Genomic DNA, 576,716 nt, shown 5'->3' with positions numbered 1-576,716 from the left:
CTATTTGGTTATATATATGTTTATTTTATTTTTTATATTCTACATATAACTGGTAACACAGACTGTTTGTCTTTCTCTTACTTATTTCACTAAGCATAATACTCTCTAGTTCCACCCACACTATTACAAATGACAGAATTTCACTATTATGGCTGAGTAGGATTTCACTGTATATATATATATACATGTGTATATATATACCATAGAAGATATACCATATCTTCTACCATTCATTTGTTGATGGACCTTTTAGGTTGTTTCCATATCTTGACAATTGTAAATAATTCTCCTATGAATTATTAGGGTGCATGCATTTTCAAATTAATGATTTCCTTTTCTTTGGATATACACCTAGGTGTGGAATTGCTGAATGATATAATAGTTCTGTTTTTAGTTTTTACAAGAAACTCCATACAGTTTTTCTTAGTTGCTGCACCAATTTACTAATCTGTGGGCTTCCCAGGTGGCTCAGCAGTAAAGAACCTGCAATGTAGAAGATGCAGGGAGGTCCCAGGCTCAATCCCTTGGTCGGAAAGATTCCAAGGAGGAGGGCATGCAATCCACTCCAGTATTCTTGCTTAGAGAATACCATGGACAGAGGAGCCTAACAGGCTATATAGTCCATTAGGTCTCTCTCTCTCTCTCTTTTTTCTCTTTTATTTCTTTTGCCTTAGGAGACAGACCCAAAAAAATATTGCCTCGATGTTCTTTTTTAAGATTTTTATGGTTTCCAGTTTTACATTTAGATCTTTAATCCACATTGAGTTTATTTTTGCACATGGTGTGAGGAAATGGTCTAACATCATTCTTTTACATGTAGCTGTCCAGTTTTCCCAAGACCACTTATTTAAGACACTGTCTCTTCTCTGTTGTATATTCTTGTCCCCTTTATGTTAATTAATTGACCTTAAGTGCATAGGTTTACTCCTGAGCTCTCTATTCTGTTCCCTTGGTCTAGGTGTCTGTTTTTGTGACAGTATTAAGCTGTTTTGGTTACTGCAGTGTTGTAGTGTAGCCTAAAGTCAGGCAGTGTGGTACTTCCAAATTTGTTTTTTCTCAAGGGTGTTCAGGCAATTCAGGGTCTATTGTGGTTGCGTATAAATATTAGGATTATTTGTTCTAGTTCTGGGGAAAACATCGTAGGTATTTTGATAGTGATTACATTAAATCTGCAGATTGCTTTACGTAGTATGACCATTTTAACAATATTAATTATTCCAAACCAAGAATGCAAGAATATCTTTCCATTTCTTTTTATATTTTTCAAATTCCTTCATTGATGTTTTACAGTTTTCAGAGTATACATATTTCATCTCCTTGGTGAGGTTTATTCCTATGTATTTCATTCTTTTTGAAAGTTTTATCACTTACCTAAATAATAATAATTTCCTATTATATTTCACATTTTACACTTAAAATTGCATTTCCAAAATGTTTTTCTGTTCTTTTTCAGATTTAAAGTGTATATATATATATATATATACACACATACACACCTTTTGATATATGCATTCCTTTGATAATAGTAAAGTAAATAGTAAATTCCTTGGGGAAAAAAGGATGAAAAACAGTCCTGCTTCAGCAAATTGTAACTTTAATATTCTCCATACTGCATAGGCTTTTCTCATTCACTTTTACAGTCTCTGTTTTTTTGTTGTTTATAGCTTGCACATCATGTTGCAAACATAAATCTATTTTTTATTAAAATGGTTGGAGTTGCGTAGACATGTAGCAATAATAAGTGCCTTTAGCTAATTCTATAATTTTTTTTTATGTTCAAAAAGTAAACATCTGAAGTCCTAAGGCTCATTCATTGCATAATAAGGTTAGAGAGAAAATCAAGTGTTGTTTGTTTTACATGTGAAATGACACATGTGTGGAAGTGAAAATTTATAATGACTTTGTGAATCTTTAGGGAGAATAATTTTAACCAAAGAAATGGTGAATGCAGCTTGTTAATGTATGCCTTTTATTTCTTTTTCTTGTCTGATTTCTTGGAAGTAAAAAGAGTGAGTGCCCTTGTCTTGCTTCTGATTTTAGAGGAAAGACTTTCAGCTTTTCACCGTTGAGTATGATGTTAGCTGTGGATTTATCATAAATGTTCATTATTATTTTGAGATACAGTACCTCTAATCCCACTGGATGAGAGTTTTTTCATGAATAGATGTCGAATTTTATCAAATGCTTTTCTGTGTCTGTTGAGATGCTCATGTAATCTTTTTCCTTCTTTTGTTAATGATGTGGTATACCACATTGATGGAGAAGGCAATGGCACCCCACTCCAGTACTCTTGCCTGGAAAATCCCATGGATGGAGGAGCCTGGTGGGCTGCAGTCCATGGGGTCGCTAAGAGTCGGACAAGACTCAGCAATTTCACTTTCACTTTTCACTTTCCTGTATTGGAGAAGGCAATGGCAACTCACTCCAGTGTTCTTGCCTGGAGAATCCCAGGGACGGGGGAGCCTCGTGGGCTGCCGTCTATGGGGTCACATAGAGTTGGACACGACTGAAGCAACTTAGCAGCAGCAGCAGCAGCAGTACCACATTGATTGGGGAAATTTGTTCCTTTTATTTATTTATTTATTTATTTATTTTGACCAAGACATGAAGCATGTGGGATCTTAGTTCCCTGAGCAGGGATCAAACCCATGTCCTTGCACTGGAAGTGGGGAGTCACCACTGAGTCACCTGATAAGTCCTGAGAAATTTTACTGTTAATATTGTTCCTTCAATACAATAGGTGTTATGTTGTCAAGAGTCACATCCCTTTTTTGAGCACTGTAACTGAGTTTACTTTTTTATCACCTCAAATTCATTTGGTGACACAATGCATAGAAAGTGAAATGTAATGAGCTTGTTTGAGTTATGCTGTTATATAACAATTTTCCCTGAGCTGGTATGATACATGAGAACTTTCTTTCTGTAGGTTCCAAAAATCTAAGTTGACAGTGTTAGCAGATTCTATAGTTTAACAGATTTCTAATTAGGATTCAGCAATTTAGTCTAAGAGTCATTTTGTTAACATTAACATATTCAACTGGCAATCTAGCCTAAGGTTATGCATAGCTGGTGCTTATGGTAGCCTACCATTATTTTGTTTTTCACAGCCAAAGCTTTAGTGTTAAAATCTTATGTAGCAAATTCAGAAGCACAGTTATTTGTGTCTTTAAAACATGGGGAATCTGCTATACTGAATAAATAGCAGCTTCAATGGATCTGCCATTTTAATGCCTTTAAGTTTTAAGTATTAATGTAGAGTCTTTTATATCCCTACTCATTTATATCCGTACTCACTTATATACTTCCTCTTGTCCTCAAAAGTATTATATCCAAAGAAATTTGATAATTAGAACAGTCTTATAGACTCTGTGGGAGAGGGAGAAGGTGGGAAGATTTGGGAGAATGGCATTGAAACATGTAAAATATCATGTATGAAACGAGATGCCAGTCCAGTTTCAATGCATGATACTGGATGCTTGGGGCTAGTGCACTGGGACTACCCAGAGGGATGGTATGGGGAGGGAGGAGGGAGGAGGGTTCAGGATGGGGAACACATGTATACCTGTGGTGGATTCATTTTGATATTTGGCAAAACTAATACAATTATGTAAAGTTTAAAAATAAAATAAAATTAAAAAAAAAAGAAAACCAGACACATTATTCTTCTAAGTGGATGAATAAAAACAGTTTAATGCTGACATCTACTAGCACTTGCTCAGGACAACTGATTATATGCATGCTTTCTCAATTCTGACACCTTGGTAACTTCAAGTTAGCTATGATGGGGGTCATAACATGATGAAAATTAGGAAACAGTACAAATCAGGATTTCCCTTTACCAGAGAGTCACTTTAAGTATTTACCAGCACACTGAGGGTATAGGAAAAGGAAAATATGAGGACAGTGTATGGAAAAGTTCTGTTCAGTTCAATTATTCAGTTGTGTCCGACTCTTTACAACCCCATGGACTGCAGCACTCCAGGCTTCCCTGTCTATCACCAACCCCCAGAGCTTGCTTAAACTCATGTCCATGGAGTCAGCTATGCCATCCAACCATCTCATCCTCTGTTGTCCCCTTCTCCTCCTGCTTTCAATCTTTCCCAGCATCAGGGTCTTCTCCAACACCACAGTTCAAAAAACATCAGTTCTTCAGCAGTCACCTTTCTTTATAGTCCAACTCTCACATCCATACATGACTACTGGAAAAACCATAGCTTTGACTAGATGGGCCTTTGACAGCAAAGTAATGTCTCTGCTTTTTAACACGCTAAGTTGGTCATAGCTTTTCTTCCAAGGAACAAGTGTCTTTTAATTTCATGTCTGCAGTCACCATCTGCAGTGATTTTAGAGCCCAAGAAAATAAAGTCTCTCACTGTTTCCATTATTTCCCCATGTATTTGCCATGAAATGATGGGACCAGATGCCATTCGTTTTTTGAATGTTGAGTTTTAAGTCAGCTTTTTCACTCTCCTCTTTCACTTTCATCAAGAGGATCTTCAGTTCCTCTTCACTTTCTGCCATAAGGGTGTTGTCATCCGCCTATCTGAGGTTATTGATATTTTCCCCAGCAATCTTGATTCCAGCTTGTTTTTCATCCAGCCCAGCATTTCACATGATGTACTCTGCATATAAGTTAAATATGCAGGGTAACAATACATAGCCTTGACATACTCCTTTCTGAATTTATGGAATAGTATGGAGAAGTAGTTTGAGGGCTAATTGGGAGGGATTATTAACTTACTTTCATTACTATTAAAATATGAGGTGCAGCTGAAAACTGAACCTATATTTGGAAGAAGTGAAAACATTGCATTCTATTTGTGCTTGCAAATTAATTTTTCTAATTTAAAATAGAATAACTTATCTAGCAAGTGAATTGAATCTAATTAATTTTTGAATATTATTATCGAGTAGATAAGTTATTTGATAATAATATATTATCTTGAGGTATTATAATATACCTCAAGTTTTACCTCTAGCTTGATAAAAAAAGAATTATACACATTCCTAAATAATGTGAAACCTGGGATAATGAGCATATCTTCTAAGGAAGTTGATTTGAGAGAGGTAAATTGAAAAGGATGTTGGTCAAAATAATTTTAAATTTAAGCTGGTCCTGGCAAGGTCTGCATCAAATGGGTCAGAATTGTGAGCGATAGTTAAAAGCAAGATCTGGAACTAAGTGATAAGAAATGGAAGCAAGCACTGCAAAAACAGAGTTGGATGTTGAAATAATGTATAAAATAATATGAAAGTAAAGTTAACATGCTTATCTGAAGTGAGTGTTAAGACTGAAACAGGCCAGAACTCTTTGAGAGATACATGGCTTAGGCCTATTTGTTAATCAGCGCCTTTATTAGTGAGGCTACCCCGGATATGCTTAACAAACTCACCTGGAGATAATGGCCAATATTCTCAAATCTTAAATATAATTTCTACTTGGACAAACATCATCATTAGTAGTATAATACTGTGGAAGATAATTGTTTAATATAACTTAGAACAGGAATCACAAGCATTCAATCAATTCTCCTGTTTCTAAATAAACCTGTTCCTTAGCAATATTTCAGTAATAATTTTAATTTGTGTATTTGTTGTTCAGTCTCTAAGTTGTGTCCAACTCTCTGTGACCCCATGGACTGTAGCACGCCAGGCTCCCATGTCCTTCATTATTTCTTGGAGTTTGCTCAAATTCATTACCACTGAGTCGCTATTTGACCATCTCCTCCTATGCCACCTTCTTGTCCTTTTGCCTTCAATCTTTCCTAGCATTGGGATATTTTCCAATGAGTTGGGTCTTCACATCAGGTGGCCAAAGTATTAGAGCCTCAGCTTAAGCATCAGTCCTTCCAATAAATAGTCAGGATTGATTTCCTTTAGGATTGACTGGTTTGATTTCCTTGCAGTTCAACAGACTCTCAAGAGTCTTTTCCAGCACCATAATTCAAAAGCATCAATTATTGCACATTCAGTCTTCTTCATGGTCCAATTCTCACACCTGTACATGTTCATGACTACTGGAAAAAACATAGCTTTGACTATACGGACCTTTGTTGGCAAAGTGATGTCTCTGCTTTTTAATACACTGTCTTGGTTTGTCATAGCTTTCCTTCTAAGGAGCAAGCATCTTTTAATTTCATGACTGCAGTCACCATCTGCAGTGATTTTGAAGCCCAAGAATATAAAATCTGTCACTGCTTCCACTTTTTCCCTATTTCCCATGAAGTGATAGGACCAAATGCCATTATCATAGTTTTTTTAATGTTGAGTTTCAAGCCAGCTTTTTCACTCTCCTCTTTTACCTTCTTCAAGAGGTTCTTTGTGTGTGCTGTGCTTAGTGCCTTCAGTCGTGTCTGACTTTTTAAGACCATATGGACTGTTGCCAACAGGCTCCTCTGTCCATGGGACTCTCCAGGCAAGAATACTGGAGTGCATTGCATGCCCTCCTCCAAGGGATCTTCCTGACCCAGGCATCAAACCTGTTTCTCATACATCTCCTGCATTGGCAGGCATGTCCATTGCAACTGGCGCCACCTGGCAAGCCCAAGAGTCTCTTTAGTTCTTCTTTATTTTCTGCCATTAAAGTGGTATCATCTGCATGTCTGATGTTGTTGATATTTCTCTTGGCAATCTTGATTTCAGCTTGTGATTCATCCAGCCTGGCATTTCACATGATTTAGTCTGCATGTGTATGTCATGAGCAATAAACTACGAGAACTCAGAATACATGAATTCTTTGTGTAGTAATCAAATAAATCTTACAAAGCCTTTTAAAATTCAAATATGATCTACATTTATTAAGCTCCCACAATATTGAACATCATCCTGGATATGTTCCCATATGTCATCTCATTCAGTCTTCAGAAGAGTTAAGTCTGTTTTACAAATAAGAATATTAAATATGAATAATCATTATTTTACTGAAGACGATAAAGCAAAAGTTGCAGCACTTTATTAAAATGATCTTAATTAGCATGAGTTTTGTATCATCAAACAGAGGTTTTAGAATTTTTAAAAAATAACTATCACTTACAAAAAGCAAAGCCCACATTTTCCTGTTTTTGGTTGTATTTGTTTCCTTTTTTCTCATATCACACAGAGTGATGGTAATACTCTTATTGAATGATAATTTCATATCAGATACTAAATAAATTATTTACTATATTCTCTCATTTAAGCTCAACAACAGTGTTGAGGTATTATTAGCCTCATTTTCAGAGGAGGAATCTAGTTTCAGAGAGGTTAACCTCACAACATTTGTAAATAAGAAATCCTGGATTAAACCTTATTCTCACCTGACTCCAAAGTCCATCATTTATAAGCATTTTCCTATATTGCCTCTGTGCCTATGTGATATTCATATTCTTTAAAAAAAAAAAAAGATACTATTAGGGAAATCTGATTATGGACTGGGTAATAGATGATACCAAGAAATAATTTTCGTTTTATTAGGGATGAAGTTAATAGTGATTATGTAAGAAAATGCTCATTCTTAAAGGAGATACATACAGAAATATGTAGTAGTGAAAAGTGTGATGTGTGGGCTTCACTTTGTAATATTTCAGCCAAAGAAAGGTTTAGATAAAGCGAATTTAGCAAAAAAAAAAAAAAAAAAAAGACAACTGTTGAATCTGAGTTATGGTTGTATGGGGGGCTTCACCATTATTCCATCTTTACATTTGTCTATATGTAACATTTTCATAATTATTATTTTTAAAGAAGTCATGAACCTAATGTCTTCAAGCATTCTATGGCCCTCAGTTCCACCTCAGTGGCCAAGGGATTAGGTTCTCATGTTCTTTCTTATCTGCCTCGTGCCTTCTATCTAAAGGGTCATACACAGCAGAAGCAGCAGATACACATTCCAAATTTGCTACCAGGAATGAGGTACTTAGGTCTTGGGTGCCAAAAGGTATTGAAAATAATAGAAATCCATAACTACATTAAGTTAAATAACATGTTCAGTATGTCCTGTCCACTCAAAATAGTCACGCTCCCTTCTGGCATTCTCATAACACCTTAAACAGACTTAATTTACCACATACAACCTATCACTATATAATATTATATTATATATTTACATGCTAATTGTTAATGTGTTTTTCTTTCCCCACTATACTCTAAATTCCATGAAGGACAAGATCTTGTCTGACTTGTTCACATTTACATTCCAAGAAGCTAGACACACAGTAGGCACTCAATAAATATTTTATGAATGAATGAAAAATGAATAAAGGGCTAGCTTCAGTCATTTGTGATTTTCTGCCACTAGGCAAAAAGACAATACATTAAATCCATTACTGTATGTGCATGCTAAGTTGCTTCAGTCATGTCCTACTCTTTGTGATGCTATGGATTGTAGCCCACCAGGTTTCTCTGCCCATGGGGATTTTCCAGGAAAAAATACTGGAGTTGGATGCCATGTCCTTCTCTGTGGGATCTTCCCTACCCAGGGATCAAACTTCTGTGTCTTATGTCTCCTCTATTGGCAAGCAGTTTCTTTACCAATAGCGCCACCTGGGAAGCCCTCATTACTCTATCAGTTCAGTTCAGTTCAGTCACTCAGTCATGTCTGACTCTTTGTGACCCCATGAATCACAGCACCCCAGGCCTCCCTGTCCATTACCAACTCCCGGAGTCTACTCAAGCTCATGTCCATCGAGTCGGTGATGCCATCCAGCCATCTCATCCTCTGTCATCCCCTTTTCCTCCTGACCCAAATCCCTCCCAGCATCCGAGTCTTTTCCAATGAGTCAACTCTTCGCATGAGGTGGCCAAAGTACTGGAGTTTCAGCTTTAGCATCATTCCTTCCAATGAACACCCAGGACTGATCTTCTTTAGGATGGACTGGTTGGATCTCCTTGCGGTCCAAGGGACTCTTGAGAGTCTTCTCCAACACCACGGTTCAAAAGCATCAATTCTTCGGTGCTCAGCTTTCTTCACAGTCCAACTCTCACATCCATACGTGACCACTGGAAAAACCATAGTCTTGACTAGACAGACCTTTGTTGGCAAAGTAATATCTCTGCTTTTCAATATACTATCTAGGTTGGTCATAACTTTCCTTCTAAGGAGTAAGCATCTTTTAATTTCATGGCTGCAATCATTACTGTATGCTCAAGTATAAATAATTTGGGAGCTCAGGAAGAGGTAACTTTCCTGTGATGGCCAGATGATAGTGGTATAATATATTCAGGTGTCCAGGGTCTTTAGATGGCTTGAACAATACAGTACCAACTCCCATTCTAAAGAATGATTAAGACAATACGGATCTCTAATCATCATCAGTCTTGGCTAAGGACATTGAATCAGACCATTAAAGGCTTTAGAATCTCAGAGTGTCTGAAATCTCCAGAAATTACTTAAGGTCACTGAAAAAGTTGGTAAGAGGGCCCCAGGTATCCTCCTCCTCAGACAGATAAAGATCCATACTCAGTATTCATTGATGTATATTTGTTACCTGGGTCTAGGGTGGGACTGATGCCTTGCTTCAGCTTTGTTCATCTTGCTTTAGAGTAAGGAAAAAAGAAAAAGAAACAATTTCTTACACTGCTACCCTATGATCTGGAAAATTTTAATGCTGAAGTATATTTTAACAATAGTGGGTGAGCCCCTTTATTGGATTAGGGGTAGAGGGAGAGAACAGATAGGCAGTAAGACCATGAAAGGGATAGAAGATTAAGAGGGGTAGATATTATAGAGAAAAGGTGGAAGCAAAGACAGGTTTTGCCTACTTCTCAATTTGAAGTGTGAGTATTTGAGTTATCAAATTTTAAAGAAGAATCAAATTTTTAATAATTTATAAATACCTTAAGAAAGTTACCTGTCATTTGAAGAGCTAGAATGGTAATATATTACATGTTTTATAAGAATGGAGTGAACACACTAGCAAAACACTTGTGAAATTCCTTATAAATGTGAAGAAACTATTAGATCATGTGCAAATAGGATTACATGTACTTCTTTTTAAGTAATCAATATACAAATTTATTGAGTGCTGAGGTGATAAATGGAAATTATTCAGTTTTAAAACCCATGTTTTATCAATGAAGACATTTTTAATCTAAATTACATCATATGGTAAATAGTAAACTTCCTTACAAACCACAACTTTATAAAAAGCAACACAATACCTTGAAAAAAGATGAAAGGTAAATATGTGGTCAAGGAATTTCTAGAAATAAGAACAATTTATCTGAAGTAATAATATGCTCATTATGCCTTGCCCACCCTACCATCCTATTTTTTAAAAAGGTGAATCTTAGATCTAGGAAAATGTTCTTACATAGGGAAAAACAACTGGGACGGGCGGGGGGAGGGGGGGTGGACTACAGACTCCTATCACATGTAGATTGCTGAAATACTGCAAATGTCCCAAGGACCATGAATTTGGATACCATGTGAACTGTAGTTTAGCTTATTCATGTAAATTTTCTAAGCTACAGGACAAGATTAATGTCGGTTACACACAATCCTTAGAGTATTTATATGCATAAGTCTCTCCATTACCACTACTACTATCATCAACTCACCCTCTGTAATATACTCCCAAGTAATAGAAATAATGATAATGATTCAGACAAAATAGAGTCCTCAAAGACATAAAATTAGGTGTACAGTTTCATGAAGAGGAGCTTTTATTAAATCAAGTAAAGAGAATATGAATAGTACTAGACTAATTTGTTGTTATAGTTTAGTTGTTAAGTTGTGTCCATCTCTTTGCAACCCTATGGACTATAGACCACCAGGCTCCTCTTTCAGTGGGATTTCCTAGGCAAGAATATTGGACTGGGTTGCCATGTCTTCTCCAGGGAATCTTCTTGACTCAGGGATCAAATCCACATCTCCTGCATTGCAGGCCGATTCTTAACCTCTAGTGACTCTTTACCCCTTTACCTCTTTACCTCTAGTGTACCTCTAGGGTACTAGACTTCTTTACCTCTAGACTTTAGACTTTACCTCTAGACTTCTTAAGTATCTCTTTTCCTTTGCAAGTTTTTGATGTGGTAAGATAGGACTGGGAAACCCTGGACCTGGGTAAATCACAGGGGAAAGCTAATGTGGGCAGCTTAGAAAATTCTGCTTCCAGAAGAAGACTTAGTTAAAGCGAGGTACAGAATAGGTACCTCAGACTTCCCTAATCTGAGCATTGGCCTAAAGGAACAAGAGTGGCCTAGAGGCTCATACATATTTTGGCTCAGCTTGCTGTAACATCTTAATGTGTATATTCTTAATATAAACCTGGAGACTTCTATTTCCAGCATTATGGTCAGAAACACGAAAAGTCTTTTACTGTTGTACACTTAGAATGCTGGGGAAATAACAACATCCTTTTTAAATGCATAGGTGAGCTTGCAAAAAAGTACAGGAATGACTTACATTTTAATAATGAAATATGAATTTATTCTCACCAAACACTCCTGAGAAAACAAATTAAGATATTAGTAAATCCCCTACATATGAGCAAGTTCCACTCTGAGAGCACATTTGTAAATCCAGTTCTGTTTGTAAATTCAACAAAGTTAGCCTAGGTACCTAAGTAACACAATCAGCTATATAGTACTGCACTGTAATAGGTTTATAATACTTTTCACACAAATAATGCATGAAAAAACAAGCAGACACAAAAAACAACAACAACAAAAAACATTTTTAATCTTATAGTACAGTACCTTGAAAAGTACAGTGTTACAGTACAACAGCTGGCATACAGGTGCTGGCACCAAGTGAGCATGCAAGAAGAGTTACTGACTGGAGGAGAGAGGGTGGTGAAGGATGGCAGAGCTGAAGGATCATCAGCAATAGGAGAAGGAGGGCAAGCTGCAATTTCACTCATGCCTTATGTTCATGGCACAGGTTCTGATTCCTAGCTGGACTAAATTCTACCTGTTCTCTCAAAAAAAAAAAAAATCCATTGATGTCTAGGTAATAGTTTATTTTTTTCCCATCATAGTTGACACAGTAACACTGGATTGCATTCAGAATGGCTGCTGCAACCTTCGTGTTCCATTCTACTTTAGGGTCCTATGTTTCAAAAACTAACAGTGCCTCCTCAAAGAAAGAAACCCGCTTGTCATTTCCTGCATTGTAATTCTCTTTGGCTCTTCAGTTACCTCTTCCTCTTGTTTCTCTTTATCTTTTCTCTGAGTCTCCAATTCCATCAAGACTTCATTAGTTCACTCCCCATGTTGCCCAGCAGAGTTCAGTGAAGTCATCCTCTTGCAGATCTAGCTCCAGCTTCTAGCTGAGGGTCACTAAGTTGCTGAAGACTTCTTTGAATTCCTCATCAACCTTCTTTAAATCCATGAAAATCATGAACAAATGGCAGGCAAGGTTTCTTCCACACCCTATTCACAGTGATGGCTATAACCTCATACCAAGCAAAGTCAATGTTTTTTATGGCCTTATAGATGTTATAGTTCTTACAAAATTCTCACAGGATTGTCACTTGCCTTTAATGCCTGACAAAAAGTGTGAGGTAAATAATGTTTCTTGAAAGTCGCTATAACTCCCTGGTCCATAAGTTAGATGAGCAACATAATATTCAGTGGCAAATGCTGTACTTTGACATTGCGATGAAAGTCATGTATGAATGGACAGTGGCCCAGAGCATTGTCAAGCGGGAAAAGAATGTTGACTGGGATGTCCTTCTCCAAGAAATATTCCCATGCCTCTGGGATAAAGTAGTGGAAAAACGTGTCCTGGAAAATACCCTGTGTAACACAGACTTTATGGTTACTCTTGCACACAACAGGAAGAGAGACTTTGGCTACGATTTAAGGGCTCTTGGGTTCTCTGAATGATAAATTAAGAGAGGCTCCAGCTTCATACTGCCAGAAGGATTGCTGCCAAACAACAGAGTTAGGCTATCTTTTGCTGCTTTATAGTCTGTCATCATCTTTTCCTCTTTACTGATACAACGTTGGTCTGGCATTCTCTACCAGTGCAGTCCTGCCTCAACCACGCTAAAAAGTATTCTGATAAATATGCACCCTCATCAATAATTTCTTGAAGCATTTAAGGAAATTCCCAGGCAGCTACTGTATCTGTACTCACTGCCTTGACAGTTACTTTTACGTTGTGGAGGTTGTCTCTAGCCTTGAACCAATGAAATCCTCTATGGCTGGCATTAGATGATGTGCCCTCTGATTCTTTGCCATATTTATTCTTCAAGTCTTCACAAAGGCTTTTAGTTTTCTCTTAAATCAGCATTAAGCTGAGAGAGACTTGATGCTGATGTTTATCCTGCATCCACATACTGAGAAGTTTCTTCATATCCTACATCACTTTGCCACACTTCTTCAACATTATTGTTGACATCATTGACACAGTAGACTTCACAGCTTGCTTAGAATAGTGCCAATGGTTGAATGATTCATGTTATAGGAATGAGTGATATCTTCCATCTTTTCACCTTACTCCACTCTCTCAATTATTTTTACTTATGTTTCCATTGTTATCACTTGGCACTTCTCAGCAGTACCAGCTACATCAAACTGCTTTTCTGCTTGCTTCCAGACAACCTGGGCTTGAAATACAGATATTGTGCTACTGTACTCTATATAGTACTGAACAGTAAAGTACACAAAAGCATAGTCACTTGTAGAGGATGAACACCCATGACAATGTACACCATATACATGAACTACACATGATTGGACAAGCAAACACATGTTCACATCTTTGAGAGTTCACAACTTGAATATTCATGTATGGGGGACTTACTGTACTGGATAAAATATATCTTCTGTTAAAAAATATCTATTTATAAACAAGAAAGAAATGAAAACACAGTTTGGTAGTAGACAAAATTTGAAGGAAAAGTGAGAATCCAGAGAGGTTATTACCCAAGCTATTTTGACCCTGAGAACATTTGGCAAACTAGAAAAATTATAAATTTGAAAGCTGAGTCCTCAAAACGTAGACCCTCAGGGTACTCAGAGTAAAAGTAAAACATAAGTATACTATTTTGCTGCACAAATGCACATCACCTGTATCATCCCAAACACCTCAAGTTGTGAATTTAGTTCAATAAGAGGAAAGAATTGTAGGATCCCTAGGTATTCAAAGCAGAGGCAAATTCTTGCTGGATAAAGTTACTTTCATTCTAGATCACAAGTTATTTCCACAGTTAATTGTTCAAGGCACAATAAACAACACACAATGAATATATTAAGAACCCAGATACCAAAAGAAAAACTAGTGGGAAAAAAATAGCACGCAAAAAAACCCTTCAAATAATAATATCTGAGGAAATACCTTTAAAACAAGTGGTTATTACTAGGATTAAATAATTAAAGAGAGAATACTAACTATTTTGGAGGGAATAAGAAACTATAAAAAGTGGCTCAGCATCTTCTGGTTCAAGATGGCAGAGTAGAAAGATGTGTGCTCATCTCCTCCTGTGAGATAACCAATATTGCACCTAGCTATTGAACAACAATTTGCAGGAAGATGCTGAAACTCTCCAAAAAAAGATATCCCATGTCCAAAGACAAATAAAAAGCCACAGCAAGATGGTAGGAGGGGTGCAATCTTGCTAAAATCAAACCCCATGCCCACCACGTGGGTGACCCACAAACTGGAGAAAGATAATACCAACGATGTTCTCCCACTGTTGTGAAGGTTCTTAGCCCCACATTAGGCTTCCAGCAAAGGGACTGGAAATCCCCAGGGAATGTAACCTTGAAGGCCAGGGGAATTTGATTATAGGATTTCCATAGGACTGGGGCAAACAGAGACTCCACTCTTGAAGGGCACAAGCAAAATCTTGTAATCACCAATACCAGAGGAAAGAAACAGTGAACACACAGAGACTGAACCAAAGCTACTTGCTAGTGTTGGAGGGTCTCTTGGGGAGGTGTGTTTCAGCAGGGGCTCACCACAGGGACAGGGACACTGGCAGCAGCAGTCCTGGAATATCTCCCTTGGAGGTCTCTCTTGGAGGCCACCATTAACCCTACCATAGAGCCTACAGAGCTCAGGGCTGGGTCCAAATGAAAAAACTGAAGTCACTCAGTTGCGTCTGACTCTTTGCAACCCCATGGACTGTAGCCTACTAGGCTCTCTGTCCATGGAATTTTCCAGGCAGGAACACTGAAGTGGGGATCTTCCCAACCCAGGAATCGAACCCAGGTCTCCTGAATTGTAGGCAGACACTTTTACCATCTGAACCACCAGGGAAGTCTCCTGGTCCAGGGCTGGGTCACCTCAGGCCAAACTACCAGGGAGGGACTGCGACCACACCCATCAGCAAATAATTGTATTAAAGCTTTACTGATCAAGGCTCTGCCCACAAGATCAAGACCAAGTTATTCTCAGTGCCAGTCTCTTCCATTAGGAAGCTTACACAAGCCTCTTAGCCTCCTCCATCAGAGGGCAGACAGAAAAAATGAGAAGAACCACAGTCCCACAATAGCTAAAACAAAACCACATTATAGAAAGTTAATTGGGATGAAAAAACAGAGAGTTAGGTCCCAGATGAAGGGACAAGATAAAACCCCAGAGAAACAACTAAATGAAGTTAAACAACATTCCAGAAAAAGAATTTAGAATAATGGTAGTGAAGATGTTGCAGGATCTTGGGGAAGCAATGGAGGAGATGCAAGAAATGTTTATCAAAGACCTACAAGAACTAAAGGACAAACAAAAGAGATGAATAATATGCTAGAAGGAATTAATAGCAGACTAACTGAGGTAGGAAAACAGATAAATGACCTAGAGGACAGAATGGTGGAAATCACAGCCACAGAATATAATATAGAAAAAAGAATGTAAAGAAATGAAGACAGCCTAAGAGATCTCTGGAACAACATTAAACACACCAACATTTCCATTATAGGCATTCCAGAAGGAGAAGAGAGAGAGAAGGAACCTGAGAAAAATATTTGAAGAGATAATAGCTGAAAACTTCCCAAATATAGGAAAAGAAATATTCAACAAAGTCCATTAAGCACAGAGAGTTCCAGGCAGGGTAAGCCCAAGGAAGAACACATTGAGACACATGGTAATCAAAATGTCAAAATTAAATACAAAAATAAAATATTAAAAGCAACAAAGGAAAAATGATAACTAACATACATGGGAACTCCCATCAGGCTATCAGCGATTTCTCAGCAGAAACTCTACAAGCCAGAGGGAATGGCATGATATATTTAAAGTGATGAAAGGGAAGAAACTTCAATCAAGAATATTCTACCCAGCAAGACTTTCATTCAGACTTGACAGAGAAATCATAAGCTTTATAGACCAGCAAAAATTAAGAGAATTCAGCACCATCAAATTAGCTTTAAAACACATGCTAAAGGAAATTCTCTAGACCAGAAACACAAGGGAATGAAAAGATCTACAGAAAACAAACCTAAAACAATTAAGAAAAAAGTAATAGAATCTTACATATCAATAATTACCTTAAATATAAATGGATTAAATGCACCAACCAAAAGACATAGACTGGATGGGCATGTATCTCTTCAAATATTTTTCTCAGGTTCCTTCTCTCTCTCTTCTCTTTCTGGAATGCCTATAATGGAAATGTTGGTGTGTTTAATGTTGTCCCAGAGATCTCTTAGGCTGTCTTCATTCCTTTACATTCTTTTTCTATATTATGGGCAGATGAAAACATGTGCATGTATGCACTTTCACTTACCACATCACTTTGCTTGACCTGCTTCCCCCCCAAAACTGTGTAAAATTATTTTATATCCTTAGGTTAATCAGGTTCCCATTATGGCTTACAATTGTAATGATCTTTTATTTTTTTTGTATGGCTATTGACTGTGAAAACTGATAAACATCTTTTACTATTGTGATTATGTAACTTTACTCACTTAATAGAATTGTATCATGATTGGTCAACAGGAAAATAATAGAACTCTTTATCACCAAAACTATCATTAAATAGAAAAGCCTGTAATCACTTTATGAATTGCAGATGTATATCAGAACTATCTTGGAATTTTTTTGAAAAATAAAAATGCCCAGATATTGCTTTTATTTTCACCATAGCTCCAGGTATGTTTCTAACGAGCATCATGTTTAAAAGCAACTGAGCTATATGATGAAGTGGTGACAAACTTTATTTTCTTGGGCTCTAAAATCACTGTAAATGGTGACTGCAGCCATGAAATTTAAAGACCCTTGCTCCTTGGAATAAAAGCTATGACAAAACTAGACAGTGTATTAAAAAGCAGAGACTTGACTTTGCTGACAGAGGTCCATATAGTCAAAGCTATGGTTTTTCCAATAGTCATGTACAGATATGACAGTTGGACCATAAAGAATGTTGAATGCTGAATAATTAATACTCTCAAACTGTGGTGTTGGAGAAGACTCTTAAGAGTACTGTGGACTCCAAGGATATCAAATAAGTCAATCCTAGAGGTTATAGACCCTGAATATTCACTGGGAGGGCTGATGCTGAAGCTAAAGCTCCAATACTTTGGCCACCTGAAGCAAAAAGCCAACTCATTGGAAAAGACCCTCAAGTTGGGAAAGACTGAAGAGAAGGGGATGACAGAGCAAGAGATGGTTGGATGGAATAATTGACTCTATGAACATGAGTTTCAGCAAGCTCTGGAAGATGGTCAAGGACAGGGAAGTCTGGCATGCTGTGGTCCATGGGGTCACAAAGAATCGGACATGACTGAGTGATTGAACAACAACAAAATATGATCATCTTTTACTTTTACCTAGTTTCTTTTCATTTTTTCTATTTCACATTCAGTTCTTCCACTACATTTAGTTTATGTCTTTTAATTTCTCCATATTTTCTTTCTTTATGTTCTTTCTCAAGCTTTTATCAAGCATAGTTGATAAGTTTTTGTATACATTTATATAAATAATATGTATAATATATTTTCTGGAAAACTTATGAATTTTTGTCTAACTAAAAATGATGTTTTGATTCCACTTGTTTGACTTAGTATGAATAGAATGCTAGATTTCTAGTTTAAAAAATAGATATTTAACCAGAAGGAAATGTTTACTCTATAGCACAGGGAACTACAGTCAATATCTTATAATAGTGTGTAATGGAAAATAATTTCAAAATTATATATACGTATAACTGAATCTCCTTGCTGTACACGTGAAACATTGTAAGTCAACGATATTTCAAAAATATATATATATATATAAAGAAAAACAATAATGATTAAAGGGGAAAAAAGTGGGTCAACAGGCTTGATAAAACAGATTTAATGCAATTTAAAAAAGTAAACATTGAGTAGAAAAAGTTTGAAAAAAAATAAAATGTATGACTTTTAATCCTCATCATGGATCACAGCCTTGTCGAATCAAAGGGGCTTGCATAACTCAAAGAACCTGTGAGCCATGCTGCACAGGGCCACCCAAGACAGATGGGTCATAGTGAAGAGGTCTGATAAGAAGTGGTCTGCTGGAGGGAAAAATGGCAACCCACTTCAGTATTCTTGCCTGGAGAACCCCATGAATAGTAAAAAAAAAAAAAAAAAGCAAAAGGATATCACACTGGAAGATGAGCCTCCAGGTTGGAAGGTACTCAGTATGCTTCTGAGGAAGAGTAGAGGGCAATTACTAATAGCTCCAGGAAGAATGAAGTGGCTAGGCCAAAATCGAAATGATGATCAGCTGTGGATATATCTAGTGGTGAAAGTAAAATCCAATGCTATAAATAACAATATTGCATAGGATAACCTAGAATGTTAGATACACGAATCAGGGTAAATTAGACATGGTCAAGCAAGAGATGGCAAGGTTGAACATTGATATCTTAGGAATCAATGAACTGAAATGGACAGGACCGGGGGAATTCAGTTCAGATAACAATTATATCTACTACTGTGGGCAAGAGTCCCTTAGAAGAAAAGGAGAAGCCCTCACAGTCAACAAAAGGGTCTGAAATGCAATGCTTGGCTGCAGTCTCAAAAATGACAGAATGATCTCAGTTCCTTTCCAAGGCAAACCATTCAACATCCAAGCCTATACAGTAATCCAAGTCTATTCCCCAGCAACTGATGCTGAAGCAGCTGAAGTTGACCTGTTCTATGAAGACCTACCGGAGAAGACAGTGGCATCCCCACTCCAGCACTCTTGCCTGGAAAATCCCATGGATGGAGGAGCCTAGTAGGCTGTAGTCCATGGGGTCGCTAAGAGTCAGACACGACTGAGCGACTTCCCTTTCACTTTTCACTTTCATGCATTGGAGAAGGAAATGGCAACCCACTACAGTGTTCTTGCCTGGAGAATCCCAAGGACGGGGGAGCCTGGTGGGCTTCTGTCTCTGGGGTCGCACAGAGTCGGACACAACTGAAGAGACTTAGCAGCAGCAGCATGAAGACCTACAAGTTCCTCTAGAACTAATACCAAAGAAATATGTCTTTTCCAACATAGGGGATTGGATTGCAAATGTAGGAAGTCAAGAGATACTTGGAATAACAGGCAAGCTTGGCCTTGGAGTACATAATGAAGCAGGGCAAAGGCTGAGTTTTGTCAAGAGAACACACTGGTCATAGAGAACGCCCTTTTCCAACAACATAAGAGATGATTCTACACATGGACATCACCAGATGGTCAATACTGAAATCAGATTGATTATGTTCTTTGCAGTGAAAGACAGAGAAACTCTATACAGTCAGAAAAAAACAAGACCTGGAGCAGACTGTGGCCCAGATCATGAGCTCCTTATTGCAAAATTCAGGCTTAAATTGAAGATAATAGGAAAAACCACTAGTCTATTCAGGTATGACCTAAGTCAAATCCCTTATGATTATATAGTGGAGGTGACAAATAGATTCAAGGGATTAGATCTGATAGACAGTGCCTGAAGAACTATGGATGGAGGTTTGTAATATTGTACAGGAAGTAGCGATCAAAAGCATTCCAAAGAAAAAGAAATGTAAGAAGGCAAAGTGCTTGTATGAGGAGTCTTTAGAAATAGGTGAGAAAAGAAAAGAAGCAAAAGGCAAGGGAGAAAGGGAAAGATATACCCAACTGAATGCAAAGCTCCAGAGAATAGAAATGGGACATAAGGCCTTCTAAAATGAAAAATGCAAAGAAATAGAGTAAAACAATAGAATGGGAAAAGAAAGTTGTAGATATCAAGAGAACATTTTTTGCAAGGAAGCGCACAATAAAGCACAGAAATGGTAAGGACCTAACTGAAGCAGAAGAGATTAAGAAGAGGTGGCAAGAATACACAGAAATACTACACAAAAGAAGTCTTAATAAACTGGATAACCATAATGATATATGAATGATTAAAAATGTAATATTTATTATATATATTTATATACATGCATGTGCATATATTTTTATGTATAACACATACTATTATTCAGCCTTAAAAAGGAAATTCTGACATATGCTAAAACATGGATTAACCTTGAGGATATTATCTACACAAATATTATATAATTTTTATATGTGGTTACTAGAGTAGGCAAATTCATAGAGACAGAAAGTATAATAGACATTACCACTTTTTAACACCATACACAAAAATAAACTCAAAATGTGCTAAAGACCTCAATGTAAGTGTAGAAACTATAAAACTTTTAGAGGAGGAGTACATAGACAGAACACTCTTTGACATAAATCAGAGCAAGATCCTCTATGAGCCACCTCCCAGAGTAAATAAAATAAAAACAAAAATAAACAAATGAGGCTTAATTACACTGAAAAGTTTTTGCACAGCAAAGGAAACCATAAACAAGATGAAAAGACAACCCTCAGAATGGGAGAAAATAATTGCAAATGAGGCAATTGACAAAGGATTAACCTCTAAAATATACGTGCAGCTCGATATCAGAAAAACAAATCCAATAAAAAAAGGGCAGAAGACCCAAACAGACATTTCTCCAAAGATATTCAGATGGCTAACAAACATATGAAAAATGCTCAACATCACTTATTATTAGAGAAATGCAAACCAAAACTACAATGAGCTATCACTTCACACTGATGATGTGATTGTCAAAAAAATCACATGTCAAAAAATGGAATGGCCATTGTCAAAAAATCTACAAACAAGTGCTGGAGAGGATGTGGAGACAAGGGAACCCTCTTGCAGTGTTGGTGGGGATGTAAATTGATACAGCCACTATGGAAGATGCTATGGAGAGTCCTTAAAAGAACTAGGACTAAAACTACCATATGACCTAACAATCCCACTACTGGGCATAAACCCCAAGGAAACCATAATTGAAAAAGACACATGTACCCCAATATTCATTGCAGCATTATTTACAATAGCCAGGACATAGAAGCAACCTAGGTGTCCATCGATAGATGAATGGATAAAGAAGTTATGGTACATATACACAATGGAATATTACTTAGCCATTAAAAGAAATGAATTTGAGTCAGTTCTAGTGAGGTAGATGAACTTAGAGCCTATTTTACAGTGTGGAGTAAGTAAAAAAGAGAAAAGCAAGTATCATATATTAATGCATATATATATATATATGGAATCTAGAAAAATGATACCGACACACCTATTTTCAGGGCAATACTATGGAGGCAAACATAAAGAACAGACTTGTGGACACAGTGAGGGAAGGAGAGGGTGGGACGAACTGAGAAAGTAGCACTGAAATATATATATATATTACCACATGTAAAATAGATAGCTGGTGGGAATTTGCTGTATGAAACAGGTAGCTCAACTTGGTGCTTTGTGACAACCTAGAGGGGTGAGATGGGATGGGAGAGGGGAGGGAGATTCATATATATACCTATGGCTGATTCATATTGATGTATGACAGAAATTAACAAAACATGGCAAAGCAATTATCCTCCAACTAAAAAAAAAAAGAGAATGAGAGGATAGAAAACATTGAGAAACTATACATAAATCTCAGGATTTCTTATTTCAAAAATAAAAAGAATTTCCATGACAGTTTCATACCGGCATCTGGCCCATTAACAGTATGTTATATATGATGAGAGGTATCTGTCATAAATTTCATTTAAAGAAATCAAGAAATACACCACTCCCTTTAGAGCTCTAAATCCTTGGGATGCATAGACAATACATCCAACTCACCAATTCTGTAGGTTCTGAAGGTTTAATCACTTGCTAGTAATACATACAAATTCAGATATTTTAGCCCCTCAAATTATCTTTTAATCTGTTAATTTCTGGATAAGTTTTCCTGGTCTTTGAGTTTCTAAACTCATTTGTAAACCACTCAGATCCCAACTGTAACAATAAGAGATAAAGACTTGGGGATTATTCTGTCCTGATTCAACACCACCATTCATAAAAATAAGACCTGAAAGGTTCCTTTGTTTATAATTAGTAACATGCCAAATAAAAATGTTGTAGGCAACTCATTTTTTATTCTGATAAGAACACTTTTTAAAAATTTTAATTGTAGGTTAATTACTTTAAAATGTTGTATTGGTTTTGCCATACATCAACATGAATCCACCACAGGTATACACATGTTCCCCATCCTGAACCCCCCACCCTCTTCCGTCCCCATACCATCCCTCTGGGTCGTCCCAGTGCACCAGCCCCAAGCATCCAGTATCATGCACTGAACCTGGACTGGCGGTTCATTTCATATATGATATTATACATGTTTCAATGCCATTCTCCCTAATCATCCCACCCTCTCCCTCTCCCACAGAGTCCAAAAGACTGTTCTATACATCTGTGTCTCTTTTGCTGTCTCGCATACAGGGTTATCATTACCATCTTTCTAAATTGCATATATATGTGTTAGTATTCTGTATTGGTGTTTTTCTTTTCTTTTTTAAATTTTATTTAATTTTTAAACTTTACATAATTGTATTAGTTTTGCCAAATATCAAAATGAATCCACCACAGGTATACATGTGTTCCCCATCCTGAACCCTCCTCCCTTCTCCCTCCCCATACCATCCCTCTGGGTCGTCTCTTTCTGGCTTACTTCACTCTGTATAACAGGCTCCTGTTTCATCCACCTCATTAGAACTGATTCAAATGTACTCTTTCTAATGGCTCAGTAATACTCCATTGTGTATATGTACCACAGCTTTCTTTACACTCAACATACTTATATTTGGAAGTACACAATATTGTAATACTAACTATAGGCACAATATTGTACAGCATATCTCTATAATTTATTCATTTTGTATAGCTGAATCTTTCATCCATAGTTATGGAACTCCTATTTCCCCCTCTCCTCAATGCCTGGAAACTACCATTTTACTGTCTGTTTTTGAGCTGAACTATTTTACAATAGTTCTCATATAATAGAGTCAGGCAGTATTTGTTTTCTGGACTGGTTTATTTTATTTAGTGTATTGTTCCACATGTTCATCCATGTCACATATGGTAAGATTTCCTTTGTTTAAATAATATTCCCTTGAATGCATATTCCACATTTTCTTTATTAATGCATCCTCCAATGGACATTTAGGTTGTTTCCATAGCTTTGTTATTGTGAATAATGGTGCAGTTTACATGAGAGTGCAATTATCTCTTGAAATTCTGACTTAAATACTTTTGGATGTATACGTAGAAGTGGAATTGCTAGATCATATTTTGGGAAAACTGGATATCTGTATACAAAATAATGAATTTGGAGCCTGTCTTTGCCAAACTTAAAAACTGTGTAAAAATCAATTAAAGATTTAAATTAAGATGTGAAATTGTAAAACTCCTAGAAAGAAAACATAAGGAAACACTTCATGATATGGTCCTAGGCAATTATTTCTTGGATATGGCACTAAAAGTACTAGCAGCAAAAGCAAAAATAGACAAGTGGGACTAACTCAAACTAGAAAAAAAAAACTTTTGCACGGTCAAGGAAATAATCATCAGAATAAAATGGCAATCTGTGGAGTTGGAAAAAACATTTATATACTATATATCTGATAGAGGGTTAATGCCTAAATATATAAAAGGAACTCTTACAACTCAATAGCAAAAAAAAAAGGGGGGGGGTGGGCTCCAAATTTCCCAATAAAAAATGCGCAAAAGATTTGAATAGACATTTATCTAAAGAAGACATGCAAATGGCCAAAAGATAAATACAAGTATGTTTGATCAATATCATTAATGAACAGGGAAATGAAGTCAAAACCACAACGAGCTATCATCACACATCTATAAAAGTAAATAACTGAAAGATAACAAGTGATGGCAAGGACAGGAGAAATTGGAACCTTGTACACTCTTGGTGGAGATATAAGTTGATGTGCAGCCACTAGGGAAACCAGCATGGAGATTCTTAAAACAATTAAAAATAGAATTATTGTATGATACAATAAAGGACATCTAATCATTTACTTTTAATATACTGAGTTATAAGAAGAGAATTAATTTGCAAACTTTTTGAAAGTTTGTTCACTCAAGCTCAATAGCTTGAAGACTTAATAAAGAGTCAAGAGTTACTTAGCAAAATTTGGGATCCTGAAAACCCTCCAAGAGCACACAAGCTGTCAACATTTTAAATTTCTATAAAATTGGCCTCAAATCACATGATGAAATGTTGTGGTCTGGACCTCAGTTGGAACATCAATTTGAAGCTGAAGATTTTGAGTCTTTGAGTATCAGGACTTTTTTTTCATAATAACCCTAAAGAAGGAAAATGAATAAATGAAGTAGGTAACATCAGAGAAATGTTGATTTATTTATTCAACAAATATTTATTAAGTGACTACTGTGCACTGAGCAATGTATATGGCACTGGGAAAATAAATGGTGAACACAGTTCCTCTGATGTCTGTGCTCATGTAGTTTCATTCCAGGAAACAAAAAATAAGAAAAACAAAAGCCTTTAGTTTAATCCAGAATATAATTTTTAGCTGTGAAGCATGTAGATTCTTACCTCCCTGACCAGGGATTGAATCTGCACCCCCTCCATTGGAAGGCAAAGTCTTAACCACTAGACCACCAGGGAAGTCCCATGTTCTAACAATTCCCTCAGATCAGATCAGATCAGTTGCTCAGTCATGTCTGACTCTTTGCGACCCCATGAATCGCAGCACGCCAGGCCTCCCTGTCCATCACCTCAAGGGGACCTAAAACAAATGCCATCCAAATATAGTAAGTAACATGTATGTGGATCTTATGAAGAAGTTTAGGTTTCCATAAACTAACTGTATTCCTTTAAGCAAGCCATATCAACACTATAGATCTCACAGATAAAACAAGGGAATTAAGCTGCAATAGCATTAACTATCCTTTCAGCACAATGTGTTTAAATCATTGAACCGACATGTTGCAAGTACTAAAAAGGAACTTTAAATATTTCTGCTAATTATCAATGATAATAATAGTAATAACATTAATAAAAGGTATTTGCTGCTGCTGCTGATAAGTCGCTTCAGTCGTGTCCGACTCTGTGCGACCCCATAGATGGCAGCCCACCAGGCTCCTCCGTCCCTGGGATTCTCCAGGCAAGAACACTGGAGTGAGTTGCCATTTCCTTCTCCAATGCATGAAAGTGAAAGTGAAGTCACTCAATCGTGTCCGACTCTTAGCGACCCCATGGACTACAGCCTACCAGGCTCCTCCATCCATGGGATTTTCCAGGCAAGAATACTGGAGTGGGGTGCCATTGCCTAGTACTTATTATGGGCTAAATGTTTCGTATGGATTATTTTGGGGGTTCTTATATAATTTTTCATTAAATATGTATATTTTGAGTCAAAATACAGAGTTTTAATATATACTTGCTTGAATTAACTGATTTTCATTTCAGAAAATTTACAAAATAGAAAATAGCACAAAGAAAAATGTTCATAAATTTTTGCTGTATACCTTTCTAGTATATGTGTGTGTGAGTTTGTATTTGTATAAACCCAATTCAAATAATATTGAAATCCTATTTTATAACTTATCACTCACCATAAAGTAAAATTTTTCTTAAAATGGCTTTTGATGATTGAATATCATTAAATTGGATAGCCTACCATGATTTAACCAATCCCCATGGCTGAACATGTTGCTGCTAAGTCACTTCAGTCATGTCCGACTCTGTGTGACCCCATAGACGGCAGCCCACCAGGCTCCCCCGTCCCTGGGATTCTCCAGGCAAGAACACTGGAGTGGGTTGCCATTTCCTTCTCTAATGCATGAAAGTGAAAAGTGAAAGTGAAGTCGCTCAGTCATGTCCGACCCTTAGCAAGGACTGCAGCCTACCAGGCTCCTCCATCCATGGGATTTTCCAGGCAAGAGTACTGGAGTGGGGTGCCATTACCTTCTCCACTGGACATGTTGGTTATCTTTAATTTTATGATATTACAGTTCTGAAATGAATACTTCTTTGTATAAATTATGTGGGATGCTGTGTCAAGGGTTATGCACATTTAAAAAACTCTGCATGTGTATTGGCAAATTTCGCTTCAAAGATTTTACCAATTTAACTGTAATCAACAGCAGACCTTTCATTCTACCTTTTCTGAATCTGAAAATTATTATAAATTGTCAGACCTATAAGGAAAAAAATAGCATTTCATTTTATCTTGCATTTCTTAGATTACTGTAATTTTATAAAAAATTATTTTGTGAATTGTTTATGATCTTAGCTCATGGTTTTCAAAATCAAGTGTTAGTTGGGTAGGGAGTAGGAGAAAAATTGGTGAGAGAGATTCACAGGTACACAATTTCAGTTGTAAAACAAATGAGCCATGAGTATGAAATGTACAGTGTGGAGAATACAGTCAATAATTATGTAATATAATACATAATTACATGACAGATCATAACTATATGTATTGTAGTAATCCCTTTGAAACGTATAGAAATATCAAATCACTATTTCTGTACCAGGAACTAACACAGTGTTGCAGGTCCATTATACTTCAAACAAATAAACTCATAGAAAAAGAGATCAGATTTGTGGTTACAAGAGTTGGGAGTTACAGAGGGAAAATTTGATGAAGATATTCAAAAGTTACAGACTTAGGAATAAAACATAATAAATATACTTAACATTGTTGTATGTTATATATGAAAGTTGTTAAGATAGCAAATTCTAAGAGTTCTCATAACAAGGAAATACTATTTTCTATTTCCTTTTTTGACCTCGCCACACAGCACGTGGTATCTCAGTTCCCCAATCAGGGTTTGAACTCACCCTCCTGGCAGTGCAAGCATGGAGTCTTAACCACTGGACCACCAGGGAAGTCACTCTATTGCTTTAATTTTGTGTCTATATGAGATGATAGATGTTCAGTAAAATTACTGGGGTAATCATTTCATTGTGTAAGTCAAATCATTATGCTGTATACCTTAAATTTATGCAGTGTTGTATGCCAATTATATCTCAATAAAACTGTAAGAAACATAAAGAAAGATATTAATAGAAAAAATAAAGCCAAGGAAATGGTAACAAAATCAAATATTTATCTTCACTTAATTAGCTTATAAAAACTCTGCCTTATGGACAATAACTCTTTGCCTATAATACACTCTGCAAATACTTTTTTTCTGGTCTATTATTTGCTTTTGTTCATAGTGTTACCCAATCCATTAATCAAGTCTTACTTTTTGTTTAAATACATAGAAATATCTTTATTGTTATAGATGAGATATGTTATTCATTTATTTTAATATTTTATAGCTTCAAAATTTATATTTAGCTCTTAAATTTAAATTTTATTTAGGTGTATAAGAATTAAAATCATTTTTTCAAATAATTGTCATAGCACCATTTCTTGAATAATTTGTCCATCTTTTCCCCATACATACTATAATGGGAAAGAATATTTTAAAAAATAATTCATATATATGTATAACTGAATCACTTTGCTATACAGCAGTAACTAGCACAGAGTTGGACTATAAAGAAAGCTGAGAGCTGAATAATTGATGCTTTTGAACTGTGGTGTTGGAGAAGACTCTTGAGAGTCCCTTGGACTCCAAGGAGATCAAACCAGTCCATCCTAAAGAAGATCAGTCCTGGGTGTTCATTGGAAGGATTGATGTTGTAGCTGAAACTCCAATACTTTGGCCACCTGATGTGAAGAGCTGACTCATTTGAAAAGACCCTGATGCTGGGAAAGATTGAGGGTAGGAGGAGAAGGGGACAACAGAGGATGAGATGTTTGGATGGCATCAGCGACTCAATGGACATGAGTTTGGGTAAACTCTGGGAGTTGGCAATGGACAGGGAGGACTAGCGTGCTGCGGTTCATGGGGTCGCAGGAAGTCGGACAGGACTGAGCGACTGAACTGAACTGAACACAACATTGTAAACCAATAGTTTTCAATAAAATTTTTTTGAAATGGAATTTATCTTTATATTTATTTATCTTCTTGTTTCTTCAACTCTGTTAATGGCATCACCATCTTCACAAGAATCTAGGATCACCATATACTGTTTTTCAAAAATGTATTGGAATATATTTTATTATTCACAGCAAAGTCAGTCAATTATACATATACATATATGCACTTTTTAAAAAGATTTTTCCCTTATAGGCCATTGTAGAGTATTTAATAGCATTCTCTGTGCTGCACAGTAGGTCCTTATTAGTTATCTACTTTATATATAGTTCTGTATATGTCAATTCCAATCTCCTAATTTGTCCCTCCATCACTTACCCCTGGTAACCATAAGATTTTCTATATCTGTAATTCTATTTCTGTTTTGTAGGTAAGTTCATTTGTATCCATTTTAGATTCCACATATAAGTTATATCGTATGATATCATATTTGTCTTTTTCTGTCTGATTTATTTCACTCAGTATGACAGTCTCCAGGGTGATCCATGTATTGTTTCATTCATATGGCTGAGTAATAATCCATTGTCTACATGTACCACTTCTTTCTCCATTCCTCTGTTGATGGACATTTATGTTGCTTTCATCTCCTGGCTATTGTAAATAGTTTTGCAATGAATGTTTGGGTGCATGTATCTTTTCAAATCACAGTTTAATCCAGAGATATGCCAAGAAGTGACATTGCTGAATCATAGGTTAGCTCTGTTCTTAGTTTTTTAACAAACCTCCCTACTATTCTCCATAGTGACTGTTTTGCTGTTGTTATTCAGTTTCTTTCAACTCTTTGCAACCTCATCTGTATTCCATTATCTCCCGTGGTTTGCTCAAATTCATGTTCATTGAGTCAGTGCATGCATGTGTACATGCTAAGTCACTTCAGTCTTGTCTGACTTCTTGCTACCTTATAAACTATAGCCCACAAGTGATGCTATCTAACTATCTCATCCTCTTATGCCCCTTCTCCTGCCCTCAATCTTTCCATGAATCAGGATCTTTTCCAATGAGTTGGCTCTTTGCATCAGGAGGCTAGGGTATTGGAGCTTCAGTTTCAGCACCAGTCTTTCCAATGAGTATTCAGGATTGATTTCCTTTAGTATTAACTGGTTTGATCTCCTTGCAGTTCAACAGATGCTCAGGAGTCTTCTCCAGCACCACAATTCAAAAACATTAGTTCTTTGTTCCTCGGCCTTCTTTATGATCCAACTCTCACATTCACTCATGACTACTGGAAAAACTTTAGCTTTGAGTATATGGACCTTTGTCAGAAAAGTGATGTCTATGCTTTGTAATACACTGCCTAGGTTGGACATTCCCATCAACACGGTAGGAGGATTCCCTTTTTTCCACACGTTCTTGAACATTCATATTTTGTACACTTTTTGATGATGGCCATTCTGACTTGTGGGAGGTGATACCTCACTGCTGTTTTGATTTGTATTTATCTAATAATTTATAATGTTCAGCATCTTTTTACATGCATTTTGGCCATCTATGTGTCTTCTCTGGAGAAACGTCTATTTAGATCTTCCATAGGGTCACTGTATACTCTTCATTCTCCTCCTCACATCTAAATAATTAGTACTTTTGATTTTGCCTTTGTAATCTTTCGAGTATCTCTTTCCTTACATGTGTGCTATCATTATTATAGTTTCAGCCCTCAAAATTTCTTACCTGAACTATTACAATGTCCACAAATGTTTTCCACACCATTAATTTCTTTCACCCTGATGCTAGGAAAGATTTAAGGCAGGAGAAGGGGATGGAGGACCAGATGGTTGGATGGCATCACCAACTCAGTGGACATGAGTTTGAGCAAGCTCTGGGAGATGGTGAAGGACAGATAAGCCTGGCATGCTGCAGTCCATGGGGTCGCAAAGAGTCAGACACGACTGAGTGACTGAACAACAATTTCTTTCCACTTCAATATAGTGTTCACGTTGCATGCAAAAAAATAAAACTATCTAAAAATACGACTACATTTTATTATGCTGATACTCAAGTTTCTTTATTACCTATATCATAAAGCCCATACTCCTTTCAGCAGCATTGAAAGTCCTCCAAAATCTTTTCCTAACCTACCTTCTGATTTCCTCTGTCTATATAGTCTTTTTTTTTTTTGCACTCCAACATATCTTACATTCAAGTTTATTCATACTATGCAACAAATTTAAATAACACCACATCCATTCTGAAGGCTTACTCAAAACCTTAACCACAAAATCTCTGTCTTATGTTTTGTTTCTTTCCTGTCTATGCTGTCACAGCACGTTGTGCCTCTGACAGTGCGTTTGGTAGTTTAAGAAGTTCCTTTTAGTCATCAACAGAATGAAATTAATAACAGTCTAGTTTATCCCAAATCTTATTTGAGGCTTTTGATATTTGAGATAGTGTAAGGGCATATTTGAGATTGTTATTTAGGATTTATAAGCTGTATACTTATACTAAGAGCCCCAGAAATCTCCTTAACCATACCAACATAGTTAAATTCCTCATAAGCATGTTTACAGAGCTATATTTAAACATTTTATTGTGTATCCTAAATAAGAAAGCAATATTAGAGTACTTTTGTATTCTTAACTACAGCACTTGTCATCCTCTGCTTGTATTATGACAGTTTGTGTGGACTTCCCTTGTGGCTCAGATGGTAAAGAATATGCCTACAATGCGGGAGACCTGGGTTTGATCCCTGGGAGGGGAAGATCCCCTGGAGAAGGAAAAGGCTACCCACTCCAGTATTCTGGCCTAAATAATTCCCTGGATTGTACAGTCCATGGTGTCGCAAAGAGTTGGACACCACTGAGTAACTTTCACTATTTCTTTTTCGTTACCTTGAACACTTGTGCACAGGAGCTTTATCTCATTCATCTCATTATGTACAACATTACTCTTCATACAGAAAGGTTTTATATAACTGCATCTCCTTGAATTATAAAAGAAAAAGATTAGTTTACAAAATAACTTATTTATTAATGATTAACCTTAAATCATATAAAATATTTTTTCTTACATAAGCACATATTCACTTCCAATGTTGAAGGAACCCATCTACTCAGATAGAAATGCACATATTAAATAGTGCTGATCCAAATTGGAATGATGGCAGAATTTCATTCTTTTTTATGGATAATATATCATAATATCTTCACCTGTTTATGAACACTTAGATAGCCTCCATATGTTGGCTAATGTAAATAATGTTATTATGAACACTGGGGTGTGTGTACCTTTCCTTTCTTTTTTTAAATTTGTATTTGTTTATCTTTTTATTGGAGGATAATTGCTTTACAGAATTTTGTTGTTTTCTGTCAAACCTCAAGGTGAATCAGCCACAAGTATACATATATCCCATTTCTCTTGAACCTCCCTCCCATCTTCCTCCCTATACCACCCCTCTAGGTTTATACAGAGCCCTTGTTTGAGTTTCCTGAGACATACAGCAAATTCCTATTGGCTATCTATTGTACATATGGTAAGGGAAGTTTCCATTACTCTCTCCATACATCTCACCATCTCGCCTATCTCTGTGTCCATAATTCTGTTCTCTATGTCTGTTTCTCCATTGCTGCCCTGCAAATAAATTCTTTGGTGCCATCTTTCTAGATTCCCTATATATGTGTTAGTATACAATACTTGCCTTTTTCTTTCTCCATGAAATTAAAAGATGCTTGCTCCTTGGAAGAAAAGCTATGATCAACCTAGACAGCATATTAAAAAGCAGAGACATTACTTGGCTGACAAAAGTCCATCTAGTCAAAGCTATGGTTTTTCCAGTAGTCATGTATGAATGTGAAAGTTGCACTGTAAAGAAAACTGAGCACTGAAGAATTGACGCTTTTGAATTGTGGTGTTGGAGAAAACTCTTGAGAGTCCCTTGGACTGCAAGGAGATCCAACCAGTCCATCCTAAATGAAACGGGTCCTGAATATTCATTGGAAGGACTGATGCTGAAGCTGAAACGCCAGTACTTTGGCCACCTGATGCAAAGAACTGTCTCACTAGAAAAGACCCTGATGCTGGGAAAGATTGAAGGTAGGAGGAGAAGGGGACAACAGAGTATGAGATGGTTGGATGGCATCACTGACTCGAGGGACATGAGTTTAAGTAAGTTCTGAGAGTTGCTGATGGACAGGGAGGCCTGGTGTGCTGCACTCACAAAGAGTCAGACACGACTGAGTGACCGAACTGAACTGAACTTCTGACCTACTTCACTTTGTATAATAGGCTCTAGGTTCATCCACCTCATTAGAACTGACTCAAATGTGTTCTTTTTTATGGCTGAGTGATATTCCATTGTGTATATGTACCACAACTTCTTTATCCATTTACCTGTCATTGGACGTCTAGGTTGCTTCCATGTTATGAACACTGGGGTACATGTGCTTTTGTACCTGTGTCTTTTTACATTTGGTTTCCTCAGGGTATGTACCTAGGAGTGGGATTGCTGGTCATATGGTGGTTTTATTACTAGTTTTGTTTTTTTTTTTAATCTCCATACCATCTTCCATAGTGGCTGTATCAATTAACATTCTCACCAACAGTATAAGAGTGTTCCCTTTTCTCCACACCCTCTCCAGCATTTAGTTTTTGTAAACTTTTTGATGAGGGCCATTCTGACTAGTGTGAGGTGATATCTCATTGTAGTTTTGATTTGAATTTCTCTAATAATGAACGATATTGAGCATCTTTTCATGTGTTTGTTACCCATCTGTATGTCGACTTTGGAGAAATGTCTGTTTGGGTCTTTTTCCCACCTTTTGATTGGGTTGTTTGTTTTTCTGGTATTGAGTTGTATGAGTTGCTTGTATATTTTGGAAATTAATCCTTTGTCAGTTATTTCTCCCATTCTGAGGGTTGTCTTTTCACCTTGCTTATAGTTTCCTTTGCGGTGTAAAAGCTTTTAAGTTTAATCAGGTTTCACTTGTTTACTTTTGTTTTTATTTCCATTGCTCTAGCAGGTAGGTCATAGAGGATCTTGCTTTGACTTATGTCATCGAGCGTTCTGCCTATGTTTTTCTCTAAGAGTTTTATAGCTATCGGTCTTAAATTCAGGTCTTTAATCCATTTTGAGTTTATCTTTGTGTATAAGGTGTTAGGAAGCATCCTCATTTTCATTCTTTTACATGTAGCTGTCCAGTTTTCCCAGCAGCACTTACTGAAGAGTCTGTCTTTGCTTAATTGTATATTCTTGGCTCCTTTTTCAAAAATAATGTACGCACTGGTGCATGGGTTTATTTCTGGGCTTTTTATCTTGTTCCATTGGTCTGTATGTCTGTGTTTATGCTAATACCATACTGTCTTGATGACTGTAGCTTTGTAGTATAGTCTGAAGTCAGGCAGGTTGATTCCTCTAGCTCCATTCTTCTTTCTCAAGACTACTTTGGCTATTTGTGGTCTTTGTATCTTTATGAATTACTGTGCTGTTTTGTTTTGTTTTTGTTTTAGTTTTTGTTTTTGTTTTTCCAGATACATACCCAGGAGTGGAATTGCTATGTCACATGGTAGTTCTAAGTTTTTTTTTTGAGGAAACTCCATACTGTTTTCCATACTGGATGAACCACTTTACATTTCTACTGCCAGTGTACAGGTTTTCTTTTCCCCACATCCTCTTCAATATTTGTAACTTGTAGAAATTTTAATGAGAGCCATTCTGACACGTGTGAGGTGAGATCTCATTTCAGTTTTGATTTGTATTTCCCAAATAATTAACTATGCCAAAGCCTTTGACTGTGTGGATCACAATAAACTGTGGAAAATTCTGAAAGAGATGGGAATACCAGACCACCTGACCTGCCTCTTGAGAAACCTATATGCAGGTAAGGAAGCAACAGTTAGAACTGGACATGGAACAACAGACTGGTTCCAAATAGGAAAAGGAGTATGTCAAGGCTGTATATTGTCACCCTGCTTATTTAACTTACATGCAGAGTACATCATGAGAAACGCTGGGCTGGAAGAAGCACAAGCTGGAATCAAGATTTCTGGGAGAAATATCAATAACCTCGGATATGTAGATCCCACCATACTTATGGCAGAAAGTGAAGAGGAACTTAAAAGCCTCTTGATGAAAGTGAAAGAGGAGAGTGAAAAATTTGGCTTAAAGCTCAAAATTCAGAAAATGCAGTTCGTAGCATCTGGTCCCATCACTTCATGGGAAATAGATGGGGAAACAGTGGAAACAGTGTCAGATTTTATCTTCCTGGTCTCCAAAATCGCTGCAGATGGTGACTGAAGCCATGAAATAAAAGATGCTTACTTCTTGGGAGAAAAGTTATGACCAACCTAGATAGCATATTCAAAAGCAGAGACATTACTTTGCCAACAAAGGTCCATCTAGTCAAGGCTATGATTTTTCCAGTGGTCATGTATGGATGCGAGAGTTGGAGTGTGAAGAAAGCTGAGTGCAGAAGAATTGATGCTTTTGAACTGTGGTGTTGGAGAAGACTCTTGAGAGTCCCTTGGACTGCAAGGAGATCCAACCAGTCCATTCTAAAGGAGATTAGTCCTGGGTGTTCTTTGGAAGGAATGATGCTAAAGCTGAAACTCCAGTACTTTGGCCACCTCATGCAAAGAGTTGACTCATTGGAAAACACTCTGATGCTGGGAGGGATTGGGGTCAGGAGGAAAAGGGGACGACAGAGGATGAGATGGCTGGATGGCATCACCAACTGGATGGACGTGAGTTTGAGTGAACTCCGAGAGATGGTGATGGACAGGGAAGCCTGGCATGCTATGATCCATGGGGTCACAGAGAGTCGAACATGACTGAGTGACTGAACTGAACTGAATAATTAATGATGTTGAACATCTTTTCACCTACCTATTAGCAGTCTGTGTGTCTTCTTTGGGAAAATGTCTGTTTAGGTCTTCTGGCCTTTTTTTTAATGGGTTGTTAATTTTTTTTTTTTTTTTTTGGTTGGGTTTGTGAATGATGAGCTGGTTGTGATTTTATAGCAATGTGGATACACCTAGAGAATATTATGTAGTAAAGACGTCAGGCAGAGAAACATAAATGCTGTATGATGTGACGTATACGTGGAATCTAAAAAAAAAAAAAAAAAAACGAATGTATATGCAGAGCAGAAAAAGAGTCATAGATATGGAAAACAAAAGTGGTTACCAGAGGAGAAAGGAAAGAGGGAGGGGAAAGCTAGGAGTGTAGGATAAAGAGATAGGTAATACTAAGTATAAAATACATAAGGAACAAGCATGTATTTTATAGCAAAAGGAATTATAGACATTATATTGTAATAACTTTTAATATAGTCTGTAAAAATACTGACTCACTGTGCACCTGAAACTAATATAATATTGTAAATCAACAACAATTCAGTAGTTTAAAAACCCTATTTTATATTTAATCATTGGAATGGTGGTTAGATTGTTTGGTGTTTTTAATTGACCAGTCATCCATTACCTTCCAATAACCAAATTAATATAAAACAAAGGATTTGGAGCCCCTATCTGTAATTACATGCTGTTATTATCCTATGAAGTAACTCTATCCATCCACAATTTAAATTTTCAGGAGGAATTCATAAGCTATTCCTCAAGAATAATTAACCAATATTTTCTAAATTGAGTCACTTGTTTCTTTATTCCATGAAAGCTTTCTAAATTGAACAAGCATTTTTCTTAACTATTTAGAATAATGTATGTTTTGGGGAGTTTAGTTTGTTCTTTATACATTATGGGGAACCTCATAATAAGATTAATGATAGATAGCATGGGAAAGACTATGCATATTTATAATCTTGCAAGATATAGGCAATATTATACTAGTTTCTGCTAAAGACTGAAACTCTGATCGAAACTCTCATACTTTAATATTATCTCAATCTTGCCTGAATAAATGCACACTGAGTCATACAATGCAAGGGCCAGTTTCTTAAAACTTACTTATCCTTACACCTTGCTGTACTCACTGTTTCCATTAAATATACTGGTGACAAACAGTTAAAGTATAAAATTCATAAGAACCAAAAAAATGTGACAAGATATTATAAATTAAAAATAAAAAAGTTTAATTTACAGTAAAAGTCAACATCTGTCTTTAAAAGAAAACCTGGAAGTTAGTAGTGCAAGTTAATATTTTTAATGTACATCCATTTTAACACAAAGAGTTCCATTATTGAAATTTGTTTTATCTCATAATCAAAGAGTTACTTAGTTGCAAGCAAGGTTTTAAAATTTACCTAACATCATAATGTTTTATATATAGTGTAATAAAGAAGTATTTTCATGGGGAATATTGTTATTATTACATGTTATGTGTATGCATGTGTGCCACGTTCCTTCAGTCATGTCTGACTCTGTGACCCTAAGGACTGTAGCCTGATAGTCTCCTCTGTCTATGGAATTCTCCAGGCAAGAATACTGGAGTGGATTGCCATGCCTTCCTCCAGGGGACTTTCCCAACCCGGGGATCAATCAAACCAGTGTCTCTTACATTGCCTGCATTGACAGGCAGATTCTTTACCATTAGCACCAACTAGGAAGCCCATTATACACTATATGAAATATTATTTTCTCTCTTCATATTCAGTTCAGTCGCTCTGTCATGTCCGACTCTTTGCGACCCCATGAACTGCAGCACACCAGGCCTCCCTGTCCATCACCAACTGCCAGAGTCCACCCAAACCCATGTCCATTGAGACGGTGATACCATCCAACCATCTTATCCTCTGTTGTCCCCTTCTCCTCCTGCCCTCAATCTTTCCCAGCATGAGGATCTTTTCAAATGAGTCAGCACTTCACATCAGGTGACCAAAGTATTGCAATTTCAGCTTCAACATCAGTCCTTCCAATGAAGACCCAGGACTGATCTCCTTTAGGATGGACTGGTTGGATCTCCTTGAAGTCCAAGGGACCCTCAAGATTCTTATCCAAAAACACAGTTCAAAATCATCAATTCTTCAGTGCTCAGCTTTCTTTATAGTCCAACACTCACATCGATACATGACTACTGGAAAAACCTTACCCTTGACTAGACGGACCTTTGTTGACACAGTAATGTCTCTGCTTTTTAATATGCTGTCTAGGTTCGTCATATTATGAATTAGAAATGTTTTATAACAGATTTCATGTGAAGAAGCATTTCGTGTCAACTATGAGATGGAACATTTTGTTTTAAATTTGTGAGGTATTGTCAATTTCTTTCTTTTTTTTTCAAGTATGGGATTCTAAAGCAAAAAAAAAAAAAAAACAGTGATAAAATCAAGATCTTAAGAATAATATTTTTCTGCATTTTCTTTTTCTGCACTTTTTTTTCTGTTTTTCTACATATGCATTTTCTGCATTTTTTTCACCTTTGCTTACAATCTTTATTGAAGTTATACAAAAAGAATCCTTGCAAAGGAAAGGCCTGAAAATATCACATTTTCATGTGATGCTTTAACTTAATAGCTTTTCCTGACATTCTGCAGTTCACAGTGATTTCTCTCTTTTCCAGATTCCTACTGCACAACTTTGCACTAAATTATTATAATAGTTTCATGAGTCAGTCTTCTCAATTAGATTGTAAGCTCCCCAACTGAAGAAATTATGCCTTACATTTCTCTTGTCTTTCACAAAATTGGATAATTGTTTATTAATAAATGTAGCCAGCAGTTTTTGAACATTTCCACTCCTTTCATTTGGGGCTGCTGAAGAAAGGTCAGTTTCTTACAAAAATGTTTACCTATGTCTTCAACAATATCATCTAGTGTTAACAGAGAGGTTAGCAGCTCTGAAACATCAAAATACATTTCACATGCACTCTGAATTTTACAATATACTTTAGTGTATGGTCTCCAGAAATACAATCTCCAACACTTTCTAGAACTAGCACCCAAAAAAGATATCCTTTTGATCATAGAGAATTGGAATGCAAAAAATAGGAAGTCAAGATATACCTGGAGTAGCAGGCAAGTTTAATCTTGGAGCACAAAACGAAGTAGGGCAAAGGCTAACAGAGTTTAACCAAGAGAACACAATGGTCATGGCAAATAGCCTCTTGCAAGAACACAAGAAATGACTCTACACATGGGCATCACCAGATGGTCAATACCAAAATCAGATTGATTATATTTCTTGCAGCTGAAGATGAAGAAGCTCGATAGAGTCAGCAAAAAAACAAGATCTGGAGCTAACTATGGCTCAGGTTATCAACTCCTTTTTGCAAAATTCAGGCTTAAATTGAAGAAAGTAGGTGAAACTATTAGACCATTCAGGTATGACCTAAATCACTCACTTATGATTATACAGTGGAGGTGACAAGTAGATTCAAGGGATTAGATCTGAAAGAGTGCTTGAAGAACTATGGAGGGAGGTTCATAACATAGTATAGCAGGTGGTGACCCAAACCATCACAAACAAAAGGAAATGCAAGAAGGCAAAATGGTTGTCTGAGTTAGTCCTACAAATAGCTGAGAAAAGAAGCGAAGTGGAAGGCAAAGGAGAAAAGGAAATATATACCCTTCTGAATACAGAGTTCCAAAGAATAGTGAGGGGATAAGAAAGCCTTCCTAAGTGAACAAGACAAAGAAATAGAGCAAAACAATAGCATGGGAAAGACTAGATGTACCTTCAAGAAAATTAGAGATACAAGGGAACATGAAAAAATGGGCACAATAAAGGACAGAAAGGGCATGGACCTAACAGAACCAGAAGAGATTAAGAAGAGATGACAAGAATACACAGAAGTGTACAAAAAAGATCTTAATGACCTGGATAACCAGATGTGATCACTGAAGATGGTGTGATCACTCACCTAGAGCCAGACATCCTGTAGTGTGAGGTCAAGTGGGCCTTAGAAAGAATCACTATGAACAAAGTGATTATGAACAAAGATAGTGGCGATGATTGAATTCTAGCTTATCTATTGCAAATCCAAATTTGGAAAACTCAGCAGTGGCCACCGGACTGGAAAAGGTCAGTTTTTGCTCCAATCCCAAAGAAGAGCAATGCCAAAGTATGTTCAAATTACCAAACAATAGTGCTCCTTTCACATGTTAACAAGGGATTGGTCAAAATCCTTCAAGCTAGACTTCAACAGTATGTGAACTGATGCTACTGCTGCTGCTAAGTCGCGTCAGTCGTGTCCAACTCTGTGTGACCCCATAGACGGTAGCCCACCAAGCTCTTCTGTCCCTGGGATTCTCCAGGCAAGAATACTGGAGTGGGTTGCCATTTCCTTCTCCAATGCATGAAAGGGAAAGTGAAGTTGTTCGGTCATGTCCAACTCTTCGTGACTCCATGGACTGTAGCCTACCGGGTTCCTCTGTCCATGGGACTTTCCAGGCAGGATACTGGAGTGGGTTGCCATTGCCTTCTCTGGTATGTGAACTGAGAAGATCCAAATGCATAAGTTGGATTTAGAAAAGGGAGAGGAACCACAGATCAAGTTGCCAACATCCATTGGATCATAGAAAAAGCAAGAGAATTACAAATATATATATATATATATATATATATATATATATATATATATATACATATATACACACACACACTTCTACATCATTGACTATGCTAAACCTTTGACTGTGTGGATCACAACAAACTGTGGAAAATTCTTAAAAGAGATGGAAATACCAGATCACCTTACTTTCCTCCTGAGAAATCTGTATGTAGGTCAAGATGCAATAGTTAGAACTGGACATGGAAAAATGGACTTGTTCAAAATTGGGAAAGGAGTAAATCAGGGCTGTATATTGTCACCTTGCTTATTTAACTTATATGCAGAGTATATCATGGGAAATTCCAGGTTGGATGAATCACAAACTGGAATCAAGTTTGCCAGAAAAAATATCAACAGCCTCAGATATGCAGATGATACTATGCTAATGGCCAGAAATGCATAAGAACTAAATATCCCCTTGATGAAGTGAAAGCAGAGAGTGAGAAGTCTAATTTAAAGCTCAACATTCAAGAAACTAAGAATATGGTACCCCTTCCTATCACTTCATGGCAAATAGGTGGGGAAAAATTGGAAACACTGGCAGACTTTATTCTTCAGCTCCAAAATCACTGTGAACAGTGATTGCAGTCATGAAGTTAAAAGGATGCTTGCTCCTTGGAAGGAAAGCTATGACAAATCTAAACAGTGTATTAAAAAGCAAAGACATCACTTTGCCAACAAAGATCTTTATAGTCAAAACTATAGTTTCTCTGTTAGTCGTGTACAGATGTGAGAGCTGGACCACAACGGCTGAGCACTTAGGAGTTGATGGCTTCGAACAGCGGTGCTGGTGAAGACTCTTGAGAGTCCCTTGGACAGCAAGGGGATCAAACCAGTCAATCCTAAAGAAATAAACCCTGAATATTCATTGGAAGGACTGCTGCTCAAGCTGAAGCTCCAGTGCTTTGGTTACCTGATGCAATGAGCTGACTCACTGGAAAAAAAAAAAAAACAAAACAAAACAAAAAACCCTTATCCTGGGAAAGACTGAGGGCAGGAGGAGAAAGGGATGACAGAGGATGAGATGCTTGGATGACATCACTGACTCAATGGACATGAATTTGAGCAAACTCCAGGAGATAGTGGAGGACTCCACGAGGATAGTGGAGGCCTGGTGTGTGCATCAGTTCATGGGACTGTAAAGCGTCAGACATGACTGAGTGACTGAACAACCACAACTACCATAAACAAAGTAAGCTTTTTGTTAGTAAGGAAGAAGACATGTAATGGGCATGCAATATGTATGCAACAAGCAATATCTGCCACAATGGGTATTTTATCAGTATATGAGAAATAAGGAAGAAAGAAAAAGAAAGTAAAGGAGGAAATAAGGAAAGGAAATGAAAAGGAAACATTTAAAAATGTAATGGTGGCATTAATCAGTGAAGAAGCCATGGGGAGATATTTTGGAGAACAGGAACTTTTTTGAGTCACTCAAATTATTTATCTAGACAGAAGCCTCCTTCATCAATATAATAGGAGATACCAGTTACCAACCTGGAGGAGGGCATGGCAACCCGCTCCAGTATTCTTGCCTGGAGAATCCCTGTGGATATAGGATACTGGTGGATTACACTCCATAGTGTCACAATTAGCGAGACATGACTGAAGTACTTTAGCATGCACACATGCACCAGTTACTGAATGACTACATTATGCCATGCACAGTATGCATATTATTTTCATAGCAACCCTATGTGATAGGAAAATGTAATCCAATTATAAAATCATGTAAGAAGCACTAATAATAAGATACCTGTGTCATGGGAACACAGAAGAACAATGAACATTATTCAGAAATGAGGCTTGTACAGATTGAGATAAATCAGTTTTCAAGACTGTATAAATCAGTTTTCAAGATTCTTTTATTGGCAATATATAGATAATATGGTATGGTAGGGCAGATGACAAATCTAGGTTTTTCCTGTATCCCAATAAGAAAAATATGAATTTATACTAGGTCTGTATGCTATTGTTCCTTTTGAAACTTTAGGTCATGTCTACCCAGTGCAGGCAAATTTGGTCCTATTTATCCAGCAGTGTCTTGAAAGTATGCCAACAGATAATTTGTCTTGGCAGAATTCCTCATTCTAGAACACCTCTCAATGACAGTCCTACAAGAATGAAGTTTCTTTCTCAAAATTTTAAATATTTTACTATGGCTTTTTGTTTACTAACCTGGTTGCTTGCTTTACTTTACCCAATTCAGATAAAGTGTTTATCACTTTATGTGAGTTGTAACCACTGTTATCGTTTCTCTCTCACAAGAAAAGATTGCGTTTGCAAAATTTCAGAAGGATGTTTTGTGTATCTCTCTGAACAACTTGTAACATATTGAAAAGTTCCCTATGAAACTGTTTGCTTTTTAAAGAGCACCAGGTGTTGAGCACTACACATGAGAACTGCCATTATTAAAAAATACAAAGAAATTAATTGAATATATGGAAATTCTCTAAATATGGCCTTAACAAAAAGATTTCTCAGATACACTTCTAAAGTGTTGGCTGATTGGTCTTTTTTTTTAAAAGCAGCCTTTCATTAATACCTTACCAACAGCTAACAAAATGCAAACTACTCATCTTACATATTGAAAAAGATATAGAAGTTTGGCATTGTAGGCAGAACATCTACCATAGAGATAATTCACACTCATATAGCCTAAAACAAGTGTGATTTTCTCTCTACATCATACACTTAGACATCTCAGTTTTTAGGTCTATTTTTGTTGCTTTTTAAAAAATTAATTTATAATTTAAGTAGCCGGAGGGTGTCTCAAGAGTGGAAGTTACTGTAGCTTCCAATGTTATTTTAAAGTATGATGAGTACTTTTGAGATACATGGATCAATTATTTCAACTAGTTACACATGTATATACATCTCTCTAGAAGATGTGAGGTGTACTTAGCTTCTCAATTTAAGACTTATCATCTTTTCCAAGGGAATACATGTTGTGTTGAAACTTAGGAAAAGAGGGGATGAGGAAGCAAAACTGAAGGTATCTGGAGAGGTAAATTGGTGAATTTAGTTTACCATCAAACAGAAAAATAGTGAGAATTAGGATGAGGTGTTTTAGGTAATAGTAGAAAATTCTAACCCTGTACAAAGCTCCAGGTCGTCTTTTGTTGCTTGGTTATTTAAATTTGTCCTCTTTTTTTTTTCCTCTGAAAATGGTTTGTACATCATTACTAGTGTCTTACTGGGCTTCCCTTGTGGCTCAGGTGGTAAAGAATCTGCCTGCAATGAGGGAGACTTGAGTTTGATCCCTGGGTTGGGAGATCCCCTGGAGAAGGGAAAAGCTACCCACTCCAGTATTCTGACCTAAAGAATTCCCTGGACTGTATAGTCCATGGGATCACAACTGAGCAACTTTCACTTTCAGTGTCTTATCAACAAGGTATTTTGAATTTTCAATGATGAAAATATTCTGAGTGCTTTTGGGCCAGAAAAATATATGTTTGTGTTTAGAGTAGATAAATACATATCTCTTTCATTTGTTTTCTGGACCAGTCTGGTATGCATAATTGAGGGAATTGTTGAGAACTATTATTTTCTTCAGGTTTAATTAAGACTATAAATTCCTGAGAGCATGAACTTTATCATCTGTATATTCTAATCTACATATAATGTGACACAATTAGCCTTAGCCTCTCAGGTGTCTAGGCAACATGTGTATTTGGTCTGATTGCACTGGGAAAAACAGGCTTTTTCATAATTTGGTTCTGGATCCTACTTCTGACTTTAATCAGCTCCTTAGCTGATTCTTTCTGCAGCCAGAGCTGCACATAGTCACTGACCCTAGCACTTATTAACTAGTCTCTGAGAAATACAAAATTAAGGCATACAACTGACTGTTGAGTCTTATCTGATTTTCAAAGAATTTCTAAAGAAGCACACAATCCCCATTCATCACAGAAACGCTCTGTAGGTTCACAACAGCTCATAATCTATAAATTCAAAGATTCAGGCAGAAGAGAAATAATCAGGATTATCAACAATGCTGCTTCTAAATTGTTTATCCCACCTCCAAGAATTAGTTTCAATTATACTTTAAACAGCACAATGTCTTTCCCTTCATTCTGAAATATATTGCAGGCTGATTCCATAACTAAACAACTGGAAATTATATTTCACCAGCCACTTCCACAAGGGCTATCATATTTTTCAATAGAATATATATGAGCAAATGAATTGCTATAACAGTTAACTTCTTTACAATCTTATCATAACTGATCTTTTTAACACGAATTTTTTTCTATTTACAAAAGTGAGTACATGCCAAAGGTAGAAATTTAAGACAAAAAAAAAACAATACAATGAACAAAATATCATTTGTAATACCTCATCCCAAAATAATAATTGTTAATGTTCTTGCATATATATATCTGTATATTTCTATATATCTGTATAATTGTAGTTACAGATTGTTTCTAATTTTCCACTATCTTTATACATTGATTTTTCAAGCATCTTTGATAATTTCCTTAGAATAAATTCCTAGGAGAGGAATTGCTAGATGAAAGGTCATGCATATTTTAAGAATTTTTATGTTTGTTGCCAAACTAGTATAGCTGACCTTATCATAATATGTTTATATTATATGCATATATATTTTATATGCTTAAGAACACATCAGTTTTTTTTTTTTACATGAAGAAACAGCTACACATATATTCAAATATGAAAGATAAAAAAGTGAAAGTGTTAGTCGCTCAGTCAAGTCTGATTCTTTCTGACTCCATGGATTGTAGCTTGCCAGGCTCCTCTGTCCATGGACTTCTCCAGGCAAGAATACTGAAGTGGGTAACCATTCCCTTCTCTTGGATCTTCCCAAACCAGGAATCTAATCTGGGATCCCTGCATTGCACATGGATTCTTTACCATTTGAGCCACCAGAGAGGCTCATATTCAAATATACTGGATACCATTTTTGTGCATAATGAAACATCTGCTTTTAAGTATACACATATCTATCTGTCTATTATTTGTGTCAAATTGATGTTGTACACACTTATCTTTTATTAAATTCAGAACACTATCCAGAAACTTCCACTCGAACACAGATATTGTCAAATGAGAATGGAAAAGGCACCAGCTGATTTTCTATCAGTAGAACTAAAGCATTTTCAGAGTGTGTATACCCTGGACATACAACATAAGTGAAAGTATAGTGGGATCAAACGGCTTCTCTGATGGCTCAGAGGTAAAGAATCTGCTTGCCAATGCAGGAGATGCAGGTTTGATCCCTGATTCAGGAAGATCCCCTGGAGGAGGGCATGGCAACACACTCCAGCATTCTTGTCTGGGGAATCCAATGGACAGAGGAGCCTAATGGGCTACAGTCCATGGGGTCACAAAGAGTCGAACACAACTTAGCAACTAAACAACAGTGGGGTCAAAATGGCAAGGGTCTTTTAAAGGGCCTATGTTGGGAATTCCCTGGATGACCAGTGGTTAAGACTCCAGGATTCCACGGCAGGGAGCAAGGGCTCAATCCCTGATTGGGGAACTAAGATCCCACATGCCACTTGGCATGGCCAAAAACAGAAAAAAAAAAAAAAAAAAAAAAAGGCTATATCAAGTGTCTACTTTGCACAAGGTATTGTGCTAAACATTCTGCATTTGCATATGCATGAGGTGGGGGAGATTGGTACGAAGTCATGAATAGAAAACAGAGGCTCTACTTTCAAAGTCTGTAAGGAAATTGGTTGTCAAAGACTGGTATATTCAATAAAAATCCTTTTGGGGAGATGTAGCAAAGTCATCTCTCCAAACAAAAACAAATCTAAATGTCTCAATTAAAACAATAAAAAATGTGTTTGTAGTGATCAGAATCAAAGTTTGCTCTAGTAACTGTATGTTAATCTCACTACTATTTTCTTAATGTGAAAAAATCCCCAAAATTATACTTTCATGGAAAAGGAAATATTAATATACAGAGTATAGACAAATAACATATTTTCAAATCAGTATTGATAGTAATTCTCCATCATGAAAAATGGTTGCAGAACAAAGACTAGATGATCACAAAAGGCTGACAACTTAATGATTGAGGTGAGGGTAAGAGATGATCTACTGAAATCCTGGAAGGCATTTGTGCTATGATTTATTAAACTTTACATCTATACTTTAGCCACCTACTCTATAATTGGCAATATGCTAAACTGTGGAGACAAAGCAAACTAAGGCAAGTTGTCTGACCTTATTGAATGGAGAATAACAGCAGTAATAATAATAATGGATAATCTGTATTGGAGGTTTAGTATATATGTATACATAAACATATATGTATACAGGGTTATCGGTTGCAAGAAACAAAACCTGACTCTGGCTAAATTAAGTGAAGCACTTATGTTCTCTTGGCCATTTTAGACACTAACCATCTGGAGTAACCATATTGCTCTTGCCACATTGCTAATGTTATGGGTCAAAAGCTTGGCTTTGAAAATGTTGAAGCTTAGACAGTCAGTTCAAGGTCATTTAAGGAGTGGGTGAACATTCTTGCTCATGCTTTCCTTAAGCCTGTACAACAATGTATTTTGCCCGAGAACTGGCCCTTCCTTAGGTTCTATATGATCATTAGGTTCTAATGATCACCCAAAGTAATGTTTTACTCATGGAAACACTTTTCTTAGGTTCTATGTTAATGATTATAATTGTAACAAATCTTGCCTAGGAACCTGTTTCTCAAGACTTGTACCACTGATTACACAGCAGCAGTATATCTTGCCCAGAGACATTGCCCAGAACCCATTCTCCTTGGCTAATCTTGTGCCAAAGTTATCTCAGGATGTATGCCTTGGGAAAGGTCTGGTGGAACTCTTACAACCTTGAGGTATTCTTTTTATCTATTCTCAGGAGCCAGTTGAGAAGTATATAAGGGCCTGCTTAAACTAGGGAGACCTCTCACTTCTGACATCTATGTCAGAAGCTTTTTCTGTCACTTTCACTTTAAATAAAAATCTACACAAAGCTCTGAGTGACTGAGACTGTCTTTGGTCCCAGAGTTAAGTCTTCCCCTTCAGAGACCACGAATCTGGTGACACTGTTCACCATAGGGGTAAGCTATCAGCATTCTCTGCCCACTGAAGCCAAATAAAAATATGGAGACAGAGTTTGGGGGAAATAGAAAGGTGACTTTAATTCTTGGCTGGCAGAGAGTGGAACACAGTAGGCTCATGCCTCAACAACTGTGCCCCCCACCTACCCCCCATTAGGAGTTTAGGGGCTTATATAAGGCGAGGGCTCGCAGTTGGGAGTAGATGATGAGGGACAAAGGTGATAGGATCTTGACTTCTTCCTCTTGTATTGTTTCAAAGACAGTCAGAGGCTGGTGTCAGTAAGCCAGTAACTGAGTATGGCAGTTTGGTGGCTCTGAGGCCATCTTTCTGAAATGTAACTACAAGGGAAAGAGTGTTGCAAGGGTACACACCAGATAGGGGATGTACTTAGCTTAGAGTCAAAGGAGATAATGTGAATTTTAGTTCCTGCAGAGTTAGGGGGCAGAAAAGCAAACTTAGTTACAGACATGCAAAGTTAGGAACAAAGTAAAACAAACAGGCAAAGAAAACTAGAAATGTTTAGGCTTGCTCACTGTTCTCTTTATCTTCTTTGTTCTAAGGAAAAGGAAAGAAAAACTCATTTCTCTTGTTTTCCTTTTCACTGCAACACTAATTTTATGTAAAAAAAAAAATCACTCGAATTTCTTAGTGCCTCAAAAGTGCTTGTGAAATAAGACATGAACCCTGTCATCTAAAATATACCTTATAAAGTATTTTCATTTCTTTTCTTTTTATTCCTAAAAAGAGATTTTAGTACCTTTGGATACTCTGAGGCCCTTTGGTCTTTAGCTCAAAGAATAGGGTTCCAGAGTTGAGAGTAAGGACTTTGCCACAGTATTCAGTGAGAGGCAATAAAAAGAACCATTGTATTCTAGAATATGAAGGATAAAGGACACTACTTTACAGGGCAAAAAATAAGTGAAGCCCCTTTAAGAAAAACTGGAGTAGAGCAGTAACTTCAAATCACACACACACACACACATTAGGGCTTCCCAGGTGTCTCAGTGGTAAAGAATCCGCCTGCCAATGCAATGCAGGAGACGTAGGAGATGTAGGTTTGATTCCTGAGTCAGGAAGATCCCCTGGAGGAGGAAATGGCAATACACTCCAGTATTTCTGCCTGGAGAATCCCATGGACAGAGGAGCCTGGTGGGTTACAGTCCATAGGGTTGCAAAAAGTTGGACATAACTGAGCAACTGAGCATGCATGCATGCACACACTCTAGTTAAATGTGACCAAAGAACCAAACTTGATGCACTGGGACGACCCAGAGGGATGGTATGGGGAGGGAGGAGGGAGGAGGGTTCAGGATGGGGAACACATGTATACCTGTGGTGGATTCATTTTGATATTTGGCAAAACTAATACAATTATGTAAAGTTTAAAAATAAAATTTTAAAAAATAAAAAAAAATTTAAAAAAGAACCAAACTTGAAGTTTTCAAAGGTTACACTGAAAACTACCACAGGAATCACCACATTTTACTATCATGGCATTCAGTAACTAAATATAGTTTAGTTTCTACTGTTTCAGTGAAAAGGAAAAAAAGAGGAATGAGTTTTTCTCTTTCCATTTCCTGTGAGCAAAGAAGATAAAGAGAACAGTGAGCAAGCCTAACATTCCCAGATTTTTTTTCTTTAACTGCTCCTAACTCTGCATGTCTGTAACTCAGTTTGCTTTTCTACCCCCTAACTCTGCAGGAGCTACAATTCACATTTTCTCCTTTGATTCTAAGCTAAGTACATCCCCTATCTGGTGTTTACCCTTGCAATGTTACATATCAGAAAGAAGTTCTCAGAGCCACCGAACTGCCATACTCAATTACTGAGTTACTGACACCAGCCTCTGACTGTCTTTGAAACAATGCAAGAGGAACAAATCAAGATTCTGTCACCTTTGTTCTTCATCATCTACTCCTGACTGCGAACCCTTGGCTTATATAAGACTCCTAATGGGGGGCGGGTGGCACAGTTGTCAAGACATGAGCCTACTGTGTTCCCCTCTCTGCCAGCTGAGAATTAAAGCCACCTTTCTATTTCCTCCAAATTCTGTCTCCATATTTTTCATTCAGCCTTGGTGGGCAGAGAAGGCCAAGATTTTGACCAGCAACACTATATCTATTGCCCACCACCAGAATTATTTCTGGATGACTAATATGTCCTCAAATTTCTAGCTTCCATTCAAAGTCTGAGGTGGATGATTCTGCTTTGCAGAGGTTTAATATTTTCTTTTGCATCCCTGGTGGCTCAGATGGAAAAAGAATCTGCCTGCAATGTGAAAGACCTGGGTTCGATCCTTGGGTTGGGAAAATCCCCTGGAGGAGAACATGGGAACCCACTCCAGTATTCTTGCCTGGAAAATCCCCATGGACAGAGAAGCCTGGCAGGCTGCTGTCCATGGGATCACAAAGAGTCAGACACGACTGAGAGACTAAGCACAATATTTTCTTACCATACTTGCAAGGCAAATTGAAAAGGGAAGTATCTTTTTTTTTCAGCTTCTATGTTGGGAGGTGGTAAATGCCTCATAAAGTGAAGGATTGCCCAAAACATAAGCAGATGTTCAAGATGCTTGGCAGATACAAATAATTACAAATATCCATGATGGTTGGATACTGTGCTGAGTGATTTATATACCTTTTCTTAATCTGAAGGGAACCACTATTACAGGTGGATCATATCAGTCAGATTAGGCTAGGTTATACTGGAAACAAACAAACAAAACAACTGCCCAATCTCAACAGCTTATAACAACAGAAGTTGATATCTCACTCATGTGACTTGTCCATTGTGGGTTAAAAGTGTACCGAGATGTCTTTGTTCTTGTTGTCTTCACACAGGTACCCAGACTGACAAAGGTTTTAGCATCTTGTTATACAGCAATCTCAGTATGAAATTTTAGAGTTTACTATGTCAGAGGGAGAGAGTAGGTGCTCAGTCATATCTGACTCTTTGCGACCACGTGGACTGTAGCTCTCCAAGTTCCTCTGTCCATGGAATTCTCCAGGCAAAAATACTGGAGAGGGTAGTCATTCCCTTCTCCAGGGGATCTTCCCCACCAACGAATAAACTGCATCTCCTACATTGCAGGCGGATTCTTAACATCTAAGCCACCAGGGAAGGTCCCCGAGGGAGAGAAAGCAAGAGTTAAATCATGGTGATTAAATGCTTCAATTTGGAAGTGAAACAACTTAATTCTGCTCCCATTTCATTGGCCAGAACTACTCCTGTAATTATGTTTATGCTACAGGGAATGACAAAGCATAATCCTCCACATATCCATAGGTAAAAAGAGAGCTAAATCTAGGGGGAATATTAGTAATGTATACTATAGTAAGTAGTATAGTAAGAAACCTTCAGTTTCGAGAAAATTTTTAACAAAGGGTTTAAGTAAGGTAGTAGTGGAAGACAGAACTGGAACTTGAATATATCTAACATGCATTGAGAACCACTAAACTTCATTTTCACAACACTTTCACACAGGTTCAATCATTATTCAACAGATGAGGAAATGAATAACATGGAAACATATACATTCTGCTGCTAAGTCGCTTCAGTCATGTCTAACTCTGTGTGACCCCATGGACTGCAGCCTACCAGGCTTCTCTGTCCGTGGGATTCTCCAGGCAAGAACACTGGAGTGGGTTGCCATTTCCTTCTCCAAACATATACATTACAATATGTAAAATAGATAGCCAGTGGGAATTTGCTGTATGACTCAGGAAATCCAAACTGGTGCTCTATGACAACCAAGAGGGGTGGGATGGAGTGGGAGGGAGGAGTGAAGCTCAAGAGGCAGGGTTTATATGTATACCTTTGGCTTATCCATGTTGATGTATGGCAGAAATCAACACAATATTCTAATTATACTTCAATTAAAAATAAATAAAATTTTAAAAAAGAAAGTAGAATGTGTGGAGGCTGTGTAATAGAGCAGTTAAAACTTGAGGTTTGAAATGACACTACTGCTCCAGACTTGATACATGTGTTGGCTATGTAAACTCGAGCAAATTATTGAATTTTTCAGAGCCTTCATCACAGACTCGATGGACATGGATTTGAGCCATCTCCAGGAGATAGTCAAGGACAGGGGAGCCTGGAATGCTGAATTTCATAGTGTCACAAAGAGTCTAAAATTACCTAGCAAATTAACAACATATGTATAACTGAGTTCCTTTGCTGTCCACTTGAAACTATCACAACATTGTTAATCAGTTTTACACCAATAAAAAATTAAAAGGTTTTTTTTTAATTACAAAATAAAACAAAGAAAGAGTTGAGATCAGCAAGGTTATAGGATATAAGATCAATATACAAGTGAGTTGTTTTTCTATGTACCAGCAATGAACAACTAGAATTTGAAATTTTAAAATATTACAATAGCTTAAAACACCAAAATACTTAACTATAAATGTAACAAAATCTGTACAGGATGTTTATGCATACATCAGAGAGAGAGAGAGAGAGAGATCAGTCGCTCAGTCATGTCCGACTCTTTGCGACCCCATGAATCACAGCCTGCCAGGCCTCCCTGTCCATCACCAACTCCCGTAGTTCACTCAGACTCACCTCCATCCAGTCAGTGATGCCATCCAGCCATCTCATCCTCTGTCATCCCCTTCTCCTCCTGCCCCCAATCCCTCCCAGCATCACAGTCTTTTCCAATGAGTCAACTCTTTGCATGACGTGGCCAAAGTACTGGAGTTTCAGCTTTAGCATCATTCCTTCCAAAGAAATCCCAGGGCTGATCTCCTTTAGAATGGACTGGTTGGATCTCCTTGCAGTCCAAGGGATTCTCAAGAGTCTTCTCAACACCACAGTTCAAAAGCATCAATTCTTCGGCACTCAGCCTTCTTTACAGTCCAACTCTCACATCCATACATGACCACAGGAAAAACCATAGCCTTGACTAGATGGACCTTTGTTGGCAAAGTAATGTCTCTGCTTTTTAATATGCCATCTAGATTGGTCATAACTTTCCTTCCAAGGAGGAAGTGTCTTTTAATTTCAAGGCTTCAGTCACCATCTGCAGTGATTTTGGAGCCCAGAAAAATAAAGTCTGACACTGTTTCCCTATATATTTCCCATGAAGTGATGGGACCGGATGCCATGATCTTCGTTTTCTGAATGTTGAGCTTTAAGCCAACTTTTTCACTCTCCGCTTTCATCTTCTTTTTTTTTTAAATTTTATTTTATTTTTAAACTTTACAATATTGTATTGGTTTTGCCAAATATCGAAATGAATCTGCCACAGGTATACATGTGTTCCCCATCCTGAAACTTCCTCCCTCCTCCCTCCCCATACCATCCCTCTGGGTCACCCATTGCACCAGCCCCAAGCATCCAGTATTGTGCATCGAACCTGGACTGGCGACTCGTTCCATATATGATATTATACATATTTCAATGCCATTCTCCCAAATAATCCCACCCTCTCCCTCTCCCACAGAGTCCAAAAGACTGTTCTATACATCAGTGTCTCTTTTGCTGTCTCGTGTATAGGGTTATTGTTACCATCTTTCTAAATTCCATATATATGCTTTAGTATATTGTATTGGTGTTTTTCTTTCTGGCTTACTTCACTCTGTATAACAGGCTCCAGTTCCATCCACCTCATTAGAACTGATTCAAATATATTCTTTTTAATGGCTGAGTAATACTCCATTGTGTATATGTACCACTGCTTTCTTATCCATTCATCTGCTGATGGACATCTAGGTTGCTTCCATGTCCTGGCTATTAAAAACAGTGCTGCGATGAACATTGGGGTACACGTGTCTCTTTCAATTCTGGTTTCCTCAGTGTGTATGCCCAGCAGTGGGATTGCTGGGTCATAAGGCAGTTCTATTTCCAGTTTTTTAAGGAATCTCCACACTGTTCTCCATAGTGGCTGTACTAGTTTGCATTCCCATCAAAAGTGTAAGAGGGTTCCCTTTTCTCCACACCCTCTCCAGCATTTACTGCTTGTAGACTTTTGGATCGCAGCCATTCTGACTGGCATGAAATGATACCTCATAGTGGTTTTGATTTGCATTTCTCTGATAATGAGTGATGTTGAGCATCTTTTCATGTGTTTGTTAGCCATCTGTATGTCTTCTTTGGAGAAATGTTTATTTAGATCTTTGGCCCATTTTTTGATTGGGTCATTTATTTTTCTGGAATTGAGCTGTAGGAGTTGCTTGTTTATTTTTGAGATTAGTTGTTTGTCAGTTGCTTCATTTGCTATTATTTTCTCCCATTCTGAAGGCTGTCTTTTCACCTTGCTTATAGTTTCCTTTGTTGTGCAGAAGCTTTTAAGGTTAATTAGGTCCCATTTGTTTATTTTTGTTTTATTTCCAGTATTCTAGGAGGTGGGTCATGGAGGATCCTGCTGTGATATATGTCGGAGAGTGTTTTGCCTATGTTCTCCTCTAGGAGTTTTATAGTTTCTGGTCTTACATTTAGATCTTTAATCCATTTTGAGTTTATTCTTGTGTATGGTGTTAGAAAGTGCTCTAGTTTCATTCTTTTACAAGTGGTTGACCAGTTTTCCCAGCACCACTTGTTAAAGAGATTGTCTTTAATCCATTGTATATTCTTGCCTCCTTTGTCAAAGATAAGGTGTCCTTATGTGCATGCATTTATTTCTGGGCTTTCTATTTTGTTCCATTGATATATATTTCTGTCTTTGTGCCAGTACCATACTGTCTTGATGACTGTGGCTAGGTAGTAGAGCCTGAAGTCAGGCAGGTTGATTCCTCCAGTTCCATTCTTCTTTCTCAAGATAGCTTTGGCTATTCGAGGTGTTTTGTATTTCCATACAAATTGTGAAGTTATTTGTTCTAGCTCTGTGAAGAATACCATTGGTAGCTTGATAGGGATTGCATTGAATCTATAAATTGCTTTGGGTAGTATACTCATTTTCACTAAATTGATCTTCCAATCCATGAACATGGTATATTTCTCCATCTATTAGTGTCCTCTTTGATTTCTTTCACCAGTGTTCTATAGTTTTCTATATATAGGTTTTAGTTTCTTTAGGTAGATATATTCCTAAGTATTTTATTCTTTCCGTTGCAATGGTGAATGAAATTGTTTCCTTAATTTCTCTTTCTATTTTCTCATTATTAGTGTATAGGAATGCAAGGGATTTCTGTGTGTTGATTTTATATCCTGCAACTTTACTATAATCATTGATTAGCTTTAGTAATTTTCTGGTGGAGTCTTTAGGGTTTTCTATGTAGAGGATCATGTCATCTGCAAATAGTGAGAGTTTTACTACTTCTTTTCCAATTTGGATTCCTTTTATTTCTTTTTCTGCTCTGATTGCTGTGGCCAAAACTTCCAAAACTATGTTGAATAGTAATGGTGAAAGTGGGCACCCTTGTCTTGTTCCTGACTTTAGAGGAAATGCTTTCAATTTTTCACCATTGAGGATAATGTTTGCTGTGGGTTTGTCATATATAGCTTTTATTATGTTGAGGTATGTTCCTTCTATTCCTGGTTTCTGGAGAGTTTTTATCATAAATGGATGTTGAATTTTGTCAAAGGCTTTCTCTGCATCTATTGAGATAATCATATGGTTTTTATTTTTCAATTTGTTAATGTGGTGTATTACATTGATTGATTTGCGGATATTGAAGAATACTTGCATCCCTGGGATAAAGCCCACTTGGTCATTGTGTATGATCTTTTTAATGTGCTGTTGGATTCTGAATGCTAAAATTTTGTTAAGGATTTTTGATCTATGTTCATCAGTGATATTGGCCTGTAGTTTTCTTTTTTCGTGGGATCTTTGTCAGGTTTTGGTATTAGGGTGATGGTGGCCTCATAGAATAAGTTTGGAAGTTTACCTTCCTCTGCAATTTTGTGGAAGAGTTTGAGTAGGATAGGTGTTAGCTCTTCTCTAAATTTTTGGTAGAATTCAGCTGTGAAGCCATCTGGACCTGGGCTTTTGTTTGCTGGAAGATTTTTGATTACAGTTTCAATTTCCATGCTTGTGATGAGTCTGTTAAGATTTTCTATTTCTTCCTGGTTGAGTTTTGGAAAGTTGTACTTTTCTAAGAATTTGTCCATTTCTTCCACGTTGTTCATTTTATTGGCATATAATTGTTGATAGTAGTCTCTTATGATCCTTTGTATTTCTGTGTTGTCTGTTGTGATCTCTCCATTTTCATTTCTAATTTCATTGATTTGATTTTTCTCCCTTTGTTTCTTCATGAGCGTGGGTAATGGTTTTCAATTTTATTTATCCTTTCAAAGAACCAGCTTTTGGCTTTCTTGATTTTTGCTATGGTTTCTTTGGTTTCTTTTGCATTTATTTCTGCCCTAATTTTTAAGATTTCTTTCCTTCTACTAACCCGGGGGTTCTTCATTTCTTCCTTTTCTTGTTGCTTTAGGTGTAGGGTTAGGTTATTTATTTGACTTTTTTCTTGTTTCTTGAGGTATGCCTGTATTGCTATGAACTTTCCCCTTAGGACTGCTTTTACAGTGTTCCACAGGTTTTGGGTTGTTGTGTTTTCATTTTCATTCGTTTCTATGCAAATTTTGATTTCTTTTTTTATTTCTTCTGTGATTTGTTGGTTATTCAGCAGCATGTTGTTCAGCCTCCATATGTTGGAATTTTTAATAGTTTTTCTCCTGTAATTGAGATCTAATCTTACTGCATTGTGGTCAGATGTGGAAAAGATGCTTGGAATGATTTCAATTTTTTTTAATTTACCAAGGCTAGATTTATGGCCCAGGATGTGATCTATCCTGGAGAAGGTTCTATGTGCGCTTGAGAAAAAGGTGAAATTCATTGTTTTGGGATGAAATGTCCTATAGATATCAATTAGGTCTAACTGGTCTATTGTATCATTTAAAGTTTGTGTTTCCTTGTTAATTTTCTATTTAGTTGATCTATCCATTAGTGTGAGTGGGTATTAAAGTCTCCCACTATTATTTGTTATTGTTAATTTCTCCTTTCATCCTCGTTAGCATTTGTCTTACATATGCCGGTGCTCCCGTGTTAGGTGCATATATATTTATAATTGTTATATCTTCTTCTTGGATTGATCCTTTGATCATTATGTAGTGACCGTCTTTGTCTCTTTTCACAGCCTTTGTTTTAAAGTCGATTTTATCTGATGAGTATTGCTACTCCTGCTTTCTTTTGGTCCCTATTTGCATGGAAAATCTTTTTCCAGCCCTTCACTTTCAGTCTGTATGTGTCCCCTATTTTGAGGTGGGTCTCTTGTAGACAGCATATGTAGGGGTCTTGTTTTTGTATCCATTCAGCCAGTCTTTGTCTTTTGATTGGGGCATTCAAACCATTTATGTTTAAGGTAATTATTGATAAGTATGATCCCGTTGCCATTTACTTTATTGTTTTGGATTCGAGTTTATACACCCTTTTTGTGTTTCCTGTCTGTAGAATATCCTTTAGTATTTGTTGGAGAGCTGGTTTGGTGGTGCTGAATTCTCTCAGCTTTTGCTTGTCTGAGAAGCTTTTGATTTCTCCTTCATATTTGAATGAGATCCTTGCTGGGTACAATAATCTGGGCTGTAGGTTATTTTCTTTCATCATTTTAAGTATGTCTTGCCATTCCCTCCTGGCTTGAAGAGTTTCTATTGAAAGATCAGCTGTTATCCTTATGGGAATCCCCTTGTGTGTTATTTGTTGTTTTTCCCTTGCTGCTTTTAATATTTGTTCTTTGTGTTTGATCTTTGTTAATTTGATTAATATGTGTCTTGGGGTGTTTCGCCTTGGGTTTATCCTGTTTGGGACTCTCTCAATTTCTTGGACTTGCGTGATTATTTCCTTCCACATTTTAGGGAAGTTTTCAACTATTATCTCCTCAAGTATTTTCTCATGGTCTTTCTTTTTGTCTTCTTCTTCTGGGACCCCTATGATTCAAATGTTGTAGTGTTTAATATTGTCCTGGAGGTCTCTGAGATTGTCCTCATCTCTTTTAATTCGTTTTTCTTTTTTCCTCTCTGATTCATTTATTTCTATCATTCTATCTTCTAATTCACTAATCCTATCTTCTGCCTTTGTTATTCTACTATTTGTGGCCTCCAGAGTGTTTTTTATTTCATTTACTGCATTATTCATTATATATTGATTCTTTTTTATTTCTTCTAGGTCCTTGTTAAACCTTTCTTGCATCTTCTCAGTCCTTGTCTCCAAGCTATTTATCTGTGATTCCATTTTGATTTCAAGATTTTGGATCAATTTCACTATCATTATTTGGAATTCTTTATCAGGTAGATTCCCTATCTCTTCCTCTTTTGTTTGGTTTGGTGGGCATTTATCCTGTTCCTGTATCTGCTGGGTATTCCTCTGTCTCTTCATCTTGTTTAAATTGCTGGGTTTTGGGTGTCGTTTCTGTATTCTGGCAGTTTGTGGATTTTCTTTATTGTGGTGTTTCTTCGCTGTGTGTGGGTTTGTACAGGTGGCTTGTCAAGGTTTCTTGGTTAGGGAAGCTTGTGTCGGCGTTTTGGTGGGTGGAGCTGGATTTCTTTTCTCTGGAGTGCAATATAGTGTCCAGTAATGAGTTATGAGATATCTATGGTTTTGGGGTGACTTTGGGCAGCCTGTATCTTGGAGCTCAGGGCTGTGTTCCTGTGTTGCTGGAGAATTTGCTTGTTATGTCTTGCCCTGGAACTTGTTGGCTCTTGTGTGGTGCTTGGTTTCAGTGTAGGTATGGAGGCGTTTGATGAGCTCCTGTCAATTAATGATCCCTGGAGTCAGGAGTTCCCTGGAGTCAGGGTTTGGACTTAAGCCTCCTGCTTCCAGTTATCGGTCTTATTTTTACAGTAGTTTCAAAACTTCTCCTTCTATACAGCACCATTGATAAAACATCTATGTTAAAGATGAAAAGTTTCTCCACCATGAGGGTGACCCAGAGAGTTTCACAGCATTACATGGAGAAGAGAAGAGGGAGGAGGGAGTTAGAGGTGACCCGAATGAGATGAGGTGGAATCAGTAGAGGAGAGAGTGGGCTAGCCAGTAATCACTTCCTTATGTGCACTCCACAACTGGACTGCTCAGAGATGTTCATGGAGTTATACAGAGAAGAGAAGAAGGAGGAAGGAGACAGAGGTGGCCAGGAGGATAAAAGGGGGAAATGAAAAGGAGGGAGACAGATCCAGCCAGTAATAAGTTCCCTAAGTGTTCTCCATCATCTGGAACACACAGAAATTCACAGAGTTGGGTAGAGTAGAGAGGGGTTAGGGAGGAGACACAGGCGACCCGGTGGAGAAAAAGGAGAGTCCAAAGGGAGAGAGAGCATCAGGCCAGTAATCTCGCTCCCTAGTGAAAAATGGGTACTGAAGATTGGGTTCTTAAAGGTACAAAATTGGTAACAAATACATAAAAGCAAAAATTAAAAACTAGAGTAGAGTTTGGAATTTCAAAAATACAATGTTAAAGAAAAGAAGAAGGAAAAGAAAGAGAGAAAAAACAAACAAACAAAAACAAAGTCGCAAAAATTATAAAGAAAATATAGGTACAAAATTGAAAACAAATACCAAAAAGCAAAAGTTAAACATCTAGAGTAGAGTTTAGAATTTCAAAAATACAATGTTAAAAAAAAAAAGAAGAAAAAGAAAGAGAGAGAGAGAGAGAAAAAAAAAAACAAACAAAGTCGCAAAAATTATAAAGAAAATATAGGTACAAAATTGATAACAAATACCAAAAAGCATAAATTAAAAATCTAGAGTAGAGTTTGGAATTTCAGATATACAATGTCATATAAAAGAAGAAGAGAAAGAGAGAGAAAAAAAGTCACAAAAATTATAAAAAAAATATAGGTACAAAATTGATAACAAATACCAAAAAGCTAAAATTAAAAATCTAGAGTAGAGATTGGAATCAAGAGGCTTTGTAGTTCCTCTTCACTTTCTGCCATAAGGGTGGTGTCATCTGTATATCTGAGGTTATTGATATTTCTCCTGGCAATCTTGATTCCAGCTTGTGTTTTTTCCAGTCCAGCCTTTCTCATGATGTACTCTGCATATAAGTCAAATAAACAGGGTGACAATACACAGCCTTGACGAACTCCTTTTCCTATTTGGAACCAGTCTGTTGTTCCATGTCCAGTTCTATCTGTTGCTTCCTGACCTGTATACCAATTTCTCAAGAGGCAGATCAGGTGGTCTGGTATTCCCATCTCTTTCAGAATTTTCCACAGTTTATTGTGATCCACACAGTCAAAGGCATAAAATTCTATAAAACACTGATGAAGGAAATCAAAGAATATATAAATGGATAAATATTCTATTTTGATATATTATAAAACTTAATATTGTTAAGATGTCAACTCTCCCCAACTTGATGTACAAATTCATCATAATCCCAATAAAAATTCCTGCAAGCTTCTTGTAACTACAGAGAAATGGACCCTAAAGTTTATATGAAAAGGAAAAGAAGCCTAAAATAACCAACACAACTCTGAAAAACAAGAACTAATTTGGGAGATTCTATTATCTGATTTCAAGACTTAGCACACTTAAATTCACCACAATCAAAACAGTGTTATAACAGATACATTGAAGAGCAGAACAGAATAAAGAGTCTAGAAATACAAATATGATCAACTGATTTTTAACAAAAGTACAAATAATATTCAATAAAGAAATGATATCTATTTCATCCCTTTCACAGATCACAGCCTTGTTGTGCCTAAGGGATTTTCATAACTCAATGAAACTATGAGCCATGCCAAGGGCCATGCAGGGTCACTGAAGACAGATGGATCATAGTGGAGAGTTCTGACAAAATGTGGTCCACTGGAAGAGGGAATGGCAAACCACTTCAGTATTCTTTCCTTGAGAACCCCATGAGTAGTGTAAAAAAGCAAAAGCCTCTGAGGAGGCTTTACAAATAGCTGATAAAAGTGGAGAAGCAAAAGGCAAGGGAGAAAGGGAAAGATACACATAGCTGAATGTAGAGTTCTAGAGAATAGCAAGGAGAGATAAGAAAACCTTCCTAAGTGAACAGTTCAAAGAAATAGAGGAAAACAATAGAATGGGAAAGACTAGAAATCTTTTCAAGAAAATTGGAGATAACAAGGGAACATTTCATGCAAGAATGGGCATGATAAAGGGTAGAAACAGCAAGAAGCTAACAGAAGCAGAAGAGATTAAAAAGAGATGACAAGACTATATAGAAGAAGTACACAAAAAAGGTCTTAAACCAGGAAACCACGATGGTGTGGTCACTCACTTAGAGCTGGACATCCTGAACTATGAAGTGAAATGACCCTTAGGAAACATTACTACAAAAAAAACTAGCTGACCTGGTGGAATTCCAGCTGAGCTATTTCAAATCCTAAAACAGAATGCTGTGTAAGTGCTGTACTTAATATGCCAGCAAATTTGGAAAACTCAGCAGTGGCCACAGGACTGGAAAATGTCAGTTTTCATTCCAACTCCAAGGAGGGGCAGTGCTAAAGAATGTTCAAACTAGTGTAAAATTGAGCTCATTTCACATGCTAACAAAATAATGCCCAAAATCCTTCAAGCTAGGCTTAAGCAATATGTGAACCAAGAACTTCCAGATGTACAAGTTGTGTTTAGAAAAGGCAGAGGAACCAGAATTCAAACTGCCAATATTTGTTGTATCATGGAGAAAGCAAGGGAACTCCAGAAAAACATCTATTTCTGCTTCATTGACTACACTAAAGTCTTTCCTCTGTGGATCACAGCAAACCATGGGAAATTCTTAAAAAGACAGGAATATCAAATCATCTTACATGTCTGCTGAGAAACCTGAATGCAGATCAAGAAGAAACAGAACTGGACACGGGACAATGGACTGGTTCAAACCTCGAAAATGAGTATATTAAGGCTGTATATTTTTACCCTGCTGATATGAAGAATACATCACACAAAATATAGGCTGGATGATTCACAAGCTAGAATTAAGATTGCCAGGAGAAATATCTATAACCTGAGATACGCAAATGATACCACTCCAAGGGCAGCAAGTGAAGAGGAAACTAAAAAGCCTCTACATGTAGGTGAAAGAGGATAGTGAAAAAGCTGGCTTAAAACTCAACACTTAAAAAACTAAGATCATAGCATCTGGACCCATCACTTTGTGGAAAACAGAAAGGGAAAAAGTGGAAGCAGTGACAGATTTTATTTTCTTGGGCTCCAAAATCACTATGGACAGTGATTGCAGTCATAAAATTAAAAGATTCTTGCTCCTTGGAACGAAAGCTATGATAAAGCTAGGCAGCATAGTAAAAAGCAGAGACATCACTTTGCTGCTGACAAAGGTCCATCTAGTCAAAGCTATGGTTTTTCCAGTAGTCAAGTACTGATGTGAGAATTGGACCATAAATAAGGCTGAGCGCCAAATAATTGATGCTTTTGAATTTTTTTGCTAGAAAAGACTCTTGAGTCCCTTGGACTGCAAGGAGTTCAAACTTATCAATCTTAAAGGAAATCAACCCTGAATATTCATTGGAAGCACTGATGCTTAAGCTGAAGCTCCAATACTTTTGGTCACTTGATGCAAAGAGCCAACTCTTTGGAAAAGACCCTCATGCTGGGAAAGATTGATGGCAAAATGAGAAGGTGGAGGCAGAGGATTAGATGGTTATATTGCAACACCAACTCAGTGGGCATCAGTTTGATCGATCTCCAGGAGATAGTGACAGACAGGGAAGCCCGGCATGCTGGAAACCATGGGGTCACAAAGAGTTGGACACAACTTAGCAATTGAAAAGCAACAACTTTTTCATCAAATTGTGTCTGAAAAATTGGACATGTATAAGCAAACACCTGAAAATGGTCACAGATCTTACACTTTATAGGATATTTAACTGAAAATGGATCATGGACCTAAATACAAAATGCAAAACTATAAGACTTGTAGAAGAAAACATAGTAGAAAATCCCATAGGTTTGGTAATGAGTTTTAGATACAACACCAAAAGCATGATCCATGAAAGAAAATGATGATAAGTTGGACTTTATTAAAATTACAAGCTTTTGCTTTGCTTTTGCTTCTAAAGACACAGTCAGTAGAAGGAAATGATAAGTCAGAGACAGAAAAGAATATTTTCAAATACAAAACATTCAAAGTTCCCTTAAAACTCAACTATAAAAAAAACAAGCAACACAATTAAAATTGGGGAAAGTGCTGAACAGACACCTTACCAAAGAGTATATACAATTGTCAAGTATTTAAACATGCTCAATATCAGTTGTTATTATGCTTTGCTGTGTCCAGCAATGCTCCAATACATGTGAGCATATTATGCTTATGCTCAGTTCTGTCCAACTCTCTGCAACTCCATGGACAGCAACCCATCAGACTCCTTCCTCTGTCTATGGAATTCTCCTAGCAAGAATACTGGAGTGGGTTGCCATGCCCTCCTCCAGGGGATCACTCCAACCCAGGGATCGAGCCCAGGCTTCCTACATTAATGGCAGGAGGGTTCTTAACCATGCTAAGTCACTTCAGTTGTTTCCGACTCTGTGCGACCCCATAGATGGCAGCCCACCAGGCTCCCCCATCCCTGGGATTCTCCAGGCCAGAACACTGGAGTGGTTTGCCATTTCCTTCTCCAATGCATGAAAGTGAAAAGTGAAAGTGAAGTCGCTCAGCCATGTCTGACTCTTAGCGACCCCATGGACTGCAGCCTACCAGGCTCCTCCATCCATGTGATTTTCTAGGCAAGAGTACTGGAGTGGGGTGCCATTGCCTTCTCCACCAGTTGTCGTTAGGAAGATGCAAATTAATGCAACAATGATATACCACTACAGGCTTATTTGTAATGTCAATAATCAAACAAAGCTGATGAATAACAAACAATAACAATTACTTGAGAGAATGTCTGGAGCAATGGGAATAATCATTCATTGCTGGTGAGAATACAAAATGGCCCAGTTAGTTTGAAAACAAGTTCAACATTTTTTATAATGTTAAACATAGTCTTAACCATACAATCCAGTAATTTCACTCCTATGTATTTTTTCAAATGATTTCACACTTTATGACCTCACAAAAACCTGCACACTAATGCTTATGACAAGATTATTTATAATTGTCAAAACCTGGAAGCAACCAAGATGTCCTTCAATCAGTGAATGGATAAACAAACTTATACTGAAGCTGAAACTCCAATACTTTGGCCACCTGATGTGAAGAACTGATTCAGTGGAAAAGACCCTGATGCTGGCAACGACTGAGGACAGGAGGAGAAAGGGCCAACAGAAGATGAAATGGTTGGATGGCATCATTGACACAATGCACCTGAGTTTGAGCAAACTCCAGGAGATAGTGAAGGACGTGGAAGCCTGATGTGCTGTAGTCCATGGATTTGCAAAGAGTCAGATATGACTTAGTGACTGAACAACAACAAAACAAACTGGTACAACCACACACTGGAATACTGCTAATAGATAAAAATGAATGAACTATCAATTTATTCAACAGCACAGATGAATCTTAAATGGCTATTTCTAAGTGAAAGAAGTCATTCTGAAAAAGTTACACACTCTATAATTCCCTTTATATAACATTGGAAAAGGAAAGCTATAGAAAGAATAGGTAGACAGGTGCTAGGGGTTTGGGGAGGAATGATTAGGTGAAACACAAAGATTTTTTTTAGGGTGATGAAACTATGTTATATGATATTGTAGTGGTGGACATTATACTATGCATCAGTCAAAATCCATAAAAGTTTATAGCACAAATAGTAAATGTTAACATTTTCAAATCATACCCAATCAACTAGTAGATAAGGTGATCTCAGGATGGAATGCAGATTGTGACAAAACATTCTAACTGTATACAAACACATGAGAGAACCTCACTGAAGGGGATGGAGGATAAGATGCTGACCTAATTAACTTTGGAAGTGAGTAAAGGCTGTGTGTCTAAAGATGGTAGGTACACAAACATGGTACCTTTGTTGATAGTTGTTTCCCACAGAGTACAGGTTAACAATTCTGAAATCACTATACAGGTATACTTGAATTGAATGCTTAAGAAAATGATGACACATAGTGGGAGCCTAGTTACACATTGTTGGAGTGGGAAATTAAAGTCAAGCAAGGGAGAAGTCTAGAATGATCCATGTGGTAATATATTTGTGTTGGAGATATCAGTATAAATTCACCTTTAGTTTAATATACATACAGATGGATACATATAGAAGTATTTAAATATGTTTGTATACATGTGTTAGTATACACACATATATTTCCTCTCTCTGTCAGATTAGAGGGTCTAGAAACAATAATAGCAGTAACAGCTAGCACAAACACAAAAATCCCACATTTGACTTCTGATACTATTCACCAGTGAAAGGGTCCTGGGATCCTTGGAGAGATGACAGATTAGAGAGCTGGAGCAAGGAATATACAAGTATGCAAGATGAATGTGGAACATCTTTTAGTGCCTAAAAATAAACACACACACACACACACACACACAGATTGAGAGAGATTAAGACATGTCAAAGAATCCCAAGAGCCACGTGAAAGAGCTTACAATTTGATAAAGCTTACAACTGGAAATTTTACAATTTAAGCAACAAAAAAGCCTACAAAGCTTACAATTTGAGCAATGAAATAAAGTGATATTAGAATATAATCCAAAGTATAAAATGAATACCCATGAGTGCACAGTATTTTAAATATAAGATTGAATAAGTAAATAAATGAAACAATAGACAAAAGCTCCATTCAGAAGAATTTCAAATAATTTGTGTGGATAGTCCACCTTCAATGAAGTAGAGTATAGCTCTCATAAGTGAGGGCTATATATAGTAACTTTCTTCCACAAAGTGCACTGTGAAAAGGAGGAAAAACAGTAACTTTGCAGTGGAGAAACCCAAAAAACACTGCTTCAGTGATAACTCATGTTTATAGTCTGTCCATCTGATATGATGTGATGAGAATGGCACTTTATCTCTACAAAAGCTATAATCCCAACCTAAGAATGAGAAAGCCTTAGGACAAATTCAAACTGAAGGACATTCTACAAAATATGCAACCAGTATGCTTCAAAATTCTCAAAATCGTTAAAAACAAGATGAACATAAGAAGGCATGACAATAATTGTTCATTAGTTGTGAAGAGCTCCCCTGATGGCTAAGACGGTAAAGAATTTGCCTGAAATGCACAAGACTTGGGTTCAGTCCTTGGCTTGGGAAAATCCCCTGCATGAAGGCATACAACCCTCTCCAGTATTCTTGCCTGGAAAATCCCTATGGACAGAGAAGCCTGGCAAGCTGCAGTCCATGGGGTCACAAAGAGTCGGACACGACTGAGCGACTGACTAATGGCACACACAGTTGTGAAGAATATACTTTAATAATGTTAACAATAAGGAAAACTAAATGTGGGGTTTATGCAACTGTAATATTCTTTCAGCTTTTCTTTAAATCTAAAACTATTTCTAAACTATTTTAAAAGTGTTAATTACTTTTTAAAAAGAAACTAGGCTAGAGCTGAAAATTTCTACTAGTAATTATAGTTTAATGATAAGTTTATTGCTCTTTTAGGAAGAGACAAATAGTTCAAAGACACAGAATAAAATTCAAGGATTATATTTATGGAAATATGCTATAAGTTTAAGGTGGCATTTCAATAAATCTGAAAAGATGTGGATTATTCAAAAAATAATGCTAGAATATTTTTAAAAATTCAAGGTATGTTTGGAAAACGTTAACACGTTTGAAGTGGCTAAGGGATGGAATATGTTGGGGGTGAGGAATAAAGAGAATATAGTTTTAAACTTTACCCTTTGAGTTAGGCTAACTTTGATTTTATTTTTGACTCTACCAGTCAGTAAATATGTTATTTTTGAAGGAAAGCCAAACTTTCTAAAATATCAGTTTTTTTAAATCTCTAATTGAATGTAACAGTCCTTTCAAATAAGGAGGACTGAATGAGATGATTCATGAAAAATAAATGCTAGTATTATAAAGAATGTAATTCAGTTGTTAATTGTTTTTACAACAATTAATTAGCGTGATTATTTCCCACTCACTTTCCAACACTGGGATCAATCTTTTTCAAACTTTATAAGTGAAAAAAATGACACCTTGTTGCTATGATTTATATTTCATTATTAGTGTGAAAAAACATTTAATTATGCTTATTGGCCATCTATATTTGCTGTTTGTGAACTGCTCATTTTTTTCCTGAGGCATATTTCCTTCTTGTTCGCTTGTGTGATTTCTTTACATATTGTTGTTGTTGATCAGTTCCTCAGTCATATCTGACTCTTTGTGACCCCATGGACTGCAGCATGTCAGGCTTCTCTGTCCTTCACCATCTCCCAGAGTTTGCTCAAATTTATGTCCATTGAGTCGGTGATGCCATCCAACTATCTCATCCTCTGTCGTCTCCTTCTCCACCTGCCTTCAATCTTTTCCAGCATAAGGGTCTTTTCCAATGAATCGGCTATTCACATCAGGTGGTGAAAATATTGGAGCCTAAGCTTAAGTATCAGTCCTTCCAATGAATATTCTGAACTGATTTCCTTTAGGATTGACTGGTTTGATCTCCTTGCAGTCCAAAGGACTCTCAAGAGTCTTTTCCAACACCACAGTTCAAAAGTAGCAATTCTTCAGCACTCAGCCTTCTTTATCGTCAAGCTCTCACATCCATATATGACTACTGGAAAAACCATAGCTTTGACTATATGGACTTTTGTGGGCAAAGTGATGTCTCTGCTTTTTAATATGCTGTCCAGGTTGGACTTCCCCGGTGGCTCAGATGGTAAAGCATCTGCCTATGATGCAGGAGACCTGGGTTCAATCCCTGGGTTGGGAAGATCTCCTGGAGAAGGAAATGGCAACCCACTCCAGTATTCTTGCCTGGAAAATCCCATGGAAGGAGGAACTTGGTAGGTTACAGTCCATGGGGTCGCAAAGAGTTGGACACAACTGAGCAACATTTACTTTTTACTTTAGGTTGGTCATAGCTTTTCTTCCAAGGAGGAAGCGTTTTTTAATTTCATGGCTGCAGTCAGTGTCCACAGTGATTTTGGAGCCCAAGAAAATAAAGTCTGTCACTGTTTCCATTGTTTCCCCATCTGTTTGCCATGAAGTGATGGGACTGGATGCCATGATCTTAGTTTTTTGAATGTTGAGTTTTAAGCCAGCTTTTTCACTCTCCTCTTTCACCTTCATCAAGAGGCCTTTTAATTCCTCTTTGCTTTCCACCATAAGCATATCTGAGGTATGCAGGTGTCATCTGCCTATCTGAGGTATTATGCTTTATTATGCTTTAACATTATCTTTACATGTTAAAGATAGCCAACTTTTCATATCATATATATTGCAAGCATTTTCCCCCAAGCTTACCTTTCTGCCTTTTAGCTTTGAGGCCAGATAATTTTTAGAGGTACCTTAGTAGTAGTTCTTTCTAATATACTTTCCTCCAAAGGAAAAAAAAATCCTCAAATCTTAGAGTTGGACTGTACTTCAATTCTTGTACTGGCTTCCCCAATGGCTCAGCAGGTAAAGAATCCACCTAAAATGCAGAAGACACAGGAGATGCAGCCCAACAAACCATTTTTCTCTTTATCAAACTCAAAAATAAACCCAGAACTTCCATCTATAAATTTCTTGAGAGATGACTATCTACGCTCTGCTTGAATAGTTCCAATTATGAGAGTTCTTCACCTTGTAACATTGAATGTGTCACTTTTTGACAGTTTTTACTTAAAGTTCTTTGTGATATTGAACTAAAATATATCAATTTATGATTTTCCTCTTTTGCTTTGGTTCTCTTTAAGATAAACACAGAGCAATTCATTCATTTCCACATGGCAGCCCTTCAAATACTTTAAGGCAGATCTCGTTCTTCTCCTTAGCGTTCTTTTTTCCAACGTATAGCTAGTTGTTAGTACAGGACAAAAATTTTGACAGTTACTATTAAGAATGTGATTGTCAAGAGGCAAACAATTTATTTTTCAATGGAATAAAAATAAAATTGTTGCTTCCCACGTGTGAATCTTATTTAAGTCACAAAAGCTGCCCAGATAGGAAGATAGTGGGGAAAAATTAAATTTGTTTCATTGTTTAAAATTCACCTGACTTTTTTCCTTTCATCAAATAGTTATTGTATTATATATGTGAAATGGGATTTGTCACCTTATTAGGGCAATTGTAATAAGAGGTACACTGTACTGAAAAGGTGATTCAAATAAAACATTTAATAATTTACAGATTAGCATATTACCAATTTCAGCAGCTAATCCCAGTGTGTTGGCTCTTAATATGCAGTGTACTTTGGTTTTGCTATTTTAGTCACTATGTCATGTCTGACTCTTTTGCAATGCCATGGACTATAGCCTGCCAGGCTCCTTCGTCCATGGGATTTCCCAGGCAAGAATATTGGAGTGGGTTGACATTTCCTTCTCCAAGGGCTCTTCCTGACCTAGAGATCAAGCCTGCATCTCCTGCATTGACAGGCAGATTCTTTACCACTGAGCCACCAGGGAAGCCCATTGATTGTTCATACATATACCAAATTTGAAAAGGCAGAGGAACAAGAGATCAAATTGCCAACATCCATTGGATCGTAGAAAAAGCAAGAGAGTTCCAGAAAAACATCTACTTATGCTTTATTGACTATGCCAAAGCTTTGACTGTGTGGATCACAACAAACTGTGGAAAATTCTGAAAGAGATGGGAATACCAGACCACCTTCCCTGCCTCCTAAGAAATCTGTATGCAGATGGTGATTGCAGCCATGAAATTAAAAGACGCTTACTCCTTGGAAGAAGAGTTATGACCAATCTAGATAGCATATTAAAAAGCAGAGACATTACTTTGCTGACAAAGGTCCATCTAGTCAAAGCTATGGTTTTTCCAGTGGTCATGTATGGATGTGACAATTGGACTATAAAGAAAGCTGAGCACTGAAGAATTTATGCTTTTGAACTGTGGTGTTGGAGAAGACTCTTGAGAGTCCCTTGGACTGCAAGGAGATCAAACCAGTCAATTCTAAAGGAAATCAGTCTGGAATACTCATTGGAAGGACTGATGCTGAAGCTGAAGCTCCAATACTTTGGCCACCTGATGCGAAGAACTGACTCACTGGAAAAGACCCTGATGCTGGAAGAGATTGATGGCTGGAGGAGAAGGGGATAACAGAGGATGAGATGGTTGGATGGCATCACCAACTCAATGGGCATGAGTTTGAACAAGCTCTGGGAGTTGTTGATAGACAGGGAAGCTTGGTGTGCTGCAGTCAATGGGATGGAAAAGAGTTGGACACTACTGAGCATCTGAACTGAACTGAATCTTACCCACTTGCTTGTGAAAAAGCAGAGTAGATGTGTTAGAAACGGTTGGGAATAATCATTAAACCAAAAATAAGGGGGGTATTTATCAAAGGAGGTCATACCATTATTCTCTTCCTTATTCAAAGTAGAACAAATATTTGCATCTGAAAATAATAGGGTAGAAAAAAGGTAGTATTGTGAAGTTGCACAATAGGAGAAATGATTGAATTATGGTGATTTCTATAAGAAGGGTTCTAAATATAATAAAAACAGAAACAGGACACAATGGACTACAATCACTTGTTTATTTGTTCCTCTCTAATGAGTTATGAATATGAAAATGGGTAGAATAATATTTAGGCACTCATATAAGACTTAATTTTTGAAAAGCAATGCCAGTACTTATCACTGGGCTTATGATAATTACTATGTAAATGAAGGACTACTCTACTGGAAAATCTTTGTGTGTGCATATAATCATGAACAGTTAAATGCAAAAAGGACATTAGAGGACATTTAACCTCACCTTTGGCTTCCTAGGTGGCGCTAGTGGTAAAGAATCTGCCTGCCAATGCAGGAAACAAAAGAGATGTAGGTTCAATCCTAGGGTGGGGAAGATGCCCTGGAGGAAGGCATGACAACCCACTCCAATATTCTTGCTAGAGAATCCCAGGGACAAAGGCGCCTGGAAGTCTACAGTCCATATGGTCACAGAGTCTGACACGACTGAAATGACTTAGTACACGTGCTCACAATCCAACCTCACCATTTTACAGATAAAGGAATTGAAGCCCAAAGAGTTGTAATGACTTGACTAAAGACATAGCTAGGGAGTATAAAACCCATGATTATAATTTAGCTTTCCTTAAAACTTGAAACTCAACATCATCACTCATTATCAGAGAAATGCAAATCAAAACCACTATGAGGTACCATTTCACACCAGTCAGAAAGGCTCCGATCCAAAAGTCTACAAATAATAAATGCTGGAGAGGGTGTGGAGAAAAGGGAACCCTCTTACACTGTTGGTGGGAATGCAAACTAGTACAGCCACTATGGAGAACAGTGTGGAGATTCCTTAAAAAACTGGAAATAGAACTGCCTTATGATCCAGCAATCCCACTGCTGGGCATACACACTGAGGAAACCAGAAGGGAAAGAGACACGTGTACCCCAATGTTCATCACAGCACTGTTTATAATAGCCAGGACATGGAAGCAACCTAGATGTCCATCAGCAGATGAATGGATAAGAAAGCTTTGGTACATATACACAATGGAGTATTACTCAGCCATTAAAAAGAATACATTTGAATCAGTTCTAATGAGGTGGACGAAACTGGAGCCTATTATACAGAGTGAAGTAAGCCAGAAGGAAAAACACCAATACAGTATACTAACGCATATATATGGAATTTAGAAAGATGGTAACGATAACCCTGTATACGAGACAGCAAAAGAGACACTGAGGTATAGAACAGTCTTATGGACTCTGTGGGAGAGGGAGAGGGTGGGAAGATTTGGGAGAATGGCATTGAAACATGTAAAATATCATGTATGAAACGAGATGCCAGTCCAGGCTCAATGCACGATACTGGATGCTTGGGGCTGGTGCACTGGGACGACCCAGAGGGATGGTATGGGGAGGGAGGAGGGAGGAGGGTTCAGGATGGGGAACACATGTATACCTGTGGTGGATTCATTTTGATATTTGGCAAAACTAATACAATTATGTAAAGTTTAAAAATAAAATAAAATTAAAAAAAAAAAAAAACTTGAAACTACTGTCTAAGTTTGAGAAATACTTTTTAATAGTGATTACTACTATGGGCTTGAACTCAGAATACATGAATCTGGAATCCTGACTCTATCCTTTCTTGACTGTGTGACCTCACCCAAGTTATAAACCTCACTGTGCCTTGGTTGACTTTTTTACAAAATTAGGATAACGGCAATACCTCATGAGTAGCAAACAAGTGATTAAAATAGGTTCTGATACATTCAATAGATACCTTTATTGGTAATAATAGCTATCATTATTGATAGTCAAAATTTTTTCTACTTGTAATAATACCCACTTCCACCTTAGAAAAATTCAAGGCAGCTTTCATGAATTGTTGCTGGATATTTAGAAGGATATCTGTATGAAATAAACAAGAAGTATAGATAAATGCAGTTGTGATCTTCATTAACTAATATATTCATCTAGAATCCTTATTAGGAATGTTGTAAGCATCCATGAAATCCATAGCTATGTGTTCCACTATTTATAGAACATTAAGATAGAATTGGTAACTTCATTAAGAACATTAAATTTGGTCTTTAGTGAGCTCATTCATTAAGTAGCCCCTAGCTGTGTTCCAGGAAGGGGTTGGTGTTAGGGTGAGTTATGGTGAAGGAAAGGATGAATTGAGTTTCAGAATGAGGAATGAATAAAACCTATTACTCTGACTGGTAGCTGCCTTGGAAACAATTTAATAATAGCCAGTGTACAAATACTTTTCTTTAAATAAATTTAAAGCTCCCTCCTGCAGCTAGGAACATGAGCTTGAGTCAGGTTACTCTTAGTCAAACGAATTTGAAACCAGGGCTGAAGAGGAATGTGGGACAATGTATTGTTCCCAGCTGTTTGTAGAATGATATTTACCCATTTTTGATCAGTTCAGTTCAGTCGCTCAGTCATGTCCGACTCTTTGCGACCCCATGAATGGCAGCAAGCCAGGCCTCCCTGTCCATCAGCAACTCCCGGAGTTCACTCAAATTCGTGTCCATCAAATTAGTGATGCCAGCTAGCCATCTCATCCTCTGTCGTCCCTTTCTCCTCCTCCCACCAATCCCTCCCAGCATCAGAGTCTTTTCCAATGAGTCAACTCTTCACATGAGGTGGCCAAAGTATTGGAGAGTCAGCTTTAGCATCATTCCTTCCAAAGAAATCCCAGGGCTGATCTCCTTCAGAATGGACTGGTTGTATCTCCTTGCAGTCCAAGGGACTCTCAAGAGTCTTCTCCAACACCACAGTGCAAAAGTATGAATTCTTTGGCTCTCAGCTTTCCTCACAGTCCAACTCTCACATCCATACATGATCACTGGAAAAACCACAGCCTTGACTAGACTTACCTTTGTTGGAAAGTAATGTCTCTGCTTTTGAATATGCTATCTAGGTTGGTCATAACTATCCTTCCAAGGAGTAAGCGTCTTTTAATTTCATGGCTGCAATCACCATCTGCAGTGATTTTGGAGTGCAGGAAAATAAAGTCTGACACTGTTTCCACTGTTTCCCCATCTATTTCACATGAAGTGATGGGACCGGATGCCATGATCTTAGTTTTCTGAATGTTGAGCTTTAAGCCAATTTTTTCACTCTCCTCTTTCACTTTCATCAAGAGACTTTTTAGTTCCTCTTCACTTTCTGCCATAAGGGTGGTGTCATCTGCATATCTGAGGTTATTGATATTTCTCCTGGCAATCTTGATTCACTTGTGCTTCTTCCAGCCCAGCGTTTCTCATGATGTACTCTGCATATAAGTTAGATAAGCAGGGTGACAATATACAGCCTTGATGTACTCCTTTTCCTATTTGGAACCAGTCTGTTGTTCCATGTCCAGTTCTAACTGTTGCTTCCTGACCTGCATATAGGTTTCTCAAGAGGCAGGTCAGGTGGTCTGGTATTCCCATCTCTTTCAGAATGTTCCACAGTTTCTTGTGATCCACACAGTCAAAGGCTTTGGCATAGTCAATAAAGCAGAAATAGATGTTTTTCTGGAACTCTCTTGCTTTTTCCATGATCCAGCAGATGTTGGCAATCACAAGGTTAAATCTAGAGTATCAGCTGAACTCTTCATGTTATTGACCAAGTTAAGGGTTGAATTTGTGTATCCTGATTTTATAACTCAGTGTTTTTTTCTACTACTAATAAGAACTAATATTTACTCAGTTATTACTCTATTAACCTGTTTCCTTTATTATAAACAGGATAATGCCATTACCTCACTTGGAGGGTTGTAGTGAGGGATTAAATAATGTATTTTGCACTTGGAATAGTTCCTTGTGCATAGTAATTGCTCAAAAAAAAATTTAAGTGCTTTCTCATTTTCCAGTCTTGGAAGACTTCTCTTAAAATCTGGTGTTTATTTTTTTATTATAAATGTATTTATTTTAATTGGAGGCTAATTATTTTACAATATTGTATTAGTTTTGCCATACATCAACATGAATCTGTCATGGGTATACATGTGGATCTGGTGTTTAGAATTAGAAATCTGCTCCAGTTTTCACTTTTGTGTTATCATTGTCTCTTTACCAGTATATGATCTTTCCTCTAGAACTAAGATATGAGCCCCTATGTTTTGTACAGGAAATTTTAGTCATATTAATTAACCAGATCAAATTTATCCAGCAAGTTAGTGATGAAGCTGGCACCCAAACCAGAATTCTTTTCATGCTGAGTTTGGTACATAGTAGGCATTCCATAAATCTCACAGTGTATGAATGACTAAGTTTTATTTTATAATTCATTCATTATATCATTTGCCAGGTATTTATGTACCTCGCTTAGGAGGTATTGCATTGGTTAAGGTATTGCATCTTTACTAAAAGTCTGACTTCACTAGTGTTTGGGAAACTACATTACATTATTTACTTTTATCAAACTAACTGCCTGATCAGAGTCAATCTACCTGTTTGTACTGCCATTCAGCATGTATTTCCCCATCCTGCCCACATGGATATCATGAGATACCCTGTCAAAAACCCTGCTAAACTCTAGATACAGACTTTTACAGTATTCCCTTTTAAAGTTAGCTCAAGATGCAGCATAGTGTAGTGGTTAGGTACCGGTATTTGGAGTTGAACTTGGCTTCAAATCCAGGCTGTTACTTTCTAGCTGTGTGGACCTGGGCAATTTACTTTTATGTTGATTTAAAAATCTCTAAAAGATTGTTTCTTCATCTATAAAATGAGAATAATAATATAGTGTGAGATAATGATATAAAATATAAAATAATAAGACCATAATAGCATAATGACATGAGATTGGTAAAAAAAAAAAAAAAAATTCTAGAGAAAATGTAAGGTGCATGTGACCTTCTTGCCACAGTGCCAGGCACCTAGAAAGTATTGTTATTATTGTATCTCTAAAATGGATATAGTAAGTATCTCATAGGATGGTTGGGAGCTATAAATGCAATGATGCATGTGAGTTAGCAGGCATCCAGTTGGACCCCCTTCATCTCCTCTCCCCTTTCTTTCTTTTTTTGGTTTCGTTTTCCTGCACCTATCTTCCTCCCATTTTCCTCCAACTCCTCTCATAACTCAAGTACTCAAATTCAGAGTTGGGATAAATCAGCCCAGGAAGCCTGACAATAGCTTCCTCCAAATCTCCCTCCACCCTGTGTTAGGTTCCTAGTCAGTGTCTGCTCTGTGAGACTCACAGCCTTCCCCACGATTTTAGATTTCCAGTGGATTTTACACAGACTACTGTTGAATGGGAAGCTAATTAAAATGTTTACTCACTGCAGATCTGGGCTCCATCATATGTAGGGACTTTGTGATGAGAGATAAATTCTCTAAACTTGTCAGTCCTCTGTATGATTTCCTTTATAAGAAACAACTACACCCCATGACTTAATGTAAATGAGCCTATATAACACCCTTTTACCAGTCCCTTTAATTTGAGCTTTAACAGTACACTATTTAACTGCCCATAGTTGTGTTCTGGTGTCCACTGACTGAATAGAGGAGACACAAAAGCTGCAACAAAATTAGTAGCTTGTTTCATTTCTGCTTGTTTTGTTTTTAGATTACTGTAGGTATGTCATTTCTAGTTTCCAGGTCTCAGTTCCTCCAGCTATGAAGTGAGGGCCTCTTTTGGATCATTTATAGCCTTAATATTTATGCTTCTATATGGTGTGAGTTTGTTTTTTTCCTATTCAGTTGATCTGACAGTGATAATACCTCACATCTCCAAAGGTATTTTGCCTTTTTGTTGTTGTTTTTTTTTTTTTTAGTTAAAGGGCTTACACACACGTAAGCTCACAGTGGTCTCATCATTACCCTGTAAAGTACATAGGGCCAGGAAACTTGAACATAGCACATAGAAGTTAAATATTTTGCCCATAGAAATACAGCATATTAGTAATAAAACCAGGATAGACCTCAGTTCTCCTGACTCCTAATTTAGTGTAACCACACAGAAAGTTGCTAGAAGAATTTCCCCTTAAAAATCATATCACCTCTAACATCATTACTTTTCTTTTTTTTTTTTTAATTTTATTTTATTTTTAAACTTTACATAATTTTATTAGTTTTGCCAAATATCAAAATGAATCCATCACAGGTATACATGTGCTCCCCATCCTGAACCCTCCTCCCTCCTCCCTCCCCATACCATCCCTCTGGGTTGTCCCAGTGCACTAGCCCCAAGCATCTGATTTATGTTAGTTATTTTTGAGAGGATAAAGCTGTTGCTTTATGTATTTTTCTTCTGAGCACAAAACTTCCTATATACCACACAAACTAATAAGCATAATTTGGTAACTATTATAATGGATAATAACCCCCAAACATCTTAGTGATGTTACTTCATAATACCCTTGCTGTGAAGCTATTTTCCTCCCACCAATATTATGCAAGTCAGCTAAGAAGTAGATGATGACCTTTAAATGGAGGTACCTCCTAAACAAGTGTGTCCAGAATTATCTATAACAACTCTATTTAATTGGACTTAGCAATTCAGCAACCTCACCTTTTTTAGAATAGCATTTGGAACCAAGAAAGTAGTAAAAAAAAATGTGTCTGTGCAATAAAAATAATTGTTAAAGATCAATGCATATTATTTACAGGATAATTCCTTTGGCACTCATCCTCACTTCTCAAGAGGCTGGTTATCTGGTGTCTAAATCCTCTGCATAGTACAAGTGAGAACAGGAGCTACAAGAGGCAGGCACACTGTCAACCAAATTGAGAACTGAGTTTGACAAAATATGGGAAGGACAGAAAAGCAATAAAGCCCAGAAATAAGAACTCTCAAAGAACTGCAGTCTAGGTTAATTTACCAAGGGAGGAATCAGACCCTGAGGGCATCGTTGCATCATAATATAGTACACTATTTAGATTTTGAATGGTGTCCCTAGCTCATTGACATATTTGTTGTTGTTGTTGTTGCTGTTCAGTCGCTAAATCGTGTCTGACCATCTGCGACCCCATGAACTGTGGCACGCCAGGCTTCCCTGTCCTTCAGCATCTCCTGGAGCTTGTTCAAATTCATGTCCATTGAGTCGGTGATGCCATCCAACCATCTCATCCTCTGCCACTCCCTTCTTCTTTTGCCTTCAATGTTTCCCAGCGTCAGTGTCTTTTCCAATAAGTTGGCTCTTTGCATCAGGTGTCCAAACTTTTGGAGCTTCAGCAACAGCCCTTCCTGTGAATATTCAGAGTTTACTTCATTTAAGATTGACTGATTTGATCTCCTTCCTGAACAAGGGACTCTCAAGAGTCATCTCCAGCACCACAGTTTGAAAGGATCAATTATTCAGCATTCAGCTCTCTTTATGGACCAACTCTCACATCCATACATGACTACTGGAAAAACCATAGCTTTGACTATATGGACTTTGTTGGCAGAGTGGTGTCTGTCTTTTCTAATATGCTATCTAGGTTTGTGATAGCTTTCCTTCCAAGGAGAATGCATCTTTAAAATATTAGCCAGAATCAGAAAGTTGGAGGGGGTTCGTGATGGGGGAACACATGCACCTGTGGCTGATTCATGTTGATGTATGGCAAAAACCACCACAATATTATAAAGTAATTATCATCCAATTAAAATAAATATATTATTTTTTAGGTTATTAAAATTATAGATTTTGTTCTCTGCTTAGAAAGACAGGGGAAAATTCTAAAGAGAGACAGTCTTACTTTAAGTGCTAAAATTTAACTTGTCTGAAATGTAGAAATCAAGGAAGACACATATTAGTTAGGTTTTATTTTTATTTTTTTATTTTTACTTCAGTATAAACTAATGTTAATCAAAATGAAGATGGAGGCATGATTATTTATTTGTAATATGAATTGTAAGCAATAAATGCTGGAGAGGATGTGGAGAAAAGGGAACCCACTTACACTGTTGGTGGGAATGCAAACTAGTACAGCCACTATGGAGAACAGTGTGGAGATTCCTTACTGCTAAGTCACTTCAGTCGTGTCCAACTCTGTGCGACCCCATAGATGGCAGCCCACCAGGCTTCCCCATCCCTGGGATTCTCCAGGCAAGAACACTGGAGTGGGTTGCCATTTCCTTCTCCAATGCATGAAAGTGAAAAGTGAAAGTGAAGTCGCTCAGTCGTGTCTGACTCTAGTGACCCCATGGACTGCAGCCTACCAGGCTCCTCGTCCATGGGATTTTCTAGACAAAAGTACTGGAGTGGGGTGCCATTGCCTTCTCCGGAGATTCCTTAAAAAACTGGAAATAGAACTGCCATATGACCCAGCAATCCCACTGCTGGGCATACACACCGAGGAAACCAGAACTGAAAGAGACACGTGTACCCCAATGTTCATCACAGCACTGTTTACAGTAGCCAGGACATGGAAGCAACCTAGATGTCCATAAGCAGATGAATGGATAAGAAAGCTGTGGTACATACACACAATGGAGTATTACTCAGCCATTGAAAAGAATACATTTGAATCGGTTCTAATGAGGTGGACGAAACTGGAGCCGATTATACAGAGTGAAGTAAGCCAGAAAGAAAAACACCAATACAGTATACTAATGCATATATATGGAATTTAGAAAGATGGTAACAACAACCCTGTATGCGAGACAGCAAAAGAAACACAGATCTATAGAATGGTCTTTTGGACTCTGTGGGAGAGGGAAGGGGGGATGATTTGGGAGAATGGCATTAAAACATGTATAATATCATATAAGAAATGAATCGCCAGTCCAGGTTGGATGCAGGATACAGGAAGCTTGGGACTGGTGCACTGGGATGACCTGGAGCGATGGTATGTGGAGGGAGGTGGGAGGTTCAGGATGGGAACACGTGTCCACCCGTGGCAGATGCATGTTGATGTAAGGCAAAACCAATACAATATTGTAAAGTAAAATAAATAAATAAATAAACAACCACCACAACAACAAAAAGATGAGTTGTTAAGAAATAAACCCCAGCTATTTGGAAAACTGTGATGATTGGAATGATTCATTCCTGATGGTTCTTCATAGCTGAAGTTTACTCCAGTTATATAGCAAATTAGTCAGAATAAGTGATTTTTCCCTAACTTGGTGAAAACAGACAAAAAATTGCATACACTGAAATATCTGCTAAATTTGCTCTCAATTAACTCCTTTCTGGGCATGGTAACATCGCAGAACATTTTAGCAATGGAATACTGAATGCTAAATGCACAGCTGGCTACAAATCACACTGAGCAAAAGAGAATGTTTTGGACACGACTGAGCAACTAAGAACATCCTAAGTTTTATGCATCTTCTCTGAAATATAAAGACTGAACTGTGAAACTTTATGACTGATGCCAACTAAATGATTATATTTATGAAAAAAGAAAGTTAGTCACTCAGTCATGTCTGACTCTTTGGAACCGCATGGACTGTAGCACACCCAGCTCCTCTGTCCATGGAATTCTCCAGGCAAGAATACTGGAGTGGGTTGCCATTCTCTTCTCCAGGGAATCTTGCCAACCCAGGGATCAAACACGAGTCTCCTGCATTGCAGGCAGTTTCTTTACTGCTGAGTCACCAAGGAAGCCCATTTATATATTCCTTTAGGTTTGAATGACAGCCTCTAACAAAGATAAGAGAGTCAACAAGTTATAGATCTGCTATTTTCTCCTGTGCTGAAAAGACATATTGTAGAACTAACTGAGATAAGAAATCTTCAGACAACTTTGAGCCTGGAGAACCATAAGCCTGGATTGTTTCAAGGGACCTATAATTTGATACTTGTAGGAATCTAACTGGTAGATCTTAGAATAGAAATAAATTGCAAAAGCATATAAATTAGACTTGTTTCCAAGCCAATATATTGCTGCTCAAAATTGGTTGATGGTATTATGCAGCAGGAGAAGTGTGATTGGTAACCAGTAGGGATAAATGTGCTAATTATTGTTTTAGTGCAAAATTAATTAATACACACATATACATCTGACCATAGCTTTTTAGGTGATACATTGTAAACTAGTAGAGCACTCCCTTACTCCCTTCCCTGTAATGGTTTGAGGGAAACATTCTTCTTCTCACTCCTCTCCTCTCCTTCCCTCTCTTCTACCCTTACTAATTCTTTAGTAGCAGTATTATCAATGGAACTATTAGGCAAGCAAGATACTTCAGCATATCTTGGACAGAAGGTAATGTTTTCTACACATTTGGCTTGCATGCTATGTTTCTAATATAATATTTTGCTCTGGTTTTGTGATTGGGATGGTTGATCTTATTGGTTTTAATCACTCATGAGTTCACTTTGAATGTATCCATACGCTATGTCTTACAGTAGTTTCTCTTAATCTGATTAAATAGGGCTGTTTGAGCTTTACAGCAAGCATTCTACAGGAATCTGCTTAGCAAGAAGTGCAGTTGGACTCATCTGCTTTGATAGAAACTGCAGGCAAGTTTACATACGTCTTTATGTGCTGGCTGATATATTAGTTTATATTTATTTGGCTTTTAATCTTTCAGATTAGATGCTTTTTTCTCCTTTATAATGAGATGACATCATGTACTCAGAAGTCATGTGTGTATGCAGCACTTTTGGACAGTTTTCAGGAGGGATCGTGGGAATGTCAATGAATCTGGAATAAAATATTTTACTAGTGCCAGTGATCCTAGTTAATTGGCCAATTTCTTCCTTTTTGCTGTGTATTTGTTTTGAAAATACCTATGTTTTATGACAATGTGTAGTACTGTTGAAAGTACAGTCTTCTCAGTAGGGACTGTGATAGAAAATGACACAGTCTGGCTTCTCTGTGAGTAAACAGTCACTAGGGAAACTCCTTAGGAAAACTTAGAGACCGTTATCTGACTTTTTATCTGTAGCTCATAATATGTAGGTAGGATGATATAAAATATTTTGTTTTATGGATAAGTGCACTAGACATAGGTTTTTAAGGTGGGTAAGATTGTTTATAATCTCTTACTAAACATGAATGTAGTCAGTGTTTAAAAATTAGGGACAAAAACTGACATTAGAGAAAGACTTATTTTATTTTGCATGATTTTATACTATTCTAACATAATTAAGCACATATTTATTATTTCTGCCCTGGAAAATCTAGTTGTTTGATTTTTGGAATAGGACAGAGACTGTTGTACCCAGAGATATTTTTGGAGGAAAATAATTCAACTTTCATTCATAGGTACTGTTGCTTCTCAGAATTCATAATGCATGGCAAAATCAGTCTTTTTTTTTTTCATTTTCTGAATTTTATTTATTTATTTTTTAAATTTTATTTTATTTTTAAACTTTACAAATTGTATTAGTTTTGCCAAATATCAAAATGAATCCACCACAGGTATACATGTGTTCCCCATCCTGAACCTTCCTCCCTCCTCCTTCCCCATACCATCCCTCTGGGTCGTCCTAGTGCACCAGCCCCAAGCATCCAGTATCATGCATCAAACCTGGACTGGCAACTCGTTTCATACATGATATTATACATGTTTCAATGCCATTCTCCCAAATCTTCCCACCCTCTCCCTCTGCAACAGAGTCCATAAGACTGTCATTTTAATGTTAATTTTGTTTATTGTGATAAAATATGAGTGCAGAAAGAGGTTGGTTATGCTTATTAACATTTACTTTTGCAAAGTCCATATATGACTAATATCAATGTGCAGCTTATCTAGTGAAATGAAAGTGTTAAGAGTTTATTTCCAGAGTGTGGGAGTTGTCAACTAAGTCTAGCAGAAATGCTAATTAACACAATGTTTCATCCAAACTGATTTCAAGTGTGACTAGATAGTTGATGGATACCTATGCATGCACACCCAGACAGAAACAAGCCCTCTGTTGAAAAATGAGATGTTTCAAATGCCAAAAATGTTGTCAATACAAGTCATTTTCAAAATTGTAAAGGGAAAGTGGGCAAAAAGAGTTTACTGTGACAATAAAGGATGAGTCACTCAAGAGCAATAAAATTCAGTTGACAAATTGAATAGCAGTTGTTGCTACCTTTCAAACCTGCAATGCCACCTTTGAAGCAAATTTAATTAAATCTCAGCTAAGGTATTTGTCTGTTATTGCTAACTACCTATATATTTCTCTGTGTTTAGTTTGCAATATCTACATATTAAATTTTGTTTCTTCATATGTAATTAGACTTTCATCCTAATATTTTTGAAGTTTTATTAATATAATTAATGGGAAAAGCATTTATCAGTCTAAGACTCCTGGGTTTTCCAGTGTTCTAACATGCCTTCTGCAAGTCACTTGGTAAATATGACGATTTGAGACTATCACTCCGTAGTACCCAGTAAGTTTGTAAATATGAAGGAAAGCATATATAAACTGACAATAATTTATTACTTAGCTTATATGCCTTTTGTGGAAACAAGACTATCACAAAGATACTGGCTCTCTGAAGCCCAGGATACATTTTCCAACTCTGAAGAAATATCACAAAATTGTGATTTAAAATATTTACATTTTATGTCACTGAGTCTTTACAAAAGTTTTTTTTTTTTTAATTTATGTGTTTATTTTGGCTGCACTGGGCCATCATTGCTGTGCGTGGGCTTGCTCTAGTTGCATTGAGTAGACTTCTCATTGTGGTGGCTTCTCATATTGCAGAGTCTGGGCTCTAGAGAGCATTGGCTCAAGTAGTTGTGGTGCATGGGCTTAGTTGTCCCACAACACGTGGGATCTTCCTGCAACACGGATTGAACCAATGTCTCCTGCACTGGGAGGCAGAGTCCCAACTACTGGACCACCAGGGAAGTCCCTATGTCACTGAGTCTTTATTGTGCATTTTCATTGCACAGAATGCCATTCAAAGGCTTAAGCAATATCACGGTGCTTTAGTTTTTCACTTAGCAGAAAGAAAGTTCTGAAATAACTTTCCTGTCATTTTTCTGATTAGTACCATTTTACTGCTTGCTTTTGCAGATGGCTATTTGGTACTCAAGTAATATCTGCCAACTACATAGGAATTGCCTCAGACTCATTCACTGGCTAGAATTTACCTTTTAAATATATTGCAATGTCAAAGACTGAATAGAAACCATGGTTCAGTCTCCTGACATATCCTGGCTACATGGGGGGTTAATTATATTTATTTTTTAAAAGATCTACAATGCAGTCATGAGAAGCCAGCCATTTCCAGAATATCATAAGTATATGACAAGAAATCCAACTCTGGATTTAATTTAATAGTGAAATCTGACATTCCGATATTTTATTATTATAATCAAGTTGTCCTAGCACTGATGGTAGTGAGATTTATGTACTTTATTTTCTATGATTAAAATTATAAGTCAGATATAGAAATTTTAGGCCATTAAAGAACACTTGATTGGAGTCTCAAATATGTAGATCCATGTGTAATAACAGTAGAAATGAGCTAAAGTGATGAGGGAACATTTCTTCAGAGAAAGCTGTTTGAAAATGTTTTAACAGAATACATCATGTTCCATGACTAATTCACAGAAACAACTCAACAGATCACCAGGTAGTTATTAAGTGTTTTTTGTGTGTCAGGCCCATGTAGGAAAAGTAGAATAAAGTTGCATGTGCTATATTTTGTTCAGTTGCTAGTTAATTGTTTAAGTAAAGGCTGCAGCTAAATGCTAAGCCTGTTTAGAAGGTGCATTTACTCTAAGAAACATTGGCTATATGTGGTCAATGCAATTTTTACATAGTAATTATAAAGTACCTATTATAAAAGAAAGACATTTAATAAGCAGTTACAGGAATTTTTAAATGTTGCTAACAACAGTCAGCTTTGGTTAAGGGTTGATTATATAGTTTGTGAATTGCACAAATTATTGCTTTTCCTTTTTCCTCTTTTACTTCTTGTTTTTCCTCTGTGACTCCAGGACAGGTAACACTTTATACATTCCATTTTGCTATTTATTAGTTCCCATGTAAAAAGATTTAATGGGATAAGTTGAAATATGATGTTCAAGATAATCTTTTAATTGATTTCAATTGTCCATACTATCTTTATGTACTAGTATCATGGCTAAGTAGAAGTTGAATATTATATCAAAATATAACAAAAGCATGCATGTTGTTCAGTCGCAAGTCTGACTCTTTGCAACCCTGTGGACTGCACCACACCAGGCTTCCCTGTCCTTCACTATCTCCCAGAGTTTGCTCAGACTCACTTCCATTGAGTCAGTGATGCCATCCAACCATTTCATCCTCTGTTGGCCCTTTTCCTCCTGCCCTCAATTGTTCCCAGCATCAGGGTCTTTTCCAATGACTCACCTCTATGCATCAGGTGGCCAAAGTATTGGAGCTTCCACTTCAGCATCAATCCTTCCAATGAATATTCAGGATTGATTTCCCGTAGGATTGACTGGTTTGATGTTGTAGTCCAAGGTACTCTCAAGAGTTTTCTCCAGCCAAAGTTCAAGAGTATCAATTCTTTGGTGCTCAACAAACTCACATTAATAATGATTTGCTCTAAAGTGTTCCCCTGACTATTGGGTATTTTAAAATGTAGTAAGGAAGTTTAGGTCTTCCCAGAGGGCTCTAATGGTAAAGACCCCACTTGCCAATACAGGAGACACAAGAGACTTGGATTTGATCCATGGGTCTGGAAGATCTCTTGGAGAAGGGAATGGCTACCCACTCCAGTATTCTTGCCTAGAGAATTCCATTGACAGAAGAGCCTGGAAGACTGCAGTCCATAGGGTCACAAAGAGTCAGACAGGACTGAAGTGACTTAGCACCCACACACAGCCTTGGCACCCATGCACAGCCTTCTTTGTGGTCCAACTGTCACATCCATATACGACTACTGGAGAAACCATGGTTTTGACTATATGGACCTTTGCTGGCAAGGTGACGCCTCTGCTTTTAAAAACTACACATGTTTGTCATAGTTTTCCTTTCAAGGAGCAAGTGTCTTTTAATTTCATGGCTGCAGTAACCATCCACAGTGATTTTGGAGCCCAAGAAAATAAAATCTGTTATTGTTCCCTCTTTTTCACCTATTTGCCATGAAGTGATGGGACCAGATGCTGTGATCTTAGTTTTATGAATGTTGAGTTTTAAGCCAGCTTTTTCACTCTCCTCTTTCACACTCATCGAGAGGCTCTTTAGTATCTTTTCATTTTCTGCCATTAGAGTAGTATAACTTGCATATCTGAGGTTGTTGCTATTCCTCCTGGCATTCTGATTCCAGTTTGTGATTCATCCAGCCTGGCATTTCACTTGACGTACTCTGCATATAAGTTAAATGAGCAGTAAGACAATATACCACATTGATGTACTCCTTTCCAAATTTTGTGCCAGTCCACTGTTCCATGTCCAGTTCTGACTGTTGCTTCTTGACCTGAGATATTGAGGATTACTGAGGATTCAATTTTACAGATGCTAATAAATTATGAAAAAAGTAAGAATTATGTAAGTAAAGAAGATAACAAGAACATCACAATCAGATGCTTGGAAACAACATCAATGTGGATAAAATTTTTGCTGATGGTGGTAGATTCATCTTTTTAAATAAATCAAACTTCACTTTACCAATGGCTTCCCATGGAAGACTGAATATATAGGCATTTTTTATTTTCTCTATGAATGGGAGCATACCATGGTATGGATATTTGGAACTTGTGCATATTTAAACAAAAGTTGTTACATATTACAAAACTGTTTTTGGAGTGAAGTATGGTGAACTTAACTTCCTAACTGTGCATTATTATTATTTACATATATTGCGTATATAGGGCTTATAAGAGCAAGGGAATGAAGATAGAGGGCTGGCAAAAACCAGATTAGGATAAAAAATACTATGGATAATACACATGTATTTAATTGAGACTTATCTGTTTATTTTGACATTCTGCTTGATGTTCTATTGAGTAATCATTGAAAAAGTTGCTTTTTGCAGCTTATGCAGATATCCCCAGAGGGTTAACACACTGAAATAAATAACCTAGGTTTCTAAGTGTGTAAGGTTTTTATGAATATGTAAATATGTATTATGGTCACAGAAAACAGGACACATTTGATAGAATTAATGTAGTCAAAGATGCTTGCTCCTTGGAAGAAAAACTATGAGAAACCTAGATGACATATTAAAAAGCAGAGACATTACTTTGCCAAGAAAAGTCTGTCTAGTCAAAGCTATAGTTTTTCCAGTAGTCATGTATGGATGTGAGAGTTGGACCATAAAGAAAGCTGAGCACCAAAGAATTGATGATTTTGAACTGTGGTGATGGAGAAGACTCTTGAGAGTCCTTTGGATGGCAAGGAGATCACACCAGTCAATCCTAAAGGTAATCAGTCCTAAATATTCATTGAAAGGACTGATGCTGAAGCTGAAGCTCCAATACTTTGGCCACCTGATGCAAAGAACTGACACACTGGAAAAGACTCAGATGCTGGAAAAGATTGAAGGCAGGAGGAGAAGTGGGATGACAGAGGATGAGATGGTTGGATGGCATCACTGACTGGATGGACATGAATTTGAGCAAGCTCTGGGAGTTGGTGATGGACAGGGAAGCCTGGTGTGCTGCAGTCCATGGGGTAACAAAGATTTGGACACGACTGAGTGACTGAACTGACTGAAGGGGGCGGGAGTGTTAGCTGGGCAGTGGTTAGTGATGGGGGAGTGGTGGTTCACAAAAATATATTTTCTCTCCTCTTGTGAAGGTAGTCATCTGTGTGATTTACACTCCAAGTACATTTTGAACACCATCTGTGATCATATTTATCATGACTCCATCTTGAGTAAAAACCCTGTTTTCTTAGAGTCAGATATTGTGTCTGGTGAGTGCAAGTAGAGATTTCAGTGTCTTTGCATCACCATTCTTCATGTTGTGCCTTTCTGAGAACTCAATTGCCAATTCTGGCTGAGGCCATTTCTGATCATTCTATTTATTGTTGTGGGTTATTTTATGCTTTAGTTCCTCTTAGCAATCATGCACTACAATTCTGACAGGCAAAGACATGTCAATAATTAACCCAAAGTTTTTCCAACTGATTAATGTACACATTATAAAATAACAACAGTCAAGTGCTCTATGCTACAGCAGGGGTCTATTTTGTGACAGATAAAAACAATTAAGTCACTAATTCTCTAAACTTACTTGGTGACTGTTAACTAAAGTGAAGTGTTGTTCCTTTATATTTTTCATGTGGTTATAAGACATGGCTAAAAAGGAAAAAAGAACCAACAGAGAATTTCAGATGACTGTGAAAGGATAAAAAAGGAGTGTTCTGAAATTGTTTATCAAATATTTTAATAATTTAACAGCTTAGTGTTCATTAAATATTAATCAATTAAATGTTTCATTTTTAAATGACAAATCTGAAAAGAGAAGTTTTATTTTTACAGATAGTGTGGTAATTTTCCTTGGTATATAACAACTAAAAAGTGAATAATTAACAGAATGATTCTATTCTTTCAAAATGATATACAAATTAAATATTTCTGTTAATATTTCATTGCTATAAGATGCCAGTAATGGCCACACGTGTTAGGTGGCCTGCAAATTTTATGATGGGGCCCTGGAAGGCAGAAAAGTGAAAGAATTAATGCCTAAATTGAAGACTTAAAGGGAATCCTCTCTTTACTGGTCAATATTCAAACCATTTACCAGTATACTCAGGATAATTTTCCTCTGTCATTCGAATTTAGGAAACAGATGGCCCCAAAGCTGAAATTATTTATCAATCACTGGAGGCATTGAGTTTAGAATTTACAGTTGAGAGAGGAAAAAGATGGAAATTTACTGAGTACCACCTATGTCTTACAAAATTAAGTCATCTATTTTCTGTCAACACCTCCTCCCCTCTCCCATCTCCATAAGTCTATTCTCTATGTCTGTTTCTTTCAATAAAAATGAATAAATTTTTAAAAAGTCATCTCTCCACTGCTATTTAAACAAAATGCTTTCCTTTTAATTCTTTCAATACAAACAGCTTGACCTTTCTTGTTTCCCCAATGATTCTGAGAATGCAGCTAATAAGACAGTTTTACATAGTATCCAGTTATCTTTTGACATTATTTAACTGGAAATTATCACAACACATAATTTCTAAAGTGGGTTATAATGCTGTGCCTAAATTTTGAGCATCCATTTGTTTAAACAAATCTGTAGGTAATTTACTGATATAAGAGTAACATTGATACACATACTTTGGTTTTGCAGAAAAATATTTTTCATGTTGCATGATAGCACTGTGATCTTATTAGCTTTATTAATAAACAGTATGGAGTGATTTGGAGTTGGGGAGGACTTACCAAAATATCTGTGGTAACTGCCTAAAATTCATTCATAAAAGATTACTTCCTTTGAACCTTGAACAAATTTAGTGTCTTAGACTTCCTTGCATGAGTGCTCAGTCATATCTGACTCTTTGTGACCCTATGGACTGCAGCCCACAAGGCTGCTCTATCCATGGGATTCTCCTGGTGAGAATATTGGAGTGGATTGCCAATGCCCTCCTCCAGGGGATCTTCCTGACTGCAGGTCTCTTGCATCTTCTGCATTGCAGGTGGATTCTTTACCCAATGAGCCACTCAGAAGTCCTAGACTTCCTTAGTACATTAAAAAAAAAAAAAAAAAAAAAAACCAATAGTCGAGGGAACACTTTAAAGCAAACCATTATTAAATGAGAGTTTATTGCAAATTTATTTTCCTGAATAAGACACATCTAGAATGGAAGACAGAAGAATATTTGAAAGAATGAAAGGAGAGAGTGTTGGCCATAGGGGGTTGACAGCAGAGAATGACTTAAACTTTTGCATTTACATTGCTTCTATTTGTGACTAAATCCAGATTTTGCCCTTCTCTGATGTCAGAATTTTAAAACAAGACCTACATCTCAGGCTACGCTAAAATGTTGACCCTTTGAATTAATCATTCGAAATAATGATTGACCCTTTGAAATAATCATTTCCTTGATAAGTTTCATGATGTGTTTATTCTTTTTTCAGCTAATATTTATGAAATAAATATAAAGAAATCTCTGTTTGTGTGAAGAAGCTATGAGAAAAGACAGCAGTATCAATTTAGAGAACTTCAAAATATACAGGTTATTTAATTACGACTCCCTTTCTTTGCTTGTGAGATTCAACTTATTACATTAAAATCCAGCACTGAATTTTTTCCTAATAAAGCATGATTTATAGTGGGACTTATAGGAAAATTAGATAATGATGTGTAATCACTGAATCTGTCTTTAGGTAAAAATCAATAAAACTGACCATAATTTCATAGTGTAACATTTAGATTTATGCAGGATAGCATGAAACAAAGCATACAAAATTTTCTTTATTAAATTGAATTACAAAAATGTTATGTAATTATTTAAATAGTTGCAATTCAAAAATTAAAATCTAGTTTCGATTTTCCCCTTTAGAAAATACGTAAGTGATGTTAGCAGAAAACTGATAGGAAGAAAAATATTTAAAATACTTTACATTAGATTCATTCATTTGTAAAATTGGAATGATCCTTTGTTGTTGTTCACCCCTAAGTTGTGTCCAACTCTTTGAGACTCCATGGGCTGCAGCATGCCAAGCTCCCCTGTCCTTCACTATCTTCCCGAGTTTGCTCAGATTCATGTCCATTGAATCAGTGATACTATCCAATCATCTCATTCTCTTTTGCCCCCTTCTCTTCCTGTCCTCAGTCTTTCCCAGCATCAGCGTCTTTTGGAACGAGTTGGCTCTTCCCACCAAGCGGCCAAAGTATCAGAGCTTCAGTTTCAGCATCAGTCATTCCAATGAATATTCAAGGTTGATTTCCTTTAGGATTGACTGGTTTGATCTCCTTAAAGTCCAGGGGACTCTCAGAAATGTTCAGTGATGCTGTTCAGTCGCTAAGTCATGTCTAACTCTTTATGACCCCACTGACTGCAGCACGCCAAGCTTCCCTGTCCATCACCAACTCCCTGAGCTTGCTCAATCTCATGTCTGTTGAGTTGGTATTGCCATCTAATCAGCCCATCCTCTGCTGCCCCGTTCACCTTCTTCCTTCAATCTTTCCCAGCACCAGGGTCTTTTCCAATGAGGTGGCTCTTCGCATCAAGTGGCCGAAGTATTAGAGCTTCAGCTTCATCTGTAAGGATGACCCTTGTGTGTGAAGTCACATCAGTCATGTCTGACTCTTTTTGACCCTATGGACTATAGCTTTCAAAGCTCCTCTGTCCATGGATTCTCCAGGCAAGAATACTGGAGTGGGTTACCATTTCCTTTTCCAGGGTATCGTCCCGATCCAGGGATCGAACCTGAGTCTCTTAAGTCTTGTGAATTGGCGGGCAGGTTCTTTACCACTAGCGCCACCTGGGAAGCCCACAGACTATTTTATTCAGTCCTCTTATTTAGCCACTGAGGACTTTAAGGTTTATAGAAAAGAAGTTAATGTCTACAGAACTCAAGCTTTCAGAATTTTAGTTGCTTATGCTTTACAATATACCATTTTTGCTGTTCTGCTGATTTCTCTATATCTCATGTGCTAAATACATTTGGGATTTCTTTCTCTCATTTTAATTAATTTGTTTCATCTTATTGGTTTTCATTAAAATAAAATGAAATATATTTGAAAATAAATAACTTTGAAAAATTAAGTAGCCTAAAAATGGTCTGGTTGTTGACCCTGTGTTTGGGGCTGTAAAGGAATAGCATTTGGCTTGTTGGATGCCTGTATATAGGTGGCTCTGATTCCAAGTGGAAAGGAATAGCATTTGGCTTATTGGATGCCTGAATATGGGTGGCTCTGATTCCAAATGGAAAGACTTCTTATTAAAAATTTGCAAACATGCAAATGCAGGAGACCTGGATTCATCCCTGGGTTGGGAAGATCCCCTGGAGAAGAGAATGGCTACCTACTCAAGTATTCTTGCCTGGAGCCTGGTGGGCTACATTCCATGGAGTCACAAAGAATTGGACATCACTGAGCAACTAAACAACAATATATACATAAAAAATCTAACTTTTCTTCTTCAAAAGCATATATAACTATTTAAAGTACATGTAGTCTATAAAAAGTATGAAGGATTGTACTAAAATTTGACAGGTATGTATATCTCTGAGTGGTGAGATAGGACTTATTTTCTCTGCATGAATATGAGCAAAAATATTAGCTCATAACTCTGGTTATCTTTTAGGAGTTAGAAAGTTAGGTCTATGGACATGACTAATTGTAAGGGTATTTTTATGCTGTTAAATCACTTTCTAGAGATTTAACCACTAAAATGATCTTACTAGGAATGAGATGCTACCACTAAAATGATCTTACTAGGAATGTATGAAAATATTATGAGAGTATATTGGGTTGGCCAAAAATTTCCTTTGCTTTTTAAGTAAAAATAAAAGACACTTTTTTCCATTTTCACCAATAATTTTTTTTTTTTTGAAATTTTTTTCTTTTTTTTTTAAATTTTATTTTATTTTTAAAACTTTACATAATTGTATTAGTTTTGCCAAATATCAAAATGAATCCGCCACAGGTATACATGTGTTCCCCATCCTGAACCCTCCTCCCTCCTCCCTCCCCATACCATCCCTCTGGGTTGTCCCAGTGCACTAGCCCCAAGCATCCACTATCGTGCATCGAACCTGGACTGGCATCTCAGTTCATGATATTTTACATGTTTCAATGTCATTCTCCCAAATCTTCCCACCCTCTCCCTCTCCCACAGAGTCCATAAGACATTTTCACCAATAATTTTATTGAACAATGAATTCAGAATTTTGTTCCAACATCTTCTGCCATTTTTCAGGCAAATTCATATCTTTTTGAGGAAAGAACTGTTACAGGTATCTTTTTCAGTTTTCCAGGAAGTTGAAACATTTTTATATGAAGATAATTTTGTAAAGACTAAATTGGACCTCCAAAGGTACAATGTCTGGCGAATACAGTGGATGAATCAAAACTTCCCAACAGACTGTTAATTGTCTTTTGCCTGTTCATCAAAGAAACATGTGGTCTTGTGTCACACGCTAGTAAAGTAATGCTCAAAATTCTCCAACCCAGGCTTCAGCAATACATGAACCATGAACTTCCAGATGTTTAAGCTGGTTTTAGAAAAGGCAGAGGAACGAGAGATCAAATTGCCAACATCCGCTGAAGAGAGTTCCAGAAAAACATCTATTTCTGCTTTATTGACTATGCCAAAGCCTTTGACTGTGTGGATCACAATAAACTGTGGAACATTCTGAAAGTGATGGGAATATCAGATCACCTGACCTGCCTCTTGAGAAACCTGTATGCAGGTCAGGAAGTAACAGTTAGAACTGGACATGGAACAACAGACTGGTTCCAAATAGGAAAAGGAGGATGTCAAGGCTGTATATTGTCACCCTGCTTATGTAACCTATATACAGAGTGCATCATGAGAAATGCTGGGCTGGATGAAGCACAAGGTGGAATCAAGACTGGTGGGGCAAATATCAATAACCTCAGATATGCAGATGACACCACCCTTATGGCAGACAGTGAAGAACTAAAGAATCTCTTGATGAAAGTGAAAGAGGAGAGTGAAAATTTGGCTTAAAGCTCAACATTCAGAAAACTAAGATCATGGCATCTGGTCCCATCACTTCATGGCAAACAGATGGGGAAACAGTGGCTGACTTTTTTTTTCTGGGCTCCAAAATCACTGCAGATGGTGATTGAAGCCATGAAATTAAAAGACACTTACTCTTTGGAAGGAAAGTTATGACCAACCTAGATAGCATATTCAAAAGCAGAGATATTTCTTTGCCAACAAAGGTCCGTCTAGTCAAGGCTATGGTTTTCCCAGTTGGTCATGTATGGATGTGAGAGTTGGACTGTGAAGAAAGCTGAGTGCTGAAGAATTGATGCTTTTGAACTGTGGTGTTGGAGAAGACACTTGAGAGTCCCTTGGACTGCAAGGGGATCCAACCAGTCCATTCTGAAGGAGATCAGCCCTGGGATTTCTTTGGAAGGAATGATGCTAAAGCTGCAACTCCAGTACTTTGGCCACCTCACGCGAAGAGTTGACTCATTGGAAAAGACTCTGATGCTGGGAGGGATTGGGGGCAGGAGGAGAAGGGGATGACAGAGGATGAGATGGTGGGATGGCATCACTGATTCAATGGATGTGAGTTTGAGTGAACTCCAGTAGTTGGTGATGGACAGGGAGGCCTGGCGTGCTGTGATTCATGGGGTCACAAAGAGTCAGACATGACTGAGCAACTGAACTGAACTGAGAATCATCTTACAGAAAAAAACAATTTTTGTCCAACCCAATATATATATATGTGTGAATATAGAGTGTTTGCCAATTAAAGAGCAAAAAAAATAAAACACGTCACAACTTCATTGTTATAATGATAATATCTTTGTTGCTACTGAATTTGAATTGCTTTGTATGTATACTGGCCTCTGTATTTCTTCTTTTATTCTTATTTTCAAGTCCTCTGCACAGTTTTCTAATGGATGTTAGATATTTTCTTCCTGATATATAAGAATATTAAATATAATATTAATCCATAATATTTATTGCAAATATTTTTACCAGTTTTCATTTGACTTTAGTGTTGTTTATGGCATTTTGATATATAGGAGACTTTTAAAACTTTGTCATCACATAGACTTATTCAGTAGTTCTTATGCTTAGAAAGCTCTTACCAATCTTAGTTCCAAAAAAAATTTCCCTTTTTTTCTCCGAATATTTTTTATTTAATTTGTTAATCTATTTGGCATGAATTTTTATATTAGGTATGAGCAATTATACACTTTTTTTCCAATTAGCTAAAACAATTGTTTCATAAGAATTTATTAAATAATCTTCCCCTTTTCTCCACCACTCTGTGATGCCATGACTCTGACAAAGTCAGGGGTTTCCTTTAGACAGTTACCACAGGAGTATTCTCCCCTAAAAATTCTGGAACTATTTAGTGCATTCCAAAATGTTACCCATAGCTTTGTGTATGTGCATTCCATGCTTTTTGATGACAGGAGCCATAGCTTCTTTAAAATGCTTTCCTTCTCCCACCCTCTAAGTACCTAAAACAGTGCAGGATACAACAGTAGGTATTCAGCATTGCACACTGGCTACAGGTGATGGCTTTGGGCCTGGACTGTCCAGGTTTGAATACTGGCCCTGCTAAATATTGCTTTTTGCAAGTAATTTAGCTTACTTGAACCATGAACTTTCAGATGTTCAAGCTGGATTTAGAAAAGGCAGAGGAACCAGAGATCAAATTGCCAACATCCATTGGATCATCAAAAAAGCAAGAGAGTTCCAGAAAAACATCTACTTCTCCTGTATTGACTACACCAAAGCCTTTGACTGTGTGGATCGCAACAAATTGTGGAAAATTCCGAAAGAGATGGGAATACCAGACCACCTTCCCTGCCTCCTGAGAAATCTGTATGCAGATCAGGAAGCAACAGTTAGAAATGGACATGGAACAACAGATTGTTTCCAAACCAGGAAAGCAGTACGTCAAGGCTGTATATTGTCACCCAGCTTGTTTAACTTACATACAGAGTACATCACGCAAAATGCTGGGCTGGATGAAGCACAAGGTGGAATCAAGATTGCCGGGAGAAATATCAATAACCTCAGATACGCAGATGACACCACCCTTATGGCAAAAAGCAAAGAAGAACTAAAGAGCCTCATGATGAAAATGAAGGAGAGTGAAAAAGTTGGGTTAAAACTCAACATTCAGAAAACTAAGATCATGGTATCTGGTCCCATCACTTCTTGCCAAATAGATGGGGAGACAATGGAAACAGGGAGACGCTTTATTTTCTTGGGCTCCAAAATCACTGCAGATGGTGACTGCAGCCATGAAATTAAAAAGACACTTGCTCCTTGGAAGAAAAGCGATGACTAACCTAGACAGCATTTTAAAAAGCATATACATTACTTTACCAACAAAGGTCCATCTAGTCAAAGCTATGGTTTTCCAGTAGTCATGTATCGATGTGAGAGTTGGACTATAAAGAACGTTGAGGGCCAAATAATTGAAGCTTTTGAACTGTAGTGTTGGAGAAGACTCTTGAGAGTCCCTTGGACTTCAAGGAGATCCAACCAGTTAATCCTAAAGGAAATCAGTTCTGAATATTCACTGGAAGGACTGATGCTGAAGCTGAAACTCTAATACTTTGGCCACCTGATATGAAGAACCAACTCACTGGAAAAGACCCTGAAGCTGGGAAATATTGAAGGAGGGAGAAGAAGGGGATGATAGAGAATGAGATGATTGCATGGCATCACCAACTCAATGGACATGAACTTGAGTAGGCTCTGGGAGTTGTTGATGGACAGGGAAGCCTGGCTTGCTGTAGACTATGGGGTCAAAAGAGTCGGGTATGACTGAGTGACTGAACTGAACTAACTTATTTAAATCTCATTTTTCCCATCTTCGAAATAGGAATCAATGATTATAAGTATCTTGTAGAGATTTCTTGAGAGCTAAATGATATAAAGCATGCAAATTGTTTAAGCCAGTGCTTGGTAACTAGTGAGTACTCAAGTGTTAACACTTTTTAAATTATTATTGCTTTTATTGCTATTATCATTATTGCATTTAACTCAGATGACCATTATATCTACTACTGCAGGCAGGAATCCCTCAGAAGAAATGGAGTGGCCATCATGGTCAACAAAAGAGTCCAAAATGCAGTACTTGGATGCAATCTCAAAAACAATAGAATGATCTCTGTTCGTTTTCAAGGCAAACCATTTAATATCACAGTAATCCAAGTCTATGCCCCAGCCAGTAATGCTGAAGAAGCTGAAGTTGAACGGTTCGATGAAGACCTACAAGACCTTTTAGAACTAACACCCCAAAAAGATGTCCTTTTCATGATAGGGGACTGGAATGCAAAAGTAGGAAGTCAAGAAACACCTGGAGTAACAGGCAAATTTGGCATTGAAATACGGAATGAAGCAGGGAAAGACTAATAGAGTTTTGCCAAGAAAATGCACTGGTCATAACAAACACCCTCTTCCAACAACACAAGAGAAGACTCTATACATAGACATCACCAGATGGTCAACACCAAAATCAGACTGATTATATTCTTTGCAGCCAGAGATGGAGAAGCTCTATACAGTCAGCAAAAACAAGACCAGGAGCTGACTGTGGCTCAGACCATGAACTCCTTATTGCCAAATTCAGACTTAAATTGAAGAAGGTAGGGAAAACCACTAGACCATTCAGGTATGACATAAATCAAATCCCTTATGATTATACAGTGGAAGTGAGAAATAGATTTAAGGCCTAGATCTGATAGAGTGCCTGATGAACTGTGGAATGAGGTTTGTGACATTGTACAGGAGACAGGGATCAAGATCATTCCATGGAAAAGAAATGCAAAAAAGCAAAATGGCTGTCTGGGGAGCCCTTACAAATAGCTGTGAAAAGAAGAGAAGTGAAAAGCAAAGGAGAAAAGGAAAGATATAAGCATCTGAATGCAGAGTTCCACAGAATAGCAAGAAGAGATAAGAAAGCCTTCTTCAGCGATCAATGCAAAGAAATAGAGGAAAACAACAGAATGGGAAAGACTAGGGATCTCTTCAAAAAAATCAGAGATACCAAAGGAACATTTCATGCAAAGATGAGCTTGATAAAGCACAGAAATGGTATGGATGTAACAGAAGCAGAAGATATTAAGAAGAGGTGGCAAGAATACACAGAAGAACTGTACAAAAAGATCTTCACGACCCAGATAATCACGATGGTGTGATCACTGACCTAGAGCCAAAGAATGCCCAAACTACCTCATAATTGCACTCATCTCACACACTAATAAAGTAATACTCAAAATTCTCCAAGCCAGGCTTCAGCAATAAGTGAACCATGAACTTCCTGATGTTCAAACTGATTTTATAAAAGGCAGAGGAACCAGAGATCAAATTGCCAACATCCGCTGGATCATAGAAAAAGCAAGAGAGTTCCAGAAAAACATCTATTTCTGCTTTATTGACTATGCCAAAGCCTTTGACTGTGTGGATCACAAGAAACTGTGGAACATTCTGAAGGAGATGGGAATACCAGACCACCTGACCTGCCTCTTGAGAAACCTATATGCAGGTCAGGAAGCAACAGTTAGAACTGGACATGGAACAACAGACTGGTTCCAAATAGGAAAAGGAGTTCGTCAAGGCTGTATATTGTCACTCTGTTTATTTAACTTATATGCAGAGTACATTATGAGAAACGCTAGACTGGAAGAAACACAAGCTAGAATCAAGATTGCCGGGAGAAATATCAATAACCTCAGATATGCAGATGACACCACCCTTATGGCAGAACGTGAAGAGGAACTCAGAAGCCTCTTGATGAAAGTGAAAGTGGAGAGTGAAAAAGTTTACTTAAAGCTCAACATTCAGAAAACGAAGATCATGGCATCTGGTCCCACCACTTCATGGGAAATAGATGGGGAAACAGTGGAAACAGTGTCAGACTATTTTTCTGGGCTCCAAAATCACTACAGATGGTGACTGCAGCCATGAAATTAAAAGACGCTTACTCCTTGGAAGGAAAGTTATGACCAACCTAGATAGCATGTTCAAGAGCAGAGACATTGCTTTACCAACAAAGTTTCGTCTAGTCAAGGCTATGGTTTTTCTTGTGGTCGTGTATGGATGTGAGAGTTGGACTGTGAAGAAGGCTGAGCACCAAAGAATTCATACTTTTGCACTGTGGTGTTGGAGAAGACTCTTGAGAGTCCCTTGGACTGCAAGGAGATCCAACCAGTCCATTCTGAAGGAGATCAGCCCTGGGATTTCTTTGGAAGGGATGATGCTAAAGCTGAAACTCCAGTACTTTGGCCACCTCATGCGAAGTGTTGATTCATTGGAAAAGATCCTGATGCTGGGAGGGATTGGGGGCAGGAGGAGAAGGGGTCGACAGAGGATGAGATGGCTGGATGGCATCACTGACTCGATGGACGTGAGTTTGAGTGAACTCTGGGATTTGGTGATGGACAGGGAGGCCTGGCGTGCTGTGATTCATGGGGTCGCAAAGAGTTGGACATGACTGAGCAACTGATCTGATCTGATGGTTGGGGCCTGCACTGACAATATAAGGGCCCTGTAGAAGACAGAGAAGTTCACTGCCTCCTGGATAGAAGTTTATTTAGAAGCTTAAGGACTGTCAGAGATAACTTTGCACTGATAGACATTGTGGTCTCCTCTTTATCATAGTGTCACATGCCAAAATGAATTAAGAGACTGAGGGAGGAAAACTAACAGAAAGGGATACTCTAGGTATGTAGGTAACATACTTATTCTATAATTGTATTAGAAACCGTATAAGAGTATAACCATTTTCCCTGTTGGTTGTGATGCAATGCTAGGGAGAAAATTATTTAAAGGTTTCTTCATTGACTTGATTAGGTCAAAAGATGAGGCAAAAATCATAGAATGTTACGTACACACAAGGAATCATCTAGTTCAAATCCCTTATTTTATAGGTGAAGACCCAGAGTGGTACAAAGAGGTTAACTGATATAACTAAGGTTACTCAGAGAGATACAAGTTAAACTTGGAGTTTGAACTCAGCCTTTCTGAAATATATCAATGTGTTCGTTGAATTGCCTCCCTACCCATATTAATTTGAAAACTGCAATACAATACATGCAATACAATACAATACCAAAAAACCAATTATATAACTTAAAATACTATCTCAACAAATTTCTAAGATTCCTAGTCCTAGGGTGGATTAGCAATGCTGTTTTGTGTTATAAAATGCATTTAATGGGGAAAAATCAGATATGGTTATAGCTCAAAACAATTTTTATCTTAAAATTGATAGCATCAACATATTTACCTGAACATGGTTATTGGTTTTGAGTTTAAAAAATAAAACGGATTACACTTCAATTGTGCCCTGTCCCATTAATAAATTCATGTAAAACCAGTTATTCCAAGTTGGTGCCGATTGAACTCAGTGATTATCTGCAGAGCAGCTGGGATAAAAGGCATCTTCCAAAATATATAAATACTTCTTTCACAAAAGCAGCTTAATTTTCACTGGCATTATTCCTTGATCTCTACATTCCTAACAGGTGAATTCAAACAGAATAAGGTAATTCAGTTGGTAAACTGACTAACTTGGTTGCATTGATGCCCATTCAGATCAACGTTCAGATAAACATTTTTCCTTAAAATTTAATTCTTTGATTTCAAACTGGCTCATAAATGAGGAAGAGTTCATGAGGAAGCAGAGATACTAGTAACATTATTGGATCTTAGCATTCCAATCATCAGGCCTCTTGTGGCTCACTTTCAATATTTTTCTTTTCATTAAACCAGCTACTTGCTTTATGTTCCTACAGCATATGAACTCTTCAGTTTGTGTAACATTTTTAAACAGTGATTTAAATTGTGGACACAATGGAAAATATAAGAATATTATATCCTTTTATGTTTGTTGCTCAGAAGCTCTCAGCTCTGTTTTCTCAAAACCCCTATTTCTTTGATCTTCCACAGTAGGCAATAAAATTTTAGAATTCTAAAACCTGGTACAGGGACATTGCATATGTATATCACACACACACACACACACACACACACACATATATATATATATATATATATATATAACTGAAGCCAAAAATATAGATTTTACTCAGTAGCAGAATGAGGTTCAGTAGTAACTTAATACCTTTAAGAGAGAGATGGAGACAGATATGGAGAGAGATGGGGAGAGAGAAGGGTGGGAGTGCAGACTGAGCACAATTCCAGGCATAGATAATTTTCTTTAGCTTTTCACCATGCTTTTCTTACTATCAAAATAGACAGACAAAATGAGATATCTACTATTCCAGTCCAAAATTGGCCTGAAATGCTTGAAAACATGTGTCAGAGTCCTAGCCTTTATGTCAGCCATGCCCTTGGCATGAACTCAGGCATGATACTTATGAGGATCTTGTACCAACAGCATAGTCATGACTAAACAGGTGATGTGAGTTCTCAGCCACTATGCTCATTTCTAGCCTTTCTACCGGAGAAGGCAATGGCACCCCACTCCAGTACTCTTGCCTGGAAAATCCCATGGATGGAGGAGCCTGGTAGGCTGCAGTCCATGGGGTTGCTACAAGTCGGACACGACTGAGACTTCACTTTCATTTTTCACTTTAATGCATTGGAGAAGGAAATGGCAACCCACTCCAGTGTTCTTGCCTGGAGAATCCCAGGGACGGGAGAGCCTGGTGGGCTGCCGTCTATGGGGTCACATAGAGTCGGACATGACTGAAGTGACTTAGCAGCAGCAGCAGCAGCCTTTCTACACCTTCCTCCACTACATATTTTTTTTTCAATATAAAATTGAAATGGCATTATAATTTGAGTGAGTCTTATTGCCACACTATAGCCGGTTAAATTGTCAGGGCCTCTAAGAAGGTCAGGATTTTTTTTTTTTTGCCAACTACTGCTACTGTGAAATGTTAAATAATGGGAAAAAGCATAGACTGGGTGATCAATATAAAAACTAGACCATGATGAGCAATCTGCTCTTATCTGTGTTTTTGCCTTTTTTCCCTAATGAGGCTCATTAGGGGCTTGTATGAGAGGGAAGATTCAGTGTTGAGCACTCATTTATAAATGTCCCCGTTCAGTTACCTCTTTGTAGAGATAGAAAAGGTATTAGAGGCCATGCTGCCTTGCTTGTTTTGTTGACACGAAAGGTAAGATTTTATTTTCCCCCTTTTAATGTTGTTAACCAAGAATGGGAAACCAGTTTTAAAGAACAAAACGTCTTATCTGTTATTTATATACTATTTATGAAATAATAGTTTACCTTACATTTACTATACAAAACATTTTTCATAAGTTATCTCATTTGATCCTCAAGCAGCACTCTGAGTTACTATTGGCCCTGTTGTGCAGATGAAACAAATTGAGGCTCAGAAATTTAAATGACTTGCTCAAGACAATATTAAGAAATATAGATTTCTAGATGAAGAGAAAAACTAAGAAACTTAGATCATAGAAATAACTTAGATCATATGAGGCTTGAGAAGATTCATTTATCAGTTCCAGAGGCAAGTGTATATAAGGACCCTACTGTTTTTCCCCAAGATAATGCAGTTATTTAGAATTCAGTCTAAATCAGCACAGTCAAATCTCTTCTCCATTTATAACTCATCTAGAAAAAATAATAGCACAACAAATGATCTTAAATCTGTCCATTCAGAATCAGTGCACTTTGTCAATGCTTTTTTAAGCATTACTTATATGAAGAGACAAATCACTATTTTATATAGTCAATAAACAGATGAAGTCACATTGTTAGCCTTTGGCTAACATTTTCATTGGCCTTTGAAATTCTAAAAGGGATTCACTGTGTGTGTGTCAAACACACTTATGCTGTTTGAAGTTACTATATCGGGTTAGCCAAAAAGTTTGTACAACCCAATGAACTTCTTGGCCAACTCATATATGAAGGTATTTTCTTGGTGAATAAGGAATATGGAGAATGCAACCAGCTTTCTCTTATGTGTACCTACTTTTGCTGTGATGAATATATTATTTTCTTATGACATGGAGTCATTAAAAACTTGGGAACTTTCTTTACAAATAGATGGAATATTTTGGCAGGATTTAGACTGACAAAATACAGTAACTTTTCAGTAAAACTCTGTGTACTACATTCCAGATATTTGGGGGATTTGCTATTTTGTCATTAGCCACTCTCCCTTTAATTTTTTGCAGTATATTTGTTGAGGAGGAAATCTATTTAATTTGTCTGAGTGTAGAACAGGTTTACTCGGGAAAGAAGCCTGAGCAAACACTAAGCTTCTCTTCTGAAGAAATTGTGCTGAGATTTGGCAGAGAAAAACCTGATAGATTGCAAAGCTAAGGCACAGGACTAGCCATTTGGCCAAACTGTGAAGTAAGACAAGTCTGTTTTAAGCTCAACTACCCACCTTTCTGTCTCTGTAGCATCTGAAGTTCTGTATCTTTTCCTGACATCTTTTCCCCTTATCCACTTATCATACTAAAACTTCAATGTCCTCTTCCTCAATCTTTCGGCTAGGGAATTGATAAACCACCAGTAAGTTGTTAATGAATACAAATGAGATTTATTCTGTCATTTTCAGAACCTTCAGATTTGGGCTTTAAACCCAAAGGAAGGAATGAAAATGTTACCCACTATGACAGGCTACTGGGGAATTTGAGTGACTATGTGTATTTTTTTACATCCCTCATAAAACACTATGTACAGAGATTCTCACTGCCTACATATATATTGCAAATTCTGGCAGAGAGTTTAAAAACTAAGGGTGTTGAGGTGGTAAAGTGGGAGATATAGCTCAAATTAATGCTCTTAATTTCAATAGACCTTCTGCAGAATGGTTCTTACTAGGATAATTTACACATTCTCTATACTTACTAGTACACATCTAGTAAGTGCCATGCTGAGACATCAATTCAGGTCTCAGTGTCTGACTATGAAGCCATTCTTTCCAATACATCAGAATTTTCACATAAAGGCATGATCTTCTCTCTTCCATGTTTTCAATACCATTTAATTCAATTCTACCTATCCCTATACCTCTCCTCCTGCCCTATTTGCCCATCTCTCTCACCTATTGAGTGTCTTGACACTCATTCTCTTGTGAACAAACACTTCCACATCTGTCTATGTGCAAGGAATCTGGAACCAGATGGCTTGGGTTCAAATCCTGAATCGACAAATTATTAGTTTATTTATGTTAACTTAAGCCGGATACCTAACTCAGTTTCTTGATCTGTAAAATGGGGAGATCATTAGTTCCTATATTGCAGGGTTGTTTATTAGACTGGATAAGCCAAAATAATGTAAATTACTTAGAAGAATACCCAGAGTATTTTAAGTATTCAATAAATGTCAGTTGATTATTTTCTTTTTTCCAACTCACTTTAAATAAAGCATGTTTTTTTTTTTTTTCCCCTGAAATGATACTTAGAACTCAAGCTAACATAGTGCTTCTCACTCTCAATATAGATGGATTTGCTTCATTCTACAATCTCCATTCCACCTCAGTATTTCCCTATAGGTTCATCTGCTTATCCTTCTGTTTAAAAGGATGTGTTCCTTTTTTTCTTGGTTAGCCTTTTACTGCCCAATCTCTTTCAGCAACCTAACTTTTTTCTTTCTTGTATCTTTGATCTTTCCTTTCCACCAGCTCCTTCCCCTTAGTCTTCAACTATCCCCAAGGATCATTTCTTCACTCAAATGTCTCAAATCTTTTCTCAGATTTCAGTCTTATATTTAGTTTTTATATCACTGTTTAACTTTTTAAAGGTCAATGTGTGGCATGAACTTTGCAGATTGAGAGAAATATTTTAAACTCCTCTCTGAAATTTCTAAGATGGGTAATCATGAACATGTTTACATCTCTGAGCAAGATTCATCATATAGAAAAAAGAAATAACCATTTCACTGAGTTGTTGAAAAAATGAAATACTTTATTTTAAAAGGTGCTTAGCGTAGGTAATGTTCTGTTTCTTGATCTTGACGTGCTTATAAAATAAAAGAGGGTGCAGTTTGGGAGAATTCACTGAGTTTTATGCCTACAATGTGTGCCCCTTTTGTATTTATGTTATAATGCGTATTTTTTACCTTAGAAATTAAGTAAACTAGAGTGCAATTTCTGTCATGGAGTAAATGCTCAATAATTGTGGTTGTTATTATATTTATTAATAGTAATTGAAATTTGGACTTCAACCACTCCAAGTTCATCAATGACCTCTTATCAGTAAGTCCAATGCCTTTATCTGTTTGAAAATAAACACCATCATTTTGAATCTTTTTTCTCCTTTGGCTTCCTCAATATGCCTGGGCTATTCCACTCTAATACCAATTCACTCAGCTAGACTTTTGTTAGCAGATCTCTTTTTAATTATGGAAGGTTCTGTAAATTCATATATACACAGAATTTTCTATAATTATATATATATAAAACTTCATATATATATATATATGTAATAAACAGAGTGTTCTTGTTTTTGCATGAAGAACTGCAGAGCCATTCTGAACAAGTTGGTTGGTTTTGACAACTTATATCAGTTGATAACAATGTGTGTAAAGATGGATATGCCTGTAAATGAGGATTTGGGGATCATTTGCATTGAATAATAGTTTAATTACAAGAAGTAAAGAGTATCATCAAGGAAGTGCATAAAAGTTTATATTTGTCAGAAAGTGTAAGAAGAAGAATAGGAGTGAGAGGACAGGGAAAGAATATTTTGAGAGATATGATTGGAGCTAGAATAGTTTTTTTGTCCAGAAAGTCAAATCCTGTGTTTGTGATATACAATTAATTGTTCCTCAATCTCTGGGGTAACAGAACACTGAGACAGGAGTCAGACAATTCGGGTTTAAGTATCAGCAGTTTTACTTATCTGGCAATGATGCATTGGGTAAATAATTTAAACCCCTGAGCTTCAGTTTTCTAATCGTCTGATGGATATAAAAGTCTCTCCTCTCAATCATTTTAAAAGTGTTGCTGTGGGGCTCAAATAATGTAATATACATAGAGATGCTTTGCAGCTCACATGGCATTATGCAGATGCAGGAGATTATTTGTAAGGTACTTGTTACATACATATCCCCTCCTGAGTTTTAGCTCAGTTATTATCAAGTCAAAAATCTAACTGGCTGTGTTAACAAAATGTAGCAATGGCTCATAATAATTTGGTTTTGCTTTCTGGTAAATAGCACATCATTTGCTGAAAGAAATTAGAAAATACATATCAAAGTCCTTTGAAATCTGTGATGTGATATTCATAAACCTTACTACTGTGTTTCTTATTCTTAGTTGTCTTTATTATACATACACATAAATATTTATGTGTATATATACTTATAAACTGGAGAAGGCAATGGCACCCCACTCCAGTACTCTTGCTTGGAAAATACCATGGGCAGAGGAGCCTGGTAGGCTGCAGTCCATGGGGTGGCAAAGAGTTGGACACGGCTGAGCGACTTCACTTTCACTTTTCACTTTCATGCATTGGAGAAGGAAATGGCAACCCACTCCAGTGTTCTTGCCTGGAGAATCCCAGGGACGGGGGAGCCTGGTGGGCTGCTGTCTCTGGGGTCACACAGAGTCGGACACGACTGAAGTGACTTAGCAGCAGCAGCAGCAGCAGCATACTTATAAACATATGAATATTTAATACATTACATATGTGTGTCTTATATATATAATTTTAATGGGCAAACAAAAGGGGATTCAGGAGTCATTAAATTTTGACAGGTTTCTCAGATTGTCATTCAGTACACAAAGCTACTGCTAAATTACAAGTATCTTACAAGGGAGTTTGTCAACAATTATTAACAAATTAGCAGGGGTCAGTCTATCAGATTAATTTGTATGAAGCTGAAACCATGGAGAATAACAGCAAATGAAGTGTTATGTCCCAGCTCCACAGAACTATATCCTGCTAATTAAACAACAAAAAGTAAAATCCCACAATTTGAATGTGCCAGCTCTAATCTAGCTTCTGTGAATACACACACTTTTGAATGACATGTTCAACTGCTGAAAAGACAGTTTTGAGCTGCAGGAATCCAGAAATTATGTCAGTAGTAGCAATAATAATAATAATGATTACTTAAGTTTATATAGCAGATACATATAAGATTCAGAGGTTGAGGAAACAGGGGGGAAGACCCATTGAGATAGATGATTAAAGTGGGAAACATCTATTTTTGTAAAAGTGGTTGGGAGCCAGAATCTTCCTGCTTACTAACGGATTGTAATAATTTCATCTGGTCAGAAGTGATTCATATATGTTCACACTTGTAAAACACAGTTTTCTATTTGCTTCCACCTCTTCCCACTCACTATATTCTGCTTTCCTTTCACATCATTAATGTTTGGAATTTTTTTTTTTTTTTGGTTGTTTCTTTTTGGTTTTTATCATCTCTTCTTGTGTCTAGATCCCAGGAGACAGATACATGTGACATCTTTCCGAACTTTCACCATTTGCTTGAGATATCATTTAATTCCAGTATGTTTGGGGTTTGGTGGATGGAGCACTGCACTGAGGTTCAGATGTTTGGATTCTTTTTCTAGTTCTTCCACTAAACTGTTGTGTGACTTGAAACAACTCTTTTCTATCTGGGTCTCCATTTTCTCATCAGTAAATGAGGGAATTAGGTAAAATTATTTTTTTTAGGCTCATTCTAGCTACATTCAGTATTTAAATATTCTATTTTGTGGACCAGATGACTTCCTTTGGTGATATGGAATACCTAAGAAATGTTTTCCGGTGAATAGGGCTATTAATAGAAATTTTGAGTTAGCTCACTACAGCTTTTAGACGTTTGCTTTGATAAAGGAGTTTAAACAGAAATATGTTTGCCTATTACGGTACCATGTAAGGCCGCACAGCTTCAAGAGCACTTGGTGAAGGAAAAGAAATACTCAGGTATCATATTGAGGATTAATAGCATGAGAGAATTTCAGCTTTGTTTAAAACAGGATCCATAAATTTACAAGGTCAAGGGATTCAGTGTTCCGGTGACAATTTGTGTTCAAAAGAAACAAAATATTCTAAGTTTAATTTTGAACACTGAGTACTAGCAAGGGTCCACTTTAAACCAGCATATTATCTAAATCCATAGCACTTCAAAATGGAAGCTACTTGAACTAATCCGGAGAGTGTAAGGCTACTAGAGATCCTAGTTGTAGCCGTCCCCCATCCCCGCCCCCACGCCTTCAACTCGAGGCCTCAGTTTCTAGGTCTAAAAGCTTAAAGAAAGAAAAAAAAAAAAAAGTGGATTTCCCATAAACGCTAGAGAGGGGTGTTTCGCATTGGTTCAGCATTCCTTCGACCGTTCATTTCACTGAGAAATCTGACCACCTGTTGCTTCCAGATTAGTTTTCTTGTTGCTTTGAATTCTTGCTCACCTTGATAGTGTGTGTGTGTGTGTGTGTGCGCGCGCGCGTCTCTGTGATTAATCTTCTTTTAGACCCCTTAAAGTACACGCACAGATATTTGTACAGCATTGCAGGGAAAACAAACTTTTTCAACAGCTATTAAGTGCGGGTAAAAGGCGAAGACCACCTCCGCAGCCAACGGCCGGCCCCCCAACACTCCCCCCGCCTCCTCTCCGCTCACTTCCCCCGCCCCCACCGCTAACCCCACCCCCGCGCGCCAGGTCGGGGCAGAGTTACGTCACCCGCAGCCGGCGGTTCCTTGGGATGCGCTGGGCGCTGAGGGCCGCGGTGACCCTCGTGCTGGGCGCAGCGCAACGGGGACCTGTCCTTCCCCTACCCAACCGCCCTGTTGGTAGCTGAGGGAATCCTGCCCCCGCGGCGTCTGGCCGGAGAGGGTAGGGGAAGAGGCAAGTAGGAAGGCGGCTTGCTGTAACCCTCGGGTGCGGCTGTAGCGGGAGGCGTTTACCATTCTGAGGAGCATCCATTTGAAAGCCCTGTAAGGCGATATGGTCTAACAAAACGCGGGTAGTTGTGGAGGGGAGGAGGCCCACCGGATTGCCAGGGCAGAGGAACGGGGAGAGTCAGAGTAACCGAGAGGCCCTTGGTCCCTTGGCCTCAGGTGGTCAGGCTGCCTCAGTCTCGCAGCTCTGCTCGAAGCTTCGCATTGCAGATGGAGGTCCTGACAGACTAGTGGGAGACTTTTGGGTGAGGACAGGCAGGGAAAGTGTCCTAAGAAAAACCGAGGACGGAAAAAGGGAGTGAGGGGACAGTTAGTTTGGCTAACTGACAACTTGGTGGGACAGGACCATAGATTGGAGGAGTCTCTCTGAGGTGAGAGTCTCCAGAGATTTCCTTCACAGGGACAGCCTGAGGCAGAACAAGGAGGAAAATGGGGGTGTGGGGGCGCGAATTTAGAGTAGGCTAACTTCAGCTCAACATGAGGAAAATTTACCACAGAATTTTAGCTGTTAGCAAACGCGCGCTGCTGCCTTGTCGAACTCTGTGACGGCTGTTCTAACCGTCGAATTCCAACCTTATGATTAGATATCAACTGTATTTTTTTTTTTTTTTAGTTCCCTGAGTCAATTATTCTTCCTGTAGGATAAGAACATAATAATCCCTCTCTGCATTATTTATATTGTTTTCTTATGGATAAAGAAATCCACCCTGCCCAGATCAGCTGATTATATCCTTTAGAATATTTTGTTTGTTTAAAATTTTAACACCTTATTGTCTTGGATATGGATAATAGAACGTCTATAGTTGTACATTTAAAATACATTAAGCTTAATTAAAACGCTAGTAATTAGGGCCATTCAAGTTGAACTTCTAGTTTATCTTCCTACATAGACTGTAGACCCAAACCTTTCTACATAAAAGAATGTACTTGGAAATAAACTAATATTCAAAGCTAGTCAATACTCATAAGAATGCACTTTGAGATCTTGAGAAGGGAAATTTGATCACTAGTTTTTAAATTATTTTGACAGTTTTGTTTCCTTTTTTTTTTTTAAAGCTGAGATGAAAACTCTTGGTGAATATTTTGCATAAACAGCCACGTGGAGATGCAAGAGTGCAAAACAGGTAACACTTATCTGGAGTTAAATGAAGAAAGCAGTAGAAACTGGAAAGACCAAAACAAAGAGAACAAAAAGAGAAAAGCCATTTAGGTAGATTTCAAGGAGTAATGTTAAATAGCAAAAAAAAAAAAAAAAAAAAATAAAAAGCATTGCACACCAAAACTTGCTTTCCTTGAAGGATTTTAAGTAATATTACACAATCATAGTAAGCAAACCACATCTTTTAATTAATGAAATTCGCTGTGCCTGGCACATAGTAACCCCATATTACCCATTTGTTGATTGTGCTCGAATGATATAAACATTTTCCCTCTTTATTTTAACAGACTCTCTGCTCGATGCCAGAACTTCACTAAGGGTTTCTGTTATGCTAACTATATTTTATTTTTTTCAGAGTAACTGAAAGCTATTGGAGGTTAGTTCACCACTGGAGACTACCAAAAGTCCTTTCTTTTATCCACCCCCCTACCTCTGTGCAGCCTCACTTAACCTCACACCTCAGGTGAGGGGGAAATCAGAGAAGGACCAGCAGCTTGCCAGTGCTGGTAGCCTCATTGCCAGTTTCTTCATCCATTTTAAAGCTACAGATAATCTGACAGTAAGCATTAGGATTTTTTCAGATCTTCCTATTCCTCTAACAACCCTCATTTTTAATCTGAGAATGTCTACCAGATATATAACCCTAATATTTTCCTTTTTAATTAGAACATCATTGCTTTACAATGTTGTGGTGGTAGAAAGTAGCATTGACATATAAAAACTAACGTGTAAAATAGATAACTAGTGCAAAGCTGCTATATAACAGGGAGCCCTGACTGGCGCTCTGTGATGACCTAGAGAGATGGATTGAGGGGGTGGGGTGGGGGAGGGAGGCTCAAGAGGGAAGGGGTATATATATATATATGTGTGTGTGTGTGTGTGTGTGTGTGTGCGTGCACGCTCTCAGTCGCTTCAGTCATCTCCAGTTCTTTACGACCCTAGGGACTGTATCCTGCCAGGCTCCACTGTCCATGGGATTCTCCAGGCAAGAATCCTGGAATGGATTGCCATGCCCTTCTCCAGGGATCTTCCTGACCCAGGGATTGAACCTGCATCTCCTGTATCTCCTGCACTGCAGGCAGATTCTTTACCGCTGAACTACTGGGAAGCCTATATATATATATATATATATAATTTCATATATATATAATATAATTTCATATATATATAATATATATAAAAATTATGACTGATTTATATTGATGTATGGCAGCGACCATGACCCTAATAATTGACTATAGTTTCTAGAACTCTGTTGTCCAGTCCAGTACCACTAGCCACATGTGACTATTAAAATTTCAGTCAGGTAAAATTAATCAGAATTTAAAATTGTGTTTTCAAGTCCCCTTCACATGCTTAACAGACATATGTGGCCATATGTATTGAATAGTTCAGATGTAGAATATTCCAACATTGCAGAAAGTTCTTTTGGACATGGCTGCTCTAGAAAGCATGCCAGCCCCTTGTCATATCTGCAGTTTAAAAGATATTCAAACCCAGGTTTCTTGACAAACAAGATTAAGGTAAACAAAATATTCTCTAGTAGATAAAGAAGTGGCTGTATAAGGCAGGACATGAGTTAATTAGCTCAGTGGAGGGCCAGGAAAAAAAAAACAAAAACATGGCAGTACCACTCGTTTAATTTGGTCATACTTATTTAGGCTCGGAAAGTGAGACCTATGTTGAAGTATTTTTCCAGAGTGCTCTGGCTATGATTTCAGATCATTTGTTTAATGTTAACATCAATGACTCAAGTTAGAGCATTTCTACATACACAGTTATAAAGTTTAAAGACAGTAAATGGAAGGGGAAGAGTTGATTCTAAGAGCATCTGCATTATCACAATATTACTTTATAAATGTCATTAGTATATCCTTTGTATCTTCCCTATTGTGGGTTTGAAGAGCTGAGTAATACAGGTAGGAACACTGAAAACTACAACAACTTTAAGCTTCAAAATTACCGGTACTAATAATGATTCACATTTCTGTAATGAATGTCTTACATTTTAGAAAGTGTTCTCATTTTTCTTTCCATGGATCTCACAATGCACTCCTGATGTAGATAGAGCAAATATTACTATTCTTCTCTTTTTTTGTGTGATTTATTTCTTCATATTTTTTAATTATTATTATTATTTTTTACTTTACAATATTGTATTGGTTTTGCCATACATCAACATATTGTTCTTCCCTTAAGGTTCTTTTTCTTTCTAGTCTTCTTTGCCTTGACTTAGATGCCACCTCCTCCAAGAATCTGTTTCTTTAAGTGTTAACTCTTTAGCTCTGGTCTGTATGGTACATGTCTTAAGCTAGTTACCAGTGCTGTTGATGTACTTTTGATCTTAATAGATTCAGAATTCCTCTAGGACAGAAGTTGTGTCAGATTTATATTTGTAGTTTTTTTTTTTTTATTTTTATTTTATTAAGATAAAACTCATATGACATAAAATTAACTATTTTAAAGTCTACAATTCAGAGATATTTAGTATATTCACTGTGTTGTGCAACCATCACTTTCTATTTCCAAAACATTTTCATTATCCCAAAATGGAACCCTGTACCTATTAAACAATCACTATTCCCTGCCTCCCTCGGAGAAGGCAATGGCACCCCACTCCAGTACTCTTGCTTGGAAAATCCCATGGACAGAGGAGCCTGTTAGGCTGCAATCCATGGGGTCGCTAGGAGTCGGACACGACTGAGCGACTTCACTTTCACTTTTCACTTTCATGCATTGGAGAAGGAAATGGCAACCCACTCCACTGTTCTTGCCTGGAGAATCCCAGGGACGGGGGAGCCTGGTGGGCTTCCGTCTATGGGGTTGCACAGAGTTGGACATGACTGAAGTGACTTAGCATAGCATAGCATAGCATAGCATTCCCTGCCTCCCTATAACCCCTGGAAACCACTAATTATTCTGTGTTTGTGGATTTATCTGTTCTGGATATTTCAACTAAATGGAATCACACACTATGCAACCTTATCTGTCTGGCTTCTTTCACTTAGCATGTTTTCAGGATTTTTTCACATTGTAGCATATATTGGTATTTCATTCAGATTTATATTTGAGTTTTGTATTTTACTAAAGAGGCACTCAGTAAATAGTAGCATAATTGTTTAATGGTGGACTATATTACCCCAACAACAAATTTTACCCTAAACTCCCATACCTAACAGCGTATGCTAATGTAATGCAGTCTGTATAAATAGATAAGGCCTGAATCTGATTAAATTCTGTTATTTCATCCTTAGCTACTCAGAATATCTAAGCCTTAAACATTAACCGTCAGAAGACTTTCTCTATTTATCCATTCTGATACGTGGCACAAACAAGTTGTTTTTTCCGACGATATCCAGCTGTGACATCTTCTCCTATTGAAGTTCATCTGTGGATAGAAGGTAAGGTGTTTTGAAACATCTTAGCTCTGCAGATCATATTTGATCTTTAACGGCTCAGCTGCCCAGATTTCACAAAGTATTAATATATAAAAACATTTATTTTGTAATATTTTACAGAAGATCCTTCAATATTAAAGATTTGAACCTGAATCTGTGTTTAAAGGTTCATAGCATTATGTTTTAATAAACACATTCTCAGAAAAATTTCCATTTCTTATTTAGTGTCTTCCTTGTATGACTGTTGGAATTAATGTATTAATTAATTTTAATATATTAATTGTGAATTGGACTTAATAAAATTAATTAATATATAATTATTGGAAACAATCATTCTAAAATAATGACATGAGGCAACCACACTAGTAAATAAACCACACTGCCTAACAGATGTGATTTATATTCTATTGGAAGGAGCTAATACTGACTGAAGAGAATGGATTATAGAATAGCAGATACAATGAAAGTGAAAGAAAGTGAAAGTGAAGTCTTTCAGTTGTGTCCGACTCTTTGCGACCCCATGGACTGTAGTCTACCAGGTTCCTCTGTCCATGGGATTTTCCAGGCAGTAGTCCTGGAGTGGGTTGCCATTTCCTTCTCCAGGGGATCTTCCCAACCCAGGGCTCAAACCTGGGTCTCCTGCATTGTAGACAGACGCTTAACCATCTGAGCCACCAGGGAAGCCAGTAGATGCAATGAAAGGAGAAGTTAAATGTCATTAATTAAATTAATTTTATTATTAATTATAGTTTGTTACATTTAAAATAAATTTGACATTTGAGAGCAAGGGCTATGCCTGCCTCTATTACTAGCTGTTCACATTAATAGATATTGAAAAAATATTTACTGATTTAAGAGTGAGGAAAGATCCAAAGTTGTCTTTTATCAGATGTCTTTATTAGCAATGCACCAAGGAGCACTTTAGAGAAGATTGGCTGCTCTTAGCATTTTTTAATTACAGAAACTCTTCTAAAGATGATTAGTGATTGTGAAGCTTTGCTTTATTGCAGTATTTTCTTTACTTAGGGATTATGAAAGATGGTGTAGCATATTCTGTTTTGTTAAGTAAAATGTTTAAGGTACTATATAGATTAAAATCATATTTCATCATTACAGAATTATAATGTCTTGTTTATACTTTACTTTTTAAACTTAATAAAGTTTTAATTCTCATCCATAAAAATAGTCACAGTGCATACTCCACTCCAGTACTCTTGCCTGGAAAATCCCATGGACAGAGGAGCCTGGAAGGCTGCAGACCATGGGGTCGCTGAGGGTCGGACATGACTGAGCGACTTCATTTTCACTTTCACTTTGATGCATTGGAGAAGGAAATGGCAGCCCACTCCAGTGTTCTTGCCTGGAGAATCCCAGGGACGGGGAAGCCTGGTGGGCTGCCGTCTATGGGGTCACACAGAGTTGGACACGACTGAAGCGACTTAGCAGCAGCATAAGTTTATCTTCACATTAAGCTGAAATATTACAGTTATCTAGCACAAAAATTTATGTGAGAACTTACATCATTTATATCAATAAAATTATTTTTATGCAGAGGCATGTCAAGTGAAAAGTAAATTTCAAAAATTTGGTTCATATTTTAATTCTTTTGTAATTCTTAATGTTACCATGTTTCTGTTTTGCATATACATTAACTGGTATTATATTTTAGATTCCATATATAAGTTACATCATACAATATTTGTATTCAACTTATTTCCCACTTTGCTTCAAATGACAGAATTTTATTCTTTTTCATGGCTGAGTAATATGGGAGGTGGGTTCCATATCTTCACTATTGTAAATAGTTCTGTTATGAACATTGGGGTGCATGTATCTTTTTTAATTAGTATCTTTGGATATGCATTCAATATGGAGTTGCTTTGTGATATGGTTGTTCTATTTTTAGTTTTTTGAGACCCCTTCATACTGTTTTCCACAGTGGCTGCACCAATTTAAATTCTCACTGACAGTGTACAAAGATTCCCTTTTCTTCACATCCTCTCCAATGTTTGTAATTGTGTACACTTTGATGATAGCCATTCTCACAGATGTAAGGTGATATCTCATTGTTGCTTTTATTTTTGCATTTCTCTAACAATCAGCAATGTTGAACATCTTTTCATGCACCTCCTGACCATGTGCTTCCTTGCAAAAATGTCTATTCAAGTCTTCTGCCCATTTTTTATTGGCTTTTTCATGTTAAATTCTATGAACTGTTTGCATATTTTGGATATTAACCCCTTAGTAGTCTTATCATTTGCAAGTATTTTCTGCAATTCTGTAGGTAGAGTTTTCTTTTTATCAGTGGTTTCCTTTGCTGTGCAAAAGCTTTTAAGGAGCAAGCTGCCATTTACTTATTTTTGCTTTTATTTCTTTTGCCTTAGAAGACTGATCCAAGAAAATATTGCTGTGATTTATGTCAAAGAATATTCTGCCTATGTTTCTTCTAGGAGTTTTATGGTATTTGCTCTTACATTTAAGTCTTTTAAACCATTTTGAGTTTATTTTTATATATGGTATGATGGAATGTTTTAATCTCATTGTTTTATATGTGGGTGTCCAGTTTTCCCAGCACCACTTGTTGAAAAGTCTGTCTTATCTCCATTGAATATTCTTGACTCCTTTTTCATAGATTAGTTGATCGTGGGTGCATAGGTTTATTTGTGGTATCTCTATTCTGTACCATTCATTGATCTATGTCTGTTTTTGTGCCAATACCACACCACTTTGATACTGTAGCTTTGTATTATAGTCTGAAGTCTGAGAGGTTTTTATCTCCAGCTTTGTACTTTTTTCTTAAGATTGCTTTGGCAGTTTGGTGTTTTGTGTGGTTCCATATTAATTTTAGGATATTTGATCTACTCTGTGAAAAATGTCATGGGTATTTTAATAGGGATTGTATTAAATCTCTAGATTGCTTTTGGTAGTATGGATATTTTATAAAAGATTAATTCTCCCAGACCAACAGTATGGGATATATTTGCATTTCTTTGTATCATCTTCAATTTTTTTCATCAGTATTTTATAGTTTTCAGAGTACAGATCTTTCACTTTCTTGGTTCAGTTCATTCCTTGGTATTTTATTCTTTTTGATGCAACTTCAAGTGGAATTGTTTTCATGATTTTTCTTCCTAATATTTCATTATTAGTGCATAGAATTGTCACATGTTTCTGTATATGAATCTTATATGTTGAAAACTTGCTAAAATCATTTATTTGGATAGTTTTTTGGGTGGAGACTTTAGAATATTTTTTTATAATGTATCATATCATCTGCAGACTGTGAATTTTTTCACTTCCCTTCTGATTTTGATAATTTTTATTATTTTTCTTGTCTGACTTTTGTGGCTAGGACTTCCAATACTATGTTAGAGAAGTGGTGAGAATGGGCATGCTTGTCTTGTTACTGAATTTAGCAGGAAGGCTTCGAGTATTATATTGGCTGTGGGTTTGTCATAAATGGTATTTATTATGTTGAGATAGAATCCCTCTGTACTCACTTTGATGAGAGTTTTCTTTTTTGATGAACATATGTTGAATTTTATCAACTCCTATTTCTGTGTCTGTTGAGATGATCATGTGATTTGATTTTCATCCTTCCTTTTGTCATTGTGATGTATCACATTATTGATTTGTGAGTGTTGAACCATCTTTGTGACCTTGGAATAACTCCAAGATGATTATGGTATATGATCCATTTATATATTGTTGGATTCAGTTTGCTATTATTTTGTTGAAGATTTTTTGCATCTGTATAAAAAAGCCCTTAATGTTCTTCTATTCTTAGTTATGTTAATTTATACTAAAGCATGTGTGTGATTCTGTGAACTGTATATCTAGGAAGAATAAAGCAACTGGGGTTACAGAGGACTTCACTGTGAGAAACAAAAGCCAGTCAAGTGTGGATCTGTTTCTTTTTTTGTGTGTTTGTAAGCCACTTGCCTTTTATTGTTTTTAAATAAATGTATTTATTTTAATTGGAGGCTAATTACTTTACAATATTGTGGTAGTTTTTGCCATACATCTACATGAATCAGCCACGACTGTACATGTGTTCCCCCATCCTGAACCCTCCTCCCTTTCCATCCCAGCCCTCTGGGTTGTCCCAGAGCACCAGTTTTGAGTGCCCTGCTTCATGCATCAAACTTGCACTGGTCATCTATTTTACATATGGTAATACACATGTTTCAAAGCTATGCTCTCAGATCATGCCACCCTCCTTCTCCCACAGAGTCCAAAAGTCTGTTCTTTACATCTGTGTCTCTTTTGCTGTCTTGCATATAGGGTCATTGTTACCATCTTTCTAAATTCCATATATATGTGTTAATATACTGTATTGGTATTTCTCTTTCTGACTTACTTAATTCTGTATAATAGGCTCCAGTTTCATCCACCTCATGAGAACTGATTCACATACATTCTTTGTAATAGCTGAGTAATATTCCATTGTGTATATGTACCACCACTTTCTTAACCATTCGTCTGCTGATAGACATCTAGGTTGCTTCCATGTCCTGCTGCTGCTAAGTCGCTTCAGTCATGTCTGACCCTGTGTGATCCCATAGACAGCAGCCCACCACGCTCCTCTGTCCTTGGGATTCTCCAGGCAAGAATACTGGAGTGGGTTGCCATTTCCTTCTCCAGTGCAAGAGAGTGAAAAGTGAAAGTGAAGTCACTCAGTCTTATCCAACTTTTCACAACCCCATGGACTGTAGCCTACTGGACTCCTCTGTCCATGGGATTTTCCAGGCAAGAGTACTGGAGTGGGTTGCCATTTCCTACTCCAGCTTCCATGTCCTAGCTATTGTAAACAGTATTGCAATGAACAGTGGGATGCACATGTCTCTTTCAGTTCTGGTTTCCTTGGTGTACATGTCCAGCAGTGGGATTGCTAGGTTGTATGGAAGTTCTATTTCCAGTTTTTTAAGGTATCTCCATATTGTTCTCCATAGTGGCTATACTAGTTTGCATTCCCACCAACAGTGTAAGAGGGTTCCCTTTTTACCACACCCTCTCCAGTATTTATTGTCTGTAGATTTTCTGATGGCAGTGATTCTGACCAGCATGAGATGGTACCTCATTGTGGTTTTGATTTGCATTGCTCTTATAATGAGTGATGCTGAACATCTTTTCACATGTTTGTTAGCCATCTGTATGTCTTTGGAGAAATGTCTGTTTAGAAATGTCTGTTCTTTGGTCCCTTTTTTTATTGGGTCATTTATTTTTCTGGAATTGAGCTGCGTGAGCTGCTTGTATATTTTTGAGATTAATTCTTTGTCAGTTGTTTCATTTGCTATCATTTTCTCCCATTCTGAAGGCTGCCTTTTCACCTTGCTTATAGTTTCCCTCGTTGTACAAAAGTTTTTACATTTAGTTTGGTCCCATTTGTTTATTTTTTCATTTATTTACATTACTCTGGGAGGTGGGTCATGGGAGGATCTTTCTGTGACGTATGTCAGAGAGTGTTCTGCCTATGTTTTCCTCTAATCGTTTTATAGTTTCTGGTCTTACATTTAGATCTTTAATACATTTTGAGTATATTTTTGTGTATGGTGTAACAAAATGTTCTAGTTTCATCTTTTATCAGGTGGTTGACAAGTTTTCCCAGCACCACTTGTTAAAGAGTGTTTTTTCTGCATTGTATATTTTTGCCTCCTTTGTCAAAGATAAGGTGTCTATAGGTGTTTGCGTTTATCTCTGAGCTTTCTATTTTATTCCACTGATCTATATTTTTGTCCTTGTGCCAGTGCCATACCGTCTTGGTGACTGTAGCTTTGTTAGTCTGAAATCAGGCAGGTTGATTTCTCCAGTTCCATTCTTCTTTCTCAAGATTGCTTTGGCAATTCGAGTTTTTTTGCTTTTCCATACAAATTGTGAAATTATTTGTTCTAGTTCTGTGAATAATACCATTGGTAACTTGCATTAAATCTGTGGATTACTTTGGGTAATATACTCATTTTCACTGTATTGATTCTTCCAATCCACCAACATCATATATTTCTTCATCTCTTTGTGTCATCTTTGAGTTCTTTCAGCAGTTTTTTTTTTTTTTTTTTTTTAGTTTTCTATATGTAGGTCTTTCATTTCTTTAGGTAAACTTATTCCCAAGTATTTTTTTTGTTGGAATGGGAATGGGATTGTTTTCTTAATTTCTGTTTTTATTTTCTCATTTTTAGTGTATAGTAATGCAAGAGATTTATCTGTATTAATTTTATACCCCACAACTTAGCTAGTGGGATTATAGCTGGTAGTAGTTTTCTGGTGTTGTCTTTTGGGTTTTCTATGTAGAGGATCATGTCATCTGCAAACAGAGTTTTACTATTTCCATTCCAGTTGGGATTCTTTTATTTATTTTTCTTCTCTGATGGCTATGGTTTGGACTTCCAAAACTGTTGAATAGTAGTGGTGAGACTAGGCACCCTTGTCTTGTTCCTGATATTTAGAGGAAATGTTTTCTGTTTTTTTTCCATTGAGGATAATGTTTGTGTGAGTTTGTCGTATATGGCTTTTATTACATTGAGGTATGTTTCTTCTATTCCTGCTTTCTGCAGAGTTTTGATCATAAGTCACTGTTGTATCTTGTCAAAGGCTTTCTCTGCATCTACTGAGATAATCATTTGGCTTGTAATCTTTCAATTTGTAAAAATTGTGTATTGTATTGATTGATTTGCAAATATTGAAGAATCCTTGCATTCCTGGGGTAAAGCCCACTTGGTCATGACGTATGATCCTTTAAATATGTTGTTGGATTTAGTTTGCTAGAATTTTGTTGAGAATTTTTGCATCTATATTCATCACTGATATTGGCCTATAGTTTTCTTGTTTTGTGGCATCTTTGTCTGGTTTTGGTATTAGGGTGATGGTGGCCTCATAGAATGAGTTTGGCAGTTTACTTTCCTCTGCAATTTTCTGGAAGAGTTTGAGTAGGATAGATGTTAGCTCTTCTCTAAATTTTTGGTAGAATTCACCTTGAGGCCATCTGATCCTGGATTTTGTTTCTTGGAAGAATTTTGAGTACAGTTTCAATTTCTGTGCCTGAGATGGGTCTGTAAAATTTTCTATTTCTTCCTGGTTCAGTTTTGGTAGGTTATACTTTTCTAAGAATTTGTCCATTTCCTCCAAGTTGTCCATTTTATTGGCATATATTTTCTGATAATAGTCTCTTATGATCCTTTGTATTTCTGTGTTGTCTGTTGTGGTTTCTCCATTTTCATTTCTAATTTTATTGATTTGATTTTTCTCCCTTTGTTTCTTGATGAGTCTGGCTAATGGTTTGTCTATTTTATTTATCTTCTCAAAGAAGCAGCTTTTAATTTTGTTGATTTTTGCTTTAGTCTAGTTTGTTTCTCTTTCATTTATTTCTGTTTCAATTTTTATTATTTCCTTCCTTCTATTAACATTGGGGTTATTCTTGTTCTTTTAGATACTGTAGATGTAAAGTTAGGTTGTTTATTTGATGTTTCTCCTGTTGATTGAGATAGGTTTGTATTGCTATGAACCTCCCTCTTAGCACTGCTTTACTGACTCCCATAGGTTTTGGGTTGTCATGTTTTCATTTTCACTTGTTTCTACTCATATTTTTATTTTTACAGTGATCTGTTGGTTATTCAGAAGCATGTTGTTTAGCCTGTATATGTTTGTGTTTTTAACAGTTTCTTTTCCCCTGTAGTTGACATCTAATCTTACCAGTTAGTGATCAGAAAAGATGCTTGAAATGATTTCAATTTTTTAATATTTACCAGGGCTAGAATTATGGCCCAGGATGTGATTAGTCCTGGAGAATGTTCTGTGTGCACTTTAGAAACAGTTGAAAATATTTTTTTTTTTTGGGTGAAATGCCCTATAGTTATCAATTAGATCTAACTGGTCCATTGTATCATTTAAAGCTTGTGTTCCTTGCTAATTTTCTGGCTGCTTGATATATCCATAGGTGTGAGTGGGGTATTAAAGCCCCTCACTATTATGAGTTGCTGTTAATTTCCCCTTTCATTCTTCTTAGCATTTGTCTTACATATTGTGGTGCTCCTGTGTCAAGTACATTTATATTTATAATTGTTTTATCTTCTTGGATTCATCCTTTGATCATTATGTAGTTTCCTTCTTTTTCTTTTACCATGGTCTTCATTTCAAAGTGTATTTTATCTGATATAAGTATTGCTGCTCCTGCTTTCTTTTGGTTCTCATTTGCATGAAATACCTCTTTCCATTCACATTCAGTCTGTATGTGTACCTTGTTTTGAGGTGGGTCTCTTGTAGACAGCATATATAAGGTTCTTGTTTTTGTATCCATTCAGCCTGTGTTTGTCTTTTGGTTGGAGCATTTAACCCATTTACATTTAAGGTGATTATTGATAAGCATGATCCTGTTACCATTTACTTTGTTATTTTGGGTTTATTTTTATAAAACTTTTCTGTGTTTCTTGTCTAGAGAAGATCCATTAGCATTTGCTGAAGAGCTGGTTTAGTGGTGCTGAGTTCTCTCAGCTTTTGCTTCTTTGTAAAATTTTGGATTTCTCCTTCATATCTGAATGAGATGGGTTGGTGGTTAAATTAATCTTGGTTGTGCCATTGTCTTCTGGCCTAAATAATTTCTTTGAAAGATAACCTGCTATCCTTGAAGGGATACCCTTGTGTGTTATTTGTTGCTTTTTCCTTGCTGCTTTTAAGTTTTGCTCTTTGTGTGTGAGCTTTGTTAGTTTGTTTAATATGTGTCTTTGGGTGTTTCACCTAAGGATTTGTCCTGTTTGGGTTTTTCTGGTTTTCTTGGATTTGCACCACTATTTCCTCCCCCATTTTAGGAAAGTTTTTGACTGTTATCTCCTCAAGTAATTTCTCATGCATTTTCTTTGTGTCTTCTTCCTCTGGGACACCTATGATTCAAATGTTGGGGCCCTTAACATTGTCCCAGAGGTCTCTGAGGTTGTCCTCATTTCTTTTAATTCTTTTTTCCTCTCTTGTTCATTATTTCCACCATTCTATTTTCCACCTCACTTATCCTATCTTCTGCCTCAATTATTCTACTGTTGGTTCCCTCCAGAGTTTAATCTTTAATCTCAGTTATTGCATTGTTCATTATTGATTGACTCTTCTTTATTTCTTCTAGGTCCTTATTAAATATTTATTGCATCTTCTCAATACTTGTGTCTAGTCTACTTATCTGTAAATCTGTTTTGTTTTCAAGATTTTTGATCATCTTTACTGTAATTATTCTGAATTCTTTTTCAGGTAGACTCCCTATCTCCTCCTCTTTGATTTGGTTTGGTGGGGTTTTTAAATATAAATTTATTTATTTTAATTGAAGGCTAATTACTTTAAAACATTGTATTGGTTTTGCCATACATCAACATGAATCTGTAATAAGTATACACGTGTTCCCCATCCTGAACCCCCCTCCCACCTCCCTCTCCATACCATCCCTGTGGGTCATCCCAGTGCACCAGGCCTGAGCATCCTGTATCATGCATCGAACCTGGATTGGCAATTCGTTTCACATATGATATACATATTTCAATGCCATTCTTCCAAATCATCCCACCCTTGCCCTCTCCCACAGAGTCCAAAAGACTGTTCTATATATCAGTGTCTTTTTTGCTGTCTCGCATACAGGGTTCTCATTACCATCTTTCTAAAGTCCATATATATGTGTTAGTATACTGTATTGGTGTTTGTCTTTCTGGCTTACTTCACTCTGTATAATAGGCTCCAATTTCATCCACCACCTTAGAACTGATTCAAACGTATTCTTTTCAATGGCTGAGTAATACTCCATTGTGTGTATGTACCACAGCCTATCCATTTGTCTGCTGATGGACATCTAGGTTGCTTCCATGTCCTGGCTATTATAAACAGTGCTGCAATGAACATTGGGGTACACATGTTTCTTTCAATTCTGGTTTCCTGGGTGTGTATGCCCAGCAGTGGGGTTGCTGGGTCATATGGCAGTTCTATTTCCAGTTTTTTAAGGAATCTCCACACTGTTCTCCATAGTGGCTGTACTAGTTTGCATTCCCACCAACAGTGTAAGAGGGTTCCCTTTTCTCCGCACCCTCTCCATCATTTATTGCTTGTAGACTTTTGGATCGCAGCCATTCTGACTGGCATGAATTGGCACCTCATTGTGGTTTTGATTTGCGTTTCTCTGAAAATGAGTGATGTTGAACATCTTTTCATGTGTTTGCTAGACATCTGTATGTCTTTGGAGAAATGTCTGTTTAAATCTTTGGCCCATTTTTTGATTGGGTCGTTTGTTTTTCTGGAATTGAGTTGTAGGAGTTGCTTGTGTATTTTTGAGATTAGTTGTTTGTCAGTTGCTTCATTTGCTATTATTTTCTCTCATTCTGAAGGCTGTGTTTTCACCTTGCTTATGGTTTCCTTTTTTGTGCAGAAGGTTTTAATTTTAATTAGGTCTCATTTGTTTATTTTTGCTTTTATTTCCAATATTCTGGGAGGTGGGTCATAGAGGGTCCTGCTGTAATTTATGTCAGAGTGTGTTTTGCCTGTGTTCTCCTCTAGGAGTTTTATAGTTTCTGGTCTTACGTTTAGATCTTTAATCCATTTTGAGTTTATTTTTGTGTATGGTATTAGAAAGCGTTCTAGTGTCATTCTTTTACAAGTGGTTGACCAGTTTTCCCAACACCACTTGTTAAAGAGATTGTCTTTTCTCCTTTGTATATTATTGCCTCCTTTGTTAAAGATAAGGTGTCCATAGGTGCATGGATTTATCTCTGGGCTTTCTATTTTGTTCTATTGATCTATATTTCTGTCTTTGTGCCAGTACCATACTCTTTTGATGACTATGGCTTTGTTGTAGAGCCTGAAGTCAAGCAAGTTGATTCTTCTAGTTCCATTTTTCTTTGTCAATATTGCTTTGGCTATTTGAGGTTTTTGTATTTCCATACAAATTGTGAAATTATTTGTTCTAGCTCTGTGAAAAATACCGTTGGTGGCTTGATAGGAATTGTATTGAATCTACAGTTTGCTTTGGGTAGTATACTCATTTTCACTATATTGATTCTTCCAATCCATGAACATGGTATATTTCTCCATTTATTTGCGTCCTCTTTGATTTCTTTCACCAGTGTTTTATAGTTTTCTATATATAGGTCTTTTGTTTGTTTAGGTAGATATATTCCTAAGTATTTTATTCTTTTCGTTGCAATGGTGAATGGAATTGTTTCCTTAAGTTCTCTATTTTCTCATTATTAGTTTATAGGAATGCAAGGGATTTCTGTGTGTTGATTTTATGTCCTGCAACTTTACTATATTCTTTGATTAGCTCTAGTAATTTTCTGGTGGAGTTCTTAGGGTTTTCTATGTAGAGGATCAAGTCATCTGCAAACAGAGTTTTACTTCTTCTTTTCCAATTTGGATTCCTTTTATTTCTTTTTCTGCTCTGATTGCTGTGTCCAAAACTTCCAAAACTATGTTGAATAGTAGTGGTGAAAGTGGGCGCCCTTGTCTTGTTCCTGACTTTAAGGGAAATGCTTTCAATTTTTCACCATTGAGGATAATATTTGTGGTTGGTTTGTCACATATAGCTTTTATTATGCTGAGGTATTTTCCTCTATTCCTGCTTTCTGGAGAGTTTTTATCATAAATGAATGTTGAATTTTGTCAAAGGCTTTCTCTGCATCTATTGAGATAATCATATGGTTTTTATTTTTCAATTTGTTAATGTGGTGCATTTCATTGATTGATTTGTGGATATTGAAGAATACTTGCATCCCTGGGATAAAGCCCACTTGGTCATGATGTATGATCTTTTTAATGTGCTGTTGGATTTTGATTGCTAGAATTTTGTTAAGGATTTTTGCATCTATGTTCATCAGTGATATTGGCCTGTAGTTTTCTTGTTCTGTGGCATCTTTTTCAAGTTTTGGTATTAGGGTGATGGTGGTCTCATAGAATGCCTTTGGAAGTTTACCTTCCTCTGCAATTTTCTGGAAGAGTTTGAGTAGGATAGGTGTTAGCTCTTCTCTAAATTTTTGGTAGAATTCAGCTGTGAAGCCATCTGGACTTGGGCATTTGTTTGCTGGAAGGTTTCTGATTACAGTTTCAATTTCTGTGCTTGTGATGGGTCTGTTAAGATTTTCTGTTTCTTCCTGGTTCAGTTTTATAAAGTTGTACTTTTCTAAGAATTTGTCCATTTCTTCCAAGTTGTCTGTTTTATACGCATTAAATTGCTGATAGTAGTCTTTTATGATCCTTTGTATTTGTGTGTTGTCTGTTGTGATTTCTCCAATTTCATGTCTAATTTTATTGATTTGATTTTTCTCCCTTTGTTTCTTGATGAGCGTGGGTAATGATTTTTCAATTTTATTTATCCTCTCAAAGAACCAGCTTTTGGCTTTGTTGATTTTTGCTATGGTCTCTTTTGTTTCTTTTACATTTATTTCTGTCCTATTTTTAAGATTTCTTTCCTTCTACTAATCTTGGGGTTCTTCATTTCTTCCTTTTCTAGTTGCTTTTGATGTAGAGTTAGGTTATTTATTTGACTTTTTTCTTGTTTCTTGAGGTATGCCTGTATTGCTATGAACCTTCCCCTTAGCACTGTTTTACAGTGTCACACAGGTTTTGGGTTGTTGTGTTTTCATTTTTATTCATTTCTATGCATATTTTGATTTCTTTTTTGATTTCTTCTGTGATTTGTTGATTATTCAGCAGTGTGTCATTTAGCCTCCATATGTTGGAATTTTTAATAATTTTTCTCCTGTAATTGAGATCTAATCTTACTGCATTGTGGTCAGAAAAGATGCTTGGAATGATTTCAATTTTTTTGGATTTACCAAGGCTAAATTTATGGCCCAGTATCTATCCTGGAGAAGGTTCCATGTGTGCTTGAGAAAAAGGTGAAATTCATTGTTTCAAGGTGAAATGTCCTATAGATATCAATTAGGTCTACCTGGTCTATTGTATCATTTAAAGTTTGTGTTTCCATGTTAATTTTCTGTTTCATTGATCTATCCATAGGTGTGAGTGGGGTATTAAAGTCTCCCACTATTATTGTGTTATTGTTAAATTCCCCTTTCATACTTGTTAGCATTTGTCTTACATATTGTGGTGCTCCTATGTTGGGTGCATATATATTTATAATTGTTATATCTTCTTCTTGGATTGATCCCTTGATCATTATGTAGTGTCCTTCTTTGTCTCTCTTCACAGCCTTTGTTTTAAAGTCTATTTTATCTGATATGAGTATTGCTACTCCTGCTTTCTTTTGGTCTCTATTTGCATGGAAAATCTTTTTCCAGCCCTTCACTTTCAGTCTGTATGTTTCCCTTATTATGAGGTGGGTGTCTTGTAGACAACATATATAGGGGTCTTGTTTCTGTATCCATTCAGCCAGTCTTTGTCATTTGGTTGGGACATTAACCCATTTATGTCTAAGGTAATTATTGATAAGTATGATCCCATTGCCATTTACTTTATTGTTTTGGGTTCTTGTTTATACTCCATTTTTGTGTTTCCTGTCTAGAGAAGATCCTTTAGCATTTGTTGGAGAGCTGGTTTGATGGTGCTGAATTCTCTCAGCTTTTGCTTGTCTGTAAAGCTTTTGATTTCTCCTTCATATTTGAGTGAGATCCTTGCTGGGTACAGTAGTCTGGGATGTAGGTTATTTTCTTTCATCACTTTAAGTATGTCCTGTCATTCCCTCCTGGCCTGAAGAGTTTCTATTGAAAGATCAGCTGTTATCCTTATGGGAATCCCCTTGTGTGTTATTTGTTGTTTTTCCCTTGATGCTTTTACTATTTGTTCTTTGTGTTTGACCTTTGTTAATTTGATTAATATGTGTGTTGGGGTGTTTCGCCTTGGGTTTATCCTGTTTGGGACTCTCTGGGTTTCTTGGACTTGGGTGACTATTTCCTTCCCCATTTTAGGGATGTTTTCAGCTATTATCTCCTCAAGTATTTTCTCATGGTCTTGCTTTTTGTCTTCTTCTTCTGGGACTCCTATGATTCAAATGTTGTAGCATTTAACATTGTCCTGGAGGTCTCTGAGATTGTCCTCATCTCTTTTAATTCGTTTTTCTTTTTTCCTCTCTGATTCATTTATTTCAACCATTCTATCTTCTACCTCACTAATCCTATCTTTTGCCTTCCTTATTCTAATATTTGTTCCCTCCAGAGTGTTTTTGATATCATTTATTGCATTATTCATTATATATTGACTCTTTTTTATTTCTTCTAGGTCCTTGTTAAACCTTTTTTGCATCTTCTCAGTCCTTGTCTCCAGGCTATTTATCTCTGAATAATTTTGTTTTCAATATTTTGTATCATTTTCACAAAATTATTTGGAATTCTTTATCAGGTAGATTCCCTATCTCTTCCTCTTTTGTTTGGTTTGGTGGGCATTTATCCTGTTCCTTTACCTGCTGGGTATTCCTCTGTCTCTTCATCTTGTTTATATTGCTGTGTTTGAGTTGGCCTTTCTGCATTCTGGCAGTTTGTGTAGTTCTCTTTATTGTAGAGTTCCCTCACTGTGGGTGCAGTTGTACGGGTGGCTTGTCACGGTTTCCTGGTTAGCGAATCTGTGTCGGTGTTCTGGTGGTTGGAGTTGGATTTCTTTTCTCTGGAGTGCAATGATGTGTCCAGTAGTGAGTTTTGAGATATCAAAGGGTTTGGAGTGACTTCGGGCAGCCTGTATTTTGAAGCTTAGGGCTATGTTCCTGTGTTGCTGGAGAATTTGTGTGGTATATCTTGCTCTGGAACTTGTTGGCCCTTGGGTGGTGCTTGGTTTCAGTGTAGGTATGGAGGCGTTTTATGAGCCCCTGTTGATTAATGTTCCCTGGAGTCAGGAGTTCTCTGTTGTTCTCAGGATTTGGACTTAAGCCTCCTTCTTCTGGTTTTCAGTCTTATTTTTACAGTAGCCTCAAGAGTTCTTTATCTATACAGCACCGTTGATAAAACATCTAGGTTAAAGATGAAACGTTTCTCCACAGTGAAGGACACCCAGAGAGGTTCACAGAGTTACATGGAGATGAGAAGAGGATGAGGGAGATAGTGGTGACCAAGATGAGATGAGGTCGAATCAAAAGAGAAAAGAGCGAGCTAGCCAGTAATCAATTCCTTATGTGCGCTGCACAGTCTGGACCACTCAGAGATGTTCATGGAGTTACACAGAGAAGAGAAGAGGGAGGAAGGAGACAGAGGTGTCCAGGAGGATTAAGAGGGGAATCAAAAGGAGAGAGACAGACCCAGCCAGTAATCAGTTCCCTAAGTGTTCTCCACCATCCGGAACACACAAAGAGATTCACAGAGTTGGGTAGAGAAGAAGAGGAGGAGGAAGGACATAGAGGTGACCTGGTGGAGAAAAAGGAGAGTCCAAAGGGGGAGAGAGGTGTCAAGCCAGTAATCTCGCTGCCAAGTAAAAATGGGTACTGAAGATTGGGTTCATAAAGGTACAAAATTGATAACAAATACCATAAAGCAAAGATTAAAAATCTAGAGTAGAGGTTGGATTTTCAAAAATTCAATATTAAAGAAAAAAATCAAAGTCACAAAAATTATAAAATATATATATATATATATAAGTTTACTTTAAAAAATAGGGTGTCTTTTTTTTTTTGCAAAGTAATATTAGGTTATAAAAATGAAAATTAAAGGAGTAATAGAGGACTTAAAAATAAAAAAAAATTAAAGAGTGATAGTAAAAATAGTAAAAATGTTTCTAGGACTTTTTCTGGTGTTGCTGTGGGCAGTGTGCAGTCAGTTCATTTTCGAATAATTCCTTGATCCGGCTTATATTTCTCAAGATCTATAGGCCCCTTCCTATGTAGTCAGTACTAACTACAGGGTTTTAATCTCTTGCACCTGTCACTTCCAAGAAGGTTCCCTCTGTTTTAGCTTCTTCTTTTTGCTGGTCTCTTCAATGTCTAATTTCTGCCCTGCCACAAGGGGGCGGTGGTGGACACTTTTTTAGGCTCACTTGTTCAGTCATGCTGTGGTGAGGGAGGGATGCTTCAAACAAATAACACTGGCATGTGCTTGCAGTGTCGCGGCCACACTGGGTTTGCCCCCACTCACGGCATGTGTGCTTTCCCTGTCTACACTGCTTAGGCTCTAGGTTACTCTGCTGGGAACTGTCTGAGGCTGGCCCTGGGTTGTATGTACTTCGCAGGTCTAAGCCACTCAAGTTCAGGTACTCAGGTAGTCCTCAGAGGCACAGACTCGGTTGGTTCTGCGTTTTGTGCCCTTCCCAGGTCCAAGCTCAGGTGACCAGGTGTTTGGCAAGTGCATTCACTGCTGCTTATCACCTCTCCTGTCCTTGCTGCTCGGTTTTCTGGGTATACAACCTGCGCACCATCTCAGGCGGATGTTGACCGTCCAGAATCCCAAGAAGTCTTGGTTAGCAATGAAGCCTGATTGCAGTTTGGTAGATAATGCCTCTCTGGTGCTGCAATTGCCCCCTTCTGGCTCTGGCTGCCCTCACCTGCCTGTCACTGGAGGGGGATGGTCCAGCCTGCAGCCAGCTAGCTCTGCTCAGTCCTTTGTTTTGTGAGCGGGCCTGGTAGTGTTTTAGGTTAGGGCTTTTCAAGTGGTAACTATCCCACAGTCTGGTTTGGTTTCCCAAGTTAGTTTCCTCAGATTGCCCTCGGGGCGTTCAGGCCCAGTCCTTACTCTAAGCAATGCTGCCCGCACCTCCCTGCCCAGCCCCCACTTGCTAGTGGCGGATGCAGGCGTCTGCACTGCTTCTCTACTGGGGGAGTTACCGTTGGGCACATAATCTGTGGGTTTTAATTATTTATTTATTTTTCCTCCTGGTTATGTTGCCCTCTGTGGTTCCAAGGCTCGCCACAGACTTGGCAGTGAGAGTGTTTCCTGGTGTTTGGAAACTTATCTCTTTTTTAAGACTCCCTTCCCGCTATGGAGCTCCATCCCTACCTCTTTTGTCTTTCTTTTTATCTTTTATATTTTTTCCTACCTGTTTTTGAAGACAATGGGCTGCTTTTCTGGGCATCTGATGTCCTCTGCCAGCATTCAGAAGTTGTTTTGTGCAATTTACTCAGCGTTCAAGTGTTCTTTCGATGAATTTGTGGGGGAGAAAGTGGTCTCCCTGTCCTATTCCTCTGCCATCTTAGGACTGCCCCAGTTTGATGGGTTTTTATCATGTTCCTTCACCTTCTGAATGTTTCTCTGCCTTTTTATTTTGTTTAGATTGCTGTGTTTGGGATGCCCTTTCTGTAGGCTGGAAGTTTGTGGTTCCTCTTAATTGTGGAGTCCTCTCCCTGTGGGTGGGATTAGACTAATGGATTGTCAAGGTTTCCTGGTTGGGGGAGCTTGTGTCTGTGTTCTGTTTGGTGGAGCTGTATCTCTTCTCTCTGGAGTGCAATGATGTGTCCAGTAGTGAGTTTTGTGGTGTTTATGGATTTGGCCTGGCTTTGGAGAGCCTGTCTTTTAATGCTCAGGGCTGTGTTCCTGTTTTGCGGCAGAATTAGCATGGTGTATCTTGCAGTGGACCTTGTTGGCTCTTGGGTGGACCTTGGTTTCAGTGGAGGTATGGAGAGTTTTGGGTGAGCTCTTTTCTATTAATGTTCCCTGGAGTCAGGAATTCTTTGTTGTTCTAAAGTTTTGAAGTTAAGACTCCTGCTCCTGGCTTCTGGTCCTTTTCTTATAGCAGCCTCAAGACTTCTCCATACATACGGCAAAGAAGATAAAACCCCTAGCTTAATATTGAAACAGTTACATTGAGAGAGGAACACCCAGAGAGATTCACAGAGTTATACAGAGAAGAGAAGAGGGAGGAGGGAGATAAATTTGACCAGGAGTGGAAAAGGGGGAGTCAAAAGTGGAAAGAGTGATTTAGCCAGTAATGAATTCCCTAAGTGCTCTCCAAGCCCAGAACACCTGGAGAGATTCACAGTGTTATGTAGAGAATAGAAGAGGGAGGAAGGAGATGGCAGCGACCTGGAGAAGAAAAGGAAGAGTCAGAAGGGGAGAGTACAGTCAAGCCAGTAATCAAAATACCTAAGTGAAAATGGATACTGAAGATTACATTCTTAAAGGTACAAAATTGATAACAAATACCAAAAGCAAAGATTAAAAACCTAGAATAGAGGTTAGCTTCTCAAAACTATGATATAAAAAAAAATCAATCACAAAAATTAAAAATATATATGGAATTTTTTTTAAATAAGGTCTTTTTTTGAAAGGTAATAGTAGGCTATAAAAGTGAAACTTAAAGGAGTAATAAAGACCTAAATTAAAAAAATAATAAAAAGTGACAATAGTGAAAATATATCTAGGAATTTCTCTGGAGCTGTTGTGGGCAGTGTGGGGTCAGTTCAGTGTCAGATAGTCCCTTGTTCCAGCTTGTACTTGGTCTTAAGGTCTATGCTGCTACTGCTGAGTTGCTTCAGTCATGTCTGACTCTGTGCAGTCCCATAGATGGCAGCCCACCAGGCTCCCCTGTCCCTGGGATTCTACAGGCAAGAACACTGGAGTGGGTTGCCATTTCCTTCTCCAGTGCATGAAAGTGAAAAGTGAAAGTGACATCGCTCAGTCCTGTCCGACTCATAGCAACCCCATGGACTGCAGCCCACCGGGTTCCTCTGCCCATGGGATTTTCCACACAAGAGTACTGGAGTAGGGTGCCATTGCCTTCTCTTTCTCAAGGTCTATAGGTGCCCCTCAAATGCACAGTCAGTATTAACTGTGGGGTTTTAATCTGTTGCACCTGTCACTTCCAGAGCTGTTTCCTCCTCTTTATTTTGCCTTCCTCTGTTTGCAAGTCTCTTCAGTGTCTAATTTGTGCCCTGATACAAGTGGGTGAAGGTGACCACTTATTTAGGCTCAGTTGTAAAGGTGTATTGTGGTGAGTAAGGAACACTGCAAACAAATACCACTTGCATGTGTAGGGTGTGCTTGCAGTGGATGGACCCCACTGGATTTGCCACAGCCCAAGGCGGCATGTGCTTCTTGGGTCTACACTGCTCAGGCTCCAGGCTGCTCTGCAAGGGCACTGTCCAAGGGGGCTGTGTGTTTTGTACATTTCCCATGTCTAAGCTGCTCAGGTTCTCGGCTGCTCTGCAAGGACACAGACCCAGATGGGCTGTTTGTTTTGTACCCTTCCCAGGTCTGAGCAACTCAGGTGACTGGGTGCTTGGTGAGTGCATTCTTCCAGGTGGATTATATGTCTTATTCACCTCCCTGGTCCTGGCTTCTTAGTTTTCTGGTGCACTGCAAGAGCACAGCCTCAGGTGTGCCTTGTGTCTCCTCTTGGGAGCTGATCTCAGGCTGTGAAACACCTGGTGGATGTTAACCATCCAGGATGCCAGGAAGATGTGGTTAGCAACTGAGAGCCTGCTTGCTGTTTGGTGAACGATGTAGTCTCTGGGGCCGAGATTGCAGCAGCCCCTTGCCTTCAGTCTCTGGTTGTTGCACGCCTGCCTCTCTGTCTCTGAGGAGGGAGGACTGTATTGAAAGGTTGTTGCTGATGAAAAGACGCTGGGATTTCTTGGTCTCTGGAGGAGAGGAATTCAATCCGGGGCCAGAGACGAGGCTTGTTTGCTCAGAGTTTTGTGTAATAAAGTTTTATTAAAGTATAAAGGAGATAGAGAAAGCTTCTGACATAGACATCAGAAGGAGGCAGAAAGAGTACCCCCCTGCTAGTCTTCAGCTAGATATTATATAGGCACTGCTGCTGCTAAGTCGCTTCAGTCATGTCTGACTCTGTGCGACCTCATAGACGGCAGCCCACGAGGCTCCCGTCCCTGGGATTCTCCAGGCAAGAACACTGGAGTGGGTTGCCATTTCCTTCTCCAATGCATGAAAGTGAAAAGTAAAAGTGAAGTCACTCAGTCGTGTCTGACTCTCAGCGACCCCATGGACTGCAGCCTACCAGGCTCCTCCACCCATGGAATTTTCCAGGCAAGAGTACTGGAGTGGGTCGCCAGTGCCTTTTCTGTATATAGTCACTACTACTACTACTACTACTAAGTCACTTCAGTCATGTCCGACTCTGTGTGACCCCATAGATGGCAGCCCACCAGGCTTCCCCATCCCTGGGATTCTCCAGGCAAGAACACTGGAGTGGGTTGCCATTTCCTTCTCCAGTGTGTGAAAGTGAAAAGTGAAAGTGAAGTTGCTTAGTCCTGTCTAACTCTTCGTGACCCCATGGACTGCAGCCGACCAGGCTCCTCCATCCCTGGGATTCTCCAGGCAAGAACACTGGAGTGGGTTGCCATTTCCTTCTCCAATGAAAGAAAGGAATGCCTTAAAACTCAGAATGGCACCAAGCCCCTCATCCATAAGATGCATTTTGGGATAATCTTGGCACCAGATGATTCATCCCTTGCCATAAAACGATTGACTTGAATCTTGTAGAAGGGCAGATTACCATATAAGTAGTTTTGTTTACATAGATTAGGGGAATAATATCTGAGTATAACATACTGGTTTGTCAAGTAGGTTCTGAGCCATTAGGCGGAACCGACTTGAAGACAGAGTTTGGGGTAAATGCATAGTATATTATCATAGCTTAAGACAAACATTTCCATAAGAAAAATGCATTGGTTAACTCAAGGTTTGAGAATAGTTAACTTCAGGTGAAACCAGGTTTTGTTATGGCAACATAGTATTTTAAGAGAAATCTCCTTTTAAATTTGTATAGAGAGGAAAAAAATATCGCTAGTTTGTTTCCTCCTTCCGCTTAAGAGAGATAAAAATGTTTGACACTTGCAGCCTATTTCCTCCGTTTGGAGACCCCTGGCCTTCCTGCCTGTTATCCTCTCACTATACTGCAGCTGGCTTGCTCTTCTTTGGAAAGTCTCTATCTCTTTTTTTTTCTTTTTTTTGGTTTCTCTGGTGATCCCACGGTTTGGGTTGCTATCTCACATTATCTCCCTCCAATTGTCTTCCAGGTGTTCTCGCTCAGTCTTTACCCTCAGGACTGTTGATGCAGCCCATGCCTCTGTGCCCAGCCCCCAGTAACTGGTGTCTGATGTGAGCCTCTGTGCCACCTCTCCGTCTCCACTAGTGGTTGCGGTAAGTCGCATATTCTGTTTTTTTTTTTTTTTCTTTTTCTCCCAGTTATGTTCCCCTCTGAGATTCCAAAACTCCCCACAGACAAACTGCGTGGAAACTGCTCCTCCTTCATGAGTCCCTCCCCAGGATGTATCTCCATCCCTAAATCTTTTGTCTCTGTTTTTGTCTTTTATATTTTGTCCTACCTCCTTTCAAGGAGGCTGCCTTTCTGGGTGCTTGGTGTCCTCCGCCAGCATTCAGAAATTGCTTTGTGGAAGTTGCTCAACATTCAAATGATCTTTTGATGAGTTTGTGTGAGAGACAGTGATCTCCCTGTCCTATTCTTCTGCCATCTTGGGACTGCCCCCTCTTATGATTTTTTTGTATCTCTTATCAATTGTTATTTCTACTCTTTCTTTTTGCATTTTGTTCATTTGCATCCTCTCTTCTTGATGATGCTGTTTATCAAATTTTCTGCCTTTTCAAAAATCCAGTTCTGAATTTCATTGATTTTTTTTAATAAGAAATAAGTTATTTCTACTCTCATTTTTATTATTTCATTACTTCTGACTTGGGTTTTGTTTTTTATCCTTTTTCTAATTTTGTAAATTTATTTTTTATTTTTAATTGGAGGATAATTGCTTTGCCATGATGTATTAGTTTCTGCCATATAGTAATGTGAATCAGGCATAAGTATACATATATCCCCCTCCCTCCTGAGGGGGTTTCCTTGGTGGCTCAGATGGTAAAGAATCCACCTGCAATGTGGGAGACCTGGTTTCAGTCCCTAGGTTGGGAAGATACCCTGGTGTAGGGCATGGCAGCCCACTCCAGTATTCTTGCCTGGAGAATCCCTGTGGACAGAGGAACCTGGTGGGTTCCTTCCACCTATAGAGGAACCTACAATCTATAGGGTTGCAAAGAGTCAGATATGACTGAGCGACTAAGCACAGCACACCTCCTTCCCACTCTTGCCATCCCACCCCTTTAGATTGTCACAGAAAACCAGGTTGGGCTCTCTATGTTATACAGCAAGTTTCCATTAGCTATCTGTTTTTCATATGGTAATGTACATGTTTTAGTGCTACTCTGTCAATTTGTCCTGCCCACTCCTTCTTTTTCTAATTTTAGGTAGTAGGTTAGGTTGAGTTTTTGAGATTTTTATTTCTTGAGGAAGGTCTGTTTCATTATAAACTTCCCTCTTAGAATTGGTTTTGATGCATCCCATAGATTTTGGAAAGATGTGTTTCCACTTTCATTTGTTTAAAGATACTTTCTAATTTCCTCTTTGGTTTAATTATTGACCAAATATTATTTTGTAATGTGTCTCCACAGATTTGTTCTTTTTCTGTTTTCCTTCCTATAGTCAATTTCTGTCTTCATGTGCTTGAAAAGAATGTGTACTCTGCTGTTTCTGGATATAGTGTCCTATAGATATCTATTAAGTCTAGCTGGTCTGTTGTGTCATTTAAGAATACTGTTGCCTTTTTGTTTTTCTCTCTGGGTCATTTGTCCATTGAAGTCACTGGGGTCTTAAAATCCTCTACTGTTATTTCATTATTGTCATTTTCTCTCTCTGTCTGATAATATTTATTACATGTACTTAAGTGCTCCTGTATTACGTGCTTATATATTAATGAGTTTAACATCTTCTTGTACTGAAATCTTTATCATTGTAAAATGCCTTTCTTTGTCTTTTGTTATAGACTTTGTTTTTAAGTCTATCTTGTCTGATAAGAATATTACTACCCCACTTTCTTTTTTTAAATTAATTTATTTTGATTGGCAGATAATTACAACATTGTGATGGTTTTTGCCATATATCAACATGAATTGGCCACAGATATACATGTGTCCCCCGATCCTGAACTTCCCCTCCCACCTCCCTCACTACCCTAGCCCTCTGGATTGTTCCAGAGCTCCAGCTTTGGGTGACCTGCTTCATGCATTGAACTTGCACTGGTCATCTGTTGTTTCTGTTTGCATGGAATAACTTTTTCCATCTCCTCACTTTCATTCTGCATGTGTTTTTAGATCTGAAGTGAGACTCTTGCATGTTGAAAAGGCATCTTAAAATCCAATCAGTCTCCCAATATCTTTTCCTAAGACTGTTTTGGTATTTTTTTTTTACTGATGTACAGTTGATGAAAAATATGTAGTTTACAGGTGTGCAGTATAGTGATTCAATTTTTAAATGTTATATTCCTTTGATGGTCGTTATGGAATAGTGGCTGTATTCACTGTGTTGTACAATATATCCTTGTAGCTTATTTTACACATAATAGTTTGTACCTCTTAATTCACTATACGTATATTCTTCTTGCCTTTTCTCTCTGGTGACCATTAGTTTGTTCTCTATTTATCTGTGAGTTTGTTTCCTTTTCATTATATTCACAAAATTATATTCTGTAGTAATTTTTAGATTTCACATATGTATGATATAGAATATTTGCCTTTCTCTGTCTTACTTAACTTAGCATAATAGTCTCAAAATCCATCCATGTTGCTTCCAATGGCAATAATTCCTTCTTTTTTATGGCTGAGTACTATTACATTGTATATTTATACCACATTTTCTTTATTGAGTAATTTGGTGATGGATACTTAGGTTGCTACCACATCTTGGCAGTTGTAAACGATGTTGCTGTGAACATTAGGATACATGTATCTTTTAAAATTAGTGGGTTTTTTTGAATATAATACATACCCAGGATTGGTATTGTAGTTCATATGGTAGGTATATGTGTACTTGATTAAGGAACGTCTGTACTGTTTTCCAAAGTGGCTACAGAAACTTGCATTCCCACCAATAGTGTACAGGGTTGCTTTTCTCCATACCCTATCTAACATTGTTATTTGTGTGTGTGTTTATTTTTGATTTTTTAACATGGTACTTTATTTTTGCACATTCATTCCAATATTCTTTATTTTTCTTTTCTCTTTTTAAAAATTAATTTTATTGAAGTATAATTGCCTTACAATGTTGTGTTAGTTAATGGACAATAGAAACTAACTTAACATTGTAAAGACAACAACTTTGTAAAGACAACTTGAATTTTCAGTAAGACATAATCATTCTTTCCCTTTCCTTTCTCTTATTATCTGATGATTTTTCAGACTCCTCACGTTCTTATTCCCCTGCTTCTAAAGCAATTTTAAAAGATTTATGTTGAAGTATAGCTGATGTACAGTATTATAGATTACAAGTGTATGGTACAGTGATTTACAATTTTTAAAGTTTGCACTCAATTTGTAGTCGTTATGGACTACTAGCTATATCCCCTTTGTAATACAATACACATTTGTAGCTATTTTATACATAGTGGTTTGTATCTCTTAATCTTTTCTTTAATTAATTTATTTTAAGTGGAGGTGAATTACTTTAAAATATTGTAGTAGTTATTGCCATACATTGACATGAATCATCCATGGGTGTACATGTGTTCCCCATCCTGAAATCCTTCCAACCTTCCTCCCCATCCCATCTCTCAGGGTCATCCCAGTGCACCAACCCTGAGCACCCTGTCTCATGCATTGAACCTGGACTGATCTATTTCACAGATGATAATATACATGTTTCAATGATATTCTCTCAAATCATTCCACCCTTGCCTTCTCCCACAGAGTCCAAAAGTCTGTTCTTAACATCTGTGTCTCTTCCACTGTCTCACATATAGGGTCATGATTACCATCATTCTAAATTCCGAATATATGGGTGAATATACTGTATTGGTGTTTCTCTTCCTACTTGCTTAATTCTGTATAGCAGGCTCCAGTTTCATCCACCTCATTAGAACTGATTTACATGCATTTTTTTAATACCTGAGTAATATTCCATTGTACATACGTACCACAGCTTTCTTATCCATTCATCTGCAGATGGACATCTAGGTTGCTTCCGTGTCCTGGCTATTGTAAACAGTGCTGTGATTAACATTGGGGTACACATGTCTCTTTCAATTCTTGTTTCCTCAGTGTGTATGCCCAGCAGTGGGATTGCTGGGTCGTATGGCAGTTCTGTTTCCAGTTTTTTAAGGAATCCCCACACTGTTCTCTAAAGTAGCTATACTAGTTTGTGTTTCCACCAACAATGTAAGAGGGTTCCCTTTTCTCTGCACCCTCTCCAGCATTTATTGTTTGTAGACTTTTTGATAGCAGGCAATCTGACTGGTGTGTGATGGTACCTCATTGTGATTTTGATTTGCATTTCTCTGATAATGAGTGATATTGAGCATCTTTTCATGTGTTTGTTAGCCATCTGTATGTTGTCTTTGGAGAAATGTCTGTTTAGTTCTTTGGCCCGTTTTTTGATTGGATCATTTATTTTTCTGAAATTGGGCTGCAGGAGTTGCTTGTATATTTTTGAGATTAGTTGTTTGTCAGTTGCTTCATTTGCTATTATTTTCTCCCATTCTGAAGGTTGCCTTTTCAAGTTGCTTAGTTTCCTTCATTTTGCAAAAGCTGTTAAGTTTATTTAGGTCCCATTTGTTTATTTTTGCTTTTATTTCCATTACTCTGGGAGGTGGCTCATAGAGGATCCTGCTGTGATTTTTGTCAGAGAGGTTTTTGCCTATGTTTTCCTCAAGGAGTTTTATAGTTTCTGGTCTTACATTTAGATTTTTAATCCATTTTGAGTTTATTTTTGTGTATAATATTAGAAAGTGTCCTAGTTTCATTCTTTTACAAGTGGTGGATTAGTATTCCCAGCACCACTTGTTAAAGAGATTGTCTTTTCTCCTTTGTATATTCTGGCCTCCTTTGTCAAAGATAAGGTGTCCATAGGTGTGCGGATTTATATCTGGGCTTTCGATTTTCCATTGATCTATGTTTCTGTCTTTGTGCCAATACCATACTGTCTTGATGACTGTAGCTTTGTAGTATAGTCTTTAAGTCTGGCAGGTTGATTCCTCCAGTTCCATTATTCTTTCTCAAGATTGCTTTGGATATTTGAGGCTTTTTTTGTATTTCCATACAGATTGTGAAATTATTTGTTCTAGTTCTGTGAAAAATACCATTGGTAGTTTGATAGGGATTGCATTGAATCTATAGATTGCTTTGGGTAGTATACTCATTTTCAATATATCGATGCATCCAATACATAAACATGGTATATTTTTCCATCTATTTGTGTCATCTATGATTTCTTTCACCAGTGTTTTATAGTTTTCTATATACAGGTCCTTTGATTCCTTCAGTTCAGTTCAGTTCAGTTGCTCAGTCGTGTCCAACTCTTTGCAGCCCCATGAACCACAGCATGCCAGGCCTTCCTGTCCATCACCAGCTCCCGGAGTTCACCCAAACCCATGTCCATCGATTTGGTGATGCCATCCAACCATCTCATCCTCTGTCGTCCCCTACTCCTCCTGCCCTCAATTTTCCCAGCATCAAGGTCTTTTCAAATGAGTCAGCTCTTCACATCAGGTGCCCAAAGTATTGGAGTTTCAGCTTCAACATCAGTCATTCCAGTGAACACCCAGGACTGATCTCCTTTAGGATGGACTGGTTGGATCTCCTTGCAGTCCAAGGGACTCTCAAGAGTCTTCTCCAACACCACAATTCAAGAGCATCAATTCTTTGGCGCTCAGTTTTCTTTATAGTCCAACTCTCACATCTATACATGACCACTGGAAAAACAATAGCCTCGACTAGTCGCACCTTTGTTGGCAAAGTAATGTCTCTGCTTTTTAACATGTTATCTAGGTTGGTCATAACTTTCCGTCTAAGGAGTAAGCATCTTTTTATTACATGGCTGCAGTCACCATCTGCAGTGATTTTGGAGCCAAGAAAAATAAAGTCAGCCACTGTTTCCACAGTTTCCCCATTTATTTGCCGTGAATTGATGGGACTGGATGCCATGATCTTAGTTTTCTTAATGTTGAGCTTTAAGCCTACTTTTTCGCTCTCCTCTTTCACTTTCATCAAGAGGCTCTTTAGTTCTTCACTTTCTGCCATAAGGGTGGTGTCATCTGCATATCTGAGGTTATTGATATTTCTCCCAGCAATTTTGATTCCAGCTTGTGCTTCCTCCAGCCCAGCATTTCTCATTATGTACTCTGCTTCTTAGGTAGATTTTTTTCCTAAGTATTTTTTATTTTTTTTTGCAATGGTGAATGGAATTGTTTCCCTAATTTCTCTTTCTGTTTTCTCATTGTTAGTGTATAGGAATGCAAGGGATTTCTGTGTGTTAATTTTATATCCTGCAACTTTACTATACTGACTGATTAGCTCTAGTAATTCTCTGTTGGAGTCTTTAGGTTTTTCTGTGTAGAGGATCATGTCATCTGCAATCAGTGAGAGTTTTATTTCTTCTTTTCCAATCTGGATTCCTTTTATTTCTTTTTCTTCTCTGATTGCTGTGGCTAAAACTTCCAAAACTATGTTGAATGGTAGTGGTGAAAGTGGGCATCCTTATCTTGTTCCTGACTTTAGGGGAAATGCTTTCAATTTTTCTCCATTGAGGATAATGTTTACTGTACATTTATCATGTATGGCTTTTATTATGTTGTATTTTCCTTCTATTCCTACTTTCTGGAGGGTTTTTATCATAAATGGATGTTGAATTTTGTCAAAGGCTTTCTTTGCATCTATTGAGATAATCATATGATGTTTATCTTTCAATTTGTTAATGTGGTGTATCACATTGATTGATTTGTGAATACTGAAGAATCCTTGCATCCCTGGGATAAAGCCCACTTGGTTATGATGTATGCTCTTTTAAATATGTTGTTGGATTCTGTTTACTAGAATTTTGTTTAGGATTTTTGCATCTATGTTCATCAGTGATATTGGCCTGTAGTTTTCTTGTTTTGTGGCATCTTTGTCAGGTTTTGGTATTTGGGTGCTGGTGGCCTCATAGAATGAGCTTGGGAGTTTGCCTTCTTCTGCAATTTTCTGGAAGAGTTTGAATAGGATAGGTGTTAGCTCTTCTCTAAATTTTTGGTAGAATTCACCTGTGAAGCCATCTGGTCCTGGGCTTTTGTTTGTTGGAAGATTTCTGATTCTATTTCTGTGCTTGTGCTGTGTCTGTTAAGATTTTGCATTTCTTCCTGGTTCAGTTTTGAAAAGTTATACTTTTCTAAGAATTTGTCCATTTTTTCCAAGGTGTTCATTTTATTGGCATATAATTTCTGATAGTAGTCTCTTATGATTCTTTGTATTTCTGTGTTGTCTGTTGTGGTTTCTCCATTTTCCTTTCTAGTTTGGTTGGTTTGATTCTTCTCCCTTTCTTTCCTGACAAGTCTGGCTAATGGTTTGTCTATTTTATTTATCTTCTCAAACAACCAGCTTTTAGCTTGTTGATTTTTTCTATGGTCTTCTTTGGTTCTTTTTCATTTATTTCTGCCCTAATTTTTATGATTTCTTTCCTTCTACTAACCATGGGGTTCTTCATTTCATCTTTTTGTAGTTTCTTTAGGTGTAGAGTTAGGTTATTTATTTGGTTTTCTCTTGTTTCTTGAGGTAAATTTGTATTGCTATGAACCTTCCCTTTAGCACTGCCTTTACTGAATCTCATAGGTTTTGGGTTGTTGTGTTTCATTTTCATTCATTTCTATGCATATTTAGATTTTTTTTTTATTTCTTCTGTGATTTGTCGGTTATTCAGAAGTGTGTTGTTTAGCCTCCATATGTTTGTATTTGTAATAGTTTTTTTCCAGGGAAAAGAGGCCCTGTGATCAGAAAAGAGGCTTGAGATGATTTCAATTTTTTTGAATTTACCAAGACTAGATTTACAGCCCAGGATGTGATCTATCCTGGAGAATGCTCCTTATCCACTTGAGAAAAAGATGAAATTCCTTGTTTTGGTGTGAAATGTCCTATAGATATTAATTAGGTCTATCTGGAATATTGTATCATTGAAAGTTGTGTTTCCTTGTTAATTTTCTGTTTAGTTGATCTGTCCAGAGGTGTGTGTGTGGGGTTGTATATGTGTTTATCATATCTATTCTGACTGTTTTGAGGGAATATCTCATTGTGGTTTTGATTTACATTTGCCTGATAATAGTGACATTGATCATTTTCATGTGCCTTTTGGCCATTTTCATGTCGTGTTTGGAAAAGTGTCTATTCAGTTCTTCTGTGCTTAGTCGGTCAGTCCTGTCCCACTCTCCAGCCCCATGGACTGTAGCCTTCAAGGCTCCTCTGTCCATGGGGATTCTCCAGGCAAGAATACTGGAGTGGGTTGCCATGCCCTCCTGCAGAGGATCTTCCCAATCCAGGGCTCGAACCTGGGTCTCCAACATTGCAGGTAGATTCTTTACTGTTTGAAGCACCAAGGAAGCTCAATTCTCCTGCCCATTTTTATTTTTTGATATTGAAATTTATGAGCTGTTTATGTATTTTTGGTAATAATTCTTATCAGTCATGTAATCTGAAAATATTTCCTCCATTCAGTACATTGTTTTTTGTTTTTGCTAATGTTTTGCTTTGCTCTGTAAAAGCTTTTAGAAACAGATAAAAAATTATTTTATGACTTATGTCAGAGAGTGTCCTGCCTTTGTCCTGTTGAAATTTTATGTTAACATTTTGGTCTTTAATCCACTTGATATTATTTTATTTTTGTATATGATGTTAGAAGATATTTTAAATACATTGTTCTACATGATTCTGTCCAGTTTTTACAGCACTGCTTATTGAAGATTTTTTTCACCTGTGGTATATTCTTGTCTCCTTTGTGATAGGTTAATTGATGTTCAGTTAGTTGACTTGTTTCTGGATTCTCTGATCTGTTCTCTTGGTCTATTTGTCTGTTTTTGTGCCAGTATGATACTGTTTTGTTTAATGTAGCTATGAAGTCAGGGAGTTCAGCTCTGTTCTTTCTCAAGATTGCTTTGGGTATTTAAGTTTTTTTTTTTGTATTTCCATATAAATTTTAAAATAATTTTCTCTAATTCTATGAAAAATGCCTCTGATATTTTGATAGGGTTTGCACTAAATCTGTAGATTGCCTTGGGTAGTATATTAAATCTTCCAAACCAAGAACACAAGATAGCTTTGTTTCTGTTTGTGTCATCTTCAGTTACTTTCACTTGTGTCTTATAGTTTTCCAAGTGCAGATTTTTACTTCCTTAAGTAGGTTTATCCCAAGATATTTAATTCTTTTTGCTGGTATAATAAATAGGATTGTTTCCTTAATTTCATATTTTGATTGTTTGTTAGTGTATAGGAATGCAACAGAGTTCTCTATATTAATTTTGTATGTTACAACTTTCCTGAATTTCTTAATGAGCTCTAATAGTTTTCTGGTGGTGTCTTTAAGATATTCTACATGTAGTATCATGTTTTTTGCAAACTGTCAGTTTCAGTTTTTCCTTGCTGATTGAGATTTCTTTTATTTATTTTTCTTATTCAATTTGACTAGAACTTCCAATAGTATGTTGATTCAAAGTGGTGAGATTTAGCATCCTTGTCTTGTTCCTGATTTAAGAGGAAATACTTTCAGCTTTTCATTGTTAAGAATGATGTTATGTGTAAAGAATGATGTTATGTGTAGTTTTGTTATATATGACCTTTATTATGTTGAGATATGCTTCCTCTGTGCTCACTTTCTGGAGATTATTTTCTCTTTTTTTCCTTTTCTTGTTTTAAAAATTTTAATTGGAGGCTAATTACTTTACAATATTGTAGTGATTTTTGCCATACATTCAGATGAATTAGCCATGGGTGTACATGTGTTCCCCATCCTGACCCTCCCTTCCACCTTCCTCCTCATCCCATTCCTCAGGGTCATCCCAATGTACCAGCACTGAGAACCGTGTCTCATATATTGAACCTGGACTGGCAATCAGTTTCACATATAATATTCATGTTTCAATGCTATTCTCTCAAATCATTCCACCTCGCCCTCTCCCACAGAGTCCAAAAGTCTGTTCTTAACATCTGTGTCTCTTTTGCTCTGTGGCATATAGGGTCATCATTACTATCATTCTAAATTCCATATATGTGGGTGAATATACTGTATTGGTGTTTTTCTTTCTGACTTACTTTGCTCTGTATAATAGGCTCCAGTTTCATCCACCTCATTAGATCTGATTCAAATGCATTCTTTTTAATAGCTGAGCAATATTCCATTGTGTGTATGTACCACAGCTTTCTTATCCATTCATCTGCTGATGGACATCTAGGTTGCTTCCATGTCCTGGCTATTGTAAACAGTGCTGCGATAAACATTGGGGTACACATGTCTCTTTCAATTCTTGTTTCCTCAGTGTGTATGCCCAGCAGTGGGATTGCTGGGTCGTATGGCAGTTCTGTTTCCAGTTTTTTAAGGAATCCCCACACTGTTCTCCATAGTGGCTGTACTAGTTTGCATTCCCAGAAACAGTATAAGAGGGTTCCTTTTCCTCCCCACCTTCTGGAGGGTATTTTATCATAAATGGATGCTCAATTTTGTTGAAAGCTTTTTCTATTTCTACTAAGATGATCATAATGAGTTTTATTCTTCAGTATGTTGTATCACATTGATCGATTTGTGTGTACTGAAAAAAATCCTTGCATTCCTAAGATAAAAAATGGTGTATGAGATTATTAATGTTCTTCTGGATTGATTTGCTAATATTTTGTTGAATATTTACATCTATGTTTATCAGTGATGTTGGTCTGTAATTTTTTTTTTTTTTGGTGACTTGTTTGGTTGGTATCAGGATGATGCTAGCCTCATAGGATAAGTTTGGACATACTCATTCCTCTGAAATTTTGAAACAGTTTGAGAAGGATAGCTGTTAACTATATTCTCTGAAAGGTAAAATTCTGTTGTAGATCCATCTGATCATGGAGTTTTGTTTTGTTGAGACTTTTAAAATAACTAAATCAGTTTCACTGCTGGTATTTGGTATATTAATCTTTTTTGTTTCTTGCTAGCTTAGTCTTGGGTGATTGTACATTTCTGTTTATTTTTCCGTTTCTTCTAGATTTTATTGACATACAGTTGTCCATGGTAAACTCTTAAGTTCCTTTGTATTTCTGTAGGGTCAGTTGTAACCTCTCTTTTTTCATTTCTGATTTTATGTATTTGGCTTATTCCTTTTCTTTTTTGATAAGTCTGGCTGAAAGTTCATCAATTTTGTTTATATTTTCAAATAACCAAATTTGAGTTGCGTTTATCTTTTGTATTGTTTTTGTCACTATTTCATTCATATATGCTCTGATCTTTATGTTTTGTTTCATTCTACTTGCTTTGGGTTTTGTTTATTTTTTCTAGTTCTTTTAGGTATAATTTTAAATTTTTATTTGAGGTTTTACTTGTGTCCTGAGGTAAGATTATATGTCTATAAGCTTCCATCCTAAAAGTATTTTTGATGCATCCCATATGTTTTGGATAGTCATGTTTTGTTTTCATTTGTCTCTGTGTATTTTTTTTTTTTTAATTTCGTGAGTGGTCCATTGGTTCTTTAGTAGCATTTTATTTAGTCTCCACATGTTTTTGTTTTTTACAGTTTTTTTTTTTTTACAGTTGTTTTCTAATTTCATACTGTTATGGTTGGAAAAGATGCTTGGTATGATTTCAAATTTTGAAAATTCACTGCTGTTTATTTTGTGGCTTAGCATGTGATCTGTCCTATAGAATGTTCCATTTGCACTTTAAAATAATGTGTTTTCTTCTTTTTTTGAATGGGTTGTCCTAGTGTGTGTGTGTGTGTGTGTGTGTGTAGCAATTAGAACCATCTGGTAATATATGTCATTTAAGGTCAGTGTTTCCTTATTCATTTTTTTTTAATCTGGCTTATCTGTCCTTTGATGCACATGGGATATCAAATGCTCTATTATTGAGTTATTATTGATTTCTCCCATCATGTCCATTAACCTTTACCTTATGTATTTAGATGTTCCTATTTTGAGTACATACATATTTAAAATTGTTTTAACTTCCTCTTGGAATAATTCCCTGATCATTATATAGTGTCCTTCTTTGTTTTCTGTAACTGTCTTTGAATTCTGTTCAAATAGACTCTTTGAAGTCTATTTTGTGTAACATAAGAATTGCTACTCTGACTTTCTTTTGATTTCCATTTGTATGGATTACATTTTTTTCATTCCCTGACTTTAAATTTGTGTGTGTTTTGTTTGCTTGTTTGTTTGTTGTTTGCCACACCGTGTGATCTAAATTTCCCAACCAGGGATCAAACCTGTGGGCCCTGCAGTTGAAGCACAGATTTTTAACCACAGATTTATATATATTCTTATATATATAATTATAATTATATATATATAAATATATATTTAATATGTGTTTAAATAAATATAATATGCATATAAATGTGTGTGTGTCTTGTTTTTGTAACCATTCAGCTGCTCTTTGTCTTCTGGAGGATTAGTCTATTTGCATTCAAGGTAGTTCTTAATAAGTATATTTTTATTGCATTTTGTTAAGTGTTTTGGGGTTGTTTTGTAGGTCTTCTTTCTTTACCTTTCCTCTTTTGTTCTCTTCTCTTTTGATTTGATACCTATCTTTAGTGCTGTGGCTGGATTCCTTTCTGTGTGTATATCTATCACTACAGATGGTGACTGCAGCCATGAAATTAAAAGATGCTTATTCCTTGGAAGGAAAGTTGTGACCAACCTAGATAGCATATTCAAAAGCAGAGACATTACTTTGCCAACAAAGGTTCGTCTAGTCAAGGCTATGGTTTTTCCTGTGGTCATGTTTGGATGTGAGAGTTGGACTGTGAAGAAGGCTGAGAGCTGAAGAATTGATGCTTTTGAACTGTGGTGTTAGAGAAGACTCTTGAGAGTCCCTTGGACTGCAAGGAGATCCAACCAGTCCATTCTGAAGGAGATCAGCCCTGGGATTTCTTTGGAAGGAATGATGCTAAAGCTGAAACTCCAGTACTTTGGCCACTTCATGCGAAGAGTTGACTCAATGGAAAAGACTCTGATGCTGGGAGGGATTGTGGGCAGGAGGAGAAGGGGACGACAGAGTATGAGATGGCTGGATGGCATCACTGACTCGATGGACGTGAGTCTGAGTGAACTCTGGGAGTTGGTGATGGACAGGGAGGCCTGGCGTGCTGCGATTCATGGGGTCACACAGAGTCGGACATGACTGAGCGACTGATCTGATCTGATCTGATCTGATGAGGTTTTAATATAGCAATATATGTGAGTGGAGTTGAGGTCCTATATATATGTCATCTAGCAGTATATAGCAATCATATATACATATGCTGCTCTTTTATATTTTTTCGGAGATTTTTAAAGTTGCTGATCTCTTAATTTCAAATGTTTTTTAATGGCCTTGCATTTGTAATCTCTTCCCCTCATGATTACTGTATTTGATATCATATTTTACAACTAATTGTTATGGGTATCTCATGTCTCCTTATTGTGGATATTGCTAAGTCACTTCAGTCATGTCCAACTCTGTGTGACCCCATAGACGGCAGCCCACCAGGCTTCCCCATCCCTGGGATTCTCCAGGCAAGAACACTGGAGTGGGTTGCCATTTCCTTCTCCATATTGTGGATATAGATGATTTTTAATGCTTTTTCCATTAATTTTCCTGCTAGCTTTGTCTGTGGATGATTTCTTACCTTTACTGAATGTTTATCTTTGAACAGGATAGAAATTCCAGAAATAAATAGTCATAGTTATGATCAATTAATCTACAAGAAAGGAGACAAAGCTATACCATGGAGAAAAGACAGTATCTTCAATAAATGGTGGTGGGAAAACTGGACAGCTAAATGTAAAAAAAACGTGAAATTAAAATATTCTTTATCACCACACACAAAAGTAAACTCAAAATGGATTAAAGACCTAAATGTAAGATTATATACTATAAAACTCTTGGAAGAAAACATAAGAACACACTTTGACATAAATTGTAGCATTATCTTTTTTAGTCAGTCTCCTAGATTGACTAAAAAATAAACAAATGGGACATAATTTGTTTTGCTATGCAAAAACTTTTGAGTGTTTTTAAAATGTGACATAATTTCCTTTGCTATGCAAAGGAAGCTTTTGCATAGCAAAGGAAACCATAAACAAAACGAAAAGACAACTGGCAGAATGAGAGAAGTTGTTTGCAAGCAGTGTGACTGGAGAAGGAAATGGCAATCCACTCCAGCACTCTTGCCTGGAAAATCCCATGGACGGAGGAGCCTGATAGGCTACAGTCCATAGGGTCGCAAAGAGTCGGACACGACTGAGCGACTTCACTTTCACTTTCAATCTCCAAAATATATAAACAGTTCATGCAGCTCTATGTAAAAAAATGCTATCATAAATGGGCAAAGTAAATAGGAATTTCTACAAAATAAACATTCAGATGGCCAAGAAGTACATGAAAATACCCTCAGCATTGCTAATTATTAGAGAAATGCAAATCAAAACTACAAAGAGATATTTACTTACACCGATTAGTGTGGTCATCATCAGAAGGTCTACAAATGCTATAGAAGGTGTGGAGAAAAGGGAGCCCTCCTACAGTGTTGGTGGAATGTAAGTTGGTACAACTACTATGGAGGATGATATGGACGTTTTTAAGAAACTAAAAATAGAGTTACCATATGATCCAGCAATCCCACTCCTGGGCATATATCTGGGAAAAAAAAACATGGTTGGAAAAAGTACATGCAACCCTGTATTCATTGCAGTGCTGTTTACAATAACCAAGGCATTGAAGCAACCTAAATGTTCATCAGTTGTTTAATGGATAAAGATGATAGGGTACATATATAGAATGGAATATTACTCAGCCATTACAGAGAATTAAATAATGTCATTTCCAGCAACACGGTGGAGCTGGAGATTATCATACTTAGTGAAGTCAGACAGAGAAAGATAAATATATGATCTTGCTTATATGCAAAATCTCAAATAATAGACAAACAAGCTTATTTACAAAGCAAAAAAAGTTACAGGATTTAGATAATGAGCGTATGTTACCAAGGTTAAGGGTGAGAGGAGGGATAGATTGGGAGTTTGGGATTGACATGTACACACTGCTCTATTTAAAACAGATCACAAACAGGACCTAATGTATATCACAGGCAACTCTACTCAATACTCTGTAATAATCTAAATGGGAAAAGTATTTGAAAAAGAATAGATACATGTATGTGTATAATTGAATCACTTTGCTATACACCTGAAACTACATGTTGTTAATCAACTATACTCCAATATAATGTAAAATTTTTGAAAAAAAGTGTAAATAAAGAATAAATAATGGTAAAAAAAAAAAAAGATTTTCCCACACACTCTGTATTCCAATTTTGTGGGATTCAAATTTGTGAGAAATCAGGTTTCTCTAATCAGAATTTAAGAGAGCTAATTTTGAAAGCTAACACCATATACGGTGATAGTGGAAACCTTGGGAAGTGTTGATGAAGGAGGTCAGAAAGCTCAATTCAGAGATTTTGAGATAATAATCTTAATAACATTGTTTGACTTTATGTAGCAAGGAATCATTTATAAACTACTATACCGTATTTGGGAAACCTCAGTGGCTCAGTGATATAGAGTCTACCTGCAGTGTAGGAGACAGGAGTTCAGTCCCTGAGTGAAAGGACAGAGGAGTGAAAGACAGAATGAGAAGGATGAGAGGGATCAAGAGACTAGATTATCAGAAGAACCAGGAAATTACTAGAAGTTATGGGGATATGTTAGAGAAGACTCTTATGAGTCCTTTGGACTGCAAGGAGATCAAACCAGTCAATCCTAAAGGAAATCAGTCCTGAATATTCATTGGAAGGACTGATGCTGAAGCTGAAGCTCCAATTCTTTGGCCACCTGATGTAATGAATGGACTCACTGGAAAAGATTCAGATGCTGGGAAAAATTGAAGGCAGGAGGAGAAGGGGTGACAGAGGATGACATGGTTTGATGGCATCACCGACTCGATGGACATGAGTTGGATCAAGCTCTGGGAGTTGTTAATGGACAGGGAAGCCTGGCGTGCTGCAGTCCATGGGGTTGCAAATAGTTGGACACGACTGAACTTAACTGATGGAGACATATATGAGGAGGACATTGTCATAAGGGTTAAATGTTACAAAAGATGTAAAATGAAAATTTATCACTAATTCTGAGCAGTATGTTTTGAGGCAAAATATTTTCTGACATTAAAATTGATGTATGTTTGACAGGGAAATATAGGTCAACCAAATATAATAAACTTGTTTGTGTTACTTTTGTTTGAGCCTTCTTAAATATACCATTTGTTCATGAGCTATTACTGTCATCAGGTTTGCATATTTAAATTCAACAAAAGGAGTATTGATTTTTCATACTTTCCTGTATTAATATTTTGTTGGTTAATATAGTATTGTCCTGTATTGACTAAAAACCCCAGCAATCCCACTGCTAGGCATACACACCGAGGAAACCAGAATTGAAAGTGACATGTGTACCCCACATCGCAGCACTGTTTACAATAGCCAGGACATGGAAGCAACCCAGATATCCATTGGCAGATGAATGGATAAGAAAGCTGTGTACATATTCCATTGTAATGCGGACATATACACAATGGAATATTACTCAGCTGTTAAAAAGAATGCATTTGAATCAGTTCTAATGAGGTGGATGAAACTGAAGCCTATTATACAGAATCAAGTAAGTCAGAAAGAGAAACACCAATACAGTATATTCATGCATATATATGGAATTTAGAAAGATGATAATGATGACCCTATATGTGAGACAGCAAAAAAGACACAGAGATAAAGAACAGACTTTTGGACTCTGTGGGAGAAGGCCAGGATGGGATGATCTGAAAGAATAGCATTGAAACATGTATATTACCATATGTGAAATAGATTGCCAGTCCAGGTTTGATACATGAAACAGGGCACTCAGGACCAGTGCACTGGGAGGCCTCTGCGAGATGGGATGGGGAGGAAGGTGGGAGGAGGGTTCAGGATGTGGGACACGTGTACACCCATGGCTGATTCGTGTTGATGTATGGCAAAAGCCACTACAATATTGTAAAGTAATTAGCCTCCAATTAAAATAAATTAATTAAAAAAAACACCTCAAATCCATTCTAGAAATACAAAGGAACACTTACTGACAGATGCTGATGTATAATCACAAGTTTTTAAACTGTATAGCCTCATGCAGTCAGAAAATATTCACTGGATTTGTCATCAAAACATGAAATTGGAAATCTGTCTTTAGTGGATTTTCCATTTTTGCTATTGGATCTTCTCTTTAATTACAAGAATCAATACTAGGTAAAAACAGTATTGAAGGAAACAGGAGATTTTTTTATGTTATGAATAATTCTAGCTATGTTCATACTCATTTGACAGTGTATACACAGTAAATTAATTTTGATATACCTCAAAAGATAACCATTGAGGTTTTATACCAATTAGTAAATGAAAATTTGGCTTCATATAGTTTGTTATGTGAAAATAATTACTAAACGTATGAAAAGATGATGTTATTATAAGTAGAATTTCAGCTCTGGAGCATCAAGGGCTATATCCTTTAGAGCAGTAGCGAAGTTTCTTTTTCTGGAATGAAATAATAGGAATTACTTGAACTTCAACTCTCCATTTGTCCCTTTAATATCACAGATCACCATAATTAACTACCAGTGCCTTTTACAGAGTTTGGAGAAACTTTCTGAGGCTTCACAATTAATCATCTATTCTAGGAAAATTAACAAAACATAAGAAATAATTTTGCAAAAATTAAAAATAAAAGGAATGTTGATGGTCATTTCACAGCATCCAATTGTAATCCATTTTATTACATGAAAAAATAATTTATGTGTTGTTTTTGGAATGTGTCCTCAAACCTAGTTCATGCTTACATCTGAGAGGGAATGCATCACTCTATAATAAGAAACATAAGTTTTGACTTCCTGTCTCCAGCTTTTCAGACAGTGGCACCAAGTGTGGGTCTTTAGTTTATTTTATGCGTTATTTTCTTGTATTTGGAAAATTCTGATAAAGAAAAGTGCTCTTTTTCCTTATTGCCACTATTGCTCACTGGTATAAAACCTCATGTACTTTGGAACTGGCAATAGAGCAGTAGACATTCTGAAAGTTAATATTCATATATGACACTTCTTGAAATATTGACTAGAGGGATGTAATAAAAAATGATTACCTTTACTTCCATGGTGGAACTAATTCTTAAAGTATACTTTAAAAATTCCAGTGAAATCAGCCTGCCAAGCAGTGTTTTCATATCCTCAGGTTACTGTACAGTTTCCTTTAGCCTTCCTTTTGCCTCTTAGTTTGCCTCTTAGTGCCATGCCACTATAAAAAATGGTTATAAATTATGACAATGGAATGTGATTTAAATGATGATGAAGCAGATGGCTTACTCCTCAGCAGTTAGAAGGAAAGCTCAGGTAACTCATTTCTTAGCTTCAAGACAACTCATTCATATTAATCTTACCTGCAGTGACCTTTTTGGGGCTTATTTAATAATAAAATTTAAAAATATTTGTCTCCCATCTGAAGACATAAACCTTTCTGACATGCACAAAATTTTTCATTAAAATGCTCTTTATTCTTTCCTTTTTTTCAAGTACAATGAAGTTATATTTCAATAACTTTAAACAAATTAAATATAAAAGAAAAAAATCAGTTAACTAATTTACTAAGTATCCCAGAGCAATGTGTGCTAATCAATAGCAGCATTTGTGGAGCTTACATTATTAATGAAATATCCTTAAGTGTACTGGTAAAATACCTAGATATGAAAATAATTGGGACTGTTTATGAATGTAAATTAGACATAGTTTCACTCTGCCTTCTGTGATACAACTCTTATGGATAACTAATAGTATGCTCTAAGACATTATCACTTTGGCTATCTTCATTTCATTTGTTATATTATAAGTATAGTAAAGTTGATCTAAACTGATTACTCAAATACTTAAACCTTTTCACCCAAATGGATGAATCTCTGTTCTGTGAAGGGAGCTTATGCAACTAATTTTTGTATTTGTTAACTTTTATAATACTTGCTTTGCTTTACCACCAATATATGTTTATTTAGTTTCTATAACTTGGTTCTTTTTATTTTTTTTATTTTTAAAATTTATTTATTTTATTGGAGGCTAATTACTTTACAATTAGTGGTTTTTGCTATACATTGATATGAATCAGCCATGGGTGTATATGTGTCCCCCATCCTGAATCCCCCTCCCACCTCCATTCCCATCCCATCCCTCAGGGTGACCCCAGTGTACTGGCCCTGAGTTCCCTGTCTCATACATCAAACCTGGACTGGCTATATAGTTCACATATGGCAATATACTTGTTTCAATGCTATTCTCTCAAATCATCCCACCCTCGCCTTTTCCCACAGAGTCCAAAAGTCTGTTCTTTATCTCTGGGTCTCTTTTGCTGTCTCGCATATAGGGTCATCGTTACCATCTTTCTAAATTCCATATATATGCATGAATATACTTTATTGGTGTTTTTCTTTCTGACTTACTTCACTCTGTATAATAGGCTCCAGTTTCATCCACCTCATTAGAACTGATTCAAATGTACTCTTTTTAATAGCTGGGTAATATTCCATTGTGTATATGTACCACAGCTTTCTTATCCATTCATCTGCTGATGGACATCTAGATTGCTTCCATGTCCTAGCTATTGTAAACATTGATGAACATTGGTGTACACGTGTCTCTTTTCAATTCTGGTTTCCTCAGTGTGTATGCCCAGCAGTGGGATTGCTGGGTCATATGGCAGTTTATTTCAAGTTTTTGAAGGAATCTCCACACTTTTCTCCATAGCAGCTGTACTAGTTTGCATTCCCACCAACAGTGTAAGAGGGTTCCCTTTTTTCCACACCCTCTCCAGCATTTATTGTATGTAGACTTTTGGATAGCAGCCTTTCTGACCAGCCTGAGATGGTACCTCATTGTGGTTTTGATTTGCATTTCTCTGATAATGAGTGATGTTGAGCGTCTTTTCATGTGTTTGTTGGCCATCTGTATGTCTTCTTTGGAGAAATGTCTGTTTAGTTCTTTGGTCCATTTTTGATTGGATCGTTTATTTTTCTGGAATTGAGTTGCAAGAGCTGTTTGTGTATTTTTGAGATTCTTTGACAGTTGCTTCATTTGTTATTATTTTCTCCCATTCTGAAGGCTGTCTTTTCACCTTGCTTATAGTTTCCTTCGTTCTGCAAAAGCTTTTAAGTTTAATTAGGTCCCATTTGTTTATTTTTCCTTTTATTTCTATTATTCTTGGAGGTGGGTCATAAAGGATCCTGCTGTGATTTATGTTGGAGAGTGTTTTGCCTATGTTTTCCACTAGGATTTTTATAGTTTCTGGTCTTACATTTAGATCTTTAATCCATTTTGAGTTTATTTTAATGTATGGTGTTAGAAAGTGTTCTAGTTTCATTATTTTACAAGTGGTTGACCAGTTTTATGTTTAAAATTGAAGTTCATCTTTCTTTCTATTCTTCAACATTTCAAGGGAAAAATCTTAACTAATTATAAAACTATACAATTCAAATAACTTGATATTTTTGGTTTTCTACAATCTCATTTTTTCTTGCCCTATGAATAGAAAGTAAAGTTAAATATAAAGACTATAGATGTGTAGTTTAAAGATTAGTACATGGTCAACTATTTCACTATATCTGGCTCTGTAGTAGCAGATTGCATGATAAGCTGAAGGTTAGGGAAATTATGTTAAATATCTCAATAGGTGATTTATCACTTACAAAGCCTATAGAGCCGGAAGTTCCTTAAGTCCATTCACAGTTAAATTCAAGAATTGGTAGCCGGTTGATTTTTATACTGACTTTGAGGTACATTACAGTTGTGATGGGGGATTTGAACTATTTGGACAGCTGCTGGAAATGTCATTCTATTAATAGCAAGACATGTGTCTGACTATGCCTACCATTCCCTTCCTTCATTATTACTTACTAACTATAAGATAACATGGTTACTCTCTCCTGTGGACACTGTTACTTTTAAACATTTCTTTTGTAGTCAGAATTTGAACCAGAGAAAGAGTTCTTATCATGGTTTGCCTTTCTGAGAAATGAAATTCCCAAGAGTAGAAGTCTCCAGACTCAGGTGAATTTTATCTCCAGTTATGGGGGTGGGAACTAAATACATATACATATTATTAATATTTCAGATGATGAATCAGTAATCTTGAATGAGAGAGATGCCAGAAGCTTAAGTGATAGAACAGTTTGATTGTAAAAGCCTTATTTACAAAATTTCACAAAAATAAATGTTTTATAAGATGTAGAAATGTTGCTTGCAAATAAATATAGTCAGGTTGATTTGTAGATGATTAAATAACTGTACTAAAATAATATTACTTAATGCATTTAAGCAATTCCCACAAAAGTAGAACTGAAAATCACTATGCAGAAATTACTACTAACTCACCTTTGCTTTTTTAATAGCTTAACTTCTTTTTAAAATTTTTGATTTTCTTTTCCTTTGCTGTATTTTCTTCATAAATTATTTTTCCCCTTTAGGACAAAGTTGAAGAGCAAGCTATGCAAGGAGAAGATCAGGTAAGAAAATAATAGTAATAGCAACAACAAAATCTATTGAGAAATGTTAAGTAAAAAATAATTTGGTGTAATGCTAAGAACTGAATATGATAAGATGGATATACTCACCTTTATAATTTTATGATTCAAAGTATAGTTACTAAATTGCTTTGGAATTGCTACTATTAACAGCTGCCTGTAATGTGGAACAAAATTGAGTCAAATGGGATCTTTTCTGTACATTAATTACCCAGCTGGAAACATCTGGATGGCTAATTGTTTCACTTTGCATGGAGACCATTTAAGTTTGTTCTGTAAAAGTTTTAGGACCTCATCTCTTTTGGCTCTGGCATTTTAGATGTCCTGATAGTTGGAAACACTATCCTTTCTCTTCTGTACTGTTTAAGCTGTGTGTGTGTGTGATATGGTGTATGATGTCCAAGTTATTGGTGGACTATTATTAATTATTTTGTGTTTTTGCTAGTGTGTAAGAGCTATTAAACAGTAGGATTTTTTTTTTTTCATTTTTCATAGGGGGTATACCTGTTTACCAGAGAATTTCTTATGATTGATTTACCTTGATACTAAAGATGTGTCTTACAAATGAGAAAAATTTGCAAGTGAATACACAGAGAAACTGTTAGAATATGGATATATTTCATCAAAGAGATACTAATTTATTAATTTTCAGTCACAGAACATAACAGAAAGAATTGTTACATGTAGTTAGCCATGGCAGGTATGGAAAGTGCACTGGGAGATTCATTTGTAAATTTCCTTGTATATATAAACTTAAATTGTTTATGTATGAGTTAACAGTTTATGGATGTTTAAAAAATTTATTGTCATCCTAGGTAGGATATATAAACACTCGATTATAAAATTTGATAATCACTTATTAGAATTGTATAAGATTGATACCTTGAACCCAGATTTGAATGTAAAGAGTTTCCATTTAGCTAGTTTTGAGCATTGATATGACCTCTCTCTCCTGAGTTCTGAAGTTCTTAGATTCTTTTGAGTTTCTGTATTTTCTGGTTTTAATCCCTTTCAGCCTACTGTTGTAGTATATATCTTTGGTGTTTATAGTAGTCCCCAGTAGGAAGATACAAGTATATTCTCAATTGTAAACTAAGTATTGTCTAATTGACAGTTCTCAAGTGAAATTTTATAAAAATACTGTTGAGTTAATCTTATCTTGGACCATCATGGGTGTATAGCAACCTCAGAGAAATCACGTGTCTAAACTATTCAGCAGAGTGGTTTCAAATTTAGACTCAAGAGTCAGGCTGCCTGGATTTACATTTCAGATAAAACTTACTGTGACCTTCTGCACTGTACTCAACTGCTCACGACTTTCATTGCTTTATCTCCAAAATGGAGATAATGCCAATGCTGAAAACTGTTGTAAATATTGCCAAAGATAATTATCTTTAGTGTTTTTGTATATAGTATTTGGTAAATATTATCTACAGATGCTATTGGAGAAGGCAATGGCAACCCACTCCAGTGTTCTTGCCTGGAGAATCCTAGGGACGGGGCAGCCTGGTGGGCTGCCGTCTTTGGGGTTGCACACAGTCGGACATGACTGAAGCGACTTAGCAGCAGCAGCAGCAGCAGCTACAGATGCTATATCTCTTCCTCCTCCTCTTTCTCTTATTTCCACTCCTCTTCCAACTAATTCATATCCTCCTCATTGCTCTTGCTATTGTTGTTGTTATTTTATAGCTATATCCTATGGTTTCCTGGGGCTTCCCAGGTGGCACTAGCGGTAAAGAACCTGCCTGCCAATGCAAGAGATGTAGGATATATAAGAGATGCAGGTTCTATCCCTGAGTTGGAAAGATACCCTGGAGGAGGGCATAGCAACCTACTCCAGCGTTCTTGCCTGGAGAATCCCATCGACAGAGGAGGGAATGGCAGGCTACATTCCATAGCATCTCAAAAGATTCAGACATGACTGAAGTGGCTTAGTACACATGATGGTTTCCTAGCTCTCTGCTCCAAACTATACTGCATAGTTCAGTCAGAAAAATCTTTCCTCAACATTATCTTCAAACATTCCCTTGTGCAAAAACTGATTAAAATCAGACTGCCAAATCTACTATTAAAAGTCCCTTGTGAATATAGTGCCTATCTGTAATGCCAGCTCTCCAGTTCATTTTTCAGTATTCTGAACTTTCCTAATTGATTTCAAGCAATTAAATCCTATTGATGTTGCAGGTGAAAAACAACAGGTGGTAATAATGGAGAGGAGACATCTTGAAAAATTATGATGGTGATAGTAAAAGTAATAATATTAACAGTTTTTACTTGTAAACTGCAAAACACTCATATATCAGTAAATATATGTGTTGTGTTAGTTACCCAGTTGTGTCCGGCTCTTTGCAACCCCATGGACTGTAGCATGCTAGGCCTCCCTGTCCCTCACCATCTCTTGAAGTTTGCCCAAGTTCATGTCCATTGCATCATTAGTGATGTCATCCAGCCATCTCATCCTTTGATGCCCTCTTCTCCTTCTGCACTCAATATTTCCCTGCATCAGGGACTTTTCCAGTGAGTTGGCTGTTGAGATCAGGTGACCAAGATACTGGAGCTTCAGCATCAGTCCTTCCGATGAGCATTCAGGGTTGGTTTCTCTTGAGATTGACTGATTTGATCTCTTTGCTGTCCAAGGGACTCTCAGAAGTCTTTCCTAACACCACAGTTTGAGGGCATCAATTCTTTGGCACTCTGCCTTCTTTATAGTCCAGCTCTCTCAACTGTTTGTGACCACTGGGAAGACTGTAGCCTTGACTATGCTGACCTTTGTCAGCAGAATAATGTCTGCTTTTCAACACACTGTATAGGCTTGTCATAGCTTTCCTGCTGAGAAGCAATCATCTTCTGATTTCATGGCTGGAATCACCTCCACAGTGATTTTAAAGCCAATGAAGGAGAAATCTGTCACTACTTTCACTTTTTCCCTTTCTATTTGCCATAAATTAATGGGATCAGATGCCATTTTCTTAGTTTTTTTTTTTTTTTTTAATCTTTAGTTTTAAGCCGCCTCTTCCACTCTCCTCCTTCACCCTGATCAAGAGACTCTTTAGTTCCTCTTCACTTTCTACCATTAGAGTGATATCATCCACATATCTGAGGTTGTTGATGTTTCTCCCACCTATCTTAATTCCATCCTGTAACTCATCTTATCCATCCTGGCATTTCTCATGATGTACTGAGTGAATATGTTAAATAAACAGGGTGACAGCAGACAGTCTTGTCATACTCTTTTATCAATCCTGAACCAATCAGTTGTTCAAAACAGGGTTCTAACTCTTGCTTCTTGACCTGCATACAGGTTTCTCAGGAGACAGATGAGATGGTCTGGTATTCCCATCTTTAAGAGCTTTCCACAGTTTGTTATGATCCACATAGTCAAAGGCTTTAGCATAGTCAATGAACCAGTGATAGATGTTTTTTCTGGAATCCCCTTCTGTTCGGGTTCCCCTGCCTTTTCTAAATTCAGCTTGGATGTCTGGAAGTTCTTGGTTCACGTAATGCTGAAGCCTGGCATGCAAGATTTTAAACATGACCTTACTAGCATGGGAGATGAGTGCAATGGTCTGATGGTTAGAACATTCTTTAGCACTATCCTTCCTGGGAATTGGGATGAGGATTGATCTTTTCCAGTTCTGTGGCCACTGCTGGGTCTTCTAGATTTGCTGACATATTGAATGCAATACTTTGATGGCATCATCCTTTAGAGTTTTGAATAGCTGTACTCGAATTCCAACACATCCACTAGCTTTATTAACAGCAGTGCTTCCTAAGGCCCACTTGACTTCATACTCCAGAATGTCTGGCTCTGGGTGACTGACCACAGCATCGTGGTTATCCTGTCCTTCAAGATCTTTTTTGAACTGTTCTTCCATGTATTCTTTCCACCATCTGTTCTTTCCATCTCTTCTTGATCGCTTCAGCATTTACTAGATCTTTACCATTTCTGTCCTTTATTGTGCCTATCTTTGGGCAAAATGTTCCCATGATATTTACAGTTTTCCTGAAGAGATCTCTAGTCTTTTCCCTTCTGCTGTTTTCTTCTATTTTTATGCACTGTTCATTGAAGAAGGCCTTCTTGTCTGCTATTCTTTGGAATGCTGCGTTTAGGTGGATGAACCTTTTCTTTTCTCTCTTTCTTTTCTTTTCTTTCTTCTACTATTTGTAAAGCCTCATAAGATAACCACTTGGCATTCCTGCTTTTCTTTTTCTTTGGGATGGTTTTGTTCACTGCTTCCTGTATAATATTATGGACCTCCGTCCATAGTTCTTCAGTTTTTCAAGTGCACAGTTTACTATATCTAATCCCTTGAAAAAATATATATGTATGTTTGCATGTAGACTGGTTCCAAATAGGAGAAGGAGTATGTCAAGCCTTTATATTGTCACCCTGCTTATTTAACTTAAACACAGAGTACATGATGAGAAACGCTGGGCTGGAAGAAGTACAAGCTGGAATCAAGATTGCCAGGAGAAATATCAATAATCTCAGATATGCAGATGACACCACCCTTATGGCAGAAAGTGAAGAAGAACTAAAAAGCCTCTTGATGAAGGTAAAAGAAGAGATTGAAAAAGTTGGCTTAAAGCTCAACATTCAGAAAACAAAGATCATGACATCCGGCCCCATCACTCCATGGGAAATAGATGGGGAAACAGTGGAAACAGTGTCAGACTTTATTTTCCTGGGCTCCAAAATCACTGAAGATGGTGACTGCAGCCATGAAATTAAAAGACGTTTACTCCTTGGAAGGAAAGTTATGACCAACCTAGATAGCATATTAGAAAGCAGAGATATTACTTTGCCAACAAAGGTCCGTCTAGTCAAGGCTATGGTTTTTCCAGTGGTCATATATGGATGTGAGAGTTGGACTGTGAAGAAAGCTGAGCACCGAAGAATTGATGCTTTTGAATTGTGATGTTGGAGAAGGCTCCTGAGAGTCTCTTGGACTGCAAGGAGATCCAACCAGTCCATCCTAAAGGACATCAGTCCTGGGTGTTCATAGGAAGGACTGATGCTTAGGCTGAAATTCCAGTACTTAGGCCACCTCATGCGAAGAGTTGACTCATTGGAAAAGACCCTGATGCTGGGAGGGATTGGGGGCAGGAGGAGAAGGGTACGACAGAGGATGAGATGGCTGGATGGCATCACCAACTCGATGGACATGAGTTTGAGTAACTCCAGGAGTTGGTGATGGACAGGGAGTCCTGACATGCTGCTATTCTTGGGGTCACAAATAGTCGGACACGACTGAGCGACTGAACTGAATTGATGTATATTTTTAGATGTACAGAATGCTTTACAGATCCTTTCCTAACTGATATTTTTCAACAGACAAAGGCAAAGGATTTCTCTGAAGGGGTAAATATGCACAGAAAAATATATGCACTTTTGGGTATTAGAGAAAATCTTGAGTTTTTTGCGAAAAGCCTCAGCCTTCTTAGAACAGATTAGTGGATTATGAACTGATGGTTAGTCCTAGTGGTGTACTGGGGACACGACTCTTCAAATAGTAGTTTGTGAGGAAGGGTCATCCCTAATGAAGAGTTTGAGTGAAGGGATAGGGATTGGAAAGCACAATGTATGTTTGGGAGATAAGAAAAAACCACAGCCTTTCCTATAGGGAAATAAGGGGATTAGGCTGGAGAGTCAATGTGGACATCTATAATGCTTTGGATTTCTACTAATGGAAGTTGCCAAGAAGTCAAATTCTTATATAGCGTCTTCAGTTCAGTTCAGTTCAGTCACTCAGTCATATCCGACTCTTGGAGACCCCATGAATCGCAGCACGCCAGGCCTCCCTGTCCATCACCAACTCCCGGAGTTCACTCAGACTCATGTCCATCGAGTCGGTGATGCCATCCAGCCATCTCATCCTCTGTCATCCCCTTATCCTCCTGCCCCCAATCCCTCCCAGCATCAGAGTTTTTTCCAATGAGTCAACTCTTTGCATGAGGTGGCCAAAGTACTGGAATTTCAGCTTTATCATCATTCCTTCTAAAGAAATCCCAGGGCTGATCTCTTCAGAATGGACTGGTTGGATCTCCTTGCAGTCCAAGGTACTCTCAAGAGTCTTCTCCAACACCACAGTTCAAAAGCATCAATTGTTCGGCACTCAGCCTTCTTCACAGTCCAATTCTCACATCCATACATGACCACAGGAAAAACCATAGCCTTGAGTGAGTGAGTGAGTGAGTGAAGTCGCTCAGTCATGTCTGACTCTTTGCGACCCCGTGGACTGTAGTCTACCAGGCTTCTCCATCCATGGGATTCTCCAGGCAAGAATACTGGAGTGGGTTACCATTTCTGGCAAATAATGTCTCTGCTTTTGAATATGCTATCTAGGTTGGTCATAACTTCCCTTCCAAGGAGTAAGCATCTTTTAATTTCATTGCTGCAGTCACCATCTGCAGTGATTTGGGAGCCCCAAAAAATAAAGTCTGACACTGTTTCCCCATCTGTTTCCCATGAAGTGATGGGACCGGGTGCCATGAACTTCGTTTTCTGAATGTTGAGCTTTAAGCCAACTTTTTCACTCTCCACTTTCACTTCCATCAAGAGGCTTTTTAGTTCCTCTTCACTTTCTGCCATAAGGATGGTGTCATCTGCATATCTGAGGTTATTGATATTTCTCCCAGCAGTCTTAATTCCAGCTTGTGTTTCTTCCAGTCCAGCATTTCTCATGATGTACTCTACGTATAAGTTAAATAAGCACGGTGACAATATACAGCCTTGATGTACTCCTTTTCCTATTTGGAACCAGTCTGTTGTTCCATGTCCAGTTCTGTTGCTTCCTGACCTGCATACAAATTTCTCAAGAGGCAGGTCAAGTGGTCTGGTATTCCCATCTCTTTAAGAATTGTCCACAGTTTATTGTGATCCACACAGTCAAAGGCTTTGGCATAGTCAATAAAGCAGAAATAGATGTTTTTCTGGAACTCTCTTGCTTTTTCCATGATCCAGCAGATGTTGGCAATTTGATCTCTGGTTCTTCTGCCTTTTCTAAAACCAGCTTGAACATCAGGAAGTTCACGGTTCATATATTGCTGAAGCCTGGCTTGGAGAATTTTGAGCATTACTTTACTAGCATGTGAGATGAGTGCAATTGTGCGGTAGTTTGAGAATTCTTTGGCATTGCCTTTCTTTGGGATTGAAATGAAAACTGACCGTTTCCAGTCCTGTGGCCACTGCTGAGTTTTTCAAATTTTCTGGTATATCGAGTGCAGCACTTTCACAGCTTCATCTTTCAGGATTTGAAATAGCTCAACTGGAATTCCATCACCTCCACTAGCTTTGTTCATAGTGATGTTTTCTAAGGCCCACTTTACTTCACGTTCCCGGATGTCTGGCTCTAGGTGAGTGATCATACCATTGTCATTATCTGGGTCATGAAGATCTTTTTTGTACAGGTCTTCTGTGTATTCTTGCCATCTCTTCTTAATATCTTCTGCTTCTGTTAAGTCCATACCATTTCTGTCCTTTATCGAGCCCATCTTTGTATGAAATGTTCCCTTGGTATCTCTAATTTTCTTGAAGAGATCTCTAGTCTTTCCCATTCTGTTGTTTTCCTCTATTTCTTTGCATTGATTGCTGAAGAAGCCTTTCTTATCTCTTCTTGCTATTCTTTGGAACTGCATTCAGATGCTTATATCTTTCCTTAAAGATCCAAAGGGGCTACCTTTGGAGTTGTGTACAATGTCATTATGTTCCTTTCTCCTCAAATTTTGGTTATATTATACTTCATAGATAAGCAAAAAGAACATGATTACCTTTGCCTTTGTCACATGTCAAAACAAATAGGATTCTCATTACCCGTGGATATTATGCCTTTTTTAGATGCCAAGAATTTGTGTTTACTCTTTTCTGCATCTGTATACCAAAGTCTAAATTTTTAGGTACATTGAATGAAAAATAATGAAAAGATGAAATGATTAGATAGTGGTATGCTGGTAAGTGTTTAACAACTCTGGCTGTGTTGGAAAAATCAGGCATGAAATATGTAGATAAACGATATAGAATATTTTAATAAATATGAACTTTATGATACATGTATATTACTGATACTAGATATATGTAGCACATAATTTACAAATAATAATAAAATAGGCATTACGTTTTACAGTAAATTCCTTGTAACTAATTGACTTTCAGAAAATGCTGTCATTGATTTTTGACGAGTTCTTATACAGTAGCAAGCTATGTTTGCAATTAAGAAAAGAATGAAATTTCACTGTGAAAGTTAGGTGATATTTCTGTTTATGTTAATGACAAAGTTGAAGCAGTGAATATTTGTTTTAAGAGTTCACCCTTTCATCAATATTATGAAATCCTTCTGTGTTAAATTTAATTTTTTTAGATTGGAGGATAATTGCTTTATATTATGTTGGTATCTGCCAAACATCAACATGAATAAGCCATAGGCATACATATACCCCTCCCTCTTAAACCTCCCTCCCATCTCCCACTCCATCACAGCCCTCTAGGTTGTCACAGAGTACTCGGTTTGAGCTCCCTGCATGGTACAGCAAATTCCCACTGGCTATCTATTTTACATATGGTAATGTATATGTTGCAAAGCTACTTTCTCTATTCATCCCAACCTCTCCTTCCCACACTGTGTCCACAAGTCTGTTCTCTGTGTCTGTGTCTCCAGTGCTGCTCTGCAAATAGGTTCAAATCATTAGTACCATCTTTCTAGATTCCACATATATGTGTTAGTATGCAATATTCGTTTTTTTCTGACTTTCTTCACTCTGTATGATAGATTCAAGGTTCATCTACCTCATTAGAACTGACTCAAATGTGTTCTTTCTATGGCCAAGTAATATTCCATTGTATACATGTACCACATCTCTTTTATATTTACTTATTTATTTTTAATTGAAGGATCATAACTTTACAATATTGTGGTGATTTTTGCCATACATCAACATGAATTGGACATAGGTATACCTGTGTCCCCTCCCTCTTGATACCAGCTCCCATCCCCGCCCCCCGCCCCCCATTCCCTCTAAGGTGTCACAGAGCACTGGCTTTGGGCTCCGTGTCTACATCAAACTCCACTGTCTATCTATTTTATATATGGTAAAGTATATATTTCAATGCTGTTCTCTCAAATAATCCCACCATCTCCTTACCCCACTGTGTCCAAAAGTCTGTTCTTTATGTCTGTGTCTCCTTTGCTGCTCTGCACATAGGATCGTCAGTACTGTCTTTCTGGATTCCATAAATATGTGTTAATAGATGATATTTGTTTTTCCTCTTTCTGACTTACTTCACTCTGTGTAATAGGCTCTAGGTAAATCCACCTCATTAGAAATGACTCAAATGCATTCCTTTTTATAACTGAGTAATAGTACACTGTGTATATGTACAACAACTTCCTTATACATTTGTCTGTTGATGGACATCTAGGTTGCTTCTATGTCCTAGCTACTGTAAATAATGCTGCAATGAACTTTGGGGTACATATGTCATTTTAAATTATGGTTTCCTCAGAGTATATGCCCAGTAGTGGGATTACTGGGTCATATAGTAGTTTTATTCATAGATTTTTAAGGAATATCCATGCTGTTCTCCATAGTGGTTGTATCATTTTGCATACCTATCAAACACATAAGAGAGTTCCCTTTTCTCCACACTCTCTCCAGCATTTATTGTTTGTAGGCTTTTTGATGATGGCCATTCTGACCAGCGAGAGTTGATACTTCATTGTAGTTTTGATTTTTATTTCTCTAATAATGAGCAATGTTGAGCATCTTTTCATATATTTGTTAGCCATTTGTATGTCTTCTTTGGAGAAATGTGTGTTGAGGTATTCTGCCCACTCTTTCATTGGGTTGTTTGTTTTTCTGTTATTGAGTTGCATCATCTGGTTGTATATTTTGGAGCTTAGTTCTATGCCAGTTGTTTCATTTGCTGTTGTTTTCTCCCAGTCTGAGAGTTGTCTCTTCACCTTATTTATTCTTTTGCTGTTCAAAAGCTTTTAAATTTATTTTGGTCCCATTTATTTATTTTTGTTTTTATTTCCATTACTCTAGGAGATGGGTCATAGAGGATGTTGCTGTTGATTTATGTCAAGGAGTGCATTGCCTGTGTTTTCTTCTAAGAGCTTTATGGTTTCTGGCCTTACACTTAAGTCATTAATCCGTTTTGAGTTTATTTTTGAGTATGGTATTAGGAGGGATACTAGTTTCGTTCTTTTACATGTAGCTGTCCAGTTTCCCTAGCACCAGTTCGTGAAGAGGCTGTCTTTTCTCCATTGTATATTTTTGCCTCCTTTGTAAAACATAAGGTATCTGTAGGTGTGTGGGTTTATCGCTGGGCTTTCTACCTTGTTCCATCAGTCTATATTTCTGGTTTATTGCCAGTACCATACTGTCTTGTTAACTGTAACTTTGTAGTGTAGTCTGAATTGAGGAAGGTTGATTCCTTCAGCTCTTTTTCTTTCTCAAGATTGCTTTTGCTCTGTAGATCCTTTTGTGTTTCCAAAAAATTGTTAAAATTTTTTGTTCTAGTTCTGTTAAAAATACCATTGGTAGTTTGATAGGGATTGCATTGAATCTGTAGATTGCTTTGGGTAATACATTTATTTGACAATATTGATTCTTCCAGTCAAAGAACATGGTATATCTCTCCATCTGTTTGTGTGATCTTTGATTAATTTCATCAGTGTCTCATAGTTTTCTGCATATAGGTTTTTGTCTCTTCTGGTAGGTCTATTCCTAGGTATTTTATTCTTTGTTTTTGTTGTTGTAATGGTGAATGGGATATTTCCTTAATTTTTCTTTATGAGATTTCAATGTTAGTGTGTGGCAAAGCAAGGGATTTCTGTGTATTAATTTTATATCCTGCAACTTTACTAAACTCACGGATTAACTCTAGTAATTTTCTGGTGGCATTTTTTAGGTTTTCTATGTATAGAATCATGTCATCTGCAAACAGTGAGAGTTTTACCTCTTATTTTCCAATACGCATTCCTTTTTATTTCTTTTTTTTCCCTCTGATTATTGTGGCTAGGACTTCCAAAACTATGTTGAATAATAGTGGAAAGAGTGACATTTTCCTAATCTTAGAGAAAATGTTTTCAGTTTTTTTACCATTGAGAATAATGTTTGCTATGGGCTTGTATACATGGACTTTAGTATGTTGAAGTTTGTTCCTTCTATGCCTACTTTATGGATAGCTTTATCATAAATGTGTGTTGAATTTTGTCAAAATCTTTCTCTGCATCTATTGAGAGATCACATGATTTTTGTCTTTCAGTTTGTTAATATGGTGTATTGCATTGATATGCATATATTGAAGAACCCTTGAATTGCTGGGATAAAGCCCACTTTATCATGATGTATGATCCTTTTTTCATGTGTTATTAGATTCTGTTTGCTAGAATTTTGTTTAAGATTTTTGAGTCTGTGTTCATCAGTGATGTTGGCCTCTAATTTTCTTTTTTGTGACATCTTTTTATGGTTTTGGTATCAGTGTGATGGTGGCCTTGTAGAATTAGTTTGGGAGTTTTCCTTCCTCTGCAATATTCTGGAAGAGTTTGAGTATGCTAGTTGATAGATCTCTAAGCTTTTGGTAGAATTCGCTCATGAAGCTATCTGGTCCTGGTCTTTTGTTTGTCTTCTGTGCTTGTGATTGGTTTATGCATGTTTTCTGTGTCTTTCTGGTTCAGTTTTGGAAGTTTATACTTTTCTAAGAATTTGTCCATTTCTTCCAGTTTGTCCATTTTATTGGCATGAAGGTGCTTGTAGTGTTCCCTTACGAGCCTTTGCATTTCTGCTTTGTCTAATGTAACTTCTCCTTTTTCATTTATATTATTGATTTGAGTCTCCTCCCTTTTCTTCTTGATGAGTCTGGCTAATGGCTTGCCAATTTTATTTATCTTTTCAAGAACCAGGTTTTAGTTTTATTGATCTTTGCTATTGTCTCCTTCGTATCTTTTTCATTTACTTCTGTGCTGATCTTTATGATTTCTTTCCTTTTATTGACTTTGGGATATTTTGTTCTTATTTTCTAGTTGCTTTAGGTGTAAGGTTAGGATATTTATTTGATTTCTTTCTTGTTTCTTGAGGTATGCTTGCATTGCTATTACCTCCCCCCTTAGGACTACTTGTAATACATCCCATAGATTTTGAGTTCTCATTGTCATTTGATTCTAGGTATTTTTTTTTTTATTTCCTCAGTGAACTTTTGGTTATTCAGAAGCATATTGTTTACTCTCCATGTGTTTGACTTCTTAATAGTTCTTTTTTTCACCCTGTAGTTATCTAATCTTACAGCTTTGTGGTCAGAAAAGATGTTTGAAATGATTTATTTATTTATTTTTAATTTATCAGGGTTTGATTTGTGACCCAAGGTATTATCCATCCTGGAGAGTGTTTCATGTGCACTTGAGAAAACAGTGAAATCTACTCTTTTTTTTTTTGGATGGAATGCCCTGTAGATATCAATTAAGTTCAACTGGCCCAATATATTGTTTAAAGTTTGTGTTTCCTTATTAATATTCTGTCTATGTGATCTGTTCATTTGTGTGAGTGGAGTGTTAGAGTCCTTGACTATTATTGTGTTAATGTTTATTTCCCACTTATTAGTCATTAGCATTTGCCTCATGTATTGTGGTGCTCCTATGTTGAGTGCATATATATTTATAATTCTTATAGCTTCTTCTTAGATTGATTTCTTGACCATTATATAGTGTCCTTCCTTCTCTCCTGTAATGGTCTTTATTTTAAAGCCTGTTTTATCTGATATGAGTATTCCTGCTCCCACTTTCTTTTGATTTCCATTTGCATGAAACATCTTTTTCAGCTCATCACTTTCAATCTGTGTGTGTCCCTAGGTCTCAGGTGGGTCTCTTGTAGACAGCGTATATATGGGTATTGATTTTTTATCCATTCAGCTAGTCTGGGTCTTTTGGTTGGAGCATTTAATCTATTTGCATTCGAGGTAGTTATTGATATGTATGATCCTATTACCATCTACTTTATTGTTTGAGATTCGTTTTTGTAGGCCTTTACTTTCTCTTGTGTTTCCCGTATAGAAAAGTTCCTTTTGCATTTGCTATAAAGCTGGTTTAGTGGTGCTAAATTCTCTTAACTTTTGCTTGTCTGTAAAGCTTTTGATTTCTCCTTTGAATCTGAATGAGATCCTTTCTGAATAGAGTAATCTTGATTGTAGATTTTTTCCTTTCATCAGTTTAAGCATATCCTGCTACTCCATTCTGGCCTTCAGAGTTTCTGTTGGAAAATAAGCTCTTAGCCTGATGGGGATCCCCTTGTGTGTTATTTGTTGCTTTTCCCTTGCTGCTTATATTTGTTCTTTGTGTTTGATTTTCATTAGTTTGATGAATATGTGTTTTGGCATGTTTATCCTGTATGGACCTCTATAGGCTTTCTGGACTTGGGTGGCTATTTCCTTTCCCATGTTAGGGAAATTTTTCAACTATAATCTCTTGAAATATCTTCTCACACCCTTTCTTTTTCTCTCTTCTGGGAGCAATATAATTTGAATGTTGGTGTGCTTAGTGTTGTCCCAGAGGCCTCTGAGACTGTCCTCATTTCTTTTTATTCTTTTTTCATTATTCTACTCTGCTTCAGTTATTTCCACCATTCTATCTTCCAGCTCACTTACCTGTTCCTCTGCCTCAGTTATCTGCCACTGGTACCCTCTAGTGTATTTTTAATTTCAGTTATTGTGTTGTTCATTGATGATTGTCTCTTTATTTTTTTTAGAATCTTTTAAAACATTTCTTGTATCATCTTCATCCATACCTCCAATCTATTTTTCTGTGCCTCCATTTTATTTCCCAGATTATGGATCATCTTTACTATCATTGCTCTGAATTCTTTTTCAAGTAGGTTGCCTGTTTCCTCTTCTTTTTTTTTTTTGTCTTGTGGTTGTTTACCATTTTCCTCCATCTGCTGCATGTTTTTCTTTCAGTTTGTTTACTTTACTATGTTTGAGGTCTCCTTTATGCAGGCTGGTAGGTCATTGTTCCTCTTAATTGTGAATTCTACTCTCCATGGGTGAAGTTGGACCAGTGCTTTGTGAAAGTTTTCTGGTTGGTGAAGTTTTGTGCCTGTGTTCTGGTGGATGAAGCTGGGTCTTGTCTTTCTGAAGGGCAGTGCTGTGTCCACTACTGTGGTTTGGAGTGTCTGTGGGCTTGATATGGCTTTAGGCAGCCTGTCTATTGATGTTCACAGTTGTTCCTGTTTTGCTGAAGGATTTGTGTGAGGCGTTCAGTGCTGGAGCTTTGTGGCCTTTGGAGGGGGATTGGTCTTAGTGTTAAGATGGAGGCCTTTGGGAGATCTCTCATCAATTAATGTTTCATGAGGTCAGGAGTTCTCTGGTTGTCCAAAGTCCTGGACTTGGATCTCCCACCTCAGGGTTTGGGCATGTCCCCTTGCTGTAATACCAAGACTTCACAGGACACTCAGCACAGAAGACAAAACCCCAAGACTAATGGTGAAAACAACACTCAGCAGCCAAGAACACCCAAAGAAATTCACACACTTACAAAGAGAAACAAGAGAGATAAAAGAGAATATAAAAAATATATAAAAATAGGAGTCAAAAAATAAATGGCAATCAATCCAAAAGAGATACTTATAAGTAAAAATGAATATTAAAACTATACTAGCAAAAATACAAAATCAATAACATGTGAAAAATGCAATGTAACTAAAGAGTACTATAAAAAGGAAAATAAAATGAATTTACTTAAAAATAAAATGTTTTTTAAAAAGGAAACAGGTTATAAAAATAAAAATTAAAGGAGTAATAAATAATGAACAACATTAGAATATGAAAAAGAAGAAAAAAAATATATGGAAAGTTTTAATAAGAAGAATGTCCTTGTGACTTTTCTATTGACCTTTCCACACAGTGTGCTCCAGTCAATATACATTGGAGAAGGAAATGGCAACCCACTCCAGTGTTCTTGCCTGGAGAATCCCAGGGACGAGGGGCCTGGTGGGCTGCCGTCTATGGGGTCGCACAGAGTCGGACACGACTGAAGCGACTTGGCAGCAGCAGCAGCAGCATGTCTGTTTGTAGGCCACCCTCAGGTGTCTGTTCCCTTCCCAGATGCAAGGGGCCAAAAGTAGCAGCTTATTAGGGCTCATTTGTTCAGTTGGGCAGGGAAGAGAGGTGTGGCAGACACATTTGGGGTTGAGAGAAGTGCCTGCTGTGGTCAAGACTGCGGGAGGTTGCCAATCTGAGGCAGATGGTGGGCTTTCTCAGGACAGGTGGCCCTGGATTTTGGGTTATTCAGCAGAGTCAAGCTGCTCAGGCTCCCAGGAAGGTGTGGCCAGTGACCTGTGGCCAATCACAGGTTGGTGGTAGCTATAACCCCTAGGAATGAGATCGTAGTGGCCTCCTGTCCTCCACCTCTGGCACCCATGCAGGGCTTAGCAGAAATCTAGCTCTCACGTTCTCCTCTCTAGTATTGCAAACTGCAGTTGCATCTAGTTCCACCTTTAGCATTCTTGCAGGACTTTCTACTTCTGGAGCTGCAGAGTGCATCTGGCTTGCCCCACTTACTGTACTTGAGAAGGTGGGGTCCTGCATTCTCCACGTGTGTTGAGTTAGAGCATTCCCACTGCAATGATCTCTAGCCTCTCTAGCTGGCCCAGGCATTTCCCTGGACTCCCTCACCTGTGTCGTACTATCCCCCTCAAAATATCTTTAAGGCAACCAATCCTGGTCATGTAAGCCACTTCTTATCTGGGAAGTGCTCTTTGGCAATTATATCTTTAGTGAATTCTCTCCATTTTGTCTTGCAGCCACCTGTAGCTGTGTTTCCCTCTGAAATTCCGAAGCTCCTCACTGACCCCACCCGTGAAGGGGTTTCCAAATGTGAGGAAATGTTTCCTCCCTAGGCTGCAGGTCCCTATTCCAAAATCCTTTGCCTTTTTTTTAATCTCTTTCTTTTGCTGTGCCTCATTCTGAGGCCATTGGTTTGCCTTTTCAGAAGTCTGGGGTCTTCTGCCAGAGTTCAGAAAACATTCTGTAAATGTTGTTCCACATTCAGATGGATTTTTTATGTATTTGTGTGGTGAAGGTGACCTCCCCATCTTATTCTTCTGCCATCTTGAACGTCCTTTAGAATTCCTTCTTTGTTGAATCACATGATAGATTTTGAAACTCAAAGAATATTTATTTAACTTTTTATTCCATTCACAGTACAATGGCTGCCAACATGACAGTCACATTTCCAAGCTTAATCTGCACTGTTGACATTTCTTCATCACTTTCACAAATCTGAATTGTGAACAAAGCAATAGATCAGGACTTCATTTGTAGAATCAGAAATCTTTCTATTTCCATTGTGAGAATATTCCCTCTATGGCTCAATCTACCAACATGATGGATCAAGGAAGAAATGTACAGTACCACATCATCATACACATACAATACAATAAATGTAAATACTCAAGAGGACAGGTATAGTAAAGTGTGGTAAAATAGCAAAGAGATGGTGAATTTTGAACATTTATTACTTTATTTTTAACATTATTTACTTATTTATACATTTATTTAATTATATTTAATAATGCCTGTGTTTAACAATGAACTTGCAAAATTCCTGACAATTTACCGATTGCCTCTAGCAATCCAGTTTTAATGCACCATGGAAAAATGTCATTGCTTAATTAAAAATCTGCAAAGGATCCTGGGTGTTATCAAGCATGTTTTTATTGAGATATAATTGACATAGGATTGTGTAAGTTTATGGAGTGCAACGTGTTGATTTGATACATTTATGTATTGCAGTATGGTTACCAGTGCAGTGTTAGCTAATGCCTGTTTCATGTCAGACAGTTATTTATATCTGTGTGTGATGACAACATTTAAGATCTACTCTCTTAGCAACTTTGAAGTGTATAGTCTAGTCTCTTAGCAACTTCGAAGTGTATAGTACAGTATTGTTAACTAAAATCGGGATGATGTACATTAGAGCTCCAGAGCTTCAGTTCAGTTCAGTCGCTGAGTCATGTCCGACTCTTTGCGACCCCATGAATCGCAGCCCGCCAGGCCTCCCTGTCCATCAGCAACTCCCGGAGTTCACTCAGACTCATGTCCATCGAGTCGGTGATGCCATCCAGCCATCTCATCCTCTGTCGTCCCCTTCTCCTCCTGCCCCCAATCCCTCCCAGCATCAGGGTCTTTTCCAATGAATCAACTCTTCGCATGAGGTGGCCAAAGTACTGGAGTTTCAGCTTTAGCATCATTCCTTCCAAAGAAATCCCAGGGCTGATCTCCTTCAGAATGGACTGGTTGGATCTCCTTGTAGTCCAAGGGACTCTCAAGAGTCTTCTCCAACACCACAGTTCAAAAGCATCAATTCTTCAGCGCTAAGCTTTCTTCACAGTCCAGCTCTCACATCCATACATGACCACAGGAAAAACCATGGCCTTGACTAGATGAACCTTTGTTGGCAAAGTAATATCTCTGCTTTTCAATATGTTATCTTGGTTGTTCATAAATTTTCTTCCAAGGAGTAAGCGTCTTTTAATTTCATGGCTGCAGTCACCATCTGCAGTGATTTGGGAGCCCCCCAAAATAAAGTTTTACACTGTTTCCACTGTTTCCCCATCTATTTCCCATGAAGTGATGGGACCAGATGCCATGATCTTCGTTTTCTGAATGTTGAACTTTAAGCCAACTTTTTCACTCTCCTCTTTCACTTTCATCAAGAGGCTTTTTAGTTCCTCTTCACTTCCTGCCATCAGGGTGGTGTCATCTGCATATCTGAAGTTATTGATATTTCTCCCAGCAATCTTGATTCCAGCTTATGCTTCTTCAAGTCCAGCGTTTCTCATGATGTACTCTGCATATAAGTTAAATAAGCAGGGTGACAATATACAGCCTTGACGTACTCCTTTTCCTATTTGGAACCAGTCTGTTGTTCCATGTCCAGTTCTAACTGTTGCTTCCTGACCTGCATACAGATTCCTCAAGAGGCAGAACAGGTGGTCTGGTATTCCCATCTCTTTCAGAATTGTCCACAGTTTATTGTGATCCACACAGTCAAAGGCTTTGGCATAGTCAATAAAGCAGAAATAGATGTTTTTCTGGAACTCTCTTGCTTTTTCTATGATCCAGTGAATGTTGGCAATTTGATCTCTGGTTCCTCTGCCTTTTCTAAAACCAGCTTGAACATCTGGAAGTTCATGATTCACGTATTGCTGAAGCCTGGCTTGGAGAATTTTGAGCATTACTTTAGTAGCGTGTGAAGTGAGTGCAATTGTGCGGTAGTTTGAGCATTCTTTGGCATCGCCTTTCTTTGGGATTGGAATGAAAACTGACCTTTTCCAGTCCTGTGGCCACTGCTGAGTTTTCCAAATTTGCTGGCAGATTGAGTGCAGCACTTTCACAGCATCATCTTTCAGGATTTGAAATAGCTCAACTGGAATTCCATCACCTCCACTAGCTTTGTTCATAGTGATGCTTTCTTAGGCCCACTTGACTTCACATTCCAGGATGTCTGGCTCTAGGTCAGTGATCACACCATCATGATTATCTTGGTCATGAAGATCTTTTTTTATACAGTTCTTCTGTGTATCCAGAGCTTACTCATCTTCTAATTGCAAATTTGTATCATTTGATAATTTCCCTAATCTCCACACCCATCCCTAGCTCCTAGTAACCACCATTTTAATATTTGTTTGTGTGTGTTAGGCTTGTTTTACATGCAAATCAGAATCACCTTGAGACATAATCTAATACTAGTTATAATGGCTGTCATCAAGAAGACAAGAGATAACAAGTTGTGATGAGAGTGTGGAGGAAAAGGAATGCTTGTGCATTGCTGGTGGGAAAGTAAACTGGTGTAACTACTATATCAATCATTGAGATTTCTCAGAAAATTAAAGACACATTTATCATATGATCCAGCAATCTCATGTTTATTTTAAGATTATTTACAGTAGCCAAGATATGGAATCAACCTAAGCGTCTATCAATGGGTGAATGGATAAAGAATGTGTTTTATACACACACACGCACACACACACACACACACACACATACACACACACACACACATGCGATGGAATGTTATTTAGCCATGAGAAAGAATGAAATCTTGCCATATGTGACAACATGGATGAACCTTGAGGGAGTTATGCTAAATGAGATCTCAGAAAGAGAAAGACAAATACTGCACAGTATCACTTAAAAGTGGAATATAAAAAAGCTCAACTTATATCAAGCATTTTGAAGCATTGAACATTGTTATTTATAGAGAGGAGCTTACTGTAAGAAAGTAGCAGTTAGTAAAACTATTATACCTATAAACTCTGTAAGAACTGAAAGGTCTGCATATTGAACGGTATCTTTAGTGTTAATAATTTGTGATATTTCATAGCATCTTGGGAAACTTTCAATAAATTTTAAACAATAAATACAGCACCAAATATTATAAGAGTAGAAAACATTAAGATGGAAAAACAAATGAAGAAGAATGGGGAGTCTCAATTGGAAGAGGAAAAAGGAGTCATCCATCTCAATGTGTGTGTATATGTTTAGTTGCTAAGTTGTGTCCAACTTTTTTGTGACCCCATGGACTATAGCCCACCAGGTTCTTCTGTCCATGGGATTTCCCAGGCAAGAATACTGAAATGGGTTTCCCTTTCCTTCTCCAGGGGATATTTCCAACCCAGGGATCAAAGCCACATCTCCTGCATTGGCAGGCAGATTCTTTACCACTGAGCCACCTGGGAAGCCCATCCATCTCAATAATAACACTGAAATAAGTATATCCAGTTATGGTAGTTTTCTAGTGCTGCCATAATACATTACCACAAACCAGGGCTTACAACATCATTATTAATAGTTTATTTGAGAGTTTTGTAAATCAGAAGTCCAGAATGGGTCTCAATGGACCAATATTAAGGTGTCTGCACAGCAGCTTTCCTTTCTTGATGCACTAAAGGAGAATCCATTTCCTTGTTCGTGTAGGTTGATGGCAGAATTCAGTTTCTTACAATTGTAGGGCTGAGTTCCCTGTGGCTTTTCTGGCTGTCAGTGAGAGTAATCCCCAACTTCAAGAGGTTACTTACATTCTTTGCCACATTGACCCCCTTTCTTCATCTTAAAAACAATCATTGGTTGATTGTTGATTGATCTTTCTTATGTTTTGGATCTCTCCAGCCTCTTCCTCTATTGTGATGTCTCTGTGACCTCCATTTCTCTCTTCCACTTGTGCTCTTAAGGGTCTATGTTATTGCACTTCTCCATGCAGATGATCTAGGATAATTTTCCCATTTTTAAAGTCAGCTGCTAAGAACTTTAATTCCACCAGCAACCTTAATTCCCTTTTGACACATAACATAACACATTCACATATTCCAGGGATAATGACATGGACATTTTTCGTGGGAGTGAGGGTAGTACTCTGCTTACCAAATCAGAGCTTTTCTATAAGCTAAAATTTAACTCACCTATGTTTCTGCTCTTACTCCTTTTGATGTTAAGGAATGATGATCTCTCAGTCTTTTCTTTCCATTTATCCCCCAGCAGTGCCTGCTTTTAGCCATTTTATTTGTCCATATGTGTAAATGGATAAAAGTTCACTGTTATCAGAAAGGTTACATTGTGTTTTAGTGTAAAACCTTTCCATCTTTTAGCTCAAGCAGAAGATTTGTAATTCTCTATGATCTTGGACAAGTTATTTAACTTCACTTATCTTCAGTTTCTTCATATACTAAGAGGGGATCAAATAGCTCCCTTGCAGGATTGTTGTTAGGGTTAGAAATAATATAAGAAAATCATGAATTCACTATATATATTGAAAGTATATACCACTGCCTAGGGTATAGTGGGGGTTCAAGAAATGATGCCTGTTATTATTACTAGAAGCCATTATGCCATTAATTGGGCTTCCCAGGTGGCTCAGTGGGTAAAGAATCTGCCTGCAGTGCAGGAGATGCAGGTGATGTGAATTCGAAACTTGGATCAGGAAGATATGGAGGAGGGCATGGAAACCTACTCCAGTATTCTTACCTGGAGAAACCCATGGACCAAGGAGCCTGTGGCCTACATTCCATAGCGTTGCAAAGAGTTGGACATGGTTGAAGTGATTGAGTACACATCCATGCATGTCACTAATTATGTTCCATTTGTAGTAAAGTTTATTTAGTCCAGGTCATCAATTTTGTATCATGTCTACAATGCATACTAAGGTCAAATGATTATATATCACAGTAAAATTTTTTTTTCACGAAGTATTGGTTTCTGACATTAATGGATCTATTTACACAATTGGTATACCTGTTGTGGTTCAGTTGCACAATCTGCAGCTGCATGTCTGACTCTCTGTGACCCCATGGATTACAGAATGCCAGGCTTTCCTGTCCTTTACAATCTCCCAGAGTTTGCTCAAACTCATATCCATTGAGTCCCTGATGCCATTCAAACATGTCATCCTCTTTCATCCCCTACTCCTCCTGCCTTCAGTCTTTCCTGGCATCAGAATCTTTTCCAATTAGTCGGCTCTTCTCATCAGTAGCCAAAGTATTGGAAATTCAGCTTCAGCAGCAATCCTTCCAATGAATACTCAGGATTGATTAACTATAGGATTGACTGGTTTGATCTCCTTTCAGTCCAGTTCAGTTCAGTTGCTCAGATCAGATCAGATAAGATCAGTCGCTCAGTCGTGTCCGACTCATTGTGACCCCATGAATAGCAGCCCGCCAGGCCTCCCTGTCCATCACCAACTCCCGGAGTTCACTCAGACTCATGTCCATCGAGTAAGTGATGCCATCCAGCCATCTCATCCTCTGTCGTCCCCTTCTCCTCTTGCCCGCAATCCCTCCCAAAATCAGAGTCTTTTCCAATGAGTCAACTCTTCGCATGAGGTGGCCAAAGTACTGGACTTGCAGCTTTAGCATCATTCCTTCCAAAGAACACTCAGGGCTGATCTCCTTTAGAATGGACTGGTTGGATCTCCTTGCAGTCCAAGGGACTCCCAAGAGTCTTCTCCAACACCGCAGTTCAAAAGCATCAATTCTTTGGCGCTCAGCCTTCTTCACAGTCCAAATCTCACATCCATACATGACCACTGGAAAAACCATAGCCTTGACTAGACGAACCTTTGTTGGCAAAGTAATGTCTCTGCTTTTGAATATGCTATCTAGGTTGGTCATAACTATCCTTCCAAGGAGTAAGCGTCTTTTAATTTCATGGCTGCAGTCACCATCTGCAGTGATTTTGGAGTGCAGGAAAATAAAGTCTGACACTGTTTCCCCATCTATTTTCCATGAAGTGATGGGACCGGATGCCCTGATCTTCGTTTTCTGAATGTTGAGCTTTAAGCCAAATTTTTCACTCTCCACTTTCACTTTCATCAAGAGGCTTTGTAGTTCCTCTTCACTTTCTGGCATAAGGGTGGTGTCATCTGCATATCTGAAGTTATTGATATTTCTCCCGGCAATCTTGATTCCAGCTTGTGTTTCTTCCAGTCCAGCGTTTCTCATGATGTACTCTGCATATAAGTTAAATAAACAGGGTGACATTATACAGCCTTGATATACTCCTTTTCCTATTTGGAACCAGTCTGTTGTTCCATGTCCAGTTCTAACTGTTGCTTCCTGACCTGCATACAAATTTCTCAAGAGGCAGATCAGGTGGTCTGGTATTCACATCTCTTCCAGAATTTTCCACAGTTTATTGTGATCCACACAGTCAAAGGTTTTGGCATAGTCAATAAAGCAGAAATAGATATTTTTCTGGAACTCTCTTGCTTTTTCTATGATCCAGTGAATGTTGGCAATTTGATCTCTGGTTCCTCTGCCTTTTCTAAAACCAGCTTGAACATCAGGAAGTTCACGGTTCACATATTACTGAAGCCCGGCTTGGAGAATTTTGAGCATTACTTTACTAGCGTGTGAGATGAGTGCAATTGTGTGGTAGTTTGAGCATTCTTTGGCATTGCCTTTCTTTGGGATTGGAATGAAAACTGACCTTTTCCAGTCCTGTGGCCACTGCTGAGTTTTCCAAATTTTCTGGTATATTGAGTGCAGCACTTTCACAGCATCATCTTTCAGGATTTGAAATAGCTCAACTGGAATTCCATCACTTCCACTAGCTTTGTTTGTAGTGGTGCTCTCTAAGGCCCACTTGACTTCACATTTCAGGATGTCTGGCTCTAGGTCAGTGATCACACCATCGTGATTATCTTGGTCATGAAGATCTTTTTTTGTACAGTTCTTCTGTGTATTCTTGACATCTCTTCTTAATACCTTCTGCTTCTGTTAGGTCCATACCATTTCTGTCCTTTATCGAGCCCATCTTTGTATGAAATATTCCTTTGGTAGCTCTGATTTTTTTGAAGAAATCTCTAGTCTTTCCCATTCTGTTGTTTTCCTCTATGTCTTTGCATTGATCGCTGAAGAAGGCTTTCTTATCTCTTCTTGCTATTCTTTCGAACTCTGCATTCAGATGTTTATATCTTTCCTTTTCTCCTTTGCTTTTCACTTCTCTTCTTTTCACAGCTATTTGTAAGGCCTCCCCAGACAGCCATTTTGCTTTTTTGCATTTCTTTTCCATTGGGATGGTCTTGATCCCTGTCTCCTGTACAGTGTCACGAACCTCATTCCATAGCTCATCAGGCACTCTATCTATCAGATCTAGGCCCTTAAATCTATTTCTCTCATCCACTGTAGAATCATAAGGGATTTGATTTAGGTCATACCTGAATGGTCTAGTGGTTTTCCCTACTTTCTTCAATTTAAGTCTGAATTTGGCAATAAGGAGTTCATGGTCTGAGCCACAGTCAGCTCCTGGTCTTGTTTTTGCTGACTGTATAGAGCTTCTCCATCTTTGGCTGCAAAGAATATAATCAACCTGATTTTGGTGTTGACCATCTGGTGATGTCCATGTATAGAGTCTTCTCTTGTGTTGTTGGAAGAGGGTGTTTGTTATGACCAGTGCATTTTCTTGGCAAAACTCTATCAGTCTTTCCCTGCTTCATTCTGTATTCCAAGGCCAAATTTGCCTGTTACTCCAGGTGTTTCTTGACTTCCTATTTTTGCATTTCAGTCCCCTATAATGAAAAGGACATCTTTTTGGGGTGTTAGTTCTAAAAGGTCTTGTAGGTCTTCATAGAACCGTTCAACTTCAGCTTCTTCAGCATTACTGGTTGGGGCATAGACTTGGATTACTGTTATATTGAATGGTTTGCCTTGGAAATGAACAGAGGTCATTCTGTCGTTTTTGAGATTGCACCCAAGTACTGCATTTCAGACTCTTTTGTTGACCATGATGGCTACTCCATTTCTTCTGAGGGATTCCTGCCTGCAGTAGTAGATATAATGGTCATCTGAGTTAAATTCACCCATTCCATTCCATTTCGGTTCACAGATTCCTAGAATGTCAACATTCTCTCTTGCCATCTCCTGTTTGACCACTTCCAATTTGCCTTGGTTCATGGACCTGACATTCCATGTTCCTATGCAATATTGCTCTTTACAGCATCGGACCTTGCTTCTATCACCAGTCACATCCACAGCTGGGTATTCTTTTTGCTTTGGCTCCATCCCTTCATTCTTTCTGAAGTTATTTCTCCACTGATCTCCAGTAGCATATTGGGCACCTACTGACCTGGGGAGTTTCTCTCAGTCGTGTCCAATTATTAGCCACCCCATGGAATGCAGGACACCAGGTCTCCCTATCCATCACGAACTCCCAAACTTTAACCAAACTCATGTTCACTGAGTTGATGATGCCATCCACCCATCTCCTCTGCCATCCCCTTTTCCTCCTGCTTTCAATCTTTCCCAGCATCAGGGTCTTTTCAGATGAGACAGCTCTGCATCAGGTGGCCAAACTGTTGGAGTTTCAGCTTCAGCATCATTCCTTCCAAAGAATATTCAGGATTGATTTTCTTTAGGATGGACTGGTTGGATCTCCTTGCATTCCAAGGGACTCTTAAGAGTCTTCTCCAAACCCACAGTTCAAAGGCATCAATTCTTTGGTGCTAAGCTTTCTTTATAGTCCAACTCTCACATTCATACATGACTATTGGAAAAACCATAGCTTTGACTAGATGGACCTTTGTTGACAAAGTAATGTATCTGCTTTTTAATATGCTGTCTAGCTTGGCCATAACTTTCCTTCCAGGGAGTAAGACTCTTCTAATTTCATGGCTGGATTCACCATCTGCATTGATTTTGGTGCCCAGAAAAATAAAGTCTGTGACCATTTTCACTGTTGCCCATCTATTTGTCATGAAATGATGGGACCAGATGCCATGATCTTATTTTTCTCCATGTTGAGCTTTAAGCCAACTTCTTCACTCTATGCTTTCACTTTCATCAAGAGACACTTTAGATCTTCATTTCCTGCCATAAGGGCTGTGTGATCTGCATATCTGAGGTTGTTGGTATTTCTCCCAGCAATCTTGATTCCAGCTTGTGCTTCTTCCAGCCCAGCGTTTCTCATGATGTACTCTGCACTTAAGTTAAATAAGCAGGGCGACAATATACAGCCTTAACATACTCCTTTTCCTATTTGGAACCAGTCTGTTTTTCCATGTCCAGTTCTAACTGTTGCTTCCTGACATGCATACAGGTTTCTCAAGAGGCAGGTCATGTGGTCTGGTATTCCCATCTCTTGAAGAATTTTCCACAGTTTATTGTGATCCACACAGTCAAAGGCTTTGGCATAGTCAATAAAGTAGAAATAGATGTTTTCTGGAACTCTCTTGCATTGTCGATGATCCAGCAGATGTTGGCAATTTGATCTCTGGTTGCACTAAAACCAGATTAAACATCTGGAAGTTCACAGTTCATGTATTTTGACGCCTGGCTTGGAGAATGTTGAGCACTACTTTACTAGCATGTGAGATGAGTATAATTATGTGGTAGTTTGAGCATTCTTCAGCATTGCCTTTGTTTCGGTTTGGAATGAAAAATGACCTTTTCCAATCCTGTGGCCACTGCTGTGTTTTCCAATTTGCTGGCACATTGAGTGAAGCACTTTCATAGCATCATCTTTGAGGATTTGAAATAGCTCAACTGGAATTCCATCACCTCCACTAGCTTTGTTCATAGTGATGTTTCTTAAGGCCCACTTGACTTTTCATTCCAGTATGTCTGGCTCTAGGTGAGTGGCATCATTGTGATTATACGGGTCTTGAAGATTTTTTTTTTTGTACAGTTCTTCTGTATATTCTTGCCACCTGTTCTTAATATCTTCTGCTTCTGTTAGATCCATACCATTTCTGACTTTTATTGATCCCATCTTAGAATGAAATGAATGAAATGTTCCCTTGGTATCTCTAATTTTCTTTTTATTTTTCAAAAAGTAAAAAAAGAACTTTATGAATCTGATAAAGGTTATGTACTAAAAGCCTCTTACCATTGAAATATGAGAATATATTTGTCACTGTGAGTTGGGAAAACATTTTTTCTTATTATATAGCATTCATTCATCACTTCTTATACATACAATGAAAACTGCTAATGACATCAATTTTTATTTACATTACCCCAATGTGAATAACTTGTTTTTCAATCTTTTTTTTTTTTTTTTTTGAGGCCAATTAGTTTACAATATTGTGGTGGTTTTCACCATGCATTCACATGAATCAGCCATGGGTGTACATGTGTTCCCCATCCTGAACCTCCCTCCTACCTCCCTCCCCATCCCATTCCTCAGAGTCATCCCAGTGCACCAGCCCTGAGCACCCGGTGTCATGCATCAAACCTGGACTGGAGATCTGTTTCACAGATGATAATATACAGGTTTCAATGATATTCTCTCAAATCATCCCACCCTCGCCTTCTCCCACAGAGTCCAAAAGACTGTTCTTTACATCTATGTCTCTTTTGCTGTCTCGCATATAGGTTCATCGTTACCATTTTTAAAAATTCTATATATATGCGCAAATATACTGTATTGGTGTTTTTCTTTCTGACTTACTTCACTTTGTATAATAGGCTCCGGTTTCATCCACCTCATTAGAACTGATGCAAATGCACTCTTTTTAATAGCTGAGTAATATCCCATTGTGTATATGTATCACAGCTTTCTTATCCATTCGTCTGCTGATGGACATGTAGGTTGCTTCTATGTCCTAGCTATTGTAAACAGTGCTGCGATGAACTTTGGTGTACACGTGTCTCTCAGTTCTGGTTTCCTTGGTGTGTGTGCCCAGCAGCGGGATTGCTGGGTCACATGGAATTTCTATTTCCAGCTTTTTAAGGAATCTCCACACTGTTCTCCATAATGGCTGTACTAGTTTGCATGTCCACCAACAGTTTAAGAGAGTTCCTTTTTCTCCACATCCTTTCCAGCATTTATTGTTTGTAGACCTTTTGATAGCAGCCATTCTGACTGGCATGAGATGGAAGGAACCTAATTGTGGATTTGAATTGCATTTCTCTGATAATGAGTGATGTTGAGCATCTTTTCATGTGTTTGTTGGCCATCTGTATGTCTTCTTTGAAGAAATGTCTGTGTAGTTCTTTGGCCCATTTTTTGATTGAGTTGCTTATTTTTATGGAATTGAGCTGAAGGTGTTGCTTGTATATTTTTGAGATTAAGTCTTTGACAGTTGCTTCATTTGCTATTATTGTCTCCTATTCTGAAGGCTGTCTTTTCACCTTGCTTATAGTTTCCTTCATTGTGCAAAAGCTTTTAAGTTTAATTAGGTCCCATTTGTTTATTTTTGCTTTTATTTCCATTACTCTGGTAGGTGGGTCATAGAGAATTTTGCTATGATTTATGTCGGAGAGTGTTTTGCCTATATTTTCCTCTAAGAGTTTTGTAGTTTCTGGTCTTACATTAAGATCTTTAATCCATTTTGAGTTTATTTTTCTGTATGGTGTTATAAAGTGTTCCAGATTCATTCTTTTCAAGTGGTTGACCAGTTTTCCCAGTACCACTTTTTAAAGAGATTGTCTTTTCTCCATTGTGTATTCTTGCCTCCTTTGTCAAAGATAAGGTGTACATAGGTGCATGGATTTATCTCTTGGCTTTCTATTTTGTTCCATTGGTCTATGTTTCTGTCTTTGTGCCAGTACCATACTGTCTTGATGATTGTTGCTTTGTTGTATAGCCTGAAGTCAAGCTGGTTCATTCCTCCAGTTCCATTCTTCTTTCTCAAGATTCCTTTGGCTATTTAAGTTTTTTTGTAATTCCATACAAATTGTGAAATTATCCTAATTCTCTGAAAAATACCGTTGGTAACTTGATAGGGATTGCATTGAATCTATAGATTTTTTTGTGTTCAGTTCAGTTCACTCGATCCATCATGTCTGACTCTTTGCAACCATGTGAACCGCAGCATGCCAGGACTCCCTGTCCATCAGCAACTCCCAGAGTCCACCCAAACCCATGTCCATTGAGTCGCTGATGCCATCCAACCATCTTATCTTCTGTTGTCCCCTTCTCCCCCTCCTCTCAACCTTTCCCAGCATCAGGTCTTTGCAAATGAGTCAACTCTTCACATCAAGTGGCCAAATTATTGGAGTTTCAGCTTCAACATCAGTCCTTCCAATGAACACCCAGGACTGATCTCCTTTAGGATGGACTGGTTGGATACCCTTGCAGTCCAAGAGACTCTCAAGAGTGTTCTCCAACACCACAGTTCAAAACTATCAATTCTTCTGCACTCAGCTTTCTTTATAGTTGGACACTCACATCCATACATGACCACGGGAAAAACCATAGCCTTGACTAGACGGACCTTTGTTGACACAGTAATGTCTCTGCTTTTTAATATGCTGTCTAGCTTGGTCGTAACTTTCCCTCCAGGTAGTGTTTCTTTTGGTAGTATACTCATTTTCACTATATTGATTCTTCTGATCCATGATCATGCTATATTGTTCCATCTATTTGTCTCCTTTTTGATTTCTTTGATCAGTTTCTATGTATAGGTCTTTTATTTCTTTAGGTAGACTTCTTCCAAAGTATCTTATTTTTTTCATTGCAGTGGTGAATGGAATTGTTTCCTTAATTTCTCTTTCTTTTTTCTCGTTGTTAGTATATAGGAATGCAGGGAATTTCTGTGTATTAATTTTATATCCTGCAACTTTACTATATTTATTTATTAGCTCTAGTATTTCTCTGGTGGAGTCTTTAGGATTTTCTATGTAGAGGATCATGTCATCTACAGACAACGAGAGTTTTACTTCTTCCTTTCCAGTCTGGATTCCTTTTATTTCTTTTTCTTCTCTGATTGCTGTGACCCAAACTTCCAAAACTATGTTGAATAGTAGTGGTGAGAGTGGGCATCCTTGAAAAACTTTCAGTTTTCCACCATTGAGGATAATGTTTACTGTACATTTATCATGTATGGCTTTTATTATGTTGAGGTATGTTCCTTGTATTCCTGTTTTCTGGAGGGTTTTTATCATAAATGGATGTTGAATTTTGTCACAGGCTTTCTCTGCATCTATTGAGCTAATCATGTGGGTTTTATCTTTTAATTTGTTAATATGGTGTATCACATTGATTGATTTGTGAATATTGAAGAATCCTGGCATCCCTGGGATAAAGCCCATTTGGTCATGATGTATGATCTTTTTAATATGTTGTTGAATTCTGTTTGCTATAATTTTGTTTTGGATTTTTGCATCTATGTTCATCAATGATATTGGCCTGTAGTTTTCTTTTTTTGTGGCATCTTTGTCAGGTTTTGGTATTAGGGTGATTGTGGCCTCTTAGAATGAGTTTGCAAGTTTACCTTCCTCTTCAGTTTTCTGAAAGAGTTTGAGTAGGACAGGTGTTAGCTCTTCTCTAAATTTTTGGTAGAATTCAGCTGTGAAGCCATCTGGACCTGGGCTTTTGTTTGTTGGAAGATTTCTGATTACAGTTTCCATTTCTGTGCTTGTGATGGGTCTGTTCAGATTTTCTATTTCTTCCTGATTCAGGTTTGGCAAGTTATATTTTTCTAAGAATTTTTTCGTTTCTTTCAAGTTGTCCATTTTATTGGCATATAGTTGTTGATAGTAGTCTCTTATGATCCTTTGTATTTCTGTATTGTCTGTTGTGATTTCTCCATTTTCCTTTCTAATTTTATTGATTTGATTCTTCTCCCGTTGTTTCTTGATGAGTCTGGCTAATGGTTTGTCTAATTTATTTATCTTCTCGAAGAACCAGCTTTTAGCTTTGTTGATTTTTGCTATGGTCTCTTTTGTTTCTTTTGCATTTATTTCTGCTCTAATTTTTGTGATTTATTTCCTTCTACTAATCCTGTGGTTCTTAATTTCTTCCTTTTCTAGTGACTTAATGCCTAGAGTTAGGTTATTTATTTGATTTCTCTCCTGTTTCTTGAGGTAGACTTGCATTGTTATGAACCTTCCCCTTAGCACTGCTTTTACTGAATCCCATAGATTTTGGCTTGTTGTGTTTTCATTTTCATTCATTTCTATGCATATTTTGATTTCCTTTTTTATTTCTTCTGTGGTTTGTTGGGTATTCAGAAATGTGTTGTTTAACCTCCATATATTTTTATTTTTAATAGTTTTTTTCCTGTTGTAGACATCTAATCTTACCGCATTGTGATAAGAAAAGATGCTTGAGGTGGGGATTTCAATATTTTTTTGCTTTTCCAGGGCTAGATATGGCCCAGGATGTGATCTATTCTGGAGAAGGTTTGTGTGCACTTGAGAAAAATGTGAAATTCATTGTTTTATGGTAAAATGTCCTATAGATATCAGTTATATTAAACTGGTCCATTGTATCATTTAAAGCCTGTGTTTCCTTGCTAATTTTCTGTTTAGTTGATCTATGCATAGGTGTGAGTAAGGTATTAAAATTTCCTACTATTATTATATTACTGTTAATTTCCCATTTCATATTTCTTAGCATTTCCTTACATATTGTCGTGCTCCTATGTTGGGTTCATATATATTTGTAATTGTTATATCTTCTTCTTGGATTGATCCTTTGATCATGATGTAGTGTCCTTCTTTGTCTCTTTTCACAGCCTTTATTTCAAAGTCTATTTTATCTGATATGCATATTGTTACTCCTGCTTTCTTTTGGTCTCCATTTGCATGAAATATCTTTTTGCAGCCCTTCACTTTCAGTCTATATGTGTCTCTTGTAGACGTCATATATAGAGATCTTTTCTCCTTTGCTTTTTGCTTCTCTCTTTTCACAGCTATTTGTAAGGCCTCCTCAGACAGCCGTTTTGCTTTTTTGCATTTCTAGGGACTCGCAAATGTCTTCTCCAGCACCATAATTTGAAAGCATCAGTTCTTCAGCACTCAGCCTTCTTTCTGGTCCAACTATCACATTCATACATGACTACTGGAAAAACCATAACTTTGCCTATACAGACTTTGTCAGCAAAATGATGTCTCTGCTTTTCAATACACTGTCTATGTTTATCACAACTTTTCTTCCAAGGAACAAGTCTTTTAACTTTGTGACTGTGGTCACCATCTGCAGTGATTTTGAAGCCCAAGAAAATGAAATCTGTCACTGTTTCCACTTTTTACCCTTCTATTTGCCTTGAAGTGATGGGATCAGATGCCATGATCTTAGTTTTTTGAATGTTGAGTTTTAAGTTTTTCTGTCCTCTTTCACCTTCATCAAAAGGCTCTTTAGTTCCTCTTCACTTTCTGCCTTTAGGGTGGTGTCGTCTGCATATCTGACGTTGTTGATATTTCTCAGCACATCCTGTGTATCTGATCTAGTATAATAATTTTAAGAATAAATTAACATATCCTTGCAACTGTTAATGAAGACACTTCACTAGTTATCAGTAACAGATAACAGGGCTTTCCAGTTGGCATTAGTGGCAAGGAACCTGCCTGCCAGTGCAGGAGACATGAATGATGCTTGTTCAATCCCTGGCTGGGGAAGATCCCCTGGAAGAGGGTGTGGCAACCCACTTCAGTATTCTTACTTGGAGAATCCCATGGACAGAGGAGCCTAGTGAGCTACAGTCCATACAGTCATAGAATCAGACACTACTGAGGTGACTTAGCACAGATATACACATGCAATAGATAATAAGTTTTTTTTTTTTTTTTTTAACAAAGATACAGTTTATAATATGGTATATTAAAATATTTATTCATGTAAAACTAGAAGTCGTATTTCTTTAGCTTATACTGATAGATAAACTTTCATTTTACTTGGACAATTTAATCTCTCCCTCTCTTTTAAATTTTTACTGGAGTGTAGTTGATATACATTATTGTGTTAGTTTCAGGTGTATATCAAAGAAAATCAATTATGTATATCCATTCTTTTTTAGATTCTTTTCCCATACAGTCCATTACAGAGTATTGAGCAGAGTTCCCTGTGCTATACAATAGGTCCTTGCTGCTGCTGCTAAGTCACTTCAGTCGTGTCTGACTCTGTGTGACCCCATGGATGGCAGCCCACCAGGCTCCCCCGTCCCTGGGATTCTCCATGCAAGAACACTGGAGTGGATTGCCATTTCCTTCTCCAATGCATGAAAGTGGAAAGTGAAACTGAAGTCGCTCAGTCATGTCTGACTCTTAGCGACCCCATGGACTTCAGGCTTCTCCGTCCATGGGATTTTCCAGGCAAGAGTACTGGAGTTGGGTGCCATTGCCTTCTCCGACAGTAGGTCCTTATTAGTTATCAATTCTATATATAGTAGTGTGTATATGTCAATCCTAATTTTCCCATTTATGCCTGCCTCCCTTAAACCCTCGTAACAATGTTTATTTTCTACACCTGTAAACTCTATTTCTATTTTGTAGATAAGTTAATCTATACCTTTTAAAAGATTCTACATATAAGTGATATCATAATTTGTCTTCCTTTGATTTACTTCACTCTGTATTACAATCTCTAGGTCCATTCATGTTGCTGCAAATGAAGTTATTTCTATCTTTTTTCAATATCTGAGTAATATTGCATTGTGGGCTTCCCAAGTGGTGCAGTGGTAAAGAATCTACCTGCCAGTGCAGGAGACACAAGAGACACAGATTCGATCCTTGAATGGGGAAGCTTCCCTATAGTAGGAAATGGCAACCTGCTCCGGTATTCTTTCCAGAAGAATTCCATGGACGGAGGCGTCTGGTGGGTTATAGTCTGTGGCGTCACAAAGAGCCCAACACAACTGAGTGACTGAGCATACATATTTTCTTATTCTGAGGGATCTCTTTTCATTAAGTTTATGGCTTCCTTTGCTGTACAAAAGCTTTTTTGTTCATGGCCCATTTGTTTATTTTTGTTTTTATTTTCATTACTCCAGTGGTGGATCAGAAAAGATCTTCATGCAACTTACATCAAAAAGTATTCTGCCTGTTTTCCTTTAAGAGTTTTTTTAGTATCTCGTTTTGTATTTGTGTCTTTAATCCATTTGTGTATTGTGTTAGGTAGTAGTCTAATTTCTTTCTTTTACATGTAGTTGTCAGGTTGTCCAAGCACCACTTGTTAAAGAGCCTTTCTTTTCTCCATTGCATATTCTTTCCTCCTCTGTCATAGACTCAGTAACCGTAGGTGTGTGGATTAATCCCTGGGCTTTTTATCCTGTTTCATTGAGCCATATTTCTGTTTTTGTACCAGTGCCATACAGTTTTGAGTACTGTAGCTTTGTTGTTAGTGTGAAGTCAGGGAGCCTGATTCCTCCGGTTACATTTTTCTTTCGCAAGATTGCTTTTGATCTTCGTGGTCTTTTGTGTTCCATGCAAATTAATTTTTTTTTTCTAAATCTGCAAAAAATACCATTACTATTTGATAGGGATTGGATTGAATCTGTAGATTGCTTTGTGTAGTATAGTCATTTTAACAGTATTGATTCTTATAATCTAAGAACTTGGTATATCTCTCCATCTGTTGTATCATCTTTGACTTCTTTCATCAGTATAGTTTTTTGAGTGCAGGTCGTTTGACTCATTAGGTAGATTTATTTCTAGGTATTTTTATTCTGTTTTATGTGGTGGAATTGTTTCATTTATGTCTCTTACTGATTTTTCATTGTTAGTATATAGGAATGCAATATACTAACTTCTGTCCTATCTCTTCTCTGTGCCACGGATCAGACCATTGAAATTGTGAGCACTGGTCAGATATTTAGCCAATTTTCCGGCAGGCTATGAAGCCTTGGCACATTTTTCCCACTGCTTTTTCCTCCTGTCCTTCAGCTCTCTCCCGGGACTCAAGCCCAGCCAAAACTAATGAAACTCAGGCTCTGATGTCTCATTGCAAATATTCATTGACAGACAAACTGATAAGAGGTGGATTTGTCAGGATCCAGAGAGAAGCCACTCTTCAGGGTGTGAACCATTGCTGAGGGCAAGAGCTGGGGCCATGGAAGTAGGCCTGGCTAGGTTTTAGAGAAGGAAATGGCAGTCCACTCCAGTGTTCTTGACTGGAGAATCCCAGGGAAGGGGAAGCCTGGTGGGCTGCCGTCTATGGGGTTGCACAGAGTCAGACACGACTGAAGCAACTTAGCAGCAGCAGCAGCAGGAATGCAAGAGATTTCTATTTCTTGATTGTGTATCCTACAACTTTACCAAATTCACTGATGAACTCAAGTAGTTTTCTGGTAGCATGTTTGGATTTTCTTTGTATGTCATGTCATCTGCAAACAGTGACAGTTTTCCTCCTTTTCCTGAATTACTTTTATTTTTTTTCTTCTCTGATTGCCATGGCTTGGGCTTCCAAAACTGTGTTGAATAATAGTGGTGAGAGTGGGCATCCTTGTCTTATTCACAATGTTAGAGGGAATGCTTTCAGTTTTTCACCACTTAGAATGATGTTTGCTGTGGGTTTGTGGAAGTCATCTTTAAACAAATTTTACTACTTTAATACTCCATATATAATCAGAAAGCCTTGCTTATTTTTCCTTTATTGCTTTCTTCAAATCTATCTCTTCTATCTCTTTTTTTCAAGTCTTACTGATGTATCTGTGATAGCTAACAGGTCATGCACATGTAATCATTACACTGTACTTCAGAAAATATTTTATTTCTAAAGCATAATTATGCTGTAAAAGTGTAGTTGTACCATTAAACTGTTGCCAAAAGATAGCATATGAGAGGCAGAATGACCTAAAGTATCCAGGTCAGAGTGATTCAAAACCTCAGAGCTTTGGGAAATAATACTAGTTCATTTCGGTCACTCAGTCATGTCTGATTCTTTGCGACCTCATGGACTGCAGTGCGCCAGGCTTCCCTGTCTATCACCTACTCCCAGAGCTTTCTCAAAATCATGTCCATTGAATTAGTGATGCCATCCAATCTCATCCTCTGTCATCCCCGTCTCTTCCTGCCTTCTGTCTTTCCCAGCATTAGGATCTTTTCCAATGAGTCAGTTCTTCACATGAGGTGGCCAAACTGTTGGAGTTTCAGCTGCAGCCTAAGTTGTTCCAATGAATATTCAGGACTGATTTCCTTTAGGATTTACTGCTTTGCTTTTCTTGCAGTCCAAGGGACTCTCAAGTGTCTTCTCCAGCACCACAGTTCAAAAGCATCAATTCTTCAGCACTCAGCTTTTGTTAAAATATAAATTTATTTATTTTAATTGGAGGCTAATGACTTTACAATATTGTATTGGTTTTGCCATACATTAACATGAATCCGCCACGGGTGTACACGTGTTCCCCATCCTGAACCACCCTCCCACCTCCCTCATCATACCATCCCTCTGGGTCATCCCAGTGCACCAGCCCCAAGCATCCTGTATCATGCGTCAAAGCTGGACTGGCCAAATCTCACATCTATACATACCTATACATGATTACTTGAAAAACCATAGCTTTGACTAGACAGACCATTGTGAGCAAAGTAACGTCCCTGCTTTTTAATATGCTGTCTAGGTTGGTCATAACTTTTCTTCAAAGGAGCAGCATCTTTTAATTTCATGGCTGCAGTCACCATCTGCAGTGATTTTGTAGCACCAAATAATAAAGTCTCTCACTGTTTGCATGCATCTATTTGCCATGAAGTGATGGGACTGGATGCCATGATCTTAGTTTTCTGACTGTTGAGTTTTAAACCAGCTTTTTCACTCTCCTCTTTTCACTTTCATCAAGAAGCTCTTTAGTTCTTCTTTGCTTTATGCCATAAGAGTGGTGTCATCTGTGTATCTGAGCTTATTGATATTTCTCTCTGCAGTCTTGATTCCAGCTTGTGTTTCATCCAGTTCAGGATTTTACATGATGTACCCTGTATATAAATTAAATAAACATGTTGACAATATACAGTCTTGACATATTCCTTTCCCAAATTGGAACCAGTCCATAATAGTATTGCAATAAGGAAAGCACATATATAAGATATTAGGCTGAATTCCTCTATAACTCTGCTTATCTAGTAAACTTTCCCTTGGCTTTATTAAAATAAATATAACTTTTCCCTTTAATCATACTGACATTTGAAAGTATATGAAGGATAGTAACATTTTTTTAAATTTTATTTTATTTTTAAACTTTACAATGTTGTATTAGTTTTGCCCAACATCGAAATGAATTCACCGCAGGTATACCCATGCTCCCCATCCTGAACCCTCCTCCCTCCTCCTCCCCATACCCTCCCTCTGGGCCATCCCAGTGCACCAGCCCCAAGCATCCAGCATCGTGCATCGAACCTGGACTGGCGACTCATCTCATACATGATATTACACATGTTTCAATGCCATTCTCCCAAATCTCCCCACCCTCTCCCTCTCCCACAGAGTCCACAAGACTGATCTATACATCAGTGTCTCTTTTGCTGTCTCGTACACAGGGTTATTGTTACCATCTTTCTAAATTCCATATATATGCTTTAGTATACTGTATTGGTGTTTTTCTTTCTGGCTTACTTCACTCTGTATAATAGGTTCCAGTTTCATCCACCTCATTAGAACTGATTCAAATGTATTCTTTTTAATGGCTGAGTAATACTCCATTGTGTATATGTACCACTGCTTTCTTATCCATTTATCTGCTGATGAGCATCTAGGTTGCTTCCATGTCCTGGCTACTGTAAACAGTGCTGTGATGAACATTGGGGTACACGTGTCTCTTTCCCTTCTGGTTTCCTCAGTGTGTATGCCCAGCAGTGGGATTGCTGGATCATAAGGCAGTTCAATTTCCAGTTTTTTAAGGAATCTCCACTCTGCTCTCCATAGTGGCTGTACTAGTTTGCATTCCCACCAACAGTGTAAGAGGGTTCCCTTTTCTCCACACCCTCTCCAGCATTTATTGCTTGTAGACTTTTGGATCGCAGCAATTCTGACTGGCGTGAAATGGTTTTGATTTGCATTTCTCTGATAATGAGTGATGTTGAGCATCTTTTCATGTGTTTGTTAGCCATCTGTATGTCTTCTTTGGAGAAATGTCTATTTAGTTCTTTGGCCCATTTTTTGATTGGGCCATTTATTTTTCTGGAGTTGAGCTGTAGGAGTTGCTTGTATATTTTTGAGATTAGATGTTTGTCAGTTGCTTCATTTGCTATTATTTTCTCCCATTCTGAAGGCTGCCTTTTCACCTTGCTAATAGTTTCCTTTGTTGTGCAGAAGCTTTTAAGTTTAATTAGGTCCCATTTGTTTATTTTTGCTTTTATTTCCAATATTCTGGGAGATGGGTCATAGAGGACCCTGCTGTGATGTATGTCGGAGAGTGTTTTGCCTATGTTCTCCTCTAGGAGTTTTATAGTTTCTGGTCTTACATTGAGATCTTTAATCCATTTTGAGTTTATTTTTGTGTATGGCGTTAGAAAGTGTTCTAGTTTCATTCTTTTACAAGTGGTTGACCAGTTTTCCCAGCACCACTTGTTAAAGAGATTGTCTTTAATCCACTGTATATTATTGCCTCCTTTGTCAAAGATAAGGTGTTCATTTGTGCGTGGATTTATCTCTGGACTTTCTATTTTGTTCCATTGATCAATATTTCTGTCTTTGTGCCAGTACCATACTGTCTTGATAACTGTGGCTTTGTAATAGAGCCTGAAGTCAGGTAGGTTGATTCCTCCGGTTCCATTCTTCTTTCTCAAGATAGCTTTGGCTATTCGAGGTTTTTTGTATTTCCATACAAATTGTGAAATTATTTGTTCTAGCTCTGTGAAGAATACCATTGGTAGCTTGATAGGGATTGCATTGAATCTATAAATTGCTTTGGGTAGTATACTCATTTTCACTATATTGATTCTTCGAATCCATGAACATGGTATATTTCTCCATCTATTAGTGTCCTCTTTGATTTCTTTCACCAGTGTTTTATAGTTTTCTATATATAGGTCTTTAGTTTCTTTAGGTAGATATATTCCTAAGTATTTTATTCTTTCTGTTGCAATGGCGAATGGAATTGTTTCCTTAATTTCTCTTTCTGTTTTCTCATTATTAGTGTATAGGAATGCAAGGGATTTCTGTGTGTTGATTTTATATCCTGCAACTTTACTATAATCATTGATTAGTTCTAGTAATTTTCTGGTGGAGTCTTTAGGGTTTTCTATGTAGAGGATCATGTCATCTGCAAATAGTGAGAGTTTTATTTCTTCTTTTCCAATTTGGATTCCTTTTTTTTTTTTTTTTTTCTAATTTTATTTTATTTTTAATCTTTACATAATTGTATTAGTTTAGCCAAATATCAAAATGAATCCGCCACAGGTATACATGTGTTCCCCATCCCGAACCCTCCTCCCTCCTCCCTCCCCATACCAACCCTCTGGGCCGTCCAGTGCACCAGCCCCAAGCATCCAGCATCGTGCATCGAACCTGGACTGGCAACTCGTTTCCTACATGGTATTTTACATGTTTCAATGCCATTCTCCCAAATCTTCCCACCCTCTCCCTCTCCCACAGAGTCCATAAGACTGTTCTATACATCAGTGTCTCTTTTGCTGTCTCGTATACAGAGTTATTGTTACCATCTTTCTAAATTCCATATATATGCGTTAGTATACTGTATTTATGTTTTTCCTTCTGGCTTACTTCACTCTGTATAATAGGCTCCAGTTTCATCCACCTCATTAGAACTGATTCAAGTGTATTCTTTTTAATGGCTGAGTAATACTCCATTGTGTATATGTACCACAGCTTTCTTATCCATTCATCTGCTGATGGACATCTAGGTTGCTTCCATGTCCTGGCTATTATAAACAGTGCTGCGATGAACATTGGGGTACACGTGTCTCTTTCCCTTCTGGTTTCCTCAGTGTGTATGCCCAGCAGTGGGATTGCTGGATCATAAGGCAGTTCTATTTCCAGTTTTTTAAGGAATCTCCACACTGTTCTCCATAGTGGCTGTACTAGTTTGCATTCCCACCAACAGGGTAAGAGGGTTCCCTTTTCTCCACACCCTCTCCAGCATTTATTATTTGTAGACTTTTGGATGGCAGCCATTCTGACTGGTGTGAAATGGTACCTCATAGTGGTTTTGATTTGCATTTCTCTGATAATGAGTGATGTTGAGCATCTTTTCATGTGTTTGTTAGCCATCTGTATGTCTTCTTTGGAGAAATGTCTATTTAGTTCTTTGGCCCATTTTTCGATTGGGTCGTTTATTTTTCTGGAGTTGAGCTGTAGGAGTTGCTTGTATATTTTTGAGATTAGTTGTTTGTCGGTTGCTTCATTTGCTATTATTTTCTCCCATTCTGAAGGCTGTCTTTTCACCTTGCTAATAGTTTCCTTTGATGTGCAGAAGCTTTTAAGGTTAATTAGGTCCCATTTGTTTATTTTTGCTTTTATTTCCAATATTCTGGGAGGTGGGTCATAGAGGATCCTGCTGTGATGTATGTCAGAGAGTGTTTTGCCTATGTTCTCCTCTAGGAGTTTTATAGTTTCTGGTCTTACGTTTAGATCTTTAATCCATTTTGAGTTTATTTTTGTGTATGGTGTTAGAAAGTGTTCCAGTTTCATTCTTTTACAAGTGGTTGACCAGATTTCCCAGCACCACTTGTTAAAGAGATTGTCTTTAATCCATTGTATATTCTTGCCTCCTTTGTCAAAGATAATGTGTCCATATGTGCGTGGATTTATCTCTGGGCTTTCTATTTTATTCCATTGATCAATATTTCTGTCTTTGTGCCAGTACCATACTGTCTTGATAACTATGGCTTTGTAGTAGAGCCTGAAGTCAGGTAGGTTGATTCCTCCAGTTCCATTCTTCTTTCTCAAGATCGCTTTGGCTATTTGAGGTTTTTTGTATTTCCATACAAATTGTGAAATTATTTGTTCTAGCTCTGTGAAGAATACTGTTGGTAGCTTGATAGGGATTGCATTGAATCTATAAATTGCTTTGGGTAGTATACTCATTTTCACTATATTGATTCTTCCAATCCATGAACATGGTATATTTCTCCATCTATTAGTGTCCTCTTTGATTTCTTTCACCAGTGTTTTATAGTTTTCTATATATAGGTCTTTAGTTTCTTTAGGTAGATATATTCCTAAGTATTTTATTCTTTCCATTGCAATGGTGAATGGAATTGTTTCCTTAATTTCTCTTTCTGTTTTCTCATTATTAGTGTATAGGAATGCAAGGGATTTCTGTGTGTTGATTTTATATCCTGCAACTTTACTATAGTCATTGATTATTTCTAGTAATTTTCTGGTGGAATCTTTAGGGTTTTCTATGTAGAGGATCATGTCATCTGCAAATAGTGAGAGTTTTACTTCTTCTTTTCCAATTTGGATTCCTTTTATTTCTTTTTCTGCTCTGATTGCTGTGGCAAAACTTCCAAAACTATGTTGAATAGTAATGGTGAAAGTGGGCACCCTTGTCTTGTTCCTGACTTTAGAGGAAATGCTTTCAATTTTTCACCATTGAGGATAATGTTTGCTGTGGGTTTGTCATATATAGCTTTTATTATGTTGAGGTATGTTCCTTCTATTCCTGCTTTCTGGAGAGTTTTTATCATAAATGGCTGTTGAATTTTGTCAAAGGCTTTCTCTGCATCTATTGAGATAATCATATGGTTTTTATTTTTCAATTTGTTAATGTGGTGTATTACATTGATTGATTTGCGGATATTGAAGAATCCTTGCATCCCTGGGATAAAGCCCACTTGATCATGGTGTATGATCTTTTAATGTGTTGCTGGATTCTGATTGCTAGAATTTTGTTAAGGATTTTTGCATCTATGTTCATCAGTGATATTGGCCTGTAGTTTTCTTTTTTTGTGGCATCTTTGTCAGGTTTTGGTATTAGGGTGATGGTGGCCTCATAGAATGAGTTTGGAAGTTTACCTTCCTCTGCAATTTTCTGGAAGAGTTTGAGCAGGATAGGTGTGAGCTCTTCTCTAACTTTTTGGTAGAATTCAGCTGTGAAGCCGTCTGGACCGGGGCTTTTGTTTGCTGGAAGATTTTTGATTACAGTTTCAATTGCCATGCTTGTGATGGGTCTGTTAAGATTTTCTGTTTCTTCCTGGTCCAATTTTGGAAAGTTGTACTTTTCTAAGAATTTGTCCATTTCTTCCACGTTGTCCATTTTATTGGCATATAATTGTTGATAGTAGTCTCTTATGATCCTTTGTATTTCTGTGTTGTCTGTTGTGATCTCTCCATTTTCGTTTCTAATTTTGTTGATTTGATTTTTCTCCCTTTGTTTCTTGATGAGTCTGGCTAATGGTTTGTCAATTTTATTTATCCTTTCAAAGAACCAGCTTTTGGTTTTGTTGATTTTTGCTATGGTCTCTTTTGTTTCTTTTCTGCTCTGATTGCTGTAGCCAAAACTTCCAAAACTATTTTGAATAGTAATGGTAAAAGTGGGCACCCTTGTCTTGTTCCTGACTTTAGAGGAACTGCTTTCAATTTTTCACCATTGAGGATAATGTTTGCTGTGGGTTTGTCATATATAGCTTTTATTATGTTGAGGTATGTTCCTTCTATTCCTGGTTTCTGGAGAGTTTTGATCATAAATGGATGTTGAATTTTGTCAAAGGCTTTCTCTGCATCTATTGAGATAATCATATGGTTTTTATTTTTCAATTTGTTACTGTGGTGTATTACATTGATTGATTTGCGGATATTGAAGAATCCTTGCATCCCTGGGATAAAGCCCACTTGGTCATGGTGTATGATCTTTTTAATGTGTTGTTGGATTCTGACTGCTAGAATTTTGTTAAGGATTTTTGCATCTATGTTCATCAGTGATATTGGCCTGTAGTTTTCTTTTTTTGTGGGATCTTTGTCAGATTTTGGTATTAGGGTGATGGCGGCCTCATAGAATGAATTTGGAAGTTTACCTTCCTCTGCAATTTTCTGGAAGAGTTTGAGCAGGATAGGTGTTAGCTCTTCTCTAAATTTTGGTAGAATTAAGCTGTAAGCCGTCTGGACCTGGGCTTTTGTTTGCTGAAAGATTTTTGATTACAGTTTCAATTTCCGTGCTTGTGATGGGTCTGTTAAGATTTTCTATTTCTTCCTGGTCGAGTTTTGGAAAGTTGTATTTTTCTAAGAATTTGTCCATTTCTTCCACGTTGTCCATTTTATTGGTATATAATTTTTGATAGTAGTTTCTTATGATCCTTTGTATTTCTGTGTTGTCTCTTGTGATCTCTCCATTTTCATTTCTAATTTTATTGATTTGATTCTTTCCCTTTGTTTCTTGATGAGTCTGGCTAATGGTTTGTCAATTTTATTTATCCTTTCAAAGAACCAGCTTTTGGCTTTGTTGATTTTTGCTATGGTCTCTTTTGTTTCTTTTGCATTTATTTCTGCCCTAATTTTTAAGATTTCTTTCCTTCTACTAACCCTGGTGTTCTTCATTTCTTCCTTTTCTAGTTGCTTTAGGTGTAGAATTAGGTTATTTATTTGACTTTTTTCTTGTTTCTTGAGGTATGCCTGTATTGCTATGAAGTTTCCCCTTAGGACTGCTTTTACAGTGTCCCATAGGTTTTGGGTTGTTGTGTTTTCATTTTCATTCGTTTCTATGCAAATTTTGATTTCTTTTTTGATTTCTTCTGTGATTTGTTGGTTATTCAGCAGCGTGTTGTTCAGCCTCCATATGTTGGGATTTTTAATAGTTTTTCTCCTGTAATTGAGATCTAATATTACTGCATTGTGGTCAGAAAAGATGCTTGGAATGATTTCAATTTTTTTGAATTTACCAAGGCTAGTTTTATGGCCCAGGATGTGATCTATCCTGGAGAAGGTTCCATGTGCATTGAGAAAAAGGTGAAATTCATTGTTTTGGGATGAAATGTCCTATAGATATCAATTAGGTCTAACTGGTCTATTGTATCATTTAAAGTTTGTGTTTCCTTGTTAATTTTCTGTTTAGTTGATCTATCCATAGGTGTGAGTGGGGTATTAAAGTCTCCCACTATTATTGTGTTATTGTTAATTTCTCCTTTCATACTTGTTAACATTTGCCTTACATATTGTGGCGCTCCCGTGTTGGGTGCATATATATTTATAATTGTTATATCTTCTTCTTGGATTGATCCTTTGATCATTATGTAGTGACGATCTTTGTCTCTTTTCACAGCCTTTGTTTTAAAGTCTATTTTATCTGATATAAGTATTGCTACTCCTGCTTTCTTTTAGTCCCTATTTGCATGGAAAATCTTTGTCCATCCCTTCACTTTCAGTCTGTATGTGTCCCCTGTTTTGAGGTGGGTCTCTTGTAGACAACATATGTAGGGGTCTTGTTTTTGTTTCCATTCAGCCAGTCTTTGTCTTTTGTTTGGGGCATTCAACCCATTTACGTTTAAGGTAATTACTGATAAGTATGATCCCGTTGCCATTTACTTTATTGTTTTGAGTTCAATTTTATATACTGTTTTTGTGTTTCCTGTCTAGAGAAGATCCTTTAGTATTTATTGGAGAGCTGGTTTGATGGTGCTGAATTCTCTCAGCTTTTGCTTGTCTTAAAAGCTTTTGATTTCTCCCTCATATTTGAATGAGATCCTTGCTGGGTACAATAATCTGGGCTGTAGGTTATTTTCTTTCATCGTTTAAGTATGTCTTGCCATTCCCTCCTGGCTTGAAGAGTTTCTGTTGAAAGATCAGCTGTTATCCTTATGGGAATTCCCTTGTGTGTTATTTGTTATTTTTCCCTTGCTGCTTTTAATATTTGTTCTTTGTGTTTGATCTTTGTTAATTTGATTAATATGTGTCTTGGGGTGTTTCGCCTTGGGTTTTTCCTGTTTGGGACTCTCTGGGTTTCTTGGACTTGGGTGATTATTTCCTTCCCCATTTTAGGGAAGTTTTCAACTATTATCTCCTCAAGTATTTTCTCATGGTCTTTCTTTTTGTCTTCTTCTTCTGGAACCCCTATGATTCGAACGTTGTAGCGTTTAATATTGTCCTGGAGGTCTCTAAGATTGTCCTCATTTCTTTTAATTCATTTTTCTTTTATCCTCTCTGATTCATTTATTTCTACCATTCTATCTTCTAATCCACTAATCCTATCTTCTGCCTCTGTTATTCTACTATTTGTTGCCTCCAGAGTGTTTTTAATTTCATTTATTACATTATTCATTATATATTTACTCTCTTTTATTTCTTCTAGGTCCTTGTTAAACCTTTCTTGCATCTTCTCAATCTTTGTCTCCAGGCTGTTTATCTTTGTTTCCATTTTGATTTCAAGATTTTGGATCAATTTCACTATCATTATTCGGAATTCTTTATCAGGTAGATTCCCTATCTCTTCCTCTTTTGTTTGGTTTGGTGGGCGTTTATCCTGTTCCTTTTTCTGCTGGGTATTCCTCTGTCTCTTCATCTTGTTTAAATTGCTGAGTTTGGGGTGTCCTTTCTGTATTCTGGCAGTTTGTGGAGTTCTCTTTATTGTGGCGTTTCCTCACTCTGTGTGGGTTTGTACAGGTGGCTTGTCAAGGTTTCCTGGTTAGAGAAGCTTGTGTTGGTGTTCTGGTGGGTGGAGCTGTATTTCTTCTCTCTTTGAAGAAGGTCTTCCTATCTGAAGAAATTGTTCTTCCTTTGACTTCTTTAAACCAAAAGTGTTCTTAGCATTCCTCAGCATATTTCTGCAGATAAAACACTGGCTTCTGATCCCTGCTGTAGCTGGACCCTGTGCAGTAAAATGGTAAAGCTCTCTTTTGGATAGTAACATTTTTATGTAAAATATTTAACTATTGCTAGGCAGCTCATCTCCATAGACCTGAATTAAATGCACAGGATCCAGAATCAATCTAGTGTTAAGTATTTCTAATAGCTTATTTTTGTGACCTTGGGAAGCATTAATTATTATATTAGTTGTATATTTATTGACTATTTTTGTGTCAGGCCCTAAGATAAATACCGTACCTGAATTATTGAATTTCCTTTGCTTTTTTTTGTCTTAGTTTCCTGTTTTGTAAAGTGTAGTTAATAATAGCTTGTATATCACCAAATTGTAATCAGAATTGAATGTATTAATGTAATGCAGAGTTCCTAATTCAAAACTAGCACATTAGCTGTTATTATCATGATAATAATTATTAATCCATTCCAATCTTCTTTCATTTTTTTACAAATTTGGTAGAAGCCTAAAAGCCCTTTTTAAATGTTCTCATCCCCACAGTATTCAGCAGGTGCTGAACACATGTTGTTAAGTGATCCTGATGAACAGAATAAAGTATCTCACTTTTTATATACATAAGGTCACAACTTCCCTCTTACTTAGTGACCTGAGTTAGTAGGAACTTATTACTTGACTTCCAGATTGTTCTAAAAGCCTAGTAGGTACTCCAGTGGCTCTAAATTGTTTCCAGATAAGGTAAAATGAAAAAGTTTGTTTTATGAAAGATGCTTTGTTTAAAAAATTAAATCACATTACGTTCACATTAGAATTTTTTTTCAGCCTCTGTGTTTGTGAATCTATGAAGTATTTGATTACCTTCATTGTCTAATTAAAAACTGTAAGATTTCCCCTATTGTACAGTGACAACTGACATTATATAAATTATAGCCAGTAGAAATCTTTCTTAGCTATGTTTTTACTATATCTTAGAATTTTTAAATGTCTCATTAAAATTTTTAAAACTGTATTTTAACATAATAGTAGTTATACTTTTACCACTCAAAGAAAATTTTACCAATTTTTCATCAAAAGCTCTTTAGGGTATCCTTTTATTCAGTATTATTGAACTTTTCCCCATTAAGTCTAAAGTAATTAATGATTTTTGTGCCCTCATTTCCTATATCTATCCCCATTCATCTATACGGCACACCCCCCATCCCAATACTTCTAGGTTAGATAAAAGAAGGTGGCACCTATTAAAAGGAATGGAGCCTTTCCATGAGTTTCCTGTCAAGAAAGTATACTTTGGAATAGATATATGGATTCATACAGCTTCTAAAGTCAGTTATCCATATATTATACCTCAAGAGGGAGTCAATAGACAGCAAGCAGTTCATGTCCCTTAACACATGCTAGCAAACCCACAATTTGAATACTTACCACTCAGTTGTAAGTAATCATAAATTACCTGAAATCATAAGATCCACACCATAATATGTGTGTCCCTGAGACATTATTGAAAGCCAGCTGTGATTATATGAAAATGTCTATCCTCAAATAACTTCCAAATCACTCCATCATGAGTTGACTTGAAAAATAGTAAGGCTCAACTTTTACTTTTAATATATGAAGTTTGTTCTCTTTACCTTAATTCAGTTGGATGTGACTCAACTTCATCAGCATTGTTATTCCTTTACCTTCTGTTCATTAAATGCACGTTATGAAAAAGATTATTGAAATCTGTGAGGTCTTATTAGCAGAGATCATTGCTTGATGTAGTTTATTTCCTATGTGGATTAAAAAAAATACTATTTTACCTTTCCCATTTCCATAAAGAAGTGGCTTTGTCAGCATGCCTTTTCAATCACATACTCTTATTATTAAATGAATAGTTGATTTTTTATTCTCTGTTTGAAAATAGAAATGTGCATTGTACCTAAAATCAACTAGGACCTGGCAGTTCAGTCTTATGGCATGGTAGTTTTGAATGCCTTCTATCTTCTGTTTTATTTAGTTCATGGTATATCTTGGAGATATAGTTGTCACACACATTTTGTAATTAGTTTTATCATTTTCTCTGAACAATATGGAATCTTAGTATGACACATGTAAATTTATAACATGGATGATAAATTATTGAAAATATGCTTAATACAGTGGAGTGTGTTATTCTAAAGTCCTGTTAATTGATTTTAAGCATTTTATTTTAAATCCATTTGACTATTCATGCATATATTTCTGTCTGTATTATATTTGTGGAAATAGCATCACTAATCACAACTGTAGGGCTTCCTTGGTGGCTCAGATGGTAAAGAATCTGTCTCCAACTCCAGAGACCTGGGTTCCATCTCTGGGTCAGGAAAATCCCCTAGAGAACAGAATGGCAACCCACTCTAGTATTCTTTCCTGGAGAATCCTATGGACAGAGGAGCCTAGGGGGCTATAGTCGATGGGTTCACAGAGTCAGACACAACTGAGCGATTAATATACACAGCACAACTATAGAATTTAGGGGGACTAAATAAGTAAATACAATAACAAAATCAGTATTTGGCCTGAAAGGCTGATCTGTGTCAAATATCATCTCATTATTTATGAAGTTAGTATTGTTCAGAAGGACCTAGCCATTTCTCATTTAGTCTTTATGTACACCATTACTATGGTTTTTAATGATCTTCCCTAAGGGAGTGATGCCACCAAGTTGGTTGAATAGGAGATCCCAGCATCCATCCCTCCACAAAGACTTACAATTAGACACACCCACTAAGAAAAAAACCTGTCTGGGAGAGTTCTGGAGTCCAATTATGAAACTTTGGCAGCAGTACAGTAGAACGAAAATTTTTAGAACAATCACATAAAAAAGGAAAGATAATAACTTAATTTTGTGTATATCATCTGATTGCCAACCTGACATTGCTCAGCACCAAGAAGGAACTCCATAGCTAGAAAGAGTTCCACTTGCGTGGAAAGGAAGAGTGAATTGAGACCACTACTTCCTCAGTTTTTCAAGAATACTCAATGGGGGAAAGGTAGTCTGTTCAAAAAATGGTTATGGTAAACTGGATATTCAAATATAAAGAATCAATTTGAGCCTCTATCTTATACTATTCACAAAACTTGAAATGGATTAAAGACTAAAATTTAGGATTCCCTTTACTGGCATGGAGATTGTAATATATCTTTACATGCAGTAAGTTCTTTGGTAGACTTAATCATTTGGTGGAAATACAGAATTTGCAAAGGAAATTAGCAGTAAAATATTTCATGTAAAATTTGAGCACAGTACTTCTCATCATATGCTCCTTATACAGACTTCATAAAAACGTCAGTCCTACTAAACTTTTAAATAGAGCCTCAAAACTCACCAATTAACTTCTGTCTTCAAACACATACAAAAAAGTAAGTAAGATAAAGTAGGGCAGATAATGAGTTTTCAAAATACGTTTCATGATGTTTTCAGTAACTGATCTGAAGGATGTGGAACTCTCTGAAATCCGGGATGGCTGCCACTCTCTCCCCTGTAGTCTCCTCCCAAGCACATCTGTAAGGCATCGTTTTGGAATAGCTACCTAATATATCTTAAATTAAGCACATAAATAATGACGGCAATAAATTTCAACTACCACTATACTATAATATCCTCAATATCGTATACCCTATTATATATGAAGAACATGGGTTTTGAATGATAAAAGTAAATTACTTACTACAAAAAAGACAAACCCATGATGTTGAGAAAGGAGCATCAACCCATCTTGATTTATATACATGGGGCCCAGTATGCCCAAGTCCATGGAATGTCAGGATTGGTTGGAAGACTGATGCTCCACCTTCTGTGCAATGAGTGCTCTTCCACCAAGAAGTGTTGTTTTCAAGTAGTTTGTGTTTTTATTTTAGCAGACACCAAAACTTCTGAGACAGTATTTTCCTTTGAAAATCAGAAACTTGTTCCCACTGTGGAGCCAGGATTCAAGCGTTTTAATATTCTTGGGGTGACTTAGATGATTAGTGTTGTAATCATGTAATTACACGTGAGGTTATTTCCCTTAAACCACCTGCACTGCTACAGTTCTGAACTCATCCTAGAGAGATCTGAAATAAATAAAGTGACTGAAGTTCTCTCACAGACGGCCTCACTTTTTGCCTTCTACAGGAAGAGTCTAGTGCTGGTATAAACACTCGACTCCCTGGTGTCTGTTTTACTCTGTATAAGAGCCATATGTTATATACTGTAACACACAGGAGCTTACTGTCCCTTGGGTCTTTAATTAAAAGAAAATTTCAACTGAAAAAAAAAAGACTAAAATTTAAGACTTAGAAGAAAATATAGGGAAAATACTCTTTGACACTGGTCTTGGCAATAAGTTTTTGATATTACACCAAAAGCACAGGCAACAAAAGCAAAAGTAAACAAGTACAACTACATCAAACTAGAAAGCTTTTGCACAACAAATCAACAAAATGAGAAGGTACTGTCCAGAAAGGGAGAAATATTTACAACCCAATATCAGGTAAGAGGTTCAGATCAGATCAGTGGCTCAGTCATGTCTGACTATTTGTGACCCCATGAATTGCAGCACGCCAGGCCTCCCTGTCCATCACCAACTCCTGGAGTTCACTCAGACTCACGTCCATTGAGTCAGTGATGCCATCCAGCCATCTCATCCTCTGTCGTCCCCTTCTCCTCCTGCCCCCAATCCCTCCCAGCATCAGGGTCTTTGCCCATGAGTCAACTCTTCGTATGAGGTGGCCAAAGTACTGGAGTTTCAGCTTTAGCATCATTCCTTCCAAAGAAATCCCAGGGCTGATCTCCTTCAGAATGGACTAGTTGGATCTCCTTGAAGTCCAAGGGACTCTCAAGAGTCTTCTCCAACACCACAGTTCAAAAGCATCAATTCTTTGGCACTCAGCCTTCTTCACAGTCCAACTCTCACATCCATACATGACCACAAGAAAAACCATAGCCTTGACTAGATGAACCTTTGTTGGCAAAGTAATGTCTCTGCTTTTGAATATGCTATCTAGGTTGGTCAAAACTTTTCTTCCAAGGAGTAAGCATCTTTTAATTGCATGGCTGCAGTCACCATCTGTAGTGATTTTGGAGCCCAGAAAAATAAAGTCTGACACTGTTTCCACTATTTCCCCATCTATTTCCCATGAAGTGATGGGACCAGATGCCATGATCTTCGTTTTCTGAATGTTGAACTTTAAGCCAACTTTTTCACTCTCCACTTTCACATTCATCAAGAGGCTTTTTAGTTCCTCTTCACTTTCTGCCATAAGGGTGGTGTCATCTGCACATCTGAGGTTATTGATATTTCTCCTGGCAATCTTGATTCCAGCTTGTGTTTCTTCCAGTCCAGTGTTTCTCATGATGTAGTCTGCATATAAGTTAAATAAACATGGTGACAATATACTGCCTTGACAAACTCCTTTTCCTATTTGGAACCAGTCTGTTGTTCCATGTCCAGTTCTAACTGTTGCTTCCTGACCTGCATACAAATTTCTCAAGAGGCAGATCAGGTGGTCTGGTATTCCCATCTCTTTCAGAATTTTCCACAGTTTATTGTGATCCACACAGTCAAAGGCTTTGGCATAGTAAATAAAGCAGAAATAGATGTTTTTCTGGAACTCTCTTGCTTTTTCCATGATCCAACCTATGTTGGCAATTTGATCTCTGGTTCCTCTGCCTTTTCTAAAACCAGCTTGAACATCAGGAAGTTCATCGTTCACATACTGCTGAAGCCTGGCTTGGAGAATTTTGAGCATTACTTTACTAGTGTGTGAGATGAGTGTAACTGTACGGTAGTTTGAGCATTCTTTGGCATTGCCTTTCTTTGGGATTGGAATGAAAACTGACCTTTTCCAATCCTGTGGCCACTACTGAGTTTTCCAAATTTTCTGGCATATTGAGTGCAGCACTTTCACAGCATCATCTTTCAGGATTTGAAATAGCTCAACTGGAATTCCATCACCTCCACTAGCTTTGTTCGTACTGATGCTTTCTAAGGCCCATTTGACTTCACATTCCAGGATGTCTGGCTCTAGGTGAGTGATCACACCATCATGATTATCTGGGTTGTGAAGATCTTTTTTGTACAGTTCTTCTGTGTATTCTTGCCATCTCTTTAAGAGGTTAATATCTAAAATATTTGAGGAACTCAGACAAGTCAATTTCAGAAAAACAAAGAACCTAACTAAAAAGTAGGCAGAAGACCTCACAGTTACTTTTCTAAAGAAGACATGCAAATGGCCAATAGGTACATGAAAAGATTGTCAGCATCACTGATTATCAACTCAACTCAACGGATTATCAAATTATTAACTCAAAACAATTTGAAACCTCAGTTAGACATCACTACACATGTGTTAGAATGGCCATTATCAAATAGAAAAGAAATAACAAGTGTTGGCAAGGGTGTGAAGAAAAGGAAATCCTTTTTACACTGTTAACGTGAATATAAATTGGTATAGCCCCTATGGAAAACAATATGGTAACTCTTCAAAAACCTAAACATAAAACTACCATATGATCCAGCAATCCCACTTCTGGGTATATATCCAAAGAAAATAAACTCACTATTGCAAAGGTATATCTGCACCCCCATGTTTATTTCAGCATTATTTACACTACTCAAGTCATGTAAACAACCTAAAAGTCCACTGGTAGATGAATGGATAATGAAAACATCACACACACACACATACATACAGACTAATATTATGCACCCAAATAAAAGGAGAAAATCTTGGTATTTGGAAGAACTTGGGTGGAACTTGAGGACATTATGCTAGGTGAAAATAAGTCAGACATAGAAAGATAAATACTGTGGAATCTTATGTGATGAATCTTAAAAAATGGATAAAACTTACAGGGTAGAATGGTAGTTACCAGGATCTTTGAGGTGCAGGAAAGGAGTAGATTTTGATCAGTTAGTGCAAAACTGAATAAATTTGGGGACCTAATAAACATCATGGTGGCTATATTTAACCAAGCTGTTTTGCAGTTGAGAGTTTCTAAAAGAACTTACAACCATTGTAGCATATTGTTAAAATCTATATGGGCTTATATGACAAACCCATAGAAATTGTTATTCTCAATGGTGAAAAAGTAAAAGCATTCCCTCTAAGATATGGAACAAAACAAGAGTGCCCACTCTCACTGCTGTTATTCAACATAGTTTTGGAAGTCCTAGTTATGACAGTTAGTGAAGAAAAAGAAATAAAAGAATCAATGTCAGAAAAGAAGTAAAGCTCTCTCACTTTTTGCAGATGACATGATACTATACATAGAAAACCCAAAGAAACTATCAGAAAAATTACTAGAGTTAGTCTGTGAATTCAGCAGTGTCGTGGGATACAAGGTCAATACACGGACATCACTTGCATTGCTATATACTAATGATGAAAAATTAGAAAGAGAAATTAAGGAATCAATCTCACTCACCATTGCAACAAAGAAATAAAATATCTAGGAATAAACTTACCTAAGGAGACAAAATAAGTATAAGCAGAAGAGTATAAGACACTGATGAAAAAAATCAAAGTTGACACAAATAGATGGGGAGATATTTCATACTCCTGGGTAGGAAGAATTGATATTGTGAAAATGACTATACTACCAAATGCAATCTACAGATTCAGTGTGATCCCTATCAAAATAACAATGGCATTCTTCACAGAACTAGAACAAAACATTTCACAATTCATATGGAAACAAAAGACCCTAAATAGCCAAAGCAGTCTTGAGAAAGAAGAATGGAGCTTGAGGAATTAATCTTCTTGACTTCAGACTATATTCCAAAGCTACAGTCACCAAAACAGTATGGTACTGGTACAAAAAGAGAAATATAGACCAGTGGGACAAGATAGAGAGGCAGAGATAAGCCCAAACACGTATGGGTACCTTATGTTTTACAAAGGAGACAAGAATATACAATGGGGAAAAGATAGCCTCTTTGATATGCAGTGATGGGTAAACTGGACAGCTATATGCCAAAGAAGGAAATTAGAACACTTCTTGACACCATACACAAAAACAACTCAAATGGGATTAAAGACCTTAATGTAAGACCATAACTCATAAAACTCTTAGAGGAAAACATAGGCAGAACACTCGATGACATAAAGCAAAATCTTCTATGACCCACTTCCTAGAGTAATAGAAATAAAAATAAATAAATGAACAAGTGGGACCTAATTAAACTTAAAAGCTTTTGCACAGCAAAGGAAGCTACAAACAAGGTGAAAAAACAACCCTCAGAATGTAAGAAAATAATAGCAAAGAAAAACTGTCAAAGAATTAATTTACAAAATACACAATTAGCTCATACAGCTCAATACTGGAAAAACAAACAATCCAATAAAAAAGTGGGTAAAAGAGCTAAACATACATTTCTCCAAAGAAGACATACAGATGGCTAACGAACACATGAAAAGATGCTCAACGTCACTCATTATTAGAGAAATGCAAATCAAAGCTACAATGAGATGCCACCTCACACCAGTCAGAATGGCCATCATCAAAAAGTCCACAAACAGTAAAGGTTGGAGAGGATGTGGAGAAAAGGCAACCCACTTTCATTGTTTATGGGAATGTAAATTGTTACAGCAACTATGGAGGATGGTATGTGATTCCTTAAAAAGCTAGGAATAAAACCACCATATGACCCAGCAATCCCACTCCTAGGCATGTACCCTAAAGAAGACAAAATTAAAAAAAGACACATTGCAAATCTATTTACAATAGCTGGAACATGGAAGCAACCTAGATGTCCATTGAAAAATGAATGGATAAAGAAGCTGTGGTACATACATATAATGGAATATTCAGCCATAAAAAGGGACACATTTGAGTCAGTTTTTATGAGGTGCATAAACCTAGAGCCTATTATACAAAGTCAGAAAGAGACATATACATATATATAATACATATATACATCATATGTATATTATACATATATATACATATACACATAAACCTATAGTGTGTGTATATATTGAATGTATATTATATGTATACATATACATATATATGTATATATACACATTATATATATATATATATATAATACATATATGTATAATACACTGATGCATATATATGGAATCTAGAATGACGGTACTGATGAATTAATTTTCAGGGCAGAAATGGAGAAACAGGCATTGAGCACTGACCTATGGACATGGTGGGAGGGGAGGAGGGAGAGTGTGAAATGTATGGAAAGAGTAACATTAAAATTTACAATACCATATGTAAAATAGCTAGCCTATAGGAATTTGCTGTATGACTCAGGGAACTCAAACAGGGGCTCTGTGACAATCTAAAAGGGTGGCATGGGAGGGAGAAGTGACAGAGTTTCATGAGGGAGGGGACTTGAATGTACTTATGACTGATTCTTGTTGATGTATGACAGAAAACCAGAAAATTCTGTAAAACAATTATCCTTCAATTAAAAAAGTAAAGTGGCAAAAAAATCTATATCGGCTAAGGTGACACCTGCTGTATCTTTACAAGTTACACAATAGGGTGAATGAACTAAAGATGTGGCTTTCTCACCAAAAATAGGCCCAAAGTAATTGCAGTTGAGAAAGAAAGAGACAGAGAGATAGAGAAAGGCAGTAAAGCAAAGAAATGTGGAAAATTCAAGATGTATGAGTAGTGAAATGAGAACTTATGTCCTTCCAAAAACCTATACATAAATGTTTATAGCAACATTATCCATAATATCCAAAATGTGGAAACAGCTCAAATGTCTATTGCTTGATATATAAATAAAACTCTGTATATCCATACAATGAAATACCATTCATCAGTAAAAGTAAATTAGATACAGATACATGCTACAGTGTGGTTAATCTTATGCTAAGTGAAAGAAGATGAGTGCAAAGGATCATATATTATATGATCCAATTTATATAAAATGTTCAAAATAGGCAAACCCATAGAGACAGAAAGTAGGTTTTTGCTTCTTGTTGGGAGTAGAGTAAGCTGAGGTGGGAGATGGTGGGGGAAGTTGAGAGTAGCTGTTAATGGGTATCGGAGAAGGCAATGGCACCCCACTTCAGTACTGTTGCCTGGAAAATCCATTGTCAGAGGAGCCTGGTAGGCTGCAGTCCATGGGGTCACTAAGAGTCGGGAACGACTGAGCGACTTCACTTTTCACTTTCATGCATTGTAGAAGGAAATGGCAACCCACTCCAGTGTTCTTGCCTGGAGAATCCCAGGGACGGGGAAGCCTGGTGGGCTGCTGTCTCTGGGTTCGCACAGAGTCGGACATGACTGAAGCGACTTAGCAGCAGCAGCAGTTAATGGGTATGGGCTTCCCTGGTGGCTCAGTGGTAAAGAGTCCACCTGCAATGCAAGAATTGCAGGAGATACAGGTTTGATCCCTGGTTAGGGAAGATTCCCCGGAGGAGGGCATGTCAACCCACTCCAGTATTCCTGCCTGGAGAATCTCATGGACAGAGGGGCCTGGAGGGCTACAGTCCATAGGGTCACAAAAAGTTGGACATGACTGAAGCAACTTAGCGTGTATGCACGCATGTTAATGGGTATGGGAGATGATGAAAATGTTCTGTAATTACTGGCAATGGTTGCATAACTCTGAAGATACTAAAAACCATTGCATCTTATAATTTAAATAGGTGAATTGTATGATATATTAATAGTAATTTTATCTCAAAATAAGCTCAGATTTAAAAGAAAGCAAGTCTAAAAAATGTTCAGAGGACACAAAAATTATATGAGGTTATAAATGTGTTAAATAACTTTAGGATGGTAATTATTTCAGAATATACACATGCATCAAATAATCACATTATACATTTTAGAATTACACAATTTTACATGTTAATTATTTCTCAGTAAAGCTGTTGGGGGTAGAGAAGTATGAGTGCATGATAAGAATGTCTGTTCAACATAAATAGCCTCAGAGTGATATTTGAGAAATGTAAAATTTGTTATGTACACTGTATATAGCAAATCCCTTCAATTAGACATAAAAATGCTTTCTTTATGAGTAAACTATAAGGATAATAACACTACTGGATAGATGATATTAGCAGGTGAAAGCTCTGCACTTAAAATAACTGCAGGAAGAGGTAGAGACCTAGGTAAAAGAGTGAGTTTTCCAATCATAAAGGAGAACCAGAATGTCTCTGAGTCTAGCATTTATAAAGCTAATGTCCTTCCATTGTAAAAAACAACAACAACAACAACAACAACAACCTGACATTGACTTCTGAGAGGCTAAAGTTGTTGCTAAGGTATAATTTAATTAAGATACTTTGGGGAAAAGGTGGGGTTTGTTCTCTATTGAAAGGAAAGAATAAAATGATCAAAGGAGGTTTACAAAGATTAGATTTTGTGTAGATAATATGGGGAACTATACTTATTTTGGTAAAGTACTGTGAGAGAGTGATTATAACATGGAAATTTACTATAATTTAGTTAGAGTGAGTCTGAATAACTGAGAAAACTGTTAACGATCATACTCAGAGTGACTTAAATGGCATTTAGTCATAAATGCACTATTGACAGAATTTATATTCTTTATTGACAGAATGTAAATATAGGGGCTACTGTATAATGAGTTTCAAAAAAGAATTTGTATTTTAAAAACGGTGCTAAAGTTTTTAAAGTTCACTTGTGAAGTTCCATACTACAGTGTATTTTAAAATATCTCACTGTTTGCTTGTTTTACTGATGACTGCTTTGGAAGCAGGTGTGAATAGTGAAGGGATGGACTTGAGCAACTCCAGGAGTTAGGCTGTTGACAGAATTTTTTTTCAAAGTGTTGAAATAGTAGTGTCTGTTGCCAGAAATATGAGAACTGAATAATATTTGATAGAGAACAACAGGTTAGAGGCTTACTATGGTGTAGTTAGTCTTTAACAGTTTCCATCATAAATAAGAAGGCTGGAGTTCATTTTCCTTTGCCTCATGATGTCTATATAATTAATGATTTGATTTTTTCACAGATATAACAAGCTGAAATTTATAGTATAGGCATTTCAGCAATTCATGTACACTTTTCTATAAGTGCAGCTAGTGTCAGCAAACTAAATTCTATTCACAAAACTGAATACATGTATATATGTGTGTATGTATATATACACATATATATGCATAACATACATATACACTTATATATGTGATTGATATGTTTATGTCTTTTAATATATACTATACTATGTGTGAAAATTAAGATATAAAATTGAAACTGTGAAAAAACTACAGAATGTTGGGCTAGATGGACCATTTCAAAATATCACAAATAGAATAACATATAGCTATACTGACATTGTGCTAACCAGTAGGATGAAAATGGGTGAAAACTGTCACCCATTCAGATGTTTGATATGATGCATATGCTCAGGTAATTGTTTTTCATTTTAAGTTTGAAACTTTGAGCATTTATATAAGTCTTAATTCCTCCATGCCCCAGAAGTTATTGTACCTTAGGCAGTTAATCAATAATGGCTTCTGAAACCAATAGGTCCATTCTAATACAGTAGTTTGACTTGCCATAATAAAGAAATATCCAAAGAAATATTCAACTTATATCATGTGGAGATGATGAATTTATATTTTACAATGAAGCATGCTTTTCTGATTTTGAATGGTACTGAAAAGGGGTGAAATTAATTCTGGCAAGTAAACATGGAACAAAATACACGAGCTTCTAATAAATATATGACTTTAATTCAACAAATTTGCTGAGGGCCAACTATATGCCAGACTGTTCAGTATTACAATAAACTTGACAGCATGGTACCTGCACTTGTATAACTAACATTCTAAATAATGAAGATAGTCAATTGATACAAAAATAAATGAATAATTTCATGATTTTTTTTAAAAAAGGAAAATCATAATACATTCACATATATTTCATCTTCCATCATAATCCCTAGAATGCTGATCACAAAGCATGATTCAACATTAAATAGGTATTCAAACTCTTATTCAAGGATATTGTGTACTGATTTAATTTAAAACTCCAATTTTGAAATTTTTTTCACATAAACTTTGGCAATAAAGTAGCCTCTGCCCACAGTCCAAAATACTACTGAAGATCGTATTGTTGTTGTTGTTCAGTCGTTCAGTCATGTCTGACTCTTTGAGACCCCATGGGCAGCACTGAATCTGATGTCCATTTAGTCAGTGATGCCATCCAACCATCTCATACTTTGTTGTCTCCTTCTCCTTCTGCCTTCAATCTTTTCCAGCATCAGGGTCTTTTCAAATGAGTCAACTCTTCACATCAAGTGGCCAAAGTATTGGAGTTTCAGCTTCAACATCAGTCCTTCCAATGAACACCCAGGACTGATCTTCTTTAAGATGGACTAGTTGGATCTCCTTGCAGTCCAAGGGACTCTCAAGAGTCTTCTCCAACACCACAGTTCAAAAGCATCAATTATTTGGTGCTCAGCTTTCTTTATAGTCCAACTCTCACATCCATACATGACTACTGGAAAAACCATAGCCTTGACTAGACGGACCTTTGTTGACAAAGTAATGTCTCTGCTTTTTAATATGCTATCTGCTGCTGCTGCTGCTAAGTTGCGTCAGTGTGCCCAACTCTGTGCGACCCCGTAGATGGCAGCCCATGAGGCTCTCCCATCCCTGAGATTCTCCAAGCAAGAATACTGGAGTGGGTTACCATTTCCTTCTTCAATGCATGAAAGCGAAAATTAAAAGTGAAGTCGCTCAGTCATGTCCAACTCTTAGCGACCCCATGGACTGCAGCCCACCAGGCTCCTCTCTCCATGGGATGTAGGTTGGTCTTAACTTTCCTTCCAAGGAGTAAGCGTCTTTTAATTTCATGGCTGAAATCACCATCTGCAGTGATTTTGGAGCCCCCCAAAATAAAGTTGGTCACTGTTCCAACTGTTTGCCCATCTATATGCCATGAGGAGATGGGAGTGGATGGCATGATCTTAGTTTTCTGAATGTTAAACTTTAAGCCAACTTTTTCACTCTCCTCTTTCACTTTCATCAAGAGGCTCTTTAGTTCTTCACTTTCTGCCATAAGGGTGGTGTCATTTGCATATCTGAGGTTATTGATATTTCTCCCGGCAATCTTGATTCCAGCTTGTGCTTCTTCCAGCCCAGCGTTTCTCATGATATACTCTGCATATAAGTTAAACAAGCAAGGTGACAATATACAGACTTGACATACTCCTTTTCCTGTTTCGAACCAGTCTGTTGTTCCATGTGCAGTTCCAGCTGTTGTTTCCTGACCTGCATACAGATTTCTCAAGAGGCAGGTCAGGTAGTCCAGTATTCCCATCTCTTTCAGAATTTTCCATAGTTTATTGTGATCCACACAGTCAAAGGCTTTGGCATAGTCAATAAAGCAGAAATAGATATTTTTCTAGAACTCTCTTGCTTTTTTGATGATCCAGCAGATGTTGGCAATTTGATCTCTGGTTCCTCTGCCTTTTCTAAAACCAGCTTGAACATCTGGAAGTTCATCGTTCACATATTGCTGAAGCCTGGCTTGGAGAATTTTGAGCATTACTTTACTAGTGTGTGAGATGAGTGAAATTGTGTGGTACTTTGAGCAATCTTTGGCATTGCCTTTCTTTGGGATTGGAATGAAAACTGACCTTTTCCAGTGCTGTGGCTTATGGGAAAAAAAGTTTGCTCTCTGCGAAATGAACTTAAAACCCAAAAAGGAAAGAAAACACATGTCTGATAGGTTTTCACATTTTAAAAAGAAACAAGAAACAAATCAATACATTTAAGTGATTGATCTTAAACCAAACATAGAGTCTTTCCATTTCACCACACTGACAAATGGCATGCATCAAAATTTTCCCATCTTTTCTTGTCCCTCTGGGACCAAATATATTTAATAATGTAGTAGAAAGGGAGCACTGAGCATCAGCAGCCTTCTGTTTCCAGGATGAGGTCTACTAATAGTTAGCTGTATGATTTTGGGAGACCGTTTATGGGAGTTGGAAAATTAAAATATTCTTAAGAATACAAATTCAGGAAATAAATCCCATTAATTCTTAAAGGCTTACATTTTTATTTTTATCTTTTAATTTACTTATCTTAATTAGAGGCTAATTACTTTACAATATTGTAGTGGTTTTGCCATACATTGTCATGAATCATTCATGGGTGTACATGTGTTCACCATCCTGAACCCATTAATTCTTTAAAATTACAGGAAGATGTGTTTCAGCTGAGCAAAGATAAATAATCCAAGAACAGACATGTTGTGGTATAAAAGAACGGACAATGAGCTATGAAACTAGTACAGTTTTTCAAAATAATCTTCATTAATATGATTATAGACTTTGAAAAACTTCCTGGAAGTAAAACTGTCGTAAAAGTATATACCTGAATAATATCAATATTTAAAATATTAATGATAATAGTTTATATTCAAAATTCAAATTATATCAATGAAAGCAGAAGAAGGTTGGGAAGCAGAAATGAAAGTAAAAGCATGCTTAGGTTTATATCTTAAATGTTGGCATTGATACTTTCATTCTGACAACCATAAATAAGAAAAGTAGAAGCCGTAATTTTCTATTACTTTTTTCTTTGTATGCTGAGACACTTTGAAAAAACTAAAAAAATGCCAAATACACATAGTATTTTGCCAATCAACAAATGCAAAGCAAGCTTATTTGAAAAAGGTGAATACTACCGAAAGCAAACTCTTTATCAGAAATCTGTACAATGATCTATGTTTATGTTGTTTCATATTTAAAGTGAAACATTAAGGTTGAACATCTGAATATATTACATGATAGACTTTACATTAGAATTAAGTAATTATTGATTAACTATGCACTTGGTTTTATGGTTTTATAGAAATCATATTAATATGATATTTTCATGTGATATCTTATTGAAATCAGGACAGAAATAGTTATATATTTCTCTCTTTCATAATTAAACAAAATTTTCCTATACCTCAAAATTTCAAAGACTAAAAGGGAAGAGATCCTTTTTATTAAATGTCCTCACTACTTAGTAAATCATGGATTATTTCCTGACCATTTAATGAGGAAGCTAGAGTAACTTCTTTTAAAGAAGAGGCTACATGGGGCCATTATTGCAACTCTGTTGTTATTTCAGATAGCCTTTTGATGAAACTCTGGACAAAGTCTTATAAAAGTGAGTATATGTATACACATTCAGTCCGAGAAAATAGGTAGATAAGACAAGTGTCTAATTACTTGAAGTGCTGTATTTACTACTGAATAATCTTAGAGCTCATGTGTGTTTAAATTACCAGCTCTCACATATTTTACAGGGCTCCAAGATAAATTAAATGTAAGGATTCCCTTTCCTGTCTCTTAGATCTATACCCAGTCCTCTCCAGAATACAAAGTAGTATAAGTTTTCCCCTTAGTGGATTATACTCTAAAAAGAAAATGAGGTAAGCTTACTAATAAGGCAGTACCAGAATTAATATATCCTAATTATGGGCAAGTAGTTTTTGTCACATTCTAAAATAACATGGCCTGGCATGCTGCAATTCATGGGGTCGCAAAGAGTTGGAGATGACTGAGCAACTGAACTGAACTGACTGAAAATAACATGACTCAGTATTTCTGTGGATGAATCTTATTCTTTTCATGCCCTTTAGATAACAATTGCCATGAATTATATAAGCATTACCAGAAACAATATTTAAATAATGAAAAGTGTCTGATTTTGCACCTCTTACATTACTTTGACTAAATGGTGTTGCTGTTGAATCTATTCCACATTTATAGTGTGTTAGATAAGTGCTGTCTCATTTCTTCCCCCCAAACTCCCACTTTAATTTCAGAATGACAAAGAGATGCCTACCAGATTCAGAAGACGAAGTGAACATCTTGAGCATGCTGTTGACCGTGTTCTTGTCATGATATCAGAAAGAAGAAGGGCACGTTCTCTACATGGCACTTATGAACAACCACCTGATAACATTCTTACTGCTGCTGTTGAAGTGATTAATATGGTCAAGATGATACTAAACATTCTTGAAAGGTAATTCCTAATATGTAATCTAAAGCTTTCAGATAGTTGCATTTTCCCCTCTTTCTATCTCTTCAAAATTTTTAAGTAGGAATTGAATTTTATTTCCACAGTATGTTTCAAAGACATTAAAAGATTTTTATTTATGCTCTAATATTTCCATAGGGTAAAGAACACATTTATATAATTCCCAGTAAGTAAACAATATTTGATCATCTCACTTTAAACAGAAAAAAAATCACTTTACCAAAAAAGTATTTGTTTTACAAAGGATTAATTTTGGTCTTTCTTTATAGATCAAATTACTGCTTTGTTAGAAAGAGTACTTGTTCCTCTGAAGTCTTTCAGGGATGCATAACAGTTACAAAAAAGTTTTAAATTATCACATCTGGACAAAATAGTTTTTTTATATATATGTGTGTGTGTGTGTGTGTGTGCATGTGTTTGTGCATAATATATATATATATATATATGTATGTGAGTGTGTGTGTGTGTATATATATATACACACACACACATATATATATATATATATATATATATATATATATACATATATATATGTATAGGCTTCCCCTGTGGTTCAGTGGTAAAGAATTTGCCTGCCAGTAGAGGAGACACAGGTTTGCTCCTGGTTCAGGAAGATGCCCTGGAGGAGGAAATGGCAACTCACTCCAGTGTTCTTACCTGGGAAATCCATGGAGAGAGGAGCCTGGTGGGCTATAGTCCATGTGGTTGCAAAAGAGTCAATCACTACCTAGCAACTAAAAACAGCAAATATTTAAGTATATATATATATGTGTGTGTATATATATATATATAAAATTATAGTAAAAATATTTATAAACCAGTCAGTTCTGGTTGTAAAACTCTGTATTACTAAGAGAGAGTTATGAAAGTCAAAGGCTAATGATTTTTATTCTTGTTTTGATAATAATCTGTAGGTAGTATATTAATATTTCCATTTTCTAATTATTTTTAATCAAAGACTTTAGTCAACTCTATATTCTACACACAAATGAAACATTATATATATATATATTTATGTATTTATTTATTTATTTTAATCTAGGCCATTTACTTCTTCTATTGGAAAGTGTTACATCCCAAAGATGGAGAAGTTAGATAGTAAGAGAGGGAAGTATGTTTTTATGATCAACAGAGAAGTAAAAGAGGGAGAAGTCATGATACTTTTTTCTTCCCTCTTTGTTATTTGCTCTTTTATTATCATTTCTTTTCATTGCAATTCATAGTTGATTGACAACCCCATTTTGTTCATATAAAGAGGGGAGGAAATGATTGACACACTTGTTCAAAAAATTCCAAATTGAATATTAGAAAAAAATTAGGACTTTCATCAGTTCCTCAGTTTCCTCTCTTTTGAGCTCCTTACAAACATCTATCTTGTAACAAGCTAAGACAAAGGACATAATGGAATCCTGAATAAATTCAACTTAAGGAAAATAGGGAAAAGGATAATTGGCAGATGGCAAAGATAACTATAGGACTAGGTAGTGGCAACATAAAGACCCCCATAGTGGATATAATCTGCTTCATTGGTGATTGATAACTCACAGTATTAAATTTTCATTTGATTGAAGTAGTCTCATTACAAAATTCACATCATGGTATTAGTATTAAGAAGCACTCTTTGGTATAATATTACTACATCACCAATTTGAGAGCTTTTTTCACTTTCATCACTGGAACCAGGGAAGATTAAATGGGAGTTATATTACTCCTACAGTATTTTATATTGAGTAGTCCTAAAGACAATCAGTCAGATTACTCTTTCAATAAATTCTGTAATTATACCAATGACTTCATATAACAGCTTTTGAATATGGCAAATTTATGGGTCATCTCAGCATCTTCTTTTCCAACTGCTTCAAGGTTTTAAACTACAATTTACAACATGACAGATGTTCATAGTCCTTGCTTGAGGACGAAATAAAAGTTTTTCATATTGAATGATAATTTTACTAAGCTGAGGACTTATTGAACGTTCCATATATTATCTTTGAATACATAAAATATTATGAATGGAACACATTAAAAAAACAATAATGTGCTTTGCACTGGTCATGGTTGCTACAAAACAACTTAATACTTTTAAATTTCTTAACTTTAATTGCTTTTGATTTTCCAGACTTCCTAGGGAAGTCCAGATGTCTTGAAAATTTTGTCAAGGACTCATCAGAGAGTTACATGGATTTTAAGAATTGTTGGGGCTCAGCCTAATTGCTTTCCTTATGCAGTAAATTAAGTCCCCCTTACCAAATATCTGTGCTAGCTGGAGGAATTGGAGTGTCAATTGGAGGAATTGTTCATTCTTTACTTTCTGAAATTGGGTAATTGTGTCAGTGGGAAAAAATTATTTCTATAGCTTATCCTAAAATTAGCCTAATCTCTGTGTTTCTAAAAGAACACAGAGGAAAGATTATGTTAAAATGTAAATGTTGCTTCATTAGTTTTAATATCATATTTTTCTTAATTTGTGGTTCAAGCTGTTAATTTACTTGATGTAATAAAATATGATTTCAGGCCTAAAATTTATTTCAGCTTTATTAGAAACAAATAAGTCTGATGAGTCACCTTGGTGGTAGAGATAATAAGTACTTTTGAGAATTGAAGTATATGTGCCACTAGTGGTAAAGAACACACCTTCCAATGCAGGAAACGCCAGAGACATGGATTCAATCCCTGGGTTGGGAAAATCCCCTGGAGGAGAAAATGGCAACCCACTCCAGTATTCTTGCCTGGAGAATCCCATGTGCAGAGGAGCTTGACAGGCTACAGTCCGTAGAAAGGGTCACTAAGAGTTGGACACGACTGAAGCAACTTAGCACTTGCACAGCAGGAGATGAATCAAGATGTCATCTTAAAAAAAAAAAGGGGGTGGGTGGGAAATGTGCTTATATGACCCCCCCATGAACAATTACCATTTGTTATATTTTCCTGAAAGTATTAGCCTTTTTTGTGAGTTACTAGAATTTTTCATTTGAGCAAACACCAGGAAATAGAGGAGGACAGAGGAGCCTGGCGTGCAGTAGTCTATGGAGACACAAAGAGTCAGACATGACTTAGCTACTGAACAACAAAGAACTATTTGACTGAACTACAGTGTAACAAAGGTTGATTTTGCCAGCATTATAAGCTTAGATGTAGATGAGATAGCTAAGTTTAAGTTCTACTTTATTACTAATAGAATAAAGATTTTAAGATTTATTATAGAAATAATGAGTATTAAAAATTCTTATGTTACTAAATGTAAATTTCAGTCATTTTACAAGGGCTTCTGTATTTTATATTGGCATTAGTCATTAAAATTTTAAGTGAATTATTTTTTGAGGTAAATATAATTTGTGACAAAATTTATTGAGGAGCATAATGTAGTAATGCAAGACTACTTATCAAAGTGTAACTACCCAAGATTCTACATGTAAGGAAACATAATTTGAGCATGTTTCATGTTGAGAATTGAGGGATAGGGTAGGGTGAGATGGTAGGAGAGTGACTCAGTATTTTCTTGCCTATTTGCTCATTTTTTTGATCCAGAAATAATTAAGAAGGAAAAAAACTGCCTAAGAAATTTTGCTCACATGTTTCATACCCTGGACATAGTTAAAGGAGATTATCCTATGGATCTGGCAGCTAGATTTGCCACATACGTTTATATACTTTTTATAAGAAGAAATTTGAATCATTGCCCATGTTCTTATGTGTTTTAGAAATAGATCTCCAGAAAATAGCACATTCATATAAAATCTGGGACTGCAATCTCCTAGGAATTTGGAGAAGGGTTTATAAATTACTTTTTCTTGCTAATTTTTAAAAATAAAATTTTGTTTCCCTTGTGAAGGCAAATATGGTTTCAGCATTGTAATGCTTGTTAATTTATTTTACAAATGTCATTCTGAAAATTGTTCTCCATTTTTAGATTGTAATAGTGATCATTGTCCAACAAAAGTATGTAGGTTTTATCACCTCATTCGAATTAGTACTTGTGATTACAGATTCCCCAAACCACAGAAGGCTAAGAGCTATGCCTGACGAAAGTAATAAAGCCAAAACTTTTCAATTGGTTATAGTGTCCTAAGTAAAATACATCTTTTTTCAATTGTGGCAAATAAAATGAGTTACCAACAGCCAATCTATTTTTCAAGTGGTAGATAATCTACTTGTGGATTACATAGTTAATTAATATTTGATACTTTTCATTTTTCCTTTTCCATATAACCATCTGTATAGTAAACTAGCCAAAGAAAATATAAAACTGAAACCTTACATACTCTACCTTCTACCTATAGTAACTTGAAAATAGGAATAACTGCTGTAAATTGTGCACTTATCATCCTATCACTTTATTGAGGCCATAGATATATCACATTGATCATCTTCCATATAAGCCTTCTGTTATTTTTTTGATGTAACTTTGTGATGTTTTGAATTTAGCTGACACTTGACACTCTTTCAAAATAATGTAAAGCTGTACATATTGTGGATTATAATTTTCACTTTCCTATGGTATAAAGTTGTTGCATTAAGTGAAACTGAGATTGATAGAATGTGTTGTCATCTTTCCCTGGCAGCCCTCCATTTGATTGCATGTCAGAATTTTCCAGTCTGAAAAACCACCTCATTAAACATATTACATTACTGAAACATTTCTCTGAACAGGTAAGATATATTGTGTTGTTGTATTGTCCTCCATACAATTTCCATATGTGTTTGTTCATCAGATCTTGTAATTTTATCTTCAGTAGTGCTGTAACCTATCTTTTCTTCAACATTTCCAGTGCCAACACTGAAATTCAGATCCATATTTATTTATATAGATGTAGACTATTTGTATAGCTACTAATGGATTGGTAAACTCAAATCTCTTTTCTATTCAACTAGAATTTACCACTGTTGCTGTGTTATTCCAAAATAAGTATTAAACTGATCAGAAACCTTCAAACACTCACCATCATTCAGGGAACATAGTCTAAACTTGTTACATTACTATTCACAACCCTTCTTAGTTCATACTCATCTGTTATCTTATCCTTCTCTTTTATGTGATCCCTGTACTAATTTATCTTGAAATATTTCATGTATGATTCTATCTTTATTCTTTTTATCATAATATTTTCTCCACTTCTAATTTACTACCATGACTTCTTTCCTTATCAAAACAACACTTCTTTTAAGCTGTAGCTAGTTCATTCATTTATTATTTAATACTTCCATTCATCCATTCATCAATCATCAAGATGACCCTATTCCTTTATAGTTAATATTTTCTAGAATTTAACATTGTAAACTTGATTTAATTCCATAATCATTTGAGGGTTGGCTATATGCAGAAACAGTTCCTGGTGGCTTAGACAACAAAGAATCTTCCTGCAATGCAGGAGGAGACCCATGTTTGATCCCTGGGTTGGGAAGATCCCCTGGAGAAGGGGATAACTTCCCAGTATAAAGATGCTCCAGTATTCTTTCCTGGAGAATTCCATGGACAGAGGAGCCTGATAGGCTACAGTCCACAGTCCATGGGGTTGCAAAAGAGTTGAACACAACTGAGCAACTAACACTTTTTCTTTTCTTATGTACAGATATATGTGCTAGGCTACATGGGGGAGGCATGAATGAATGAGAATTCTTTGCCTCAAATTTTAGTGGAATATTGAGATATTTAAATAAGTAATGTTTATTTTTACACATATGTTGTATCTGAATTTGAGTTTAATTCTCTTGAGGTAAAGCATTATCCTACATTTTTTATACTGATTTTCCAACATAATCATTTTTACATAGTGAGTTTCTAATAAATATTTCATGATGATTAAACATACCAAGGAATCCTGTAGCAGTATTCATTAACACAGGTATTGTGTCATTGTTAATTGTAATTCCTCTATAAGAAATAAGTTCTAAAACTGGTTATATGTGGGAATATTTAATAATAATAACTAATACTTATATAGCAATTATTATTTGTCAGGTACTGTTCTAAGCATTGGATATAATAACTTTAAAAATCTTCATTTAAAGCCTGTTGACTTGCTGAAATTTCTTCAGTTCAAGGTGAGTATAATGAGAAGATAAAGAAAAATGCAGCTCACGAAGGTCCATCTATTTTGTGCATTAATTTGCAGATGGGTTTTTAGGTGCAAGGGACCTCTTCTCAGATCAGTCTCTGGCATTTCTTGTTTTACTACAGCAGAAAGTAGTAGGAAAGTATATATTATGAAAAGCCACAAAGTTAGACTGTTGCTTTCCGAAAAGTTGTTTCAGATTCCTTTTTATTTATGCCAACCAACCCGCTGAGAAAAATTAGAAAATATGGACAAAATAAACTCTTCTGTTTGAGGGCATCAAAGAGGTTAAGGCAAAGTGGACGTATATATACAAGGCTACCGAAAATCAAAGGATAGAAAAAGATATGCCATAAAAACATATATTAAAAACTCTGGACTAGTCCCTAGTTCCTTGTTATACTAATTATACATATCAATCAGTTCAGTCACTCATTTGTGTTTAACTCTTTGCGACCCCAAGGACCCCAGCATGCCAAGCTTTCCTATCCATCACTAACTCTTGGAGCTTACTCAATCATGTCTATCGAGTTGGCAAGCCATCCAACCATCTCACCTTCTGTCATCACCTTCTCCTTCTGCTTTCACTCTTTCCCAGCATCAGGGTCTTTTCATATGAGTCAGTTCTTCACATCAGGTGGCCAAACTATTGGAGTTACAGCTTCAGCATCAGTCTTTCCAATGACTATTCAGGACTTATTTCCTTTAGGATTAACTGGTTTGATTTCCTTGAAGTCCAAGGGACTCTCAAGAGTTTTCTTCAACATCACAGTTCAAAAGCATCAATTCTTCAGCACCCTGCTTTCTTTATAGTCCAATTCTCACATCCATACATGACTACTGGAAAAACTAGTTTTGACTAGACAGATATTTGTCAGCAAAGTAATGTCTCTGATTTTTAATATTCTGTCTAGGTCAGTCATAGCTTTTCTTCCAAGGAGCAAGTGTCTTTTAATTTCATGGCCACAGTCACCATCTGCAGTGATTTTGGAGCCCCCAAAAATAAAGTCTCTCACTGTTTCCCCATCTATTTGCCATGAAGTGATGGGACTAGAGGCTATGATCTTAGTTTTTTGAATGTTGGGTTTTAAGTCAGCTTTTTCACTTTCCTCTTTCACTTTCATTAAGAGGCTCTTTTGTTCCTCTTTGCTTTCTGCCATAAGGTTGGTGTCATCTGCGTATCTGAGGTTATTGATATTTCTCCCGGCAGTCTTGATTCCAGCTTGTGCTTCATCCATTCCACCATTTCTCATGATGTACTCTGCATATAAGTTAAATAGGCAGGGTGACAACATACAGCCTTGACATACTACTTTCCCAATTTGTAACCAGTCTGTTGTTCCATGTCCTAACTGTTGCTTTTTGACCTGCATACAGATTTCTCATGAGGCAGGTAAGGTGGTATGGTATTACCATCTCTTCAAGAATTTTCCACAGTTTGTTGTGATCTACACAGTCAAAGGCATTGGCATAATCAATAAAGAAGTAGATGTTTTTCTGGAACTCTCTTGCTTTTTCTATGATCTAACAGATATTGGCAATTTGATCTCTGATTTCTCTGCCTTTTCTAAGGAAAGATGTTCCTTAGACGTTTCAGCTTGAACATCTGGAATTTCATGGTTCATGTGCTGTTGAACCCTGGCTTGGAGTATTTTATGCATTTCTTTGCTAGCATGTAAGATGAATGTAATTTTGCAGTAGTTTGAACATTCTTTGGCACTGCCTTTCTTTAGGATTGGAATGAAAACTGACCTTTTTCAGTCCTTGTGGCCACTGCTGTGTTTTCCAAATTTCCTGGCATATTGAGTGCAGCACTTTCACAGCATCATCTTTGAGGACTTTAAATAGCTCATCTAGAATTCCAGCACCTCCACTAACGTTTTTTGTAGTGATGCTGCCTAAGGCCCACTTGATTTTGCATTCCAGGATGTCTGGCTCTAGGTGAATGATCACACCATTGTGGTTATGTGGGTCATGAAGATCTTTTTTGTATAGTTCTGTGTATTCTTGCCACCTCTTCTTAATATCTTCTGCTTCTGTTAGGTTATGTGTAATTAGTATACATATGTATTAGTATATGTATGTACATGCATATTATATATACATATATATTACATACAATTATATATACATATATATATATTTGTACAGCCATGTATTTGAACTAAATTCTAGAGCAAGAGTCATTGTAAACTAATATTTTATTGCATAATTAAAATTTGCAAAGAGAGCAGAACTTAAGCATTCTCATAAAAAAATGTAACTGTATGAAATTATAGATAAGTTAAATTACTTGATCATGGTAATGCTTTCTAGTGTATACATATATCAAATCATTATGTGTATGCTTTAAATATCCTGGTGGCTCAGCTGGTCAAGACTCTGCCTGCAATGTGGGAGACCGGGGTTCAATCTTTGAATTGGGAAGATACCCTGGAGAAGGGAAGGGTTACCCACTGCAATATTCTGGCCTGGAGAATTCTATGGACTGTACAGTCCATGGGGTTGCAAAGAGTAGGACACAACTGAGTGGTGTTCACATTCACTTTTAAATATATAACATTTTATTTATCAATTAGACCTCAACAAAGCTAGGGAAAAAGAAGGCAAGAAGAAAACACATTGAGAATTTTAAGATTTTGAATGGAATGATAATGAAGACACGACATAGCGAACTTGTGACGTGCAGTTTATGTTGTATTTAAGAAAGAGTCATACCTTTTGATGTATTTAATAAAAAGGGAAAAGAGCTGAAAGTCTATAATTTAAGTATTCATCTCATGAAGCGATTACAAGAAAGCCATTAAAAAAAGAAAATCAAATTAAATTCAAAATCAATATAGACAGAACAAAACATATTGAAAGTAAATACAGAAGTTAATGAAATAGAAAACAAGCAGTAATATTTACATATATAAAATCATCATATTGTACATTTAAATAGATAAGATTTTTATGTGTCAATTACATCTCAATAAAGTTGGGAAAAAATTGCAAAAAAAAAAAAAAAAAAGCAGTAAGCTAAAACTCTCAAAATTTATTAGTTGAAAGTGGAGGTGATGAATTATGAAATTTTTTAAAGCCTGACATACAAAATATTAGTAATGAAAAGGAGATAGTACTAGAAATCCTACCTATGTAAAGTAATACATAATACTTTTATATCATTTATGTTGAAAATTTGACAATGTACACAGAGTAGAAAAATTCCTAGAAAAAATAATGGAAATTGACATAAAAAGAAACAGCAATTGTCACATACAATAAAATCTTACCAATTAATTGTCATCCCTGCACCAGCAACATTATTATCACCCCAATCTTGTTAAGATGGCAGACCTGAGTCTCACACTAACCTACTGAATCACTGTCTGAATTTTAAATATATATATATATATATGTATATATATGAAGGTTTAATAAACATTGTATTAAATAAATTGAATCCATAGTTATAAACCTTTCCAGAAAAATACTCTTGTCTAGATAACTTCATATGTTAATTCCTCAAAACATTTAAGAGTGAAATAGCACTAACCCTATTCAAACTATGCCAGATAACAAAACAGAGTAAGAACACTTTCCAACTAACGTTCTGAGGCCATTGAAATCTTATTACCAAATTTTATAAGGAAATCACAAGAAAGAAAATGTCTGTTACATAAAATAAGAAATAGCAATCTCAAAAAATAGCAAATTGAGTCCAGTGATACATAAAGATTATAATATATCACAGACACATTAGCATTATTCCAGGAATGCAAGGTCAGTTGAACATTTGAAAACCAATCAATGGAATTAACCAGAGCAGAAGAATAGTGGTGACATAGTATAAACACACCTGAAAAGATACAGAGAAAGCACTGAGTAAAATTCATTATCTATTCAAGATAAAAAGTCTTAGTAAACTTAGAATAAATGGCAATTTCCTATGTTATAAAATTTATCTACAAATACAAATAAAAATACCTGTAAATACAAATACAGAGACATCAGTTTGCTGAAAAAGGTCCGTATGGTCAAAGCTGGTATAGTCAAAGTTACGATTTTTCCAGTAGTCATGTACAAATGTGAGAGTTGTACCATAAAGAAGACTGCGAGCTGAAGAATTGAGCTTTTGAATTATGGTGCTAGACAAGACTCTTGAGAATCTCTTGGACTGCAGGTAGATCAAACCAGTCAATCCTAAAGAAAATCAACCCTGAATACTCATTAGAAGGACTCATGCTGAAGTGCCAATACTTTGGCCACCTGATGTGAAGGGCCAACTCATTGTAAAAGACCCTGATGCTGGGAAAGATTGAGGGCAGGAGAAGGGGGTGACAGAGGATGAGATGGTTGGATAGCATCACCGATTCAATGGAAACTGAGCAAACTCTGGGAGATAGTGGAGGACAAGAAGCCTGGCATGCTGTAGCCCATGGGGTCACAAAGAATTGGCCATGACTTACTGAATGAACAACAACAATCTACAAATAAAGTAAGGCAGATATAATTCTTAATGATAAAATATTGTAAACCTTCTTCTGTGAAATCAGTGATGGTACAAATATGTCCAGTATTAGCAATTTTATTCTACAACGTATTCAAGGGCCAAGAGTATGCAATAGGACTGGAAAAGAAATGTTTAAGTGTGGGAAAGGAAGAAATGAATCTGTCATTGTTCTTACATGACAGAATTGTGTACTTGGAAAATTCAAATTATTCTGAAGGTTAGATATTAGAAATCATCAGTGAATTCAGCAATATTTCTGAAAGGCAAAATACTATTAATATAATCAGTTTTACTTCTATATACTAACTTCAAATATTTAGAGATGAAATAAAAATGACAATATGCATTTTCAATGGCATGGAAAACATCAAATACCTAGGAAGAATATACAGAATACATGAAAGATCTCCTATTGAAAAGTATAAAATTATTATGAGAGAAATTAGAGAAGGCCTTAATGAATAAAGAAATGTCTCACATTTGTAGATTGAAAGATTTAGTATGTTAAAGACATTGGTTCTCTTCAGAATGATTTATATATTAAATTAAAATCAAAATACAAATAGGATTTTTCTGTACAGATTGACAAGGTGATTCTAAAATTTGTATAAAATTCAAGAAACCAGTAAAACATAAGTTAATTTTGAAGAAGTTGGTAGACTTATACTACTGCATATCAAGGCTTGTTATATATCTCCATTAAGACAGTTCCGTATTTGCAAAAGACAGGTACACAGACCAATGAAGCTTAAGAGGATTTAGAAACACCTGACACTTACATGGATATTTAATTTATTATTACATGCACTTAGGAGATGTGGGGTGATAATTGTCTCTTGATTTCTAACTCAGTTCAGTTAAGTCACTCAGTTGTGTCTGACTCTTGTGACCCCATGAATCACAGCACTCCAGGCCTCCCTGTCCATCTCCAACTCGCGGAGTTTACCCAAAGTCATGTCCACCGAGTTGATGATGCCATCCAGCCATCTCATCTTCTGTCATCCCTTCTCCTGCCCCCAATTCCTCCCAGCATCAGAGTCTTTTCCAATGAGTCAACTCTTCACATGAGGTGGCCAAAGTATTGGAGTTTCAGCTTCAGCACCAGTCCTTCCAGTGAACACCCAGGACTGATCTCCTTTAGAATAGACTGGTTGGATCTCCTTGCAGTCCAAGGGACTCTGAAGAGTCTTCTCCAACACTACAGTTCAAAAGCATCAATTCTTCGGTGCTCAGCTTTCTTCACAGTCTAACTCTCACATCCATACATGACCACTGGAAAAACCATACCCTTGACTAGACGGACCTTTGTTTGCAAAGTAATGTCTCTGCTTTTTAATATGCTATCTAGGTTGGTCATAACTTTCCTTCCAAGGAGTAAGTGTCTTTTAATTTCATTGCTGCAATGACCATCTGCAGTGATAAAAATTTCTAACTCACACCATAGTAAAAAATCAGCATTAGGGTTTGCGTTAGTAACCCTATTCGGACTGTAAATCTAAACATCAACAGTAACATTTTATGGTAGTTCAACAACTCAAACAATATACAAAAAGTACTAAGCATAAAAGAAAATATTACTAAATTGGACTTCTGTTCTATTGATAAAAAGAACTTCTGCCCAAAAAAGATACAGAGAGAGTAAAAACACTGGCTAAAAAAATGTGAGATGGTATTTATAATAGATGTAACAAAGAAATATTTAAAATTTGAATTTACAAAGAATTCTTACAAAGCAATAAGAAAAGATAACTTAATGAGAAAGTGGGAAAAGCCTTGAATGGACACTTGAGAAAAGGAAATACAGAAATAGCAAAGAAGAAAAAAAAAATGTGAAAAGGGTTTCAGTCTTAATCAGGGAAAATGCAAATCAAAACCATGCAGATGATACCACAACACTCCCAAGAAAGACTAGTGTTACAAGACGTATAATACTAAGTGCTATGGAGAATGTGGAGCAAAAAGTTCTCATATACTGTTTGGGTGGTATAATCGATCACACCTAGAGCCAAACATCCTACAGTCCAAAGTCAAGTGGGCATTAGGAAGCATCACTACAAACAAAGCTAGTGGAGGTGATGGAATTCCAGTTGAGCTATTTCAAATCCTGAAAGATAATGATGACAAAGTACTTTACTCAATATGCCAGCAAATTTGGAAAACTCAGCAACAGCTGTAGGACTGAAAAAGGTCAGTTTTCATTCCAATCCCAGAGAAAGGCAATGCCAAAAAATGTTCAAACTACCACATGATTGTGCTCATTTCACATGCTAGCAAAGTAATGCTCAAAATTTTCCAAGTGAGGCTTCACTAGTATATGAACTGAGAATTTCCAGAAATTCAAGCTGGATTTAGAAAAGGCAGAAGAAGCAGATATCAAACTGCAAACATCCACTGGATCATAGAAAAAGCAAGAAAATTTGAGAAAAGCATCTACTTCTGTTTCATTGACTACACTAAAGCCTTTGCCAGTGTGGATCACAACAAACTGTGGAAAATTCTTAAAGAGACGGGAATACCAGACCACCTTACCTGATTCCTGAGAAAACTGTATGTAGGTCAAGAAGCAACACTTAGAACCAGACAGGGAACAACGGACTGGTTCCAAATTGGGAAAGGAGTATGTCAAGGCTGTACATTGTCACCCTGCTTATTTAACTTCTATGCAGAGTACATCATGTGAAATACCAGAAAGGATGAAACACAAGCTTGAATCAAGATTGCTGGGAGAAATATCAATAACCTCAGATATGCAGATGACACCTAACTTATGGCTAAAAGTGAAGAGGAACTAAAGAGCCTCTTGATTAAAGTGAAAGAGGAAAGTGAAAGGTGGCTTAAAACTCAACATTCTTAAAACTAAGATCATGGCATCTTGTCCCAACACTTCATGGCAAATAGATGGGTAAACAGTGGAAGCACACTTTATTTTCGTGGCCTCCAAAATCACTACAGATGGTTTCTGCTGCCATGAAATTAAAAGAAGCTTGCTCCTTTAAAGAAAAGCTATGACAAACATAGAGAGGATATTATAAAGCAGAGACATTACTTTATTGACAAAGATCTGTCTACTCAAAGCTATGTTTTTTCCAGTAGTCAGTAGTATGGATGTTAGAGTTGGACCATAAAGGTAGTTGAGCATTGAATAACTCAAGCATTTGAACTGTGGTGTTGGAGAAGATATTTAAGAGTCCCATGGACTGCAAGGAGATCAAACCAGTTAGTCCTGAATATTCATTGGAAGGCCTGATGCTGAAGTTCCAATAATTTGGCCACGTGATGCAAAGAACTGACTCATTGGAAAAGACCCTGATGCTGGGAAAGATTGAAGGCAAGAGAAGGGGAAAACAGAGGACAAGAGGGTTGAATGGCATCACAGACTCAATGGACATTAGTTTGAGCAAGCTCCAGGGCTTGTTGATGGACAGGGAAGCCTAACTTGCTGTAGTCCATGGGGTCACAGAGTCGGACACGACTGAGCAACTGAATTGAACTGAAGAAAAAAAAAAATCAGCACTTTCAGTTTTGTGAACATGAGTGGTCTTTAAAAGTTAGATTATCTATGAAAATCAAATGCTTTCTGGTGTGTCTCCTAGGTATGGAAAATTTCTACAAATTATATATTTTTTAAAGAACATGATTATCAGTTTAAAACTATACAGTCAAACATTTTAATGACTATTTAAAGAAAAAATTTCTTTCAAAATCAGTGTCAAAAATAATATCAAAGTAAATGTTTATATTTCCATATCATGAAATCCAAGCAAAATCAGAGATCAGAGTCCCCACAAAATGAATACCAATATTGGGATTTCATGTACTCTGGCAAGCTAGCATATAATAAACTTCTTTATAGGAGTGTCCTTCTTAGGGATTATGTAAGGGTTAATTATTTCCAAATAGATACATGGAGTATTTTGAGGAACACACATGCAAACTCTTTTAATACAAGTTTCATTAAAATACAGGTTACATGCAGAAAGCTCAAAAATCCTAATTATACTGATAAATGAATTATCACAAAGTGAGGACACACAAAACCATCACTCAGATCAAGAAATAGAAAATAATTTGCACTGTAGAAACACTTCTCATATCCTTCTCCAGCACCACAGTTCAAAGTGGTGCTTGTCCAGCACCACAGTTCAAAACATCAATTCTTTGGCACTCAGCTTTCTTTATGGTCCAACTCTCACATCCATACCTGACTACTGGCAAAACCATAGTTTTGACTAGATGGATAGCTGTCAACAAAGTTGTCTGCTTTATAATATGCTGTCTATGTTTGTCATAACTTTTCTTCCAAGAAGCATGTGTCTTTTAATTTCATGGCTTCAGTCACCATCCACAGTGATTTGGAGCCCAAGAAAATAAAATCTGCCACTGTTTCCATTATTGCCCATCTATTTGCCATGAAGTGATGTGACTGGATACCATGATCTTAGTCTTCTGAATGTTGAGTTTTAAGCCAGCTTTTTCACTCTCCTCTCACTTTAATCAACAGACTCTTTAGTTCCTCTTTGCTTTCTGTCATGAGGTTGGTTTGATCTGCATATCTGAGGGTATTGATATTTCTCCCACAATCTTGATTCCAGATTGTGTGTCATCCAGCCTGCCATTTCGCATGATGTACTCCGCATATAAGTTAAATAAGCAGGGTGACAATATGCAGCCTTGATGTACTCCTTTCCCAATTTGGAACCAATTTGTTGTTTCATGTCTGGTTCTAACTGTTGCTTCTTGACCTGCATACAGATTTCTTAGGAGACAGGTAAAGTCATCTGGAATCCCATCTCTTGAAGAATTTTCCACATTTTGTTGTGATCCATATAGTCACAGGCTTTGGCATAGTCAATAAAGCAGAAGTAGATGTTTTTCTGGAACTCTCTTGCTTTTTCTGTGATCCAACCAATGTTGGCAATTTGATATCTGTTTCCTCTGTCTTTTCTAGATGCAACTTGAACAATGGGAAATTCTCTGTCCATGTACTTGGAGAATTTTGAGCATTACTTTGCTAGTGTGTGAAATGAGTGTAATTTTGCAGTAGTTTGAAAATACTTTGGCATTGCCTTTCTTTGGGATTGGAATGAAAACTGACCTCTTTCAGTCCTGTGGCCACTGCTGCATTTTCCAAATTTGCTGGCATATTGAGTGCAGCAATTTCAACAGCATCATCTTTGAGGATTTGAAATAGTTCAACTGGAGTTCCATCACCTCCACTAGCTTTGTTCGTAGTAATGCTTCTTAAAGCCCACTTGACTTCGCATTCCAGGATGTCTGGCTCAAGGTGAGTGATCACACCATTGTGGTTATGTGGGTCATGAAGATCTTTTTTGTATAGTTCTTCTGTGTATACTTCTTAATATCTTCTGCTTCTGTTAGGTCTATACCATTTCTGTACTTTATTGTGCCCATCTTTGCATGAAATGTTCCATTGATATTTCTAATTTTCTTGAAAAGATCTCTAGTCTTTCCAATTCTGTTGTTTTCCTCTATTTCTTTACACTGATCACTTAGGAAGGCTTTCTTATCTTTCCTTGCTATACTTGGGAACTCTGCATTCAGATGGATATATCTTTCCTTTTCTCCTTTGCCTTTAGCTTCTCTTCTCTTTTCACCTTTTTGTAAGGCCTCCACAGATAACCATTTGCCTTTTTGCACTTCTTTTTCTTGGGGATTGTCTTCATCACTGCCTCCTGTACAGTGTCACAAGCCTTTGTCCATAGTTCTTCAGACACCCTGTCTGTCAAATCTAATTTGATTTTTTTCTTAAAATGTATAAATTTATTTTTAGATTTTTGTTCTGAATACGATGGATGTCATTGAATAGTTGATTGAGATCATGATAGTTTTTCAGACAGCTTTGTCTCTTTTTTCTTCAAGGAATGTTATAGGGAATATTATTCTGTATGTAATAACTTCCATCATAAAAATGCTGAGTATGCTTTGCAGTTGTAACACTGATATATTCTGATTTATTGTGCTTTCAAATTACCTTTTCATTGATGAAGAAGGAGAAGAGTCAGAAGAGAATAAAAGAGTTAAATAAGTTTTGTTAAGATCATCATTTTAATCTGTGTGGTAAATAATTGTCATTTTTAGTGATTAACATCATATTCCAGTGCTAACTTTTACATCTTATTCATTAATTAAAATAAGAAGACTAAATTATTTTTGTATTCGAAGGCAGCAAAGAACTTTACAAATTTTCAAGTGTTTTAAAAGTAATTGTTAATGGAGTATTACTCAGCCATTAAAAAGAATACATTTGAATCAGTTCTAACGAGGTGGATGAAACTGGAGCCAATTATACAGAGTGAAGTAAGCCAGAAAGAAAAACACCAATACAGTACACTAACGCATATATGTGGACTTTAGAAAGATGGTAACGATAACCCTGTATGTGAGACAGCAAAAGAGACACAGATGTATAGAACAGTCTTTTGGACTCTGTGGGAGAGGGAGGGGTGGATGGTTTGGGAGAATGGCATTGAAATGTGTATAATATCATATAAGAAACGAATCGCCAGTCCAGGTTCGATGCAGGATACAGGAAGCTTGGGGCTGGTGCACTGGGATTACCCAGAGGGATGGTATGGGGAGGGAGGGGGGTTCAGGATGGGGAAAACGTGTACACCTGTGGTGGATTCATGTTGATGTATGGCAAAACCAATACAATATTGTAAAGTAATTAGCCTCTAATTAAAATAAATAAATTAAAAAAAATAAAAGTAATTGTTATCATATAATAAGTGTTCACAGTTGCCTAGTTGGAAAAGAATTGGGTTCCCTCACAAAAAATTCTTTAAACTATTTTCGAATATTGTTTTCAATATGGAAATTTCTTTTTAAAAAACAGATTCATTGAAATAAAGTTTATATGCCATACAGTATATGAATATAAATAGAAGAACAAATGCCTTTTTGGAGATTCAAATTTCTTATAATCACAATTGATTTTAGAACATTTTTACCATCCCTCAAAATACAAAGTCCCCATTATCATTCACTGCCCATCTCCCCATCCACCACCACCATCATGACCACACCTAGAACACACCACACCTAGGCCTAGACAACCACTAAACTACTTTTTATCTATATATATATTATTCTATTGTACACATTTCACATAAATGAAGTCATTTATTTAGTCTTATGTAAATGGCTATTTTCAGTTAGGATAAGTTTTTTTCCAAGGTTCATACATGCTGTACCATGCATCAGTAGTTCTGTTCTGTTTATTATTGTTCAGTCACTAAGTCATTTCTGAATCTTTGAGACCCTATGGCACATCAGGCTTCCCTGTCCTTCACTATCTCTCAGAGTTTGCTCAAATTCATGTCCATTGAGTAGGTGATGCTATCCAAACATCTAATCCTCTGTCGCTCCCTTCTCCTCCTGCCCTTGATCTTTCCCAGCATCAGGCTTTTTTTTTTTTCCCCCAGTGAGTCAGCTCTTCACATCAGGTAGGCAAAGTATTGGAACTTCAGCATCAGTCCTTGAAATAAATATTCAGGGTTGGTTTTCTTTAGGGTTGATTGGTTTGATCTCCTTGCATCCCAGGACACTCTCAAAAGTCTTCTCCAGCACCACAATTCAAAATCATCATTTCTTCAGTACTCAGCTTTCCCTTATTTATTTCCAACTCTCACATCCATACATGACTAATGGAAAAACTATAACTTTGACTATGCCCACCTTTTCGGTTAAGTGATGTTTCTGCTTTTTAATATGCTGTCTAAGTTTGTCATAGCTTTTCTTCCAAGGAACAATCTTCTTTTAATTTCATGGCTACAGTCACCATCCACAGTGATTTTGGAGACCGAGAAAATAAGATCTCCACTGTTTCCACTTTTTCCCCTTCTATTTACCATGAAGTGATGGGACTGGATGCCATGATATTCATTTTTTGAATATTGAGTTTTAAGCCAGATTTTTCACTCTCCTGTTTCATCCTCATCAAGAGGCTCTTTGGTTCCTATTCACTTTCTGTCATAAGGGTGGTGTCATCTGTATATCTGAGGTTGTTGATATTTCTCCTGGAAATATTGATTCCAGCTTGCAATTCATCCAGCTGGACATTTTTCATGATGTACTCTGTATATAACTAAAATAAGCAAGGTGACAATAGACAGCCTTGATGTACTCCTTTACCAATTTTAAACCAGTCCATTGTTGCACATCTGATTCTAACTGTTTCTTCTTGTCCTGCATACAGATTTCTCAGGAGACAGGTAAGGCGGTCTGGTATTCATATCTCTTTTAAGAATTTCCATTTGTTGTGTTCTACACAGGCAAAGGCTTTAGTGTAGTCAATGAAGCAGAGGTAGATATTTTTCTGGAATTTCCTTGTTTTCTCTATGATCCACAGGGTATTGGCAATTTCCTCACTAATTCCTCTGCCTTTTCTAAATCCAGTTTGTACATCAGGAAGTTCTCAGTTTACATACTGCTGAAGCCTAGCTCTTAGGATTTTTTTTTTTTTTTTTTTTACTTTGCTAGCATGTGAAATGATTGCAGTTGTTCGGTAGTTTGAACAGTCTTTTGTATTGCCCTACTTTGGGATTGGTCAAAAACTGACCTTTTCCAGTCCTGTGGCCACTGCTGTGTTTTCCAAATTTGCTGGCATATTGAGTGTAACACTTTAACATCATCATTTTTTAGGATTTTAAATAGCTCAGCTGGAATTCCATCACTTCTACTAGCTTTGTTCATAGTAATGCTTCCTAAGGCCCACTTGACCTCACACTCCAGTATGTCTGGCTCTAGGTGAGTGACCACAGCATCATGGTTATCCAGGTCATTAAGAACTTTTTCGTGCAGTTCTTCTGTATATTCTTGCCACCTCTTAATCTCTTCTGCTTCTGTTAGGTCTTTGCTGTTTCTGTCCTTTATTGTGCCTGTCTTTACATGAAATATTCCCTTGGTATCTCCAGTTTTCTTGAAGAGATTTCTAGTCTTTCACTTTGTATCTTTTTCCTCTATTTCTTCACATTGTTCGCTTAAGAAGCCTTTCTTATCTCTCCTTGCTATTCTCTGGAACTCTGTATTCCATTGAGTATATCTTTCCGTTTCTCCTTTACCTTTTGCTTCTTTTTTCTTCTAAGGTATTTGTAGGTCCTCCTGAAACAACCACTTTGCCTTCTTGCCTACAAATATTCTGTCTCTTTACGTAAGTTTATTCCTAAATATTTTATTCTTTTTGTTGCAATGGTGAGTGGGATAATTTCCTTAATTTCACTTTCTGATTTTTCATTGTTAGTATATTGTTAGTTTTATTTTGCTGTTATTTTCTAGTGTTTTTTAGTTGGAAGTTCAATTTATTGATTGGAAATATTTTTGAAGTAGGAAGACCTATGTATGTTTCTATTTTTAATCTGTTCATTTTTGAATGACACTTAGATTGTTTCTATACCTTGACTTTTGTGAATAATGTTGCAATGCATGGGAATAAAGATATCTCTTTGAGATACTGATTTCATTTCCTTTGGATATATGCTCAAAAGTGAGGTTGCTAGATCACATGGTTGTTCTATTTTTATTTTGTGAGGAACCTCCATAATGTGTTTCATACTGGCTGTACCAGTTTACATTCTCACCAATAATGTGCAAAGTTTCCCATTTCTCCACATCCTCACCAACACTTGTTATCTCTTGTTTCTTTCTTTTTTTTTTTTTATAGTAGTCATCCTAACAGGGGTGAGATAATATTTCATAAATATTTCATTGAGGTTTTGAGTTTTGCTTCCCTGATGATTATATTGTTGATCACCTTTTCATTGTCTTCTTTGGAAAAAATGTCTATTCAGGTCTTCTGCTTATTTCTTAAATGCGATATACATATATATACTATCAGTTCAGTTCAGTCACTCAGTCATGTCCGACTCTTTGCGAATCCATGAATTGCAGCATGCCAGGCCTTCCTGTCCATCACCAACTCCCGGAGTTCACTCAAACTCACGTCCATCGAGTTGGTGATGCCATCCAGACATCTCATCCTCTGTCGTCCCCTTCTCCTCCTGTCCCCAATCCCTCTCAGCATTAGAGTCTTTTCCAATGAGTCAACTCTTCTCATGAGGTGGCCAAAGTGTTGGAGTTTCAGCTTTAGCATCAGTCCTTCTTATAAACACCCGGGACAGATCTCCTTTAGAATGGACTGGTTAGATCTCCTTGCAGTCCAAGGGACTCTCAAGAGTCTTCTCCAACACCACAGTTCAGTGCATACAATATGCATAGACATGCATATATATGTATATATAGACATACATGCACAATATATATGTATACAATATACATATATGCATATTGCATTTTGGATATTAAACCATATGAGGTTTGCAGATATATTCTCCCATTCCATAGGTTGCCTTTTCAATTTATTGACGAATTTCTTTGCAACAGGTTTTGTATTTCATGTAATCCAAGTTGTTGATTTTTTTTTTTCCCTTTACTTTTTGGATTCAAAAAACTCATTTCCAAAACCAGTATTAAGGCGCTTACTCCTTATGTTTTCTTCTAGGAATTTTACACTTCCAAGTCTTACATTCAAGTATTTATCCTATTCTGAGTGGATTTGTGTGTATGATATAAGAAAAAGTTTCAGTTACATTCCTTTATAGTCTGATATTTAATTTTCACAGAGACATTTACTCAAGAGACTATTGTTCCTCATTACATGTTCTTGGCATCCTTGTCAAAGTTCATATATGCAGGTATTTATTTCTGGGCTCTTAATTCTGTTACATCTGTCTATGGTTTTATGTTCATGGCACTACAACTCTGCTTTTATTACTATAGTTTTATAATATAGTTTGAAATCAAGAAGCGTTAAGCCACCAATTTTGTTATTCTTTCTCAAGATTGCCTTGATCATTTGGGGTCTCTTGTGATTCCTACAGGTTTTAGGATTGTTCTATTTTTGTGTAAAAAATGGTGTTGGAATTTCAATAAGAATTGCATTGAATCCATAGATCATTCAAACAATATGAATATTTTAACAATAGTAATACTTCCAATTCAATAACATGAGGTTTATCTCATTTTTTTGGTGTGTCTTCTCCCATTTCTTTCATTGATATCTTACAGGTCTTATTGTATAGATCTTTCACCTCCTTGGTTAAATATGTTTCAAAGTATTTTATTGGCTTTTAATACTATTGTAAATTGAATTATTTTCTAAAATTTTTGGATAGTTCATCGTTAGTATATAGAAAAGTATCTTATTTTTGTTTATTGATTTAGTATACTACAAAATTACTGACATTAGTTTTAACAAATTTTTAGTGGAGTATTCCATATAAAAAGATTAGAGTTTTCCATATATTAATATAAGATTATGTTATTGTCATAGATAATTTTTACTTATTCCTTTCCTACTTAAATGCCTTTTATTTATTTTCTTGGCTAATTACTCTGACTAGAATTTCTAGTACAATATTGAATAGAAATGCTTATAATGGGCACCCTAGTCTTATTCTCAATTTAGAGAAAAAGTTTACAACTGTTCACTACAGAGTATGATATTAGTGGTAGGATTACCATGTATGGCTTTTAATATGTTGAGGTACATTCATTCTATATTGAATTTGTTGAGAATTTGTATCATGAAGAAAATATTGATGCAAATATTTTATCTGCATCTTTGAGGATATTTTATAGATTTATCCTTCATTTTGTTAATGTGATACATCATGATTATTATTGTGCAGATGTTGAATCATCCTTGCCTCCTTGAAAGAAAGCCTACTCTATCATGCTGTATGATCCTTTCAATTTATTGTTTTTTATATAAATTTATTTATTTTAATTGGAGGCTAATTACTTTAAAATATTGTATTGGCTTTGCCATACATCAGCATGAATCTGCCATGGGTGTACAAGTGTTCCCCATCCTGAACCCCCCTCCCACCTCCCTCCGCATAGCATCCCTCTGGGTCATCCCAGTGCACCAGCCCAGAGCATCCTGCATCATGCATCGAAACTGGACTGGAGATTCATTTCACATAAGGTATTACACATATTTCAATGCCATTCTCCCAAATCATCCTACCCTGGCCCTCTCCCACAGAGTCCAAAAGACTGTTCTATACATCTGTGTCTCTTTTGCTGTCTCGCATACAGCGTTATCATGACCATCTTTCTAAATTCCATATATATGCGTTACTATACTGTATTAGTGTTTTTTCTTTTTGGCTTACTTCACTGTATAATAGACTTGAGTTTCATCCACCTCGTTAGAACTGATTCAAATGTATTCTTCTTAATGTCTGAGTAATACTCCATTCTGTATATGTACCATAGCTTTCTTATCCATTCCTCTGCTGATGGACATCTGGGTTTCTTCCATGTCCTGGCTATTATAAACAGTGCTGCAGTGAACATTGGGGTACACGTGTCTCTTTCAATTCTGGTTTCCTTGGTGTGTATGCCCAGCAGTGGGATTGCTGGGTCATATGGCAGCTCTATTTCCAGTTTTTTAAGGGATCTCCACACTGTTCTTCCTAGTGGCTGTACTAGTTTTCATTCCCACAAACAGTGTAAGAGGGTTCCTTTTTCTCCACACCCTCTCCAGCATGTATTGCTTGTTGACTTTTGGGTAGCAGCCATTCTGACTGGCATGAAATGGTACCTCATTGTGGTTTTGATTTGCATTTCTCTGATAATGAATGATATTGAGCATCTTTTCATGTGTTTGTTAGCCATCTGTATGTCTTCTTTGGATAAATGTCTCTTTAGTTCTTTGCCCCACTTTTTGATTGGGTTGTTTATTTTTCTGGAATTGAGCTTCAGAAGTTGCTTGTATATATTTTGAGATTAATTCTTTGTCAGTTGCTTCATTTACTATTATTTTCTCCCATTCTGAAGGCTGACTTTTCACCTTGCTTACTTTCCTTTGTTGTGTGGAAGCTTTTAATTTTAATTAGATCCCATTTGTTTATTTTTGCTTTTATTTCCAATATTCTGGGAGGTGGGTCATAGAGGATCCTGCTGTGGTTTATGTCAGAGAGTGTTTTGCCTATGTTGTCCTCTAGGAGTTGTATAGTTTCTGGTCTTACATTTAGATCTTTAATCCATTTTGAGTTTATTTTTTGTGTATGGTGTTAGAAAGTGTTCTAGTTTCATTCTTTTACAAGTGGTTGACCAGTTTTCCCAGCACCACTTGTGAAAGAGATTGTCTTATTTCCATTGTATATTCTTGCCTCCTTTGTCAAAGATAAGATGTCCATAGGTGTATGGATTTATCTCTGGACTTTCTATTTTGTTCCATTAATCTATATTTCTGTCTTTGTGCCAGTACCATACTGTCTTGGTGACTGTGGCTTTGTAGTAGAGCCTGAAGTCAGGCAGGTTGATTCCTCTATTTGCATTCTTCTTCTCAAGATTACTTTGGCTTTTTGAGGTTTTTTGTATTTCCATACAAGTTGTGAAATTATTTGTCTAGCTCTGTGAAAAATGCTGTTGGTAGCTTGATAGGAATTGCATTGAATCTATGGATTGCTTTATGTAGTTTACTTATTTTCACTATATTGATTCTTCCAATCCATGAAAACGGTGTATTTCTCCATCTATTAATGTCCTTTTTGATTTGTTTCACCAGGGTTTTATAGTTTTCTGTATATAGGTCTTTTGTTTCTTTAGGTAGATATATTCCTAGGTATTTTATTCTTTTCGTTGCAATGGTGAATGGAATTTTTTCCTTATTTCTCTATTTTCTCTTTGTTAGTGTATAGGAATGCAAGAGATTTCTGTGTGTTGATTTTATATCCTGCAACTTTACTATATTCATTGATTAGCTCTAGTAATTTTCTGGTGGAGTCTTTAGGGTTTTCTATGTAAAGGATCATGTTATCTGCAAACAGTAAGAGTTTTACCTCTTCTTTTCCAATTTGGATTCCTTTTATTTCTTTTTCTTCTCTGACTGCTATGGCCAAAGCTTCCAAAATTATGTTGAATAGTAGTGGTCAGAGTGGACACCCTTGTCTTGTTCTTGACTTTAGGGGAAATGCTTTCAATTTTTCACCATTGAAGATAATGTTTCCTCTGGGTTTGTCATATATAGCTTTTATTATGTTCAGGTATGTTCCTTCTATTCCTGCTTTCTGGAGAGTTTTTATCATAAATGGATGTTGAATTTTTTCAAAGGCTTTCTCTGCATCTATTCAGATAATCATATGGTTTTTATTTTTCAATTTGTTAATGTCGTGTATTACATTGATTGATTTGCAGATATTGAAGAATACTTGCATCCCTGGATAAAGCCCAGTTGGTCATGATGTATGATCTTTTTAGTGTGTTATTGGAATCTGATTGCTAGCATTTTGTTAAGGATTTTTGCATCTATGTTCATCAGTGATATTGGCCTGTAGTTTTCTTTTTTTGTGACATCTTTGTCAGGTTTTGGTACTAGGGTGATGGTGGCCACATAGAAAGAGTTTGGAAATTTAGCTTCCTCTGCAATTTTCTGGAAGAGTTTGAGTAGGATAGATGTTAGCTCTTCTCTAAATTTTTGGTACAATTTAACTGTGAAGCCATCTGGACCTGGCTTTTGTTTTCTGGAAGATTTCTAATTACAGTTTCGATTTCCATGCATGTGATGGGTCTCCAAGATTTTCTATTTCTTCCTGGTTCAGTTTTGGAAAGTTGTACTTTTCTAAGAATTTGTCCATCTCTTCCAGGTTGTCCATTTTATCGGCATATAATTGCTGATTGTCTCTTATGATCCCTTGTATTTCTGTGTTGTCTGTTGTTTTCTCTCCATTTTCATTTCTAATTTTATTGACTTGATTTTTCTCCCTTTGTTTCTTGATGAGTCTGGCTAATGGTTTTTCAATTTTATTTCTCTCTCAAAGAACCAGCTTTTGGCTTTGTTGATTTGTGCTATGGTCTCTTTTGTTCCTTTTGCATTTATGTCTGCCCTAATTTTTAAGATTTCTTTCCTTCTATTAATCCTGAGGTTCTTCATTTCTTCCTTTTCTAATTGCTTTAGGTGTAGAGTTAGGTTATTTATGTGATTTCTCTCCTGTTTCTAGAGTTAGACTTGTATTACTATGAACCTTCCTCTTAGCATGGCTTTTACAGTGTCCCACTGGTTTTGGGTTGTTGTGATTTCATTTTAATTTGTTTCTATGCATATTTTTATTTCTTCTGTGATTTGTTGGTTATTCAGCAGCGTGTTTTTCAGCCTCCATATTTTGGAATTTTTAATAGTTTTTCTCCTGTAATTGAGACCTAATCTTACTGCATTGTGGTCAGAAAAGATGCAGGGAATGATTTCAATTTTTTTTTTTTTTAATTTACTAAGGCTAGATTTATGGCCCAGGATGTGATCTATCCTGGAGAAGATTCTGTGTGTGCTTGAGAAAAAGGTGAAATTCATTGTTTCGGGGTGAAATGTCCTATAGATATCAATGAGGTCTAACTGGTCTATTGTATCATTTAAAGTTTGTGTTTCCTTGTTAATTTTCTTTTTAGTTGATCTATCCATAAGGGTGAGTGGGGTATTAAAGTCTCCCACTATTTTTGTGTTACTGTTAATTTCCCCTTCCATACTTGTTAGCATTTGTCTTACATATTGCAGTGCTCCTATGTTGGGTGCATATATATTTATAATTCTTATATCTTTTTCTTGGATTGATCCTTTGATCATTATGTAGTGTCCTTCTTTGTCTCTTTTCACAGCCTTTGTTTTAAAGTCTATTTTATCTGATACGAGTATTGCTACTCCTGCTTTCTTTTGATGCCTATTTGCGTGGAATATCTTTTTCCAGCTCTTCACTTTCAGTCTGTAGGTGTCCCTTGTTTTGAGGTGGGTCTCAGCCAGTCTTTGTCTTTTGGTTGGGGCATTTAATCTATTTACATTTAAGGTAATTATTGATAAGTATGATCCTGTTGCCATTTACTGTATTGTTTTGGGTTCGAGTTTATACACCGTTTTTTTATCTCCTGTCTAGAGAAGATCCTTTAGCATTTGTTGAAGAGCTGCTTTGGTGGTGCTGAATTCTCTCAGCTTTTGCTTGTCTGTAAAGCTTTTGATTTCTCCTTCATATTTGAATGAGATCCTTGCTGGGTACAGTAACCTGGGCTATAGATTATTTTCTTTCATCACTTTAAGTATGTCCTGCCATTCCCTCCTGGCCTGAAGATTTTCTATTGAAAGATCAGCTGTTATCCTTATGGGAATCCTCTTGTGTGTTATTTGTTGTTTTTCCCTTGCTGCTTTTAATATTTTTTCTTTGTGTTTGATCTTTGTTAGTTTGATTAATATGTGTCTTTGGATGTTTTGCATTGGGTTTATCCTGTTTGGGACTCTCTGGGTTTCTTGGACTTGGGTGATTATTTCCTTCCCCATTTTAGGGAAGTTTTCAACTATTATCTCCTCAAGTATTTTCTCATGGTCTTTCCTTTTGTCGTCTTCTGGAAGTCCTATGATTCGAATGTTGGGGCATTTAACATTGTCCCAGAGGTCTCTGAGATTTTCTCATTTAAATCTTTTTTCTTTTTTCCTCTCTGATTCATTTATTTCTACCATTCTTTCTTCTACCTCACTAGTCCTATCTTTTGCCTCCATTAGTCTATTATTTGTTCCCTCCAGAGTGTTTTTTATCTCATTTATTGCATTATTCATTATATATTGACTCTTTTTTATTTCTTCTAGGTCCTTGTTAAACCTTTCTTGCATCTTCTCAATGCTTGTCTCCAGGCTATTTTTCTGTGGTTCCATTTTGTTTTCAAGATTTTGTATCATTTTCACTATCATTATTTGGAATTCTTTATCAGGTAGATTCCCTATCTCTTCCTCTTTTATTTGTTTTGGTGAGCATTTATCCTTTTCCTTTACCTGCTGTGTATTCCTCTGTCTCTTCATCTTGTTTATATTGCTATATTTGGGGTGGCCTTTCTGTATTCTGGCAGTTTGTGGAGTTCTCTTTATTGTGGAGTTTCCTCACTGTGGGTGTGGTTGTACGGGTGGCTTGTCAGGGTTTCCTGGTTACGGTAGCTTGTGTCGGTGTTCTGGTGGGTGGAGCTGGATTTCTTCTCTATGGAGTGCAATGAAATATCCAGTAGTGAGTTTCCTAAAATGGGAAATACTGGAGAATGCTGTGGGCCTTGATTAAGAGCTGGTGGTGAGGGAGCCTAATCTTCATCATAGTATTCACCTGAAGTGGATGTGCCATCAAACCGAGATTGGAGGTAGGTGGAGGAGGCAGCCTACCATAGATTGTGCCACAAACTATTCTCATTCTTACCAATATTTGGTAGATTTTCTAAAATAAATTTACTTACTTACTGTATATGCTTATGACAATTTCCAGAAATTTAAATGGTTCATTTTTTAAAAAATATTTTTCAACATGTGTATATATTTCACTGGGTGCCTTGTGAAGAGAATAAAACTCAATGTCTGAAAAACAAAGATCATGACATCCAGTCTCATTACTTTATGGCAAATAGATGGGGAAAACTGGGAACAGTGACAGACTTTATGCTCTTGGGCTCCAGAATCACTGCAGATGGTGATTGCAGTCATGAAATTAAGACACTTGCTCCTTGGAAGAAAATATATGACAAACCTAGACAGCATATTAAAAATAAGAGACATCACTTTGCTGATTAAGGTTTGAATGCACAACGCTATGGTTTTTCCATTAGCCATGTACAAGTGTGAGTATTGGACCATAAAGAAGGCTGAGAGATGAACATTTATTGCTTTCAAACAGTGGTGCTGGAATCTTGAGAGTCCCTTGAACAACAAGGAGATCAAACCATTGAAAGGATTGATGCTGAAGCTGAAGTGCTAATACTTTGGCCACCCGATGTGAAGAGCTCACTCACTGGAAAAGACCCTGAAGCTGGGAAAGACTGAGGGCAAGAGAAGGGGGTGACAGGGGATGAGATGGTTGGGTGGTATCACCAACTCACAAGCCATGAATTTGAGTAAATTCCCAGAAAATAGTGAAGGACAGGGAAGCCTGGCATGCTGCAGCCAATGGGTTCACAAAGAGTTGGATACGACTGAGCAACTGAACAACATCAACAGAGTGAAGAAAAGGAAAAATGAGACAAAAATATCCTTGTTATTTCCATGTGCTCTGATAGTTTGAAGGTTCATTTTCCCACTCCTCTAGACTTCCTGGAGCTTCCTTTTTTCCCAATAATTCCCACTTCTCAGTTCAGTTCAGTTCAGTTCAATCCCTCAGTTGTGTCCAACTCTTTGCGACCTCGTGAATGGCAGCACACCAGTCCTCTCTGTCCATCACTAACTCCTGGAGTTCACCCACACCCATGTCCATCGAGTCGGTGATGCCATCCAGCCATCTCATCCTCTGTCGTCCCTTTCTCCTCCTGCCCCCAATCCCTCCCAGCATTAGAGTCTTTTCCAATGAGTCAACTCTTCGCATGAGGTGGCCAAAGTATTGGAGTTTCAGCTTCAACATCAGTCCTTCCAATGAACACCCAGGATTTATCTCCCCCAGGATGGATTGGTTGGATCTCCTTGCAATCCAAGGGACTCTCAAGAGTCTTCTTCAACACCACAGTTCAAAAGCATCAATTCTTCTGCACTCAGCTTTCTTCACAGTCCAACTCTCACATCCGTACATGACCACCAGAAAAACCATAGCCTTGACTAGACGGGCCTTTGTTGGCAAAGTAATGTCTCTTCTCAGTTAAGTCTATATTAAGTTCAAATCAGTTATTACCAGAAAAAAAATGCTAAATTCGTTACTGGTTCTGTGGTGCCTTTATATGTAGCCTTCTTTTCCAGTCTACTTGTTACTATTCATTTTTCAGTCATCAAGTAGCTAATTCAAGCGTTCTGTCCTTGTTGAATTGTTTCATAATGGGATAGACAGAATTCCACTTATTCCATATTATCTAGACCAGAAACTCCTAGATTAAAAAAAATTAGTTTAATTCCTTACTATATCATTGTTTTATATGTTCAAATTGTCCAAAATTTAGTCAATGGGAACTCATTCAAGCCAGTTTCTTTCGCAAGATCATATTATTCTCTGGTCACCTCCTTGATTTCTGGAACAAAATTAATTTCCAGCTTTATATATTTTCAGACTTGAAATTAAACATTTGTTCAAAGATCTCTGGTTCACTTTAATTGGGAATGATATTAGTAGTGAAAATCTGGGCACTAGGTTTCCTTTATTGGTATTGAGGTATCATTGTTTCTAGGCTCTTTTAGGAGACAGATTTAGTATGGAGAGAGGAGTAACAGGAGGGGAAGGGGATGTGGAATAAGGAGGGGAGAGGCAGAGAGGGGAAGGAACAGATTATTATACATATTTTTAATCACATCTTCATGCTGATCCTTCCCACTAAGACCATAGTACATAGGGCTTTTGTTACCTTCCTTCGTCCTATATTTTATATCATTTTATTCTCAGTGAGGAGCCTAGCACCAAGAACATTAATACAGTTGCTCGTTTCCTCTATTCTACAATTCACTAAAATGATTTTGAATAGCAACACCAATGCCACCATCAACAACAAACTTAAGTTCAAGATTTTTTTTTAAGTTCTTTATGAACTTGGATTATATCCTACTAACTGTTTATTCGATGTACTTGGATTATATTCTACTAAGTGTCAATTAATTAGCAAGCAATGAATTTTCTAGGTACCTCGACACTACTCTACAAACAATATTTGAATGAATAATGTTTTGTTGTTCTGTAGTAGGGACTCCAGGGGAAATATCTTTGCTATGGAATCACCAGTGCATATTTTCAAGGACCTTAATAGTTATTATAAGTAAAATACATTTTATTTTTTGTGGTATATTTTTTTGTGTGTGTGTGTATTTGTCATATTAAAGACAGCTTTTAATCTGAAAATTGGCGGGAGAGTGATTGATGTACATTATTTAATCATATGATTACAAATAAGTTATAATGACAATTCATTCTTTTTTTATTATAGTTCATTTATTATATATTGAAGTCTGGCTTGGGGAATTTTGAGCATTACTTTACCAGCGTGTGAGATGAGTGCAATTGTGCGGTAGTTTGAGCATTCTTTGGCATTGCCTTTCTTTGGCATTGGAATGAAAACTGACCTTTTCCAGTCCTGTGACCACAGCTGAGTTTTCCAAATTTGCTGGCATACTGGAATTCCATCACCTCCACTAGCTCTGTTCGTAGTGATGCTTCCTAAGGCTCATTTGATTTTGCCTTCCAGGATGTCTGGCTCTAGGTGAGTGATCACACCATCGTGATTATCTGGGTCATGAAGATCTTTTTTTGTATAGTCCCTCTGTGTATTCTTCCCACCTCTTCTTAATATCTTTTGCTTCTGTTCAGTCCATACAATTTCTGTGCTTTATTGAGCCCATCTTTACGTGAAATGTTCCTTGGTATCTCTAATTTTCTTGAAGAGATCTCTAGTCTTTCCCATTCTACTGTTTTCCTCTATTTCTTTATATTCATCACTGGGAAGGTTTTCTTATCTCTCCTTTGAACTCTGCATTCAAATGGGTATATCTTTCCTTTTCTCCCTTGCTTTTCACTTCTCTTCTTTTCACAGCTATTTGTAAGGCCTCCTCAGACAGCCATTTTGCGTTTTTGCATTTCTTTTTCTTGGGGATGGTCTTGATCCCTGTCTCCTGTACAATGTTATGAACCTCCATCCATAGTTCTTCAGGCACTCTGTCTATCAGATCTAGTCCCTTAAATCTAATTCTCACTCCCACTGTATAATCGTAAGGAATTTGATTTAGGTCATACCTGAATGGTCTAGTGGTTTTCCCTACTTTCTTCAATTTAAGTTTGAATTTGGCAATAAGGAGTTCATGATCTGAGCCACAGTCAGCTCCCGGTCTTGTTTTTACTGACTGTGTAGAGCTTGGACTGCAAGGGTATCCAACCAATCATTCCTAAAGGAGATCAATCCTGAGTGTTCATTGGAAGGACTGATGCTGAAGCTGGAACTCCAGCTTTTTTTTTTTTTACAACAGGGATGGACCTGGAGGACATTAGGCTTTGTAAGTAAACACAGAAAAAGACAAATATTCTTTTTTGGGATAAGGGATAAGACAGGGGCAAAGGGCTAAGAGGGATGAAACACTATGTATAAAATAATAAGCTAGAAGCATATACTGTACACCATAGGGAATATAGCCGATATTTTATAATAACTTTAAACTTGGTATAATATATAAAAGTGCAGAATCGTTTCATTGTATGCTTGAAGCTAACAATAAATTCACTTCAATTCAGTTCAGTTGCTCAGTTGTGTCCGACTCTTTGTGACCCCATGAGCCACAGCACGCCAAGCCTCCCTGTCCATCACCAACTCCTGGAGTTTACCCAAACCCATGTCCATTGAATCGGTGATGCCATCCAACCATCCCATCTTCTGCCATCCCCTTCTCGTTCTGCCTTCAATCTTTCCTAGCATCAGGGTCTTTTCAAATGAGTCAGTTCTTAGCATCAGGTGGCCAAAGTACTGGAGTTTGTGGTATATTTTGCATCATTTAGACAGCTGAAAACGTATTTATTTCATGGCATCCCAGATGAGATATAGTGAAGTGAATTTATGCCTCTTAGTCTGTTTCATGATATAGGAACTAAATAGTTTTATTCTCTGACTTTCATATTATTAGCCCCATAAAGGAGAGCTTCCACTGTATGTTTTTTTTTTTTTTTTAGTATTTTCATATGATAAACTTTTTTGACTTTTTCAATTATGAATTTTGCTTTTATTATGCAATCAGACAAATATTTATTTGTTCCCTAATTGGTTTTTTTCTTGTGAAAAGAGTATTTCAGTTTATTTTTTCAGTTTTATTTATTTATTTATTTCACTTTACAATATTGTATTGGTTTTGGCATACATTGACATGAATCCACCATGGGTGTACATGTGTTCCCATCCTGAACCCCACTCCCACCTCCCTCACCATCCCATCCCTCTGGGTCATCCCAATGTACCAGCCCTGAGTATCCTGTATCATGCATCAAACCTGGACTGGTGATTCCTTTCACATGTGATAATTTACATGTTTCAATGCCATTTTCCCATATCATCCCACCCTCGCCCTCTCCCACAGAATCCAAAAGACTGTTCCATACATCTGTGTCTCTTTTGCTGTCTCGCATACAGGGTTATTGTTTCCATCTTTCTACATTCCATATATATGTGTTAGTATACTGTGTTGGTGTTTTTCTTTTTGGCTTACTTCACTCTGTATAATAGGCTCGAGTTTCATCCACCTCATTAGAACTAATTCAAATGTATTCTTCTTAATGGCTGAGTAATACTCCATTGTGTATATGTACCACAGCTTTCTTATCCATTCATCTGCTGATGGACATCTAGGTTGCTTCCATGTCCTGGCTACTATAAACAGTGCTGCAATGAACATTGGGGTATGCATATCTCTTTCAGTTCTGGTTTCCTCGGTGTATATGCCCAGCAGTGGGATTGCTGGGTCATATGGCAGTTCTGTTTCCAGTTTTTTAAGGAATCTCCACACCGTTCTCCCTAGTGGCTGTACTAGTTTGCATTCCCACCAACAGCGTAAGAAGGTTCCCTTTTCTCCACACCCTCTCCAGCATGTATTGCTTATTGAATTTGGATAGCAGCCATTCTGACTGGCATGAAATGGTACCTCATTGTGGTTTTGATTTGCATTTGATGTTGAGCATCTTTTCATGTGTTTGTTAGCCATGCGTATGTCTTCTTTGGAGAAATGTCTGTTTAGTTCTTTGGCCCACTTTTTGACTGGGTCGTTTATTTTTCTGTAATTGAGCTGCAGGTGTTTCTTGTATATTTTTGAGATTAATTCTTTGTCAGTTGCTTCATTTACTATTATTTTCTCCCATTATGAAGGCTGTCTTTTCTCCTTGCTTATTTTTATTTGTTGTGCGGAAGCTTTTAATTTTAATTAGATCCCATTTGTTTATTTTTGCTTTTATTTCCAATATTCTGGGAGGTGGGTCATAGAGGATCCTGCTGTGGTTTATGTTGGAGAGTGTTTTGCCTATATTTTCCTCTAGGAGTTGTATAGTTTCTGGTCTTACATTTAGATCTTTAATCCATTTTGAGTTTATTTTTGTGTATGGTGTTAGAAAGTGTTCTAGTTTCATTCTTTTACAAGTGGTTGACCAGTTTTCCCAGAACCACTTGTTAAAGGGATTGTCTTTTCTCCACTGTACTTTCTTGCCTCCTTTGTCAAAGATAAGGTGTCCATAGGTGGGTGGATTTATCCCTGGGCTTTCTATTTTGTTCCATTGATCTATATTTCTGTCTTTGTGCGAGTACCATACTTTCTTGATGACTGTAGCTTTGTAGTAGAGCCTGAAGTCAGGCAGGTTGATTCCTCCAGTTCCGTTCTTCTTTCTCAAGATTGCTTTGGCTATTCAAGGTTTTTTGTATTTCCATAGAAATTGTGAAATTATTTGTTCCAGTTATATGAAAAAATACCATTGGTAGCTTGATAGGGATTACACTGGATCTTTTTTTTTTTTAATTTTGTTTTATTTTTAAACTTTACAGTATTTTATTAGTTTTTCCAAACATTGAAATGAATCTGCCACAGGTATACCTGTGTTCCCCATCCTGAACCCTCCTCCCTCCTCTCTCCCTGTACCATCCCTCTGGATCGTCCCAGTGCACCAGCCCCAAGCATCCAGTATCGTGCATCGAACCTGGACTGGCGACTCGTTTCATACATGATATTATACATGTTTCAATGCCATTCTCCCACTGGATCTTAATTATTATATTAGTATAGTAAATTTTGTGTATTTAACATATTCTAAATACAATGACTCTTTCACTAGAGATCTTAAAGAGAAAAATTTCAAGCAGTATTATCAGAAATATGTGGCCATTTGATCAGTCTCTAAATGATCCCAAATATCCAAACATTTGGAACACCAGTGAAAAATGAATGTTCGCTTGAATTGTCTTGATACTGATAAGATTTTTTATAAATACTTATGTGCATCCAGTAATTTCAGTCTTACGTACATTTCATAAAGAAGTGAGAAGTAAAAAAAACAGTTTACCTTAGTGAAGACCAGATTGTTACTATAAAGTCTTGCCACAGGTTTCTTATACTGAATGACTTAGAACACATATTTAAAGATAAATAGGAAGATATGATTATTTAGTTTGTAGAATTCTTTAATTCAGCTGATTTTCCTCAAATGAGGCTGTATATTTTATTCCATGTTGTCTTCTTATTTAAAAAGGAATAACTTTCTGTACCTAAGAACATTTCAGTGTTTCTTTTTTTTTTATTTTTTAGTTTTAGTTTTACAAAACTCCAATGAACAGAATAATCTTCAAGTATCTGGTTAATGGATACTAATAATAATTATTCTTTTAAGACAAATAGACATAACCCTAATAATAGAGATAGAGTTATTGAAATATGTCTTTAAGGTTTTTTTTATGCTCTCCATATGTTTAGCATGTCCTGATTATAATACTTTCATTGTATATGTTAATTGGATACGATACAAAAATTATCACTTGGATGAGTTTTTCCCAGTCCCATGTATTGGATTTTAAACATGAGGTTGTGCATTTGTTTTAGTGGTTAGATAATAAATATGTTTCTTAAAAATTAAAGCTTAGCAGAGTAAATTTGAATCTTTTGTAGTCATAAGATTTGTCACTTTAACCATTTTATGTATAAAATTCAGTGGTACTAATTATATTCATAAAGTTGTGCAACCATAATCACTATCTGTTTACAAATTTTTCACTATTTGAACAGAAACTAAGTACCAGTTATGCAATAAATCCCTATAACTACAACCCCAAAACTTCTCATAATTTCGAATCTACTTTGTTTCTGTGGATGTCTATTCTACTCATTTAATACAAGCACAACCAAATAATATCTATTCTCTTGCATCTTGCTTATTTTTAATTTATGATTGCTTTACAATATTATTCTGATTTCTGTTATGCTTCAGCATGGATTAACCATAGGTGTACGTATGTACCCACCCTCTTGAATCTCCCTCCCAACTCCCACACATTCCCACTCCTCTATGTTATTTCAGAGCCCTAGTTTGAGTTCCCTGAGGCATACAGCAAATTCCCTTTGGCTATCTATATACATATGTTAGTGTATATGCATCCATGCTACTCTCTCCATTTGTCTCAACCTCTCCATCTTCTTCCCCACCTTGGTCCATAAGTCTGTTCTTCTAAGTCTGTGTCTCCATTGCTGCCCGGTGAAGTGGTTCACCAGTACCTTCCTTCTAAATTTCATATATATGTATTAATATACAATATTTGTTTTATTCTTTCTGACTTACTTCTTTCTGTATAATAGGCTCTAGGCACACCACATCATTAGAATGGACTCAAATGTGTATTTATGACTGAATAGCATTCCATTATATATATATACTATGGTTTCTTTATCCATTCAACCTTTGATGTACATCTAGGTTATATCGATGTCTTAGTTATTGTAAATAGTGCTGCAATGAACATTACGATACATGTGACTTTTTCACTTTTGGTTTCTGCAGGGTATATTCCTGGTACAGAATATTCTTCAGGGTATGTTCTTCCAGTGTAGAAGTGGTATTGCTGGGTCATATGCCAGTTTTATTCCTAGTTTTTAAAGAAATCTCCATAATGTCTTCCGTAGTGGCTGTATGAATTTACATTCCTACCAGCACTGTAGGAAGGTTACTTTTTCTCCACACCCTCTCTGTTATTTGTTTTTTGTGGATTTTTTTATTATGGCCATTTTGTCTGGTGTGAGGTGGTATCTCATCAAAGTTTTGATTTGCACTTCTCTAATAATGAGTATGTCAAGGCTGTATATTGTCACCCTGCTTATTTAACGTATATGCAGAGTAAATCATGAGAAATGCTGGGCTGGAAGAAGCACAAGCTGGAATCAATATTGCCGGGAGAAATATCAATAATCTCAGATATGCAGATGACACCACCCTTATGTCAGAAAGTGAAGAGGAACTAAAAAGCTTCTTGATGAAAGTGAAAGAGGAGAGTAAAAAAGTTGGCCTAAAGCTCAACGTTCAGAAAACCAAGATCTGGTTTTCTCACTTTCTCATCTGGTCCCATCACTTCATGGGAAATAGATGGGGAAACAGTGGAAACAGTGTCAGACTATTTTTTGGGGCTCCAAAATCACTGCAAATGGTGATTGCAGCCATGAAATTAAAAGATGCTTGGAAGGAAAGTTATGACCAACGTAGATAGCATATTATAAAGCAGAGATATTACTTTGCCAACAAAGGTCTTTCTAGTCAAGGCTATGGTTTTTCTAGTGGTCATGTATGGATGTGAGAGTTGGACTGTGAAGAAAGCTGAGCACCGGGGAATTGATGCTTTTGAACTGTGGTTTTGGAGAAGACTCTTGGGAGTCCCTTGGACTGCAAGGAGATCCAACCAGTCCATCCTAAATGAGACCAGTCCAGGATGTTCATTGGAAGGACTGATGCTGAGGCTGAAACTCCAATACTTTGGCCACCTGATGCGAAGAGTTGACTCATTGGTAAAGACCCTGATGCTTGGAGGGATTGGGAGCAGGAGGAGAAGAGGATGACAGAGGATGAGATGGAATCACCAACTCTATGCACATGGGCTTGGGTGAACTCTGGGAGTTGGTGATGGACAGGGAGGCCTGGTGTGCTGTGATTCATGGGGTTGCAAAGAATTGGACATGACTGAGCCACTGAACTGAACTGAACTGAATAATGAGTGATGTTGAGCATTTTTCATCTGTTTATTAGCCATCTGTATGTCTTCTTTGGAGAAATGTCTGTTTAGGTCTTTTGCCCACTTCTTGGCTGGGTTATTTGTTTTTCTGGTATTCAGTTGTATGAACTGCTTGAATATTTTGAAAATTAATCCTTTGTCAATTGTTTCATTTGCTATTATTTACTCCCATTCTGGACTTTTCACCTTGCTTGTAGTTTCCTTTGCTGTGCAAAAATATTTTACATTAATTCAGTTCAGTTTAGTCACTCACTCATGTCTGACTGTTTGTGACCCCATGGACTGCAGCATGTCAGGCTTCCCTATCCATCACCAAGTCCCAGGGCTTACTCAAACTCATGTCCATTTAGTTGGTGATGCCATCCAACCATCTCGTCCTGTCATCACCTCCTTCTGACTTCAATCTTTCCCAGCATCAGGGGCTTTTCAAATGAGTCAGTTCTTTGCATCAGGTGGCCAAAGTATTGAAGTTTCAGCTTCAACATCAGTCCTTCCAATGAATATTCAGGACTTATTGCCTTTAGGATGGACTGGCTGGATGTCCTTGCAGTCCAAGGGACTCTCAAGAGTCTTCTCCAACACCACAGTTCAAAAGTATCAATTCTTTGGCACTCAGTTTTCTTTATAATCCCACCCTCACATCCATACATAACTACTGGGAAAAAAAAAAACAAAACATAGCTTTGACTAGATGGACCTTTGCTGGCAAAGTAATGTCTATGCTTTTTAATTTAATTAGGTCCAACTTATTTATTTTTTAATTTTATTTGCATTATTATAGGATATGGGTCATAAAGGATCTTGCTGTGATTTATGTCATACAGTGTTCTGCCTATGCTTTCTTCTAAGAATTTTATAGTTTCTGGTCTTACATTTAGATCTTTAATCCACTTAGACTTTATCTTTGGGTATAGTGTTAGGAAGCGTTCTAATTTCATTCATTTCAACAAAGTTATCCAGTTCTTCCACACCACTTGCCAAAGACACTATTTTTTCCAATTGTATGTTCTTGTTTCCTTTGTCAAAGATAAGGTACCCATATTCCTATAGGTTTATCTCTGGACTTTCTATCTTGTTCCATTGGCCTATACTTCTGTATTTCTGCCAGTAACATACTGCCTTGGTGACTGTAGCTTTGTAGTATGGTCAGAAATCATGCACGTTGATTCCTCCAGCTCCGTTCTTTCTCAAGACTGCTTTGTCTATTCAGGGTGTTTTCTGTTTACGTACGAATTGTGAAAATTTTTGTTCTACTTCTGTGAAAAATGTCATTGGTAATTTGATAGAGATTGCATTCAATCTTTAGATTGTTTTTGGTACTACAGTCATTTTCACAAGATTGATTCTTCTAACTCAGGACCATGGAATATCCCTCCATCTGTTTATGTTGTCTTTGATTTCTTTCATTAGTGTTTCTTATAGTTTTCTGTATATAGCTCTTTTGTCTCCTTAGGGAGGTTTGAAGTGAAGTTAAGTGAAGTCGCTCAGTCGTGTCCGACTCTTTGTGACCTCATGGACTGTAGCCTACCGGACTCCTCCGTCCATGGGATTTTCCAGGCAAGAATACTGGAGTGGATTGCCATTTCCTTCTCCAGGGGAACTTCCTGACCCAGGAATTGAACCCGGGTCTCTCGCATTGTAGGCCGACGCTTTACCATCTGACCCACAATTCCTATTTTATTCTTTTCGTTGTGGTAATAAATTGGGTTGATCCTTAATTTCTCTTTCTGATTTTTCATTGTTATATAAGAATGCAAGTGATTTATATGTATTGAGTTTGTATCCTGTGACTTTACTATATTCACTAATTAGTTCTAATAATTTTCTGATAGTATCTTTAGGGTTTTCTATGTATAGTTTGATGTCATCTGCAAATAGTGAGTTTTACTTCTTCCTTTCTAATCTAGATTAATTTTATTTATTTCTTTTCTGTAATTGCTATAGCTAGATAGGACTCCCAAAACTATGTTGAATAATATTGATGAGAGTAGGCACCCTTTTCTTGCTCCTGGCCTTAGAATGCCTTCACCTTCTCACCACTGAGAATAATGTTTGTTGTGTGTTTTTTGTATGTGGCCTTTACAATGATAAGGTAGTTTTCTTCTATGCCCATTTGTTGAAGTGTTTTTATCATAAAAGGGTGTTGAATTTTGTCAAAAAGTTTTTTCATGTATTGAAATTATCATATTGTTTTTATCTTTCAATTTGTTAATATGGTGTATGACATTGATTGGTTTGTGTTTATTCAATAATCATTGCATCCCTAGGATAAACTGACTTGATAATGGTGTATAAGCTTTTTAATGTGTTGTTGAATTCTTTTTGCTAGAATTTTGTTGAAAAATTTTGTATCTATGTTCATTAGTGATATTGGCCTGTAATTGTCTTTTTTGTGATGTATTTGTATGGCTTTGGTATCAGGGTGTCTGTGGCCTTGTAGAATTAGTCTGAAAGTATTCCTTCCTCTCCAGTTTTTTGGAAGAGTTTCAGAAGGATAGGCATTAGTGCATCTCCAAATGTTTGATAGAATTCACCTGTGAAGCCACCTGTTCCTGGGCTTTTTTTTTTTTTTTAGGAGCCTTTTGATCACAGTTTCAATTTCAGTGTTTGTAATTGGCTTGTTCATAATTTCTATTTCTTCCTGGTTCAGTCTTGGGAGGTTGAACTTTTCTAAGAATCTGTCCATTTACTCTAGGTTGTCCTTTTTATTAGCATATGTTGCTCATAATAGTCTGTTATTATCATTTGTATTTCTGCATTGTTTGTTGTAACCTCACCTTTTTCATTCCTAATTTCATTGATTTGATTTTCTCCCTATTTTATTTATGAATCTGGATAATGGTTTGTCAGTTTTGTTTATCTTCTCAAAGGACCAGCTTTTAGTTTTATTGATCTTTACTAGTGTTTCCTTCATTTCTTTTTCATTTATTTCTGCTCTGATCTTTATGATTTCTTTCCTTCTACTAACCTTGTTTTCTTTTTACACCTGCTTTAGGTGTAGCATGAGGTTGTCTATTCAATGTTCTTTTGTTTCCTAAGGTAGGGTTGTATTGCTGTAAACTTCCCTCTTACAACTGCTTTTGCTGCATCCCATAGGTTTTGGGTCATTGTGTTTTTGTTGGCTTTGTTTCTGGGAATCTTTTGATTTCCCTTCTTATTTCTTCAGTAACCTCTTCATTATTTAGAAATGTATTGTTTAATTTTCATGTGTTTGTGTTTTTTGCAGGTTTTTTTTTTTCTGTAATTGATATCTTGTCCCATAGCATTGTCATCAGAGAAGATGCTTGATATGATTTCAATTTTCTTAAATTTACAGAGGCTTGATTTGTGGCCCAAGATGTGGTCTATCCTGGAGAATGTTCTGTGTGCACTTGAGAATAAAGTATATTGTTCTACATTTGGATGGCAATTCCTTAAGATATCAAATAGGTCCATTTGGTCTAATGTTTCATTTAAGGTTTGTGTTTGCTTATTGTTTTCTGTTTTAATGATCTGTCCATTGGTATTAGTGGGGTGTTGAATTCTCCTACTATTATTTTGTTACTGTCAATTTTACTTTCTATGTCTGTTAGTGTTTGCCTTATAAATTGAGGTGCGTGTATATTGGGTGCATAAATATTTAAATTTTTGTTTCCTTGGACTGATCCTTTGATCATTATGTAACGTCATTCTTTATCTCTTGTAATACTCTTTATTTTAAAGTCTATTTTTCTTTTTTTTTCTTTTTTTTAAATTTTATTTTATTTTTAAACTTTACAATATTGTATTAGTTTTGCCATATATCGAAATGAATCCGCCACAGGTATACCCGCGCTCCCCATCCTGAACCCTCCTCCCCCCTCCCTCCCCCACCCTCCCTCTGGGTCGTCCCAGTGCACCAGCCCCAAGCATCCAGTACCGTGCATCAAACCTGGACTGGCGACTCATTTCATACATGATATTATACATGTTTCAATGCTATTCTCCCAAATCTTCCCACCCTCTCCCTCTCCCACAGAGTCCATAAGACTGATCTATACATCGGTGTCTCTTTTGCAGTCTTGTACACAGGGTTATTGTTACCATCTTTCTAAATTCCATATATATGTGTTAGTGTACTGTATTGGTGTTTTTCTTTCTGGCTTACTTCACTCTGTATAATAGGTTCCAGTTTCATCCATCTCATTAGAACTGATTCTAATGTATTCTTTTTAATGGCTGAGTAATACTCCATTGTGTATATGTACCACGGCTTTCTTATCCATTCATCTGCTGATGGACATCTAGGTTGCTTCCATGTCCTGGCTATTAAAAACAGTGCTGCGATGAACATTGGGGTACACGTGTCTCTTTCCCTTCTGGTTTCCTCGTTGTGTATGCCCAGCAGTGGGATTGCTGGATCATAAGGCAGTTCTATTTCCAGTTTTTTAAGGAATCTCCACACTGTTCTCCATAGTGGCTGTACTAGTTTGCATTCCCACCAACAGTGTAAGAGGGTTCCCTTTTCTCCACACCCTCTCCAGCATTTATTGCTTGTAGACTTTTGGATCACAGCCATTCTGACTGGCGTGAAATGGTACCTCATAGTGGTTTTGATTTGCATTTCTCTGATAATGAGTGATGTTGAGCATCTTTTCATGTGTTTGTTAGCCATCTGTATGTCTTCTTTGGAGAAATGTCTATTTAGTTCTTTGGCCCATTTTTTGATTGGGCCATTTATTTTTCTGGAGTTGAGTTGTAGGAGTTGCTTGTATATTTTTGAGATTAGTTGTTTGTCAGTTGCTTCATTTGCTATTATTTTCTCCCATTCTGAAGGCTGCCTTTTCACCTTGCTAATAGTTTCCTTTGATGTGCAGAAGCTTTTAATTTTAATTAGGTCCCATTTCTTTATTTTTGCTTTTATTTCCAATATTCTGGGAGGTGGGTCATAGAGGATCCTGCTGTGATGTACGTCGGAGAGTGTTTTGCCTATGTTCTCCTCTAGGAGTTTTATAGTTTCTGGTCTCACATTTAGATCTTTAATCCATTTTGAGTTTATTTTTGTGTAAGGTGTTAGAAAGTGTTCTAGTTTCATTCTTTTACAAGTGGTTGACCAGTTTTCCCAGCACCACTTGTTAAAGAGATTGTCTTTAATCCACTGTATATTCTTGCCTCCTTTGTCAAAGATAAGGTGTCCATAGGTGTGTGGATTTATCTCTGGGCTTTCTATTTTGTTCCATTGATCTATATTTCTGTCTTTGTGCCAGTACCATACTGTCTTGATAACTGTGGCTTTGTAATAGAGCCTGAAGTCAGGTAGGTTGATTCCTCCAGTTCCATTCTTCTTTCTCAAGATAGCTTTGGCTATTCGAGGTTTTTTGTATTTCCATACAAATTGTGAAATTATTTGTTCTAGCTCTGTGAAGAATACCGTTGGTAGCTTGATAGGGATTGCATTGAATCTATAAATTGCTTTGGGTAGTATACTCATTTTCACTATATTGATTCTTCCAATCCATGAACATGGTATATTTCTCCATCTATTAGTGTCCTCTTTGATTTCTTTCACCAGTGTTTTATAGTTTTCTATATATAGGTCTTTAGGTTCTTTAGGTAGATATATTCCTAATTATTTTATTCTTTCTGTTGCAATGGTGAATGGAATTGTTTCCTTAACCACTCTAGCTTTCTTTGGATTTCTATTTGCATAGCATATCTTTTTCCATCCTTTCACTTTCAATCTGTATGTGTCTCTAGGTCTGAAGTGGGTCTCTTGTAGGCAGAATATATATGGGTCTTGATTTTGTATTCACTTAACCAGTCTGTATGTTTTGATTGGAGCATGTAATCGGTTTACATTTAAAGTAATTATTGATGTATATGTTTCTATTGGCATTTTCTTAATTGTTTTGGTTTGTTTTTGTAGGTCTTTCCTTTCACTTGTGTTTGCTGCTTTTGTAAGTTCATTTAGTATTTGTTGTAAAGCTGGTTTGATGGTGCTAAATTCTCTTATCTTTTGATTATCTGTAACGCTTTTGATTTCTCTGTCAATTTGGAATGAGATCCTTCCTCGGCAGAGTAATCTTGGTTATAGATTTTTTTTCTTTCAGTGCTTTAAATATATTGTATTCTCTCCTAGTCTGTGGATTTCTGATGAAAGGGCCACTGTTCATCATATGGATTTTCCCTTGCATTTTACTTGTTGCTTTTCTCTTGCTGCTTTTAATATTCTTTGTGTTTAATCTCTGTTAGCTTGATTAGTATGTATCTCAGCATGTTGCTCCTTGGATTTATCCTGTATGGGACTCTCTTTGCTCTTGATTGTTTCTTTTCCCATTTTGGGGATATTTTCAAGTATAGTTTCTTCAAAACATTTCTCAGTGCCTTTCTTTTTCTCTTCTTCTCTCGACCCCTCTAACTCGAATGTTCGTGTGTTTAATATTATTTCAGATTTCTCCGAGGCTATACACATTTCTTTTCATTCTTTCTCTTTTATTCTGCTATTCATCAGTTATTCCCACCATTCTATCTTCCAGTTCACTTATACGTTCTTCAGTTATTCTACTATTCGTTTTTTCTAAAGTATTTTTAATTTCAGTAATTGTGTTATTCATCTCTGTTTATTCTTTATTTCTTCTATGTCCTTGTAAATTTTATTAATTGTTTCTTGTATTTTCTCCATTCTGTTGTCAAGATTTTGAAACATCTTTACTATCATTATTCTGAATTCTTTTTCAGGTAGTTTGATTATTCCCTCTTTATTTACTTGACTTTGTTCTTTCATTTTTTACATCTCTCTCTGTCTTTTCATTATTTTTCCCTAACTTACTCCTTTTGAGGTCTCCTTTTCCCAACTTTTAGTGTTGTATTCCTTATTCCTTTTGGTTTTTGCCCTCATTTAGAAAGGTTGAGTCAGTGGTTTGTGTTGACTTCTTGTTAGGGGTGACTTGTGCCTGTGTTCCAGTGGGAGGAGGTGAGTTTTTTTTTTTTTTTTTTTTCCTCTGATAGGCCAGGCTGTGTGAGGTAGTATATTTTGGAATGTCTGTGGGAATACTATCTGCTAATGATTTTGTGTGTGTGTGTGTGTTTGTCTTGCTTGTTTTTTTGGTAAAGTGTCCTGCAGTGAATGTCATTGGCAGTTGAGTGATAGCAGGTTTTGTATACAGGTGTAGGCCTTCATGGAAGTTCTCAGTAATTACTCCCCACTGGAGTTAATAGTTCTCTGGCAATCTTGGATCCTGGACTCAATGCTCCCATGTCAATGATTCAAACCTGATTCTTGGATGGGGAACTGAGACTCCATACGTCATTTGTTATGGGGTTAATGTGATTCATAGGGTCGCAAAGAGTCGGATACAACTGAGCGACTGAACTGAACTGAACTAAAATGGTTTAAAAGCAAACACATCAAGAACAGCAGATGAATGGATAAGAAAGCTGTGGTACATATACACAACGGAATATTACTCAGCCATTAAAAAGAATACATTTAAATCAGTTCTAATGAGGTGGATGAAACTGGAGCCTATTATACAGAGTGAAGTAAGCCAGAAAGAAAAACACCAATACAGTATACTAACGCATATATATGAAATTTAGAAAGATGGTAATGATAACCTTGTATGTGAGATAGCAAAAGAGACACAGATGTATAGAACAGTCTTTTGGACTTTGTGGGAGAGGGAGAGGGTGGGATGATTTGGGAGAATGGCATTGAAACCTGTATAATATCATATATGAAATGAATCACCAGTCCAGGTTTGATGCGTGATACTGGATGCTTGGGGCTGGTGCACTGGGACGACCCAGAAGGATGGTACGGGGAGGGAGGAGGGAGAGGGGTTCAGGATGGGGAACACGTGTATACCTGTGGCGGATTCATGTTGATGTATGGCAAAACTAATACAATATTGTAAAGTAATTAACCTCCAGTTAAATAAATTTATATAAAAAAGAAAAAAAAAATATGTCATGAAATAAAAGACAGACCCAGATAAGTGCTAAATACAAGATCAGGCAGGTAATTACAAAAATAATGGGACATATATACAACCTTACACAGTCACAAATATAACCAAAGTATTCCAAAGAAAAGATAGTACAACAGATTGACGTGGTGAGCAAAGGAAAGCAGGAATGATATCAACCAATTAAAACCATAGTTAACTAATACTCAATCCAGAAAACTGAGCTCAAGCAGAGTGCCAGCTAGGGAATATATAAAGAAAACATAACAATGTAACATACGTAGTGGAATAAAGTAAGCATGAAGGATAAAAAAAAAAAAAAAAAGCAGAGAATGGAGAGAAAAGAGAAAGAAAGTGGTAGAAGAAAAGGTAAACAAGAAAAGAAAAGCAAAGATAAATAGACTATTGAAGAAGATTTAAATATATTAAGGAATAGCTACATCAGGGAAAGAACAATAAGAAAAACAGCTGAAGAGCACAAAACCAAAATAAAAAAAAAAATCACAAAGAAAGTAAGCAACAAACATTAAAAAAAATTTAACAAGAAAAAGTGAGGAAAAATTCACAGCTCCACAAAAGTCTAATATAAACTATATTTGGGTAATAAACAATGTGATTTCAAAGAACAAAGAAAAAGGTTCTGAAGGTCATATTTCTTCTTAGTTGTGGAGTCTGCTTCTGTGGATAGGGTTTGATTAGTGTCCTGTGATGGTTTTCTGGTTGAGGGGATTTGTGCCTGTGTTCTGGTTGATGGAGCTGGATCTTGTCTCTCTGAAAGGCAGTACAGTGCCCAGTAGGAGGTTTTGGATTGTCTTTGGGCTCATCCATTAAATGAAAAGATACTTGCTCCTTGGAAGAAAAGCTATGACAAACTTAGTGCATTAAAATGCAGAGAAATTACTTTGCCAACAAAGGTCTGTATAGTCAAAGCTATGGGTTTTACAATTGTCATGTATGGATGTGAGATTTGGACCATTAAGAAAGCTGATCATCAAAGAACTGATGCCTTTGAACTGTGTTGTTGGAGGAGACTCTTGAGAGTCCCTTGGACTGAAAGGAGATGAAACCAGCCCATCCTAAAGGAAATCAGTCCTGAATATTCATTGGAAGGACTAATCCTGAAGCTGAAGTTCCAATAATTTGGCCACCTGGAGCAAAGAGATGACTCATTTTTAAAAGACCCTGATGGTGGGAAAGATTGAAGGCAAGAGGAGAACGGGATGACAGAGGATGAGGTGGTTGAATGGCATCAGTGACTGAATGGACATGTTTGTGAAAACTCCAGGAGCTAGTGAATGGCAGGGAAGCCTGGCATGCTGCAGTCCATGAGGTCGTAAATAGCTGGACTGACTATGCGACTGAACAGTAACAACAATGGGATCCATATGACTTTGGGCATCCCTCTCAGTTTTGCCAAGTTAGATACATCTATTTCCCCAGTCGCATTGAAGTGGCCCTCTCAGCACATCATCACTGCTGCTAGCCCCCTACTTTTCCCTGGAATCTTTGCTGGAGCTTCAGTCCCCTGGTCCTGCCCTGTGCTGCAGGGCAAAGCTTGCTAGATGGAGGCTTCTGTGGTGCTTTTCTTAACTCCCTGACCCTGCCCTCTCCTTCATGAAGACTCATGTTCACTTCTCTTGGCATCCCAGGCCTACCCTCTGCACCATGGAGGCTTTTTTGTGCTTCTCTTGGAACCCTGGGCCTGCTCTCTTCACCTTGGAGGCTTGTGTACACTTCTCTTGGCATCCCAGACCCTACTTATTTTTAACTAGAATCATGTTTTTAAGGTTCATCTGTTTTATAGCATATCTTACAATTTCATTCCTTTCATGGCTAATACTTCATTAGAGATATACCACATTTTGTTTATTATTTCTTCTGTTTGTAGACATTTGGGTTGTATCCCCCTTTTTTCTACTGGTAATAATGCTGCAGTGAACATTTACATACATATATCTGAATGCCTATTTTTAATTTTGGGGGGGAAGATACCTAAGGTGTGGAATTTCTGTGTCATGTGAAACTACCAAACTGTTTTTCATGGTATCTGTATAATTTTACATTCTCATCAGCAATGTACAATGATTCCAATTTTTCTATATCCTTTTTAGCTATTGTTGCTTTCCATTTTATTACAGCTACCCTAGAATGTATAAATTGGCAAGTCATGGTAGCTTTGATTTTCAGTTTTCTAAAGCTGATATTGTTAAGTATATTTTAATGGACTTTATTGACCATTTTTATATATTCTTCGGAGAAATGTCTGCTCATATTCTTTACCCATTTTAAAATTATGTTGTTTGTCTTTTTGTTGTTGAGTTGCATATGTTCTTTATAAATTCTGGATGCTAAATCCTGATCAGATATATGAATTGAAAATATTTTCTCCAGTTCTGTAGTCTTTCACTTTTTGATAATATTCTTTGATTCACATTCATTTTGATGAAGTCCATCTTATGTATTTTTCTTTTTCTTTTCTTTCTCATGCATTTGGCATCCAAGAATTGAGTACCAAATTCAACTTGTGAAGGTTTACCCGTATGTTATCTTCTAAGGATTTTATGTTTTTAGCTGTTATGTTTAGGTTATTGAATCACTTTGATTTAATGTTTGTATATTGTGTAAGGTAGCTGTGCTGTGCTTAGTTACTCAGTCACATCTGACTCTGCGCTTCTTTGTCTATGGGGATTCTCTAGGCAAGAATGCTAGTCAGTTGCCATGTCCTCCTCCAGGGAATGTTCCCAACCCAGGGATCGAACATAGGTCTCCCGCATTGCAGTGGATTCTTTACCATCTGAGCCACCAGGGAAGCCCAAGAATACTGGAGACGGTAGCCTGTTCCTTCTCCAGGGGATCTTTCTGACCCAGGAATTGAACTGGGGTCTCCTGCATTGCACGCAATTTAATTACCAGCTGAGATACCAGGAAAGACCCTTGTAAGGTAGGGATACAACTTAATTCTTTGGAACCATTTCATGAAAAAAACTGTCCTTTCCTGGTGGACTTGGCACTGTTTTTGGAAACTAACTGAACATAGATTTATGTATTTATGCCTAGACTGTCAACTCTATTCCATTGGCCTACATCTATCTATATGCCAGTAGCTCGCTGGTTTGATTACCACAGTAGTTTAAGTTTTGAAATAAAGAAGTGCAAATTTTTCAGTTCATTCTTCTTTTTCAAGATTATTTTGGTTATTCTTGGGCCCTTGCAATTTTATATAGGTCTAAGGATTTCTTTTTCCACTTCCTCAAAATGGGTAGTTGGAATTTTGATAGAGTTTACATTTAATATGTAGATCACTTTGAGTTGCATTTGCATCTTAGTGTTATGTCTTCCAACCTGTGAGTATGGATAAAAGAAAAAGAAGGGCATTGAAAAATAATAAAGGGATCAATCAACCAGGAAAATATAATACCTATAATATATATAACCCAACATAAAAGCACTAAAATATACAAAGAAATATTAACAGACCTAAAAGGAGAAATTAACAGGAACACAAGAGTTGTAGGAGACATTGACATCCCACTTACATCAATGCATGTATCATCCAGACAGAAATCAATAAGGAAACATAATCCATAAACAACACATTAGGGCAAATGAACTTGATGGATATATACAAAACACTCCATGTAAAAGCAATAGAATACACATTCTTCTCAAGTACACATGGAACATTCTCTGGGATAGATAACATATTAGCCTTAAAAACAAATCTCAATAAACTCAGGAAGATTGAAAACATACTAGGCACCTTTTTTCTGATCATAGTGATATGAAATTAAAAATCAATTATAAGAGGAAACTGGAAAAAATAACAGAAAAGTGAAGACAAAACAGCATGCTATTGAACAACCAATGGATCACTGAAGAAATTAAAAGAGAAATTCAAAAATACATAGAAACAAATGAAATAAAAAGTATATTGTTTAAAAATCTATAGTATGCAGCAAAAGCAGGTCTACATAAGAGGTTCATCTGCCTCAGTTCAAAAAACTCAAAATTCAGAACGAAATAAGTCAGAAAGAGAAAAGTAATATCACATATTAATTCGTGTGTGTGGATCTAGAAAAATGGTCCCAAAGAACCTATTTGCAGGGCAGGAATAGAGACACAGATGTAAAGAACGGACATGCAGAAACAGCAAGGAAAGGAGAGGGTGGGATGAATGGAGAGAGTAGTGTTGAAATATCTACATTACAAAGTGTAAAATAGATAGGTAGTGGAAAGTTGCTGTATAACACAGGGAGTTCAGCCTTGTGCTCTGTGACGACCTAGAGGTGTGAGATGGAGGTTCAAGAGGGAGTGGATATATGTATACTTATGACTGATTCACATTGTTTTACAGCAGAAACCAACACAGCACTGTAAATTAATGATCCTCCAATTAAAACTTTTTTTAAAAAAAGGCAAGTCTAAGAAGGAAATTCATAGCAATATAGTCCTACCTCAAGGAACTATAAAAATCTCAAACAATATAACCTTACACCTAAAGAGACTTGAAAAAGGAAAGCAAATAAAGCCATAAGTTAGTAGAAGTAAGGAAATAATAAAGATCAAAAAGGGAACCTATTAGCATGGGTGATTTTCTATTTACTGAGGTCTTTAATTTTTTCAGCCATGTTTTGTACTTTTCAATTTAAAAATCTTTCACTTCTTTGATTAAATTTGTATACAAGCAGCTCCTGCAGCTCAATTCCAGAAAAATAAACGACCCAATCAAAAAATGGCCCAAAGAACTAAACATAATTTTTTCCAAAGAAGACATACAGATGGCTAACAAACACAAGAAAAGATGCTTAACACCACTTATTATTAGAGAAATGCAAATCAAAACTACAATGAGGCACCATCTCACACCAGTCAGATTGGCTGCTATCAAAAAGTCTATGAACAATAAATTCTGGAGAGGGTGCAGAGAAAAGGGAACCCTCTTATACTGTTGGTGGGAATGCAAACTAGTACAGCCACTATGGAGAACAGTGTGGAGATTCCTTAAAAAATGAAATAAAACTGCCAAATGACCCAGCAATCCCAATGCTCGGCATACACACTGAGGAAACCAGAATTGAAAGAGACACGTGTACCCCAATGTTCATCGCAGCACTGTTTACAATAGCTAAGACATGGAGGCAGCCTAGATGTCCATCAGCAGACAAATGGATAAGAAAGCTATGGTACATATACGCAATGGAATATTACTCAGCTGTTAAAAAGAATGTATTTGAATCAGTTCTAATGAGGTGAATGAAACTGGAGCCTATTATCCAGAGTGAAGTAAGTCAGAAAGAAAAACACCAATATAGTATACTAAAGCATATATATGAAATTTAGAAAGATGGTAATGATGACCGTATATGCGAGACAGCAAAAGAGACATAGGTGTAAAGAACAGTCTTTTGGACTCTGTGGGAGAAGGCGAGGGTGGGATGTTATGAGAGAATAGCATTGAAATATGTATATTATCATATATGAAAGACATTGCCAGCCCAGGTTCAATGCATGAGACAGGGTGCTTGGGGCTGGTGCACTGGGATGATACTGAGGGATGGGATGGGGAGGAAGGTGAGAGGGCGTTTCAGGATGGGGAACACATGTACACCCATGGCTGATTCATGTCAATGTATGGCAAAAACCACTACAATATTGTAAAGTAATTAGCCTCTGATTAAAATTAATAAATTAATTAAAAATTTGTAGAAATTTGGTTCTTATAGATATTACTGAAAATGGAATTTTCTTAATTTCCTTTTCAAATTGTTCATTGCTGGTGAAATAAATCTGATTTTTGAATGTTGATAATGAATCCTGTAACGTTCCTTAATTTTTAAAATTGCATTATATAATTTTTTCTGGATTCTTTAGATTTTTTTATATTGGATCATGTAATCTGATAAGATTACTTTTTTTCTTTTTTCCAATGTGGATGACTTTTACTTCTTAAGTCTAACTGCTCTGGCTAAAACTTCCAGTCATTGTTAAATGGAACATTCAACATAGGTGAAACAAGTAAAAGAATCTGAGTAGGTGAATGTAGGCATCTTTTTTTATATTCTGGATCCTAAGACAACAGACTTCAGTCTTTCACCATTAAGTGTAATGTCAGCTGTGGATTTTTCATAAATGGCATTTCAGGTGGCCCAGTGGTAAAGAATCTGCCTGCCAATGCAGGAGTAGCAAGAGACTAGGGTTTGATCCTTGGGTCAGGAAGATCCCTTGGAGTAGGAAATGGCAACCCACTACAGCATTCTTGCCTGGGAAATTTCATGGACAGAGGAGCCTGGAGGGCTGCAGTCACAGTGAGTTGGGACATGACTGAGTGCACACAGACAGACATGATATTGAAGTTGTTCTCTGCTATTCCTAGTTTTCTGAGTGCTTCAATCATGAAAAGGTGTAGGATTTAGTCAAATGCTCTGTGTACATCAATTGTGTTGGTCTATGCTTTTCCCCTGCATCCTGTTAATGTGGTGTATTATCAACACATTGATTGTTTTGTGCATGTTGAATCCCATTTGTTCATGATCATTGTTGTTCAGTCATTAAGTCATATCTGAATTCTTTGTGACTCCATGGATTGCAGCATGCCAAGCATTCCTGTCCTTCACTATCTCCAGGAGTTTGCTCAAACTCATGTTTATTCATGATGCATATCATTTTACTATGCTTTCGGATTATGTTTGCTAGCATTTTGTTTTTTGCATCTATAAGACTTATTTTTTCTGCAGTTTTATTTACTTTGATATCTTTAATCCTTGATATAAGGGTAATGCTGGCTTCATAGAATGAGTTGGGAGTGTTCCCTCCTTTTCAACTTTTTGAAAGTTTGAGAAAGATTGGTATTAATTTTTAAATTTTTATAGAATTAACCAGAGAAGCTATCTAAACCTTTGACTTTTCTTTGTTCAGAGGCTTTTGCCTACTGGTTCAAAATCTTCTCTAGTTATCATTCTTTGGATGTTTCTATTTCTTTTTGAGTCAGTTTAGATAATTTTCATGTTTCTAAAAATTACTTGATCTTATTTAGGTTATTTAGTTTGTTTGTTCAGTTGATCTTTGAATTATAAGGTCCACTAATACAGGTTTTTTCTTTCAAGAAATAAATACTGCAGTTGGTTGAATCCGTGGATATGGAACTGCAGATGTAGAGGCTCAGCTGTAATGTTATACATGGATATTCAACTGTGTGTAGGGGCAGCAGCCCTAACCCCTGCATTGTTTATGGATTAATTGTATATAATTGTTATTATTATCTTTTTTTTTCCAGCAAATTTGTATGCTGTCCTCACTTTTGTTTCTGATTTAGTTATTTGTCTTCTTTCATTCTTTATCAGCCTAGCTAAATGTTTGTCAACTTTATTGATCCTTTCAAAGAATCAATTTTTAGTTTCATTTGTTCTCTATTATTTTTCTATTCTCTATTTTACTTATGTCCACTCTAATTCTGATTATTTTCTTCTGCTAGCTTTATATTTAGTTTGCTTTTCTTTTTCTAGGTTTTAAAGATGTTATGTCAGATTATTGATTTGTAATGTATTTTCTTTTTGTTATAGGTATTTATGGACATAATTATTACTCTGATCATTGTCTTCAATACATCACTTAAATTTTCATATGTAATGTTTTTATTTGTCTCCAAATATTTTGTAATTTCCCTTATGAGTCTTACTAGGATCTATTTGTTGTTTAAGACTGTGTGGTTTAATTTCCATGTATTTGTAAATTTTCTGGTTTTCTGTCTGTTGCTGATTACCATGTGCACCTGAGAAGACTATGTACTCTGCTGTTGTTGGGTAGCATGTTCTTCATATGTCTGTTAGGTCTAATTGGTTTATATTTTTCTTCAAGTGCTCTCATTCTTTATATATCTTGTGTCTAGATGCCTCATCCATTATTAAAAGTAGAATATTGAAGTATCCAGCTACTATTGTTGAACTATCTCACCCTTCAATCTTGTCAGTGCTTTTTTTCATTTATTCTGGGGATCTGTTGTTCAGTGTGTGTGTGTGTGTGTGTATGTGTGTGTGTGTGTGTGTATATATATATATATATATGTATATATATATATATTTATGTCTTCTTGGTGAATTCAGCATTATATCAATATATAATATCCTTCTTTGTCTTTTATAACAGCTTTTAACCTAAAAGTTCTTTTCCTCTATTCTACCAATCTCTGCCTTTTCACTATAATATTTAATCTATTTATATTTAAAGTAATTAATGATACATAAGGGCTTACTTCTACTATTTTGCTGCTTTCTTTGTATGTCCTGGAGATTTTCTATCATCATTTCCTTCATTATTAACTTTTTTTGTATTTACTTCTGTTTTCTTTCCTTCTCATTTCATTTTATATATACTCTATAGATATTTACATTATGGTTATCATTTGAATTGTATATATCTTAAGGTTCAGTCAGTTCAGTTGCTTAGTCGTGTCCAACTCTTTGCGACCCCATGAATCACAGCATGCCAGGCCTCCCTGTCCATCACCAACTCCTGGAGTTTATCCAAACTCATGTCCATCGAGTTGGTGATGCCATCCAGCCATCTCATCCTCTGTCGTCCCCTTCTCCTCCTGCCCCCAATCCCTCCCAGCATCAAGGTCTTTTCCAATGAGTCAACTCTTCGCATGAGGTGGCCAAAGTGTTGGAGTTTCAGCTTTATCATCAGTCCTTCCAAAGAACACCCAGGACTGATCTCCTTTAAAATGAACTAGTTGGATCTCCTTGCAGTCCAAGGGACTCTCAAGAGTCTTCTCCAACACCACAGTTCAAAAGCATCAGTTCTTCAGCACTCAGCTTTCTTCACAGTCCAACTCTCACATCCAAGGTTAAGACAATGTAATTTGAATTAATACCAATTTAACTTCAATTGCATATGTCACCCACTTCTCCATTGCTCAGTTTCCCTTTTATTATATTGATAGCACAAACATCTTTATTCATTTTGTGTCCAGTAACATAGATTTCAAATAGATTTTATTATCATATGCATTTGTTTATATTCAAGCTTACTGATTATTTCTTCTACCTGATCAAATTTGTTGTTAAACCACATTGATGAATTCTTCACTCATTTATTTTGCATTTCAGCTCCAGAATTTATTTCTTCCCTTTTATAATTTCTATTTTTATTGATATTCTTATTTTCCTACATATATAATTTTTTCTGAATTCTTTTATTTTTTGTCAATATTTTCTTTTAACTTTTTGCACATATTTAAGAAGATTGTTTGAAAGTCCTTGGTTAATAAGTTGAATGTTTGGGTTTTCTAAGGGACGGTTTCTATAAATTTATTTTATTCCTTTGAGTGTACAATACTTATCTGTTTCTTTGAAAGCTTTATTATTTGTTTGCAGGAAAGTGGACATTTGGGTGTCCTAATGTAGGTAATTCTGGAATCAGACTCTTCTTTACCAGGGTTTGCTATTTTTATTTTATTGTTTAAGTCTGTTGTTATCTATTTGTATAGTGAATTTTTCAAATTATTTTTACTAGTGCTATATTCTTCTTCCTATGTTTCCATTGAAGTATATATTCATGTAGCTTGTGTTAACCTAGTGTTTTGATAGATTTCCTGAACACCAAGAGCTAAAAATAGAACAAAAAATCCACCTCTCCCCAGTTCTTTTCAGATAGCTCTGTGCTGTGACTGTTCAACACACAGCTAGGTTTCCACTAGAACAAGAGTATATAACTCAAGGAGAAAACTTAAACGTATTCTCAGTTTTTTTCAGAGCTTCTGGGTTGTCCTGGGAATGCTTGTCACTGTCACTTTCTAAATTCACCTGTGTTCATGGGTAATTTGAATGTATTAGTTCCTAAAGAAACTTTCCTCAGATTTTCCAACCACATTCTAGATGGACTATTGTATGTCTCAAAAGTAATGTTTTCCCCCAGGTGTTTGCAGGGTTTTTTTTCTTCACATTTAAAATATTATTGAGCAATGCCTGACACTTTTCCAACCTGAATCAGTTCTAAGTTTTCTAATTGGAGATTAATAACTTTCATTAGTTCTTCAGGTAGACTCCATACATTTTAGAAGGATATACAAAGTAGTCTGTGATTAGAATCTGTTCTGTTCCCTCTGAAACTAGGGACCAGGATCTCATATTGGGAACACAGATTACTGTATTTAAGTCTGCTGCTAAACTAAGGAAGCAGTGGGACAAATACATTAAAACTGACACATTTTTTATAAGTTGAAAATTGCCTTTATATTTATTCAACATTTGTCGAGTTGTTTTAAACATTTAATTGCTTTCATATATCTGAAAAAAATTGGTTTTCACAATTTCTGCACATTTTAAATGCTTCTTTTGGAAGACAGAATCCTGGACCTGTCTATTCTGACATTGTGCTTTGTATTGTTGTTGTTTAGTTGCTAAGACATTTCTGAATCTTTACCACTCCATGAACTGTACAGGCCTGGCTCCTCTATCTCTGCTGTCTTATGGAGTTTACTCAAATTAATGTCCACTTAGTCAGTAATGCTATCTAACCATAACATCCTCTGCCACCCCCTTCTCCTTTTGCCTTCAATGTTTCCCAGCATCGGGATTTTTTCCAGTGAATCAGCTCTTTGCATCAGGTGGCATATACCATGAAAGATATTTTCTGTACTTAATACTTATTATTAAAAACATCCTTCTGGATCAGCTTTTATGAATTGAAATATCTAGAGTTTCATAAACATTTAGTATGACAAGTAATGTAAGCAAAATTATTTATTTATAATAAATAGTGTATTCAATGTTTAATAGCACACATAGAGACTTCTATTTAATATGGTAGCCTGAGCTAGTACTGAACATATTCCATTCTATCCATACACATAGAAATTCCAGATAAAATATATCAAAACTTATATATCTGAGCTCAAAATGAGGAAATAAATCATAAATGCCATTTACAAATAGTGAACTCAAAATGAGAATAGTAGAAATTATTTAAATGTGTAATGGACCACATGTATTAGATGTATAACTTAGGCAATTAGTACAGAGTTTTAAATATAGGTATAGACAGATATATGGATTAATATAGGTTTTAAATATAGTTATAGAAAATATGAAACCTTATTGGGGATCTAAAAAAGAAATCCCTACGCAAGTTGTCAAACCTCAAAATACTTCTATGTTCACGTAATTAGCCTGAAAAATATTTTAACCATCTTCCCTGGAAAGCAGCAGGGAAGCAGAGAAACTTTTGATCCCTTTTGGGACATTAGTGGGAAAACACTCACAAAAATTTATGAATCTAAGCCTGTACCTTGTTAATATGTACTATCAAAACTATATCACTAGTGTGGTGGGAGAACAGAAACTTAAGAAATTGACACAAAGCACATCCATAAACAGCAAATTGTGTTGTATCCTTGCAGAGACAAAAGTGAAGCCACTTTTTAAGGAAACTCTCAAAATGTGAGAAATATCAGTTAGATTTAAGGATGCTGAAAAACTTTGGAAATCCACAACAGGGTGTTTTCATAAGGTATGATCATGAAAGCAAAGATTCTTAATATCTCTTCCTTTCCTGTACTCCCTCATTTAAAGGTTGTTGTTCTCCTTCCACTGCTACAAAATTGGCATTTCATATTCCAATAGCTTTAACGTCACTTTTTCCCCAGAAATAAAGTGAAGAATTATTTATTGCACATTTGACTATGAAACTAAGTGAATATGTTCATAATCTATTTTCATGGACATACCTCAAATACCATTAATTGATGTGTATACTTTGTTGTTGTTCACTCACTAAATCCTGTCTTGATTTTTTGTGATCCTGTAGACTGCAGCATGGCAGGCTCATCTGTCCACTATCTCCCAGAGGTGGTTCACATTCGTGTCCATTATGTCAGTGATGCTATCTAAACATCTCGTCATCTGCCATCCCCCTCTCCTTTTGCAACCTATCTTTCCCAGCATCAGGGTCTTTTCTAATGAGTCAGCTCTTTGCATCAGGTGGCCAAATTATTGGAGCTTTTGCGTCAGTACTCCAATGAATATTCAGAGTTTATTTCGTTTAGGATTGACTGTTTTGCACTCCTCGCAGTCCAAGGGACTCTCAAGAGTCAACTCTAGCACCACAATTGACATTCCTTGGCGCTCAGCCTCCTTTATGGTCCAAGTGTCACATTTATACATGACTTACTGCATAAACCTTAGCTCTGACTATAGAGACCTTTGTCAGCAAAGTGACGTCTCTGCTTTTTAATATGCTGAGTGTCATAGCTTTCCTTCCAAAGAGCAAGCATCTTTTAATTTCATTGCTGCAGTCTCCGCATGCAGTGATTTCGGAGACCAAGAACATAAAATCTGTCACTGCTTCTACTTTTCCCCATTCTATTTGCCATGAAGTGATGGAACTGAATGCCATGATCACAGTTTTTTTATTTAAAAAAATTAATATTGAATAAAGACAGCTTTTTCATTGTCTTCTTTCACCCTCATCAAGACACTGTGGTTTGTCCTCACTTTCTTCTATAAGATTGGTATCATCTGCATATCTAAGGTTGTTGATATTTCACCAGGCAACCCTGATTCCAGCTTATGATTCATCCAGCTCAGTATTTCACATGATATACTCTTGATTCATGTTGAGGTTTGACAGAAAACAACAGAAATCTGTAAAGCAATTATCCTTAAATTGAAAATTAATTAATTAAATTAAAAAAGAAGTTAAATAAGTAGAGTGACAATATACAGCCTTGTCCTATTACTTTCCCAATTTTGAAACAGTCATTTGTTCCATGTCCAGTTCAGACTGTTGCTTCTTGATCCATATATATGTTTCTCAGAAGACAGGTAAGGTGATCTGGTACTCCCATCTGTTTAAGTATTTTCCACAGTTTGTTGTGATCCACAAAGTTGAAGGCTTTAGCATAGTCAATGAAGCAGATGTTTTTTCTGGAACTCCCTTGGTTTTTCCATGATCCAGCGAATGTTGATCTCTGGTTCCTTTGCCTCTTTGAAACCCAGCTTGTACATCTGGAAATTCTCAGTCCATGACTGCTAAAGCCTAGGTTGAAGGATTTTGAGTATGTGAAATGAAAACAGTATGTGAAATGAAACAGTATTTTAACACTCTTTGGCATTGTACTTCTTTGGGGTTGAAGTGAAAGATGATATTTTCTGGTCCTGTGGCCACTGCTAAGTTTTGCAAATTTGCAGACTTATTCAGAGAAGGCAATGGCAACCCACTCCAGTACTCTTGCCTGGAAAATCCCATGGACAGAGGAGCCTGTTAGGCTGCAGTCCATGGGATCGCTAAGGGTCGGACACGACTGAGCGTCTTCACTTTCACTTTTCACTTTCATGCATTGGAGAAGGAAATGGCAACCCACTCCAGTGTTCCTGCCTGGAGAATCCCAGGGACGGGGGAGCCTGGTGGGCTGCCGTCTATGGGGTTGCACAGAGTCGGACACGACTGAAGTGACTTAGCAGCAGCAGCAGACATATTGTGTGTAACACAGTAACAGCATCATCTTCTAGGATTTTAATAGCTCAGCTGAAATTCTGTCACCTCCACTAGCTTTGTTCCTAGCAATGCTTCCTAAGGTCCACTTGACTTCACACTCCAGGATGTCTAGCTCTAGGTGAATGACTTCCATATCGTGGTTATCTGGGTCATTAAGACCTTTTTTTGTATAGTTCTTCTGTGTATTCTTGCCACCTCTTCTTAATTTCTTCTGCTTCTGTTAGCCTCTTAGTGCTTCTATCCTTTAGTATGCCCATTCTTGCATAAAATGTTCCCTTGATATTTCCAATTTTCTTGAAGTGATCTTGTTTTACCATTCTATTGCTTTCCTCTACTTCTTTGCATTGTCCACTTTGGAGGGCCTTATTATGTCTCCTTGCTATTCTCTGGAGTCTGCATTCAGTGGGGCATATCATTCCCTTTCTCCCTGGCATTTTACTTCTATTCTTTCTTCAACTATTTGTAAAGCCTCTTCAGATAAGCACTTTGCCTTCTTAATTCTTACATTTCTTTCTCTTGGGGATGGTTTGGGTCAATGCTTCCTGAACAGTGTTACAAACCTCCATCCATAGTTCTTCAGGCACTCTGTCTACCAGATCTAATTCCTTGCATCTATTGGTCACCTTCACCGTATAATAATAAGGGATTTTATTAAGTCATACCTGAATGACCTAATGGTTATCCCTACATTCTCTGATTTAAGCTTGAATTTTGCAATAAGGAGCTCATGATCTGAGCCACAGTCAGATCCAGGTCTTGTTTTTACTAACTGTATAGTGCTTCTCCATCTGTATCAAAAATAGCTGCTGGGAAGCTAGAATGCTAAGTAGATACTTCAGAAACTGAACAGTCCTTGGAATATAGATGCTTGAATCTAGAGAAAACCAGGATTAAAAGATGTGTTTTAATACTCACACCCTTGAGTTAAGATCTCGGAAAGGTCTTAATCTATGATTAAGGACAATGCTCCAGAAGAACTATCTTAATAAAGCCAAAAGTCGAGTCTCAGTAGGATCAAGGTGATTCAATTTAACTGTCTGCCACAACAGTATTTATTATACTTTAGAGGAAATAACATAATACAGACCCTCTGTGGTGTATTATTCACAAAATACAGTAAAAGTTACTAGATATGCAAAGATAAGAGAAAATGATTAATAAGTATGTAAAGCAATATATACCAGAAATTATCCAGATAATGGTGTTAGCAGAAAACAGTTTCAAAAAAGTTGTGATTATTATGCTGAAGTACCATGCACTGAATTTTTATGTTCCCCCAAATCCATATCTTGAAGTCCTAGCACCTAATGTGGTGGTGTTTGCAAATGAGATATATGGAAAGTAATTTAGTTTACATGGGTTCATGAGGGCTCTGTGATGGGATATATGACTTTTGGAGGGGAAGAGATCAGAGTGCTTTCTGACTCACTCTCTGTCTCTTCCATATGATGACAGAAAAATAAAATACCATTTACAAACTAGGAAGAGGGTGCTCACCAATAATAGAATTAATTAGCATCTTGATCATAAACTTCCCAGCCTCCAGAAACTATGAAAAATGAATGCTTGTTTTTGAGCCCCCTAGTCTATAGAGGTTGTTATAGTAGCCCTACGTGATGAATATACATATACATATATATATATATATATATCAGATCAGTTGCTCAGTCATGTCCGCCTATTTGCAACCCCATGAATCACAGCAGGCCAGGCCTCCCTGTCCATCACCAACTCCCGGAGTTTACTGAGACTCACGTCCATCGAGTCAGTGATGCCATCCAGCCATCTCATCCTCTGTCATCCCCTTCTCCTCCTGCCCCCAATCCCTCCCAGCATCAGAGTCTTTTCCAATGAGTCAACTCTTCACATGAGCTGGCCAGAGTACGGAGTTTCAGCTTTAGCATCATTCCTGCCAAAGAAATCCCAGGGCTGATCTCCTTCAGAATGGACTGGTTGGATCTCCTTGCAGTCCAAGGGACTCTCAAGAGTCTTGTCCAACACCACAGTTCAAAAGCATCAATTCTTCAGTGCTTAGCCTTCTTCACAGTCCAGCTCTCACATCCATACATGACCACAGGAAAAACCATAGCCTTACTAGATGAACCTTTGTTGGCAAAGTAATGTCTCTGCTTTTGAATATGCTATCTAGGTTGGTCATAACTTTCCTTCCAAGGAGTAAGCGTCTTTTAATTTCATGGCTGCAGTCACCATCTGTAGTGATTTTGGAGCCCAGAAAAATAAAGTCTGACACTGTTTCCACTGTTTCCCCATCTATTTCCCATGAAGTGGTGGGACTGGATGTGATGATCTTCGTTTTCTGAATGTTGAGCTTTAAGCCAACTTTTTCACTCTCCACTTTCACTTTCATCAAGAGGCTTTTTAGTTCCTCTTCACTTTCTGCCATAAGGGTGGTGTCATCTTCATATCTGAGGTTATTGATATCTCCCCCAGCAATCTTGATTCCAGCTTGTGTTTCTTCCAGTCCAGCATTTCTCATGATGTACTCTGCATATAAGTTAAATAAAGGGTGACAATATACAGCCTTGATGAACTCCTTTTCCTATTTGGAACCAGTTTGTTGTTCCATGTCCAGTTCTAACTGTTGCTTCCTGACCTGCATACAGATTTCTCAAGAGGCATATCAGGTGTTCTGGTATTCCCATCTCTTTCAGAATTTTCCACAATTTATTGTGATCCACACAGTCAAAGGCTTTGGCATAGTCAATAAAGCAGAAATAGATGTTTTTCTGGAACTCTGTTGCTTTTTCTATGATCCAGCGGATGTTGGCAATTTTATCTCTGGTTCCTCTGCCTTTTCTAAAACCAGCTTGAACATCAGAAAGTTCACGGTTCACATATTACTGAAGCCTGGCTTGGAGAATTTTGAGCATTACTTTACTAGCGTGTGAGATGAGTGCAATTGTTTGGTACTTTGAGCATTCTTTGGCACTGCCTTTCTTTGGGATTGGAATGAAAACTGACCTTTTCCAGTCCTGTGGCCACTGCTGAGTTTTCCAAATTTGCTGGCATATTGAGTGCAGCACTTTCACAGCATAATCTTTCAGGATTTGGAATAGCTCAACTAGAATTCCATCACCTCCACTAGCTCTGTTCGTAGTGATGCTTTCTAAGGCCCACTTGACTTCACATTCCAGGATGTCTGGCTCTAGGTCAGTGATCACACCATCGTGATTATCTGGGTCATGAAGATCTTTTTTGTACAGTTCTTCTGTGTATTCTTTCCATCTCTTCTTAATATCTTCTGCTTCTGTTAGGTCCATACCATTTCTGTCCTATCGAGCTCATCTTTGCATGAAATGTTCCTCTGGTATCTCTGATTTTCTTGAAGAGATCCCTAGTCTTTCCCATTCTGTTGTTTTACTCTACTTCTTTGCATTGATCGCTGAAGAAGTCTTTCTTATCTCTTCTTGCTATTCTTTGGAACTCTGCATTCACATGTTTATATCTTTCCTTTTCTCCTGTGCTTTTCACTTCTCTTCTTTTTACAGCTATTTGTAAGGCTCCCCAGACAGCCATTTTGCTTTTTTTCATTTCTTTTCTATGGGGATGGTCTTGATCCCTGTCTCCTCTACAATGTCACGAACCTCAATCCATAGTTCATCAGACACTCTATCTATCAGATCTAGGCCCTTAAATCTATTTCTCACTTCCACTGTATAATCATAAGGGATTTGATTTAGGTTATACCTGAATGGTCTAGTGGTTTCCCCTACTTTCTTCAATTTAAGTCTGAATTTGGCAATAAGGAGTTCATGATCTGAGCCACAGTCAGCTCCTGGTCTTGTTTTTGCTGACTGTATAGAGCTTCTCCATCTTTGGTTGCAAATAATATAATCAATCTGATTTCAGTTATATATATATATATATATATATCTCCATCTTTGGCTGCAAATAATATAATCAATCTGATTTCAGTTATATATATATATATATATATATATATATATATATATATATATATAATAGAGAAAAACAATGGATAAAATGGATGAAAAGACAGATAATTCCAAAAGTAATTTAAAATGTATAAAAATAGTTGTACACTCTAGAACAGTAATATATCACATCTGAAATTAATAGCTATTTGGGTAGATAGGTTCAACAAGCAGTATATGTGAATTTGAAGATAAGTCACTTTAAAATATCTAAACTAAAGCACTGGGTGAAAAAAAATTGAAAAAATGAGAACATAGTATGCATGACTTGCTGAAATGTTCCAACATTCATAGAATCAGTAATCCAAAAAGAAAGGATAGAGAGAATGGGACAGAAGCGATATTTAAAAAAATAACGGACAAGAATATTTTTTCAAGTGAGGTGAAATGCATAAATTCACACATTAAATAAGTTCAGAAAGGATATAAACAAAACTTCGTATACACACAACAAACTAAAATCATTTTGTTGTTAAAATATCAAAGACAGAAAAAAAAGTAAAACTTTGAGTAAGAGAAAAAAGAAATCTTCAATGGAGTCCCAGTAAAACTGATGGCTGAATTTTCAGCAGAAGCAATGGAAGCCAACAGTAGGATAACAAGCCATTTCTTCCAAGAAGATTGTCAGTGATAAAATTGAAAGAATTGTAGGCAAACCTGGATGGTTGGTCACTCTGTTCAGAAGATAATTTTGTGATATCTTTAAGGTAATGAATGGGGAGAATTCCTGCCAACATGTATTTTGCATCATTGAAAGCAAAAATGAATACATGTAAATATCCTATAAAAATTAAGGCATAATTAAGAGGTTTGAACAGAAACAAGTGCTAAAAGTATTTGTCACAGGAGACTTCCACTACAATAAAGGGAGTTATTTTACCTGACAGAAAATTATCTTAGAAGTATGAAAGTGAACAAAGGAATGAAGGATTCCAGAAATAGTAAATATGTGGGTGAAACATAAATGAATATTACTTCTGTAAAGTAATAGCAATATTAACGTTTTATAAAGTGTATGACATAGATTTAAAAAAAAAAAGCAATGCTGTAAACCTTTTGTAAAATTCTAGGAATTAAGAACTAGTGAAATTACTAATTTAATGTGGATTGAATCAAATTGGATACATAATCTGCAGTACAACAATTAATCAAAGTTTTTTGTCTCGAATTATTTACACACTTTTTTTTTTGGTAAATTTATTTATTTTAATTGGACAATGATTACTTTACAATATTGTAGTTGTTTTTGCCATACACTGACATGAATCAGCCATGGGTGTATATGTGCCCCCATGCTGAACCACCCTCCGCCCCAATCCCATCCCTCAGGGTCATCCCAGTACACCGGCCCTGAGTAGCATGCCTCATGCCTCGAACCTGTACTGGTGATCTGTTTCACATATGGTAATATACATGTTTCAATGCTATTCTCTCAAATCATACCACCTTCACCTTCTCCCACAAAGTCCAAAAGTCTGTTATTTACATCTGTGTCTCGTTTGCTGTTTCACATATTGGGTCATCATTACAATCTTTCTAAATTCCATATATATGTATTAATATACTGTATTGCTGTTTATTCTTTCTGTATTACTTCACTGTGTATAATAGGCTCCAGTTTCATTTACCTCATTAGAACTGATTCAAATGCATTCTTTTTAATAGCTGAGTAATATTTCCACTGTGTATATGTACCACAGCTTTTTTATCCATTTGTCTGCTGATGGACATCTAGGCTGCCTCCATGCCTTAGCTATTGTAAACACTGCTGCGATGAACATTGGCGTACATGTTGGTCTCTTTCAGTTCTGGTTTCCTCAGTGTGTATGCCGAGCCTTGGGATTGCTGGGTCCTATGGCATTCGATTTCCATTTTTTTAAGGAATCTCCGCACTGTTCTCCATAGTGGCTGTATTAGTTTGCATTCCCACCAAGAGGGTGAGAGGGTTCCCTTTTCTCCACAACCTTTCCAGCATTTATTGCTTGTAGACTTTTGGATCACAGCCTTTCTGACTGGCATGAGATGGTACCTCATTGTGGTTTTGATTGCATTTCTCTGATAATGAGTGATGTTGAGCATCTTTTCATGTGTTTGTTAGCCATCTGTATATCTTCTTTGGAGAAATGTCTGTTTAGTTCTTTGGCCCATTTTTTGATTGGGTCGTTTATTTTTTGGAATTGAGCTACAGGAGCTGCTTGTATATTTTTGAGATTAATTCTTTGTCATTTGCTTCATTTGCTATTATTTTTTCCCGTTCTGAAGTTTGCCTTTTCACCTTGCTTGTAGTTTCCTTCGTGGTGCAGAACTTTTAATTTTAATTAGGTCCCATTTGTTTATTTTTGCTTTTATTTCCATTACTCTTGGAGGTTGGTCATAGAGAATCATGCTGTGATTTATGTCAGAGAGTGTTTTGCCTATGTTTTCCTCTAAGAGTTCTATGATTTCTGGTCTTACATTTTGATCTTTAATCCATTTTGAGTTTATTTTGGTATATGGTGTTAGAAAGTGTTCTAGTTTCATTCTTTTACATGCGTTGACCTCTTTTCCCAGCACCACTTGTTAAAGAGATTGTCTTTTCTCCATTGTATATTCTTGCCTCCTTTGCCACAGATAAAGTGTCCATAGATGCGTGGATTTATCTCTGGGCTTTCTATTTTGTTCCATTGATATATATTTCTGTCTTTATGCCAGTACCATACTGTCTTAATGACTGCAGCTTTGTAGTATAGCTGGAAGTCAGGCAGGTTAATCCCTCCAGTTCCATTCTTCTTTCTCAAGATTGCTTTCACTATTCGAAATTTTTTGTATCCATACAAATTGTGAAATTATTTGTTCTAGTTCTGTGAAAAATACCAATGGTAGCTTGATAGGGATTGCATTGAATCTATAGATTGCTTTGGGTAGTATACTCATTTTCACTATATTGATTATTCCAATCCATGAACATGATATATTTCTGCATCTATTTGTGTCATCTTTGACTTCTTTCATCAGTGTTTTACTTTTCTTTATATAGGTTTTTTTTTTTTTTTCTTTAGGTAGATTTATTCCTAAGTATTTTATTCTTTTCATTGCAGTGCTGAATGAAATTGTTTCCTTAATTTCTCTTTCTGTTTTCTCTTTGTTAGTGTATAGGAATACAAGGGATTTCTGCATGTTAATATTATATCCTGTAACTTTGCTACATTCATTGATTCGCTCTAGTAATTTTATGGTAGCCTCTTTAGGGTTTTCTATGTAGAGGATCATGTCATCTGCAAACAGTGAGAGTTTTACCTCTTCTTTTCCAATCTGGATTCCTTTTAGGTCTTTTTCTTCTCTGATTTCTGTGGCTAAATCTTCCAAAACTATGTTGAATAGTAGTGGTGAAAGTGGGCACCCTTGTCTTGTTCCTGACTCTAGGGGAAATGCTTTCAATTTGTCACCATTGAGGATAATGGTTGCTATGGGTTTATCATATATGGCTTTTTTTATGTAGAGGTATGTTCCTTCTATGCCTGCTTTCTGGAGGGTATTTTTTTTTTTTTATCATAAATGGATGTTTAATTTTCTCAAAGGCTTTCTCTGAATCTACTGAGATACTCATGTGGTTTTTATCTTTCAGTTTGTTAATGTGGTATATCACATTGATTGATTTGTGAAGTTTGAAGAATCCTTGCATGCCTGGGATAAAGCCCATTGGGTCATGATGTATGATCTTTTTAATATGTTGTTGGATTCTATTTGCTAGAATTTTATTAAGGATTTTTGCATCTATGTTCATCAGTGGTATTGGCCTGTAATTTTCTTTTTTTGTGGCATCTTTGTCTGGTTTTGGTATTAGGGTGATGGTAGCCTCTTAGAATACATTTGAAAGTTTACCTTCCTCTGTAATTTTCTGTAAGAGTTTGAGTAGGATAAGTGTTAGCTCTTCTCTAAATTTTTGGTTGAATTCAGCTATGAAATCATCTGATCCTGGGCTTTTGTTTGCTGAAAGATTTCTGATTACAGTTTTGATTTACATGCTTGTGATGTGTCTGTTAAGATTTTCTATTTCTTCCTGGATCAGTTTTGGAAGGCTATACTTTTCTAAGAATTCGTCCATGACTTCCAAGTTGTTCATTTTATTGCTATATAGTTGCTGTGGTAGTCTCTTATGATCCTGTGTATTTCTTTGTTGTCTGTTGTGATTTCTCCATTTTCATTTTCAATTGTTTTTATTTGATTCTTCTCCATTTTTTTCTTGATGAGTCTGGCTAATGGTTTGCCTATTTTATTTATCTTCACAAAGAACCAGCTTTTAGCTTTGTTGATTTTTGCTATTCTCCTTTGTTTCTTTTTCATTTATTCTGTGCTAATTTTTATGATTTATTTCCTTCTACTAACCCATGGGTTTTTCATTTCTTCTTTTTTCTAGTTGCTTTAGGTGTACATTTAGATTTTTTATTTGATTTTTCTCTTGTTTCTTGAGGTAAGGTTGTATTGCTATGAACCTTCCCCTTAGCACTGCTTTTACAGAATCCCCATAGGTTTTGGGTTGTCATGTTTTCATTCATTTCTGTGCATATTTTTATTTATTTATTTATTTATTTTTTTCTATGATTTGTTGTTTATTCAGAAGCATGTTGTTCATCCTACTATATTTGTATTTTAATAGTTCTTTTTTCCTGTAGTTGACATCTAATCTTACCGCATTGTGATCAGAAAGATGCTTGAAGTTATTTCAATATTTTTGAATTTACAAGGCTAGATTTGTGTTCCACGATGTGATCTATGCTGGAGATGTTCTGTGTGCACTTGAGAACAAGGTGAAATTCATTGTTTTGTGGTGAAGTGTCTTATATATATCAATTAGGTCTAACTGGCCCATTGTATCATTTAAAGTTTTATTTCCTTGCTAGTTTTCTGTTTAGTTGACCTATCCATAGGTGTGAGTGGAGTATTAAAGGTTCCCACTATTATTGTGTTACTGTTAATTTTCCCTTTCATACGTATTAGCCTTTGCCTTACATATTGTGATGCTCCTATGTTGGGTGCATATATATATTTATAATTGTTATATCTTCTTCTTGGGTTGATCTTTTTGATCATTATGTAGTGTCCTTTGTCTCTTTTCAAGGCCTTTGTTTCAAAGTCTATTTTATCTGATATGAATATTGCTACTCCTGCTTTGTTTTGGTTTCCCTTTGCATAAAATGACTTTTTCCAGCCCTTCACTTTCAGTCTGTATGTGTCCCTTGTTTTGAGGTGGGTCTCTTGTGGACAACATATATAGGAGTCTTGTTTTTGTATTCATTCAGCCAGTCTTTGTCTTTTGGTTGGGGCATTCAACCCATTTACATTTAAGGTAATCATTGATGAGTATGATCCCATTGCCATTTACTTTGTTCTTTTGAGTTCAAGTTTATATACCTTTTCTTTGTTTCCTGTCTAGAGAAGATTCTTTAGTGTTTGTTGAAGAGCTGGTTTGGTTGTGTTGAATGCTCTCAGCTGTTGTTTGTCTTTAAAGCTTTTTATTTCTGCTTCATATTTGAGTGAGATGCTTGCTGGGTACAGTAATCTGGGTTGTAGATTTTTCTCTTTCATTCCTTTAAGTATGTCCTGCCATTCCTTTCTGGCCTAAAGAGTTTCTACTGACAGATCAGGTGTTATCCTTATGGGAATCCCCTTTTGTGTTATTTGTTGTTTTTTCCTTGCTGCTTTTAATATTTTTTCTTTGTGTTTGATCTTTGTTAATTTGATTAATATGTGTCTTGGAGTGTCTTGCTTTAGGTTTATCCTATCTGGGACTCTCTGGGTTTCTTGGACTTGGGTGGCTGTTTCCTTCCCCATGTTATGGAAGTTTTCAACTATTATCTCCTCAAGTGTTTTCTCATGGTCTTTCTTTTTGTCTTCTTCTGGGATTCCTATGATTTGAATGTTGGGTGTTTAACATTTTCCCAGAGGTCTCTGAGGTTGTCCTCATTTCTTTATTTCTTTTTTCCTCTCTGCTTCATTTATTTCAACCATTCTATCTTCCACCTCACTTATCCTATCTTCTGCCTCAGTTATTCTATTGTTGGTTTCCTCCAGAGTGCTTTTGATCTCAGTTGTTGCATTATTCATTATTGATTGACTCTTTTTCATTTCTTTTATGTCCTTGTTAAACATTTCTTGCATCTACCCAATCCTTATCTCTAGTCTATGTCTCTGTAACTCCATTTTATTTTCAAGATTTTGGATCATCTTTACTGTCATTATTCTGAATTCTTTTTCAGGTAGACTCCCAATCTCCTCCTCTTTTGTTTGGTTTGATGGGCATTTTCATGTTTCTTTACCTGATGACTATTTCTATGCATTTTCATTTTGTTTAGATTGCTCTGCCTGGGGTGTGCTTGAAGTTTGTGGTTCCCCTTACTTGTGGAGGTTGCTCCCTGTGGGTGTGGTTGGACTAGTGGTTTGTCAAAGATTCCTTGCTAGGAAAGCTTCTGTCTGTGTTCTTGTGGGTGGAGCTTGATCTCTTCTATCTGGAGCACAGTGTAGTGTCTGGTAGTGAGTTCTGAGGTATTTATGGGTTTGGTGTGACTTTGGGCAGCCTGTATTTTAATGCTCAGGGCTATGTTCCTGCTTTGCTGGAGAATTAGTGTGGTATATTTTGCTCTGGAACTTGTTGGCTCTTGGGTGGAGCTTGGTTTCAGTGTAAGTATGGAGGCTTTTGAATTAGTTCTTGTTGATTAATGTTCCCTGGAATCAGGAGTTTTCTGGTCTTCTCAAGTTTTGTATTTTAGCCTGCTGCCTCTGGCTTTTAGTCTTATTCTTACAGTAGCCTCAATTCTTCTAAATCCATACAGCACAGATGATAAAACATCTAGGTTAATGGAGAAAATATTCTCCACAATGGGGACAACCAGAGAGGTTCACAGAGGTACATGGAGAAGAGAAGAGGTAAGAAGGAGGTAGAGGTGACCAGGAGAAGAGGGGGAATCAAAAGGGAGAGACCAGTCCAGCTGATAATCAATTCCCTATGTGCTCTCCACAGTCTGGAACACCCAGAGAGGTTAATGGAGTTACATAGAAAAGAGAAGAAGAAGGAATGAAATAGAGGTGGCCAGGAGGAGATGAGGGGGAGTCAAAAGGGGAGAGACCAGTCTAGCCGTAATCAGTTCTCTAAGTGTTTTCCACAGCCAGAAACACCCAGAGTGATTCACAGAGTTAAGTAGAGAAGAGAAGGGGGAGGGAGGAGATAGAGGTGACCGGGAGCAGAAAAAGGAGAATCAAAAGGGGAGAGAGCAATCAAGTCAGTAATCACACCCTTAAGCAAAATTGGGTATTGAAGATTGGATTCTTAAAGGTACACAACTGATAACAAATACCCAAAAGGAAAGATTAAAAATCTAGAGTAGATGTTAGATTATCAAAAGACAATAATAAAAATATACAACAAATTCAATCACAAAAATCATAAAATATATATTTGAAATTTACTTTAAAAATAAGGTTGTTTTTTAATTAATTTTATTTTATTTTTAAACTTTACATAATTGTATTAGTTTTGCCAAATATCAAAATGAATCCATCACAGGTATACATGTGTTCCCCATCCTGAACCCTCCTCCCTCCTCCCTCCCCATACCATCCCTCTGGGTCGTCCCAGTGCACCAGCCCCAAGCATCTAGTATCGTGCATCGAACCTGGACTGGCATCTCGTTTCATACATGATATTTTACATGTTTCAATGCCATTCTCCCAAATCTTCCCACCTTCTCCCTCTCCCACAGAGTCCATAAGACTGTTCTATACATCAGTGTCTCTTTTGCTGTCTCGTACACATAGTATACTAACGCATATATATGGAATTTAGAAAGATGGTAACAAAAATAAGGTATTTTTTGCAAGGACATAGTAGGTTATAAAAATGAAAATTAAAGGAGTAATAAAGAACTTAAAAATAAAAAGATAATAGTAAAAATATATCTAGGAATTTCTCTGGAACTGTTGAGGGCAGTGTGGGGTCAGTTCAGTTTCAGATAGTTCCCTATTTCAGCTTATACATCTTCTCAAGGTTTATGGGCCCCTTCCAATGCTTGGTCAATGCTAACTACAGATTTTTAATCTGTTGCATCTGTCACTTCCAGACCAGTTCCCTCTTCTTTATTTTGGCTTCCTCTGTTTGCAAGTCCCTTCAGTGTCTAATTTCCACCCATTCTCAGTGGGGCAAAGGTGGTCACTTATTTAGGCTCACATGTTCAGTTGTGCTTTGGAGGGAATAACACTGGAAACAAATATCTCTGGCGTGTGCGTGGAGTTCTCACAGTGTATGAACCACACTGGGTTTGCCCCAGCTCACGGCACCTGTGCTTTCCTGTTCTACACTGCTCAGGCTCCAGGTTGCTGTACTGGGGAACTATCCAAAATGGGCCCTGGGATGCATGCACTTCCCAGGTCTAAGCTGCTCAGGTTCAGGTTCTTGGGTACTCCACAAAGGCACAGACTCGTTTGGCCATGTGTTTTGTGCTCTTCCCAGGTCCGAGGAGGTCAGGTGACCTGGTACTTGGCGAACTCACTGTCCCAAGTGGGCTGTGCATCTTAATCACCTCCCCGGTCCTGGCCACTCAGTTTCCTGAATGCACAGCAATAGTGCTGTCTCAGGTGTGCCATGTGTCTCCTCTGGGGAGCTGATCTCAGGCCACGACCCTTCTGTCAGATGTCAAGTGCCCAGGATCCCAGTGAGATTTGGTTAGCAACATGGAGCTTCCTCATAGTTTGGTGGTGGATGCCATCTCTGGTTCTGAGATTGCCCCTTGCCTTCCAGTTGGGGTTGTTGCCAACCTGCCTCTCTTCCTCTGGTGGGGGGGGGATGGGCCAGTTTGCAGCCAGCTAGCTCTCCTTTGGTATTCGCTCAATCCTTGGTTTGGTGAGCAGACAGCGTGCACCTTAGGTTAGAGCTTTTTGCAAGGAAAGTTCTCTCTCTCTCTTTTTTTTCTTTCTCTCTGGCTTTCCCACAGTTTGGGTTGCTTTGTTATGTTAGCACACTCAGATTGTCCTCAGGGCATTCAGGCCTGGTCCTTACCCTTAGCATGCACCCCGTGCCTCCCTGTTCAGCCCCCACTCACTGATGGCGGACGCAAGCATCTGGGCTCCTTCTCCACTGGGAGTTGCAGTTAGCCACATATTCTGTGTGTGTGTGTGTGTGTGTGTGTTTCCTCCTGGTTATGTTGCATTCTGAGATTCAAAAACTCCCCACAGACCCACTGGTAAGAGGGTTTCCTGGTATTTGGAAGCTTCTACTCCTTCACGACTCCCTCCCCAGGACAGGTCTCCCCATCCATAACTCTTATGTCTCTCTTATTGTCTTTTATATTTTGTCCTACCTCCTGTCAAAGAGAATGGGTTTCCTATCTAGGTGCCTGGTGTCCTCCTCCAGCATTCAGAAGTTGTTTTGTGGAAGTTGCTCAGCATTCAAAGGATCTTTCAATGAATTTTGGGGGAGAAAGTGGTCTTCCCGTCCTATTCCTCTGCCATCTTAGGCTTTCCTCTATTTACAGTCTTAGTAATCATTTTTGTACTCCAAAAAACCTTTGTTTATGTGGGTTAAATCTATTGGTAGCTACCATATTAAAAATTCAAACTGATAATTTGTAAAAATAGGTATTAATTCATGTGAATGTTGCAATAAAGAACTTACTACTTGGTAAAATAAATAACATGTATTTCTAAAAATAACTTTTTCAAAAATAGAAAAAAAGAATAGTTAAATCTTTTATATTTTTAAAATCCCTTTTATTAGAGTTTAATAGAAGATAGCTGAATATTTTTTACTGCTTCTCCATTTAATATATTGTGATAGCACATGGCATGACCTTCTGGAATACTCTGCTCTATTCTAATAAAAAAGAGTAAAAAGTGCAAATACTCAATATTAATATAGAAGTAGTTTTCTCTTTTTAACACCCTTGAAAGACCTTGGGGACTCACAGAATTTTTCCCAAACCGCATTCTAAAATCCTGCTTTATAGTAACCATGGAAAGAATACTAAGATAGTATAAGCCAAAACCAAATAGCTGAGGAAAAGTAGAACACTGAAAATGTTTAATCCAACCCCTCCAATAAATTGGAATAAAGCAACAAAGAACAGAGAAAACAAAAAAAACAAACAAATGCTATAAAATTATAGATATAATTACAACTGTATCAACAGTTACCTTAAATATAAAGAGCTTAAACTAACATTTGAAAGACAAATATTTTAAAACTATTACAATAGGGCAAAGTGTTTTTATTCAGTATTCTTGCCTTGAGAACCCCATGAACAGTACGAAAAGGCGAAATGATAGGATACTGAAAGAGGAATTCCCCAGGTCAGTAGGTGCCCAATATTCTACTGGAGATCAGTGGAGAAATAACTCCAGAAAGAATGAAGGGATGGAGCCAAAGCAAAAACAATACCCAGTTGTGGATGTGATTAGTGATAGAAGCAAGGTCCAATGCTGTAAAGAGCAATATTGCATAGGAACCTGGAATGTTAGGTCAATGAATCAAGGCAAATTGGAAGTGGTCAAACAGGAGAAGGCAAGAGTGAACGTCAACATTCTAGGAATCAGCGAACTGAAATGGACTGAAATGGGTGAATTTAACTCAGATGACCATTATATATACTACTGTGGGCAGGAATCACTTAGAAGAAAGGGAATTGCCATCATCGCCAACAAAAGAGTCCAAAATGCAGTACTTAGATGCAATCTCAAAAACGACAGAATGATCTCTGTTTGTTTCCAAGACAAACCATTCAATATTAGAGTAATCCAAGTCTATGCCCCAACTAGTAACACTGAAGAAGCTGAAGTTGAATGGTTCTACGAAGATCTACAAGACCTTTTAGAACTAACACACACAAAAAAAGATGTCCTTTTCATTATAGGGTGTCGGGGTCCAGCCCTGGTGGATCCAGGGAATTCAAAGCGGGGACGGCATCAGCGAGGATCAGGAAACAACTGCTTAATTAAACGTTAATTAAGGATATAAAGAGTGGTGAAATAAGGATAGCTCAGCGAAGAAATTCAGTAAAGAAAAGAGGCTGAATAAAATTCCAAAGCAGGGAATTTATGTCACCTACGAAAGCCTCAAGCATCCTCCCGTTCTCCCGAAGGAGAGGAGACACTAAGGCCTCCCCAGTCAGATCTTAGAAGCCCAGGCAAAATTAGCAGGCTTGACGAGCTTCCCCACCTCAGAGGAAAAATTCAGCCAGAAGGAGAAAGAAAGAACGACATGGGGAGACCAAATTTTGGTGAAAAAAAGGACGTACTTTATTTTCCAAAGTAGTTTTATACCTTAAGTTGTGCATAGAGGATCATGGGGGAAGAGGTAGAGTCATGCAAGGACAGCAGTTCCTGATCCTAATCGAAGCAAGGCTTTCAAACTTATCATATGCAAAAGTTTAGGTGATTTACATCATCTTCTGGCCAGTAGGCCTGTTAACATTTTAAGAAACTTATTTTTCTCTAAAGGTGATTATTCTAAAGTCAGGCGCCAGCTTCCAAAAAGCATTGGATAAAGTTGCATTCCTATAGGGCAAAGGTGAGGTGGGCTCAATCAAGAAAAGAATTAACTCAAGTGTCCAAGGTTACAAACATTGAGGCTACTACTTACATTTCTATACACCAAATGTATCAATCAATACACTGCAAAGGACACAGTAGGTAAGGGATATGGAGACTTAGCAGCAAACATTGGCCCAACAAGTGAAAAACCCTTCACCAATACAATTTCTAATCAATCTTTTAACTGCTCAAAGGAATCTGTATTTAGACAGTTTAGAACATCTCATGCCTCTCACAGTTGGGAGACTCTAAACACTCACATGTGGCCGGAAAAACCTATTCAGGCAGGCTAGAGGATTTCCAAAGGAATTTGTAGGTTGAAACACTGTCACACCCAGGAATTATTAACTGAAGCTGTAAGTTAATTCTTTTTTCATAGAGAGGTAGTGGGGGACAGCCCCCCGTAAAGTCAGAGGTATAGGTGAGAGCACAAAGCAGAAAGTAGGCAGACTCTGGTTTTGGGGGTAGATGCTCGAGAATTTCCAGGGGGACTCCTGAGGCTCGATCCTACCTTTGTGTATGCCGAGCCTCCTCCCTCATGACCTTTGCCACGAGTGGAGTTCCTCAGGCCAGCTCCCGGCAATAGGGGACTGGAATGCAAAAGCAGGAAGTCAAGAAACACCTGGAGTAACAGGCAAATTTGGCCTTGGAATATGGAATGAAGCAGGGCAAAGGCTAATAGAGTTTTGCCAAGAAAATACACTGGTCATAGCAAACACCCTCTTCCAACAAGACAAGAGTAGACGCTATACATGGACATCACCAGATGGTCAACACCAAAATCAGACTGATTGTATTCTTTGCAGCCAAAGTTGGAGAAGCTCTATACAGTTAACAAAAAGAAGACCAGGAGCTGATGGTGGCTCGGATCATGAACTCCTTATTGCCAAATTCAGACATAAATTGAAGAAAGTAGGGAAAACCACTAGACCATTCAGGTATGACCTAATCAAATCCCTTATGATTCTACAGTGGATGTAAGAAATAGATTTAAGGGACTACATCTGATAGAGTGCCTGATGACCTATGGACAGAGGTTCGTGACATTGTATAGGAGACAAGGATCAAGACCATCCCCATGGAAAAGAAATGCAAAAAAGCAAAATGGCTATCTGAGGAGGCCTTACAAATAGCTGTGAAAAGAAGAAAAGTGAAAAGCAAAGGAGAAAAAGAAAGATATAAACATCTGAATGCAGAGTTCCAAAGAGATCTCTTCAAGAAAATTAGAGATACTAAGGGAACATTTCATGCAAAGATGGGCTCGATAAAAGACAGAAATGATATGGACCTAACAGAAACAGAAGATATTAAGAAGAGATGGCAAGAATACACAGAAGAACTGTACAAAAAAGATCTTCAGGACCCAGATAATCACAATGGTGTGATCAGTCACCTAGAGCCAGACATCCTGTAATGTGAAGTCAGGTGTGCCTTAGAAAGCATCACTATGAAAAAAACCTAGTGGAGGTGATGGAATTCCAGTTGAGCTATTTCAAATCCTGAAAGACAATGCTGTGAAAGTGCTGCACTCAATATGCCAGCCAATTTGGAAAACTCAGCAGTGGCCACAGGACTGGAAAAGGTCAGTTTTCATTACAATCCCAAAGAAAGGCAATGCCAAAAAATGCTCAAACTACCAAACAATTGCACTCATCTCACACGCTAGTAAAGTAATGCTTAAAATTCTCCAAGATAGGCTTCAGCAATACGTGAACCGTCAACTTCCAGATATTCAAGCTGGTTTTAGAAAAGGCAGAGGAACCAGAGATCAAATTGCCAACATCTGCTGGATCATGGAAAAAGCAAGAGAGTTCCAGAAAAACATCTATTTCTGCTTTATTGACTATGCCAAACCTTTGACTGTGTGGAACACAATAAACTGTGGAAAATTCTGAAAGAGATGGGAATACCAGACCACCTGACCTACCTCTTGAGAAACCTATATGCAGGTCAGGAAGCAACAGTTAGAACTGGACATGGAACAATACACTGGTTCCAAATAGGAAAAGGAGTACATCAATGCTGTATATTGTCACCCTGCTTATTTAACTTATATGCAGAGTACATTATGAGAAATGCTGGGCTGGAAGAAGCACAAGCTGGAATCAAGATTGCTGGGAGAAATATCAGTAACCTCAGATATGCAGATGAAACCATCCTTATGGCAGAAAGTGAAGAGGAACTAAAAAGTCTCTTGATGAAAGTGAAAGAGGATAGTGAAAAAATTGGCGTAAAGCTCAACATTCAGAAAACGAAGATCATGGCATCTGGTCCCATCACTTCATGGGAAATAGATAGTGAAATAGTGGAAACAGTGTCAGACTTTATTTTTTGGGCTCCAAATTCACTGCAGATGGTGATTGCAGCCATGAAATTAAAAGATGCTTACTCCCTGGAAGGAAAGTTATGACCAACCTAGATAGCATATTGAAAAGCAGAGACATTACTTTTCCAACAAAGGTCCGTCTAGTCAAGGCTATGGTTTTTCCTGTGGTCATGTATGTATGTGAGAGTTGGACTGTGAAGAAAGCTGAGCACCGGGGAATTGATGCTTTTGAACTGTGGTTTTGGAGAAGACTCTTGCGAGTCCCATGGACTACAAGAAGTTCCAACCAGTCCATTCTAAAGGAGATGAGCCCTTGGTGTTCTTTTGGCAGGAATGATGCTAAAGCTGAAAGTCCAGTTCTTTGGCCACCTCATGCGAAGAGTTGACTCATGGAAAAGACTCTGAGGCTGGAAGAGATTGGGGTCAGGAGGTAAAGGGGATGACAGAGGATGAGATGGCTGGATGGCATCACCAATTCAATGGACATGAATTTGAGTGAACTCTAGGAGTTGGTGATGGACAGGGAGGCCTGGCATGCTGCAATTCATAGGGTCGCAAAGAGTCGGACACGGCTGAGCAACTGAAGTGAACTGAAGTGTTTTTATGAGTTATACTTTATATATGAAGAAACAGAGATTAAAATTGTGAAGATAAGGAAAGATGCCTCATGTATAACTGAAGCTAAGCAGTGTTCAACAACCTGAATGACTCTTAGAGATAGTAAGCATGCCTATGTGCTATGATGCTTTAGCTGTCCAACTCTTTGAGACTCGGTGGGGATTCTCCAAGCATACTGGAGTGGGTTGCATTTCCCTACTTCACGGGATCTTCTGAACCCAGGGATCAAACCTGCCTTTCTTATGTCTCCTGCATTGGCAGGCAGGTTTTTTACCTCTGGTGCAACCTGAGAAGGCCTGGCTGGAAAAAACAAAAGCCTCAGACAAAAGCTTTGTTTTTTATATAAAAGTACATTTTCATTTGTATGAGGTTCAAAGCAGAAAAAAATTGACTTTGAGATAGAATATTGTTTACTACTTGCGGTATAGACTAGGAAGGAACATGAAAATACCTTATAAGTTACTAGAAAGTTACTGTATTCTTACTCATTTTGTGATTATAGAGGTATATACATAAACAAAAACAACATCTGGTATATATTTATGATACTGATGCAGTTGTATGTCATTTGTTGTAAAATAAATAAATTTCTTAAAAGAAACTGTGGTGGTCAGGAAAACCATTAAATATGTCATTTATCTTTAACAGCTTTGGCAGTTAAGTGAAACTTGTCATTTGTCATTTGAAGAAAAAATGGAAATTAAATCTTGGACAGTGATAACAAAAAAGACTGAAGAGATTGCAATATAAGAGGTTTAAGGCTATTGTATTGATCCAAGGAGGATATAGATTTTGAATAAACAGATTGTTATGCATATTAAAAAATTTAGGTTAGAGGGACATATAAAAGGTATAATGTCTTGACCAGTAGAGTAGGAAACAAAGAAAATGAAGAAAACATGTTTTAATAAAGTGCAGGGAAGATGAAATAAATGGGCCAATAAAAATGTATGGTATATGAAAGATAAAATTGTAGAATAGGTCAAAATGTATCATATCACAATAAACATAAATAGATAAAATTCATCTGTTGCAAGACAGATACCTCTCAGATTGGTGCAAGTCCCTAGGATTTTGGAGGATGCCTTTTTATATCTTAGAAATGAATATATCATTTGAAACACACTAGCATTATTACTATTTAATATTTATTCCATGCCCTCAAAAATAAATAAATAACAGATTTTATGTCAACAGTTATATACTAACTTTTGATTTATTTTTCTTGTAGTCTGATCTCAGCCATGAAATGGAATCTGATATGATAGATGTGGTAAGTGGCCTACCAAGATTTTGTTTTCTAAAATAAAATATTTCACATATACTATATTCTTTTTAATATTCAGTTCAGTTCAGTTCAGTTGCTCAGTCATGTCCGACTCATTGTGACCCCATGAATCGCAGCACACCAGGCTTTGCTGTCCATCACCAACTCCCGGAGTTCACTCAAACTCACGTCCATCGAGTTAGTGATGCCATCCAGCTATCTCATCCTGTGTCATCCACTTTTCCTCCTGCACCCAATCCCTCCCAGCATCAGAGTCTTTTCGAATGAGTCAGCTCTGTGCATGAGGTGGCCAAAGTACTGGAGTTTCAGCTTTAGCATCATTCCTTCCAAAGAACACCCAGGGCTGATCTCCTTTAGAATGGACAGGTTGGATCTCCTTGCAGTCCAAGGGACTCTCAAGAGTCTTCTCCAACACCACAGTTCAAAAACATCAATTCTTCGGAACTCAGCTTTCTTCACAGTCCAACTCTCACATCCATAAATGACCACAGGAAAAACATATCCTTGACTAGAAGGACCTTTGTTGGCAAAGTAATGCCTCTGCTTTTCAATATGCTATCTAGTTTGGTTATAACTTTCCTTATATCAGAATACCCAATATTTTTTTCAATTTATTTATTTTAATTAGAGGCTAATTACTTTACAATATTGTATTGGTTTTGCTATACATCAACATGAATCCGCCACGGGTGTACACATGTTCACAATCCTGAACACCCCTCCCACCTCCTTCCCCATACCATCCCTCTGGGTCATCCCAGTGCCCCAGCCCCAAACATCCTGTATCCTGAATCAAACCTGGACTGGAAATTCGTTTCTTATATGATATTATACATGTTTCAATACCATTCTCCCAAATCATCCCCCACCTCCCTCTCCCACAGAGTCCAAAAGACTGTTCTATACATCTATGTCTCTTTTGCTGTCTCGCATACAGCGTTATCATTACCATCTTTCTAAATTCCATATATATGTGTTAGTATACTGTATTGGTGTTTTTCTTTCTGGGTTACTTCACTCTGTATAATTGGCTCCAGTTACAACCACCTCATTAGAACTGATTCAAATGTATTCTTTTAATGGCCGAGTAATATTCCATTGTGTATATATACCACAGCTTTCTTATCCATTCATCTACTGATGGACATCTTGGTTGCTTCCATGTCCTGGCTATTATAAACAGTGCTTCGATGAAAATTGGGGTACATGTGTCTCTTTCAGTTCTGGTTTCCTCAGTGTGTATGCCCAGCAGTGGGATTGCTGGGTCGTATGGCAGTTCTATTTCTAGTTTTTTAAAGAATCTTCACACTGTTCTCCATAGTGACTGTCCTAGTTTGCATTCCCACCAACAGTGTAAGAGGGTTCCCTTTTCTTCACATCCTCTCCAGCATTTATTGCTTGTAGACTTTTGGATCGCAGCCATTCTGATTGGCGTGAAATGGTACCTCATTGTGGTCTTGATTTGCTTTTTCTGATAATGAGTGATGTTGAGTATCTATTCATGTGTTTGTTAGCAATCCATATGTCTTCTTTGGAGAAATGTCTAGTTATTTGGCCCATTTTTTGATTGGGTAGTTTATTTTTCTGGAATTGAGCTGCAGGAGTTGCTTGTATATTTTTGATATTAGTTGTTTGTCAGTTGCTTCATTTGCTATTATTTGCTCCCATTCTGAAGGCTGTCTTTTCACCTTGCTTATAGTTTATTTTGTTGTGCAGAAGCTTTTAATTTTAATTAGTTCCAATTTTTTTATATTTGCTTTTATTTCCAACATTCTGGGTGGTGGGTCATAGAGGATCATTCTGTGATTTATGTCGGAGAGTTTTGCCTATGTTCTCCTCTAAGAGTTTTATAGTTTCTGGTCTTATGTTTAGATCTTTAATCCATTTTGAGTTTATTTTGGTATATGGTGTTAGAAAGTGTTCTAGTTTCATTCTTTTACAAGTGGTTGACCAGTTTTCTCAGCACCACTTGTTAAAGAGACTGCATTTTCTCCATTGTATATTCTTGCCTCCTTTGTCAAAGATAAGGTGTCCATAGGTGCATGGGTTTATCTCTGGGCTTTCTATTTTGTTTCATTGATCTATATGTCTGTCTTTGTGCCAGTACCATACTGTCTTGATGACTGTGGCTTTGTAGTAGAGCCTGAAGTCAGGCAGCTTGATTCCTCTAGTTCCATTCTTCTTTGTCAAGATTGCTTTGGCTATTCGAGGTTTTATGTATTTCCATACAAATTGTTAAATTATATGTTCTAGCTCTGTGAAAAATACCGTTGGTAGCTTGTTAGGAATTGCATTGCATCTATAGTTCTCTTTAGGTAGTATAATCATTTTCACTATATTGATTCTTCTGATCCATGAACATGGTATATTTTTCCATCTATTAGTGTCCTCTTTGATTTCTTTCACCAGTGTTTTATAGCTTTCTGTATATAGGTATTTAGTTTATTTAGGTAGATATATACCTAAGTATTTTATTCTTTTTGTTGCAATGGTGAATGGGATTGTTTCCTTAATTTCTCTATTTTCTCATTATTGGTGTATAAGAATGCAAGGGATTTCTCTGTGTTGCTTTTATATCCTGCAAGTTTACTGTATTCATTGATTAGCTCTAGTAATTTTCTGGTGGAGTCTTTAGGGTTTTCTATGTAGAGGATCATGTCAACTGCAAACAGTGAGAGTTTTACTTCTTCTTTTCCAATTTGGATTCCTTTTATTTCTTTTTCTGCTCTGATTGCTGTGGCCAAAACTTCCAAAACTATGTTGAATAGTAGTGGTGAAACTGAGTAGCCTTGTCTTTTTTCTGACTTTAGTGGAAATGCTTTCAATATTTCACCATTGAAGATAATGTTTCCTTTGGGTTTGTCATATATAGCTTTTATTATGTTGAGGTATGTTCCTTCTATTCCTGCTTTCTGGGGAGTTTTTATCATAAATGGATGTTGAATTTTGTCAAAGGCTTTCTCTGCATCTATTGAGATAATCATATGTCTTTTATTTTTCAATTTGTTAATGTGGTATATTACATTGATTGATATTGAAGAATACTTGCACCCCTGGGATAAAGCCCACTTGGTCGTCGTGTATGATCTTTTTAATGCATTGTTGGATTCTGATTGCTAGCATTTTGTTAAGGATTTTTGCATCTATGTTCATCAGTGATATTGGCCTGTAGTTTTCTTTTTTTGTGACATCTTTGTCAGGTTTTGGTATTAGGGTGATGGTGGCCTCATAGAATGAGTTTGGAAGTTTACCTTCCTTTGCAATTTTCTGGAAGAGTTTGAGCAGGATAGGTGTTAGTTCTTCTCTAAATTTTTGTTAGAATTCAGCTGTGAAGCCGTCTGGACCTGGGCTTTTGTTTGCTGGTAGATCTGATTACAGTTTCAATTTCCGTGCTTGTGATGGGTCTGTTAAGATTTTCTGTTTCTTCCTGGTCCAGTTTTGGAAAGTTGTACTTTTATAAGAATTTGTCCATTTATTCTACATTGTCTATTTTATTGGCATATAAAGGATGATAGTAGTCTCTTATGACCCTTCGTATTTCTGTTGTCTGTTGTATTTCTGTGTTGTCTGTTGTATTTCTGTGTTGTCTTTTGTGATGTCTCCGTTTTCATTTCTAATTTTATTGATTTGATTTTTATTCCTTTGTTTCTTGATGAGTCTGGCTAATGGTTTGTCAATTTTATTTATCTTTTCAAAGAACCAACTTTTGGCTTTGTTGATTTTTGATTTATGGTCTCCTTTGTTTGTTTTGCATCTTATTTCTGCCCTAATTTTTAAGATTTATTTCCTTCTACTAACCCTGGGGTTCTTCATTTCTTCCTTTTCTATTTGCTTTAGGTGTAGAGTTAGGTTATTTATTTGACTTTTTTCTTGTTTCTTGAGGTATGCCTGAATTTCTATGAACTTTCCCCTTAGCACTGCTTGTACAGTGTCCCATAGGTTTTGAATTGTTGTGTTTTCATTTTCATTTGTTTATATGCATATTTTTATTTCTTTTTTTATTTCTTCTGTGATGTGTTGTTTATTCAGCAGTGTGTTGTTCAGCCTCCATATGTTGGAATTTTTAATAGTGTTTCACCTGTAATTGAAATCTAATCTTACTGCATTGTGGTCAGAAAAGATGCTTGGAATTATTTCAATTTTTTTGAATTTACTAAGGCTAGGTTTATGGCCCAGAATGTTATTTGTCCTGGAGAAGGTCCCGTGTGTGCTTGAGAATAAGGTAAAATTCATTGTTTTGGGATGAAATGTCCTATAGATATCAATTAGGTCTAACTGGTCTGTTGTATCATTTAAAGTTTGTGTTTCTTTGTAAATTTTCTGTTTAGTTGATCTATCCATAGGTGTGAGTGGGGTATTAAAGCCTCCCACTATTATTCTGTTATTTTTAAATTCCCCTTTCATACTTGTTAGCATTTGTCTTACATATGGCAGTGCTCCTATGTTGGCTGCATATATATTTATAATTGTTATATCTTCTTCTTGGATTGATCATTTGATCCTTATGTAGCGTTCTTCTTTGTATTTTTTCACAGCCTTTGTTTTAAAGTCGATTTTATCTGATATGAGTATTGCTACTCCTGCTTTCTTGTGATCTCTGTTTCCATAGAATATCTTTTTCCAGCCCTTCACTTTCAGTCTGTATGTGTCCCCTGATTTGAAGTGGGTCTCTTGTAGACAACATATATAGGGGTCTTGTTTTTGTATCCATTCAGCCAGTCTTTATCTTTTGGTTGGGACATTCAACCCATTTACATTTAAGGTAATTATTGATAAGTATGATCCCTTTGCCATTTACTTTATTGTTTTGGGTTCAAATTTATACACCGGTTTTTTTTTCTCCTGTCTAGAGATTATCCTTTAGCATTTGTTGGAGAGCTGGTTTGGTGGTGCTGAATTCTCTCAGCTTTTGATTTCTCCTTTATATTTGAATGAGATCTTTGCTGGGTACAGTAATCTGGGCTATAGGTTATTTTCTTTCATCATTTAAGTATGTCTTGCCATTCCCTCCTGGCCTGAAGAGTTTCTATTGAAAGATCAGCTGTTATCCTTATGGGGATCCTCTTTTGTGTTAGTTGTTGTTTTTCCCTTGCAGCTTTTAATATTTGTTCTTTGTGTTTGATCTTTGTTAATTTGATTAATATGTGTCTTGGGGTGTTTTACCTTGGGTTTATCCTGTTTGAGACTCTCTGGGTTTCTTGGAATTGGGTGATTATTTCCTTAGCCATTTTAGGGAAGTTTTCAACTATTATCTCCTCAAGTATTTTCTCATGGTCTTTCTTTCTGTCTTCTTCTTCTGGGACTCCTATGATTCTAATGTTGGAGTGTTTAACACTATCCTGGAGATCTCTGAGATTGTCCTCATTTCTTTTAATTAATTTTTCTTTTTTCCTCTCTGATTCATTTTTTTTCTACCATTCTGTCTTCTACTCCACTAATCCTATCTTCTGCCTCTGTTATTCTGCTATTTGTTGCCTCCAAAGTGTTTTTTTTTAATCTCATTTATTGCATTATTCATTATATCTTGACTCTTTTTTATTTCTTCTTGGTCCTTGTTAAACCTTTCTTGCATCTTCTCAATCCTTGTCTCCAGGCTATTTTTCTGTGATTCCATTTTTATTTCAAGATTTGGTTCATTTTCACTATCATTATTCCTAATTCTTTATCATGTAGATTCCCTATCTCTTCCTCTTTGGTTTGGTTTGGTGGGCATTTATCCTGTTCCTTTACCTGCTGGGTATTCCTCTGTCTCTTCATCTTGTTTATATTGCTGAATTTGGAGTGACTTTCTGTATTCTGGCAATTTGTGGAATTCTCTTTATTATGGAGTTTCCTTGCTATGGGTGGGGTTTTATTGGTGGCTTGTCAAGGTTTCTTTTTTAGGGAAGCTTGTGTTCGTGTTCTGTTGGGTGGAGCTGGATTTCTTCTTTCTGGAGTGCAATGAAGTGTCTAGTAACAAGTTATGAGATGTCAATGGTTTTGAAGTAACTTTTGGGAACCTGTATGTTTAAGCTCAGAGCTGTGTTGCTGAAGAATTTGCGTGGTATGTCTTGCTCTGGAACTTGTTGGCCCTTAGGTGGTGCTTGGTTTCAGTGTAGGTACGGAGGCATTTGATCAGCTTCTATCAATTAATGTTCCCTGGAGTCAGGAGTTCTCTGATATTCTCAGGATTTGGACTTAAGTCTCCTGCTTCTGGTTTTCAGCCTTATTTTTACAGTAGTCTCAAGACTTCTCCTTATATATAGCACCATTGATAAAACATATAGGTTAAAAATGTAAAGTTTCTCCACAGTGAGGAACACTCAGAGAGGTTCAGAGTTACATGCAGAAGAGAAGAGGAAGGAGGGAGTTAGAGGTTACCCAAATGAGATGAAGTGGAATCAAAAGAGGAGAGAGAAAGTAGTCACTTCATTATGTGCTCTCCACAGTCTGGACCACTCAGAGATGTTCATGGAGTTATACAGAGAAGAGAAGAGGGAGGAAGGACACAGAGGTTGCCAGGAGGATAAAAGGGGGGAATGAAAAGGAGAGAGACAGATCCAGCCAGTAATCAGTTCCCTAAGTGTTCTCCACCATCTGGAACACACAGAGATTCAAAGAGTTTGGTATAGAAGAGAAGGGGGAGGGAGGAGACAGAGGCGACCTGTTGGAGAAAAAGAGTCCAAAGGGGGAGAGAGCAGTCAGGCCAGTAATCTCGCTCCCAAGTAAAAATGGGTACTGAAGATTGTGTTCTTAAAGGTACAAAATTGATAACAAATACCAAAAAGCAAATATTAAAATTCTAGAGTATAGGTTGGATTTTCAAAAATACAGTATTAAAAAAAAGAAGAAAAAAAAAGGCACAGAAATATATATATATATATATGAAGTTTGCTTTAAAAACTTTTTTTGAAAAGTAATAGTAGATTATAAAAATGAAAATTAAAGGAGTAATCGGAACTTAAAATTTTAAAAAAAGTTTAAAAAAGAGAAAAAAAGAATGATCATAAAAATAGTAAAAATATATCTAGGACTTCCTCTGGTGGTGGTGTGGGCAGTGTGGGGTCAGTTCATTTTCAGATAGTTCCTTGGTCTGGCTTATATTTCTCAAGATCTATAGGCCCCTTCCTATGTAGTCGGTACTAACTACAGGGTTTTAATCTATTGCACCTGTCACTTCCAAGGCGGTTCCCTCAGTTTTACCTTCTTCTGTTTGCTGATCTCTTCAGTTTCTGATTTCTGCCCTGACACAAGGGGTGCTATGGTGGACACTTTTTTTTTTTTTTAGGCTCACTTGTTTAGTTGCACTGTGGGGAGAGAGGGACGCTGCAAACAAATTACACTGGCGTGTGCTCGCAGTGTCTCAGCCACACTGGGCCTGCCCCCACTCACGGTGCGTGCACCCTCCCTGCCCACACAGTTCAGGCTCTAGGTTGCTCCCACGGTAACTGTCCGAGGCCGGCCCTGGGCTTCATGCACCTCCCAGGTCTAAGCCTCTCAAGTTCAGGTACTCAGGTAGTCCTCATAGGCACAGACTCCATTGGGCCTCCGTTTTGTGCACTTCCCAGCTCTAAGGAGCTAGGGTGATGAGGTGTTTGGTGAGCGCAGTCACTGAGACTTATTGCCTCTCCCATCCCTGCTGCTCGGTTTTCTGGGTGTACAACTGGCACACCTTCTCAGGCAGATGACTGTCCAGAACCCCAAGAAGTCTTAGTTAGCAAAGAATCCTGCTTGCAGTTAGGTAGATAATGTCTCTCTGGGGCTGCAATTGCCCCCTTCCGGCTCTGGTTGCCTGTCTCCGGAGGGGGATGGTCTGCAGCCGACTGGTTCTGTTCAGCCCTTTGTTCTGTGTGCGGACCTGGTGGTGTCTTAGGGCTTTTCACGTGGTAGCTATCCCACAGTCTGGTTTGTTAGCCCAAATTAGTTCGCTCTGATTAGCCTTGGGGCATTGAGGCCCGATCCTTACTCTAAGCAATGCAGCCCGCGCCTCCCTGCCCAGCCCCCGCTTGCTAGTGGCAGGTGTAGGCGTCTGTGCTGCTTCTCCTCTGGGGGAGTTACCATTGGGCTCGTAATCTGTGGGTTTTAATTATTTACTTATTTTCCCTCCCTATTATGTTGCCCTCTGTGCTTTCAAGGCTCACCACAGACTCGGCAGTGAGAGTGTTTCCTGGTGTTTGGAAACCTCTCTTTTTAAGACTCCCTTCCTGGGACGGAGCTCCGTCCCTCCCTCTTTTGTCTCTTTTTTTGTCTTTTATATTTTTCCTACCTCCTTTCGAAGACAATGGGCTGCTTTTCTGGGTGCCTGATGTCCTCTGCCAGCATTCAGAAGTTGTTTTGTGGAATTTACTCGGCGTTTAAATGTTCTTTTGATGAATTTGTGGGGAAGAATGTGGTCTCCCCGTCCTATTCCTCCGCCATCTTAGGACTGCCTCCTAGAATACCCAATAATTATATTTTGTTTAGTACACTGCAGAAATGTATAAATATATATATATATATATACACTATATATATGTATATATGTGTGTGTGTGTGTTTTATTGAATGTTTAAAGCGTATTTTCTTTATAGTTTTGTCACACAATTTAAGTTTTCCAGGTAGCTCAGTGGTAAAGAGTGTGCCTGCCAGTGTAGGAGGCACAAGTTTTATCCCTGGGCCAGGAAGATCCCCTGAGGAAGAAATGGCAACTCACTCCAGTATTCTTTCCTGGAGAATCCCTTAGACCAAGGAGCCTGGTGTGCTACAGTCCATAGGATTGCAAAGACTTTAACTCAACTGAGTACGCATGCATACACACAGTTTAAATTGGATGAAGTCAGGAAAAATTAAATATTTCTTACAGAATATAATATTCTAAAATGTGAGACAAAAACCTATAAATTAATTGAAAATGTATAATTATAATGGGCAAATATAAGCATCTTTATTTCAACATATTGTTAAACATAAACAAAAAATAGTTGCTTTATTCACATTTCTGATTTGGAATGCTGCTGCTGATGATGCTAAGTCACTTCAATCATGTCCGACTCTGTGTGACCCCATACATAGATGGCAGCCCACCAGGCTCCCCAGTCCCTGGGATTCTCAAGGCAGGAGCACTGGAGTGGGTTGCCATTTCCTTCTCCAATACATGAAAATGAAAAGTGAAAGTGAAGTCACTCAGTCGTGTCTGACTCTTAGTGACCCCATGGACTGTAGCCCTCCAAGATCCTCCATCCATGGAATTTTCCAGGCAAGAGTACTGGGGTGGGGTGCCATTGCCTTCTCCGTCTGATTTGGAATATTCTTCCTCTGAAGAATAATTTATTTGTGTGTCATTTTCTTTTGGCAGAGACTACCACTATTCTTTGGTATTTTTTAAGAGAAGAGGCCTTAATATACTTAATAAGTCAAAGTTATATGAATTTATATGTGTCAAATATTAGCAGAAAGAAATTCATCTTTGTAAAACTCAACTCTTTGGGAAATGTTTTTTCCTCAGTAAGTCCCAGTGAAAGAAACTTTGTGCCTACACCTAATTCCTTGGGTATCTGTGTTTGTGTTTGTTTATAAAAAAACATGATAGTAGTCTCTAGAATTACAGAGTGCCTGAAGTATTTCAGATATTGCTGAAACAATTATAATTAATTAATTATATTTCTTCCTTTCTATATCAGTCTGATATTCGTTTGAAGGATGTTTAAGAGGTTCAGTCATAAAATTGTAAATATTTAGGAGTAGTTTTTTAGCTTTTGTATTTTGTTTGCTGCTTGGCAGTTGTTTCATGCCAAAAGTGGAATACTAATTCCCATTTTTAACATATGGCACAAGAGAAGAGCATTCTGCCTTAAAAATTACCTCCATTTACTGTTTGCTGATGTTTAAATGTAATTTATTTGGCTTTACAATGTGTTCCTTTTCAGAATGAAAATGTCCCTGTGGTATATAAAATGTTAAACAAGTTCACAATTTTCTTTTAAGTGCAAGAAAGTTTTGGGTATCCTTTTGAAAAATAGACTTTTGGTGAAGCCAAGTTGAAATAAAGCATGAGAACATTGAGTCCATAAAGGGAAAAACTAGAGAAGAAGATGAGAAAAGCAGGCTGCTTGCCAGTTTTTCCTAGGGACAAGAGACTTTTCTCTTGAAGCATTTTTTTTTTAAGTTTAGTTACCTATAAACTGAGTTCAACTTCAGTAACAAACTAGGAGTCATCAAAGGTATTGTTGAAAATGAAACGACTGTATTCTGTGTCTGCTATAAGTTACCATGCATCTTTCTCATGATCAGCTCAGAGGAGGTTTTGTATTTGAGATTAGTCTTTTTCAGAAATCATGAAATAGGATTATGTCAAACATACTATTTTATTACATTCTTCTTGATTTTGTTAACTAGAAGGCTGTAGGAAAAGTATTTTGTACAGATGAAACAACTTTGAGATCTGTAATAGATATTGCTTCTTAAGTACAGGTAAATGTTTAAATATTTTTCTTAATAATGTTTTAATAAACATTCAATATGTTACCTAATGTTTTCTTTCTGACTCTGTTTTCTATAAGTATTTACCTTGCCCCCCTTACATTTTATTTTTTTGTTATCACACAGATTTTCACTTTCTAACCATTTTCATTTTCTCTTGCTCAATTTTCCTCTCTCACTGCTCATATGGGAACTGAAAATAAAGTACTTATGTGAAATATGGGAAATAATCATAGATTTGAAGAACATGGTTGTTCTTGTGCAGTTGCTTAGTTGTGTCCTACTCTGTGACTCCATGAACTGCAGCACACAAGACTTTCCTGTCCTTTACTAAATCCTGGAGTTTGCTCAAACTCATGTCATTGAGTTAGTGATGCCATCCAGCAATCTCATCATCTACCGCACCCTTCTCATCTTGCTCTCAATCTTTCCCAGCATCAGGGTCTTTTCCAATGAATCAGCTCTTTGCATCAGGTGACTAAAGTATTGGAGCTTCAGCATCAGTCCTTCCAGTGAATATTCAGGGTTGATTTCCTTTAGGATTGATTGGTTTGATCTCCTTGCTGCCCAAGGAATTCTCACAAGTCTTCCCAGCACCACAATTTGAAAGCATCATTTCTTTGGTGCTCAGTCTTCCTCATGGTCCAACTCTCACATCTGCACATGACTACTGGAAAAACCATCGCTTTGACTAGACAGACCCTTGGTGGCAAAGTAATATCTCTGCTTTTTAATATGCTGTCTAGGTTGATCATAGCTTTTCTTCCAAGGAGCAAATGTCTTTTAATTTCATGGCTGCAGTTATGGTCCACAGTGAGTTTGGATCCCAAGAAAATAAAGTCTCTCACTGTTTCCATTGATTCCCCACCTATTTGCCATGAAGTGATAGGCCCAGATGCCAAGATGTTAGTTTTTTTGAATGTTGAGTTTTAAGCCTGCTTTTTCTCTCTCCTCTTCCACCTTCATCAAGAGGCTCTTTAGTTCCTTTCTGCTTTCTGCCATTAGGGTGACATCATCTGCATATCTGAGGTTACTGATATTTCTCCCAACAGTCTTGATTCCAGCTTGTGTTTCATCCAGCCCAGCATTTAACATGATGTATTCTGCATATAAGTTTAAGATTCAGGGTGACAATATACAGCCTTGATGTAGTCCTTTCCCAATTTTGTACCAGTTCATTGTTCCATGTCCAGTTGTAACTGTTGCTTTTTGACCTGCACATAGGTTTCTCAGGAAGCAGGTAAGGCGGTCTGGTATTCCTATCCCTTTAAAATTTTCTGCCATTTTTTTATGATCCACACAGTCAAAGGCTTTAGTATAGTCAATGAATCAGGATTAAATGTTTTTCTAGAAACAGTAGAATATACAATATTATTTTAATAATATTTACTACGTATAAACACTTTTCAAAGTATTTTACACCTGAGTTGGGAAGATCCCCTGGAGGAGGGCATGGCAATCCACTCCAGTATTCTTTCCTGGATGATCCCCATGGACAGAGGAGGCTGGCGGGCTACAGTCCATGGGGTCACAAAGAGTCAGACATGACTGAACTACTAAGTATGGTAACATTTAATTTAAATAAAAATTTTTGGTAATTTTCCTACAGCAACTTTCATTTCCCCTCTTCCCACTGTAGTATTTGCATTTGCAAGTTATATAGTTGACCCTATTGTTTCATTGTTACCACTTACTCAGCTCTTTTACAACTATAATCCACTTATTCAATGAATATTTATTGAACACACATTGTATGTTATGCACTGTTTGATATACTAGGAACAAGCAAGGTACATACCTCGATCCTCACTGAATTTGAATAAACATTTAAGTGAAATGTATAGTATGTTGCACGGTGATAAGTGTTATAGAGAAAAATAAAATGAAGAAGTAGGATCAGGTGCCAGGAAGCATGACTGAATGTTAGGGATTGCCTCAGTGAAAACGTGAATTGAGTAAAGACCCTAAGAAGGAAAAGGATCAGGCTTTAAACCATGTGGCTATCTGGGAGGGTTATGTTCTAAGTAGAGAATACAAAAGGCAAAGAGTATGAGAGAGATTCATACCTTATGTATTCTAAGAATAACAAGAATGCCAATGTGATTTTAATGAGATATGGAGGGGAAAGGAAGTGGGGAGTAGACATAATCAAAGCTGAGGTCTAAGAGCAAATTGATGGAGGGGAAGATTATATATGTAGTGGGTCACTGTAAAGACTTTCCCTCAACATTTGATTATGTAAACTTTCAAACATATAAAAAAGTTGAAAGAATTATACAATAAACCTCCATATCCATTTACAAATAGCTGTGAAAAGAAGTGAAAAGCAAAGGAGAAAAGGAAAGATATAAACATCTGAATGCAGAGTTTCAAATAATAGCAAGAAGAGGTAAGAAAGCCTTCTTTAGCGATCAATGCAAAGAAATAGAGGAAAACAACAGAATGGGAAAGACTAGGGATCTCTTCAAGAAAATCAGAGATACCACAGGAACATTTCATGCAAAGATGAGCTCGAAAAAGGACAGAAATGGTATGGACCTAACAGAAGCAGAAGATATTAAGAAGAGATGGAAAGAATACACAGAAGAACTGTACAAAAAAGATCTTCATGACCCAGATAATCACGATGGTGTGATCACTGACCTAGAGCCAGACATCCTGAAATTTGAAGTCAAGAGGGCCTTAGAAAGCATCACTACGAACAAAGCTAGTGGAGGTGATGGAATTCCAGTTGAGCTATTCCAAATCCTGAAAGATGATGCTGTGAAAGTGCTGCACTCAATATGCCAGCAAATTTGGAAAACTCAGCAGTGGCCACAGGACTGGAAAAGGTCCGTTTTCATTCCAATCCCAAAGAAAGGCAGTGCCAAAGAATGCTCAAACTACCGCACAATTGCACTCATTTCATACACTAGTAAAGTAATGCTCAAAATTCTCCAAGCCAGGCCTCAGCAATATGTGAACCGTGAACTTCCTGATGTTCAAGCTGGTTTTAGAAAAGGCAGAGGAACCAGAGTTCAAATTGCCAACATCCACTGGATCATGGAAAAGGCAAGAAAGTGGCAGAAAAACATCTGCTTTATTGACTATGCCAAAGCCTTTGACTGTGTGGATCACACTAAACTGTGGAAAATTCTGAAAGAGATGGGAATACCAGACCACCTGATCTGCCTCTTGAGAAATTTGTATGCAGGTCAGGAAGCAGCAGTTATAACTGGACATGAAACAACAGACTGGTTCCAAATAGGAAAAGGAGTTCGTCAAGGCTGTATATTGTCACCCTGTTTATTTAACTTATATGCAGAGTACATCATGAGAAACTCTGGACTGGAAGAAACACAAGCTCTAATCAAGATTGCCGGGAGAAATATCAATAACCTCAGATATGCAGATGACACCACCCTTATGGCAGAAAGTGAAGAGGAACTAAAAATCTCTTGATGAAAGTGAAAGTGGAGAGTGAAAAAGTTGGCTTAAAGCTCAACATTCAGAAAACGAAGATCATGGTATCCGGTCCCACAACTTCATGGGAAATACGTGGGGAAACAGTGGAAATAGTGTCAGACTTTATTTTTCTGGGTTCCAAAATCATTACAGATGGTGACTGCAGCCATGAAATTAAAAGACGCTTACTCCTTGGAAGGAAAGTTATGACCAACCTAGATAGCATATTCAAAAGCAAAGACATTGCTTTGCCAACAAAGGTTCATCTAGTCAAGGCTATGATTTTTCCTGTGGTCATGTATGGATGTGAGAGCTGGACTGTGAAGAAGGCTGAGCGCCGAAGAATTGATGCTTTTGAACTGTGGTGTTGGAGAAGACTCTTGAGAGTCCCTTGGACTGCAAGGAGATCCAACCAGTCCATTCTGAAGGAGATCAGCCCTGGGATTTCTTTGGAAGGAATGATGCTAAAGCTGAAACTCCAGTACTTTGGCCACCTCATGCGAAGAGTTGACTCATTGGAAAAGACTCTGATGGTGTGAGGGATTGGGGGCAGGAGGAGAAGGGGACGACAGAGGATGAGATGGCTGGATGGCATTACTGACTCGATGGACGTGAGTCTGAGTGAACTTCGGGAGTTGGTGATGGACAGGGAGGCCTGGCGTGCTGTGATTCATGGGGTCGCAAACAGTCGGACACGACTGAGCGACTGTTCTGATCTGATCAGATATTTGCTATATTAAACTATATCATCTGTCTGTCCCTCTATCTACCCACCAATCCATCTTTTTATCATGCATTTCAAAATAAGTTGTAGAAATCAGTATTCTTCATCCCAAATACCTTAGCATTCATGACATTAATGAATTGCAATACTAATTTTCAACTCAGTTTTATCAAAAAAATTATAAAATGAAATTAATCAATCTTAAATCAGACATTCTGTGAATTTTAACATATATAAAATGCCCGTATAACAACTCCTTGTGAAGATATAGAATAATATCCTCACCTCAGGAAGTACTCTCATGCTCATTCTGAATCATCCTTCATGCTTCTCCCCCAGTTCTCACCCTCTCACCAAAAAGGAACTCCACTTCTGATTTTTTTCCACCTCTAAATAGTTTTGACAGTTCTGGAATTTCACATAAATGAAATTATACATTATATGCTATTTGTAGAAGGCCTTTTTCAATCAACATAATGTTCTTTATATCACTTTTGGTATCAGTTGATTTTACCATTATATTGTTATGTAGTATTCCATTGTATGAATATACCACAGTTTATCCTTTCTTCTGTTGACAGAAAACCCTTCCTTCATTTGTAGGTATTTCCAAAGATAAATGAAAATATATGTCCACAAATAGACCTTAAAATATTCATGGAGAATAGAAAACTCTTAGGGCAAAGTTATTCCTAATTTAAGGCTATTATGAATAAAGTTGTTATGACTATATTTAATGGAAGGTTTTTTTTTTTTTTTTTTTTTTTAGGTGGTTTTTTGAGGAGCTTTAGAGTCAGAGCAAAGTTAAAAGGAAGGTAGACATTTCCCATATACTCCCTACCTCCATGCATGCATAGCCTTCCTATTTATCAGTGTTCCTCACCAGAGTGTACATTTATTACAATTGATGAACCTACATTGGTGCACCATAATCAGTCAAAGCCAGTAGTGTATATCATGATTCACTGCTGGTGTTGTACATTCTGTGAGTTTGGACAAATCCACCATGACATACGTACATCATTGTAGTTCATAGAATATTTTCACTGCCCTAAAATTTCTCTGTTCTCCATGAATATTTTAAGGTCTATTTGTAGATGTGTTTTCATTTCTCTTTAGAAATACCTACAAATGAAATTGCTGGGGAAAGTATATGTTTAGTTTCATTAGAAACTTCCAAAACTTTACCTAAAACAGTTATTTTTGTTTTACTCTACAATAAAAAGGTACAAAGTTTCCAGTTACTCCACATCAAACTTCTCAATTCAAGTCATTCTGATGGATGTGTAATTACTTCTCATTGTAGATTTAATTTGCACTTTGGTATTAAGTGATCATGTTAAGCATATTTACAAATGCTTTTTTGTCCTTGCATTTATGTGTGTAGAGTGTATGCTCAAAATTTTTGCCTATTTTTAAAAAAAATGATTGCTTGTATTTTTCTTTTTGATTTGTTGGAGTCATTTTTTATCTTGGATACCAGTTGTTTGTAAAATGTTTAATTGATGAGTAATTTATTCCAGTGTTGTTCAGTTGCTAAGTCCTGTCCGACTCTTTGTAACCCCATGAACTGAAGTATACAAGCCTTCCCTGTCCTTCACTAACTCCTGGAGTTTATTCAAACTCATATCCATTGAGTCGGTTATGTCATCCAGCCATCTTATTCTCTGCTACCCGTTTTTCCTTTTGCCTTCAATCTTTTCCAGCATCAGGTTCTTTTCACATGAGTTGGCATTTCAAATCAGGTTGCCAAAATATTGGAGCCTCAGCTTCAGCATCAGTCCTTTCAATGAATATTCAGAGTTGATTTCCTTTAGGATTGACTAGTTTGAACTTCTAACTGTCCATGGAACTCTTAAGATTCTTCTTCCACACAATTCAAAAGCATCAATTCTTCAGCACTTAGCCTTTTTATGGTCCAACACTCACATCCATGCATGACTACTGGAAAATCCATAGCTTTGACTCTATGGACCTTAGTGGGCAAAGTGATGTCTCTTCTTTTTAATACACTGTCTAGGTTTGTCATTGCTTACCTTCTAAGGAGCAACTATCTTTTAATTATGTGGTTGTAGTCACCATCTTCAGTGATTTTGGAACCTAAGAAAATAAAGACTGCCACTGTTTCCACTGTTTCCCAGTTCACTTGCCATAAAGTGATGGGACCTGATGCTATGATCTTTTTTTTTTTTTAATGTGTTTTAGGCCAGCTTTTTCACAATCCTCTTTCACCCTTATCAAGAGGCTCTTTAGTTCCTATTCACTTCTGCCATTAGAGTGGTATCAAGTGCAAATTGTTGATGTTTCGCCCAGCAACCTTGATTCCAGCTTCTGATCCATCCAGCTGGGCATTTTGCATGATGTACTCTGCATAGAAGTTAAATAAGCAGAGTGACAGTATACAGCCTTGATGTACTCCTTTGCCAATTTTGAACCAGTCCATTGCTCCTTGCCCGGTTTTAACTGTTGCTTCTTGATCCTCATACATGTTTCTCAGGAGGAAGGTAAGGTGGTCTAGTATTCTCATCCTTTTAAGACTTCCCCACTGTTCGTTGTGATCCTACAGTCAAAGGCTTTTCCATAGTCAGTGAAGCAAAATGATGTTTTTTTCTGAAATTACTTTGCTTTTTCTATGATCCAATGGATGTTGACAATTTCATCTCTGGTTACTCTGCCTTTTCTAAATCCAGCTTGTATATCTGGAAGTTCTTGGTTCAAGTACTGTTGAAGTCTAGCTTGAAGGATTTTTGAGCATGTGAAATGAGAAAAATTGTACAGAGGTTTGAACATTCTTTTACATTCTCCTTCTTTGGGATTGAAATGAAAACTGACCTTTCTAGTCCTGTGGCCACTGCTGAGTTTTCCAAATTTGCTGGCATATTGAGTGCTGCACTTTAACAGCATCATCTTTTAGCCTTTAACATAGTCCAGCAATGTAGAATTCTTCATTCGTTTTCTTGTTGGAATGTTTTGGTGACAAGTAGTTTATAATTTAGATGAAGTCCAATGTGTAATTTTTTTGTTGTTGTTGCTTTTTGTCACGTCTTGTAAAGTTTTGCCTAACACAAATTGGGATATTAGTCTTTCATGGTTTCATCTGGATACTTTATATTTTTATTTCTGACATTTTGAAATATCAGTTTAGTTCAATTCAGTCACTCAGTCGTGTCCAAATATTTGCAACCCCATGAACCAGCATGCCAGGCCTCCCTGTCCATCACTAGCTTCCGGAGTTTACCCAAACTCATGTCCATTGAGTTGGTGATGCCATCCAACCATCTCATCCTCTGTCATGGTCTTTTCCAATGAGTCAGCTCTTCGAACATCAGGTGGCCAAAGTATTGGAGTTTCACCTTCAACATCAGTCCAGGACTGATCTCCTTTAGGATGGACTGGTTGAATCTCCTTGCAGTCTAAGAGACTCTCAAGTCTTCTTCAACACCACACTTCAAAAGCAGCAATTCTTTGATGAAGAATACAGCTTTCTGTGTAGTCCAACTCTCATATCCATACATGACTACTGGAAAAACTATAGCCTTGACTAGACAGACCTTTGCTGACAAAGTAGTGTCTCTGCTTTTTAATATGCTGTCTAGGTTAGTCATAACTTTCCTTCCAAAGAGTAAGCATCTTTTACTTTCATGGCTGCAATCGCCATGTGCAGTGATTTTGCAGCCCAGAAAAATAAAGTCAGCCACTGTTTCCACTGTTTCTCCATCCATTTGCCATGAAGTGATGGGACTGGATGCCATTATCTTCGTTTTCTGAATGTTGAGCTTTAAGCCAACTTTTTCACTCTCCTCTTTCACTTCCTTCAAGAGGCTCTTTAGTTCTTCTTCACTTTCTGCCATAAGGGTGATGTCATCTGCGTATCTGAGGTTACTGATACTTCTCCCAGCAATCTTGATTCCAGCTTGTGCTTCTTCTAGCCCAGGGTTTCTCATGATGTACTCTGCATATAAGTTAAATAAGCAGGGTGACAATATACAGCCTTGACGTACTCCTTTCTGTTTGGCACCAGTCTATGATCCATCTCAAATTATTTTCTGTATGGTTTAATATAGAACTTACAGATCATTGTGTTTTCCATAAGAATATTAAGTTTTTGTTTCAGTACCAGTTGTTGAAGAGTTTTCTCTTTCTTTTTTTTTTTTTCTTTTTAAGAGTTTTCTCTTTCAATTGGATTGTTTTGGTTTCTCTATCAAAAATTGAGTGACTGTTTAAGTGAATGTCTGTTTCAGGCCAGTCTATTCTGTTTTATGACTTATTAGTCAATATTATGCTATCACCACACTATTGTGATCACTGGGGATTTACATTAAATCCTAAAGTTAAATAATGAATATAATTTCTACCCATGGAATCAATTAATTCAAATACTAGGTATTTAGAAGGATCTAGTTGAAATCATCGGAGAAGGCAATGGCACCCCACTCCAGTACTCTTGCCTGGAAAATCCCATGGACAGAGGAGCCTGGTAGGCTGCAGTCCATGGGGTCGCTAAGAGTCGGACACGACTGAGCGACTTCACTTTCACTTTTCACTTTCATGCATTGGAGAAGGAAATGAAAACCCACTCCAGTGTTCTTGCCTGGAGAATCCCAGGGACAGGGCAGCCTGGTAGGCTGCCGTCTATGGGGTCACACAGAGTCAGACACGACTGAAGTGACTTAGCATAGCATAGCATAGTTGAAATCATATTATGTTAACTCATTGCAAAGTACATAGTAATGTATACAGACATTGTTTCCTGATGACACAGTAATACCATTTAGACAAGACTTTTGTTTATTTTGCTTGTTTGTTTGTAGTTGGGGTTAGAATGAGCAGAGGAAGAGGCAGGATGTATTTGTTGCCTGAACTGAATCCTGGATTCCATTCTACTGTGGAAGAAACTGACATCAAGGTCCTACCATAATTAAAAAATTATTTTCCCTCTTTGGGTCTGTCATTTCCCAGGTGCTTTGTTCTGAAATACATCACAAGTCACTGTAGAGGAGAAAGAAGGTTATTGTTCTTAAACAATCAAAGAATGCTATCTATAATAATTTCAGGGTAAAATAAACTATTAAGTCCCATGAAGTTCTATACATACATCATAATTTCTAGAAGGCAAAATGTGAATATTTGTGACCAGCATTTTGCAGGTGGTATCTGGTATTTTAAACTTTATGTAATTCACATTATCCCATCTCCTTTATCCTGTAGGGCCTACCTAAATGTTACAGTGTGATTATTTTTAATCCATAGAATTTATTTTTTTCCAAAGTCTTGCTCTATGGCATAAATAATGTATCTTTCTGACTGAAAAAGGCAGTGATTTCATGTGCAACATGAAGCATATGAAAATGCAATTGGATAATAATCTGACAGTTCTTGTGATTTGGAAGAAGAAATAGACAAGAGCAAAAAACTAATACATTTTCATCTTTTGTTTGATAATTAGTAACTCCAAGTAAATGTCAGATTTCAGTGAAAAAGCAAATCAGCAGCAAATATATATAATATTTTTCAAAAGCTGAACTGATAGTTTCTTACTTAAAAATAATAATAGCTAATATATAGTTCTTACCACATACCATGCACTATTTTAATCACTGTGCATACATTTACTCATTTAATCTCACAAAATTCTATGCAATAGATGCTTATAATTGTTTATATTTTAAAAAATAGTGTTCTGGAGCACAGAGAAATTAACTTCCAAGGCCATACTACTAATTATTGTTGGAACTAAGCCTAATTTCAGAGTACGTGCTTTTAGCCACTGTGGTGTACTATCTCTCTATCTCTAGCAATCCTACTCATTAAATTGTGCTAGATTCAGCTACCTTTTTAAGTATTAGTCAGATTTTTAGTTTTGTATTTGCTTTACTTCATAGCCCAAATTGATGTGATATTTTTTACCTAAATCAGAAAACCCACGATTTGAGGGAACTTATAAAGGTGGAGGAACAATTAAAGTGAAAAGACACAGGGAAAAGAGAGTAGTAATTGCTACAAAGCATAAAAATTTTTTAAAAGCAAATGTCTATTTGTACTTTAGTAGATATTAACTTATGGTAGCTGAATTCATGAATACTTTATGAGAAGAAAACACTGAAAACGAATTTTTACTTAAGATGTACTGTTTCGTGGAATTTTATAACAAATCCTCTTGAAGCCAACTAATTTTGTAAAGTGTATCTTTCATGTGTGATTAAAAATGTGTGCTAAAATTATAACTTCAAAATTACATTCAGGATATCAAAAGATAGTGCGGAACACAATAGTTATTATTTGCACGTGTTATTCCGTGATTTTTCATATGTTTACAAAAAGTTTGAAATGAAATAGATTCCCTTATACATTAAATTGACTTATTAAATTCCTTTAAAACACTTAATTGTTGCTTTCATGTCCTGGCTATTGTAAATAGTGCTGTAGTGAACATTAGAGTGCAGTTATCTTTTGTTGTTGTTGTTGTTGTTGTTGTTAGAGGATAATTGTTTTACAGTATTGTGTTGGTTTCTTCCATACATAAACATGAATCAGCCACAGATATACATATGTCCCACATCTCCTGAACCCCCCTCCCATCTCCCATGCCATCACATTCCTCTAGTTTGTCAGAGAGCACTGGGTTGAGCTCCCTATGCCACACTGAAAATTCCCACTTGCTATCTATTTTACACATGGTAATCTGTATGTGTCCATACTGTTCTCTCAATTTGCCCCACCCTCTCCTTCCCACCCAGTGTACACAAGTCTGTTCTTTATGTCTGCATCTCCATTGCTTCCTGGAAAATTAGTTCATCAGTGCCATCTTTCTAGATTAGATTCCATATGTGTGTGTTAGATATTTGTTTTTCTCTTTCTGACTTATTTCACTCTGTATAATAGGCTCTAGATTCATCCACCTTATTAGGACTGAATTGAATGTGTTCTTTTTTATTTTGTTCCCTTCTCTCTTCTTTTTTTAAAATTTAAATTTATGTATTTATTATTGAAGGATAATTGCTTTACAGATTTTTTTTTTGTTTACTGTCAAACCTCAATATGAATCAGCCATAAGTATACATATATCCCCTCCCTTTTGAAACTCTCTCCCATCTCCCTCACCGCCCCACCCCTCTAGGTTGATACAGAGCCCCTGTTTGAGTTTCCTGAGCAATAAAACATTCCTGTTGGCTGTCTTCCATATGGTAATGTAAGTTTCCATGTTACTCTTTCCATGCGTCTCACCCTCTCCCCACGTCCACAAGTCTGTTCAACATGTCTGTTTTTCCACTGCTGCCCTGTAAGTAAATTCTTCAGTATTTTTTTCCCTAGATTCTGTATGTATGTGTTAGAATACGATATTTATCTTTCTCTTTCTGACTTACTTTACTCTGTATAATAGGTCCTAGGTTCATCCACTTCCTTAGAACAGACTCAGATGTGTTCATTTTTATGTCTGAGTAATATTCCATTGTGTCTATATACCACAACTTCTTTATACATTCATTGGTTTGTGGACATTTAGGTTGCTTCCATATTCTAGCTATTGTGAATAGTGCTGCAGTGAACAATGGGATACATGTCTCTTTTTCAATTTTGATTTCCTCAGGGTATATGCCAAGGGGTTGGATTGCTGGGTCATATGGTGATTTTATTGCTAATTGTTTAAGGAATCTCCATACCATCTTCCATAGTGGCTGTATCAATTTACATTCTCCCCAACATTGCAAGAGCATTCCCTTTTCTCCACACCCTCTTCAGCATTTATTGTTTGTAGACGTTTTGATGATGGCCATTCTGACTAGTGTGAGGTGATATCTCATTGTAGTTTTGATTGGCATTTCTCTAATAATGAGCTATTTTGAGCATGTTTTTGTGTGTTTGTTAGTGATCTGAATGTCTTCTTTGGAGAAATGTCTGTTTAGGTCTTTTTCCCACTTTTTGATTGGGTTGTTTGTTTTTCTCTTATTGAGTTGTATGAGCTACTTGTATATATTGGAAATTAATCCTTTGTCAGTTGTTTCATTTGCTATTATTTTCTCCAATTCTGAGGGTTGTATTTTCACCTTGCTTATAGTTTCCTTTGCTGTGCAAAGCTTTTACGTTTAATCAAGTCCCACTTGTTTACTTTTGGTTTTATTTCCATTACTCTAGGAGGTGGGTCATAGAGGATCTTGCTTTGATTTATGTCATCGAGTGTTCTGCCTGTGTTTTCTTTTTAGAGTTATAGTTTCTGGTCTTATATTTAGGTCCTTAATCCATTTTGAGTTTGTCTCTGTGTGTGATGTTAGGAAGTCTTCTAATTTCATTCCTATACATGTAGCTGTCCAGTTTTCCCAGCACCATTTATTGTAGAGGCTGTCTTTTCCCCATTTTGTATTCTTGTCTCCTTAGTCAAAAATAAGGTACCCATAGGTGCATGGGTTTATACCCAGGCTGATCTCCTTTAGAATGGACTGATTGGATCTCCTTGCAGTCCAAGGGACTTCAAGAGTCTTCTGCAACACCACAGTTCAAAAGCACCAATTCCTCGGCACTCAGCTTTCTCTTCACAGTCCAACTTCACAGTCCAACATGACCACATCCATAACATGTGGTCATAACTTTCCTTCCAAGGAGTAACTATAATTTTCTGTGTACAGTTCTTTTGTCTCAGGTAACTTTATTCCTAGATATTTAATTCTTTAGTTGCAATGGTGAATGTGATTAATTCCTTAATTGTTCTTTCCAATTTTTCATTGTTAGTAAATAGAAATGCAAGTGATTTCTGTGTGTTGATTTTGTATCCTGTAACTTTGCTAAATTCACTGTTCAGCTCTAGTAATTTTCTAATACTATGTGTAGGGTTTTCTATGTACAGTATCATGTCATCTGTAAATAGTTAGAGCATTACATATTCTTTTCTGATCTGGATTTATTTTATTTGTTTTTCTTCTCATTTGCCATAGCTAAGACTTCCACAACTACGATGAATAACAGCGGGGAACGGGGACACCCTTGTCTTGTTCCTTATCTTCGGGGGAATGCTTTCCATTTTTCACCATTGAGAATGATGTTTGCTGTAGGCTTATCATATACGGCCTTTACTATGTTCAGTTAGGCTCTTTCGATGGCCATTTTTTGAAGAGTTTGAATCATATATAGGTGCTAAATTTTGACAAAAGCTTTTCCTGCATCTATTGAGATTATCATATGGTTTTATTTTTCAGTTTGTTAATATGGTGTATCACACAGAACGATTTCCATATATTGAGTAATCCTTTCATCTCTGGAATAAACCCAACTTGATCATGGTGTATGAGCTTTTTGATGTGTTGCTGAATTCTGTTTGATAAAATTTTGTCAAGGATTTTTGCATCTATGTTCAACAGTGATTTTGGCCTGTAGTTTTCATTTTTTGTGTTGTCTTTGTCTGGTTTTGGTATCAGACTGATGGTGGCCTCATAGAATGAATTTGGAAATGTTTCTTACTCTGCAATTTTTTGAAAGAGTTTTAGACACATAGGCATTAGCCCTACTCTAAATGTTTGAGAGAATTCTCCTGTGAAGTCATCTGGTTCTGGGCTTTTGTTTTTTGGAGATTTTTGATCACAGCTTCAACTTCAGTGCTTGTATAATTGGGTTGCTCATAATTTCTATTTCTTCCTGGTTCCATCGTGGAAGATTAAACTTTTCTTAGAATCTATTCATTTCTCCCAGATTACCCATTTTATTGCCATAGAGTTGTTCATAACAATCTCTTATAGTCCTTTGTATTTCTGCATTGTCTGTTGAAATCTCTCCTTTTTAACTTCTAACTTTGTTGATTTGATTCTTCTCTCTTTTTTCTTCATGAATTTGGCTAAAGGTTTATCACTTTTGTTTATCTTCTCAGAAAACCTGCTTTTTGTTTTATTAATCTTTATTATTGTTTCTTCCATTTCTTTTTCATTTATTTCTACTCGGATCTTTATGATTTCCTTCCTTCTACTAATTTTGTTTTTCTTTTCTTCTGTTTCCAGTTGTTTTACGTGTAAAGTTAAGTTGTCTATTTGATGTTTTTCTTGTTTCTTGAGGTAGGATTGTATTGCTCTAAACTTCCCTCATAGATCTACTTTTGCTGCATCCCATAGGTTTTGAGAAGGGAATGGCAAACCACTTCAGTATTCTTGCCTTGAGAACCCCATGAACAGTATGAAAAGGTAAAATGATAGGATACTGAAAGAGGAACTCCCCAGGTCAGTAAGAGCCCAATATGCTACTGAAGATCAGTGGAGAAATAACTCCAGAAAGAATGAAGGGATGGAGCCAAAGCAAAAACAATAACCAGTTGTGGATGTGACTGGTGATAGAAGCAAGGTCCGATGCTGTAAAACGCAATATTGCCTAGGAACATGGAATGTCAGGTCCATGAACCAAGGCAAATTGGAAGTTGTCAAACAGGAGATGGCAAGAGTGAACATCGATATTCTAGGAATCAGCAAACTACAATGGACTGGAATGGGTGAATTTAACTCAGATGACCCTTATATCTACTACTGTGGGCAGGAATCCCTTAGAAGAAATGGAATTGCCATCATGGTCAACAAAAGAGTCTGAAATGCAGTACTTGGATGCAGTCTCACAAATGACAGAATGATCTCTGTTCATTTCCAAGGCAAACCATTCAATATCAGAGTAATCCAAGTCTATGTCCCAACCAGTAATGTTGAAGAAGCTGAAGTTGAACGGTTCTATGAAGACCTCCAAGACCTTTTAGAATCAACACCTAAAAAAGATATCCTTTTTATTATAGGGGACTGGAATGCAAAAGTAGGAAGTCAAGAAACGCCTGGAGTAACTGGCAAATTTGGCCTTGGAATACGGAATCAAGCAAGGCAAAGGCTAATAGAATTTTGCCAAGAGAACGCACTGGTTATAGCAAACACCCTCTTCCAACAAGACAAGAGAAGACTCTACACATGGACATCACCAGATGGTCAACACTAAAATCAGAGTGATTATATTCTTTGCAGCCAAAGATGGAGAAGCTTTATATAGTCAGCAATAAACAAGACTGGGAGCTGACTGTGGCTCAGATCATGAATTCCTTATTGCCAAATTCAGCCTTAAATTGAAGAAAGTAGGGAAAACCACTAGACCATTCAGGTATGACCTAAATCAAATCCCTTATGATTATACAGTGGAAGTGAGAAATAGATTTAAGGGACTAGATCTGATAGATAGAGTGCCTGATGAACTATGGACAGAGGTTCATGACATTGTACAGGAGACAGGGATCAAGAACATCCCCATGGAAAAGAAATGCAAAAAAGCAAAATGGCTGTCTGGGGAGGCCTTACAAATAGCTGTGAAAAGAAGAGAAGCGAAAAGCAAAGGAGAAAAAGAAAGATATAAACATCTGAATGCAGATTTCCAAAGAATAGCAAGAGTGAAGAAAGCCTTCCTCAGCGATCAATGTAAAGAAATAGAGGAAAACAACAGAATGGGAAGCACTAGAGATCTCTTCAAGAAAATTAGAGATACCAAGGGAACATTTCATGCAAAGATGGACTCAATAAAGGGCAGAAATGGTATGGACGTAACAGAAGCAGAAGATATTAAGAAGAGGTGGCAAGAATACACAGAAGAACTGTACAAAAAAGATCTTCATGACCAATATAATCACAATGGTGTGATCACTCACCTAGAGCCAGACATCCTGGAATGTGAAGTCAAGTGGGCCTTAGGAAGCATCCCTATGAAGAGAGTTAGCAGTGGTGATAGAATTCCAGTTGAGCTATTTCAAATCCTGAAAGATGATGCTGTGAAAGTGCTTCACTCAATATGTCAGCAAATTTGAAAAACTCAGCAGTGGTCACAGGACTAGAAAAGTTCAGTTTTCATTCCAATCTCTATGTTAGACAATGCCAAAGTATTTTCAAACTACTACACAATGGCACTCGTCTCACATGCTAGCGAAGTAATGAACAAAATTTTCCAAGCTAGGCTTCAACAGTACATCAACCGAGAATTTGTAGTTGTTCAACTGGATCTAGAAAAGGCAGAGGAACCAGAGATCAAACTGCCAAAATCTGTTGGATCATCTAAAAAACAAGAGAGTTCCAGAAATACATCTACGTCTTCTTCACTGACTACTCAAAAGCCTTTAACTGTGTGTATCACAATAAACTGTAGAAAATTCTTCAAGAGATCAGAATACCAGACCACCTGACCTTATCCTGAGAAATCTATATGCATATCAGGAAGCAACAGTTAGAACTAGACATGGAACAACAGTCTGGTTCCAAATCGCGAAAGGAGTACATCACGGCTGTATATTGTCACCCTGCTTAGTTAACATATGCATAATACATCATGGGAAATGCCACGCTGGATGAAGCACAAGATGGAATCAAGATTGCCAGGAGAAATATAAATAACCTCAGATATGCAGATGATACCACTGTTATGGCAGAAAGTGAAGAAGAACAAAACAACGTCTTGATGAAAAGGAAAGAGGAGAGTGAAAAAGTTGGCTTAAAACTCAACATTCAGTAAACTAAGATCATGGCATCCAGTCCCATCACTTCATGGGAAATAGATTGGGAAACAATGAAAGCACTGTGAGACTTTTTTTTTACCCCTTTTGGGAGGGGATGTCTCCAAAATCACTGCAGATAGTACTGCAGCATGAAATTAAAAGATCCTTGCTCCTTGGAAGAAAAGCTATGACCAACCTAGACAGCATGTTAAAAAGCAGAGACAACCAAAAGCCCAGGTCCAGACGGCTTCACACCTGGATTCTACCAAAAATTTAGAGAAGAGCTAACACCTATCCTACTCAAACTCTTCCAGAAAATTACAGAGGAGGGTAAACTTCCAAACTCATTTCATGAGGCCACCATCACCCTAATACCAAAACTTGACAAAGATGCTACAAAAAAAAAAAAAAAAAGAAAAAAAAAAAAGAAAAAAGAAAAAAGAAAATTACAGGCCAATATCAGTGATGAACAGAGATGCAAAAATCCTTAACAAAATTCTGGCAATCAGAATCCAACAACGCATTAAAAAGATCATACACCATGGCCAAGTGGGCTTTATCCCAGGGATGCTAGGATTCTTCAATATCTGCAAATCAATCAATGTAATACACCACATTAACAAATTGAAAAATAAAAGCCATATGATTATCTCAATAGGTGCAGAGAAAGCCTTTGACAAAATTCAACATCCATTTATGATAAAAACCCTCCATAAAGCAGGAACAGAAAAAACATATCTCTACATAATAAAAGCTATATATGATAAACCCACAGTAAACATTATACTCAATGGCGAAAAAGTGAAAGCATTTCCCCTAAAGTCAGGAACAAGACAAGGGTGCCCACTTTCACCAATACTATTCAACATAGTTTTAGAAGTTTTGGCCACAGCAATCAGAGCAGAAAAAGAAATAAAAGGAATCTAAAATGGAAAAGAAGTAAAACTCGCACTGTTTGCAGATGACATGATCCTCTACATAGAAAACCCTAAAGACCCCACCAGAAAATTAGTAAAGCTATTCAATGAATATAGTAAAGTTGCAGGATATAAAATCAATGCAAAGAAATCCCTTGCATTCCTATGCAGTAATAATGAGAAAGTAGAAATAAAAATTAAGGAAACAATTCCATTCGCCATTGCAATGAAAATAATAAAATACTCAGGAATATATCTACCTGAAGAAACTAAAGACCTATATATAGAAAACCATAAAACACTGGTGAAAGAAATCAAAGAGGACACTAATAGGTGGAGAAATATACCATGTTAATGGACCAGAAGAATCAATATAGTGAAAATGAGTATACTACTTAAAGAAAACTATAGATTCAATGCAATCCCTATCAAGCTACCAGTGGTATTTTTCACAGAGCTAGAACAAATAATTTCACAATGTATATGGAAATACAACAAACCTCGAATAGCCAAAGCAATCTTGAGAAAGAAGAATGGAACTGGAGGAATCAACCTGCCTGACTTCAGGCTCTACTACAAAGCCACAGTTATCAAGACAGTATGGTACTGGCACAAAGACAGAAATATTGATCACTGGAACAAAACAGAAAGCCCAGAGATAAATCCACGTACCTATGGACACGTTATCTTTGACAAAGGAGGCAAGAATATACAATGGAGAAAAGACAATCTCTTTAACAAGTGGTGCTGGGAAAACTGGTCAACCACTAGTAAAAGAATGAAACTAGAACACTTTCTAACACCATATACCAAAATAAACTCAAAATGGATTAAAGATCTAAATTTAAGACCAGAAACTATAAAACTGCTACAGGAGAACATAGGCAAAACACTCTCCAACGTAAATCACAGCAGGATCCTCTATGACCCACCACCCAGAATATTGGATATAGAAGCAAATATAAAGAAATGGGACCTAATTAAAATTAAAAGCTTCTGCACAACAAAGGAAACTATAAGCAAGGTGAAAAGACAGCCTTCAGAATGGGAGAAAATAATAGCAAATGAAGCAACTGACAAACAACTAATCTCAAAAATATACAAGCAACTCTTGCAGCTCAATTCCGGAAAAGTAAACGACCCAATCAAAAAATGGGCCAAAGAACTAAATAGACATTTCTCCAAAGAAGACATATGGATGGCTAACAAACACATGAAAAGATGCTCAACATCACTCATTATCAGAGAAATGCACGTTAAAACCACAATGAGGTACCATTTGATGCCAGTCAGAATGGCTGCGATCCAAAAGTCTACAAGCAATAAATGCTGGAGAGGATGTGGAGAAAAGGGAACCCTCTTTCACTGTTGGTGGGAATGGAAACTAGTACAGCCACTATGGAGAACAATATGGAGATTCTTTAAAAAACTGGGAATAGAACTGCCTTATGACCCAGCAATCCCACTGCTGGGCATACACACTGAGGAAGCCAGAATTGAAAGAGACACGTGTACCCCAATGTTCATCACAGCACTGTTTGTAATAGCCAGGACATGGAAGCAACCTAGATGTCCATCAGCAGATGAATGGATAAGAAAGCTGTGGTACATATACATAATGGAGTATTACTCAGCAACTAAAAAGAATACATTTGAATCAGTTCTAATGAGGTGGATGAAACTGGAGCCTATTATACAGAGTGAAGTAAGCCAGCAAGAAAAACACCAATACAGTATACTAACGGATGTATATGGAATTTACAAAGATGATCATGATAACCCTGTATGTGAGACAGCAAAAGAGACACAGATGTATAGAAGAGTCTTTTGGACTCTGTGGGAGAGGGAGAGGGTGGCACGATTTGGGAGAATGGCATTGAAACATGTATAATATCATATAAGAAACAAATTACCAGTCCAGCTTTGATGCAGGATACAGGATGCTTGGGGCTGATCCACTGGGATGACTCAGAGGGATGGTACGGGGAGGGAGGTGCGAGAAGAGTTCAGCATGGGGAGCACTTGTACACCCATGGCAGATTCATTTTGATGTATGGCAAAACCAATACAATATTGTAAAGTAATTAACCTCCAATTAAGATTAAAAGAAAAAAAAAAAAAAAGCAGAGACATTACTTTTCCAACCAAGTTCCATCTATTCAAACCTATCGTTTTTCTAGTAGTCATATATGGATGTAAATACTGGAGTACAAAGAAAGCTGAGCACTGAAGAAGTGATACTTTTGAACTGCGGTGTTGGAGAAAACTCTTGAGAGTCCCTTGGACCTCAAGGAGATCCATCCAGTCCATCCTAAGGGAAATCAGTCCTGAATATTCATTGGAAGGACTGATGCTGAAGTTGAAGCTCCAGTACTTTGGCCACCTGATGGGAAGAACTGACTCATTGTAAAAGACTCTGATGCTAGTAAAGATGGAAGGTGGGAGAAGAAGGGGAGGACAGAGGACGATATAGTTGGATTGAATCACTGACTTGATGGAAATGAGTTTGAGTAAGCTCCTGGGAGTTAGTGATGGACAGGGAAGCCTGGGGTGCTGCAGTCCATGGAGTCGCAGAGTCGGATATGATTGGGTGACTGAACTGAGCTGAACTGAACTTGTTGCATATCCCGAAAGGTCTTTTTAGTCAAATTACATCATTGTGAAAAATGATTTATACCAACTCTAAAAATTGAATGTCCTTCCCCTTTTACAACCACTGCCCTCCCCTACTAATTTTTAATTCTCACAGGAAAAGATATCCTAATGTTTATAATGACACATGAAAAAAAAAAAAAACTTCTCTGTAAGGTATTCTGACCTAAAGGCAATGCCAAAGAATTCTCAAAGTACCCCACAATTGCACTCATCTCACACGCTAGTAAAGTAATGCTCAAAATTCTCCAAGCCAGGCTTCAGCAATATGTGAACTGTGAAATTCCACACGTTCAAGCTGGTTTTAGAAAAGGCAGAGGAACCAGAGATAAAATTGCCAACATCCACTGGATCATCAAAAAAAAACCAAGAAAGTTCCACAAAAACATCTATTTGTGCTTTATTTACTATGCCAAAGCCTTTGACTATGTGGATCACATTAAACGGTGGAAAATTCTGAAAGAAATGGGAATCCCAGACCACCTGACCTGCCTGTTGAGAAACCTATATGCAGGTCAGGAAGCAACAGTTAAAACTGGACATGGAACAACAGACTGGTTCCAAATAGGACAAGGAGTACGTCAAAGCTGTATACTGTCACCCTGCTTATTTAAGTTATATACAGAGTACATCATGAGAAATGCTGGGCTGGAACAAGCACAAGCTGGAATCAAGATTGCCAGGATAAATATCAATAACCTCAGATATGCAGACGAAACCACCCTTATCACAGAAAGTGAAGAGGAACTAAAAAGCCTGTTGATGAAAGTGAAAAAGGAGAGTGAAAAAGTTGGCTTAAAGCTCAACATTCAAAAAATGAAGATCATCGCATCTGGTCCCATCACTTCATGGGAAATAGATGGGGAAACAGTGGAAACAGTGTCAGACTTTATTTTCCTGGGCTTCCAAATCATTGCAGATGGTGACTGCAGCCATGAAATTAAAAGACGCTTACTCCTTGGAAGGAAAGTTATGACCAACCTAGATAGCATATTCAAAAGCAGAAACATTACTTTGCCAACAAAGGTCCGTCTAGTTAAGGCTACGGTTTTTCCAGTGGTCATGTATGGATGTGAGAGTTGGACTGTGAAGAAAGCTGAGTGCCAAAGAATTAATGCTTTTGAACTGTGGTATTGGAGAAGACTCCTGAGAGTCCCTTGGACTGCAAGGAGATCCAACCAGTCCATTCTGAAGGAGATCAGCCCTGGGATTTCTTTGGAAGGAATGATGCTAAAGCTGAAACTCCAGTACTTTGGCCACCTCATGCGAAGAGTTGACTCATTGGAAAAGACTCTGTTGCTAGGAGGGATTGCGGGCAGGAGGAGAAGGGGACAACAGAGGATGAGATGGCTGGATGGCATCACTGACTCGATGGACCTGAATCTGAGTGAACTCTGGGAGTTGGTGATGGACAGGGAGGCCTGGCGTGCTGCAGTTCATGGGTTCACATAGAGTCGGAAAAGACTGAGTGACTCAACTGTACTGAATAGTTACTGATGTTAAGCATCTTTTCACTTGTTTCTTTTCATGTGTTGTTTCGACATCTGTATGACTTTTGGAAATATCTATTTAGGTCTCCAATCCATGGTTTATTGAGGTTTTGTTTTTTTTTTTTTTTTTTTAATATATTGGGCAGTTTGTATATCTTGGTGATAAATCCTTTATCAGTTGTTTCATTTGCTATTATGTTCCCCAATTCTTAGGTTTATCTTTTCATCTTCTTAATGTTTTCCTTTGCTATGAGAAAGACTTTAAGTTTAATTAGGTCCCATTTATTTATTGTCATTTTTGTTCTAATTTCTCTAGGAGGTGAATCAGAAAAGATCTTGCTGTGATTTATGTTGCAGTGTACTGCCTACATTATGTTTTTCTTTAAGAGTGTTATAGTGTCTGGCTTTATATTTAGGTAGTTAATCCATTTTAAGTTTATTTATATGTGTGGTGTTGAGTGTTCTAATTTCATTCTTTTACATGTAGCTGTCCAGTTTTCCAAGGATCACTTATTGAATAGGCTCTTTGGTCCTTTGTGTATTCTGGCCTGTTTTTCATAGATTAGGTGACCATAAGTGTATGAGTTTATCTCTGAGATTTTTATCCTGTTCCATTGATCTATATTTCTTTTTTTGTGCTAGTACCATACTATATTGATTACTATAGCCCTGAATGAACTGCGGAGTTTGTGATGGACAGGGAGGCCTGGCGTGCTGTGATTCATGAGCTCACAAAGATTTGGACACGACTGAGCGACTGAACTGAACTGAACTGATAGCTCTGTAGTATAGTCTGAAGTCAGCAAGCCTGATTCCACCATCTCTGTTTCCGCCCCCCCCCCTTAATATTCCTTTTGCTATTAAAGGTCTTTTGTAATTCTGTAAAAATTGTAAGACCTTTATTTCTAGTTCTGTGAAAAATACAATTGTTAATTTGATGGGGATTAGATTGAATCTCGGAGAAGGGAATGGCAACCCACTCCAATATTCTTTCCTAGAGAATCCTGTGGACCAAGGAGCCTGGTGGGCTGCCATATATGGGGTTGCACAGAGTTGGACATGACTGAAGCGACTTAGCATGCATGCATGCATGGAGAAGGAAATGGCAACCCACTCCACTGTGCTTTCTTGGAGAATCCCAGCAACAGAGGATCCTGGTGGGCTTCTGTCTATGGGATTACACAGAGTCAGACACGACCAAAGTGACTTAGCTGCAGCAGCAACAGCAGCAGCATTGAATCTATGGATTACTTTGGATAGTGTAGTCATTCTCACAAAATTGATTCCTCAAATTCAAGAACATTATATACCTCTCCATCTCTTTGTGTCATCTTTTATTTCTTTCATAAATGTCATAGGTTTCTGCATACATATCTTTGCCTCCTTAGATAGGTTTATTTCTAGTTGTTTTAAAATTTTTATTTCCATGGTAAACAGAGTAGTTTCCTTAATTTCTCATTCTGATCTTTCATTGTTGGATTATAGGAATGCAAGAGATTTCTGTGTATTAATTTTATAACCTGCAAATTTACTAAATTTATTGATGAGCTTTAGAAGTTTTCTGGTAACATCTTTAGAATTTTCTATGTATATTTTCATGTCATCTGCAAACAGTGAGAGTTTAACTTTTTTGCCAATTTGGATTTATTTTATTTCTTTTTCTTCTCTGACTGCCATGGCTAATGACTTCCAAAATATGTTGAATAATAGTGCTGAGAGTGGTCACCTTTGTCTTGTTTCTGATTTTAAAGAAATGCTCTCAGTGTTTCACCATTGAAAATAATGTTGTCTGTGATAGGTTCCATCTATGCCCACTTTCTTGAGTGTTTTTTTTTTTTTTTTTTTATCATAAATGAGTGAAATGAGTGTTGAATTTTGTCAAAAGCTTTTTCTGCATCTATTGAAATGATGTTATGATTTTTGTTCTTCAGTTAATACTGTGTTTCAAATTTTGATGGGCATATATTAAAGAATCCTTGCATCCCTGGGATAAATCCCACTAGATCATGTTGTATGTTCCTTTTAATATGTCGTTGGATTCGAGTTGCTATTATTTTGTTGATTATTTTTGCATCTATATTCATCAGTTATGCTGCTGCTGCTACTGCCAAGTCACTTCAGTAATGTCCAACTCTGTGTGACCCCATAGATGGCAGCCCACCAGGCTCCCCCGTCCCTGGGACTCTCCAGGCAAGAATACTAGATTGGGTTACCATTTCCTTCTCCAATTCATCAGTTATATCGGTCTATAATTTTCTTCTTTTGTGATATCTTTGGTTTTGGTATCTGGGTGATGGTGGCTTCATAGAATGAGTGTTTCTCCCTCTGCAATTTTTGGGAATAATTTGTGTTTCTCCCTCTGATATATTTTGGACAAGTTTGAGAAAGATAAGTTTTATCTTTTTCTAAATGTTTGAAAGACTCCACCTGTGAATCCATCTGGTCATGGACTTTTGTTATAAGTTTTTTAATTACACTTTCAGTTTCAGTCCTTGTGGTTGGTCTGTTCATATTTTTTATTTCCTCTTGGTTCAGTATGGGAAGGTTATACTTTTCTATGAATTTGCCCATTTCTTCTAAGTTGTCCATTTTATTGGCATACAGTTGCTTGTAATAGTCTCTCACAGTCCTTTGTATTTCTGCATTGTCTATTGTCATATCATTTTGCCTTTTCATTCTGTTCATGGGCTTCTCAAGGAAAGAATGCTGAAGTGGTTTGCCATTCCGTTCTCCTGTGAACCATATTTTGTCAGAATTCTCCACCATGACCTATCCATCTTAGGTGGCGCTACATGGCATGGCTCAAAGTTTCATTGTATTAGGCAAGGTTGTGGTCAATGTGATCAATTTGGTTAGTTTTCTATGATTGTGGTTTTAGTTCTGTCTACCCTCTGGTGGGTAAGGATAAGAGGGTTGTGCAAGCTTCCTGATGGAAGAGACTGGCTGTGAGGAAAACTGGGCCTTGTTCTTGTGGGCAAGGTCATGCTCTGTAAGTCTTTAATCCAATTTTCTTCTGATGGGGCTGTGGGCTGTGTTCCCTCCCTGTAGTTTGGCCTGAGGCCAAATTATGATAGGGGTAATGGTAGTAATGGCAACCTTCTTCAAAAGGACTTATACCAGTACTGTTGTAGGCAGTGCCCCTGATCCCACAACAGAACTCTGTCGACACACGCCTCCACCAGAGACTCCCTAGCACACACAAGCAAGTAAGGCTCAGCCTCTTGTGGGATCACTGTTCCTTTCTCCTGTATCCTGGTGTACACAAGGTTTTGTTTGTGCTCTCCAAGGGTGTCTTTTCCCCAGTCCTGTGGAACTGCTGTAGTCAAATCCTTCTGACCTTCAAAGTTGGATTCGCTGGGGATACTCAGTCCCTTTTCCAGATCCCCAGGTTGGGAAGTCTGTTGTGGGGCCTAGAACTTTCCCAGCAGTGTGATAACTTATTTGGTATAATTGTTCTCCAGTTTGTGAGTCGCCTTCCCCGGTGGCTCTACAATGGAGCTAATGGCAACATCCTTCAAGAGGACTTATGCGCCTCCCAGGACAGCTGTTGCAGAGTCTCTCCCTCCACAGCAGGCCACTGCTGACTCATGCCTCTGCAGGAGACACTAAAATGCTCAAAGGCAGGTCTGCCTCGGTCTCTTGAGGGAGATCACTGCTCCTTTCCCTTGGAAAGGCAAAAAAGATATGACACTGAAAGATGAACTCCCTAGTTTGGTAGGTGTCTAATATACTACTGGAAAAGAACAGAGAAATAGCTCCAGAAACAATGAAGAGGCTGAGCCAAAGTGGAGACAACGCCCACTTGTGGATATGTCTGGTGATGAAAGTAAAATGCTATAACGAATTTTGCATAGGAACCTGGAATATTAGGTTGATGAATCAAAGTAAATTGGAAGTGGTCAAAGAGATGGCAAGAGTGAACACTGACATTTTAGGAATCAGTGAACTAAAATGGACGGGAGTGGGCGAATTTAATTCGGATGACCATTATACCTACTACTGTGGGCAAGAATCCCTTAGGAAAAAAAAAAAAATGTAATAGCTCTCATAGTCAATAAAACAGTCCAAAATGCATTATTTGGGTGCAGTCTCAAAAATGACAGAATGATCTCAATTCATTTCCAAGGCAAACCATTCAGTATCACAGTAATCCAAGTCTATGCCGCAGCCACTAATGCTGAAGAAGCTGACGTTGAATGGTTCTATGAAGACCTACAAAACCTTCTAGAACTAACACCCAGAAAATGTCCTTTTCACCGTAGGGGGCTGGAATGCAAAAGTAGGAAATCAAAAGATACCTAAAATAACAGGCAAGTTGGCCTTAGAGTACAAAATGAAGCAGGACAAAGTCTAACAGAGTTTTGCCAAGAGAATGCACTGCTCAGAGCAAACACCCTCTTCCAACAACACAAGACACGACTCTACATATGAAGATCACTAGATGGTGAATACTGATATAAAATTGATTATATTCTTTGTAGCTGAAGATGGAGAAGCTCTATGCAGTCAACAAAAACAAGACCGGGAGCCAACTGTGGCTCAGATCATGAAAACTGCAAATGGTCATATTAGCAATTCAAAATTAAATTAAAGAATGTAGGGAATATCACTAGGATATTCAGGTATGACCTAAATCACATCCTTTGTGAATATGCAGTGGAAGTGGGAAAAAAAAAAAAAAAAAGATTCCAGGAATGAGATCTGATAGAGTGCCTGAAGAAATACGGATGGATGTTTATAACATTGTATAGGAAGTGGTGATCAAAACCATCCTGAAGAAAAATAAATTCAAAGAGGCAAAATGGTTATCTGAGGAGGCCTTACAAATAGCTGAGAAAAGAAGAGAATGAAAGGCAAAGGAGAAAAAGAAAGATATACCCATCTGAATGCAGAGTTCCAGAGAAAGCAAGGAGAGAAAAGAAAGGCTTTTTAAGTGAACACTGTAAAGAAGTAGAAGAAAACAATAGAATGGGAAGGATTAGGGATCTCTTCAAGAAAATTAGAGCTATCAAGGGAACATCTTACGCAAATATGGGCACAATAAAGGACAGAAATGATACGGACCTAACAGAAGCAGAAGATATTAAGGAGAGGTGGCAAATATATACAGAATAGCTACACACAAAAAATATCTTAATGACCCAGATATTCACAATGGGGTGATCACTCATTTAGAGCCAAACATCCTAGAGTGTGAAGTCAAGTGGACTTTAGGAAGCATAACTACAAACAAAGTTAGTGGAGGTGATGGGATTTCAGCTGAGCTATTTCATATGCTAGAAGATGATGCTGTTACAGTGCTACACTCAATATATCAGCAGATTTGGAAAACTCAGGAGTGGCCCCAGGTCAGCAAATAGTCAGAGGAACCAGAGATAAAATTGCCAACGTCCACTGGATCATACATAAAGCTAAAGAATTCTAGAACAACATTTACTTCTGCTTCATTGACTACGTTAAAGCCTTTGTGTGGATCAGAGTAACTGGAAAATTCTGAAAGTGATGGGAATATCGGACCACATTACCTGCCTCCTGAGAAACTGTATGCAGATCAAGAAACTACAGTTAGAACTGGACATAAAAAAAGGGAACTGGTTCCAAATTTGGAAAGGTGTACATCAAGGCTGTATATTGTCACCCTGCTTATTTAACTTATACCCAGAGTACATCATGTGAAATGCCAGACTGGATGAAACACAAGCTGGAATCAAGATTGTGAGGAGAAATATCAAGAACATCAAATATGCAGACAATACGACCCTTAAGGCCAAAATGAAGAGGAACTAAAGAGCCTCTTGATGAAGATGAAAGAGGAGAATGAAAAGCTGGCTTAAAATCCAGCATTCAAAAAACCAATATCATGGCATATGGTCACTTCAAGGCAAATAGATGAAGAAATAATCTGAACAGTGACAGACTTTATTTTCTTGCACTCCAGAATCACTGCAGATGGTGACTATGGCCATGAATTTAAAAGATGCTTGCTCTTTGGAAGAAAAGCTGTAAAAAACCTAGACAGCATATTAAGAAACAGACATTACTTTGCCTACCAAGGTCTGTATAGTCAAAGCAATGTTTTTTCCTGTAGTCATGTACCGGTGTGAAAGTTGGACAGTAAAAAAGGCTGAGCACCAAATAATTGATCCCTTGGAACTATGGTGCTGGAGAAGACTCTTGAGAGTCCTTGAACAGCAAGGATATCAAATCAGTCAATCTTAAAGGAAATCAACAATGAATAGTCATTGAAAGGACTGATGCTGAAGCTTCAATACTTAAGTCACTTGATGCGAAGAACTGACTCATTGAAAAAGACCCTGATGCTGGGAAGGATTAATGGCAAGAGGAGAAGGGGATGACAGAGGATGAGATGGTTGGATGGTATCACCAATTCAATGGACATGACTTTAAGTAAACTCCACGAGATAGTGAAGGAGAGGGAAGCCTAGCATGCTTCAGTCCATGGGGTCGTGAAGAGTCAGTCAAGACTGAGTGGCTGAACAACAATAAATTGTCTATTGTAACTTCTTGTTTTTCATTTCTACTTTTATTGATTTTTAGTTCTCACTCTCGTTTTCCTGATGAACCTAAATAAAGGTCAATCAATCTTCCTCTCCTCAAAGAATCAGCTTTTTTTTGAGGTTTTATTGAGGTTTGCTTTCATTTTCTTCTTCTCTACTTAATTATACTTGCTCTGATCTTTGTGATTTATTTCATTCTACTCACTTTGGGCCTTTTTTTTTTTTTAACATTGAGTTTTTATTGTTCTTTCTGTAATAGCTTTCAATGTAAGTTTAGGTTGTTTATTTCAGCTTATTCTTTTTCTTGAGTTAGGAATGTATCACTGTTAACTTCCATCTTTTGCTGTGCCCCATAGGGTTTTGGATTGTTTTAGCATCATTGTCTTTTGTCTCTAGATATATATTTTTAAATTTCCTCTCTAATTTTCAGTGATCCATTGATTCTTTAGTAATGTATTGTTTAGCCTCCATGTGCATGTGCCAGGAAATACAGTCCTTTTTTTTTTCATATTTTGTCCAGAAAGTACTACCATTGAAAGAAAACCATTCTGACAGAGTTCTAACAATGATTGTACTAAGCAGAACAGCTTTTTACATTCTCCCTCTCTGATGTGTCTTTAGAAGTCATCCTGACATTCTTCAGCCTTGACTATTATCTATGGGAATGTTAAGGGATCGTGCAACTTATCACTTCAATTCATTACGGTGTTACTTTTTATTACCCTTTATAGTAAGCCATTAATTTTCCATTATCGGTTTTTTCTTCTTTATTTACCAAGAATAAAATAGGGCTGTGGAGAGAAAAGACATTCATTAAAATTCTTGCATTGTAAATTTGAAACCAGCGTTAATCCTTTTTTATGCAAGATGAGAAACATATTAAGTAGCCATTTATGTTAGGGGCTCTACTTGCAGTTAACCAATATTCATAATTATATCTTGCATTGTCATAGTAAACTACGAATGGAAGCCAGAGTTTTCAGTAAAATTTAAAGAGTGATAGAGGTTGTTCATGCCTTGATTATTTTTACTTATCTCCAGGCAGCCATGAAATTAAAAGACGCTTACTCCTTGGAAGGAAAGTTATGACCAACCTAGATAGCATATTCAAAAGCAGAGACATTACTTTGCCAACAAAGGTTCGTCTAGTCAAGGCTATGGTTTTTCCTGTGGTCATGTATGGATGTGATATTTGGACTGTGAAGAAGGCTGAGTGCCGAAGAATTGATGCTTTTGAACTGTGGTGTTGGAGAAGACTCTTGAGAGTCCCTTGGACTGCAAGGAGATCCAACCAGTCCATTCTGAAGGAGATCAGCCCTGGGATTTCTTTGGAAGGAATGATGCTAAAGCTGAAACTCCAGTACTTTGGCCACCTCATGCGAAGAGTTGACTCATTGGAAAAGACTCTGTTGCTAGGAGGGATTGCGGGCAGGAGGAGAAGGGGACAACAGAGGATGAGATGGCTGGATGGCATCACTGACTCGATGGACGTGAGTTTGAGTGAACTCCGGGAGTTGGTGATGGACAGGGAGGCCTGGCGTGCTGCGATTCATGGGGTTGCAAAGAGTCGGACATGACTGAGCGACTGATCTGATCTGATCTGAGGCCACTGTTCTGTATGTAGCAAGTTGTAAAATATATTGTAACCCGTATGTTGACAAAAAGAGTGTTGTGGGGTGAGAAGAATGATGAAAGTGACATAAAAGGATATCATTTCAAAATTAACCAAAAGGAAGTCAAAACACAAAAGATGTGCCATAAAGTCATGCAGCCATGCCAGGATGTGTGTGTATGTGTGCCTGTGTATACAAGTCAATGATTTTACCAAAACTTCACTTTTCTAGACAACACTCACTGTCTTTATATTTCATTATCTTTCCATTATACTATTCTTCTGAGCAATAAATAAAATTTCTGAATAGTATTTTAACAATAACAAAAACAAAATTCACCAGAAGGTAAGTAAGTAAATATGTTCAAACAGTTATCCTAACAGTAATAGCAAAATCCATGCCATATTTTCTCCAGGATGAATTTATCCCATTACCCAAGCCCAGCAACCGTATAGTCATTTATCTTATGAAACAGGCAAATAAACATAATACTACAATACTCTTAGATATAATTACTAGTTGTAATTAGGATGCTGTACAAGGAAAATTGGTGGAATATTACTAAAACATATATATATATATGTTTTTTTTTTTTAATCTCGTGGCTAAGTGGTAAAGAATCCGCCTGCCAGTGAAGGAGATGCAAGTTGAATCCTGGGGTTGGGAAGATCCCCTGGAGAAGGAAATAGCATGCCACTCCAGTATTCTTGCCTGGGAAATCCCATGGGCAGGGGAGCCTGGTGGGCTACAGTCCATGTGGTCACAAAAGAGTTGGACACAACTTAGTGACTAAACAACAACAGCAATAACAACAAATTTCTTTTAAGATCAATAAGATATAAATCGGGCACTTCCAAGACTTTGCTGCTCTATTTTATTAAATATAAATACCTGAAGTATTTAGAGGTCAGAATTTCAACTTCGCACAAAGTTGTACTTAATGTCCTCTAATAGCTGTGGCTTCCTGGAACCAACAACTTGCAGTTTTGTAAGGGAGATTTGTTTCTTCTTGCTTTCCCCACTCCTTACTTCTCAGTTTGTTCACTGGTTTCTAATCTCTCCAGAATTAAAGTAGAGGTAAGAGAGTGAGAGGCTAGGGCTGGGAAGGGAAAGAGTCCAGGAAAGCTCTTACTTAATTAGCACTGTCACTTGCCTTTATGCTTTCCAGTCTGCCTGATGTTTATTGAAGTTATTCTGTGTACACTGTTAAAGGGATTTGCAAATTGTGAAAAATGTTCCCATACTCTTAAAGAGTTGATAATTAAATTTAGAAAAGAAGGCCTGATAGCCTAATTAGGAAAATAAGATATACAAGGAAATGAAAGGATCAGATGAGGTTCTGTTTTGTTTTATCTACTAACACTGCCCAACTATAGGTTTATCAAATGAAGAAACAACTTAATACTATCTCACTACTGTTCCTTGTCCCATTCCTAATACAATCATGAAAGTTTAGCTTCCATTCTTTTCTTCCAGCCTGCCCCCATTTTCTTTTCCCCATCCATGTGGTCAAATATAAGGATTCAGATGTGCAATGATCTGCAAAAGAATTTGTGTGGGAAGATAGTCATACTCTTGTGTAAAGAAGGCTAAAATTATCCATAAGATTTCACATATAAAATTTGAATGCAATTGGATTCTGAAAACTGGAAAAAGTTTAATTAGAGGTGAAGGTAGGGGTACTACAATCAAAGGAATCAATATGAAGATAAAATGAGGTTTTATTTTCTCCCATTCTGAGGGTTGTCTTTTCACCTTGATTATAGTTTCCTTTGCTGTGCAAAAGCTTTTAAGTTTAATTAGGTCCCACTTATTTACTTTTGGTTTTATTTCTGTTACTCTAGGAGGTGGGTCATAGAGGAACTTGCTTTGATTTATGTCACTGAGTGTTCTGCCTATGTTTTCTTCTAAGAGTTTTATAGTTTCAGGTCTTATATTTAGGTCTTTAATCCATTCTGAGTTTATCTTTGTGTGTGGTGTTAGGAAGTGTTTTAATTTCATTCTTTTACATGTAGCTATCCATTTTCCCAGCACCATTTATTGAAGAGACTGTATTTGCCCCATTGTATATTCTTGCCTCCTTTGTCAAAAATAAGGTACACATATGTGCATGGATTTACTTCTGGGCTTTCTCTCTTGTTCCATTGGTCTATATTTCTGTTTTTGTGCCAGTACCATGCTATCTTGATGACTGTAGCTTTGTAGTATAATCTGAAGTCAGGAAAATAATAGCAAATGAAGCCACTGTCAAACAATTAATTTCCAAAATATACAAGCAGCTCATACAACTCCATACCAGAAAAATAAACAACCCAATCAAAAAGTGGGAAAAAGACCTAAACAGACATTTCTCCAAAGAAGACATACAGATGGCTAACAAAGACATGAAAAGATGCTCAACATCACTCGTTATTATGCAAATCAAAACTACAATGAGATAATACCTCACACCAGTCAGGATGGCCATCATCAAAAAGTCCACAAACAATAAGTGCTGGAGAGGGTGTGGAGAAAAGAGCTGTGCAACAGCTCTTGCACTGTTGGTGGGAATGAAAATTGATACAGCTGCTATAGAAGATGGTATGGAGGGAGATTCCTTAGAAAACTAGGAATAAAACTAGCATATGACTCAGCAATCCCACTCCTAGGCATATACCCTGAGGAAACCAAAATAGAAAAAGACACATGTATCCCATTATTCATTACAGCACTATTTACAATACCTAGAACATGGAAGCAACCTAGATGTCCATCAACAGGTGAATGCATAAAGAAGTTGTGGTACATATATGCAATGGAACATTACTCAGCCATACAAAGGAACACATTTGAGTCTGTTCTAAGGAAGTGGATGAACCTAGAACCTATTATACCCAGTGAAGTAAGTCAGAAAGAGAAAGATAAATATCATATTCTAACACATATATACGGGATCTAGAAAAAATGATATTGAATAATTTAATTACAGGGCAGCAGTGGAGAAACAGGCATAGAGAATAGACTTATGGATATGGGGAGAGGGGAGGAGAGGGTGAGATGTATGGAAAGAGTAACGTGGAAACTTACATTACCAAATGTAAAATAGATAGCTAATGGGAATTTGCTCTATGGTTCAGGAAACTCAAACAGGGGCTCTGTATCAACCTGGAGGGATGGGATAGGAAGGGAGATGGGAGGGAGGTTCAAAAGGCAGGGGATATATGTATACCTATGGCTGATTCATGTTGAGGTTTGACAGAAAACAACAAAATTCTGTAAAGCAATTATCCTTCAATTTAAAAATAAATAAATAAAAAGAATGAGCTTGATTCATTGGTATAACAATTAAGACACTGGCTGGCTGAAGGATGAAGTTCTGGTTTGGAGTGAATTTAATTCATTTAGTAAACATTTAATGAACATCTACTGTATACCGTTATAAGATTTAGGTAAAAGAGATACAAAGAGAATAAAGACGTGGTCCTTGCCCCTTTGGACCTCAACTCTTATATGTTGTAACAGGCTCAATTTCCCAATCTCAAAATGAAGAGATTGGAGTAGATGTTGTTTAAGACAATATCCAACTTATATATTATCTGATTCCTCTTTTAAAAAATCAACCTAGGCAAGTATGTATGACTTATGACATATTTATAGCTTTACATTTTAAATATATATATATCAAATTGAAGTATTTACTGGGGATAAAATACACATTTGGTACCAGCATGAATATGGATTTTTATCTATAAGTTTTTTCAGGTCATTAAAATTGTAAGAGATTTTGCTCTTTAACCATTTAAATCACTGTGTTTTTCCATGACCCTCTAACCTAAAACCAATGTTATACTTAATTATTTTAAATATTCTTTGGAAAAGTTTGAGAATTGCTTTTATGCCCACGTACTCATCAGTGATAAATATTTATGTAGTTCTACTATATATACTTAGAATTGCGCTAAGTGATGGAGATTCATGTGTGTATGTGTGTATACAGTACACACACACACATATATGGTGGCTTAGCCACTAAGCCGTGTCTGACACTTGCAACTCTGTGGACTGCAGCCTGCTGGGCTCTTCGGTCCATGGACTTCTCAGGCAAGAATACTGGAGTGGGTTTGCCATTTCCTTCTCCAGGGGATTTTCCCGACCCAGGAATTGAACCTGGGTCTCCTGCATTGCAGGCAGATTCTTTACCAACTGAGCTACGAGGGAAGCCCATATAAACTCATGGATGGGAACATATGCTCTTGTAACCATCCATGAATTTTATTAATAGGTAAAAAGGTAGTTTATCAGCTCCTATTTATAATTCTTTTTTTTCTTAACTTAAGGTTTTCATTTCCCTTCTTAACTCTTACTAATATTTTAGAATCAAATTCCATATATTAAATCTGTTAAGATAAAATTCAGCAGAGTAAATTTTAAAGATCTTATTGGCTTTATTCTTTCTAAGACATTAGACAAATTCATCGTAAGATTTGTTTATTCATTAGCATTCCATAACAGTAGATAACACGAACTTACCTAATAAACCTCAGAAGAATAAAAGATGTATGTAAAAATTATTTTTCATGTTGACAACTGTAAAGACACATCTATTTTAATTAATAAATCTGGGCTTCCCAGGTGGTGCTAGAGGTATAGAACCTGCCTGCCAATGCAACAGAAATAAGAGACACAGGTCAGTCCCTGAGTGGGGAAGATCCTGTGGAGAAGGGCATGGCCACCCTCTCCAGTATTCTTAGCTGGAGAATCCGATGGAGAGAGGAGCCTTGTTGGCTACACAGTCCATAGTGTCACACAGAGTCGGACATGACTGAAGCCACTTAGCACACACACACACACACAAGCCAGTCTTGATACTGAGTATTTTCCCAGGCCACATGAACTTGAAGCATTTGGGTTTATTTCTAATATATTCCTGAGAATTTTATGACTGCTTAATTTGTATAAGCTCTTACTGTTCTTTGAATTAATTGAACATAGCTCTTTTATAAGTTAATTTGGCAATACCATTACGAGTCAGAAGAATATTTCACATTACAGCATACATATACAGACACACATGGGCTTCCCCAGTGGCTTAGTGGCAAAGAATCTGACTGCAGTGCAGGAGACATGGGTTCAATACCTGGGTCGGGAAGATCCCCTGAAAGTGGGCATAGCAACCCACTCCAGTATTCTTTCTTAGAGAATCCCATAGACAGAAGAGCCTGGAGGGCTATAGTCCATAGGGTCACAAAGAGTCAGATACAACTGGAGGGCTATAGTCCATAGAGTCAAAAAGAGTCAGACACGACTGAAGTGACTTGAGCATACATGCATACAGACACACATAAATAAGCAAGCACAAGCTGAGATCTTATAGCTTTTATTTTAATGTTTTCAGCCGTTATGTCAGTACCTGCTCAAATGGCTAAAGCTTTTTAAAAGCTCTTATTTTGGAGAAGACACTTAAGATTTTTTTGTATCTTGTAAAGTAATCTTATGGAAGCGGTGAACTAGATTTGGGGCAAGGAAACCTCTGTAGCAGTTATATATATATTGCTACAGAGGTTATATATATATATATATATATATATATATATATCAGTTCAGTCAGGCATGTCTGACTATTTGTGACCCCATGGACTTCAGCACACCAGGCTTCCCTGTCAATCACCAACTGCTGGGGCTTGCTCAAACTCATGTGCATTGAGTTGGTGATGCGATCCAACCATCTCATCCTCTGTAGTTCCCTTCTCCTCCTGCCTTCAATCTCTCCGAGCTTCAGGGTCTTTTCCAGGGAGTTAGTTCTTCAGATCAGGTGGCCAAAGTATTGGAGTTTCAGCTTCAGCATCAGTCTTCCAATGAATATTCAGTACTGATTTCCTTTAGGATTGACGGGTGTGATCTCCTTGCTGTCCAAGGGACTCAAGAGTCTTCCCAAAAACTACAGTTCAAAAACATCAATTCATTCAGTTCATTTCAGTTCAGTCACTCAGTTGTGTCCACCTTTTTGCAACCCCATGAACCGCAGCACGCCAGGCCGCCCTGTTCACCACCAACTCCCAGAGTTCACCCAAACCCATGTCCATTGAGTCAGTGATGCCATCCAACCATCTCATCCTCTGTCCCCTTCTCCTCCTGCCTTCAATCTTTCCCAGCATCAGGGTCTTTTCAAATGAGTCAGCAATGCTCATCAGGTGGCCAAAGTACTGGAGTTTCAGCTTCAGCATCAGTCCCTCCAATGAACACCCAGGACTGATCTTCTTTAGGATGAACTGGATGGATCTCCTTGCAGTCCAAGGGGCTCTCAAGAGTCTTCTCCAACACCACAGTTCAAAAGCATCAATTATTTGGCACTCAGCTTTCTTTATAGTCCAACTCTCACGTCCATACATGACCACTGGAAAAACCATAGCCTTGACTAGACGGACCTTTGTTGGCAAAGTAATGTCTCTGCTTTTTAATATGCTGTCTAGGTTGGTCATAACTTTCCTTCCAAGGAGTAAGCGTCTTTTAATTTCATGGCTGCAATCACCATCTGCAGTGGTTTTGAAGCCCAGAAAAATAAAGTCAGCCACTATTTCCACTGTTTCCCCATCTATTTGCCATGAAGTGATGGGACCAGTTGCCATGATCTTTGTTTTCTGAATGTTGAGCTTTAAGCCAACTTTTTCACTCTCCTCTTTCACTTTCATCAAGAGGCTCTTTAGTTCTTCTTCACTTTCTGCCATAAGGGTGGTGTCATCTGCATATCTGAGGTTATTGATATTTCTCCTGGCAATCTTGATTCCAGTTTGTGCTTCCTTCAGCCCAGCGTTTTTCATGATTTATTCTGCATATAAGTTAAATAAGCAGGGTGACAATATACAGCCTTGACATACTCCTTTTCCTATTTGGAACCAGTCTGTTGTTCCATGTCCAGTTCTAACTGTTGCTTCCAGACCTGCATACAGGTTTCTCAAGAGGCAGGTCAGGTGGTCTGGTATTCCCATCTCTTTCAGAATTTTCCACATTTTATTGTGATCCACACAGTCAAAGGCTTTGGTATAGTCAATAAAGCAGAAATAGATATTTTTCTGGAACTCTCTTGCTTTTTTGATGATCCAGCAGATGTTGGCAATTTGATCTCTGGTTCCTCTGCCTTTTCTAAATCCAGCTTGAATGTCTGGAAGTTCTCTGTTCATGTACTGTTGAAGCTTAGCTTGGAGAATTTTGAGAATTGAATTGAAAGAAATGAAATGAAGTCACTCAGTTGTGTTTGACTCTGCGTCCCCATGGACTGTAGCCTACCAGGCTCCTCCGTCCATGGGATTTTCCAGGCAAGAGTACTGCAGTGGGTTGCCATTTCCTTCTCCAGGGGATCTTTCTGACCCAGGGATCAAACCCAGGTCTCCTGCATTGTAGGCTGACGCTTTACCATCTGAGCCACCAGAGTAGTCTTTGCTGGTATGTGAGATGAGTGCAATTGTTCAGTAGTTTGAACATTCTTTGACATTGCCTTTCTTTGGGACTGGAATGAAAACTGATCTTTTCCAGTCCTGTGGCCACTGCTGAGTTTTCAAATTTTCTGGCATATTGAGTGTGCCACTTTAACAGCATCATCTTTTAAGAATTTGCAATAGCTTAGCTGGAATTCTATCACATCAAATAGCTTTGTTCATAGTGATGCTTCCTAAGGCCCACTTGACTTCACATTCCCAGATGTCTGACTCTATTTGAGTGATCACACCACTGTGGTTATCTGGGTCATTAAGATCTTTTTTGTATAGTTCTTCTTTGTATTCTTGCCACCTCTTTTTAATATCTTCTGTTTCTTTAGGTCCATACTATTTCTGTCTTTTATCATGCCCATCTTTGCATGAAATATCCCCTTGGTATCTCTAATTTTCTTGAAAAGATATCTAGTCTTTCCCATTTTATTGTTTTCCTCTATTTCTTTGCATTGATCTAAACATAGGGAGGCTTTCTTGTCTCTTCTTGCTGTTCTTTGAAACTCTGCTTTCAGATGGGTATATTTTTCCTTTCCTCCTTTGCCTTTCACTTTTCTCAGCTATCTGTAAGACTTCCTCAGATAATCATTTTGCCTTTTTTTCATTTCTTTTTTTTTCAGGATGATTTTGATCACCACCGCCTGTACAGTGTTATGAACATCCATCCATAGTTCTTCAGTCACTCTGCCCATGAGATCTAATCCCTTGAATCTATTTGCCACTTCCACTGTATAATTTTAAGGAATTTGATTCAGGTCATACCTGAATGGCCTATAGGTTTTCCCTATGTTCTTCAATTTAAGTCTGAATTTTTGCAATAAGGAGTTCATAATCTGAGCCACAGTCAGCTCCTGGTCTTTTTTTGTGCTGACTGTATAGAGCTTCTCTATCTTCGGCTGAAAATATTATAATCAATCAGATTTCGGTATTGAACATCTGGTGATGCCCATGTGTAGAGTCGTCTCTTGTGCTGTTGGAAGAGGGGGTTTGCTATTCTGGGTGATAGCTAACTTTTTCTTAGGTTTTCTGCCTTTTCCAAAATTTCCATGAATATGTGTACTTTTTCAGGAATAAATTGACCTTTTTTATCTCGTTTTATTTCTCACTCATCTGCACTTTGCCCATACGACAATTGAGAGGACCTAAAAAATTAAGTCCAGTTTTATGCTTTGATAATACACAGTTAACTCACTCTGCAAACATATAAGTATATTTTTCATCTTTTGGTGAGTCATGTTGTATCTCTCTCTGAATACAAATAGGAATATATATGTACATGCATATATATTATATATTCATTTTTTAAACCTGAAAATTATGTCAATTACATGTTAGAACTGAAATAGTGATGCTGATATGATTTTCATATATTTTTTTCTTTTCTAGTGCAAGGGTGTGACTAAAATATATCATTACATAATTGCTCTGCCACCTGATCTTACAGAACTGGAAACACAAATTGCAGAAGTTATTACCCCTGAAAAGAAGTCATGTAATGTGCAAGTGGTAAGCAATTTTTAAGAAAAGATTTACCATTAAACTAAATTATTTAGTGAAGATTTGTAAATATCTATCAAATTCTCTCTAATTTAACACAGAAGTGGGTATTATGGTTTTTTTTTGGTTTCCTTTTAATGTCTCTAAATATATAGTTGATACTTGAACAACACTGGAATTAGGGGTACCAACCCTCCATGCAGTCAAAAACCCACATATAACTTTGCAGTCTGTTCTCTATATCTACAGTCTCACATTCATAGATTCAAACAACCATGGATAGTGTGGTACTGTAGTGCTTATATACTGAAAAAATGATTGCACATAGGTGAACCTGTGCAGTTCAAACCCATGTTCAACGGTCAACTGTATACAGTATATAAGATGATGTGATCATGTCTGGCTTTTCAGTATAGTCATTATGCTAATTTTAGGTGACTTTATTATATACCATTGAATTTATATATCATGATTTATTTAATCATTCAATTGTCATTGGATTATTTAGAATGTTGCCATTTTCATGTGTTAAAAGTAAAACTGATATAATGGTCTTTTAAAGTATAATGTATTTTAACCATTCAAATAATATATTTGAATATATTTATATGATTCTGATAATAATAACAGAATATACTGTTGTCTTCCCTGGAAGCTCAGCTTATAGAGAATCTGCCTACAATGCAGAGAGACCCTGCTTTAATTCCTGGGTCAGGAAGATCCACTGGAGAATGGATAGGCTACCCATGCCAATATTCTTGGGTTTCCTTAGTGGCTCAGACAATAAGGAATCCACCTGTAATGCGGGAGACCTGAGTTGGGAAGATAACCTGACAAAGGGAATGGCTACCCACTCCAGCATTCTTGCCTGGAGAGTCCCCATGGACAGAGGAGCCTGGCAGGCTACAGTCCATGCGATTGCAAAGAGTCAGACACAGCTGAGTAACTTTCAGTTTCACTTTCACAATTGTTTTAGGATTAATTGTATTGTTAAGTTACTTACCAGAAGAATTCTATCAAACTAAACCCTGTATTTTCAGAGTATTGAATTTTATCTCTTTTTCTAATTCTTGCTAGAATTGTCAAATCAAACCTCATTTTTGTTTTAGTGTGGGTTTAATTGTTTGAGCATTTTTATTATATGCTATATTTTTCTCCTAATTTCCTTTTCTTTACCTTTATTATTTAATTTTTCTAACTTGAAATTGCCTGTTAATTACTATAAAATATAAGAATGCCAAAGGAAAACATTTATTTGTTTTAGTCATAAACAATACTTGTATATTTTCTTCCAATATTTTTTCTATTCATATTTTATATATTTGTGACATACCACATATATAACTTGATCACATGAACATATCATGATTTACTTGATTTTGTTTTACTTGTTGGCATTCAAATTACTTCAAGCTTTTGTTATTTTACTGTTATATATACTGTTCTGATACATATAATTGAGCATCTTTGTACCTAAAGCTCTTAATGCTTAGTTGTTGAGACATGCAATTACTGGTCCAAAGGTTATGAACAGTTCCAAGTTTGTAATATATACTGAAAATTTGCTTTCTAAAAGATTGTATCAGTTTGTGCTTTTACTATTTAAACAAATAGAATTATTCAGGTGAAAAACAGTCATAATCATAATCCTAGTCATATCTTGTTTCTTTTACAATTAATGAGGTTTAACATTTTCCATCATATTTATTAGCCATTTTCCCTTCCTTTTTCCTAAATTTCCTGTTCATAGTCCTTGCCCACTTAATTAAGGGGATTTTAGAGGTAACTTATGTGTATTTTATGTTAATTACATGTCCCAAATTTATTGTAAAGATTTGCACAATAAACTGAGATATAGAATCTTTTAAGTTCAGAAATAAGCTCGATAAAGTCAGCTTGCCTATTTTAAGTGCATTATTTTTGCCCACTTACCGTATGATTACATCTGTCATAGTATTTACTGAATTTCCTGTACTTTTAAAAATTGATATAGTAATGACTTAAATCTTAAAGCAAAGGCAAATAACTTCACATTTGCTCCAACAGAAAACATCATTTAACATTAATTTTTAAAGCTATAATTTGAAGTAACCCTTCATATGTTATGCTTCTATTATCAGAATCATTTTCATCTAAGTCTTTATTTTAATCTATGTAAACATAGCAAAATCATTATTACGGCTGCATGACAACCTTATCTTAGCATAATGACTTAATGAAAAAGAGAGAGTGGAGTTTTTTAGTACAGAATTGTTTGTCTTGAAATAGCTAATTACGTGGAAAAAAAAAAGGATATACCTTTGAAATGGAAATTTTTATTGTTCAATTTGATCAAGGATGTCATTAAACCATAAGCTGCATGTGAAAAGAATGTGACGTTTTATGCCAATGGCGAAGTTCAAAATTAGTGATTTAAAATATCAAATAATAATCTGTCTCTCAGTTGTAGAATTATACAGAATAGAATTTTAACCTTATTATGCAAAATATACAAATCCAAAACACATGAGGGAATAAATTTCATAAACAAAGAAAGCAAGTAAATTGGAACAACAGTAGAATTTAGTGTTAGGATTAATTAGCTTTTTTGAAATCCCTACTTTACCACAAATTGCCTAGATGTGAACTTGAACAAGTCATATTTCCTCTCTAAAGCTCAGTTTCTACTCTGTAAAATGCAGAGCTTGACTGAATGACAACTGAGGTCACATATAGCTATATAAATCTAATATGGTTTCACAGGTCCAGTTCAGTTCAGTTCAGTTCAGTCGCTCAGTCGTATCTGACTCTTTGCGACCCCATGAATTGCAGCACGCCAGGCCTCCCTGTCCATCACCAACTCCCGAAGTTCACTCAGACTCACGTCCATCGAGTCAGTGATGCCATCCAGCCATCTCATCCTCTGTCATCCCCTTCTCCTCCTGCCCCCAATCCCTCACACCATCAGAGTCTTTTCCAGTGAGTCAACTCTTCGCATGAGGTGGCCAAAGTACTGGAGTTTCAGCCTTAGCATCATTCCTTCCAAAGAAATCCCAGGGCTGATCTCCTTCAGAATGGACTGGTTGGATCTCCTTGCAGTCCAAGGGACTCTCAAGAGTCTTCTCCAACACCACAGTTGAAAAGCATCAATTCTTCTGCCCTCAGCTTTCTTCACAGTCCAATTCTCACATCCATACATGGCCACAGGAAAAACCATAGCCTTGACTAGGCGGACCTTTGTTGGCAAAGTAATGTCTCTGCTTTTGAATATGCTATCTAGGTTGGTCATAACTTTTCTTGCAAGGAGTAAGCGTCTTTTAATTTCATGGCTGCAGTCACCATCTGCAGTGATTTTGGAGCCCAAAAAAATAAAGTCTGACACTGTTTCCACTGTTTCACTGTCTATTTCCCATGAAGTGATGGGACCAGATGCCATGATTTTTGTTTTCTGAATGTTGAGCTTTAAGCCAACTTTTTTTGACTCTCCTCTTTCTCTTTCATCAGCAGTCTTTTTAGTCCCTCTTCACTTTCTGTCATAAGGGTGGTGTCATCTGCATATCTGAGGTTATGGATATTTCTCCTGGCAATCTTGATTCCAGCTTGTGTTTCTTCCAGCCCAGCATTTCTCATGATGTACTCTGCATAGAAGTTAAATAAGCAGGGTGACGATATACAGCCTTGACGTACTCCTTTTCCTATCTGGAACCAGTCTGTTGTTCCATGTCCAGTTCTAACTGTTGCTTCCTGACCTGCATATAGGTTTCTCAAGAGGCAGGTCAGGTGGTCTGGTATTCCCATCTCTTTCAGAATTTTCCACAGTGTATTATGATCCACACAGTCAAAGGCTTTGGCATTGTTAGTAAATGCCAAAGAATGCTCAAACTACTGCACAATTGCACTCATCTCACATGGTAGTAAAGTAATGCTCAAAATTCTCCAAGCCAGGCTTCAGCAATACATGAACTGTGAACTTCCAGATGTTCAAGCTGGTTTTACAAAAGGCAGAGGAACCAGATATCAAATTGCCACCATCCTGTGGATCATCGAAAAAGCAAGAGAGTTCCAGAAAAACATCTATTTTACAGGCCCACAGTTTTATATTTCCCAGAGTGGCCTTGCAAAGAAATCATTAACTAGTACACATATTCTGCTCAGTGGCTAACTGATTCCTAACATAGAAATGGATTGAATATTACCGACTTTTATTAAAATGTTTGCTTGGGGCTATAGATTCTGATATGTTGGGGACAGAGGGAGGGTATTAGGAGTTTGAAGGTTATTCTTCCCACTATTGGTGAAGCACACTTAAAAGGGTAAGTTCAGGTTTTGAAGAGCCTGAATCTTACACAATTTGAGATTGCCTCTGAAAAACACACAAAATGAAATACAAGTTGAAATGTGGAATGAAAAAAATCACAGCAAATTGCAAAAATTAACATCTGATGAATAATACAAACATGAAATACTCTCAGTGCTTTGGAAGGGGACTGTATAAGTAAGGGGTCCTAAAACTTAAGCTTCGTTGGCTTCATGATAAATCTGTCTCTGGGACTAAGCATGTTTTTCCCTCTGCATACTTCTCTCTGGCTCCACACCTTATTATTATTTAGCTCCTTATCTCCAGGGGATCTTATCTCCAGAGGATCTTCCCCACCCAGGTCTCCTGCATTGCAGGAGGATCTTAACCAGCTGAACTACCAGGGAAGCCCTATTCTTAAGCAGTCTTTCTAAATCAGAGAACACAAATAACATGAAAGAAGAAAATATCAGAAGTCAAACAGTAAATACTATATAGATATGGTTTATGTGTCAGCAAGGAACGTACAAAGCCAGTATGCCTCCATCCATGTCAGCTGCCTGAAATATTTTTGTCATACTGCTTTCATTTAGATGGCGAAAAAAATTGACCCATAAATTAACCAATGTTTCCTATCTAGGACCATTATTTCATGTCCAAGGAAGTGTACTGGCACACTGACATCATCTCTACCAACATCTCATCACATTCATTTTCCATATAAGATGCCTGGTTCCATGTGCTTTTTGTGCACTTGGTGTGTAGATAATTATGATAATTGATTTATTCAAGGATTATGATGACCCAGATGTTTTCATTGTCATAGCCCATAAATTCTTGTCTAATCTGAGATTTGTATTATATGCTATTTTTTAAATCACATTTTCCTGTTTTTGGCAACCATTTAAAATAGTCTTTGAAATACTGTAATGGTGTGCATATTCAATGTTATCATAATTGCTTTTAAGATTTAATATATTTCAGGAAACTATGGCATCTATGCCAACTCTTGGTTACCAGTTAGGCAATCTATAACAAAAATTAAAAATGTAAAATTAAGTTTTACCTTTATAATATAATATACAGCATTCTAATTAATAGGTGTGAGTATTAAATAATATGCTTTATTGAGGAAACTAACAGTAAAAGAAAGCTACCCAGAATGATTAAATGACAGGAAAAATAAGCCTTAATGCTCTGCAAAGGGAGAAAACCAAGAAGTAACTGAATTTTTCTGTCCATGGAAAATTTATCAAAAATTTTTTTTAACATTTAAAAATCCAATAGACTATGGGCTTCTGTTTTAAAGTAAATCTGTAGTGGGATCATTTCCAAGTGTAAAAAAGTTAGAATAGAATCACAAAATATGTTTGTATGTTGAAATATTACATGAACACAGGGTTTTTTTGTTTTTGTTTTTTCATTTTATTTTATTTTTTCATTTTAAAAATACATCATCTAAGAGGAGTGTTTTTGAGTTCCCAAAATGTATCACTGCAGTGTATGCTGAAAATCCATCATTTAGCTCAAAAAAGTGGCCATACCCTCTACTTTCAGAAAGAAAGTTTCAGGTTCTATCCATTCAAAGAACTGTGTTACAAAATTGTCTATCTTAAATGGTTCATAAGTGATCAATGCAAAGAAATAGAGGAAAACAATAGAATGGGAAAGACTAGAGGTCTCTTCTAGAAAATTAGAGATACCAAGGGAATATTTCATGCAAAGATGGGCAGAATAAAGGACAGGAATGGGATGGACCTAACAGAAGCAGAAGATATTAAGAAGAGGTGGCAAGAATGCACAGAAGAACTATATAAAAAGGATCTTAATGGCCCACATAACCACAATGGTGTGATCACTCATCTAGAGCCAGACATCCTGGAATGTGAAGTCAAGTGGGCCTTAGGAAGCATCACAATGAACAAAGCTAGTGGAAGTGATCAAATTCCAGCTGAGCTATTGCAAATCCTTAAAAGATGTTGCTGTGAATGTGCTGCACTCAATATGTAAACAAATTGGGAAAACTCAGCATTGGTGACAGAACAGGAAAAGATCAGTTTTCATTCCAGTCCCAAAGAAAGGCAATGCCAAAGAATGTTCAAACTATCGCTCTCATCTCATGTGGTAGCAAAGTAATGCTGAAAATTCTCCAGGTGAGGCTTCAATGGTACCTGAACTGGGAACTTTCAGATGTTCAAGCTGTATTTAGAAAAAGCAGAGGAACCAGAGATCAAATTGCTAACATCCGTAGGAACAACACATGGAAAAAATAGACTGGTTCCAAATTGGGAAAGGAGTACGCCAAGGCTGTAGAGTGTCACCTGTTTATTTAAATTATATGCAGAGTACATCATGTGAAATGTCAACCTGGATGAATCACAAGTTGGAATCAAGATTTCCAGGAGAAATATTTACAAACTCAGATATGCAGATGATACTACTCTAAGGGCAGAAAGCAAAGAAGAACTAAAGAGCCTCTAGATGAGGGTAAAAGAGGAGAGTGAAAAAGCTCGCTTAAAACTGAACATTCAAAAAATGAAGAACATGGCATCCAGCCCCATCACTTCATGGCAAATAGATGGGAAAACAATAGAAATGATGACAGACTTTATTTTCTTGGGCTCCAAAATCATTGCAGATGGTGACTGTAGCCATGAAATTAAAAGACACTTGCTCCTTAGAAGAAAAGCTATGGCAAACTGAGACAGTATATTAAAAACCAGAGACATTGCCAACAAAGGTCCATATAGTCAAGCCTATGGTTTTTTCCAGTAGTCATGTATGGATATGAGAGTTGTATAAAGAAAGCTGAGCATTGAAGAATTGATACTTTTGAACTGGTTTTGGAGAAGACTCTTGAGAGTCCCTTGAACTGCAAGGAGATCAAACCAGTGAATTCTAAAGGAAATCAATCCTAAATATTCATTGGAAGGACTGATGCTGAAGCTAATACTTTTGCCACTTGGTGTGAAGAACTGACTCATTGGAAAAGACCCTGATGCTGGGAAAGGTTGAAGGCAGAAGGAGGAGATGACAGAGGATGAGATTGTTGGATAACATCACCAACTTGATGGACATGAGTTTGAGGAAGCTCCGGGAGATAGTGGTGGACAGGGAAGCCTGGTGTGCTGCAGTCCATGGGGTTGCAAAGAGTCAGACACGAATGATCGACTGCCCTGAAATGGTTCATCTCTGCTTAGGAACCTTGAACTACTTGGCTGACATCTTGTTCCATTAAAGTGGCAAATCTCAGGAGATAAAACCAAGAGCTTGTAATCAGACATTAGTCTGGCTGTATGTCCTTGATGGACATTTCTGCAATAACTCTTTGACTAATGACCCAATAGGCTTCTAGTAGTAGCTAGTCTGTGTGAGAAAGATATACTAAATTAGAGTCATTAGGGAGATGCCTTACAATATCTCACATTTTAAGAAGGAAGTATATATTTGGAACTCACAAAGTACCTGCCTGTCTTCTTGTTCCCCTTCTTTGTTCCATTCCATTTCACTTTACCTCTACCCTCTTTTTCATTTGCTTCAAGTGTGATATGATCAGTACTTATCTACTCAAAGTGTTCCTTCATGAATATTTCCCCTGGTGCTATGGGAATGTGGGAGTAAATGCCAGTTCTATGAATGAAAATGTAAATGTTTTCCATGATCCTAAAAATAAACCCTGGGATATACAGTATCATACATTTTGTTCTTTTAGGTAAAGATTTTTTTCAAGTTTACTGTGTTTTATTCAATTTTTAAAATTCTACCTGTGTATAAATAGCCATTATTTATATAACCTCTTAGTTTGCTTTCATATCTATAATTTCTTTTGAAATGCATACTGTCATCTCATTTGGTGCTCAAAATGACTGTGTGATAGACAGGGCAGAAACTATTTTCATGTTCATTTTTTAAATTAAGAAGTTGAGGCCTAGATACAGTATACCTATACATTATACCTCTATCCCTGCTTGTCACTGCTATCTGTCAAATTCAGTTGGATTTATTCAATCATGTGGTCAGCTGTTTTTTCCTCAAAAACTAATCCAAAATTTCAACACTTCCAGAAATGTTTCCCTATCCAACTCCAGCCTTCTTTTATCTCAGCTTATGGCCTCACCACCCCCTTCAGCAAAAATATGGGCCAGTCACTTAGGAATTCCCTGGGAATATCTACAGTAATGATGGATTTTGTGATTTGTGTCAACCTTTCAGCTGAAAACAGGAAAGCTTGATAAATTTTTAAAATTTGTTAGTCATTAGAGAACTAACAATCAGTAAAAAAAAATGAGACTAACATCTGGAAGAAGAAAACCTAGACTGTAAAGCAATGAAAGCCAGAAGAAAATGGATTTCTATTTGAAAAAACTGAGCTGAAAATGCTGAAATTGCCAACTTAGAATTCAGTTTTCCATAAAACTATTCTTCAAAGATGATAGTAAAATTAAGACTTTTTGGAATCTGAGAATGGAACAAACATAACTGATATTTTGTTACTATCAGTTCAGTTCAGTCTCTCAGTCGTGTCCATCTCTTTGTGAATGCATGAACTGCAACACACTAGGCTTCCCTGTCCATCACTCACTCCTAGACCTTGCTCAAACTCATGTCCATTGACTCAGTGATGCAATCCAACCATCTCATCCTCTGTCCTCCCCTTCTCCTCCTGCTTTCGATCTTTCCCAGCTTCAGGATCTTTTCCAGTGAATCAGTTCTTCATATCAGATGGCCAAAGTATTGTAGTTTCAGCTTCAGCATCAGTCCTTCCAGTGAATATTGGACTGATTTCCTTTAGGATTGACTGGCTCAATCCCCTTGAAGTCTATGGGACTCTCAAAGTCTTCTCTTATTACTATCACTCCCAAATAAATACTGTTCTTTGGTGGAATAAAAACAATCTGAGATGCAAGCTAAAGAATGTGGGAAAGAATGAAGAGCAACAAAATGGTAAATATGTATGCAAATATAGATTATTATTGGCTGAGTAAAATGATAACAGTTGCAATAATAAAAATATGGAGTTTTAAATAGGTAGAGTTTAACCTTGTTAAAGTAGTGGCAAATAAGGATGGACGGGGTAAATAAAGTATTCTAAGGGCAATACATTATCTAAGAAGTAAAACTGTAACTTGGTAAGCCATGGATGCCTGTGGTACCACTAAAAGAATAATAAAATAATGTATGAATATCAACATTAGAGGAGACAACTGGAAGTAATAATCCGAAAGAAATCAAGAAAAGAGAATCAAAGGAACAAAATACAGGCATGAAAAATGGAAGTCAACAAGTACAATAACACTGTAGATTTAAACCCAAATATATCAGTGATAATATGAAATGTAAAAAAATCTAAATGCTCCAGTTGAAAGAAAAAGAACATCACACCAGCTTAAGAAAAAAGTATAGGCTACTTACAAAGCCATGCCTAAAATATAAAAGCATGCATTATTTTAAATTAAAATGATAGAAAAAAATATATACAACAGGCAGTTACCAAAATAAATTTGGAATATTTGTCTAAATAGGTTTTTTTTAAATTTATTTATTTTAGTTGGAGGCTCAATACTTTATAATATTGTACTGGTTTCTGCCATACATTGATATGAATCAGCCATGGTTTTACATGTGTTTCCCAACCTGAACCCCCCTCCTACCTCCCTCCCCATCCCATTCCTCTGGGTCATCCCAGTGCACCAGCCCTGAGCACACTATCTCATGCATCGAACCTGGATTGGTGATCTCTTCCATATATGATAATATATATGTTTCAATGCTATTCCCTCAGATCTTTCCACCCTTGCCTTCTCCCACACAGTCCAAAAGACTGTTTGATACATCTTTGTCTGTTTTGCTGTTTCACATATATGGTTATCATTACCATCTTTCTAAATTCCATACACATGTGTTAGTATACTGTATTGGTGTTTTCTTTCTGGCTTACTTCACTGTATAATAGGCTACAGTTTCATTCACCTCATTAGAACTGATTCAAATGTATTCTTTTTAGTGGTTGAGTAATATTCCATTGTGGTACATGCGTCTCTTTCAGTTCTGGTTTCCTCAGTATGTATGCCGAGCATTGGGATTGCTGGGTCATATGGAAGTTCTAGTTCCAGTTTTTTAATGAATCTCCACAATGCTCTCCATAGTGTCTGTACTAGTTTGAAATCCCACCAACAATGTAAGAGGGTTCCCTTTTCTCCATACCCTCTCCAGCATTTATTGCTTGTAGACTTTTGGATAGCAGCCATTCTGACTGGCATGAGATGGTACCTCATTATGGTCTTGATTTGCATTTCTCTGATAATGAGTGATGTTGAGCATCTTTTCATGTGTTTGTTAGCCATCTGTATGTCTTCTTTGGAGAACCCGTCTGTTTAGTTCTTTGGCCCATTTTTTGATTGGGTCATTTATTTTTCTGGAATTGAGCTTCAGGAGTTGCTTGTATATTTGTGAGAATAATTCTTTGTCAGTTGTTTCATTTGCTGTTATTTTCTCCCATTCTGAAGGCTGTCTTTTCACCTTGCTTATAGTTTCCTTTGTTTTGCAAAAACTTTTACGTTTGATTAGGTCCCATTTGTTTATTTTTGCTTTTATTTCCAATACACTGGGAGGTGGGTCATAGAGGATCCTGGTTTGATTTATGTCGGAGAATGTTTTGCCTATGTTTTCCTCTAGGAGTTTTATAGTTTCTGGTCTTATGTTTAGATCTTTAATCCATTTTGAGTTTATTTTTGTGTATGGTGTTAGAAAGTGTTTTCTTTTCATTCTTTTACAAGTGGTTGACCAGTTTTCTCAGCACTTGTTAAAGAGATTGTCTTTTCGCCATTGTATATTCTTGCCTCCTTTGTCAAAGATAAGGTGTCCATAGGTGTGTGGATTTATCTCTGGGCTTTCTATTTTGTTCCATTGATCTATATTTCTGTCTTTGTGCCAGTACCATACTGTCTTGATGACTGTGGCTTTGTAGTAGAGCCTGAAGTCAGGTAGGTTGATTCCTCCACTTCCATTCTTCTTTCTCAAGATTGCTTTGGCTAGTCCAGGATTTTTGTATTTCCATACAAATTGTTAAATTATTTGTTCTAGTTCTGTGAAAAATACTGTTGGTAGCTTGATAGGGGTTGCATTGAATATATAATTTGGTTTGAGTAGTATACTTACTTTCACTATATTGATTCTTCCAGTCCATGAACATGGTATATTTCTCCATCTGTTTGTGTCCTTTTTGATAATTCACCAGTGTTTTATAGTTTTCTATATAGAGATTTTTGTTTCCTTAGATAGATGTATTCCTAAGTATTTTATTCTTTTCGTTGCAGTGGTAAATGGAATTGTTTCCTTAGTTTCTCTTTCTGTTTTCTCATTGTTAGTGTATATGAATACAAGAGATTTCTGTGTGTTAATTTTATATTGTGCAACTTAACTGTATTCATTGATTAGCTCTAGTATTTTTCTGGTGGAGTCTTTAGGGTTTTCTATGTGGAAGGTCATGTCGTCTGTAAACAGTGAGAGTTTTACTTTTTCTTTGTCAATCTGGATTGAAGAATCCTTGCATCCCTGGGATAAAGCCCACTTAGTCATGATGTATGATCTTTTTAATATATTGTTGGATTATGTTTGCTAGAATTCTGTTAAGGATTTTTGTATCTACATTCATCAGTGATATTGGCCTGTAGTTTTCCTTTTTTGTGGCATCTTTGTCTGGTTTTGGTATTAGGGTGATGTGACCTCATAGAATGTATTTGGCAGTTTACCTTCCTCTACAATTTTCTGGAAGAGTATGAGTAGGATAGATGTTAGCTCTTCTCTAAATTTTTGGTAGAATTCAGCTGTGAAGCTGACTGGTCCTGGGCTTTTGTTTGCTGATAGATTTCTTATTACAGTTTTGATTTCTGTGCTTGTGATGGGTCTGTTAAGATTTTCTATTTCTTCCTGGTTCAGTTTTGGAAAGTTGTACTTTTCTAAGAATTTGTCCATTTCTTCCAAGTTGTCCATATTATTGGCATATAGTTGCTAATATTAGTCTCTTATGATCCATTGTGTTTCTGTGTTGTCTGTTGTGATCTCTCCATTTTCATTTCTAATTTTGTTAATTTGATTTTTTTCCCTTTGTTTCTTAATGAGTCTGGCTAATGGTTTGTCAATTGTATTTATCTTCTCAAAGAACCAGCTTTTGGCTTTGTTGATTTTTGCTATGGTCTCCTTTGTTTCTTTTTGGATTTTTTTAAATTTTATTTTATTTTTAAACTTTACATAATTGTATTAGTTTTTCTCTAAATATCAAAATGAATCCACCACAGGTATACATGTGTTCCCCATCCTGAACCCTCCTCCCTCCTCCCTCCCCATACCATCCCTCTGGGTCATCCCAGTGGATTTATTTCTGCGCTAATTTTTATGGTTTCTTTCCTTCTACTAACCCTGGGTTTCTTCATTTCTTCTTTTGCTACTTGCTTTAGGTGTAGAGTTAGGTTATTTATCTGACTTTTTTCTTGTTTCTTGAGGTATGCCTGTATTTCTATGAACCTTCCCTTTAACACTGCTTTTACAGTGTCCCATAGGTTTTAGGTTGTTATGTTTTTATTTTCATTTGTTTCCATGCATATTTTGATTTCTTTTTTGATTTCTTCTATGATATGCTCTTTATTCAGAAACGTGTTGTTTAGCCTCCATATGTTGGATTTTTTAATAGTTTTATTTTTTTCTTTAATTGAGATCTAATATTACTGAATTGTGGTCAGAAAAGATACTTGGAATGATTTCTATTTTTTTGAATTTACCTAGTCTAGATTTATGACCCAGGATGTGATCTATCCTGGAGAAGGTTCTGTGTACACTTGAGAAAAAGGTGAAATTCATTGTTTAGGGGTGGAACGTCCTGTAGATATCACTTAGGTCTAGCTGGTCCATTATGTCATTTAAAGTTTGTGTTTCCTTGTTAATTTTCTGTTTAGTTGATATACCCATAGCTGTGAGTGGGGGATTAAAGTCTCCCACTGTTATTGTGTTACTGTTAATTTCCCCTTTCATACTGGTTAGCACATATTGTGGTGCTCCTATGTTGGTTGCATATATATTTATAATTGTTGTATCTTATTCTTGGATTCATCCTTTGATCATGATGCAGTGTCCTTCTTTGTCTCTTTTCACAGCCTTTATTTTAAAGTCGATTTTATCTGATATGGGTATTGCTATTCTTGCTTTTTTTGGTCTCCATTTGCACAAAATACCTTTTTCAAGCCCTTCACTTTCAGTCTGTATGTGTTCCTTGTGTTGAGGTGGGTCTCTTGTAGACAGCATATATAGGGATCTGTTTTTTATATCCATTCAGCCAATCTTTGTCTTTTGGTTGGGGCAATGAACCCACATACATTTTAAGGTTATTATTGATAAGTATGATCCTGTTGCCATTTACTTTGTTGTTTTGGGTTAGAGCTTATACAACCAAAGATGAGCTGTTTTGGTGGTGCTGAATTCTCTCAGGTTTTGCTTGTCTGTAAAGCTTTTGATTTCTCCTTCATATCTAAATGAGATCCTTGCTGGGTACAGTAATCTGGGTTGTAGGTTTTTCTCTTTCATCACTTCAAGTATGTCCTGCCATTCCCTTCTGGCCTAAAGAGTTTCTATTGAAAGATCAGCTGTTATCCTTATGGGCATCCCCTTGTTTGTTATTTGTTGTTTTCCCCCCTGCTGCTTTTAGTATTTGTTCTTTGTGTTTTATCTTTGTTAACTTGATTAATATATGTCTTGGGGTGTTTCACCTTGGGTTTATCCCGTTTGGGACACTCTGGGTTTCTTGGATTGTGTGACTATTTCCTTCCAAATTTTAGTGAAGTTTTCAACTATTATCTCTTGGAGTATTTGCTCATGGTCTTTCTTTTTGTCTTCTGCTTCTTGGACTCCTATGATTCAAATGTTGGGGCGTTTCACATTGTCCCCGAGGTCCCTGAGGTTGTCCTCATTTCTTTTAATTATTTTTTTCTTTTTTCCTCTCTGCTTCATTTATTTCTACCATTCTATCTTCTACCTCACTTATCCTATCTTCTGCCTCCCTTATTCTTCTGTTGGTTCCCTCCAGAGTGTTTTTGATCTCATTTATTGCATATTTCATTATTAATTGACTCTTTTTTATTTCTTCTAGGTCCTTATTATACCTTTCTTGCATCTTCTCAATCCTTGTCTCCAGGCTATTTATCTGTAACTCCATTTTGTTTTCAATATTTTGGATCATTTTTATTGTCATTATTCTAAAATCTTTTTCATGTAGACTCCCTATCTCCTCCTCTCTTGTTTGGTTTGGTGGGCATTTAACATGTTCCTTTACCTGCTGAGTATCTCTCTGCCTTTTCATCTTGTTTATATTGCTGTGTTGGTGGTGGCCTTTCTGTATTCTGGCAGTGTGTGGTTCCTCTTTATTGTGGCAGTTCCTCCCTGTGGGTGGGGTTGGACAGGTGGCTTGTCAAGGTTTCCTGGTTAGGGCATCTTGTGTTGGTGTTCTGGTGGGTGGACCTGGATTTCTTCTCTCTGGAGTGCAGTGGAGTGTCAAGTAGTGAGTTTTGAGATGTCTATGAGTTTGGTGTGACTTTGGGCAGCCTGTATATTGAAGTTCAGGGCTATGTTCCTGCATTGCTGGAGAATTTGCATGGTATGTCTTTCTCAGGAACTTACTGGCTCTTGGGTGATGTTTGATTTCAGTGTAAGTATGGAGGCTTTTGAGTGATTGTTTATCAATTAATGTTCCCTGAATCAGGAGTTATCTGGTGTTCTCAGGTTTGTGGTTTAAGCCTCCTGCCTCTGGTTTTCAGTCTTATTCTTACAGTAACATCAAGACTTCTGCATCCATACAGCACTAATAATAAAACTTCTAGGTTAATGATGAAAAGATTCTCCACAGTGAGGGACACCCATAGAGGTTCACAGAGTTACATAGAAAAGAGAAGAGGGAGGATGGAGATAGAGGTGACTAGGAAGAGAAGAGAGGGATTCAAAAGGGGAGAGAGCGATCTAGCCAGTAAACAACTCCCTATGTTCTCTCCACAGTCTGTAACCCTCAGAGAGGTTCACAGAGTTACATAGAGAAGAGAAGAGGGAGGAAGGAGATAGAGGTGAGCAGGAGGAGAAAAGGGGGAATCAAAAGGTGAGAGATAGATCTAGACAGTGCTCTGTTCCCTAAATGTTCTCTGCAGCCTGGAACCCCCCACAGAGGTTCACAGAGTTGGGTTGAGAAGAGAAGGGGGAGGGAGGGGATAGAGGTGACCTGGGGCAGAAAAGGAGAATCAAAAGGGGAGAGAATGATCAATTCTCTCAAATAGGAGTAATCACACTCCTAAGTAAAAATGGGTACTGAAGATTGGATTCTTAAATGTATAAAATTGATAATAAAAACTATAAAGCAAAGATTAAAAATCTAGAGTAGAAGCTAGACTCTCAAAAATACAATATTAAAAAACAAACCAAAATCACAAAAATTATAAGAAATATATATGAAGTTTGCTTTAAAAATAGGGTCTTTTTTTTTTTTTTTGCAAGGTAATCAGTTCAGTTCAGTCGCTCAGTCATGTCCGACTCTTTGCGACCCCATGAATTGCAGCCCACCAGGTCTCCCTGTCGATCACCACCTCCCAGAGTTACCCAAACTCATGTCCTTCAAGTCGGTGATGCCATCCAGCCATCTCATCCTCTGTCGTCCCCTTCTCCTCCTGCCCCCAGTCCCTCCAAGCATCAGAGTCTTTTCTAATGAGTCAACTCTTCACATGAGGTGGCCAAAGTATTGGAGTTTCAGCTTTAACATCAGTCCTTCCAGTGAACACCCAGGACTGAGACTGGTTGGATCTCCTTGCAGTCCAAGGGACTCTCAAGAGTCTTCTCCAACACCACAGTTCAAAAGCATCAATTCTTCAGTGCTTAGCTTTCTTCACAGTCCAACTCTCACATCCATACATGACCACTGGAAAAACCATAGCCTTGCCTATAGTAGGTTATAAAAATGAAAATTAAAGGAGTAATAGAGGACTTAAGATAAATAAAAATTTAATTAAATGATAATAGTAAAAATATATCTAGAAATTTCTCTGGTGCTGTTGTGAGCAATGTGGGGTCAGTTCAGTTTCAGATAGTTCCTGGTTCCAGCTTATACTTCTCAGGATCCATAGGCCCCTTCCAATGTAGTCGGTATTAACTACAGGAATTTTAAACTGTTGCACCTCTCACTTCCAAAGTGGTTCCCTCTATTTGGCTTCTTCTGTTTGCAGGTGTCTTCAGTGTCTAATTTCCACCCTAACACAAAGGGGCGAAGGTGGTCTCTTGTTTAGGCTCACTTGTTCAGTCGTGCTGTGGGGAGGGAGGAACACTGCAAACAAATATCACTGGCATCCATGAGGAGTACTCACAGTGTGTCGGCCACACTGGGTTTGCCCCCTCTCACGGCATGTGTGCTTTTCCAGACTACACTGCTCAGACTTTAGGTTGCTCTGCAGGAAGCGGGCCCTGGGTTGCATGCACTTCCCATGTCTAAGCTGCTCAGGTTCAGGTTCTTGGGTATTCCACAGAAGCACAGACTTGGTTAGGCTTCCATTTTGTGCCATTCCCTGGTCCGAGCAGCTTAGGCGACCAGGTGCGTGGCAAGCACACTCTCAGGTGTGGTGTGTCTTATCACCTCCCCGGTCCCAGCCACTCGGGTTTCTGGACGTGCCCTCCTCTGGTGTGCCATGTATCTCTTCTGGTGAACTGAACTCTGGCTGCGACCCTCCTAGCAGATATCAACCATCCTGAATCTCAGAAAGTCTTTGGTTAGAAACTGGAAGCCTGTTTGCAGTTTGATAGGGGATGCCCTCTCTTGGGTCGAGTTTTCCCCTTTCTGGCTCTGACTGGCGCTTGCCTGGCCTCTGCCTTCAGCAGGAGATGGGCCAGTCTGCAGCCGGCTAGCTTTTCTCTGGTATTCGCTCAGTCCTTTGTTCCGTGTGCAGCCCAGCAGTGCCTTAGGTTAGGGCTTTTCACAGGATAGTTCTCTCTCTCTCTCTCTCTCTCTTTTTTTTTTTTTGTCTCTCTTTGGCTAACCCACAGTTTAGGTTGCTGTCTCACATTAGCTCCCTGAGATTGCCCTCAGGGCATTCAGGCCTGGTCCTTACCCTAAGCAATGCAGCCTGCTCATCTCCGTTCACCCCCCCGCTTGCTGGTGGCGGATGCGAGCATCTGGGCTACTTCTCTGCTGGGAGTTACCTTTAGGCACGTAATCTTTGAGTTTTATTTATTTATTTTTCCTCCCAATTATGTTGCCCTGTGAGAGTCTAAACCTTTCCCCAGACCCACCAGTGAGGTTTCCTGGTTTTTGGAAACTTCTCCTCTATTAAGACTCCCTTCCCAGGACAGATCTCCATCCCTAACTCTTTTTTCTCTCTCTTTATCTTTTATATTTTTTCCTACCTCCTTTTGAAGATAATGGGCTGCTTTTCTGGGTGCCTGGTGTCCTCTGCCAGCGTTCAGAAGTTGTTTTGTGGAGTTTGCTCAGCGTTCAAATGTTCTTTCGATGAATTTGTGGGGGAGAAAGTGGTCTCCCCGTCCTATTCCTCCGCCATCTAAAGACCACACCCCTAAGTAGATTTTAAGGCAAAGAAAGCATAACTAGAGATAAAGTAGATATTTCATAAAATAAAAGGTTATTTTTCTCAAGCATAAAAGAATTTTAAATTTGTATACATATAAATATAGCATAGCCTCAAAGTAAAGTAGAAGGTACAAAACTCTTCAGCTTCCTGCAGTCAAAATGATTCTTATCCTCAGGCAACCTCACTTTCTCTCATCCAGGTGCAGAGAAAGGATTTTTCTCCTTGTATGTATGGTCCCATTATATTCTCATATCCTTCCACACCTGGTTTCTTTTCATTTTTACTTATCTCTTATTTTTTAAATATACATTTATTTATTTTAATTGGAGGCTAATTACTTTACAATATTGTAATGGTTTTGCCATACATTGACATGAATCCACCATGGGTGTAAATGTGTTCCCCATCCTGAATCCCCCTCCCAAATCCCTCTCCATGCCACCCCTCTGGATTATCCCAATGCACCAGCCCCGAGCACCCTGTCTCATGCATTAAACCTGGACTGGTGATCCGTTTCACATATGAAACTCTCAGTACATAATAGTATGGGGAAAAAGAAACTTTTATAGAATTAAAAAATGGAAGTTAAGAGATTATCTTAATTCCATAAAAGTTTCTTTTCCCCCATACTATTATGCACTGAGAGTTTTTGTATTTCTTGGCTCCCTCTGCCTCAGTGTTTCTCAAGATATTTTTTTTCTTTTTTTTTTCTTTTCTTTTCTTTCTTTCTTTCTTTTTTTTTTAACTGCATATATCAGAATTACTTAGAGGCACTTGGTAAAATGCAGATTCCTGAACTGCATCTCCACACCTCTTCATCAGAATTCTGGATGTGGCTCAAGAAAGTGCATTTTTAAACAAAGTGTTGGTAATTTTGATGCAGGCTAGTATTTGAGAATCACTGTCTATACACCTGTGTCTCTTTTGCTGTCTCGCATACAGGGTTATCGTTACCATCTTCCTATAGTCCATATATATGTGTTAGTATACTGTATAGAACAATCTGTTGGACTCTGTGGGAGAGGGAGAGGGTGGGATGATTTGGGAGAATGGCATTGAAACATGTGTAATATCACAAATGAAACGAATTGCCAGTCCAGGTTCAATGCAGGATACAGGATGCTTGGGGCTGGTGCACTGGGACAACCCAGAGGGATGGTACGGGGAGGGAGGTGGGAGGGGGTTCAGGTTGGGGAACACATGTACATCCGTGGCAGATTCATGTTGATGTATGGCAAAACCAGTACAATATTGTAAAGTAATTAACCTCCAATTAAAATAAATAAATTTATATTTAAAAATCAAATGTGTATATATATATATATATATATATAGAGAGAGAGAGAGAGAGAGAGAGAAGAATCACTGTCTTTCTTTGTAGTTAAGGAATTTCTCCATGGCTTTTAACTATTATTCTTATGCTAATAACTTCCAATCTATATCTCTACCACGACTTCTTCTTCAAATCAAAGCTCAATTATGATAAACCTGTCTGTCTACAGAAAGAAGGAAGAGGGTATTTGGCTAAAGCCTACAAAGATGCCAAAATAGATGAATAATGTGAAATGTGATTATTCAAACTGCAAAGAGTGCTTCACTGGGAATCATGAAGCCTAGGCTGTACTCTTGGTTCTATGTGTTAATAGTTTTGTGATTTTTGTCAGTTAAACTGAAAACCACACAACTTTGAATCCTCAGTTGTAAAAATAAAGGGATTGTAATAGAAAAACTTGAAGCCATGTAATGTTGCTGTCCGACTCTTTGGGACCCCATGACCTGCAGAATGCCATGCTTCCCTGTCTTGTGGTATCTCTCTGAGTCTGCTCAAATTCATGTCGATTGATTAAGTGATGCCATCCAACCGTCTGATCCACTGTTGCCCCCTTCTCCTCCTGCCTTCAGTCTTTCCCAGCATCAGGATATTTTCCAATGAGTCAACTCTTTGCATCAGGTGCCAAAGTATTGGAGCGTTAGCTTCATAATCAGTCTTTACAATTAATATTAAGGGCTGATTTTTTTTTTAATGATTGACTGGTTTGATATCCTTGCTCTCCAAGGAACTCACAAGAGTCTTCAGCACCAATGTTCAAAAGCATCAGTTCTTCAGTGCTCAGCCTTCTTTATGGTCCAACTCTTACATCAATATAGACTACTGGAAAAATCATAGTTTTGACTATAAGGTCCTTTGTTGGCAAATTAATGTCTCTGCTTTTTAATATGCTGTAAAGGTTCGTCATAGCTTTCCTTCCAAGGAGCAAGCATATTTTAATTTCATGGCTGCAGTCACCATCTACAGTGACTTTGGAGTCTAAAAAAATAGTCTGTCACTGTTTCCACTTTTCCCCCATGTATTTGCCATGCAGTGTTGGAACTGGATGCCATGATCTTTGTTTCTTGAATGTTCAGTTTTAAGCCAACTTTTTCACTCTCCTCTTTTACCCTCATCTAGAGGCTCTTTGGAGAAGGAAATGGCAAGCCACTCCAGTGTTCTTGCCTGGAGAATCCCAGGGATGGCAGAGCCTGGTGGGCTGCCGTCTGTGGGGTGGCACAGAGTCGGACACAACTGAATCGACTTAGCAGAGGCTCTTTCTTCTTCACTTTCTGTCTTTGGAGTAGTATTATCTGCATATCTGAGTTTGTAAATACTTATCCTGGCAATCTTGATTCCAAATTGTGATTCATCCAGGCTGGCATTTCACATGATGCATATCACTCTGCATATCATTTAAATAACTAGGGTGACACTCTACAGCCTTGGCATACTCCTTTCCCAGTTTTGAACCAGTCTGTTGTTACTTGTCTATTTCTAACTGTTTCTTGACCTTGCATACAGGTTTCTCAGGAGGCACTTAAGGTGGTCTGGTATTCCCTTCACTTTAAGAATTTTCTGAAGTTTGTTGTGATCCACATAGTCAAAGGCTTAACATAGTCAATGAAGCATATGTTTTTCTGAAATTCTCTTGCTCTTTTATATGTTCCAGAATATGTTAGCAATTTGATCTCTGGTATCTCTACCTTTTCTAAACCCAGCTTGTACATCTGGAAGTTCTCCGTTCATGCACTGTTAAAGCCTAGCTTGAAGGATTGTGAACATTACCTTGCTAGCATGTGAACTGAGTACAAATTGTACAATGTGGTGAATATGTTGTGTTTCTTGGGATTGGAATGAAAGCTGGCCTTTTACACTCATGTGGCCACTGCTGAGTTTCCAAATTTGCTGACATATTGAATGCAGCACTTTAACAACTTCAAAATTTAGGATTTGAAATAGCTCAGTAGGAATTCCATAACCTCCAGTAATTTTGTTCATAGTAATACTTCCTAAGGCTCATTTGACTTCACATTCCAGGATGTCTGGTTCTAAGTTAGTGACCACACCATCATGGTTATCTGGTCCATAAGACCTTTTTTGTATCATTCTTCTGTGTATTCTTTGCCATCTCTTCTTAATCTTCATGTCTTTACTCTTTCTGTCCATTATCATGCTCATCCTTGCATGAAATGTTCCCTTGGTATCTCCAATTTTCTTGAAGAGGTCTTTAGTCTTTCTCATTCTATTGTTTTCTTCTAGTTCTTTATAGGCCTTATTATCTCTTCTTGAGATTCTCTGGAATGTGGCATTCAGTTTGCTCTGTCTTTCCCTTTTTCCTTTGCCTTTTGCTTCTCTTCTTTTCTTAGATATTTATAAGGCCTACTCAGACAACCACTTTGCCTAAATGCTCTTCTTTGGGGGTGTGGTTTTGGTCACTACCTCTTATACAATGTTTTGTTTTTCAGGTACTCTGTCTACCAAATATAATCCCTTGAATCTATTCCTTACCCCCACTGTATAATCATAAGGGATTTGATTGAGGTCATACCTGAATGGCCTAGTGGTTTTCCCTACTTTCTTCAATTTAATCCTGAATTTTTAAATGAAGAGCTCATTAACTGAGCCACAGTTATATCTAGGTCTTTTTTTTTTTTTTTTTTTTCTGACTGTTTAGAGCTTCTCCATCTTCAGCTGGAAAGAATATAAACTATCTGATTTCTGTATTGACTATTTGGTGATGTCTATGTGTAGAATCATCTCTTATGTTGTTGAAAGAGGGTGTTTGCTATGACCAGAGTATTCTCTTGGCAAAACTCTATTAGCCTTTGCTCTGCTTCATTTTATACTCCAAGGCCAAACTTGGCTGTTATTCTAGGTATCTTTACACTTCCTATTTTGCATTTCAATCCCCTATGATGAAAAGGAGATCTTTTTTTGGTGCTAGTTCTTGGACATCTTTTACGTCTTTATAGAAGCATTCAACTTCAGCCTATTTGGCATTATTTGTGAGGGTAAAGACTTGGATTACCATGATTTTGAATGGTTTTCCTTGGGAATAAACCAAGATAATTTTGTAATTTTTGATGTTACACCCATCTTCTGCACTTCGGGGGTGGGGTGGGGGGGCTTCCCAGGTGGTGCTAGTTGTAAAGAACCTGTCTATCAATGTAGGAGACGTAAGAGACTTGGGTTTGACCCCTAGGTTGGATAGATCCCTAAAAGAGGGCATGCCAACCCATTCCAGCATTCTTGCCAGGAGCATCCCATGGACAGAGGAATCTGGCAGGCTATAGTCCATAGGGTCACAAAGAGTCAGACATGACTGAAGGGACTTAGCGCAGATGCAAGGCATTGTGGACTCTCTTGTTGACTATGAGGACTACTACATTTCTCCTAAGGGATTCTTGCCCTCCTTAGTAAATATAATGGCCATCTGAATTAAATTCGCCCACGCCCATCCATTTTAGTTCACTGATTCCTAAAATGTTGATGTTTACTCTTGCTATCTCCTACTTGACCACATCCAATTTACCTTGATTCATGGAGTTACAATTTCATGTTCTCATGCAATCAATATTGTTCTTTACAGCATCAGACTTTAGTTTCACTACAAGACACATCTACAACTGAGCGTCGTTTCTGCTTTGGTCCAGCCTCTTCATTCTTTCTGGAGCTATTTCTTCACTCTTCCCTAGTAGCATATTGGACACCTACCAACCTGGGGGGCTCGTCTTCCAGTGTCATATATTTTTTCCTTTTCTTATTGTTCATGGGATTCTTGAGGCAAGAATACTGGAGTCCTTTTCCATTCCCTTCTCCAGTGGACCATGTTTTGTCAGAACTCTCCACCCTGACCCATCTCTCTTTGTAGCCTAAGCCATGCTGTACATAGCTTCATTAAGTTACACAAGGCTATGATTCCCTGGTGGCTCAGATGGTAAAGCGTCTACCTGCAATGCGGGACACCCAGGTTCAAGCCCTGGGTCGGGAAGATCCTCTGGAAAAGGAAATGGCAACCCAGTCCAGAACTCTTGCCTGGAAAAGTTTATGGATGGAGGAGCCTGGTAGGCTACAGTCCATGGGGTTGCAAAAAGTTGGACATGACTGAGCAACTTCACCTTATGATCCATTTGATCATTTTGGTTAGGTTTCTGTGATTATGGTTTTCGTTATGGAGTATGTGGGATTGTTGATCTTGCTTCTTCTGTCTGCCCTGTGATGGATAAGATTAAGAGGTTTGTACAAGCTTCCTGATGGGAGGGACTGGCCATGGGGAAAGCAGCCTTTCTCTGGTATTCAGGACCATGCTCAGTAAATCTTTAATCCAATTGTTCACTGATAGGTGGGGTTGTGTTTCCTCCCTGATAGTTGTTTGCCCTGAGGCGACCCAGTCCTTGAATCTACAGGCTGTATGCTAGAGCTTGATGAAAGTGAAAGACAAGAGTGAAAAAGTTGGCTTAGAACTCAGCATTCAGAAAACTAAGATCATGGCATCTGGTCCCATCACTTCATGGCAAATAGATGGGGAAGCAGTGACTAAATTTATTTTCTGGGGCTCCAAAAACAATGCAGATGGTGACTTCAGCCATGAAATTAAAAGACGTTTTCCTTCCTTGGAAGGAAAGTTATGACCAACATAGACAGCACATTCAAAAGCAGAGACATTACTTTGCCAACAAAGGTCCGTCTAGTCAAGGCTCTGGTTTTTCCAGTAGTCATGTATGGATGTGAGAGTTGGACTATAAGGAAAACTGAGTGCCAAAGAATTGATGCTTTGGAACTGTGGTGTTGTAGAAGACTCTTGAGAGTCCCTCGGACTATAAGGAGATCCAACCAGTCCATCCTAAAGGAGATAGTCCTGAATATTCATTGGAAGGACTGATGTTGAAGCTGAAACTCCAGTACTTTGGCCACCTGAGGTGAAAAGCTGACTCGTTTGAAAAGACCCTGATGCTGGGAAAGATTGAAGGCAGGAGGAGAAGGGGAAGACAGAGGATGAGATGGTTGGATTGTATCACCAACTCAATGTACATGAGTTTGAGTAAACTCTGGGAGTTGGTGATGGACAGGGAGGCCTTGTGTGCTGCAGTCCATGGGATCACAAAGAGTTGGACAGGACTGAGCGACTGAACTGAACTGAACTGAATGTTAGGGCTAGTGGTGACCTCCAGGATAACCTCCATGCCAACATGCACTTCCCAGGACTTCTGCTGCCAGTGCCCCTCTTTCTGCAGCAGACCACTGCGAACCCACACCTCCTCAGACTTCCAAACACTCACAGGCAGATCTGACTCAGGCCCCTGTGAGGTCACAGCTCCTTTCCCCTGAGTCCTGGTACAAACAAGGTTTTGTTTGTGCCCTACAAGAGGTTCTGTTTTTTCCCAGTGCTGTGCAAGTTCTGTAATCAAATTCTAGCGTCTGTCAAAGTCAGATTTCATCAGGATTCCCAGTCCCTTTGCCAGATCCTCAGGTTGGGAAGTCTGATGTGGAGACTAGAGCCTTCACGACAGTACAAGAACTTATTTTGTATTATTGTTCTCCAGTTTGTTGGTTGCCCACCTGGCATGTATGGGATTTGATTTTAAGGTGATATTGGACAAGTTTTTCACTATTTTTAGTATCCTTAGAGTTATAATGGCATTAATGATACCCAATAATTATATTATGAGGATACTTTGATATATGTTTAGTATATAGGATGTGCTCAATAAAAAAAAGAGAGAGTACTATTAGTTGTTATTAAAAAAAAAAAGGACCTAATTAAACTTAAAAGCCTCTGTACAACAAAGGAAACTATAAGCAAGGTTAAAAGACAGCCTTCAGAATGGGAGAAAATAATAATAAATGAAGCAACTGACAAACAACTAATCTCAAAAATATAAAAGCAACTCCTGCAGCTCAATTCCAGAAAAATAAATGACCCAATCAAAAAATGGGCCAAAGAACTAAATGGACATTTCTCCAAAGAAGACATACAGATGGCTAACAAACTCAAGAAAAGATGCTCAACATCACTCATTATCAGAGAAATGTAAATCAAAACCACAATGAAGTACCATTGCATGCCAGTCAGAATGGCTTTGATCCAAAAGTCTACAAGCAATAAATGCTGGAGGAGGTGTGGAGGAAAGGGAACCCTCTTACACTTTGGTGGGAATGCAAACTAGTACAGCCACTATGGAGAACAGTGTGGAGATTCCTTAAAAACTGGAAATAGAACTGCCTTATGACCCAGCAATCCCACTACTGGGCATACACACTGAGGAAACCAGAATTGAAAGAGACACGTGTACCCCAATGTTCATCACAGCACTGTTTATAATAGCCAGGACATGGAAGCAACCTAGATGCCCATCAGCAGATGAATGGAGAAGAAAGCTGTGGTACATATACACAATGGAGTATTACTTAGCCACTAAAAAGAATACATTTCAATCAGTTCTAATGAGGATGAATGTGGAGCCTATTATACAGAGTGAAGTAAGCCATAAAGGAAAACACCAATACAGTATACTAATGTATATATATGGAATTTAGAACGATGGTAACGATAACCCTGTATACGAGACAGCAAAAGAGACACAGATGTACAGAACAGTCTTTTGGACTCTGTGGGAGAGGGAAAGGGTGGGATGATTTGGGAGAATGGCATTGAAACATGTATAATATCACATATGAAACGAATTGCCAGTCCAAGTTCGGTACATGATACTGGTTTCTTGGGCCTGGTGCACTGGAACAACCCAGAGGGATGTTATGGGGAGGGAGGAGGGAGAGGGGTTCGGGATGGGGAACAGATGTACACCCATGGCGGATTCATGTTGATGTGTGGCAAATCCAATACAATATTGTAAAGTAATTAACCTCCAATTAAAATAAATAAATTTATATTAAAAAATTCCAAGTAAATATTCTAATGCTTTACTTCTTAATAGGCTGTAGGCTATTTTTATAGTACTTAGTTCAGAACAAATTACTTATGTTCATACTTTCCCATATTAAACTAGAAATTAAAAAATAAATTATTTTCAGAATTGATTTTTAAATGTACAAATATTGTATAGATATAACTATGCTTTCTGAAAAAAAATGTAGCTGTGTGACTTAATTGCCTTTGAAATAGAAACAATTGTAAATCTATAAATATTTATATTAGATAAACAAGCATGGTCAGCTTGTACAGAAATAAAATAAAGAAAAACATGGGGTGAGTTTAAAAGAAAGAAATACTTTGCCTCAAATCAGAGTGCTCCAGAGAATGAATAAAACAACTTTTTCACTCATTGACTTATTCTTTGATTTTTCCAGTAATTCTGTTTTGAGTATCCACTATGTGCCAGACACTACACTTTGTAATAGGAATGTGCCCCACCTCTCAAGGTCTTCATTGTCTAACAAAGGACGTTGAAATTTATTTATTTTTTAAAATTTTTATTTTATTTTTTAAATTTTTTAAATTTTATTTATTTTTAAACTTTACAATATTGTATTAGTTTTGCCCAACCTCGAAATGAATCTGCCACAAATATACCCGTACTCCCCATCCTGAACCCTCCTCCCTCCTCCCTCCCCATACACTCCCTCTGGGCCGTCTCAGTGCACCAGCCCCAAGCATCCAGCATCGTGCATCGAACCTGGACTGGCGACTCATCTCATACATGATATTACACATGTTTCAATGCCATTCTCCCAAATCTCCTCACCCTCTCCCTCTCCCACAGAGTCCACAAGACTGATCTATACATCAGTGTCTCTTTTGCTGTCTCGTACACAGGGTTGTTGTTACCATGGGCCAAAGAGCTAAAGAGACATTTCTCCAAAGAACACATACAGATGGCTAACAAACACATGAAAAGATGCTCAACATCACTCATTATCAGAGAAATGCAAATCAAAACCACTATGAGGTACCATTTCACTCCAGTCAGAATGGCTGTGATCCAAAATTCTACAAGCAATAAATGCTGGAGAGGGTGTGGAGAAAAGGGAACCCTCTTACACTGTTGGTGGGAATGCAAACTAGTACAGCCACTATGGAGAACAGTGTGGAGATTCTTTAAAAAACTGGAAATAGAACTGCCTTATGATCCAGCAATCCCACTGCTGGGCTTACACACTGAGGAAACCAGAAGGGAAAGAGACACGTGTACCCCAATGTTCATTGCAGCACTGTTTATAATAGCCAGGACGTGGAAGCAACCTAGATGTCCATCAGCAGATGAATGGATAAGAAAGCTGTGGTACATATACACAATGGAGTATTACTCAGCCATTAAAAAGAATGCATTTGAATCAGTTCTAATGAGATGGATGAAACTTGAACCTATTATACAGAGTGAAGTAAGCCATAAAGGAAAACACCAATACAGTATACTAACGCATATATAAGGACATTGAAATTTAAAAAGTTGTTATTTTAACCATGGGAAAAAAGGAAGATTTTAGTGCCTTGATCATGGAGTTATTATAGATGAATCCCTAATGGACTTCTTTTGGATGGTAAAAATCGTTAACAGACAATAAAATAATTATATTAAAGATTCAGTGCAGTTCAGTTCAGTCGCTCAGTCGTGTCTGACTCTTTGTGACCCCATGAATCACAGCACGCCAGGCCTCCCTGTCCATCACCAACTCCTGGAGTTCAATCAAACTCACATCCATCGAGTCAGTAATGCCATCCAGCCATCTCATCCTCTGTCGTCCCCTTTTCCTCCTGCCCCCAATCCCTCCCAGCATCAGAGTCTTTTCCAATGAGTCAACTCTTTGCATGAGGTGGCCAAAGTACTGGAGTTGCAGCTTTAGCATCATTCCTTCCAAAGAAATCCCAGGGCTGATCTCCTTCAGAATGGACTGGTTGGATCTCCTTGCAGTCCAAGGGACTCTTAAGAGTCTTCTCCAACACCACAGTTCAAAAGCATCAATTCTTCGGTGCTCAGCCTTCTTCACAGTCCAAATATCACATCCATACATGACCACAGGAAAAACCATAGCCTTGACTAGACGAACCTTTGTTGGCAAAGTAATGTCTCTGCTTTTGAATATGCTATCTAGGTTGGTCATAACTTTCCTTCCAAGGAGTGTCTTTTAATTTCATGGCTGCAGTCACCATCTGCAGTGATTTTGGAGCCCCAAAAAATAAAGTCTGACACTGTTTCCACTGTTGCCCCATCTATTTCCCATGAAGTGATGGGACCAGATTCCATGATCTTCGTTTTCTGAATGTTGAGCTTTAAGCCAACTTTTTCACTCTGCACTTTCACTTGCATCAAGAGGCTTTTGAGTTCCTCTTCACTTTCTGCCATAAGGGTGGTGTCATCTGCATATCTGAGTTTATTTATATTTCTCCTGGCAATCTTGATTCCAGCTTGTGCTTCTTCCAGCCCAGCATTTCTCACGATGTACTCTGCATATAAGTTAAATAAGCAGAGTGACAATATACAGCCTTGACGTACTCTTTTTCCTATTTGGAACCAGTCTGTTGTTCCATGTCCAATTCTAACTGTTACTTCCTGACCTGCATACAAATTTCTCAAGAGGCAGGTCAGGTGTTCTGGTATTCCCATCTCTTTCAGAATTTTCCACAGTTTATTGTGATCCACATAGTCAAAGGCTTTGGCATAGTCAATAAATCAGAAATAGATTTTTGATCCAAATAAGTAATTCATCTCAGAAAGTGGGAAATTCGTAGTAGTTTGTAGAAGACAACATTCTATGTAGTTATAATATTTTATCTGACTTTTAATGCTATGGTTGTGCAGCTCTTTCTCTGGCATTAATAAATGTTTGCCAGCAACAACCAATAAATGTCAGCAAATCTCAATAATGAAGTTGTATTTCCATACCTTTAGATAATTTTTAAATAAATGCTTCAAGTTCTAAGTAAATCACTTAAGTATTTGATTCTAAAACCTTTATTTTTTGTCAGATAATTTTATGTTAAATAAAATGAACAGATTCCTTAATAGTTCCCCAGCCATCTTAAACTGGGAGTTGTGAACAGGAACTGTCTTCCTGGTATAAAGGAGAAAACTGATTTTACTTTTCGTGGGCAGTAGTAAACTAGAAGATATCATATTATCTCAGAACTAAGAATGAATACTTTCATTGATTTTATTTAGGTCACTTCCCAGCCACATCTAGATTTTAGAAAAAGAAACAAAACTTACACATGGTTAAATGCATTTTTTTTCCCTTTATGAATCAAAAACAAAGGTTGAGGGAATTTTGTTCTTTTTTTTGCATATGTAGACATCCAGTAGAATGATTTAAAAAATATCACCCACTGTTAACTTTTCCCTAAAACCTACTTTTCCCTCAGGTTTTGAGTCAGATAAAAATGGGAGAAAATGTGAATATTCCATGCTATCAAGAAGTTTCTCTACAAATCGTATAATGGCCAGCTACTTCAGATGGCATTTCAAAGCAAATGAACTTTTAATTTCAAATTGTAGCCATATACTAGTTTTATAATCTCAAGTATACATTCTCAGCACACTATGTTGTTCTGTAGCCTATCGTGCCTGTCAATATATGTTTTCCTAAAATATAATCTCCTAGGATTTACCAGTATATTAAGTGTACTTATAATTTTAAGACAATGTGCATATATCAAGTTTAAGCTATCAGAGGCTTTGAATCAATATAAGTATTTCATGTAATATTATGGAAGTTGCTAATAGGCTGAGATAGATTGCTATAGGTAATTATCAGATAAGATAAATCACAAGATTTATCCTTAGCAATGCAGCATATCTTAAAATTGTTAGGCTTCACTTTTGCTGTGTGCTTCCCTGATATAGCTCAGTTGGTAAAGAATCTGCCTGCTATGCAGGAGATGTAGGTTTGATTCCTGAGTTGGGAAGATCTGCTGGAGAAGGGATAGGCTACCCACTCCAGTATTCTTGTACTTCCCTTCTGGCTCAGTTGTTAAAGAATCTGCCTGCAATGCAGGAGACTGGATTAAATCTCTGAGGCAGGAAGATCCCCTGGAGAAGGGAATGGCTACCCACTCCAGTATTCTGGCCTGAAGAATTCCATGGACTGTATAGTCCATGGAGTCGCAAAGAGTCAGGCACAACTGAGCGAATTTCACTTTCACTCTGTATGCTTCAAATTCTCAGAACACGTCTTTGTCAGTGCAGGGGTTTTAACTTAAGTCAGTGTTTACTGGGAATACCAGTGATTCCAAACTTAATGGTGACCTGTTTTCTTGAGAAAATGTTCAAAACAGAAAATTTGGAAATTAGGTCTTGAGCTGCATGTTCCAAGAAAATAGTTGGAGTGTCAAAGATAAAGAAAGCCAGACAGTTGTTAAACTTAACACTCAAAAAACTAAGGTCATGTCATCCAGTCCCATCACTTCATGGCAAATAGATGGGGAAACAATGAAAACAGTAAGAGACTTTAATTTTTGGGGCTCTGAAATCACTCCAGATGGTGGCTGCAGCCATGAAATTAAAAGATGCTTGCTCCTTGGAAGAAAAGCTATGATGAACTTAGCATATTAAAAAGCAGAGGCATTACTTTGCCAACAAAGGTCCTCATAGTCAAAGTTATGGTTTTTCCAGTAGTCATATATGGATGTGAGAGTTGAACCAATAAAGAAAGCTGAACACCAAAGAAGTGATGCTTTTGAAGTGTGGTGTTAGAGAAGACTCTTGAGAGTTCCTTGGACTGCAAGGAGATCAAACCAGTTAATCCTAAAGAAAATCTGTCCTGAATATTCATTGGAAGGACTGATGCTGAAGCTGAAGCTTCAATACTTTGGGCACCTGATGTGAGGAACTGACTCATTGGAAGAGACCCTGATGCTGGGAAAGATTGAAGGCAGAGAGAAAAGGGGACGACAAAGGATGAGATGGTTGGATGGCATCACCAACTCGATGGACATGAGTTTGAGCAAGCTCCAAGAGTTGGTGATGGACAGGGAAGCCTGGTGTACTACAATCCCTGGGGTCACAAAGAGTCAGACATGACTAAGGGACTGAACTTACTGAAAGACAGATTTACTGTAGGGGAGACACTTCAATGTAAACTGAGCTCAACTCTGCCAAAACAAGAAGCAGGAGGTTTTTTGTTTTTTTTTGTTTTTTTTTTTGTTTTGTTTTTTTGTTTTGTTTTGTTTTGTTTTTCCCCAATGCTTATCGTGTGCTAATGGAATGGTGCTGAAGGAAATTAAGAAAGATTTGGTCTAGATAACTAGGTCATCTGTGTTTGCTAATTGACACTTATCCAGAGGAGAAACAGATTTTCATATCTTTATGACAGAAAGTAGTGGTACAGGTTAGAGAAAGAGTCTCAGTGAAGGTAGGCCCTTTCTTTTCCATTGGGACTGGAGATGAAAGCTATGAATATTTGCATTTCAAGTATATGGTTGTCAGGTGCTTTGGAAGAGAGTACTGGGCGGTAGAATATTTATAGCTTAAAGGACAGAGAAATGATTTACAATTGTAGCCTTTTAAAAGTAAATTCTCTAATAGGGGTTTCAGGAGCAAACCATAAAAATTCTATCAATGTTGAACATTTTCAGGCAGGCATTTTGAGGGACACTGGTGCCATACTAGGGACATGGGCTTAAGCTCTTAGAAGCCATGATGTGATTTGTTCAAGTCTCTTAGCACAGGGGTTGAATGCTTTTTTTTTTGTTCCTAGTGTTTTTTTTTTTTTTTTTTTCATTTCCCTATGATAACTTTCCACTTGTCATTCAAGATGCTACAATTTAGAGCACTAATGACAGAATGTTTTATTATTATTACTGATAAGTCGCACTCACTTCTGCAACATATACAGGAGATTTACCATTAATGAATTAAAACTTCTTAGAATGTTTTGTTTGACAACTTAAAAATACACACATCAATCTTGTGGTGGAAATCAACAGGATTCACATACATAATATCCATAATGATTAGTTGAGCATGAAGATCGAGAATAACAACAAAAATTTAAGCAACATTTATGTGGCACAATATAACTATTTTGGCAGAGTTTGAGTCTAAATTGATAGACTGTTTTGGTATTATTTAAGACCAGTAGCTCAATCATAAAATTTCAGGAGCTATCTCATAAATTTCAAATATTCATGTAGACCTGACCTAGAACTTCCAAGCAGAAAACTGCATTTTAGACCTTTGTAAATCCCCCTTTTAAATCAAAAGTCATTTTACCTTGTTCCTATTAACAGATAACATGATATGTGTGTATTCAGTCGCTCCATCATGTCCTACTCTTTGCTACCCCATAGACTGTAGCCCACCAAGCTCCTCTATCCATGGGATTTCCCAGGCAAGAATACTAGAGTATTTCTATTTCTATTTCCTTCTCCAGTGTATTTTACTGACCCAAGAATCAAACCCACATCTCCTGCATTGGCAGGCTGATTCCTTACCACTAAGCCATGTGAGAAGCCCAGATAATATGAAAATGAATCCTAAACCTTTGCTAAATATTTGTATTCTATGAAGGGTTGTGGATAGGCTGTTTTATCATAAATGTCAGCTAAGTAGATGCATAACGTGGGAGTTGTGACTTAAGTTTTATTTGAGACAAAATGAGGACTGCAGCCTGGGAGACAGCACCTCATTTAGCTTTGAGAGACTGCCTCAAAGAGGCAGTGGGGGAAAGTCAACATATAAGGTTTTGATGAAGGAGGAATTCAATACTATCAAGCACTTACTTTACAAAATGTTTCCTATTAGTTACGAGGAGCTGATGTCACCATGAAGGGATTTATTGATTTTCTAGATATGAAGAGGTGTAAGGATTGGGATCTTGAAAATAGTTCCTGAAAATGTCTAACTACCTAAAGACCTATTCCACCAGTTTCCCTGGAGAACAGAATGCCTCATTCTCCACGTTGAATGCCCCTCAGGGGGTGTTGAATGTCAACAGTTGCAGCAGCATTGGGTTCAGTCTCCACAGAGGAAGATGCCAAATGCCCTTGTTATTGTTGTTCAGTCACTGGCAAATGCTCTTGGCAAGTGCCAACTTGTAGTTGACAGGCAAGTACCAATTTGTAGTTGACATAAAGAAAATTAAATACATTGTTTGGAATTTTATTCTCTGTACTAGTCAAGTAAAGGAGTTTAGGTGATCTATAAAAAGACTTTGCATCATAGTATAAAGCAGTAGATTGTCTTGCTTATAATCATATCTATGAATAAAAAGTAGTATAGGAACAGTGAACGCTTTCATTCCTGCCTATTAATATATTGGCAGTAGCAGATTAGATAAGGTTTTGAAAATCCAGTCATTAATCTTGATGAGCCCATGTGAATTTCTAGACAACCTCTTTGCAAATTTTTCTAACTCCTTTTAAAATATTACTATGAACTGCAAAGAAATAGAGGAAAGCAATAGAATGGGAAAGACTAGAGATCTCTTCAAAATAATTATAGAGATACCAAGGGGACATATGCAAAGATGGGCACAATAAAGGACAGAAATGGTATGGACCTAACAGAAGCAGAAGATACTAAGAAGAGGTGGCAAGAATACACAGAATAACTATAAAAAGAAGTCTTAATGACCCAGATAGCCACAATGGCATCATCACTCACCTAGAGCCAGACATTTTGGAATGGCAAGTCAAGTGGGCCTTAGGAAGCATCACTACAGATAAAGCTAGTGGAGGTGATGGAATTCAAGATGAGCTATTTCAAATTGTAAAAGATGATGCTGTGAAAGTGCTGCAATCAATATGCCAGCAAATTGGGCAAACTCAGCAGTGGCCACAGGCCTGGAAAAGGTCAGTATTCATTCCAATCTCAAGAAACATAATGTCAAAGAGTGTTCAAAGTACTGCACGAGTACATTTATTTCACATGCTAACAAGGTAGCCCTCAACATCCTTCAAGCTAGGCTTCAACAGTATGTGAACCAAGAACGGCTGAATGTACAAGCTACATTTAGAAAAGGCAGAGGAACCAGAGATCAAATTGCCAACATCCATTGGATCAGAGAAAAAGCAAGGAATACCAGAACAACATATACTTCTGCTTCATTGACTGCATTAAGCTTTTGTCTGTGTGGATCACAACTAAGTGTAAAATTCTTCAGGTGATGGGAATACCAGACCACCTTAAATGCCTCCTGAGAAACTTTTATACAAAGGCAAGAAGCAACAGTTAGACAGGTAACAATGGGCTAGTTCAAAATTGGGAAAGGAGCATGTCAAGGCTGTATATCGTCACCCTCTTTATTTAACTTATATGCAGAGTATATCATGGAAAATGCTAGGCTGGATAAAGCACGAGCTAGAATCAAGATCGCTTGGAGAAATATCAATAACCTCAGATATTGAAATAACAAAACCCTAATGGTAGAAAGTGAAAGGAACTAAAGAGCCTCTTAATGAAGGTGAAAGAGGAGAGTAAAAAAGTTGCCTTAAAATTAAACATTCAAAAAACTAAGATCATGGCATCCAGTCCCATCACTTCTTGGCAAATAGATGGGGAAAACATGGAAACAGTGACAGACTTTATTTTCTTGGGTTCCAAAATCACTGTGGAAGGTGACTGCAGCCATGAAATTAAAAGATGCTTGCTCCTTGGAAGAAAAGCTATGTCAAACCTAGACAGCAAATTTAAAAGCTGAGCCATTACTTTGCCAACAAAGGTCTATATAGTCACAGCTATGGTTTTTCCACTAGTCCTGTACAGATGTGAGAGTTGGACCATAAAGAAGGGAGTGCTGAAGAATTGATGCTTTTGAACTGTGTTGTTGGAGAAGACTCTTGAGAGTCCCTTGGACTAAAAGGAGATAAACCAATCAATCCTAAAGGAAATCAGTCCTGCATATTCATTGGAAGGACTGATGCTGAAACTGAGGCTCCAATACTTTGGCCACCTGATGCAAAGAGCTGACTAATTTGTAAAGACCCTACTAATTGGTAAAGACCCTGATGCTGGCAAAGATTTAGGGCAGGAGGAAAAGGGGGGTGAGAGATGAGGTGGTTGGATAATATCATCGATTCAATAGACATGAGTCTGAGCAAACTCAGGGAGATTGTAAAGGATAGGAAGCCTGGCTTGCTGCAGTCCTGGGGGTCACAAAAAGTCGGACACAACTGAGTGAACAGCAACATGAACTTCAAGGTTGATCAGTGTCCTAAATGTGAAAACCTAGTTCTAAAATATCAGATTAAATCACTTGCATGTGTACTGTCTAGTAACTTTACAATTTTACCCAATTCTTATGAAAGCATTAATGTGGGTGTTTGAATTTCCTTTTTTACTTCTAGCTTGCCTTAGAATCTAATTAAATTACCTTAATTGTCTTTTATTCTGACAATGATACTGTTAACGAGGCCAAATTTGTCTGTCTGTGTGTGTGTGTGTGTGTGTGTGTGTGTGTGTGTTTGAGATGAATCGAGAAGACACATTAGAGTATTATTTTGGATTTTGCATATGAATGATCATTGGAGATGATCACTAAAATACTTTTGGCCCTCTAGTTTTAGTAGTTGTGATTGCACCAAAATCAGACAATAAAGAAAGTAAAGATACACTATTTCTATTTATATGAATTAGCCATTTTGTTATACAAAGGCTGTTTCTCCTTGATACAAATCACAGATCTATCGTTTATTCATTTAGTTTGAAAAAAAGGACTAGTCTTAACTTAAAGCAAATTTGGCAGTGACAGAAAGCTCTTCACTTATTATTTCTTATTTATTTATTTTTATGGTTAATTTATAATGTTTTAAATATAAGTGCACAACAAAGTGATTCAGTCATGTATATGTGTGTGTGTATGTGTGTGTATGTGTATGTTATTATTCATATTCTTTTCTGAAGCTCTTAACTTACTAATACAGCAAATGCAATTAGCTAATTAATATGCCTAGAATCAGACTAGAATGTAATAAAAAGCCTGTAGTATTTTTACTATTTTAAATATTAACTAATCTCTGTATCAGGTATACTATATGTAACAGTCATTTCTCTATTACAAGCCCTTTCTGAATCTCTACCACCAATTTTATTTTTTCAATTATTTCTCAGCATAACTTGGACCTTCTAAAATAAATATTCTGATTTTTCATGATACACATAAAAGATATAACTCATTTTCTTTGGTGAAAGACACAACAATAATGAAAATCCTTACCAAAAGCAGTGTCTTTAATGTTTCATATTTGATTGAAATATCTTGGAATTTGTATAACAACACCTTAGTCAGCCAACTAGCAATGATATTCTTAGACCTGTATAATATTAAGTATCCATTAAATAAACAGTTGTTACTTGTACTTGGTTTAGATATTACCAAAACTGTGAGATTAGTTTTCAAATGTACCTATTTACCCTGCTTTCACTTATACAAACTGTTTTATTAAGTTTTGCATATAAGATAAATATGTAATATGATATATTATTTTTTACATATTTCATTATAATTCAAAGACTGAATCCTACAAGTGTGTTTCATTGAAATGAATCTTGCTAGTTACTACAAGTAGCAGTCTGAGTCAATGCGTGTGTGTGTTAGTTCCTCAGTCATGTCTGACTCTTTGCCATCCCATGAACTGTAGCCCACCAGGCTCCTCTGTTCATGGAATTCTCCAGGCAAGAATACTAGAGTGGGGAAGCCATTCCCTTCTCCAGGGGATCTTCCCAACCCAGGGATCAAACCTGAGTTTTTCACAATGCCGGCAGATTCTTTAGAGTTGATGCATAATCTGTTGCATTTAATTACAGATACAATACCTCGTAGAGGTTAGCAAAAATGACTGTTAATCTGATGACCTAGTACACTAAGTTTTAATCACTTTCATGTTATAATCTACTACATAGTTAGCTTCTGTCATTTTGGAAGCTGTAAGTTACTCTCTGGAATTTCAATATTTAAATAGCCCCACTTCAGAAATGTAGTGGACCATACCAGCTGAAAGAATTACCTGATGTTGTATTTGCATATGCATTGGTTCAATAAAATCCAATAATAATTTTTTGTTTTAATAATAAAATTGGTTTAAATAGATTTTAGCATGTTCATAGAACCTTATTCTCATTACTTATTCACAGATACTGGTTAATCAAATATATTAAATAGTGTGTGAATTTATTGGGAATAAGAATCAAATGTGTTATTGAATCAAATTTCCCAAATCATAGTAAGTGCTCAATAGATTCTTTAGTATCTAATAATCTGAAAGAGTCCATATATACCACCTTGAACATAATCTACTTAGAGTATTAATGAGAATCCTGTGGTTCAGTAAGGTGAAGTAACATATTACATAAATTATTTTATCTTGACTGTGAACAAATGTTTGCTTCTCATTAAAACAAGATATTTTTTTAAAGATGGGAAACTCACTTTGTGAGATTTCTTTAGGAATGGATACTAACTTTGAAGAATTCATCACTATGAAGATAGTCACAATAGAGACTTTACCTAATGTGTAAATAACTAATGACAATGCCTCCACCCCCAAATGTTTAATTGTATCTATAGAAGTACATATTCTGAGCTTCTATTTTTATCCTCAAGTTGTAGCAATCTTTATTTGACAAAATATCACCTTTTTCTGTCTGCTTCTTGTGTTTCACTAATCAATTCAGATATAATTAGTATTTCATCTGTTAATTTTGTGCCCTGGAGAAATTTTTCTTAGGATCTAGCGCAGTACCACTTACCTCATACATATATTGAGAGGGCATATGACCCATCTTCTTTGACCCTAATGAATCAGTATCCCAAATGCCCTCCAATTATTTCCCTTTTCAATTTTTCAACTCATGGGACATTTACAAGTCTTTCTTTTTCCATGTGCCACTCAGGAAAGAGAAAATAGGAGCAGAACAGAGGTGATAAAAAGGAGTCCACCTTTGTGTAAGCAGGAAATTTTAACTGTCTGGTGTGAAGAAGAATGTTGACTTCTATCAGTAAACTGCTGTCCATATGTAAAATGTTGAAAGTTAGTCAACACTTCCATATAATGCCATACAAATGGTGTTCTTCCAGTGCTGCTGCTGCTGCTGCTGTTAAGTCGCTTCAGTCGTGTCAGACTCTATGTGACCCTATAGATGGCAGCCCCCCAGGCTCCCCCATCCCTGGGATTCTCCAGGCAAGAACACTGGAGTGGGTTGCCATTTCCTTCTCCAATGCATGAAAGTGAGAAGTGAAAGTGAAGTCGCTCAGTCGTGTCCAACTCTTAGCGACCTCATGGACTGCAGCCCACCAGGCTCCTCCATCCATGGGATTTTCCAGGCAAGAGTACTGGAGTGGGGTGCCATTGCCTTCTACAGTTCTACCAATGCACTGATTTTCAATTATGCAGGTAGATTATATTTACTATATACCTATTTTTGCTCCGGCAAATGAAGCCTTGGATAACAAAGCAGCTGTTTTTAATGCTACTTCCAGAAAAACCCTCAATAATATACCTTCTCTGAGTGACTCCTCAGGGAAATTCAAGTGAGCCTTAAAAGATCCAGATATTCACAAGGAGCAATTAGTCCCATGGGCTTCCCAGGTGGCATTAGTGGTAAAGAATTCACCTGCCAATGTAGGAGACATAAGAGAAGCTGGTTCAATCCCTGGGTTAAGAAGATCCCCTGGAGGAGGGTACAACAACCCACTCCAGTATTCTTGCCTGGAGAATCCCATAGACAGAGGAGCTTTGCAGGCTAAATTCCATAGTGTTGCAAAGAGTCAGACATGACTGAAGGGGCTTAGCATGCATGCATGCAATTAGTCCCATATTTGAATCCATTTATTTTCCAAATATAGTATTTATTGCAAAAGCTCCACTGGAGGTAAGAAGTATCTGTATCCATGTAAAGAAATCATTCAGTTCAGTTCAGTTCAGTCGCTCAGTCCTGCCAACTCTCTGTGACCCCATGAATCGCAGCACACCAAGCCTCCCTGTCCATCACCAACTCCCAGAGTTCACTCAGACTCATGTCCATCGAGTCAGTGATGCCATCCAGCCATCTCATCCTCTATCGTCCCCTTCTCCTTCTCCCAATCCCTCCCAGCATCAGAGTCTTTTCCAATGAGTCAGCTCTTCGCATGAGGTGGCCAAAGTACTGGAGTTTCAGCCTTAGCATCATTCCTTCCAAAGAAATCCCAGGGCTAATATCCTTCAGAATGGACTGGTTGGATCTCCTTTCAGTCCAAGGGACTCTCAAGAGTCTTCTCCAACACCACAGTTCAAAAGCATCAATTCTTCGGCGCTCAGCTTTCTTCACAGTGAAAGGATAATTAGAATAACATTAAGGTTCATATTTTTTCCTACTGAAACTACATTTTTAGAACCTTTCCTGATAAATATATTTACTTGTAAATAGGCTTTATTTCTCCATTCTTACATCTTCCAGAAAAATAACCACGTCCTGGATTTCTATAAAGAGCACTCTTCAGTTATTTTCTTTGGTTTAACTGATGATGTCCTCTGGTGATTACAGTAGCTATGGCCCAACATGACTATAGAAGGACTTCATTACCTCTCTATATTCTTTGCTTATTTATCATTAATTACCTATAATATATTAGGAACTCTTCTATGTAAATCAATGAATAGAAACTGACATGCTCTCTAAAATACTTATGGAGTTCACATCCTAACAATTCATAAGGTTTATTCATAGAAAGAATGCGTTTGTCTTTTCCTTCTCCCTCTTTCCCTTGTTGTTGCCCTCAGTTAATTTTCTTATTTCAAGGAAAAGCTCAAAAGTGAATGATGAGTGTACTTACTCAAAATAAGTACTGTTTATCAGCATTTCCTCTAAATTGGTGAAACTTATTCTGTAGGTGCTTATGATTAACATTATGATTTGTTGGAAGTATTTTCAAAGGCAGCAATATTTATAGTAGTGCTTAATGTTAAGTAGATTGGATTTCCACATTTTCGTATTCAGAGAATCACAAAATGCATTACTAAGACATGATAAATGTAAATAGCACAATGAGTTATATAGATAATTAAAATAGATACTGGGGCATTGTGGACTGTACAATATACCACCAAGAACTGGGGAGACCATGGGATCTAGAAAACTTCATTTTAGTTTTTTGCATTCAGTTTTTATTTATTTATTTATTTTTTATTTTTTTCATTTATTTTTATTTTTAAAATATAAGTTTATTTTAATTGGAGGCTAATTACTTTACAATATTGTATTGGTTTTGCCATACATCAAGTATCTTAATTCCAACAAGAAATTGACATGATACTTATAATCACAGTAATAATTCTAGCACTCATATATTCCATACTATAGTAAGTTTCTGGCACCATTCTAAGTGCAATACATGCATTAGCATCTTTAAATATATTCAAAACATCTTTGAAAGAGGCATTGTTAGTATCCTAAATTTACTGGTTAGGAAACTGAAAGAAAAAAGAAAGTAAAAGTGAAGTTGCTCAGTCGTGTATGACTCTTTGCAACCACATGGACTATAGCTTACTAGGCTCCTCCATCCATGGGATTTTCCAGGCAAGAGTACAGGAGTGGGTTGCCATTTCCTTCTCCAGGGGATCTTCCCAATCCAGGGATTGAATCCAGATCTCCCGCATTGTAGGCAGATGCTTTACCATCTGAGCCACCAGGGAAGCCCAGGAAACTGAAGTATATTTAAATAACTTGACCCAGAAAGCAATTTGGTATCAAATTTAAAATCACTATTTAAGACAATACAATATCATTACATTGTACTATTTACCAAAATCCTTCCTTCCAAGATATGGCATACTTGTCCTCTAACTTTCCTGTCCAAAATAAAAACCTTCACAATAAATTCTGATAAAGAGGGCTCAGAGAATCTGTTGTTGTGTTATGTTTGAGCAGAACTAGTTAATATTTAAATATGGGACAATAGGTTTTTGCAAAAGCGAGTGCAGCTTTCTTTATCACAATTTCAGTACTTTGCAAAAACCCATACCAATTCAAATTAATTGGGTATTTCTAATGAAAAGATGCACAGTTTCATTATTACTTTTATTCTTATTTATTTATTTATTTTTATTTTTTAAAGTTACAGTATTGTATTGGTTTTGCCATATATCAACATGAATCTGCCACAGGTATACAAGTGTTCCCCATCCTGAACCCTCCTCCCTTCCCATACCATCCCTCTGGGTCACCCCAGTGCACCAGCCCCAAGCATCCAGTATCGTGCATCGAACCTGGACTGGCGACTCATTTCATATATGATATTATACATGTTTCAAAGCCATTTTCCCAAATCATCCCACCCTCTCCCTCCCCCACAGAGTCCAAAAAACTGTTCTATACATCAGTGTCTCTTTTGCTGTTTTTTATACAGTGTTATTTTTACCATCTTTCTAAATTCTATATATATGCATTAGTATACTGTATTGGTGATTTTCTTTCTGGTTTACTTCACTCTGTATAATAGGCTCCAGTTTCATCCATCTCATTAGAACTGATTCAAATGTCTTCTTTTTAATGGCTGAGTAATACTCCATTGTGTGTATGTACCACAGCTTTCTTCTCCATTCATCTGCTGATGGGCATCTAGGTTACTTCCATGTCCTGGCTATTATAAACAGTGCTGTGATGAACATTGGGGTACACGTGTCTCTTTCAATTCTGGTTTCCTCAGTATGTATGCCCAGCAGTGGGATTGCTGAGTCATAAGGCAGTTCTATTTCCAGTTTTTTAAGGAATCTCCACACTGTTCTCCATAGTGGCTGTACTAGTTTTCATTCCCACCAACAGTGTAAGAGGGTTCCCTTTTCTCCACACCCTCTCCAGCATTTATTGCTTGTAGACTTTTGAATCACAGCCATTCTGATTAGTGTGAAATGATACCTTATAGTGGTTTTGAACACTGAAATCGGATTGATTATACTCTTTGCAGCCAAAGATGGAGAAGCTATACAGTCAGCAAAAACAAGACCAGGAGCTAACTGTGGCTCAGACCATGAACTCCTTATTGCCAAATTCAGACTTAAATTGAAGAAAGTAAAGAAAACCACTAGACCATTCAGATATGACCTAAATCAAATGCCTTACGATTATACAGTGGAAGTGAGAAATAGATTTAAGGGCCTAGATCTGATAGATCGAGTGCCTGATGAAGTATGGAATGAGGTTCGTGACATTGTCCAGGAGACAGGGATCAAAATCATGCCCATAGAAAAGAAATGCAAAAAAGCAAAATGGCTGTCTGGGGAGGCCTTACAAATAACTGTGAAAAGAAGAGAAGCGAAAAGCAAAGGAGAAAAGGAAAGATATAAGCATTTGAATTCAGAGTTCCAAAGAATAGCAAGAAGAGATAAGAAAGCCTTCTTCAGTGATCAGTGCAAAGAAATAGAGGAAAACAACAGAATGGGAAAGACTAGGGATCTCTTCAAGAAAATCAGAGATACCAAAGGAACATTTCATGCAAAGATGAGCTCAATAAAGGATAGAAATGGTATGGACCTAACAGAAGCAGAAGATATTAAAAGAGATGGCAAGAATACACAGAAGAACTGTACAAAAAAGATCTTCACGACCCAGATAATCACGATGGTGTGATCACTGACCTAGAGCCAGACATCCTGGAATGTGAAGTCAAGTGGGCCTTAGAAAGCATCACTACAAACAAAGCTAGTGGAGGTGATGGAATTCCAGTTGAGCTATTCCAAATCCTGAAAGATGATGCTGTGAAAGTGCTGCACTCAATATGCCAGCAAATTTGGAAAACTCAGCAGTGGCCACAGGACTGGAAAAGGTCAGTTTTCATTCCAGTCCCAAAGAAAGGCAATGCCAAAGAATGCTCAAACTACTGCACAATTGCACTCACTTCACACGCTAGTAAAGTAATGCTCAAAATTCTCCAAGCCAGGCTTCAGCAATATGTGAACGATGAACTTCCTGATTTTCAAGCTGGTTTTAGAAAAGGCAGGGGAACCAGAGATCAAATTGCCAACATCCAGTGGATCATGGAAAAAGCAAAAGTGTTCCAGAAAAATATCTATTTCTGCTTTATTAACTATGCCAAAGCCTTTGACTGTGTGGGTCACAATAAACTGTGGAAAATTCTTAAAGAGATGGGAATACCAGAACACCTGATCTGCCTCTTGAGAAATTTGTATGCAGGTCAGGAAGCAACAGTTATAACTGGACACGGAACAACAGACTGGTTCTAAATAGGAAAAGGAGTTTGTCAAGGCTGTATATTGTCACCCTGTTTATTTAACTTATATGCAGAGTACCTTATGAGAAATGCTGGACTGGAAGAAACACAAGCTGGAATCAAGATTGCCAGGAGAAATATCAATAACCTCAGATATGCAGATGACACCACCCTTATGGCAGAAAATGAAGAGGAACTCAAAAGCCTCTTGATGCAAGTGAAAGTGCAGAGTGAAAAAGTTGGCTTAAAGCTCAACATTCAGAAAACGAAGATCATGGCATCCGGTCCCATCACTTCATGGGAAATAGATGGGGAAACAGTGGAAACAATGTCAGACTTTATTTTTCTGGGCTCCAAAATCACTACAGATGGTGACTGTAGCCATGAAATTAAAAGACGCTTACTCCTTGGAAGGAAAGTTTGACCAACCTAGATAGCATATTCAAAAGCAGAGACATTACTTTGCCAACAAAGGTTCGTCTAGTCAAGGCTATGGTTTTTCCTGTGGTCATTTATGGATGTGAGAGTTGGACTGTGAAGAAGGCTGAGCACCAAAGCATTGATGCTTTTGAACTGTGGTGTTGGAGAAGACTCTTGAGAGTCCCTTGGACTGCAAGGAGATCCAACCAGTCCATTCTGAAGGAGATCAGCCCTGGGATTTCTTTGGAAGGAGTGATGCTAAAGCTGAAACTCCAGTACTTTGGCCACCTCATGCGAAGAGTTGACTCATTGGAAAAGACTCTGATGCTGGGAGGATTGAAGGGGACGACAGAGGATGAGATGGCTGGATGGCATCACTGACTCAATGGACGTGAGTCTCAGTTAACTCCTGGAGTTGGTGATGGACAGGGAGGCCTGGCGTGCTTCTATTCATGGGGTCGCAAAGAATCGGACACGACTGAGCGACTGATCTGATCTGATCTGATCTGATAATGACTGATGTTGAGCATCTTTTCATGTGTTTGTTAGCCATATGTATGTCTTCTTTGGAGAAATGTCTACCTAGATCTTTGACCCATTTTTTGATTGGGTCATTTATTTTTCTGAAATTGAGCTGCAGGAGTTGCGTGTATATTTTTGAGATTAGTTGTTTGTCAGTTGCTTCATTTGCTATTATTTTCTAGACCTATATATGGAAAACTATTAAACACTGGTGAAAGAAATCAAAGAGGACACTAATAGATGGAGAAATATACCATGTTCATGGATTGGAAGAATCAATATAGTGAAAATGAGTATCCTACCCAAAGCAATTTATAAATTCAGTGCAATCCCTATCAAACTACCAACAGTATTCTTCACAGAGCTAGAACAAATACTTTCACAATTTGTATGGAAATACAAAAAACCTCGAATAGCCAAAAGCAATCTTGAGAAAGAAGAATGGAACTGGAGGAATCAACCTACCTGACTTCAGGCTCTACTACAAAGCCACAGTCATCAAGACAGTATGGTACTGGCACAAAGACAGAAATATAGATCAATGGAATAAAATAGAAAACCCAGAGATAAATCCATGCACCTATGGACACCTTATCTTTGACAAAGGAGGCAATAATATTCATCAGATTAAAGACAATCTCTTTAACAAGTGGTGGTGGGAAAACTGGTCAACCACTTGTAAAAGAATGAAACTAGAACACTTTCTAACACCATGCACAAAAATAAACTCAAAATGGATTAAAGATCTAAACGTAAGACCAGAAACTCTAAAACTCCTAGAGGAGAACACTCTCCGACGTAAATCACAGCAGGATTCTCTATGACCTACCTCCCAGAATATTGGAAATAAAAGCAAAAATAAACAAATGGGACCTAATTAAACTTAAAAGCTTCTGCACAACAAAGTAAACTATAAGCAAGGTGAAAAGACAGCCTTCAAAATGGGAGAAAATAATAGCAAATGAAGCAACTGACAAACTTCTTTTATTCTTAAGAAACTTCCAAGATAGTATTTGTGTTTTCTTGTAGGGATTCATAGAGACTTGTTATTAGTATTTGTGTTTTCTTGTAGGGATTCATAGAGACTTGTTATTTACTGGTTCTGAATAAGTTTTACTTAATTTTTATTTAATTTTATTTTGCATATTATATTCAGTCTTGAACTCTTACAACCTGCTGAAATTCCTAAGAGCTTAATCCAGAGTAAGTGTTCTTTCAACCCTACTATACAAACATATTTTACTTATTTATATGTTGCAATATTGAGGGGAGCTTTTTTTGTGTAGAATTAGCTAACCCTATATACCTACTTATTCCCCTGCTCTTTCTTCAAGAGATGTCTATAGAAAAACACTCATGACACTTGTTAAAATGGTAAGGCAGACTTTATTCAGGACTATTTCAGTTGGTATACTGATTACTGCAATGGAGTTTCAATTCCAAGCACAAGGAAAAATGGGGATTTATGATCCAGGAGCAGAGTGGGAGGGATTGGTGGATGGAAAATTAAGGAGAAGGTAATTCTTCCTAAAATATCCTTACAGGATTCTTACTGAAGGCAGGTTAAAGTGGCCAGACATTACTTAGGGACTGGTGGGAGTTGAGAAGGGCGGTTAGAAATCAAAGGTGATCACATATCAACAGTAGGATTTTCGGCTAAACTGGCTTAGCTGGATTCCTCCTAAAATTGGGCTCTTGAGGACATGTCCAGGGATGAGAAAATATAAATGTAGATTTAGATGAAACTGATTAGAGTTTGGTAAGGGGAATCTTTGTCAGGATATATGAAATCAGCATGTGATAAACTGCATACAATCATTTAGAATGTAGTTTTCCTAGGGTGTGTTTTCATGTGTAATTAACTACTCTACTATATTGCCTTTGAGGATTTAATGTAAGGATTCTGCTTTAACCCCTTTTAACTTCTCTTAAAGCTCTACTATATTTGTTTAAGGAAACTAAGGATAAAAAGCAGACAAGAGAATTAATAAATGTTAAAATAGTTATCAGCTATAATTTTCAAATAAATATATCTCAAAAAACATGTTTTCTAATTTGAATACAAAATGTATGGGTGTCTTAAAATAATTTAAATTAATCAATATCAACTTCCCTTTAATGATGTTTATGATTCTGGCAAAGAATTGAATCAAATCCTGATATTCTTTGGCATAATTCTAAGGAGATGGCATTAGAAATGTGTTCAGAATTTGTAAGATGTCTGTCTTATCACTACTGCCTTCATTAGCCTTCATGCATTTTCATATTTTATATTCACAAATTGTACTGACATTTGTTTTCCCTGGTAGCTCAACTGGTAAAGAATCTACCTGCAATGCAAGAGACCTGGGTTCAATCCCTGAATTGGAATGATCCCCTGGAGGAGTGCATGCCAACCCATTCCAGTATTCTTGCCTGGAGAATCCCTATGGAGAGAGGAACCTGGCAGGCTACAGTCCATGGGGTCATAAAGAGTCAGACATAACTGAGGGACTAAGCACAGCACAGCACAGTTTATGTAATTAAATCTACATCAACTCTGTAAGTGAGGTAGAGGAGATATTCTTGGTTTTATTTTGTAAATGAAGTAGAGGCTTGAGTTTATTCAAGGTAACTCAGCCATATATTAATATATAAATATCTCATAATATGTAAATATTTACATATGTATATAATGTTTATTTATTATATGTACTTATTTGTGTATAATTATTTAAATAATTTTATAGTTATAATATACTTAATATAAATTATATAACAAAACATTTTATATTCTAATATATAAACATGATTATATATATGCTTTTTTTACTGGCTTGGACACCTTGAGCAAACATGAGCCTCAAATTCTTATATCAGTTCAGTTCAGTCGCTCAGTCATGTCCGACTCTTTGCAACCCCATGGACTGCAGCACGCCAGGCTTCCCTGTCCATCACTAACTCCCGGAGTTTACCCAAACTCATGTCTATTGAGCCGGTGATGCCATCCAACCATCTCATCCTCTGTCATCCCCTTCTCCTCTCGCCTTCAGTCTTTCCCAGCGTCAGGGTCTTTTCCAGCAAGTCAGTTCTTTGCATCAGGTGACCTAAGTATTGGAGTTTCAGCTTCAACATCAGTCCTTCCAATGAACACTCAGGACTGATCTCCTTTAGGATGGACTGGTTGGATATAAAATTGTATATTCTGATAAAATGAGCTATTAAATGTATTTTACAATGCTTAGGGAAGAGTTTCTCAAGCTTGGCACAATTGATATTGTGGCCATATAAAGCTTTGTTTGCAGAAGGCCACATTGATATTTATGGTCAAATAATGCTTTGTTTATGAGGGGCAGTATTTTGTCTGTGATTGTAGGATATTTAGCAACATTTCTAGCCTCTGTCCATTTAATGCTAATAGCATCTCCCCATCTGTGACAACCATAAATTCTCCAGACATTACCAGATATCTCCTGTGATGAGGGAATGGAGTCAAAATCACAGCAGGTTGACATAAACATAATCTTTGTCAAAGGATGAAAAGATCATTAATTTACCTAGGAAATTGCCTTTGATGATAAAATGCTCAATTGACACCTCAACTGTGCTCTAAATGGCATGTTGAAGTCCTAATGGGAGTAATTCTTTAGTTAGAATGGATTTGTTATTATTTGGGACCAATATGTATTCCTCCTTTGTACCATAAAGAATAAGAAAAAGGTCTGATTCTGGCACTATCACATAGAGATACCTGAAAAACCAAATCAAAATTAATTTTAAGCAGGTATTAGATGAGAGCTAGACGTTTCAACATTTTCATCTACATTTAGAGAAAACCTTGGTATTAAATCTGAACCCATTAATATATTTACTAAATATCTAATTTGGTCCTTTGAAAATTAAGCATGAAATTTCCATGTACTAAACATTGCTTAATTAAATCAGAAAAAGTTTGTTTGCAAAACTCTAATGGGTATTAGATTTTAGATTATGTGTGCTCAGTCACTCAGTCATGTCTGACTCTTTGTGACTCCATGGACTGTAGCCTTCTAGGCTCCACTGTCCATGGGATTTCCATTTCCTACTCCAGGGGATCTTCCCTACCCAGGGATAGAACCCATGTTTCCTGGCAGATTTTTTCCACTAGCGCCACCTGAGAAGTCCAGTGCACTCTCTTGGTTTTTTATAGTTTTCCTTCCAAAGAATAAACGTCTTTACTACTGAGCCACCTGGGAAGCCCAGAGTTTAGATTGCATGTGCATATTTTATACCTTGACTTTTTTATTTTCCTAGACCCAGCATTTTGTGTATTTTCATTTTCATTTTATAGGGAATAGAAGGTAAAGGAAAAGAAAGTTAATCGAGTACATTCTCAACTAACAGTAGAGACCTAGATTACTTTTTCAATGTAAATGTTCTCTTCAAACAACCTTCTTAGTTTGATCACATTGAACAAAGGATGTATGTGTTACATAGTAATGAGTTAGAAAGCTTCTTTGGTTTAGCTCCTGGTAAAACAGAGTAAAATAATTTCATAATAGAATAAAATTGAGAATTCAGTTTTTCTGAATATATTTTCCTTTGGAATATTTTTATCATTAAATTTATATTCGAATTTCTCTCATTGCCAAGCCATACACTAATCTATCTACTTAAAACAACATAGAGCTCAATTTGAAAAAAAAGACATAGTGATCAAGTAGTTTTGTTAAAGTAGTGTATCTACTGCATTTCCCATAGAGTTATACTGAACTTTCATAATAAACAGAATTGTAAAAACAACGTTGGTAAAAGAAATGCATCACCAAAAATCTATGGATATTTCCTACTTTTGTACAGTCAATTTCTTAAAACTAGTTGATCTATTGACAGGATACTTGGTTAAATATTTTTGGTTTATAGTATTTTCTCTTATGGAGATTGGTTTGCTCTTTATTTGGCAAAGCCATTTAAACACTTTTTTTTTTCATTTTTATTATCTTGACTAACTTCAAAATAAGCAATTATGATTTAAACACTAAATTCACTAAATAATTAAGTATAATAACTATCTAATTTTGGGCTTCCCTGATAGGTCAGTTGGTAAAGAATCTGCCCTCAATTCAGGAGACCCTGGTTCAATTCCTGGGTCAGGAAGATCTGATGGAGAAGGGATAGGCTACACACAAGTATTCTTGAGCTTCCCTTGTGACTCAGCTGGTAAAGAATCTGCCTGCAATGCAGGAGACCTGGGTTTGACCCCTGTTTTGAGAAGATCCCCTGGAGAAGGGAAAGGCTACCGACTCCAGTATTCTGTCCTGGAGAAGTCCATGGGGTTGCAAAGAGTCAGACATGACTAACCCACTTTCACTTTGTTCACACCTAATTTTAATACTTAGTGAGTTCAGATCTCTCATATTTTAAAGGGTTGCTATTGTATGAGGGTAGCAAAAATAAGAAAGCAATGGTGATTTTAATTTTTGTCCATTTCTCTAATTACACGCCACCTTAAATTCAAAATATGCAAGTTTCAATTAGAATTGAAAATACAAATTAATCTATCATTTAGGACTTTAATCAAATTGACTTATTTACTTGTATTTTATGTAAAATAGTTTAGAAGTGTTGAACTTCTGGCTCTATCCTTTCCTTTGGCAGCTAATTTATTTTATGGGTGTTTAAAACTAGTTTGCTTGAGTTATATTCCTTTCCTGAGACTGCAATAAGAGGTTAATAAAGATGTTTAATATCTCCATACTCTTTCATTAAATACTGAGAAAATATTTTCCAGGTATTTTATAACAAAGGTTGATTTCTAATTTTTTTTCTAGGATTGAAATCTAATTACAACTCCAAAGTAAATATGGAGTATTAAATAAAACTAGAAATCTGTTAGAGTATATTACCACTCTAGTATTTTTTCATCAAGTCTCTCATTTGATCATCACTACAAAAGGGTGTAATAATCTGAGTCAGAAGTATTATTTCATTTACAAATGTGCCAACCAGCAATAATTGGAGCTAATATTTGATAAAAAAATTATACATACTTCATATGCATTATGCCATTTAATCCTCACAATAACTGAGTGAAACATAAATACCATTGCAGATAAGAGAACTCAATTTACAAAATATTGTATTTGCTTCCTAGTGTGTTAGTCACTGAGTTGTGTTCAACTCTGCAACCCCACAGACTGTAGCCTGCCAGGCTTCTTTGTCCATGCAATTCTCCAGGCAAGAATACTGGAGTGGGTAGCCATGCCCTTCTCCAGGGGTTCTTCCCAACCCAGGGATCGGACCTGGGTCTCACTCATTGCGGGCAGATTCTTTATCATCTGGGCCACACAGGCTGTCCTTTTTTGTTTCCTAGGGCTGCCATAAAAGTTGCCACACATTGAAACATTTAAAACAATTAGAAATGTATTCTCACAGTTCAAGGGGCTAGGGGTTCAAAATCAAAGTGCTGACAAGGCTATGCTCCATCTGCAGGCTTTAGGGAAGAATCTTTCCTAGTGGCATCACTCCAGTCTCTGCCTCTATCATTGCATGGCCTTCCCCCTGTATGTCTGTCTGTCACCAAATGTTTCTTTTTATAAAGATATTAGTTAGTGAAAATTTAAGACCCACATTAATCTAGTATGACCTCATCTTAACTGGATTACATTGCAAAGACCCTCTTTCTAAATAAGGTCACATTTACAGGTATGAGGTGTGAGGACCTTAACATGCCTTTTGCAGGGAAACAATTCAACCAATGACAGATGCTAATTAAACTGCCCAAAGTCACAGAGATATTAAATTGCTAACTGGTGCACTGGCATGACCCTGAGGGATGGGATGGGGAGGGAGGTGGGAGGGGAGTTCAGGATGGGGAACACATGTACACTCATGGCTGATTCATGTCAATGTATGGATAAAACAACTAAAATATTGTAAAGTAATTAGCCTCCAATTAAAATAAATTAATATGAAAAAATAATTTAACTTAATTTGACCACAGAGCAGCTGTGAAGAGAGACCCCAAGTCCAAGGTAAGAGAAACCCAAGTAAGATGGTAGGCACTGAGAGAAGGGATCAGAGAGCAGATAGACTGAAACTACAGTTGCAGACAACTAGCCAATCTGATCACATGGAACACAGCCTTGTCTAACTCAGCAAAACTAAGGCATGCCTTGTGGGGCCACCCAAAGATGGCCAGGGCATGGTGGAGAGGTCTGACAGAATGTGGTCCACTGTAGAAGGGAATGGCAAACCACGTAAGTATTCTTGCTTTGAGAACCCCATGAACAGTATGAAAAGGCAAAAAGATAGGACACTGAAAGCCAAACTCCCCAGGTCAGTAGGTACCCAATATGCTACTGGATATCAGTGTAGAAATAACTCCAGAAAGAATGAAGTGATGGAGCCAAAGCAAAAACAACACCCAGTTGTGAATGGGATTGTTATGAGAGCAGGTTTCAATGCTGTAAAGAGAAATATTGCATAGGAACCTGGGATGTTAGGTCCACGAATCAAGGTAAATTTGAAGTGGTCAAAGAGGAGATGACAAGAGTGAACATCGACATTCTAGGAATCAGTGAACTAAGATGGACTGGAATGGGTGAGTTTAACTCAGATGACCATTATATCTACTACTGTGGGCAGGAATCCCTTAGAAGAAATGGAGTAGCCATCATGGTCAACAAAAGAGTCCGAAATGCAGTACTTGGATCCAATCTCAAAAACAACAGAATGGTCTCTGTTCTTTGCCAAGGAAAACCATTCAATATCACAGTAATCCAAGTCTGTGCCCTGGCCAGTAAAGCTGAAGAAGCTGAAGTTAAACAGTTCTGTGAAGACCTACAAGACCTTCTAGAACTAACACCCAGAAAAGATGTCCTTTTCATTATAGGGAACTGGGATGCAAAAGTAGGAAGTCAAGAAACACCTGGAGTAACAGGGAACTTTGGGCTTGGAGTACAGAATGAAGCAGGGCAAAGGCTAGTAGAGTTCTGCTAAGAGAATGCACTGGTCATAGCAAACACCCTCTTCCAACAACACAAGAGAAGACTGTACACATCAACATCACCAGATGGTCGACACCGAAATCAGATTGATCATATTCTTTGCAGCCAAAGATGGAGAAGCTCTATACAGTCAGCAAAAACAAGACCGGGAGATGACTGTGGATCGGATCATGAACTCCTTATGGCAAAATTCAGATTGAAATTGAAGAAAGTGGAAAAAAACACTAGACCATTCAGGTATGACCTAAATCAATCCCTTATGAATATAGAGTGGAAGTGATAAATAGATTTAGGGGACTAGATCTGATAGACAGTGTGGCTGATGAACTATGGATGTAGGTTAATGACATTGTACAGGAAACAGGAATAAAGACCATCCCCAAGAAAATGAAATGCAAAAAATAAAATAAAATGGCTGTATAAGGAGGCCTTACAAATAGCTGTGAAATAAGGGAAGTGAAAAGCAAAGGAGAAAAGCAAAGATATACCCTTTTGAATGCAGAGTTCCAAAGAATAGCAAGGAGAGATAAGAAAGCCTTCCTCAGTGATCAATGCAAAGAAATAGAGGAAAACAACAGAATGGGAAAGACTAGAGATCTTTTCAAGAAAATTAGAGATGGCAAGGGAATATTTCATGCAAAGATGGGCTCAATAAAGGACAGAAATGCTATGGACCTAACAGAAGCAGAAGATATAAATAAGACGTGGCAAGAATACACAGAAGAACTGTACAAAAAAGATCTTCATGACCCAGATAATCACGGTGGTGTGATCACTCACACTCACCTAGAGCCAGACATCCTGGAATGTGAAGTCAAGTGGGCCTTAGAAAAGCATCACTACGAACAAAGCTAGTGGAGGTGATGGAATTCCAGTTGAGCTATTTCAAATCCTGAAAGATGATGCTGTGAAAGTGCTGCACTCAATATGCCAGAAAATTTGGAAAAATCAACAGTGGCCACAGGACTGGAAAACGTCAGTTTTCATTTCAAACTCAAAGAAAGAAAATGCCAAAGAGTGCTCCAACTATTTCACAATTGCACTCATCTCAAACGTTAGTAAAGTAATGCTTAAAATTCTCCAAGCCAGGCTTCAGCAATACGTGAATCATGACCTTCCAGATATTCCAGCTGGTTTTAGAAAAGGCAAAGAAACCAGAGATCAAGTTACCAACATCCACTGGATCATCGAAAAAGCAAGAGAGTTCCAGAAAAAAACATCTATTTCTGCTTTTTTGACTATGCCAAAGCCTTTGATTGTGTGGATCACACTAAACTGTGAAAAATTCTGAAATAGATGGGAATACCAGACCAACTGATCTGCCTCTTGAGAAACCTGTATGCAAGACAGGAAGCAACAGTTAGAACTGGACATGAAGCAACAAACTGGTTCCAAATAGGAAAAGGAGTATGTCAAGGCTGTATATTGTCACCCTCCTTAGTTAACTTTTATGCAGACTACATCATTAGAAACACAGTCCTGGAGGAAGCTCAAGCTGGAATCAAGATGCTGGGAGAAATATCAATAACCTCAGATATGCAGATGCCACCACCCTTATGGCAGAAATTGAAGAGGAACTAAAAAGCCTCTTGATGAAAGTGAAAAAGGAGAGTGAAAAAGTTGATTTAAAGCCCAACATTCAGAAAACTAAGATCATGGCATCCAGTCCCATCACTTCATAGCAAATAGATAGGGAATCAGTGGCTGAATTTATTTTTCTGGGCTCCAAAATTACTGCAGATGGTGATTGCAGCCATGAAATTAAACGACACTTACTCCTTGGAAGGAAAGTTATGACCAAGGCAAGCAGCATATTAAAAGCAGAGACATTACTTTGCCAACAAAGGTCCATCTAGTCAAGGCTATGGTTTTTCCAGTGGTCGTGTATGGATGTGGGAGTTGGACTGTGAAGAAAGCTGAGCGCCAAAGAATTGATGCCTTTCAACTGTGGTGTTGGAGAAGACTCTTGAGAGTCCCTTGGACTGCAAGGAGATCCAACCAGTCTATCCTAAAGGAGATCAGTTCTGGGTGTTCACTGGAGGGACTCATGTTGAAGCTGAAACTCCAGTACTTTGGCCACCTAATTTTAAGAGCTGACTCATTTGAAAAGTCCCTGATGCTGGGAAAGATTGAGGGTAGGAGGAGAAGGGGACGACAGAGGATGAGATATTTGGATGGCATCCCCAACTCTATGGACATGGGTTTGGGTGAACTCTGGGAGTTGGTGATGTACAGGGAGGCCTGGCATGCCACGGTTCATGGGGTAACAAATAGTCGGACGTGACTGAGCGACTGAACTGAACTGAACTGACCACAGAGCCCATGTTCCTGAATACTATACCCCAGTTTCTCTAAATATCAAACCTATTAAAACCTTGTGCTGTGTTCTATAGCAAATTACATGACATGGCTGAAAGTAAGATCAGTTTTCCTACTTCTAACCCAGATTATTAGGTTCCATGTGTATTGTCCTTTCCATTGTGTGATAGTACCTTGAAAAATTCTTGAAAACCCTCTTAGGTAAATTTTTATTTACCTAAGAGGTAAATCATACATACATAACAATGTATGATTTTTTCAATACATCAATTTTCACAATGGAAAATCAGAGAGTTAACTTAGTACAGTATTTTTGCTTATTTGCAAATACTGAGGGAACTCCCATGACTCAGAGCTTCTCACGTTTTCTGCCCAGAATGCCCTTAGGTAGATGGAAGTAAATATAACTCCTCCACCCCAAGTCTTGGAGTATCATGAAAAGTTTCCAGGGATCATATGAAAATTTATTTACTATCATGTTATTATTAATTAGTGTCAATTATATGTCCAAGTCATATATGTCATATAAAAACAATATAGTGACTTACATGGAATAAAAATGACTCTCCAGGAAGAAGGAAAAATTTTCCCTGTATCTTCAAGTATCCCCAGGTACACCAGGTATCACTAAAGAGTTTTGGAGTTCTCTAGCTTAAAAATATTCAAAGTGGTTGGTAGTATTTAAATTCTAGACCCAGTGATAACCCCAAATATGTAAATTTCTTTGAGTACATCCAATACTTTCCTCTATTTTTGACAAGTCTTTCCTCTCTTTAAGGCAAAATGGGGAGGAAACTAATCACAGAACTCGATGACACTGCCAAGAACAAAACTACTTTTACTGGGCCTTTCGGTCTTTCTGATACTGTGAGAACTCACATTGCCAGATGAAAGGCCTGGTTGGACTTTCCATGTGTTTGAACTAGGCTCTTAGATAACATTGGATCACCTGATTAATGCAGTGTCAGCTTAATATTCTGCATGCTCCTTTCGTATTGTTCTGCTATTGAACTGTATTTTGAATTCTACTTCAATGGGTATCACCCGAGCATCAACTTCCATCAAAGAAGTTTGATGACTTACAAATTCTACACAATTTATAAAAAATCTACCTGGAATATAATATTCATGGTTTCCATTTAAAAATAACTATACTATGTTAAAAATAGTTCCACTATAAAATGTGAACAAGTTGATGATCCCTTATAATATATTATAAAAGGAATTGCTTTGTTTAACTCCCTTTTAGTTTGGTGAATAGGAGACTATATATTAATACAATAGGGATTAATGAAATAACTCTGTTTTAATACAGTACATATGTTTAACAATGTAAAAATAAGAAATAATCTCTTTCATAAGCCTATGAACTAAAATGGACTGGAATGGGTGAATTTAACTCAGAGGACCATTATATCTACTACTGCGGGCAGGAATCCCTCAGAAGAAATGGAGTAGCCATTATGGTCAACAAAAGAGTCCAAAATGCAGTACTTGGATGCAATCTCAAAAACGATAGAATGATCTCTGTTCATTTCCAAGGCAAACCATTCAGTGTCACAGTAATCCAACTCTATGCCCCAACCAGTGACACTGAAGAAGGTGAAGTTGAATGGCTCTATGAAGACCTACAAGACCTTTTAGAACTAACACCCAAAAAAGATGTCCTTTTCATGATAGGGGACTGGAATGCAAAAGTAGGAAGTTGTGAAACACCTGGAGTAATAGGCAAATTTGGCCTTGGAATACGTAATGAAGCAAGGCAAAGACTAATAGAGTTTTGCCAAGAAAATGCACTGGTCATAGCAAATAACCTTTTCCAACAACACAAGAGAAGACTCTACACATGGACATCACCAGGTGGTCAACACTAAAATCAGATTGATTATATTCTTTGAAGCCAAAGATGGAGAAGCTCTATACAGTCAGCAAAAACAAGACCAGGAGCTGACTGTGGCTCAGATCATGAACTCCTTATTACCAAATTCAGACTTAAACTGAAGAAAGTAGGGAAAACCACTAGACATTCAGGTATGACCTAAATCAAATTCCTTATGATTATACAGTGGAAGTGAGAAATAGATTTAAGGGCCTAGATCTGATAGATGGAGTGCCTGATGAACTACGGACTGAGGTTCATGACATTGTACAGGAGACAGGGATCAAGATCATCCCCATGGAAAAGAAATGCAAAAAAGCGAAATGGCTGCCTGGGGAGGCCTTACAAATAGCTGTGAAAAGAAGAGAAGCGAAAAGCAAAGGAGAAAAGGAAAGATATAAGCATCTGAATGCAGAGTTCCAAGGAATAGCAAGAAGAGATAAGAAAGCCTTCTTCATAGATCAATGCAAAGAAATAGAGGAAAACAACAGAATGGGAAAGACTAGAGATCTCTTCAAGAAACTTAGAGATACCGAGGGAACATTTCATGCAAAGATGGGCTCGATAAACGACAGAAATGGTATGGACCTAATAGAAGCAGAAGATATTAAGAAGAGGTGGCAAGAATACACAGAAGAACTATACAAAAAAGATCTTCACAACCCAGATAATCATGATGGTGTGATCAGTGACCTAAAGCCAGACATCCTGGAATGTGAAGTCAAGTGGGCCTTAGAAAGCATCACTACAAACAAAGCTAGTGGAGGTGATGGAATTCCAGTTGAGCTATTCCAAATCCTGAAAGATGATGCTGTGAAAGTGCTACACTCAATATGCCAGCAAAATTGGAAAACTCAGCAGTGGCCACAGTACTGGAAAAGATCAGTTTTCATTCCAATTCCAAAGAAAGGCAATGCTAAAGAATGCTCAAACTACCGCACAAGTGCACTCATCCCACCCACTGGTAAAATAATGCTCAAAATTCTCCAAGCCAGGCTTCAGCAATACGTGAACTGTTAAATTCCTGATGTACAAGCTGGTTTTAGAAAAGGCAGAGGAACCAGAGATCAAATTGACAACATCCGGTGAATCATGGAAAAAGCAAGAAAGTGGCAGAAAAACATCTATTTCTGCTTTTTTGACTATGCCAAAGCCTTTGACTGTGTGGATCACACTAAACTGTGGAAAATTCTGGAAGAGATGGGAATACCAGACCACCTGACCTGCCTCTTGAGAAACCTGTATGCAGGTCAGGAAACAACAGTTAGAACTGGACATGGAACAACAGACTGGTTCCAAATAGGAAAAGGAGAACATCAAGGTTGTATATTGTCACCCTGATTATTTAACTTTGATGCAGAGTACATCATGAGAAATGCTGGACTGGAAGAAACACAAGTTGGAATCAAGATTGCCGGGAGAAATATCAATAACCTCAGATATAGAGATGACACCACCCTTATGGCAGAAAGTGAAGAGGAACTAAAAAGCCTCTTGATGAAAGTGAAAGTGGAGAGTGAAAAAGTTGGCTTAAATCTCAACATTCAGAAAACGAAGATCATGGCATCTGATCCCATCATTTCATGGGAAATAGATGGGGAAACAGTGGAAACAGTGTCATACTTTATTTTGGGGGGCTCCAAAATCACTGCAGATAGTGACTGCAGCCATGAAATTAAAAGATGCTTACTCCTTGGAAGGAAAGTTATGACCAACCTAGATTGCATATAGAGACGTTACTTTGCCAACAAAGGTCCGTCTAGTCAAAGCTATGTTTTTTCCTGTGGTCATGTATGGATGTGAGAGTTGGACTGTGAAGAAGGTTGAGTGCTGAAGCATTGATGCTTTTGAACTGTGGTGTTGGAGAAGACTCTTGAGAGTCCCTTGGACTGCAAGGAGATCTGCCCTGGGATTTCTTTGGAAGGAATGATACTAAAGCTGAAACTCCAGTATTTTGGCCACCTGATGCGAAAAGTTGACTCATTGGAAAAGACTCTGATGCTAGAAGGGATTGGGGGCAGGAAGAGAAGGGGCCGACAGAGGATGAGATGGCTGAATGGCATCACTTCCTCGATGGACGTGAATCTGAGTGAACTCCGGGAGTTGGTGATGGGCAGGGAGGCCTGGTGTGCTGCGATTCATGGGGTCACGAGGAGTCGGACACGACTGAGCGACTGAACTGAACTGAAGCCTATTATATACAATTAAATATCAAACTACTGAAGCATTATAAAATATTAAAATAGAGATAGTGTACACATCAAAGGCAGTATGAAGATACTGAAGATTATCTTGGGTAATTCAAAAACTGGCCTAAATTTAGTTTGTTTATGAAGAGTTTATTCATGACTATGCTGTATCGATAATCTCTCCCTTTATTTCTTTACTGATTTTTATAATTTCCCTGTATTTCCTGTATACTCTGTGTGAATTGCAATCTGTAAGAAAGCTTTTTTTTCCCTAATCCCTTCTTTTTGGCTGAGATGTGTCATTTTGGTTGAGAACATTTCTTTATGGGCTTAAATGCTGGAGCCAACCCCATAGTTTCTCATTCAGTATGTGTGAAGTTTGGTCCAAGAATTTGCATTTTTAACAGCTCCTTACCTGATGCTGATGATTACAATCTAGGGTCCATACATTTTAGAACCCCTGATATAGTCTATAATAAGAGCATAATCTTTAGAACTACTTAAACTTTGATTTCAATATTGTCCTTATAATTATTAAAAAATATAAAAAATTGTAAAAAATTATTAAAAATATCTTTTTAAATTTTATTTTATTTTTAAACTTTACAATATTGTATTAGTTTTGCCAAATATTGAAATGAACCCACCACAGGTGTACCCGCGTTCCCCATCCTGAACCCTCCTCCCTCCTCCCTCCCCTACCCTCCCTCTGGGTCGTCCCAGTGCACCAGCCCCAAGCATCCAGTACCGTGCATCGAACCTGGACTGGCGACTCGTTTCATACATGATATTATACATGTTTCAATGCTATTCTCCCAAATCTCCCCACCCTCTCCCTCTCCCACAGAGTCCATAAGACGGATCTATACATCAGTGTCTCTTTTGCTGTCTCGTACACAGGGTTATTGTTACCATCTTTCTAAATTCCATACATATGCGTTAGTATACTGTATTGGTGTTTTTCTTTCTGGCTTATTTCGCTCTGTATAATAGGTTCCAGTTTCATCCATCTCATTAGAACTGATTAAAATGTATTCTCTTTAATGGCTGAGTAATAATCCATTGTGTATATGTACCACAGCTTTCTTATCCATTCATCTGCTGATGGACATCTAGGTTGCTTCCATGTCCTGGCTATTATAAACAGTGCTGCGATGAACATTGGGGTACACGTGTCTCTTTCCCTTCTGGTTTCCTCAGTGTGCAAGCCCAGCAGTGGGATTGCTGGATCATAAGGCAGTTCTATTTCCAGTTTTTTAAGGAATCTCCACACTGTTCTCCATAGCGGCTGTACTAGTTTGCATTCCCACCAACAGTGTAAGAGAGTTCCCTTTTCTCCAACCCTCTCCAGCATTTATTGCTTGTAGACTTTTGGATCGCAGCCATTCTGACTGGCGTGAAATGGTACCTCAGAGTGGTTTTGATTTGCATTTCTCTGATAATGAGTAGTGTTGAGCATCTTTTCATGTGTTTGTTAGCCATCTGTATGTCTTCTTTGGAGAAATGTCTATTTAGTTCTTTGGCCCATTTTTTGATTGGGTCATTTATTTTTCTGGAGTTGAGCTGTAGGAGTTGCTTGTATATTTTTGAGATTAGTTGTTTGTCCGTTGCTTCATTTGCTATTATTTTCTCCCATTCTGAAGGCTGTCTTTGCACCTTGCTAATAGTTTCCTTTGTTGTGCAGAAGCTTTTAAGTTTAATTAGGTCCCATTTGTTTATTTTTGCTTTTATTTCCAATATTCTGGGAGGTGGGTCATAGAGGATCCTGCTGTGATGTATGTCGGAGAGTGTTTTGCCTATGTTCTCCTCTAGGAGTTTTATAGTTTCTGGTCTTACGTTTAGATCTTTAATCCATTTTGAGTTTATTTTTGTGTAAGGTGTTAGAAAGTGTTCTAGTTTCATTCTTTTACAAGTGGTTGACCAGTTTTCCCAGCACCACTTGTTAAAGAGATTGTCTTTAATCCATTGTATATTCTTGCCTCCGTTGTCAAAGATAAGGTGTCCATATGTGCGTGGATTTATCTCTGGGCTTTCTATTTTGTTCCATTGATCAATATTTCTGTCTTTGTGCTAGTACCATACTGTCTTGATAACTGTGGGTTTGTAATAGAGCCTGAAGTCAGGTAGGTTGATTCCTTCAGTTCCATTCTTCTTTCTCAAGATAGCTTTGGCTATTCGAGGTTTTTTGTATTTCCATACAAATTGTGAAATTATTTGTTCTAGCTCTGTGAAGAATACCGTTGGTAGCTTGATAGGGATTGCATTGAATCTATAAATTGCTTTGGGTAGTATACTCATTTTCACTATATTGATTCTTCCAATCCATGAACATGGTATATTTCTCCATCTATTAGTGTCCTCTTTGATTTCTTTCACCAGTGTTTTATAGTTTTCTATATATAGGTCTTTAGGTTCTTTAGGTAGATATATTCCTAAGTATTTTATTCTTTCTGTTGCAATGGTGAATGGAATTGTTTCCTTAATTTCTCTTTCTGTTTTCTCATTATTAGTGTATAGGAATGCAAGGGATTTCTGTGTGTTGATTTTATATCCTGCAACTTTACTATAATCATTGATTAGTTCTAGTAATTTTCTGGTGGAGTCTTTAGGGTTTTCTATGTAAAGGATCCTGTCATCTGCAAACAGTGAGAGTTTTACTTCTTCTTTTCCAATTTGGATTCCTTTTATTTCTTTTTCTGCTCTGATTGCTGTGGCCAAAACTTCCAAAACTATGTTGAATAGTAATGGTGAAAGTGGGCACCCTTGTCTTGTTCCTGACTTTAGAGGAAATGCTTTCAATTTTTCACCATTGAGGATAATGTTTGCAGTGGGTTTGTCATATATAGCTTTTATTATGCTGAGGTATGTTCCTTCTAGTCCTGCTTTCTGGGGAGTTCTTATCATAAATGGATGTTGAATTTTGTCACAGGCTTTCTCTGCATCTATTGAGATAATCATATGGGTTTTATTTTTCAATTTGTTAATGTGCTGTATAATATTGATTGATTTGCGGATATTGAAGAATCCTTGCATCCCTGGGATAAAGCCCACTTGGTCATGGTGTATGATCTTTTTAATGTGTTGTTGGATTCTGATTGCTAGAATTTTGTTAAGGATTTTTGCATCTGTGTTCATCAGTGATATTGGCCTGTAGTTTTCTTTTTTTGTGGGATCTTTTTCAGGTTTTGGTATTAGGGTGATGGTGGCCTCATAGAATGAGTTTGGCAGTTTACCTTCCTCTGCAATTTTCTGGAAGAGTTTGAGCAGGATAGGTGTTAGCTCTTCTCTTAATTTTTGGTAAAATTAAGCTGTGAAGCCGTCTGGACCTGGGCTTTTGTTTGCTGAAAGATTTTTGATTACAGTTTCAATTTCCGTGCTTGTGATGGGTCTGTTAAGATTTTCTATTTCTTCCTGGTCCAGTTTTGGAAAGTTGTCCTTTTCTAAGAATTTGTCCATTTCTTCCTCGTTGTCCATTTTATTGGCATATAATTGTTGATAGTAGTCTCTTATGATCCTTTGTATTTTTGTGTTGTCTGCTGTGATCTCTCCATTTTCATTTCTAATTTTATTGATTTGATTTTTCTCCCTTTGTTTCTTGATGAGTCTGGCTAATGGTTTGTCAATATTATTTATCCTTTCAAAGAACCAGCTTTTGGCTTTGTTGATTTTTGCCATGGTCTCTTTTGTTTCTTTTGCATTTATTTCTGCCCTAATTTTTAAGATTTCTTTCCTTCTACTAACCCTGGGGTTCTTCGTTTCTTCCTTTTCTAGTTGCTTTAGGTGTAGGGTTAGGTTATTTATTTGACTTTTTTCTTGTTTCTTTAGGTGTGCCTGTATTGCTATGAACTTTCCCCTTAGGACTGCTTTTAAAGTGTCCCACAGGTTTTGAGTTGTTGTGTTTTCATTTTCATTACGGTATGTGTAAATTTTGATTTCTTTTTTGGTTTCTTCTGTGATTTGTTGGTTATTCAGCAGCGTGTTGTTCAGCCTCCATATGTTGGAATTGTTAATAGTTTTTCTCCTGTAATTGAGATCTAATCTTACTGCATTGTGGTCAGAAAAGATGCTTGGAATGATTTCTATTTTTTTGAATTTACCAAGGCTAGATTGATGGCCCAGGATGTGATCTATACTGGAGAAGGTTCCATGTACATTGAGAAAAAGGTGAAATTCATTGTTTTTGGATGAAATGTCCTATAGATATCAATTAGGTCTAACTGGTCTATTGTATCATTTAACGTTTGTGTTTCCTTGTTAATTTTCTGTTTAGTTGATCTATCCATAGGTGTGAGTGGGGTATTAAAGTCTCCCACTATTATTGTATTATTGTTAATTTCTCCTTTCATACTTGTTAGCATTTGCCTTACATATTGCGATGCTCCCGTGTTGCGTGCATATATATTTATAATTGTTATATCTTCTTGGATTGATCCTTTGATCATTAGGTAGTGACCATCTTTGTCTCTTTTCACAGCGTTTGTTTTAAAGTTTATTTTATCTGATATAAGTATTGCTACTCCTGCTTTCTTTTGGTCCCTATTTGCATGGAAAATCATTTTCCAGCCTTTCACTTTCAGTCTGTATGTGTCCCCTGTTTTGAGGTGGGTCTCTTGTAGACAACATATGTAGGGGTCTTGTTTTTGTATCCATTCAGCCAGTCTTTGTCTTTTGGTTGGGGCATTCAACCCATTTACATTTAAGGTAATTACTGATAAGTATGATCCCGTTGCCATTTACTTTATTGTTTTGGGTTCGAGTTTATACACTGTTTTTGTGTTTCCTGTCTAGAGAATATCCTTTAGTATTTGTTGGAGAGCTGGTTTGGTGGTGCTGAATTCTCTCAGCTTTTGCTTGTCTGAGAAGCTTTTGATTTCTCCTTCATATTTGAATGAGATCCTTGCTGGGTACAATAATCTGGGCTGTAGGTTATTTTCTTTCATCGCTTTAAGTATGTCTTGCCATTCCCTCCTGGCTTGAAGAGTTTCTATTGAAAGTTCAGCTGTTATCCTAATGGGAATTCCCTTGTGTGTTATTTGTTGTTTTTCCCTTGCTGCTTTTAATATTTGTTCTTTGTTTTTGATCTTTGTTAATTTGATTAATATGTGTCTTGGGGTGTTTCACTTGGTTTTATCCTGTTTGGGACTCTCTGGGTTTCTTGGACTTGGGTGATTATTTCCTTCCCCATTTTAGGGAAGTTTTCAACTATTATCTCCTCAAGTATTTTCTCATGGTCTTTCTTTTTGTCTTCTTCTTCTGGGACCCCTATGATTTGAATGTTGTAGCATTTAATATTGTCCTGGAGGTCTCTGAGATTGTCCTCATTTCTTTTAATTCGTTTTTCTTTTATCCTCTCTGATTCATTTATTTCTATCATTCTATCTTCTAATTCACTAATCCTATCTTCTGCCTCTGTTATTCTACTATTTGTTGCCTCCAGAGTGTTTTTTAATTTCATTTATTGCATTATTCATTTTATATTGACTCTCTTTTATTTCTTCTAGGTCCTTGTTAAACCTTTCTTGCATTTTCTCAATCTTTGTCTCCAAGCTATTTAACTGTGATTCCATTTTGATTTCAAGATTTTGGATCAATTTCACTATTGTTATTTGGAATTCTTTATCCGGTAGATTCCCTATCTCTTCCTCTTTTGTTTGGTTTGGTGGGCTTTTATCCTGTTCCTTTGTCTGCTGGGTATTCCTCTGTCTCTTCATTTTGTTTAAATTGCTGAGTTTGGATTGTCCTTTCTGTATTCTGGCAGTTTGTGGAGTTCTCTTTATTGTGGCATTTCCTCGCTCTGTGTGGGTTTGTACAGGTGGCTTGTCAAGGTTTCTTGGTTCGGGAAGCTTGTGTCGGTGTTCTGGTGAGTGGTGCTGTATTTCTTCTCTCTCCTTTCGAAGACTTGGGTTGCTTTCTGGGTGCCTGATGTCCTCTGCCAGCATTCAGACGTTGTTTTGTGGAATTTACTCGGCGTTTAAATGTTCTTTTGATGAATTTGTGGGGGAGAAAGTGTTCTCCCCATCCTACTCCTCCACCATCTTAGCTCCTCCCTCTATAATTACTATCTTTGTGGCCAAGGATAAATCCCTTACTTCTGTGAGACTATCTGCAACTTTTCTGTATTCTGAGGAATAGTTCCAAATACAGTGTCTGACAGATAGTAGATACTCTAAAGTACAGTAATTATTATTAGTATTTACTTCCCATATAACTTTAGGTTGTTGAAATAAGATCATTTCTAATTTCATTATTTAAATTTACTTATTCATATTATAATTAATAAAGAACAAAAAATTTCCCTAATGTCATCCAGGACACGAAAGAAAACAGCTCTCCTTTTATTAACACCAGAATGGACTTTATAAATATTGTCCATGCCTGTGACCCACCTCATCAGATTCCAGTCAATGCAGCCTGTACCCTAGGACAGAAAAAAAAATAAAATTCTATGACAGACTGAAAGGCATTCAGCCTTCCACATCTGTATTTCTTGTTATATAATACTGAACTTAATAGTGCATTTTCAGGAAATTATAAGATATCCTGATATTGAAGTAGTACTACCATAGAAGTATTTTATAGATTGTTAAATATTTTCTGTTTCCAGCTGTACCAAGAAACCATGGGACACAGCAGTCATGGGGCAGGTGCATAAAGAATATATTTACCTTAACTTTGTAAAGTTTACAAAAGATAGAATGGAAATGCTGAAGAAAACCTTTGATCTATTTATAAAGTGCATCCTATACAAATTATAAAATACTATCACTGAAAGGGGAAAGGGATCATCTGTTCCAACCGTCTCATTTTATATAGAAAAGGATGAGGCTCAGAAAAGAAAAATGATTTGCTTAATTATATTAGAGTTTTGTTGCTTTTATTCAGTTGCTCATTCATGTCTCACTCTTTGTAACTCCATGGACTGCAGCATGCTAGGCTTCCTGTCCTTCACTGTCTCCCTGAGTTTGCTCAAACTCATGTCCATTGAGTCAGTGATGCCATCCAAACATCTCATTCTCTGTCATCCCCCTCTCCTCCTGCCTTCAGTCTTTTCCAGAATCAGGGTCATCTGCATATATGAGGTTATCTATATTTCTCCCGTCAATTTTGATTCCAGCTTGTGATTCATCCAGTCTGGCATTTCACATGATGTACTCTGCATATAAGTTAAATAAACAGGGTGATAATATACAGCCTTGACGAACTCCTTTCCCAATTTTGAGCCAGTTTCTTGTTGCATGTCTGCTTCTCACTTTTGCTTCTTGACCTGCATACCTGTTTGGATTTATTGAAGCCATTATGAATATCTCATTCATTAGTTTTTCCTTTAAAATTCTTTGGTTAGTTTATCATCTCTCATAACTCTTATTTTAAATATTGCTTCTAATTATTTTCTACAGATACCTCACAGAAACAGTTTCACCCTGAGCAAACTCTTAGTCAAGTAAAATAAAAATAGTCTTGTGAGTGTAATATTTCGTGAAGCGATCAGACAGGTTAATTAGTGACACTTCTTTGGGAATGGGACTTTGAAGGAGTTCCATCTTTGTTTTGCCTCCTCTAGAGGGTACTAAGATATGGGTTTCATCATAATTTCAGACTGTTTGTTTACCATTGACAAGTGAAATGAGACTAGGACAAGTGAAAATGTCACAAAACTTGCTATTTTTAGTGAGATTCCACCGGTTTTCTTGAATAAATTCTTAATCATTGCTGCAAACCTTTTGTTACTTTCCAGAGTTCTGAAAAGTTATTCTGATCATTTTTTTTTCTAATTTCCTCATTGCTTTATTGAAAGCAGGAATTTTTGTAGGTCTCTATGCTTGATATCAGTCTAAACTATATTAACTGAAGAAGTGAAAGTGAAAGTTTCTAAGTCCTGTCTGACTCTTTGTGAACCCATGGTCTATAGAGTCCATGGAATTCTCCAAGCCACAATACTGGAGTGGGCAGCCTTTCCCTTCTACAGGGAATCTTCCCAACCCAGGGATCAAGCTCAGGTCTCCCACATTGCAGGTGGATTCTTTACCAGCTGTAACAAATGAAGTCCAAGATTACTGGAGTGGGTAGCCTTTCCCTTCTCCAGCGGATCTTTCTGACCCAGGAATGAAACTGGGGTCTCCTGCACTGCAGGCGGATTCTTTACCACCTGAGCTATCAGGGAAACCCCATTCTTCTTCAACTGAAGAAGAATAGCATGCCAAAACAAAGTTATTAACTAAGTCACAAGAGAATTTCAGACCCAAGGTAATGTACAAAGCCAAATTTGAAATATTTTTAATAATCTCATGCCTATTTTGAGATTTTGAAAATGAAAATATTGGTATATAATGGTATTATATACCATTAGAAGCCATGGTATCTAATATTCTACTTATTTAAAGTGAAAGCTGTCTTTATTGTAAGTATACATTTTTGGACACAGTAAGGGGCTGATATTTGAGGATTTAAAAAATATTTATATCAGATTCATTGGCAGAAATTGTGTCAACTAGCCGCTCTCTTTCATTAAATATGAATGCTTTTAGTTGCAGTTATAAAGCTGTTAGAAATGTTAGATTTTAAAATGATATAAAAATGTGAAGAAAATTAGAGAAGTCTCTTTTTTCAGTACTACAGGAATCATACAGTCTGATTAACAGAGTAGATGTAGGATATTTAAAGCATTAAGAAGGAAAGAAAGTAGGCACATATGGCTCAAGAATTTTCATGTTTGTTTACAAGGCAGGTCTATTAGCTTTTGACGTAATCTTTACATAATATAATAGCAACCAAAATAGGCTTCCCCATTTGTATACTTACCCAGTGTTAGGATTTAAGAAAATATGGGTGTTTATTCATATTTTTCACAAAGTAGAACATACTGTTGAATCAGCAAAGATTATGTTGGTATATCTTCACAAAGCATGGCCACGTTCTACAATTGAGAGTGATAGGAGTTGTTTAAATGGCTTGAAAAGAAAAGTAAATGTTTGGAAGTGCTTTTGAGGGAACAGAAATCAGGCATAAAAAATATTGGCAGCACTGAAAGTCCAACTGAAATTTCCAGAGGAAATATCAAGAATTAAAAGCTGGTTAAGAAGCTAGAAAGAGGAAAGTCATGTTGTGGAACAGGCAAATATTGGTACTTGAATTCTGTGATTAGAATTGTAGGGATGGAAATTTGTTGATTTATCTTTTATGTTTTTTATGCAACTTTGTTTTATGTATTTAAATATCCAATATTTCTGTCTCTGGATCCCACTTAAGTTGTGTATTTTAAATTTAGCTAAATTATGCAAAGTTTAATGATTTGCATACCTGCAGAAAAATTTAAAGTAAACAGCTGATTTTCATTTTGACAATCTTGAAGTCAAAGAAAGTCCTGATGTGGCAAATAAAATAGTATCACTCTCTCAGGTAGTAGTCCATAGGGTATCACAGAGTCAGACAGGACTAAAATGACTGAGCATTCATGCACTAACAGAACAGTAATTTTACCTGAGTCTAGAGTAAGCCAATAAAATACCTTGAAAAGTTAAAAAAAAATATATGTTATCTTTTTAAAGAGACTAAAAGAAGCTTTGTTTATTCTGTCATACATTTCAGGACTGACCTAACATTCCTAATGTCATACACCATAGTTTTGTTTTCTTTTGTTTTATTCCAGCTGGCAAATAAAGTAAATTCACCATCATAGGTAAACTACTGCCTTTTCCATTTATGCTGTTGTTTATGCTGCCTCCTGCTGAAACTATTCTCAGTAATTTATACTTTTTTAAATTCTTATCATCATTTTAAACCCATTTAATAATATCTTCCATGAAACTTTTAATAATTATTCTTTGTCAAGAATAATAATTAATAACATTTACTGAGACTGAGCCAGATCTGCCTTTGAGTGTTTGAGTGTCTCCTGTGGAGCTATGAGTCAGCAGTGGCCTGCTGTAGCGGCAGGGACTCTGGGTGCAGCAGACCTGGGTCACACAGCTTGTGGCCTAAGCCCTCTTGGAGGAGGTCGTCATTAACCCCACCATAGAGCTGCAGAGCAGACGACCCACAAACTGTAGAACAATTACACCAAATAAATTATCGCACTGTTAAAAAAGTTACAGGACCCACAGTAAATTTCCCAACCTGGGGATCTGGCAAAGGGATAGAGAACCCCCAGGGAATTTGACTTTGGAGGGCAGTGGGATTTGATTATAGAACTTACACAGGAAACAGACTCTTGAAGGCACAAACAAAACCTTGTGCACCCAGGAGAAAGGAGCAGTGACCCCACAAGAGACTGACTCAGACTTACCTGTGAGTGTCCAGGAGTCTCCAGCAAAGGAATGGGTTGGTGGTGGCCTGCTCCAGGTTTGGGGGCACTGAGTTCAGCAGTACATGAATGGAACCTTTTGAAGGAGGACGCCATTATCATTACCTCCACAATAGTTTGGTTTCAGGCCAGACAACAGGGAAGGAGCACAGCCCCACCCATCAAGAGAAAATTGAGCTAAAGATTTACTGAGCATCGTCCCGCCCATCAGAACAAGAACTAGTTTCCCCCAGTCAGTCTCTCCCATGAGGAAGCTCCCATAATCCTCTTATCATTCTCCATCAGAGGGAAGACAGAATGAAAACCACAATCACTGAAAATGAATCAAACTCATCACATGGACCACAGCCTTATCTAATTCAATGAAACTTTGAGCCATGCCATAAAGGGCAACCCAAGACAGACGGATCATGGTGGAGAGTTCTGACAAAATGTGGTCCACTGGAGAAGGGAATGGCAAGCCATTTCAGTATTCCTGCCTTGAGAACCCCATGAACAGTATGAAAATGCAGAAAGATATGAAACTGAAAGATGAGCTCCCCATGTTGGTAGGTGCCCAATATACTACTGGAGAAGGATGGAGAAATAACTCCAGGAAGAATGAAGAGACAGAGCCAAAGTGAAAACAACACCCAGTTGTTGATGTCCCTGGTGATGGAAGTAAAGTCTTATGCTGTAAAGACAAATATTGCATAGGAACTTGGAATTTTAAGTCCATTAATCAAGGTAAATTGGAAGTGGTCAAAGAGGAGCTGGCAAGAGTGAACAACATCTTAGAAATCAGTGAAGTAAAATGGACTGGAATGGGCAAATTTAATTCAGATGACCATTATATCTACTACTGTGGGCAAAAATCCTTTAGAAGAAACGAAGTAGCCCTCTTAGTCAACAGAAGAGTGTAAAATGTGGTACGTGGGTTCAATCTCAAAAATGATAGAATGATCTCTGTTCAAGTCCAAGGCAAATGATTCAGTATCACTGTAATCCAAGTCTTTGCCCCCAAGCAGTAATGCTGAAGAAGCTGAAGTTGAACAGTTCTATACAGACCTACAAGACTTTCTAGAACTAACACCCCCCAAAAGAAGATGTCCTTTTCATCATAGGGGACTGGAATGCACAAGTATTAAGTCAAGAGATACCTGGAGTCACAAGAAAATTTGGCCTTGGAGTTCAAAATGAAGCAGGGCAAAGGCTAACAGAGTTTTGCCAGGAGAAGGAACTAGTCATAGCAAACACCCTCTTCCAACAACACAAGAGATGACTCTACACATGGACATCACCACATGGTCAATACCGAAATCAGATTGATAATGCTCTTTGCAACCGAAGATGGAGAAGCTTTATATACTCGGCAAAAACAAGACTGGGATCTGACTGTGGCTCAGATCGTGAACTCCATATTGCAAACTTCAGAATGAAATTGAAGAATGTAGGGAAAACCACTAGGGCATTCAGGTGTGGCCTAAATCAAACCCCTTATACAGTGGAAGTGACAAATAGATTTAAGGAATTAGATCTGATAGAGTGCATGAAGAACTATGAATGGAGGTTCATGACATTGTACAGGAAGCAGTGATCAAGACCATCCCCTAGAAAAAGAAATGCAAAAATCACAATGATTGTATGAGGAGGCCTAACAAATAGCTGAGAAAACAAGCTAACGGCAAAGGAAGAAAGGAAATATATACCCATGTGAAAGCAGAGTTCCAAAGAATAGCAAGGAGAGATAAGAAAGCCTTCCTCAGTGATCAATGCAAAGAAATAGAGGAAAACAGTAGAATGGGAAAGACTAGAGATCTCCTCAAGACAATTAGAGATACCAAGGGAACATTTCAAGCAAGGATCGGCACAGTAAAGGACAGAAATGGTATGGACCTAACAGAAGCAGAAGATATTAAGAAGAGGTGCAAAAATACACAGAAGAGCCATGCAAAAAAAAATTTCATGACCCAGATAATAATGATGGTATGATTACTCACCTAGACTCAGATATCTTGGAATGCAAAGTCAAGTGGGGGCCTTAGGAAGCATCACTATAAACAAAGCTAGTGGAGGTGATGGAATTTCAGTTGAGCTATTTCAAATCCGAAGAGATGATGCTGTGAGAGTTCTGCACTCAATATGCTAGCAAGTTTGGAAAACTCGGCAGTGGCCACAGGACTGGAAAAGGTCAGTTTTTATTCCAATCCTGAAGGAAAGCAATATTAAAAAATGTTAAAACAGCCACACAATTGACCTCATCTCACATGCTAGCAAAGTTATGCTCAAAGTTCTCCAAGCCAGGGTCCAACAGTATGTGAACAGAGAACTTTCAGATGTTCAAGCTGGATTTAGAAAAGGCAGAGGAACCAGAAATCAATTTGCCAACATCCGTTGGATCATAGAAAAACCAAGAGAGTTCCACAAAAACATCTACTTCTGCTTTCTTGATTACACCAAAGCATTTGACTGTGTGGATGAAAACAAACTGTGGAAAATTCTTCAAGAAATGGGAATACCAGTCCACCTTACCTGCCTTCTGAGAAATCTGTATTCAGGTCAAAGGCAACAATTAGAATTGGACATGGAACAACTGACTGGTTCCAAATTTGGAAAGGGCTACAACAAGGCTGTATATTGTCACTCTGCTTATTTAACTTATATGCAGAGTACATCATGCGAAATGGTGGGCTGCATGAAGCACAAACTGGAATCGAGATTGCTTCTTTAGTTATGAAGAACTAAAGAGCCTCTTGATGAAAGTATACGAGACGTGTGAAAAAGCCGCCCTAAGACTCAACATTCAGAAAACTAAGATCATGGCAACTGATCCCATCACTTCATGGCAAATAGACGGGGAAACAATGGAAACAGTGAGAAACTTCATTATTTTGGGGCTCCGAAATCACTGCAGATGGTGACTGCAGCCTTGAAATTAAAAGACGCTTGCTTTTTGGAAGAAAAGCTATGACCAACCTAGACACCATATTAAAATCAGAGACATGAATTTTCCAACAAAGGTCCATCTAGTCAAAGCTATGGTTTTTCCAGTAGTCATGTATGGATGTGAGAGTTGGACTATAAAGAAAGCTGAGCGCTGAAGAATTGATGCTTTTGAGCTGTGGTGTTGGAGAAGACATTTGAGAGTCCTTTTGACGGCATGGAGATCCAACCAGTCCATTCTAAAGGAAATCAGTCCTGAATATTCATTGAAACGACTGGGGCTGAAGCTGAAACTCCAATACTTTGGCCACCTGATGTGAAGAACTGACTCATTGGAAAAGACCCTGATATTGGGAAAGATTGAAGGCAGGAGAAGGGGACAACAGAGGAGCAGATATTTGGATGGCATCACTGACTCAATGGACATGAGTTTGAGCAAGCTCTGGGAGTTGGTGATGGACAGGGAAGCCTGGCATGCTTCACACCTGGTGTTGGGTCACAAAGAGTCAACACAACTGAGCCACTGAACTAACTAACCCAATAACTTCATTTTTGTTATAATATCGTGTATATGATGATTATTAAAAACTAAAGGAAAACTCCCATATTCCACATAATCATTCATTAAAATAGTAGAAATTTAGGAAAGTTGGATTTCCCAGGTATCTCAGCTGGTAAATAATCTGCCTGCAATGCAGGAAACTATGATTCAATTCCTGGATTGGGATGATCCCCTGGAAGAGGAAATGGCCACCAGCTCTAGTATTCTTGGCTGGTATATTCCATGGACAGAGGAGCCTGGCAGGCTACAGTCCATGTGGTCACAAAGAGTCAGACATGACTGAGCAACTAAGCCCAGCCAAGGTTGGGGTAGGCCGTCCAAAAGTTAATGTACTTTATAACCATAATCCCAACAATAACAATAATATTCTCAATAAAATATTAACACCATCTTTAACAGTCTTAGACCTTGGGGCTCATAGTTTCTCTTCCAAGATATTTGTACTTGAAGAAACTCATTTTTTTAAAAAAATATAAATTTATTTATTTTAATTGGATCCCACCTCCCTCCCCATCCCATCCCTCTGGCTCATCCCAGTGCACCATCCCCGAGCATCCTTTATCATGCATCAAACCTGGACTGGCGATTCGTTTCACATAGAAACTCACTTTTAAGTTCTGGTTCTATCTACATTAAAATTATGAACCAAGAGGCTGCTGCTGCTAAGTCACTTCAGTCGTGTCCAACTCTGTGCGACCCCATAGACGGCAGCCCACTGGGCTCCCCCGTCCCTGGGATTCTCCAGGCAAGAGCACTGGAGTGGGTTGCCATTTCCTTCTCCAATGCATGAAAGTGAAAAGTGAAAGTGAAGTCTCTCAGTCGTGTCCGACTCTTCGAGACCCCATGGACTGAAGCCTACCAGGGTCCTCCGTCCATGGGATTTCCCAGGCAAGAGTACTGGAGTGGGGTGCCATTGCCTTCTCCAGGACCAAGAGGAACCTGGTACAAGAAAATGGAAGTACCTTCCTTTATTGCCAGTAGAGTCTTTGAAAAGCAATAATTTTCCTGTGTTAAAGTACCTAGGAATCTGGAAATGACACTTTAACGATTTTTCTTTATTGCAAGTTAAAGTGTCACTTCCAGATTCCTAGGTACTTTAACACAGGAAAATTATTGCTTTTCAAAGACCCTACTGGCAATAAAGGAAAGTACTTCTGTGGGATTTATAGTGCTTCCACAATGTCTTCATATAATGTTAAAACTTTCTCTTTAATCGTGTTAATGTTTGCTTCTGAAAATTTCAAAAAATTAACATACTGAAGAAAATTATACCATTTCAAATTTATTCTGATACTATTCCCCTTTTATCAATTGCATATGAACTAATTTTCAATAAAGAAATGTACCTCGTAGCAGAACAAGCTGTATTTACCATAGACCAAGAACTAATCTAAATTCTTTACATATATTAACAGATTTAATTCATATCAACATGTGCTATTATCCCTATTTTTTAATTTAAATTTATTTATTTTAATTGGAGGCTAATTACTTTACAATATTGTATTGGTTTTGCCATACATCAACATGAATCTGCCATGGGTATACACGTGTTCCCCATCCTGAATCCCCCTCCCACCTCCCTCCCCGTACCATCCCTCTGGGTCATCCCAGTGCACCAGCCTCAAGCATCCTGTATCCTGCATCAAACCTGGACTGGTGATTCATTTCTTACATGATATTATACATGTTTCAATGCCATTTTCCCAAATCATCCCACCCTCTCCCTCTCCCACAGAGTCCAAAAGACTGTTCTATACATCTGTGTCTCTTTTGCTGTCTCGCATACAAGGTTATCGTTAACATCTTTCTAAATTCCATATATATGTGTTAGTATATCCCTATTTTATAGACAAAAACACTTGATACACAGTCATTGAATAGCTTACTCAAATTTACACGCCAAAAGTATCTGAATGGGATTGAATTTCTGGATAACAATTCTTAACTACAATATATCACTTCTCTGAAAAAAAAAAAAATTGCTTTAGTTTGATTCCTGTAACATCGTTTTGGTACTTTTTTGGTACTTAACACATCCTATCTGTTGTGTAGCATTCATTTACTCTTTGTGAAACCATGTGTCATATTTGGTTCAGAATATGTAGTAACTAGAATTTTTATCTTTATAATATCTTTTGCTGCATGAACTTGAGTGATTTGCATGTTATCTCTGTGTCTTCTTATTTACAAAGAGATAAATTTAGGTTGTCATCTCATGTCAGCTCTTAAATTTTGTTTGGATATCATTCTCATATACACATATATTAACATTTAGCATTTTCTGTGCACCCATATGGTGTTGGTGCTCTCTTTCAGATTTCACTGCAAGATTTTTTTTTTTTTTTAATTTTCTATTATTAGAAGTTCTTGTAGTATTCCTGACTCTTATGGCACTTTTCTTTCTTGTAGTATTCCTAACTCTTATGATGAATTACTTTTATACCAGTGTATCTACATTTCTTGACTTTATTGTTTAGTTCAACAAACATTTATGGAGCCCCTACTTTGAGCAAGCTCTGGGAGCTGGTGATGGACAAGGAAGTACGGTATGCTGCAGTCCATGGGGTCGCAGAATTGGATATGACTTAGCAACTGAACTGAACTGAACTATGGGCTAGGAATAAGGAACAAAAATAAATACCATATGGTTTCTGTCCTTGAAATATTAGCGGTTGATTTGTGAAAACTCTCTAGTTCCTAGTCTCAAGAAATCGCTTGTTCTTTTTAAAATGTTTTCTGTGTCTTTTTACTAAAATATCATCAATACTGATTTCAAAACTGTCTCTTTAAGCACATTTTTGGTAACTGACTATATTACATGTCTGATAAAATTTAGAAACTAACATTGAAACAAGCTATTATGAAAAAAATGCTGAATTTTGTTAACTTTTATTAGTACTGTAGTGTTACTATACTATGCTCTTAGTTAACATAATAGATTTAAAGCAAAGGGGAAAAAATAGCTCTTTTTTTAAGAAAAACATATTTGTCAGCTAACCAAATGAAAACCACAAATGTTTAAGCACTAATCTATAGTCTTGAAATTGTACTGCTACTATAAGGGAAAAACATATCTGCTTATTTTTGTTGTTATAATCCAATTATATATATTATATGGTATATACTATTGTATTATATGGTATAGTATGTGGAATAAAGATATTAGGTAGTATGCTATAATATGAAACTTATAAAATGTTTTGTATATAATATATAATATTATATATCATATAATATATAATAGTATACAGTTGCATATGGCACACTAAGATTTAAAATGCTTTGTTTCTAGCCTGAATATGAGTTATTTTATTCCTTATCAAATAAAATTAGACTTTAGAGTTTATATTCAAATGATTTTATTTACTGCAACATTATTTTTTAAGTTGTAGGAAGTAAAAAATGAAAGTCCTTTCCCCAGAAGTAGTCACTGTTAACCATATATTGCATATCCTTTCTGACTTTTTCCAATTCATACACAAACCTGAAATTTGATTTTAAAACCATATTATTTATTTCAACATAAGTCAAAAGAAATCTGAAGTGCAGAAAGACCCTTTTGTACTGAGCTGAAATAAGGTAAAATGTAGCCCACTCCACTATTTAAAGTTAGTGTCCCTTTCTTGCATCCACCTGCATCTTGAGGGCCAGTGTCACCTGTGTTATTCTTAGTATTCAACCTCAGAGTAGTAAAAACTGTGAATTTCTGTCTTCAACTCTCTCACTATATTTTAGTCAATTTTTAGTTCATGGCTACAATTTATCAAATCTGATAAAATTATGGTTGAAATGCTACTTTTTCTTTCTGAGATTTCTTTGTCAAAACAATAACCCATGAATTTTGATTTCAGCTGTTTAAAGGGTATTCAGCCTATCAAATTATCTCTAATCAATCCACATTTAGACTTTCTCTTGAGAAACCCTGCTAAGAATTAAAAGGGGATATTGTCACTATAACTATTAATTTCAACAAGTATGATAGAATTTAACTGACTTTATGCTAAATGACTGAGGATAGTTTTAAGAACTAAGTTAAAGCACAATACTAGCTAATGTTCAAAGTAGGAAAGAATCAACAAAGTTTAAAATTATTTTTTATACATGCATTATGGTTGTGTTAGTTTTCAGTGAAATACTCTAAAGTCATGGGTACTCACTCAGCAAGGAAAATGGACTTGAATTCACAAAAGCATGTTTAAATTTTACTCCCCAATTTTTACATCAAGGATCCCACCAACATTTTTTATTACTTGACACATGATATTTGGTGATCTCTTTCATATTCTGAAGACAAATACTGATAAGTATTAGAGTTTGTGAAGCCCACATACAAAATACTTTATTTGCATTATCTCATTCAATCTCCACAACAGCCATGTGAGGAAGATATTAATAGTATCCATATTTTACAAATAGGGACATCCTTGGTGGCTCAGATGGTAAAGAATCTTCCTGTAATGTAGACTTGGGTTTGATTCCTGGGTGAGAAGATTCCCCTGGAGAAGGGAATGGCTACCCAGTCCAGTATTCTTGCCTAGGAAATCCACGGACAGAGGAGCCTAGCGGGCTACAGTCTATGGGGTCACAAAGAGTCGGATACAACTGAGTGACTAGCACTTTCATTTTACAAATAAGGAAAGGGTATTCAGTTTAATTTTTAGGGTTTAATTTCTAAAGAGTTTAATTTTCCCAAAGGTACACAGCTTATAAAATCAGAGCCAGGACTCAAAATCACTGGCTCCAAATGCCATGCATCAAAGAATGCTAAAAGACATAGGAAATTAATACTGGAAAAAAGTGAAAAGAAAAGGTAATTGGAAATTACCTGAGACAAATATTATCTGCTTCATAATATTATCGTTGACAGTTTTTAGTGCTGTTAATTCTGATATGAACTGATGTGTTCAGACTGTGTTAAGATCAAGGCTTTTCATATAATGTTAGATGTTAATATACTCAGCTTTGAAGTGGTAATAGGTATAATCTAATCTAGTTGATGTTCTAATCTAGTTACCCTCTAGTTGATTTTCTAATCTAACTCTATACCCTCTAGTCGATTTTTCACACATACAAATGCCCCATTTTTGACAAGTTCTTCTTTCCACTTGTACCCACTTTTTGAATTGTACTAATCTCGCATTTCTACCCAGGAATAGAATGAAATTTAAGATTTTCCAACATATTTGTATATAGTATATTTCTCCAAATATCCATATTATGTAAAACAATATTAATATGACACTACTAAGAGATTTAATAGTCATAAGGACCTAAAAATAGAACCTAGCATGTAGTGTTATATTAAGATTGTTAAATAAATAAATCTATTATTATCTTTATAATACAAATTTAGACTTCTATATTTATTAGTCTAGTTTAGTGATTGAGTCTGCCTGCAATGCAGGAAACCTGGATTCGATCCCCGGGTTGGAAAGATCCCCTGGGAAGGTGAACGTCTACCTATTCCAGTATTCTGGCCTGGAGAATTCCATGGACTGTATAGTCATGGGGTCACAAATTGTCAAATACAGCTGAGAGACTTTTGCTTTCACTTTCTTTAGTGACTGAACATGTGGGATCCAGCACCAAACTACTTGAGTTCAAATCCCAACTCCAGTACTTACTACCTGTGTGACTTTGGCCAAGTTAATTTAATTCTCTGACCTTGGTCTCCTCATCTGTTAAATGTGCTAGGGAACAGTACCTGCCTTGAAATTGTTGTGACAGTCAGAATTAACATAGAATAATGCCAGACATATAGGAAGTACTCAGTAAATGTTAACTGTTTGTACAATCATCATTGTACATGTGCAGTGTTTATGATCTGATTTTTGTTCACAAATATATTAAAAAGCTGATAAAGATGTCTGGGCCTTCTTTAACAATCTTGGCTTCCTTTTTATAGCACATTAGGCTTTATATTTCATGGGATTTTCACTTTTGCTTTTAGCCAATTGCCCTTGAGCCTGAAACAGTGAGTTTCTCAATGGAACATGGACCTGACTATGTTTCTCCAACTCAGCATCTATCAGTGGTGAGTAGGTTGAATTCTCCATTGTGAATATTGAGAAGTTAACTATTGGGGGGAAAGATACAGAAACTTCAACACTTAAATAATATTCCATATGTAGTTTGAATTCAAGGATTTAGATATAATTTATTTTATTACAATATTATTTGAACTCAAATAGAATCATGCTGCTATGGACTATAGTTAAGATTCCATTTCAGTAGTCTTACAAGAACAATTCAGTATTTATTCATTTATTTATGTAATCATAATTTATTGAACGAACAGCCTGAGTGCTATTGATGGCTATATGTGGTCTTTATTTCCTTCCCACATAAACATGGGCTAATATTCAATTTTTGATCCTGTTGACTCTTCTTTCCTTGAAACTTCATGTAACAATTATATTTTCTGTAACCTTCTTATTTTTTTCTAACTTCTCTGATTCTCAGTTGGTTTCTCCAGTTCTTATTCCTTAGCATGGCATATACACAACCCTTAAAGATAGAATACCCCCTCAAAATAAGATACCAACCAAATTTCCAATTTCAATCCCTGCAGCCTCTTGTCCTAGTCTACTAGCCGTACCAGAATACTCCTACATCCTTAAATATTTCATATATTCTCACTCTATTATTTTTGTTCATATTTTTCTCAGTGTTCAGATTCCCTTCCAATCCCTTCTCTGAGTGATTCTTTTTTATTGAAATATAGTTGACTTATAATACTATATTAGCTTCATGTGTACAGCACAGTAATTCAGTACTTTTATAGATTATACTCCATTAAAAGTTATTATAAGACAATGTCTATAATTCCCTATGCTATATAATATATCCTTGTGCCTATTTTATACTTATTAGTTTGTATCTCTTAATCCTGTACTCCTAATGTGCCCCTCCACTTTTCCCTCTCCCCACTGATAACCACTAAGTTGTTTTCCATATCTGTGAGTCTGTTTCTGTCTGATTATATACATTCACTTGTATTACATTTAAGATGGCACAGGTAAGTGATATGATACAGTATTTATCTTTCTCTGCCTGAGTTATATCACTAAGCATAAAATTCTCTAGATCCATTCACCATAAAACTCCTAGAAAGACAGAGCACTCTCTGACATAAATCATAACAATATTTTGAGGCTGTTTCTCCTAAAGCAAAGGAAATAAAAGCAAAAATAAACAAATTGGACCCAATTAAACTTAAATGTTTTTGCAGAGCAAAGGAAATCATTGACAAAATGAAAAGACAACCCACGGAATGCAAGAAAATATTTATAAATTATGTGATAAACAAGGTGTTAATATCCAAAATATACAAACAGCTTATACAATTCATTACCAAAAAAACAACCCAATGAAAAATTGGACAGAAGACTTGAACAGACATTTTTCCAAAGAGGGCATACATGTGGATAACAAACACATCAAAAGATGCTCAGCATCACAAATTATTAGAGGAATGCAAACCAAAACCACAATGAGTTATCACCTCACACCTGTCAGTGGCTATCATCAAAATATCTACAAATAGCAAATGTTAGCCAGAATATGGAGAAAAGGGAACCCTTGTACACTGCTGGTGAAAGTGTAAATTGGCACAGCCACTGTTAAAAATAGTATGGAAGTTCCTTAAAAAAAAAAAAAAAAAAAAAAAATAAGACTAATGTATAAGCCAGCAATTCCATTCCTGGGTATATATATGGGGGAAAAAAAAAAAAGTGAATACACTACTTTGAAAAGAAACATACATCTCATTGTTCATAGTAGCACTATTTACAATAGCCAAGACATGGAAGCAACCCCCAAAGCGCCCACCAACTGATGAATGGATAAAGATATGGTATATACATATTGAGTTGACTGAAAAGTTCATTCAGGTTTTTTGCTATGCTAAGTCTCTCAGTTGTGTCCAAATCTTTGTGACTGCATGGACTGTAACCTGCCAGGCTCCTCTGTCCATGGGCATTTTCCAGGCAAGAATACTGAAGAGGGTTGCCATGCACTCCTCCAGGGGATCGAACCCAGGTCTCTCACATTGCAGACAGATTCTTTTGGTAACATGGAAAAACTTGAATGAGCTTTTTGGCTAACTTTGTGTGTGTGTGTGTGTGTGTATGTGTGTGTACACATCAAAATATTACTCAGCTATAAAAAATGAATTCTTCCATTTGTAGCAAGGTGAATAGACCTCAGGAATATTGTGCTTTGTGAGGTAAGTCAGACCAGTTAATTCTTATGTATTCTTCAACATTAAATTCAAATGTCATTTCTCTTGTGACATCTTGCCTGACACCTCTGGGTAGAACTAAGTAGCTTCTTCTTTCTGGTCATGTGGCACTTTGTAAATAATACTTTCAAACAGCTCATCACACTGCATTCTAGTCAGTCTGTACCATCTTTTATTATTGATGTTTGTAATTACAGCAAATACCATAGTAATTTTCACGTTGTAGGAATGTAATGTTTGTTGATGGATGAATATGTGATTGAATGTATGTAGGTATAGATGAATGGATGGATGAATGAATGGGTTGTCAATGTCCTATACCGTAAGGCCAAGCCAGAAAAACATGATAAAGTATGAGTAAACCAAAGGTATTATGTCATCCACTAGGTTTAGAGAATAGAAAAACAAAATTGAAATCAAATTTTGATTAACACAGTGGGTTCTGATATTTTTATTCTGCTAAATCCATTATTTCTGCCAAAGGAAAGGAAACCTTATAATCCAGTCCTAATTATATGGGATCATTTACTCTTCCAGGGATATAAATACACAAGCACTATGTCCTATAGTGTTTCTGGCCCCTCTGACAAGATCATAAAGTAATTAAATTCTTCCAACTTCTACTCTTGCATTCACAAAACCAGTTTACCACATTAATATAGTTATTCTCTTACCGGATCCTGTCATTTATTTTGGAAACATCAAATAATATATAAGTACAAGAAAAATAAAATTGTTTAGATAATTAAATAGCAGCAACTTTACAGGTGATATCCAGAAATTCTTCACTTCTGTTCCCAAAAAACATGAACCAGAATATATCATATTAAGAAATAAGAAATTATTCTATCTAACCAGCTCAGTCTTCAGTTGAGACATGTAAACAAATGTTTGGAATTTTCTCATATATAAATTATAATATTGATTTATTACATAACAAAAATACACGGTTGATTATAAGTATATAGGAACCTCATATTATCAGTGTTATAATAAAATATTTGAAAGACAGAAATAAATCCTACATTTTTCTTGCAAAATCGGAGTTATGCAGTATCAAGTAGCCACCTTTTAGGAGAAAATGTGGATGAAGTCCTAATTTAGTTTATTCATCATTAAAAGCTAAGTTATGAGGATCAAAAAAAAAAAGAAAGTGTTAATCGCTCAGTTGTGTTTAACTCTTTGCAACCCCATGGACTGTAGCCCACCAGGTTTCTCTGTCCATAGAATTCTCCAGGTCAAAACACTGGAGTGGGTAGCCATTCCCTTCTCCAGGGGATCTTCCTGACCCAAGGACTGAACCAGAGTCTCCTGCATTACTGGCAGATTCTTTATTGTGTGAGCCACCAGGAAAGACCAAAAGAGGCACTAATTAACATCTAATTCAGAAAGTATTACCATCAGTCATGTTTATAAGTTCTGGCTGTTCCATACATTTTAGAAGTGCCTTTTGTTTGGAAGTTGATAACTGTATGTGTCTAAATGAGAATGTAAGCAAAAGCCATATGTGTGTGATAATGACACCTCAATTTACCTCTTTACAATCTCTTCACAAGAGATGTAAACCTAAGGGTATATAAAAAGAAATAATTGATGTAATCACTAAATTTATCTCTAGAACAATGAAAAAGTTTACTTTTCAGAAATACTGAAAGTTCCCATTCCATATGCTTTGTGAGTGTAATTACATGGCCTGTCAACTGTTACCAGTGAAACACTCAATGAAATGTAGGTCTAAAAATAAACAAATGGGACCTAGTTAAACTTAAAAGCTTTTGCACAACGAAGGAAACTATAAGCAAGGTGAAAAGACATTCTTCAGATTGGGAGAAAATAATAGCAAATGAAGCAACTGACAAAGAATTAATCTCAAAAATATACAAGCAGCTCCTACAGCTCAATTCCAGAAAAATAAATGACCCAATAAAAAAATGAGCCAAAGAACTAAACAGACTTTTCTCTAAAGAAGACATACAGATAGCTAACAAACGCATGAAAAGGTATTCAACATCACTCATTATCAGAGAAATGCAAATCAAAACCGCAATGAGGTACCATTTCACACCAGTCAGAATGGCTGCTATCCAAAAGTCTGCTGCTGCTGCTGCTGCTGCTGCTGCTAAGTTGCTTCAGTTGTGTCCAACTCTGTGCGACCCCATAGATGGCAGCCCACCAGGCTCCCCCGTCCCTGGGATTCTCCAGGCAAGAACACTGTTATGGGTTGCCATTTCCTTCTCCAATGCATGAAAGTGAAAAGTGAAAGTGAAGTCGCTCAGTCCTGTCCTACTCTTAGTGACCCCATGGATTGCAGCCTACCAGGCTCCTCCATCCATGGAATTTTCCAGGCAAGAGTACTGGAGTGGGGTGCCACTGCCTTCTCTGATCCAAAAGCCTACAAACAATAAATGCTGGAGAGGGTACAGAGAAAAGGAAACTGTCTAACACTGTTGGTGGGAATGCAAACTAGTACAGCCACTATGGAGAACAGTGTGGAGATTCCTTAAAAAACTGGAAATAGAACTGCCATACGACCCAGCAATCCCACTGCTGGGCATACACACCAAGGAAACCAAAATTTAAAGAGACACATGTATCCCAGTGTTCATCACAGCACTGTTTACAATAGCTAGGACAGGGAAGCAACCAGATGTCCATCAGCAGACAAATGGATGAGAAAGCTGTGGTACATATACACAATCGAATATTACTCAGCTATTAAAAAGAATGCATTTGAATCAGTTCTGATGAGTGGATGAAGCTGGAGCCTATTATATGGAGTGAAGTAAATTAGAAAGAAAAACACCAATGCAGTATATTAAAATATCAAATTTATAAAGATGGTAATGATGACCCTATATGCAAGACAGCAAAAGAGACACAGATGTAAATAACAGTCTTTTGGTCTTGGTGGGAGAAGGCGAGGGTGGGATGATTTGAGAGAGTAGCACTGAAACATGTATATTATCATTTGTGAAATAGACCACCAGCCCAGGTTCGATACATGAGACAGGGGGCTCAGGGCTGGTGCACTGGGATGACCCAGAGGGATGGTATGGGGAGGAAGGTGGAAGGAGGGTTCAGGATGGGGAACACATGTACACCCATGGCTGATTCATGTCCATGTATGGCAAAAAACACTACAATATTATAAAGTAATTAGCTTTCAATTAAAGTAAATTAATTTTAAAAAAGGAAATGTAGGTCTAAATAATATTATAATAATAGCTACAACTTATGGAGTATTTACTGTGTGCTGTATACTATCATAATCACTTTATAAGTGATGATTTAATATTTTTGCTAATACAATAAATTCTATATTATACATTTATTTTTCTCCATTTTATATACAAAGAAACTGAGTAACATAGAGTCTAAGCAAACTGCCAAAAGTCACATAGCTATTAAATGGCAGGCAATCTGACTCAAGAGCTCATGCTCTTATGCAATATGCTACACTGTTTTTATGTTGCCTAGCTTTTGCCTACAGAATTGCTACAATGAGCTCCCTCCAAAACAAAGTTCCATTTGGTTCCTTGTTCTCTTGACAGAAAGGCTTGTAGGGATTGGCCTAGGTGACGTTATGGAATTACTGGCAATTTTAGACTTAGCTAGGTTTCTGAACGGCCAAAGTACAGTGGTAAAATGTTAAATACCTCCTTTAAGAGGCCATTTGTAATGAGGAAGTTTATATATTCTGTTCAATGAAAAGTTACAAACCTCTAAAATTCTACTTTTACATTTTGTGATTCTTCCTGATGAAAACAGTTTTCATCATCTTTCATTCCATTATATTGTTGTTGATTCCTGTAGTACTAATTTAAAAGCTTTTGTTACCTACTTTGCCTTAAAATATGCATAACTTTTAAATTAAATATAAAAATAACCAATAACACATCACTAGTGATTAGAATCAACTTGTGAGATGTCAGAAGTCCTCTGTCAAAATCAGTCAGTGAATTCTCAAGTGTATTCTTCTAATTTAAAACATCAACCACAGTTTTCTTCTATCCATATGTTAGTTGTATGTCTATATGCTTTTGCTATGTGTGTCCTTTTATCTCCCAAAAAGGCTTCTGTAACTTATTACAGCATATTTGAGTTTTCAAAGTACACTTTCCCTTGAGTGTTAATCATACTTTGTTAGCAAACCAAGTTTTATTGTTGCTGTTATTGTTGTTATATTACACAAAACATTGAACATACCCAATTAATTTTGTAGGTTATTTGGAAAGGTGGTACTTTGACAAGGCCATGGGGTGTGTTTATAAATTTAAAGTTTCATAGTCATTGTTCATAGATTTTTATACTATTCTTATATTTATTAATATTGATTATTTTTAAGTTCATTTAACTTCTAAACTGATCATCCATTTTATGCACTGCAAAGAGATTATTCTTTCTATAAATACTCACTTCAGTCCACCAACTCCTAGAGCTTGCTCAACTCATGTCCATTGAGTCGGTGATGCCATCCAACCATCTCATCCTCTGTCATCCCATTCTCCCCCTGCCTTCAAACTTTCCCAGCATTAGGATCTTTTCCAGTGAGTCAGTTCTTTGCATCATGTGGCCAAAGTATTGGAGCTTCAGCATCAGTCCTTCCAATTAATATTCAGGACTGATCTCCTTTAGGATTGACTGGTTTGATATCCTTGCAGTCCAAGGGACTCTCAAGAGTCTTCTCCAACACCATTCTTCAAAAGCATCAATTCTTCGGCACTAAGCTTTCTTTGTAGTCCAACTCTTACATCCATACATGACTACTGCAAAAACCATAGCTTTTACTAAATGGACCTTTGTTGGTAAAGTAATGTCTCTGCTTTTTAATATGCTGCCTAAGTTTGTCATAGCTATTCTTCCAAGGAGCAAGTGTCTTTTAATCTCCTGGCTGCAGTTATCATCTGCAGTGATTTTGGAGCCCCGAAAAATAAAGTCTCTCACTGTTTCCATTGTTGTTCCAGTATTTGCCATGAAGTAATGGGACTGGATGCCATGATCTTAGTTCTTTGAATGTTGAGTTTTAAGCCAACTTTTTCAGTCTCCTCTTTCACTTTCATTAAGAGACTCTTTAGTTCTTCTTCACTGTCTGCCATAAGGGTGGTGTCATCTGCATATCTGAGGTTATTGATATCTCTCCCTGCAATCTTGATTCCATCTTGTGCTTCATCCAGCCTGGCATTCCGCATGATGTACTCTGAATATAAGTTAAATAAGCAGGGTGACAATATACAGCCTTGACGTACTCCTTTTCCTATTTGGAACCAGTCTGTTGTTCCATGTCCAGTTCTAACTGTTGCTTTTTGACCTGCATACAGATTTTTTCAGGAGGCAGGTAAGGTGGTCTGGTATTCTCATCTCTTTCAGAATTTTCCACATTTTGCCGTGATCCACACAAAGGCTTTTGCATAGTCAGTAAAGCAGAAGTAGGTGTGCTTTTTTGTTTGTTTGTTTGTTTAACTTTCTTACTTTTTTCGATGATCCAACAGATGTTGGCAATTTGATTTCTGGTTCCTCTGCCTTTTCTAAGTCCAGCTTGAACATCTGAAAATTCTTGGTTCATGTACAGTTGAAGCCTGCCTATAAATACTACTTCATTATAAAATCTCACTCTCCTACTCAAAACTTCATGACTCACCTGCAAATTAACTCCAAATGCCTTTGCTAGTAAATCCAAACCATCTACCAAAACGCCCACACTATTTTTTCAGTATCATATTACTTATTTTTGTTTTTGTTATGTTTTGTTTGCTTTCTTTTGTTTTCTATTCCTACTATAATGGGATTCATACTCTCCTTGGAATTCACACTATGTATTCTTAGCATTCTGCCTTTGCTAAAATCATGTAATCTCTGAAAATGTCAAACACTCTTGTCTCTGATTATGTGAATTCTCTTTCTTAAAAACAGATCTCTACCATTTCCATGAGGTCTTTTCTCACCATTCCTTCTCTTATAACTGTCACAAAACTTTATATTCATATATAGTACCACTTTGTGTGCTCAGATGTGTCTGATTCTTTGCCACCCCATGGACTATAGCCCACCAAGTTCCTCTGTCCATGGAATTCTCCAGGCAAGATTAATGGAATGGGTTGCCATTTCCTTCTCCAGGGAATCTTTCCAACCCAGGAATCAAACTGGCATCACTTGCACCTCTTGCATTGTCAGGTGGGTTGTTTACCACTGCACCACCTGGGAAGCACATATTCATATATTACATTGTACTATTTCTCTTTGTTAACCAGACTTAGGGTCCTTCAGGGAAAATATCTTTCTGATTTAAGAGAATGCCTATAGCATAATGAACATAAATGTTTGCCATTTTATTCACTAGTCTAGTAGATTCTTATCAATCACTTTAGGCATTACAGTGGAAAGAAAAGCCAATTAGGACTTAAGAGATCAGGATAATCGTCCTGACTTGGTCACAAATTAACACATTTTACATAAAACAGATCATTTATATAAATTTTATTTTTCCCTCTCAAATACCTTTTCAGTGAATGGTGATAATGATTTCTATTCTACTTAATAATTTTGAGGTCAGGCTTGAATGTGGTTATTTATTGGAAAATTTTTTGAAAAATTATAAAGTATTTTATAAATGCAAGAGATAGTTATATATAAGATGTATTTCCTGAAAGTCATTTTATTGACCAGAGTATTTTAAAAAAATGTACTTTTTATAAGTACATTATTTTCTGCTATAAAACTTTTCTCAAAGTACCAATATTGAAGTGAAACTACAAGGACTTTGGAAAGCCTATATTCAATGTATTTTCTTACCTACTAGTTGACCAGCAAAGTGGACATGAGAATATACCAGGTTTCCATGTTGAGACACACAATTTATCTCTGACAAAATTCAACCAATAACTTAACTATTTATGCTGTACATTGAGAATTAAAGTCTTGAATAAGCTGAGTCTATAAGAGTTAGTAATGTTGTAAGGACAGGGCTTTTCAGAATCAGTATTAAGAAAATTTTCCTATAATACATATAGAAGATCAATAATTTGTAGTATATTTCTTGCAAAGTGAATTCGGGAACATTCTGAAAGTCTATAGTAAATAAAGGAATCCATATCCAATGAAAAGGTCATAAAAGACTTTGTGAATTTATATATATGAGCGCAAAGTAAAGCATATTAAAATATATATATATCAGAAAAACTTGGTTATAATTCAACTGTCAGAGATGAGACTATCAGTGAATGTACCACTCCATACACATTTGCTTTAGCTATATAGTAGTATTGTTGTTGTTCAGTCTCTCAGTCAAATACGACTCTTTGCAACCTCATGGATTGCAACAGGCCAGGCTTCCCTGTCCTTCATCATCTCCCAGTTTAGTTCAGTCACTCAGTCGTGTCTGACTCTTTGCGAACCCATGAATCACAGCATGCCAGGCCTCCCTATCCATCACCAACTCCAGGAGTCCAAACAAACCCATGTCCATCGAGTCGGTGATGCCACCCAACCATCTCATCTTCTGTCATCCCCTTTTTCTCCTGCCCTCAATCTTTCCCAGCATCAGGGTTTTTTCAAATGAGTCAGCTCTTCACATAAGGTGGCCAGAATACTGGCATTTCAGCTTCAACACCAGTCCTTCCAATGAACACCTAGGACTGATCTCCTTTAGGATGGACTGGTTGGATCTCCTTCCAGTCCAAGGGACTCTCAAGAGTCTTCTCCAACACCACAGTTCAAAAACATCAATTCTTCAGCACTCAGCTTTCTTTATAGTGCAACTCTCACATCCATACATGACCACTAGAAAAACCATAGCCTTGACTAGATGACCTTTGTTGGTAAAGTAATGTCTCTGTTTTTAATATGCTGTCTAGCTTGGTCATAACTTTCCTTCCAAGGAGTAAGCATCTTTTAATTTCATGGCTGCAGTCACCATCTGCAGTGATTTTGGAGCACAGAAAAATAAAGTCAGCCACTGTTTCCCCATCTATTTGCCATGAAGTGATGGGACTGGATGCCATGACCTTAGTGTTCTGAATGTTGAGCTTTAAACCAACTTTTTCACTCTCCTCTTTCACTTCCATCAAGAGGCTCTTTAGTTCTTCTTCACTTTCTGTCATAAGGGTGGTATCATCTGCATATCTGAGGTTATTGGTATTTCTCCCAGAAATCTTGATTCCAGCTTGTGCTTCCTCCAGCCCACCGTTTCTCATGATGTACTCTGCATATAAGTTAAATAAGCAGGGTGACAGTATACAGCCTTGACGTACTCCTTTTCCTATTTGGAATCAGTCTGTTGTTCCATGCCCATTTCTAACTGTTGCTCCCTGACCTGTATACAGGTTTTTCAAGAGGCAGATCAGGTGGTCTGGTATTCCCATCTCTTTCAGAATTTTCCACAATTTATTGTGATCCACACAGTTAAAGGCTTTGGCAGTCAATAAAACAAAAATAGATGTTTTTCTGGAACTCTCTTGCTTTTTGGATGATCCAGTGGATGTTGACAACTTTATCTCTGTTTCCTCTGTCTTTTCTCAAACCAGCTTGAACATCTGGAAGTTCACGGATCATGTATTGCTGAAGCCTGTCTTGGAGAATTTTAAGCATTACTTTACTAGCATGTGAGATGAGTGCAATTGTGCAATAGTTTGAGCATTCTTTGGCATTGCCTTTCTTTGGGATTGGAATGAAAACTGACCTTTTCCAGTCCTGTGGCCACTGCTGAGTTTTCCAAATTTGCTGGCATATTGAGTGCAGCACTTTCACAACCTCATCTTTCAGGATTTGAAATAGCTCAACTGGAATTCCATCACCTCCACTAGCTTTTTTCGTAGTGATGATTCCTAAGGCCCACTTGACTTCACATCCCAGGATGTCTGGCTCTAGGTGAGTGATCACACCATTGTGATTATCTGGGTCATGAAGATCTTTTTTGTACAGTTCTTCTGTATATTCTTGCCACCTCTTCTTAATATCTTCTGCTTCTGTTAGGTCCATACCATTTCTGTCCTTTATTCAGCCCATCTTTGCATGAAATGTTCCCTTGCGATCTCTAATTTTCTTGAAGAGATCTCTAGTCTTTCCCATTCTGTTGTTTTCCTCTATTTCTTTGCATTGATCACTGAGGAAGGCTTTCTTATCTCTCCTTGCTATTCTTTGTAACTCTGCATTCAAGTGAGTGTATCTTTCCTTTTCTCCTTTGCTTTTCACTTCCCTTCTTTTCACAGCTATGTGTAAGGCCTCCTCAGACAGCCGTTTTGCTTTTTTGCGTTGCTTTTTCTTGAGGATGGTCTTGATTCCTGTCTCCTGTGCAGTGTCACGAACCTCCATCCATGGCTCATCAGCCACTCTGTCTGTCAGATCTAGCATCATCTCCCAGGGCTTGCTATATTCATGTCCATTGAGTCGGTGATGGCATCCAACCATCTCGTCCATTGTCTTCCCCTTCTCCTGCCTTCAATCTTTTCCAGCATCAGGGTCTCTTCTAATGTGTCAGCTCTTTGCATCAGGTGGCCAAAATATTGGATCTTCAGGTTTCAGCACCAATAAGTCCTTCCAATGAATATTTGGGATTGATTTCCTTTAGGACTGACTGGGTTGATATCCTTGCAGTCCAAGTTACTCTCAAGAGTCTTTTCCAACACCACACTGCAAAGCATCAATTTTTCAGGGCTCAGCCTTCTTTATGGTCCACCTCTCACATCCATACATAACTACTGGAAAAAAACCATAGCTTTGACTAGACTGACCTTTGTTGGCAAAGCAACATCTCTGCTTTTTAATACATGGTCTAGGTTGCTCATGGCTTTTCTAGCAAAGAGCAAGCATCTTTTAATTTCATGGCTGCAGTTATTTTCTGCAGTGATTTTGGAGCCCAAGAAGATAACATCTGTCACAGTTTCCATTGTTTCCCCATCTATTTGCTATGAAGTGATGGGACTGGATAACATTGTCTTAGTTTTTTTTATGTTGACCTTTAAGTCAGCTCTTTTACTCTCCTGTTTCACTTTCATCAAAAGGCTCTTTAATTCCTCTTTGATTTCTGACATAAGTGAGGTGTCACCTACATATCTGAGGTTATTGATATTTCTCCTAGCAATCTGGATTCCAGCTTATGCTTCATCCAGCCTGGCATTTTTCATGATGTAGCATGCATATAAACTAAGCAGGGTGGCAATATACAGCCTTGTTGTACTCTTTTTCCAATTTGGAATCAGTCCATTGTACCATGTCTTGTTCTAAATGTTACTTCTTGACCTGAATACAGGTTTTGCCAAAGATAGGTAAGGTGGTCTGGTGTTCCCATCTCTTTAAGAATTTTCCATGGTTTATTTGTGATCTGTAGTCAAAGGCTTTGGTGTAGTCAATAAAGCATAAGTAGATGTTTTTCTGGAATTCCCTAGCTTTTTCTATGATCCAACAGATGTTGGCAATTTGATCTCTGGTTCTTTTGTCTTTTCTCAACCCAGCTTGTATATCTGGAATTTTCGGTTCACATACTGTGGAGGAATACCTGGAATGAGTTGGGGTTTCAAAGCAAGAATGCTGAAGTGGTTGCCATTCCCTCTATAGTGGACCACATTTTGTCAGAAGTCTCCACGATGACCCTCTGTCTTGGGTGGCCCTACACGGTCTGGCTCAGAGTGTCATTGAGTAAGGCAAGGTTGTGTTCCATGTGGAGCAGGCCATAGCAATCCTATTTAGAATTTTAACAGAGGAGTATCAGTGAATAACCACCACTCATCTAAGAATAAAATTAATTAAATGGGTTAATTTGGACTTAATGGAATCTTTTCTTTTTTAGAATGTGGAAAATCACTTGCATATAAGAAATTCACAGGCCTTTCTGCTTCAGTCCTTCTGCTTTTCCAAGCCAAAATCATCCTTTCTACAGTCCAGGAAGATAAGCTACTTGGGACAGCTAGATTTTAATAACACCCTTATGAGTTGAGTCTGTAAAGAATCTGCCTGCAGTGCAGGAGACCCGGGTTCAATCCCTGGGTTGGGAAGATCCCCTGGAGAAGGAAATGGCAACCCACTCCAGTATCCCTGCCTGGAAAATCTCATGGACAGAGGAGCCTGGTGGGCTACAGTCCATGGGATCGCAAAGAGCCGGGTATGACTGAGCCACTAACACTTACTTACTTACTTACTTATGAGTTGGGTAATTAGGATTGTTATTGTTGTTGTTCAGCCACAAGGTCATGTCAGACCCTGTGAGCCCATGAACTGCAGCACAGCAGGCTTCCCTGTCTTTAACTATCTCCCAGAGTTTGCTTAAACTCATGTCCATTGAATCAGTGATACCATTAAACTCTCTCATTCTCTGTCACCCCTTCGCTTCTTGCCCTCAATGTTTCCCAGCATCAGGGTCTTTTCCAGTGAGTTGACTCTTTTCTTCAGGTGGCCAATGTATTAGAGCTTCAGCTTCAGCGTCATTCATTCCAATGAATATTCAGGACAGATTTCCTTTAGGATTGACTGGTTTGATCTCCTTACAGTCCAAGGAACTGTCAAGAGTCTTTTCCAACACCACAGTTCAAAAGCATTACTTCTTCGGTATTCAGCTTTCTTTGTAGTCCAACATTTACATCCATACATGACTATCGGAAAAACCGTAGCTTTGACTATATGGACCTTTGTCAGCAAAGTGGTGTCTCTGTTTTTTAATACTCTATCTAGTTTTGTCACAACTTTCTTCCAAGGAGCAAGCCTCTTTTAATTTTGTGGCTACAGTCAACATCCACAGTGACTTTGGAGCCCAAGAAAATAAAACCTGTCACTGTCACTTATGATAAACACCCTCAAAAGTCAGTAAATTTAGTTCTTCTTTCATATTTTGTTTAATCAGGATAGAGTCCTAAATACTAATATCAGAAAGCACAAATTGGGCACATGGATATTACAGGTTGAATCCATGCTGAAAAACGGAATTTGTAAGGCAGACTACTATTACACTTCTTGATAAAGGCGAACTAAACAGTGTGCATTAATTTTGCATTTGATATGATATGTGGTTTTCTCTTTTATTTGGAAAATATTCTAGCACTTTGAAAAGATGAATGTAAATTTAATCAATGGTCATGGGAAAAGTCCATGATGCCATTTGTTTTTATTCTTAATTTAAACTTTTTTATTTTGTATTGGATAGTGGAATAAAGAGGTAAGAGAAACCCAAGTAAGATGGTATGCACTGAGGGCATCAAAGGGCAAACAGACTGAAACTGCAATCACAGACAACTAGCCAATCTGATCACAAGGACCACAGCCTTGTTTAACTCAATGAAACTAAGCCATGCCTTGTGGGGCCACCCAAGATGGCCAGGTCATGGTGGAGAGGTCTGACAGAATGTGGTCCACTGGAGAAGGGAATGGCAAACGCCTTCAATATTCTTGACTTGAGAACCCAATGAACAGTATGAAAAGGCACAAAGATAGGACACTGAAAGATGAACTCCCCAGGTCAGTAGGTGCCCAATATGCTACTGGAGATCAGTGGAGAAATAACTCCAGAAAGAATGAAAGGATGGAGCCAAAGCAAAAAAAAAAAAAAAAAAACAGTTGTGGATGGCCCTGGAGACAGAAGCAAGGTTCGATGCTGAAATGGACAATATTGTGTAGGAACCTGGAATGTTAGGTCCATGAATCAGGGCATATTGGAAATGGTCAAACAGGAGAAGGCAAGAGTGAACATCGACATTCTAGGAAGCAGCAAACTAAGATGGACTGGAATGGGTGAATTTAATGCAGATGCCTGTTTTATCTACTACTGTGGGCAGGTATCCCTTAGAAGAAATGGAGTAACCATAATAGTCAACAAGAGTCCGAAATGCAGTACTTGGATGCAATCTCTGAAACAACAGAATAATCTCTGTTCGTTTCCAAGGCAAACCATTCAATGTCACAGTAATCCAAGTCTATGCCCCAACCAGTAATGCTGAAGAAGCTGAAGTTGAATGGTTCTATGAAGACCTACAAGACATTCTACAACTAACACCAAAAAAAGATGTTCTTTTCATTATAGGGGCCTGGAATGCAAAAGTAGGAAGTCAAGAAACACCAGAAGTAAAAGGCAAATTTGTCCTTAGAGTACAGAATGAAGCAGGGCAAAGGCTAATAGAGTTCTGCCAAGAGAACGCACTGGTCATTAGCAAACACCCTTTTCCAACAACACAAGAGAAGACTATACACATGGACATCACCAGATGGTCGACACTGAAATCAGATTGTTTACATTTTTTTCAGCCAAAGATGGAGAAGCTCTATACAGTCAGCAAAAACAAGATCGAGCTGACTGTGGCTCAGATCATGAATTTATTTTTGCCAAATTCAGACTCTAACTGAAGAAAGTGGGGAAAACCACTAGGCAATTCAGGTATGACCTAAATCAAATCCCTTGTGACTATACAGTGGAAGTGAAAAATAGATTTAAGGGTCTAGATCTGATAGACAGAGTGCCTGAAGAACTATAGACAGAGGTTTGTGACATTGTACAGGAGACAGGGATCAAGACGATCCCCACGGGAAAAAAAAAAAAAAAAACATGCAAAAAAGCAATTTGTCTGTTTGAGGAGCCCTTACAAATAGCTGTTAAAAGAAAAGAAGCAAAAAGGAAAGGAGAAAAGGAAAGATATAAGCATTTGATTGCATAGTTCGAAAGAATAGCAAGGAGAGATAAGAAAGCCTTCCTCAGCAATCAATGCAAAGAAATAGAGGAAAGCAATAGAATGGGAAAGACTAGAGATCTTTTCAAGAAAATTAGAGATGGCAAGGGAATATTTCATGCAAAGATGGGCTCAATAAAGGACAGAAATGGTATTGACCTAACAGAAGCAGAAGATATTAAGAAGAGGTGGAAAGAATACACAGGAGAACTGTACAAAAATATCTTCATGACCCAGATAATCATAGTGGTGTTATCACTCACACTCACCTAGAGCCAGACATCCTGGAATGTGAAGTCAAGTGGAAGTTAGGAAACATCACTATGAACAAAGATGGTGGAGGTGATGGAATTCCAGTTGAGCTATTTCAAATCCTGAAAGATGATGCTGTGACAGTGCTGCACTCAATATGTCAGCACATGTAGAAAACTCAGCAGTGGCCACAGGACTGGAAAGTTCAGTTTTCATTCCAATCCCAAAGAAAGGCAATGCCAAAGAATGCTCAAACTGCTGCACAATTGCACTCATCTCACATGCTAGTAAAGTAATGCTCAAAATTATCCAAGCCAGGCCTCAGCAATATGTGAACCATTAACTTCCAGATGTTCAAGCTGGTTTTAGAAAAGGCAGAGAAACCGGAGGTCAAATTGCCATCATGCACTGGATCATCAAAAAAGCAAGAGAGTTCCAGAAAAACATCTATTTCTGCTTTATTGACTATGCCAAAGCTTTTGACTGTGTGGATCACAATTAATTGTGGAAAATTCTGAAAGAGATGGGAATACCAGACCCCCTGACCTGCCTCTTGAGAAACCTGTATGCAGGTCAGGAAGCAACAGTTAGAACTGGACATGAGACAACAGACTGGTTCCAAATAGGAAAAGGAGTACGTCAAGGCTGTATACTGTCACCCTGCTTATTTAACTTATATGCAGAGTACATCATGGGAAACACTGGGCTGGAGGAAGCACAAGCTGGAATCAAGATTTCTGGGAGAAATACCAATAACCTCAGATATGCAGATAATACCACCCTTATGGCAGAAAGTGAAGAAGAACTAAAGAGTCTCTGATGAAAGTGAAAGAGGAGAGTGAAAAAGTTGGCTTAAAGCTCAACATTCAGAACACTGAGATCATGGCGTCCAGTCCCATCACTTCATGGCAAATAGATGGGGAAATAGTGGCTGACTTTATTTTTCTGTGCTCCAAAATCACTGCAGATGGTGATTGCAACCATGAAATTAAAAGACGCTTACTCCTTGGAAGGATAGTTATGACCAACCTAGATAGCATATTAAAAAGCAGAGACATACATCAACATTAACCCACCACAGGCAATGTATGACAAAACCAATACAATATTGTAAAGTAATTAACCTCCAATTAAAATAAATAAATTTATATTAAAAAAAAAAAAAAAAAAAAGCAGAGACATTACTTTGTCAACAAAGGTCCGTATAGGCAAGGCTATGGTTTTTTCCAGTGGTCGTGTATGGATGTGAGAGTTGGACCATAAAGAAAGCTGAGCACCGAAAAATGGATGCTTTTGAACTGTGGTGTTGGAAAAAACTCTTGAGAGTCCCTTGGACTGCAAGGAGATCCAACCATTCTATCCAAAAGCTGAATAGTCCTAGTGTTCATTGGAAGGACTGATGTTGAAACTAAAAATCCAATACTTTGGCCACCTGATGCGAAGAGCTGACTCATTTGAAAAAACCCTGATGCTGGGTAATATTGAGGGCAGGTGGAGAAGGGGACAGCAGAGGATTAGATGATTGGATGGCATCACCAACCTGATGGACGTGGGTTTGGGTGGACTCCGGGAGTTGGTGATGGACAGGGAGGCCTGGTGTGCTTTGGTTCATGGGGTTGCAAAGAGTCAGACATGAGTGAGCGACTGAACTGAACTGATTGGATAGTAGCTGATTAACAATATAGTGATATTTTCAAGTGAATAGTGAAGGGACTCAGCCATGTTGCTGTTATTGTTCAGTCGCTAGATCATGTTCGATTCTTTTGAGACCCCACGAATTGTCCATGGGATTTCCCAGGCTGAATACTGGAGTTGGTTGCTATTTCCTTCTCCAGGGGATCTTCCTGATCGAGGAATATAACTTGTGTTTCCTGCATTGGCAAGTGGATTCTTTACCAGTGAGCCACAAGGGAATTCCCAGATTCAGCCATACATAGACATATATGCATTCTCCCCAAAAATCCCCTCGGGTGAAGGCTGACACATAATATTGAATAGAGGTCTATGTGCTATATAGTAGTTCCTGGTGAGTTATCCTTTTTAAATATAGCAGTGTACACCTGTCAATCCCAAACTCCCTAATCATCCCTTCACCCCACGCCTTTCCACAGCAGCCATAGGTTGTTCTCTATGTCTGTGAGTCTCTTTCCTATTTTGGAATAAATTTGTATAATTTCTTTTATCTAGATCCATCCATGTTTCTCCAAATATCATAGTTTCATTTTCTTTAATGGCCGAGTAATATTTCATTGTGCATATGCACCACACCTTCTATATCCATTCCTCTGTCGATGGTCATTTAGGTTGCCTGTGTGTGTTGGCTGTTGTAAATGGTGCTGCAATGAATATTGGGGTGCATGTAACCTTTTGGATCATGGTTTTTCTCTGGATATATGCCCAGAAGTGGTATTGCAATGTCATATGGTAAGTCTTTTTTTTTTTTTTTTTTTTTAAGGAACATCCATACTATTTTCCATAGTGGCTCTACCAACCTGTATTCCCCCCCAACAGTTTAGGAGGGTTGCCTTCTTTCCAAACCCTCTCCACCATTTTTCATTTGTGGATTTTTGATGATGGCCATTCTGGTTGATGTGCAGTAATATCTCACTGTAGTTTTGGTTTGCATTTCTCTACTGATTAGCAGTGTTGAACGTCTTTTCATGTGACTCTTGGCCATCTGTATGTCTTCTCTGGAGAAGTGTCTGAGTGTTCTGCCCATTTGTTAATTGGGTTTTCTGTTTTGATGCTGTTAAGCATCATGAGCTGTTTGCAAGTTTTAGAGACTAATCCCTTCTCAATCACATTATTTGCAAATATTTCATACCAGTCTGTAGGTTGTCTTTTTGTTTTGTTTCTTTTGCTATGCAAAAGCTTTTGAGTTTAAGTAGTTCCAATTTTTTATTTCTGTTTTTTATCCATTATTCTAAGAGACAGAACAAAAAAGACATTTTACTGTGATTTATGTCAGAGAGTGTTCTTTCTATATTTTTCTCTGAGAGTTTTATTGTTTCCAGTCTCACATTAAGTCTTTAAACCATGTTCAGTTCATTTTTGTGTATGGTGTTAAACAATGATCTAATTTCATTTTTTGGCATGTTGTTGTTGTTCAGTTGCTCAGTCATGTCCGACTTTTTGTGACCGCATGGACTGCAGCACACCAGGCTTCCCTGTCCTTCACCATCTCCCGAGCTTACTCAAACTCATGTCTATTGAGTTGCTGATGCCATCCAACCAACTCATCCTCTGGAATTCCCTTCTTTTCCTGCCTTTAATCTTTCCCAGCATTAAGGTATTTTCCAATGAGTTGGCTCTTTGCATCAGGTGGCCAAAGTATTGGACCTTTAGCTTCAGCATCAGTCCTTCCAATGAATATTCAGGACTGATTTCCTTTAGGATTGACTGGTTTGATCTCCTTGCAGTCCAAGGGACTCTCAAGAGTCTTCTCTAACACCGCAGTTCAAAAGATTCAACTCTTCAGTGCTCAACTTTCTTTATAGTCTAAGTCTCACATCCATACGTGACTACTGGAAAAACCATAACTTTGACTAGATGGACCTTTGTCTGTAAAGTAATGTCTCTGCTTTTAAGTATGCTGTCTAGGTTTGTCATAGCTATTCTTCCAAGGAGCAAGCCTCTGTTAATTTCTTGGCTGCAGTCACCATCTGCAGTGATTTTGGAGCCCAAGAAAATAATTTCTGCCACTGTCTCCATTGTTTCCCCATCTGTTTACCATGAAGTGATAGGACTGGTTTCCATGATCCTGGCATTCATGATTCCAGCCTGTGTTTCATACAGCCCAGTCTTTTGTATGATATACTTGGCATACAAGTTAAATAAGCTGGGTGACAGTGGCAGTATACAGCCTTGACATACTCCTTTCCTAATTTTCAACCAGTTTGTTGTTCCACATCTGATTTAATTGTTGCTTCTTGACCTGCATAGAGGTTTCACAGGAGGTAGATAAAATGGTATGGTATTCCCATCTCCTTAAGAATTTTCTGTTGTTTGTAGTGATCCACAGAATAAAGACTTTAGCATAGTGAAGCAGAAGCTGTCCAGTTTTCCCAGCCCCACTTGTTGAAGAGACTGTTTTTGCAGCATTGTGTAGTCTTCCCTTCTTTGTCAAATATATGTGACTATAAGTGCCTGGGTTTATTTCTGGATTTTCTATCCTGTTCTATTGATCACATTTATTTTTATGCCTGTAAAGGCTGAGCACCTTTACATCTATTTTTATGTTTTGATGACTGTAGCTTTGTAATATAGGGAGCTGGAGTCCCCAGCTCCGTTTTTCTTTCTCAACATTGCTTTGGCTCTTTGGGGTCTTTTGTGTCTCTATACCAATTTTAAAGTTTTTGTTCTAGTTTTGTGAAAACTGTCATTGGCAATTTGATAGGGATTGCATTGAATTTGTAGACTGCCTTCAGTGGTATATTTGTTTTCAAGATATTGATTCTTCCAATCATGAGTATGTCTTTCCATCTGATTGTATCTTCAATTTCTTTCATCAGCATCATATAGTTTTCAGAATACAGGTCTTTTATCTCCTTAGTTAGACTTCTTCCTCAGTATTTTATTCTTTTTGATGCAATGGTAAATGTAATTGTTTCTTAAATTTCTCTTTCTTATCTTTCATTGTCAGTGTATAAAAATGCAACAGATTTCTGTGTATCGATTTTGTAGCCTACAACTTTACCAAATTCATTGATGAGTTTTAGTAGTTTTTTGGTAGTATCTTTAGGGTCTTCTATGTAATAAGGTCATGTCATCTGCAACAGTGACATTCTTTTCCAATTTTGATTCCCATTACTTATTTTTGTTCTCTGATTTCTGTAGCTATAACTTCCCAAATTCTGTTGAATATAAGTGGCAAGAATGGACAACCTTCTCTTGTTCCAGATCTTAGAGTAAATGCCTTCAGTTTTTCTCAATTGAGTATGATGTTAGCTGTAGGTTTGTCATATATGGCATTTATTATGTGGAAGTATGTTCCCTCTATGCCCACTTTCTAGAGATTTTTTTTTTATCATAAACGGATGCTGAATTTTGCCAAAAGATTTTTCTGCATCTATAGAGATGATCATATGATTTTCATTCTTCAGTTTGTTGGTGTGGCATATCACATTTATTGATTTTTGGATGTTGAAAAATCCTTGTGTCACTGAGATGAATACCACTTGATGATGGTGTATGATCATTTTAATATATTGTTGAATTTGGATTGTTTGTATTTTTTGAGGGTTTTTGCATCTATATTCATCAATGATACTGGCCTATAATCTTTTTTGTGTGTGGTATCTTTGTCTGGTTTTGGTATCAGAGTGATAGTGTCCTTACAGAATGTATTTGGAAATTTTCCTTCCTCTGCAATTTTTTGGAAGAGTTTCAGAAGGGCAAGTGTTTACTCTTTTCTAAATGTTTGATAGAATTTCTCTGTGAAGCCACAGGTCCTAGACTTCTGTTTGTTGGGAAGTTTTTTCCACCACTTTATTGTTTTAATTGAAGGATAATTCCTTTACAGTATTTTGTCATTTTCTGTCATACCTCAACAAGAATCAGCAATAGGTACCCCCATGTCCCCTCCCTCCCAACCTCTCTTCCATCTCCCTCTGAGTCCCACCCTTCTAGATTGTCAGAGTTCCAGGGTCCAGCCCCAGCAGGATCCAGGGGGACCCTCAGGAAGGATGGCGTCAGTGATAGAGATAACACGGGTCTTATAATGAACTGGAACCTGATGGCCCAGGGTCAAACGATAAGAGAATAAAGGAGAAAGAATAAAGAGAAAAAAGGAGGCTGATATTCCTTGGTTTACACAGAAAGCCAATAAAGCCCCTGGCATGGGACTTGCTCTGTTCACAGAGGCCACAGGCGCCCTTTCAGTGGGGTGAAGATGTAGGGTGCCCTCTCCCCTGGGTGAAGACGCAGGGTGCCTTCCCAATTGGGTCTTAGAAGCCCAGGCAAAAATGAATTCAGAGAGCCTCTGTGCTCCAAGGAATCTGCCTGAAAAAAAGAGAGAGAGAGAAAGAAAGAAAAACGAGAGAGAGAGAGAGAGAAAGACACAGAGATCAGAGCTCTGGTGAAGTGGGATCCGCAGCTTTATTTTCAAAAGGAACGTTTATACTCTGAGTTACACATTTCTCAAAGTAAAAGATACAGAGTCAGCTCAACATTCCATCAATTTTACCTTTATTGAAAGCAGGACATTTTCTGTACACCTTTTTATAAACAAAGGTCTTATGTTATGTCTGGCCCTGTGGCCTGGTAACATTTCATGACTCTTTTCTGATAAAGGTTGATCAGCCAGAAAACTTGTTTTCCCTTAAAGTATTTTTTCTTTATTTCTCCCAGCCTCAGAAAGTACTAAATAAAGTTACATTCTCACAGAGCAAAGGTGCAGTGGGTCACAACAAACAAAGAACTTATTAGCTCAAAGGTCTGATGTGGTTAATACCAAGGCTACTACTTGTTTTTCTTACATTCCAACTACATTAACTAATGCACTCCCAGGTGCACAATGGATAAGGGATATGGGAACTTGACAGCAAGCATTGGCCCAATAATGAAGCCCTTTACCAGTACTATCTATGCTAATAATTTTTAATCCTTCAAAGGGCTTTATGCTCATTAGAACTTTTAGAATGTTTATGCTTCCTGTGCCTTTCATGGCTGGGGAGTTGTGAGCAATTATGTGCATTAGTTGCAAGGGTATGGATAAAGCTGCCAAGCAAGCTATAATGCTAACAGAGTGGTTAGAATAGAAATATTCTTCTTATGACCAGGAGACTTATTAATTAGAGCCCTAAGTTGATTTTCTTCAGAGAAAGGTGGTCGGGGATAGCCCCCTGCTAATGTCAGAAAAGTTGGTGAAAGGCATAATATAATAAACAGTAGACCAACAGATTTTGGTTTTGGGGTCCCTCGAGTAGGTCCAGGGAATCCCTCGAGTCCTGATCCACCTTTGCCTGTCAGATCTTCTCTGCATGACCTTTTTCATGGGTGGGATCTCCCATGGTGGCCCCCGGCATCAGAGATCCCCTGTTTGAGTCATACAGCAAATTTGTTGGAAGTTTTTTAATCATAGATTCAATTTCAGGGCTTGTGATTGGCCTATTCATATTTTCTGTTTCTTCCTTGTTCAGTCTTAAAAGACTGTGCCTTTCTAAGAATTTGTCCATTTTATCCAAGTTGTCCTTTTATTGGCATACCTTTGCTCATAGTAGTCTCATATGATCCTTTTCATTGTCTGTTGTACGTCCTCCTTTTTCCTTTATAATTTTATTGATTTGAGTCCTTTCCCTTTTTTGTTTGATGAATCTTGGTAAAATTTTATCAGTGTTGTTGATCTTTTCAAAGAACCAGCTTTTAGTTTCATTGATCTTTGCAATTGTTTTGTCTCTATTTCCTTTATTTATGCTCTGATCTTTATGATTTCCTATTTTCTGCTAACTTTAGGTTTTGTTTTTTCTTCTTTCTCTTGTTGTTTCAGATGTAAGAATATATTATTTATTTGAGTTTTCTCTTCTTTCTTGATGTAAGATTGTATTGGTATAAACTTTTCTCTTGGAACTAGTTTTGCTGTATCCCATAAGTTTTGGACTGTTCTGCTTTCATTTCCATTTGTCTCCAGGTGTTTTTTAATTTCTTCTTTGATTTCTCCAGTGATCCATTGGTTGTTTAGTAACATATTGTTTAACTGCCATGTGTTTGTGTTTTATATGTTTTTTTTTTTGTTGTAGTATATTTCTAATCTCATAGCATTGTGATCAGAAAAGATGCTTGAAAGCATTTCAATTTTCTTAAATTTACAAAGGTTCACCTTGTGGCCCAGCATGCAGTAAATCCTGGAGAATGTTCTGTCTGCGTTTCAGAAGAATGTGTAGGCTGCCATTTTTGGATAAAATGATCTATGAATATCATTTAAGTCCATTTGGTCTAAGGTGTCATTCAAGGCCTGTATTTCCTCATCAAATTTCTGTCAAGATGATCTGCCTATTTGTGAATGTGTGGAGTTTAAGTCCTCCATTATTACTGTGTTAATGTCTATTTCTCCCTTTATAGTTTGTTGATGTTTGCCTTACATATTGAGGTGCTCCTGTGTTGGATGCATATATATTTATAATTTTTATATCTTCTTATTGGATTGAACCCTTGATCATTATGTAGTGTCCTTGTTTGTCTCTTTTAACAGTCTTTGTTTTAAAGTCTATTTTGTCTGATGTGAGTATTGCTACTGCAGCTTTCCTTTGATTTCCATTTGTGTGAAATACCTTGTCCCATCCCCTTACTTTCAGTCTGTAAGTGTGAGGTGGGTCTCTTGTAGACAGTATATAAAGCAATTTGTGTTTATATCCACCCAGCCAGTCTATTTCTTTTGGTCGGGATATTTCATCTATTTACATTTAAGGTAATTATCAATATATATGATCCTATTACCATTTTCTTATTTGTTTTGGGCTAATTTTGTTTAGGTCTTTTCCTTCTCTTGTGGTGCCTGCCAGAGAAGTTCCTTTAGCATTTGTTGTCAAGCTGGTTTGGTGTGTTGAATTTTCTTAACGTTTGCTTTCTCCAAAGTTTCTCCAAGATTTCTTCAAAATCTGAACAAGAGTCTTGCTGGGTATTCTTGGCTATAGGTTCTTCTCTTTCATCACTTTAAATATATTATGCCAATCCTTTCTGGCTTGTAGAGCTTCTGTTGAGAGATTAGCTGATAACCTTATGGGAGTTACCTTTAGGTTATTTGTTGTTTTTATCTTGTGGCTTTTTAATATTTTTTCTTTGCACAGTTCTGCCCACCAGGGCAAGATCCAATTTTTCCCACCGCCTGTCCCTCCCATCAGGACACTTACAGAACCCTCTTAGCCTCATTTACTAGAGAACAGACAGAAGAAACAAGAAGGACTACAATCCTGCAGCCTCCAGAAGAGAAACCACAATCACAGAAAGGTAATCAAAGTGAAAAGACAGAGGACTAAGTGCCAAATGAAGGAACAAAATAAAACCCCAGAGAAACAAATAAGTGGAGTTAACCTTTCAGAAAAAATTCAGATTGATGATAATCAAGATAATCCAGGATCTCAGAAAACAAATTGAGAAGATGCAAGAAATGTTTACCATAGACCTAGAAGAACTAAATAACAAACAAACAATACACTAGAGAAATCAATAGCATAATAACTGAAGCAGAGGATCAGATGAGTGATCTGGAAAACAAAGTGGTGGAATCACTGCAGCAAAGTAAAATATAGAAAAACGAATAAGAAGAAATGAAGACAGCCTAAGACCCCACTGGGACAACATTCAATGCACCAACATTCACATTATAGGGGTCTCAGAAGGAGAAGAGAGAGAAAGGACCTGAGAAAATATTTGAAGAGATAATAGCTGAAATCCTCTCTAACATGAAAAAGGAAATAGTCAACCAAGTCCAGCAAATACAGAGAGTCCCAGGTAGAATAAACTCAAGAAGGAACACATGGAAACACATAGTAATCAAACAGACATATATCTATCTTTATCCCAATAAGATATTATCTTGTCTTGATAACTATAACTTTATAGTAACTTTCAAAATTAGGTACTAGACTTTCAAATTTGTTCTTCTTTCTCATGATTTTACTTTTGCTATTCTAAGTCCCCTGAATTTACATGTGAGTTTTAGGATCACCCTGACAATTTCTAAAACAAAAGAGCCACCTGATATTTGGATAGGGATTGTATTTACTCTGTAGACCAGTTTCAGACATATTAACATCTTAAAATATTGGGTTGGCCAAAAAGTTTGTTCAATTTTTTCCTTAAGGAGGCTCTAGTAGTGCTCAGCTGTCTTTAACTTCATTTGAGACAATTGTGTTAGATTATTATCATTGGATAGGGATTGTATTTACTCTGTAGAACAGTTTCAGACACATTAACATCTTGAAATATTGGGTTGGCCAAAAAGTTTGTTCAATTTTTCCCCTTAATATGGCTGTAGTAGTGCTCAGCTGTATTTAACTTCATTTTAAACAATTTTGTTAGATTGTATCAGGACAGCTGTCCTATCAGTGTGCATTTAAAAATTTACCAAAATTGGTGAATTTTTATAGCCATTTAAATATTTATGATGGAAGAAAAAGTGACATTTTTTACTTATTATGCTTTATCATTTCAAGAAAAGTAAAAACACAATGGAAATGCAAAAACAGATTTGTGCAGTGTATGGAGAAAGTTCTGTGAACTGATCAAACATGTCAAAAGTGATTGGTTAAGATTTTGTTGATAATTTCTCACTGGACAATACTCCATCATCAACTAGAACAGGTGACGTTGATAGCAATCAAATCAAGACATTAATTGAAAAAACTCAAAGTTATACCATATAAGAGAGAGCTGACATACTAAAAATATCCATATCAGGCATTGAAAATTATTTGCACCAGCTTAGTTATGTTAATTGTTTTGATGTTTGAGTTCCACATGAGTCAAGCACAAAAGACCTTCCTGACTGTATTTCTGCATGAGTTTCTCTATTGAGATGTAATGAAAACGTTTCATTTTAAAAACAAATTGTGATAGGTGATGAAAAATGAATACTGTATAATAACATGGAATAGAAGAGATCATGGGGAAAGTGAAATGAACCACCACCAACCACACCAATGGCCAGTCTTCATCCAAAAAAGGTGATGTGTATATGGTGATATTGGAAAGGAGTGATCTATTATGAGCTTCCTCTGAAAACCAAATGATTCATTCCAACTAGTACTACTCTCAGTTAGACCAACTGAAAGCAGTACTTGGTCAAAAGCATCCAGAATTAGTCAATAGAAAATGCATAATGTTCCATCAGGATAACTCAAGACTGCGTTTGTGTTTTTGTGTGGGTTTTTTTGTTTTGTTTTGTTTTGTTTTGTTTTTTGATGACCAGGCAAAAATTGTTATAGCTTCAGTGGGAAGTTGTGATTCATCTGCCATATACATCAGACATTGGAATTTCGAATTTCCATTTATTTTGGTCTTTATAAAATTCCCTTAATGAAAGAAATTTCCATTCCCTGGAAAGCTGTAGAACACACCTGGAACAGTTCTTTGCTAAAAAAAAAAAAAAAAAGTTTTGGGAAAATGAAATTATGAAGTTTTCTGAATAAATGGCAAAAGATAGTGGAACACAACAGTTGTTCAATAATGTTTTGATGAAAATGAAATTTTTTATTTTATATTTACTTAAAAACTAAAGGAAACTGAAGGAAACTTTTTGGCCAACACAATAGTAAGATCTGTGAGCAGCAGATGTATTTTAATTAGATTCAATTAGTTTAATTTCTTATAACTATATTCTGTGGTTTTTGGAGTTACATGTTTTGGGCCATTTTCTTGAATTCATTTCTAAGTGTTTTTTTTTTTTTTTTTTTTATTGTTGCTGCTATGATTAATGGATTATTTCTTATTTTAATTATCAGATTATTCATGGTCAATGTATATAAATAAAGTTGATTTTGTATGTTTATCTTGTAACCTTGAAATTTTTGAACTGATTTATAGCTTTAATAGCTTTTTTATGGGGGGGTGGATTCCATTGAAATTTCTATATAAAAGGTCGTGTCCTTTATAAGCAAAGGTAGTTTTATCTTTTTTAAGTATGGATGTTTTTGTTTAATTTTTTTTCCTAATTTACCTGGTTAAAATCTTCCCTGGTTAGTTCAGTGTTGAAGAGAATGGTGAAATCAGTTGTAATTCTCTTGTTTTTGATCATAGTGAAAGGATACAACATTCAACCTTAAAAGTCAGCTGTTGTATTAGAGTTCTCAAAAGTACCACAATCAATAAAAATTATATGTATGTTGTTGTTGCATTTGTGCATGCTCAGTCGCTTTAGTTGTGTCCTACTCTTTGACACCCCATGGACTGTAGCCCACCAGGCTTCTCAGTCCACGGGATTCTCCAGGCAAGAATACTGGAGTGGGTTGTCATTTTCTTCTCCAGGGGATCTTCCTGACCCAGGGATCAAACCTATGTCTCCTAATTTGCAGGCAGATTCTTTATCACTGAGCCACCAGGGAAGCCTGTGTGTGTGTGTGTGTGTGTGTATGGATGGAAAGAGAGACAGATAGTTTTTTTTTTTTTTTCTTCCAGTTTCATTGATTTATGATTGTCATACAGTACTGTAAAGTTTAAGGTATAAAACATAATGGTTTGATTTTACATACATCATGAAATGATTACACAATAAATTCAGTGAATATCTGTTATCTCATGCATATACAAAATTGAAGAAATATAATTCTTTTTCCTCATGATAAGAACCTTTAGGATTACTCTCTTAACAATTTTAATGTATAATGTATGGCATTTTAAATTATATTTATTATTTTGTACAATACATACCTAGTATTGTTTATCTATTACTGGATGTTTGTACCTTTTGACTACCTTTGTTAATTCCATCTTCCCCATGTACCTACTCTGTTAACCACAAATCTGATCCTGTTTTCTGTCACTTTATTTGCATATTTTTGAAATATCATTGACCTACAAACTATTTTGTCTTTCCCTCATGGCTCAGCTGGTAAAGAATCTGCCTGCAATGTGGGAGACCTGGGTTCGATCCCTGGGTTGTGAAGATCCCCTGGAGATGGAAAGGCTACCCACTCCAGTATTCTGGCCTGGAGAATGCCATGGCCTGTATAGTCCATGAGGTCACAAAGAGTTGGACACAACTGAGTGATTGAACTGAACCCACTCCAGTATTCTTGGGCTTCCCTTGTGGCTCCTGCCTTCAATTCAGGAGACCTGGGTTAATGAGGGAGACCTATGTTCAATCCCTGGGTTAGGAAGATCCCCTGGAGAAGAGAAAGTCTACCCACTCCAATATTCTGGCCTGGAGAATTCCATGGAGTATATAGTCCATGGGGTCACAAAGACTTGGAAACGACTGAGTGACTTTCACTTTCCCTCTCTCACTGGTAAATACTAGTTTGCTCTTTTTTGTCTATGAGACTGTTTCTTTTATGTAATAGTCACTAATTGGTTGTATTTTTTAGATTTCACATATAAGTGATATCATACAGTATTTGTCTTTCTGTCTCTGACATATTTGACTTAGTATAATGCCCTCCAAGTCTGTGTTGCTGCAAATGGCAAGATTTAGTTCTCTTTTAAGGCTGAGTAGTATCCCTTCATGTGTATATTACACGCACACCACATGTTTTCCATTCATCTGCTGGTGGACACTTAGGTCTCTTCCATATCTTGACAATTGTAAATACTGCTGCTATGAATATTGGAGTGATGTGTATTTTCAAATTAGTGAGTTTTTTTTTTTTTTAAATATAGCCAAGGAGTGGAATTGCTGTATCATATGATAGTTCTATTTTTAGTTTTTTGAGAAACCTCCATACACATTTTCACAGTGGCTGAAGCATTTTATGTTCCCACCAATAAGGGCTCCCTTTTCTCCATATTCTTGCCAACAATTATTATCTGTTCGTTTTGATGACAGCCATTCTGAAAGTCTTGAGATCATACCGCATTTGTGGTTTTACTTTGAATTTCTCTGATAACTATGTGGACCATCTTTTCAGGTGCCTGTTGGCCATCTGCATGTCTTCTTTGGAAAAATGTCTTTTAAGATCACCTGTTCACTTTTTCAAATTGGGTTACCTTTATTTTTTAAAATGCTGAGATATATGAGCCGTTTACGTATTTAAGATATTAACCCCTTATCAGACATAATTTGCAAATATTTTCCATTTAGCATGCTGTCTTTTCATTTTTTTCAATTATTTCCTTGTGCAAAGGCTTTTAAATTTAATTAGGTTCCATTTATTTATTTTTCTTTTATTGGTCTCCTCTGTGTTAGGAGACCAATCCAAAAAAATGTTACTATAATTTGTGTCAAAAAGTATCTTGCCTATGTTTTATTCTAGAATTTTTGTGTTTTTCAGCCTCACATTAAAATTTTTGATCAATTTTGAATTTATTTTTGTGTATGATATTAGACACTATTATAACTTTATTCTTTTACATGTAGGTGTCCAGTTTTCCCACTACCACCTATTGGAGAGACTGTCTTTTCTCCACTGTATATTCTTACCTCTCTTGCCATAGATTAATTGACCTTAAGTGCATGCATTTACTTCCTGGCTGTCTACTGTGTTCCAGTGATCTGTGTCTGTTTTTTTTTTTTTTTTTCCTAGTACCAATTGTCTTGATTACTGTAGCTTTGTATTATAAAGTCAGGTAGTGTGATTTCTCTAATTCTGTTGTTTCTTAAGGTTATTTCTCCCATTTTCTTTTGATTAGCATTAACACAGTATATCTTTCTCTACTCCTTTATTTTTAAATATTTTTCACTTTTATTGATGTATAATTAATAAAACATGGCTTGATATGTAAGGTATTGAGTATGATGGTTTTATATAAATATACATTGTGAATGAATCACCACAACCAAGTTAATTAACATTACTTCACATGGTTATCATTTCTTTTTCTTTTCACACATCTACCTATTTTTTGATGTTGGTTTGTACTGAGTACTATGTATTCAGTTCAGTTCAGTTTGTTCACTCAGTTGTGTCTGACTCTTTGCAACCCCATGAACGGCAGCACGCCAGGCCCCCTGTCCATCACCAACTCCCGGAGTTCACCCAAACCCATGTTCATTGAGTCGGTGATGCCATCCAACCATCTCATCCTCTGTCATCCCCTTCTCCTCCTGCCCTCAATCTTTCCCAGCACCAAGGTCTTTTCAAATGAGTTAGCTCTTTGCATCAGGAGTACTATGTATATTTTGTATATATTTTCAGTTAAATCTGTTGCAAATTTTCATTTAGTAGACAGTTTGTTTGTTTGTTTGTATTTGTAGTTTTCTTCACTCTGCAAAAGCTAGCTTTTTCATTTGATGTAGTCCCCCCACCTTTTTTTTTTTTTTTTTTTTTTTTTGGCTTTTATTTCTCTTGCCTGAGAAGACATATACAAAAGAATATTGCTAAGACCAGTATCCAAGAACATACATCCTAGGATTTCTTCTAGAACTTTTGTGGTTTCAGGTAATATATTTTACTCGATCTATTTTGAGTTTATTTTTGTAAAATGATGTGAGAAATAGTTCAGTTTTTTGGGTTGTGTTTTTTGTTTTGGTTTGGTTTGTAGCTGTCCAGTTTTCACAACACTATTTATTGGAGAGGTTTCCTTTTCCCCATTATATAGTCTTGCCTCATTTGTCTTATATTAGTTTACCATATGGGGCTTCCCAGGTGTCATTAGTGGTAAAGAACCTGCCTGCCAATGCAGGTAGATATAAGAGATGTGAGTTTGATCCCTGGATTGGGAATATCCCCTGGAGAAGGGCACAGCAACCCACTCCAGTATTCTTGCCTGGAGAATCCCATGGACAGAGGAGCCTGGCAGGTTATAGTCCATAGGGCTGCACAGAGTCAGCCACAACTAAAGCAACTGAACACGTACGCATGCAATTGACCATACAAATGTAGGTTAATTTCCAAGCTCTGCATTCTGTTCCATTGTTTTATGTGTCTGTTTTTGTGCCAGTGTCTTGATTACTGTACCCTTGTCTTAAAGTTTAAGATCAGAGGGTGAGATAATTCTGTCATTCTTTCTTAAGATTGTTTAGGCTATTTAGGGTCTTTTGTGTTTCCATACATATTTTAGAACTGTATGTTTTAATTTTGTGAAAAATTGCATTGGTATTTCGATAGGGATTGCATTGAATTTATAATTGCCTCGAGTAATATGATCATTTTGACAATACTAATTTTTCCAGTCAATGAGCAGTGTGTACCTTTCCATCTCTTTGTTTTTTGTATTCTTTTTTAAAAAAAAAATATTTTGTTCATTTAAATGGGCTACGTTTTCCTGTTCTTTTGTGTTCCATGTGCTTTTTTTGTTGTCAATCTATCATTTGACTTTTATAATGTTCTATTGACAATTTAGGGAATCAAATTGTACTTCCTGAGACTTTGCTGTTTTCTTTTAATTTCTGAAGACTATAATAGTATGTCTATTATAGACTATTTCAAACTTTTTACAAAGACTATTCTTTGTCATCTGTGATCCCTGAAATCTCTGTTCCTTTAGCCTGGGTTCAGCTAATACTTTGACAGAGATTACCTTGAATACCGTGGTCTGAAACATTCAAACAAAAGAGAAAAAGCACACACGCACACACACACATACACACACACACACCACATGCATACCAAAAAGAAAGAGAAAAATAGAAGAAAAAAAAAAAAAAAAAAACAGTAAAACAAAAGGAAAAAACACACCTGTTCCAACTTTTGTAGATTGGCTCTGTTGGGGCTACCCTTCAATGTTTAGTCAGTATGGTTTGCCCTGAGTCTCAGGATTAGCCTGAACTGAAACTTAAGGTCTTCTCAGATCTTTTCTTAGTGCCTTTCTAAATTTCTTTGTTGCACGTGACTGCTTTTATATGTCCTAATTTCCTTAAGAATATTGCCCCAGCTTCTCTTTGCTTCACACACAAGATGGCCACTTGTGTGTCTGTAACAATGATCCTTTGCCCCATGCACTTGTGAGAGTGTGGTACACCTTGCAGCTTTCTTGAGCCATACCCATTGCTTTTCTCTCCTGAGATCCAAGTTAGGCACAACAGAAGTGAGCATCTTGAGCCAGTCCTTCAGGTAGCCCCCGTATAGATTAGAACAGACATAAACAATAATTTCAAATAAGATTTTTCTTAGACTTAACTGGTTTGATGGAAGAAATTGAAAAGTGAATTTTTCAAAGATTTTTTTGATGTGAATCATTTTTAAAGTCTTTATACAATTTGTTAACAATATTATTTCTGTTTTATGTTTTTGTTTTTTTGTTTTGTTTTTTATTTTTTATTTTTTTATTTTTTTTTTTTTTTTGTCATGAGGCATGTGGGATCTTAGCTCCTGACCAGATATCAAACCTGCAACCACCTGCATTGGAACATGAAATCTTAACCATTAAACCACCATGGAAGTCCCAAAAAGTGGACATATTTAATGATGGGTGTCTTTAAGGATTTTTTTTTCATCAAATTGTCAAATTTTTGGCAGAAAATTGTTCATAATACATTTATTATATTATTCCTTATAATTCCTTATGCTAATAATTTGTTTTTAGCCTTTTTATTATTCTTACAGAGGAGCTGTTAATTTTATTAATATTTTCAAGGAAGCAGGTTTTGCCACATTTATTTTTCTTATGGTTAAGTCCTGATTATCTCATTGATTTGTGCTTTTATCTCCTTTTTCCTTCTTAATTTGACCATAGTTTCCTTTTTAATAGTTCACAAAAATGAAAGTATAATTAATTTTTTGTAAACTTTTTTTTTTTCTAATATAGGCATTTATAGCTATAAATTTCCCTGGGCTTACACACTGATTTAACTATATCACACAAATTTTGATATATTGTGCTTTAATTATCATTCCAGTCAAAGTATTTTCTAATTTCTCTGATGATTTCTTCTTTGATCTAAGGATTTTTTAATGGATTAATTACTTTGAAAATATTTGGTGACTTTCTTGCTACTTTTTTATTTCTAATTGAATTCCATTGTGGCCAGACATTCCAGTATTTTGTAATTTATAAAACTTATTTTGTGGCCCAGCATATGATCTACCATGATGAAAGTTTAATGTGCACTTGAGGAGAGTGTGTACTCTGTAGTTTCATATATAGTGCTCTATAGATGTGTTTCATGCTTTTAATTCTTTGAACGTATTTCTTATAGCTGTTTTGAAGACTTTAATGTGAGGCTTTGATTCCTTGTTAACTGTTAATCAGAGACCTCCCTCAGTTCTTTGCCATGAGTACTTCTCTATAGGACTTACAGAATGGTAGCTGGCTTCCCTCAGAGTGATCAAGCAAGAGAGGGAAAACAAGATGGAATTTATAGTCTTTCTGGAACTTAATCTTGGAAGTGATAGTTCATATTTTTTGTCATATTCCTTTCATTAGAAATAAATCATGATATGGTAATTTCACAAGGATATGAGCAGCAGAAGATGAGGACCATTGGAAGCCATCTCAAAAGTTGCCTACTGTTAATACAATAATTATCCAATCTGGGAATTTTTGAAGATCATTCTCTTTCTATATGAAAACCATGGCTTTTGTTCATTTATTGTAAGTTAGATGGTATAAAGAACTAAATCACATTCATTTTCATAATTGTGCAAAATGTATTCACAAATAGCTGTGTCTTTGTTTTTCTTTCCCCCCTTTTTTAAAATTTATTTTAATTGGAGGCTAATTACTTTACAATATTGTAGTGGTTTTTGCCATACATGGATATGAATCAGCCATGGGTGTACATGTGTTCCTCATCCTGAAACCCCTCCCACCTCCTTCCCCATCCCATCCCTCAGGGTCATCCTAGTGCACCAGCCCTGAGCACCCTGTCTCATGCATCGAACCTGGACTGGCGATCTGTTTCACATATGATAATATACATGTTTCAATGCTATTCTCTCAATTCATCCAACCCTTGCCTTCTCCCACAGAGTCCAAAAGTCTGTTCTATACATCTCTGTCTCTTTTTCTGGCTCACATATAGGGTCATCGTTACCATCTTTCTAAATTCCATATACATATGCGTTGGTATACTGTATCGGAGAAGGCAATGGCACCCCACTTCAGTACACTTGCCTGGAAAATCCCATGGACGGAAGAGCCTGGTAGGCTGCAGTCCGTGGGGTCGCTAAGAGTCAGACACGACTGACCGAATTCACTTTGACTTTTCACTTTCATGCATTGGAGAAGGAAATGGCAACCCACTCCAGTGTTCTTGCCTGGAGAATCCCAGGGACTCGGGAGCCTGGTGGGCTGCTGTCTATGGGGTTGCACAGTCGGACACGACTGAAGCGACTTAGCAGCAGCAGCAGCAGCAGTATACTGTAATGGTGTTTTTCTTTCTGACTTACCTCACTCTGTATAATAGGCTCGAGTTTCAGCCACCTCATTAGAACTGATTCAAATGTATTCTTTTTAATAGCTGAGTAATATTCCATTGTGTATATGTACCACATCTTTCTTATCCATTCATCTGCCAATGGACATCTGGGTTGCTTCCATGTCCTGGCTATTATCAACAGTGCTGTGATGAACGCTGGTGTACATGTGTCTCTTTCAGTTCTGATTTCCTCAGTGTGTATGCCCAGAAGTGGGGTTGCTGGGTCACATGGCAGTTCTCTTTCCAGTTTTTTAAGGAATCTCCACACTGTTCTCCATAGTGGCTGTACTAGTTTGCATTCCCCAACAGGGTTCCCTTTTCTCCACACCCTCTCCAGCATTTATTGTTTGTAGACTTTTGGATAGCAGCCATTCTGACCGGCATGTGATGGCACCTCAATGTGGTTTTGATATACATTTCTCTGATAATGAGTGATGTTGAGCATATTTTCATGTGTTTGTTAGCCATCTGTATGTCTTCTTCGGACAAATGTCTATTTAGTTCTTTGGCCCATTTTTTGATTGAGTGGTTTATTTTTCTGGACTTGAGCTGTAGGAGTTGATTGTATGTTTTTTAGATTAATTCTTTGTCAGTTACTTCATTTGCTATTATTTTCTCCCATTCTGAAGGCTGTCTTTTCATCTTACTTATAGTTTCCTTCGTTGTGCAAAAGCTTTTAAGTTTACTTAAGTCCCATTTGTTTATTTTTTTCTTTTATTTCCGTTACTCTGGGAGGTGGGTCATACAGGATCCTACTGTGATTTATGTCAGAGAGTATTTTGCCTACGTTCTCCTCTAGGAGTTTTATAGTTTCCAGTCTTACATTTAGATCTTTAATCCATTTTGAGTTTATTTTTGTGTATGGTGTTAAAAAGTGTTCTAATTTCATTCTTTTACATGAGGTTGACAAATTTTTCCAGCACCACTTGTTAAAGAGATTGTCTTTTCTCCATTGTATATTCTTGCCCTCCTTTGTCAATAATAAGGTGTCCAGAGGTGCATGGATTTATCTCTGGGCTTTCTATTTTGTTCCATTGATCTATATTTCTGGCTTTGTGCCAGTACCATATTGTCTTGATGACTGTAGCTTTGTAGTAGAGCCTGAAGTCAGGCAGGTTGATTCCTCCAGTTCCATTCTTCTTTCTCAAGATTGCTTTGGCTAAGTCAATGTTTTTTGTATTTCCATAAAAATTGTGAAATTATTTGTTCTTGCTCTGTGAAAAATACTGTTGGTAGCTTGATAGAGATTGCATTGAATCTGTAGATTGCTTTGGGTAGTATACTCATTTTCACTATATTGATTCTTCCAATCCATGAACATGGAATATTTCTCCATCTATTAGTGTCCTCTTTGATTTCTTTCACCAGTGTTTTATAGTTTTCTGTATATAGGTCTTTTGTTTCTTTAGGTAGATATATTCCTAAGTATTTTATTCTTTTCGTTGCAATGGTGAATGGAATTGATTGCTTAATTCCTCTTTCTGTTTTCTCATTGTTAGTGTATAGGAATTCAAGGGATTTCTGTATATTAATTTTATATCCTGCAAGTTTACTATATTCATTGATTAGCTCTAGTAATTTTCTGGTGGAGTCTTTAGGGTTTTCTGTTAAAGGATCATGTCATCTGCAAACAGTGAGAGTTTCACTTCTTTTCCAATCTGGATTCCTTTTATTTCCTTTTATTCTCTGAATGTTTTGGCTAAAACTTCCAAATCTATGTTGAATAGTAGTGGTGAGAGTGGGAACCCTTGTCTTTTTCCTGACTTTCATACATGCTATTCCTCTCCCCAAATGCCTACTTAGACTCTTACTTAGGATTTTGTTTGGACCTTATCCCCTCCTTGCAGCACAACACGTTCTTTGTCTTTTATTTCTTCTATTTCTCTGATATACTTTCCCAATTTGCTTATTTTTTAAAAAAAACAAGTTTCAATTCTCAAAAGTTCTGCTATCTCATTAATTTTTATAGCAGTCTGCATCTTAAATCTTTAAAGAGTGGGCAAGATGGAAAAAGTAGAACAGGGATGGAAATATTGATTATTTTTCCAGTGCTTCTCCATTGCCCTTTAATAGTTGTTCAGTGGTCTTTCCTCTTATATGACCAAATCAGTCAATGGATATTTATTGAATAACTCTAATGGGGAGTGAAGATATTCCCCAGAATTCTTTCCATTCTAAAAGTCTAGAGTTCTGTGAGTGGTACACTGTGTTAACTGTTATGCAAAATGCAAATAATGCAACTAACTGGCAATTTAATACTTCTCTTATTTTAGAGTTTATGAGTTCTAGACAGTTTAATAGAATTTCAGCACAGTTTGATATTTTAATTTAGAGTATATAAATGCCCACAGCAGATTTCAAACTTACAAAATTTATACTCATGTATGTGACAATAAATAGTATTTTCTAAATTCATTTTTATATTTTTGTTGTTTTTTTAAATAATCTTTCTATTTTAGAATAGTTTAAGATTTAGAGGAGAGCTTGGTGATAGTATAGAGAGTCCCCATATACCCTTCACTAAACCTCACCTATCATCTTTATGTTTTATTTGCTCTTTGTTGTTGTTGTTGTTTATTCGGTAAGTTGTGTCAGACTCTGTGACCCCTATGAATTGTAGCCCTCCAGGCTCCTCTGTCCATGGAATTCCTCAGGCAAGAATACTGCAGTGGTTTGCCATTTCCTTCTCCATTATTTTCTCTTAAAACAACATTATTAACCTATAGTTTATGTGTCAAAATATGTACATGTTTAATGTATACAAGTCGATGATTTTGTGGACATATTTTCATCCATAAGCCATCACTACCATAAAATCTGTAGTTTATCCATCACGTCTCTAAGTATACTCCTGTTCCCTTTATCATTATTGTGTGTATGTTAAGAACAATTTACATATGAGCTAACCTTTTAGAAAATCTTAAGTTTAAAATACAATCTTGAAAGCTATAATAGGCACTATGCTCTATAGCAGATCATCAGAAGTTATGTATTTATATTTCATAATTTAAACTTTATCCCCTTTCACCATCACCTCTGCATTTCCCACTCAGCTCCTGGAAATCACCATTCATTCATCTCTGTGCTTCTATGAGTGTGACTAATTAGATTCCACATATAGGTGAAATCATATATATTTAAGTGCAATATTTGTCTTTTCTTTCACTTAGAATTATGTCATATATGTCCATCCATGTTGTCACAAATGACAGAATTTCCTTCTTTTTTAAGGATGGATAATATTCCACTATGTGTACACACCAAATTTTGTTTATTCTTTCACTTGTCAATGGACATTTAGGTTATTTCTATGTCTCCTCTATTGGGAATAATGTTGCAATGAACATGGGGATCTAAATGCAATGAACATGTAGATATCTCTTCAAGATTCTGATTTCAGTTTCTTTGGATAAATAATTGAAAGTGAAATTGAAAGATCTACTTTTAATTTTTTGAGGAACCTCCATACTGTTTTCCATAATAGCTGTACCAATTTACATTTCCATCACCAGTGATTAAAGGTTCCTTTTTTCTCCACATCCTCACCAATGCTAGTTATCTATGAATTTTTTATGATAGTCATTGTAACAGATGTGAGATGATATCTCATTGTGGTTTTAATTTTCATTTCCCCAATAATTAGTGATACTGAGAACCTTTTAATGTAGCTATTGGTCATTTGTATGTCTTCTTGTAAACTATCTATTCAGATCCTTTGCTTATTTTTAAATTTGGTTATTTAGGGTTTTGTCACTGAGTTGTATGAGTGAGTTACTTACATTTTACAAATTAACCCTTTATCAGATATATGGCTTGCAAATATTTTCTCCCATTTCCTATGTTATTTTTTGTTTTATTTATTGTTTCTTGTACTTAAACTTTTCAGTTTTATGTAATTCTTCTTGTTTCCTTTTCCTTTTGTTTCCTGTGATTTTCTGTAATATCCAAAATGTTATGGCAAGATCAGTTTCAAGAAGCTTTCTCCCTGTTTCTCCTACGTATTTTAGAGTTTTAGGTCTTGTGTTTCAGTCTTAAATTCATTTTGAGTTTATGTTCATGTGTCACTTAACTCCTCCAATTTCATTCTTTTTAATGTGGATATCAAGTTTTCCTAATATCATTTTTTGAAGAAACTATCCTTTCCTTGGTTCCAAATAGGAAAAGGAGTTCATCAAGGCTGTATATTGTCACCCTGTTTATTTAACTTCTATGCAGAGTACATCATGAGAAACTCTGGACTGGGAGAAACACAAGTTGGAATCAAGATTGCCAGGAGAAATATCAATAACCTCAGATATGCAGATGACACCACCCTTATGGCAGAAAGTGAAGAGGAACTCAAAGCCTCTTGATGAAAGTGAAAGTGGAGAGTGAAAAAGTTGGCTTAAAGCTCAACATTCAGAAAACGAAGATCATGGCATCCAGTCCCACCACTTCATGGGAAATAGATAGGGAAACAGTGGAAACAGTGTCAGACTTTATTTTTCTGGGCTCCAGAATCACTACAGATGGTGACTGCAGCCATGAAATTAAAAGACGCTTACTCCTTGGAAGGAAAGTTATGACCAACCTAGATAGCATATTCAAAAGCAGAGACATTACTTTGCCAACAAAGGTTCATCTAGTCAAGGCTATGGTTTTTCCTGTGGTCATGTATGGATGTGAGAGTTGGACTGTGAAGAAGGCTGAGCACCGAAGAATTGATGCTTTTGAACTGTGGTGTTGGGGAAGCCTCTTGAGAGTCACTTGGACTGCAAGGAGACCCAACAAGTCCATTCTGAAGGAGATCAGCCCTAGGATTTCTTTGGAAGGAATGATGCTGTAGCTCAAACTCCAGTACTTTGGCTACCTCATGCAAAGAGTTGACTCATTGGAAAAGACTCTGATGCTGGGAGGGATTGGGGGCAGGAGGAGAAGGGGACGACAGAGGATGAGATGGCTGGATGGCATCACTGACTCGTTGGACATGAGTCTGACTGAACTCCGGGAGTTGGTGATGGACAGGGAGGCCTGGCGTGCTGTGATTCGTGGGGTCGCAAAGAGTTGGACACAACTGAGCGACTGATCTGATCTGATATGATCTGATCCTTTCCTTATTTTGTATTTTTAGAGCCCTGTAGAAAATAATTGATCATATATGAATGGATTTATTTCGAAGCTGTCTATTCGGTTGCTATATGTGTGTATCTATATATGTCCTTTTTATGCTACTACTATACTGTTTTGATTACTGTATCTTTGTAGTTTAGTTTGAAATCAGGAAGTGTCATACCTCAAGTTTTGTTAACCTTACTCAAGGTCGCTTCAGCTATCCAGGATCTTTTTATGATTCTATATGAATTCTAAGATTGTCTTTTTCTATTTCTATGAAATATTGGAATTTTAATTAAATTTTAATTTTAAAATTAAAAATTTTTCTCCTTTTTATTTATTTACTTTTTTACTTTACAATATTGTATTGGTTTTGCCATACATCAACATGCATCCACCATGGGTGTACACGTGTTCCCCATCCTGAAACCCCCCTCCCACCTCCCTCCCCATACCATGCCTCTGGGTCATCCCAGTGCACCAGCCCCAAGCTTCCTGTATCCTGCATCGAACCTGGACTGGTGATTTGTTTCTTATATGATATTATACATGTTTTAATGCCACTCTCCCAAATAATCACCCCCTCCCTCTCCCACAGAGTCCAGAAGACTGTTCTATACATCTGTGTCTCTTTTACTGTCTTGCATACAGGGTTGTCATTACCATCTTTCTAAATTCCATATATATGCGTTAGTATACTGTATTGGTGTTTTTCTTTCTGGCTTACTTCACTCTGTATAATAGGCTCCAGTTTCATCTACCTCATTAGAACTGATTCAAATGTATTCTTTTTAATGGCTGAGTAATACTCCATTGTGTATATGTACCTCAGCTTTCTTCTCCATTCATCTGCTGATGGACATCTAGGTTGCTTCCATGTCCTGGCTATTATAAACAGTGCTGTGATGAACATTGGGGTACACGTGTCTCTTTTAATTCTAGTTTCCTCGGTGTGTATGCCCAGCAGTGGGATTGCTGAGTCATAAGGCAGTTCTATTTCCAGTCTTTAAAGGAAACTCTACACTGTTCTCCATAGTGGCTGTACTAGTTTGCATTCCCACCAACAGTGTAAGAGGGTTCCCTTTTCTCCACACCCTCTCCAGCATTTTTTGCTTGTAGACTTTTGGATTGCAGCCATTCTGACTGGCATGAAATGGTACCTCATTGTGGTTTTGATTTGCATTTCTCTGATAATGAGTGATGTTGAGCATCTTTTCACGTGTTTGTTCGCCATCTGTATGTCTTCTTTGGAGAAATGTCTATTTAGTTCTTTGGCCCATTTTTTGATTGGGTAGTTTATTTTTCTGGAATTGAGCTGCAGGAGTTGCTTGTATATTTTTGAGATTAGTTGTTTGTCAGTTGCTTCATTTGCTATTATTTTCTCCCATTCTGAAGGCTGTCTTTTCACCTTGCTTATAGTTTCTTTTGTTGTGCAGAAGCTTTTAATTTTAATTAGATCCCATTTGTTTATTTTTGCTTTTATTTCCAATATTCTGGGAAGTGGGTCGTAGAGGATCCTGCTGCGATGTATGTCAGCGAGTGTTTGCCTATGTTCTCCTCTAAGAGTTTTATAGTTTCTGGTCTTATGTTTATATCTTTAATCCATTTTGAGTTTATTTTTATGTATGGTGTTAGCAAGTGTTCTAGTTTCATTCTTTTACAAGTGGTTGACCAGTTTTCCCAGCACCATTTTTTAAAGAGATTGTCTTTTCTCCACTGTATATTCTTGCCTCCTTTGTCAATGATAAGTTGTCCATAGGTGCGTGGGTTTGTCTCTGGGCTTTCTATTTTATTCCATTGATCTATATTTCTGTCTTTGTGCCAGTACCATACTGTCTTGATGACTGTGGCTTTGTGGAAGAGCCTGAAGTCAGGCACGTTGATTCCTCCAGTTCCATTCTTCTTTCTCAAGATTGCTTTGGCTATGCAAGGTTTTTTGTATATCCATACAAATTGTGAAATTATTTGTTCTAGCCCTGTGAAAAATACAGTTGGTAGCTTGATAAATTTTTATTAAAATTATTGGAATTTTAATAAGGATTGCAGTATATCTGTAGATCACTTACGTTGGTATAGACATTTCAACAATATTACAATACTTCTTCCAGTCCCTAAATATGGTATATCTTTCCATTAATTGGTGTTTCTTTCTTCAGTTGTTTTATAGTTTTCAGTGTACAGATCTTTCACATCCTTGGTTAACTTTATTCCTAAGTGTTTTATTCTTTTTGACAGTTATTTTTAAATAGCAAAGTATATGTAGTTTTTATTTTTATTACAACAATACATTTCTAACACTATAAGTTTAATCATGACCAATAAGAAAAGAGCAATATGAAAAACTTGCCTATTAATTAGGATTTCCCTACATTCATAAGTCACATATATTCCCCTATTACCACTGTCAGAATTTGTGTGTTGGCATAAATCAATCTGATCCTTGTAATTTCTATAATTTCCATTAGCAAATAATTTGCTTATTTCAGCTTAGTGAATTCTTATAAATCAATAGTCACCAAGTCTGCAGAGAAATCACACTATAAATTTTACATACTAATAACCAAAATCTTTATATAGATTAGAGAATTGATCTATAGGAAACTTTTTTGCTTCTCATTCAGATGCATTGCATTTATGTCTTAGGAATTTGTTCACAAATAGATATCTAAAGAAACAAAATATTAGGGATATAAATATTCTGTTATTTCATTATCTTTATTTTAATCCTTTCTTCCACTTATTCACCCAATAGCCATATATGGAGTCTCATCCTTAGTTTGGGATATTATTTAAAGGTATTGATTTAAAAATTTGAAAGCAAAAATTATGGATTTTTCTTCCTAGTAACTTCTAGATAAAAATTAAAACTTAAACTCAGGCATCACAGTCAGGTAACTTCAGTGTCCGGGAAGGTATCTAAAATGATTAAAGCAAGCCACATACATACATACATATATAGGAAGTGGTTTGGAAAGCTGTAGACAAGAAAGTATAATCTTGCCTCAGTTCAGTTCAGTTCAGTTCAGTCGCTCAGTCGTGTCCGACTCTTTGCGACCCCATGAATCACAGCATGCCAGGCCTCCCTGTCCATCACCAACTCCCGGAGTTCACCCAGACTCACGTCCATCTGAATTCAAATCCAATTTTTTTTTAATTGTATTAGTCAAAACCAGCAAGTTTTCAGGTCAGATTAGATTCACAAGGTACTAATATAAAAAATAATCTGGATTTAAAAGATTTAGATGGAGACAGTGAGACAAGGATTCATAGACAAGAGGAAGTGTATCCATCTCATGCCTTTCCTTAATCTCTGACACTTGAAATGTTAAAAAAAAAAAAATTGTACAGGATGCTCGGGGCTGGTGCCCTGGGATGACCCAAAGGGATGGTATGGGGAGGGAGGTGGGAGGGGGGTTCAGGATGGAGAACACATGTATACCCGTGGTGGATTCATGTCAATGTGTGGCAAAACCAATACAACATTGTAAAGTAATTAGCCTCCAATTAAAATAATTTAAAAATATTGTATTGAAGTATACTTGATTTACAATGTTGTGTTAGTTTCTACTATACTGAATTAATTATATATATTCAGTTATATATATTTAATCAATTATATACATTCACTCTTGTTTAGATTCTTTCCCAATATAGGCCAATATAGAGAATTGAGTAGAGTTATCTATTTTATGTATAGTAGTGTGTACATGTCAGTCCCAGTCTCCCAATTTATCCCTTCACCCTGCTTTACACTGTGGTAACCATAAGTTTGTTTTCCACATCTTTAACTCTCTTTCTGATTTGCAGGTAAGTTCATCTGCACCTTTTTATAGAGTCAACATATAAGTGATATATAATACTTCTTTCTCTATCTGACTTACTTTACTCAATATATGATCTTGAGGTACATCCATGTTGCTGCAAATCACATCATTTTTTTCTTTTATATGGTTGAATAATATTCCATTGTTTGTATATGTACCACATTTTCTTTACCCATTCCTCTGTTCATGGATATTTAGCTTACTTCCATGTCCTGGCTATTCTAAATAGTGCTACGATGAACACTGTGGTGCATGTATCCTCTTAGATTATGGTTTTCTCTGGATATATGCCCATGAATGGGATTGCTGGATCATATGGTAGTTGTATTTTTTAGTTTATTTAAGGAACTTCCATTATGTTCTCCATAGTGGGTATACCAGTTTATATTCCCACTAGCACTGTAGGGGGGTTTGTTTTCTCCACACCCTCTCCAGGGTATGTAGTTTTTTGATGATGGCCATTCAGAATAGCATGAAGTAATACCTCATTGTAGTTTTGATTTGCATTTCTATGAAAATTAATGATGTTGAGCATACTTTCATGTGCTTCTTGGCCATCTGTATGTCTGCTTTAGAGAAATGTCTGTTTAGGTCTTCTGCCATTTTTTGATTTGGTTGTTTTTTTGAAACTGAGCTGCATGAGCTGTTTGTATATATTGGAGATTAATTCCTTGTCAGTTGCTTCATTTGTAAATATTTTCTCTCATTCTGTGGGTTACCTATTTGTTTTATTTATGGTTTTCTTTGCTGTGCAAAAGCTTTTAAGTTTAATTAGGTCCCATTTGTTTATTTTTGTCTTTATTTTAAAAAATCTAGGACGTGGATCAAAAAAGATCTTGCTGCAATTTTGTCAAAAAGTGTTCTGCATGTTTTCCTCTAATAGTTTTATGGTGTCTATTCCTTACATTTAAGGCTTTGATCCACTTTGAGTTTATTTTTTATATGATGTTAGACGGTGTTCTAACTCCATTCCTTTATATGTAGCTGTCCAGGTTTTTCAGCAAGACTTATTGAAGAGACTGTCTTTTCTTCATTGTATAGTCTTCCCTCCTTTATCATAGATTAGATGTTCATTCATGAATGGATTCATCTCTGGCCTTTCTATCCTGTTCCACTGCTCTCTATTTCTGTTTTTGTCCCAATACCATACTGTTTTGATCACTGTAGTTTTGTGGTATAGTCCGAAGTCAAGGAGTCTGATTCTTCCAAGCTCCATTTTTCTCTCTTAACATTGCTTTGGCTATTCTTGGTCTTGTGAAAGTAAAAGTGTTAGTCACTCATTTGTGTCCAACTATTTGCGGCTCCATGGACTGTAGACCTCCGTGCTCCTCTGTCCATGGGATTCTCCAGGCAAGAATAATGGAGTGGGTTGTCATTCCCTTCCCCAGGGGTATTCCTGAACCAGGGATCAAATCAGAATCTCCTGCATTGCAGGTGATTTCTTTTCCATCTGAGCCACTAGGGAAGCCCCAATTTTGTCATGTGTCTTGCGTTACAATATAAATTGTAAAGAAATTTTTTCTAATTCTGTGAAAAACGCCATTGGTAATTTAAAAGGGATTACATTGAGTCTGTAGTTTGCTTTGGCTAGTATAGTCATTTTCACATTCAAACCAAGAACACGATATATCTCTCCATCTGTTTATGTCATCTTTTATTTCTTTCATTAGTATCTTGCCGTCTTTTGAGTACAGATCTTTTGACTCTTTAGGTAGGTTTATTCCTGTCTATTTTATTCTTTGTGATGTGATGGTAAATGGGATTGTTTTTTTGATCTCTCTGATCTTTCATTGGGATTGTTTTCTTGATCTCTCTGACCTTTCATTGTTAGTGTATAGGACTGCAAGTGATTTTTGTGTATTAATTTTGTATCCTGAAACTTCACCAAATTTATTAATGAGTTCTAGTAGTTTTCTGCTAACATCTTTAGGATTTTCTATGTATACTATCATGTTATCTACAAATAGTGATGGTTTTACTTTTTTTCCAACTTGGATTGCTTTTATTTCTTTTTGTTCTCTGATTGCTGTAATTAGGACGTCCAAAACTGTGTAGAATAATCGTGGTGACAGTGAACATCCTTATCTTTTTCCTGATCTTAGAGGAAATGATTTTAATTTTCAACCATTGAGAATGATGTTTACTGTGGGATTGTCATACATGACTTTTATTATCTTGAGATACGGTCCCTTTATCCCCACTTTCCCACTTTATAGAATGTTTTTGTCATAAATGGTTCTTGAAGTTTGTCAAAAGCTTTTCTGTATTGAAATGATCCTATGCTTTTTATTATTCAATTTGTTGATATGGTGTATCACAATGTTTTATTTGTGGATATTGAAAAATTCTTGCATCCCTGGGATAAATCCCCATAATACTTTCTTTTAAACTTATCTTCTTGGTAATTTATAAAATTATTCCCTCAGTGTAATTTAAAAGCCAAACATATGTTGTTATCTGTGATATTCAAAACACTTTCTATTCTGCCTCCCTCAATTATATCTAATTGATAACAAGAATTGTTTCTACTAAATAATTGAATTTATGAATTGGCTTGATTTGAAAACTCATATTTTAAAGAGTTTAAGGTAAGGTCAGTAAATACATCTCTTTATGGGATATTTTTCTCAAGTAAGTATCCATATGAGTTAATGATATTATAAGGAAATATACTTCAAATTACATTGTTGAGATATTTTCTATGAGTGTTTATATAACGTGCTATATATGATGCTTCTGCCCCTCAAGTCACTATATTTATAAGTTGAACTCACTATTAAAAAAAAATGATTTAAATGAGATGCTTTGTTCTGAAATTAATTTTCAAACAAAAGCATTTTAAATTTAAACAAGTAATGTAGGTGGATAATCTTAAAGGTGAATTCATTGTACCTTAGAATTTACCCAGATATCTTTGTATGAGGTAGACCTCTATTTAATCTATCAAACATGACATTAAAATAGGCCCTCAAATTATTGAGCATGATTTACATAAATGTAGATCATAATAAATGCCAAAGTTAGAGTTTAAAGGAAAAGAGAAATTGTCTAATACAATTAACTTTTTTATTGCTTAAAATTTTTTATCAGGAAAAAAGTTTCTTTGAAAGAGGTTTGCATTTATCAGGTAGGGCAATGAATTTGGGAAAAGATCTATGTTGGTAATAAACTATTATTAGTATAGCTTGTTATTTATTTTTGTTTACCCTAAATAGACTAAGCATATAATCAGAACCAATCTAAACAAATGGATAATAGTAAATGAAACTAACATTTTTTGAATGCCAGATATGAGCCAGATACTATTCTTATTATAAACCTGTGAGATGCAAGTATTCTTAACCCTAGTTTACAGATGAGGAGACAGAGCCTCAAAGAAGTTTAATTACTTGGCTAAGACTGCATAGCTCATAAGTGTCTAAGGTAGAATTCTAACATATAAATGCCTCCACATTCCATACCCTTCCCACTACACAATACCTCTTAGAGCAGTTATACATATGACATTATTTGTGTTCTGCCTGCCATCTCCTTCATCAGATTGCCTAATGTTTGGAATTTTCAAATAACATCATTTACTTTGGATCTCTTAAGGAACTGCATGTTTTAATGATGTTAATATAGCTATATTAAATTAAGGAAGACACACCAGCATTACCATTCTCAGAAATTTAAATACAGAACTTCAAGAAAATGATACACAAAATAATTATGTGTGATTAAGAAAAATGCTGTTCTCATGAGCCTGATCATTGGACTCTAAGGACAATGGGAAATGGATCATCAAAATAAGAGTCGCTTGATTTCAGAGGAGCATTATACAAAGTGGCTATGGAAAAAATACTGAAAGAAAAAGGATTTATAAATTTTTTTGATTAATACCTGTCTCTCCCATTGAACTAAGTATAAGATGCTCAAAGGCAGGGACATGTCTGTTTTTTTGTGTGTACCATTATAATTCTAACGTTTTTAAAGATACAAAGTATATAATAAATGATCAAAAAATAGTTGCTGAATGAATGACCAATGTGACTACTATTTATCGGTATATATCCCAAGAAAATATGCAGCCATATACCTGCCAGACAAGTTTGAGCTTATCAATACTCAATTGAGCACAGTGTCCTAAGCAGTATAGTTTTAATATGAAAGTATTTTCTCCTCATCACAGGCAGATCTTAACATTTAAAACCCACTTGCCACAAGGGAAGCCCATAATCCACTTAGCATTTACTAATAAACCTGCTTTAGAATATAGTCAGAAAGAATCATCATATTCATTTAAAATATATATTCATTAAAATATTTATGATATATGCTTAGAAACAATTGTCTCAACAGTTCAATTCAGTTCAGTCGCTCAGTTGTGTTCCACTATTAGCGAACCCTTGGACTGCAGCATGCCAGGCCTCCCTCTCCATCATCAACTCCCGGAGTTTACTCAAACTCATGTCCACTGAGTCAGTGATGCCATCCAAACATCTCATGCTCCATCATCCCCTTCTCCTCCTGCCTTAAATCTTTCCCAGCATCAGAGTCTTTTCCAATGAGTCAGTTCTTCGCATCAGGTGGCCAAAGTATTGGAGTTTCAGCATCAGCATAAGTTCTTCCAATGAATATTCAGGACTGATTTCCTTTAGGATGGACTGGTTGGTTCTCCTTGTAGTCCAAGGGACTCTCAAGAGTCTTCTCCCACCATAGTTCAAAAGCATCAATTCTTTGGCACTCAGCTTTGTTTATAGTCCAGATCTCACATCCATACATGGTGACAGGAAAAACCATAGCTTTGACTAGACGGACCTTTGTTGGCAAAGTAATGTCTCTGCTTTTTAATATGCTGTCTAGCTTGGTCATAACTTTTCTTCTAAGAAGCAAGCATCTTTCAATTTCATGGCTACAGTCACCATGTGCAGTGATTTTGAAACCCAAAAATATAAAGTCACTCACTTTTTCCACTGTTTCCTATCTATTTGCCATGAAGTGATGGGACCAGAAGCTATGATCTTAGTTTTCTGAATGTTGAGTTTTAAGTGAACTTTTTCACTCTCCTCTTTCACTTTCATCAAGAGACTCTTTAGTTCTTCTTCACTTTCTGCCATGAGGGTAATATCTTCTGTGTATCTGAGGTTATTGATATTTCTCCCAGCAATCTTGATTCTGGCTTGTGCTTCCTCCAGCCCAGCATTTCCCATGATATACTCTGCATCTAAGTTAAATAAGCAGAGTTAAAATATACAGCTCTATCCCTTCATTCTTTCTGGAGTTCCTCTTTCAGTATCCTATCATTTTGCCTTTTCATACTGTTCATAGAGTAGGATGTGACTGGTGATAGAAGCAAGGTCCAATGCTGTAAAGAGCAATATTGCATAGAAACCTGGAATGTTTGGCCTATGAATCAAGGCAAATTGGAAGTGGTAAAACAGGAGATGGTAAGACTGAACGTTGACATTCTAGGAATCAGCAAACTAAAATGGACTGGAATGGGTGAATTTAACTCAGATGACCATTATATCTACTACTGTGGGCAGGAATCCCTTCAAAGAAATAGAGTAGCCATAATGGTCAACAAAAGAGTCCAAAATGCAGTACTTGGATGCAATCTCTGAAACGACAGAATGATCTCTGTTCATTTCCAAGGCAAACCATTCAGTATCACAGTAATCCAAGCCTATGCCCCAACCAGTAATGCTAAAGAAGCTGAAGTTGAACGGTTCTATGAAGACCTACAAGACCTTTTAGAACTAACACCCAAAAAAAGATGTCCTTTTCATTATAGGGGCCTGGAAAGCAAAAGTAGGAAGACAAGAAACACCTGGAGTAACAGGAAAATTTGGCCTTGGAGTATGGAATGAAGTATGGCAAAGACTAATAGAGTTTTGCCAAGAGAACACACTAGTCATAGCAAACACCCTCTTCCAAAAACACAAGAAAAGACTCTACACATGGACATTACCAGATGGTCAACACCAAAATCAGATTGATTCTATTCTTTGTAGCCAAAGATGGAGAAACTCTATACAGTCAGCAAAAAAAAAAAAGTAAAAGGCCAGCAGCTGACTGTGGCTTGGATCCTGAACTCCTTATGGCCAAATTCATACTGAAATTGAAGACAGTGGGAACACCACTAGACCATTCAGCTATGACCTAAATCAAATCCCTTATAACTATACAGTGGAAGTGAGAAATAGATTTAAGGGACTAGATCCGATAGATAGAGTGCCTGATGAACCATGGACAGAGGTTCATGACACTGTACAGGAGACAGTGATCAAGAACATCCCCATGGAAAAGAAATGCAAAAAAGAAAAATGGCTGTCTGAAGAGGCCTTACAAATAGCGGTGAAAAGAAAAGAAGCAAAAAGCTAAGGAGAAAAGGAAAGATAAAAGCATCTGAATGCAGAGTTCCAAAGAATAGCAAGGAGAGATAAGAAAGCCTTCCTTAGTGATCAACGAAAGGAAATAGAGGAAAACAACAGAATGGGAAATACTAGAGATCTCTTCAAGAAAATTAGAGATACCAAGGGAACATTTCATGCAAAGATGGGCTCGATAAAGGACAGAAATGGTATGGACCTAACAGAAGCAGAAGATATTAAGAAGAGATGGCAAGAATACACAGAAGAACTGTACAAAAATGGTCTTCATGACCCAGATAATCACGATGGTGTGATGACTCACCTAGAGCTAGACATCCTAGAATGTGAAATCAGGTGGGCCTTAGAAAGCATCACTATGAACAAAGCTAATGGAGGTGATGGAATTCTACTTTAGCTGTTTCAAATCCTAAATGATGATGCTGTGAATGTGTGATAGTCAATATGCCAGCAAATTGGAAAACTCAGCAGTGGCTATAGGACTGGAAAAGGTCAGTTTTCATTCCAATCCCAAAGAAAGGCAATGCCAAAGAATGCTCAAACTACCACACAATTGCACTCATCTCACACACAAGTAAAATAATGCTCAAAATCCTCCATGCCAGACTTCAGCAATACGTGGACTGTCAACTTCCAGATGTCCAAGCTGGTTTCAGAAAAAGCAGAGGAACCAGAGATCAAATTGCCAACATCTGCTGGATCATTGAAAAACCAAGAGAGTTCCAGAGAAACATCTATTTCTGCTTTATTTTCTATGCCAAAGCCTTTGACTGTGTGGATGACAATAAACTGTGGGAAATTCTGAAAAAGAGATAGGAATACCAGACCAACTGACCTGACTTTTGAGAGACGTGTATGCAGGTCAGGCAGCAACAGTTAGAACTGGACATGGAGCAACAGACTAGTTCCAAATATGAAAAGGAGTACATCAAGGCTGTATATTGCTGCTGCTACTGCTGCTAAGTCACTTCAGTCGTGTCCGACTCAGTGCGACCCCATAGATGGCAGCCCTCCAGGCTCTCCTGTCCCTGGGATTCTCCAGGCAAGAACACTGGAGTGGGTTGCCATTTCTTTCTCGTATGCATGAAAGTGAAAAGTGAGAGTGAAGTCACTCAGTCATGTCTGACTCTTCGTGACCCAATGGACTGCAGCCTACCAGGCTCCTCCATCCATGAGATTTTCCAGGCAAGAGTACTGGAGTGGGGTGCCATTGCCTTCTCCACATGAAGGCTGTATATTGTCACCCTGCTTATTTAACTTATATGCAGAGTACATCATGAGAAACGCTGGGCTGGAAGAAGCACAAGCTGGAATCAAGATTTCCAGGAAAAATATCAGTAACCTCAGATATGCAGATGACACCACCCTTATGGCAGAAAGTGAAGAGGATCTAAAAAGGCTCTTTGTGAAAGTTAAAAAGGAGAGTGAAAAAGTTGGCTTAAAGCTCAACATTCAGAAAAATAAGATCATGGCATCCAGTCCCATCACTTCATGGGAAATAGATGGGGAAACAGTGGAAACAGTGTCAGACTTTATTTTATTGGGCTAAAAATCACTGCAGATGGTGATTGCAGCCATGAAATTAAAAGATGCTTACTCCTTGGAAAGAAAGTTATGAACAACCTAGGTTGCATATTCAAAAGCAGAGACATTACTTTGCCAACAAAGGTCCGTCTAATCAAGGGTATGGTTTTTCCAGTGGTCATGTATGGATGTGAGAGTTGGACTGTGAAGAAGGCTGAGCGCTGAAGAATTGATGCTTTTGAACTGTGGTGTTGGAGAAGACTTGAGAGTCCCTTGGACTTCAAGGAGATCCAACCAGTCCATGTTAAAGGAGATCAGTCCTGCATGTTCATTGGAAGGACTGATGCTGAAGCTGAAACTCCAGTACTTTGGCCACCTCATGCAAAGAGTTGACTCACTGGAAAAAAAAACCCTGATGCTAGCAGGGATTGGGGGTAGGAGGAGAAGGGAACGACAGCGGATGAGATGGCTGGATGGCATCACCAACTCGATGGACATGAGTTTGTGTAAACTCTGGAAGTTGATTATGGACAGGGCAGCCTGGTGTGCTGCGATTCATAGGGTCGCAAAGCGTCGGACATGACTGAGCAACTGAATTGAAGTGAACTGAAGAATATACCGCCTTGACGTACTCCTTTCCATTTTTGGGGCCGGTCTCTTGTTCCATGACCCGTTCTAACTGTTGCTTCCTAACCTGCACACAGATTTCTCAAGAGGCAAGTCAGGTGGTCTGGTATTCCCATCTCTTTAAGAATTTTCCACAGTTTGTTGTGATCCACACAGTCAAATGATTTGGTGTAGTCATGAAGCAGAATAGATGTTTTTCTTGAATTCTCTCAATGGTCCAGCAGATTTTGTCAATCTCATCTATGGTTCCTCTATCTTTTCTAAATCATCTTAACATCTGGAAGTTCATGGTTCCTGACTCTTGAAGCCTGGCTTGAAGAATTTTGAGCATTACTTTGCTAGTATGTGAGATGAGGGCAATTGTGTGGTAGTTTGAACATTATTTGGCAGTGCATTTCTTTAGGATTGGAATGAAAACTGACCTTTTCCAGTCCTGTGGCCACTGCTGAGTTTTCCAAATTTCCTCGCATATTGAGTGTAGGGCTTTCATAGCATCATTTTTTAAGATTTGAACTGGAAGTCCTGGATTTCTTTGGAAGGAATGATGCTAAAGCTGAAACTCCAGTACTTTGGCCACCTGATGCGAAGAGTTGACTCATTGGAAAAGACTCTGATGCTGGGAGGGATTGGGGGCAAGAGGAGAAGGGGATGACAGAGGATGAGATGGCTGGATGGCATCACTGACTCGATGGATGTGAGTCTGAGTGAACTCCGGGAGTTGGTGATGGACAGGGAGGACTGGCGTGCTGCGATTCATGGGGTCACAAAGAGTCGGACACGACTGAGCAACTGATCTGATCTGATCTGATCTATCCTTGTAGGCTGTAAAGAGACCTCCCCATCCACAGCATCACTGAAGACCACATGGGGAGCCTAGATTTTTATACTTATCAAGTATTAACCAGACACCATTTCCCTCCCCTGTAGAGTAATAGCAGAGATGACTTAGTGGAGAGTCAAGACTTTGACCAATGCCCAAGAGTGATAAAGCCACCACTGCTCATCCCTAGGGTCAGTGAAAATTATGTATGAAGCAGTAGTGAGGGAGTCTTACTGTTCATAGCCAGGGAATTATTACTGGAGGCCTAGTGGAAAGCCAAAACTCCCATCCCTGCCTAGCAGTAATGAATTCCCTTCAATTAACATGCACATAGATGCCAACAGGGGAACCTGGATTTCTACCAACAAACTTCAGTAATGAATCAGAGTTGCCTCTTCTTCTGGTGGAATGGTATCAGTGAAAAACAGCTGAAACAAAAATTTTAATAAAATATGGAGTCTTATAATATAATACCTCAAGTGTCAAGATGTAAAGCAAAAATCACCCATATCAAAAACCAGGAAAACCTCACTTGTGTGATCAAAGACAAAGACACTAACATCAAAATGACAGAGATGTTCAAATTATCTGAGAAAGATTTTAAAAGAGCCATTATAAAAAGACTTCCACAAATCATTACAAACATGCTAAAAACAAATAAAGGAATAAAATTATCACCAAAGAAATAGGAAGAAGAACCAATGAAAATTTTGAAATTGAAAAGTACAGTAACTGGAATTTTAAAAATGGATGGACTCAATAGTGAAATGAAAGAGATGAAGGATCAGTGAACTTTAAGATACAACAATAGAAATTACCTTGTATGAACAACAGACAGAAAATAAACTGAAAGAAACGATAATAAACAGAGCTGCAGAAATCTGTGAGATTATGACAACAGATCTAATATTCATTCAAGTGGAGTTCTGGAAGGAGAGAAGAGAAGATGACCCAAAACAATCTCTAAATTTGGCAAGCGACCTTTAGATAAAAGAAGATGAATGGACCCCCCACACAAAACAGAGCTAAAGAAAATCATATCAAGATACATCATAATTCAGCTATTGACAACTAAATGTAAAGAAAATAATCTTGAAAGCAGCTGGAGAAAAATGACACCTCACTTTTAGGGGAAAAACAATTTGAATGACAATGGATTTCTCTTCAAAAGCCATGAAGGCCAGAAAAAGTGGCAAGATATTTTTGAAGTAGTGAAAATAACTGTCAACCCATAATTTCTACATGCAGAAAAAAAAAATACCCTTCATTAGTGAAAGAGATATCAATACATTCTCAGGTAAAGGAAAGTGAAAGTAATATTTTTGCTAGCAAACTTAGCTAACAAATCATCTAAGGAAACTGTTTCTAAGGAAGAAATAATGATATAAAAAGTAATGTTGGGGGAGAGAGATCAAGACAGTGCATTAAGAGGACATGGAGCCCACTTCCCCCAATGAACACAACAAAAATACATCTATTTGTGGGACAGTTCTCACTGAATACTGTAAATTTGCAAAAGAAATCCTGTACAACAAAATCTGTAAGGAAGATCTACATGTAATCAGGTAGGATAGGAAGAAGAGTGATCAGATCAAGACCTGCGACCCTGAGTAGACTCAGAAGAAGACAGAGATTGCATGGCAGCTCACCTGCCCTGAGGAATGAGCGAGTCAAGCCACTGACTGGGTATCTTAATCCTGGGATGCTCCACGTAGGAGAAAATTACCCTTGGCTGGTTGGACAAATTCTAGGAAAGATGGAAAGACTGGAGAAGCCTGGACTCTACTTATGATGAGTACACAGGTGCTGGCTTGCTCAGAGACAAGGTGGAGAAAGGTATGCCCTAGGAGCTGTCACATTTCCCATGCTCCCAAGCTCTGAGTGAACCCTCTGACCCTGCTCACTCCATGCCACTGTGTAGCACTAGATCTGAGGTGACCACGGCTGGGGAAAAGATGTGACCATGTATTGCACCTGAGTGGAGCTGCAGACACCTACACAAGCAGAGCATCAGACCTCTGTTAGGTGCAAGTGCTTGACTTGTTTCAGCACAGCCCTCCTTTAGGACAGAGGTCCTGGCAGAGGGAAAAGGAAAGCACACAAACTTAAAAGGAACAGAACCAGCTCAAATCTGACTCTTATGGCTTCCACTGTAGCAATGTAGAAACAGACCCCACCCTGGACAGGGCAGAGATGATCTTTTAGCAGAAAGGAAGTCCCACCTCAAAAACTGTACAGGCTTTGACTCACCGATCTCCACCCTTATCCCCTTAAAAGGTGATAGCTGCTAGCACATCCTGAGGAAAGACGTGACTGGCAACCACATGAAGTCCAGTCCTACCACCAAAGGCACTGAGAACATGCAGTCTGCATAGGGACATTTCCACGAAAGAACAGGGTATCAAGACTGCAGTAGGTAATTGTTTCACCCAAATCCATAGAAGCAGAGAAAGTTAAGTAAAATGAAAAGGCAGAGAAACTACTCTCAACTTAAAGAGCAAGAGAAAAACACTGAAAAAAATAATGAGATAGAAATAAACAATTTACCAGATAAGGAATTCAAAACAGTGGTAATAAAAAGTTAACTGTTTTAGGGGAAGAATAGGTCAAAACAATTATTATTTTAATAAGGAAATAGAAAATATAAAAAGACCAAATCAAAAATAGATAATTTGATATCTGACATTAAAAAACATACTAGAAGAAATGAATAGTAGACTAAGTGATACAGAAGAATCCATTAAGTGTTCTTAAAGATAGAATAATGAAAATCGCCCAATCAGAAGAAGACAAAGAAAGATAAATGAGAAAAAAAAAAAAAGCAACCTACAGGATCTCTGGTTTAACATTAAGTGTAATAACATTTACATTATAGGAGTACTAGAGCGAGAAGAGAGAAGCCTACCAAACCCCACCTCAACTTTTTTTGGAAATTATGGCTTGAAAACTCCTCAACTTGAAGAAGGAAACAGCTATCCAGGTACAGGAAGCACAGATGAATCTGAACAAAATGAACCAAAACAGATTTACACCAAGACATATAATTAAAATGGTAAAAGTTAAGGATAAAGAGAAAAGTCTAAAGGCAGCAAGAGAAAAACATTCAATATACAAGGGAATTTCAATTAGGCCACCTGCTGATTTTTCTGCAGAAACTTTGCAGGTCAGAAGGAAGTTGCATATAATTCAAATTGCTGAAAGGGAAAGCCTTGAAACCTAGGATACTCTACCCAGCAAAATTATCATTTAGAATACAAGGGGAGATAAAGAATTTCTCAGAAAGCAAACACTGAAAAAACTAATCAGTACAAAACCTACTATAAAAAAGATATTGAAGAATGTTTTCTAAATGAAAAAAAAAAAATGTAAGAACCTATTAGAAGGGAACCCTTTTACATTGTTTGAGCAAATGTACATTGGTGAAGCCATTATGGAAAATATTGTGGAAGTTCCTTTAAAATTAAAAATAGAGTCATCATATAGTCCAGCAATGTATATGGGCACATATACATAAAATATGAAAATTCTAACTTGAAAAGATGCATGTACCCTAGTGTTCATGGCAGCACTACTTTCAGTAGCCAAGACATGGAAGCAACCTAAATGTCTATCAACGGATGAATGGATAAGGAAGTTGTGGTGCATATATCATTGTTGTTTAGTTGTTAAGTCATGTCTGACTCTTTGTGACCCCATGAACTCCAGCACGCCACACTCCTCTGTCCTCCGCTGTCTCCCAGAATTTGCTAAAATAAATGTCCGTTGCATCAGTGATGCTGTCTAACCATCTCTACCTCTGCCACCCACTTCTCCTTTTGCTTTCAGTCTTTCCCAGCATCAGGGTCTTTATCAATGAGTCAGCAATTTCCACATTTGGCCAAAGTGTTAGAGCTTCAGCTTCACCAACAGTCCTTCCAGTGAATATTCAGGGTTGATTTCATTTAGGATTGACTGGTTTGATCTCCTAGCTGTCCAAGGGACTCTCAAGAGTCTTCTCCAGCACCAAAGTTCAAAAGGATCAATTCATTGATGTTCATCCTTCTATATGGCCCAACTCTCACATCCATACATAACTACTGGAAAAACCATAGTTTTGCCTACATGGACCTTTGTCAGCAAAGTTTTGTTTCTGCTTTTTAATATGCTGTCTAGTTCATAGCTTTTCTTCCAAGGAGCAAGCATCTTTTAATTTTATGACTGCAGTCACTGCTGTCAGTGATTTTGGAGATCAAGAAAATAAAATCTGTCACTGCTTCCACTTTTCCCCCTTCTATTTGCAGTGAAGTGATAGGAATATTCACCGGGATCTTGTATTTTAAATGTTGAAATTCAAGCCAGCTTTTACACTCTCCTCTTTCATCCTTATTAAGAAGCTCTTAGTTCCTCTTGCTTTCTTCCATTAGAGTGGTATCACCTGAATGTCTGAGGTTGTCGATTTCTCCCAGCAATCTTGATTCCAAATTGTGATTCATACAGCCCAACATTTTGCATGATGTATTTTGCATATAAGTTGAATTAGCAGGGTGACAATACACACCTTTGTCATACTTCTTTCTCAATTTGGAACCAGCCAGTTGTACCCTGTTTGGTTCTAACTGCTGCTTCTTGATCTACATACAGGTTTCTCAGGAACTAGTTAAGATGGTCTGGTATTCCCGTCACTTTGAGAATTTTCCACAGTTCGTTATGATCCACACAATCAAAGACTTTAGCATAGTCAATGAAGCGGAAGTAGATATTATTCTGGAACTCCCTTGCTCTCCATGATTGAATAAATGTTGAAAGTTTGATCTCTTATTCCTCTGTACCTTTTCTAAATCCAGCTTATACATCTGGAAGCTCTTAGTTCACATATAGCAGAAACCTAGCTTGAAGGATTTTGAGCATAAACTTGCTAGCATGTGAAATAAGCATAATTGTATGGTAGTTAGAACATTCGTTGGCAATGCTCTTCTTTGGGATTGAAATGAAAACTGACCTTTTCCAGTCCTCTGGCCACTGCTGAGTTTTCCAAATTTGCTGGCATATTGAGTACAACAGTTTATCATCTTTTAGGATTTGAAATAACTCAACTGGAATTCCATCATCTCCACTAGTAATCTCCACTAGTTTGTTGGTAGTAATGCTTCCTAAGGCCCACCTGACTTCACACTCCATGATGTCCAGCTCTAGGTGAGTGAGCACACAATCATGGTTATCCAGGTCAATAAAACCTTTTTTGTATAGTTCTTTTGTGCATTTTTGCCATCTCTTCTTAATCTCTTCTGCTTCTGTTATGTCTCTACCGTTTCTGTCAGTTACCATGCCCATACTTGCATAAAATGTTCCCTCAATATCTCCAATTTTCTTGAAGACATCTCTAATCTTCCCAATTGCATTGTTTTCCCCTATTTCTTTGCATTGTTTGTTTAAGAAGTCCTTCTTATCTCTCCTTGTTATTCTCTGGAACTCTGCATTCAGTTAGGTTTAATCTTTCCCTTTGCCCCTTTCCTTTCACTTCATTTCTTAGCTATTTATAGAAACCTTCGCAGACAACCAGTATGCCTTCTTGCATTTATTTTTCTTCGGGATGGTTCTGGTCACTGATTCCTATATAGTGTTGTAAAATTCCACCCATAGTTCTTCTAATCCCTTAAATCTATTTGTCACCTCCACTGTATAATCATAAGGGATTTGATGTAGGCCATACCTGAATGGACTAGTGCTTATTCCTACTTTCTTCAGTTTAAGCCTGAATTTTGCAATAAGGAGCTAATGATCAGAGCCACAGTTAGCTCCAGGTCTTATTTTTACTGACTGTGTAGAGCTTCTCCATCACTGGCTGCAAGGAACAAAATCAATCTGATCTCAGTATTGACCATCTGGTGATGTCCATGTGTGTAGAATCATCTTTTGTTTTGTTGGAAAAGGGTGTTTGCTATGACTAGCATGTTCTCTTGACAAAACTCTTTTAGACTTTGCACTCTCATTTTGTACGCCAAGGCCAAATTTGCCTGTTTTTCTGGGTATCTCTTGACTTCCTCGGTTTGGGAAGATCCCCTGGAGAAAGGAAAGGCTACCCACTCCAGTATTATGGCCTGGAGAATTCCATGGACTGTATAGTCCATGAGGTTGCAAAGAGTCAGACACGACTGAGTGACTTTAACTTTCCCTTGACTTCCCTGGGCTTCCCAGGTGGCTAGTGGTCAAGAACCCACCTGCCAATGCAGGAGGTGTCTGAGACAAGCGTTACATCCCTGGATCAGGAAGATCCCCTGGAGGAGGGCATAGCAATCTGCTCCAGTATTCTTGCCTGGAGAATCCTATGGACAGAGGAGACTGGCAGGCTACAGTCCATAGGGTCGCAAAGAGTCAAACACGACTGAAGCAACTTACCACACTTGTCTTCCTCCCTTTGCATTTCAATATGCTATAATGAAAAGGACATCTTTTTTGATGTTAGTTCTAGAAGGTGTTGTAGATCTTCATAGAGTCAGTCAACTTCAGCTTCTTTGGCATCAGTGGTTGGGGCATAGACTTGGCTTACTATGTTGAATGGTTTGCCTTGGAAATGAACCTAGATCTTTCTGTTATTTTTGAGGTTTTACACAAGTACTGCATTTCAGGCTCTTTTGTTATGAGGGCTACTCCAGTTTGTCTGAGTGATTATTTCCCACAGTAATAGATATAATGGTCATCTGAATTAAATTCACCCATACCCTTCCATTTTAGTTCGCTGATTCCTAAGATGTCATGGTAAATCTTGCCATCTCCTGCTTGACTATCTAACTTACCTTGATTCATGGACCTAACATTCCAGGTTCCTATGCAGTTTTGTCCTTTACAATATCAGACTTTGCTTTCACCACCAGACACATCAACAACTGAGCATCATTTGCACTTTGGCCCAGCCTCTTCATTCTTTCTGTAACTCTTAGTAATTGCCCTCTATTCTTCCCCAGTAGCATATTGCATACCTCTGACCTGAGGGACTTGGTTTCTGATCTAATATATTTTTGCCTTTTCTTAATGTTCATGGGATTCTCGCAGCAAGAATACTAGGGTGGTTTGCCATTCCCTCCTCCAGTGGACCACATTTTGTCAGAACTGTTTACTGTGACCCATCCATCTTATGTGGAGCTGCACAGCAATGGGTCATAGCTTCATTGAATTATGCAAGTCCCTTCACCATGACAAGGCTGTAATCCATGAAGAGAATGTGTGTTGGTGTGTGGGTGTATGTATGTATGCGTGTGTGTGTGTGTGTGTGTATATATATATATATATATATATATATATATATATATAGTCTGTGTGTGTGTGGTCCGTTGCTCAGTGGTGTCCAACTGTAGCTTGCCTTGCTTCTCTGTCAATGGAATTTTCCAGGCAAGGATATTGGAGAGGGTCTCCATTTCCTACTACCCAGGGAATCTTCCCAACCCAGGGATTGAACCTTCATTTCTTGTGTCTCCTGCATTGGTTTCTTTTCAAGTGCATCACCTGAAAAGCTCAAACCCACATTCTCCTGCATTTCAGGCAGATTCTTTACCACCGAGTCACCAGGGAAGCCCCTATATATTTATTGCATGCATGTGTGCTAAGTTGCTTCACTCGTGTCTAACTCTTTGGAACCCTATGGACTATAGCCTGCCAGGCTCCTCTGCCCATGGGATTCTTCAGGCAAGAATACCAGAGTGGGTTGTCATGCCCTCTTCCAGAGTATCTTCCCAATGCAGTACCTTCAAACCCATGTTTCTTAGGTCTCCTGCATTGTCAGATGTGTTCTTTACATGCTCATTCAGAAACAGCATGAAATCATGCCATTTGCAGCAACATAGTTAGTAGAGTTTTACACACCAAGTGGAGTGAGTTATACAGAAAAAGACAAATATATTATATCACTTATATTAATATATGGAATCTAAAAAAAATACAGAGGAACATACTTATAAAACAGAATTAGACTCACAGAGATAGAAAACAAGTATGGCTACAAAATGGGAAAGGGGTGAGGAATAAATTAGGAATTTGGGATACTATTAAGTATTTGGGATCCATACTTACTACTAAAATAAGTAATAAGAACCTACTGTATAGCACAGAGAACTATATTCAATATCTTGTAATAATTTATAATGGAAAAGACTGAAAAAGAAAAAAAAAAAAAAAGTACATGAATACATGTATAACTGAATCACTGCTGTATACCTGAAATGTAAATCAACTATATACTTCAATAAAAATTAAAATTAAAAAGAACCTTTTTGGAAAGCAAAAATAACAGAAGAAAAGGAAAATATATAATAAGGATTGAAGATTACTTAAATAACTGTCCTGTAGATTAAAAAACAAAAAATTTTAAAAGCGAGTATAACTAAAATAAAGAGTTAAGGTATGCTTGGTGGGACCAGGTCTTGGTGCTGAAATTTGGACATCCGTGAGTGTTCACTCTGATCAGTATTTTCTGGGGCTTTTGCTACCAGTATCCTTGCTCTCACAGTGTGCTATAGTCAAAACATGGCTCCCCTTGAGACCCTCTAAAACCTCTAGGAAAGTGTACCAAGGTTTCTATGGAAGTACTGCTTTGTGATGAGCCCCAGTGCGTGTGAGACCTTGTGTGTGCCCTCCAAGAATGGAATGTCTGTTTCTCACAACCATGTGGAACTCCTGCACTCAAGCCCTGCTGTCTTTCAAGGCCAAATGTTCTGTGGGTTCTTCCTCATAGAACCTCTAATTTCTAATGAAATTAGAAGACAGTTGCTTTTTGGCAGGAAAGCTATGACAAACATAGACAGTGTTTTAAAAAAACAAAGACATCACTTTACTGACAAAGGTCTGTATAGTCAAAGCGAGGCCTTTCCAGTAGTTGTGTATATATGTGGGAGTTGGACCATTTCTGTTTTTGTGCAGTACCATGCTGTCTTTATGACTACAGCTTTGTAGTATAATATGAAGACTGGGAGGTCGATTCTTCCAGGTCCATTTTCCTTTCTCAAAATTGCTTTGACTATTCAGGTGTTTTGAGTTTCCATACAAATTATATTTTTAAAAAATTGTTCTAGTTATGTAAAAAATGCCATTGATCATTTGATAGGGATTACAGTGAATCTGTAGATTGCTTTGGATAGTATAGTCATTTTCACAATATTGATTCTTCCAATCCAAGAACATGGTACATTTCTCCATCTGTTTGTGTTCTCTTTGTTTTCTTTCATCAGCATCTTATAGTTTTCTGCATACAGGTTTTTTGTCTCTTCAGGTAGGTTTATTCTTAGGTATTTTATTCTTTTTGTTGCAATAGTGAATGGTATTCTTTCCTTAATATTTTTTCTGACATTTTATTGTAAGTATATAGGAATGCAAGGGATATCTGTGTATTAATTTTATATTCTCTGCCTTTACTGAAATTGGTTATTGTCTCTAGTAATTTTCTGGTTAACATCTTTCAGATTTTCTATCATGTCATCTGCAAACCGTGAGTTTTACTTCTTTTCCAATCTAGAATCCTTTTACCTCTTTTTCTTCTCTAATTGTCATGTCTCACACTTCCAAAATTATACTGAATAATAGTGGTGATAGTGGGCACCCTGTCTTTTTCCTGATCTTGGAAGAAATGCTTTCAGTTTTTCCACCATTGAGAATAATGTTTGCTGGGGGTTTGTCATAAATGGCCTTTATTATGATGAGAAAGGTTCCTTCTATTCTGATTTTCTGAAGACTTTTTATCATAAATCGGTGCTGAATTTTATCAAAATCTTTCTCTGCCTCTATTGAGGTGATTATACGGTTTTTATCTTTAAATTTGTTAATATGATGTATCACAGAGGTTGATTTGCATGCATTGAAATACCCTTGCATCCCTGGGATAAACCCCACTTGATCATGGTGTATGATCCTTGTAATGTGTTGTTGGGTTTTGTTTGCTAGAATTATTTTGAGGATTTTTACATCTATGTTCATCAGTGATATTGGCCTGTTATTTTCTTTTTTGTGTGTGGCATCTTTTTCTAGTTTTTGTAACAGCATGATGGTGGCCTTGTTGAATGAAGTTGGGAGTTCTTTCCCCTCTGCATTTTTTAGAAGGGTTTGAGGAAGATGGGTGTTAGCTGTTCTCTAAACATTAAAAAAAAAATTCACCTATGAATCCATCTGGCCTTGGACTTTGGTTTATTCAAAGTTTTTTTTTTTTTTTTTCTTTTATCACAGTTTCAATTTCAGTGCTTCTGATTAATCTCATATTTTTTATTTCTGGTACAGTCTTGGAATGTTGTATGTTTCTAACAATTTGTCCATTTCTGTCCATTTTTTGGCATATAGCTGCTCATAGTAGTCTCTTACGATCCTTTGTATCTCTACATTATATGTTGTACTTCTTTCTCATTTCTAATTTTATTGATTTGAGTCTTCTCCCCTTTTTTGCTTGAAGAGTCTGGCTAGTGGTTTGTCAATTGTTTATCTTCTCAGGAACAGACTTTTAGTTTTCTGGAACTTTGTGATTATTTCCTTCATTTCTTTTTTTTTTTTTTCCTTCATTTCTTTTTAAGCTATCTGTACTCTGATCTTTATCATTTCTTTCCTTCTACTAATGTTATGGGTGTTTTGTTCTTTTTCCAGTTGCTTTAGGTGTAAGTTTAGGTTGTTTGATGTTTTTCTCATTTTTTCAGATAGGCTTGTATTGCTGTATACTTCTCTCTTAGCACTGCTTTTACTGTATTCCATAGGTTTTGAAATGTAGTGTCTAGATTGTCATATGTTTCTAAATATTTTTTTATTTCATTGATTTATTCAGTGACATTTTGATTACTTAGAATTGTAATGATTAGCCTCCATGTGTTTGTATTTTTTTAGTTTTTTTTTTTTTTTCCTGCAATTGATATCTAGTCTTATAGTGTTGTGGTCAGAAAAAAAATACTTGATACAATTTCAATTTTCTTAAAATTTACCAAGGTTTGATTTTTGCCCAAGATGTAATCTATCCTGTAGAATGTTCCATATGCACTTGAGAAAATTGTGTATTTTTCTGCTTTTGAATGGAATTTCCTATAGATATCAATTAGGTCCATCTAGTCCAATGTGTCATTTAAAGCTTGTGTTTCCTTATTTTCTGTCTGAAAGATCTGTCCAGTGGTGTGAGTGGAGTGTTAAAGTCCCCTACTATTGTTGTGTTACTCTAATTTTCCCCTTTTATGGTTGTTAGCATTTGCTTTATGTATTGAGGTGCTGCTATGTTGGGTGCATGTATAGTTATAATTGTTATATCTCATTTTATTTATTTTTTTAAATTTTATTTTATTTTTAAACTTTACATAATTTTATTAGTTTTGCCAAATATCAAAATGAATCCGCCACAGGTATACATGTGTTCCCCATCCTGAACCCTCCTCCCTCCTCCCTCCCCATACCATCCCTCTGGGTCGTCCCAGTGCTCTAGCCCCAAGCATCCAGTATTGTGCATCGAACCTGGACTGGCATCTCATTTCATACATGATGCAGTGTCTTTTCTGTCTCTTATAATGGTTCTTATTTTAAAGTCTATTTTATCTGATGTGAGTATTGCTACTCTCACTTTATTTTGAAATCAATTTGCAGCTCCTCGCTTTCAGTCTAAAGTGGGCTCATATCAACAGCTTATATAGGAATTTTGTTTTTGTATCCATTCAGTCAGTCTGTGTCTTTTGGTTGAGGCATTTACTCCATTTATATTTAAGGTAATCCTTGATATGTATGTTACAATTTAGTTTATTGCTTTTGGTTGGTTTCTGTAGGTCTTTTCTTTCTATTTCCTATCTAGATAAGTTCCTTTAGCATTTGTTGTGATGCTGGTTTGCTGATGCTGAATTCTCTTATCTTTTGCTTAACTTTAAAGCTTTTGATTTCTCTGTCAAATCTGAATGAGATCCTTGCTGGGATGAATAATCTTCTTTGTAGTTTTTTTTTTTTTTTTTTTTTCCTTTCATTACTTTAAGTATATCCTTCCACTCACTTCTGACCTGCAGAATCTCTACTGAAAGATAAGCTATTAACCTTATGGGGATTCTCTTGTATGTTATTTGTTGCTTTTCCTTGCTACTTTTAATATTTTTTATTTGTGTTTAATTTTTGTTACTTTGATTAATATGGGTCTTGGCATGTTTCTATTTGGATTTACCCTGTATGGGACTCTATTTCCTTTCCCATGTTAGGCAAGTTTTCAACTATAATCTCCTCAAATATTTTCTCTATTTTCTCTTACCCTTTTTCTCTTATTCTTCCGGGACCCTTTTAATTCTAATGTTGATGCACTTAATGTTGTCCCAGATGTCTCTGAGGCTATTTTCATTTCTTTTCATTATTTTTTCTTTATTCTTCTTTGCTTCAGTTATTTCCACCATCTTATCTTACAGCTCTCATATCCTCAGTTATGTCTGCCTCAGTTATTCTGTGATTGGTTTCCTCTAGTGTATTTTTTTTATTTCAGTCATTGTGTTTTTCATTGCTGATTGTTTGTTGTTCTTTATTTCTCCTAAATCCTTGTTAAACATTTCTTGCATCTTCTCAGTCTATGCCTCCATTCTAATTATCTGTGCCTCCACTTTATTTCTTAGATCTTGAATCATCTTTACTATAATTACTCTGAATTCTTTTTCAGGTAGACTGCTTATTTTCTCTTCTTTTAATTGGTCTTTTGGGGTTTTACCAGGCTTCTTCATCTGCTACGTATTTCTCTATCTTTTCATTATGTTTAATTTACCATGTTTGAGATATTCTTTCTGCAGTCTGCAAGGTCTTAGTTCCTTTTTACTTCTGGAGTCTGCCCCCAGTGTGTATGTTTGATCCAGTGCCTTTTGAAGGTTGCCTGGTAGGGAGACTGGTGCCTGTGTTCTAGTGGGTGGAGCTGGATATTATCACTCTGAAGGGCCGTGCCGTGTTCAGTGGTGTGTTTTGGGGTGTCTATGAACTTGGTATGGCTTTTGGCAGCCTGTCTGCTAGTGGGTTGAGTGTGTTCTTCTTTTGCTAGTTTTTTGTTTTTTTTGTTTGTTTGTTTGTTTTGTTTGTTTAAACCATGAGGTGTCCTGCACTAATGCTTGCTGGCCTTTGGGTGGGGCCAGGTCTTAGTGCTTAGATGGAGGTCTCTGGGAGAGCTCTTGCTGATTAATATTTCATGGGATTGGGCATTCTCTGATGGTCCAATGTCATGGATTTTGATCTGCCACCTCTGAGGTTCAAGCCAAGGCCCTGTCTACATCAACACGACTCCACAAGCCATACAGTACAGAAAAGAAACAGAAAGAAATGGGAAAAAATCAAACATACAAACAAAAAATATAATGTGCAGACAAAACCCCAAGACAAATGGTAGAAGCAACACTAAACAAGAATAAATGAAGAAACTCACTCACTGAAACTCAGAAATGGAAAAGAGATAAAAATAATTAAAAGAGGAACCAAAAAAGAAGAGAGCAATCAAACAAATTAACAAACCCATCAATGAAAACACACACTAAAACATAGTTTAGCAAAAAACAAAACCAAAAACATGGGAAAATGCAATATAATATATAGAGAGAGTAGGAGTAAGAATATTTTCCTGTGGCCTCAGTTGTCAGTGTCCTCAACCACAGTGAACTCCACCCAATCTGCCTATACAGAAAAACTGCCAATATGTCTAGGAAAGTCTCTGGATCTGCTGTGGGCATTGTGGAGTCAGCTGAGACTCATGTCTGGCCTTACTCCAGCTTGTATTTGCTTCCAAAGTCCACAATTATCCCGAAAATTCACAGCTTCAAGCCAATTGTAGGGATTTAATTTTCTGCTCCTGTGACTGCACAGGCAAATTCTGTTTCTCTTCTTTGGTCACATAGCCCCTGGTGCTCACCTTTGGTTTTGGCCCCTTCTGTGTTGGTAGGCTGCCTCCTGCATCTCTTCCCCACTCAGAAAAGATAGGGTGAAAGCAGTGGCTGATTAGGCCTCACTTGCTTACTCAAGCCAGAGAGAAGGAGGAATACAGCAGACACAATTGGAATGTGCAGGGAGTGCTTGCCACAGTAGAATCCTGCAGGAAGTTTCTACAGCTTGAGGTGGGTTGTGTTGTCTCTCAGGGAAATTGGCCCTGAGTCACAGGTTCTTTGGCAGTTCCAGACTGCAGAGGCTTGCTGGTTAGGTGTAGGCAGTGACCTGTGCCTGTTCACAGCTTGGTGGCAGCTGCAGCAGCCATCACACCCACCTCTGGGGTCAGGGACCATAGCCATGTCCTGCCCCTTACCTCTGGCATCTCACAGGTTTTGGCATTAGCTAAGCCATGTGCCCATCTCTGGGGTCCAAAACCACAGCTACAGCTAGTCCTGCCTCTGGCACCCATGCAGGCTTTGATGGTGGCTGGCTGGCGTGCCTACCTCTGGGGTCACAGACCACGGCCTCAGCTTGCCCCACCATGGCACTCACCAAGGTGGTGTCCTGCCATCTGTGATCACATGGAGTTAGAGTTTCCCCTGACAGTGATCTAGGGCTTCCCTGGTGGCTCAGATGGTAAAGTGTCTGCTTGCAGTGCAGGAGACCCGCGTTTGATCCCTGGATTGCAAAGATAAACCTGGAAAAGGAAATGGCAACCCACTCCAGTATTCTTATCTGGAAAATCCCATGGGCAGAGGAGCCCCCAATAGGCTACCTTCCATGGGGTCACACAGAGTCGGACACGACTGAAGCGACTTAGCAGCAGTAGCAGCATTGACTTATGATGTTAAGTATCTTTTCATATGCCTATTTGCCATCTGTAGATCTTCTTTGTTGAGGTGTCTGTTAAGATCTTTGACCTATTTTTCAGTTGGGTTGTTTGATTTCTTATTGTTGAGTTTTAAGTAGTCTATGTATATAATTGGAGAAGGAAATGACAACCAACACCAGTATTCTTGCCTGGGGAATCCCATGGACAGAGGAGCCTGGCAGGCTACAGTCCATGGGGTCCCAAGAGTCTGACATGACTTAGTGACGAAACCACCATGTATATATTGGATACCAGGTCTTTATCAGACATGTGTTTTGTAAAGAATGTCTCCCATCCCATAGCTTCTCTTCTCATTCTCTTGATAGTGTCTTGCACAGAGTTAACTTTTTTAATTTTAATGAAATCAAAATTCTCAATTTTTCCTTTAGCAAGTCTTTCTTTGATGTTGTCTCCAAATTGTCATAACAAAACCCAAGATCACCTAGGTCTTCTGTGTTGCCCTCTAGTAATTTTAGAGTTTTGTTTTATATTTAAGCCTCTAATCCATTTGATGTTAATTTTTGTGAAAGGTATAGGTCTCTGTCCAGATACATTTTTGCATGTAGATGTCCAGATTTTTTTCAACATCATTTATTAAAGACTATCGTTTCTCTTTTGTAAAAGATAAGTTGATTGCATTTGTGTGGATGTATTTCAGCCTTCTCTATTTTGTTCCATTGATCTATTTGCCTATTCTTTTGCCAGTACCACAACTATAATGATTACTATGGTTCTATAGTAAGTCTTGAAGTGCGCTGGTAGTGTCAATTCTCCAACTTTGTTCTTTCCCTTTAAATATTCTGTTGGCTATTCTTGGACATGTGCCTTTTCATATAAACCCCATAATATTTTTTGATATCCATAAAATAACTTGCTGTGGTTTTGATTGGGATTGCCTTGAACCTGTGTGTCACATTGGGAATAACTAACATCTTGACAATTTTGAATTCTCCTGATCCTGAGCATGGACTATCCTTTTATTTAGATCATTATTGATTTCTTTCATCTGAGTTTTATAGAATCCTAATATTGCTTTTATACATACTTTTTTAGATTTATACCTAAATATTTCAAGGTTTTTTTTTTTTTTTTTTGCTAAACTAAATGGTATTGTGTTTTTAATTTTAAATTCTAATTGTACATTTCTGATATAGAAGAAAGCAAATGGCTTTTGTATATTAGCTTTACTGTATTAATAATCCCTCACAATAATTCCAGGTTTCTTTTGGTTATTTATTTGGGAATGTCCACATAGGCAATCATGCCATCTGTGAAAAAAGATAGTTTTACTTCTTTTTTTCACACTCTGTATACCTTTTATTTTCTTGTCTTAATGCATTAAGTAGGACTTACATTACAGTGTTCAACAGAAATGGTACAATGAGACATATTTGTGTTGTTTCTGATCTCAGCAAGAAAACATCTAATTTAACACCATTAATATGATGTTAGCTATAGATTTTATGCAGATATTCTTTATTAATTTGGGAAAATTCCCCTTTATTCCTAGTTCTCTGAGACTTTTTAACTAGAATGGGTGTTGGATGTTTGTCAATCACTTTTTGGCATCTATCAATATGAAGATGTGATTTTCTTTCTTTAATCTATTTATGGGATGGTTTACATTAATTTGTATTTCTATGTAGAAACCACCCTACATACCTGCAATAAATCCTTCTTGGTTGTTGTGTGTAAGTTTTTTTTTTTTTTTTTTAATATATTATTGGTTTCAACTTGCTGATACTTTGTTGAGGATTTTTGTATTCATTGATTTTTAACTAGTAAACCTGAAATAAAATTCACTTTGTCTTGGTGGATAATTCTTATTATATGTTGCTGAAATTTATTTGTTAATAATTTTCTGTCTCTATTGATAAGGCAGATTGAACTTTAGTTTTCTTTTTGTGCAGATAGCTGGTTTTGCTGTTAAGGTAATGTTAAGTTCATAGACTTATTTGAAAAAAAAAACTATTGGAAGAAATATGTAGAACGGGTGTTAATTCATCTTTAAATGTTGATAGAATTCTCCTGTGTAAACTTTTAGACCTGGAATTTGGGGAGTATAAATTATGTATTAAATTTCCTTGATAAGCATAAGATTTTTCAATTATCAATTTTATTTTTGGTAAATTATGGTAATTTGTGTCTCTTCAGGAATTTACCCATTTGATCTGAATTATCAAATTTCTGTGGGTTTAGTAATTTGTAGTATTACCCTTTTTTGCCTACAAGTTCTGTAGTGCTATTTCTTGTTATTCTTGATATATTAATCTGTATTCTCTACCTTTTCTTTTTTCAGTCTTGCTAGAATTCTGCCAGTTTTATTGATTTTTTCCAAAAAAACTACTTTTATTTTATTTTCTCTATCATGGTTCTGTTTTCAGTTTCTTTGATTTCTATTTGGCATTTGTTATTTACTTTCTTCTACTTGCTTTGAATATATATTTTTAATTAATTAAGGCTAATCACTTTACAATATTGTGGTGGTTTTTTCCATACATCAGCATGAATCAGTCATGAGCATACATGTGTCCCACCATCCTGAAGCCCCTTCTACCTCCCTTCCCACCCCATCCCTCTGGGTTGTTCAGAGCACCAGCATTGAGTGCCCTGCTTCATGCATCAAACTTGCAATGGTCATCTATTTTACATATGATAATATACATGTTTCAATGCTATTCTCTCATATCATCCCACCCTTGTCTTCTCCCACAGAATCCAAAAGTCTGTTCTTTACATCTTTGTCTCTTTTGCTGTCTTGCATATAGGGTGGTCATAATCCATCTTTCTAAATTCCATATATATGCATTAATGTACTGTATTGGTGTTTCTCATTCTGCCTTACTTCACTCTGTATAATAGGCTCCAGTTTCATCCACCTCATTAGAACTGTCTCAAATACATTCTTTTTCTATAGCTGAGTAATATTCCATTGTGTATATTTACCACAACTTCCTTACCCATTTGTCTGCCAAAGGACATCTAGGTTGCTTCCATATCCTAGCTATTGTAAACAGTGCTGCGATGAACATTGGGGTACATGTGTCTATTTCAATTCTGGTTTCCTCACTGTGTGTGCCCAGCAGTGGGATTGCTGGGTCATATGGCAGTTCTGTTTCCTGTTTTTTAAAGAATCTCCACACTGTTCTCTATAGTGACTGGACTAGTTTGCATTCCCACCAACAGTTTTCTCCACGCCCTCTCCAGCAATTATTGTTTGTAGACTTTTTGATGGTAGCCATTCTGACCAGTGTGAGATGGTACCATTTCTGTGATAACGAGTGATGGTGAGCTCTTTTCATGTGTTTGCTAGCCATCTGATGTCTTCTTTGGAGAAATGTCTGTTTAGTTCTTTGGTTCATTTTTTGACTGGGTCATTATTTTTTCTCGTATTGAGCTACATGAGCTACTTGTATATTTTTGAGGTTAATTCTTTGTCAGTTGCTTTGTTTTCTATTATTTTCTCACATTCTGAAGGCTACCTTTTCACCTTGCTTATTGTTTCCTTCGTGTGCAAAAGCTTTTAAGTTTAATTAGGTCCCATTTGTTTATTTTTTATTTTTATTTCCATTACTCTGGGAAGTGGGTCATAGAGGATCTTGCTATGATTTATGTCAGAGAGTGTTCTGCCTATGTTTTCCCCTAAGAGTTTTATAGTTTCTGGTCTTATATTTAGATCTTTAATCCATTTTGAGTTTATTTTTGTGTATGGTGTTAGGAAGTGTTCTAGTTTCATTCTTTTACAAGTGGTTGACCAGTTTTCCCAGCATCACTTGTTAAAGAGATTATCTTTTAGCCATTGTATATTTTTGCCTCCTTTGTCAAAGATAAGTTGTCCATAGGTGTGTGGATTTATCTCTGGGGTCTCTATTTTGTTCCACTGATCTATATTTCTGTCTTTGTGCCAGTACCATACTGTCTTGATGACTGTAGCTTTGTAGTGTAGTCTGAAGTCAGGTACGTTGATTGCTCCAGTTCTTTTCTTCTTTCTCAAGATTGCTTTAGCTATTCAAGATTTTTTGTGTTTCTGTACAAATTGTGAAATTATTTGTTCTAGTAAAGTTGCAGAATATAAAATTAATACACATAAATCCCTTGCATTCCTGTGTTAGTATTGCATATTAACAATGAGAAAACAGAAAGAGAACTTAAAGAAACCATCCCATTCACCATTGCAGTGAAAAGATTAAAATACTTAGGAATGAATTTACCTAAAGAACAAAAAGATATATATATATATATATATGTGTGTGTGTGTGTGTATATATATATATACATACATACATATATATATTAAAAAATTGATGAAAGAAATCAAAGATGACACAAATAGATGGAGAGATATACCATGTTCTTGGATTTGAAGAAACAATATAGTGAAGATGAGTATACTACTCAAAGCAATCTATAGATTCAACACAATCCCTATCAAGCTTTGGATATATTTTGCCCTTCTTTATCTAGATCCTTGAGGTAAGAGTTTAGATTATTAATCTGACACTTCTTTTCTAACATAAACATTTAGTGGCATAAATTCCTTCTTCAATGCTGCTTTAGCTATGTCTCACATATATTTATATGTTGTATTTTAATTCAGTTAATTGTATTTTTATTTCCTTTGAGTCTTGTTCTTTAACTCAATGATCATTTATGAATGTGTTGCTTTTTTTTTCCAAATGTGTAGTGATTTTTGCTGTCTTTATGTTTTTGATTGCTAATTTGATTCCATTTGTCCAATTCGGAGTACAGAAATGTTTTTTTTCTCCCTTTCCCTCTGCATTTGCAATATAATTACCTTGAATATTTCCTCTATATACCATGAGAACCACTTAAGACAGTGATCTAATTTTTACTTCATTCATCAACATAATTTAGAAAAGTCAAGAAAATGAATACCCTTATATTTAATCCATAATTTTATATTCCAATTATTCTTTATTTCTAATGTTCCAACATTACTTCTTTTATCATTTATTTTCACCTTTTTAATTTGAAAGTCACATCTCGTGATTTTCATTTGCATTTCCCAGATGATTAGTGATGTTGAGCACCTTTTTATATACCTGTTGGCCATCTGTATGTCTTTGTAAAATTGTCTAATCAGTTATTCTGCCTATATTTAAACTGGATTCTTTGCCTTTTGCCTACTGAGTTGTATGAATGCATTATATGTTTTGAATATTAACTCCTTATTAGATACATTATTTGCAAATATTTTCTCTCTTTTCATAAGTTGCCTTTTGTTGATGGTTTCCATTTTTGTTCAGAAGATTTTTATTTTGATGAATTTAACTTAATTTTTGTCTTTGTTACCTTTGCTTTTGGTGTCTAATCCAAAAAATCTTTGCCAAGGCTAATGTCAAAGTGCTTGAACCTTGTGTTTTATATAGAAGTTTTATAGTTCAGGAATTAAATTTAAGTTTTTAATCCATTTTGAATTTATTTTTGTGCCTGGTGTAGGAAAGGGGTTTATTTTCATTCCTTTGCATGTGGAAGTCCACTTTTCTTAATATTATATATGTTTTATAAATTAAGGATTTCTTTTATTTTAATAATATGAACAGTATTTCCTTGAAATAACAATATATTTTCCCCCATTGGGCAAAAAAAAGAAAAGTATTATAATGACACATGAAAATTATTTCAAAGTACCTGCAAAAGAAACCAACACAACACTGTAAAAATAAGAAGAAAAATTCCTAATACTATATATTAAAGGGACTATTCCTTCCCCATCATTTATTCTTGACTCCTTTGTCATAAATTAATTGACCATATGTACATGGGTTTATTTCTGGACTCTACTCTGTTCCATTCATTTGTGTGTTTTTACATCATACCATTTTGATTACTATAGTTTCGTGACTATAGTTTGATATCAGGAAGTGTGATGCTTCCACCTATGTTCTTATTTCTTAAGATTGCTTTGGCTATTTGCAATCTTCTATGGTTCCATGCAAGCTTTAGTATTTTTTTCCTATTTCTGTAAAAAATACCACTTGAATTTTGATAGGGATTGCATTATATCAATAGATTGCATTGATTACTATCGAAATTTAATGATATTAATTCTTCCAATCCATGAGCAAGGAATAACATTTCATTTATTTATGTCTTCTTCACTTTCTTTCATCAACATCTTACAGTTTACAATGCACAGATCATTCACCTCTTTGGTTAAACTTATTCTAAATTATTTTATTCTTTCTAATGCTTTTATTTACAGTTTCATATTAGGATTGTTTTTTTATTTCTATTTCTAATAATTCATTTATATATATGTAGAAATGCACAGATTTTTGTATGGTAATTTTGTATTCCATAAGATTATTGGTATGGATTTGAGAGTTGGACTATAAAGAAAACTGAGCGCCAAAGAATCGATGTGGTAAAAGAATTGAAATGTGGTGTTGGAGAAGATTCTTGAGAGTCCCTTGGACTGCAAGGAAATCCAACCACTCAATCCTAAAGGAAATCAGTCCTGAATATTCATTGGAAGGACTGATGCTGAAACTCCAATACTTTGGCCACCTGATGCAAAGAACTGACTCATTTGAAAAGACCCTGATGCTGTGAAAGATTGAAAGTGGTAGGAGAAGGTGACGACAGAGGATGAAATGGTTGGATGGCATCACTGACTCAATGGACATGAGTTTTAGTAGGCTCCAGGAGTTGGTGATGGACAGGGAAGTCCATGTGTCTCAGATGAAGATATAAGATTTATATATATGTATAGTTTTACTGGAGTGAGGGTGATCATAGGATTTTTATTCTTCAATTTGTTAAAGTAGTGTATCACATTGCTTGATTTACAAATGTTGAGCTGTCTTTGTGACTCTGAAATTAATGTAATTTGATCATGATATATGATCATTTTTATATATTTTTCAATTCAGTTTGCTATATATATATAATATTCCACTATGTATATATGTATATATTATCAGATAAATAATATATGATTATATACATATATAATTATATACATGTATATACATGTTATGAATGTATATATTAATTATGTTGTTCTTTAGTCAGTAAGTTGTGTCTGACTCTTGCAACCCCATGAACTGTCACCTGCCAAGCTCCTCTGCCCATCAGATTTCCCAGACAAGAATGCTGGAATGGGTTGCCATTTCCTTCTTCAGGGGATCTTCCTAACACAGAGTCAAACCTGCACTGACCCATCAAGGAAGCCCACATATTAATTATGTATATATGTATATATTTACATATATGTAATTATATATGTATATAATCTCACAACTTTTTTGATTCATCTGTTACTTCTATATCTTGGCTATTTTAAATGTTGCTGCTATGAACACTGGGGTACATGTGTCTTTTTGAATTACTGTCTTTGTTTCCATTGATGTAAACTCAGAAACAGAATTGCCAGATCATATGATAGTTCTGCAGTTTCCCAGGTGGCATCCGTGGTAAAGAGCCCATCTGCCAATGCAGGTGACATAAGAGACTTGGGTTCAATCCCTGAGTTGGGAAGATCCCCTGGAGGAGAACATGGCAACCCATTGCAGTATTCTTGCCTGGAGAACCCCATGGGCCAAGGATCCTGGCAGGCTGTAGTCCATAGGGTCACAAAGAGTCAGAAACAACTGAAGCGACTTAGTACATGATAGTTCTGTTTTAGTTTTGGAATAGACTCCATTCTATTTTCCATTGTGACTGCACCAATTTACATTCTCACCAACAGTTTACTACTGTTTGAGTTTGTTCTCATCCTAACCATCTCGATTTTATTTTTGTATATGGTGTGGAAAATGTTCTAATTTCATTCTTTTGCACATAGCTGTCCACTATTCCCAGCAACACTTATTGAAAAGACTATCTTTTCCCATTGTATAACCTTCCTTCCTTTGTCATATTATTTGACCATAAGTTCATGGGTTTATTTCAAGGTGGTCTATTCTGTTCCATTGATCTGTGTGTAGATTTTTGTGTCAGTATGATATTATTTTGATTACTGTAGCTTTGTATTATAATCTGAAGTCAGACAGCATGATATCCCCCCAAATTTGTTCCTTTTTCTCAAGATTCCTTTGAATATTTGGGATCATTTGTGATCTATACAAATTTTAGGAACTCTTTGTTCTAGTTCTGTGGGAAAAAAATGTCGTGGGTTTTTGGTAGAGATAGCATTATTTGTGTAGATTACTTTGTGTACCATGGCCATTTTAACAACATTAATTCTTCTAATCCATGAATATATGATATCTTTCCATTTGCATGTATCATATTCAATTTCTTTCACAAATATTTTATAGCTTTCAGAGTATATGTCTTTCAATTCCTTGATTAAATTTATTCCTAGTTTATTTTTTATCATTTTTGATGCAGTTGTAAAAGGTATTATTTTCTTGTATTATCTTTCTGATAGTTCATTATTAGTGATAGAAAAGCAACAAATTTTGTATATTAATCATGTATCCTATAGCATTACTGGATTCATTTATTAGTTTCAATAGGGTTTTGGTGGAGATTTTAAAGTTTTCTGTATATAGTATCATGTTATCTGAAAATAATGACAGTTTTACTTATTCCTTTCCAATTTGGAATGTATTTTATTGCTTTTTCTTATCTGACTGCTGTAGCTGAGATTTCCAATAATATGTTAAATGAAAATACCAGCATCCTTATCTTTTACCTGATTTTATAGGAAGTGATGAAATCTTTTCACCATTGAGTATGATATTAGATGTAGGTGTTTCATAAATGGCCTTTTAGGCTGAGACATTAATGAGTGTTTTTATCATATTACCAATAACAACATCAATGAGAGTTTTTATTATATATCAGAGTTGAATTTTGTCAAAAGCTTTTTTGACATCTATTGAGGTGATCATAGGATTTTTATTCTTCAATTTGTTAAAGTAGTGTATCACATTGCTTGATTTACAAATGTTTAGCTGTCCTTGTGACTCTGAAATTAATGCAACTTGATTATATAATAATTTTTATATATTTTTGGATTCAGTTTGTTAATATTTTTAAGGTTCTTTCATTTGTATTCATCAAAGACATTGACCTGTAGTTTTCTTTCTTTCTTTTTTTTTTTCCTAGTGTCTTTTTCTTATTTTGATAGCAAGGTAACGGTGACTTCATAAGGTGAATTTCGGCGTGTTTCCACTGCTTCAATTTTTTGGAATGGCTTGAAGAAAGATATTAGTGTTTCCTTTTATGTTTGGTAGAGTTCCTCTCTGAAGCTGCTCAGTCCTTAACTTTTTTCTGATGGAATTATATATTATGAATCCAGTATGACTACTAGTGAACAGTCTGCTCTAATTGCCTGTTTCTTCTTGACTCTGTCTTGTCAGGTTGTATAATTCTAGAAATTTGTCCATTTCTTCTAGTTTGTCCAATGTGTTGGCATATAACCATTCATAGTACTCTCTTATGAGTTTTTATACCTCTGTGGTATTAGTATTTGATTATTCTTATGTATTTCTTATTTGGATTATTTTACTGCTCTCTCTTCTTCATGAGACTAGCTAAGGGTTTGGCACTTTTGTTATTTTCCAAAAAGATCGAATGGTTTCATTGTTCTTTGGTTCTATTATTTTTCTATTTTATTATTTCCTCTCTGATCTTTACTGTTTTCTTCTTTCTGCTAACTTTTTTTTTTTCTAATTCCTTTAGGTGGTATGTTAAGCTGTTTGAGATTTTTCTTCTTTCCTAACGTAGGCCTATATCACTAGAACTTCTTTTCTTGCATCACATAGATTTTGGAAAGTTATTTTTCCTTTTTCATTTGTCTCGAGGTATATTGTGAAATGATCTTTGATTTCATCATTAACAAACTGATATTTTAGTAGCATGTTTAGTCTCCATGTTTTGTTTTTTCCAGTTTCCTTCCTGTGATTGATTTCGAATTTCATACCATTGTAGTTGGAAAATCTAAACTTGATATAACGTCTGTCCTCTTGACCTTGTTGAGATTTCTTTTGTTACTAAACATGTCATCTATCCTGATGAACATTTTGTGTACACTTGAAAAGAGTTTATATTCTGCTATTTTGAGATGGAATATCCTGTAGATAATAAATATCTGATCCAACTGGTCGAATTTATCATTTAAGGCTCAGTTCAGCTCAATAGCTCAATCATGTCTGACTCTTTGCCAGCCCATGGACTGCAGCATGCCAGGCCTCCCTGTCCATCACCAACTCCAGGAGTTTACTCAAACTCACATCCATTGAGTCAGTGATGGCATCCAACCATCTCATCCTCTGTCATCCCCTTCTCCTAACACCTTCAAACTTTCCCAGCATCAGGGACTTTTCTAGTGAGTCAGTTCTTTGCATAAGGTTGCCAAAGTATTGGAGTTTCAGCTTCAGCCTCAGTCCGTTCACTGAATATTCAGAACTGATTTCCTTTAGGATGGACTGGTTGGATCTCCTTGCAGTCCAAGGGACTCTCAAGAGCCTTCTCCAACACCACAGTTAAAAAACATCAATTCTTTGGCACTCAGCTTTCTTTATAGTCCAGATCTCACATCCATACATGACTACTGGAAAAACGGTAGCTTTGACTATACGGACTTTGTTGGCAAAGTAATGTCTCTGCTTTGTAATATGCTATCTAGGTTGGTCATAACTTTTCTTCCAAGGAGCAAGTGTCTTTCAATTTCATGGCTGCAGTAACCATCTGCAGTGATTTTGGAGCTCCCAAAAATAAACTCTTTCACTGTTTCCATTGCTTCCCCATCTATTTTCCATGAAGTGATGGGACCAGATGCCATGACTTTAGTTTCCTGAATGTTGAGTTTTACCCCAAATTTTTCACTCTATCTCAGTTTCATCAAGAGGAACTTTAGTTCTTCTACAGTTTCTGCCATAAGGATGGTGTTATCTGCATAACTGAGTTTATTAATATTTCCTCCCAGCAATCCTGATTCCAGCTTGTGCTTCATCTAGCCCAGCATTTCTCATTATGTACTCTACGTATAAGTTAAATAAGCAATATGACAATATACAGCCTTGATGTACTCCTTTCCCAATTTGGAACCAGTCTGTTGTTCCATGTCCAGTTCTAACTGTTGCTTCCTGACCTGCATACAGATTTGTCAAGAGGCAGATCAAGTGGTCTGGTATTCCCATCTCTTTCAGAATTTTCCACAGTTTATTGTGATCCACAGAGTCAAAGGTTTTGCATAGTCAATAAATCAGAAGTAGATGTTTATCTGAAACTCTCTTGCATTTTTTTGATGATCCAACGGATGTTTGCAAGTTGTTCTCTGGTTCCTCTGCGTTTTCTAAATCTAGCATGAACCTCTGTAAGTTCATGGGTCACGTACTGTTGAGCCCTGGCTTGAAGAATTTTGAGCATTATTTTGATAGTGTGTGAGATGAGTGCAATTGTGCTGTAGTTTGGACTTTCTTTGGCATTGCCTTTCTTCAGGATTGAAATGAAAACTGATCTTTTCCAGTCCTGTGGCCACTGCTGAGTTTTCCAAATTTGTTGGGATATTGAACGCAACACCTTCACAGCATCATTTTTCAGGATTTGAAATAGCTCAACTGGAATTCCATCACCTCCACTAGCTTTGTTCATAGTGATGCTTCCTAAGGCCCACTTGACTTCACATTCCAGGATGTCTGGTTCCAGGTGAGTGATCACACCATTGTGATTATCTGGATCATGATGAGCTTTTCTGTATAGTTCTTCTGTGTATTCTTGCCACCTCTTCTTAATATCTTCTGCTTCTGTTAAGTCCATACTATTTCTGTCCTTTATTGTGCCCATCTTTGCATGAAATGTTTCCTTGGGATTTCTACTTTTCTTGAAGAGATCTCTAGTCTTTCCCATTTTATTGTTTTCCTCTATTTCTTTGCATTGATCACTGAGGAAGGCTTTCTTATTTCTCCTTACTATTCTTTGAAACTCTGCATTCAGATGGGTATATCTTTCCTTTTCTCCTTTGCCTTTTGCTTCTCTTCTTTTCACAGCTGTTTGTAAGACCTCCTCAGACAATCATTTTGCTTTTTTGCATTTCTTTTTCTTGGGGATAGTCTTGATCCCTGCTTCCCGTAGTTACATGAACCTCTGTCCATAGTTCTTCATGCACTCTGTCTATCAGATTTAATCTCTTGAATCTATTTCTCACTTCCACTGTATAATCATAAGGGATTTGATTTAGGATATACCTGAATGATCTAGTGGTTTTCCCTACTTTCTTCAATTTCAGTCTGAATTTGGCAATAAGGATATCATGGCCTGAGCCACAGTCAGCTCCCCATCTTGTTTTTGCTGACTATATAGAGCTTCTCTATACAGAAGAAATAGAGTGGCCATCATAGTCAACAAAAGAGTCTGAAATGCAGTACTTGGATGCAATCTCAAAAATGATAGAATGATCTCTGCTCATTTACAGGGCAAACCATTCAATATCTCACTAATCCAAGTCTATGCCCCAACCAGTAATGTTGAAGAATCTGAAGTTGAATGGTTCTATGAAGACCTACAAGACCTAGAACTAACACCAATAAAAGATGTCCTTTTCTTTATAGGGGACTGGAATGCAAAATAGGAATTCAAGAAATACCTGGAGTAACTGGTAAATTTGGCCTTGCAGTACAGAATGAAGCAGGGCAAAGGCTAATAAAGTTTTGCCAAGAAAACGCACTGGTCATTTAAGACTATTATTTCCTTATTTTCTGTCAGGATAATCTGTCCATTGATATAAATGGGATGTTAAAGTTCCCTACTATTTTTGTATTACTGTCAATTTTCCCCTTTATATCTGCTAATATTTACTTTATATATTTAGGTTTTCTTATATTAGTTGCATATGTGTTAATGACTGTTACATTCTCTTCTTGTGTTAACCCTCTTATCATTATACCCTTCTTTCTGTAGATTTTGTTTTAAACTCTATTTTGTCTAATCAAGAGTTACTTATCCCTACTTTCTTATCACTTCCATTTTCTTAAAACATCTTTTTCCATACCCTCACTTTCAGTCTGTGTGTGACCTTAGCTCTGAAGTGAATCTCTTGGGAGCTGCATATTGGTTGATCTTTGTTTTTTATCCAGTCATTCATCCTATATATTTTGATTAGAACATTTAGTCTATTGACATGTAAAGTGATTATTGGTAGACATGTAATTTTTGTCATTTTGTTACTTGTGTTTTTGTTTGCTTTTGTAGTTCATCTCTGTTCTTTTTGTCTCCTTTTATTTTCTTCCCTTGTGTTCCTTTCTCTTTAGTTTTTCTGTATTTGATATGCAGTTACCATTGGGCTCATATATATTGACTTATTAGTATATCTATGACTTACCTGGTGGCTCAGTGGTAAAGAATCCACCTGCCTGTGCAGGAGCCATGGATTCAATCCCTAGTTGGGAAGATTCCCTGGAGAAGAAAATGGCAACCCACTTCAGTATTCTTGCCTGGGAAATCCCGTGGACAGAGGAGCCTGGTGGACTACAGTCCATGATGTCACAAACGAGTTGGGCATGACTTAGTGACTAAACAACAACAACATAACTGGATTTGCATGTTTTTAATTACTAGCCATTTAAGTTCAAGCACTCTAAAAGTTATACATTTTTATTTCACCCTACATGTTTTTGGTGTCATATTTTACATCTTCATATTTATTCCATCATTCTTCATTGATGAGCCCTTTTAGATTTTTGCTTATTCTATAAGTTTTTTTATCTCTCTTTCAAATATAAATGATAATCTTGCTAGGTAGATTATCCTGGGTTGCTTCTTTCAGCACTTTGAATGTATCATGCCATTGCTTTCTGTCCTCCAAAATTTCTTCAAAAAAAGCAGCTGATAACCATATGTGGATTACTTTGTATATGACTTTATTTTTCTCTAGATGCCTTCAAAATTATCTCTTAATCTGTAACTTTTGGCATTTTGGTTATGTTATGTCTTGGTATGGGTTCATTATGTTTGGGACTCTCTGTTTTTCCTGTATATAGATATATGTTTCCTCTTTCAGGTTTGGGAACTTTTCAGCTATAGTTTCACCAAATATATTTTTGATCCTTTTCTCTCTCTCTTCTCTTTCTGGAACCCATATAAAGCAAATGTTGGTACACTGAATGTTTTTTCAGAGTTCCTGTAAATGGTTCTCATTTTTTAATTTGTTTTTCTTATTGCTGTTCTAAAGGAGTGATTTCCATTTTTCTATATTCCAGATCTCATTCATTTCTCAGTGTCACCTAGTATGTTGTTAATTCATTCTTGTCTATTTTTTCCTTTCCGTTAATATACTCTTCAGTTCTGACTGGTTCCTTTATTATTTTCTAACTACTTGTTAAAATTCTGTGTGTATTTTTTTTCCATAATTCTGTTAGCATTCTTACTGCTAATACTTTTATTTTGCTTAAAAGTGTAGGCTCTTGGACTCAATCAGAAAGTCCTTGGAATTCATCTAGTACAGAGAATGGCAAACTTTTTCTGTAAAAGACTAAACCTTAAATATCTGTTGCTTACCAGGTCAAATACACAATGTTCTCAACTGTTGAAAAAATTATTCTCACTGATGAGATAATGGATGTTACATTTTACCTTTTTATATAAAATGTGAAAAATTTCTGTTGCTCTTAGGCCATACAAAAACATGGTGAGCTAGATTTGACCCATGGGAATAGTTTGTTAGTCCCCCATCTTGCTCGTGTCATCTTAAACTGGGCTAGACTTAGAGTGCCTGTTGAAAATACTTGGATATTATAACTTATTTCCTTGACTTTAAATTGTAATTGGGAAATCTTAGTAGTGATGCTTTCCCAAAGTAAGCCTCTAGTGAAATGTACAATGTACAATGATGGAGCTACTTTTTAAACAGACCATTGAAGAGTCAAACTCCATTGAAGAGTCAGATTCCTTTAAAAAATAAAGGGGTTCCTTGCCATGCTCTCTCCCTATTCCCTTTAAACTCCTTGCTGCTGCTGCTGCTGCTAAGTCACTTCAGTCATGTCCGACTCTGTGTGATCCCATAGACGGCAGCCCACCAGGCTCCCCAGTCCCTGAGATTCTCCAGGCAAGAATACTGGAGTGGGTTGCCATTTCCTTCTCCAAAGCATGAAAGTGAAAAGTAAAGTGAAGTCGCTCAGTCGTGTCCGACTCTTAGCGACCCCATGGACTGCAGCCCACCAGGCTCCTCCGTCCATGGGATTTTCCAGGCAAGAGTACTGGAGTGGGTTGCCATTGCCTTCTCCATTTAAACTCCTTACTTAAGTCCTAAAATACTTAATACTGTGCATATCACAGATTATGATTTTTTCATGTAATTTTATTAAATATTAACCATGATGGGTTTTACTTTTTTGTTTGTTTTTGTTTTTGTTTTAATTTTATTTTATTTTTAAACTTTACATAATTGTATTAGTTTTGCCAAATATCAAAATGAATCCACCACAGGTATACACGTGTTCCCCATCCTGAACCCTCCTCCCAGTTTTTACTTTTTTTAAAAAACCTGATTTTGGAGGGGAAAAGCTATATATGGAGTATAATATAGGTCATTTTAGGTGTTTTATGCCAGGTTTTTCCTTAACATAGTACAATGTTCTTTTGGAAAGTGTAGAAGCATGATGTATATATTTCCTCAGGAGACTAGGTATACTAATAAATCATATACATGACAAGATGTTAGTTATCAACCTATGAAGGCAGATATTATTTGTTTAAATTTAGATAATGTCTAATTGAATAAAATTTGCTGTACTTTCCCTAACCCTTTTTGTCTTGACTTTCAAAATAATGAAAACTAGTGACAGAACAATCATAATTGAAATCCATTACTGTGATTTGAGAATAGGAGTCAAAGTAGTTCTGAGTATTTGCACTTATAGATCAGTGTTTAGAAGCACATGAAAATTGTTTGCTATATACCTCACCTAAGATGTGGAAGTTTCAAAATTTCTCATACTTTTGCTTTATAAATAAAATCACCCATCTTTTTAATATCTGTTAATAATTTACATTATTTGTCTTTATCTTTTATTTTGAATTAGTGTTTTCTCTTAAATACTATCTAATTTGAGTCTCACAATTACTGACTGGAACAGGAGATTACAAAAATGTTACTATAATTAATTCTATAGTATTTTAAAACTTGAGTATTTTTTATTATATTGTATTTAAATAACACGTTGTTTAAATCCATTATTTTTTACTTAAGTTTTGTTGGAAGATGGAATATATCTCTTTACATAGATAAAATTATTTTTTGATCATTTTTCAACTCTTCTTTTTTTCTTTTCTTGGACTACTTCTTCACCTAAGTCTCATTTATTATGTATGTTCTACTTTGAGGTTAACAATAATATATTAACAACAATTTTGATGTCTTATGAAGGACCTTTTCATTGTTTTGTTTTCTTCTTCTAGAATTCTTTTTTTAATTAATTAATTTTAATTGGAGGATAGTTACTTCATGATATTGTGATGATTTTTGCCATATATCACCATGAATCAGCTGCAGGAATACATATGAACCCCCCATCCTGAACCCCCCACTTCTCTCCCCACCTTATCCCTCTGGATTATCCCAGGGTACCAGCTTTGGGTGCCCTGCTTCATGCATCGAACTTGCACTTTTCTTCTATTTTACATATGGTAATGTATATATTTCAATGCTATTCTCTCAAGGAACAGATCCCCACTCATACTGGCTTGAACAAAAAATGGGCCAAAGAACTAAACAGACAGTTCTCCAAAGAAGACATACAGATGGCTAACAAACACATGAAAGGATGCTCAAAATCACTCATTATCAGAGAAATGCAAATCAAAACCACAATGAGGTACCATCTCACGCTGGTCAGAATGGCTGCTATCAAAAAATCCACAAACAATAAATGCTGGAGCGGGCACTGTTGGGGAGAATGCAAACTAGTACAGCCACTATGGAGAACAGTGTGGAGATTCCTTAAAAAACTGGAAATAGAACTGCCATACGACCTAGCAATCCCACTGCTGGGCATACAGAAACCAGATTTGAAAGAGACACGTGTCCCCCAATGTTCATCGACATATTGTTTACAATAGCCAGGACATGGAAGCAACCTAGATGTCCATCGGCAGATGAATGGATAAGAAAGCTTTGGTACATATACACAATGGAATATTACTCAGCTATTGAAAAGAATGCATTTGAATCAGTTCTAATGAGGTGGATAAAACTGGAGCCTATTATACAGAGTGAAATAAGTCAGAAAGAATAACATCAATATAGTATATTAACGCATATATATGGAATTTAGAAAGATGGTAATGATGACCCTATATGCGAGACAGCAAAAGAGACACAGAGACAAAGAACAGACTTTTGGACTCTGTGGGAGAAGGTGAGGGTGAGATGATTTGAGACAATATCATTGAAACATGTATAATACCATATGTGAAATAGATCACCAGTCTAAGTTTGATGCATGAAATAGGGCACTCAAAGCTGATGTACTGGGACAACCCAGAGGGATGGGATGGGGAGGGAGGTGGGTGGGGAATTTGGGATGGAGGACACATGTACACCTCCATCATAATCAATCAGAATATGACTGATTCATGTCAATGTATGGCCAAAACCACCACAATATTGTAAAGTAATTAGCCTCCAATTAAAATAAATCAATTAATTTTTTAAAAAGGAAAAATGGTAAAAAACATTAAGTCAAGGATCTTGATTACCTTAGAGAGCTCAAGGGAAGAAAGTAAAATTAATACTTAGTAGGAACTGGAATTAAGAGCTCAGGTAGAAAATATATCCATCTGTTTCTCTAGAGGCATATGATCCTTTGTTTCTACTTCCTTAATGTATTGATATTTTATTATTTACACTCTCTACACTTTTTTTTTTTTTTTTACTTCTCTAGGGATATGCCAGACATTACTTCTTCATACTGCCCCTGATTGCCTGTCCTTATTTCAAGCAACCAGAAGGAAAAAAAAAAAAAAGAACTATTCTGAATTCTAACTATAACTCTGCAGGAAAAAAAATCTTATTGCCCCAATTTGTGTCAAACGCCAATTACTCCAAGGCAACATAGCGCCAATGAGGCATTTGGGGATGGACATTAGTTTATGGAAAAGTAGAGGCTAAGAAGATATCTCACAATGTATCTAGCATATTTCCTTTTATACGTAAATGCTATTTCTGAAGTTTTATTTTGAAAAATGTTTTCATTATACCTTTCCCTTAAACATAAGTGCAGATAATGAAGTGACACTGTTCCCACAATCAAAATACCTAAATGTGCTATGTTTCACATTAAATGTAACTAAGAAATTGTAACTTTGTTTATGATTTATTTTGCTTTGCAGCCAATAACTGCAACTAATTCACCCATTGAACGTATATTTCACCTTCAAGATGTGCCCCTTCCAAATGAAACAGTATCTAATAGATTTGGATATTTTTCTCTAGAAAGCCTCTGCACCCAAAGGTAAGTTTCACTGATAATCAAGTCTATATACATGTAATCTTAACTTGGAGTAGAATATAGAATTAGTAATTCTTCTACCATATTTTAGCATAATATTCAGTTTTCAAAATAATGATGCACTGACTGGATAAGGACAAGAGAATAGTATATTGCAAGGAAGTATCATATTCAGGTGAGTACTTTCAGGTACACTGGAAAACAGTTAATATGAAGGTAAATGCAAGTGAATGTAAAATCTACCTACACTGATTTTCTTCTGATTTGTTCACAAGAAGCATAATGATGCCACACGCTTTCTAAAACCTGATAAGAATATGTACTTTATAATATTCTCCTACAGAAGACTTTTCAACAGAGAAATAATGTATTTTCCAACATATTTGATGAATATTTTTTAAGTATTCATATTTGTCTTTTCTTTAAGTAATGAAGGAGCAGTTGTCATGCCACATGATGAAGGAACCACATCTGAAACAGAAGTTTCTGATACAAAAGTTTCTGACAATTCAACCAGTTATTTTGACTATAAAAATCTCCAAGACCTAACGATAATTGAAAGTGATGCCCCTCTGCTGACTTCTGGCTCTGAAAGCTGTGTGATTGATTCTGACTCTGACAGAGGCATTGGTATGGACTCTGACTTAGAACAGCACTCAAAAGACTCTGACTCAGTAACATGGGGAATGGACTCAGATTCAGAAAATTGTCCCATGGACCCAGACTCTCAGAAACACCTGCTAGAAGCAGAAAAATTCCACATAGCATCAAACCTAGAGCAACACCTAATTGGAGTTGAACAATGCCAGCTGGAATTTGGCCCTCTGAAACGCTGTATGAACCCAGATTCAGAAAAAAGCTTGGCAGACTCTGATTCTGAAAAATATGTGATGGCTTCTTACAATGAAAGACCCAGGATAGACTCAGACTCAAAAAAATACCCCATAGCTTCTGCATCTGTGAAACACGTGCTGAAGGCAGAAAAATGCCAGATGGCCTCAGATTCTATAAAATGCTTCATGGAGTCTGAAAAAAGATTAATGGAGACTGAACAACACTGGCTAATCTCTGCGTCTGAGAGATATGTGGTGGACTCATACATTGAAAGGGATGCAGTAGACTCAGGCTCTGCATCTGGGATATATCTGATGGAGGAAGGAAAACACCAGGAGAAGATTAGATCTGAGAGACATATAATGCACTCTAACTTTGAACCATGTAGGATGGATTCAGACTCAACAAGATATGAGCTAACCTCAGCCTCTGTGAAATGCCTCATGAATGCTAACACATTCCAGTTGAGCACTGAAACTGAGAGGTACTATGTAGATTCTTGGTCTGTAAGACACACAATGGACTTGGATTCTGAAAGCCTGGATATGAGCTCTGATTCAGTGAATCCCATAATGAAGGCTGAAGATTGCCAAAGAGCCTCTGAATTGGAAAGATTCTGGATGGACCTCAGGTATGAATATGAAAGATACCTGCCTGGCTCTGAAAGACAACAGTTGAACTTTGACTGTGGTAGATGCTGGGACAGCTCTATAAAATACCAACACAGATCTTCAAGACTTCAGGGTAGTTCTGGAAGATGTCAAGATGACCTTCAAAAGCATTGGGATAAGTTTGTAAAACATCAAATAGATTCTGATTCTGAAAAACATAGAACAGATTTTGAAAATGAAAGATATCAAAATGAATTTGAAAATGGAAGACATATACACATAATGGAGGTGGAACAGTCTCTATTGCACTCTGAACATGAGAGACTTCAAATGAATGAAAAAAGGGAGGAATACTTCATAAAGTCTGACAGTGAAAAAGAGCACAAGATTGTATCTGACAATGAAAGACACGATCTTGACTCAGAAGATGAAGCACGACGGCTTGGTGCTCGCAAAAAAGCTAACCGTCCTCAGGGTAAGCTTAAATATGTCTGGCTTTTGAAACCAGCTTGTTTTCAACTTTAATTAGTAACATGATGACACTTACGAAATGGCAGTTGCTTTAACAGATTTGGGCCTGAGATTATTTCATCAGAAATTCAGAGAAAAGGCATCTTAATCCTAGATTTTCAATTCACTTTGGAAAATTAGGCAAATCATCTGTCTTTAGTTATCAGTTTTATCATGATATATTAAAAGAAGGAAATTAAATAATTATTAATAAAAATGATTATTCTAGCCTAGGAAACAGCTTGTTGAATTTAGTTACCATGAATCTAGAATGAGTAAATAAGGATTATTCATAAACTTTTTCCAATTATTAGTTGCTGTGTAAAGGAAAGCCTATCTATATAAATATTCAATGTATGATGCTTCTCTTAAAGTTATTATTAAAGCTTCATAAATTTTAATAGTTGGCATTTACCTTGTTAGTCATATTTAGCACACTAAATCATTATAATTCTCCATTTCCTAAGCCATTTTATTAAGGTATGCTTATTATGATAAAGAAACTGTTATCATCTCATAGATATTTTTCATCATAATAGTCACTTTCTATCGAGTGTGAAACCATGTGAAGTGAAAACAAAGAATTTGTCCCCAAACGTTTTTTGAGGGTATTTAAGTACTTTTATTTGAGAGAAAATATCATTGTGCTCAAATTACAAATCCAGTATTAGTGGCAGAAGAAATTCTTTACTTTCTTTTACTGATTTTTGCAGCATTTGCTTTATCCGTACACTTCTTCAGCCATGTTTGAGGGGTTTCCTACTGTATATTATTGTAGGGCTTCCCAGGTGGCTCAAGAGGTAAAGAATCTGCCTCCAATACAGGAAACACAGGAGACTTGAGTTGAATCCCTGGGTCAAGAAGATCCTGTGGAGGAGGGCATGGCAACCCATTCCACTATTCTTGCCTAAGAAATGCCATGAACAGAGAAGCCTGGCAGGCTACAGTCCATAGAGTCACAAAGAGTTGGACACGCCTGAAGTGACTGAGCATGCACACACACATTATCATTATATTTCCTCAGAAAAAAGGAAGGAAAACCAAGAGTTGATTCCACTTTAAAGGACTGTTCTAAGAAAATAAATTGGTGATAATTTTATACTGATGCCCATGGTTTGGATATAAAATTAATTTGATGCTTACACTGAAATGCTAGGAAAACAGAAAGCAGTATATGATGATTGACACTAGCTCCCAGCTCCTGTACGCCAGTCCAACATTCTCAAGAGAACATAAATAAGTTAAAGTTTCTCCTTCATGATGGAGAGAGATTCTGTTAGGAAGTGAATGATACCTGATCTTTGAGGACTTTTTTTTTTTTTTAATCTTATTTTATTTTATTTTTAAACTTTACATAATTGTATTAGTTTTGCCAAATATCAAAATTTATTTACTTGTCTGCAGTATAGCAATTGATTTTTAAAAATTTTTCTTTTGTGACAATAAAAAATGACTAAAAAATATTGCTTGTCATCAAAATTCCCAATAGTATAATTTTAATTTTATGTGATTGAATTTTTAGACCTCATTTATTGTGTTTTAATGGGATTTTATTTTTTAATTTATTTTTAATTGGAGGAAAATTGCTTCACAATATTGTGATGGTTTCTGCTACACAACAATACAAATAAGCCAAATTATATTTATATCACCTTCCTCTTTAGCCTCCATCCTCTCCCTCATCCCACCCCTCTAGATAACCACAGAGTGCATAGCTGGGCTCCCCGTGTTAAACAGCAAATTCTCACCAACTATCTATTTTACACATGGTAGTGTATATACGTCTATGCTACTTTCTCTATCCATACTACTCTTTCCTTCCCCACTGTGTCTACAGGTTTATTCTCTACATATGTGTCTCCATTCCTTCTCTGCAAATAGGTTAATCAATGTCCTTATTCTAGATTCCTTATATATGCATTAATATACCATATTTGGTTTTTCTCTTTCTGAATTATTTCACTCTGTATGACAAGCTCTAGGTTCATCCACCTCACTAGGACTGACTCAAATGTGTTATTTTTTATGGCTGAGTAATACTGCATTGAATATATATACCACAAATTCTTTATCCATTCATAGATCTATGAACATATGAGTTGCTTTCATGTCCTAGCTATGTAAATAGTGCTGCTATGAACATTGGGGTACATGGGCCTTTTTCAATTATGATTTTTCCAGCATATATGCCCTTTTCATCATATTCATGGAGTTCTCAAGGCAAGAATACTGAAGTGGTTTGCCATTCTTCTCCAGTAGACATCCAGTTTTTCAGGCCTGACTCTCAGGAACATGCCTTTCAGCTGCTCCATGTAACTGTACAACATGCCCAGTGCACTGGTTGTCCCACTGCTGGTCTTTGGCATCTGGTCCCATTGTGTGTGTGTGCTAAGTCGCTTCAGTTGTGGCTGACTCTGTACAACTCTTTGGACTTTAGCCTACCAGGCTCCTCTTTCTATGGGATTCTCCAGACAAGAATACTGGAGTGGATTGCAATGCCCTCCTCCAAGGGATCTTCCTGATCCATGGATGGAACCCATGTCTCACATCTCATGCATTGGCAGGCAGGTTCTTTACCACTACTTCCACATGGAAAGCCCATCCAGTCCCATCACTTCATGGCAAATAAATAGCGAAAAAGTAGAAACAGTAACAGATTTTAGTTTCTTGGAATTCAAAATCCCTGTGGAGAGTGACTGCAGCCACAAAAATAAAAGATGATGCTTGTTCCTCAGAAAAGCTATGACAAACCTAGACAGTGTATTAAAAAGCAGAGACATCACCTTGCCAAAAAAGATCTGTATAGTCAAAGCTATGTTTTTTCCAGTAGTCACGTATGAATGTGAGAGTTGTATCATAAAGAAGGCTGAGGGCTGAAGAATTAATGCTTTCAAACTGTGGTGCTGGAGAAGACTCTTGAGACTCCCCTGGACAGCAAGGAAATCAAATCTGTCAGTCCTAAAGGAAACCAACCCTGAATATTCATTGGAAGGACTGATGCTGAGGCTAAAGCTCCAGTACTTTGGCTACCTGATGCAAAGGGCTGACTCATTGGAAAAGACCTGATGCTGGTAACAGGAGAAGGTGGGGACAGAGGATAAGATGGTTGGATGACATCACTGACTCAATGGACATGAGACTGAGTAAACACAGGGAGATAGTGAAGGACAGAGGAGCTTGGCATGCTGCAGTTCATGGGTTCACAAAGAGTTGGACATGACTTAGTGACTGAACAACAACAGGCTATATGCCCATTCTTGGGATTGCTGGGTCATATGGTAGTTTTAATCCTAGCTTTTTAGGGAATCTCCATACTGTTCTCCATAGTGGCTGTATCAACTTATGTTCCCACCAACAGTGAAAGACTGTTCCCTTTTCTCCACATCCTCTCCAGCATTTATTGTTTGTAGATTTTGTTTGATGGTGGCCTTCTGACTGGTGTGACATAATCTCATTGCAGTTTTGATTTGCATTTCTCTAATAATTAGAGGTGTTGAGCATCTTTTCATGTGTCTATTTGTCATCTGTATTTTTTTTGGGGGGGAAATGTCTGTTTAGGTCTTTACTAATTTTTTTATTGGGCTATTTGTTTTTCTTGATATTGAGCCATATGAGCTGCTTATATATTTTTGAGAATAATCCTTTGTCAGTTTTATTGTTTACAATTATTTTCTCCCATTCTGAGGTTTGTCTTTTAATATTTTTTATTGTTTCCTTTTCTGTGAAAAAAGCTTTTAAATCTCATTTGTTTATTTTTGTTTTTATTTCCATTACTTTAGGAGGTAAGTCAAAGAGGATCTTGCTTTGATTTATGTCGGAATGTACTGCCTGTGACTTTCTCTAAGAGCTTTATAGTTTCTGGCCTTACATTTAAATCTTTAACCCATTTTGAGTTTATTTTTGTGTATGGTGTTAGGAAGTGTTCTAGTTTCATTCTTTTATGTGTAGCTGTCTAGTTTTCCCAGCAACACTTATTGTAAAGGAGGTATTTTCTCCATTGTATATTCTCAGCTCTTTAGTCAAAGATAAGGTGCCGACTATTGTGGGCTTATCTCTAGGCTTTCTATCTCATTCCATTGATCTATATTTCTGTTTGTTTTTTTTTTTTTTTTGCCAGTACCATACTGTCTTGATGACTGTAGCACTGTAGTATAGTCTAAGTCAGGAAGGTTGATTCCTCCAGCCCCGTTTTTCTTTCTCAAGGTTGCTTTGGCTATCCATGGTCTTTTGTGTTTTCATACAAATTGTGATATTTGTTGTTATAATTCTGTTAAAAATACCATTTGTAGTTTGCAATGGCACCCCACTCCAGTACTTTTGCCTAGAAAATCCCATGGACAGAGGAGCCTGGTAGGCTGCAGTCCATGGGGTCGCTAAGAGTCGGACACGACTGAGAGACTTCACTTTCACTTTTCACTTTCATGCATTGGAGAAGGAGATGGCAACCTACTCCAGTGTTCTTGCCTGGAGAATCCCAGGGACGGGAAGCCTGGTGGGCTGCCGTCTATGGGGTTGCACAGAGTTGGACACGACTGAAGCGACTTAGCAGCAGCAGCAGCAGCAAGGATTGCATTGAATCTGTAGATTTCTTTGGATAGTATAATCATGTTCACAATATTGATTCTTCCAATCCAAGAACATAGTATATTTCTCCATCTGTTTGTGTCATATTTAATTTCTTCCATCAGTGTCTTATAGTTGTCTGCATACAGGTCTTTTGTCCCTTCAGGTAGATTTATTCCTAGTATTTTAATTTTTGTTGCAATGGTGAATGGGATTGTTTGTTTAATTTCTTTTTCTGATTTTTCATTGTTACTGTCTAGGAATGCAAGGGAATTCTGTGTATTAATTTTATATCCTGCCACTTTACTACATTCATTGATTAGCTCTAGTGATTTTGTGGTGCCATCTTTAAGGTTTTTTCCTCTAGTATCATATCATCTGCAAACAGGGCTTCCCAGTTGCCTCAGTGGTAAAGAATTCACATGCCAGTGTAGGAAATGCAGGAGACATGGGTTCAATCCTTGAGTCAGGCAGATCTCCCATAGTAGGAAATTGGAACCCACTTCAGTATTGCTGCCTGAAAAATTCCATGGACAGAGAAGCCTGGCAGGCTATCATGTGTGAGATCACAAAGAGTCTAAGAGGACTGAGCAACTGAGCATACACACATGCATCAGCAAACTTAGAGTTTTACTTCTTCTTTTCCAATATGGATTACTTTTATTTCTTTTTCTTCTCTGATTGCTGTGGCTAGGACTTCCAAAATTACATTGAATAATAGTGATGAGAGTGGGCACCCTTGTCTTGTTGCTGATATTAGGGGAAATAATTTCAGTTTTTCACTGTTGAGAATGATGTTTGCTGTGGGTTTATCATATATGGCCTTTATTATGTTGAGGTAGGTTCCTTCTCGGAGAAGGCAATGGCAACCCACTCCAGTACTCTTACTTGCAAAATCCCATGGACACAGGAGTCTGGTAGGCTACAGTCCATGGGGTCGCTAAGAATTGGACATGACTGAGCGACTTCACTTTCACTTTTCACTTTCATGCATTGGAGAAGGAAATGGCAGCCCACTCCAGTGTTCTTGCCTGGAAAATCCCAGGGACAGGGGAGCCTGTGGGCTGCCATCTCTGGGGTTGCACAGAGTTGGACACGACTGAAGCAACTTAGCAGCAGCAGAAGCAGTTTCCTTCTATGCCTACTTTATGGAGAGTTTTTTTTTTTTTTTTTAATCATAAATGGGTGTTGAATTTTGTCAAAAGCTTTCTCTGCGTATATTGAAATTATCATATGGTTTTTACTTTTCAATTTGTTAATATGGTGTACCACCACGTTTCATTTGTATATATTGAAGAATTCTTGCTTCCCTGTGGAAAAGTCCACTTGATCATGATGTATGATCCTTTAAATGTGTTCTTGGGTTCTATTTGCTATAATTTTGTTGAGGATTTTTGCATCTTTGTTCATTAGTGATATTGGTCTGTAATTTTCTCTTTTGTGGCACATTTGTCTGGTTTTGATATCAGGGTGATAGTGGCCAAGTATAATGAGTGTAGGAGTTTTCTTCCTTTGCCATTTTCTGGAAGACTAGGAGCAGGATAGGTATTAGCTGTTCTCTAAACATTTGGTAAAATTCACCTGTGAAGCCATCTGGCCCTGGGCTTTTGTTTGGAAGATTTTTGATTAAAGTTTCAATTTGTATTCTTGTGATTGGCCTGGTCGTATTTTCTACTTCTTCCTGGTCCAGTTTTGAAAGGTTATACTTTTCTAAAAATTTGTCCATTTCATCTAGGTTGTCCATATTATTGGCATATAGTTGCTGGTAGAAGTGTTTTTTTGTTTTTTTTTATGATTTTAGTATTTCTATGTTGTCTATTGTAACTTCTCCTTTTTCATTTCTAATTTTATTGATTTGAATCTTCTCCCTTTTTCCTTAATGAGTCTGGTTAATGGTATGTCAGTTTTGTTTATCTTCTTAAAGAATCAGCTTTTAGTTTTATTTTTTCTTTTGTGTTTGTTATTGTTTTTCATTTATTTCTGCTGTGATCTGTATGATTTCTTTCCTTCTACTAACATTTGTTTTGTGTGCTTCATTTTTCTGTGCTTTTTTGTGGGTTTTTTTGTGCTTCATTTTCTAGTTGCTTTAGATTTAAGATTAGATTGTTTATTTGGTGTTTATCTTGTTTCTTGAGATAAGCTTGTGTTGTGATAAATTTGCCTCAGCCCTGCTTTTACTGCACCCCTTAGGTTTTGGGTAATCAAGTTTTCATTGTCATTTGTTTCTAGGTATTTTTTAATTTCCTCTTTGATTTATTCAGTGATTGCTTGGTTATTCAGAAGCATATGGCTTAGTGTCTCTGTGCTTGTGGTTTTACAGTTTTTTTTTTTTTTCTGTAGTTGATATCTAATTTTATAATGTTGAGGTCAGAAAAGATGCTTGAGACGATTTCAGGTTTTTTAAAATTTACCAAGGCATCATTTGTGACCCAAAAGTGATCTATCCTAGAGAATGTTCCATGTGCACTTGAGAAAAAAAGTGAAATTTATTTTTTTTTTGAATAAAATGCCCTGTTGATATCAATTAGGTCCAACTGATCCAATCTGTCATTTAAAGCTTGTGTTTCCTTATTAATTTTCTATCTGGATGATCTGTCCATTGGTGTGAGTGGAGTTTTAAAGTTTCCAACTATTGTTATGTCACAGTCAATTTCCTCTTTAATAGTTGTTAGCATTTGCCTTATGTATTGAGGTGGTTTTATGTTGGGTGCATATATATTTAATTGAAACATGTAAAATATCATGTATGAAACGAGTGCTTGGGGCTAGTGCACTGGGACAACCCAGAGGGATGGTATGGGGAGGGAGGAAGGAGGAGGGTTCAAGAAGGGGAGCACATGTATACCTGTGATGGATTCATTTTGATATTTGGCAAAACTAATACAATTATGTAAAGTTTAAAAAATAAAATAAAAATTAAAAAAAAAAAAACTATTATATCTTCTTCTTGGATTGATCCCTTGATCATTACATAGTCTCCTTCCTTTCCTCTTGTAATGGTCTTTTACATTAAAGTCTATTTTATCTGATATGAGTATTGCTACTCACACTTTTTTGATTTTCATTTGCTTTGAATATCTTTTTCCATCCCCTAAATTTTAGTCTATATATGTCTTTTGATTTGAAGTGGGTCTGTTGTAGACAGCATATGTACTGTTTCTTTTTTTGTATCCATTTTGCCAGTTTGTGTCTTTTGGTTGAATCATTTAATCCATTTATGTTTAAGGTAGTTATTGATATGTATGATGCTGTTACCATTTATTTTGTTTTGGGTTTGTTTTCATAGGTCTTTTCTTTCTCTTGTGTTTCCTGTCTAGAGAAGTTCCTTTAGCATTTGTTGTAAGGCTAGATTGTTGGTGCTGAATTCTCTTAACTTTTGCATATCTGTTAAAACTTTTGATTTTTCCATCAAATGTGAAGGGGATCCTTGCTGTATAGAGTAATCTTGGTGTATGTTTGTTTGTTTGTTTGTTTTCTTTCATTAGTTTAAGTATATCCTGCCACTCCCTTCTGGCCTACAGAATTTCTGTTGAAAGGTCAGCTGTTAGCCTTATCGGGATCCCCTTACATGTTATTTGTTGCTTTTCCCTTGCTGCTTTTAATATTTGTTCTTTGTGTTTAATATTTGTTAGTTTGATTAATATGCATCTTGTCATGTTTCTCTTTGGGTTTATTCTCTATGGGAGTCTCTTGCCCCTGAACATTTTTAAGAAAGCTTCCCTCTGAAATTATAAAAATAAATTATATGTCTAAATAAACTCAAGTGAAGTTTTACCAACACTGTGATTTAAATAGTATATATTTAATGTAAGTTCAGTATTTCTAATTTTATTTTTTAAATTAATGTTTATTGTAGTATATTTGATTTAAAAATGTTGTTTTAGCTTCTACTGTACAGTGAAGTGAATCAGTGATACATACACATATAGCCACTCTTTTTTTATATTCTGTTCCCATGTAGGTCATTATAAAGAATTTAGTAGAGTTCTCTGTGCAATACAGTAGATTCTTCCAGTTCCAGTTCAGTCGCTCAGTCGTGTCCAACTCTTTGTGACCCCATGAATTGCAGTGTGCCAGGCCTCCCTGTCCATCACCAACTCCCGGAGTCCATCCAAACTTATGTCCATTGTGTCAGTGATGCCATCCAACCATCTTAGTCTCTGTTGTCCCCTTTTCCTCCTGCCCTCAATCTTTCCCAGCATCAGGGTCTTTTCAAATAAGTCAGCTCTCTGCATCAGATGGCCAAAGTATTGAAGTTTCAGCTGCAACATAAGTCCCTCCAATGAACACCCAGAACTGATCTCCTTTAGATGGACTGGTTAGATCTCCTTGCAGTCCAAGGGACTCTCAAGAGTCTTCAATTATTCTGTGCTCAGCTTTATTTATAGTCCAACTCTCATATCCATACATGACTACTAGAAAAACCATAACTTTGACTAAATTGACCTTTGTTGGCAAAATAACATCTCTGCTATTTAATATGCTGTCTAGGTTGGCCATAACTTTCCTTCCAGAAAGCAAGTGAGTCAAAATGTTAGTTGCTCAGTCGTGTCTGATTCTTTGTGATCGCATGGACTGTGGCCCAATAGGCTCCTCTGTCCATGGATTTCTCCAGACAAGAATACTGGATTGAGTAGCCATTTCCTTCTCCAGGATAATTTCCAGACCCAGGAATCAAATCTGGGTCTCCTGAATGGCAGGCAGTTTCTTTACCATCTGAGCCACCTGGGAAGCCACCAGAGGATTTTCTTAGTATTTATCTGTTTTATATATTGTACATATGTGTCACTCACAGTCTCCCGTTTATCTGTGCGCTCTTTTCCCCCTTGGTAACCATAAGTTTGTTTACTACATTTGTGGCTCTATTTCTGTTTTGTAAAGAGGTTGATTTTTATACTTATTTTAGATTTTAGATGTAAACCATGACATACGATATTTGTCTTCGTCTGTCTTACTTCATTCAGTATGACAATTTATAGGCCCATCCATGTCACAACAAATGACATTCCTTCATTCTTTTTTGTTTAATATAAATTTATTTATTTTAATTGGTGGCTAATTACTTTACAATATTGTATTGGTTTTGCTGTACGTTGACATGAATCCACCACAGGTGTACATGTGTTCCCCATCCTGAACCCCCCTCCCACCTCCCTCTCCATATCATTCCTATGGGTCATCCCAGTGCACCAACCCCGAGCATGCTGTATCATGCATCGAAACTGGACTGGCGATTCGTTTAACATATGATAATATACATGTTTCAATGCCATTCTCCCAAATCATCCCACCCTCGCCCTCTCCCACAGAGTCCAAAAGACTTCTATACATCAGTGTCTCTTTTGCTGTCTCGCATACAGGGTTATCGTTACCATCTTTCTACATTCCATATATATGCATTAGTATACTGTATTGGTGTTTTTCTTTCTGGCTTACTTCACTCTGTATAATAGGCTCCAGGTTCATCCAGCTCCTTAGAACTAATTCAAATGTATTCTTTTTAATGGGTGAGTAATACTCCATTGTGTATATGTACCACAGCTTTCTTATTCATTCATCTACTGATGGACATCTAGATTGTTTCCATGTCCTAGCTGTTATAAACAGTGTTGCAATGAACACTGGGGTACAGGTGTCTCTTTCAATTTAGTTTCCTCAGTGTGAATGCCCAGCAGTGGGATTGCTAGGTCATATGGCAGTTCTATTTCTTTTTAAGGAATCTCCACACTGTTCTCCATAGTGGCTGTACTAGTTTGAATTCCCACCAACAGTTTAAGAGGGTTCCTTTTTCTCCACACCCTCTCCAGCATTTATTGCTTATAGACTTTTGGATCACAGTCATTCTGTCTGGCGTGAAATGGTACCTCATTGTGGTTTTGATTTGCATTTCTCTGATCATGAATGATGTTGAGCATCTTTTCACGTGTTTGTTAGCCATCTGTATGTCTTCTTTGGACAAATGTCTCTTTAGTTATTTGGCCCATTTTTTGATTGGGTTGTTTAATTTTCTGGAATTGAGCTGCAAGAGTTGCTTGTATATTTTTTAGATTAATTCTTTGTCAGTTGCTTCATTTGCTATTATTTTCTCCCATTCTGAAGGCTGTCTTCAGAGTGAAAAGGCTGTCTTTCAAAGGGAAAACTTTGCTTATAGTTTCCTTTGTTGTGCAGAAGCTTTTAATTTTAATAAGGTCCCATTTGTTTATTTTTGCTTTTATTTCCAATACTCTGGGAGGTGGGTCATAGAGGATCTTGCTGTGATTTATGTAGGAGAGTGTTTTGCCTGTGTTCTTCTATAGGAGTTTTATAGTTTCTGGTCTTACATTTAGATCTTTAATCCATTTTGAGTTTATTTTGGTGTATGGCATTAAAAAGTGTTCTAGGTTCATTCTTATACAAGTGGTCAACCAGTTTTCCCAGCACCACTTGTTAAAGAAATTGTCTTTTCTCTATTGTATATTCTTGCCTCCTTTGTCAAAGATAAGGTGTCTATACGTGCATGGATTTGTCTATGGGCTTTCTATTTTGTTCCATTGATCGATATTTCGGTCTTTGCACCAGTACCATACTGTCTTGATGACTGTGACTTTGTAGTAGAGCCTGAAGTCAGGCAGGTTGATTCCTCCAGTTCCATTCTTCTTTCTCAAGATTGCTTTGGCTAGTTAAGGTTTTTTGTATTTCCATACAAATAATGAAATTATTTGTTCTAGCTCTGTGAAAAATACCATTGGTAGCTTGATAGGGATTACATTTAATCTATAGATTACTTTGGGTAGTATACTAATTTTCACTATACTGATTCTTCCGATCCATGAACATGATATATTTCTCCATCTATTAGTGTCCTCTTTGATTTCTTTTACCAGTGTTTTATAGTTTTCAATATATAAGTATTTTGTTTCTTTAGGTGGATATATTCCTAGGTATTTTATTATTTTCGTTGCAATGGTGAATGGGATTGTTTCCTTAATTTCTCTTTCTATTTTCTCATTATTACTGTATAGGAATGCAAGGGATTTCTGTGTGTTGATTTCATATCCTACAACTTTTCTATATTCATTGATTATCTGTAGTAATTGATAGAGATAATAATTGATAGGTAGAGTCTTTAGGGTTTTCTATGTAGAGGATCATTCATCTGAAAACAGTGAGAATTTTACTTCTTCTTTTTCATTTTGGATTCCTTTTATTTCTTTTTGCTCTGATTGCTGTGGCCAAAACTTCCAAAATTATGTTGAATAGTAGTGGTTAGAGTGGGCACCCTTGTCTTGTTCCTGACTTTAGGGGAAATGCTTTCAATTTTTCACTATTGAGGATAATGTTTTCTGTGGGTTTGTCATATATAGCTTTTATTATGTTGAGGTATGTTCATTCTATTCCTGCTTTCTGGAGAGTTTTTATCATACATGGATGTTGAATTTTGTGAAAGGCTTTATCTGCATCTACTGAGATAATCAATTGGCTTTTATTTTTTAATTTGTTAATGTGGTGTATGACACTGATTGATTTGCGAATATTGAAGAATCCTTACATCCCTGGGATAAAGCCCACTTGATCATGATGTATGATCTTTTTAATGTGTTGTTAGACTCTGTAAGCTAGAATTTTGTTAAGGATTTTTGCATCTATGTTCATCAGTGATATTGGCCTATAGTTTTCTTTTATGTGGCATCTTTGTCAGGTTTTGGCATTAGGGTGATAGTGGCCTCATAGAATGAGTTTGGAAGTTTACCTTCCTCTGCAATTTTCTGGAAGAGTTTGAGTAGGATAGGTGTTAGCTCTTCTCTAAATTTTTGGTAGAATTCAGGTATGAAGCCGTCTAGACCTGGGCTTTTGTTTGCTGGAAGATTTCTGATTACAGTTTCAATTTCCATGCTTTTGATAGGTCTGTTAAGACTATATTTCTTCCTGGTTCACTTTTGGAAAGTTGTACTTTTCTAAAATTTGTCCATTTTTTCCAAGTTGTCCATTTTATTGGCATATAGTTGCTGATGGTAGTGTCTTATGATCCTTTGTATTTCTGCATTTTCTGTTGTGATCTCTAAATTTTGATTTCTAATTTTATTGATTTGATTTTTCTCCCTTTGTTTCTTGACAAGTCTGGCTAGTGGTTTGTCAATTATATTTGTCCTCTCAAAGAACCAGCTTTTGGCTTTGTTGATTTTTGCTATGGTCTCTTTTATTCCTTTTGCATTTATTTCTGCCCTAGTTTTTAAGATTTCTTTCCTTCTACTAACCCTGGGGTTCTTCATTTCTTCCTTTTCTAGTTCCTTTAGGTGTAGAGTTAGGTTATTTATTTGATTTTTTTTTCTTATTTTTTGAGGTATGCCTGTATTGCTATGAACTTTCCCCTTAGCACTGCTTTTACAGTGTCCCATTGGTTTGGGGTTGTTGTGTTTTCATTTTCATTCATATATATGCATATTTTGATTTATTTTTTGATTTCTTCTGTGATTTATTGGTTATTCAGCATTGTGTTTTTCAGCCTCCATATGTTGGAATTTTTCTCCTGTAATTGAGATCTAATCTTACTGCACTGTGGTCAGAAAAGATGCTTGGAATGATTTCAATTTTTTTGAATTTACCAAGGCTAGATTTATGGCCCAGGATGTGATATATCCTGGAGAAGGTTCCGTGTGCTCTTGAGAAAATGGTGAAATTCATTGTATTGGGGTGAAGTGTCCTATAGATATCAATTGGGTCTATCTGGTCTATTGTATGATTTAAAGTTTGTGTTTCCTTGTTAATTTTCTGTTTCATTGATCTATCCATAGGTGTGAGTTGGATATGAAAGTCTCACACTATTATTGTGTTTTTGTTAATTTCCCCTTTCATACATGTTAACATTTGTCTTACATATTGTGGTACTCCTATGTTGGGTGCATATATATTTATAATTGATATATCTTCTTCTTGGATTGGTCCTTTGATCATTATGTAGTGTCCTTCTTTGTCTCTTTTCACAGCCTTTGTTTTAAAGTCTATTTTATTTCATATGAGATTTGGTATTCCTGCTTTCTTTTGGTCTCTATTTGGCTGACATATCTTTCTCCAGCCCTTCCCTTTCAGTCTGAATGTGTCCCTTGTTTTGTGGTGGGTCTCTTGTAGACAACATATATAATGGTCTTGTTTTTGTATCCATTAAGCCAGTCTTTGTCTTTTGGTTGGGGCATTCAACCCATTTACGTTTAAGGTAATTATTGATAAGTATGATCCAGTTGCCATTTACTTTATTGTTTTGGGTTCAAGTTTATACACCATTTTCTGTGTTTCCTGTCTAGACAAGATCCTTTACCATTTGTTGGAGAGCTGGTTTTGTGGTGCTGAATTCTGTCAACTTTTGCTTGTCTGCAAAGCTTTTGATTTCTCCTTCATATTTGAATGAGATCCTTGCTGGGTACAGTAATCTGGGCTGTAGGTACAGTAATCTGGGCTGTAGGTTATTTTCTTTCATCACTTTAAATATGTCCTGCCATTCCCTCCTGGCCTGAAGAGTTTCAGGATTGGGAACACATGTATACCTGTGGCGGATTCATTTTGATATTTGGCAAAACTAATACAGTTATGTAAAGTTTAAAAATAAAATAAAATTTAAAAAAATCAAAAAAAAAAAAAAAGATCAGCTCTTATTCTTATGGGAATCCCCTTGTGTGTTATTTGTTCTTTTTCCCTTGCTGCTTTTAATATTTGTTCTTTGTGTTTGATCTTTGTTAATTTCATTAATATGTGTCTTGGGGTGTATCGCCTTGGGTTTATCCTGTTTGGGACACGCTGGGTTTCTTGGACTCGGGTGATTATTCCCCATTTTAGGGAAGTTTTCAACTATTATCTCCTAAAGTATTTTCTCATGGTCTTTCTTTTTGTCTTCTTCTTCTAGTACTCCTATGATTCAAATGTTGGGGTGTTTAATATTCTCCCAGAGGTCTCCGAGATTGTTCTCATTTCTTTTAATTCATTTTTCTTTTTTCGTTTCTGATTCACTTATTTCTACCATTCTATCTTCTGCCTCCATTGTTATGCTATTTGTTCCCTCCAGAGTGTTTTTGATCACCTTTATTGCATTGTTCATTATATATTGACTCTTTTATTTCTTCTAAGTCCTTGTTAAACTTTTCTTGCATCTTCTCAATCCTTGTCTCCAGGCTATTTACCTGTGATTCCATTTTATTTTCAAGATTTTGAATCATTTTCACTATCATTATTTGGAATTCCCTACCTCTTCCTCTTTTGTTTTGTTTGGTGGGCATTTATCTTGTTCCTTTACCTGCTAGGTATTCCTCTGTCTCTTCATCTTGTTTATGTTGCTGAGTTTGGGGTGGCTTTTCTGTATTCTTTGCATTGATCGCTGAAGAAGCCTTTCTTATATCTTCTTGCATTCAGCGATCAATGCAAAGAAATATACGAAAACAACAGAATGGGAAAGACTAGGAATCTCTTCAAGAAAATCAGAGATACCAAGGGAATATTTCATGCAAAGATGAGCTCGATAAAGGACAGAAATGGTATGGACCTAACAGAAGCAGAAGATATTAAGAAGAGATGGCAAGAATACACAGAAGAACTGTACAAAAAAGATCTTCACAACCCAGATAATCACGATGGTGTGATCACTGACCTAGAGCCAGACATCCTGGAATGTGAAGTCAACTGGGCCTTAGAAAGCATCACTATGAACAAAGCTATTGGATGTGATGGCATTCCAGTTGAGCTATTCCAAATCCTGAAAGATGATGCTGTGAAAGTGCTGCACACAATATGCCAGCAAATTTGGAAAACTCAGCAGTGGCCACAGGACTGGAAAATGTCCGTTTTCATTCCAACCCCAAAGAAAGGCAATGCCAACGAATGCTTAAAGTACTGCACAATTTCACTCATCTCACACGCTAGTAAAGTAATGCTCAAAATTCTCCAAGCCAGGCTTCAGCAATATGTGAACCGTGTACTTGTAGATGTTCAAGCTGGTTTTATAAAAGGCAGAGGAACCAGAGATCAAATTGCCAACATCCACTGGATGATGGAAAAAGCAAGAGAGTTCCAGAAAAACATCTATTTCTGCTTTATTGACTATGCCAAAGCCTTTGACTGTGTGGATCACAATAAACTGTGGAAAATTCTGAAAGAGATGGGAATACCAGACCACCTGATCTGCCTCTCGAGAAATTTGTATGCAGGTCAGGAAGCAACAGTTAGAACTGAACATGGAACAACAGACTGGTTCCAAATAGGAAAAGGAGTTCGTCAAGGCTATATATTGTCACCCTGTTTCTTAAACTTCTATGCAGAGTACATCATGAGAAACGCTGGACTGGAAGAAACACAAGCTGGAATCAAGATTGCTGGGAGAAATATCAATAACCTCAGATATGCTGATCACACCACCCTTATGGCAGAAAGTGAAGAGGAACTAAAAAGCCTCTTGATGAAAGTGAAAGTGGAGAGTGAAAAAGTTGGCTTAAAGCTCAACATTCAGAAAACGAAGATCATGGCATCTGGTCCCACCACTTCATGGGAAATAGATGGGGAAACAGTGGAAACAGTGTCAGATTTTATTTTTCTGGGATCCAAAATCACTGCAGATGGTGACTGTAGCCATGAAATTAAAAGACGCTTACTCCTTGGAAGGAAAGTTATGACCAACCTAGATAGCATATTCAAAAGCAGAGACATTACTTTGCCAACAAAGGTTCATCTAGTCAAGGCTATGATTTTTCCTGTGGTCATGTATGGACGTGAGAGTTGGACTGTGAAGAAGGCTGAGCACCGAAGAATTGATGCTTTTGAACTGTGGTGTTGGAGAAGACTCTTGAGAGTCCCTTGGACTGCAAGGAGATCCAACCAGTCCATTCTAAAGGAGATCAGCCCTGGGATTTCTTTGGAAGGAATGACGCTAAAGCTGAAACTCCAGTACTTTGGCCACCTCATGCAGAGAGTTGACTTATTGGAAAAGACTCTGATACTGGGAGGGACTGGGGGCAGGAGGAGAAGGGGATGACAGAGGATGAGATGGCTGGATGGCATCACTGACTCGATGGACGTGAGTCTGAGTGAACTCCGGGAGTTGGTGATGGACCGGGAGGCCTGGCGTGTTGCAATTCATGGGGTCACAAATAGTCAGACATGACTGAGTGACTGATCTGATCTGTTTCTGTATTCTGGCAGTTTGTGGAGTTCTCTTTATTTTGGAGTTTCCTCGCTGTGAGTGGGTTTTTATCGGTGGCTTGTCAAGGTTTCCTGGTTAGGGAAGCTTGTGTTGGGATTCTGGTCGGTGGACCTGGATTTCTTGTCTCTGGAGTGCAATAACGTGTCCAGTACTGTGTTATGAGATGTCAGTGGGTTTGGAGTGACTTTGGGCAGCCTGTATATAGAAGCTCAGGGCTGTGTTCCTGTGGTGATGGAGAACTTGCGTGGTATGTCTTACTCTGGAACTTGTTGGCCCTTGGGTGGTGCTTGGTTTCAGTGTAGGTATGGAGGCATTTGATGAGCTCCTGTTGATTAATGTTCCCTGGAGTCAGGGGTTCTCTTATGTTCTCAGGATTTGGACTTAAGCCCCCTGCTTCTGGTTTTCAGTCTTATTTTTACAGTAGCCTCAAGACTTCTCCATCTATACAGCACCATTGAAAAAACATCTAGGTTAAAGATGAAAAGTTTCTCCACAGTGAGGGACACCCAGAGAGGTTCACAGAGTTACATGGAGAAGAGAAGAGGGAGGAGGGAGATCGAGGTAACCAGGATGAAATGAGGGGGAATCAAAAGAGGAGTGACCAAGCTAGCCAGTAATCACTTCCTTATATATGCTCCACAGTCTGGACCACTCAGAGATGTTCATGAAGTTATACAGAGAAGAGAAGAGGGAGTAAGGAGACAGATATGGCCAGGAGGATAAAAGGGGGAATCAAAAGGAGAGAGACAGATCCATCCAGTAATCAGTTCCCTAAGTGATCTCCACCGTCCAGAACACACACAGAGATTCACGGAGTTGGGTAGAGAAGAGAAGGGGAAGGAAGCAGATAGAGGCAACCTGGTGGTGAAAAAGGAGAGTCCAAAGGGGGAGAGAGCAGTCAAGCCAGTAATCTCACTCCCAAGTAAAAATGGGTATTGAAAATCGGGTTCTTAAAGGTACAAAATTGATAACAAATATCAAAAATCAAAGATTAAAAATCTACAGTAGATGTTGGATTTTCAAAAATACAATATTAAAGGAAAAAAAAAAAACAAAGTCACAAACATTATTATATATATATATATATATATATATATATATATATATATATATAAAAAGTTTACTTTAAAAAATAGGGTCACTCTTTTTTTTTTTCAAAGTGATAATCTTCACGACCAAGATAATCATGCTGGTGTGATCACTCATCTAGAGCGAGACATCCTGGAATGTGAAGTCAAGTGGGCCTTATAAAGCATCACTATGAACAAAGCTAGTAGAGGTGACGGAATTCCAGTTGAGCTATTTCAAATCCTGAAAGATGATACTGTGAAAGTGCTGCACTCAATATGCCAGCAAATCTGGAAAACTCAGCAGTGGCCACAGGACTGGAAAAGGTCAGTTTTCATTCCAATCCCAAAGAAAGGCAATGCCAAAGAATGCTCAAACTACCACACAAGTGCACTCATCTCACACGCCAGTAAAGTAATGCTCAAAATTCTCCAAGCCAGACTTCAGCAATATGTGAACCGTGTACTTGTAGATGTTCAAGCTGGTTTTAGACAAGGCAGAGGAACCAGAGATCAAATTGCCAACATCCACTGGATAATGGAAAAAGGAAGAGAGCTCCAGAAAAACGTGTATTTCTGCTTTATGACTATGCCAAAGCCTTTGACTGTGTGGATCACAGTAAACTGTGGAAAATTCTGAAAGAGATGGGAATACAGGACCACCTGACCTGCCTATTGAGAAACCTATATGCAGGTCAGGAAGCAACAGTTAGAACTGGACATGGAACAACAGACTGGTTCCAAATAGGGAAAGGAGTATGTCAAGGCTGTATCTTGTCACCCTGCCTATTTAACTTATATGCAGAGTACATCATGAGAAACACTGGGCTGGAAGAAGCACAAAGTGGAATCAAGATTGCCAGGAGAAATATCAATAACCTCAGATATGTAGATGACACCACCCTTATGGCAGAAAGTGAAGAGGAACTAAAAAGCCTCTTGATGAAGGTGTAAGTGGAGAGTGAAAAAGTTGGCTTAAAGCTCAACATTCAGAAAACTAAAATCATGGCATCTGGTCTCATCGCTTCATGGGAAATAGATTTGGAAACGGTGTCAGACTTTATTTTTTGGGGCTCCAAAATCACTGCAGATGGTGATTGCAGCCATGAAGTTAAAAGATCCTTACTCCTTAGAAGGAAAGTTATACCAACCTAGATAACATATTTAAAAGCAGAGACATTACTTTGCCAACAAACTTCCGTCTAGTCAGGGCTATGGTTTTTCCAGTGGTCATGTATGGATGTGAAAGTTGGACTGTGAAGAAGGCTGAGCACTAAAGAATTGATGCTTTTGAACTGTGGTGTTGGAGTAGACTCTTGAAAGTCCCTTGGTCTGCAAGGAGTTCCAACCAGTCCATTCTAAAGGAGATCAGCCCTGGGTGTTCATTTGAAGGACAGATGCTAATGCTGAAACTCTAATACTTTGGCCACCTCATGCGAAGATTTGACTCATTGGAAACGACTGTGATGCTGGGAGGGTTTGGGAGCAGGAAGAGATGGGGACTACAAAGGATGAGATGGCTGGATGGCATCACCGACTCGATGCATGTGAATTTGGGTGAACTCTGGGAGTTGGTGATGGTCAGGGGGGCCTGGCATGCTGCAATTCATGGAGTCGCAAAGAGTTTGCCATGACTGAGCAACTGAACTGAACTGAACTGAATAGTAGGTTAAAAAATGAAAATTAAAGGAATAATAGAGGACTTAAAAGTTAAAAAAAAAATAAATAAATAAAGAATGATAGTAAAAATATATCTAGGACTTTCTCTGTTGGTGTTGTGGGCAGTGTGGGGTCAGTTCATTTTAGCACAGTTCCTTGATCTGGCTTGTATTTCTCATGATCTATAGGCCCCTTGCTATATAGTTGGTACTAACTACAGGGTTTTAGTCTATTGCATCTGTCACTTCCAAGGAGGTTTCCTCTGTTTTAGCTTCTTCTGTTTGCTGGTTTCCTCAGTGTCCAGTTTCCGCCATGCCACAAGATGGCTGTGGTGGACACTTTTTTAGGCTCACTTGTGCAGTCATGCTATGGAGAGCGCGGGATGCTTCAAACAAATAACACTGGTGTATGTTCTCAGTGTCTCGGCCACACTGGGCTGGCCCCGGCTCACGGTGTGTGTGCTTTCCCTATCTACACTTCTCAGGGTCTATGTTTCTCTGCCGGGAACTGTCTGAGGCTGGCCCTGGGTTGTATGCACTTCCCAGGTCTAAGCCACTCAGGTTCAGGTTCTCTGGTAGTCCTCAGAGGCACAGACACGGTTGGGCCTGCATTTTGTGCCCTTCCCAGGTCCAAGCAGCTCAGGTGACCAGGTGTTTGGCGAGCACGGTTGCTGCGACTTATCGCCTCCTCCATCCCTGCTGCTCAGTTTTCTGGGTGTACAACCGGTGCACCTTCTCAGGCAGATGTTGACCATCCAGAATCCCAAGAAGTCTTGGTTAGCAATGAAGCCTGCTTACAGTTTGGTAGATAATACCTCTCTGAGGCCATAATTTCTCCCTTCTGGCTCTGGCTGCCCTCACCTGCCTGTCACCAGAGGTGGATGGGTGGTCTGCAGCTAGTTAGCTCTGCTCAGTCCTTTGTTCTGTGAGCGGGCCTGAAGGTGTCGTAGGTTAGGGCTTTTTGCATAGCTCTAGTCAGTCTTGTGTTCTGTGAGTGGGCCTGGTGGTGTCTTAGGTTAGGGCTGTTCACGTGGTAGCTATCCCACAGTCTGGTTTGCTATCTCAAGTTAGTTCCCTCAGATTGCCCTCAGGGCATTCAGTCCTGGTCCTTACTCTAAGCAATGCAACCCACCTCCCTGCCCAGCCCCCGCTTGCTAGTGGCAGATGCAAGCGTCTGCACTGCTTCTCCGCTGGGGGAGTTACCGTTGGGCACATAATCTGTGGGGTTTAGTTATTTATTTACTTTTCCTCCCAGTTATGTTGCCCTCTGTGGTTCCAAGACTCACCACAGACTTCGCAGTGAGAGTGTTTCCTGGTGCTTGGAAATTTTTCTCTTTTTTAAGACTCCCTTCCCGGAATGGAGCTCCATCCCTACCTCTTTTGTCTCTCTTTTTATCTTTTATATTTTTTCCTACCTCCTTTTGAAGACAATGGCCTGCTTTTCTAGGTGCCTGATGTCCTCTGCTGGCATTCAGAAGTTGTTTTGTGGAATTTACTCAGCTTTCAAATGTTCTTTTGATGAATTTGTGAGGGAGAAAGTGGTCTCCTCGTCCTATCCCTCTGCCATCTTAGCTAACTCTCCCTGCTTGTTGCTTTTAATATTTTTTCTTTAATTTTAATTTGATAAATATGTGTCTTGGTGTGTTCTTCCTTGGTTTTTTCCTATATGGGAATCTCTGCAAGGAAAGGAAACAATCTCTGAGTGTTTCCTTTCCCATGTTAAGGAAGTTTTCATATATACTATCTTCAAATATTTTCTTAGGCACTTTATCTTTCCCTTCTCCTTATGTGACCCCTATAATGTGAATGTTGGTGTGTTTAATATTGTTCCAGAATTCTCTGAAACTGTCTTCATTGCTTTTCACTCTTTATCCTTTATTCTGTTCTGTGACTGTTATTTCCCCCACTGTGTCTTCCAGCTCATCTATTCATTCTTCTGCCTCAGTTATTCTGCTATTGATTCTTTCTAGTGCATTTTTTACTCCTGTCATTGTATTGATCATCTCTCTTTTTTTCTTCTTTAAAACTTTAAGCACCTTGTTACACATTTCTTATACCTTCTCAATCTGAACCTCTATTCTTTTTCTGAGATTTTAGATCACTTTCTTATCATTACTCTGAGTTCCTTTTCAGATAGATTGCTTATTTCCAACTCATTTAGTTGCTTTTGGGTTTTTATCTTGTTCCTTCATCTGTAACATAATTCTCTGTTATTTTATTCCGTTTGTGTCTCCTTTCCATAGGCTACAGGATTGTAATTCCTCTTACTTCTGGTGTCTGCTCCCTGGTGGGTGAATTTGGCCCAGGGGCTTGTGCAGGCTTCCTGTTAGAAGGGAGTGGTTCCTAATCTCTGGTACATGGACCTGGGTCTTGTCCATTTTAAGTACAGTGTCATGTCAAGGGATGTGTTTTGAGGTGACTATGAGCTCAGTATGTCTTTAGGCAGCCTGTCTTCTGATGGTTGAGTTTGTATTCCTATCCTGGTGGTTGTTTGACCTGAGGCTTTCCTATCCTGGTGGTTGGGGCCTGCGGGTTGTTGTGTGGTGTCAGGACTTGGTGCTGAAATTTGAACTTCTGTGAGAGTTCACTCAAAATTATATTTCTTGGGGCTTCTTCTATCAGTGTCCTTGCTCTCACAGTGAGTTATAATTGACCTTCACCTCCCCAGGAGACCCTGCAAGACCTCTAGATAGGTATAGCCCAGGTTCCTATAGAAGTACTGCTTTGTGATGGGTGCCAGTGCGTGTGAGACCTTATGTGACCTCCAAGAATGGGGTCTCTGTTTTCCCCAGCCCTGTAGGGCTCCTGCACTCAAACCCTGCTGGCCTTCAAGAGCAAATTCTCTGCAGGTTCTTCCTTTCAATGATAGACCCTAGCACTGCTTTGGGGAGTTTTTTAATGTGAGAACATCCCTACATAGCCTGTGTGAATTTAATATTTTAGGGTAGGAGAAATATTTTTAGTATAGATGTCTGCCACCTCTTTCCTCAGTGTATGCTGGCCATTATTTTCTTTATAGGAGGTGTGATTTATACTGTGGTGGACAAAGCTGAAACTAGGTATTAAGCAGGGCCTTCTATTTGCTCTATGGTTGTCACTGCGCTATCAGAGGTGGGATCTGCTCACTAGTTATTGGAGTAGAAGGCCCTAGATCTGCTTCTTAGCCATTTCTGATCTGAGTACAAGGTAAATAGGACTGAAACACTACCACTGGAAGGGAAATCACTATTTCTCTTCTTGACCTTTTCACCTGTGGATGTTCTCTGTTGTGTGTCACCTTTCATCTGTTGTGTGAACTCCCATATTACACTGTTGTTGGCACTGCTCTCAACTCCACCTTAACTGTTGGCATGCCAGCAATTGGTCCTGGTTCAAGATGCATTTAGAAAAGGCAGAGGAACCAAAGATCAAATTGCCAACATCTGTTGGATCATAGAGAAAGCAAGAGAATTCCAGAAAAACATCTACTTCTGCTCCATTGACTACAATAAAGCCTTTGGCTGTGTGGATCACAACAAACTATGGGAAATTCTTAAAGAAATGAGCATACCAGACCACTTTACCTGCTTCATGTATGCATACAGAAATCTGTAGGCAGGTCAAGAAGCAACAGTTAGAACCGGGCATGGAACAATGGACTGCTTTAAAACTGGGTAAGGAATACGTCAAGGCTGTGTATGTCACTCTGCTTATTTAACTTATATGCAGAGTACCTCATGCAAAGTGTTGGGATGAATGAAGCACAAACTGGAATCAAGATTGCTGGGAGAAATATCAGTAACCTCAGATATGCAGATGACACCACCCTTATGGCAGAAGTGAAGAGAAACTGAAGAACCTCTTAGTGAAGATGAAAGTAAACCTCAACATTCAGAAAACTAGTATCATGAAATCCGGTCCCATCACCTCATAACAAATAGATGAAGAGACAGTGGAAACAGTGAGAAACTTTATTTTCTTGGGCTCCAAAATCACTGCAGATGGTGACTGCAGCCATGAAATTAAAAAGACACTTGCTCCTTGGAAGAAAAGCTATGACCAACCTAGACAGCATATTAAAAAGCAGAGACATTACTTTGCCAACAAAGATCTGTATAGTCAAAGCTATGGTTTTTCCAGTAGTCATGTATGAATGTGAGAGTTGGACCATAAAGAAAGCTGAGCACTGAAGAATTGATGCTTTTGAATTGTGGTGTTAGAGAAGACTCTTGAGAGTCCCTGGGACTGCAAAGAGATCAAATTAGTGAATCCTAAAGGAAATCAGTCCTGAATATTCATTGGAAGGACTGATGTTGAAGCTGAAACTCTAATACTTTGGCCACCTGATGCAAAGAGCCTACTCATGGGTAAAGACCTGACTCATTGATAAAGACCCTGATTCTGGGAAAGATTGAAGGCAGGAGGAGAAGGGGACAACACGGGGTGAGATGGTTGGGTGGCATTACTGACTTGATGGACATGAGTTTGAGCAAGCACCGGGAGATAGTGATGGACAGGGAAGCCTGGCGTGCTGCAGTCCATGGGGTTGAACAAGACAGACATGACTAAGCAACTGAACAACAACAGCAGTCTCTCAGATGTTGTTTTCGCCAGGCCACGAACATAGATCTACTGAAGTCAGGTGCCAAGATTGCTGTTGTCATGGATCAGAACCTACCGTGGATGCTATTGTGCCAGTTCATGCTCTAGCTTGGCACAACCCCCACATTTATGTCTCCACAAAGTCTATAGCTGTTAAAGCTAGACCTCTCTCGGCTGTGGGACCGCTCATTATCCATTAAGATGTTCTATAGGCACTGAGTTTACAAAGTCAGTTGCAGAGACATCAGTTTGTAGTTTGTATAACTGTGAGAAATTTCAGTCTTCCTTAGTTGCATGGCCCCAAAGCCCAACCTCTGCGTGTGGTCCACCTAAAGATGTTTACTCCAGAGGCTACCCTGGAGCACACGAGTCTGTCCTGGCAAGGAGGGGGCACAGAGGTCATGCCATTCAGGGTCACAGGATCCCCAATGAGGACAGGGTACATGGAGTAGCCATTATTCATGGGTGCAAGAGATCAGGCACCCAGTAGGGGCCTTTCCTAGTGTCTGGCCCTGGACCCAGGAGAGCTGGCCCTGGCAATGATGGGGCATGTAGGGGAGCCGGCTGGTGTGGTAGAGCAGGCTTCAGTGGAAACCCTTCCTAGTGCCTGGCCACAGGTACAGAAGAACTGGCCTTGATGGCAGTGGTGCATGTGGGGAAGCTGGCTGCCATAGGCTCGAGAGGGCCAGCCCCGTCTGCAGCCTTTCCTAGTGCCCAGGAAGGCAGGGGCAGCTTTACTTCTCTGGCAGACTGGGTTTCCTCCAGAAGCTCTCCCAGTTACAGGTTTTCTCACTTCTGTCCCCTTACACTGTCTCCTTGCAACCAACAGCAGTCCTCTCCCCTAGTTTGCTTTCCAAACATCATGTTACAATACCCAGCCCCTTATGCTCACTAGTGGACACATGTTTCAGGTTGGGACATAGTCGATCTGCATAGGTCTCTGTCCTCCAGTAGCCCCTGAAGCTCCCCTTCTCTCCTAATCAATCTTCCCCACCAGGGAGGGAACTTCCTTGGATTCAGGAACCACTCCTCTCCTTTAACTTCCCTGCCAGTGATGCAGGTCCTGTCCTTCTTCCTCTCCTCTTCCTTTTCCCTTCTTTCTTTCATCTTACGCATTTATCTAGGGGATTTTTATTGTCTTTTTAGGTGTTCAGTGTTTTCTACTAGTGTTCATTCAGTGCTCTGTGAGAACTGTCCCATGTGTAAATGTATTCTTGATGGATTTGTCAGGTGAGATAAACTCCATGTCCTGCTACTCCTCTACCATCTTGACTTCCTCCAGACCAGATATTTCCTATTTTAATATGCTATTTTCCCACAGGTCTTAACATTTTTCCTATATAAAATTGATTTTTCCATGTCATATTCTTTTCAGTAGGGTAGGCTATTGGATCCAATTAAAAATACAGTATATGTTTTGGGGAATTTGCTAACACAAAATATTATCCAGAGGTTTCCCTTCTTGTCAGACAGGCATATTTATCTTCAGGACATTAATTCAGCTGAAATAACTGCAATATTTTCTTTCAACAATGAGAGGAAACTGCTCATTGGATCATTTATATTCTCTGAGGAAAACTCTGATTTCTAGTTTAAAAAGCAAATCTATTGGGAAGAATTAACTAATGTGAGAAAAATTCTGATTTTCTCTTATTAAACAGTGTATTGGTAGGATGGGTGAGAAAGGCATGCTACCTTTTATGAGGAAAGGTGGCAAATTCTTTGAAAAGTTTCTTTCCACTGGACTCGAATTTAGTAACACTAAGTTAATTCTCTCCTAACCCCATACCATTCTGTTCTACTGAAGTAACATTAGCTATCCATTCTGTGTGTGTGTGTATGTGTGTTAAGTTGTTCAGTCATGTCTCACTCTTTGTGACTCCATGAACTATAGCCTGCCAGGCTCCTATGTCCATGACATTTTTTAAATTAATTAATTTATTTTAATTGGAGGCTAATTACTTTAGAATATCAGATCAGATCAGATCAGTTGCTCAGTCGTGTCCGACTCTTTGCGACCCCATGAATCACAGCACGCCAGGCCTCCCTGTCCATCACCAACTCCTGGAGTTCACTCAGACTCATGTCCATAGAGTCAGTGATGCCATCCAACCATCTCATCCTCTGTCGTCCCCTTCTCCTCTTGCCCCCAATCCCTCCCAGCATCAGAGTCTTTTCCAATGAGTCAACTCTTCACATGAGGTGGCCAAAGTACTGGAGCTTCAGCTTTAGCATCATTCCTTCCAAAGAAAGCCCAGGGCTGATCTCCTTTAGAATGGACTGGTTGGATCTCCTTGCAGTCCAAGGGATACTCAAGAGTCTTCTCCAACACCACAGTTCAAAAGCATCAATTCTTCGGTGCTCAGCCTTCTTCACAGTCCAACTTTCACATCCATACATGACCACAGGAAAAACCATAGCCTTGACTAGACGAACCTTTGTTGGCAAAGTAATGTCTCTGCTTTTCAATATGCTATCTAGGTTGGTCATAACTTTCCTTCCAAGGAGTAAGCGTCTTTTAATTTCATGGCTACAGTCACCATCTGCAGTGATTTTGGAGCCCAGAAAAATAAAGTCTGACACTGTTTCCACTGTTTCCCCATCTATTTCCCATGAAGTGGTGGGACCAGATGCCATGATCTTCGTTTTCTGAATGTTGAGCTTTAAGCCAACTTTTTCACTCTCTACTTACACCTTCATCAAGAGGCTTTTTAGTTCCTCTTCACTTTCTGCCATAAGGGTGCTGTCATCTGCATATCTGAGGTGATTGATATTTCTCCCAGCAATCTTGATTCCAGCTTGTATTTCTTCCAGTCCAGCGTTTCTCATGATGTACTCTGCATAGAAGTTAAATAAACAGGGTGACAATATACAGCCTTGACGTACTCCTTTTCCTATTTGGAACCAACCTGTTGTTCCATGTCCAGTTCTAACTGTTGCTTCCTGACCTGCATACAAATTTCTCAAGAGGCAGATCAAGTGGTCTGGTATTCCCATCTCTTCCTGAATTTTCCACAGTTTATTGTGATCCACACAGTCAAAGGCTTTGGCATAGTCATTAAAGCAGAAATAGATGTTTTTCTGGAACTCTCTTGCTTTTTCCATGACCCAGCAGATGTTGGGAATTTGATCTCTGGTTCCTCTGCCTTTTCTAAAACCAGCTTGAACATCAGGAAGTTCATCGTTCACATATTGCTGAAGTCTGGCTTGGAGAATTTTGAGCATTACTTTACTAGCGTGTGAGATGAGTGCACTTGTGCAGTAGTTTGAGCATTCTTTGGCATTGCCTTTCTTTGGGACTGGAATGAAAACGGACCTTTTCCAGTCCTGTGGCCACTGCTGAGTTTTCCAAATTTGCTGGCATATTGAGTGCAGCACTTTCACAGCATCATCTTTCAGGATTTGGAATAGCTCAACTGGAATCTGTCACCTCCACTAGCTTTGTTCGTAGTGATGCTTTTTAAGGCCCACTTGACTTCACATTCCAGGATGTCTGGCTCTAGGTCAGTAATCACACCATCGTGATCATCTGGGTAGTGGTTTTTGCCATACATGGACATGAATCAGCCATGGGTGTACATGTGTACCCCATCCTGAAACCCCCTCCTATGTCCCTCCCCATCCCATCCCTCAGAGTCGTCCCAGTGCACCGCCCCTGAGTGCCCTTTCTCATCCATTAAAACTGGACTGGTGATAGATTTTACATATGGTAATATAAATGTTTCAATGCTATTCTCTCAAATAAACCCACCCTCATCTTCTCCCACAGAGTCCAAAAGTCTGTTCGCTAAACCTGTGTCTCTTTTGCTGTCTTTCATGTAGGGTCATCATTACATTTTTTTTTTTTTAATTCCGTGTATATGCCTTAATATACTGTATTGGTGTTTTTCTTTCTGATTTACTTCACTCTGTATAATAGGCTCCAGTTTCATCCACCTCATCAGAACTGATTCAAATGCATTCTTTTTAATAGCTGAATAATATTTAATTGTGTATATGTACCACAGCTTTCTTATCCATTCATCTGCCGATGGACATCTAGGTTGCTTTCATGTCCTGGCTATTGTAAACAGTGGAACTATGAACATTGGGTTACATGTGTCTCCTTCAATTCTGGTTTCCTCGGTGTATATGCCCAGCAGCAGGATTGCTGGGTCATATGGTAGTTCTAGTTCCAGTTTTTTAAGGAATCTACACACTGTTCTCCACAGTGGCTGTACTAATTTGCATTCCCACCAACAGTTTAAGAGGGTTCCCTTTTCTCCAAACCCTCTCCAGCATTTATTCCTTGTAGACTTTTGGATAGCAGCCATTCTGACGGGCGTGAGATGGTACTTCATTGTGCTTTTGATTTTCATTGTTCTGATAATGAATGATGTTGAGCATCTATTCATGTGTTTGTTATCCATCTGTATGTCTTCTTTGGAGAAACATCTGCTTAGTTCTTTGGACCATTTTTTGATTGTGTCATTTATTTTTTCTGGAATTGAGCTATAGGAGCTGCTTGTATAATTTGGAGATAAATTCTTTGTCAGTTCCTTCGTTTGCTATTACCTCCCATTCTGAATGCTACCTTTTCACCATGCTTATAGTTTCCTTTGCTGTGCAAAAGCTTTTAGGTTTAATTATATCCCATTTGTTTATTTTTGCTTGTATTTCCATTACTCTGGGAGGTGGGTCATAGAGGATCCTGCTATGATTTATGTCGGGCAGTGTTTTGCCTATGTTTTCCTCTAGGAGTTTTATAGTTTCTGGTCTTACGTTTAGATCTTTAATCCATGTTGAGTTGATTATTATGTATGGTGTTAGAAAGTGTTCTAGTTGCATTCCTTTACAAGTGGTTGACCAGTTTTCCCAGAGCCACTTGTGATAGAGATAGTCTTTTATTCATTGTATATTCTCGCCTCCTTTGTCAAAGATAAGGTGTCCATAGGTGCATGGATTTATCTCTGGAGTTACTTTGTTCCACTGATCTATATTTCTGTCTTTGTGCCAGTACCATACTGTCTTGATGCCTATAGCTTTGTAGTATAGTCTGAAGTCGGGCAGGTCGATTCCTCCAGTTTCATTCTTCTTTCTCAAGATTGCTTTGGCTAGTAGAGATATTTTTTTACATTTCCATAAAGATTGTGAAATTATTTGCTCTACTTCTCTGAAAAATACCATTGGTAGCTTGATAGGGATTGCATTGAATCTGTAGATTGCTTTGGGTAGTGTACTCATTTTCACTATACTTATTATTCTGATGCAAGAACATAGTATATTTCTCCATATGTTAGTGTCCTCTTTGATTTCTTTCATCAGTGTTTTATATTTTTCTATATATAGGTCTTTTGTTTCTTTAGGTAGATTTATTCCTCAGTATTTTATTCTTTTCTTTGCAATGGTGAACGGAATTGTTTCCTTAATTTCTCTTTCTGTTTTCTCATTGTTAGTGTATAGGAATGCAAGGGATTCCTCTGTGTTAATTTTATATCCTGCAATTTTACTTACTCATTGATTAGCTCTAGTAATTTTCTGCTGGAGTCTTTGGGGTTTTCTAAGTAGAGGATCATGTCATCTGCAAACAGTGAGTTTTACTTCTTCTTTTCCAATCTGGATTCCTTTTATGTCTTTTTCTTCTCTGATTGCTGTGGCTAAAACTTCCAAAATATGTTGAATAGTAGTGGTGAGAGTGGGTACCCTTGTATTGTTCCTGACTTTAGGGGAACTGCTTTCAATTTGTCACCATTGAGGATAATGTTTGCTGGAGATTTATCATCTATGGCATGTATTATGATGAAGTATGTTCCTTCTCTGCCTGCTTTCTGGAGGGTTTTTATCATAAATGGATGTTGAATTTTGTCAAAGTCTTTCTCTGCATCTACTGAGATAATCATGTAGTTTTTATTTTTCAATTTATTAATATGGTGTATCACAATGATTGATTTGTGAATATTGAAAAATGCTTGCATTACTCTGATAAAGCCCACTTGGTCATGAAGTATGACGTTTTTAATATGTTGTTGGATTCTGTTTGCTAGAATTTTGTTAAGGATTATTGGATCTATGTACATCAGTAATATTGGCATGTAGTTTTCTTTTTTTGTGGCATGTTTGTCACGTTTTGGTATTAGGGTGATGGTGGCCTCATAGAATGAGTTTGCAAGTTTACCTTCCTCTGCAATTTTCTGGAAGGGTTTGAGTCAGATAGGTGTTAGCTCTTCTCTAAATTTTTGGTACAATTCAGCTGTGAAGCCGGCTGTTCTGGGCTTTTGTTTGCTTGAAGATTTCTGATTACAGTTTCAATTTCCATACTTGTGATGGCTCTGTTAAGATTTTCTATTTCTTCCTGGTTCAGGTTTGGAAAGTTATGCTTTTCTAAGAATTTGTCCATTTCTTCCTAGTTGTCCATTTTATTGACATATAATTGCTGATAGTAGTCTCTTATGATCCTTTGTATTTCTGTGTTGTCTGTTGTGATTTCTCCATTTTCATTTCTAATTTTGTTGATTTGATTCTTCTCCCTCTTTTTCTCGACGAGTCTGGCCAATGGTTCGTCTATTTTACTTATCTTCTCAAAGAACCAGCTTTTGGCTTTGTTGATTTTTGCTATTCTCCTTTGTTTTTTGTTTTTTTTTCCATTAATTTCTGCTCTAATTTTTATAATTTCTTTCCTTCTACTAACCCTGGGGTTCTTCATTTCTTCTTTTGCTACTTCCTTTAGGTGTAGTTAGGTTGTTTATTTTATTTTTCTCTTGTTTTTTGAGATAAGCTTGTATTGCTATGAACCTTCCCCTTAGAACTGCTTTTACTGAATCCCATAGGTTTGGGTTGTTGTACTTATTTTTTATTCGGTTCTATGCATATTTTTATTTCTTTTTGACTTATTCTGTGATTTGTGGGTTACTCAGAAGTGTGTTTTTTAGCCTCCATATGTTTCTATTTTTATGTTTGTTTGTTTGTTTTCCTGTAGTTGACATCTAATCTTACTGTATTGTGATCAGAAAAGATGCTTGGAATGATTTCAACTTTTTTTGAATTTACCAAAGCTAGATTTATGCTCCAGGATGTGATCTATCCTGGACAAGGTTCCATGTGTACTTGATAAAAATGTGAAACTCATTGTTTTGGGGTGAAATGTCCTGTAGATATCAATTAGGTCTAACTGGTCCATTAGATTTGTAATTTAAAGTTGTGTTTCCTTGCTAATTTTCTGTTTAGTTGATCTATCCATAGGTGTGAGTGGGGTGTTAAAATCTCCCAGTATTATTGTGTTACTGTTAATTTCCCCTTTTATACTAGTTAGCATTTGCCTTACATAGTGTTATGCTCCTATGTTGGGTGCATATATATTTATAATTGTTATATCTTCTTCATGGATTGATCCTTTGATCATGATGCAGTGTCCTTTGTCTCTTTTCACAGCCTTTATTTCAAAAGTCTATTTTATCTGATATGAGTATTGCTATTTCTACTTTCTTTTGGTCTTCATTTGCTTGAAATCTTTTTTCAGCCCTTCACTTTCAGTCTGTAAATGTCCCTTGTGTTGAGGTAGGTCTCTTGTAGACAGCATATATAGTGGCCTTTTTTTTTTTTTTTTATCCATTCAGCCAGTCTTTGTCTTTTGGTTGGGGCATTTAACACATTTACCTTTAAGGTAATTATTGATAAGTATGATCCCGTTGCCATTGACTTTGCCAATGACTTGCCATTGACAAGCCTTTTCTGTGTTTCTTGTCTAGAGAAGATCCTTTAGCATTTGTTGAAGAGCTGTTTTGGTGGTGCTGAATTCTCTCAGATTTTGCTTGTTTGTAAAGTTTCTGATTCTCCTTCATAGTTGAATGAGATCCTTGCTGGGTACAGTAATCTGGGTTGTAGGTTTTTCTCTTTCATTACTTTAAGTATGTCCTGCCATTCCTTTCTGGCCTGAAGAGTTTCTATTGAAAGATCAGCTGTTATCCTTATGGGAATCCCCTTGTGTATTGTCTGTTGTTTTTCCCTTGCTGCTTGTAATATTTGTTCATTGTGTTTGATCTTCATTAATTTGATTAATATGTATCTTGGGGTGTTTCACCTTGGTTTTATCCTGTTTGGGACTCTCTGGGTTTCTTGGACTTGGGTGACTATTTCCTTCCCCAAATTAGGGAAGTTTTCAGCTGTTATCTTCTCAAGTATTTTCTCATGGCCTTTATTTTTGTCTTCTTCTTCTGGGACTCCTATGATTAGAATGCTGGGGCATTTGAAATGGTCCCAGAGGTCTCTGAGATTGTCATCATTTTTTTTTCAATTATTTTTTTTTCTTTTTCCCTCTCTGCTTCATTTATTTTCACCATTCTATTTCCACCTCACTTATCCTGTCTTCTGCCTCAGTTATTCTACTGTTGCTTCCCTCCAAAGGGTTTTTGATCTCCGTCCTTGCATTATTCATTATTGATTGACTCTTCTTTCTTTTTTCTAGATCCTTGATAAACATTTCTTGCATCTTTTCAATCCTTGTCTCCAGACTGTTTATCTGTAACTCCATTTTGTTTTCAAGATTTTGAATCATTTTTACTACAATTATTCTGAATTATTTTTAGGTAAACTCCCTATCTCCTCACCTTTTTTTTTTTTTTTTTTTTTTGTGGGCATTTATCACGTTCCTTTACCTGCTGAATATTATCTGCCTTTTCATCTTGTTTAGATTGCTGTGTTTGGGGTGGCCTTTCTGTATGCTGGAAGTTTGTGTTTTCTCTTTATTGTGGAGGTTCCTCCATGTGGGTTGAGTTGGATGAGCAGCTTGTCGATGTTGCCTGGTTAGGGAATCTTTTATTGGTGTTATGGTGGGTGGAGCTGGATCTCTTCTCTCTCGGGTTCAATAAAGTATCCAGTAGTGAGTTTTGAGGTGTCTGTGGGTTTCCTGTGACTTTTGGCCGCCTGTATTCTAATGCTCAGGGTTATGTTCCTGCGTTGTTGGAGAATTAGTGTGGTATGTCTTGATCTGGAACTTGTTGGCTCTTGGGTAGTGCTTGTTTTCAGTGTAGGTATGGAGGCTTTTGAATGAACTCTTGTCAATTACTATTCCTGGAGTCAGGAGTTTTTTGGTGGTCTCAAGTTTTGGATTTAAGCCTCCTGCCTCTGCCTTTCAGTCTTATTCTTACAGTAGCCTCCAGACTTCTACATCCATATAGCACCCGTGATAAAACATCTAGGTTCATGGGGAAAAGATTCTCCACAGTGAGGGACACCCAGAGAGGTTTACAGAGTTACAGGGAGAAGAGACAACAGAGGAAGGAGATAGAGGTGAACAGGAGGAGAAGAGGGGAAATCAAAAGGAGAAAGAGCAATTGAGCCAGTAATCAATTCCCTATGTGCTCTCCACAGTCTGGAACATCCAGAGAGGTTCACAGAGTTACATGGAAAAGAAAAGAAAGAGGAAGGAGATAGAGGTAACCAGGAAGTGAGGAAGGAGTCAAAAGGAAAGAGACAGATCTAGCCATTAATGAGTTCCCTAAGTGTTCTCCATAGCCCAGAAAACCCAAAGAGATTCACAGAGTTCGGTAGAGAAGAGAAGAAGGAGGGTAGAGATAAGAGGTGACTTGGGCGAGAAGAAGGAGAGTATAGGGGAAGAGAGTAACCTAGCCAGTAATCACACTCCAAAGTGCAAATGGGTACTGAAGATTGCATTCTTAAATGTACAAAATTGATAACAAATATCAAAAAGCAAAGGTTAAAAATCTAGAGTGGAGTTTAGACTCTCAAAAACACAATATTAAAAAAAACAACAAAATCACAAAAATTATAAAAATATATATATGAAGTTTCCTTTAAAAATAGGGTTCTTTTGCAAGATAATTGTAGGTTATAAAAATGAAAATTAAAGGAGTAATAAAGTAATAAAAATAAAATAATTTTATTTAAAAATAAAACAAAATTAGAAAATGATAATAGTAAAATATATCTAGGAGTTTCTCTGGAGTTGCTGAGGGTCAGTTCAGTTGCAGATAGTTCCTTGTTCCAGCTTATACTTCTCAAGGTCTACAGGCCCCTTCCAATGTAGTCAGGGCTAACTATAGGGTTTTAATCTTTTGCACCTGTCACTTCCAAAGCAGTTCCCTCTTGTTTATTCATTTTGCCTTCTGTTTGCATGTCTCTTCAGTGTCTAATTTCCGCCCTGACACAAGGGGGCAAAGGTGGTCACTTATTTAGCCTCACTTGTTCAGTTGTGCTGTGGGGAGGGAGGAACCCTACAAACAAATATCACTTGTATGTGTGCAGAGTGCTCACAGTGCCTGGGCCACTCTGGGTTTGCCCCCACTCACACTGTGTGTACTTTCCCAGTCTACACTGCTCAGGCTCCAGGTTGCTCTGCAGGGGAACTATGTAAAGTGGGCCCTAGGTTGCATGCACTTCCCAGGTCTAAGCCACTCTCGTTCAGGTTTTTGGGTACTCCACAAAGGCACAGCTTCAGTTGTGCCTGCGTTTTGTGCCCTTCCCAGGTCTGAGCAGCTCAGGCGACCAGGTACTTGGCAATCAGGTGTGCAGTGCATCTTATCACCTCCCCGGTCCTATCCCCTCGGTTTCCTGGGTGCACAGATAGAGTGCTGTCTCAGGTGTCCCATGTGTCTCCTCTGGGGAGCTGATCTCTGACTGCGACCGTTCTGGCAGATGTCAACCGTTCAGGATCCCAGGAAGACTTGGTTAGCAACTGGAAGCCTGCTCACAGTTTGGTGGAGGATGCCGTCTCTGGGGCTGAGATTGCCCCTAGCCTTCCGGCTTTGGCTGTCACCTACCTGCCTCTCTACCTCCAGCATGGGGAGGGGCCAGTCTGCAGCCTGCTAACTCTCCTCTGATATTCACTGAATCCTTTGTTCTGTGATCAGGCCAGGCTGTGCCTTGGAGCTTTACACGGGAACTTCCTCTCTCTCTCCCACTTTTATTTTCCTCTCTTTCTCGGGCTATCCCACAGTTTGGGTTGCTATCTCACGTTAGCTCCCTAAGATCGTCCTCAGGGCATTCATGTCCGGTCCTTGTCCTAAACATGCAGCCTGTGCCTATCTGTTCAACCCCCGCTCGCTACTGGCAGATGTGAGCATCTGGGCTATTTCTCCACTGGTAGTTCCAGTTAGGCATGTAATCTGTGGGTTTTTGTTTGTTTCCTCCTGGATATGTTGCCCTCTGAGATTCCAAAACTGCCCACAGACCCACCAGTGAGTGGTTTTCCTGGTATTTGGAAACATCTCCTCCTTCACGACTCCCTCCCCAGGACAGGTATCCGTCCTTAACTCTTTTGTCTCTTTTTTTATCTTTTATATTTTGTTCTATCTCCTTTCAAAGAGAATGGGCTGCCTTTCTGGGTGCCTGGTGTCCTCTGCCAGCGTTCAGAAGCTGTTTTGTGGAATTTGCTCATCATTCAAATGATCTTTCAGTGAATTTGTAGGGAAGAAGGTGGTCTCCCCATCCTATTTCTCCACCATCTTAGGACCACCCTGTCCATGCAATTTTCCAAACAAGAATACTGGAGTGGGTTGTCATTTCCTCCTCCAGGGTATCTTCCTGATCCAGGGATAAAACCCACATCTCCTGCATGGCAGGTGGATTCTTTACCACTGAGTCACCTAGGAAGCCCCTAGCTATCTTATAATAGTTGCATTAATCACCATGGAGGGTATAAAGATGAACATTTGTTATCCAGCTTCAGTTTTTAGCATTTTTATCATCATCTGATAAAAGTCCAGTGAAATAGCATAACTGCTTCTTAGGGACTTAACTGCATTGTTATTCGTTTACTTTGTAACATTTTGTCAGTCAAATGCCTACGATGTGCTCAACATAAAGCTAAAGTGAAGTCGCTCAGTCTTCTCCGACTCTTTGTGACCCGGTGGACTGTAGCCTACCAGGCTCCTCCATCCATGTGATTTTCCAGGCAAGAACACTGGAATGGGTTGCCATTTCCTTCTCCAGGATGCTCAACATAAATTATAATAAATGCATAAATGTATAATACCTTAAATTTATATAGCAGCTTTCACTCTTTCAAATACCATTAGTTAACCCTGTATACGAGACAGCAAAAGAGACACTGATGTATAGAACAGTCTTATGGACTCTGTGGGAGAGGGAGAGGGTGGGAAGATTTGGGAGAATGGCATTGAAACATGTGAAATGTCATGTATGAAACGAGATGCCAGTCCAGGTTCAGTGCACGATGCTGGATGCTTGGGGCTGGTGCGCTGGGACGGCCCAGGGGATGGTATGGGGAGGGGGAGGAGGAGGGTTCAGGATGGGGAGCACGTGTATACCTGAAATTAAAAAAAAAAAAATTAAAATTAAAAAAAATTAAAAAAAAATTAAATTAAATAAAAAAATAATAATAATAATAGCATCTGATACAGAGTGTCAACTGCCATGCTATACAAATCACATGAATTATTACCTCTAATCCCATTTACCATTGTTATCCCCTTTTACTGATAATAGCTGAACTTTATGTCTCACAGCCAGGAACCATTTCATGCATTTTGCATGTGTGCTCAATCACACTTGCCTCTTTGCAACCCTGTGGACTATAACCCACCAGGCTCCTCTGTTCATGGAATTTTCCAAGCAAGAATACTAGAGTGGGTTTCCATTTCCTTCTCCATTGGAATCTTCCCAACCCAAGGATCGAATCCACATTTCTTGCATCTCCTGCATTGGTAGGCAGATTCTTTGCTGCTGCACCACCTGGAATCCTTCCCTGCAGTTTACATATACTAATTTGTTAGCACCAATTCATTAGTGCTAATTAATTAATACTAGTTCACTACTTTTATGTGTATTAATTCTTTAAAACCTCACAGTAACCCTAGGAAGTAAGTAGTATTATATCTATTTTACCAATGAAGAAACTGAGCCACAAGGAAGTTATGTAACTAAGCTAACACAATAAATGAATCAGGCTGTGCATCCATGTTTCCAAGTTTTTGCTGTTAAAGACATACTATCTTTCAGCTCTAAGAGATATGTGAAAACTGAAACTGAAAATCACTCAGTCATGTTAGTGTTAGTTGCTCAGTTATGTCCAACTCTTTGTGACCACATGAACTTCAGCTTGCCAGGTTCCTCTGCCCATGGAATTCTCCAGGCCAGAATACTGGAGTGGGTAGCCGTTCCCTTCTCTAAAGATATGTACTATCTTATATGTAGTTTTACACTGAGAAAAGTGAAGCTAAGGTGTTCCAGTGATTTACCCTGGACTTCGACCCTAGGTTTATCTGACTCCAGAACCTAAGTTCTTCAGTTCAGTTCAGTTCAGTCACTCAGTTGTGTCCAACTCTTTGTGACCCCATGGACTGCATCACTCCAGGCTTCCCTGTCCATCACCATCTCCCGGAGCTTGGTCAAGCTCATGTCCATAGAGTCAGTGATGCCATCCAACCATCTCACACCCTATTGTCCCCTTCTCCTCCTGTCTTCAATCTTTCCCAGCATCAGGGTCTTTTCAAATGAGTCAGTTCTTTGTATCAGGTGGCCAAAGTATTAGAGTTTCAGCTTCAACATCAGTCCTTCCAATGAATATTCAGGACTGATTTCATTTAGGATTGACTGGTTGGATCTCCTTGCAGTTCTTAATCAGTTTAATTATGTTGCTCATATCTCAACCCTCATCTTACCTCATGTTCTCTAATTTAGAAAGAACTAATGAGATAGGACACAGTGAGCCTCTGAGCTAGACACCTGGTATTTATCAGATATAGTAAAACTGAGTCTTTGTTTCTCACTCAGATACTTCAAGGACAAAGCTGGTGGCAAAAGCTGAGCTCTGCTAAAGCAAGAGGATAAAATGCACACTCCTGAGATCAAGGAGGGCTTCTCTGTCCTCACATGTACAGGAAGGCTTCTGGGGGATCAAAAAAGGAGGGTACCCCATCCCTTAGTAATTGTGGACATGCACCCATAGGCCTCTGTGGTGGAATCCGTCTCACAAAACAATTGCACAAGCATCTTGGGAAGGGTCCATGGACCAGTCAGGCATGTAGAAAGAAACAAGATAATTGGCCAAAGGTAAACAAAGACCAGGAAGGACTGTCCTCTATCACTGATTTACATTACCTCCTTACTGCACTCCTCCTCAGTCAGGATGCCTGTACTCCTCTCCTGCTGTGTCTCTGCCTGGTTTCTGACTTACAGCACTTCTCCTCGTTAGAGAGTGTGCCCATACCCTTTCTCTATGGATGTATATCTCTACCCTGCTTCTTAATTAGATAAACAAACGGTTTTCCTGTGTACTCTCCCATACATCGTGCTTAGTCTCTACTAATAAACTTTGTACCTATTTTTAAAGTTTTTGCTTCCTTGAAACTTCTTGCTTTTAAACAGGGGCAAGAGCCCAGGCCGCTTTGCTTCTAGCCTCTAGCCCCTGGTGGTCTAGTGATGAGGACTCCTGGTTTTCATCTGGGTTACCCAGGTTTAGTTCCTAGGCAGGGAACTCAGATCTCTCTTTAAGATTGCTGCTCACTTCTCTCCTTCCAAGATTGCTATTACAGTATAGCTTACTGTACTTGCTTAAAAACCAAAGAAACTGAGGCTTAAATAGATTACTTCACTAAATGTCATGTAGGTATTTAGTGGCTAAGCTACAGTATAGAAAATCCTAGTCTAATGTTATCTTGACCACAGCCAATAGTTTCATAAAGTTTATAATCTAATTGAGATGAGAATATTATTACACATGAAAGTAATAGATTACTTTTTCAGATTTCTCTAAGATTGTGATGCATTTTAAATATTTGTTTAAATTACAGTCCAAATATTGGACTGTAATTATCTAATTTATGGATCCTTAATATAAAACATGCATTGGTTAATCCACAGGTAGATAAAATCAAAATTTTTCTAGCTGCTTTCACCCATCTTCTGGTGTTGCATATTGAAAATATAAACTGATAAGCTAAATGTGATAAAAAGAAATCCCAGAAATAAAAATGAAGGTCATAGGTAAAGAAAAAGGTCTCTGTGTGCTATTCATCTCATGTTCACTCCCAAATGAGAAAAGTCAGCTTGTGTGCATGCTATGTCTCTTCAGTTGTGTCTGACTCTTTGCGACTCTAAGGACTTCTATGGGATTCTCTGGGTAAGAATACTAGAGTGCGTTGCTGTGCCCTCCTCCAGGGGATCTTCCAAACCCAGGGATCAAACCCACAACTCCTACACTGGCAGTCGAATTCTTTTACCACTGAGCCACCAGGGAAGCCCTTGGTAAATCTTCCAGACCCAGAATTAAGTTTATTTGCTCCTGAGACTGTGGACCCTAAACTATAATGATTTATTTTCTTAATCAAAGAACAGCTGGTTGCAAAAACTTTAGTTTATCTTTTTTAAAAAATGCATTACCTGAGAACAGTCCAAAACTCACTGATAATATTAACTCACTTTCTTAACTTCTTTGCTAATAAGTCATAGTGATGTTTAGAATTTATGTTGCACTTTAAATTTTTACACCAAGTATTATCATTTTAGAATCATTGAACTGCAGTCTTCATTATGTCTGACATGAATGCATAGTCCTTGATCCTCCTCCATAGCCTATTGTTAGGCATTAAAAAAAAAAAAAAACTGTAGTAAAATATACATAACATAAAAGTTACTGTATCTACAATTTTTAAGTGTACAATTCAGTAGCAAGTGCCTTCACAATTTTCTGCAACCAATCTCCAAAACTTTTAATTGTGTTGTTGTTTTCAGTCTCTAAGTCGTTTCTGACTCTTTGTGATGCCATGAACTGTAGCATGCCAGGCTCCTCTGTCCTCCACTCTCTTCCAGAGTTTGCTCAAACTCATGTCCACTGAGTCAGTGATGCTGTCTAACCATCTTATCCTCTGCTGCCCCCTTCTCCTTTTGCCTTCAATCTTTCCCAACATCAGGGTCTTTCCCAATGTGTCAGATGTTCACATCAGGTGGCCAAAGTATAGGAGCTTCAGGAACAGTCCTTCCAATGAGCATTCAGGACTGATTTCCTTTAGGATTGACAGATTTGATCTCCTTACCATCCAAGGGACTCTCTAGCACCACAATTTAAAAGCATCACTTCTTCCATATTCAGCCTTCTTTATGATTCAGCTCTCACATCTGTACATGACTGCTAGAAAAACCATAGCTTCACTATATGGACCTTTGTGAGTAAAGTGATGTCTCTGCTTTTTAATATGCTGTCTGACTGTGCTCAGTTGTGTCCTACTCTTTGCGGCCACGTGGACTGTAGCCCACCAGGCTTCTCTGTCCATGGAATTTTCCAGCCAGAAAACTGGAGTGAGTTGCCATTTCCTACTCCAGTATATCTTCCCCACCCAGGAATCGAACCCATGTACCTTGTGTCTCCTGCATTGGCAGGTGGATTCCTTACCACCAGTGCCACCTGGGAAGTCTAATATGCTGTTAGGCTTGTCATAGTTTCAGTTCAGTTCAGTTCAGTCGCTCAGTCATGTCCGATTCTTTGCGACACCATGAATCGCAGCACGCCAGGCCTCCCTGTCCATCACCAACTCCCGGAGTTCACTCAGACTCACATCCATTGAATCAGTGATGCCATCCAGCCATCTCATACTCCGTCGTCCCCCTCTCCTCCTGCCCCCATCCCTCCCAGCATCAGAGTCTTTTCCAATGAGTCAACTCTTCGCATGAGGTGGCCAAAGTACTGGAGTTTGAGCTTCAGCATCATTCCTACCAAAGAAATCTCAGGGCTGATCTCTTTCAGAATGGACTGGTTGGATCTCCTTGCAGTCCAAGGGACTCTCAAGAATCTTCTCCAACACCACAGTTCAAAAGCATCAATTCTTCAGTGCTCAGCCTTCTTCACAGTCCAACTCTAACATCCATATATGACCACTGGAAAAAAAAAAAAAAAAAAAACATAGCCTTGATTAGACGGACCTTGGTTGTTTATGCTTTTGAATATGCTATCTAGGTTGGTCATAATTTTCCTCCCAAGGAGTAAGCGTCTTTTAATTTCATGGCTACAGTCACCATCTGCTGTGATTTTGGAGCCCCAAAAAATAAAGTCTGACACAGTTTCCCCATCTATTTCCCATGAAGTGATGGGACTGGATGCCATGATCTTCATTTTCTGAATGTTGAGTTTTAAGCCAACTTTTTCACTCTCCACTTTCACTTTCATCAAGAGGCTTTTGAGTTCCTCTTCACTTTCTGCCATAAGGGTGTTATCATCTGCATATCAGAGGTTATTGATATTTCTCCCAGCAATCTTGATTGCAGCTTGTGTTTCTTCCAGTCCAGCGTTTCTCATGATGTACTCTGCATATAAGTTAAATAAGCAGGGTGACAATACACAGCCTTGACGTCCTCCTTTTCCTATTTGGAACCAGTCTGTTGTTTCATGTCCAGTTCTAACTGTTGCTTCCTGACATACAGACAGATTTCTCAAGAGGCAGGTCAGGTGGTCTGGTATTCCCATCTCTTTCAGAATTTTCCACAGTTTATTGTGATCTACACAGTCAGAGGTTTTGGCATAGTCAATAAAGCAGAAATAGATGTTTTTCTGGAACTCTTGCTTTTTCAATGATCCAGCAGATGTTGGCAATTTGATCTCTGGTTCGTCTGCCTGGAAAATCCCACAGACAGAGGAGCCTCATAGCCTACAGCTCATGGGGTCGCAAAGAGTTGGACACGACTGAGCGACTTCACTTTTCACTTTCCTCTGCCTTTTCTAAAACTAGCTTAAACATCAGGAAGTTCATGATTCACATATTGCTGAAGTCTGGCTTGGAGAATTTTGAGCATTACTATACTAGCATGTGAGATGAGTGAAATTGTGCGGTAGTTTGAGCTTTGGCATTGCCTTTCTTTGGGACTGGAATGAAAACTGACCTTTTCCAGTCCTGTGGCCACTGCTGTGTTTTCCAAATTTGCTGGCAGATTGAGTGCAGCACTTTCACAGCATCATCTTTCAGGATTTGAAATAGCTCAATTGTAATTCCATCACCTCCACTAGCTTTTTTCTTAGTGATGATTCCTAAGCCCCTCTTGACATCACGTTCCAGGAATGTCTGGCTCTAGATGAGTGATCACAGCATCGTTATTATCTTGGTCGTCAAGATCTTTTTTGTACAGTTCTGTGTATTCTTGCTACCTCTTCTTAATATCTTCTTCTTCTGTTAGGTCCATACCGTGTCTGTCCTTTATCGAGCCCATCTTTGCATAAAATGTTCCCTTAGTATCTCTAATTTTCTTGAAGAGATCTATAGTCTTTCTCATTATGTTGTTTTTCTCTATTTCTTTGCATTGATCGTTGAGGAAGGCTTTCTTATCTCTTCTTGCTATTCTTTGGAAGTCTGTATTCAGATGCTTATATCTTTCCTTTTCTCCTTTGCTTTTTGCTTCTCTTCTTTTCACAGCTATTTGTAAGGCCTTCCCAGACAGCCATTTTGCTTTTTTGCATTTCTTTTCCATGGGGATGGTATTGATCCCTGTCTTCTGTACAATGTCACGAACCTCATTCCATAGTTCATCAGGCATTCTATCTATCAGATCTAGGCCCTTAAATCTATTTCTCACTTCCACTGTAGAATCATAAGTGATTTGATTTAGGTCATACCTGAATGGTCTAGTGGTTTTCCCTACTTTCTTCAATTTAAGTCTGAATTTGGCAATAAGAAGTTCATGGTGTGAGCCTCAGTCAGCTCCTGGTCTTGTTTTTGTTGACTGTATAGAGCTTCTCCATCTTTGGCTGCAAAGAATATAATCAATCTGATTTCAGTGTTGACCATCTGGTGATATCCATGTGTAGAGTCTTCTCTTGTGTTGTTGGAAGAGGGTGTTTGCTATGACCAGTGCATTTTCTTGGCAAAAGTCTATTAGTCTTTGCCCTGCTTCATTCCGTATTCCAAGGCCAAATTTGCCTGTTACTCCAGGTGTTTCTTGACTTCCTACTTTTGCATTCCAGTCCCCTATAATGAAAAGGACATCTTTTTTGGGTGTTAGTTCTAAAAGGTGTTGTAGGTCTTCATAGAACTGTTCACTTTCAGCTTCTTCAGCATTACTGGTTGGGGCATAGACTTGGATTACTGTGATATTGAATGGTTTGTGTTGGAAATGAACAGAGATCATTCTGTCATTTTTGAGATTGCATCCAAATATTGCATTTCGGACTCTTTTGTTGACCATGATGGCTACTCCATTTCTTCTGAGGGATTCCTGCCCGCAGTAGTAGATATAATGGTCATCTGAGTTAAATTCACCCATTCCAGTCCATTTTATTTCGCTGATTCCTAGATTGTCAACATTCACTTTTGCCATCTCTTGTTTGACCACTTCCAATTTGCCTTGATTCATGGACTTAACATTCTAGGTTCCTATGCAATATTGCTCTTTACAGCATCGGACCTTGCTTCTATCACTAGTCACCTCCACAGCTGGGTATTGTTTTTGCTTTGGCTCCATCCCTTCATTCTTTCTGGAGTTATTTCTCCACTTATCTCCAGTAGCATATTGGGCACCTACTGACCTGGGGAGTTCCTCTTTCAGTATCCTATCATTTTGCCTTTTCATACTGTTCATGGCATTCTCAAGGCAAGAATACTGAAGTGGTTTACCGTTCCCTTCTCCAGTGGACCACATTCTGTCAGATCTCTCCACCATGACCCACCCATCTTGGTTTGCCCCAAGGGCATGGCTTAGTTTCATTGAGTTAGACAAGGCTGTCTTCCTATTGTGATTAGATTGACTAGTTTTCTGTCATAGTTTGCTTCCAAGGAATAAGTGTCTTTTAATTTCATGGCTACAGTCACAATCCACAGTGATTTTGCAGCCCAGGAAAATAAAATCTGTCACCGCTTCCACTTTTCCACCTTCTATTTGCCATGAAGTAATGGGACTGGATGCCATGATCTTAGTTTTTTGAATGTTGAGTTTCAATCCTTTTTCACTCTCCTCTTTCACCCTCATCGAGAGGCTCTTTAGTTCCTCTTCACTTTCTGCCATTGGATTGGTATCACCTGCATATCTGACCATATCATAGCAATTGTTGCTATTTCTCCCAGCTCTCTTGATTCCTGCTTCTGATTCATCCAGTCTAGCATTTTGCATGATGTACTGTGCATATAAGTTAAATAAACAGGGTAACAATATACAGTCTTGTCATACTCCTTTCCTAATTTTGAACCAGTTTGTTGTTCCATGTTTGATTTAACTATTGCTTCTTAACCTGCATACAGGTTTCTCAGGAGCCATGTAAGGTGGTCTGGTACTCCTGTCTCTTTAAGAATTTAATTAATTTAAAAGTTACAAAACTAAAACTCTGTCCCCATCAAAAAATAAACTTCCCCTTTCCCCATTTCACCCAAGCCCTGCTAACTACCATCATACTCATTGTCTCTGTAATTTTGACTAGTCTAAGTATCCCAGCAAAGACCCTGATGCTGGGAAAGATTGAGGGCAGGAGGAGAAGGGGATGACAGAGGATGAGATGGTTGGATGGCATCACCGACTCAATGGGCATGGCTTTGGGTGGACTCCAGGAGTTGGTGATGGACAGGGAAGCCTGGCATGCTGCGTTTCATGGAGTTGCAAAGAGTCAGACACGACTGAGTGACTGAACTGAAGTATCTCATATAAATATTAATCTCAAATGCAGTAGTTGTCTTTTTGTGCATGGCTTCTTTCAGTTAGCATAATGTCCTTGGGGTTGATCCATATTGTTGCATGTGTCAGAATTTTCTCACTTTTTAAGGCTAAAGAATGTTGGATATACCACAATTTGCTTGTCTGTTACCTGTTGATGGACATTTGGGTAACTTCCACATTTTGGCTAAGTTGAATAATGCCAAACAAGGTTGTAAAAATATATCTTGGAGATTTTGTTTTCAATTCTTTTGAGTATATACTCAGAAGTAGAATTTTTGGTATGTAAAGTAATTAAATGGCAGCCCACTCCAGTATTCTTGCCTGTAGAATCCCATGGATGGAGGAGCCTGGTGGGCTACAGTCCATGGGGTCGCAAAGAGTCAGAGACGACTGAGCGACTTCACTTTCACTTTCAAAGTAATTCTAATTTTAATTGTTTTAGGAACTGCCATACTGTTTTTTATAATCGCTGTACCATTTTACCTGCCCACCCACAGTTCATAAGGGTCTAATTTCTCCACATCCTCACTAACACTTGTCACTTTTTGTGTTTTGATAATATTCATCCCATGGGTGCTTATTAGCCAATTTTATAGCCAGTATTTCATTAATTAGGACAAGAACTCACTACAAATTCTTCTAGAGTTAACTGAGAATCTATTGAATATTTATATGGGGCAAAAATATCACCAGTATATACTAGAATATCATTAAGTTCATTTTCAATACTGTTTTAATAAACTCCAAGAAAACTGGATCACCGTTACAAATATATATTTGAAGAAAAATGGTATTACCAGAAATGTTTTTTCACTTCAGAATCATATAGTATAAAGTTTTACCCTCTATAATCTTACTTTTTAGGAATTGGAAAATAATTGAGTCTATTTAATATATTCATAGGTTTTTGGAGGCCTATTTTTCTATCACCTCCACATAGCCAAAGAAGGGAAACTGAAGAACAACACTCTGTGCAACAAATTGATAACAAAGGTGAGTATATTCAATAGAAACTGCCAAAGGATTTTATACATTTTATTCAATATTTAGAAAATTTTAAGCCCGACTTCTTATATATTGGATCTCTAAGACAATATCCAAGTCCAATAATTCTCTAGGAGGATTCACTGAACTAAGCACATAATAATACTCAAAGCTATGATTTATTACAATGAAAGGATACAAAATAAAATTAATAAAAGGAAAAGGCATATGGTTTGAAGTCTAATGGAAGTATTAATACAAGGTTCTAAAGTCCACTCTCACTGGAGTCACACAAGACTCATCTAATTTATCCACCAAAAATTATGATGACATGTATGAAATGTTGTCTACCAGGAAAGCTCACTAGAGTTATCAGGACCCAGGGTTTTTTGTTGTTGTTGTTGTTGTTGTTGTTGTTTGCCCAGGGTATTTTTTAACAGCTTTATTGAGATATAATTTACCCATTAAGCTACACAAGTAATAGTTTTAAGTATAGATATATACAACAATAACAACTGTTTTGGATAATTTTTATCACCATAGAAGTTAACACTGTACCTGTGGTTATCACCCAGTTACTCCTTCAACTGCCTACAGTTAAAGAACTGTAGTCTTTTTTCCAAAGTGACTGTATAATTTTCTCTCTAGTCTTAAGAAACCACTAATCTACTTAAGTATCTATAGATTCCTCTATCCTGGACATTTCATATGAACAGAATCATGTAATACATAGACTTTTGTAACTATATTCATTTAATTTTTTTTTACCTTTTTTTTTTAAATTTTATTTTATTTTTAAACTTTACAATATTGTATTAGTTTTGCCAAATATCGAAATGAATCTGCCACAGGTATACCCGCATTCCCCATCCTGAACCCTTCTCCCTCCTCCCTCCCCTACCCTCCCTCTGGGTCATCCCAGTGCACCAGCCCCAAGCATCCAGTACCATGCATCGAACCTGGACTGGCGACTCGTTTCATACATGATATTATACATGTTTCAATGCTATTCTCCCAAATCTCCACACCCTCTCCCTCTCCCACAGAGTCCATAAGACTGATCTATACATTGGTGTCTCTTTTGCAGTCTCGTACACAGGGTTATTTTTAACATCTTTCTAAATTCCATATATATGCATTAGTATACTGTATTGGTGTTTTTCTTTCTGGCTTACTTCACTCTGTATAATAGGTTCCAGTCTCATCCATCTCATTAGAACTGATTCAAATGTATTCTTTTTAATGGCTGAGTAATACTCCATTGTGTATATGTACCACAGCTTTCTTATCCATTCATCTGCTGATGGGCATCTAGGTTGCTTCCATGTCCTGGCTATTATAAACAGTGCTGCAATGAACATTGGGGTACACGTGTCTCATTTAATTTGTATAATGCTTTCAAGGTTAATCTATATTGTAGCATGTATCAGTACTTCATTCTTTTCATGACTGAGTAACATTCCATTGTATGGATATACTGAAATTTGTTTAGATATTTGTCAGTTGGTGGATGTATGAGTTAGCTACACATTTTGCTTATTATGAATAATGATGCTATGAACATTTGTATACATAGAGGTATATTTCCATTTCTCTTGGATATATACCTAGGAATGGAGTTGCTGTGTCATATGGTTATCTGATGTTTAATTGCTTGAAGAACTACAGACTGTTTCCCAAAGTGACTGCATAATTTTATATTCCCACCTGCAGTGTATGAGGATTCCTTTTTCTCCACATCCTCCTTGACACTTGTCATTATTTGACTTCTGTATAGCCATCCTGGTGGTTATGAAACAATATTAAATAAATAGTTTTGACATCTATTTCCTTGATGACTAATGATGTTGAGCATCTTTCTATGTACTTTTTGGTCATTGTATATCTTTCTTGGATAAATGTCTACTAGATCCTATTTTTTTACATATATACATATGTATATATATATATGTTATTAACAAATATATATATATTTGTTATTAAGTTATGAGTTTCTATATATCCTGAAAACATATTTTTATCATATGTATGATTTGCAAATATTTTATTCCATTCTGTGGATTGTCTTTTCATTTTATTCATTGTGTCCTTTGAAGCACAGATTTGAAAAATTTTGTTGACATCAAAATTACTTGTCTTTATTCTATTCATAATATATACGTAATGTATAAGAATCACTTGCAAATCCAAGATTGTAAAGATTTACACATTTTTTTAAGAATACTATAATTTTAATTCTTAAATTTGGTAGTTTGATCCATTTTGAATTACTTTTTGTGTATGGTGTCATGTTAGGGAACAATTCTTTTGCATGTAGATGTCCAGTTGACCCAATATCCCTTGAAGAGACTATTATTTCCTCATAGAATGGTCTTGTCATCCTTGTCAAAAATCAGTTGGCCAGAGACCCATGGTTTTATTTCTTTGAAAGTGAAAGTCACTCAGTCAGGTCTGACTCTTTGAGACCCCATGGACTGTAGCTTACCAGGCTCCCCAGTCCATGGAATTCTCCCAGCAAGAATACTGGAATGGGTAGCCATTCTGTCCTCTAGGGGATCTTCCCAACCCAGGGACTGAACTTGGGTCTCCTGCTTTGAAGGTGGATTCTTTACGAACTGAGCTATCAGGGAAGACATGATATGAAGAAAAGATATTCTTTTCACCAAATGTTGTTGGGAAGATTAGATATCGAAGTGCAAGATAAAAATTGTTAATTTTAATTCATTTCTTGTATCATATACAAAATTAACTCAAATGGAGAATAGAACTAAATATAAATCCTAAAAACATATACTACTAGATGAAGAAAAATCTTTGTGACCTTGAGTTAGATGAAGATTTACTATTTACTACAAGAGAGCATTATCCCTATAAGAAACACTTGATAAAAATTGGACTTCAACAAAATTTAAAAGTTCAATTTTCCAGAAAATTGTAAAGGAATGAAAGGATGCTATACACTATGAAGAGGATTTTCAACTCATATATTTGGTAAAGCACTGTATCTAGAATATAAAAAGAATACTCAAAATGCAATAATAAGAAGAAAAAACTAAATGTAAAATGGACAAATGGTTTAGGCAGACATGTTACCAAATTGGGCATCCCTGATGGCTCAGTGGCAAAGAATCCACCTGCCAATGCAAGAGATGTGGGTTTGCTCCCTGAGTTGGGAAGATCCCCTGGAGAAGGAAATGGTGACCCACTCCAGTATTCTTGCCTGGAGAATCCCATGGACAGAGGAATCTGGCGGGCTACAGTCTATAGGGTCACAAGAGTCAGACATAACTTAGTGACTAAAAAACAATAACAACAACGTGTCATTTAAGGCCAGTGTTTTCTTTTTGATTTTCTATCTGGATAATGGATAATCTGTCTGTCAATGTAATTGGGGTGTTAAAATTCCCCACAACTATTTTGTTAGTGTAAATTTCTCCTTTCATTTTTATTAATATTTGCTATATGTATTTAGGTGCTCCTGTGTTTCAATGCATATATATTTAATATTGTGGTACCTTCTTGTGGGATTGATCCCTTTATCATTATGTAATGTCCTTCTTTGATTCTTATTACATCTTTGTTTTAAATCTGTTTTGTATAGGATAAGCATTGCTAGCCCAGCTTTTTTTTTTTTTTTTTTCATTTCTATTTACATGGAGGCGTTTTCCATCTCCTCACTTTCACTCTGTCTTTAGATCTGGAGTCTGTAGTAGGGAGTGTGTAGGTGGGCTTTGTTTTTTATTCATTCCAACCACACTATATCTTTTGAATGGAACATGCAGTTTATTTACCTTTATTTATTTGTAGGTGTGTACTTGTTGCCATATTCTTAATTGTTTGGGGGTTGTTTTGCAATCCTTTTTTTCTTCTTTTGCTCTCTGCCCTTGGAATTTGATGACTATCTTTATTGTTATATTTGGATTCCTTTTTCTTTTTATGTGTGTGTATCTATTTTAGGGGTTTAGTTTGTGGTTACTGTAAGATTCATATCATATGTATATGATGCGTCATATGCATTTCTCATGGTGTAATCTGCATATAAATTAAATAAGCAGAGTGACAATATACAGCCTTAAGATATTCCTTTCCTGATTTGGAACCAATTTGTTGTTCCATGTCCAGTTCTAACTGTTTCTTCTTGACTTGCATACAGATTTCATAGGAGGCAGGTCAGGTGGTCTGGTATTCCCGTCTCTTTAAGAATTTCCCACAGTTTCTTCTGATCCACACAGTCAAAGGCTTTAGCGTAGTCAATAAAGCAGAAGTAGATGGTTTTCTGGAACTCTGTTGCTTTCTCTATGATCCAACAGATGTTGGAAATTTGATCTCTGGTTCCTCTGCCTTTTCTAAATCCAGCTTGAACATCTGGAAGTTCACCGTTCACATACTGCTGAAGCCTGGCTTGGAGAATTTTGAGCATTACTTTGCTAGCGTATGAGATGAGTGCAATTCTGTGGTAGTTTGAACATTCTTTTGCATTGCCCTACTTTGGGATTGGAATGAAAACTGACCTTTTCCAGTCCTGTGGCCACTGCTGAGTTTTCCAAATTTGTTGGCATATTGAGTGCAGCACTTTCACACCATCTTCTTTTAGGATTTGAAATAACTCAACTGGAGTTCCATCACCTCCACTAGCTTTGTTCATAGTGATGCTTCCTAAAGCCTACTTGATTTGGCATTCCAGCACATCTGGTTCTAGGTGAGTTATCACACCATCGTGATTATATGGGTCATGAGGAGCTTTTTTGTATAGTTCTTCCCTGTATTCTTGCCACCTCTTCTTAATATATACTGCTTCTGTTAGGTCCGTATCATTTCTGTCCTTTATTGAGCCCATCTTTGCATGAAATATTCCCTTGAGATCTCTTAATTTTCTTGAAGAAGTCCCTAGTCTTTCCAATTCTATTGTTTTCCTCTATTTCTTTGCATTGATCACTGAGGAAGGCTTTCTTATCTCTCCTTACTATTCTTTGGAACTCTGCATTCTGATGGGTATATCTTTCCTTTTCTCCTTTGCCTTTTGCTTCTCTTCTTTTCACAGCTGTTTGTAAGGCCTTCTCAGACAATCATTTTGCTTTTTCATATTTCTTTTTCTTGGGGATGGTCTTGATCCCTGCCTCCTGTACAATGTCATGAACCTCCATCCATAGTTCTTCAGGCACTCTGTCTATCAGATTTAATCCCTTGAGTCTATTTGTCACTTCCACTGTAGAGTCGTAAGGGATTTGATTTAGGTCATACCTGAATGGTCTAGTGATTTTCCCTACTTTCTTCTATTTAATTCTGAATTTGGCAATAAGGAGTTCATGATATGAGCCACAGTCAGCTCCCGGTCTTCTTTTTGCTGACTGTATAGAGCTTCTTCATCTTTGGCTCCAAACAATATAATCAATCTGATTTCAGTATTGACCATCTGGTGATGTCCATGTGTAGAGTCTTCTCTTGTGTTGTTGGAGGAGGGTGTTTGCTATGACCAGTGCGTTTTCTTGGCAAAACTCTGTTAGCCTTTGCCCTGCTTTATTCTCTACTCCAAGGCCAAATTTGCCTGTTACTCCAAGTATTTCTTGACTTCCTACTTTTGCATTCCAGTCCCCTATAATGAAAGGACTTGTAGCTTGTTGCCACACCAAACTCTGTAGGTACAGATCATCATGTAGAAATAAATTGGTTATTATAGATGTTCTGGCTTCCCATGTGGTGCTAGTCATAAGGAACCCTCCTGCCAACATAGGAGACATTAGAGATACAAGTTACATTCCTGGGTCTTGAAGATCCCCTGGAGAAGGGAATGGCAACCCACTCCAGTATTCTTTCCTGGAGAATCCTATGGACAGAGGAGTCTGGCAAGCTACAGTCCATAGGGTCCCAATGAGTTAGACGTAACTATAGTGACTTAGCAAGCACAGACGTAGATGTTCTATTTCATCTTTTGCATATGAATGCATTCATTTGCTTCTGGATATCAGAGATACATCTTTAAGATTATTAAATGAGAGCTACTTTCTTGTTTATGATTTGGGATCTCTCTGTGGGGCAGCCTGTGTACTGCTGTCTCATTTTTATCTTACTCTTAGTGTTATACCTCATTCCTAATTACAAGATACTATCCAGTTTAATAATACAAACTCATGCATGATGGGCCTTTTTTTCTAATGGTGTATTTCATTGAGTTTAAGAACTGTGTACACCTTCAATACCATATACTTGCAATTTTTTTCCAGATTAATTACAACTGTTTTATATTCCCTATTATCTTGAATGTGAAAAAGTCTAACAAGTAGCCAAATTACATCACTCTTTTGTTTTTGTCAGGGAATAAGCCTTTGTCATTAATTTATAATAATAGCACTGTATGAATAAAATATATAGTGCATATTATTGAAGAATAGAGCCACTGAAAATACTAGTCACCCCTCTCTTTCAGTATTTCCTGGCACTCAGCTTGAGTTAATAAATGTATAGTCATGCTTTGAGTATTTACTATAAAGCATAGAAATAGATACTACTAAGTCTACATTGGAGAAGGCAATGGCACCCCACTCCAGTACTCTTGCCTGGAAAATCCCATGGATGGAGGAGCCTGGTGGGCTGCAGTCCATGGGGTCACTAAGAGTCGGACACGACTGAGTGACTTCACTTTAACTTTTCACTTTCATGCATTGGAAAAGGAAATGGCAACCCACTCCAGTATTCTTCCCTGGAGAATCCCAGGGACTCGGGAGCCTGGTGGGCTGCCATCTATGGGGTCGCACAGAGTCGGACACGACTGAAGCGACGCAGTAGCAGCAGCAGCAGCAAGTCTACATTATTTTACATTATGCATACACCATTGACTGCTATGAGGGCAACATAATGACTGCTTGTATTTATAAGAATGTGAATTCCTTTTTTTATGAAGACTATACATTTTAAATGTTTCATAGTAGACCAAATCATTTATATATAAAATTGAAACTATATATATATATATATATATATATATATATATTCAGTGAATACTTTTCAGAATGGACCTACTTAAATTTTTTCTTTTTATAAATACCTAAAGATTATGAGTATATAATTAAAATTTTATCCTAAGTATTCTATATGACCCTAAGAGAAACTGGATGAGAAGACACATCTCCTTCTATATAAAAATTCACTGTTAGTTTCTAAATGGAAGCTACTACTCAGTGTTCCTTGACTCCTCCCCAAATATGATGCAGTGTTTGATGCCAAAACATGGAGAAATTGTTCTTAGGACTTAAGGCAATAGTGGAAAGAAATCTTCTGTTTTAAAATTAAATCACAATGATTTTTACTTTATTTCTGCCTGTGTACCTGAAGAACAGTTATTCCATACATTTACTGAACTGTAATTTTAAAGTTGAGGTATAGGTAAATATCTAAATTTCCAGAATCATATGCCAGTGAGTTCTTGACAGCTGCATAAAACTGATCCTTGATAATACATTTACTATCAGGAAATTTTGCCATTTTGACACATCAAGACCAAAGAAATTTTTGTTTCAAAACATGAAGATTGTATTAATTATAGGGATTATATTCCAGGAAAGAAAATATTGCCAGTATTAGAATGGTCAAAAAAATTCATTCATAGCATCTTATAGAAAAACCCAAAGTTTCTGGTCAACCCAATATTTCTAAAAGCAAGATAAAATTAATATAGATATGCAGTATCCAATATGTGAAAAGCAAGTTTTATTTTGGCCAAATGATGCCAATGAATTCCTATTTAAACTAAAGATTAAGTTCTCTGAATCTGAAGAGAATAAAATCTGAGATAAATGACCATGTTTCATTTTTGTGTCTTAATAAGCCCAATATGACAGCTGTTTGAGCAGAAACTGTAGCATCATGGCTTCCTTTTGAAATATCCAATAGTAAGAACCTATTGAAGGAAATGGCATTTTTTTCCTTTGCACAGATTTGTGTGTGTGTAATGTTTATTGTGTTTGTCAAATTCATTTTTTTCATTGTTCTTGCTTATATTTTACTCTTCTCTCTCTAGCAGTGTCCAGAATTCAGCTTGTGAGATACCCAAGTGATGACAAGATTGTAAGATTCAAAGAGACATCACCAACTCTGAGTGATAAGCAAGACTCACAGCTTAAGTTAATGGAAAAGCGCAGCCACAACCTTTTTTCAAACCCAAATACTTTCATGAATAACAAGCATCACAGAAATGCCAGCCACAAAATTTCTGTCTGTAAGAGTTGTTACACAGACTATAGATACCTACAGAGATTTCAGAGTTCCAGGTCTCAAATGAGTCCTGTTCATTTCCTAAATCCTCAGGGTTACATCTCTGAATTTTTAGTGCCTCTCTGCCACCCTACTTCCATGAGCCTTTGGTTTGCTGTATGCCCCAAGACTCACAGAAATAACACATACACTTTAGACACTGGAGCTGTTTTATGTTCTAAATGTTTTGTACAAATCAATAATTTTTCTTTTCATAAGTGTCTCATTAATTTTGATGATGATTCAGACCCTGACTGTCCTTTACATCTCCAAGTTCCCTTGGATTCTAAATATTCTCTGAGTTCCAGATCTATTAGACACCACAAGAGTTCTCAGAACAGCCCTTTATCTCGATCCTTGGATCCTGAGCATTCTGTGGGCATCCGCTGCCCTTTCCACCAGGAGGATTATAAATATTCTTTAGGTTCAACTTCTTTTTTACACTGTGAAAGTTGCTCAGCTTTCCAGAATCTCATGGGCTCTACTGTTACTCATACCTTTCCAATGAATCCTCAAAATAATATGAGCCACCATAGTACCCCCGGCCCAGGCAATGTCATCAACACCAGCAACGCTGCTGGCCTTGAAAGCGAGGGTAAGTTTAAACTTACTGCCAAATTTGAAAATGAGGCCAATCCTGATGATGAGACTAAACTGGTCATTACTGGCAATCTCAAAGATAAGGCCAAACACAAGCCTCTTTTGAAAGATGAGGCAAAACATGAAGATGAGACAGATTCTGAAGATGAGAAAGAGCCTGAAGATGAAACAGACCCTGAAGATGAAAGCAATACCAAAGACAGGAAAGATCCCAAAGATAAGTCTGACCCTGATAACACTGATCCAAAAGATAGTAATGCTGAAAATAATGCAGACACAAGCAATGAGTCTGATCCCAGTGGTGATGCTGACTCTACAAGTGGAGCTGATTCTAACAGTGATGCTGACTCTAACGGTGGAAGTGAATCCAGCAGTGAACCTGACTCTAACATTGATAGTGCTACTAAAAATGATGCTAACTCCAAATGTAACACTGATTTTGAGGAAGACAAACACACCAACAATTCACAAAATGTCTTTGTCCCAGATATTGATGTTTATCAGGAGTGTACTGCTGACTCCAATAATGACTCTAATCCCAACTACACCTCTGGACTCCAAAATGGAGCTGGCCCAGACTGCACTTCTGGTTCCTGCAAGGGTGCTGGCTTCAGCATTGATTCAAGCAGTATCATTGGCCTCAACAATGGACTTGGCCCCAAAAATGCACCTAGCCCTAACATTAATGAATCTGACCTCCAGAACAATGGTTCTGGACCCCAAAATATAAGACTGCATCCCTTCAGCCCTGGACTCAGCAGCAGTGTCTCTGGCCCCAACATTAATGGCCTTAGACCCAATAATAGCCCTGTCCTAAACAACAATAACCCTGGCCTCAACAATAATAGCCCTAGTCCCAATAATAATAGCTCTGATCTTGAAAAAAACCCTAATTCTAGCTATAATGCCAGGCTTAGTAATGCTACTAGTCACAATATTGCTTTCAGTCCTAACAAGGATGCTAACTCCATCTATGAAACAAAATCTATCAGTGCTGCTGGCCACAACTATGTAGCTATTTCAAACTGTGGTTCAAACCTTGAATATGTCCCAGGATTTACCCATGCAGTAGGTTCTAATTTTGTAGATAACCCCAACTGTAGGGCCAGAAATAGCTATGCTGCCAGTCCCAGCTCTACTTCTAGCACTGTCAATGTCACTGACACCAGTTACAGCACTAGTTGCACTGGTGCTATTAGCCCAACTTATACCAACTGTGCCTCAGACACTAACCATGAGCCCAGATTTACTCATATCATTAGCTCCAACTTTGTCATCAACCCCAATTATCATATCATAAACACTCATCATCATTCTAGTACCAGCAATGCTAATAATCTCTCTGAGACCAAATTGAAAATCAATTCCAGTTCTGCTATTCCTAATATTGTTTATAGTAACTCCTCAATTTTTGTTGCTGGCACTAACTGTATTTCTACTCCTGAAAAGTTGACCACATCTAAATTGAATCCACCTAAGCTTGGTAGGAGTTATACAATTTTTGATGACTACAGATTTGGTCCCTGTTTCAAAGATTATCCTGGCCCCATGGATTCTGTTAGTTTTAAACATGCCACTGAGTTCAAGGATGTCCTTGATGCCAAGGAATCTGGTTTTTTAAAAGATTTCTCTGAGGTCCAGAATCCCACTGTTATCAAGGAGCTTGCCAGCTTAAACTTTCACTCCAATTTAAATATTCCACTCCCTAGTTTTGATATTATAGTAGAAGCTGAACCACTAAATGTTGTGAAGTTTGCCATGCCATCAGATGCTATGAATCAATTTTTAAAGGTAAGTTTATACAAATGTAGATTTTATTTTCTCCACACTTCCTACAATTCAGAGGGCTACATTGGAACAGGATTTTAAAAACTCTATTTTTATTTACTTGGATATTCAAACCATGGAAAATAGGAGACAAGGTGTCCAGTATTACTTCTCCTTTGACCCTGTAGCCAACAACATGGTTTTCCATTTAAAAGATCAAGCTGCTAAACAACTGACAAATAGCAGAATGGCCTTGATTGCACTGTGACTGGTTAATCTACCACTTTATCAAGAGTTGCATAACATACTATCTAAATTTTGTACTGTTTTACCTACTTCCTCTCACCTGTACATGGCCTGGTGTTGGTTCTTTCCTTATATGTGCAGAGAGAAAATATAGTTAAATGAACTTTAAATACCATGGATCAAGACATTTTAAAACAACTATCTCTCAAAAATCCCATTTTATGAAGAAGGTTGTTCAGAAATAGTCATGATATTCTAATCTCCCACTTAAATAAATTAAATTTAAATTAATTAGATGAAATAATATTTGGGAGCAAAAAACCCCAAACCTTTGATACTTTTGACTTAAAATTTACTTTATCTTATTTCCCCTGAAAATAAGTAAAACTAATATATTTTAATAAGTCTTTATCAAATGTTTCTTCTAGCACTCTGAATTGCATACACAAAGATTTCTGTTTGATAAAATGTTTTTATCAGCAGCACGTAATATTTATTTTGATGAAACTTTACCAAGATGTTTTCATTGAGGCATAATTTAGTATGCTTTGAATTTTAGCCTTGTTATAGTTCATTAGACATGACGAACAAATATACTTAATTTGGATTGTTGTGTCTGTGTTCATAAGTGTGCAACTTGAAATAACTGTTTTCTATTAGGATGTGTTTTCTATTAGAATCTGTGTATTCAAAATAAGGCATATATTCTTATAACCAAAATGAAAGTACAAAATCAGTATCTTCTTAATCCTCCTGTACTTTAATAGAGGAAAATTTTGTGATTTTCCCAAGAGAACACACCTCCCAGGAAATAGTTTTAATTGCTTAGTATGAATATATAGCTTCTGTATAGGTAAACATAAGGATAATATTGGCCAATGATAACTAATAAAAATAATATTGCTCAGATACAAAACTTAACATTAGAGGGGAAAAAAAAAAGATGTTTTCCCCAGGTATTTTTCACAAATGAAATTTTACAGCAGTATGAAAGCATTTAAATATGCTTTATTTTATGGCTTTGATGTTTTAGCTAAATGAAAGTCTGATTATAATAAGTTTTAGCTTACTAGTTAAGGAAGGTAGCTAACATTTTGCAGTTCAAATCATAGTATCTAAGAGCTGTTTCCTAAATTGGGATATGTAAAATATGTTGGTTTTGGGTGAAAGCTATACACAAAAAAATCAAATTTTTAATGGAGGATATTTGATTCCCCAAAAACATAATAATAAAAAGCAGTTCTTAATAGAACTTAATAGACTACCATAAATACTATGCTGTGGGTACATACATTCCAACCTTTTGACTATGGCTATGTAATGGAAATATATGCAATGACTTTATTTTCATTGAAGATAAACGGACTTCACAATACATTCATCAGTAGCTTAAGAAACTATGTATTTTGCATGCCTTCACTAACAAAGTATTTTTCTGGAAAAAATACGTGATTCTCTTTCCTTAGAGCTTTGATATTTTCATATATCCCTGGTTTGTTACATCCTTGTCCATACTTACCTCACAAACAATTATAATGGGGATAACAAAAGTGCTTTCCCCACTCAAACAATTTAAGTGAAAGAAGCTCACTTTAAATGAATAATTTATTTACCAATTATAAGTGAACCAAACAGCCAGCTCAGCATCAGAACATATAGTCAATCCATTCATACTATCTTCATTCAGTCATTAAGCTTTTAATAAGTAAATAGCACAGAATGCTTTAAAAACATACAGACTAAGTGAAAAAATAGTGCCCTTTAAAGCACTTGAAGTTAGTTTTCTTAACGGGAAAACAAGTGGATGTTTGAAGGTAGAAACTATATGAAGACAAATAAAATAGCATCTTGCTGAGTTTCCAGAATGGTTAGAAACATTTTGGATGCTTAGATCACATGTCACTTGAAGTTACTTTTCTTAACAGGAAAACAAGTGGATGTTTGAAGGTAGAAACTATATGAAGACAAATAAAATAGCATCTTACTGAGTTTCCAGAATGGTTATAAACATTTTGGATGCTTAGATCACAACATGTCACCAATGTATTAAAATAGTTGTAAATATGTATGTGTGGACTATTATTCTGGTTTGCACTTTTCAGAAACAAGCAAAATTGTAACTCGTGAAATCTGTCTTTTTGTGAAGTTTATCATTGACTTCCATGGATAATGGTATTAGAACTATGTTACTCAGAGTCTACAGTCATTTAATAAGTTATCTAGTTACAATTCTGCATAAACAATTTGATTCCATACAAAAGGTAATATTAGTAGCCTACCTTTTTCAAACTGTGAAAATAGCTTTGATTTATTAATAAAATTTGCTCAAGGATTTAATTAACTTAAGTCCTTGACAGGTCCAAATGTACAGGAGAAGAGTTGCATTAAGGTCATTCAAAGCAGTGACACTTCTAATTTGTGGTAGATTTTTTAAAGTACGAATATGAGTTAGTAGTGACACTGAAGAAAAAAATCTTCACATAGTACAGTCTATTATAATGAGAGTTGTGTGAATATGGAGTTATTCAGACCTTCCTAGCAGCAGGTGTCTGAAAATATCAATCAAATACGTTATGCTTTTTGCACCAAAATTCTCTTGAATTAGTAAATACTTCAAAAATTAACCACAAAAATGCTTTTGTTTATAAGTATTTGAAGAAGTCTTTGTTCAAGAAAGGCTTAATTTGCAGTATGTCTTCAAAGTGGCCAAAATTTTCCTACTTTCAATTCAAAATGGTCTACTTAATATATTATTTCCTTCCTATTTATATAGCCAGGAATTTACATGAATAAGTTTAATTAATCTGCTTAATATTTATTGAAATAAATTTTAGTTAAGCCAATCCTTTAGGCAGATAAATATAGTACCTACATATTCCAAATAATCAAAGCAATGTCTTGCCTAATAGCTTCTTAATTAAATATATTTACATACAAATAAACTATTTTTCCATTCCTAGCTTTTTAGGAATTTGTTGTGTTTTGTTACAGTGGAAGACATGTTTTCTGGGGATTTTCAGTCTAAGATACAGCAAAATCATCTCCTACCCAAAGATACTGCCAACTTAATCAAGGTCTGTTAATTTGTTAAGCTACTTTAATGAGGCCAGCTGTGCACCAAACTTTTTCATAAAGTCACTCTCTTATACATCAATTTGATAATATTTCTTCATAATACTAAAGTGCTTCCATAGTATCTTATTGCTGGATTCCTTAGCAGATAGTATAGGGTCATCAAAGTGTTTAATTGTGATAGAGTCAACTCCCTTTGGGATGAATCAGTAAAAGATCTCAAATTGAGTATAACAAAATAATATTGAACAAATCAACAATGTTCCTTCTGCTGACAATGTGACCTGCTGCTCTCTGAATAATTTGGGAGAAAATGATCGTTAGTCAGCTAAAGATCAAGGTTTCAGATTGAATCCAGCCTCTTTCCTTTATCTGCACTATTGTGTAGTTTTCTGAGCCAGCCATAAAACCTACAGTGATTCTGGTGAGCAATCCAAAGGAAAACCAGTTGCCCCAAGCTCAAAGTAAAGAGCACTTTGTTACTGCCCCTGTTGCAGAAAATTTGCCAATAACCTTCTTTTTGTAGGAATTTCAGAATATATATTTTTCCCTAATGGATCGAGTTCTTTGGTCCAGTCCCCTCGAATATAACAATGGGATAAATGATGTACTATATCTAGACACATAGAGAAAGCCAGACCACATCAACGTGAGTCCAAATATTGGTAGGGACTAAACTGGGAGAACTTAAAGACAGTATGTTATTGAGCATCATATATCTTAAATAATTGACTAAAGAGGCATTTTATTCTCAAAAAGATTTCACTAGAATTTTAAATTCAAAAAATGTTTGCTGCAGTGATACAAGTGTGCATTCGACAACTGTAGAATCTGTATAATCTGCCATGTGTTCCAGTTTGAAAAAACTAAGGCAGCTGTGTCTAAATTTATTACATTTTCTACTTAGAGGGACAAGTAATAGACTAAAGTTTCCAAAGTTTTAAAGCCTGAGTTTGGATGTCAAAGACAATAAATGTTAAATGATTAAACAAGCAGAGTATGAAATCTCTCATGAATCAAGTCAATAAATTTACTTCTAAAGATAAAGTGGATGTTTAAAGGATAAAAATTTATCCAGTGTAGTACAGTTCCTCAATAAAATGAAGAGTGGGGATAAGAAGGCAGCAGTAAGCAGTATATTGGAGGAGAAGGCAAAGGAAATAATGTTATATGGAGAAAGAGTGATATTGTGGAATAATAAGCATGATCCAGTAATCTTTACTTTGTTTTTATCACATTGCTGAATCCCAATATGTTTTGGCTAATCTAGGTTCATTTGTAAAAGAAATACTTATCTTTGTATTCCTGATCTTCCCTTATCTCATCACATACACAACACAATTGCAGACTTCAAAGTTATAACTACCAAAAATATAAGCACACTATTTTAACAGATACTCACTTATTTACTGCTAGCTTATGTTTTTCCTTTTCTGAGGTCGCTGTATCTCCCTGACCTCCTTACTCCACACAGAAAATAACTATTGTATAAAGCTGTTCTGAGCCAACTCTACTGCATAGCTGCTGACTCTGGAAGCTTGACCTCCAAACATATCCCCAATCACCTCCTTTTTACCCATGTCTCACAGAAAGTCTATACACACACACACCCCCCACATATAACTTCCTCTGCTTTTGTGTTACTTTAGGGGCCATTACCATCTGAGTTTTTACAGTGACTTTAATAAGAAAATAATTGTATTACAAATGATTAAATTACAAATGAATTTCTAGAATACAACTTTTATTTATAAATTGGGAACAATCTATATTTATTCATGCCTGCTATTTTGGTAGATCCTGAATAAAATATGGTTAGTCAAGTAATAAGTGAAGTGTAAACAACAGAAGAAACCAGCACTAGCATTATTTTATTTCATCTCATAAATGCTATACTGCCAATGTCTATGGGTCACAGCCAAGAAGCACATTTCATTCAACCTAACTGCATAATTGTAGATAATCAGACAAGCAAAGGATTGCTCTAGGCCTTTAAAAGATCATTTCTAAATACTTTCACAATATTCTGAATCTGAAAAAAAGTTGACTAAGATTTGTTAATTGTGAAAATTTTAAGCAAAAGTTCAGAAAAAATCCAATTCTCAGTATGATTATTTTCATGACTTCGTACTACTCTTGAATATAGTTTATAAACAATATTGTGCTAAGTTGCTTCAGTCGTGTCCGACTCTGTGTGGCCCCATAGACGGCAGCCCACCAGGCTCCCCCATCACTGGGATTCTCCAATGCATGAAAGTGAAAAAATAAAGTGAAGTCACTCAGTCGTGTCTGACTCCTAGCGACCCCATGGACTGCAGCCCACCAGGCCCCTCCGTCCATAGGACTTTCCAGGCAAGAGTACTGGAGTGGGGTGCCATTGCCTTCTCCAATAAACAATATTATATGACATAAAATATTGGAAGAACATCAATTTTGAAATTGAAAAATACATAAAATCTAAGGTAAACCTTCAGACAGCTATTTAATAACCAACATTTAATAGCACTATCTGAAATGCATTCTTGAGTTTCATATGTATTAGCTTATTTTATCCTAACAGGCCTATGATGTTACATAATTTTCCCTATTATCCCTATATTACAGATGAGGAAAATGAGACATTATGTACTGAAGTAATTTTTATGATCATATAGCTACTAAATGAAAAAGAATCAGAGTCTAAAATTAAACATTTAGAGTTAATTATGTTTATATTTTAATAATATGTAATTAAAAGTATCAAGTATAGTAAATATTGTGTTAACCTAATATTAGCAGACATCTAGGTTACAAAATGAGCATTAATGTGGTTCTATTTTAGTATTTTAAGATATAATATTATATCTATAATTGTAAAGTCATCACAGTAGTTTCTTGGGCATGGGTTTGAAGCTTTCAAGGCTCATGATACCCAATATTTTCTTTAAATAATTACTTAAAGTAGTCTGAAGATAAAAATGTTTTTTCTTTCATTACCACTTTTAACTCCCAAGTTTTTTGTGTTTGTTTTTTACCCTATTGTTTCAGGTTTGTTTCAGGTCAACCTCCAGACAGGTAGCAGAGAAAACCTCCACCCTTGATTAATGAAAAGAATACATTGAGATGGAAAAGATAAAGACACAGCAAAGAAGATTTTGAGGATATGAGCAAATAACTTCAAAACTTAGAGTCCCATGAGCAGTATTTATTATATGTTCTTTCTCACATCCCCCTTCCCATTACATTAAGTGTTGCTTTAAAATATATTGTGACAATTACCCCATTCATCTTCTTTGCTTCTGCCAGACTCTAGAATTAGGAAATGGTCCTTTCTAGAAATCCTATACAAATATTTTGTATTGTTAATGACTCAAAAGTGCAGTTAGATTTTTCAACCAGAAATTCTTTCCATCTATTATGTAAGTTTCCTTCTCCAGAAGATGGTCTTAACGTTTGACAAATCTTGTGATAGATGCTTTTAATACTGTAATGACCACCCTAGGTTTTATACCACCCACAATCAATCAATATTTTATTGTTACTGTTGTTTATTATTGTTATAGTTTTATGAGTGTGGTAAACAAAATTAAAATAGTTGAGACTCATCAGTATTGTTCATTGTTTGCATAACTTGCTATTTTCCCATTCAACCTTGTTAACCTAGGAAAACTGATAATGTATGTCCTTTATCAATTTATCACCACTCTCTCTGTATGCCTCTTTTTTGTTACTTAAATCCAACTGTCTGTTCCAACCAGAGGAGTCTCCTCACTTTTTCCCTATAGTTTTTCTTGTATATACAGGCCCCATATTATTTTGGGTACATATCCTCAATTCAAGACCTACCTTATCCACAAAGCTTCACACTTCTGTAAACAATATTGATCCTTCCATTCCCAAGTTTCTGTTCTTCAGGTCAGCTGAAAAAGATCATAGCACATTTGGGGAACTGCCCATACTTAGTGTGCATTATAGTCCATGGTGTGATCAGGGACTGATGAGAAATGAGATTGGAAAAATAATCAGGAAATTTGTCACAGTAGGAAATCTACATTTCACTCCAAAGGTGATAGATAGGTAACCCTTAAAAGATTTAAGTATGTGGCAATATGATATAATTTAGAGGAATAACGCTGATGGTGGTATGGAAGATGGATTTAAGGAGAAGGTGTAAGGGAGTGATAATAAAGCACACCTGCATGGTAGTCCAGACTCTAATTCAAAAGGACTTGAAATAAACCTGTAAGTAGTAAGAATAGATAGGAGAGAACATATTTGAGAGCTATGATAACAAAACAGTTGGAATTACTGGATTGTTTGATGTAAGAGGAAGTTTACTGTGAAGTTTACTATATTTTTCAACTTTCCAACATGGGAAGATAATGGTGCCATTAAGCAAATTGGGAATTAGAGAAGAATGAGAAGGGGGAAGGAGGTGTGGGGTGATGTCATAGTTTTGAATTAAGATGGAGATTCCTGAGTAACATTTGGGTGATGATATTGAAAATTCATCTAAGATAAGCCCTGACCTTTAATATACCCTAGATGTAGAAGATATAAAAAACTCACAATGTTAGGAATTCCTCATTATACATATAAGGTTAACCATTTCATGAAGTATTATCATAATATTTAATCTTAACAATTAACATTTAAAGTCATCATCACATATAGTACATAAAAATATGGAAATAAAGTATTCAAAAACAAATATGTTGTCCAAAGCTACAGATATAATAATTGGAAGAACTTGGAACTAGAACACTTTTATGGCAGTGATGGGTTCTAGAAAGTAATCCATGGCTCAAAGAAAATGTTCATAACAGAAATTCTATTTCTTTGATATTCAGAGCTCTGACATTGTGTTTATGTTAATTTAAGAACAAAAAACTCAAAAAGAAAATAATAAATTATATTTTTACATAAAAATACTATGGATATAATTAATCTTTACAGATTTCTGTGCTTTGTCTGAGTAGTCATAAATTACCCAAAAAATAAATTGCCTTTTTCTTCATTTTTTATTGTGGTGAAATACACATAACATAAAATTTACCATATTAATAATTTTAAATATATAGATTGGTGGCATTAAATACATTCACAACCATCACCACCATCTACCTTCATAACTCTTTTCATCTTATAAAATTGAAAATCTTACCCATTAAACAATATCTCCCCATTCCCCCTTCCTTAACCCCTGACAACCACTTTCTACTTTCTATATTTATGATTTTGACTACCCTAAGTACCTTATATAGTGGAATGATACAGTTTGTGACTGGCTTCTTTTGCTTAGCATAATGTCCTCAAGTTTCTTCCACGTTGCAGCATATGTTAGGATTTCCTCACTTTCTAAGGCTGAGTAATATCCCATTGTATGTATATACTGCATTTTACTTATCTAGTCATCCAACAATGGACAGTTGGGTTACTTTCACATTTTAGCTTCAGTGAATAATGCTTCTATGAACATAGATCTACAAATCTCTCTTTAAGAGCCTGCTTTTATTTCTTTTGAGTGTATACCCAGAAAGAGAATTGCTTCATCATGTGGTAATTTTATTTTTAATTTTTTGAGGAACTGCTGTATTGTTTTCCACAACACCTATACCATTCTATATTACCATCAGTAGTGCACAAGGATACCAGCTTTCTACACATCCTAGACAACATTTATATTCTGGATTTTTTTTGGTAGGTGCCTTCCTATCTACATACAAATGTAAGGTGGAGTCTAACTGTAGTTTTGATTTGCATTTTCCTAATGATTAGTGATATTGAGCATCTTTTCATGCACTTATTGGCTATTTTCTATCTTCTTTGGAGAAACGTCTTTTTAAGTCCATTACCCTGTTTTGAACCAGGTTATTTGATTTGTTGTTGTTGAGTATTAGGAGATTTCTACATATTCTGAGTTAGACAAGGCTGTGGTCCGTGTAATCAGATTGGCTAGCTGTCTGTGATTGTGGTTTCAGTGTCTCTGCCCTCTGATGCCCTCTCTTAGCGCCTACCATCTTACCTGGGTTTCTCTTAACTCAGACATGGGGTATGGTATCTCTTCACGGCTGCTCCAGCAAACTGCAGCTGCCACTCCTCACCTTGAATGTTGGGTATCTCCTCACAGCCACTGCTCCTGACCTTGGACGTGGAGTATCTCCTCTTGGCCACCGCTCCTGACCTTGAACGTGGGGTAGCTCCTCTTGGCCGCTCCTGTGCTGTGCAGCCGCCACTCCTTGTCCTGAAGATCCCAGACAAGGCCCCAAGGTGATAGCCTATGGTGAATGGTGTCAGACTCTTGATCTCTGAAGAAGAAGATTTAGTTTCAGGACCAGGGAATAGGCTTAATCACTCAAGAGCTTTTGTGTCACAAGGTTTTAGTAAAGTATGAACAGGGACAGAGAAAGCTTCTGACGTAGACATCAGAAGGGGGGATGGAGAGTGCCCCATTCACTGATGTTAGCAAGGGAGTTATACACCCTTTAATTATTATTGCTGCTGCTGCTGCTAAGTCGCTTAAGTCATGTCCGACTCTGTGCGACCCCATAGACGGCAGCCCACCAGGCTCACCTGTCCCTGGGATTCTCCAGGCAAGAACACTGGAGTGGGTTGCCATTTCCTTCTCCAAAGCATGAAAGGGAAAGTGGAGTCACTCAATCGTGTCCGACCCTCAGCAACCCCATGGACTGCAGCCTTCCAGGCTCCTCCGTCCATGGGATTTTCCAGGCAAGAGTACTGGAGTGGGGTGGCATTGCCTTAGAAAAAACTAGGAAGTCAAGAAACACCTGGAGTAACAGGAAAATTTGGCCTTGGAGTACAAAATGAAGCAGGGCAAAGGTTAATAGAGTTTTGCCAAGACAACACACTGATCATAGCAAACACCCTCTTCTAAAACACAAGAAAAGACTCTACACATGGACATCACCAGATGGCCAACACCGAAATCAGTTTGGTTATATTCTTTGCAGCCAAAGATAGAGAAGCTCTATACAGTCAGCAAAAACCAGACTGGGAGCTGACTGTGGCTCAGATCATGAACTCCTTATTGTCAAATTCAGACTTAAGTAGAAGAAAGTAGGGAAAACTACTAGACCATTCAGGTATGACCTAAATCAAATCCTTCATGATTATACAGTGGAAATGAGAAATAGATTTAAGAGACTAGATCTTATAGACAGAATGCCTGATGAACTATGGACGGAGGTTCGTGACATTGTACAGGAGACAGGGATCAAGACCATCCCCAAGGGGAAAAAAAAAAAAATGTAAAAAAGTAAAATGGCTGTCTGAGGATGCCTTCCAAATAGCTGTGAATAGAAGTGAAAAGCAAAGGAGAAAAGGAAAGATATACCCCCTGTGAATGCAGAGTTCCAAAGAATCAAGGAGAAATGAGAAAGCCTTCATCAGCAATCAATGCAAAGAAATAGAGGAAAACAATAGAATGG

At 37.1% G+C, this 576,716-nt stretch overlaps 1 protein-coding gene across 2 annotated transcripts; it reads left to right on the top strand.

The window, feature by feature from the left end:
- Positions 1-106,237: 106,237 nt before the first annotated feature.
- On the top strand, positions 106,238-572,862 carry LOC106701126 (uncharacterized). 2 transcript variants are annotated; one of them, XM_070365414.1, is made up of 17 exons: positions 106,238-106,480; positions 107,501-107,568; positions 107,959-108,162; positions 110,858-111,004; positions 131,859-131,982; positions 153,382-153,420; positions 215,072-215,271; positions 219,852-219,939; positions 293,668-293,709; positions 342,850-342,969; positions 421,279-421,362; positions 507,694-507,815; positions 508,240-509,732; positions 555,277-555,366; positions 563,375-565,995; positions 569,209-569,291; positions 572,317-572,862. In XM_070365414.1, the coding sequence occupies exons 6-16, from the start codon at positions 153,403-153,405 to the stop codon at positions 569,284-569,286; spliced, it is 4,956 nt and encodes a 1,651-aa protein (XP_070221515.1). In that variant the 5' UTR covers positions 106,238-106,480; positions 107,501-107,568; positions 107,959-108,162; positions 110,858-111,004; positions 131,859-131,982; positions 153,382-153,402; the 3' UTR covers positions 569,287-569,291; positions 572,317-572,862. The 2 variants fall into 2 exon arrangements, with proteins under 2 accessions (XP_070221515.1, XP_070221514.1); XM_070365413.1 differs by having other exon boundaries at positions 563,372-565,995.
- The last annotated feature ends 3,854 nt before the right edge of the window (positions 572,863-576,716 follow it).

Source organism: Bos mutus, chromosome X, assembly GCF_027580195.1.
Source record: "Bos mutus isolate GX-2022 chromosome X, NWIPB_WYAK_1.1, whole genome shotgun sequence".
Taxonomy (NCBI): domain Eukaryota; kingdom Metazoa; phylum Chordata; class Mammalia; order Artiodactyla; family Bovidae; genus Bos; species Bos mutus.
The sequence above is the reverse complement of the archived record's forward strand: the minus strand, read 5'-3'. Positions and strand labels throughout refer to the sequence as shown.

Excerpts from the sequence above, each read along its gene's own strand:
- LOC106701126 (XM_070365413.1), top strand. Across the intron at positions 215,272-219,851 it reads ATACTAAACATTCTTGAAAG|CCCTCCATTTGATTGCATGT; the intron begins GTAATTCCTAAT and ends TTTCCCTGGCAG. Across the intron at positions 421,363-507,693 it reads CAACTCAGCATCTATCAGTG|CCAATAACTGCAACTAATTC; the intron begins GTGAGTAGGTTG and ends TTTGCTTTGCAG.